Source organism: Erythranthe guttata, chromosome 13, assembly GCF_056151865.1.
Source record: "Erythranthe guttata isolate IM_541 chromosome 13, IM_541, whole genome shotgun sequence".
NCBI classification, from domain to species: Eukaryota; Viridiplantae; Streptophyta; class Magnoliopsida; order Lamiales; family Phrymaceae; genus Erythranthe; species Erythranthe guttata.
In genome coordinates, this window is record NC_142545.1 from 14,831,594 (window position 1) to 15,292,500 (window position 460,907).

The window sequence follows — 460,907 nt, forward strand, 5'->3', positions numbered from 1 at the left end:
ACTGGCAATTTTTTTTAATCAAATCAAATAATGAAAGTTTTGTCTTATGGCACATAATTATAAGTTTTATAGATTAGTTTTGGTAATTAGTAATTATGTATGTACAAACTACAAAGAGTAACGTGTTGGTAATCAATATATATATGTTTTTTCGAAACTGAATCTGTTAAACAAACTTTATAAAAACTCTTTAACAACAAAAACAAATATCAGAAAAAAACACACAGAATTAATGAAGCTAAAAATAACTTTCATGGCAAACAGAAGAAATGGGAAATGAGTAGAGCGAGACACATTGATCACACCGACAATAAAATGGGGCTTATAACTTGATGAATCCCATCGGACCAATAAAACCAACCAAATGCATCCACCGGAGCAATAACCATTGCCTGAACCGTGATACTGAAGCTCTGCTTTTCCCCCGTCGCGCTGAAAAACAGCGTCGCCGGTGAGATTGTCACCGAGAAACCCGGTGGGGTAGCAACCGTCACGGTATACGTGGCGTTCCCCACGCCTACGTTTGTAAGGGTCCTTTGCACCGTGACAACTCCGGTTAGTTTAGTAATCGTAACTGACGGATAGTTGAAATTGCTCGGCGAGGGCAAAATTAGGGGGCAGACGAAAGTCGGATCCAACAAATTGCCGGTGGTGCTGCAGAGGAACAGTAGATAATCTTCGTACGAAGCGTCGTACACTAGCCCTGGATCTGCAGCTTTCGCCGGCTGGATGTGCCCTGCCCCGTATTGCAACGGCGTTGCAAAATTCCCTACTACATCTGTTATCAGTTTCCCCAAATTGTTGTTTGCTGTTGCTGCGAGAAATTAGGGCGTACAGATCTTAGAATTTAATCGCAATTGCAGGCTATATATACCTCAAATTTGTTTCAAAGTAGTTTTAATTTATTATATATATATTATATACCAGTGGTCATGAGAGCAGATCTGATGGCGGCGCTGCTCCAATCGGGATGTACGGCTTTGATAAGCGCCGCCACGCCGGCAACATGTGGGCACGCCATTGATGTACCGGAATCGAGTTGGAACTTAACGACTCGATTATCGGATGGGACGCGGAGAGGAGAAGCAGCTTCGCTCCATGCTGCGAGTATATTCAGTCCTGGTGCTGTAATATCCGGCTTTAAAATATTTGGTTCGATCACGTTGGGGCCTCTTGAAGTGAAAGGTGCCATGAACGGAGTTGGGCTGCTGGTGTTGCCGCCTATCAAAGTGATCGCCGGAGTCAAAGTTGCCGTCGGTGCTAGGTCATTTTGGGTGTACCGGTAAACACTCCATTTTCCATTGGAAAGGATAACTGTCCCCGGTATCAAATAAGGCCTGCCGACGACACCTACCCCGTTATAGCGGTTTCCGAGCACCACCGCTACGCCGCCTGCTCTTTGCACTTCTAATGCTTGCGTAGTGTCCCCACTCCAGCAGAACACCGCCTTTCCTACCGTCAGCGCCGGTGAAAGCGTGCCAGCAAAGCATCGTCTATCAAATTTAAAAAAAAAAAAACATCTAATTAATTTATAATTTTTTTTTTTTTTGCTAAGAATTAAGATGGATCAGAAGAGGTGAGTTCAAACCCAGATGTGTCAGATGTGGTGGTGCCTGGAATTTCTACGTCTGACGCATAAACAAGTGGGTACGTCCCCTTCACGAATGGAGTAACTGATTGTCCCTGTTTGTATGCAACATTTTTTAATCATTTTATTCATCAAATAATGATTTCATTTGTATATAGATATAAATAGACGAACCTCTACCACCATGCCGTTTCCAAGAACAACTGGCGACGAAAAAACCCGATCGATGCTACTCGCTCCAACAGTGATGATCCACGGGGAGATATTCGTGACGGTAAACGGGTCGGGTCCTGAATTGCCAGCGCTGCAAACCACCACAATATTCCTTTTAACTGCATGCAATGCTCCAACAGCAATGCCGGACTCTGCGTAGGGCTTCCCGGTTCTCCCGCCTATGGATACACTGAGGACGTCAACTCGGTCGGTGATTGCGTCCTCGAAGGCCGCCAGCATGTCATCGTCCAGGCACGAGCTCCCTCCTCCCTTCACCGCCGGGATATTCCAGCACACTTTGTACATGGCCAGCCGCACCAGTGGGGCACCTCCGGTCGCGTTGCCTACGCCGAAACCGCCGATGGCCGCGGCTCCCGGAACATTTCGGCCGCCGGCGGTGGACGCTGTGTGGGTCCCGTGGCCGAGGGCATCCCTAGCTGATCGGAAGTTGATTGTCGGATCGAGCGGACCGAAATTGGCCTCGAAACCCTTCAAATAGTAGCGGGCACCTACCAGTTTCCTGTTTATAAATTAATTTATTAATTGGGTGCAAATTTAGACCGAATGGTCTGTTTTAATAGGAAAATCAGATGATTGACACGTGGATAGTTTAAATAAAAATATAATTAGTATTCTAATAATTAAAAAAAAAAAAAGGAAAAAAAGAAAACTCAACATTACCCGTAACCCCTCTGACCTTAATTATAATAGGGTCATTTATTAAAAGTTAAGACATAAAAGTGTCACATGCCAAAACAATAGTAGAATCCGATTTATATTAAATATGGACTCATCAACTCAGAATTTAATCTCTTATTAATTAATTGAGATTAAATTAAAAACGGACGTTCCATTTATCACCAAAAAACGGACTCCAATGACTAAGCGACACGTGTACATATTTAACCATAGCTTTAAATGTTCATTAATTGCAATTTACAATCAATTACAACCTCATAATTGAGAACCGTTTACAAAATCATTTTTCCTCGAGTATTGCTATGCAAATATAATTATTTTATTTTAAAATTAACAATGATAATTATGCTGCTTTAAAAAAAAACCACGATAATTATGCTAAATATAATAATATATAACTTTTTTTCTATTTAACTTTTATTTGTAATTAATCTATAGTAAGTTTACTCTATGTTCATAATTTTTTTAATGTTATATTGTAAATAAAAAAAAACTAAGTGACAAATTTAATGTTCATTTATTTAATTAATTAACTTAAAATGATTTTATCTCAATGAGCAACGATTCAATGAAGCAATTCCCAAGTACCAACCCGGAAGGGTGGCCTAGCGGTTGGAGCAAGAGAGTTTGGGTCAATTGACCCAAGTTCGAATCCCCTTGCCAACGGTCGCTAGGTCGAGCTTGTCACACATGGTTAGCCTAGTGTGGTTTACATCTCTCGTATGGTTTGCAAGCTATTATACGAGAGTGTAGGTTTACCCAGTGCACCTATATGGTTGGCTGCGGGTTCCTGCATTACCAACAAAAAAAAAAAAAAAAAAAAGATTCCCAAATACCAAATGTGCCAATTTCCTAGTCAAGTTTAGGGTTTTTTCTTCTTTTTTTTTTTTCTTTTTTGTTTTCTTTTTTTTAATCACTTAAACGTTTCTTCCCCAGAATTATTATTTCTTTTTTTTTATGTTAACCGAATATTTTTACACTAAATTGATATAGAATATAATTTAATTTACTGCATTTAGTAGAAAATATTCATAAAATGAGCTAGTATATTAAGGATCAGAGAGAAAAAAAAAATGGAATTTGGGTTTATAGTAGGTCCCACAATACACAGTATGATAATTCATATTTTATTAAAATTAATTCCACATGTCACTTAGTCAGTGGCATCCGTTTTTTTCAATTTATCGGGTGATCCGTTCCAAATTTGAACCCTAATTAATTACCAAATGATCAAATTTGAATTGTTTCTTTCTTGTTAAAAAAGAAATAATTAGTACCTATTACAGTGAGAAGAATTAAAATCAACACCAGGCTCGCAAAATCCTTTCCAGGTTGCCGGAATAGGTCCCATCCCCAGATCGTTGAAACTCTCCGACTCCGGCCATATGCCTGATAATGGAAAATTAATCATAATTCATAACTTAATTAGGGAACTGAAATTAAAGAAAAAATATTGAGAAAATGGGATTTAATTAATTTATATAATTAATTACCGCTGTCGAGTACCCCGACAACGACATTTTGGCCATAACCAGCTTGATTCAATAGCTGTTCTCTGCTGTTGGCTCGTGTTACGTCCCAATTAGCTTCGAGTAAGCTAATGAAATCCCACGATCTTGTTGTGTGAAGTCTCGATTCTGTGGGGTCGCTGTGGAAAACCGAGATCACACCATCCATCCCTGCAGTCCAATAATTATTTAAACAAATTTCTAGTTAATCAATACTGTAAATTAAAATAGATTAAATTTGTATAACAAATTATGAATACATCCATATATATATATGCTCATGCATGCACCTGATATTTTATGAGCTTCATCGGGTGTGAGCACGGCAGAGAAACCATTGATGACTTTTTTGTAGCTGTAAACTATGCAGGCTTTGGCCGCCTCTTTCGATCCCTTAACGGAGTGCAAATATGAGTGGTGGGCGTCTTCGATTTCTTGGAATGTTTTGTCTCCGACATGCTCTCCCAGGTACACTATGTACACCTATAATATATATACATATATACATACATATCATATATATACTGACAAAATTATTATATACATATATAAAGTGCAAAATCGAAGACGATCGAGATGTAAAACCTTTCGTAGAGGAACAAATGAGGCTGACGAGACATTGATCTTGAGAAGTAGAGCAAGGCAGAAAACAATGGTTAGTAAGTGAATAATTTTCATTTCTTATTTAATTTAAGATGTTTCTGCTAATTATATTTCATCGTCTCATTGCTCGCAGTTTATATATACGTTTAAGTAGGGAATTAGGAAACGATCTGTCACAAATACGTGCTGTTTGCATCTACTTAATAATGATAGCCTGAGTCGTCTCCGAATATAAAAGCCATGAAGACCATTTCTTCCACAGTAGGGAATATCTTTCAGTACCTTAAACCAAAAATTAATTAAAAAAAAAAAACAAAAAGATGGCAATTTTATTTTATGCAAAGCTTCATACAAACCTTAAAAACTCAAGAAGACTAGAAATAATATTATGGGTCGTTACAAATAAGCTCATTAATGGGTACTTATTCGTAAAGAGATTCAGACAAAAAAATCATTTATCAATAAGTCCACATATGGTCCACATTTTTGTAAAAGACTAAAATAGCCCCTCATACTTTAATATCCTGCAATTTCATCCTTAATTTAATTTAACATCAATTTGATCCCAAATTTCACAAATTATTCAATTTTGACCCAAATTGTTTTTTCAATTTTTTCTTCCGGATTTTTTCGCCGGTTTTCGGCGTTGACTTTTTCGTGTTTCTTTTTTGTAACATTTTTTTTTCCGGTTAAACAACAATATTGCTGTGATTGACAGTAATATTAACTATATTACTTTTAAACACAGTAAAATTAACTAAACTACAGTTTAACACAGTAATATTGCTATATTAACACAACAAAACTCATTATTATCACTAGGCCAAAATGCAAGACTGGCGACGTTTTTTTTCGCGACGGTTATGTTTTCGTCGCACGTTTGCGACGTTTATGTGCTTAAATCGTCGCTATCAAGTTTTAATTTAAAACCCTAGCGACGATTCGGGATAAGCGTCGCTAGCAAGCGACGTAAAGTATACAAACGTCGCCAATACGGAAAAAAAAAATAAAAATATTTTTTGTGGCGACGAAAATAGTTTTTCGTCGCTACTTTACATATTTTGTGATTTTATATTTTAGATGTTGCGACGTAACAGGCGGATTAGTCGCAAATATTATAAAAAAAAAAAAAAATATATACGTTGCGACGTTTGTTCATAAACGTCGCTGGGAGTTGCCATTTATTTGTAATTTATTTATATGTTGCGACGGAAAGGTAAAAACGTCGCAAAAGTTTTAGTAATTTTTTTTTTTTTAGTATCCCGGCGACGATATTAACAAAATCGTCGCACAAAATGTGCTCAATTTTTTTTTTTCGAATTTAGTAGCGACGGATTCTGTAATTCGTCGCTAGTTCTCGGATATAGTAGCGACGAAAATAGGAAACGTCGCAAAGATTGACTTATTACTCAATCAGGCCCTAATTAGATCTATTTCCTCCCGGCCTTCTCTCTCAAACTCTCCCCCTCTCCATCTCCTCCGATCTGCCCTCGCCGTTGCCGTCGCCGACCGCCGCCGTCTGCTGCTGAGCCGTCGCCGACATCCGCCCGCCCGCCGCCGCCGTCTGCTGCTGACCCGTCGCCGACATCCGTTCGCCCGCCGTCATCCAGCCGTTTCCCCCAATTCCTTTGCCGTCGCAGCCGTCTGCCGCCAGCCCTCCGCCGCCAGCCCTCCGCCGTTGCCGACAGCCCTCCGCCGTCCGCCGCCAGCCCTCTGCCGCTACTCCTCCAATTTCAAGGTAATTTTATGTTTTTTTAAATGTTTCTTTGTTTATGTTCAAAATTACTTGGGTGTTCGATTATCGATCTATTTTTAGGTTTTTTGTCGGAATTATGTGTTTGTTTGTTTTATGTTGATTTGATGAGCCTGTGTTGCTCGGATATATTCGGAATTATTGTTGCTCGGAATTATGCGAATTGTTCTTGGATTTATGTTGCTCGGAGTTATGTGTTTGCTCGGAAAAACCGTTGTTCGGAATTATGTTTGTGAGTTTGTTGTGCGTGTGTGTGTTTTGGTGAATGTGTATATATGTTTCTTTCTTCATTTTTGTCTGCTTTGCTACTGTGTCGGTGGAATTTTTTTTTTTTTTTTTTTTTTTTTTTTTTTGAAAAATAACTGAAAATTCTGGAAACATAACAAATCGGAAATGTATGTTTCATTGTGGAAATTTTCGAAAAATAACTGAAAATGTCCGAAAAAATTCCGAAAATGAAGATTTCCGAAAATTTCCGATTTTCCGAAAATTCCGATAACAATTTTCCGAAACACCCAAATCCGATCCGATCCGTCCGATTTCCACTCCTAATTATGACTATAAAATATATAAATAAATAAATAAACCTTTTCGGAAAAATATTGAAAAATTGCTTTAAATTAGGGTAAATTACAATCACATCCTAAGGTAAAGCTAAATTATGAAATTTTGAAAAATTGCTTTTAATAATTGTGATCCTTCCCAATTTCTAGGTAATCTTGTTAATTAAAGCATGCCAAAAGATAGGAGTTGGGTTTTATTAGGTGATCGTCGGTTAGCAGCATATCAAAATGGTTGTGTGGAATTTATGGATTTTGCCTTCGCTAGATGTGACGTTGATAATAAAATAAGATGTCCATGTAGAGACTGTAAGTGTCGTAAATGGGGGGATCGTGAATTCGTTCATAAACATTTACTTTGGAGGGGTTGGGATAAGATGTATGGGCAACGCCGATGGACTCTGCATGGAGAGTCCGAAGAACAATACATTGGCGATGAAATGAACAATACTAATCATACAGAAATACCCGAAGTTGCAATTTCAAATGAATTTGTTGATGTACGTGATAACATGGAAGACTTACTGCATGCGTGTCTTCATCACGATCATCATCACGATCAAGAAGATCTGCACGAAGAACCCAACCCCGAAACTGATGATTTTCGTACCCTCATTGAAGAGTGGTGCATCCCCGTTTATGATGGATGCCGGGTATATACTAAACTTTCTTTTGTCATGGAGTTCTACAAAATTAAGTCTCGTGGCAAGATGAGTGATAATACATTTACTGAAACCCTTCAGTTAATGAGAAAACTTGATTTTTTAAATATACCCGACTCTTTTTATGAAGTTAAGAAGCTCATCGGTAAATTGGGGTGTGGTTACGTCAAGATTGATGCGTGTGAGAATGACTGCATGCTGTTTTGGAAGGATGACTTGAACTTAAATGCATGCAAAGTGTGTAATGCTTCAAGATGGAAGAATCCAGTAGAAAGTTCAAGAGGGTCGTGTCGAAGGATTGTGGAGAGCATTTAAGGTATTTGAAAGTTCAAATTATTTTATTTATTTCAGTTATTATAATTATTTTGTTATCAATTAATTATGAATTTTTTTGTATGCCTTTTAGGTAACGTGGAAACTTCCTGAAAATGAGGCTACGAAGAAATGGTTCAACGAGACGGCCAATTGTCGTTGGAAAGATGCAAAAAATAAAAGATTGAAGGCGGTTTTTGATAAAGCGCCTAACCTTGCAGCTGCTAAGGCAAATCTTCCGGATAGGATTAGCGCTCAAACTTGGGAGAGGCTGTGTGATCAGTTTCATTCTATTTCTACTCCGGGGATGATGGGAAGGTAATATGATTTTAATTTATGATTATATTTTCATATGTTTATATGTATTAATTTGTGCAATATTTTTCACAGTCCAAGTCCACTAAATGCAAGGACTCAAGAAAGAAAGTGTCGACAGACCACCATTGGGGTCGAACAAGTATCAATAGTTGGTCCTATAATCATGTAAGTGGCTTAATCTATAATTTTAATTTATTTAAGTTTATATAAAATACATACTTATTGTATAATCTATTTTTTAGTTTAAAAAGTTTGGCAAAAATCCTACCGTGGTTGACACGTATAAGAAAGCCTACATGGGCATTGATGCGTTGAGGGAAACCGGACCATCTATTAGTGAGGAAGGAGAGACAGAGCCGTATAACGGGACAGCAACTCCTGAACAACTTCTCATTTCGGTAAGTAAAGTGTAATTATATTCTTCAATCGGTAGTATGTTTAGATGTGTGGCTATGGATTTTTTTTTTGAGTAAATATGGTTTTGGTTATGTTTAGATGTGTGGCTATGGATATTCTTTATATGTTTAGATGTGTGGCTATGGATATTTTTTTTTTTTAATATGTCAAGTTGTTGTTGTGTACTGGTAAGGATTTTTTTTGGGTATGCTCGTATTTAGATGTTATGCTGTCGAATTTTTTGCTAAACTTTTGTACATAATCATTTTCAGGCTGATTTGGAGCGAATTTATGACGAGACCATGCGTGATGGAAGTGACGAAAGCACGGCCAACTCGACTGCAATTGAAAAGGTTTTGGGAAAGAGTAAAGGCCTTGGAATTAAAAGTTCAAGCACAAGGATTGGAAAGTCGAGATTTTCTTCGACTCCATCAGACGTGGAGATTCAACTGGAGATTCAAATGAAGGCAATGCAAGAACAAATGCAAATGAAAGACGAACAAGTGAATCGATTGGAACAACAATTGAACGAAAACCGAGAAACAAATAAAGTTAAAGATGAAAAATTTGATCGATTAGAACAGCAATTGCAGGAAACCCGAGCTCTTTTGAACAACTTGCTCGAGCGTTTTAATGGTGGAGTATAAAAACGAGATGAAATTAGTGTGCCTCTTGAACTAATACATTTATGGTTTCAAGTTTTTATGTAATTTTTGAATTGATGTTCGTGTTGTATTTTGATATTTAATTGGTAATCGTGGTTTTTAATATTTTTGAGTAAATATGGTTTTGGTTTTTTTTTTTATTTTTTTTAACAGGGGATTTTATTTGTAATAAAAAATAATTAAAATAAATAAATTAATCAAAAAAAAAAAACGTTTGCGACGAAATATAATTCAGTGTTCGTCGCAAAAAAAAAATAGAACCGGGCGACGAAACAACTATTTCGTCGCCCACAGATTCGGTGAACTTGCGACGAATTAAACAAAATTCGTAGCAAATACATGCGACGATATTAGTTTTCCGTCGCTAACGATAAAAAAATAATTTTTTTCAGAAAATACGGTTTTTGCGACGAATGTGTGGTTTCGTCGCCAAGCTTTGCGTCGTAATTGGATTTTCGTCGCTGACTTTGCGACGGGGCATTACGCGACGAATTTTTAATCATTTGGCGACGAATTTAAATCGTCGCTAAAGACGAAAAAACGTCGCTACGTGACGAATTTCGTCGCGAAATTTCGTCGCCAGTGTTGCATTTTGGCCTAGTGTATTGTGTAATAGAGTAATATTACTATGTTGACCGTTCAACAAATGTAAACATAATAAAAAGACAAAAAAATTAATATTACTGTGAGTGACAGTAATATTAATATAACAATATAGTAATATTACCGCCAACCACAGTAATATTACAATAATAGACAGTAATATTATTACGTTACTCCGTGAATAATTCAAACAAACAAAAAAGTCCAAACAAAATAATAATATTGACAACCTTGACAACAATATTACTATAACAACAGTATCCGTCAACCACAATAATATTATTGTGTTTACAGTAATATTAGAATAATAGATAGTATTATTACGTTTATTCCGTGAATAACTCAAACAAAACAAAAAATTCAAAAAAATAATAATATTGATGTTGTTGACAGTAATATTATTGTGGTTACAGTTATTTTACGGTCAACGACAGTAGTATAATTACGTTGACTTGTCAACAAATCAAACAAAATAAAAAAAAATAACAAAAAATAAAAATAATAATATTACGTTAATTCACTGTCAACAGCAGAACAATTACATAAATGTATTGTCAACGGCAGTACAATTACGTTAATTAACTGTCATTGACAGTATAATTACGTTAATTTACTATCAGTGCCAGCACAATTACGGTATACGTTTAGTGGCAAACGTAAAAAAAAATCAAATAAAAAAAAAACTTAAAAAAACACTAATAAAAGTCAACGTCGGAGACCGTCGGTTAACGCCGGAAACCGGCGAAAAAAATCCGGAAGAAAAGAAAAAAAAAAGTCAACGCCGGAAACCGGCGAAAAAATCCGAAAAAAAAAAAATCGACACCGGAATCCGGTAGCAAAAAAAAAATTTGAAAAAAAAGAGTCAAAAGTAGATTTTTGTGGTCAAAATTGGATTTTTGTGACAAAATTGATTAAATTGGAGTTTCAATTAAGAATTGGGTATAAATAGTTGGGGGTAATATTGACATATACATGAATGTTTCCTTTATTTATAATAAATATTAAACGGATGGGCTTATTGGTGAAAAAGATATAACTTCTAAACCTAAAATAATAAAGATATTTGGTTGAGGACTTATGCACAAAACCCTCATAATATTTTGTTATTAATTCAACTGTTTGCTACCATTTCTTAGTCAGTATTTATATATTAATCATACATTATCATGGTAACCAGTAACCACAACCTGAGTTCATTATTTTATTCCAAATGGTTATTTCCCTGTTGATGATAAATTAAGCACATTCCCAGTTAATCGAGCACATCAATTGTTATTTTATTTTTAATTTTTTTTAGTATTATTTTTATACGACTATTGAATAATAAGAAATAATATCTTATTATTGCATTTTAGTTAAACTATATATTGAGATCAATGTGTACTCGGAGTAATTCTTGATGATGCTGCCAAGATTTTTTGTTTAATATTTGTGGGTCGACCCAGAAAGTTAGTAAAAATATCAAACATCAAATAACGTCTAATTATACAATTATATAGTTAATAATAACTATTTTTTACAACCAAACGATACCTAAGTGATTTAAATATTTGATTGTGTAATCAAGTGACCTTTGGTTCGTAAATTTGGTTATTTGCTTGTTTAATCGTATCTTAAGGATCCATTATAATAATACATAAAAGTAAGCTATATACAATTTGTTATAAAAGCAAGCTATTATCCCAATTTTTTGTTTTATTCCTGTCTTATGTATAATAATACAATATTTTTTTATTAAATCATGTGCAAGCAATAGTATACTTTTATTCCTTAGGATAAATACATAAATTATTTGTACCCGAGATTAGGTGTAATTACAACTAGACCCCATATAGTGTATAAAATTTAAAAAGTATCCCCTTGAGGTTTGATATTAGCTAAAACATACCCATTAACTTTTTTAAATTGCATTTTTATCCTTGAGTAAATAGTGCGTAAATTACACTGTTCTCCTTCCAATTAGGTCTAATTACATATAGATCCCTCGTATTGCGAAAAAATACTACAGAGTACAGCTACATCCCGTAATATTAAAATCTTTTATCTAAAAATTAAATTTAAACTCATCACAGAATAACAATCAAAGGTCCTGATGGCGTAACCCGCAAGGGTGGCCTAGCGGTTGGAGCAAGAGAGCTTGGGTCAATTGACCCAAGTTTGAATCCCCTTGTCAACGGTCGTTAGGTCGAGCTTGTCACACATGGTTAGTCTAGTGTGGTTTACATCTCTCGTATGGCGTCGGAGGTCAGTGTTCTAACGGAGACAAGTAGTTTATTGTTTTATTTCATTCAGAAAACCTTAATTTTATTCTGATTTTTATATTTTTGAAATTCATTTTCTCGTTGTAAATTTATTAATTTTCGAAATATCATTTTATTCTCGTATCGGCTGAGTGCCGTCACGGCGGCGGCGGCGGCGGAGCTGCCTGATGGTGATCCTATCATTAAGTTAGGCGGTGACTGTGAGAGTGGGTTGATTTGGGTGGAAGGTGAAAAAAATAGGGCGATACTGGTTAGGGTTTCAAGGAATTATAAGAATTGCAATTTAGTCCTTCAAATTAGATTTATTTTACAATTAAAATTGAAATATTGATCCTAGTTATTAAAAGGGTATGGATATTGGATACCTTTGATTTCTAAACATAAAAGTATTTGCTGATATTTTTATTTCACAAGCATAATTAGCAAGAATTCAATGAATTCCTGTTCACTTATTATAGCACACACACTGACACACATGACAGGAGGCAAAGCAAAAACAATGGCAGTATTCAAGATTTCCCAGAGGTGATTACACCGTGTTTATTACGACGGGGCTTCTAACAACATGGGTCCCGTCAAACCAAGCATACCAGCCAAATGCATTACCCGGAGCACCAGCCGCAGCCGCAACCGTAACACTGAAGCTCTGTTTCTCCACCGTCGCGCTGAAATGCAAAGTTGACGGTGAGATTGTGAACGTGTAACCCCGTGGAACAGAAGTCGACACCGTGTATGTGGTGTTCCCCACTCCTACGTTCGTAACGGTTCTCTCCACCGTCACTGCTCCGATCAGGTTAGTTATTGCAAGTGACGGGTAGTTGAAATTACTGGCCGAGGGTGGAACTATCGGACAGGTGAAAGTTGGGTCCAAGAAATTGCCAATGCTGCTGCATAGGAAGAGAAGATAGTCGGAGTAAGTAGCGTCGTATACGAGGCCCGGATCGGCAGCTTTCGACGGCTGGATGTGGCCCGACCCGTATTGCAATGGGGTGGCGAAATTCCCGAGTGCGTCTGTTATTAGATTGCCTAAATTGTTGACCGGGCTTGCTGCAAGAATAATTAGCACATGCATGAATTAGTCTTGGAAGAGAATGTAATGAATTTAAGGTGAAATTTAATTAATTTTATACTGGTGGTCATGAGAGCAGATCTGATGGCGGCGCTGCTCCAATCGGGATGTATGGCTTTGATAAGTGCCGCCACGCCTGCAACATGTGGGCAAGCCATCGATGTACCGGAAATAATGTTGAACTTAGCAACTCGATTATCGGATGGGACGCCGAAAGGAGAAGCAACTTCACTCCATGCTGCCAGTATATTAAATCCCGGTGCTGTAATATCCGGCTTTAGAAGATTGGGTTCGATAACATTGGGGCCTCGAGAGGTGAAAGGGGCCATGAATGGAGTTGGGCTGGAGCCGCCTATCAATGTCCTCGCCGGAGTCAAGGTTGCCGTCGGTGTTGCTGTAGATTGGGTGTAATTGAAGATTTTTAAGTTTTGATCGGAAAGAACAACACTTGCCGGAATCACATAAGGCGTTTGGGAGACGCCTACTCCATCATCTGGGTTTCCGAGCACCACGGCTACGCCGCCAGCTCTTTGCACTTCTAATGCTTCGGCGGTGCTCCCTCTCCAGCAGAACACCGCTTTTCCTGCCACCAGCGCTGGCGAAAGTGTCCCAGGGTTGCATAGTCTATGTAATGAAGAAAAAACATCTTTCGTAGTTGATTTTCTATTCGGCGAAAAAGTAATAACCGTCCTGTTTATTTTATTCGATCAATAAAGCTGAGTTCTAACCCGAATGTGAGATTTGTGGTGGTGCCCGGAATTTCTACATCCGCTGCGTAAACAAGTGGGAAAGTTCCCCTCACGAATGGAGTAATCGATTGTCCCTGTTCGTACATGCAAGATTTGGAATCATTGAAACGCCCATGAAAATAGAAATAATGATTTAATTTGCAGTATTATATACTCTAACCTCTGCCACTACACCATTTCCAAGAACGACAGGTGACGAAAAAACCCGATCGATGCTACTCGCTCCAACAGTGATGATCCACGGGGCGATGTTCGTCACGCTAAACGGGCGAGGCCCCGAATTGCCAGCGCTGCAAACCACCACAATATTCCTTTTCACGGCATGCAATGCTCCAATGGCACCCCCGTCGTCAACATAGGACTTACCGGTGGTCGAGCCAATTGAGACACTGATGATGTCAACTCCATCTGCGATTGCATCATCGTAAGCCGCCAGCATGTCATCGTCCAGGCACGTGCCCTCTCCTCCCCGATCCACCGGTTTGTTCCAGCATACTTTGTAAACGGCCAGGCACACCAGTGGCGCCCCTCCGGTGGCGTTCCCTAGGCCGAAGCCGCCGACCGCGGCGGCGTTCGGAACATTCCGGCCGCCCACGGTGGATGCTGTGTGGGTCCCGTGGCCGTTGGAATCCCTTGCTGATGGGAAGTCGATTGTGGGATCTAGCGGACCGAAATTGGCCTCGTAACCCCTCAAATAGTAGCGGGCCCCTACCAGTTTCCTGTCAAATTAATTACGAAAACGAAATTCTTTAAATTCTTTCGTTTTTTCTTGCTGAAATGAAAGAAGTTATTATTATTGTTATGATATGATGATGGATGAGAGTACCTATTGCAATGAGAAGAATCAAAACCAACACCAGGCTGGCAAATTCCATTCCAGGTTGTTGGGATAGGTCCCATTCCCACATCACTGAAACTCTCAGACTCTGGCCATATTCCTATATATTGTTTATGGAAGTTCATTTAAACAGTGACTTGAATTAGAGAAAATTAATTAGTCATAAAATATTGAAAAATGGTTTTAATTTTGATTTAATCACCAGTGTCGAGTACGCCGACAACGACACTCTGGCCGGAACCAGCTTGATTCAACAGTTTTTCTCTGGTGTTAGGTTGTGTGGTATCCCATCTAGCTTCGAGTAAGTTCATGAAATCCCATGATCTTGTCGTGTGCGGCCTCGATTTATTCGGGTCGCTGTGAAACACTGAAATCACACCATCCATCTCTGTCCAACAATTTAATCAAATTTATAATCAATTAATTACATACGTAAAATAATATATTCATGCATGCATGCATAAATATATATTAATTGGTCTATTTAATTAAATATGAAGCCAGTAATCACTTGATATTTTATGAGCTTCATCAGGGGTGAGCAGGGCAGAGAAGCCATTGATGACTTTTTTGTAGCTGTAAACGACGCACGCTTTTGCTTCCTCTCTCGATCCCTTAACTGAGTGCAAATACGAGTGGTGAAGGTCTTCGATTTCTTGGAATGTTTTGTCTCCGACATGCTCTCCCAGGTACACTATGTACACCTATACATATACATATATACATACGTACATATCATATAGTGACAAAATTATTATATACATGTGTAAAGTGCAAAATCGAAGATGAGATGCAAAACCTTTCGTAGAGGATCAAATGAGGCTGATGAGACATTGATCTTGAGAAGTAGAGCAAGGCAGAAAACAATGTTTAGTAAGTGAATTATTTTCATTCTTATTTAATTTAAGATGTTTCTGCTAATTATATTTCATCGGCTAATCGCTTGCAGTTTATATATACGTTGAAGCAGGGAATTAAGAAAGGATCTGTCGTCCTAAACAATGCTTTAATGTTTGCGTGCACTAAACAATGTACGTTAGTTAGTAAGACCAGTTCTTCGACAACGATGAATAATATAATTCAGTTACTTAATTATTACAAATGGCTAATGACTTCTTTTTTAAAACTACCAATCTGACATATGAAGAATTGGCCCAAGCATGTTTGAAGTTTCAACCTTTTATTTATTTTAATTGTTTTTTTTATAATTATCGACACGGTGGTTCGAATCCCGGTTCAAATGACGTCGCACTTTCATCATATGGGATGTATTCGGATTTATGTAACAACGAACAAGGTCAATTTCATGCCAAGCTATGGAAACATCATCATAGCCTAAAATATATACGTCACATTGTATTTTGTCATTCAACTGTTTATTACTAATTCTGTAGTTCATTAATTTATTCCCGAAATAATTTTTCTTTTTCTTTTTCCCACTGAAGATCAAGCATATTCCCCAGTCAATTGAACACTTCAACGACTCTCTCTCTCTCTCTCTCTCTCTCTCTCTCTCTCTCTCTCTCTCTCTCTCTCTCTCTCTCTCTCTCCAATGGAACATGTACGACGGCTACTGATTATTAATATTGTGGAATTTGGGAGATTCATGATGATGACGTCAAATTTTGTTATTAATTTGCTGGTTCAATACATTATTTAATATCCATTATAATAAAAGCAAGGATAAATTTTATTTTTTTAATTTATTACACCAAATTTGACATGTTCATAATTCCTCTTCCCTTTATTTGATAATTTTATATAATCTTAAAATTGGCTCATATTAAATATTATTAAAAAGCCCTTTAATTATATGCTATATATAATTATTATTTTACAGATTTAGAAACTAATATGTAGTATTCCAAAAGTCCATTTACTGGGCCATACATTTAGTTTGATATTGGGCCAGAGATCAGAGCTTTTTGGGCCTTGTTTTTCATTACCCCCTCTCTCTCTCTCTCACACACACACACACACACTGAGAGTGTAAATTTACAGAGGTTTCGCGGGTCAACAGGCTACTTGCGAACTTTTATTTTTCGACCCGATCCCCCTTTCGTTGCCCTAATTCCAACCGTGATATTCTCTCTTACTGATACGAACTATAATTAAAATCAGGCTATATGTGAAGTAATTCCACATTGTGTTGTTCCTTCCAGAAATTCAATGTTTAATCGGTCCTGATGCCGTCGGAGTTCAGTGTTTCCATGGTGACAGTAAGTAGTCTATGTTTTCATTTTATTAAAAAAACCTTAATTTTACTCTGATTATTATTATTAATTTTTTGTAATTTCTCGTTGTATACTTGTTGATGTTCTTAAGATCATTTTATTCTCGTATCGGCTGAATGCCGTCGGGGGGAGGCGGCGGCGGAGACAATGGGTGATTTGGGTGGAGGTGAAAGGTTTCTAAGAAATTATAAAAAGTTGTAGTTTGGTCCTTCAAATTAGAGTTATTTACAGTTAATAGTTAAAATATTGATCAAAGTACATACCTTTGTCTTCTAAACATAAAAGTATGTGCTAATATTTATTTCACTAGGATAATTATAGCACTTAGTTATTTCACAAGTATACAATCAAACTCCTTTTCACTTATGGAAATATACACATGATGCAGGAGGCAAATGAAAAAAAGAAGAGAAAAAAACCCCCTCTCAAATTGACAGCATTCAAGATTTCCCAGAGGTGATTGATTAGAACACGGTGTTTATTACAACGGGGCTTGTTACAACATGAGTCCCGTCAAACCAAACGTACCAACCGAAAGCATTGCCGGAAGCAGTTGCCGCAGCCGCAACCGTAATAGTGAAGCTCTGCTTCTCCCCTGTTGCACTGAAATGCAAAATCGACGGTGAGATTGTGAACGTGTAACCCCGTGGAACAGAAGTCGACACCGTGTATGTGGTGTTCCCCGCTCCTACGTTCGTAACGGTTCTCTCCACCGTCACTGCTCCGATCAGGTTAGTTATTGCAAGTGACGGGTAGTTTAAATTACTGGCCGAGGGTGGAATTATCGGACAGTTGAAAGTTGGGTCCAAGAAATTGCCAGTGCTTCTGCATAGGAAGAGAAGATAATCCGAGTAAGAAGCGTCGTACACGAGGCCTGGATCAGCAGCTTTCGACGGCTGGATGTGGCCCGACCCGTATTGCAATGGGGTGGCAAAATTCCCGAGTGCGTCGGTTATTAGATTGTCCAAATTGTTGATAGGGCTTGCTGCAAGAATAATTAGCACATGCATGAAGTAGTCTTGGAAGAGAATGTAATGAATTTAAGGTGAAATTGTTAATTTAGTTAAATTTATACTGGTGGTCATGAGAGCAGATCTGATGGCGGCGCTGCTCCAATCGGGATGTATGGCTTTGATAAGTGCCGCCACGCCTGCAACATGTGGGCAAGACATTGATGTACCGGAAATAATGTTGTACTTCGCAACTCGATTATCGGATGGGACACCGAAAGGAGAAGCAACTTCACTCCATGCTGCCAGTATATTAAATCCCGGTGCTGTAATATCCGGCTTTAGAAGATTGGGTTCCAAAGCATTGGGGCCTCGGGAGGTGAAAGGGGCCATGAATGGAGTTGGGCTGGAGCCGCCTATCAATGTTCTCGCCGGAGTCAAGGTTGCCGTCGGTGTTGCTGTAGATCGGATGTAGTTGTAAATTTTCAGTTTCTGATCGGAAAGAACAACACTTGCCGGAATCACATAAGGCGTTTGGGAGACGCCTACTCCTTCTTTTGGGTTTCCGAGCACCGCAGCTACGCCGCCAGCTCTTTGCACTTCTAATGCTGAGACAGTGTCCCCTTTCCAGCAGAATACTGCTTTTCCTGCTACCAGAGCCGGCGAAAGTGTCCCAGGAAGGCATAGTCTGTGAAATGAAAAACACATCTCCACTGGTTAATTTTCCATTACTCGAAAAGTAATTACGGTCTATTTTTTTCTTCTTGTTGTTTTTTTTCTCCGATGAAAAGAGATGAGTTCAAACCCAAATGTGTCAGCTGTGGTGGTGCCTGGAATTTCTACATCCGCTGCATAAACAAGCGGGTACGTTCCCTTCACGAATGGAGTAATTGATTGTCCCTGTTTGTATACGCAAGATTTTGAATCATTCAATATTTCTATTCATTAGGGTTAGTTATAAATACATTAGAATCTCGATAATGTAATATTCCGCTAAATTAATAAATTTTTGCTATTCGTAATTATATCAATTTATAGAGGTTTAACCGGACGAACCTCCGCTACCACGCCGTTTCCAAGAAGGACGGGCGACGAAAAAACGCGATCGATGCTACTCGCTCCAACAGTGATGATCCACGGGGCGATGTTCGTCACGGTAAACGGGTCGGGCCCCGAATTGCCGGCGCTGCAAACCACCACAATATCCCTTTTCACTGCATTCAATGCTCCAATGGCAGTGCCGTCTTCGACATAGGGCGTAGGGGTTTCCGAACCAAGGGAGACACTGATGATGTCAACTCCATCAGCGATTGCATCATCGAAAGCCGCTATCACGTCAGCATCAGCGCACGTGTTCCCTCCTCCCAGATCAGCCGGAATATTCCAGCACACTTTGTACATGGCCAGACGCACCAGCGGGGCCCCTCCGGTGGCATTTCCTATGCCGAAGCCGCCAATTGCGGCGGCGTTCGGGACACTCCGGCCGCCGACGGTGGACGACGTGTGGGTCCCGTGGCCGACAGAATCCCTTGCTGATCGGAAGTCGATTGTGGGATCGAGCGGACCGAAATTGGCCTCGTAAGCCCTCAAATAGTAGCGGGCCCCCACCAGTTTCCTGTGTTTAATTAATTAATTACCAAAGGATCTACTTTGAATTCTTTCTTTCTTGGTAAAAAAATGAAATTATTAGTACCTATTACAATGAGAAGAATCAAAACCAACACCGGTCTGGCAAAACCCATTCCAGGTTATTGGAATAGGTCCCATTCCCACATCGTTGAAACTCTCAGACTCCGGCCATACGCCTGAATAATGAATATACGTGGAAGTTTCAGTCAGATGACACAGTATTAATTATTAATTTAATCAGGGACTGATACTAAATAAAATTATTTTTCCATAAAATATTGAATAAATGTGTTTTAAATTTAATATATTTACCGGTGTCGATTACCCCGACAACGACATTCTGGCCGTAGCCAGCTTGAGTCAACAGTTTATCTCTGGTGTTGGGTCGTGTGGGATCCCATTTAGCTTCGAGTAAGTTAATGAAATCCCATGATCTTGTCGTGTGAGGCCTCGTTTTTTTGGGGTCGCTATGAAACACTGAAATGACACCATCCATCTCTGTCCAACAATTTAAGCAAGCAAATCTCTAATCAATTAATTATGTAAAATAATATATTTATGCATGCATGCATAAATATATATTATTTGTTCTATTTAATTATATTTATGAGGCTATCACTTGATATTTTATGAGCTTCATCAGGGGTGAGCAGGGCGGAGAAGCCATTGATGACGTTTTTGTAGCTGTAAACAACGCAGGCTTTGGCTTCCTCTCTCGATCCCTTGACGGAGTGCAAATACGAGTGGTGAGCGTCTTCGATTTCTTGGAATGTTTTGTCTCCAACATGCTCTCCCAGGTAAACTATGTACACCTATATAACACACACACACACACACACACACACACACACACATATTTCGATCGATCATAAATATGGACAAGATCGTACGCGTAAAATTATTGAAGATATCGATGAGATGTAAAACCTTTGGTAGTTCAGATGAGGTTGATGAGACATTAATAATGTTGACAAGTAGAGCTAGTGCGCAAAAAACAACGATTATAAGTAAGTGATTTTTCATTCTCATTAATTAAGCTGTTTCTCTGCTAATTATATTTCATTGGCTCATTGCTCGCAGTTTATATATACATGTACAAGTAGGTAATCAAGAAAGGATCTATCCTAAACAATATAATGCTTAATGTTTGCGTGCACTAAATAATGTACGTTAGTCATTAAGAGTTAATTAAAACCATTTCTTCGTTGACAGGGGGGGGGGGGGGGGGGGGGGGGATAATATAATATAGTAGCTTATTAGAAATGGCTAATGACTTCTATTTTAAAAACTACAAATATGATGTATGGAGGAATTGGCCGAAGGATGTTTGAAGTAAGTACTGTATTGGATAAACTTAGCTCTCGTGCAACTCGTAATCTGTACAAGAGATGTAAACTACACCAAACTAACCATACGTGACACAATAATCTCAACAATACTTCTTGTGGTGTGAACTGAACTAGAATCGAGCATATCAATTGTTCTTCTCTCTCTCTCCCTCTAGTTGATCGAACATGTTGTATGACTATTTAATAATAATAAATAAATAAATAATAGCGTATTTTAAATAACTATTTATCGAAGTCAATGCACTCGTGTTATGGAATTTTTCAAGTAATACTTGATGATGCCCTTGATTGTGAAAGCCGGTGCATTTTCCTTATCCATATGTATATATATTTTTTTTTTCTTATAGCCTTTCGTAGTACCATATTTTGTTCTCTACCCGTTCATCACAATTTTCGTCGAATTACACGCAATTTTAATATTTGATTATGTAGTCGTTGACTATATAGTATGATGCACAATGAAATGATCAAACTGGCCTTTGGTTCATAAATTTTGTTATTTGCTAGTTCAATTAATTATATCAAATTATATAAATATTAGGGTAAATTACAATCACCCCTGATGTATGGTTAATTTACGAAAAAATCCCTCTTGTTTGGATAATTACATCTACTCCTTGAACTATGATTTTTTTCTTACAACTCCACCGTTATGCTGTCAAATTCAACATAATCATCTAGATTTCGTGGAATGTGCTCTAGTTTGTACTCGTTTTGTGTAAAAATACAGTTTTTGATGCACCATAATCTGATATATACAAGTTAAAAAACACATATTATGATCATCTCGTTTCAAAATGTAATGTTTGAATGTGATAAAAATGGTACAAAAGTGATAATATTCCATATAATCTCGAAGATTCCACTAAATCTGAAACCGCAAGGGTGAACGTGTAAAAATATATATAGTTGAGGGGTGATTGTAATTACCCAAACATGAGGGGGTTTTGGGTAATTTGACCATACCTCAGGGGTGGTTGTAATTTACCCTAAATATTATAACAACAGTAATACTAATTAGAAACTAGTTAATCTGCAATTAACATTAATGGGCTTATCCTTTATTGGGCCATTCATTCTTTGATGTTATAGGTTTGTAGAGTTGCCCAAGCCCAAAATCCCACTCAATGCTGAGTAGTAGTTCCCTTCGATATTTGTGTTTCATTTACTCTCTCTCTCTTCTCCTCTCTCTCTCTCACACACACAAACACACAGTCACAGTGTAGAAACGTTCGTCGCATCGGAGGTCAGTGGTTACTACGAAGAAAGCAATAACTAGTGTAATTTACAATGTTGTGATTGCTTCCCCAATTTGCGGCAACTTTTTCTTTTTTCTTCCTTGATGAATCTGGTGCTGAATTTATTCTCTGCTTATAAATTATCAGGTATTTTGCTGAAATGGAGGTGAATTAGAAGAGTTGCACGAGCCTTTTTGAGGTGTGGTAGGTCAAGAGGATAAGTGCTGAGGAAGAAGAAATACCAAATTGAATGGAAATACATCCACTTCATGGGGGCAAAAAGGGTAATTTTGAGACCTTGATTATGAATTCAATATCGCGAAACTACGGTTATGGTGAATACTGAATAGGCTCCAAAATTTTGGTTTTGTTACTGTTTCATCCAATGATCAATTGTTGTATCCAAATTGCATACTCAACATCCCCTTTTCTTTTATTTATTTTTTCTTTTTTATTGTGAGCTAATGTATATAGAGTAAATCTGTTTATCAATACACAGAAAAAAATGATTATGCTACTGAAACAGCGATGGGGCTTCGAACATTGTGGATTCCGTCGAACCATGTATACCATCCAAACACATACTTATCTTTCTCAACGGTGCTTGTCTCTATTTTTACGGTGATGGTGAAACTTCTCTTCTGTCCAGCACGGCTGAAGTATATTATAGGAGGCGATATTTTCACCGAGATTCCAGGTGGAGGTTTTACGCTCACAAAATACACACTCTTGCCTCCGCCCACATTCGTAACTGTTCTCACCGTTGTATATGTGCCGTTGAGTTTCGGTATTGCCAGAGATGGGTAATTGAGATCGCCCATAGATGGTGACTTCTTCGGGCATTTGAATGAAGAATCAAGATTCTTGATTCCGTTGCCGCATAAGAAGAGAAGATAGTCTTTGTAAGAAGCATCGTACACGAGCCCAGGATCCGCTGCTTTCGTGGGCCTGAAATGACCCGACCCGAATTGGAACGGGTCCGCTGGATTGCCGGATGCATCGCTGATAGGATTACCCTCGTTGTTAGTCAGTCCAGCTGCAATTCAAGAAAAACAAACATTTGATTATACGTGATTGATTAAGTCATAATCGAGGGTACATGAAATATATATATGTATGTACCGGAGGTGACAAGAGCAGATCTTATGGCGGCACTGCTCCAAGTGGGGTGTATGGCTTTGATAAGAGCAGATGCACCGCCTATATGTGGGCATGACATTGAAGTTCCCGATAGAATATTATATTTCACGATCCGATTATCTGCTGCCAACTTTGTCGGAGAAGATGCTTCGCTCCATGCTGCTAGTATATTTATTCCAGGGGCTGTGATATCGGGCTGTTGAGCAGAAACGTGTGTAACATATATGTCAAGAAAATGGAGAAACGAAATAAAAGAGTAATCAAATATACCTTTAGAATATCGGGTGAAACAGTGCTGGGGCCTCTGCTGGAGAAAGCAGCCATGAAAGGAGCTGGTTTGGTGTCTAGTACCGTCTTTGCTGGTTCGATATACGCTTTTGGTGCTCGTGTAGAATTGATGTATTTGAGAATTTCGAGAGCGTTTACATGATTGACAGCTGTGGCCGGAAGAAGATGCGCATCTGCTGCTAATTCATCTCCGTTTGCTTCACTGTTTCCTAATATGAAACCGATTCCTCCCGCTCTTTTCACCTCCATGCCTTTACCGACTCGAGTTCCATTCCCTCTCAAACACAACACGATTTTTCCTTTTGCTTTCGATGGTGAAAGCGAACCAGGTAAACATTGTCTGCATATTTCAGAATTATGTAATAATGTCATGATTAATTTACTTCCAAGAATGGGAGATGAAAATGGAGGAAAGAGGAAAGAACCCGGATAAGTTTTTCTGCACGTCAGGGTTGATTACTTGACCCGCGTAGACTAACGGGTACAATCTGTTTTCCAGTTTATATGGAGTTACTGTTTGCCCCTGCAAAACACATTCATTAATTTTTTTTTTTTAATTTTCCTTTTTTAACTAATTGATTATGTAAGTAGTTTAAAACATTTACCGCGAGTTTGATGCCATTCCCGAGCACGACCGGTGCTGAAAATTTCCGGTCGACGCTGCTCGCTCCGACCGTGATAATCCACGGAGCTGGATTGGACAAGGTGGATGGGGTGGGTCCGGCATTTCCGGCGCTGCATGCGACGACGATGTTTTTCTTGACGGCGTGAAGAGAGCCGATTGCGATTCCGTCCTGATTGAACGGCGTGGGGTCTTTTGTTCCGATCGAAATGCTCAGTACATCAACACCGTCGGAAATGGCGTCGTCAATGGCGGCGAGCATGTCCGCCTCGAAGCAGGTGTTGCCGTCTTCTTTGCCGTGGCCCGGTACGGCCCAGCACACTTTGTAGATGGCCAGGCGAGCCAGGGGTGCGCCGCCGGAGGCGGTGCCTGAGGCGAAGCCGCCCAGGGCGGAGACATTGTTGACCCGGCGGCCGGCGGCGGTGGACGATGTGTGGGTCCCGTGTCCGTCTTTGTCGCGAGGTGAGAGAAAATCGAGCGTTCTGTTTAGTGGGCCGTAGTAGGCTTCGTAGCCCTTTATGTAATATCGGGCCCCAATTATTTTCCTGCCAAAAAACGTCACGAGATTCAAATTCAGTTGAAATTTTAATTTGCGGTTGATTTCAGTCTCTATTTTGGATTTTCATCATCTTATTTAGAAAAAAAAAATCAAATGTAAAATTCCTAGTATTTAGAATAATTGACCAATTTTTCTTTTTGAATTTTGACCAACTAGTATTGTTAATTTGTTACTAGGCAGAGGGAGTTGATATATGGATGAAAAGGACGGGCCAATATAATGTTTGGTCAGACAAGTTCACAAGATGGCATTTGGAAAATAGTAAATGACAAAAAATAATAAATAAATTTGTTGTTTGATCGAAATAGACAACATCGGAAATAATCGAAACAGCAAATTAAGCCAACTAAGTGATGCATGTCACGACATGCGATGTAGGACAGTATGCATGGCCAATTGATGCTTCTTTTTTTCTTTTCTTTTCTTTTTTGCTATTTTTTTTTCCCAAAAAATAAATAAATAAAAACATACCTGGAAGTTTATTCCATAAAAAGATAGATAAATAACAACTGTTTCCATGAAATTGCAAGAAAGTAATGGTGATTCAAATAGTTTCGTTAACTGAATTAAGGGTGGATATAAAAATCATATATGTATATATATATAGACTCACTTATTACAATGTGAAGAGTTGAATGCATCACCAGATTGGCAAGTTCCTTTCCATGTTTTCGGTATGGGGCCCACCCCTTCGTCCCCGAAGCTTTTCGACTCCGGCCACACACCTGATCCATCCATCAACAAATCTCAGTCATGCACACACAACACACACACATATATGGTGAAATAATATATATATATATATATATATATATATATATATATATATATATATATATATATATATATATATATATATATATATATATATATATATATATATATATATATATATATATACCATTGTCTAAGATGCCAATAATAACATCTTTGCCATATCTGGATTTGAGCAATAAATCTTCCTTGTTCATTTTTGCTGCCTCATATTGTAAACCAGCAAATTCCCATGATCTTGTTGTGTGCAGTGTGTACTTTCTCGGGTGGCTCCGAAACACCGACACCACTTCCTCCATATCTGTTCAATCCAAATATTCAATTGTCAAACATATGCATACATACACTATATATATCTTTTCACACACACTGACCGTACCGGATAGCTTGGAAGCTTCCGTCGGAGTGAGGAGAGCGGCGAAGCCATTGATGGTGTGCTTGTAACTGTAAACAAGAGAAGATATTGCATCCCTTTCGGTTTCCTTTACGGAGAAGAGATACGAGTGATGGCTTTCTTCGATTTCTTGCAATGTTTTGTCTCCACTGTGTTCTCCAAAGTACACTATATACACCTGTCAACAATATATACATATACATTTTCAGATATGCAGAAAGTTTTATTAAAAAAAAGAAAAAAAAAAGAAAGAAAAGAAGCGAACCTGTTTCTCAGTGCATGAAACCAGAAGAGGAGAAAGAAGAAGAAGCAAAACCAGGGAAATGGATGAATGAAAATTCTCCATCGTTAAAGCTATGGAATATTGAGCTGATACGCTGAATATTTATAGATATATATATGTTAAAGAAGAACCTTTGTTTGAATCTTTTATTTATTTATTTATATTTATTTTGAATGGTGTTCTTTGATTAGTAGATAAGTGAATCCATTTTGACCTAGAAAAAAGTTTAGTTTCACTCAAAGCCCAAAGATTATGTAACTTCCAACAAATGGAATCTTTTATCTTCAGTTACGAAAAAAGTTAAGGAATAAAACAAATATTACGTTTGAAAAGTACTTGACTATAGATATACATATTTTCTCCCTAATGATGTGGTGTTTGTTAGTTGTTACTAGGATATATATATATATATATATATATATATTAACTTATATTATAATTGATGGACTTTCCTCCATTGAATTGCTTTTCAACCCCTTAATTATAGCTTTTTTAAATCTACATAATTAAAAAAAAAAAATCTTCAAAAAAAATCTGCATATTTTTTAAATAAACTATTATTTTCAAGATTCGTTTGATGCTTGTGAAAAAGTTCTGCAAGGAAAAAAAAAAAAAAGGCTATTTGAAGATAAGGATATTCTCATTCCCAAATAAATTTATGAGATACTTCTCAAGTCCTAGGTTATAATACAGATACTCGTGAAAATAAAAAATAAATGTAAATGCAAAAAAATAAAAAATAAAAAAAATTATATATATTGTGAAACTGAAATATTAGTGGTAGTTGGGACAAGTAGTTGAATTAGAGAGAGGTAGGGGTGGCTAATGAAAATGGAGGCCACTCCGACTAAGTATGGTAAGTGACTGAGATTAAATTTAAAAAAATAAATAAATAAAGGACCACCCTTATTTCATATTCTAAAGGCGTGCGCCATTATTCATAAAAAATATCATCTATTATTAATTTCTTTCTTACATTGAAACAATATGTCAACTTTCTTTATCATCTTTTTTTCAAAGTCTGATAAAATCATAGTCATATGTAGTTCCGTAGATTGATAGAAATGATTTTTGTAATTTTTATTACCAAATAATTAGCATGCGTGAATTAAGGGACCATTTGATCACGATGATGACCGTATATATATTTATCAAAACAGTGACCCAAACACGGCTTAAATACCACCATGAAATCCATCCTGCTATGTTTTGATGTTTCTCTTTATGGCCAATAATCACTACTTCAGATACACTGAGTTTACTATAAATATATAAATAAATGTCAAACTCATAATTATAATCGTGGGTGCGACAAAGTCAACGAAAAGTACCGACTTAAGTGGTCGTTCTCGATTCTCCTATTGCCTCTCTCTATCAAAGCTTAGATTGTATCGTCTAACAGTCATAGGATCAGTTCGTCACCTACCGCGTCTCATCTCGACGAGCTCTTGACCCACTTGACTTCCTACAGCCAATGTGGTGAATTTCCGACTCTTGTGGCCCATTTTGCGGGTTGCGACCCTTTGGTCTATATAGGTCTGATAAACTAAAAATACGGGAGTCCGGCCCCGATGCCGAATTCCAATCGCATATGATGTTATAACAATAATTTTTCAGAACATAAAATTATTAACTCACCAACTATCAAAAACCTTAAGCAAAAAACTACTGCATTATTGGAGGTGGTGAGATCATTACCTTGGCCCCTCCCCTGTTTACTTTTTACCTCATAACCAAAATTTAAATAAATAAAAACTAACAAGAAAAATAAAATTAGACAACAATCTCACAGCTGACAATCTGCTAGCTCCTTCAGCAAAGAGACTACTTCAGCCGAAGATCCCAAAAGATACCTCGCATTTGACCGTTTTCTCCCTACAGCACACGAGAAGTAATTCTCACCTTTGAGATCAAGAACCGAAGACCCTTCATGCACAGTCATCTTTTCCCTCATCCTAGACCACCAATTCCCGTTTCCCAAGAAACTATTCGCTCTCTTATCGGGCCCCGGTAAAGGTACAGGTGGCGCTTTGCGGCAGAAAGCCGACATCCCAGGCGAATTCGGAGTAAATCTGTTGAGTGAATTGGCTATTTTACCCCTCGTAGTAGGTGGGGGCCCCACTGGAAGCTCTGGCTCGAAAAATGTATAAATATCTTCATCCTGTTAACATTTTTTTCTCCACTTGTTAAGATACTAAGACATTAAGGGGGAAAAAAACTACTAGAAATGACGAACCTTTGGTAGGAAATGGCCGATACACAAAACGTAGTCGATTGGAGTTTTGACGGCATTGTAATGAACTATTTCCCCTAGAATCCTATCGATTGCAGCACCCTGCAAAAATTTGGTAGTGTTTTTTAAGCAAGGAAAGAATTGCAACAAATATTTTATAGACCATAAGTAAACTCACTTTGGTTACTCCAACTGCTCGAACCTCAACAGATCTCGCTCCTTGAACGACATCTACAGAAGCATTCGAAATCGGGCCTGTCCATAGGTGCTGTAGCAGATCCTTCGACTGAAGCTTCCCAAATTCAACATCTGAGCAAAATATGTAAAGAATAAGATTTAAAACTAAACATAGTATAGTACTTTGTATAATGGATTGGGAAAAAGGAAATTGCAAAAAAAAAATCATAATAATTCACCTGCATACTTATAATTCCATACAAGTGAAGTCTCCCGAAGCTCGAAATGCGAACGTGGGGTCCTCTCAGTGAAGTACTCAAAAACATGCTAAACAAAAAAAATTTAAAAAAAAATTGAAAGTTGCTCTGACTATGATTTTATGAAATAAATTTGATGTTAATATGTCGGGGGTATGTATTGTATTTGTACCTTGACGCTGTCAACCCAGTCCATGTTTAGGTTTTCTGGCATAGTGGTCATCCAATCTCCCGAGGTGAGGCGCAGGAACATACCATGTTCTGCTGCTAACCACAAATTATATTCTCCAAAATTCTGCACAACACATCAGTCAACAAGAAGAGAATGCGCTGATGGGAAAAGTGGATCTTATGTGAAAGCAGGAAACCTCGTCAAGGACATTTCTGTCACTTCCACTAAGAACAATCACTGTGGTCTTTGGGTCATCGCATAGTTTTTTCAAGGGCTCTTTCAAATCCGGATGTAAGTTCAGCTCCATTTCTTTGAACTGATCAATCCTTCTTCCTTGTGTGTCGACAGGTTCTGTTAGTGTTGCGTTAAAACCCTGCAATTAAGTTTCCATTAGTTCATAATGAAAACCAAAAAAGAAATAAAAAAGGGCTTAGTTTCGGAGACGAAGAACATGAATATACCAGAATGAGTAAGCGGTTATTTGAGCACATGTAATGGTCAACGGCCTCTCCTGTAGGAAGTAAAGGTGGAATTTGCCGAGTCCTTAGCTGTGCTTCGACAACTGTATCATTAAGCTCACTGACAGATAAACAGGAAAATGAAAAAAAAAAACTAGGTTCAGAAAAATACTTTAGCTGTGCGAATAATTATAAAAGATTAAAAAGTGATGCAAGATCGATCACCTTACAAAAGTCTCGGCCCATTCTTGGGAAGTGTGAGTAGTAATATGGGTGAAATTATGGCGATGTCGCTTTTCTCTTTCATCGGGTGGCATAGTCAGAGCATAACCAATTGATGCAGCAACTTCTGTAACATTCCAAGGGTTTACTAAGATTGCTCCAGCACCAAGAGACTGTGCAGCCCCAGCAAACTGAAAATATAACATCATAAGATTGATTTCAACTGAAGCATAATTAATCATCTGTTATCCCTAGAATGAATTGAAGTCAAACTACTTGTAAGAGAGCAGATTAAACATTGTTACCTCACTCAGAATGAGGACGCCTTTCTTTACAGCTTGGCAGGCCACAAATTCATAGCTCACAAGATTCATCCCATCTCTTAAAGATGTAACCAAGGCAACATCTAAAAGGAAAAGTTCAACATACAGTATAATGGTGGAAATATTTACAGTGTAACAAGTATAATGAGATAAAAACATGCGATGAAGGTAATATGCACATAAAAGGTTGTAATTTATGCAAATACTTATTTCATTTAAAGTTATGTTCTTGTCCGATTGATCACATGGGTTACTTGCTATACCAAGCAATCAGAGGGGTAAATCAGATCCGAACAGTAAGAAAATGCTTACCAGTGACAGCATATAGTGCACATAATGCGTGGAAATCAAGAGATCTGTCCTGTAATAGAAGAATAAATTGCAGTATAAGCATGGAATCAATTTCTTCAAAAAGAGAAGCAAAATGTACTTCATAATTTGATGATGATTCCTAAGCAACTGTAAGTTTATCAGTTTACTTTTAAGGCACACAATTCTCACCAAATGATGTATCGGAACGGATGTAAGGCTTCCAAATCTTCCATTTATTCTTCCAACAATCTCATGAACTTGAGATGACAGCTTTTGGTCTGCCAGATAAAGAATATTTTATAAGCAATAGAATATCTACATATATTTTTGGACTTTGGAGGGGAAGGAGGATATAAAAAAGGAAACTATGAGATTCTTGAATTCAATCAGATTTAAGCAAGAGGACAAGGTTACATACACTCGGGAACATCTGTCCTTGTTGGTACAGCAATTTGTACTAGCACTACCTTGTCACACCAAATCGGATTTTCTTCAAGGAACTTTTCAAATGCCAAAATCTTTTGGGGTATTCCCTTGATCATGTCAAGACGGTCAACCCCTAGCATTACCTGTTCATATCCAGACAAGCAGGATTAGTCACTAAGAATCTGCGTTGACCAGTAACATACATAGTCCAAAGATCGAACAAAAACATTGAATTTATTTCATTAGATTATTGTACAAGTTCAAAAATGAAATCCCACATAACACACTAAGAATGCCAAATATACATTAGGGACTAAAGTTCCTTTATAAACAATATTTACCTTTCTCCCTGCAAATCTCTCTTCCAATTCTTTGATGTGATCCTTTACTTGTGGCAGCTCAAGAGCTCGAACGAATCGATCAGAATCTATACCAATGGGGAACTGTAATTCAGAAGTACTAATAAAGTTAGTCTTAACACTACCACGAAATGTACAAATGAAATTATGTTTTGGATATGAAGTGTAAGAAACAAAGTTCTGGTATTTCAATATGCCTATACCGCAGCCACACGAGTCAGTTTTCCTTGATCTTCCACACCATCAGGTGTGCCTTCGAGTCCCAGAATACGAGTGCAGGCACTTACGAAATGTCTCGCATAATCATAGGTATGGAATCTAGGAGCAAATATCAGAACAATGTATGTCAGATATTGATCTTTTTTCTTTGTATTTTATAATTCATTAGTCAAAGGACCCACCCAACCAAATCAGCAGCAAGAACAGATCTCAAAAGCTCCGATCTTGACGGCAACGTGCGATGAATTTCAGAGGAGGGGAAAGGTGTGTGGAGAAACCAACCGACTTTCATTTTGCTGTTATGCTCTTTAAGACATTTCGGTAGAAACATCAGATGATAATCATGGCACCAAACAACATCACCCTCCCTGTAATGCTCGTTCACGACATCAGCAAACATCTGGTTTGCTATCTTGTAGGCAGCAAACTGAGACTGAAAGCTTCGCGTGGTGGCAAGGCGGTCTTCTTGTGGAAGCCCAAGATAGTGGAAAAGTGGCCATAATATGTTGTTACAGTAGCCATTGTAGTATTGGTGAACAATCTCTTCATCAAGAAACACAGGGATGCACCTCTGCATTTTGTAGAACAATAAGTTTCAGACATGAGTTAATCCTTCAAATAAATGAACAACACTTCCATATGAAACAAAGTACACAGACCTTTTCAGCTAGAGCTTTGGTTAGTGACCTCTGTCCGACTTCGTCGGGAACATTTACACCAGCCCACCCTATCCACCTAGCTTCAAACTCATTGATACCTGTAAGAGGATATAATTAAATGGATCAAGAATAGACAATCTGTAGAACCAGTAAAGCATAGACAATAAATAGTTCTTACTTCTTACCCAAAAGAGCACTAACTAGGCCTCCTACACTGACATCAAGAGTCCATGAGTCTTCACCTTTCCTAATTGCAGAAACAGGAAGTCGATTCGCCACAACCAGTAACCTCTGTCTTACCGGAGTACTCCCTTCAACAAAATCTTCCTCTTTATATACTCTCTCACCATCAGATAGGTACGGCTCATTTGCGTCCAAATCGCCATTACTGTCTCGTAATTCTTCGTTAAAAGAAGAGAACTTGTTAGACTTTCTTAACTCTCTGTCTCTTAAAAGCCTTTCAAGTCTACTTGTGGGGATAGATGAAGTGAAGTCGGATTTCTTATCCGGCGTGTGAGTGATTAGTAATTCATCCTGCAACAAAATCGGTAACCAATAATTCTCATAATCCCAACACTGAGGTGAGTGAGTATCAAACTATGTGAATCGGATCAATCAATTGTTTCGAACTCAAGAAAAATCACTATATTTACCCAAACACCACAATCGTAACTGTTACTAGACAGTTTTCGTTCTTCAATTCACAAACGAAAACGCGGGCAAATTAAAAACTCTAATTCGACAAATTTCGTAGATTCAAAGGAAAAAAAAATCAGAAAATTCGAGAAGGTACTAAATTGCGGAGAAAAATTAAATCAAGGGTTACGCGGGCTCACCAAATTGTCGTCAGAACTGCTATTCCCCTGAGGCGATTCCATCTTCTCTACTCAGAATCGGCAGGAATTAGAATCGGAATTGGAAACGATGCTCCACATAGAGAAGACAAGTGCGAGTTGGCAAAACTTAAAACTACAGAGGATATTTTTGGAGGATGTGGCCAAATGTAGAGAGAGAAAAAAAAATCTTTAGATTTAATCCGACCATATATAGAGAGAGAAGCACGGGAGTAATGTAGAGAGAGAAAGTGGTTGTTACTTCTGATTACTGGATCTTTGGGATTGTGATGCCACACAGCTTTTTCTCTCTCACTATTCCGCCATGCAGAGATTTCTGCCTCTCTGCCACAGGTGTGTTGTGCGTGCGCGCGCGTCTCGTCTCTCTCGAATTGGAAAAATTATTAAAATAATAATTTGTTGTATTCAATTTAATACTAGTTTCCTTATTTCAATAAGTCTGTTTAGGTAAGGCCAAACACAGCCTTACTCTAACGGCCATAATTTCAAGGGGCCTTAAGATATAGGTCCCTGGTGACAAAACTTATTAGAACTAAATGACAAGTCTAACAAAACATTTGTTTCACATCCTTTATAAATTTTATCCCAAAAATGCCCTCCACACACAAAATATGAAATTTGCATTAAGTAATATTTAAACTGCGTTTATCATTTTTTATTATACATTTAACATTTCATTTTGCATCGAACATTTTTTTTACGTTGAACATATTACTCTTTTTTATTTTATTATTCATTTTTCGTATTTTTTTTCAGTATTTTAGGAATTTATTTTTTCCATTCTTTTCTACGTAATATTAAAAATTATGAATTTAAAAAAAAAAATCGGTCTAAGTTATGTATAGACACCCATAGGAAACTGTAGTAATCCATAGGTCTAAGTTATGTATAGACACCCATAGGAAACTGTAGTAATCCATAGTAACCCGTAGTAATCCATAGACATCTCCGATGTCATATTCTTGAAACCCTAGCATTTCCTTTTAACCCTAGCCGTCACACACCCATAGTAACCCATAGACATCAAATCGAAAAATCTTAGATCCATCCCACCAAACCCTAGATCCACCCACCAAACCCTAGATCCGTGACGCCAAAGACCACCCACCCCCATCCACGCCACTAAGGATACCACCCACCCCACCCACGCCGCCATCACCTTCGCCCAACATCACCGGACCATCAACACCATTCTCGAACTCCGAGCACCGCCGCTGGCCAGCATCACCCTCGAACTTCGAGCGTCGCCGACCACAACGGCTCATCCCATCATCGTCGCTTACTTACCTTGATAACTACCTTTTCCATGTCGCCGCCTCCACCGCCATGGTCGTCGCCATAGCCACCACCTTCTTCAATCACAGAGTGGTGCGAGAGAGAGAACGTGAAATTGAGTGAAAGAGAGCCAGAGAAAACGAGACAAAGAGAGAAGCAGAAGAAGAGAAGAAGAAGAAGAATAGATCTGACGGAGAAACGTAAATAATTAGTTTATAAGATTTAGGGTATAAGGGTAAGATAGGGATTAATTTTTTTATAGGGATGTGAGCCATATATTATCTCAAATTATGGATATAATTAAAAAAATGGATTTAAACTTGTCATTTAGTTCAAATTATGTTTTGTTTGAAGGGCTCATAGCATATTAACCCTAATTTCAATTAGGACCAAATAACGTGATTCTTTTTTTTGCTGGGCTCATTTGATATATTTGATTAATGTTGGGCTTTTATTAAACCCATTAGTTTAAACGGGCCGGCAATTAACGTTTAAATTTGGGCCGACTCTAACGTGAAATACTAGTCGAGAAAACCCTGCCGCCGCCGCCGCAGCTCCGGTAAACCTGATGGCGGCGACGACGAAGAAATCGTTTCTTTTTCTCTCTCTGCTCGTGTTATCTTCTACGCTGACTAATTCCTTCCTCTTATCCAACTACCACACCCTATTTTCCCTCTCCCACTCCCTCACTTCCCGCGTCGCCACACTCCGATCCGCCCGCGGCGATTATGAGGGGGCGGCGAGGGCGAGAGCGTTGGCCCGTAATCTCGAGCGGGGGCTGGGGGTGGGGTTCTACAAGTTCGCTTTGAATGTTGGATGGGATTATGTGAAGAATTACGCGTGGAGAGACACGATGTCGTTTGGAACCCTAGGCGGCCTACTGTCGGATCTGAATGAGTTGTTAGGGTCTTTGAGTGAGTTGAATCGCATCAACTCGGATGCGGAGAGGTTGGCTTGGGTCAGTCGGAATTACAAAAATGCCCTTAGGGTTTCGAAATCCCTCTTCTCTCGATTGCTCAAAGTTTTCCGTCAATCTGTACGTACGAATTTTTTATACGTTTTTCTATTTTGCTATTTATTGCTTGCTTACATTCGGATGAAGAAAACGAAATTTACTTGATTACTTGTTAATTATAAACATTTAGACTAATTTGTCACTGACAAGGAGAAAGAGGGCAAAAATGTTGGTTTTTCAATTTTATTTCTATTGGTGAAAATTTTGTTGTTTATATGGGTAAAAAATATGAACTAATGGTTTTATGTTGGTTCAAATGGGCAGGGGCCACTGCGGGAACTGGTGGAGACGCTGCAGAAAGAAGTTATGGAGGGTGGTTTGCTGAAGGATTGCCTCGAGTTGGGTTCCGATGACCTCAAGGGTTTGCTACAAGTTTTCAAGGACATTGCTCTTCAATATGCCTCCTCAGCTGCTCCCAAGACCGACCTCTGAACGATACATACCTGTTTTTTCGTTCGACGGCATTTATTTATTTATTTACGCTGCATGCGAAAAGTTTAATCTGCTGACTATGGATGTAGCAGTAATGTAATATTATCATATATGGGTGGTTTGGCAGTATTGCTAGGTGATGGACTATTTGACACCAACGTGCTTACAGATAAGCAGCTGTTCATTTCGACTGAACTGCAGTACATTTATCTGAAAGCTTGGAAGAACGTACTGCGTCTGATGTTTTCAGAGGTTGAAGTTCTGAAAAGAATCTGGGATTTTTTTGAAAATGTGGTCTATGTGCAAGGTGTCAACAGTTATTTTCCGAGTTCGGCTGCACTATGGTTCTCATACTGGAAGGCTAGTTCTATTTTGGTGTTGTCAACAATTTTTTAGAGTTGATCCTGTTCTATTTGGGAAGTATGTATTTTTGTTGTACACTGATGCCTATTTGAGAACCGTGATTATTCACGGCTCTGGGCCTAAACTATTCCATAAAGGAAGGGAAGTTCGATTGTAACTTGTTTCTGTTTGTATAAATCTTGTATTTGTTTTCCTTGTGATCTACCGGCTTGTAACTCTTAATGATTTGTCTTAGTAAACAGCCTTTTGGTCATATAATAACATCTGTCATTTGATCTTTTTAGATGTTATCGACGTTTTCTTTCTGTTGAGAATGTAGACTTCTCCGATATTGGTGAATTTGGTTAGCAGACTTAAAGTTCAAACTCCGGGAAAATTAAGAAAGATATTTGCACTCGGCTCCCCTGTGAAATCTCTAATTGGCAAAAAAACCCCTCGGATAAAACAATTAGCAAATACCCCCCTATGAAAGGAAGTCAATGACAATAAGGACCCTACGAGCGAATCGTGGGATACACTCGCGGTTCATGCAGCTGGGCGTGCGTTTTAGGACATTTTAGGACAGGAAAAGACATAAAAACCCTTTGTAAGAGGAAAAAAACTCAGATGGATTTAATTATAAATAATCTAAAGTTATAGGACTAAATTGTAATTATCAAAATTGTCAAAACAAATATAAAGAATACAGGAAAAAAAAAAAAAGAATAAATCGTGTTCTTCCCCAAATAATTGAACCACTCCCCTTCCTCCATCCCCACCCCCCTTCCTCCATGGATTTCAAACTCATCTTCTCCTTCATCAACTCTCTCTGAATCCAGCAACTGCCCTCTCGCAATCTCCACCCGGAAGCCGCGGACGCCTCGGAAACGGCCGAACCAGACTTACAACGAGGCGGCGGCGATTCTCTCCACGGCTGACCCTAAGATTTTCCCAACCAAAGCAAACCCCTGCAAATTCACCAAATCGCATGGCGGTAATGAAAAGAATCCGTTTTTATTCGAGACGTCGGACTTGCTTATGCCGTTTCGGGTTATGGACGACGGTTCGGAGTATTTGCTGCATCCGCCGCCGCCGAAGGGGTTTAATTTGGTGGAGAAGGTGTGCCGGAGTCCTGGGGAGATCAATTCGCAGGGGAATTCTACCTCTGAAATATGGAGATCTTCTCCGACGTTGCCCAGCGACCGCCGCCGCCGCCGCTGCTGCCGCCGCCGTCGCTGCTGCCGCCGCCGCCGCTGCCGCGAGTTCAGATCTTCTCTAAAGTCGTCGCCAATCGAGGTCCGGCGAGCTACACTTCGCCGAATTCTCCTCTCAAACACAGCTGCCGTTGCAGCCGCCGTTGAGCTATGAGCTGAGAAATTGAAATTGAAGTGTGCGTTGTTTTTTTTTTTTTCAATTGGAGAAGAGGGCTAAATTGAAAGTGCTAGGGACTGAATTGAAAATTTTGAAAATTTCATTTGAGTCATAAAATTCTAGAGGTTGGATATATTTATCTGAAGGGCATTTTTGTCATTTCGCGTAAGTCAACGAGTCAGTGCACACAAAGGGGCGGTGGGCTGACTAAAACACAACATAGGGGGTCATATGCTAATTTTTTTTTCCGGGGGGGTTTTTTGCTTCCGAGAAATAACACAGGGGGGTCTATGCAATTAACTCGTGAATTTGGTTAGCAGACTTAAAGTTCAAACTCCGGGAAAATTAAGAAAGATATAGCTTGTTCCTTGTGCACGGAATTTCACTGGTTTTCTGAAGTAATCATATTTGAAGTTAATTAGTGGAAAATCTGATTTGAACTCATTTCAGGTCTGCGTTGGATCCCAGATCTAATGTCGGTGTGGTCCAAACAAAGCTTTGACATTTGGGCTCGAGGGTTCTTTACAATAGAGGCCCTGCATTCTCAGAGATCAAGTGGTGGAAAGGCGAAGTTCATTTTCTCAAGTAGACCCCGTTTCAAGTATGTGCTTACTGCTGTTTTTCCTTCAACTGCCTGATTTAATTGAAACAGCACAACTAAAGCCTAGCTATACTTACATGTGCAATGAATGCTATCTTAGTCAATTTCATTAATTATCTTATCTTTTCTTGATATGCATGTGCCTGTTTTCCGCTTAAACCTTTTAGGCTGGCACCACTTTACAATTTTAATACCCGTAATTAAGAAAAAAACTTCTCTCGTCTTTCCTTTTACATTACCGTTAATTCAGCACCCATGAGTAGTTAATAATAAGAACATATACATTTTCTTCAATCATAATCACAAGATTTTAGACAGGGGGGAGTAGTTTGATTTGTGCATACGTTCGATGCTTGTCGGCAGGCAGCTAGGTGAATTATATGTAGGGAGTAATGTGTCATTTAGCCTCTAGTATGCACTTCACTTCCCAGGACTTGGTCTCAACATTAAATGCACTGGTTTTGCTATCTACCTTGCATTAAATTCCCATGCCATTAACTGTTGCCCAGCTTTTCTCCCTAAGGTCAAAACCTTTTTACCTTCTCTATTTTCAAATATTTGAAATAATTAGTTATTTTTCAGTTGGTTCTATTGACCGTTTTATCGGATAACTGATTGGGTAATTTCTCAGTTTAGACAATGCACTAACAAAGAGCATATTTTCCGACTCTAATTGATATAGTAAACCATTTAAAATTTCGGTTACTGTCTATTTTGACCTTATTTGTAAGAAATGCAACAGGTTTTAACGAGTTTATTGTTGGATTCATGCCCTGGCGCCGACATTAAAAAAGCTCTCGTAAAAACATCAAGAAACTTGTATATCAAGAAACTTTTCTTTTAGTATTTTACTATTTTTCTAGCCCTATTTACTCCCACAAATAAATTGGTTGCAGATCCTCATATCAAACTGCACTAAAATGTATGGTTACAGAAATAGAGAGAAGACCAGGTCACTTATCCGCACTGCCGTTTTCACTGTAGAGAGTAGCGTAAATCACATTATATCCGCGTGAAATCAATGCATTTAACTAATCCAACTCCATACCTGTCCTGAAAATAACTAAAAAGAAAAAATGTCAACTCCAATTTGCAATCTTGTTTGTCTTAAAACTTGCAATGTATATATACCTACACATTGATGCCTTAAATTTCATCACACACCACCTCCATCACTTTACTTCTTTATTTCCTGATCCTACCTTTTGCATTATTCTCTTCACCTTTATATATAATGGGGAGTGGGCTTATAAAGAAATGGATGATTCTGTGCGTGTTTTTATCTGTGGCGGTGAATCTCCGTAACGGTGTTAAAGCTGAGCCTCAAGTTCCGTGTTACTTCATATTTGGTGATTCATTAGTTGACAATGGTAATAACAACAACATTCAGTCATTGGCCAAGGCGAATTACTTGCCGTACGGCACTGATTTCCCTCAAGGCCCTACTGGAAGATTCTCCAACGGTAAAACTACCGTCGATGTAGTCGGTAAGTTCGTATATAGATAAATTTTCATTTATTATTATTATTAGTCCTGTGAAAATTAATATCGATCTAAATATAATAAAATTAATTAATTGACCTTTCCTTTTTTTTTCTTTTTACAGCGGAGCTGCTAGGGTTTGATGATTACATTCCACCGTACGCCACTGCGCGTGGGGAACAAATACTAAGGGGAGTGAATTACGCATCAGCTGCTGCTGGAATTAGACAAGAAACTGGACAGCAACTGGTATTAATTATTACAAGATCTCCCTCATTCCTTAAAAACATCATTAACTAAAACAAGACATGTTTAACCTTTTTTTTTAATTAGGGTGCTCGAATCGATTTTTCGGCGCAAATAAACAACTACAAGAACACAGTTGCACAAGTGGTGGATATACTAGGCGACGAAAACACCGCTGCGGATTACTTGAGCAAGTGCATATATTCAGTTGGAGTTGGTAGTAATGACTATCTTAACAACTACTTCATGCCTAATTACTACTCGACTAGCCGACAGTATACACCCCAACAATACGCAGACGTTCTCATTCGACAATATTCCGAGCAAATACGTGTATAGCTCTACTCATTACAGACTTTTTAAAAATAATTTGAACCCTTTTTGATTATTTTTGTTTGTTGTTTGAATGTATGTAGACTCTGTACAACTATGGAGCTAGGAAGTTTGCTTTAAACGGAATAGGGCAAATCGGGTGCAGCCCGAATGCACTGGCTCAAAATAGCCCCGACGGTGTTACTTGCGTGCAAAGAATCAACGGTGCGAATCAGATATTCAACAGCAGACTCAGATCATTAGTTGATGAGTTCAACAGCAATTCACAGGATGCACAGTTCATCTACCTCAACGCGTACGATGTTTTCCAGGATTTAATCGACAACCCCTCATCTTTCGGTAATTGCTTTTGCAACCCCATACTTTTTTTCACTTTTTAATTTCCGTCCCCTGTTTTTTTTTTCTTCTAATTAATATGTTTTAATTTGTGTGTGTTAATCAGGTTTTAGAGTGTCGAACGCTGGGTGCTGTGGGGTGGGGAGGAACAACGGGCAAATAACATGCCTTCCATTCCAGAATTCATGCCAAAACAGAGATGAATATGTTTTCTGGGATGCGTTTCATCCTACGGAGGCTGCTAATATTATTGTCGGTAGAAGAGCGTACAGTGCTGAGAAGGCATCCGATGCGCATCCCTTTGATATTCGCCGTTTGGCTCAACTCTAGAGAGAGAGAGACACAGAGAACAAGATAAGATGTATGTGGCTTTGTGTACGTACTCAAAGATTACGAGGGACCATTATATCACATGTAGTAATATGAATATCTATAAATTTTGTATTGTTGTGTAATACCTATTTTTTTTCCCTTTTTAAATAACCGTTGAAGTTGTATTTTTGTGTTGTAATTCTTATAATAGTATGGAAAAGTATAATTAATCATGGTGGGTTCCATTTAAGTTGAAGTTTACCTTTAAAATTTTTGGGTTATCTCAAAGTTTATGTACTATTTGGCGTAGTTACTGTAGGCTCAAACTCATATATTGTTGGGTCTCATTAGTCCAAGTTCAGGTTTGTATTACGTATTTTTTCGAGTTTCGGGTTTATATAACTATCGGGGCCCGGCTCAATTACAGGTTCCATTTACTGCATAATAATTCAAAATAAAAGGCAATAAAATGTTGCAGATTTACAATTGAAGGACCATTAGTACTATTGTACCAGAGGCGGACCCTGGTCAAATTAATTGGTAGTACAAACTTGGTCCGCTCCTCATTGTACATTCTTGGCATCTTCTGGAAAAAAAAAAAAAAAATTTCATTCATTTCACAATGCAAATAGTAAATTAATGTATGCCAATATACTGAATACAAATATTTTTTTTCTTCATTAATCCAATAAATTAGGATCAAGATTCATTACAGAACCACTCGATTATGTTTCGTGGAATAGTCTTCGATTGGTTATGTCAAGAAAACAGAGTACGGTGAAAAGACCCATCAACGCCATATTAAATTACAATTGTACACACAATAGACCAGACATTTATATATTATAATTTCTCTCTCTCTCTCTCTCTCTCTCTCTCTCTCTCTCTCTCTCTCTCTCTCTCTCTCTCTCTCTCTCTCTCTCTCTCTGTCTCTCATTACAACCACATAAACAATGAACACTATTTGCACGTGAAAATTTGGCGAAATGCCAAACAGTGCCCCAACCAATTATTGAATATTATATTCATATCTATTTATATGGGCTCTTATTTGCCACATAATTTATTCAATACAACATACACAACAAGATTTCTGCAACTAAAAATGGAGTACTCCAGGCTTAACTTGTGGTACCTTCTGGCATGTGTTGTAATCATATTGCAAAGTCATCATCGTATGGTTGTCGGTGAGCCAAAAGTTCCGTGCTTGTTCATATTTGGCGACTCTTTGGTGGACAACGGCAACAACAATTACCGCGAAACCACCGCTAAAGTCAACTACGAGCCTTACGGCGTTGACTTTCCCGCCGGCCCGACCGGCAGATTCACTAATGGCCGTAATACCATCGATATCATTGGTACGCCGTACGTATATATATATATATATATATATATATACATTAATTCTGTTTTGCTTAATTAATTAATTGATTAAATATAATGGTGTCTATTTTTTATTTTATTTTTGATCAATTAATTTTGCAGCTGAAATGTTGGGCTTTGACGAGTACATTCCACCGTATGCTACCGCCACCAATCAGTATATTCTCGGCGGTGTAAACTATGGCTCCGGCGGTGCTGGGATTCTTTATGAATCTGGACGTCAACTTTACGTACATTACACACAAACAATCTCTCTCTCTCTCTCTCTCTCTCATATATATAAAATTGGGTGAAAAATTTGACAAAAAAAGCACGTGTGCCAACTGTAGCCTCTAATAAACTAATCAGGAGAACACTACTAATAGATATTTGCTATTTATATACACACACATCCACATTGGTAGGTGTAGATCAACATTACTAAATATTGCTACTGAGGACCTAATTTCTTGTGTTTTTGTATATCCTATGTTTAAGGGTGACGTAATCAGTTTCGACGAGCAATTATCGAACCACGAGGCAACGATTTCGCGCATCGCGAAATTGGTGGGCGGGAAAAGCGCAGCGAAAAAACACTTGAAATCGTGTTTGTATTCAGTGGGACTGGGAAATAACGACTACCTCGCAAATTACCTCCCCAAATACTACGCCTCGACCGCAAAACAGACCTCGCAAACCTTCGCCGCACTCCTCATTGCCAAATACACAAAGCAGCTCATAGTAAACATTATCTATCAATATTTAATTTAATTTTAATTTAATTTAATATTTATATATTTATTAAATGTGAAAAGTTGCTATTGCGCTTTATCAGAAACTGTACAAAACCGGAGCGAGAAACGTCGTCGTTTTCGCACCTGGTAAATTAGGGTGCGTCCCCCAGCAGATATCCACCTACGGCAGCTCCGACGGATCCTTCTGCTTCGAAACCAGCAACGAAATTGTCCAGATCTTCGCCGACGGTGTGAAGCTTCTCATCGACAGTCTCAACAAACTTCTCCCCGGCGCTAAATTCATTCACACAGACACCTCCACCGCCACATCGTACGGTACGTACGGCCGGACGGAAAACACACATTTGTGTGTGTTTTTCTCGAAATTGAATGAATTAATCGAACCAAAAAAAAAAAAACAAAAACTGTCAATTAATTGTGGATTTTTTTGCAGGCAACATCACGGTGGCGACGGAGCCGTGTTGCCCGACGTCGACGGATGTGAGCAACAGCGGGCACTGCATACGAGGGAGCGCCGTGTGTAGTAACAGAGACGAGTATTTGTTCTGGGACGCCTTCCATCCAACGGAGGCTGCTAATTTGATCTCCGCCAAAATTGTGTATGATGATATTTATCCCTTGTTTGCTGATCCGATTGCTGTTGCCTGATTGTTTTATCACGAGAAATTAATTGTTTTTAATGACTGAATTAGATGTTAATTATCTGAGCTATCCGGGCCACCGTTTGTAAGCCCATTAATGTTTTAGCCCACTTTTTGTTTTTTTTAATTAATATGTAATGTTGTAGTTCAGGCCTTTCTGCTACTTAATAAAAGCCCATTTAGCTCAATTGCTCCAAAATCGGTAATTTTTTTTTTTTTTTTTTTTTTTTTTATCGGAATCGACTGAATTCGAAATTTTAGTCGCAATTTCCGACCCTTATTTTGCAATGTAAGAAGAATTGGATACAAGATAGTACTATTATAGGGGGTTATGCTAACGCGCACGCCTTTGAAATATGAGATTTTGTGGTCCTTTTTTATCTCATTTACTTACTATACTTGGTAGTGGCCTCCATTTTTAGTTGCCCCTCTTTAATTCAACAACTTGTTTCAACTACCTACGATTTAGGGGTGGTAATTTGGATCCGGTTCCATGGATCTGATTAGATCTGGTCCGGTTTATAAGAATTTAGTTTAGATTAAATTTAGTTGAAATAAACCGGATTGAATTAAGTTGATTTTTTTTTAAAACTGGATCCGTGTGGATCCACTTTAGATCCATTGAAAGTTCAACTAAAAATGAAGTGACTCATATTGAATTCAACCAAAACCAAATTAAATACTAAAATAATTTCTAAAAAAAAAGTCAAATATTATTTTAATTATAAATTTGATAGACCAAACATTTTCACCCCTAATTAGAGAGGGATATATATATATATATATATATATATATATATATATATATATATATATATATATATATATATATATATATATATATATATATATATATATATATAATTGGGCCAATTCAATGGGCCTACAATTCCTTTACCTATTGGGCCACATACCCAATATTGAAGACCACTATCACCGGGGCCCAATCACATTCAAGTAAGGTTTGGGCCCGACAATCTTAACTAAACTATAAATAAAAATTTGAACTCATTCCTTAAGGTACGTCCTATTATCTGAGTAATACTACCCATTGTATTCTCTGGACCATTTATACTATCAGCACGTCTGACTTGAGCGTCGGAGGGGTTTCCGCCGGATCAACCCCCGGCCTAGTTCATGTGTTCTATGATCGCAGGTATCTCAAGGTCATCAAGCTCGTGAGCCAGTGATCCACTCTGCTATTCCAGCTCATCCTATCTCAACTCTCTAAGGAGAGAGAGAGAGAGAGAGAGAGAGAGAGAGAGAGAGAGAGAGAGAGAGATGTGTATATATATATATATATATACATATAGATATATATACACGCACATAATGTGTGTGTGTGCAAAATGTCTTGGATAGTGTGTGAAAAGCGTGGATGTACATGTGAGTGTGTGTGCATGTGTGTGTATAGGAAGAATAGAATAGGAGAAAGAGAGAAACAATAATACGCAATATAATAGAAACCCCCATTATGTTATGGGTTGATTAATGGAATATATATAGAGAAATATTGCAAGGTAATAGAGTTTGACTAGGTAACTAAATCCTAACTAATCTAGGTAACCGAATCATACTAGAATCCTAATATTACAAGAGTTCTATAATATAATATTCTCTAGCACGCCCCCGCAGTCGAAACGTGACGAACGTAAAGACTGGACAATCACTTACTAGCACGCTCCCGCAGTCGGAACGAATAAACTCAAAAAGTGAAGACTTGACAGAAACCGCGAAACACAACGCTAGAGAATTCCTCTGTGAAAGTATCTGCCAAATTGATAAAAACCAAAATAATAATAATAATAATAATAATAATAATAACATGGAGAGAAAATAAATTGTTTTTTTTTTTTTTTTATCGAGATAGAGAGAAGAGATGAGAGAGGGGGGAAGAAGATTGGGTGGTGTTCGCCGGCCATGGAGAAGAGAAGAGGCGGCGGTTAGGTTTTAGACCATGGAGAAGAAAAGAGGAAGAAGAAGAACGGAAAAAATAGAGAAGATACACCACCGAGAGAGGGAGAAAATTCGGTTTGGTGGTCGCCGAAAATATAGAAAAAGAAAGATAGAGAGAAGAGTACCACCACCGGGGATGAAGAAAATTGGTTTAGTGGTCGCCGGCCATGGAGAAGAAGAGAAGCGGCGTCTAGAAGAAGAAGAAGAAGAAGAAGAAGAAAGAGATAGAGAAGATGCACCACCGGGGGAGGGAGAAAATTCAGGTGGTGTTCATAGAAAAAATAGAAAAAGAAAGATATTAGGAGTACCACCACCGGGGGAGGGAGAAAATTTGGTGGTCACCGCCATGAAGAAGAAAGGCGGCTAGGTTAAAAAACCTGGTGCTCTGATACCATATAGGAAGAATAGAATAGGAGAATGAGATAAATAATAATACGTAATATAATAGAAACCCCCATTATGTTATGGGTTGATTAATGGAATATATATAGAGAAATATTGCAAGGTAATAGAGTTTGACTAGGTAACTAAATCCTAACTAATCTAGGTAACCGAATCATACTAGAATCCTAATATTACAAGAGTTCTATAATATAATATTCTCTAACAGTGTGTACAAAAGTGTGTGTGTGTATGTGAGTGTGTGTGTTTGTGTGAAAAAGTGTGTATGCGTATGTGAGTGTGTGTGTGTGTAAAAAAAGTGTGTGCGTGTGTTTAAAATGTGTGTGTGTGAAAAATATGTGAATATTATGTGTAAGTGTGAAAGTTGAGATATTAAACCACATCAATTGATATATTAAACCCAAAAAAGTTGAGATATTCAACTTCATAAGTTGAATTAAAGATGGAATGAATCCATGTGGATCCAATCCGGATCAGTTTAAATTCGATCTATATTAAATCTATTCATATAGGTTGATTTAGAATTCGGTTCCATTTTATCCAATTCCATGAATCCGGATGGGATCCGGTCCAAGTTGCAAAATTGCCGCCCCTACTAAGATTTTAAGTTTTGTTTATGCATTTTATTTTATTTCTTCGTAGCAGAACTAGAGCTGAACTTCTGTCCAGCATGATAATCGCCAAATTTGAAAAACAAAGATTATAGAACTTGTCATTCTAGGTAAATTTGTGCGGCAAATTTGTTTAATATCGCTTTTGATACTAAAAGGGTATTAATGTAACTTCATCTCATATTGGACTAGATTAATGACATTCTATGGCGTCCACTGAAATAATTGTGTCATTGAATAAATCTTTCGGAAATAAAACTACGATCAGAGCAAGAAGGCAAGTTTACGGATTATGAATAAAGAGAATATTTAAACGTGTGATTTAAAATAAAGTGAAAATTTAAACGTGTGATTTATGAATAGGTTAGATTATCTACAAAATATCAATAGATGAATATATTTTGCCATTTTGGCCAATTGGAGTAAATATTACGTAAAATAGAGGGAAATGAACAACCAAGTAATTCCCCAAAGTCAAGAAACGTTAGGCCGTTGTTAAAAAAATTTGCTCACCTATAGTCTAGGCATAAAACGAAACACAAAACAATTGCCTAACAAATTACAAATTAAATAGATTAATATAAAGAATAATTAATAATCTATATGGAAGAAGTTAAGCAATTATATACTCAAAAATAAAATAAAAAAATAAGCAATTATAAGTTTAGTACATACATTTATTTGATGCGTAATAAACATAAATAGAATAAAATAAATACAAAATATAAGTTGTTTTACGTACTATATTCATATTACCTTAACAACGATAACAATATGATCCCTACATAAGCCATATCGTCTTAATACGTGCTTTAAAAACTCGGCTAGTTCAATTAATGTCGAAGTTGTTAATTATAACGCAGATCCAATTCAATTTAATTTTTAAAACTTAGTTATGTCGGAGTAAAACGGAACAAGTTTAATTTTGACGAGTGCAGCGGTTTATTTAATGCTACATTCGATGAAATACACCGAATGATTATTAATCATTGATCTGCAAATAAGCACACGCACACCAATTTATACGTGTATTAATTGGTGGAATGTTATTTAACCACATCAGATGTTAAAAATCATCAATTGTACACAACTTGGTGTAGCATCTCAATATAATCGAGCGTGTGTAGTTGACTTTCTCTATTCGTATAGAAGTTATAACTAACTTTATTGATCAAAAGGTTCTAACTAACTCTGAGTCGTCTCTAATTTTTTAATTGCAAAAGGCAACGTTTAATTTCCATCAATGGCATTAAATAGAGTAAACTGCAAAAACTACCCCTGTGTAATCTTGAAATAGCAAAAACCCCCCTGTGATAAATAAACTAGCAAAAACCTCCCCTGTGAAATTATTTAAATAGCAAAAACCCCCCTATGGAACTATTTGAGGGTTGACTTGATATAAAAAGACACAAATACCCCTGGAGTCTTGCAATTAATAAATTCTTATATTTTATAAATATTTTAATTATTTTATTTAAAAAATAATCAATTTAGTTGTTTACTATTTTTTTTTAATTTCTAAACAAACAAATTAAAAAGAATAAATATACATATAATATGTATATATATAAATACATTTTGAGGGACAATTTTGTCATTTCAAGTCTAAAAAATCAGCTAGGGGGGATTCTGCCTTTGACTAAATTTCACAGGGAGGTTTTTGCTAGTTTATTTATCACAGGGGGGTTTTCGCTATTTCGAGATAACACAGGGGTAGTATTTGCAATTTACTCGCATTAAATAATACTCATAAATTTAAATATAATAAAATTAATTTACTCACAAAAAAAAATAAAAAAAAATCATCATCACATAATTAGAACTAAAATTAAATATTTGCCCCATGCATGAAAAAATAATTCTCTGAATGCCAGCCAGAATTCAAAGTCTGTTAGGATTCCCTCATTATACGTTGTATGAAGAAACAAAAAATAAAGAAAAAAAAGTAAATGGTATGGGATTTAATAAATTGGGGGCGAAAAGTCGTGCTTTTAATTCCTATTAAATTGTAGCTTAATTCATAAATCGCCTATATAAATTCGTTATTCGGCTTCTTCAACTCCTATCACATATACATTTTGTATTCCAAAATTAAAACAAAATAAAAAAATGGCTCCAGCCATTACAAAATGGATACTGGCAGCCATCTTATCTATCCTTGTGATGAAACCCGGGATAATATTAATCCAGGGCCAACAGCAAGTTCCTTGCTTGTTTTTTTTCGGCGATTCGCAGTTCGATAACGGCAATAATAACCGTCTAATCACAACAGCCAAGGTCAATTATCCGCCTTACGGGATCGATTTTCCGGATGGTCCCACCGGAAGATTCACTAATGGGAAAAACATAGCCGATTTTCTCGGTAAGTACAACTTAACGTAGCATAATTTATTTTTATTTTCATTTTTTGAAATTAAGTGAGTATTAATAAAATTAAATGTTTGAATATTAATTAATTTGTGATTGAATGCAGCTCAATTCTTGGGTTTTGCTAATCCAATCCCGCCATTTACAACTGCACGAGGCTCCGACGTTCTCAAAGGGGTAAACTACGCATCGGGTGGAGCAGGAATACTCGACGAGTCCGGGATATTATTGGTGATTAATTGTTTAATTAATAATCGTAATTAAATCTTATAATTATAAATATGACATATATATAACACATGATGATTTTCTATTTTATTTTTTTGCTTGTAGGGTGGTCGTATACCATTGAATCAACAGCTGATAAATCATAAAACAACGATCGGTCGCATTAGGCTTTTGCTCATAAACAATCGAACAATCACAACCGAAAGTTATCTGAACAAGTGCTTATACGTCGTTAATATGGGCAGTAACGATTACCTCAACAACTATTTCCTTCAGCCGATTTCCCCGAGCCGTATTTTATTCACCCCCGACCGGTTCGCGGCAAACTTGATCCAACGACTCACTCAACAACTAAGGGTACATAATTAATTAACATAATCTCTTTCAATATTTTTTTTTATATATAATTATATAATTGGGATATATAAATATATAAACTAGACATTGTACAACTCGGGAGCAAGAAAAGTAGCGGTATTCGGGCTAGGCCTACTAGGTTGTACTCCGCAAGAGCTGTCGATGTTCCCGGCGAACGCATCGGGGTGCGTCGACTTCATAAACGAAGCAGCGCAGCTGTACAATAACAGGCTGAAGCCTGTCATAGACGATTTCAACACGAACTCACCTGGTGCACAGTTTATCTACGTAAACATCACCAGCATTTCATTAGGAGATCCTGCATCCATTGGTACGTACTTACGTAAAATTACATTATATTAATTATTATTTTTCTACTATTATACGATCGAAAAAGTAATTAATTAACATAAATATTGAATTAAATTAATAGGCATAACGGTGGTGAATGCGCCGTGTTGTGTGGTGGAGGCGAGAAGTGGGCAGTGCGTAAGAAACGGAATCACATGCAGTAACAGAAACGAATATGCTTTTTGGGATAACTTTCATCCAACGGAGCTTTTGAATCTTGTTACTGCTTCTAGATCTTTTAACGTGCTTTTGCCTGAGGATGCATACCCGGTCGATATTCAGCGTCTTGTTCGGCAGTAATTTGTATTTTTTGTTTTTAAATATATATATATATATATTTCATATTTTATGCAAATAAAAGTCAAACCTTCCGTGTTAGTTGGTCAATAGGCTGCTGACTTGGAAAGGATCAAGAATTTGTCTGTAGTTGTTGTACCTTGAGGTTCAGGGCAATTAATTAATAAAATTTGTTCCGGTGTGTTATATTTATTACGTTTAATTTGAAATCCCTGATTTATCTCTCACATCTTTTTTTCATTCTCTCTCCACAAATTGGGTAGATAAAATAGACTAGTAATTCATTTGTTGGAGCTAAAAATAATGTGATAAAAACATTTACTTAAGATTAAATTACTGAATTTTAAAAATACATTAATTATTATTTTTATTTAATTTTCACTTAATTTTATGGTCTATGATATCCTTATTTCAATGGAACGATAAATTTCACTAACAAATTTTATTATAATAATGTAATATATTTCTTATCATAATTGTTATTATGGTTTATTAAATTAATTATTTTTTCACCTTTCAAATCATATCTGTACATGGCACATGGCAAAATGCTAGTATATACTAATTAAAATGATTAGTTTGCACCGTGTTAATTAATTAAAATAATAATAATAATAATAATAATAATAATAATAATAATAATAATAATAATAATTAATGAAAACCGCTCTGTAATTAACGAAAACCGTTTGGGCTCTTCCTCCTTTTTCTTTATAATCTCCTCGCATTATCTAACATCCCTCATCGCCGCCATTGCTCCGCCAGTCAAGAAACTTTAACAAATAAAAATAAATCAAAGACGTGTCAATTCAATTCATTCAAAACATCCCCTTCAAAAGCAACTTAAAATCCACTCAAATGTTATTGAAATCCACTATAAACTTATCAAAATTCAATTACCGAAATTCACTACAAAGTTATCAAAGAACGTCATGCAGAAGCAGATAATTATAACTCAATTCGAGCACAAATAAAGAATTAAAATTTCGAAACAATTCCCAGAGGCATTGACCATGTGAGACGCAAATCCACAAATATAATTAATTAATTATAACCACTTTAATTGAAAAGGCATTAGGATTTATAATTTTGTATTGACCCATTTTCCAATTCAGAGAAACAAAAAAAGATAGAATTTTGAAAAATTAATAAATAAATTGATGATCTTACCACCAACGACGATGTCAGTTCATTACTAATGGAGTCTTAATCTCTGTTTCATAATCGTAGAAAATCCTAATTAACGCACGATCTGAAGCATTGGATGAAAGAGGAAGAGCACATCCGTCGCTTTGATTTTTTATCACCACACAGAGATTGCACGGTGCAGAGAGAGGAAGGGGGGGTTGATATGGAGAGTGAAGAGATGGGGCGGCTGCTGCGATCGAGAGTAAAGAGATGGCACGGCGGCGATAGATAGAGAAGAGAGGTTTGGAGAAATTGAACCGTGAGAAGGAATGAACGAGTTGAAATAGATTGGAATTTGGGTGGAGATTATAATTATAAATTAATATTAAATAATATGATTATATCAAATAGGAAGGAATGTATAATAGTGATAATTTATTATTTTTTATTATTTAATGCTGAAATAGATTTATTTTAAAAAGTTATAAAAAAATTGCACCTATTCTAATTAGATTTTTGTAACGTGGGGCTCTTGACAAATAATCCCTAATAGCCCAGATCAATTCATTCAGTCTAATCAAACCAGCTTTTGATCAGATATCAATCAATAACTAAGAATAATTAATATATGTGTATATATATATATAAATACACTGCAAGAACACATTAATTAATTAATTAATTAATTAATACATGCATCAAACAAACACTGATCACTGGGCCGTCACTCTTCTAAGAATGTATCTGAATTAATTTTCTTATTTTTAGAGTCCCATCTTTTTTAAGGTTGATTGTCTCAGTTAATGGTGATGAGTCATCACCATCGCCATCGTTAATATTCGGAGACTCTCTCGTCGACAACGGAAACAACAATGACCGTAATACCCTCGTTAAAGCCAATTATACCCTCCATACGGTATCGATTTTCCCTCCGGCCCAACCGGCCGCTTCACTAATGGTCGAAATGTAGCTGACGTAATAGGTACTACTCCCTCCGTTTCTTTTTTATTTTTATTTTACGAAGAAAATCGCAAAATTATACATTTGCTACTTTTTTTTGTGACACTTAATATGAAATAGAAACGAACAAAGTATTTTTCAATCAATTTATAATTTCTTGAAATAATACTTCCCTTTTTTATTATGTATTTCATTTTATATATATTTGTTTTACTGACAGCTGAGCTTCTTGGTTTCACTGATCACATCCCACCATTTGCAACCGCAAGCGGCGACACCATTCTAAACGGCGTAAACTACGCGTCTGGAGGAGCCGGAGTTCTCAACCAAACCGGAAAGCAATTCGTACGCAATATATATACAGAAAACCCTTTTCTTGCATTTTTTGTTAAAAAGAAAATACCGTAACGTAAATTAGTTGATCTTTGATTTTTGTTTCATCTGATTTATTTCAGGGTTTAAGTATCCATACGTACCATGCTGCGTGGTTTCAAGCGGAGGAATGTGTAATATAATACAAGGACTACTTGTAATAACCGAAGCGATTTCGCATACTTTGATGGATTCCACCCCAACAGATGCTGCTGCAGTGATTGTGGGGCGACGAGCTTTTCGAGCTGAGTCAGCATCCGATGCTTATCCAATCGACGTTCAACAGCTGGCTCACTCACAATAATAATCATTTGCTAGACATAATTCCGATTTGTTCTATATATAGTATCGGTAACCACTAGACGAATTTCTTACAAAAGGGTTCGTTTCACATTATTTAGCAAACGTCATAAGCCACCTAAAACATACGTACGACAACTTTGCACGCAAAAGTCGTCTCGAATACTACATTAATAGATGAAAGCAGACAAAGAATATCAACAAAACCACTCTGTTTTAACATGCATCAAACATATATAGGAGCAAAGACTTATAACTCCCAGAAAGACAACAAACACGATTAATAATTAACGAAGAACGACGATCCGTTACATTCTTCTCTAACCACCAAGCTTCCAGCATTAGTTAGATCAGCTGTTGATATAAGAAAAAATCAAGAAAATCGTTAGACAACTGTTTTCGATTAATAGTACGTAACTATGAGAGTACAAAATTCAAATTCTTACACTAGTTGAAGTGGTGGATGGTCCTGCACAGTGTAATCGTGATCGTTCGATTGCAGACCGTTGATTTGGAGATAGTTTCGAGCATCGAAAGGCTGAGGTTGAACGAGGTTAAAGCTGGAACTTCCAGGCATCAAATTCATGTTCTGCTGATGGGCTCTCTCAGTTTCAGCTATCTACAATTATTTAACAGCAAGTGATCGATCATAGTTTGTTGTTCGTTTAATTTATTTTAGCACATGCGTAATAATTCTTGGACCAAATTAAATAAACGACGTACCTTTGCTCTAAGGTACTGATTGTTGTGATGTAACTCGATCTCCTGCTGTTCAATATCGTTTCACACGAAGAAAGAAACATAATCAGACAGCTGAGAGAATTTTTGGTAACATACATAAGGCCTCGTTTGGTTCCTAAGATAAGATTAGACCTAATCCTTACGGAAACCCCATTGGTTTCTAGCCAATGATTAGAGCTATTTTTTTCCATACAATTGTGGGCTGGCCCGAAAAGTTCATTTGACGAATTAAACATCCAATAAGGTTCAATTATTTAATTAATCACAAGTTATAATATTACCAACCAAACGAGGCCTAAGAATACGAAAATCGAGTGAAACAATAGATCATGACTAATGAGTTCATGAGTAGTACTTACTCTCTTTTGCATGTACTCAATTTCAGCAAATAGCAACTCATTCTGAGTGAGATAAGAATCAAGATTCACGTTAACGTCAGAAATCGGAGGTTAAAATAAATAAATAAATAAATAAATAATATTATATATATATGTGGACCTTCTTGGAGCGGATTCGGCTAATCCCTCGTTCGACCTTGCTCTCGAGATTTTTGAGATCCCTGAGATTCAAACCACCTAAAGACTCACCTAGCATGTTCCTAAGTCAAAATAATAGGGCAAAGTGTCATAATTAACAGATAATTAAATTGCATTTATATATTAACAAAATTCATATGGAATATGATCATAATTAAACTCTTACCTGTTCTGGTTCTGCAAATTATTGATTTGAGCACGCAGTTTCGATGCTTCTTGCTGGTAGAACTGATGAAATACGGTCGAGCAAATGTGACATTAATTGATGAAATCGAATGACAAATAATCGCAAGAATCCGTATTTTAATACTGAAAAAATTAACTCGACATTGGTAGACACAGTTGACATATAAATTAATTAAAAGTATAATAAACATATTAATCATATTAATCAAATGTGTATTGATGTAAATCAAATCAAATCTTATTGAATATATATATATATATATATATATATATATATATATATATATACACAAACCTGAGTGTTAGCTTCAGATATAGAGCCATTGTTTGGGGAATCTGAGGAAGCTTTCTTGTACCTCTCAATGGTTGCTTTCACACTGTACATTAGCATTAATTCAATGTTAATTTTTTTTAATTGAAATAAACAAAATAATTTTAATATTCAAATAAATAAATAAATAAAAACCAGAAATTCAGTAAAATTCACAACACATAACCTCCAAAAAGAATATCTCCAATTTAATTCAGAAATTAAAGAATGAAATTAAGATAAAACCAATGGACAAAAGCCATGGTTGAGTGTTTCTTAAGGTCAGGTTTATTCTGTCAACTCAAAATGTCAATGTGACATGATTTAATTTAGTAAAAAAAAATTAAAAATTAAAAAAATGAAACCCTCACTGTGACAACTTCCCTCAATCCTCAGACTGCTGCTACCTTAATTTCGTCGAGGCACTGATTGGCTGCCCTTGCCAAGCTGGCACTAAAGCCTAGCATATGATTGGCTCATAAATCTAAGAGAGAAAAAAAAACAAGCTTTTGAAACCCCCCTCATTCCACCATGGATAATACCCATTAACCACAATCTTGAACCCTAGATAACTGTGTACAAGATACACTACTAAATAATGAAAAAAAAAAAAAAAATCAAATTGAAGAAATTCTACCATTGGAGGGCAGGTCGAGAAACTCAGTGAGTTTTCATTGGTTCACCACTCGCTCTCACTCCTGCTTCTTTTACTCTTTTAGTTTCAACAGTTTCAGAAACTTTGTGAAAGGCTTAAATTTTAGATGACATAAATTTTTAAATTTTTTTTTTTTTCTCCCCATTTCGGAGAAAAAATTAAGCTGAGTTAAGAAACAATACGGTGGCATCATTCATGACAAATCACTTCCTTTTGTCAGAAGTCAAGAGCAAGAAAATCGTGTATGACGTGACCAAAGATTCTTGCCACTCAGAAAAAAACAATTACTCTATAGCTAATTATTAATAAGAAAACCATGGTTAAATCCGAATAAGATTAATATTACAAACGCAAACACTGTTAGAGAAATACACACACTATACACACAAAAAGGTGTAATCTTTAGTACAAAAAGGTGTAATCTTTAGTGGGTTAGGGGAACTAGATCTGTACATTTAACAGAGACCCATCATTTGAAACTTCATTTATGTATTAGTTAGTTCTATTACTGAAACAATATCAAGAAATCTTATCTTATCAACCCAATCTTTGCCCACTTTGAGGTTAAAGATCGTAACTTTACAGGTGTAAAACCCTAATTAGGGTTACTATTGAGTTGGGATTTGAAAATTTTAATTAATGTTGAGGTTATTACTAGGAGAATTGTAAGAAAACATTTTCTATCGGAAACCCTCGTTTTGTATTTTCAGTTTAGTCAACCCAACAAAGAAGAAAGGAGAAAAGAAAAGGAAAAAAAAAAATCCCTAATGCCAAGACTGATTTGATATTAAGGAAGAGATGAATGTACGGATGAATGGACGAATGTAAACTTGACAGGTATCACTGTGTGTGTGTGTGTGTGTGTGTGTGTGTGTGTGTGTGTGTGTGTGTGTGTGTGTGTGTGTGTGTGTGTGTGTGTGTGTGTGTGTGTGTGTGTGTGTGTGTGTGTGTGTGTGTGTGAGAGAGAGAGAGAGAGAGAGAGAGAGAGAGAGAGAGAGATGAAGAAAGAAAAAAACTTGACAAGAAAATGGAGGAAGATGTGAGGCTGATCTCACTGTTTCTTACATAACTTCCCAAATTTCCAACAACTATTTTGCTGCTACTGTTTTTTAACCTTGCACTAGATCTATATTATAAGATTGTTATAAATAAAAATTAAAAAAGGAAAAAGAAAGAGGCAAAATCTAGCTATGTCAAGAAAAGCTTAAATCTTGACTGTACAAAAACATGAATATGTCCTTGCCTGAAAATCTTCCCCAAAATCCCACAAACACACAATCTTAATAAAACTATTTAGTACCCTTTTTAGATCGACAAATACAAAATCACTACACAACCACCCTTAGTTAGATCCTTCTCTTCTTCTTCTCCAAAACTCATAATAAACCAAGTTTATTTCAGATCCCACAAGAAAGTCTTTTTTTTTTAAATAAACATAAAAATAAAAATCAGCCCTTTATATCTATACACATGATCTACATCATGTGTTGGTTTTCTTGATAAAATTTACTAGATAAAAATTTACCTGTTGTTTGAATACTCGTAGAGGCGGCCTCTGCTAGAGAAGACAATCAAAGCAACCTCAGCATCGCAAAGAACAGATAATTCATAAGCTTTCTTGAGCAGCCCGTTTCGGCGTTTGCAGAAGGTCACCTGCCGATTCGTCGTGTTTTCGATCCGCTTGATCGCAATCTTTCCCCTTCCGTTTTTCCTCTGCGGCGACATCTCTCTCGATTGATCACTTTGGAACTCCATTTTCTTGATTGCCTGTAGTGAATTATTTTGGATGTCAAATGAAGAGCACTAAATTACTTATAGCCAAGAAACAGTTGGAAATAAATATAATGGATATATATATACATATATATATTAATATGTATATATATATATATATATATATATATATATATATATATATATATATATATATATATATATATATGGTTCCACTAACCTTGTATGGTAATTAGGGGGGATTTGAAGCTCAAAGTTGTGCTTTTTCTTTTCTTTTTTTTATTTCTTTCACAAATGTGAAAGGGAGAGAAGGAGGAAGCAGTATGGGAAGTGAACTAGGGGTTGTGTGTATATAAAGTAAAAAAATGACATTTGTTTCATAATACAAAGTTAATGTTGGCTATATATATATATATATATATATATATATATATATATATATATATATATTACTTTATGGCTTTTGTTGTATGTTACATCTCCCGAAAATACGACAACGCACTCTTCTATTCCACCAATTAGGCAACGGAAACCCTTTCGACCGAATGCGTACGCATTAGCTTTTCGTGGTTCGTAGTGAATGAGAACCTACATACAAATCCAATAAATGCAAGAATAACTCACTTTTCAGCCATTCAATTTTTTGGATTAAAAGAACTTTTTTTTTTATTTATTCGTTGTTATTTTTAAATTTCTCGATTAAAAGAAAATTGTAAATCGCCAAAAAATGCAAATCTTTTTTTTTTTTTCATAGGAGAAGTTACTGCTATGCATTGATGGTAGAGCTTTTGTTAGCAACTTATAGTAATTTTGTTTTTCATGCCAGCAAATATATATATATACACACCCACATATGACTTGGTTTAATTTTTTTACCTGTGTTTCTATCATGAGTTGATGTCTTTTCTAATATATATATATATATATATATATATATATATATATATATATATATATATATATATATATATATATATATATATATGAGTGAGTTCTCAGATCAACTGCTCACTTTCCTGTATATAGTTCAATCCTCGTCCAATTAACATGGAACTTGTCTTACTATATTAAACCAATTGTCTTGGGAAAAAAAACTAAGTCTTTCTTCTTTACCCAACAAAGCATTTGCTTAGCATTGCTATGAAAACTCATTGCATGCTACACTACCTAAGTATATGTATATATTGGTGATAGTATAGTATTGTCACATTCTAATGTATATTTTTGTGATATATTTTAATTTTGGTTTTATTTACAAATCGAACCCTTAATTCCAAATGAATTGTAATTTGGAACACAAGCATAGAATTCATGTGGGATGTTTGCTCTCTTGCCTTGTAAGAATTTGTACAAAAATATTTTAGCAGAGCCAAAATTTGAAGTCCGAGGGCTGAGTGCATTAGTGCTATTATTATACACGATTTTTTTATTTTTTATTTTTATATAAAATAATAGAGATTTGAGAAATGTTGGTGGATGATGGCCCCAGGCCCTTTGCTAGCTCAACCATTATTAACGCTAAGATAGTTATTAGTAATATTCATGAAATAATGGAGGTAAATATTAATTATGAACATGATAATGTATATTTAGAAATTAAGATGTTAGCATCCATGTATTTTTCAAACAACTAATTCAGCCCATATCTTGGAGTAGAAAAGTTGCCGATTAAGGTGGATACATCATTTAGAAGAACAAATCAACTGGAGTTTGAAGTTTTCTAATTAAGTGTGTTTTCCACGTGGGTGGCTGGCCCACATTTCTTTATGGTTGTCAATTGTCATTTGTAAATTGTTATTCTTAAATCATATTTATTAGCTTAAACTTTGTTAATTCGCAATTCAATGTTACTATTCAATAAAAAAAATACGCCATCTGCCTCATATTATATGTCTTTTTAAAGAGTTTTTATTGTCCCAAATTATTTGTCATTTTAGATTTTCAATGCATATTATTTTCAATTTTACCCTTTATAACTCCTAATTAGTTAGTTGTAAAACAATTAATGTCAAGAATATATTAGTATTTTCCTATATTTTTTACTATAATCTATACACATTTATTGATTTTCTTAATATACGTGAAACAACCCAAAACGTCATTTAAATTGGAACGGAAGGAGTAGATATATGTTGGAATTTCAAAGAACGAGAAAAATAATAATCCCCAAGCTTAATTCCACTATATATCTCAAAAAAAAAAAAAAAAAAAAACTGAAAATGGTGAAATGTCATTTACACCCTTGTGTTAGGTTTTGGTTAATGCACTTTCTGAAGATATGACAATGCACTTGCCATTGAAGCCACAACAAGAAAATCTTCTTTCTATCTAATGTGAGGACCACAGTGATGGATACTACATCTCTAACACACACACACACACACACACACACACACACACACACACACACATGTGTGTGTGTGTGTGTGTACATCATAAACGCAATGAATGATTGGCTTCTACTTTTACCTTTTTCTTTTGGTGTATCTATCTTATATGTATCAGCTGCCAAGAATGCACATATTTATTAGGGTAAATTACACACACCCCCCTGAGGTAAGCTTAAATAACTGTAAGGTCCCTGTAGTATCGATAATTACACTTAGCCCCCTGAAACGTAGTCAGAAACTCTAATGGGATAATGAATTGGATACGTTATTCCGATAGGGTTCTAACGGACTATTGGTTTCAGAAAGTGGTGGAGACAACAAAGAGCTATGGGTTATTTAAGAAATGTTCGGGAATGTTCGGGGAGCCATGTCACCCCATAGCTCTTTGTTGTCTTCACCACTTTCTGAAACCAATAGTCCGTTAGAACCCTATCGGAATAACGTATCCATTTCATTATCCCATTAGAGTTTCTGACTACGTTTCAGGGGGCTAAGTGTAATTATCGATACCACAGGGACCTTACAGTTATTTAAGCTTACCTCAGGGGTGTGTGTGTAATTTACCCTATTTATTACAAGTCACTTGTAAAAAAAAAAAAGAAAAAAAATTAAAATTGAAGTTAGGTTTAAGATGAGATAATGTATCTCTGTACTCAATAATGAGTTGAAGATGCAAAAAAGAAAACAGGTGTGCTGGCATGGCATGGCATGGCAGAGTAATCCTTTATTAATTTCGATACAAAAAAAAAAAACAAAAAAACAAATATTCTCTCAGACAAGGGGGACCATCATCAATATCAAACCTGATGTATGATATCTATCATCTTTCATGTTCAAGTTGGTATTAGGAACTTAAGTAGTTTAATCCCTGCATAATTATTATTAATTACAATGATTTATAATGTAACCTAGGATTAATGTTTGAGTTGGTATTCAGCTACCTTCTCCCAAGATTTGCAGCTTTTGTCTTCAGTGTCGGTTTTATACAACGCCAGTCGAGATATCTGGAAATTCAAACCGTCGATGCTCTCATCAAGAACGTAAGCTTTGTCTTGAGCTGCTTTCTTCACTTCGTCGGTTAAATCTCCATAGAGTAGGCTCAAATGCGGCATATACGCTGCACAGAATTCGAAGATATCTCAGCACAAGCAAAACAGCAGTGTAACAGAAAATTGCATGAACCATTCTTATTTGTGGGTAAATAATGCAAGGATCGACATTCGGAAGTCGACAGGTAGCTTACGAGTTGAACTCTTGTAACCGAAATGATCCCAGCAATGTGCACCGGCTTCCAAAACCTGTTTTAAAAGAGTTACATAACACCAATGTTTTATTACCAATAGCTATACGTATAGTTCATTACAGTTTACAAGTTCATTAAACCTCATAAGAGAGCATGATAGGGAATCGAGGCTATCTTATCATTCAAGTGATGGCAAACAATTCAACCATTAACATCTCGTAAATTTGCACTTTTTTCCCTCTCCGTGGTACACATTTCTATTTCTTTAATTCTTCGTACATTCTCCTTCAAACGGGAATTACCGGAAGGACTTGCAATCGTTTAACATTGGACGAGTTTTATCTCTCTTTTTTTTTTCCTTACATTTATACAGGTTGTCCTAGCTATTGAATTCGGCAATCAAAAAAAAAAATCATGTCATCAGATATTATAAGTTATACAATATTGATGTTATAGTGTTTCTCAGAAGTCAGAAATCAAAGGTAGATTCATTAGCAGTGCTGTTTACTAATTATATTTCATCAGCAAAAACCTAACTGATCTTCAATTCAATTTTACAATTCACATTCACTTTGATAAATCATATGTTTTCTACAAGATGACCTGTGGAATTTGAGAACAGCAACAAACAGAACAACATACATTCAATTTGAATTTCTATTAATTAAAAAAAAAATTAAAATCGAGGAATTTTCGGTTTCACCTGAGGCGTGGGATGAAGCAGAAGAAGAACGCACTGATAAAAGAAAGTGCCGGTGGCGACTTTCTCCACGTCAGCATTATACGCCTTGAGTCCCTCACACGCGTGGTTGAACTTGTCACGCGCCTCGCTCTCCGTTAGGTTAATAGCCCCGACGACCGTCACGTGCGGCTCGAATTGGGGACCGCCGAACTCCGATCTGAGGCCGTCCATCAACTTCTTCAGCCGCGGCGTCAATTCCTCCGGCGGCAGCGCCCACACCGAATAAACATCTCTCTTGACTTCCCCGGAAGTGATTGTTGCACCGGCGTCCATGGAGAATTCGTATTGTTTCTCAATCAATTTTTCTTTTTCCGTTTTGTTATTATAATAATAATAATAATAATAATTTTGGATCGGGCACGTTGCTGAGAATTGGAACCGTCGGATCATGTTCAAATCAACGTATGTGATTATTAGTAAAGAGATCCAAGAGAATAAGGGATATGCTTTACAGACAGTGCAGTTGACTATCCAAATTTATTTGTACAGTACAGAACAGAACATTAACAAAATAATACAATATAATTACCATGTAATAATACCACAACCAAAGCATTATTCTTCTACCCGCACCCCCCCCCTGATATACAGACTATATATCACTGTATATTGACTGGGCTGCCACGTGTCACACCCTCGATCAGGGAAAGGCTGCTATTTTCTTCATCTCCGTAGCTTCCACATCAACGGCGAAACCCTTCCCACTCTTCTTCCAGTAATCCGCCTGAGGGTTCATCCTCTCCGGCACCGGAATTTCAACCCGGGAACTTTTGATCGCTTCCGTTGACATATTGTATTTGTCATCCCTCTTTTTCACCGTCTCAAGCTTCACAATTCCCAAGCCCTCCGATTGTGGTGACATCATCAGCGCCGGCGGGCCCATCGGAAGCTTATCACCTAATTCATTTAATTTATTTATAAACCCTAAATTTTTACACAACTAAAAGATTTCTTTTTGTTACAGCATGGTTTAATTTATACCTCTGTCGGTCTGCCACGTGCACCAGAACTTGCCGTACGTCTTGGCAAGACTTTCCAGCTCCGGCTTCACCACCATTTCTGGAACCCTAGGATTCACCCAAAGCCCTGATTTTATCTGCGTTGCAAGTAATTTATTACCATTATCGTATGATTGATGTGAGTGATTATATTAATGTATGAAAATTTAATTTCTTCTAGCTTCACCTCATGTGCATGCGAGTGCCATAGCTTCTGTTCATCCTGAGGTAATGTCTCAAAAATCCGATCAGATACGATATACTCAACCCCTGCTCCATTAAAAATATAATTAATGAAAAAAAAAATATAGTGTATAATAAGGCTGAAAAATGAGTAGTATGATTAATCAGGAGGAGGACCGATGAGGCGGCCGGTGGAGTCGTCGGAATCGTAAACGGCGCACTGGAGGAAGTCCTGGTTCAGGCGGGTGACGTAATGGTGGGTTTCGATTTGGCGGGTCATGTCGTGGTTGTAGAGAGCGAAAGTGCATACATGCTGGTTCATCTTCTTGATGGGTTTTAAAGACTGCAGCATCTGTGCCCCTTTGTCGAGCATGTGTTGTTCCATGCTCATCGGCTTTCCAGGCGGGATCTCTTCTCCGCCGTGCGCCGCCGTCTTGCCGTGAGTTGCAGCCATGATTTTAATTTTTGTCTGAATTTTTTTTCTTTGTTGTTGACGAAACGTGGTGCAGAGTTCGGGGGTTACGTTTATGAATAGAGAGATGGGCTGAGTTCGGGTGTTGATGCCACGTAGACATGCAGGGTGTCGACGTGGCTGAGTTTCAATGAGTCTATCGCCACGTGGCGAGATGTGTGATGATTTGTCTATGCATATTTCTGGACACGTATGTGTTAGTGGCAACAAGATTAATTTTTTCTTTTTTTTTTTTGAGTAAGCAACAAGATTAATTTTGAACTCGTCATAATTAATTGATTTTTATAGTTTTTATGGGCCGAGTTCAGAATTCTGAAAAGCCTAAAACTTCTAGAAGGCCCAATCAAAAATTCATATCCACATTCCACAATGCTAATGACAACTATAATAACCCAATTTGGCCATCATTAAATTGTGACCAAATCAATTTCAAAATGATTTATTTGAAGTTAAGAATGGAATTACAACATTTTATGTCAATTTCAAAATATTTATTTTTGTGTTGGAAGTTGGATCATATCATATGTAAAATAGATGTTTTATTGAATTATTATTACAAGGAAAATACATATGTATATTAATCACGAGCCGTTTAATAATCAAAGAAACAAAACACGGATCGATCTGATTAAATAAGTAATTAGGGAAAAGGAGCGGTGGATTTCATTTGGGTTTGTTGGAGGTCAACGGCGAAGCCTTTGCCGGTCAACATCCAATAGTCAGCATAACGAGTCGTTGACTCAGGCACGGCGATATCAATCCTCGTCTTACTCAGTTCATCCGATGATATGTTGTACTTGTCGTCCCTCTTCCGAACAAGCTCCGGCGTCACAGTGCCCATGTTCACTACTTGCGGTGACGTCATCAGTGCCGGTGCACCCAGTGGCAGCCTATCTCCTGCAATAATAATTCAAATATTATGTTCATAATTTAATTGTCCGGTTAAATTGAAGAATCATTTAAATTTATTTATTAATTAATTAATTATAATCACCTCTATCAACTTGCCAAGTGCACCAGAATTTGCCGTACGTTTTAGCCAAGTCTCGGATTTCTGGCTTCTGAATCATCTCCGGAACTCCAGGGTTAACCCACAACCCTGATGTAATCTGCACCATATATTTATAATTAATTACAAAACTGATCCCTAATTAACTGATTAATTACTATTGATATGTAATTAACTAATTAATATAATACAAAAAAATGCACCTCGTAACCGTGAGAATGCCATAGCTTCTGTTCCTCCGGCGGAAGCGTATCAAAAATTCGCTCCGATACTATGTACTCCACGCCTGCATATAGAACCTCGATAAATTAATACCTCACTTAAATAATTGTTTATCTCACTCGATGAAAATGTATTAAATTATTAGTTTAATAATTTAGTAATTCGATAAATTAATAGGATTTTGCTGATCACCACTTTAATTTATAGATGTTTAAGTGTATTAATTTGCAAGTGATGAAAATTAAAGATACACACAATAAAATTAAAAATTATTAATGATTAAAAAAAATAAAAATCAGTGATTAATTAATTAATTCGTGATTTATTATATATATATATATATATATATATATATATATATATATATATATATATATATATATATATATACGGTACCGATGAGGCGGGCGGAGGAATCGTCGGAGTCATAAACGGCGGACTGGAGGAAGTCCTGGTTGAGTCGGGTGACGTAGTGGTGAGTCTCGATCTGGCGAGTCATATCGTGGCTGTAAATGGAGAAGGTGCAAACGTGTTGGCTCATCTTCTTCATCGGTTTAAGTGACTGCATAATTTGTGCCCCCTTGTCCACTATATGCTGCCCTACCGTCATCGCCTTTCCCGGCGGCACCGACCCATCGCCGGCCGGCATTCTCCCCGGAGCTTCGTCGCTTGATGCCATTTCTTTTTTAGTGCTACTAATTCAATTATTTCTCCGAGTTTCAGTTTTCAGATCACCGCTAATACTTTACTCTACTGGAATTAATATAACAGAGCGGTTCTCCGTTATTTGCGGTGGCCTCTTCTGCAGTTTCCACGTGGCCATGATTCATCGCTGACGTGGCTGAACTCGCTTAAAAGTTAATATCACGTGATATAATAATATTAATATTATATATAAATATAAATTTAAGAATATACTATTTAATTTTTTTTTTAAATTATTTTCGAAATTATCACAACTTACATAAAAATTGAAGACAACAATTTAACCAGTACGGTACATCGAGTGAAATACATTAGGTAAGTCTTTACCTTTCATATACACACAAACACACGCACATCCACATTGGTGTGTAGATCAACGGTAAAAAAAAAAAAAAAAAAAAAAAAATCAAACATTAATTCTCCAAATTCTGCAGCTCATGCATTTTACTCTCATCACTCGTACTTTTTTCCTGCCTCTCCTCCCTGTACTTATACCTCGTAGATACAAACAGATAGATACAGAAATTCAACAGACTCAACAAAGAAAGCAGCCAATAGAACAGATTCAAATGGTTCCTATTGAAATTATTCCCGCCAAGCCACCCGCCACTTCTAGTAACATCCTTCGTCGCAGCGTTCACAATCTTCACCAATATCGTGCTGCAGAAGTACCCCAACGACATCGAAGTCCAGAGGAAACAGCTCGACATCGACTTAATATCCTGCGGCACCTGCGAGTAGAAAAACTCCAACAGCCCGACGTACGTGAACATATCCGCTATCCCGAATATGAAGTACTGGAACGACAGCCAGAACACGCTGATCGGGATCGGTGGGTCCCGCAGGGGGACCGCGTCCAGCATGCCGTGGTCCCCGGCGACCCGTTTCCGCTTCACTTCGACCACGGCTGCGACCGCCATTGACAGGGATGAGAGGATCAGCCCGACTCCGATGCGCTGGAGGTGGGTTATGCCCGTTGGTATGCCCGTGAATTTACGGATGAACGGGACTATGATTTGGTCGTATAACGGGATTATGATGATTAGGAACATGATTGGGATTATGGGGAGGGACGCGGGCGGTATTTGGAAATTGTTTGCGATGGTTTTGTCCATTGTGACGCCTTGCTGGACAGAGAATGTTTGGAGCTGAGCTAAGCATAGTGTCATGATTATTGTGCAGCAAAAGATCGGGACCATGTTTAGTAGGATCTTCACGTTTTCGACTTGTGTAACTGTGCACAGTTTCCATTGACTAATTCGCCCCTGCAATTCCGGTGTTTGGAGTATTGCTGCTTTATCCAAGAACCTGTAGTAGTGTAAAAATGGTTGTAGTATATGAAGCTGAAATGTTAACTGTTGTTTTCATTTTACTAAATACCGTTTTTTGACTTCGAACGTGATTTTGACCCTTTTCTAGTCCAATTTTGGCGAAATTCACAACAACGAAACTGTAGTCCTTTGAGTTAGCTTTCTAATCCAACATGAGTCAGCTAGATTAGATGTCGGGTGACAAAGTTATGTATGAATGACAGAATGAGTTACGGATGGCTCAAAATATTAAAATTTTGGGCAATGTTTATTGATTCATGCACTTCTTTCTCTCCGGACATTCAATCTTGGTAATTCAAATTGGATTAGTAAGCTAACTAAAAAAACTACAAATTCCGTGTTTTGAGTTTTGCCAAATTAAGACTCAAAAGTCAAAATCATGTTTGAAGTCGAAACAGTATTCTTAAAACCCGAAACGGAATATCACTTATTGAATGTAATAAGATATTAACCTGAAAATATTAGTGTGGGGTAGAAACTCTGATTGGATAATTGCAGCTTCTTTATCTTTGCTAATCTCGTACAGCTCATTAGTGTCCGCGGGAAGTCGAAGCTTTCGGTTACGAATGGCTACAACGAACACCTGGTTTGTATATATACATATATACAAAGTAAGAAATATGATCTAATTGAGTATTTTTTTTTTAATTATTTATATACGTTTGTTTACCTGTACGATTTCAGTGAGGGCGCTGCTGCCATTAACGACATGTATACGATACTGAGGTAATCCAACGGCGAATACGATTATACCGAACAACATAGCAATAGTGCTGATTGTGAAACCCCAATCCCATCCCTTATGATCTTGTATCCATACAAGAAAGGTCAAACTAATTGCAGCTCCTATGCATAAAGAGAGTAGAAGCCAATTGAAGTAGCTCGATTTTTGTCTAGCCTCCTTCGGGTCATTATCCTCGAACTGGTCTGCACCGTGAGACGGCAGTGCCGCCTTAACCCCGCCAGAGCCCAGCCCCACCAAGTAAAGAGCCACGAATAGAAGTGCAGCGTTTGCTCCACCGACTTTCACGCAGTGGGAAGTCGGATCAAAGATTCTGCAGAGCGGTGGCTTCAGTTTCGGGTAGTGGGCTTGCAGTGCCAGCAGTGCAAGTCCCTACAATAAAGAGGATCAAAGAATCTAATCACTTCATTTCAAGAAACGACACGTCAGCATTATTAATCGATCGTTGTTATGCAAATTAATTACCAAGAACTCGACTGTTGTTGAGAGAAGAACGGCTTTGAATCTGCCAACATAGGTGTCTGCTAAGAAGGCGATTAGGAGTGTGATTATGTAGCTAGTGCCCATGTAGTTCGTCAGCTGATTGGCTGCTTCCGATAAGTCGAAGTGCATCACCCCAACAAAGTAGGTCACGAGATTGACCGCTAGAGCCATTGTTGCCATGCTCTCGAATACAAATGCACCTTCGTGTGTGTACGCACGCAAATTAAACCAAAACCGAGTTAACTAAGAAATTAAGACACTCGACATATAAATTAGAATTTAGGGTTACGTTTTTTTCGTTACCTAAGACGAGTAAAGAAGTGCCGGTTCCTCCATGCTTGTCTTTTCTTGCGGTTTTGCCTTTCCAATCGACCTTCCCTTCGATAAGCTGCGCGGTTTCCTGCGTATATACTAGAATGTCAGAATATGCAATACGGAGAACTAAATGAAGAGTGTCGAAATAGTATACCATTGATAAGTAGCTATTGTTTCAGACAATGGTTGCAGAGAATCGGACGAGTAGTGCGAGTGGCAAAAGCTAGAACTGAAGAAGGTATATATAAAGAGATGGTGATTAGTGATTAGTGATTAGTGATTGTTAGTTAGGTATAAAGAAACAGTAGTGTCTTTTGTTTGAACATCCTTGTACAGCATGTAGGAATTTTGCCGTCTTGGTAAGGAAGATTCCGTTGACATAGTCAAACCTCGAGCTGTGCTCGTATAAGGCAAACACATAAACATCTGGATTTTGATGTTTTTTGGCCTTTTTAAAGCAACCACTTGCTTCACATCGACATCATTACATCAGCATTCATATATATTTATTACAACATCTTTATCAGCTGTGAGAGCTCTGGACAACAGAAAAGCTTCAAGATTTTCATTGTACGATAGAAACCGTTGAGGCACAGGACAAGAAGAAACCTGCACAGAAGAACCTGTCGTAAAACCCGATAATGTAGACTTATTCGTATCGTTGAGTAGTTCAAAAATACCAAATAATTTGAGTCGTTTTTTTCTGGACCCTGTCGATGCATCATTTTTCTTGGACGGTCTTGTTAACGTTTGTCGAACAACTGTGCCTTTAGGACGTTAACTAAATAGACAACTACATTCGGTAACTATTAGATTGTCCGGTTTGAAACTGTCTTCTGAAAAAGACCATGCAATATGATAATAATAGATAAAACGATCAAATTCGACGGAATTTAAGGAACCAAAATCGATAAATGAACCTCTCTTTTTATTACATAGTACTTCAATTAAATGACAAAATATCGAGAAAAAAAACCCAAACGTTATTGAAAAATTATATCAACAAATGTACAGAAAAATCGACTTACAGATTCCGCCAGTGACAAAATGCAGAAATATGGCAAACCTGTGAATGTGAGTTATTACAAGTAAAAGAAAAAAAAAAAAATTCCTACACAAAAATAATTCTCTCAGTAATTCAACAAAGAGTACTTCACACGTAAGACGATTCTTCCTTTATCAACTCCAAGCTTAGCTCCCGTAACCAACCAGTGACCTGGCATATCTTGAGGCCCTTTCGACATTTCCGTCATATCCACTATTTTCGCCAGTTTCTCACTCGAAGAAGAAGAAGACGAACCATCATTTTTTTGTGGAGCAGAAAGATTCGAGGGGCTATGATCCCATACAGACCGCCTTATGGTGCACCCCGGTACTTTCGAGAACAGTAGTTTCAAATGCAATACACTTTTAGCACCAAAATCCCAAACACCCAACTGGGCCCCGGTCACAATGTGAACGCCGGAAAGATCTCCAATGCATGTATCGGTATATTCTATCGGTGCAGTGCTCACATGGGAGAAATTCTTCCACTTAATAGGTTCGAACCATCGGCTGTCCTGTTCTTCGGGACCTTGCCACCTAGGCGCGCCTATAGCCATGTGAGCGTCCCAATGCGGCTGAAGAATCTTGGGAAGAGAAACTAGGTGTTGTAAGTTGATCGACAGACGATTCTGTTTGATGCCTTCTAAGCTTAGTTTGAGTCCCGTCACTGGCTTTCGGCCAACGGTTATCTGAAATAATAATCATTAAATATTGGGAGTTTTTATAAGTGAAAAAAATAATACTATTAATTAAGAGAATAATATGTATACCTGATCTGGGCTTATGTAAAGCTTAGGACCCATTAAACTGAACTGAAGAGACGAACAGACGGGTTCTTTTCTTTGCATGGTGTTGTGCTCTGGAGCCCAAGCTCGGGGAATTTGGAAATCTAGGAAATACTGTAGATCCTCGATCGGTGGCTTGTCTGAACACAAGTGGGAAAGACACGTGATGTAAGATGTAAGAAAACAGAATGAAAAGAATATCATCGAAGATTTAGGACAAACATGTTTTCAGTGCATTATTTTTTTTTTGCCGACTGCATGAAACTAATAATCATTGTGCTTCAACTATGTAAGAGAATCTTGATATCGATCTGGGAGAGTTTTGCAATTTATTTTTCAATTTTCTGGCAAACGAAACAATAGAAAAGGAGAAGTTCTTACACTCCAAGTATAAGTCAATAGCACGAGTCAAGTGTTTAATCCCAGTCACTCCTTCGAGCAAAGAAACAAGGGGCGTAAATGTCATTTCGATCACATCAGGTGCTCCTTCTACAGTCGTCGACCACTTGGCATAGCTTTGTTCAAGGTCGTCTCCCCCTCTCCTTCTGAAAATTACAGTAACATCCTGCAAGCAACCCAACTCCGTTACATGATTTCTTGGATATCTAAAATCTTGTAATAAAAAATAAATCTTTTACGGTACAAACTAACCTTGTCCTTGTATTTTAAGGTGCCAGCACTCGTATTAGCTTTTGAATCCGAGAATCTCTGGTCTCCAATGTCTTTCACGTAGTTCTCGATATCCGACATGGATAAAGGTGATGATTGGTGCTGTCTAATGTAGACTACATCCTTTCCACCAATTGTTGCAGAGGTAACAATATGGGTTCCGTAGTTTTCGATAAAGCTGATATAACCATTCAATTGTATGAAATAATATGCAAGATTAAGAGATGAGGTGAAATAAACTGACTTTCGAATTTAATGATTCACCTTGCTAGAGCTGCAGGATCCCAAGAATACGGAACTGCTCGTTTTATTTCATCGCGCAAAATTAAATTGGATTTAACTAATTTGGCACTAAATAACGGGACAATGTATCCAACCACGGCAAGAGATTTTGTAGCTGCTGCATCGAGTTGCCACGAGCCACTGAAATTGAACATAGCATTAAAGCTTCCGAGTGGTATCTGACCAGGTAAATTTGACTTCTCGTTGAAGTATTTCGCCATCTGTAAATTCAATTACCACAATGCATCATTGACTCTTAAAAAGAAGCCATTGGATTAATAAAAAAAAAATCAACTAAGGCCTTGTTTGGGAATTACGATTAAGTTTGACATACAATATAATCAAACTTTGTCGAATATTTGCATACGAAGAATATTTCGTCTATGATTACACAATCCTAATTTCGCATTTCGGATCTATTAACGTACAGTTCTGATGTACTACATAAGAGAGGAACATCATATTAAATTGACCACTATTTATATATAATATGAAACTAACATATCAAATGAAGCAAAAGACTTAAGTCCCACTACAACAAAATCATGACACAGTTCTAAGTCTCGTATTCATAATCTTATAGCAAATTCCTATAATGGATTTAAGAAAGTCTCCTAGCTAATTCATCAGCATCAAAGAGTACGAAAATCAAGAAAGAAACCCTAATTCAAGGACTTCTAGAAAATCATATCAGTTCATTTAATTGCCATAACCCAGAAAGATACTATATCCAGCCAATAAGATTTTATTACCATAACTACAAGAGAGAGAGAGGGAGAGAGAGAGAGAGAGAGAGAGAGAGAGAGAGAGAGAGAGAGAGAGAGAGAGAGAGAGAGAGAGAAGTCCAGAAAAAGGCTAACCTCGTGGAAGCCCAAAACAGGGGTCTTCTCATCAGAACTGTATTCTTCAGAACATTCGATGTCAACAGAAACATTTGGGATGACATAAGATTCGGAGATTTCAAGGTTTCTGGTTTGGTGTTCATCAATATGAACCAAACGAGAACCGGGTACACCCTTACAGTACAAAAGCCTGATGTCAGAGGTGACGTCAAAGCCACGACCCAGTGCTTGGATTGAGTTGCAGAGAGTGGTGATTAGTGCATTCTCGCTGCCACTATGGTTGTTCGCCATGGAATTGTAATCAAAGATTCAAGAATGGTTCATCGGCCCTGAAAATATGAAATACACTCTGAAAAAAGAATGAATTTTTTTGGGGTTTCTGTTCTTGATTCTTGATTAGTTTCTTGAGAGAGAAGGGGAAGGAAGGAGGGCGGTGTTGGTGGGTCAAAGGTTGGACTTTGGATTTGACAAATAACAATGTTGTTTGTTGGTTGTTTTGTTCAAACTAAAATCAAGTTTGACTGTAAATATGTTGTAATTAATAATACCAAGAAAACGCGTTGTCCTTTTGTTTGGATAATCTTTTATTTGACCAGTCCTTTTCTTCCTTCTCTCCCATGTCCCCCCTACTTTTAATCTTTCAACATTCTTGTGCTAATCACAATTACATTTTTCTCCCCCAAAAAAAAAAGTAAATAACTATAATAAAATTTAGGAGATTTAATACAAGATCAATTTTAGAGAACCCCACATCTTACTAACTAAATAATTAGTTAATTAGCCTCGTCTAATCCCAAGTAATCCAATATAAGCAATCGATAATACGATACGTAAAATTCTTGAAATATTATTCCATGCAGCCGATTGGTCACTAAACATCATCAAATGAGTTTATGACCCGTGTGCTCTAAACATCAATCGATCTAGAGGGAAGTGTCAATTTCCCTCGTCGAAGATGTGGCAACAAGTGTCTGAGTTTCATCTAGATCGGGATACAATTCATCGTACTTTTCTCTAAGTGCTTGAAGCTTCATTTCATTGTCGGAAATGGCTGGATACATATTAAACTCCTGTATACTGATACGACCACGAAGCATGCTAACAACCTCGGACATTGTAGGCCTTAGTGCTGGAGATGGACTTGTGCACAGAAGAGCGATTCTTATCATTTTCTCCGCCTCGTTTCTGTTGAAGTTCGAACCCAGCCTGGGGTCCACTATTTCCATCAAACTCCCTTTCTTCTGAAGAACAAGAGCCTGATAAAAAAATAAAAAAAAATAAAAAAGAACGAAAAATTACGATTTTGAGAATGTGATATACATTTTGGATGTTGATTCTCTAGATTTGTTCTTCTTACCCAGTCAAGAAGACAAACAAAATTCTCACTGGGCCGATATTTCATGATGTTTTTTCCAGCAACGATTTCTAATGCCACGACACCAAAGCTGTACACGTCAGCTTTATACGTCAAGTAACCCCATAGTGCATATTCTGGAGCCATATAACCACTGCGAAATGAAAGAAACAACGACTCTTGAATATCATATATTAACTAAAGTAACAACAACATCACAATAATAATGCGAGAAAGTGAAACTGACATAGTCCCGGCAACTCTAGTGGTAATGTGGGTGTTCTCTTCTTCGTCAAGTTTGGCTAACCCAAAATCGGATATCTTCGGATTAAGATCTTCGTCGAGAAGAATATTATTTGTCTTGATGTCTCTGTGGACGATTTTCAAAGTTGACTCTTCATGCAGAAAGGTCAATCCTTTTGCTATGCCTGTACAAATCTTTTGCCTTGTTGGCCAGTCCATTTCCAGCTGCGATTCCTCTGGTCCTGTACTTGACAACGATATGAAATTTTATATACCGGATAAAAATAATCAGACAACGATAAAATCCAAGTGAGTAACGTTATTTACCGAATAGGGCTCGGGCAAGATTGTTATTCTCCATGTACTCGTAAACGAGCAGTAACTGATTTCCTTCAATACAGCATCCGTACAGTTTGACGAGATTTGGATGATGTAAACCAGAGATCATGCCGATTTCGTTTACAAACTCCCGATTGCCTTGTTTTGATTTGGAAGAAAGCTTCTTCACGGCAATAATTTTACCGTCCAACAATGTGCCCTGCAATTAAGAATAAAGGGTCTCATTGATATTTAAGATCATGCCAAGGCTATAGCCCAAGAGATATCGAAGTTCGTACAGATACATACTTTGTATACAGACCCAAAACCACCTTCCCCAATTTTGTTTGCAGCATCAAAGTTATTTGTGGCAGCTCTGATTTGTCTATAAGTGAAAAACCCGGTTTGCAAATCTAGTCCTCTCAACTCTGCAAAAATGAACTGATTTGAGACGCAAGTTTTACTTTTAATTGAACTCCTAAAAAATCTCCAAGTGTCGTATCTGCATCACCTTGTTCTCTTGAGATCCTGCCTACTATATATCGATACCACCAATAATAACTGATAACTGCAAGAATGAGAAACGAGGCCGACACAGATGCTCCTATTTCGATGGCAGTCTTCTTGTTTCCTTTGCTTGGAGGCTTAAAATCTACATAGAAAAATGAAATGCAAGAATCAGTTCCAAAAGAAAATAAATTTAAAAGATGATAACAGCAATTAATAGACAGTAATACCAGATTCGACAGAAATAGCAGATATTAAAGGGCCATAAGTTCCTCGGACTGGGACAGCTGTTGTCCCCTTTCCAGCATATTGAAAACGTATCTCGAGGGTTTTGTTTATCACAATTGCTTTAAAGTTTTGTACCACAGATTTGTCAACTCCTTTTGCCTCTTGCTCGATATCAAAATCCTTCAGTCTCCGTTCTCCCTGCATGAAACATAGAGTAAAAAAAAAATAATAACAAAAGAATCAACCGAAAAAACTGCACTGAATTTTGTAAGAATACCTGAATATACACATCAAACATCCTTCTTCCAAGACTTTGGAATGACTGATTATTTCTGAAAATTGTCTCCGCAAAGTGAAGTGTCACAGTGTAGTTTCCATTTGCTAAGCAACGGCCGTAATACGTGAGTGATATAGGGGAGAGCCGAGCAGTTGTATACAATTCAGAGTCGTTCATTCTAAGAACAGATACGTTTTTAGCCAGATAGTCATTCATAGTTGTGTTACGGCCCCAAAAGTCCCCTGTACTACTAGTTCCCCAGTTTGTTTTTCCTGGGACAAACTTTTCTGAACCTGCGGATGCTTCATCCGCATCAAATTCTATGTTGCCAATTTTAGTCGCTTTTCCACCGCAATTAATATGAAATGAATAGGAATCTGCCAAAAAAATCAAAATCTGATAAGTGTCATCATATATAACGTTGGATTGATATTCAATTGAGAAACCTATAAACTGATGTCTCACCATCTGAACAAGGCAAGCTCTTCAGGCATTTCCCAAGTTCTCTGCATTAGTTCGTAGAAGAAAAGCAAAAAGAACATGAAAGAATAAATAGATTCACAAAATGAAGCCAGAATGAATATCATCTAAAAGCTACATGACTTGCAGCTTTTAACAACTTACTTGGTTTTTCCCCCATCGTAGCTTCTGAACAAGTTTCTGGATACAAGAAAGGTTTAAAAAAATGAAAATAATAAAAACCAAGATTAGATCACAAATCGTAAAAAAGGCAAGGCGTGCGTAAAAATAAGGCTCACAGAGTTTCCCGACAAGTTGACGGAACAGAGCTCTCACTAAAGTTGTTGTAAGAAAGATCAATTTGGCTGCACACAAGTAAATTCTGTCAGATTCTATCTCCAGCACTAGAAATCAATTGATTAAAATATTTTATATTTTGATTATTTTCAGGAACAATTGAGTTGACATACTGTTTAGTATCTCTGACCTTGATCCAATCTGGAATTGGCCCAGTGAGAACGTTGCCAGACAGATACCTAACCATTGAAACGAAGTCGAACATACTCAAATAACTATGTGTTTAGCAAATTAAGTCAATACCTATGCTAGGTTCTGTAAAATTGAATCGAATATGAAAAGTTAAACAGTTCCTGGAAATCAAGCTAATGGACAAAATAGTTTGTAATTAGTAAATTACATACATGGTCTCCAGTTTTGCCAGACCTTCAAGATTTGGAATCAGGCCTTCCAACTTGTTGAAACTCAGATCCCTGCCAGTAAATAATAGGTTTATTTCATAATCGACTTCGGAACAATGTGAAAAAACAAATAAAATCAATATAGACTAGAACATAAAAGAAAATTAAAGAAAAAAATGAACTGGGATTGAGAGTTACAAAGTCTGCAACTCTGACATATTTGCCAAGTAATCAGGAATTTTCCCCGAGATATTGCAGCTCCTTAACATTCTGCACAACATAATGGCTTTTCAATTAAAATGTTTCAAAAAAATGAAATATCAAACTCCCCAGATGGTTTTGAAAGTAAACTTTTACTCACAACTTCCTCATTCCTTTCATGTTTCTTATCTGTGGAAACGATGAAGCTCCTCCATTCAAGTCACTGATCCTTCTGCAGATATGACATTCACAAATCACAGTAATTCATTATCACTGGCTACTTTTGAGAACGAAAAAATAATAAATTAAAATATAATCCATAGACATGTCAGGGGTAGTGTGGACTGTGGAATGATATATAACTCACACTTCAGTTAAATTCTTCAAGACCGAAATGCTAGAAGGTATTGGCCCTTCAAACCCACTGGCCTGTAACTCTCTGTCAGAAATGCTTATGAATTAGACTGAAAACAAAGAAATTTCGGATAATATGTCTGAATAGAACTTACAACTTTTGGAGGTTTGTCCAACTCTCGAAACTAGGTATTTTCCCAGTGAAGCGGTTGCTGCTAAGCCTACTGCAGTGCTCCCAGAGTATGATTTATCAGTTTAACAGCACAACTAATAGAAAACAATAGCATTTTTTCCTCCTGTCAAAAACAGCACACATATACTTACAGTTCTGTCAGATTCTTGAGATTATTTAGTTCCATAGGCAATTCATCTGTGAGATTATTAGCACTGAGAATGCTGCATTAGCCAAAAAGAAGAAAGCTATTAGGTTACTATGGATGTAAATGAAGACTCAACTTTCAGTAAGTTCATCAAATCAGATAAGTCGTCAAAAAGGTCTAACAGGTTGTTTAAGTTGGTCAGATTCCCTAGCTCAGCTGGAACAGCCCCACTAAAAAAGTTGCTCTCCAGGCTCCTGAAAATTGAGTATTATCAAATTAAATCGAAAGCTCGACATTGTCCTTGTGTGCACTATCATAAAAAGGGGAGGGGGGAGAGATAGAGAGTTTACTTACAGATATACAAGCGTAGTAAAATTCCCCAAGTATTTCGGTATGGGCCCAGATAAGCGGTTTACAATAACAGACCTGCAGAATCTTCCTTTCTTGATAAAACTACAAATTGAAATAGTACAACATTGTCCAAGATTAAGAATCAAGTGAAGCTCACATGTACTCCAGTTTCGTAGATGCCCACTCCCGAGGGATAGTACCATTAAGGTAGTTACGGGTGAGGTCACTGCAACCAATAGACATGACTTCATCAAGAATCGAGAAACGGTTATTATACGTGAACATAGCGTAAAAAATGATAATTTTCATACATTTTCTTAAGGTAAGGTAGCTTTCCCAGGGAACGTGGGAGGACACCTGCTAAATCCTGTCCTTTAAGGAATCTGTTAAGAGAACAGAGGTTTCTCTCTCGGTAAACATTCTCCAAAAAACCATAGATGGAAGCTAGAGAATATCTCATAGAATTTAACGGCCAAAACTGACTACAATTAATGAAGATTTTGATCAGCAAGAAAACTTACATGCTTTCTACATGACATACTTTATCAGGGTATTCACAATTACAAATGACAGAATTGTTGTACCATGGCATGTCTTTCCTAGGTGGAGTCGTCCAGTTTGAGTGGTTAGAACAAGGATTTAGGCTAAAGTCCCAATCCTTTTTGCCCAACTGATCAGCTATTTCACGAAGAGCATTCTCTGCAAGTTTAAACCCATTACCACCACTTAAAGATGAATGGACACATGTTCAACAGAGGCATTGGTCGAAAAGAAGTTAAAATTCAAGCAGAAATAATTAAAGAAAAATATTATCGAGCATTGCAACAACAAACAAGAAAACTAAAGAACCTTACTTTCTTCCTCGGGGAGATAGCCATTCTGTGCTAAAGTAATTTTTGCTTGCAGACAAAGAAATATCGTTAAGGTGTACATGAAAGTGAAAAAGGTTTTGGGGATATTAAGAATTGTCTGCATCTTAATTCTTGATCTTAATACGAAATCTATTAGGCTGACATATTCATGGTGGAATGTATATATACTCAGCATGAGATATTCAGTTAATCCCTTTAGACAGGTAGTGTGACTTTAAAATAAGGTGGGACCTTCAATAATATGGTTATAATTCCAAAATGTTGACATTGATTTTATTATTATATTTTACAAACACCGCTAATTTTGTTTGTTTTCTAAATTTCGGGACTCGGATATTTTCATATATTCATGCAGATTGCAGAAATATTAGTGACCACTGTTAATATTAATAGCCCCATCCCACAGAGTGCAATAAACTTTACCTAGTTACAGATAGAACGAAAAGGACCTGGTGAGAAATTTGGCTAAAAGACAATACCTAAAGAGGTGACCATATCTTAATTGTATCACATGAACTGTTTGCGATTTTAAAGATATAATTCCTTCCAGAGTTGCATAATTTTCCTCCACTATTGCCTATAACTAATTCTACTTTTGAGCTACAATTAAATTATATCACCATCAAAGTATCAAATTAATATATGTAATTAGTGCTTACTATCAGTAGTAGCCTGAAATCAAACTGAATATGCAACGTTGGGCCCTCTCCCAGACTTTTCCATCCAATAACAGTGCCAGAAAGACTTGAGATCAGAACAAAACTGGAAATAAAATAATAAATAAATAATTGAAAAAAAGGAGAAAAAAAAATCATAAATGCGTTCTCAGTAGCTAAATCATCTTATCCCCCACCAGAAGACTTCTCTAACATAGGAAAAATCAATAATCAATATCGAATTCATACCATATAAAACAAGGGAACCCGCGGTATGAGTGGAACTTCCACTTTTTTTGCCGCCGTCGTCTTCGACCTAATTGCAGCATCCCAATTAAATGGATTCAGATTCAAACTCCGATAAGACGCCATTAACGAGTGTGCGAGGATTGCTTAAACTGTAGTGGATCGCTTTGATTTTGTTAATTACACTGATTTTGACGGTGCGATTTGATGCTGGAAACAGGAAACAATCAAAATTAATTTCACCAACTGGGTCGATTTATTACTGCTATACGCAGTAAAAACGCGTTTAAGGCTTAATTAAGGAAATTAATCTTTTTCAAGATACTACTATTTACTGATGGCGGTTTTAATTAGGAAAATTGGTTGTTATACTGATCAAATTTTTAATTTCCATAATCTAAACTTTCCTCTTCCTTTTTAATAAATGTTTAAAGAACAAAAAATTGACCTAATATAATTTCTGATTAAATAATATTACAGTGTTTTTTTTTATAAACAACAACATTAGCCTTACATGTACCAGTAAATGTGAAAGTAATTACAAATTTACAAATATCAATGTAATACATTATCTCTACTAATCTCGTTAAAACCAGACGTGGACGAAGAAAAAGCTGGATCGGTTCGTACGGCGGTCGAATCCTGCGACGGGGTCCACGTGGAGCTCTGTTTTTGCCTATCTTGGTGGAAATCTTTCATAGCTCTAAACCTGACGTCATTAGTGTACGTGCTTCCCTCGGGAATCGAATCTGGTATATCGATTTTCCCTTCGAGCATTTGCACTACCTCAGTCATTGTCGGGCGCACAGACGGTGTCGCGTTCGTGCACAAAACTGCTATCTTCACTACCCTCTCTACTTCCTCTCTCTTCATGCTCGAACCCAACCTCTCGTCGATTAGTTCGTCGATTTTTTTACTTTCTTGCAAGTGATTAGCCTGTCGTATATCATATTGTAACTTCTATTAGTATACACTAAAAATTTAAAATTTAAAAATTAAAATGGTTTTGGTACGGTACCCAATCGAGAAGGCAAACAAAATTACGGCTCGGCATGTAGTTGTTGTTGCTTTTCCCACTGACGATTTCCAAAATCACGACCCCGAAGCTGTAAACGTCTACTTTGTCGGTGAGGTAACCCCATAGAGCATATTCCGGTGCCATATATCCTCTTCATCAATCCACAAGAAAGATTGCGTTATTTTTAGTGACGGGTATTATTATTTAGTACGGCGAAATTGAATTAGAAAGTCGACCAACTTACATTGTGCCAGCAACTTTGGTGCTAATGTGAGTCTTCTCGTCTTCGTTTAGCCTAGCCAATCCGAAATCCGATATTTTAGGGTTGAGATCTTTATCCAGCAACACGTTTGTGGCTTTAATGTCTCGATGGACAATTTTCAGCCTCGATTCCTCGTGTAGAAAAGCTAGCCCTCTTGCGATCCCGATACAAATCTGGAACCTTGTGGGCCAGTCCAGCATCAATTGGCTTTCCTTCGAATCTGTAAGTATTGTCATTCATTGTATTAAGGCACAAATAATATAATGCACCAACAAATATTTTATGGAATTTAAAAAAAAATACCGAATAAAACATGTGCAAGGCTGTTGTTATCCATATATTCGTATACCACGAGCAACTGATCTCCTTCAATGCAGCACCCGTACAGCTTCACGAGATTTGGGTGCTGTAAACAAGAAATCATTCCGATTTCATTCAAGAACTCGCGGTTGCCTTGTCTTGATTTAGACGAGAGCTGCTTTACGGCAATTACAGTACCATCGGGTAGTACACCCTGCATCAGAAAAAGAAAAAAAAAATCACGAGAACGGAATTATAAAAAAAACTTGAGTAATCCTTTTCCGTAATTCGTAAAATCAGCACCTTGAAAACTGGACCGAAACCACCTTCTCCAATCTTGTTTGAAGGATCGAAGTTGTTAGTAGCAGCTCTAATTTGTTTCAGAGTGAAAGCAACCGTTTGGAATTCTAGACCTTCAAATTCTGTCAAAAGAAAGCAGAAAATCGAGCCTTTTTTTTAATTGAATTTTTGCAACTCCATTCACATTTCGGATTGCAGAGAGATATACGAGTATGTACGATTTAGATCTTATCGAACCCATTTTTTCTTTATCAGCAATACCTTTTCCACGTTGTTTTCTGCCTTTTAAGTAACCTTTCCACCAAAGGATGCTTAACATCAAGAAAATAACGCACACCGCCACAACTGGAGCTACGATATAAGCAGTTACATTCTTCTTCTTGCCATCTGAACACACTTTAAAGTCTGCAAGAGAAACGAATAAATAAAATATTTAGTGAAAAATAAAATAAAAAAATAAAAAATGAAGCTTTACGGAAATTAATCTGAAATAGATGAAAGTTCTCACTTGGATTAACTGAAATGGCCGATACGAGAGAACCATAATCTCCTCTGTTAGGAATTCGTGTAGTCCCTTTACCAGCCCAGTAAAAACGGATCTCCAGTGTACTATCTGCCACTGTGGCATTGAAGTATCTAACGACGGGCTTTCGAACTCCACGAGCTTCGTTTTCTATATTGAAATCTTCCCAAACTAATTTCTCCTGATATCAGAAATTACTATCAGAAAAAAGTTTAACACCTTATCTTGGTAATAATTACATCGAGTTCGAAAAAACAACCTGGATGTATATATCAAACATTCGCCTTCCAAGACTGTGATACGTACTGTCGTTTGCGAAGAGTATTTCGGCAAAGTGCAAGCTCACATTGTAACTCCCATTCTCCAAGCAATAATGGAAATACGTAAGTGAAAGAGGGCTGAGGCGGGCCCTACTGTACAAGTCGGGGAGATTCGTTGTCGATGTAGTTACGATAGAGCGTGAGTGTTGGTAAATAGGTTCGTCTATGAAATCACCGGTGCTAACAAATCCCCAGTAGTTATCACTTAGGAATCTTGCGGCATCACCTCCGGTGTCTCCTTCGTAAATAACTCTCCGATTGCTTTCTTTGAGATTCAAATTCTCTCCACCGCAATTTACATGCAACGAACATTTATCTGAAAGCAAAACGTAACATTCTTGATTATAAAATTCCGGGCTCTAAAATTCTGCGCAAAATCATAGAATACTTACACTTCGGGCAGCCTACATCTCTGGTACATGGAAGGATTCGTTGTCTGTTGAATGTTAAGAATACGAGCATTTATCACGACAGATGCGTTCGAGTATATTACTAAAAGCAGAAAGAAAAAAAGTGCTTCTTACAATGTATTCACTGTAGATGAGCCTTTGAACAAGTTTACGTTCCGATTCCTGCACAGGAAAATACAGTATTAACTTATCACCAACATAACAAAAGTTGGAAAGTCAACTGCAATATAATAGGGAAAATTTTAACGGCTTCTCTGACATATTCGGTTGACAAGCAGGTTCGTCAGGGCCTTGCAGAGTAAAATTATTGTACGATAGATCACTGCACAAAATCAGCAAGCTAGTTATTCTCAGGAGATATCTAAGTAATACCGAGTGTCACAAAGTCGGCGTCTTTTCAGAGTCGACGCGATATGATTTGGAAAAAAACCAGTTGCATGATGAAAACGAGAAGCCAATTGAGAAATGTAAATATGAAAAACTTACATGTTGCTTCCATCCTTCATGAGTGCATCAGGTACGTTTCCACTCAGCATGTTTCCAGTCAGAAACCTGTTTATCGGAAATACGACACATCCTATCACATTATTTGCAATTCAATCAAATCCAATCAAGTGAAAAAGAGAAAAAAAAAAAAAAAAAAAAAAAAAAAAAAAAAAAAAAACAAGAAATCGGCACTCACACAAGTTTCAGATTTCTCGCAATGTGATTCGGGATCGTCCCGACTAACTTATTGAAACTGACATCCCTGTCAAATATCATAGAACACAAACGATAGTCAATAAACCGAAACTAATTCAATTATCGAAGAATAAGAACGGTAGTTATAGTTAGGTCACTCACAACATCTGCAGAACCCTAAGCCTCCAAATATACGCCGGGATTTCTCCAGTAATGTTACAGTTTCTCAATATCCTATATCCATGAATGTACAATTCAGTAGCTTTTACGAAACACGAATAAACCAAGAAGCATCGCAATTATACAGTGTTAGTCATCGTACAATGTTGCTAAGCCTGTAGTACTCCTTAGCATCGGAAATTCCTGAGCCGGTCCTTTTAGGTCACTAATTCTCCTGTATACAGAAATTCCATCAGAAGATCGTTTAAAGTTAAAACCAGTGCACATATACCGAAAGAGGGAAACAATACTCACAAGTCTACTAACATATCTAGAAGAGATATGTTTACGGGAATCGGCCCCTTCAGTCCACTTGCAAACATTTCTCTTCATCGAACATTAAGTAAACAAATGTTAGAGCAAGAATTTTATGAGAATATTATATATATAGTACCTCTGCGGTTACAGAAATCTTACAGTTTAGTTAGCTGTTTCCAGTTCTGGATAAAGTCGGGTATTCGTCCACTTAAGTTGTTGTCATTTATCCTACTGTAATGAGAAAAGAAAACGTCGAACATAGCATTACTTTAAGAGGTGAAATTGAAGAAGTCGGTTATAAGTGAGCTTACAAGTCGATTAAGTTTGTCAAATTTGAAAATGATGTCGGCAATTCCCCTGTTAGTTGGTTTGAGGACAAGATCCTGTAATTTAATCAACAGGGTAGCAAATCGAAAATGTGAGTTATGGTTATAACTTATAAGCAGCATATTCATATATTGAAAATTAAAATAAAATCGCTCGTTTAATTAGCAACATGAATATCTTACAGAGTCTTTAAGTTCATCAACTTCCCCATACCAGGAGGAATAGCACCTGAAAATCGGTTCGCCTCGAGATTCCTAATCAAGAAAAATGACAGTTGAACTCATTTCAATAATACATTATGTAAGTAATACAAATCGAGATTAATTAAAGCGACGACGTACAGGTAAGTAAGGCTAGTGATGTTTCCCAATTCCTTCGGTATTTGTCCCGATAAACGGTTTACAAGGACAGATCTGCATACAAACTCTGCCAACATTGTTAATGATCGAAAAAACAAAAGAAAGCATTACAACTTAGCCACACGAGCAATATAAACCATACATGAAATCCAACTGCAACGAAGCCCATTCTCCTGGAATTGTGCCGGTGAGAAGATTGTAAGCAAAATCACTGACAACAAACGAAATATTCATCAAATGTAGCATATGAAAGACGGCATAAATCACTGAATTCTTGGGCTCTTACATATATTCAAGGTAAGGAAGTTTCACGATACCAGGAGGGAGAGTTCCGGGAAGATTATAACCCTTGATCACACTACAATAAGCGGAACATGAAATTAAATCGTTAAAATCCTTGACATTTTTCAATAAGAATAACACGAAAAAATGCTGACTAGATAAAGTTACGTGATTCGGAATTGAAAGTATACATTTTTGTAACATGGCAAACGGTATTGTTGTTATAGTTGCAATTACATTCAACATATCCCTCGGAGCCACTCGGGGGCGTAGGTGAAACACCAACCATATCCAATTCACATAAATCGGCATTGAAACTCCACGATGTCGAACCCATTTCTGAAGCAATTTGTTGGAGAGCAATCACTGTTGACAAAAAAACGAACGAAATCACAAGTCGTTAACCTTCGTATATGATTACGACATCAAATACGAAATAAATTCCGTTGAACTAAGCAATATGATGAGTTCCTTGTTAGACTAGTAAACCGAAACAATTTACCCCGTATACAAGCTGAAGCATGTTATATGTAATATATTTACATAATTCTATATAAAATCTGTATACACAAATTAAATGAACTTAGTAACAGTACCCAATTCTTTCTCGATTGAGAGGCCGTAAATTCGATATCTATTAATTTGTCGATTTCTTTCATCACCATGAAAACTAAACAAGACAACTTCAAATATCACTACAAAAACTTTTAATTTCTGTGCCATTGAATCTTTGCTTTCATTAAATTTTGATTCTCGTTTGTTCTTCTTTAGTCATCAGCAGGAAATTAAACAAAGTCATTAATTCAATTCAACCTAGTTTCTGGGCACCAGCCCAAAATGCACAAACTTAAATAAAATAAGAATAAAAAGGGGAAATCAGTTACTATTTACTAACCCTCTTCCTGCGGCACCTGTGATTCCGACAACCTCAAAAACCCGAAACAACAAACGGCAAAAAACCAGTAAACAGCAGTTTCTCTGAGAAGCATCTTCCCCAAACATCAATACTTCAGAATTTTGCTTGCGCAAAGCATGTATTTACAGCGCGATGCTAAAATTAAAGTAAATTATACTTTTTTACATACATTAGCAATTTAGCAGTGTGTTTATTATATATGTGAACTGCTAACTGTGCGCTTATGTATGAAAGAAAAACTGTGCGCTGGTTTGAGTCGGTCCAAAAAAGCAGATTGATAGAGAGAGAGAGAGAGAGTAACAGTAACAACTGAGATAAAACTCCATCCTTAATTTTGTTTGTTTGAATAATAAAGGTGGCTATTATGGGTTATTTTTTCTATATTTGTATTTTACTGTTTTGACCCGATTGAAATCCGGATTAAAATTGTTGGTATAAATAGAAATTGGAATATAATTTTCTTTTGCTTTGTCATGATATTTAATTCAGATTAATTAAATGTAGTTGCATACTTTGATTATTCAACTCTGATAACGAAACGCTGAAATTTATGCTCCAATCACGAAAAGTCGTAGTATCTGACTATCTGGAACTAAATTATTATTTTTTAATTTAAAATATATAATAATATTATTAATGTAATTGTTGGGAAAAAAAAGTGTTTTTTTTTAAACTAAAGTTGAATATCGAACAAGAAGGGTATTAATGTAAAATCGCAAGCCTGTTAACCAACCAAAGCGCTGTCGCCGACTCAATTAATAACCGTCAAAATTTCTACGTAGATGCTGTAGAAGATAATTTAGATAATTGAACTAATAATATTTCATTTTTCATTAGAAAAGCAATCGAAATATTGCTTCACGTGGAAAATGATTATATATCATGCATATTAATTATTTTTATTTTCTTTTTCTTAATGTATTTATATATATATTAATATATAAGTTACACGGAAATAGAAAAACACACATAGAGAGAATAATTAATTGATTAATTAGTTGGAGGAATTATTGTTGCGGGAAGAGGTTTTGAGGAAAGAAGCGGTTTTGGTGATTTCACGGAGCGGTTTATTAGTGAACCGGATAATATTGTAGACCCATGCCCCGGATATTGCCCCGGCAGTTGGGCCCAACAAGTAGATCCATATTCCTTTGTAGTGGGTTGATACTATTGCTGGGCCCAAACTCCTTGCTGGATTCATTGATGCCCCTGATATCGGCCTGCATTCATTCAATACCCAATTTTACTCAATCAAATCCCCCGTTTGATTTTTCAATTACCTTTCCAAGTTTGTCTTAATTAATTGTGGGGTAAATTACAACCCCCTCCTAAAGTAAAGTGTAATTATAAAAAGACCCCTCATATTTATGAAATTAGATCCAACCCCCCGTAGTTTGTCAATCCTTACATACATACCTCTACCAGAGGGTGTTAAATCTACAAATTGAAGGGGTGGATGAAATTATATCAAAATGAAGGGGTTTTTGTAAATAGATCTTAACTAAGGGGCAATTGTAATTTACTCTTAATTGGGAAAATCTTTGATTTCATGCAATACAAAAGAAGATTTACTGAAAACTGATTATAGAGCGGTGGCACTAGGCAGAATGTCCATACTTATACACCAAATTTGAATTTTTTTAAGTGAACTATATGGCAAGTATACCCATCAATCAATCCGTTTCAAAACCAAATATTTGGTTGTCAGCCATCGGGCATCGACCGATCCACAAAAATTGGGTATAGGCAATGGTTTTCAAATTTGAAAAAAAGAGCAAAATTTGTTTGTCAGATGGGTCAGATTTTAGGCCGATAATCGACCGACCTAACTCAGTCACAACCCTACACTGTATGGTTTATAAGCAAATCTCGAACCATGCATGTATTAGACAAGTTAGGCATACCAAATCTTATATCTAGTTTTAATCTATAGCGCCTTAGTTTAATTTCTTTAATTAATTTTATTGCTTGTTTTAAGATTTGATGAAAAAAATTAAATAATGTAACGTACCCGGCAAACATGACATTGAGCAAAACGGTAGCTCCAACGGCCAGACCAGCAAGCTCTCCAATCTGCACCAATCAAAATTCATCTAATTAAATTAAATTAATTAATTACGTCATTTTCATGTTAAATAAGATTATGAAAAATATCATAATCATTAATGACTAATGGTCCCGTTCATTGATTTTATAGCAGTATTTCTAGATACAGTAGGGGAGGGGCCTATTAAGTAGATCTTCCAAACTAACAGCCAAACACTACCTTGTCTAAAAATTAATAATTCATACTATAATAAATAGAAAAAAAAAATTAATTATTATTACGTACAGCTCTGTTGTCCGTGGCAACACCGGAGATGACGAACATGAGGTAGAATGTGATAATAAATTCCACCACCAGCGACTGCACGTCGCTGCCGGTTGGTAGGGTTCCGGCGAAGTGATCGTGGGTCCCACTGAATAGCAACCGTAGGGTTCCGCTTGCTAGGGTTGATCCCACCACTTGCGCCGACACATACGCCGGCACCTAAAAAATAAATATCAAGTATAAATTTAATTTGGAAGAATTTTCCAAGTTCTCGTGTGAAAGTTATTAATTAAGTCAACGGTTGACCGGTCAATTTGCGTTGACTGGTGAAGTGTTACAGAGAGGAGAAAATTTGCACCAGTTTTTTTGTCGGATGATTTATTTGTAATAATGATTGATTAATTAGTGGTACCTGTTTCCATGGGAACCTCTTGCAGGTGGCGAAAGCAATGGTTACGGCGGGGTTGAAGTGGGCGCCGGAGATGTGTCCGACGGAGTAAACCATGACCATGACGGCGAGACCCCAGACAATGGATATTCCGGGGAGGGTCACCACCTTCTCCTTGTCGGAGTTCACCACCACCGACGCACAGCCGGCAAATATCAAGAAGTACGTCCCCAGAGTCTCCGCTATTATCTGCGGCGTTTCATTAATTTATTATTTAAGAGAGAGAGAGAGAGAGAGAGAGAGAGAGAGAGAGAGAGAGAGAGAGAGAGAGAGAGAGAGAGAGAGAGAGAGAGAGAGAGAGAGAGAGAGAGAGAGAGAGAGAGAAATTACCTTTTGAATAAAGGGTACAGTGAGAAAGATACAGGTTGAAGAGTTTTCAGTAGTGTTCTTGGAGTCACGATCATCGTCTTTTATGTTCACCGCCACACCATGGTTACCGTTTGCTCCGCCGCCTGATAATATCTGATCAGCCATTATATATATTTATATTTATTTCTCTTTACACAAATTGAAGTTCCAGAAATTGGGGTTTGCAGAAATATATGGGGGGAGTGAGGAAGATGCAGATCAATTTATGCTTGAGTTTTTCTTTGACTTTTGAAGGGCGTAGATCACTGCATTTGACTATTACCTATTTAGGTTAATTTCTTCATCATTAATTTCTTTTTTTACATTTATCAGTTTATTCGATTTTCAATTTATAATTAATTAATTATTACTCTTTGGATATATCGTTGAAAAGTGTGGCGCCTTTATTTTGATCTCGATGGCATTGATGGCTACCTCAACAACCCCACCGGAAATACAGAAATATTATATATATATATATATATATATATATATATATATATATATATATATATATATATATATACATATATATATATATATATATATATTGGATTTATACCAATTGAATGAAATATTTTATTACGCTTGTTAATAATGGTTTCATAATTCTTAGTATAATCAACTTCCAATTAGGTGGGGATCGACAATGGATATTTGTGAGTAGAGCGGCTTATGTTGTTTGATTATGTGCAAGACAAATATATATTGCCAAAACCAATAAAGAAACACAAATATTAATTAATATGTAATTTCTTGTTCTTGGAATATTCACTTTAATTTGTTATACATATGTTTACGTGGACGTGGTTTATATGTATTATTGCAATTGGCATAAAGCCATAAACTAAGTACAGGGACGATCATGATTATATTATATATAGCTAAGTATATACAACATTATTTTAGTGTATATATTGAAGAAAATATTATTAAATTAGTAGTATTTCTACATAATACAAACAAGAAAATCATGGACAAGAAACAAGCATTCGGTATTGTTTTTTGATTTTTCCTTGTAAATTAAACTAGCACCCATACAATTAGTTCTATGTAGAAAAAAACAAATTTCAAGAATCATGATATTTTGATTGCTAAAACTAAAAACAAATTTCAAGAATCATGATATTTTGATTGCTAAAACTATGCACAAGCCGACAAAACGGAAATTTAGATGCTACACCTGGTTATTTACACCGGTTGGATTTGAACTATGGATTTGATTAAATTATTACACACTAAACCCACATACATATGAATGTGCTTGATTATGTGTAGATCTATGGTTTAAATCGATCCAGTATAAATAACCAGGTTTAGGTTTCCCGAAAAATCAGATTCATGCAATTATTGCAAAACTTACTTATCCATAAATGGACAAATTCCATTTTCCAAGCTGATTAGTTGGTGAACAACTGCTACAAATTTACATAGCTTCAAAACCAAGGAAAACTTGATCTTTTAAAATTGCATGTAACTGTGACTTAGGGACCAATTAAACAAAATTTGGTGGAATACTGTCATATATGTACCCATTAAATTGACATGTTTTATTTATTTTTTTATTATTATTTTTCTTTTTAAATATATGTATTGAAGATATTTTTACATTAATTTAATTATGTAAATTAGATGGGACATAGTTCTCACCTGCATGGGGCATTTGGCAACCAACCTCTTAATTACCCCTCTTGTGCCGATTAGATTCCAGCACCTTATTTTGACTAGGTAAGCATTATCATACGTAATTTCTTATTTTGTTTCTTTAAATTATTAATGATAAAAAAAGAAAATAAAAAAGTCACTTTTGTCTTAAAATTAACAGATTAAACAAATTTTCTAATTAAAGAAACAAGCGGAAAGGGGTGCCAAAATTGAGTAATCTTAACATTTATCTCAGCATAGGAAATTAATGATAATTTAATGACCCATTAATTAATCAGTATTAGCCCCACTCAAACATCTAGAAACTCAAGATTAATTAACAAAGAAATTAAACCACCCCACAATTACTGCACTCATAACCCTATTTTCTTCGCTAGGGCACGCATGCAAGGCAAGGCAAACCAAAATTCAACTCGCATGCAACAATCCACTAATAGTAACTGTAAATTACCACTAATATTCTTGTAATTATCCAACGTTTTCACACGGGTTTCTTGCATATAGTTGATACTTTCTCATGTGAAAGAATTCATATTAAAAGACCAAAACAAAAAAAAAAAGGACTAATAATTACAAGTTGGTTTGGATCCCATGATTCGTGAGTGATTTCAACTGGCCGGCGTTGACCGCCCGTGAGTGAAGTCTTCCTTTTTCTTCCCACTATTATGGGAGAGTTTGTGGGCTTTTGTCTCGTTAATCATCAATTCATCACTAATTATTGAAATTAATTCAACTCGTTCAAACTCACAAGATTTCCATTTTTGCTTCTACGCTGAATGAATGGAAATGGGCTTGGACTTCTATAGGCACAATTCACAAAAGGGAAAATGATTAACAAAGTGAACTGACGATACTATCCCCGCCAAGATCTAGTTTCTTTCTCTCTCTCTCTCTTTTGGAGACCTGTCAAGAAATGTTGGTTGGTTACAAAATGTATTATCGAGTTCGATTTGAGTCCGGCTCGATTAAAGCTCGTTCGAGTATCAAACTAAACTCCAATACAAATTAAAAAACTCATAAAATAAAAACTTCGCCAAATGCCAACATAAAAAAACTCTTTGTTGAAATCCATATATATAAAACCGTAATACCTTAAACTTAAATATAATACAACAAGACATACATCACCAATTACAAGACAGGCTCACAGCTCCTAATTAATTCAATAAAATTAAAATCTATGTTTAGTACAAAATCACCTCGAAAAAAAGATTACAAATTAAAACAAAAAAAAGGGATTTTTTAATCCAATCAGAATTCACAAGTAAAGATCTGGGAGGGCAGTCGGGAAGCTTCCGATTTGGGAAAGCAAATATCGTCTAAAGCGTCGCTCCGGCACCATCGGCACTTCAGATTCTCACCGCATTCGGATCTCGACTCCATTTCTCCGCAGTCGCGTTTCGGGTCGACCCGATTAGCAGCACTCTTTGTTGTCTTGTTACCGGTGCCGGAGGTGGATAATTTTGGGCCGCGGATATGAGTACGAGCAACATCATCGGGAACGACGGCGGCGGCGGCTGATGGGCTACAGACTCGAATTAAAATAGCGATTAGACATAAATAAACCGTTGCGAATTTAATAATTGACATTAATTAATCTGGGTGTAAGAACGGAAAGATCCGATAGATCGGACTTGGGTTTCAGTAAACAAAGAGTGAGGAATTGAGAATAAGAGTGTGAGGGGACTGGGAATTAATTCAGGATATATTTGTTGTAAATAATTTTTCACTTGGGAGTATTTTATAATTTACTCAAAATCAAAGGGTAAAATTGCAAAACTGGAAACAGTTTGTTATTTCCTTATAACCGAAGGGCAAAATAGCAAACAACTTTTCCTCTGAGAACATTTTATAGTTTACTAAAAACCAAAGGGTAAAATTGCAAAAATGGAAACTGTTTGTAATTTACTTAAAACAGAAGGGCAAAACAGTAAATGCATATAAAAACATATTATTGGCCCATGCAGGTATCGAACCTGCGACCTTCGCGTTATTAGCACGACGCTCTAACCAACTGAGCTAATGGGCCTCGATGTTTATATTTTCATACAATGTATATTATTACAGAATCCCATCACGATCAAAGTGGCCTAAATTAATCGGAAACCAGTGTCAACTCCTTCCCCTGTTCTTTTTCCTTTTCTTGTGGCATCAAAATTTTCATTCTTTGCATATTGGTTTAGCAAATCCTTTTCTGGTGAAGCTGCCGTTTTCCACTGATCGGGGTTCAGATGTTAACACGAATTTGCAATCGAAGCCTCTGAAATTCAGGGTTAGCGGTTCCAATTTCTCCGCCGGTTGGTCCTCCTTTTTTATTTTACCTAATGAATTGGTTGATTTAAGCTGTAATCCTTTATGTAGTTATAATTTTCATTTCATCAATTTTATTTTTGGACGCATTTGCAGCTGTTCGACCTAATTTTCCTTTTGTTTCTAAATGTTTGTAAACGGAATAGATTGAATTTTTGCCCAATCGTCTTCCTCTCATCGTTATTCGGTGTTTCAGAAATTTTTTAGACTCCATTATGTTTAATTTACTCATGTTTCTTTATGGAAAAACATGTTATTCATAGATTAAAGACTAAATTCAAACCTTTCAAGAACAAACACTCTTCACCTTGTGTTGTGTTGTGTTGAGCTGTGTCTGATGATGACCTTTTGCTGATGTTAGGGTTCTGGGTTTCCTCCAACAAAGAGAGTGATTCTTGCTAAATAACCCATTGCCGGTTTTACTAGCCAAAACATGGCTTCCCATGGGGCAGAAGACGTTGAATCGTTTAAAGAAGACCATGGGGAGGATATCTCGGGTAGCAAATGCTTTGTCATCCAAGCTGAAGAATCTGTTTCCGACGTTTTATTTCAGAACGAAGAGCAGGAGAATGATGCAATAGCGAGTCCCGTTAGCGAACATTATGAATCGGAAAAGTCTCGTATTGAATTGGCTGAAATTGCAACCGAGGCCCATATGGAGCAGAAAGAATCTACGTGTCAAAATACGGTGGAAACTGAACAACTTGACCCTGAGTCTTCACCTGAGAAAGGAGATAAAATGGTTCGAGAAATACCTAGCACGAAGGAATGGGATCCTCAATTAATTGCGAATACTGACAAAAAGAGCAATGTTCTGGATTCCGAAATGAACAATGTGACTATTTGTGGAGCTTTATCGCCACAAAGTATTGAAGCTGGTAATAATCAGAAGGGGGATTTGAATGTCTCGAATCTCAAAGAAGGGAAGTACTTCTGTTATGATACACCCCTACATGAAGAAACTGGGATTTGGATACCTGTTTCTGTTCCTCCGATGACTGAAAACGAGCATGAAGAATGGACCAGGGGGTTCTGCTCGAATGGTGGATACATTCCAGAAGAAGATATGGGTTGGAATCAATTTATTGGGGAAGATAAAGAATTCACCATGTGGGATGTGGTGGTGGAGATGTTACTTGCAGCACGCGGGAAAGTCAATGCTCTTGCTTCTGGTGATATTGACCAAATTTCGTGGCTGTCGACTCACCTAATCGAGCAAGCGTGGAAGGAAATGTCTCAAACCCTGACAGAGGCTAATTTCAGCAACACCCAAGAAATTCTTGAATCGGAGCCGCCAAAATGGTTGCCAGATAGTTCAGCTTCTTCCTGTATGCTTTGTAGCGTGCGGTTTCACCCGATCATGTGCACGAGGCATCACTGTCGGTTTTGTGGAGGAATCTTTTGTGGCGAGTGTACCAAAGGAAGGAGCTTGTTGCCCGAGAGATTCCGTACCGGGGACCCACAACGTGTTTGTGATGTATGCTTTGTGAGGCTTGAATCTGTGCAGCCGTACTTAATGAATCAAGTTAGCCGTGCTGCTCAGCTTCCGACGCATGATTTGACAGACTTGAGCACTTTAAGATCCTGGGTGAATTTTCCATGGGGACAGACGATGGAGTACGAGATTTACAAGGCTGTTAACACAATCCACGGTTATGCAAAGGTATGAATTCGACCCTTACGTTTATACTTAATGCACTTTCGTTTTGATTCAGTAAGATTCCCTTTTTGAATTGAGTTTCTCAGGTTGGTTCGTTAAGTCCCGAGAAGAGAATTCCTGAAGCCATTTTAAAAGATGCGAAAGGACTTGCAATACTTACGGTTGTGAGAGTTGGAATGATGGTCACGTATAACGTCGGAACTGGACTGGTGGTTGCTCGTCGGGAAGATGGTTCGTGGTCTCCACCCTCTGCCATTTCTTCCTTTGGCGTAGGCTGGGGTGTCCAGGTGCAGTAAATTCGAACTTCCGAGAATTATTTTCTTATACTAATGAAATTGTCGTTTCCTTTAAGTTTTCGATTTCTCGACAAGTTTGGCTTCAATTATTGTCGAAATTGTTGTACAGGCAGGAGGAGAGTTGACTGACTTCATCATCGTATTGCGAACAAACGAAGCAGTGAAAACCTTTTGTAGTGATACGCATTTCTCAATTGGAGCTGGTTTGAGCGCTGCTGTAGGAACCATAGGACGTACCGCAGAAGCTGATATGAGAGCTGGTGCAAGTGGATTTTCTTCCTGTTATACGTATAGCTGCAGTAAAGGTTTTTATCTTCTATCTCGCCTATCTTTGCATATTCTTACAACTTCTCCCTAAGTATATGGATTAATGTTTTATTTTAGATCTTTAAAGATTTATAGTTTTGGCTTAATCGTTGGGTCTCGTAAAATGCAGGTGCATTTATTGGGTGCTCTCTAGAAGGGAGTGTGGTCACCACTCGAGTAAAAGAGAATTCAAGATTTTATGGTACGCAGTCGATAAATGCATCGGATATTCTTATTGGTTCGTTGCCTAGGCCACCTGCTGCAGCCACTCTTTATCGTGCGCTAGGGGACTTGTATCTGCGTCTCGAGAAATAAAAGCGGAATTTGGTGAAAGGTGTTTACTGTTTATATGTGAATTTTAAGTCGGGTGATTGGGAAATTCCCACATCTTTGTGAAGAATCGCTTTGTAAATATTGTCATTGCTGTTAATATCGTAACCACGATTCTTTAGTTGTATATAATCAATTCTTGTACAGCAACTTGTGCCTTGCATTTCCTTCAAACAGTTTCAGTGATTGCTTTATTAAGGAAAAATGGATTTGAATTTTGTCTGAGTGTCAACATGTCTTCGATACTTTCGTTTTATATTTTCATTTTTCGAATTCATAATATGTAATCTAACCTAAAGGGATCGCACTAAAGAATGGTATACATGGAATACAAGGAAAAATATGATTGTAGGATTGGACAGAAGCTAAAACTTTCAATTGACAATCGCGTAAACACCTACGAAACAACATCGTCAGAGATACAGACAAAACTTATGGTCTTTTTACATCCAAATTACATTCTAGTTACAGATGTTATACAACACAAACAGAATTCCGAGCGGGGGGAAAAAAAGAATCAAACGAATTTTCAAGGTAAACTGCGAGAAGAAAAATCTGCTAAAAAAAATGCAGAGCCCAACTAAAATTACCTATTTATACTTCAATCTCTGTTTCTTCGAATGTAAGAAAAGGAAAAAAGAAAAATAAAAAGAAGGAAAATCTGCTCCCTGCTGTGTAATTTCCCTGGTTTAGAAAGGATCTGAAGCAAAATACGTAGTTGAACAAACGTGCAGTAATCAGACAACAGCACCTCGAGGAATATAAGAATATCTTTCACCTTTTTCTTCTACAACCTCTTCACCTGAAATTCTGAATATCAATTAAATTACCCGAGATTCATCCAAAGAAAATAGAACTCGGAAAAAAAATTGATTTTTAATACAGAGATTGTTTTGTAATAATATACCTGGTGTTAGAATTCCCCAGAGTAAGCTCAAGGTCATCAGGAGCACACTCTTCATGTATTCTCTCACCTTCCCATGGTTTCACTAGTCCCATAATATTACTACCGAAAGCAAACTCAGCCGACATTGCATCAGACATCGGAATATCCGCTGTTTGGTCCACCCCAGCTGTAATAGCCGGAGAGCAGGTCCCACTTTGCCCCGGGGTCCACATACGAGACCCCCCATTGGATAACGGTTCTTTAAAACCAAACGGATTAGCCGCCACAAGGCTGAACGTGGGAGAAGAAGCCCCATCTTGTGGAGTTTGTACACCAGAAAGCCACCTGGAATCAGGCGGAGTGTGCTGCATACCTGGACTTTGAGGCATTGAAGATGGTAGAAACGGGTAATGCTGACTGGACCAAATATTATTACCGGCCGTTGGGTCGTCCCAGTTACCGTTCATTCTAGGAGTGCGTGCAGTTGGTGAGCTCAACGGGGGTGTGACAGGAGCACTTATAGAACCTCCAGGAATGTAGAGGTGGTGGGGGAGCTTGGATGAAGATGGCAGAGTGCCGCCAGAGGATAGGTTTTTTAGCCAGGGGATGAGTGAGTTTGGGTCGGCGGTGTTAGTGGCGTTCCCTACGTAATGGGATGAAACGGGGCTTGCGAAAGAAGATGAAGATGGGCTTGGATTGAAAGAGGTACCTGGGCTTGGTTGATATGATGTGCAGGGGCTTACTGCAGATGAGCCCATTATATCCATACGTTCGACAGGCTTGCACCCCTGCAAGAGAAAGAGAGAGAGAAACAAGTTGAGATGAAGCAGAACACCAAGAAGATAAATGCCACGAAAAAAGGTTTTATATATGCAGAGGCACATTGGTTTTTCAGCACGACCAACACTTTGACGTAACTACCACTGATGAGTTAATCCCACTGAATGCTTAAAATCTGAATTAAGTCCTAACTAAATTTGCAGTAATATTTCATTGGTTTATACCACGCCTCGAAAATATGTTCACAATGCGGTCAGACTCATAACTGCACCACTTATGAAAATCCAATGTAACTTCTTTCATGATATGCCATATGCTCAATATCCTCAATAAAATTAACGGCCACAAAACGGGACCAAACTTTTAACAAATTTTCCCCATATTCTGGTGGATGAGATCTAATAGATACAAATTCTGTAAGCTTAATCACGATAATGAACGTGCTCATGTGATTTAAGAGACTGTCATCTGATTGAAGTAATGAAGTTAGGGGTGCATATTCTCTCATAATTCAATTCATTAGTAAGTAATGTGGCTGTCTAAACTGCAATTATTTTTAAGATTTAAAACCAGATCCATCTATTTGTGCTAACTACTAAAAAGATGAATAAAAACCTAAAAAGGGACCAATATATCCTTATATTAATTTGACTGACAAAAGATGAAAAATGGTTAAGAATCTTTTGAGGTACGGTGGATTTAAAAAGTAAATCACATTCTCTTATGATCTATTCTTGTACGCCGTGCAGTAAGGAGCAAAAAGTGAATGCTTCTACCAGCTTTTGGTTTTTTGGTAATATTTATAAGTTCTCTGGACATTTCAGTCCTTAAAAAAAATAATTTATTCCAAAAATACCCTCACATCGCAAATTCTCTCCTCCACATCGGAAACCACCCCTCCCATTCAAAATCCTCCTCCTCCCCTTCGGCTACACAGAAGAAGTGCGCACTTTCTCTTTCTACAACATCCACTTTTCAACTTTTTCTGCATTTTATCAATTCTAAAAAAGCAAAAGTTTTTTTGAAAACACTACTCATACGTAGGTAATCAAACCCCCAAAATTTTTGTACCTACAAAGAAGGCGGCCTCACGTGTTCTGGACAGCAGAGCAATTGACAACTAATCACACAGTAACCTAAATTATCTCCTAAAATATTAATTATTATTATTAAATGCGTATTAATAATTAAGGAGTTAATTTCGGCTACATCACCACTATCATGCGCCGGATGCGTATGGCGTACTCCAGTTCTCGGTTTTCGATACATCGATCCCCTCCCCCCAGAACTGCAGAAGCATCTACAGACATGATCAACGGCGCTAACGTCTACCATACGCATCCGGCGCATCTTAGCAAACAGCTTCAGCCCCAAAATTAAAAAAAAAAAAAAAAAAAAAAAAATACCGATCCTGAAAACATCTAACTAAAGGTTGGATTACCTGAATCGACTGGAATAAGATCTAAACACGCCGGAGCTAAGAATTAACATACGAAGTGCAGAGTACGGATTCGATCTTACCTTCCTGTAAGTGGTGCCGTCCTCCTCGACGATCCAACCAGCTTCGTTGCAGAGAGCTTTCAGGACCTCGTTGTTGTCACAGTGCTTGGGGAGCTTGTAGTTTCCGTACATCCTCAATCCGGAGAAGATCTTCGCGGCGATCGCACGGCGGCGACGCTCCCTCCGCTTGTTGTTCTCTCGCTCCTTCCATGTCGGCAGCCTCGTGCCCGATGTCATCAGCAGTCCAGTCCAGTATTGAAATCGCCTCCTCCTGCGCCAATTCTCAACGAAAGCCAAGGAAAAAGGCTAATCGGCGATCCGACCCGGTCGGAATCGGAACCGGATACAGGGGCCGGGTTTTGTGAGGGGAGTTGATAAACGCGGAGGAGATTTTGGTTATAGTGTGATTAGTGAAGAAAGAGAGAAAGATGAATAAAATTATAAATACGGGGAATGGAATAATTTTGGGACAGGGAGAAGGGGTGAAATAACGAAAATGCCACTGGAGTAATAATTTTGTATATCCTGGAAATGCGGGTCGTGCACGTGTTTAGCTCTTTCGAAGTGGGGACAAGTGTTGGAGATGGAATAGTAGTAGTTGCTAGGAAAGCAGCATTACACATTGGGCATTAGCTTTTTCGTATTATTTAATTTTTTATTATACATATACTATATAGTATATATTTTTTTATATAAAAAAAAATCACTTACGAGAATTTAATTTATATGAGTAAATTTCACTTTCGTAAAAATAATTCCCAAATTATAAATCGCATAATAATAATAATAATAATAATAATAATAATAATAATAATAATAATAATAATAATAATAATAATAATAATAATAATAAATAATAGAAATTTGCATTTTATGGTAAAAATAGCAGACCACGCGGACAAAACAACTGGCTGTGGGGCCACCGTGTCGTTGTCCTATATTCAACTGCTTGCACGTGCGCCGCGGATTAGGACTCTAAAAATACATTAACCCAATTGGATTATCAAACTTGTGTCCAAAGACAGGCTTTAGTGTGGGGCCTGCTTATTTTCCTCACTAATACATGTGGGGTATCTGAATTTTATATATTTAGTGGTTTGATAATTAATAATGTATATATATTTTGTAGTAATAAATGAAATTATATACTCCCTCCGTCTCAATTTAGATGACGTTTTTTGTTGTTTCACACATATTAAGAAAATCAATAAATGTGTATAGATTATAGTAAAAAGCATAGGAAAATACTAATATATCCTTGACATTAATTGTTTTACAACTAACTAATTAGGAGTGATAAAGGGTAAAATTGAAAATAGTGTAATTAATGATGCATTGAAAATCTAAAATGACAAATAATTTGGGACAAAAAAAACTCTCTAAAAAGACATATAATATGGGATAGAGGGAGTATATTATTTGCATGAAATATCTGTTGATGGGAAATGTAGGCTCCGATAAGTAAATAGTAAATGGGCCATGTAAATATAGTGGAGGCCCGCTTTAGCACTTGACAATAAATTGGGATAGATGGGCCACGTGATATAAGATATGCTTGCCATCTACTAGGCATCCATTACACGCTTTTACTGTTTGCTGGAAGCCCAATTATTATCTTCATATATTAAATTGTTTCAACATGGAGAGAAATACTATTAATTATTGTAACGCAAACGGTCTATTAGCTAGCAGACTTGAATCTAACAACTCCAATGGTAGGTATTAAAATGACATATTTAAATTGATGCTTGAAATAATACTTTGGTATTTCGAAAAAACTTATATGCTCCAGCCCGTAGGAATCAAATAAATTATTTTATTTTTCAAAATGTATTAAACATAAATTAATAGATATATTTGATCCCTATTCCATAGGAATATGTTAGAAAATTTATTCTTTCCACGTTGAAATTGCAGTTTGTTGGGATATATTATTTAATTTTTGGTTTAGTTAATATTTAATTATTAATTAATTAGAATAGTATAATTAGATATAGATATTGCCGTGAGTTAGTAGTAGTTAGGAGATTATTAAGTATTTTATTAGTTTAGGTAATTATCTTTTCTAGTTAAATTATGATTCTAGGGTCCTCTTATATTTAAATAGTCGTCTTGTGCTAGGGTTTTATTATATGAAGAGAAAAATATTAAAGAATAGATCTTACGTTTCGTAGGAAATATTTATGATACTCAAGAGATCGCATCACAGTTCCTAATTTCTAGAATATAGGAAAACTACTTCTTTAGTGCTTCCGTTGAATTTTATCCACACACACCAAATGGAATAAGGTTTCAATAAAAACAAAATCAATTTATTGGAATTTGTTTCGTCGAAATTGTTCTAAAAAGTCATTCCCCGTGAGAATAGAATAAATTACTACACGAGAACACAACAACATTTGTTCAACAAGATATCAATTTATTAATCAATCCAAATTACTCCCTCCGTCCCATTTTAAATGACGTTTTGGGTTGTTACAAACATATTAAGAAAATCAATAAATGTGTATAGATTATAGTAAAAAACATGGGAAAATACTAATATATCCTTGACATTAATTATTTTACACTAACAAATCAGGAGTGAGAAAGGGTAAAATTAAAAATAATGCAATTAATGATGCATTGAAAATCTAAAATGACAAATAATTTGGGACAAAAAAACCTCTCTAAAAAGACATATAATATGGGACAGAGGGAGTATTAATCAACCATTGATGGAATGAATGAATCATATGTGGGGGCGAGGAATTTCGCCTTTATTGGTGCAATGAATCATATGTGTTATTAATTTGATGTTTATTTAATTATTCCGATTGAAGTTGAATTTCTCCTAATTTTTTGGTATTAAACCCCTCGTTACAACATTTTCAATGAAACTTTTAGAAGCACTTAATTTAAATAAATACAAAAAATTGAACCGTCGAAAACGAGATTTGACGTCATTTTTCTTTGTAGAATAGAAACTTCAAAAGCGCGTCGAAGATTCCTTTAACACGCTTTCCCCTTCTCCAATCAAACATAAACAATTAATTAAGCATCAAAGCCAAAAATTTCCAAAGCAGCTGACGTCACCATCATAGAAAAAAATCCCCAAAATTCAAATCAAATCCAATTGAAAATCGGACGCATGCAGTGATAAAACAACATTACGTGGACATCCAACGACGTCGTTTGGGGTCGGTCAACGCATCCTTAATTCATTAGATCAAAAGAGGTTTAGTTATAACAACACTCACATAATCAATCACATGTCTTGAATTTGCATCCTGACCCTTCAATTCTCAACAACGTTATATTTCAGCCCTATTTTTGTCAGTGCAGGGTATACTGTAGTAAACCCCGGGGTGACTTCAGTATTTTGTAAAAGTTGAGGGTCGCCATTTTGCAAAGAAAATAAAATTATTTTATGACGGATCTTCTCTCACCATTCCCAAATGTGAAAGCCCTAGAAAACTCCACCTCGATTTCTGAAAATTCATCCTCCCTAATATATAAATAAACCCTAATCCGTACAAACCAACGAAGCTACCGTTGAGCTTCTGAGCATTTTCGCTGCGATCATAATTCTTTGATTCATTCTCTCTCTCAGGTAATTCGTCAAACACATTCATATATATGCAAATCCGTACGCGTTTGAGTCCGTACATAAATTGCATGACGCTTTATTTGGTTGTCTGTCTCGTATTTGTATGCTTTTGCTTGAAGGTTCGTGCTATTTTACTGTTGCAACGACTTTGATGTGTGCGAGTAGTTAAATTTTAATTTTAATTTTTTGGGACTTCTGATTCTAATTTTGATACTCTTGTTCTTTTGATATAAATGCAGGGTATTTGTTGCTCATGCTGAGAGGGTTTGAATTTGTGGGTTTAATCTTATTGGTAAGAGATTGGGTTAAGAAATCAAATTAGCAGTATTTTGAAGCGAAGAAGAAAGATGAGATCTTTATGCTTTCTGGGATTTTAATACAGTGTAGGAACACTGAATTGTTCTATTAAGCATAAAGATATTAATTTGATGCCGTACGGAAGTTCGACGGGAAATCTAGTGGTAGGAGTCGAATAAAAGATTTTGTCGATTTTGTTTTGTCTTCATGTTTGGGGCTGAGGAGAAATTTTAGGGAAATAATATTTGATTTCGAATAAATTTTTATGATGATGGATGAAGCTCAGTGCAGCTCTAACTCGTTGCCTCCTTTTCTCGCCAAGACATATGAGATGGTGGAAGATCCATCCTCCGACAGTGTTGTTTCCTGGAGTTGGAATAATAAAAGTTTCATTGTGTGGAATCCTCCAGAATTTTCAAGGGACCTGCTTCCCAGATTCTTTAAGCACAACAATTTTTCCAGCTTTATTAGGCAGCTCAATACATATGTGAGTAGTTTCTTTCATCTCAATTGCTTGAATAAATTTAGTGAAAGCGTGCTTTTAATAATAGCTTATCTTTGTTTGCTGCCTTTTTTTGCTTATTAGGGTTTCAGAAAAGTTGATCCCGAGCAGTGGGAATTTTCGAATGAGGATTTTGTTCGAGGGCAGCCCCACCTTTTGAAGAATATCCATAGGCGAAAGCCCGTTCACAGTCACTCGGCACCAAATTTGGCCTCGTTGCCTCCTCTTACAGAGATGGAAAGGAAATCATATAAGGAGGATATCGAAAAGCTGAGAAACGATAAAGAATCACTTCATGTGGAACTGCAGAGACACAAAGATGAGCAGCAATGTCTTAAATCGCAAATGAGGATTTTGAGTGAACGTGTGCAAAATGTGGAAAACCGACATTCAAATATGTTATCTTCTTTAGCCCAGACATTACACAAACCGGCTTCTTCGTTGGATCTTATGCCACAAGGGGAAGTTCATGATAGAAAGAGAAGATTTCCTGGAAATAGTTACTTATGCGAGGAAACCAATATGGAAGATAATAATAATAATAATAATAATAATCAGAGGGCTGCTTCTCAAAGATCAACGATTGAAAAGTTAGATGCTAATTCGCTCTTGAATTTCAACAAGGAGTTGTTGGAGCAGTTAGAGTCATCTTTGATGTTCTGGGAGAAAATTGTATTTGATGTTGGTGATGGTTTGGTGCAACGTAATTCATCCTCGGAGTTGGTTGAATCCACGAGCTGTGGGCCCAGTCCCAGCATATCTTACACCCAACTAGATCTTGATGTTGGAATCGACATGAATTCCGAACCTAAAACTGCTTTTGGGCTTGAGTTGCAACCTCGTACTGAAGAACAAGCAGTAGAGGTAGCAACCAATGTGAGAACAGGGGTCAATGACGTGTTTTGGGAGCAATTTCTTACGGAAAATCCTGGCTCGAATGATTCTTCTGAATTTCAGACAGGGCAGGCAGAAACAGAGAGCAAGAAAAATGAAAACAAACCAAGTGATCGTGGTATGTATTGGTGGAATATGAAGAGTGTAAATAACCTTGCAGAACAGTTGGGGCATCTTGCTCCAGCAGAGAGGACTTGATCGATGCTATTAGGTTTTATACTTTTTCCTTATTTAGAACGAATGCACTTTTTGGTGTCTTGTTCGGTTGTAAATTTAGAGATGAGTTGTTTGATGTGGCTCTGTAGATAGATATTTTGTGTATAAACTCCGCCTTCCTTGCACATATTATCATGTTGACGACCGTGAACTTTTCACTTTGTACACGTATTTGTTGTTAAATAGAGGGACGTTTTCCGAAAGTCTTTTTACTTTAATTTCGTGTTTTTTTTTTCTTGGCAAGTACTTATTCCTCAAAACATGCATTTTTACATATGAAAGACGAACTAACGGAAAGAGTCTTGAAAATGCATGTTATAAAAAGCATTATAATTACACGAACATCTTGTTTCCGAGGTTATTTAGGATGTATAGTATTATTTTCGTTAATACCCCTGCTAATCTCAAGCCATACCTGTTGGAATACCTTGATGATGAGGTTGTGGTATACGTCACTATTCAACGTAAGATAACTAACCAAGAGTTCTTCGAGCTCTTCAGGCCGTTGGATTCTTTTCTCGACAATCATCTCAACCATCGATTCTCTGAAGTCCTGTTGTGGGTTAAAAGAACACTTCCTTACAGCACAGCTATCGAAAACGGTCCTACTATCACCACCTTCTTGCTCCTTTGCTTCTCTCTTCTTGAACTTCGTTTTCACTTTCTTCTTCTCTTCCAACACTTTAATTCTGTTTTCCTTTTTTACTGAACAAGCTTTCGCTCTGTTTTGCTCAGTTTTTCTGCTACGAGATCCCCCGTTTTTCTCGATTTTCCCGGCTTCTGTCAGACTATCGTCTCGTCCCTCGAACTGTTTTGTACTTCGTTTGTGATCTTTTCTTGTTTGTGCTTCCATTTCTCTCGAACCGAAGCCCTTAAAACTTGAAATCGGAACTTTGAACTCATAATCAGAATCATACCAAATAGGGTTAGTTCCACTCGCATTGTCGTCTTCTGTTCTCGTCTCTTTACGAAACGAAAGCCTCAAATAAGCATCATCGTCACTGTCGTCATAGAATCTCGCTACTCTCCTACCAGCTTGCGGAAAATCTCGTTTACGTCTCTGTTGTTTCTTTGCTGGCTTAATCTCGGGGCCGACACTTTTTTGCTTCAACTTTGAAAACCAAGAAACTGGAAAAACACGACTGATTATCGGAGTACGAGATGGAGAAGATGATGATTTCTTTCTCCCCGGCTCCATATTTTATTTTTTAACAAGGAATGTGATGAATGGTTGTCTTAATGTTGTGTGATTTTTAAGGTTTTATAGAGGATATATTTAGTAGTAGGATTAGAATTTACCTATTTATTTCAAAAGAAAGGCCCGCCATAGATTTTGTAACCACTTTTTCCAACTTTATTCTATTTAACGCTTTTACTTTTTTTTTTTTTTTTTTTACTTTATTGAGAATTTTATTTGAGGAATTTTCGGATGTTAACGGTAGAGAACATATGAACAAAATCGAAATAACAAATATTTGTATCACAATTAACAAATTATATAAAATATATATAAATTTATTTTGTTAAACTAATTTAAATTTCAACAACATTTACTTTCCCGCCTTTGCTTTAACTACATAAACCAAGTTCACTAGCTCTCCCCTTCTCGAACGTCTCGAAATACTGAAAGATGGTAGTAACAGCATGTAGAATTCCAGTTCCAGAACCAATCGCACCCATTGAATTAGGCAACACAGTCAATGCTCCGATGCACACTCGAGTAACAGTAAATTAATTGTAGATTGAATTCACATTTGAATCCATGGGAATTTATTAGGTGGTATTCATCTCGTAAAATCGTATCAAAATTTTGGTAATAAAGAAACTTTCATATCGAACACTAAACATAAAATTTTATATCGAATTTTTTTGAAGGCAATTATAATTATATTTTTATCTATTGTTTAAATTTATGATATGTAATTAATGAATCATAGTGTTGAATTAACATTATAAAAGTGAAATTCTGGTATTTGATAAATTTCAACTTATGAAAAAATTGGAAATCGATTTCGACCAAATCATATATTTGGTATTAGGTACGTGCCTATACTTTAGTTTCACACGGCTATCGTCAGTTGTACCGAAACGATGAACACACTCAAGATTCGTAAATTAAGTGCATAACGATCAATTTTATGGAACCGAATTAAGAATTTGTAAACCGACAATCTCGTGTGCATATAACGACACATTTACACTTGTTATTTTCTAAAATAACCAAAATTAGGATTTATTCCTTTAAATTAATTTGAGAATAATATTTGATTTTTAAATTAAAAATAATATCACGGAGTAATACGATTTATCAAACTCCAACTTAGGGGTGTAACCGTGTAAATGAGACGAGCCGGCTTGCGAGCTTCCGAAGCTTACTCGAGAAAAGCTCGCACTCGAGCTCGAAAAATCGAGCTCGAGCTCACGAGCCCGAGCTTTTCGACGAATCGAGCTAGAGCTTCATTTCAGTTGTTCAACAGCTCGCGAGCTTTACTTTTTCTCTATATTTTTAATACATATTAATAATATATAATGATGGATATTATTAATAATAAATAAAAAAAGAATAATATTACTTTTTTGATTGAAAAAATAAATTTGATGAATGGATTTTTGGTTGTGCCGAGCTCGAGTTCGGGCTCGTTTCGTATACCTTTTGCCTTATACTTAATGTTTTTCGCTTCAGGTGTAATTGTGAAGAAAAAACTCTGAGTTCCTGTGATAGTTACAATTTATGTGCTTAAACATCAGATCTAAGTAATTTTGGTGTTTAGGTGTGTCGAATTTTAGATTTATGTAAGTCTGGCGTAGCATAAATGTTGATTGCGTAAGTGTGTTAGTGCGTGAGTGCGTGCGTGCGTGTGTGTGCTTACGTGTGTGCATGTGTGCGCGCGTGTAGACACGGCCGGTTCATGCCGGTTCACGGTTCATACCGGTTCACGGTTCATACCGGTTCACGGTTCACTTTTTTCGGAATCGGAACCGGCCTGTAATATGCACGGTTCGGCGGGCCGGGTCGGACCACCGGTTCGGGCCGGTTCCGGGCCTATCCGGGTAGGCCCGGAATATTTGATTTTTTTTTTTTAAAATATTTTATGAATAAGTAAATTATAGGAAAAATTGGGGTGTGAGGATATTTATAGAAAAAAATGGGGGAGGGGGGTAATTAAAAAAAAAAACAGACAACTGCCGGTTCACTGGCCGTTATTTGCTTTTTTTTTGAATTTTTTTGATTTTTTTTTTAAAATCCGGGTGAACCGCCGAGACAGCCCGGCGGTTCACGGTTCACCATTTCATAGAATCGGGCCCATCCCGGGGACGACGGACCGGTTCACAGGTTCCGGGCCGGGTCGTCAACGGGCCGGTTCCGGGCCCAAAATCGGCCCATAGCCGTGTCTACGGGCGTGTGTGTGTACGTAAGCCTAAGCTCTGAATGCGAGGAATTTTTTGAATTAATTATACAGATGTTGAAATATGCAACAATGAGGTCTAAGACTATTGATATTTACTTTATTTGAGGTTTTATTTAATTTTATATGATGCAGGTGTACTTGGTACTCTGCGTGGTCTTTGCAAATGCAGTTTTTGCTTTGTACGCTTTCTACTATCAACAGTACTCTCAGTTAGCTACATAACCATTTACTTGTTATACTATCAATAGTACACTCAGTTAGCTACATAGCCATTTACTTGTTCTTCTTACGGATCGTGTATCTAGTTTATTAATAGATTTTTGGATTTTCATTTAATTTGGTTTTTTCGACGTCTATCTTTAGAACGAGAAGGTTCTCCTCACGTGCATATGCTCGTATGTTGTTCCTTGCATTACTACTTGTTTCAGCAGATAAAGATTTCTTTACCGATCTTTTTCGACATCAATGCACGTATGTTGTTCCTTGCATTACTACTCGTTTCAACAGATAAAGATTTCTTTACCGATTTTTTTCGACTTTTATTGATGTTCGACTTCTATTGATGTGAAGATTGGCATCCTTGCATTACTACTCGTTTCAGCATGGATTCGGGATAAAGATGAAGATTTTTTTACCGATTTTTTTTGACTTTTATTGATGTGAATATTGGCATGTATTCTGATATTTATGTTATGTTGGATACTTGTCCTCTTTTATTATTTTTTAGAATAATATTTGATTTTTAAATTAAGAATAATATCATGATTTTATATTTTCATTTCCAATTAGCTCCTCTTCCCAATTAGCTCCTCTTCGAACTTAAGAAGATTGTATTGCTTGGATGTCTTGGATTTGTTGGATGCTTACAAATGAAGTGCCTACTCCTATTTATACTAGGCCACTTCTTAATGTACTGTAGAGATCTACTTGATCTAAGGGCTAGGAGTTTTTCTGCAAAGTATCTACAATGGAGAGTTCTAGAAAGTTTTCTACAATCCTCTAAGAATCCCCGGGCTAACCCTATTTGGGCTTCTTTAACCTCCCAATCCAACGGAAATTGGCAAAGTATTGGACCGAAATTGGCTACCCGTGACACGACATGGTAGTTCTAGAAAGTTTTCTAGAATCCTCTAAGAATCCCTACTAACTCGAACCTAACTCTATTTGGGCTTCTTTAACCTCTTAATCCAAGAGAAACTGGCAAAGTATTGGACCAAAATTGGCTGCCCGTGACACACATCCTACTTCCAGAGAGGACTCGGTACTCCTCCTAACTATATTTTATTTATTTATTTTTATCATCTTCATATCTTATGGATCAGGGGTTGAGTACATCCTCTCTGATCGAATTTTCGAGACTTTGCCTCCAGATGAGCAGAAGCTATGTGAGGCGAATGGAAACATGGTAAATAATTAATTACAACGAATTAATTCTATAGAACCAAAATAACATTCGAAATCCATGGAAAACTAGGGAATCCACCAGAAAATAGAGAAAACTCTAAAGATTTTATTAAAATTCCTCAAAATAAAGTGATAAGACAACTATTTATACTAATAAAACTGAAAACCCTAATTAAACTAACAAAATACTAAAAATTACGAAAAACGAAAAAAACGAGTTAGATACTGATTCTAGTAGATCTCGTAATTTGTGGAACAACCCGACGAACTTTTAGGAGTCTAAACGACGTTGGATTGCTGAAATTTGACGTGATTCTAGAATATCAAGAAATATTTTTATTAACAAACATATTTCAAAACAACATTCAAACAAAAAGTCACCATATACTTTAATTAATAAAAAAAAAAAAATCATTCGATTTAATTGAGACACCAACTGGGCAAAGTTTGTTAATTGTAACGGAAATATGATGTCAAATATCCTCACAAATTGTCTTCCAAACTCTTGTTTTTGTGAGTGGGATGCCTCAATTGTAGACTCTTATCATTTCCAGTTTGCTTAATTTATATTTCCTATTGATGTAAAAAAAAAAAAAAAAATTATACTTATTACCAATCTGTTTAAAAAATTTACCGATGTGTGGATTCAGAGAGCCGAAAAGCCCATTCAATATGTTAGAAAGGCCCATTAGTGAATAATATTCTGTTTTGATTTAGAGAGCAGAAAAGCCCATTGAGTCGTGGCCGATCAAATGGATATATAATTTACTCTTAATTTATATATTAATGAAAAACAAAAAAGAATATGAGATTCATCTCTCATCTCTATGTACAGCTGTCATATAGAGTTAGAGAGAGAGGAGAGATGGAGGGAAAGAGAGAGAAAGTCGTGCTCACGCAAAAACTAAAATCAATTTGACTATTTGTCCCCCTCTCTCTCTCTCTCTCTCTCTCTCTCTCTAAAAGTTGCCTAGTATTTTTGTTCCCGGGTTTCTACTTCACTTCAATCTTCGAATTGGGGGCACTGGAAATCTTTGACCGGAGAAAAATCTTCGTAGCTTCCCGGCATGGGTTGCGCCGGATCGCGTGATAAAGTCGATGGTATTCATTTTCTTTTTTGCGTTATTGACTCCACTTTGACTCTTATTTCTTCAATTTCAGCTCTCAATTATTGGTGAAGATGTTGTTGTTGGGGGCAAATTCATTTTTTTTCCGATTGAATTGTGGAATATTATTTTGTATCTCTTTTCTCAGAATTAGTTCTATGTATCTGATTATGAGATGACTAGTTTTCTTCTTCTTGTGTGTGTGTTTGTGTGTGTGTGTCAACATTTTAGGTTTGTAGCAATTAGCATTATTACCTTCCGATGAGGGGACTATGTATTTTTTTTTCCTTGCCGTTTCATTTAATTGTATTACTGTGATCGATTACACTCGAGTTCTGTAGATTCGTTTCGAACCGTTTTTCTGTTTTATAATGAGAATGTCTACAGTATGTCTTGACAAAGATCTTAAAAATTCATGAACTGTGGTTGATGTCAATGTTCTCCGTAGAGCTTTGATCCGGTCCTGCAAACACGAATTTTCACGAGATTGTTTATTATTCGGGTTTATACTCGGTTTTCAATTACTGCTATGTCATTTAGAGTTTGGATCTTGGTGATTCTTCCTTCAGTTTGTAGACTCCGAGGAGCTTCATTACGTTGGCCATAAGCTTCTTTCTGGTTTCCATTGGATATTCATCTGTCATAAGTTAGTTTGATGAAGTGTTTAATATAGATTTTCCATACTTTCTGGAGTTTGTAAGGATTCTTATGTGTCAAATTTGATATGCTTGTTGTATTCTGACTGAATGTCCACTTCATAAAAAAAGTTGCCAAAATGAGTGATTAGGCAATGGAGAAAAACGTACACCCAAATGATTATGTTTAATGATTTTTAGGTATCCTTTCATTTATATATATATACATTGTTCTTGTTTTTGTGGGCGTGAAAAAATATTGAGAAGAAAACATTACCATATGCATTTGAATTGCTATCGATTCGCGAAAGTGGCAACTGAAATGCTCATTTACCTAGTGGTTGACATTATGCGTTGATCTGGAATAACAGTAATCGGTGAAGCAATTGCTCTGCACCCGTTAAAACGCTTTCGTTATTAGATATAATTTGAGTTCGGGATTCAACGGATATAGATAGAAAAGAACAAACTGGAGATATTTTCCATTTACCCTTGGTAAAGAAAGTCATGGTAAGATGATATGACATAAGTTTTCACAAACACGGACCTTAGATTTCTTCTTATGCAACTTACGATCGATTAAATTAACCTTTTTTTGCTTGCCTGAATTGTGATAATTGATCCCTAAGTGTTGCATCGCTTTATCTGCCAGAAACTTCGAAGAAGATACAGAAACCTAAGGCATGGAAGCACTCTGAAGCAATAACAAGGGCGCAACTAACACAGATGCGTGAGGAGTTCTGGGACACTGCTCCCCACTATGGTGGTCGGAAAGGTATCTTAACTAAGATACCTTTTTTCAGTGCTGTAATAATGCTACATGTTCTTGAATTGTTCTGCATTAAGCTATATACCGAATCCCCCTTCTAACTTTGGAACACTTAGTTAAATTATGAGTTTAACGATGCCAAACTTATATGATAAGTTTCGTTATTGTCATAAATTGTCTTCATTTTTTCTGATGGATTGACGACCCTATTGGAGCTATGCAGTAAACAAGGCATTCTATGTATCTGTCTAGAAATAGGACGAACATTTGCTATTAATCGACCTTTCACTTTCTTTTGTTGTTTCTGTGTATCCGAAATATCTGTTCTGTTTGTGAAGAAGTTCAAATGAGGTTCGGTTATAGTTTTTTTCTATACGTACAAATTGTATTCATTTCTTTTTAATTTAGGAATAATAATTGTGCTGTTCCGTTTTATTTATTTTTTCATTGTCGTCAGAGATCTGGGATGCTCTCCGAGCTGCAGCAGAGGCTGATTTGACCCTTGCACAAGCAATTGTGGATGGTGCTGGAGTTATCGTTCAAAATCCCGACTTAACAATCTGCTACGACGAGAGAGGTTCGTACTCGAATTTTGCTTCTTCAATAAAATATGTGGTTCCGGTATATCTATCTATATGCTAAATCGAAGACGTGATTTGCAGGTGCCAAGTACGAATTACCCAAGTATGTTTTGAGTGAGCCGATAAATTTGATATAGGCGTGACCGTTGAAACGGGCTGTTATGTATGTGTGTGTGGAGACTGTATATTGTGTAAATTGGTCTCATTGTTGTTTTGTTTCTGAAGCTTTTTCGCATTCAATACTTGATGATCAAACAAAATGAATATGTAGTTCAATATTGCACTTTGGTGGCCTTAAAACGTTGATGTTAAAAACGACGTAGTTTCATCTCTATCTGGTAATTCCAGAAACTATATATTATCAACAACCAATAGTATTTCCGATATGATTATTTTTCTTCGGTATGTAGCATATGGAAAGAACCTACCGAATTAATATTAGTGTTACTAAATTAATAATATTGAAAAAATATTACTTAAAGGAGAAGCATTGAAAGCTGAGTAGGGCCTTGGCCACCGCTGTTTTGGCGGCGTTTGCGGTGGCGCTAAATCAATATCAGAGCTAGCCTGGCTGACAGCTGGATCAAGATCCACGTCGGCGATAGACGCAAAGGATAGCTGTGACGTGGCGGCTAACAAGTTGGGCCAAAAGTCCGTGCACCAGCTGCACCGTTTATATGCAATAATTGGGCACCGTTTTTATTAGGTTTGACTGGAATTCAATTACGTGGCGTGATTTAAACGCTCCGCTTCTTTTTCCCGCCGTGTTGGTTTCTTGACGTCGACGATGGAGGAGAAAAAAAAAAAAATATATATATATATATATATATATATATATATATATTATATAAATAAATTAAAAATAAAAACAATGATGAAGGCCCTAATCTCAAGTGATTCCCACCTCTTCACTCCTCGGTTCATGCCAACTTTTATTGCTCATTTAAGACTCCCTCTTTTCTTTTAGAGAACCCTATGCATCTTAAATTTAAATATATATTTATATATAATATAGTACTCCACTACTGAAATATAGAGTTGGAATATTTTCCTGTAATTATTTAAATATATTGCACGTAGAGTCATAAGTTAGTAGAATTCCTATGCTCAAATTTAGGGCTGGCAATCGGGCCATGTGAGCCGAGCTTGGGTCGGCTCAAGCTCACATACCATCGGGCCTCGTTACTATAGGCTCAAGCTCACATACCATCGGGCCTCATTGTTATAGGCTCAAGCTCGGCTCATGTATTTTTTCGGGTTTCGGGTTTATATCGGGCCCCATTACTATATACTTGTAATGAGTAAAAAAAAAATTATAAAAACACGTAATAAACAAGATTTAGCTTCATTAAAGCCAAAACTTAAATGATATTTGCAAGTTATTGGAAAAACTTAATAACAAGACCAAAAGAAGTAAAAAGATTAGTTACTCTTGTTATTGGAAATATTTTATATTCTCAAATCTCGGTGATAAATTCAACAATTAGATATCGATGTATTTTTTGCATTTGATCCCTATTTTACTTATTGTCACCGCCACCGCTACTACTTAATTCATTTTATTTTACAAAATAAAATAATCTTATATGGTCGCAACTTGTATAATTGTATGTTGTCATAGCATTACAATAATAAATATATTTTATATTTTATTATTAACCTAATCGGTCGGGCCTTATTCGGGTTGAGCCATAGTAGGCTCAAACTCGGCTCATAAATAAGTCGGGTTTAATAAAATGGCTCAAACTCGGCCCGGCTCACCAAAAAGTAGGTTCGGCTCAAATATAATCGGGCCGAGCCATCGGGCTTCGGTTAGGCCCGGCTCAATTGCCGGTCCTACTCAAATTATAGTCAATCAACCAAAGGGGAAAAATGTAAATCTCTATGAGCTAAACTTAAAACGGACAATCGCACAAGGTTAAAAGCTGTCAATGTGTAGCTTTTTCTTTTTCTCTTTAGTCAACGATGGAATTAATTACAATAATCCTTTTTTTCTTCATCACTTTAATTAATTGGGAAAAAGAAATAAAAGTTGGTCAACGCTCATTAAGGAAAGTGCCAAAACTCTATCTCAAAAATTCAAAAGCCCATCAATTTAATTTTCGAAAAAGATGAGGCATTTCTTTTCACCTAATTTATTTAATCCTTAATTAAATAATTAAAAATATATATTTTAATGATAAGTACTCCTTAATTCACAGAATTATCATAGTACAAAATGAATGGACAGAAATATTTTATACCAGTCAAATAGATAATTACCCACGTAACCCCACCCCCCACCACCATTGTCTGTGGGAACGTCACTTTCAAGCAGCCTGCATTTATTTATTTATTTTAGAGAGAGAAAAATTTAATAAATACAGTGTTGAAAATTCAGTAAATCCAATGTTAATCAAGAATTTACCAGATAAAAATCCAATCTTTGCACGCGGATTCATAACCCACAGTATTATTTTTTTCTTTCTAATACCCTTAAAAGGGAAGCAGAGGAACACCAAACGATTCTCGTTACTTTCTGCAAACACAAATAATCGAATTTAAATTATTGAATTTTTATTTTTTTTTCTCATTCGTACATTGATTGATAAGAATTTGTTAATTGTTTCGCTCGTCGTGATTCATGGCATCCGCGGCGATATTCTCCTCGTTGAGGCGGCGGAGATCGCCGTCGCTGGAGGCGTTTGTGGCGCCGGTGGATCTATCATACGCCGCCGTTTTGGAGGCGTCGCGTGCTATTTCCAACGAGCTGGCGTCGTCGTTTTCAGGTACAAATAAAACGGCTCCATTTTTCCAGGGCAAGAACTCCAGATCCTTAATCCGGAAAATCCAGGTTGTTTCTGTGCTCCTGGATGGTTTTCGCGATGTAGGGTTCTCGCAATTTGCCCCCTCTTTGTTCTTGTGCTTGAAGGAGTTGTACCTCCTGCTTTACAGAACGAAAATCCTGATCGACTATATCAAAGGGTCGAGTAAGCTGTGGCTGTTGCTTCAGAGCCAGTCGATTTCAGGCCATTTTCATGACATGAATCAGGAAATCTCCACCCTTTTGGATGTTTTTCCTTTGCTGAATTTGTCCGAAGATGTTAAGGAACAAGTTGAATTGTTGCAGAAACAATCAAGAAATTCGAAATTTTACATTGATGGGAATGAAGATTCACTCAGGTTGAAGCTTTACTGTTTCCTGAATGAATTCGAGAATGGAAGAATCCCGGAAAGGAACGAACTTTACGCGTTTTTTGTGGAGAAGTTGGGGATTTGCAATGTGAAAAGTTGTAGGGTTGAGATTGAGTTCTTGGAGGAGCAGATTGTCAATCACGATGGAGATATCGAGCCTACGGCCTCGGTTCTCAACGGATTTGTGGCTTTGATACGGTACACTAGATTCTTACTGTTCAGCTTTGAGGACGAGGAAGGTGAATTGGGGAAGTGGAAACGGAAGCCGACGAAGAAAGGGCTGATCACTAAGGAGATTGCCGACACGTTTGTTACTATTCCGAAGGATTTCTGTTGTCCGATATCGTTGGATTTGATGCACGACCCGGTAATAATATCCACAGGGCAGACGTACGATCGTACGTCAATCACGAGATGGATGGAGGATGGGCATTCCAATTGCCCGAAGACGGGGCAGATGCTCGTTCATACTAAGCTGGTGCCTAACAGGGCTCTGAGGAATCTGATTCTGCAATGGTGTACGGCTAATTCTATTCCGTACGATCCGCCAGAGAATCCACACCATTCTTCCGAAAGTGCAGTTTCTGCCCTACTGAGCAAGGCCGCAATCGAAGCTACTAAAGCCACATCAGCGCTGCTCGTCGAACAGCTGGCGAACGGAACACCAAGAGCCAAGACTGTGGCTGCACGGGAGATTCGATGGCTTGCGAAATCCGGAAAGCAGAATCGAGCGTGCATAGCCGAAGCTGGAGCAATACCCCTTTTGAAGAATCTACTCTCGTCTCCGCACACCTTTGCGCAGGAGAATTCGGTGACCGCAATGTTAAACTTGTCGATTTACGATAAGAACAAAATCAGAATCATGGACGTGGAAGGGTGTTTGGGCGCGATTGTCGGAGTTTTGAGAAACGGGCACACAACCGAGGGAAAGGAAAACGCCGCGGCGACTTTGTTCAGTCTCTCGGCCGTTCACGACTACAAAAGACGAATAGCCCAAGAAAACGGGGCAATCGAAGCTTTGGCTGCGCTTTTGCGCGAAGGAACCCCCAGAGGGAAAAAAGATGCTGTGACAGCTTTATTCAATCTATCCACCCACGACGAGAATTGTGCAAGAATGATAGATTCGGGGGCTATACAAGCACTAATCGGAGCACTGGGATGTGAAGTGGTTTTCGAAGAAGCAGCGGGTGCATTGGCCTTGATCGCGAGGCAGTCGATAGGAGCTGAGGCGGTGGGGAAAGAGGAAATGGCGGTGGCGGGGTTGACTGAAGTGATGAGATGCGGCACTCCGAGGGCGAAAGAGAATGCAGTCGTGGCTTTGCTGGAATTGTGTCGGAGCGGTGGTGCTGCCGCCACCGAAAAGGTGGTGAAGGCGCCGGCACTGGCCAATCTACTGCATGGTTTGCTGTTCACCGGTACGAAACGAGCTAGGCGAAAAGCGGCATCACTTGCTAGAGTGGTCCAAAGGTGTGAGCATGCTTCCTTCCATTTTGGTGGCTTAGATGTGGGGCCTCGAGATATGAATTTCCCCATTTCAGTGCCTGTATTATAGTTGTCACCTTGTCCTCCATTTTTTTTTATCTTTAATTACTCCCCATTTTTTTAATCTTTGATAGATAGAAAAAAGTTCTATTGGAATATGAATGTAAGGGAAGGAGGGTATAGACGTAATTTATTTGTTCGGACGAAAGGGCTTCGTTCATCCTATTCTGTTTCTGATGTACAGTGGATCTTGGATACAAATTCTTGAATTCTTGAATTTGTTGTCTGGAGATTTTAGTTGAATAAAGATGGAATTTTTCTCACCAGAAGTTCCTCTGCAGTCAGTGGTTTAAGCTTAGAAACTCTACTCTTCTCTCTATCTACATATTAGAAAATTACAGGCTTCACTTCTACAGACATGTTTTAAGATAAATAAGGCAGTAGATAAATATTAGAAAAAAAAAAAAAAAAAAAAGAAACATTGGTATATAAACTAGTAAATAACTGTCAACTAACAGAAAGTGCTGAGTGAAGAAGATGATAGAGTTGAATTTTTAGGTCCACAATTCGAGGAGGCCGTCTTCCTCGACGTTAAGATCGTAGGGCTTCGCAGTCATAACTTCTTTCTGCATTGCAACATCTGATGCCATCATCTCTTCAAGTTCGACAATGGCTTTGGAATGGTGAGGGGCCAAAACCCCCTCTCCGTCTCCCCCTTGTTCGACATTCTCCATCACGTTCTTCCAAAACCCAGAATTTTCCGCATCTTCTTCTGGACTTTTTTCTTTCACCTCCTTTTCTTCGAGCTCCACTGTAAGTCCCGTGCTCGACGAACCATCCAATCGTGCCTTCTCCGAGTCGTTTATGCATTGCATAAACTGCTTCAAAAAGTCGCCAATTTTCCCACCCCCTTCTTCGATATCTTCATCTCTCGTGTTCTTTTCCATATTCGCAAGCTGCTCTTTCATTTTTTCTAGAGTCTCTCCAAGCTTCTGGATTTTAAATTTCACGTCTTTTTGCTCGTTCATCACAGCCTCGAGCTTTGTCTTCATTGCATCATTCGTCAAATTGTCGTCTGCAGTAAAATGGGCCCGTTTTCTCTTGCCCAGTTGAGGTTGCTGGTTCCTTCTTTTGATGTCTTTGAGCAAATGCTTCTTCCCTGCTTGAAACAGCTGATTCTCGTACTCGTATCTCTCCCAACACACCTTCTTGAATCCCTATTAACATTGAACGAAAACAAAAATAAGTTAATGTTCTAATCTACGTATATGATGTATAGAATTTGAAAAAGATTTTCAAAAGATTGACAAACTGACATAGTTGTTGAGCTGATAGATGAAGCTGGACAAATTGTTGGTCCTGAAAAGCCTCGGAAGAAACTCGGACGAAAATTTGTTATGATCCCATATTATGAAAGTGGTGCCAGTCGAATTCCATGATATGATCGAGTTAGTTTGTGGATCATCCACCACTTCGAAGGTCTTCACCAGAAACGGAGGAGGGGGCCTCAACCCCCATTGTTGCCCTGTTTCGCTCACAACTTCGTCTCCACCGACAACTCCTCCCACTCCACCACCGGGGCTTGCGTTTTCGGTTTGAGTGCTTTTCAGCATCTGGGCTGTCTCAAAATCCATTCTTTCTTCTCCCCCAACTTTCTATGTTTCAGTGATAGCGAGTTTTCGGAAGAAACAATCTGCATTTTATAGGTTTTGATGTGTCCCACCTTCGTCGGAATCAGGACCTTTGATTTTTGTACTTTCAAATAAGATCAAAGGTGGAGGGCTAATGCACATTAAACATGTGAGTAGAAGCATAATTCTACTCATTACTTCTTCATTCTCTACATCAATTCTTTACTTAACCATTTCTGGCATGGAATATATTCCACCTGTAAAGCAGGTACTTGCAGATAATGTAAGAAATGAGGATTAATAGCTGATAATCAACTTGAGAATATAAAAATATATAAATTGTAAGACCATCAGACAAATGCTGTTCAGACACTTATCTAGGGAAATTACAAGCATGCTAAGCTAAAGGAGTTAATTACTACAACCTAATACTTAATTAGCTTCAAATATTTAACATAGGCAACAAGTTCCACATCAGTTACAGCACACATTAATTCTAACAAGAACTAATTAAAACAGTTTCATTGGTACAAGAATGTCAAAATCAGTGACAGTCCATTCTGCTACTTGATTTGGATCTTTATAAATCTCAGCCCCCAAATCTATCGATGTCCATTTTCGCCTAGCTGGAGCAGTCCCTGGATCCTGCAAAAACCGACGTAGTTCATTTAACATTATTCACATTTTAATGTACCTTATTCGATTCAAGAACAATTTACCTGCAATGAAATAAATCAAGAAAAGAATATATAATATAACCTGGTAAAAATAAAGGGATTGCGATAACCTCCCAACATCGAGAACCCAAGTCCTGGAATCTCCAATCCAACCTTCTCCTTTCTTGGTTGGATAACCGTAGTCTCCCCAAACAGGGTTCGGCAAAATCTGCAAAATCTCCTGTGGCTGAGGATTACTGTAAGGATCACACATCACATTAGGCTTCTCTGTGTACTCTCCGTTTCCAGGGGCACAGTACAGGTGATAGGCCTCGTACGGAAAACGAGCAGTATCGTTCCTATGAATGCGGGTCCCGTTTGGGAAAGTGTGGTACGGAGGGCACAGTTTGAGGTCATTGGCATTGCACCATGACGGCGTTTCTGGATTCAGTATCATTTCGCTGTAACGTGTTACGTCGGAAGTTACATCGCCGTCACATGATTGACCGTTGTTCTTCCAGCAACTTCCTATGTCCATCAAGTAGAATTGGCTGTTGGGGCCACCGCCCCTGATAACTTTCAGTGTGAATTTCACTTTGAAATCCGGTGATTCTGGTATCTGAATCGAAAATTAAAAAAAGTAAAAAATAAAAATAAGATGGCTTGAAAAGATTTACGAAAAAAATGAATTCTTGATAGAAAAAAATTACTCACAATTTTTAGCATTCCCCTTGTAGGATAGTGGTATCCACCAGAAAAGCCCGTTGTGGCATCCGATCTTAGGTAAAGCATCAGCCATGGATACTTAATTGAGGTCCTTAAAACATGGTGAAAAATCCAACTCCCTTTTCCAAGTTTCTTCTCCCAAGTGACGGAATGGTACGAGATATTATTGCCCCCCATCATTTCATTGCTAAAATCAGCATCCAAATCCCACGAGCCGTAAAATCTTCCCTTGAGCGTATTCCGTTTCCTCCCTTGTAAAGTTGTGTAATTATGATAGATCAATGGCTGGTTCATGCAACCTTTACCGAAACAAGGAAACTGGTCAGGAGGGCCAAACGGGCCTACTTTATGCCCGTTTTTGGGGCATTTAGCGGCATACGTATCCATATTGCCACTCTTGAGCATGATCATCCAGAATTGCCATGGATTCGGTTTATCTTGAACTTGGCATTTACTTCCCAAATAGACTTCTTTTTCTGCTGCATAGAGATCGACATTGTCGAACGCCTCTTGCTTCACTCCCTTAAAAGGTTGCCCCGCCCCAAGCCTGTTTTCCTTTTCTGTAACTCGGTGGACCAACATGTACGGCACTTTATTGCAGAGCGAGCACCGATCTTCTCCTGTAGACCACAAAAACCGATACGAAGAAGCTCAATATATCGACAATACGCAACGATAAAAAAGAAAAAAAATCATTTTCACAGACAATAATGTTTCTTGATCTTAGTTATAATACCTGGCTGAGGAGAAGCTTTATATACATCAAAGCAATCAGCAGCTCTAGGACTCCCCATTTGAGGAGCTTCTTCCCCAACTTCATTGCACTGATTCCAAGATTCTATTGCTAATCTAAGACCATCTCTTCTCATCCCGGAATCGCCTACCGCCGATACGTACTCATTTTTTTCCGAACTAAATGACACTACACTAGACAGAGAAGATACAATCAGAACCACAACAAGTGTAAGAACTACGTAGCTGTCGGAGACGACTTTACTTCGTGCCATCGATAACTCAAGCTGATTTTTGTGACGACAATGCCATAAAACCATGGTGAGAAGTTAGCATAAAGACAAGCGTTCTTGAGGTATCTACATATTCTGCCACCCTAAGAACTATTCAGCTTGGATAACTGAAATAGGTATCCAACTTCTGGTAGTTGGTATTTACAGTTGCCATAATTGGGTTTAGTTGCTAAGTTTGAACAGAAATCGCCCAACTGAATGGATCATTTAATCAAACAGGTGGCGTGCACTATATATGATCCCCATTAATGCAATTTGGACAAGGATTAATGCAATTCTTGATGTCAAAGTAATACTAAAATCATGCCTGAAGCAAAAACCACATATATTCTTTCCTTAGAGATCTCATATTTCAGTTCACCCAAACCACTAAATTTATTGTTATTGTCATTTAAGAGGTTTCCCAAAACCAACTACATTGAGTAGGCCACCTGCTACCTCTGCTTTCAACAAAATTTGTATAGAGAGAGAGAGAGAGAGAGAGAGGAGAGAGAGTAACAACAGTTGCTTTATAAAGCGTGAAGGAAGAGACATCATATTTTGTTTTTTTTAATATTTATGGCTTTTATTAATTAATATAATATATTATTGCTTGCTGAAAAACAATACTGCGAATAATAACAATAAATAAATTGAAAAGAGTTAATAATTTGTATAATACATTATTATTATTTAATGTTTAAAATAAAAAAAGTCAAATTACAAACAAAAATATTCTGCTGTGTCGTGGAGGCTTGACTCGGTTTCGAACTGCCACGTCAGCTCCCCACCATTTCCCATTTCCCAATTTCCATTACTTTAATAAATCCCATGAAACCCCACCCACCTCTCTCTCTCTCTCCTCTCTCTCTCTCACACTTCTTCTGATCTCAAATTTTCAATTTGGAAGTGTCAACTCCAAAACCTCTTCAAACCCTCACCGCATTTACAGAAACAGTCGAAGAAAAACAAAATTAATTATCGAATTATCTTCAGAATTTCGCAACCATGAACATTTTTAGATTTGCCGGTGATATGACGCATTTGATCAGTATTTTAGTCCTTCTCCTTAAAGTGTACGCCACCAAATCGTGCTCAGGTTACGCATTTTCTCCTCAATTTGATTTTCTTATTTCATGACTTATTTTGTTGCATTTAAGCTGCGCTATTTTAGTTTAATTGATCTGAGTGACGCGGAACTTAACTTCTATTGGTTGAAATTTGCTGTTATTTGTTCATGTATACTGTTATCAGAATCTGGAATCGCATAGATTAGGGTTACGTTTTGTTGGCATAACGATGTTTGTATGGGTACTGAATGCACTTTATATTATTGCATTGCGCATATGGTGTATAGCATATTAATTTGCAGCTCCAATTTTTTTTTTTTTGGAAGTGTTCATGGTAATGTAAATTGTTATTAATATTGAAAAACATGGTGGATTGGGAATTTGGGATATGCCTTCCATTTTGCATTGTGTTTCATTTGGACCTTTTATGGAGTTAATTCCTACTTTTCTTGTGGGATTAAAATCCATTGCCTGCTGCTCCTGATTTCATCTTAAATACAGTGCACACGCTTGTAGGTATGTTTACAATGTGGATTTTCATATGTATTTGTGAATATACATATGTCCATCATGTGTATATGCAGATGAGGGCCTGTAAGTTATTTGAGAGGCATGGTCTGCATAAAATGGGAAACCCGGTTTTTTAATATTGTCGTCTCTGGCATATAGCTACTGCTTTTCAAGTTTCTAAAGTAGAATGCAGCCATACGTGTTTCCCGTTACTCTGAAGTATGAACTGTTTTCAAGTATAGTTCTACCAAATGGCCACATGTGACAGTTAGCTAGTTTTCATTAAATTGTTTTTTTTGGGTTCTAATATGCTTCAATGGTAAATGGGTGCTTGAAGAATTCTGATGTATAATATAATAAATGAAACTAACGGCCTTATATTCTGATCAGGGATTTCCTTAAAGACTCAGGAATTGTACGGAATTGTCTTCTTGGCTCGGTACCTTGATTTATTTACCGACTTCATTTCAGTTTATAACACAGTAATGAAACTGGTGTTCATTGGAAGCTCTTTGGCAATCGTATGGTGCATGAGGTTTCACCGAGTGGTGAAGCGATCCTATGACCGTGACGTGGACACATTTAGGCATTATTTTCTTGTTGGAGGTTGTTTTCTCTTGGCACTTTTTGTTCATGAGAAGTTCTCGTTTCGAGAGGTCAGTTTAATCTACATTATGGGCTTCTGTTACATTTATAAGGGAATAAGAGGTGTGGCATGATGCTTACTGTTGGATGTCTGGGAAGCTTATTTTTGTTTACGGAATTGCATATATTTGCTTATTCCATTTCAAAATTTTATCCATCTTTTTACCTTTTTTTTTTAAATGGATAAAATTTTGTTACGGAATTGATACATAACATATACTCGAGGTCTCCATAATTCTTTACGGAGTTGCATAATTCTTTACGTAATTGCATAATTCTTCTGTACCATTTTGCATCTTAACTTTATGGATACTGGTGAACTCGAGTATATGATATATATCGCTTCATTTGACTAAAATATCTTCCAGGTATTTTGGGCATTTTCAATATACTTGGAGGCAGTTGCAATCTTACCACAGTTGATACTATTGCAAAGAAGTGGAAATGTGGACAATCTGACCGGACAATATGTACTATTTCTTGGGTAAGTTGATTTTCCTCTTTATCTGATATTCCGTAGAAAATATATTGCAAAAGAAAATATGATTCTTTATTTGGGCATAAATCAGCATTGCACTGAGTATATTAAATTGTGCTACTTTTTGTATACCTTCATCCATCTCATAGAAAAATTAAAATCTAACCACTTGCAATCTGGATCATCCATCTATTATTTATTTTCTGGAGTTGCTCACACTTCCGTAGTTTCAGTTCCATTTGCAACTTATTTTACCTGTGCGTATTTTTATCCAAGTTGACTATTCTGAAAGATGATATATGTTTAATAATATACCTTTGGAGAGAGTACTTGAAACCTGGATATTGACACAGTTTCACCTGTGAGGTTGCTACATCACTGCACATCTGGTTTAATCAAATTTATGGATATGTGGGAGAGGGCAAATTAACAGGTTCGTTATTTTGAGAAGAGAACTGCAAAAAATCTAAATGAAAACCCGAAAAAATAATATAAAGATTCAGTCTGTCCTGTACCTTCCAACCACATACTTATTGTTGTTATTTGCTCTTAAGTACTTCTAATAACTTTGTTAGTTGTTACTTACTGTACTTACGTCAATGGATCACCAAATGCTTGCATAATAAAGGAAGTGTCAAAACTTTGATGCATATATTATGTAATAAAGCCAATGATTTTTCTCTTCTTGTTTGGATATATGACTTCAAAGGAATATTTGAAGGGCTCGATTACGCATTTGCGGGCCTTTCAAATCTCAAACCTCTCTCATCTGTTGTTCAGCTGGGAATTTAATATTTGAAAGTGAATAGTCTGTCTGTGATCTAAAGTCTATCTAAGACAATAATGTGGAAGTTTCTGTGTGATTAGTCGTAGATAACACATTCAGCCTTTTAACTGACTATGTAAACTGAATTTTTCCATTTTCCGTCATTACCTTGAGAAAAATGCTGTATAAATTATGCATCCCAGAACTCCAAGGCAGTGAAAGTTTATGATGTTATTCGTTTTACAGGGCCTATCGAGGATTCTACATCCTGAATTGGATATACCGATATTTCACCGAGGATCAGTTCAGTCGATGGATTTGTAAGTCATCAAGAAGCTGGTTCAGTCACTCTTTTGTTTGATTTGATGTTTGTTTTGACCATATTTCTTTTCTCCATGCAGCTTGTGTCTCTGGGCTTGTCCAAACAGCTCTTTATGCGGACTTTTTCTACTACTACTTCATTAGGTGACTACCCCTAGCAATCATAAGTCATCAATTTCCGATGTTATCAACTTATGTCCAACATTAACATTCTTGTCTCTTATTACAGCTGGAAAAACAACGCGAAACTGAAGTTGCCAGCCTGAGATAGAACGAGATAGAGTGGTGGATAGATACAGCAGAATCCTCATTTCTCTATTTATGGCCCATCTACATATCCGCAGCACCAAATCGTCGCCTATGAACTGATTAAAGTTTCGTATGAGTGGAATTGACGAGGTAGTCCAATATTTAGGAAAGGGAAATCGATTGTTCCTAGATTTCCACCTGGCTTTTGACATGTCCATATATATATTATACAGTACATGTAAAAGGGCTTAAAAGGAAACTTTAAATTTGCTGGGAGTTTGTAACTAATTCATCATGTAATCTCTTTTCGAGTGTGGGTTTGTGATTACAGGCAAGTGTTTGTCTGTGAACTGTACTTGTCGGCTGTTTGTGCGCATGTTGCTGTGTTTTCCGACTTCCGTAGGTAGTGAAATACGAGATAAAATTGATTGATCATTACTGCTGCTATATGTCAACTATAACAGAACCCATAAATATTTGGAATAAAATAGAACATGCTGAAGACTACATTTGAATTTCGTGATGACTCATATCCTAACTAAACTATTCTCTAAATTCTAAACCCAATTTCAAGCCTATAAAAATTAAAAACCCTCCCTACCCTTTTCTTTTCTTTACCGTTCCAAATTCTAGCATCTTTTTTTTTTTTTTTTAATTATTATTATTATTATTACTACTATTATCGGAGTATTGATTTTGTTTTCTTGAACTAAATTTGTTATTACAATTTTTTCTTTTTTTTTTTTTTGAGCACGCTGATTAAAATTCCAGGCCACGTTAGTGTGCAACTTTTGACGATGGAGACCAGAAATTTTGTCCCTAGCAAAAATTAATTTCATCTGGTATTACATTATTCTATTGTTTTTGTGCAATGCAATTGTTGTTGGTATCTAATCTCTAGTTTAGGAGATTAGATTTGCTCGTGTAATAATATCCCTACTTAATAGGGCTCTTAATTAGTTAAGGTTTCTTAGTTTTGGATCGTCTACTTATTCTAGCTAATTACCTAATTTATAAGATTTGTTATTAACTAAAATTACCTAATCTACTGGATTCTAGCTATTTACCCTAAATTGTCAGATTTCTTGTTATTAACTACATATACAATTAAACAATAAATCCTTCGTTGTTAAACAAAATTGCAGAATCTTGTGAGGAAAAAAAATAATGGGAGGAGGATTTAGAGCACTGCATCTAGTGAAACCGTTCCTTTCTTTCCTGCCGGAAGTTCGAAGCCCCGACAGAAAGATTCCGTTTCGAGAGAAGGTGACGTACACGGTTCTATCTCTTTTCATCTTCTTAGTATGCAGCCAGCTTCCTCTGTATGGCATTCACTCCACCACCGGTTCGGACCCTTTCTATTGGATACGTGCTATCGTTATTTCTAGCCGCGGCTCCGTTATGGAGTTGGGAATCGCGCCGATCGTGACGTCGTCGTTAGTCGTCCAGTTCCTGTCACAGATTGTTCACATCGACAACAATGTTCGTGAGGATCGCGCACTATCGTAAGAATCATAATCATACGTCGTCGTCGTGTTTTACGCTTTCTATTTTTATTTTTATTTTTGTTTTTCAATTTTGTATTTTTTTCGGTTATATAGAATTGGTGCTCAGAAGCTTCTGGCAATCTTGATAGCGATCGGTCAGGCTGTCGGTTACATTCTGTCAGGAATGTACGGAAGTGTAGCTCTACTTGGCGTAGGGAATGCAATTCTCATAATTCTTCAATTATGCTTTGCTGTTATTGTTATCATGTGCTTAGACGAGCTTCTCAATAAGGGTTACGGCCTCGGTTCGGGGATTTCCTTATTCATCGCTACCAATACATGGTAATTCAACATACAAAGACTTAATTTTTTTTCAAGAATCGCAAGTTATTATGGTAAATGTGTATTAACAATAAGCTTCAAAAAAATTTGATTGATTTTGCAGCGAAAGCGTTATCTGGAAAGCGTTCAGCCCGACGACGATCAACACGGGGCGGGGTGCGGAGTTCGAGGGTGCAGTGATCGCCTTGTTCCATTTGCTTATAACAAGAACCGATAAAGTAGCCGCATTCAGAGAGGCGTTCTACCGACAAAATCTTCCGAATGTCAATAGTCTTCTTTCCACCGCACTTGTCGCCCTAATCGTGATTTACGTGCATGGCTTTCGAGTGGCGTTGCCTGTGAGATCCCGAAACGCGCGTGGCCAACAGGGCTCTTACCCGATTAAGCTTTTCTCCAACTCGAATATGGCTATTATTCTTCAGTCTGCACTCGTGACCAATCTCAAAGGCATCTCTCAGTTGTTGTACACGAGATACGGTGGATACTTCTTGGTCAACTTGTTGGGGAAGTGGCAAGAATCTCGATATTCCGGTCAATCGGTTCCTATCGGAGGCCTTGCTTATTATATTACTGCTCCGTCAAGCTTAGCCGAAATGGCGGCAGATCCTTTTCATGCAGTTTTCTATATAGCATTCATGCTTGCTGCATGTGCCATGCTTTCGAATTTCTGGATGGAAGTTTCCGGATCTTCGGCCAAAGATATCGCCAAACAGCTCAAGGCAAGTTCGATTAATTAAACTCCGATTTTTAATTATTATTTTTTTATAATATTGTTATAGGATTAATAATGTGATTATTATTATTGAAATTTTTGCAGGAGCAGCAAATGGTAATGCCGGGGCATAGGGATTCGACTTTGGAGAAGGAATTGAATCGGTATATTCCGACAGCTGCAGCTTTAGGAGGATTGTGCATCGGAGCGTTGACTGTGTTGGCTGATTCAACGGGTGCGATTGGTTCCGGAACCGGAATTCTACTTGCTGTTACTACCATCTATCAGTATTTCGAGACGTTCGAGAAGGAGAAAGCACAGTGAACTTGGTTTATTTGGCTTTTAAATACTTAGGTAATTAGCTTTTTCGAATCGTAGATTTAGATTAGTGAGAGAGAGAGAGAGGGAGAGAGATTGATTATAGTACCGTGGAAGTTTTGTAGTGTTGAAAATTATATTGTGGATTTAAAATCAACTCTTAGCTTCAAAATTTGAATCATAGCATTACTCGGAACGCTATTTTTGTGGATATTGTCTTTGAATTACATGCACAGAAATCGAATCACTTTTTCGAGAAATACGATCTTTACCACCAAACGTGGCCTATTCAAGATTTTGGATTTTTCTCAATTGTAAGGTTCTAAAAATTCCGAAGGTGAAGCATATATATTATATGCTAGAGCAAGTTGAAAGCTTAATTTGAGTGCATACTATTTACACACATAAATACATATCGTAGGTGTGTGTAAACTGCAAACTATGTATGAATTTATACATACACACGTGTTAAGACTTTGGAATTGAATAAAAAATAAAAAAAAATAATAAATAAATAAAAAAGCTAGAGGAAATGGTTGTTATATTTACTATCTAAGATCACTTGCATATTTATTTAATTATTTGCAGAATTGGTGTATATGGAGTTATGGTTGACGTAAAATGGAAATATGTGGAACTGTATTTGAAAATAGTATAGCAGAAGCTGAATTTATAAATTATTATTATGATTGCAAATGCAGGCTTCATTCCCACGTTAAGTATGACCAACAATAATTAATCTTATCGCCTAACTATGTATTTCTAACATGGTAGGCCCAGGCCCAACTATTTCTTTTTTTTTTTTTTTTTTTGACATGCAATTAATTTGTTGATACAATTTAAATTATGTACTAAACAAATATTTATTTAATCAAATTAAAAAAAAAAAGAAAAAAAAAAAGATCCACGACCACCGAGTCTTAATTTATACAAAAGGAAGATGAAATGAAACCATCATATCTATTCATTGGTTAATAGGCCATGCTGCATAATTTCAATTATTGACACACTTTTTTTTTTTTTTCTAAAATAAACAACGGTAGGAAATTCTTGTTGTCTGCTAATGATGTCTAGAGAGAGAAACAATGTACTAATCCTAACTTTTAAGTATGACCCACCAAACAATTGAACAAATCCCAAGTGAACAAACTCCAAAAACAACTTTAGTTGTTTAAATTTTTTATTTTCATACTATATAATATAGCCACCTTGTAATTTATCAAGAAACGTTATACAATTAGATTTTGGATCTTACTTTAATCAGAAAATCTACAGAATTATATATATTGTGGCAAAAACAATTTCGGAATTAGATTCCAAAACAATTTGCTCAACTGAATAATTAATATATACTATATAATTGTGGCAAAAACAATAATATATATGTGCAAAGAAAATGACAAGTTCAATAATGGAAATGGAAACTTTTCCATAAAATCTGACGTTGAATGTTTGTAACTTTCTTCCTGAAAAATAAATATGGACCATTTTACTGACATAAAAGTAAATAAGTAAATAAAAAGAAATATTAATATTGAAAAGTGGGACTACGTGATACATCACTTTCACCAATTGTCTGTTTTTTGTAAATATTATTACATGCATGCACTGTAATATGTTGAATTTTATCTTGTTATTACATGTCACAATATTTATTTAGCTACTTAATTAAAATTTAAAAAAAATATTAATGACAAATCAGGCACAGTTGTTGTTGCCAGATAGTTAAACGCGGATTCCTCAGCTTTGTCGAATTATAAATGGTCCTTCAGAGTTAAGTATGAGAATGATTAATCATTAATTCCTACTTAATTATTCCTAATAAAATAATTACGAGTCTTTCTCCATAATGCTTCGCTTCCATTAATTATATTATTTCTACAACAATACTAATAATGTTTGATTGCACCAACTAAAATTATACAATGGCCCACAAAATTATTACGTCTTCGTTGAAGTTCCCTTATTTTATTTATTTACATAAATAATATACTTCACTAGTTGTGTAATTTAATTTGTCAATAATACCAAATAAAAACGTTCAACATTTAATTGGAAAATAATAATACCCCATAAACAATTACACGTCACTATTATTATTATTATGAGATTATTTTAATTCAACTTGAATCCATCGTTATCAGAACACGATTGCAGAATTTACATTTGCACCCAATTTTGTCAGAACTTTTTACAGCCATAAAATCAAGAACCATGCTTGCACCCTTCCTAAGAATTTTCCCTGAAAATCATTAAAATACACCTGAAATAATGATAATAATAATAATAATAATTATTATTATTATGATAATAATAACAATTATAACAATAATGGTGATAGCAAATATTTAACCATGTAAAATAATCTACAAGACAACATCTCCTTACACCTTAAATGTAATAGATACAAAAATAGCTAAATCTTTAATGCGAATTATAGAATAAATTAATGATTAATTGCTCCCATGCATAGTCAAAACTAGGAATTTATTTTATAATATCAACATCATTATAAATTAAATTTTTGAAATGGAAAAGAAATTAATTCTCCACTAAACAAAAAAATTAAGTCTTCTCCAAAAGTAGTAAGTCAATCCCCAAATAAATAATAATAATTATTTTTCTAATTTCTTAATGATTTTCCCGCCAATATAGAAATTTGCTTTTAACCCCAAAATTCTGTGCCTTAAACCACAGAGTCAAATCAGTGTCTTGTTCCCCTGCCTTTTTTCCTTCTTCTCTTTCATAGTCACAGCCACCATCATCATTTTTTTTTCCTTTTTCTGTGAATCAAAACTTCAGTATTTCAGAAATACATTTCTTCTTTTCTCCGATTCATTAACAAGAAAAAGAAAAAAAAAAAAAAAAAAAACCTCGTACTCTGTAATGGATTCAGCTCGGCCAAACAAAACCAGCAGAATAGCGAAAACGTTTCAGAAAGTTATACACCTCAAATCCGCCACCAGAAGTAACCGCTCAAGAAACCCTGGATTTTGTTTACTGATTCCCCAAGAAAAGCTCAGATGCTGCGAATCTCATCACCAGTTCGACAAGGAAGATGAAGAAGAAACCAGGGAGGAGTTCAAGAACCGCGCTGCAATGGCGGCCTTCGTCGCCAAGCTCTTCGCCACCGTCTCCGCCGTGAAAGCGGCTTACGCCGAGCTCCAGATGGCCCAGTTCCCGTACAGCGACGAGGCCGTGCAGTCGGCGGACCAGTCCGTCGTCGACGAGCTGAAATCGCTCTCCGAGATGAAGTACAGCTTCCTGAAGAAGCAGATCGATTCGTCGCCGCCGCACGTGACGGTGATGCTGGCGGAGATTCGGGAGCAGCAGTCTCTGATGAAGACGTACGAGATCACCATGAAGAAAATGCAGGGCGAGATAGAGAACAAGGAGAACCAAATCTCCTCCCTTCAACAAAAATTGCAGGAGATTGTTCAGTCCAACAAATCCCTGGAGAAGAAGATGAACGCCAGCGGCTCTTTCTCGATTCTCGACAACGTTAAATTCTCCGAAGTGAATCCTAAAGATTTCGTCTTGGTTCTGCACTACTGTCTGAGATCTGTCCGTAATTTTGTAAAGCTGTTGATTCGAGAAATGGAGTCGGCCGATTGGGATATTGAAGCGGCGGCGAATTCTGCATTACAAAACGACGTCGTTTTCGTCAAAAGGGATCATAAAGCTTTCGCCTTTGAATCATTTGTTTGCAGGGAGATCTTTGGTGGGTTCAACGATCCAGGGTTTTCCTTGCAGAGCAAGTCTTCTTTGTCCGGAGAGAATATTCATCAGCGCCGCGTTTTCTTCTTTGAGGAATTCAAGAAATTGAGGTCTGTGGGGGTGGTTCATTTCCTGAAACGGAACCCTAATTCTCTGTTTGGGAATTTTTTGAAATCGAAGTACCTTCAATTGGTGCACCCGAAGATGGAGTTTTCGTTTGCCGGGAATCTGAACCAGAGAAAAATGGTGAATTCCGGCGAGTTCCCGGAGACGGAGTTCTTTAAGTCGTTTGCTGAGATGGGGAGGAGGGTTTGGCTTCTGCACTGTTTGGCGTTTTCGTTTTGTCAGGAAGTCGGCATTTTTCAGGTGGAGCGGGATTCCAAATTCTCCGATGTATATATGGAAAGCGTGACGGATGACGTTTTCGCGGCGGCGGACGGTGGGTTTCGGGTGGCGTTCACGGTGGTGCCGGGGTTTGAAGTCGGTCGGACGGTGGTGCAGAGCCAGGTTTATTTACTTCCAGCGAATTCACCGGCTAGAAATTAGAAATTAGAAGGATCCCTTTTGGGATGAGCTGAAACAGAAGCGGCGCGTGGGGAGGCGCGTGAGATGGGTACCCCACAGAGTATATAACTGTATTATATATATATATGGTGACCTCAAAAGTGATGGGAAACAAAGTTCAAGTCCCAAGTTGAAAGAGCATGAAAGTGGAAAGTGGGCCCCCCACTGAAGTGGATTAATTTGGACAATTTGATTTTGGGCGGTGGACAAAGGCTAATTAAGCAAAAGCTGAGGATGTGGGCCCCATTACTTGTTCGTTTTCTTTAATGTAAACAAAGGATGAGACACAATATAAAGTTGTATCCACTAGTAATTAATAAACTTATGCATGTGATTATTATTTATAATTTATATGTAGATAAACCAAAACCCTTTCATCTTTTTTTTTTTCTCCACATTTTATTATGGAAATTATATTCTTGTTAATTAATTAATTAATTGGGGACTGTTCAATTGAAATTGTAGAGTAATGTACTAACTTAATAATGATGGTTAGTTTGAGAAATTAGCAAGAGGTATTTCAATTATGAATTATTGATTTATTGCTGTGCTGCTTGTAATAAATAAATGGGTAATAAATTTTCAATATTTTGAATTGTGTGGCAAAACAAAATGGGCCATTTTATTTATTAAGGAGGCCCAGTTGTGTAATTGCCTTCAGCAGTAATAATTATTAGGGGCCCGTATGTGTAGAGTCTTTGGAGCGATTGGAAAAGGTGTAATCGAAGACAATTAAACGACGGCGTTTTAATGATGCTGGTTTGGAAGGGAGCGGCGTCGTTTTGCTGAAGTAAGAGATTGGGCTTTGACTTAATTATATGGACTGGCCCAGTTGTTATTTATTTATGCAGGCTTTATTATGTTTTGGACTCGTGCTATTTTCCGTTTATGATTAGTCTGTATATATATATATATATATATATCATATGTACTGTGATTCAAATTAATATTAATTGAGTACAAATAAAATATGTTACGTTGTAAAAAGAACTAGTATATATTCTATATATATATAATTAATTAATTATATATATTAATAATGTTATATACAACCTAGCTAGCGATTGATCGATCTGCAGGGCTTTAGCCTCTCTATAAACTGATAATCATGCAACAAAACAACTCAAAAAATTAATATATTATGATAGCTAGTGGCCGACGCCTGGGCTGGGAACGGAGGTGAGAATCCGGTCAACGGCGGCGAGGTGGCGGCGGGGGGCGGTGAGGTTTTGGTCAATGGTGGTGGTGACGTGGCCTTTCTTGGTGGGAGTTGAAGCAGGAACGTTACCCTTGGGAAGGGCAGTTAGATACAATGATCTGTCAGAAGAAGAAGAAGATGAAAAGCTGCGGGTGTTATGTTGGGCGTTTACCAATAGCTTTCTGCCATGTGTGGAGGAAGACACTAATAAGGTATATAACATAATCATGCTCATCACAAATGCTATACCTTTTAAACCCATTATTTGTATATAGGAACTATGACAACAAAGTTTTTTTAGAGAGAGAAAGAAAGAGGAGAGAGACGGATAATTTTGTGGATTTTTGGTGCGAGAGAAGAAGAGAAGGATCGGAGGTATTAATGGGGAGTGGAGGTTGTATATATATATAGAGAGAGAGAATTTAGTGAAAGATATTGTTAATTAAAGAAAGGTTGTTGGGGAAAAGTCAAATTTGAAGTCCTAATCTACACCTTAAAATTGAACGGACTTTAAAATTACACGTAAAATTTGGTAGATAAATTGGAGCCAAATTATTTGCATGAAATTAAAATCTACTTTTTTTGCGTTGCAAGCAATATCTGTTAATTCACATATATACATATAATATGTTTATTTTAATGGGAAAGATCGAACTGTTGCATAGATTTGATGCACCAAGTATACATGTAGACGTAGTAGAAATATTTAATGTTTTGGCGTGGCAAAGTCAAGACGATGCAAAAATGGTGGCACTAATAAGTAGAAGTGTTATATTGTACGAACGCCACGTGGAGGATAAATTAGGTGCTGTGTAAGATAATTAGAAACTGTGCGATTTTTCTTACTACTTTCGTTGCATGCGCCTTCATAAAGCATTTAACGCAATTATATATATATATTGACTGTTCTTGTCTTGATGATGACGGCGGCGTTTGAATTTCTAATTTTTTATTTTTCTAGTTAATTAATTTATCCAAAATAAACTACACTTTAATTTTGAATCTGTAGGCTTTTAATTTGTTTGCCAATATTTAACGTTATCGATGTTCGCCCCTTGTCTACCAAAACAATAAAATCATGAATAAATTAAAGAGAAAGAGCCCTTCCTTTGTTGCTGGTTGTTAGCACATATACATGTCCAAATGCTGCCGTCACCCTACCCCATTCCCATCTCTTCACCATGCCTAAATAACAAATATAGATCAAATCTTCTTGACAAACAAATACACTAATTAATCAACTCATTTTATATATATATGTACACATATATATATATATATAGGACACACATATATACTAGATGATGGCAAATAATTGATTAATGAAGGGGCCGGGGGGGTATATCATGAGCAGTGTGAAGATAGAGAAAGTGGTCTACTTGTCGGAAAGAAAGAGATCTTAGATCAGATGTGATGTTTAGGGGAATACTGTGTACATACATACAGTTTCTTCATATATATATATATATATATATGCATATGGCCATTGGCCCCCATTCACTTTGTACTCAGATTAGGTGTCTGCTTTCAGACAGTATTTCCTCTCTTTCCTATATATATATTCTATATTGATGGTAACATTTTAACTAAATTATATATAGGATATAATGTGTATGGCGATTTTGCATTCTCGGCTCAATTTTTCAATTAAGCTAGCCTTAAAGATAAAACATTACATGTGCAAACAATATATAAATGGGTTTAATAAAGTTCTATCAACATCTGTGTAGAAATTACTTGATCAAAAGTCAACGTCTTTAAAGAAAAGTTGTAGTATTAATTCCCTTGATTAAAACTCAAAAACAGATGATCAAATATTATTGAGCTTGTCTACTAGTTATTGACTAACCGTGAGTACGTAGTTCAGCAGTTGTATAATTTCGGTTATAAAATTAAAATTGTACTGATCTAGCTGGGAAATCGTAAATATGGAAAGGGTTGTAATTGGTTTTTTTCAAATAAATATATGTATTTTTAAAATTTTTAAAAGTACAAATATATTTTAAAAGCTTTTGTAAGTATAATATATTTTAATTTTTTTTATAATCATTTGTATACATATAAAAATAATTCTAAAAAATACTCGGTTATTCGTCGAAACGGACTTGCGGTTCATTGTAACGGGCCCTAAAAGGCTAAAACTCTTATGTCCTGAACTGTAACATAAACAATTGTAATTAGGCAGGAAATTCGTTAGTATGCAAAATTGTTTAGGCTTGGGCACGTGCCGAAATTCATTAGTTGCAACTTGTAATTAGGCTGGAAAATAGAAAAATATGGAAAGTCGCTCGAGTTGGGCTGAATATTAATAACTGGGCTAAGAGCACGTGCCCAATTATTAACGTCGTCACATAAATCGTTTGGTTTATAAATTGATAGGCAAGAAAGCGTGATTATGACTAGCGACTTTAGTTCAAATTGGAGAAGATGAAGTTGTTGGAACAGAGAGACGATTTCCAAGATTACGGGTTCTTTTTTTCTCTCACTTACAAGCGTGTTCTAGTATGTGGTGTGCATCAACTCCACGGGCTTTCTACTTAAATCAACAACCATGATAATTCATATGCGTACCACTACCAGTGATTGATTAATAATCGGTACAAGGTAATAAAACAATGGAGTGTTGTTTCCTTTCTACTGTACACATTCCTCCTTCTTCATCTCGCTCAAGAACTCTAAACTCTCAGGTATGGCGTAATCTTAATTCTGCCTATTTATGTTTCTTTGGCGTCTGTTAATTAGATTGTTTGGTATCTTGTCTGAATTTTTATTTTCTGATTTAAGGGTTGAGAATCTGATTGTCAATAAAGTTTATGTAGCAGCAAGTCTCCTGTAATTGTGTAGCTTGATTTTATCTCTCTTTCCTAGCATAGTGTATGTATATATATTATTGTTTATATTGTGCACAAATTATGCAATTTTGTAATGTTGAATAAAGGTTGTGCCTTTAGCCTGCAGTTTCATGTGGTGTTTGCAGGGTTTTTCGAATAGATATCAGTTGATGCTGTCTTCTTCCCTTTCAAATCCTTTTCTCCACCACAAATTTAAGCCATTTGGTTACGAGAGAAATTTATCGTACCACAATAGAACCAAACGAGGCTCGATTCGGGCCGAAGCGGAAAAACAAGGTTGGGATGTAGGTAGATTTTTGAAAACATTGTATTTCTTTAACGGGCCTCCGTCTCCTGCTAAGGTTCACCTCCGTTCGATTCTTTCTTGATATTTTTAGGAGCTCAGAGCTATATATGTATATATATACTATATATATATACTTATATGTATGATCTGACAGTTTTTCATTTATATCTGAAGTTGTTTGAATTTCTGATTGAGAAACTATCTGGTACATCACCTAGCGAACCAGTTAAAGCAATGGACAATTCTGGTGTGATACTGGTGGCCGGAGCTACTGGCGGTGTTGGCAGAAGAGTGGTGGATCTCTTACGCAAAAAGGGGCGATCCGTTCGAGTATTGGTACTTATCTTTTTTATATACACAAATTCATTATATTCTGTTTGATGATATATAGATATTCTAAGTAGAGATACATAATCTTGAAACTAATGTCATTCTAGGTCAGAAATGAAGAGAAAGCAAAACGAATGCTTGGTCCAGATGTTGACTTGGTGAGTTCTCTGCTTATATAATTTGACTTTAAAACGGTTTTGGTTCTTACATTTTCCAAGAACCGTACGAGTATGAATTCGGCTAGTTAAAAAATAACCGATTTATGATCTTGAACTTGTCAGATTGTAGGAGATATTACAAAGGCAAGCACATTGTTACCAGAGTATTTTAAAGGAGTAAGAATGGTGATAAATGCTGTTTCGGTAATTGTCGGACCGAAAGAAGGCGATACTCCAGATAGAGCCAAATATAGCCAGGTATTTTTGTAAGGTTATAACCGAATGGGATTAAATGTCGTAATTAGATGATGTTATGCGCTTATAGTAACATAAATAACTTGTTAATGAATCTGTATTCGCTGACTTCTAATCTCCGGCGATTTGTGTTTCCACAGGGAATCAAGTTCTTTGAACCTGAGGTTGGTAATTCATTTCAGAAAAAATAATCTCGATTTTTTTCTATTTTTTTTTTTTACATTAAGAGACTCAAATAACAGTTTTCTACTTTAACCGTTTATTCGGTTTGTGAGAGCAGATTAAAGGTGATTCCCCTGAAATGGTGGAATTCATCGGGATGAAAAATTTGATCAATGCTATTAAGGAAACAGTTGGACTTCGTAGCGGAAAATTGATATTTGGATTTGATGGTAATCTGTCGAATTATGTTTCTAAAAAAAGCTGTCAGATTATGACTATCCTTCTATGTTAGAGTGAAGAAATTATTAATTGGTATTCGAATTTGACGATGAACAAATCTTGTAATGTATTTCGATATTCATTAACAGAGAATATATCCAGAGAGCTTCCTTGGGGTGCGTTGGATGATGTCGTAATGGGAGGAGTGAGTGAAAGTACATTTCTGATAGATTCTAACGGAGGTGAAAACGCTACACCAACAGGAATTTTCAGAGGTCTCTCTCTCTCTCTCTCTCATTAAAAAACTATCTTCAAGCCTTCGAGAGCCAATGCTGACGCAATATTTGTCGTCAAAGGCTCGGGTTTTATATTAATTAATCTAAATTTATTCTCTTCAGGAATTGTTTCCACGACGAACAATGGAGGTTTTACCAGTGTCAGGACAAAGGTAACTAATAATTTCGTGTATAAAAATAATTCAGACGCTGAATCTAAGTCGAATCATTGAAACAGAACCTATGGCTATCGTAACGAAAATTCCAATATTTTCTTGCAGAACTTCTCTATACCCGAAGATCTATCTGCATATGATGGTCTTGAGTTACGTGTTAAAGGCAACGGCCTTCGGTATAAACTTATTATTCGAACTAGTCGAGATTGGGACACAGTTGGATATACAGTAGGCTTCGACACCATCAAGGACCAATGGCAATCGGTTCGTGATTTTATTTATTTTTATTTTTTTATTTCTAGTGAATCAATAAGGATCAATACTAACTTGGTTATCCTAATTTCCAGGTTCGCTTGCCTTTCTCTTCTTTAAGGCCCATATTCCGAGCAAAAACTGTCGTCGATGCACCACCGTTTAACCCCAGCGAAATAATATCATTACAGGCATGATTTTCCGTAAACTTCTCTGTGTAATAAAGTCGTCTTTCTTCTGCAGTATACTTATACAGTATAATATCTACAGCTCATGTTCAGCAAATTCGAGTACGACGGAAAGTTAAACCCAACTTTTCTAGAAGGCCCGTTTCAGCTTCCTATATCAGCCATCCAGGCTTACCTAAAGGAGCCCGTCACTCCCAGGTTCATTTATATTACAACCTTTATTAATATAAATATCTTCAAATTTTAGTTGCTTCGATTTTATTGCTTACTGTTTTAATAAACTTTGTAATTCGTCAGATTTGTACACGTGGGCTCGGCAGGAGTCACTAGACCCGATAGACCAGGGCTCGATTTAAGCAAGCAGCCGCCAGCTGTCAGATTGAACAAGGAATTGGATTTCATTCTCACATACAAGTTGAAGGTTCTTCGTCGTCATTTAATCACTGCAAATACATATGTTTAAACATCCGATTAAATTAAATTAAATTAAATTTGCAGGGGGAAGATTTGATAAGGGAAAGCGGGATTCCGTATACGATTGTTAGGCCATGTGCGTTAACCGAAGAACCTGCTGGAGCAGATCTCATCGTCGAGCAAGGAGACAATATAACAGTATGAACACAAATTGGAAAACGATCGAATTTTTTATTTTTACGGTAAAATTTCGTGCTTGGTCAATATTGGTAATTAATGCAGGGGAAGATATCGAGGGACGAGGTTGCGCGGATGTGTATTGCTGCGCTGGAAAGCCCTTATGCATGTGATAAGACATTTGAGGTTGTTATATGTGGATTTTTCGTTTATTCTTCGATGAAAGCTGAAAATGAAGCTTTTGCACTTGTCTTAGTAAAACGGTTTTTTTTTCTTTTTTTTTTTTAATACAGGTGAAGAGTGTAATTCCGTTCAGCGAACCGTATACGGTAGATCCAGAAAATCCTCCACCGGAGAAAGATTACAATGTTTATTTTCAGACATTGAAGGATGGCATTACAGGGAAAGAAAGCTTAGAACAATCTGCTCCACCAGTTCCTGTTTAAAACCAACCATCATCGGTTAATTATCTCTTGGCAATCGACTTTTTATTGGTTGTCTATATATATGTATAATTGAAAAAAAAAATTAATAGGCCGTTGACTTGGAGTAACCATGTCAACGAAAATATGTTCCTTGTGAGAAACAAGTCCATTTTATTAGTTTGCTATCATATTGTGAATAATTGGGTACGTGTTTCTTAACTCCATGATTATAGTACAATTGTTTTTTTCCATTCTAATTTCCTTTTTTTTTTTGGGAACGAAAATGGAATTTGGTTTTCATTTTAAAAATAGGGTAAATTACGGCCACCCCTTCGAGGTAATATCAAATTATGAAAAATTCTCTTATGTTTGGATAATTATAATCATCCTCTAAACTATGAATTTTCTTACATGTCCACCTGAATAGTGTCAAATTCAACAGAATTTTGTGGATTCTGTAGAATGTTCTCTGGTTTGTAGTCGTTTTGTGCAAAAATATAGTTTGTAATCCACCACAATTTGATATTTACTAGTGAACAACACACTTTATGATCGTTTTGTTTCAAAATGTGAAGGTTGAATGGGGTAAAATGGGTATACACTGGAGAATATTCAACAGAATCTAGAAGATTCCACTAAATTTGACAACGCAAGAGTAGACGTGTAAGTAGATTCATAGTTGATGGAGGTGGTTGTAATTATCAAAACATGAGGGAGGTTTTCGTAATTTGACTTAACCTCAAGGAGGTGAGCGTAATCTACCCTAAAAAATATTGAAATGCTAATTGCAGTGAGACTTTTACTGAAATTGACTTATTTGCAGCGGTGGAGTCTCATTTGTCAATTTTCTAACTTCCAAAAAAATCGAAACTCTCTCAACTAAAAAAAGTTGAAAACTTAGAATCTGAAGGTCATTCGACAAATTCGAAACTGAACAACAACTTCTTCGATGATCGATCCGGATTACTTTTACGAGATAAAAACGAAGAAATAGCAAAAAAGATAATAAATATGATGGTGCAATCGTGTTGTACAACATGGGGAGAGTAAAAAAATTAAGTAACGTGTTGTACAGTACGATTCTTACGAAGAATTTGACGTTGTATATACAAACGAGTACAATAATCTCAACATGTATATGATGTTCGTCAAATAATTTAAAATTTGATATTTAATTTTTAAAAAAAAAAACAAAACAAAAAAACAAAAAAATTGAAGCTCCCGTTATGCAGAGCACTAAAACTTGAAGATCTTCAAATAATCGTGCTCTGCAGAGCGGAAGCTTCAAAAAAATTTGAACTCCCCATTATGTAGATGACGAAACCTCAACAATTTAAAAAGAAAAGGAAAAAAATTGAATTTTCCATTCCCTAGGGCGTGCCCGAGAGAATGGGAAGTTCGAAATATATTTTTTATTCGAAATTTACCTAAATCTAATCCTACACATGCATTTTTGAAATATTTTCCAAAATTCGAATGTCTTGAGAGGATTTGAGAGCAGAAGAGAAAATTTCAACAAAAAAATTAAATGCAAAAGATTCGGTGTATTCAGTAAAAGTCCCGCTGCAAATAGCAACACCAAAAAAATATGTATTCTTTCAAAAGCGGGATCCTGAAGCGCGATTCAACCACACAGCCATAAAAGTGTATTAAAATGGGCCACAGCTGGGCTTAATAAACTTGAAAATTTGTCAACTGGACCTAAACGAATAAAAGGAAGAAGAAGGCCCAGTCGGCAATTTTCTCGTCGGAGTCCACCCAAAACAGCCTGTTTTGACAGCAGTCTTTCAAAAGGAAAGAAAAAAAAAACAAAAACAACTTTTACAGTCACAACAATGGTGAAATAGTGGAGGACAGTCAACATCCCACTTCCAACTGTCAACCCATACCATCTCGATTCCGATCCAATTTCTTGTCGGATTTCCTCTTCCCAAGTCCGATCGGGTCGGGTCGTAGATCAGAGCAAAAATGGCGGGTTACAGAGCGGAAGACGATTACGATTACCTTTTCAAGGTGGTTTTGATCGGCGACTCCGGTGTGGGAAAGTCAAACTTGCTTTCCAGGTTCACCAGGAACGAGTTCAGCCTCGAGACCAAATCAACCATCGGCGTCGAGTTCGCCACCCGGAGCTTGACCGTTGACGGAAAAGTGATCAAGGCTCAGATTTGGGATACTGCCGGCCAGGAGAGGTCACATTTTTCATCACTCTTTTTGATTATTTTTAATTACTGTTTTCCTGCATTGGTAAATTTCTGCTGTTGTGATAGTGAAAGATGGATCTTAGTATTGGTTCTGTTTGGTATGAATTGCTAAACCCTAAACCCGGAATTGCCTGGGCAGTAGATCTGGATCGTATGTGTTGATCGCCTGATTTTGGAGTTAGATTCAAATTGATTGGTAGGTGATCTTGTTATTGAATCAGGAATCAGGAATCAGTATGTAAAGATCTTATAAATTAGTATCTTACAATTGAAATTTCCAATTTTGGTCTTAGTGTTCTTAGAATTTTGACTATTACTGCAAATCTAAGTGGCATTACAATCCTGTGGGCGTTCGTTTATTTTATATGCTAATTTGTTAAGACTGCTCGTTTTGCTGAACTTCAACAGGACAAGTTCTCAGAATGTAAGAGTCGAGTTCTCAGACCCGTAGGCGTTGAGCATTTGTCAAAAAGAATTGCATCATTTACATAATAAACATCTTGTCTCGACATTAAATAGTAGCGTCAAAGTGGATCTTGGATTTTAGGATCTTCGTGTAGTTTCATGTATGGATGTTTGTGACATTTATTATCGAGTTATTGCATTTTGCCAAACCATCATAGATAGATTCGTGAACAGCATCATACGTAGCAGTTTATGGATATGAATGAGTAATGACATGCATATAAAACAATTCAATGGTTGGCTAATTAGATAATCGAGAAGTTGTGAGCGAGGCTGAGTTTAGGTACTCGTTTGGTGTAAGAGCGTAGAGCCTCAAATCACACCCGATAAAATGTACGATTTGCTAAAATCATAGACCAGAGCATTACCCGGGCCTTGAAATCTCATTTTAAATTATTCAAAGCATCCTACAAACATGGTTAGGATCAATAACTCGTGTTATTTGAAATACGTTTATATTTATTATATAGTCATTACGGTTATATTTAAGTCCATTTCACTTCCCTTCCTCCAGATATCGAGCAATCACAAGTGCATACTACCGTGGTGCAGTTGGTGCATTGCTCGTGTACGATGTGACTCGCCACTCCACATTTGAAAGCGTGGAGAGGTGGTTGAGAGAGCTTCGGGACCACACGGACCCCAACATAGTAGTGATGCTAATAGGCAACAAATGCGATCTCCGACATCTGGTGGCTGTCTCGTCCGACGGCGGAGCTTCGTTCGCCGAGAGGGAGTCGCTCTACTTCATGGAAACTTCCGCTCTCGATTCCACCAATGTGGACAGTGCGTTTACGGAGGTTCTTACTCAGATATATCGGATCGTGAGCAAGAAAGCCATTGAGACGGGCGATGATGGCCCCATGCAAAATGTACCCTCATTGGGTGAGAAAATCGATGTTAGTAAAGATGTTTCGGATATCAAGAAAGGTGGTTGCTGCTCCTCATAGATATTAAAAGTTTTCCACTATCTTCATTAACATGTTTTTTTTTACTTTGCATTCGCTTTCGTGTTATCCCGAAGAATCGTCGATTTTCAATTTTTTTTATAATTTTTTTTTGTTTTTTTTTAATTATTCTTTACATTTGGTGGTTATATTGCTTTAATCTGTGCTATTTTGTAGAAGGAATGCCAAATAGACACTATTGTGATTCTAATTTCTCTATATATATTTTTAGGTTCATTTATGAAATATTAGGATGTTTTTTGGGCCGTTCGATCTGTTAATGTGATGGAATTCGTTTTGGACTTTTTGTTTTTTAATTGATTGGCCTTCAATAAATTTAATATTGCATACTAATAAATCATTTAATATTTTCTTAAATGTATTACAATATTTATATTAGTAAGAAAATGGATATAAATTACATTTTACTCTCACCCTTATTTGGCTTCTTGCAATGGATTTTTGGACAATGATTGGAAGATGATCCAGATCTGGTAGGATTACTTTTAATCTTTTATCTTCTCTTGAATTAAAAATTAAATAATATTTTTGTGTGCATAGAATAATTAGTGTGTATCTGCCCAATGCTACAACAGATAAGATAGAGGAGGATTTGGAGTTGTTAATCAATTATCTTAACGCAAATGACGTTATCAAGGAATCGCATCTGACGCAATGACATCATGCACGTGTAACAAGTGGGGTCTACTTTCACACGAAGAAAGGGACTCATTAAAACTTTCTTGCATCAAAAGGCGAAATTCCTGTCCTTCGAGTAACTCGATTTGGGCTAAAGAACCACTCCTCAGTGAAGTTAAAATTCCAATATTGTAACTATCAGCACTCGATTCTAGAACATGCACCAACTTGCCACCCCGTAACCAGTAATAGTATACAGATGTGGGCCATTAGAACTTTCTTAATGACACCGTTAGACTACACTTTTTCTATCATCTCTTGTAAATACAGATTCGACTATGGTGGTGTTTGCAAAAGAATTTCTTTTAGTAACTAGAATTTTATCTCCCTAATTATCTCTTTAATCACATACATTATAATTAGAAATAACTAATAAACAAATTGGACAATTATTATTTAATGATTCAAAGGCCAAATGTGGCTACTCGTTTAAAAAGAATCGCATACCTACTACTTGTACATTTAAAATAATAATCGAATATAAATAGAATGATTCCTTAAAAGTCGATTTTGATATTCTTTAATTATATCATTGACAATATATCTACATATAACATAATTTACATTTTATTTAATTTTTAATTCTTACTTGTTGCAAGTGCTCTCAATTTCAAGCAAGTGAATTATATATATTCCATGAAAAATTAATCATGTTAAGCAACCAACATGCAAGTCATGAATAGTAAACATTAATATATATATTATGTATTATTAAATTTCGAGATTGGATCCAAAGGATATTTCATCACCAAAGAAAGTCAATATTTATTGTTATAAGTATTGACTTTTGAGCATAGTAAGCCAATAAGCTTTCGCCTGTCTCATATCATCAAGTGTTTGGGGAGTTAGTTGTCAAGTTGCAACTTCTTTTTATACAAGTTAATGGGGTTTTGTCTTAAAATTGATTATCTAGCTAATATATATATATATATATATATATATATATATATATATATATATATATATATATATATATATATATATATATATATATATATATATATATATATATATATATATATATATATATATATATATATATATATATATATGAACAAATTAATTGAAATTATATAGTTTAATTTCAATTAAATTATCACGATGTTCTGTAAGGAATAACTTAGTAGTTGGAGTAAGTGAACATGTGTCAACTGATCTAGGTTCGAATTCTCTTGTCAACTGTCGCTAGATGAAACTTGTCATACGTACATGGTTAGCACAATATAGTTTACGTCACTCGTATGGTTTGCAAGCTATTATACGAGAGCGTTAATGTTTTACCCAGTGTACCTATTTCGTTGGCCGTATATTCCTTCACTAAAAAAAAAACAAACTATGATAACATAATATTTTGGGATCAACTTTCATCACAGGTCATGTGTTACTTATTTTAATTTAATTTGTTATCATTAGCTTAAATATTATTAATGTAATTATATGGCTTTTTTTCAGATTAAAAGGAAAAAAGGAAACTTTTGGCATAGCTAGATCTCCTTATTATAAACAATACACAAGAGGCAGATATTTCATACTATATAGTTGTGGAATAAATCACAAGTTAGTATTTTTCCTGAATTAAATAATTAATAGTCAACTCTTGGATAATCAATACGATGGAATATAATCTTTTATAAAAACATATATGTCACCTAACTATTATCAATTGACAAAACTAGTTTCATGGAAATTTACACATGTTAGGGGCTTAGCAGTTTTATTTACTTATTAGTTATTACCAGAATTTTTCATAATCATAATTGTGTACATATATATATATATATATAATTTCTGCTTATTTTCTAAACCAAAATAATTAGACTTTCCGAAGAAAAGAGTGCATTGCATCATTAATTATTTCTGAATAAAATAATGCTGAAATCATAATTAAATGATTATATTTCTGGAATTAATACAATATTGTTAGATGATACATATATATATTGAAAATTATAAGGTAGCAGTTAGAAAACCGACGGACGAATTATAATATAATGGTGCTAATTACAAGAAGATTATGACATTAACCCCCAATCAAAACAATTTTTAATTTATTCCCTAACCACTACACTGATATAACAATTATATTATTTATTTATTTATTTAAAATTACATAAAAATAAAAAAATGTGAAATACCCTTTTTCTTCAAAGTTCAAACACAAAAACTAGGTTAACTGTCGACGTACGATACTCCATAAATCAAAATATAATAGCAGTAATAATCTGTTCATCTCACGCACAAACGGGTCGGGTGGGGCCGGCACATGGGTGTATGTATATATATATAAATCAACTGGTGCTGGCCAAGCTAGGCCGCCGTTGCACCGCCTCTCTCTGGGCCATCCCACGGCGGAACACCGTCGAACACTCCGGCAGCTCGCCGAGATCTGCGAAGAGCGACTCATCCTCCTCCCGCATTGTGAAAATCATTGCCATTTCGTTGTCCATATTAATTCCGTCGTCCTCCGTTAAAATCGGGCTCTCCAGCATGGTGCATGACGTGGACTCGAAATCAGAAAACCATCCAAATTCACCGCCGTTGATTAACAACGGCCCTTCACCGAGATTAGTGAATCTGTAATGATCGGGATTAACCACTACTTGTTCTTGAGAAGATTGATTGTTAATATTGGATAATAGATTCGTGGGCTTCTTCTCTTCCTCCTCCATTTCTTCTTCTTCATCTTCGGATACCGATGAAGTTGTTGTGGCGGCGGCGGCCGCCGCCGCCGCCGCGGTTGTGCGGTGGTGGCTGTTTCTAGATGCCGGCAAAGGGTGGTTGTGTTCACTGTAGTATGTGACCACTAGCATGTTGGAGTCCACCCTACTTCTCTCTAATTGTTTTCTGGCCGGGCATCCTTTTGAGCTACTGCATCTATAATATCCTCTGCAATATATGTATATATATATATTATAAATTAATTAAATATTTATTTTATTTCATTAATTAGGCGTAGCTAGGCGAGAAGATTGAAATTAATTTAATTAATTAATTAATTAACGTACCTGGGGTAGGGGGAACCTTTGATGGGCTTTTGGCCGTATTTTCTCCAGGCCCATGAATCAGACGGCGGAGCGCCGCTCATCTGATCGCCTTTCAGCCGTAATCCTTCTACGTCCTTGATCGCCACCGACACCACTCTCTTCTGCACCGCTCTCCTACTGTATCATCATCGATCAATCACATATTGAGAGAGAGAGAGAGAGAGAGAGAGAGAGAGAGAGAGAGAGAGAGAGAGAATTTGATTACCTTCTCTTGGAAGCGGAAGTAGAGGCGATCTTGGTATCATGAGTGGACACGGCGGAGCGAGGGGAATCGCCTCCGCTGTTTTCCGGCGAAAGCTCGGATTCTTCCAGCTCGGAGACAAATTGGTGGTGGTTGAATCTATTATTATCCATTTACCTAATTGTACACTGATTAAACAACAGTAACGATGATGTCTTCTAGAGAGAGAGAGAGAGGAAGAGAGAGAGAGTAAGGAGAGAGAGAGAGAGAGAGAGGAAGAGAGAGAGAGTAAGGAGAGAGAGAGACGGAGGATTGGGTTTTAATATGAGTCCGAATGCAGACAGATCGGTAATGGTGAAAGTTTATGAAGGACGTGCAAGCAAATGTGGAAATAAATCCAAAGTTGATTAATAATTTAATATTATTAACTATTTTATTACAATGTGAAAGGGACCCCTTAATGTTGGTTTATTGGTTGTCATATTACTCTCTAATTTGTGTCATTAATTAGCGCGTCCCTTCCACTCTCTCTTCACATTTCCCCTAATCCTTACGTGACCATCTCTCCTTAATTAAATTTCATCATATACTATTTCTTAAACAAGGCAAACTTTCTTGATTACTTTTATCCATAACTTTTTATTCTTTTTAACTATGAGTAATTAATATCGTGTTATCTATAACCTTCGCTTTTGGGAACCACGAATCTCTGGGTTTTAAATTGTAATCAATCCACGTAATTTTATTTTTATTTTTACGTATGAATAGTTTTATAATCTCATCACTTGAAAAATCATACGTGTCTATATATTAATTTAGGGGAATGTTATAATTTATAAATTATGTTTTTTTTGTAATAAATTAGCCTATAGCGGATAGCGTATATATTGCGATTTGAACCCACTCGAATTCATGAGTGTTGTAACATACAAAAATGATTTTTTTTTAAATTATCCAAAGCAATTCATTATTAAATAACTTCCTCCGAAAAATGTCAATTGATTAGTTAATTTGTGAATACGGATTAAAATTCTTAACTTCAAATCATTCTACTAAAAAAGAGCCTTAGTGAATATGACAAAAAAAAAATTATATTATATTAGAAAAGAAAAATATATCAACTTGTACGAACGTGTGACAACTTAGCCTATGTTCACTTGGGGGGCGGGGGACCATTTCAATTAATTCATATGATGCAATAATGGAGAAACAGTAATTAATCCATAATTAATTAATTTAAGACAGTGTCTTAATTAATTTCTTAATTGATGAGCTTGAATGGTTCTAATCTTCTTTTGCCGTGTAATTTCATTCAGTTGCTCTCACATCCTATTAAATCAATCCTGTGATCCAATCCTGACCGTCCATCAACGGAAAAGTCAAATTAACTTGCTTTATTTATTTATTTATTATTTATTATTATTAATTACATGATAGGTTTGTGGTTATCTTGTCCGTATTCATGATCACGTCATCAATTATTGTTTAACAAGCATAAGCGTGTTTGGTGCCCTAAATATATCTAGCTTTTAAATTAAAAGTGCTCCTGTTATGTATCAGTTAAACCTTCATAAATTAATACAGTAGAGATTAACGAAATTCTATTAATTTAGCAAATTATTAAATTATCGAGTTACTAATTTAACACGTTCTCATCGATTCAGAGAAACTATTATTTAAGCGAGGTTATTAATTTATCGAGGTTCTACTGTAATTTTTTTGTTTTAATACCTTTTATTATTTCATCAAAAAATAATTCTAACTACATATTTAAAAAATATTTTGATTTGCACAGATAAACTTGAAAATATGCATTGCACCACAATATATATACATACATATACGTGATATGTAATGTAGCAGCACATGGTTGGGTGAGAACTGAGAAGTTAACATTAAATGCATAATCATGGACAATATTCCAGAATCTTTCTTGCGTTAATTAATTAGTATTTAGTATAAATCGCCCTTTAATTAAGTTTAAATCATGCATAATCACTTCCTAGTTAAGGCACTGCTCGATCAGATCGTCAAATCTTACTCCGTTTATTTCACGATATATATATATATATATATATATATATATATATATATATTTCTTATTAATTAATTAATTTATTTATTACGTCACTAACACTCTAGACGAGGTCTGCGTGAGCAGGGATGGATAATGGCATTTATATTAAAAATTAATTTTAATACCGTCTTTTAATATAATGTTAAGCCATTAAGCTTCTGTTTCTCTCTCTCACACAGACACACACTAAATATATTATAGTTTGCGTGAAGTGGTTATAATTAATATATTTTTGTTGATTTTATATACATATATATTATATATGGAGGGATAATGATTTTATATTTACTGGTCAAAAAAGGCATCTTCAATTGGTAGGTTCTTCACGACTAATAATTTATGTGTCTAATTAATTATTCAGATATTTTGTTTTTTCTCATTGAAGAATTAAATTTTCATATAAAACGCCAAACTGTTGATGAATCCAAGAAGTGTGTTCGGAATTTAATGTACTGTAAAAAAAATATAAATGACACTTGAAGAACATGATTAATTGAATGCTTAGGTCAGCCCAAAATTGCTTTTTTTTTTTTTGTTTTGTTTTATATTTATTTAGAGAACACAACAAAAAAATTAAATAAATATTTATACATATATATATTTTTATTTATAATACCATAATTTAAAATTATGGTTATCTAAAATGTTGAAAACTTGGTTTAGTCCATAATCCTTGAATTCTAATAAACCCACTAAGTATGTAAAAGCCATCCGGGCCAACATAATGATCTATTACTTCGGGCCCACATAATGAGCTATTACTTCGGGCTCAATAGAGATCAAAACTTCATAATATATATGGGCTGCCGGCCCATTAGTAGTGATACTTCTTTCTTGGGCAAATTACAGTCACAGCCGGGGTAAAGTCAAATAACGAAAAAATTCATCTTGTTTCGATAATTTCAACCATCCATTTTTGACTATGCATTGTCGTACACGTAACACGTTGACTTTCACGGTGTCAAATTTACCTACTTATAAAGGAGGGGGTTTTTGCAAAACAACACATAAGTGAGGGTGGTGGTTACGTTGTAGTTACTCAAACATGAGAGGTTTTTTCCGCAATTTAACCTTATCTCACGGGTCTGGCCGTAATTTGCCCTTTCTTTTATAATATGGTTGATACACATGAAGGTTAAAATTAGCTTATGTATTATAGACATGATATATATATATCTTTGCTTAGAACTAATTAACTGAAATATAAACAAAAAATAATTAAATAAATGAAAAACATATAATAAGTTGAGAATTAAACATTCTTCTTGATATATCTACTATTTTAAAATAGGCCACTTCCTCGTACTATTCCCACTTCAAAATGAAGGTGACCTAATAATTTATACAAGTAGTACCTTTACTTTATTTCCAGCATATATATAAAAATGAAGGGAAATAAAATAAAATAATCTAGTTTGTTGTATTTAGAAACGTGGAGACGTGGTCTGGGTTCTGATAACGTTGAGAATAGTCTGATTGAGGAATGGTGCATCGATACGATGATGATGATGATGACGAGGTTTGAGAATGGCTTCCATGGCAAACAAGTGATTGCAGGTGAACCTGGCTTCAACTACATCCAGGTTCATTTCTTCAAATGCCTCCATTACTGACGTCATCATTTCTTCCCCTTTCTTGCATGCTATCCTCACCCCTATATACCCCGCCGTCCCGGCAACCTTCTCCACTTTCACTTCCTGTATATTTAATTTCGATATTATTTTTTAATTTAGAGAGAGAGAGAGAGAGAGAGAGAGACAGAGAGAGTAGAGAGAGAGAGAGAGAGAAGTAATATATGTATATATATACATATACATACCTGGATGTGATTAGTTAGGTATTGGTACTCTTTCTTGATTGCTTCAACTTGGAGCTTAAGATTGTAGATGTAGTGGTAAGCATCCATTATTATGGAGCTCTTCTTCACCTATTTAATTAACAAAATTATGCATGGTTAAATATTAAACATGGTATATATATATATATAGAAGAACACATGCAAGAACATATATCAATATTATTAATTACTGATTTGGATTTGGTGAGAGTTCTCAGAATTTGAAGCTTTCTGCGCAATGCCACTCTCCTATGCATTATTTTACATGCCATCTCTCTCTCTCTCTCTCTAGATCTCTCTCTCTCTCTCTCTAGCTTTTAGTGTGTGTGTGTGTGGAATGGTGATGGGTGCGTGGTTTTTATAGAGAATTGAAAAAGGTGGGGGGAATGATGATATTGATCAGTTTGGGGTCACGGAATGTCAAGATATAGATATACATGTATATATATATTTACTGACATTCTTTTGTCTCATTCTCAAATTTAATTATTATGTGTAATAAATATAAAAAGCTCCATCATTATTAGTACAAATAATTTACTCCATATAACGTATGTACGTACATACATATATTATAATAAAAAGTTGCATGCATGCCTGTGATACTGCAGCAGCTGCCTCTAATCAGTATATCTATATGATTGCGATCCATCATTCAGGTTAATTAACCCCAACCAAATATTTAAATAAAAATTAATTAACTAATAATGATAACCAAATGGTTTTAATTTATGAATTTATTTAATGATAAAAGAAAAGTAATCAAATAATAGATATAAATTCAACTAAATAATTAAATTTTAATTATTGATGTACTGTAAAAAAAGAAAAAAAGAAAGAAAAGAAAATCACGGGCGCACCACCTCCAAATAGGCAGTTGGCAGCTGCATCCATATATATGGTGTTGGTATTTCAAAATCTCTTTTGCCAGTCTCTGAATAATCACATGCAACCCTAATTCTGCACCATACCCCCCCGGCCCCTATCTGCTCCCACTCATCAAATTCAAATAGTACGTACACAGTGGCGAATCCAGGAATTTAGCCAAGGGGGTGCGAAAGTTTACGAGGGTTCGGGGGCAGCGCCCCCGATTTTTTTTTAATAATAATACCAGCATAAAATAATATTAATATGTAGGAAAATCGAAATTTTAAGACCAATTGCAATTTTTTGTAGAATTTTGGAAAAATGAGAGAAAATGTTAGAGTATAAATGGATTTGTAGAGAGAAAATGTGAGTAAATTTTGGAAAAATGAGAGAAAATGTTAAGTATAAATGGATTTGTAGAGAGAAAATGTGAGTATAAATGGATTTGTAGAGTTTTGGAAAAGCTATAAAAAATTTGATGATGTTGGGACTCGAACCTATGACATTTCACAAAAGATTAAAGCTACTTACCAGGTGAACTACCAATTACGTTTGTTAAATAATCACATATAATATAATATAACCAGATATATATATAGGGAATATTTTTTTTTTAATTTCAAGGGTGTGCAGCTGCACACCCTAGACATATAGTAGATCCGCCGCTGTACGTACACCATTAATTCATATATATATATATATATATATATATATATATATATATATATATATATATATATATATATATATATATATATATATATATATATATATATATGGGCTCTCTCAGAAAACACCTCACTACTTTTTTTAATGGATGGAGGCCCAAAATATTTTAGTTCATTTGAGAAAAGTCCACACTCATTTTCAGCCATTATGTTTTCCAGCTTTGTCCCCGTCTGTACATCATCACTGGGTCACGCACTCAGCGAATTTTTTTTTTCCGTTTTTTTTTCCCGTCTTTTCTGTATCAGTTTCCTTAATCGACTATGCTTCATAGTCGGTTAAGGAAATTATTTAATTTTCTAATTTTTTTTTGTTTTTTAAAATTCTTTTTATATCAAGTATATTAATCGACTATGATGTGAAGCATAGTCGATTAAGAATCTGCTATTAAAAATAACAAATCACAACTGCGAAAAAAATACAAAATCAACTATATATTACAAAAACAAAACATATACACATATTATAAATGATTTATACAATTGAAAGCAATAAACAAAAAATCCAAAAAAAATAGAAAAATTGGAGTCGATGAACCTTAATCGACTACCAGAGCATAGTCGATTAGCTTAATCGACTATGACATGTACATAGTCGAATAAGGTTTCAGTGTGCGCGAAATTCTCTACACGCGTCTTCATCCGTCCAAACCACAAAAAAACCCTAAATCTGCCTCCCCATCGTCACCACACCGCCGTCACAACACACCATCATCACCTTACTTTGATACTATGATGGTTTTTTTATTACAAATAAATAAATAAAATCACAACTCGCACCACCAACCAAAGCAGAACCACCATCAATCAAAATCTGATTTTGGTGACAAATCGACAATTTATGGCTTTTGTTAAGATCTGCCGACGACGACCTCGACCCCGACTTCGATGGCGACGACGACGGCGACGGAGACGGTACCGACAACAATGGCTTCAACGGAATTAACATCGTTGTTCTGGTTGGTTCTTCATCTTCCGATCAAGAGAGAATAATCCAAAGAATTGAGAGAGAAAAGTATAATATATAGAGAAAAAAAAACAGAGAATAGACGGGAGAAGAAGAGACGGGAGGGAAGAGAAAATAAGATTAAGGTTTGAAAGAGTATAGTAGACAATTAAGGGTAGTTTTGGAATTATGAAAATATCACTTGGGTGGAATATTAGCTAGGGGGTTTTCTCTAATTATTTTTTGGAAGGGGTGTTTTCTTAACTTATTTATATACCTAGATGAGGAGGTTCTTGCTAATTATCCCATGTATATATTACTACAAGAGAAATATTTACTACAAGATATAGCTACTTTCCTTATCAAGAAAATTAATTTTATGACATTTAAATTGTTTAACTTTTTTTTGGTTTGTGTCCCAAAGGCCAAATATATATATATTGAATAATATAATGAATATATAAATATATGTTTAATAATGAATTAATTTAATTTAATTTGGTTGTATTGGAAAAAGGAAACAATTAGAAGATGGGATGACAAGACCACTCACATCATATAATAATATATTGTTTCATCTTTATGGATCATATTCTTACAAATTTAAAGGCATGCCAAATAGCACAAACAGAAACATATTGGAATTTTGTAGCAGTAAACATTACCTCCTAAAATCACTTTGTCTTGTAATAAGCAAATCTTGCTGTTTAGTATATGTGACTGTGAGGTTTTTTTTTATAGAGTACATCACTTTTTGTCTGCTCCTTTTTTTAATATATCAATATAATGTTCCATAGCTCATCTCCCCATCCCTTTCCTTTGTCTCGTCTTCTTGACATCTCTCTCTCTCTCTCTCTCTCTCTCTCTCTCTCTCTCTCTCTCTCTCTCTCTCTCTCTCACACATCATGCATGGGCCCATATTTTCCATGCGTTATACCACTCAATCTATAGATACATATATATGGTGTATGGTTTTGTCTACATATTGATGGGCCTTTTAAACCTTTTGTAATTCGTCTATAGAATCTATAACTAGATATCACATGACCATATATACTAACTTCCCGTCCTGGAAATAAAGCGTTTAATTTGGATGTGAAATTATGGCAGCATGAGAAAATCGCCCGTTGGAGTAAAAATCCCAATTTTTAATAGGCTAAAATTACGAAAATCACCCTCGTGTTTGGGGTAATTACAATCACCTTGCGACTATGAATCTTCTTATACGTCCTCTTTTACAGTGTCAAATTTAGTGGAATCTTTTTGTACGCCCACTTTTACATTGTCAAATTTAGTGGAATATCTCTCAAGTTTGTACTTGTTTTACCTCATTCGAGCTCCACATTTTGAAACAAGATATATGATCATAAAATGTGTCTCTTGATTTGTAAATATCATATTGTGGTCCATTTTTGTACAAAACGAGTACAAACTAGCTATAAAACAGGTCACGGAATCTAGAAAGTTCCGTTAAATTTAACATTATAAGAGTGAACATGTAAAAAGATTTCATAGTTGATTGTGATTGTAATTACCCTAAGATTTTTTTTTTCATAAATTGACTTTACCTCAGGATTCGCCGTAATTTACCGTATTGTAAATAAGAAAATATTGAAATTTTGCACATTATTGATAATCTTATTTTTATATTTTATTCTAAAGCTTCAAACGCCATTAGTTATTCTCAACTCGAGGAGTCAAATCGCATATATTTTCTTCTCTTCTGTCTCAGCTGTCAAAAAATATGGGACCCCTTTCTAGTTTACATAGTTCTTTTGTCTTACGAATCTTGACTATCAATTATATTCATTTTGTAAAAAAAATCGATATCAATTGAGTTTGATTGAATCGGGTTTGGATTATAACCCGCATTTATCTGTGGGCCGGGTGCTAAGAAATAGATTGGCGGGTTAGGCCCATATTTTTCAACCTTAAACCCAAAAGTAACTGGGCTGAAACATAACATCAATGTGTAATCCAATACTATTGTATGTGGCGATGGCGGCCATCTGCGAGGAGAAATACGCATACAGTGCGACGATGAAGGATACGCCGTCTACGAGGTTTCCGAAAACTTTCACTGTAAGTTTTTTTCTGGCTGTAATTACTACACATTCAGCAATTTGAGATCATAGTACGCCGCCTAGGGCGATTTCACGATTGCATGTTGACGCTGTGTTAATTTTTTATTCTGTAGTAGAATGCACGCCATGTGTTTGATGAATGAGCTGTAGAACATTTTTTTCTTTCAAGCTTGACTCGTTTGATAATTCAATTGAATCGAATCGATCTAATTCATATTTTTCAATCCTCAGTTTGGCTTCATTGTTTAAACTTTTACATGTTTGACTGTTTGATTAGCTCCATTTGATTGAAGCTACTCCGCGGGCGCGTGTGTTTTGTATATTGACTGAACCACAGCCAACACTTGATTAATTGAATGAAAAACTGAATACATGTTATAATGCATGTGTCGTAATTTAAAGTCATTGAATTGAATCATAATGCATTTGCCATACATTTTCTACCGTAAAACCATTCGATCCGATTAATAAAAGAAGATTAAAAAGGAGGACTTTTACATAGTGGGATTTAGGAGCATGATTAATGATTAATGGGGAGATGTAGAATGGCAGGGCAATTCTCCTTTGGCAGAACTCGTTACATTTTGAAATGCAACGACATTTTATTCTGCCAGAGGAGAACTACGCTGTTATTCTTCTCCACTTCCTATACTGCTTTGCACCTCGGAGACTTCAGTTTTGACTCTGCCTCTCTCGAGCTTCGATGGTGGAGTTTTATGCTCAACTATTCGCACCCTAAATGGATATTCTCCTGTGAAGTGAATGGTATATGCCGTGGAACAATGCCTCTTAAGCAATTCTTTCACTTTTTCGTGTTGCAGTCATGGTCCCCGTTACCTTAGGTGTGTCCTTTATGTGTCATCAAGATAATGTCTTACTGCTGCGAATATCAAGAATAAAACCAAATTTATAGATGCCATTGTGATTAAAAGCTCGTAATAAGTTACCTACAATGTTGTTATTAAGGTTTTTTTGCATAATAATGTAGATGTCAGGACATTGCTTTTATGCTTTGTCATACGTAGATGTCAGGACATTGCTTTTATGATTTATGTATACAATGCAATATTTATGTCCATAAATTTCATGCATATGCCTAAAATATGTAGTAGCATGCATTAACCTTAATATTGAGGCTTTAAGAGATAGATGAAATGACTTTATCCTTTTCATTTAGACTACAGGAATACTAGGTCAATCCAAAGAAATAACATCATTCGAGTGGAAATGAAACATTCTCTTCCGATTTTCCGTACAAGTGATGTTACATTTTTATAAACTCACATTTATGTACCTCTGATTTAAAGTAGTTTCTTTAGTACGCCATCATGAAAAAATCATCTGAAACCAACCACCTGCTGATGCTCAGTTAGCCATGATATGATTTCTATTGAAACACGACAGATTTAATTTCTAGAGTTAGGACCACAAATCTGGAATTTGGACCACTGTTTTAGGATTAGTCATCTAAAGATAATATAACGCTAATACAAGATTTCCATGCTCCAAGCATGCACATGTTGTGCTAAAAGCCACACATGGATATATCGGTTTATCGTATTGTAACCTGTGTCAAAAGGTTGGGTTGCTTAAACATGCCAAAATTCTGTGATCTGTGTTTCGGATTTTGTCTAAAAAACTTCCTCCAAGATAAGGGAACTAAAAATTATCCTAACTCATATACAGATGCTTTTACTGAGTATGATCCCACTCTTTTACTGAAGCATCTCTTACTAAAATCAACAGCAGCAAGTGAAGAGTTATATTAGAAACTTTTATGAGTTGATGATGTCTGATAAGGTGCAGTTTTTTGTTCTTTTATTGAGCACTGATTTGTTTTAGTTTTCTTTCTTATGCTAAGTAGCGTTTTAATCTTCATCTTCTGAATAACAGATATCAAGCGTTACCGTCAGTGGATCTTATCAACTTCACAAGCCTCTAAACTGTGTAAGTTTTTTATCCTCATTAAACTTGGAGATTTGAAGAAAGTTGATATTCGTCATTTTTAAATAGCTTATTAGTTCCATTTCGAAGTATGAATTCAACATATCCATTTTGTTATCTTTTTAAATTGATAAATCAGAGCAACAATCTGGAGATAGCTTTTGGAACAAAAGTGATCAATTTCTAGTAACCACAAACTACTTAATGAAATATAATCCAATAAAAAAAAACAAATAATAATAATATTTATGAATATTAATATTAATATAATCAGTTTCAGAAAATATGAGCCTATATTAATATAAGACATTTCATCTTGTGTGTGTCTAAGAAATAAGTATATTGAAAGACATTCATGAACTCAATTAAAAAAGCCTCCATCCTTCATCTGGTTATTTATTACATTTGCTCAAAGTTGAACATAAATACTTGAGATTGTAATGTTTATAGATTAAAATATAGCACAGTATGAGAAAAAAGAGAACAAAAAGACGATTAGTTCCTGCAAAACTTGAAATTTATTAGCATTGTGGGATTGAATGGCCAGGGCAATTCTCCTTTGGCAAAGAAATAAGTATGCATTTGCATGTCTTCCCTGCCAAAAGAGAATCACACTGTTATTCCTTTTTCCCACAGAATTAACTTTACTAAGGCTGCATGCATGCTTTTATTATTGGAGTTCATGTCTTTTAACACCAGATACCAGGCTTTTATATAGGAACCGCCTATACAGTTTTCGCACCTTCGTATGGATATTCTGAAGGAAGAAACGGCATATGCTTTGGGACTATTGCTCTACAGTTTTTTTACCCTTTACTTTTCATCGGGGCCATGGTACAAAAGTTCTGACCTTCACTCTCCCATTTTTCGTTCTATGGATATGCTATTTTACTTGCAGAATATGTTAGAATATAATATTGTGCATGTGCTTTGTCATTTCACAAGGAATTTGATCCTTGATTTGCTTTAACATATATATATATATATATATATATATATATATATATACACACACACACACACACGTATATATAAGATTCCCCTTTTATTTATGTTTTTAATAAATACAAGTTAATCATACATCATCTTTTGCATTAGTTGCTCCCACATGAAGAACTTTGTAGTTTTGTCATGATAACATGTTGGTGGTGTGAGACCGAGTTTAAGACTCGATGATTAGGTTTTGAACGTTTATAATTTGATAAATTAAGATTAATCAGGAACTTCGATAAGTTTGTGTCCGCAGTTATTTAGTACAGTAAAGATTAATTCTATATGGTTAGTGGTCTAAGTTGGTACAGCACCACGTATAAAGGACGTGATTAAGAATCAAGAATTACCAAGAAGTACTAAGAATTACGATAGTGACCTCTAAACTTTGATTAGTGATATCACCAGCCTCGAATCAGGATCAGTTCTAGTCTAAAGCTAACAAGTGTTGAGGAATAAATATATAATCCTAGGAAAGATTAGCATGAATGATTGTCTGTTAGTTGTTTCTCGACACCTCACAAGTAAAACATATTCCCTGTAATATTCCACGAAGACATCCAATTTTCACAAAACCATTTCCTAGGGGCACTGTTATCAATGCTACGGCGATAGATTATAAGTTATAACAAAAACAGAAAAATAGAAACATTTTTTTTCGGTTTCCCGTACGAAAGTGAAACAGCTTATTCCTCTGACCGGTGAGTGTAAGAATATGCTTCAAATATCCCTATAGCGTGAATGTAGTATTTTCATACAACTATAAATATATGCATGAACTGAGAAACTATTCATCAACGGACAACATTGAAAAATGTGAAACGTTAGGGATTCATTACCGGGCAATTACTCCGTTGGCAGTAGCTTGGCCAGAAATTGCCAATGGCAATTTAGTAATATTAGCCAGCTCACTGCCAAGGGAGATTTGCCCCGCAATGTACCCATAATATAATCTTTCTTCTTTCGAGCTATAACTTAAAAGAGGTAATAATATTACTGTTATTTTGGCTCCTTGTTATATTCTCTCTTATTGCTGGGGTTAATTTTTATTTAATTTTCACATTATTAAAGGGTAGCTTATTTTCTTTTAAACACGTTTGATTCTATTAACAAAAATAAAAAATAGATGTTATAATATCTTATAGACTATAACTATATGTTAGTAATTACTCAAATTTCATAATGAGAAAATTACTTATAAAAAGCTTAGACATGCATTTGTAATAAAACTGTTATTTGTACAAACCAAACCTTATGTAACAAAGTTAATTGGGTTCTGTAAAAACTTATCTTCGAATTCTACTCGATTGTTTATCAAATCAAGTTCAAACACATTTTTTTTAAAGCTCTATAGAAATTCAATCAAGCTTGTACAAATATATGTTCAATTGGACTCGATTTGTTTACACCCCTGAACACTACAGTCCATCATGTTTGTAAACAAGTGAAACAATAATATAAGATATTAAAGTATATACTAGCATTTTCCCCCCTTTATTAGTGATATCGGTAACAACATCAACATTTATACAAATTTAATCATACAAACTCATTAAAAAAAACTATAAAAACTTAATTGTCATAATATGAAATTGATCATTAGATAAATCAAGCAATTTTTTTTTTTTGGGAAAATAGGAGATAAAATAATAACAATAATAATTAAAAAAATATAGATGTAGTAGATTATGATTGTGCTACTAAAAAAATATACATGTAGTGGATTATGATTGTGTTAGCCGAGATTTGGTGTTAAAGTAATTAGAAAAATAATGGCTGCAAAATAGAAGATAAAAAAAAATATATACATATACATAAATTAATTTATTTTTACAAATATGCCATTAGGGTTTCTTAGATTACCCTAGCGTTTTTTTCTTTTATATATAGATATCTAAATTTCTAAACCTAATGTTGATCACTTAGAGCATCTCCAACAAGATGATGTATATCTATAATTTACATCTTTTACACATTTTAAACCAAAAATCACATCTCCAACAACAAGTGGGAAAAGGCAATTTTTTTTACATTTTAACTTTGCATATCCGAAATTGACAAACCAAAATTACAATTTTACAAATTGTGTAAAAATAAACAATCATAAAAGTCCCATCAGTGCTATTTTTTATATATTAAATACAATAATTATTATGCAGATGGTAATTATTTGCACATATATGTTTCCTTTTATTAATAAAATAAAGAGTGTTTAGTTTTTTTTTAATACATGTATATATAAGATTAAATTATACTTTGCAATATATTTTAATTCCAAAAAGTTTCTGAGTAAAACACTAAAACAAGATATATGTATGTATGTGAAATTAAAATTATAGTTGTTAAAATTAATTCAGAACTAAAATTTTTGTAAAATAATAAAATATGATAATTGTGTAAAATATAAACAATGTTGTTGGAGTGTGTGACGTTAAAAGTGGTGTTTCATAACACTGTTCGTCTCTTAAATTATAGATATAGACAACCGATTTTTAAACAACTGTTGGAGATGGCCTTACAAATCACTAGTGTGAGTACTTTTTTCTTCAACGAGAAGAAAGTATATATTTAATATTTGCACGTGCATGCATGATTTTCTTAATCCCCATTGTTATCGTTATCCTAAACACCACTTTGCCAATTTTCTCGTGCTCGAGTTGCCGCGCATATATTATCCATAATAATATTTACTATTTATTTTAATTTATTTTTCGTTTATTAATTGGTGGCACCAAAATTTGGGATATACCGGAGAAATGAGTGGCATATACGGAGAAAATTCTTGCTCCTATATTTCTTTTTAAACAAAAGAGAAAAATATTTGTGTTGGGTATCTGTTCCACAAAAGAATCCCCTTTTAAAAAAAGAAACTAATCCCATTTTCATTTTTTGCATTATTTTTTCCTTTTTTTTTCAGTGTACGTTATATGTTTCAAAGAAGGGGTAAAAACAAGTTAGCTATTATGAAAATAAAATTTATATATACAGAAAATTATAAATATATATAATATTAATGAGGATCCAGAAATTTATTCTATAGAATGTGCTGTTTTTGCATTTTCATTTAATGTGTTATTATATAGAGTTATCAACTTATGAAAAAAGTGATGGAGGCACAACACAGGCTGTAGATTATATTCGCCTTCTTCGATCTATTGCGACCCTTTAAATATTAAAGGGTCGTATCTCCAAATTCTTCATCATCGAAAAATAAGAAACCGTGTGCATCATTGTCCAATCGTGGACGCATAATTAATATAGGAAATTCCAAACCCTTTTTTTTCTCCTTTTTTATTTTCTTAGAAATATAATTTACAGCATAAAGAATGATTTTTGGAATATACTATTTGTACGAAAAATTTAAGTAATTTCCCAACAGGCTATATATATACATATATTTATTACCTCAATACATAGGGACAAAGCAACGGATGAGAGATATATAATGTGTACATGCATTACTGGGCAATACTCTTCTGGCAGAAGCTATAAAAGAACATCTGCATGCAAGCTAATTAGCAAAATAATTATATTGAATTATTTGCAGCATGCAGAAATACAGAAGCTACTACTGCCAAAGGAGATTTGCCCGGCAATCCATCTATACAAACTAACTGAACTATATGTTCTTGCATACCTCGTCGGCTCCTCCTCGTACATTATAACTACCGATCGTCGGGTAATATAGTTGTTTCATTTTTATTGGAAAATTTCTCCCTAGTTTAATTTGCTGTGCACAGACAGTTTATGTTGATTACGTGTTTCATGTTCTTTTTCTAGAACTGTTATTCAATATTCGGCCGATTTAATTAAGTGCAAGTGGGCGAACAATGGGATTGGGAGACGCATCATTAATCAGAATGAAACTCAAATATTTCTTAGTCTTGTATTGTTTAGGCTAGCCCAATAAAATTGGGGCAAGCTTGTAGTTTTCTGCTACTGATCGGTTTTCTTGTCATGTTTTCTCGTTCAGAATCCACAGGGGGTGGCACCCAACAGCCAAGCACAATCACCGGAACCCTACGTCTGATAATTAGTTTATTGTCAACTCTTCGACCCAAACCTCCAATCTCAATGGTTTGAACTCTCTCGTGTATCCCTCACTCAGTAGTGGATCTCGCTTGCTTACCGAAGAACATAGATCTGAAGAAACTAGTAAGAGATTCAAATGTGTTTGCTCTACCTCTTTGGTTTGCTATATAGATGGGCAAAAAATTGTTTCAAAAGTTGAGAGAAACAGTACAACCATCGTAATAGTCAAACAAGCATGTTGTGGGAAAATGTCAAGATACATTTAGTATTGTGGTACGACCAGAAAAGAAAGAGGGGGATAAAAGATCAAAAAGTAGGATTTAAAAGATGGATGGTGAGGATGGAAGCAAGAAGAATCAATAATCAAGATCAAAGATAAATAAAATTTGGTGTCAATCCATATTATTTTATAAATAATATAATGCAGAAAAATATAAATAAAATTTGGCGTCAATCCATATTATTTTATTGTGTTTATAATTTATTTAGTACTTTTCAGTTAAGATATGATGACAATAACATTGCTGTTGCCACGTGTGAGTGGAACTTGGCCCCATCCGCACGCACCCCCGCAGCCTTCAATTAAAAATATGTTTCTCGGGTGAGGAGGGTCAACGATTTAAGTACGACTTCCAATCTACAACGTTCAAAGATGCGCGTCCAGATGGGTATATTCTCGTGATGAGTCCGTGATTTTACGAAAAAGCCCTTCAAAGAGGTCAAATTAAGAAGATGAAAAACAAGCCAAATATATTTTTTTGGTTAACATATTTTACTCTGCCTTCCCATTACGGAGACTTTGTCTTAATCTTGACTGTAACAACAAATCTAATAACAATTGTTTAATTGTTTATATATCCACTTTACAAAATAAAAAGTTTAAAAATCAATTTTCAGCACACCTTAGAAAAATAATTATCGAAAAATGAATCATAATCTATTCAATATATACTTGATAATCATCTTTTTTTTTTCTTTTAATTTCATTATCGTTTCATCCCACTAGAAGCAAAGAAAGTCTATGAAACAATTAATAATGTAACTCCAATGAAATAGAAATCTCCAAGAAACTTAATAATTATAATAATAATTAAAAAAGACAATTTGGCATGCAGCCTTAGGTCAATAAGTTTTGGTACACTCGTTGTTATAAAAATATTCAAAGAGTAAAAACGTGTGTATACAAAGGGCATTTTCGTCCACGAATTCTTCGGACAAGTGATATATAAACTCTCCATTTGTATTCCTTTTCTCCAGATTGATAAAAAAAAAAACCCTTCTTTCATTACTTTTTCTGTTAAAAATTCAGCCGCCGTTAATGGAAGCGGAAGCTGTTTTAAACCTCTTCGATTCAAACTGGTTCTACCTCGAAATCCTCGAAAAACAACCAAAAACAACATCAAACAATCCTGCAGTAAGCCAAACGATCCAATTAGAAAATCATTCGCCGAAACAAAGCCAAATAACAATCGAAACAAGATCGAAAAGTTTCGACATGGGTACATCTAATTATTATATTCCGACGATCTCTCCAAATTCAGTACTCGACAAACCCCACCACCTCCAAACCATACTCTCGGAGAGAGAATTCTCTCCGGAAATCAAGAAACCGAGTAGAATTTCAAATAGTATTAATAAAAAGAAGAAAAGGCTGAGCAAAAGCTTGTCGGAGCTGGAGTTTGAAGAGGTGAAGGGTTTCATGGATCTAGGGTTTGTTTTCTCCGAGGAAGACAAGCTTGATTCGAGTTTGGCTGACATCATCCCTGGGCTGCACAAATTAGGGCAGAAGAAGAAGATGGATTATAATTTGTCGGATGTTCATCAACAAAATGTTCATGAAGAACATGAAAGAGCAAGGCCTTACTTGTCTGAAGTTTGGGAGAGAGAAAATGAAGAGAGAGAATTATTAATGAAATGGAGAGTTCCTGTAGATATTCATGTGGGTAATGAGATTGACATGAAAGATAGTCTCAAATGGTGGGCTCACTCTGTCATTGCATCTGCTGTTAGATGAATGAATATTATTCATAATTATATTGGATTTTATATATATATTTTTTTTTCTTTTTAGTTCTTAATCTTGTGTTGTGATTTTTTGTAAATAGACTTTGTACATATATATATTTATTTATTTTTGAGAATTTTCTTAGTGTAATCTGTTTTTTATGGTAGCCAAAAAAAGAGGTATATAGCAACCTGATTTTCCTTGTAATTTTTGCAAATTCTAAAATTAATAAATTGAACTGTTGGATTTATCTAGGGGTGTTTATTTGTGTAAACGGTACGGTATTTTTTCTTTATCGAATTAATTCGGTTTTTTCGGCTCTGTACCGGTAAACCGAAAACATATTATCTTATTATAGAAAAGGTAAAAAAATATTTAAACAAATTAATTCATGAATTTTACACTCAAATTTCAATAATCAACCCTATAATAATGGGAAAATTATTAATCTAGAAGTATTTTATTATTTGTTATAACGACCTTATAAGATTTAAAATAAAAGAAATATATATTAAATATTTAAGAATTCGGTACGGTTTGGTTTATCCGATATCAATACCGTATATATACTATAATGTACCAAATATCGGAATTCGAAAGAAAAAAAATCAAATAACAAACTGAATATTTTATACGTTTTCGATCGGTTTATCGACCGAGTCTAACACCGGATTTTCCCAAATTTATTTAAATGAAAATATGGAAGCAACAAAGTTGGGTGGGAATCTTTCTGGATTAGAACACATTTACCGTGTGCTGTATTTAACTTGTTTAGTTAAATAAAATATGACCGTTGGAAATTGGAATATTCGGCCAGCTTTATTTCCAAAGTTAATAGTCCAAGCCCAATTACCATAACGGCCCACTCAAACGCCGCTTTTGATTAGGAAAGTACATATACTAACCACGCTTTTAATATTAAAAAATTGAACAGCGTTTTTTCATCCTGGCCGGAAAGCCTGAATCCTCAAAAGGCGCTGCCGCCATGACGACGGAGCCGAGACGACTGAGAGGGCACAAAGCGGCGGCGACTTGCTGTATCGCTTCTCGCCTCCGTCCAGGTCTCATCGCCACATCCGCGGAGGTATTTCTTCTTTTCACCGCACACTCGATAGAGTTACTTCTACTCTTGAGCATGAATTTGAATAGGAATTTCTAGAGGGGTTTCGAAAATTTTAATAATCCTTTTTTTTTTTTTTAATCGGCTTTCAAATAGCAGTTGATTTTTTGATTTTAATTCACGTGAAATAGGATGGATGCGTTTGCTGGTATGATTTACGGTGCAAAGACGTGTTGTTCAGTATGGATGTAGGGAATGGAAACCCTGTTTCGTCTTTATGTTTTAAGCCAGGTTCGATTTTCCCCTTTCTTCTTCAATGATAGTTTTACTGGTTCGATTTATTGCTCCACGTTAATATTGCATTTTCTATTCGTTCAATTAATGGGGGTAAACTTTATGGATGCTGCAGGAGATGAAGATATCATATATGTATCTGCAGGAAATGAAGTCAAATGCTTTGATTTGCATATGGTATGCCTTGCTTTTATGTTTATTTTATTGTTTTTATTTCGTTCTTTGTTGATGGATTTGAGTTAATGATAATTGTGAACTACTCAGGTCTTCGTATTGACACTTTTTCTTGAAATGTTATGATGATAAATCTCTTTACTGCAAATTATAATTAGAATCATTTTTGTTAGTAACACCGTCATTCATTATGTCAGACAGATTCATGGAAGCAACTACAAAGTTATAGCTACAACAAGGATGAGATAAATCAGGTATGACCGAGGTAGTATATTTACTTTTGACGGTACTATGCTTCGCTATAATATCCAAGCTTTCATTTCTAATTGTGTCTATTTGTGAATCTCTTCTGAACAACACATATAGTATATGGATCTGTTACAAAGATTTCCTGCAACTGCGTGAATCTGAAACATCTTGTACAAGAATAATTTACCAGTAGTTGTCCAAACATCCAAACATAACCAGTGATGTTGTCGATTAAAGAACTTACCAAATGGTGGTGTCTCATTCGCTAGCAAATTTTGAAATTTAAAATCCTTTGAATTTGCTACAAACATTTGTTTTCTATACTCCATTTTCATATGATTTATTCCTGCAGATTGCTTGCCACCCCAAATCCCCTTTTTTAGCTGCTGCAGATGATGCTGGAGATATAAAGGTATACTCATTTGGTAGGATTCGGTTTCTGTTATCAAATTAGTTTTGTTTGATTCAAAGACACATTGCTAACATATTTGGTATAAGAAATTAAGAATAATGCCAGATTAATGACAACGTAAGGCTCAGCAGACACTCTTCTAGCTATCAAAATGAACCCACATATAGAAATCGGGACACGTAGAAATTTGCTCGACCTTTGAACAGAAATATATGTGTCTTATATTTACAGAATCCCGCTTGGTAATATTATAGTAGAGACGATGACTATTGTCTTTTTGTTGCAGATCATTGATGTCCACCAACAATGTCTATACAAAACATTAAGAGCTGGTCACAACAGTGTATCCTTACCTATATCTTGTTGGGGAAGATGTTCTTTATTTGGACCGATTTCCTTTATTTATTTTCCTTTCAAGTGTTGGTTTCCAGTTCTCCTGATCACTTTATGTTCATGCTAGCCCTGTTGACCTTAAAGTTTGCCAAGGTATAATATCCATACAGTTTGATACGTTTTGCATCTTTCATTTGATTCTGATAAAAAAAAATTATTGTGTTGTTATCGTTAACTGTTTCTTTCAGATCTGCAGCAGCGTTCAATTTCTTCCATGGAGATCTTGGGAAGGTACTGTTACACAAGTCTACATTTAGCTGTCTTGTGATTCTACACAATTCTGAGTTTGTTTAGATCATTTGATCAACCTGTATTGATCTCATTTGTGGTTAGAAGAAATCCCAGAGTTTAAGACGATATAATTTTTATCTACTTGAATTGTTAATAAAACATGTGTCGAATGTACTTCAAACTTTGAAAATATATATTCCTATTTTGTTTCTAGGTTTCTCTGTATTATTTGCAGTACCCGTATTTTTTAATAATTTTTTTTTATATCCATGTTGCAGTCATCACAGGAGGTCTCGACTCAAAACTTGTGATGTGGGACTTCTCGAAAGGACGCCCAAAGACGATTATGGACTTTGGTATCACTGCCTTCTATGTCATCTTTATATTCTCTAATTCGACAACAAAATATTATTTTTTCTCTAACATCAATTGTCTATAACTTGTGTAGGCATTGGAGGTGATGCGGGACAGTGCTGTAACCCAGCTTTCGTCCATGCCGTCATAGTTCCCGACCTTGATATTGTCGATAAAGTTGGAAAGATCTGTGTTACAGCTAGGGGTGATGGTGTTATCAATATAATCAACCTCGAACCTGAAATCGCTCCTCTCAAATCCAAAATCTCGACTAAGTACAAAATGGGTTCTAACTCGAAAATACCAAAAAATAATGATTCCCAGAGTGCTGATCAAAATGATGGAAACTTTAAGCTGGACTACACGATGGGTGGACACACTAGTGCAGTATCTTCCGTGTAAGCAATATTAGCGTTTGTTTAAAAAAACAATATGGTTCTTGCACAGAGGAAAATTGTATTAACCATTAATTTTTGTAATACTTTAGGACTTTTTCGATGTTTGGAGAGAAGGGGAAGTTTATCATCTCTGGCGGGAATGATAAATCGGTGAAGGTGTGGGATTGGTTCAAATGTTTCGATGCAGGTAGAGCTACTAGCAACGTTGGTGATCTTCTATGTTCTAACATTAGTCTGAGCAAAAAGGTTAGTAACTAACATTGTCTTTTTTCTTTTTTTCTTTTTAGTATGGCATTGTTGTGATAGGATTCTTGCCTTGTCAGGTGAATTGGCTGTGCACAACTCCATCTGATTCAGAGAACCTAGTTGTCTGCGACACATCCAAAATCGTAAAGGTTTACACTGTTGGATAAGTTATTGGACGGGCAAACACTTCCGAGACTGTAACAGATGAATTCTCAGGAGACTTTTATTAAATCCTATTCCAACTTCTGAATTTTGTACTTAATTGTACTATGAATTCTTTGGTAGACAGTATTATTACAAGTAGTATAGCTATTTTCAGATTCTTGGCTAATTGGTTTCTGAACCCCCCATCCCCCCCAAAAAAAAAAAAAAAAAAAAAGGAAAAGGAAATGTATATTCATTATATGAACTGAAATGCTATTCATAGAACAACTTTTACCGGCTTGCAGTGCGACTTTATTTCATTTGTAACTTTTCTTAAGAAAATTCAAAATTCTCTCAAACCCTATCCAAGGTTCTTCGAGTTCTTGCGGATTAAACGAGCAATTCAACAACGATTAAGGTAAAATTCGAACTCGAAATCATTGACCCAATGTTTCTATAGTAGTATTTTAACAAATTTCGTCGAAAATCTATACGTTTTGAGTATTTTGATTGTGTTCGAAAGTTTTCGGAAATAAACTTTCATTTCGTGTAGAAACGCACGAAATGTAGGGGTTAATTTCGTGAGTTTGTACACGAAATTCACGTATTTGTTAGTTTTTCTTACGTTTCGTGTACAATTACACGAAATGAAAGCTTACATTTCGTGAGATTTCTCACGAAATGTAAGCTTTCATTTCGTGTAATTGTACACGAAACGTAAGTACTTTGTCTGTTTCACTGTCATTTCGTGGACAAACACACGAAACCAGTGCTTGTATTTCGTGTGTTCTTACACGAAATAGAGGCACTAATTTCGTGTGTTTGTCCACGAAATGACAGTGAAACAGCACAGTTCATATTTTTTTTTTTCAAGATTTATTTTATTTATTATTATTATTTAGACTGATGTTAATAGTGTTTTATTTAACAGATGGCAGGCAAAGGGAAATCAAGTGCAATTATGCGAGCAGTTCGTGAAGAGGCTGAACATCAAGAGCGCGAGCGCGAGCGCATGACTATGTCTACACGACGTAGGCGAGAGGCTGAGAGGGCTGGTGCAGCCAGATCATCAGTTCCACATCCCGATGTTGGGTCTTCTCGTGCTATGGAGGAGGAGGAATATGTGGCCCCCGTTCACGAGACTGAGGTTGTAGCTCGTGGAGGTCGTAGAGGTCGTGGAGGCCGAGGACGGGGCCGTGGAGGTCGACCTTATACTCGAGTGAATCCGGATGTGCTAGATGGTCCATTTCCCGGTGGCCCGCGGGATCCGTCTTTGATACCGAGTTTCAAGTCGCACGTAGCGGCATCTATTTGGAGGGGAGAAGTAAGTTAATTACTTGTTTTAATTCTAATATTATAATTTTTGTATCTTCTATAAAATATTTTTATAGTTGATTAATTAATATGTTTTCTAAATAAATGATTGCAGGAACGTCCGGTTGGACGAGTGGAGTCCCGTATCAACTCCCTGAACCAATTCAACTACGAGAAGATAGCAGATGCCCTAGAAGACGTAGATGTATCCGTAGACAAGCATTTTCTGCGGATGACCGGTTTGTATCCCCTAGCCCGATGTTATTTACAGGGCCTAGATATTCCGCTGTTGTTTGCATTCGTGGAGCGGTGGCAGCCGGAGACGAACAGCTTCCATATGCCGTGGGGTGAGATGACTATCACTCTTCACGATGTCCAGATGATTCTAGGTGCCAATGTGGAGGGACGGGTGGTCGCGCCTAGGTACGACGATGCAGCCGAGCGGACAAACTGCGTGTATTTGCTGTCCGAGGCCTTAAACCTCGAGTTTGAGGAGATTGACGAGTCGTGGAAGCATGGGGGCCCCACATGGAGGATGTTACAGGGACAGTTGTTGATGCCCGACACGCCCATGAGACGCCGAGTTCAGATATACCTGGTGTTTCTCCTCGGGTCGATTTTATTCCCCGACAAGACATGTGATCGGGTGAAACCGTGGTATATACACGTGCTCGAGGATTCAGTGCTTGATCAGGTCGGCACGTATTCGTGGGGTTCGGCCTGTTTGGCCAATCTATACAGAGAGTTGGGTATATGCAGCCGAGCACAATCGAGGGGCTTGGCGGGTTGCACCACCCTTCTTCAGGTAAATTTTAATATATTTGGAACTTATTTTGTTCATTTTAATATATTTTAATAAATTTTAATATCTTTAAATAAAATATTTGCAGTGCTGGATATACGAGTATTTCCCGAGATTCCAGCCGCCGGATGAGAGCGAGCGCTACCGCGAGTTTCAGCCTCGATGCAAGAGGTGGAACGCGCCACCAAAAGCGGGCACGCTCGAGCATATTCGAGGTTTACTCGACAATATGACAGCGGATGATGTAAGTCTTTTATATTTATGTATTTATATTTTTTGAAATATGAATTTTTCGATATGAATTTTTTGATTTAAATATGTCTTGTAGTTTGTTTAAATATGAATTTTTTGATTTATGTATTTATATTGTTTTCTGTTTAGGTCGAGTGGCTACCGTATGGTCGGGATATACACGAGAGTATCCCTCGTACGTTGTATCATGGCACGATCCAGTACATGTGGGTCGTAGAGCCGTATATGCCTGATCGTTGCGTCCGACAGTTTGGATGGGTTCAGGATATACCACGCGGCTTGATTCCGTCGATGGAGCCATGTTCACGCGGTCCCAAAGGAGGTACATCGTACAAAGTCAACTACCCATTTCCGGGTGGGATGTGGGACATGGTCCAGGCTCATTCCATTCATGCCCGCGCATACAAGACGGCACGACAACGGGGGGAAGTCGACGAGCACTACATGGAGTGGTACACCGAGCGGACTCATCCGAAGATCAACAACCCCGACGTAGGCCCGGCTCCAGTGCATCGAGAGAATGTGAGGCCACCAGATCAGCCGGCTTATTACCAGGTAGTACGTGCCCTGTACCCGATCACCAGGAGCACTGGACAGGACTGGATGCAGCAGTTTGCCGATCTACGTGCCGATCTTGGAGATATTTTGGAGCCCGCCGCCCGATATCTTGGCATCGACCGTGACAACGACAACGACGACGACGATGACGACGACGATCATGAGGTGCAGCCGCCGAGGAGAGCGAGGCGGTAGTTTATCGGTTACTTTTGCTAGTTATATATTTTTATGAACTATTTAATTTTAAAGTTTATTTTTATTATTATTAGGACTATGCATTTTTATTATTGTTAGGAACTATTTAATTTAATAATTTATTTTTATTTTTAATTAGGAACTAATTGTTTTACTAATTTTTATTTTGTTTATTATTATTACGAACTATTTAATTTACTAGTTTGTTGTTTTGTATTTTAATTCACTAGTTTTATTATTTGAATTTAGAAACTACGTACAACTGAAGCAATTAAAGTACATATTTAAACAACCTTACAAACAATCTTACAAATTTAATACATTCCAAAAACATAGATTAAACATATAAAATGCAAAACACAACGCTACAAATTTAAATATTCCAAAACATAAGTTTGAATGCAAAATTAAAACAAATATAAATTTAAACATAAGTTACCATTACTCAAATACCCGGCAGATGGTTATGATTACCATTACTCACACTCAATCGCCATAATCCATCCTCCGTTGATTTTTTGCCAATTAACCTGAACGGACAAGAACGTTTCTTCAATAGTCCGTGTCGTCCAGATTGATATCTTTCACACGTTAAAACATGATATTTTTCTGATTTACGATGATTAATCAGTCGATGATTATGACTAATTGCTGTGTCTTTTGCCCACATAATTAACGCTTCTCTACTATCACACACAATACCACGTTCAAAGAAGTGACTATGATCGTGAGATTGTTCTCTTAGTTCCTGCATAAATATTTAAAATTAAAAGACAATATTTAAGGGATTTCGTAGATAATCACACGAAATGGAAGCTTGCATTTCGTGTAAACACACACGAAATAATAGCTTCCATTTCGTAGGTGTTACTACGAAATTTAAGCTTCCATTTCGTGTGACTGTATACGAAACACACAACTAACGATTTTAAGACATATTTCGTATAGTATTACACGAAATGAAAGCATATATTTCGTGTGTTATGATACGAAATCTCTAAAAACGTTGGAAACGAACAAAAAACGTGTATTTTCACCTCAAAATCGAAGCCGTTGCCATCCATGTCGATAATACTTGTGCTCTAACTGATATTGGTCGAAAAAATACTAAAATTGATAAATTTTAAGAATAAAAGGTTGAGAGTGTTTGAGAGGATATTTGGATAAGATTTGGAAAAGAAAAAAAAAATGAATTATTTTGCACTGCGAGTGGTAAAAATCGCACTGATAATAGCAAGCCCCTTATATGAATTGGCAATTGGGTTGGAAACTGGGAAGGCATTAATTGGAATATGCACCAGATAACCATTCTTGTCTGAGAAGAGGCTAAAATAGACATTTTGTCAAGAACAAGAATCAAGTGGGTGCTATTCTGGCTTTGTACGGAAAACAGGCCTTTCTTGTAATTTTCTTAAAGTGGGAGGATTGTTTACAATTTTGCCATTTTGGTTGGTACGTGAGATTCAAGCATGGTTGGTTGGGCAAGATGAGCTGTCTGAAGCCTCAACCATAACCTGCCTTGCAATTCCCGCAAAATTTCAAATCTTTCCACCAAGAAAATGACTTTGCTCCCATTTTCTCCTCTCCAACAGCAGCTTTCATCAAACTGGCCATTTTTATATTCTTGAAATTAGTGCAATACTATATTTATATATACAGCAACCGAGCTTGAAATTCGAAAAATAAAACAAAAGTAACGGTGAGAAGTAGAAATGATGGAGTCTGGGGTTCCCGTATGCAACACGTGCGGCGAACAAGTGGGGTTAAATGCCGACGGTCAATTGTTTTTGTCGTGTCGGCATTGTAACCATCCCGTATGCCACCATTGTTTCGACTACGAAATCAAGCAAGGCCGGAGTTCTTGCGTCCACTGTGGCATTCCTTACAGTGATGGTGTGCTCTCTCTCTCTCTCTCTCTCTCTCTCTCTCTCTCTCTCTCTCTCTCTCTCTCTCTCTCTCTCTCTCTCTCTCTCTCTCTCTCTCTCTCTCTCTCTCTCTCTCTCTCTCTCTCTCTCTCTCTCTCTCTCTCTCTCTCTCTCTCTCTCTTCTCTTACGAATCATGTTTTTGCACTGAACATAATTTAATCGGTTCTGTGTTTATGAACAGACGAGGCAGCAGTGGCTGAAGTTGAAGCAGCATCCGGAAATCATATGCCACTGGCTGTATCGAATCTAAATCCTGCTCAGGTATGATTCAGTTAAACGTTTGAAATTGAATTTGTAAATGTGAATTTCGTAGTCACTGATCGACTTCTTCAATGTGACAAAAACAACAATTCTTGCAGGATGCCGGAATTCATGCTAGAAATTTTAGTACTGTTTCCACAGTGGACAGTGGTGAGTAAATAGAATTACGATAAACCCGCGGAAATATATATCTTCTCTACTTAATATTCGCTGATTTTTGGATTATTTTCTTGTATTAAAAGAATACAACGGCGATTCGGGAAATCCGATATGGAAGAACAGGGTGGAAAGTTGGAAAGACAAGAAAAATAAGAAGAAGAAGCCTGCAGCAAAAGATAAAAAAGAAGCAGCGGAAATTCCACCTGAGCAGCAGATGGAGGAAAAATCGCAGTAAGTTCATAAACAAAGATTAACGAATATTAAAGTTCCTAAACGAATATTAACGATACCCGATTAATGCAGATCAGGGGAGGCTGCAAAGCCACTTTCAAGAGTAGTTCCTCTACCAAAATCTCAGCTGGCACCGTACAGAACCGTGATCATTATGCGACTGATTATTCTGATTCTTTTCTTCCATTACCGTGTAACGCACCCCGTCGACAGTGCCTTTGGTCTCTGGCTCACTTCCGTTATTTGTGAGATCTGGTTCGCGTTTTCGTGGGTGCTGGATCAGTTCCCTAAGTGGTCTCCTATAAACAGGGAGACGTACATAGACAGGTTATCTGCCAGGTAAACAAATGCTCTCTCTTTCGCCTTGTACTACTTTTTCTTTTGCCCTTGTCGACTTGTCTGATCTGACGTGGCAGGTACGAACGCGAGGGGGAACCGTCTGAGCTTGCTGCTGTGGATTTTTTCGTCAGTACAGTTGATCCACTGAAAGAGCCTCCTTTGATAACTGCAAATACCGTACTGTCGATCCTGGCGGTGGATTATCCGGTTGATAAAGTGTCTTGTTACGTATCTGATGACGGTGCAGCTATGCTTAGTTTCGAATCTCTCGTCGAAACTGCTGACTTTGCAAGAAAATGGGTTCCTTTCTGTAAGAAATTCTCCATTGAGCCACGCGCGCCTGAGTTTTACTTCTCGCAGAAGATTGATTACTTGAAGGATAAAGTACAGCCTTCTTTTGTCAAGGAACGTAGAGCAATGAAAGTAAGCAATCATATACACGGTAGAAAATATAACGCTGAATTGAAGTATATTAATTAGTATTTCTGTATTTCGATTATAGAGGGACTATGAAGAGTATAAAGTTCGGGTGAATGCTTTGGTAGCAAAGGCCCAGAAAACACCAGACGAAGGCTGGACTATGGAAGACGGAACCCCTTGGCCTGGAAATAATTCACGCGATCATCCTGGCATGATTCAGGTGTTAATCTAGTTGATTTAATAATTCCGGTTCGATTTCTTTTAATTCAATACTATTGACGGACTTTTTTCGGGTTTACTTTTCAGGTGTTTCTAGGCAATACCGGTGCACGCGATATAGAAGGCAACGAGATTCCTAGGCTGGTTTACGTCTCGAGGGAGAAGAGGCCTGGCTATCAACATCATAAGAAGGCTGGCGCCGAAAATGCTCTTGTACGCGTTATTTATTATGTTATATATATATGTCGTAAATATTCCGCTTATCTCTTGTAATAATTATATAACAAGATGTCTGTCTTGCAGGTAAGAGTATCTGCAGTTCTTACGAATGCCCCATTTATACTCAACCTTGATTGTGACCACTACGTGAACAACAGCAAGGCGATTCGCGAGGCAATGTGTTTCCTGATGGATCCTCAAGTGGGGCCCAATGTATGCTACGTGCAGTTCCCTCAGAGGTTTGATGGCATCGATAAGAGCGACCGATATGCCAACCGCAACACAGTTTTCTTCGATGTAAGACTCCTCTCGAGTTTTTTCCTAAAAATCAAAAACTTTAATTTGGGCACACTTAAATTTAGTTTCTTTTTTATGATATCAGGTCAACATGAAAGGCTTGGACGGCATTCAAGGACCCGTTTATGTCGGAACGGGATGCGTTTTTAACAGACAAGCGCTTTACGGCTATGGTCCTTCTTCTATTCCCACTCTACCCAAGACTTCGTCGTCTTGCTCGTGGTGCGGCAGCTGCTGCTGTTGCTGTCGTGGCAAAAAACCCGCAAAGGAGAAAGATCTCTCGGAGCTTTACCGTGATGCAAAAAGGGAAGACCTTAATGCTGCCATTTTTAACCTTCGGGAGATCGACAGTAAGTATTTTTTTTTTTACCATTCAACATAACTTATAGTATCAAAATTTGAAATCTATATATATATGGTAATCTGTGTAGGTTATGATGAGCATGAAAGGTCACTACTCATCTCACAAATGAGCTTCGAGAAAACGTTTGGCTTATCAACCGTCTTTATCGAGTCAACAATGATGGAAAACGGAGGAGTAGCCGAGTCAGCCAATCCATCAACGCTTATCAAAGAAGCAATCCACGTCATCAGCTGCGGGTACGAAGAAAAAACTGCATGGGGCAAAGAGGTCAGAAAAAAGTTATCCATATCTCTTTTCCCTCTTCCAATTTATCTTTTGATTTTTCCTATTGTTTTTAAAACGTGAGATTTTTGTAGATTGGTTGGATATACGGCTCGGTAACAGAGGATATATTAACGGGCTTCAAAATGCACTGCCGTGGATGGAGATCGATCTACTGCATGCCTTTGAGGCCCGCATTTAAAGGATCAGCGCCCATCAACTTGTCCGACAGGCTGCACCAGGTGCTGAGATGGGCTTTGGGTTCGATCGAGATTTTCTTGAGTAGACACTGTCCTCTTTGGTACGGATTTGGTGGCGGTCGACTCAAATGGCTTCAAAGGATGGCTTACATCAACACCATTGTCTACCCTTTCACTTCTCTCCCGTTGATCGCCTATTGCTTGCTCCCTGCTATTTGCCTTCTAACCGGGAAGTTCATCATACCAACGGTAAAATTTCTTTTTATCGAAGTCAAATCTCGAATCTTATTCTTCATTAAAAAGATATATTTTTTTTAATTTTCTTGAATTTTTGTAGCTATCAAACCTTGCGAGCGTTCTGTTCCTCGGGCTCTTCCTCTCGATCATAGCAACGAGCGTGCTCGAGCTGAGGTGGAGCGGTGTGAGCATCGAGGCCATATGGAGAAACGAGCAGTTTTGGGTGATAGGAGGCGTATCCGCGCATCTATTTGCCGTATTCCAAGGCTTCTTGAAAATGCTCGCAGGTGTCGACACCAACTTCACCGTCACTACAAAAGCAGGGGAGGATGCAGATTTCGACGAGCTCTACGTCATAAAATGGACGACCGTTTTGATTCCTCCGACGACTATACTTGTAGTGAACTTGGTTGGAGTTGTTGCCGGTTTTTCGGATGCACTCAACAACGGGTACGAAGCGTGGGGCCCTTTGTTTGGGAAGGTTTTCTTTGCCTTTTGGGTGATTCTGCATTTGTATCCGTTTTTGAAAGGTCTAATGGGGCGGCAAAATCGGACACCTACGATTGTTGTTCTATGGTCTGTGCTATTGGCGTCGGTTTTCTCGCTCGTGTGGGTGAAGATCGATCCTTTCGTCACCAAAAACGATGCTTCCATTGTTGCTCAGAGCTGCATTGCCATTGATTGTTAGATTGATGAAAATCTTACGTTGGGTTTAAAGTGTGCTACAATAATGCATGATTTTTTTTATTTTTTATTTTTACCAATTTTGCCCTTTATTCACATGTTCTGCCTTTGACTTTATTAGTACGAATTTACTGAAAAGTACATCCTCAAGTTTTCTCTAATTTCACTTGGTTCCTTATGTTTCAAAAATTCAATATTTTTAGTCATTTTCGTCAATTTTCCGTTAAAACTTACCAAATCAAACATGTTTTCATCACTACTGCAACTGACGGGACTAACTATAAATTGACGAAAATAACAAAAAATATTAAATTATTGAAACATAAGTGATCCAAATATATTTAGGAATCATTTCAAACTTGAGGGGTAAAAACTGTAAATTTAACTACGAATTTAAATATAAATATAAGGACATAGTACATTACATATGAATTGGGAAGATTAGTTTAGTACATTAAAGTACCCTTGTCCCAAAATTTGTGTGTAGTAACACGCATTTTCAACTTGGATCTTGGAACTTGCTTTTGACCTTTTTGACTCAACAGTCTAGCTGGAAAGTGGAAATTGGATTCTATTTTGTATTCTTTGCTGTATTTGTTTCAATTATTGAATTTGATCCAAATACTATGTTTCATTTATTTAATATTTCTTTTACTACAGTTGCATTATGGTACGTTGTGTAAATATCAGCAAATCCAGGGGTATTAAAATAAGCCACGCCAGCTGGCAACTGTCACTCACTCGCCCTCCCTCATAAATCTTCACAATCTTTACTACTACGGCAACAATGGCACCAAACCTCCTCTTCCTCCTCCACCTCCTCGTCTTCTCCGCCGCCACCACCAATGCCGCCGCCGTCGCCGTCACCATCTCCCCCACCTCATCGCCGCCATCTGCACCCACCCCCTCCTCTTCTCCAATTTCCTCTTCTACCCTCGACCCAAAACAACTGAGAGCACTCCAGTCCCTCAACATACCCACCTCCAAAGACCCCTGCTCCGCCGCCGCCGCATCGCCACCCAAAACCACCTGCGACTCCGCCGCACCATTCCGCCACCTCCTCTCACTCACACTCTCCGACTGCTCAGACGACGTCGCATTATCCCTCACCGCACTCAAATCCCTCTCCACACTCACCTCCCTCACCTTCACCAACTGCCACGTCACCCCAATCCACTTCCCCTCCGAGCTCACCTCGAACCTCCACTCATTCACCTGCATCAACAGCCTCAACAACAAACTCACCGGAGTCTGGCTCAGCCGCCTCCAGAACCTCACCGAGTTAACCGTCTCCCGAGTCAGCATAACCGCCAGCGGCCCTTCAATCATCCTCTCGAACATGAAACTCCTCCGCTCCGTCACTCTCTCCCAAACAAATCTCTCCGGCTACCTCCCCAAGCACACGTGGCACCCGAATCTCACCTCCATCGATTTCTCGGTAAATCACCTCAGAGGAAAAATACCCATTTCCATAACCCGCCTCGACAATCTCGCCCACTTGAATCTCTCCTCAAATTCACTCAACGAAACAATCCCCACCACCATCGGAGACCTGACCTCTCTCCAGAATCTCTCTCTCTCCTCGAACTCCCTGGTGGGCCCCATACCGGAGTCCCTAGCCGCATTGCCGGAGCTAATCCACCTGGATCTGGGTTCGAATCAGCTCAACGGCACGATTCCCAAATTCATCCGGGATATGAAAAATCTAAAATACCTGAATCTTGAAAACAACAATTTTCACGGGATTCTGCCTTTCAATTCGACGTTCATAAAAGGGTTGCACGTGTTCAAGGTGGGCGAAAATTCAAATCTTTGTTACAACCACTCGAGTTTCGGGCCGAAAGTGAAGCTTGGAATTGCTCCCTGTGATAAACATGGGCTGCCGGTGTCGCCGCCGCCGGCGAAGGATACAGATCCCGACGGCTCCGGCGAGGGTTCCGACGACGACGACTATGAGAATGTGCAGGAGAAGAAGCATCACAGCGGGCCGAGTAAGGTTGTTCTTGGCGTTGCGATCGGGCTTTCTTCTGTTGTGTTTATCATTATCTTCTTGGTTCTTTTATCCAAGTGCTGTAGATAATTAAATTTTGAATTGTGAAAAAAAAAATGATTTCTTGGTTTAATTTAATATAATATAATATAATGTAATATTCATGATTCGTAATTTGATATTGGGGTAATGATTCGGTGTGTGTGGTCCATCTGGAGATTTAAATCACAATTCTTTTGCAAGGAACCATCAATTAATGTCTTTATGGTTGGAAAGTTTGGCAGCTACTCTTACTAAATTCCATTAATTATCTTGTTTTCTACATTTTTTTTAATAATTAATTTCTGAAATTATACATAGATTATCATAGGGTTGTTTTGAATTTTCAACCATTTTTAGTAAAATGCATGTGCTATAGTATACGATATTTAGTAAAATGCGTGTGCTATATAGTATACGATTTTTTTGTGATTTTGTTTGATATGTTGAAATACTAGTGAAATAATTTTTGGATTAACTGTTTTTTATGCATAAACATCTTCTATACTATATATTTCAGGCTTAAATAAAAGTATTTTTTGAATATTTCAGCATTTTTTAGCAAAAGACGAGTGCTATTACGAATTTTTTTTATTTTATTATTTTTTTTATTTTTTGCGTGTGTGATTTTATTTGATTGTTCAAAATTAGTGAAACAATTTATATATGAACTATCTCGTCTACTTATGAATAAAAATCTTCTGTAAGTGTTAAAAAAATTAAAAAAATAATTTGAATGTTTTAGCTATTTTTAGCAAAAAAAGAAAAGAAAGAAAGACGTGTGCTATAACAAAATACGATTTTTTTGTGATTTTGTTTTACGATACAAAAAATAGTGAAACAATAATTAGATGAACCATTTCTACTTTTGTAGTCTATTTATGAATTATGAATAACATCTTTTATACTGTAGATTTGAGCATTGAAAATATATTTTGAATATTTCAATGATTTTAATCTAAAATTGTGTGCTATAGTACACAATTTTTTGTGATTTTACTACCGTTCAAAAATAAACGATTTTTTAGAGTAACTATTTATGAGTGGTAAGCAACTCCAATGGTAAAGTATGAAAATCGATCATCAAATATTAATTTGATACTCGTTTTATTATTTTGATACTCATTTACTCCAACCGCAAGCATTAAATGAATCATCTAATTTTAAATATAAGCATAAATATATTTAATATTGACACGTGTCAATTTTTAATTGGTTTGTTGGGTAGTTAATGTTTTGATACCTCTTTTTCTAGGATGCATTTTTGCATTTCGGGAAGTTGAATATCAAAATAACTACCAATTTAATTTCACTATTGGAGATAAAAATTTATGTTTTTGAGCATTAAAATAGAAGTTATTCTATTTAATTCCTACACTGGAGTTGCTCTAAGGTCTAAGATCAAAATTGGAATAACGATTATTTAATACACGTGACCAAACCGTTTCCAAATTCCACCATCTAAATTGGAATAAAGAAACCTAAAAATGGGAGATGGTTCGTGTATGCACGCGCTCCTGAGGAGCGTGATGAAAACGAGTTCTGGAAAGGATAAAATACATACGCACATCACACAGAAAGCAAGCTTCTCATCTGTGTGGTGTGTACGTGGTTTAAGAATTTAGAGAATTGTTTATTCCAGAAAAAATGGGAGGTTCTCTTCTCTATCCGCACTCCCTTCTTCACTTGCCATCTTCTTCTGCTCCGACCCGACCCAACTCCGCCACACCACCATTTTTCTCTTTCAAAGGTATCATCTTTCGCTCTCTCTCTTTCTTGAATTTTCATATCTTCGTTCTGTAATTAAAGAATCTGGGTAGCATATTCTGTTGCCTTATGTATGAATTCATGAAAACCCATCTTTTTTTGGTGAAAATTTTCATTTTTTTATGTATCATGTGCCCTAAATTTGGTGTTCTTTATGCAATTTCATTGGTCTGTTTGTTTTTTATCTTGTTTTAGGGGGCTTAAATACAGCTGTCAATTGCATTGTTATAACAATGAATAGTTTGATCTTGATGCAGCTTGTTCAATTTGGCAGTAATAGCAGATAGGCCTTTCCTCTCAAGCATTAAAGCTGTTGATGGAAACAGAGATTTTTCTAAAGCAGAAGGGCTAGATGGTAATAATCCTCAATCGTCGTCGTCTTTGTCGCCAAACAAACAAGAGATTCTTGCTCTGTTTAAGCGAATACAGTCTTCGATTTCGAAAGGGGAGAATGTAAGTTCCAAGAAGAGGGTTTCAAAGTCTGCTGAAGATAGTAATAAGCCCTCCTCTGCTGAATCGATTTTGGAAGTTCTTCACCAGTCGAGAACACAAGGAAAAGGTTCGTGTGAGTGTGAGCTTTAATGAAGCAAAAGGGATTAGTTTTTGTTGCTAATTGATGACGATTTGGTTATCTTAGGTATTGGTCTGAAGTTGGTTTCTTTGTTTGCTGACAGGGAAAACTGTAGGAAGAAGAGGGGATAAATTTGCGGCTCGGCAAAAGGACTCGTTTAAGAAAGAGGAGATATCGGAACTTCTGTCAAATGTGGGCTTGGAAAAATCGAGGCCTCCATCAAGTTTTACGAAGAGGTCTCCTGTACCAGTTCTATCAGGCTCAATAGACGAAGTTCAGCCCAAAAACGAGACATTGCCAGAAACGCCGTCCGTAATAATCCCTAGTGACGAAATTGAGCTGAAAAATGAAAGATTAGTTACAGCAGAAGTGGACAAAGATGAGGCGCAATCGGAGAAGTTTGAAGACATGAAACTTGCTGAGTTGAAAGAAGTTGCGAAATCGAAAGGGATCAAGGGTTACTCCAAGCTTAAAAAGAGCGAGCTTGTAGAGCTTCTAATCAAGTCCGGTATCGATGTTTCTTCATGAAATTGAAGCGGGATTTTAGATTATTTTGAACTGTCGACGATTCTTGAATTTCCTTTTTTCCGATTCTCATATTCGTTGTCTGATTGTCTGTTTTCGACTTTTTTCAAGAATTAGCTACATCTACTCTTCTCAGCTAGTCTTCCTAGCAAAGTGACATGCTACACTTGCAATTACAGTCTCCAAATCATGATTACAAGTGTTACAGGTGGTAGCATTCGTGTGAATTTGTCTTGATTCTTAATTACATATTGTACTTAATTACTTATCAAACAAGATCGAACTTTCGATCAATTTAATCGGATAAAGAGGAACAATACAATATCCAAACAGCAAAATTATAGATTATATCAGTTCTACCCACAAGTTACAGTCTTTCACCTACAGATTTCCAACACTTAAATAGCCAAGAAAAATTGACGACGTAGAACACCATATACATATATAGCAAAAATACACGCGTACATTAATCAATACATACATAGAAGACAAATGTTGGACGGGAAAGAAAACAATAAGCAAGTGAAAACAAAAGAGGAAGGAATTTGGATGTCGTCGCTCCTTGAGAGCATTTAACTAATTTATACAGGGTAACTAATCATATTCGATACAGAGCCAGGGTTTCTTGTCGGTTAACAAACATATACAAAAAGGGACCTTTTTTCCAATATGCTCTGCTTGGACATGAAAAGGATGATCGAAACATGGGTCTTCTAATAAGGGTACAAAGCAGAGCAGACTGATATTGTTGCCTCAATCTGTACTGGTCAGGCTAAACCTTCAGTTAGGCAGTTGGTGCTTCAGAACCCTTTGTGTTCTTTAGCAACAAACATTTTAAGTCTCGGTACAACAACAGCAGCAGAAAGTACAATTCACGTGGTGCCTTCATACGAGGCAAAGAACTGTAGACCCATTTGTCTCTTCACGTGGTCTGGTATAAGCTTGTTTATGAGATCCGAAGAGGCGCCAGACAGCTAAACCACAAACCACAAATTATAAATAAATAATCAGAGAAACTAAAACTTTCTTGCACGAAAGAAACATTTACTAGACACGTATATTAGTACGGGCCAAATATTTTGTTGAATGAAAAAAAAAAGCAACAAAATGAATGAACCCCAAATGTACGCACCTCCTGCTTGAAGTTAAACAATGGTGGTAGTGGTCGACCATTTGGCAATCGGGCATTAGGTTCACGAAGCTCATCAAAGAAAGGATGAGAACACGCATCAAGCTGCAAAAAGAATTATCCTTGTCAAGAAATAATGAACATCTTAAGTAGACCTACAGGCAGGGTAATTACACATCATACGAAGTCGAGAATCAAACGTTTACTTCAACTACCACCACATATTACAATAGAGAAGAATAAACCAAACTCTGGAGAAGGGAAAAATGGAGAAACTCACTGCAGAGAGACGCAAATTTGGAGAATATTGCAGCAACCTAGAGGCAAGGTCTATTGCTTCTGGAGGCATCAATTTTTGAAAAACCTGAAAGCAAGGCATACGTGATGAGAAAATCAATATTAGAAATACATACCGAAAGGCTGCGACGATTATATCGAGATTCCAGAAAATCATGGTCATTCCACAATTAAATAGTGCAAAGCAACTATAAAATTTGAGCTACAAATTAACAGGATGCTATGATCAGGACACAGTCCACAAGGCACTTTGATCGTATAAGCTTTCCTTTTTCTTGTTATTTTCTGTAAGCTAAAAGTACAAATATTTTTTTCCACTAAGCACGTAACATTATAATAACATGAAGATGCAGTGATGAAAAAAATACTAATTATTGGCAACTAAGAAACGGATCATAATACAACATTCCACCTAGATCATAAGAAACTTCGTAGAAGTGGATATTAGTACCTTGTGCCAAGGGTGTGCCTTTATTTGTGGAAACCTAAAATCAGTATAGTTTGGATTCATACAACGGATTTCCTCCCGTGTTGGAGTACCAAGAACCTGCAAGGAAAAAAAATTAATATTCAAATAAAGGCTATATAGTTTACATCAGTCCGGGAGATAATAAACAAATGATACCTTTATGATTTCCACAAGTTGATCCACAGCATTCTCCCCAGGAAACAATGGCTACGTAATTTGCATATTAAAGTCAGACCGAATACAGTTGAATATAAAAAATACAATACACAAAAAATAGTAGAAGCGAGTACTTAAGTTACGGCAGAAATTATAATGCTAATACTCACTTGGCCCAAAAGAAGCTCAGCAAGGACACAACCTGCTGACCAGATGTCGATTGAAGTAGTGTACTCCGTTGCACCAAAAATGAGTTCAGGAGCCCGATAAAATCGTGAGCAGATGTAAGATATGTTTGCTTCACCTCTCACCTATTTATAATATACATAAAACCGGGTTTTCAGAAAAGGTAACGGAAGAAAAAATAATAACAGACACAAAATGAAGAGGCAGAATAGGCATAAAACATAGAAGAGTGGCACTTACAAGTACTTTTGCACTTCCAAAATCGCATATTTTCACCTGATGAGTTACAGGATCAACCTATACAGAAACGGGTCGAGTCAATAAGAGGACAGCCAATCGTTACCCAATTCATTAATTTAAACGGTCTCCTAAGCATACCAGGACATTTTGAGGCTTCAAGTCTCTATGACACACTCCGGCAACAGAGTGCATGTAAGCCAACCCTCTCAAAATCTGCAATGCAAATATCCTCATTATCATATAGAGAAAAGAAAATTGTACATAAGCGACATTTTACAAAGAAATGCACCACTTACTTGATAGGTATAAAGTTTCACGTAAATGAGTGGCATTCTCTGCTTCATGTTACTGCAATGCTTCAGAACGCGAAACATGGTTTCTGGTACGTACTCCATAACTAAATTAAGAAAAAGTTCATTTTTGCTCGTCGTTGAAAAGAAGCAATGCTTTAGAGAGACAACATTAGGATGATCCATTGTTCGCATTAACTGAAGTTCACGGTTCTTGTATCTCCTGTCTTGCAAAACCTTCTTTATAGCTACAGACTCTCCAGTTTCAATGCATTTTGCCTAAGGTTTGTCACAACACAACAAGAAGAAGAAAAAAAAAAGTTACAAAGGAAAAATGTGACTGTGACCACAAAAATATGAATAGGTGTGGATACTTGAATAAATGTATACCTGAAACACAACTCCAAACGAACCAGTCCCCACAACTCGCTCCGCCATATAACTAACAGTCTGCAAAATATTCAAACAATACAAAAAGTTTTAATAGTACATCTTCCCGTTCTTTCCTTTCGTTGGACACATTACTCGGATCCCAGGACCCATAACTCTTTCTCAGTAATCAAAACAAATATCTAGGTGTGGCCCGCAACAGATAATAATTAGTCATTAATATTAATTAAACAACTGATGGCCAACAATATACACACTAATACGCAGTTACTGGAAGTTAAATGAGTAGAAGCTGCTCAAAGTTTCGGCTAGACATCAAAAAAATGTTCATGATAGCCTGGTATTGATCTATCCAAGCCAAAAGGCAGCAAGCCATATACAAACGAAACCTGTCTAGCACTCATTCAGTTGCATTAAATATTTCCAATAACTAGTTCATTGAGCTCACAACACGCAAAAGATCATGGATATATATAGATATGCTTAGGTTCAAATTACAATCAGTCAATATGAATTCCAAGGAGTAAATAGTTATACCTGCTTAGGTTCTCCATTCTTGCCCCCGATGGTTGTTGAAATTATGTGACCAATCGAAGCACCATTCCCATCCATTATAGGCGCCGCAGACATCTCCTTTATGAAGAAAGATGATAATCATATAAGAAACCATAACCCACCCATATTATAACTCTTAGCAAGTTCAAAGGCATTTAAACAACTAAAAATCACTAATTAGTGAACTGCGACAAGTTACTCTTTAAAATGGTAATGTTAAAATGGAATTAATGCGGATCAAGAATCACAAATTAGTATATTACAAAATTTCTTCGATAAATATCAAAATACAATATACCAACAGACCTATTGACCTGATTACCCATATAGAAAAAAAAAGGGGGAAAAAAAGCAGAACGAAGACGAGATCAGATGACAAGGAACAAGAACTTAACCCTAATCCAAGTCCTCTTTTGCTACCAACACTCGGCAAAACCTTAAGAATCTAACACCCAATTTATAACGGTATTCTCAGTTCTCACAGCTCATCTAAAATTCGGAAGAAAATAGTAAAATTAAAACTGTTCATAAAGGCAAAAAGTTAGATCTGGAATTTTTTGAGGAATAATGGAGGAAAAAAGATTAAACAAAAAAATATTCAATGCACCATATCTTCCAGGAATCTTTCATGAATAAATATGAATCCAATTTTGTAGCAGGGATTTTAGAGAAACAAGCATAGTACCTTATCGTCGGCCATTGTAAGGACACACGGTATACAAATTCCGTTGCGGAATCAAAATTGAAAAGAAAAAAAATACAGCGAAGAAATAAGAAGAAATATTAAGGATTTCCAATTTTGCAATTCGGGTGAACGTTTCTTATGGTTGAGAAAATGTTATTGTCGGCAGGAGAGGAGAGGAGAGAGAGAGAGAGAGAGAGAGAGAAGAGAGAGAAAGGAAGAGGAACAGAGTGTTGGGTTTGCAGGTCCCATCAACCAAACAGCAACCCATGTGATTACAGCTCTTCTTCTTCTCTTCCCCTTTTTCTTCCTTTTTGGAAATAAATTCGATAAATGACCCCCCAAGTTATCACTTATTTACGAAATGTGCCATTGTTGATATCGTGTTTTTTATATCGAAAAGCGTGTTTGTTCGTTTGTTTCAGTTTCAGTTTGCCAGTTTCCTAATCCAAATGGACGTTTATATGGGCTTCTAGAGTCAATGGGCTTTGACTAATTTAGTAAGCAATCTAGGCTTTAGTATTGGATCTAGGGGTGGAAATTGGAATGGAATTTCCGAATTTCGTCAAATCCTATCCGAATTTGGAACCGTATTTTTCATTCCGATTTCTGAAGTTCTGATTTTCGATTCTTCAAAATTTAATTGGAATGGAATTGGACTGGTATATAATTTTTTTGGGAATTGCGAGTTCCGATCCGATTTTAATTCCGAATATTTCTATGATTTTTCGAAATATATAATGTAGTTTTATGATATATTTTGTAATTCCATAATATAACTTATGTTATATTTATATGGATCAAGTAAATTAAAAACATTATAAAAGATTAATTGGTATCAGAAATTGTGTTGTATTTTTCCTTATAAGAAAATATATATTTCAATTTGTTATTCCTACACGTATTTTTACTTGTTGCGTTTTGTCAAATTTTCTTTTGGATTTTTTTGCATTTTCTTGCAAAATTTCAGAAAAGATAGAATTTAAAAAATTCCGAGAAAGCTATTTCCGATCCATTCCGTCTGGCGTCTGATATATTGTTCATAAACAAATTAATAGTACCAAATGTAATGGAATGGCACTTCACTTAAAAATCTATGTTAAAGAAAAAAAAAAAAAAAAAAGTAACATGATCTATAGTTTAGCATGAAGATTATTCCAAGTCTTGAAGCCAATTAGTTTGACTAAAATGAAAGCAAATGATGAGGTTAATGAAATAAGTGGACCTTGTTTACTTATCTTTCTTCTCCTCTATACTCTACACAATTACAAATGCAACCAAGTGTATATATATATATATATATATATATATATATATATATATATATATATATATATATATATATATATATATATATATATATATATATAGTGATTTCCCTATTTTTCCAACAGTACTGAAGATTAATGATGGAGAACACTAACTTGCTTCTTTTCATTACATACTACTACTGTATGCACTTGTTCACATCTTCTCTTCTAGCCTTAAACATCACAATTGATCAATCTGCACTGATGGTTTTCAAATCACAATTCGAACGAAATCCCGGCAATATTGTTCTGTCAACAAACTGGTCTTCCGATACTCGTGTTTGCAGTTGGATTGGAATCACCTGCAGCCCACGTCACCAAAGAGTGTCAGCCATCAACATCTCTAACATGGATCTTTCAGGCAAAATCCCCCCACATCTCGGGAATCTCTCGTTTCTAGTTTCTCTCGACATGTCCGGCAATACCTTCCATGGAAACTTGCCGCATGATTTCGCTAAGCTGAAAAGGCTGAGGTTCATAAGCTTGAGCTCCAACAAATTTGGCGGCGAAATACCGGCATGGTTCGGCGAACTGCGTAGCCTTCAGCGTCTGTTTCTTGATAACTGCAGCTTCGATGGACCGATCCCGCCTTCTCTTTCCAACATGTCGAAGCTGGAGACTCTGAGTTTGACGTACAATTCGATAAATGGGGTGATCCCTTCTGAGATTGGAGGTTTTCGTAGCTTGAAGATTTTGAGTCTCAGAGAAAATCAGCTTTCTGGATCCATGCCAGCTGGCATCTTCAATATATCGACGCTAGAAACAGTCGATCTCACTTCGAACGAGCTCACCGGTAATCTTCCAGCAAATATGTGCAGACATGTGAAGAAACTCAAGTACTTGTCCGTGTATTCGAACAAGTTATACGGACAAATTCCATCGACTATAGACGAGTGCTCACAGCTTCAAACTCTGCTGCTTCAGTTTAACCAATTCACCGGACCTGTACCACAACAGATCGGGAATTTATCGATGCTAGTGAATTTATATCTTGGTGACAATAACTTGAAAGGTACTTAATTAGTTTATTCAATTTCTTTTTTTCTTTCTCCACTGCCTTTTTGAGATATTATATGCAGGGGAAATTCCAGCTGAGATTGGCAAGCTTCGTAATTTGGAGTTCTTGACATTGGACGCAGCAGGCCTCGTAGGGGCAGTATCGTCTTTTGTTTATAACATATCCACACTGCAATGGCTTTATCTTGGACGAAATAACCTAACAGGTAATCTGCCTGTGGAAATATGCTTGCACCTTCCTTCATTACAGGGACTTTATTTCGGAGAAAACCAATTATCCGGAAGAATTCCGCGAGAGTTGGGCAACTGTTCTTCACTGGTTGAATTATACATGGATACAAACATGTTTACAGGTACTCTACATACAGTTAATTCTTATTTACTGCAGACAAAGTACCTTAAAAGATTTCAAAAGCACTTCCATTTTATGCATGGCAGGTGAAATACCTTCAGAAATCGGGAATCTTCCGAATCTGGAGATTTTGGTTCTTGGAACAAATTCCTTAACGGGTCGAATTCCGGGTACCATCTTCAATATCTCGACTTTGAGAACTCTCTCAGTTCGAGAAAATCGCCTCATTGGAAATCTTCCTTCAAACATGGGACGAAGGCTACCTAATCTCGGAGCAATTTTCTTAGGATAGAACAATCTCACTGGTCCAATACCAGATTCCATTTCAAACGCTTCAATGCTCACACGTTTGAGCTTAGTCGCAAACAAGTTAACCGGCCACATTCCGAACTCTCTTGGAGAGTTGACTTTCCTAGACTTTTTACACCTAGGAGAAAACAACCTCACCTCCGAGTCTTTTTCACAGATGAGTTTCATTACATCATTGACTAACTGCAGGCGCCTAAGAGTGATGTGGATTCAGAACAATTCCTTCAGCGGTTACCTACCGGATTTGATCGGTAATCTCTCTTTTACCCTTGAAAGGATCGACACAAGCAACTCTGGTATTAAGGGTAGCATTCCAAGAGATATAGGCAATGTTAGTAGTTTGGCCTTTTTATACATGGATAACAACGAATTGGTGGGGCCCGTTCCAGCCACGATCAAGGGCTTAAAGAACTTACAAGCGTTGAGCCTTATCGGCAACAAATTGAGTGGACCAATCCCAGATGATATATGTCATCTACTCAATTTAGGGGAACTCACATTGAGCAAGAATCGGTTTTACGGTCCAGTGCCGCCATGCTTATCGAATATTACTGCCTTGAAGTACCTTAATCTTGATTCGAACGAGCTGAATTCTAGCATATCTCCAACCATTGGAGGCCTCAAAAATCTGTTGAACTTCAACTTGTTCTCGAATTTCTTAAGTGGCACGATACCCCAAGAAATAGGTAACTTGGAGACAGTAATTTCGATCGACTTATCTTCGAATAAGTTGTCAGGTGGTATTCCTGGCACAATCGTCGGCCTGAATAACTTGATCAATCTATCGTTGGCCCATAATAGATTGGAAGGGTCAATTCCTGATTCGGTCGACAAAATGCTGAGTTTGGAAAGATTCGATCTGTCCCACAACAACCTCACAGGCTTGATCCCAAAATCAATGGTGGTGCTTCAACATCTCGAGTATCTCAATCTTTCGTTTAATAAGCTTACGGGGGAAATTCCCACCGGAGGGCCTTTCGGACATTTCAACTACCAATCCTTTGTTTCCAACGAAGCACTGTGCGGCCCTCCAATGTTCCAGGTGCCACCTTGCAATCATCGTAAATTGAGGCAAAAGATTTTGCTTGTTGTGCTCATACCATTGTCTGTTGCGTCAGCAATTTTCGCGACCGCAGTTTCCGTTTTCATCATTCGACGTCGCAGGCAAAAAAAAAGATCCCGTTCAGACAGAATTATTTCCTACAGTAATGCCAGAGAGGATTCGATACATTGACCTTGAAAGAGCAACCAGTGGCTTCGACGAAGCAAACTTGATAGGCATTGGAAGCTTCGGCTCGGTTTATAAAGGGGTTTTCCCAGATGGGAATTTCATGGCTGTAAAGGTGTTCAATTTACAGATGGACGGAGCTTTCAAGAGCTTCGATACAGAATGCGAATTCTTGCGCAGCCTTTGCCACCATAATCTGACCAAAGTCATTAGCAGCTGCTCCAACCTTGAATTTAGAGCACTTATACTCGAATACATGCCGAACGGTAGCCTGGAGAAGTGGTTGTACTCTGAGAATGAAACGTTGAATCTTCTTCAAAGATTAAATATACTGATAGATGTGGCATCCGCAATAGACTATCTTCACGACGGGTACATAACGCCCGTTGTACACTGCGATCTAAAGCCTAGCAATGTCCTGCTGGACAAGGACATGGTCGCCCACGTAAGTGACTTTGGTATAGCAAAGTTAGTAAATGCAGAGGACTGCGTAGTTCAGACAAGGACTCTAGCCACTTTCGGATACATTGCACCAGGTTACTCTTCATCTCTCTTACATGCATGCATATCTAGTTTGTTCCTATTTTCTTGATTCTTGTAATGATATTTTTTTTTTTTGTAGAGTATGGATCGGAAGGACTGGTTTCGACGAGATGTGATGTTTATAGTTTCGGGATTATGGTGATGGAGACGTTTACGAGAAAAAGGCCCACAGATGATTTGTTCGCAGAAGGTTTGAGCATTAGGGATTGGGTGAGTGAATCGTATACAGATTCGTTGAGTCGTTTGGTGGATGGGGTTCTGCTTAATGATGATGAAAGGCTCGAGAGAAACGTGGCATGTTTGACAGCAGTTATGAAGTTGGCTCTGGATTGCTCCGCTGAGTTGCCCGGAGACAGGACTAATATGAAAGATGCTCTTGCAACTTTGCTGAAAATCAAGAATCGCTTTGCCGCATGACCACCTAAAAAAAAAGACCATATTCAGTATTTGTGGTTAGTGTAAAACAACGTATTATGTTAGATGCTTCAAAATTGGAGTCAAGTCCTGCAAAATAAGGAATGCCGGTAAAAACCTAGGTGGAAGTTGGATATTTTTTTTAAAACTTAGTAAATCAATTGAGTTTGAAAATCGGTGAAAATGACCTACATCGATTACGTTGTTCATAACAGGTTGGATGTTTAAAAGATAGGGTGTTATGAATCCAAGTAGATTCATAATAACAGTAATCCATGTTCAGTTACAAGATTAAAGATAGGAAAAATGAGAAAATTAGGCTAAAAGACGAGCTACTCTAACCTAACTACAAACTAAATTCTGAAATTGCTTGTCTTTCCCGAGCCCCTAATCTGCTATTTATACTGAAATGACCAAGATCGTTCCATTATTATAATGTTGAAATTTAAAATAAATTAATTAATTAATAATCCACTAGCTAGTGTAAATCGCACCCAAATTTATTTAGAAGAAAAGGAAGAGAATAAAATATGTAATTTATACATCATGATAAATGATACACTGTACTCATAGATTAATATTTGTTTGGGTAAATAGCGCTTCAACCCCTTGTGGTTTGGACATTTTGCACATGACCCCCTTATGGTATGAATTTAGGCACATAACCCCTTTGTGGTTTTGACATTTTGTACATGCCCCCCTTATGGTATGCAATTAGGCACATAACCCTCTTGCGGTTTTGAAATTTTGCACATAACCCCTATATGGTATGAAATTAGCACATAACCCCCTTAAATAGAAAACTGAAAAGACTAAATTACCCCTATCAAGTCAAAAAAATTTGTTTTAATTTAAAAATAATTATTCTATAAAATGAAAAGCTGAATGTATTTTTTTGTAAAATGAGAAATATAATATATTATTGTGTTTTTTTCATTTTACAAAATATAATAAAATTCATTTTTTTTAAATGAGAAATATAATAACAAAAAAGTACATTAAGCTTTTCATTTTATAGAATAATTATTTTTAAATTAAAACAATTTTTTTTGACTTGATAGGGGTAATTTAGTCTTTTCAGTTTTCTATTCAAGGGGGTTATGTGCTAGTTTCATGCCATAAGGGGGTTATGTGCAAAATTTCAAAACCACAAGGGGGTTATGTGCCTAATTTCATACCATAAGGGAGTCATGTGCAAAATGTCAAAACCACAAGGGGGTTATGTGCCTAAATTCATACCATAAGGGGGTTATGTGCAAAATGTCCAAACCACAAGGGGGTTAAGTGCTATTTACCCTATTTGTTTTATCAAAAGATGAGGACATTTAATAAATATATATTGCATGGACCAACATTAGACGCATGTTTTCATTTGTAAATTACAAAAATCTCCCGAACTTAGGATAAATTACAAAAAACACTTCACATGTCCACAATTTTCAAAATTCTTATGATTCTTGTTTTCAGCTTATACCGACTCCCTTACGGTGTCGTTTTTCACGGAATATTTTTGATTGGAGGGAACATTAAAAGGTAAAAAATTATCCTCACAAGGGCTTTACACGGAATCTTCATTCTTCTTTAATTATCACAATTTTTTTGTATTACTATTAGCTCCTTGGGGATAATTTTTTTTAAAAAAACTTTAAAGCAGCACAAAGAAATGGCACATCTTTGGGGTAAATTTGGTAATTTGGGGAAATATTTCCTAGAATTAAAAAGATTCCATGAAAAAATCACATTGTAAGGGGACCGGTGTAAGACGAAAACAAACGTCAGGGAAATATTCATAATTACGGATGGGTTGGGATATTTCTCGTAATTTAATCTAAGTTTAGGGGGAGTTTCGTAATTTATCCTTCTCACCAATTGTGCTGGCTGGGACCCGAAACCATCAAAGACAGGGGCCCAACAGTTGGCTAAAAATCCATTACTCCTATCTTTCAAAGTCAACGCTGACTTGAAAACTTGGTGGTGGTTTAATGGCGTAACTACACAACTACTTCTTTCTCTGTACATAACTATGAAGTTCGGTTTATTTTTCCACGCTGAAATTTTTCAGATTTTTCAAGAAATGTCAAGTGTTATGGAAGATGGACATTTCCTTCGTCTTTTTACTGTCTTAATAATTACACTACACTGTCTGTTTATTTCCAGCGCCGCCGTTTCCGGAACCAACATCACCACCGACCAATCAGCGCTTCTCTCCCTGAAATTCCACGTCAGCTCAGACCCAACCGGCGGCCTGAGTAACTGGACCGTTTCGTCTCCCGTCTGCACCTGGGCCGGAATCACCTGCGGCGCGCGCCACCGCAGAGTAACTGCGCTCAACATCTCCAACATGGGCCTCGCCGGAGCCATCCCTCCCGAACTCGGAAACCTCTCCTTCCTCGTATCCATCGACCTGCGAAACAACACCTTCGCCGGAACCCTGCCGGAAGATTTATCCCGCCTGAGAAGATTGAAATTCATCAGACTCAGCTACAACAACTTCTCCGGCGAAGTTCCTCCCTGGTTTGCCCTGCTGCCTCAGCTTCAGCTCTTGTCCTTAAAAAACAACTCTTTCACGAACATGAACTCATTTTTCGATTCGTTCGCAAACGAATCGAAACTCGAAACATTAGACATGTCGTTTAATTCCCTGCAAGGTAGAATCCCTTCATCGATCGCAAACATGTCGAATTTAGAAACTTTAATTCTTTCGAACAACTTATTACGCGGGGTTATACCGCAATCCATCGGCAATCTCCGTAATTTGAATTGGTTGAACATCGAAGGAAACGAGCTCACGGGTTCTATCCCGTCGAGCCTCTTCAATGTCTCGACTCTCGAACTCGTGTCGTTTTCGCGGAATCGCTTATCCGGTTCTCTGCCGGATGATATGTGCATTGGAGTTCCATTTCTACAAGGGGTATATCTGTCTTTTAACAAGATAGGTGGGAATATTCCTTCGAGTATTTCTTCGTGCTCTCAGCTTCAAACGCTGTCGTTGTCGAATAACAAATTTAGTGGAGCTATACCTCGAGAGATTGCGAGCTTGGAGATGCTTCAGATATTATATCTTGGCTTCAATGAGTTGACAGGTAATATATGAATTAATTATCTGTATCTAATTTAACTTCATATACCAATTTAGTATCGAAATTCGACAGGCGAAATTCCATCGGAGATTGGTAAACTACAAAATCTCGGGTTCTTAGCCATGGAAAACAACTTTCTAAGAGGCCCTATACCGTTTGGCATCTTTAATATGTCGTTTCTGCAACGTCTTTCATTAGCGCAAAACGAGCTCGACGGGCCCATAGCAGAAGAAATCGGCAATCTAACCATGCTTACAGAGCTTTATCTTGGCCATAACAATTTCACAGGTGCAATCAAGATTGTAATTTTTTTTTTGTTTTGCACTTAAAGCTTGAGAAATGAATAATTTTATGATTAAGGAGATTAATTTTAATTGTATATTTTGCAGGTGCGATACCGCGCGGGCTCGGTAAACTTGCGTTAGAAATTCTAGACTTGGGAACTAATAGATTAACCGGAAACATACATTCGGATATTTTCAATATCTCAACATTGATATTGATTTCACTTACGTCTAACAGCTTCTCGGGCAAACTTCCAGCAAATGTAGGCGAATTTCTGCCAAATCTCGCGCAGCTTTTTCTCGGCCAGAACAATCTAGAAGGAGTTCTACCGAGCTCCATCGTGAACTCGTCGCAGCTCATGGTTCTAGATCTTTCCGTAAACAACTTCAACGGTCCAATCCCTAATTCCATAGGAAATTTAGAACTCCTACAAGTCTTAAACTTGGAGATGAACAATTTCACGAGTGAATCTGCATCGTCCGATTTGAGCTTCATCGCTTCCTTGACAAATTCCAGGTACCTAACTGAATTAGCAGTCAGTTACAATCCACTAAATGGCGTTCTACCTTCATCCATCGGGAATTTTTCTTCTTCCCTTCAAACTATTTACGCCTCCGATTGCAAAATCAAAGGCGGTATTCCAATCGAAATCGGTAATTTGAGTGGATTAGTGTCGTTGTATTTTTACGGAAACGATTTAACTGGATTTATTCCAACGCCACTCCATGATTTACAGAGCCTCCAAAGGTTATCTCTTGGAAATAATCGGTTAGTTGGATCCATACCGAACGATCTTTGCGCGTTAAACAATTTGGGAGCTTTGTATTTGAACGAAAATCAATTGACCGGTCAAATTCCCGAGTGCTTAGGAAATGTATCCACCCTGAGGAGCATACATCTTTATTCGAATAACTTGAGCTCTGTCGTACCTAATAGCATATGGAATTTGCAAGATCTTTTGGAGCTCGATATTTCCTCGAATTCAATTACGGGTTCTTTATCTCCCCAGATAGGAAATCTAAAGGCGGCAACTTTCATCGATCTGTCGATGAATCGGTTCTCGGACAACATTCCGACCACGTTCGGTGGTTTGCAGAAAGTGACTAATCTTTCTCTTGCATACAATAACTTCCAAGGTCCGATTCCCGATTCCATGGGTACAATGTTGAGTTTGGTTTCGTTGGACCTTTCCCATAATAAGTTGTCGGGAAAAATCCCAAAGTCGTTAGAGTCACTAAAACATCTCGAGCACTTCAATGTTTCTTACAATGAATTATCCGGAGAAATCCCTACAAATGGTCCTTTTAGTAATTTCACAAGCCAATCTTTTTCGTCCAACTCCGCATTATGCGGTCCTTCGAGATTTCAGGTGTCGTCTTGTCGAGAATCGCTGCACGGATCAAAGAAAAACAAAGTGCTCAAAGCTGTATTCATTCCTCTAGGCATTGTTGTACTACTCTTCGTCGTTGCCATAGCCTTTATAATGATTAGATACAGACGAAAAGAGAACCCTCCAGCTGTGCCGGATATATCCACCTCAGCGCAAAGAATTTCTTATTACGACCTTTTACAGGCGACCGATCGATACAGCGAAGAAAATTTACTGGGGAAAGGAAGTGTCGGCTCGGTTTACAAAGGCGTGCTACGAGATGGGACCGTATTAGCTGTGAAGGTGTTCAATATGCAAGCTGAAGGCGCGTTGAAGAATTTCGAAGCTGAATGTGAAGTGCTGAAAAATCTCCGGCATAGAAATCTGACGAGAGTAATCAGTAGCTGCTCGAACGAGGAGTTCAAGGCGATAGTTCTGGAGTACATGCCGAACGGGAGCCTGGAGAAGTGGTTGTATTCGGACAGCTGTTTCTTGGACTTCGTGCAGAGGTTGGATATAATGATTGACGTGGCTTCCGCGTTGGAATATCTTCATTGCGGTTACTCGACACCCGTGATTCACTGCGATTTAAAACCTGGTAATGTACTTCTCGATGAAGATATGGTTGCCCGTGTCAGCGATTTTGGTATGACGAGATTCTTGTCTGACGAAGAGAGTGTTACGCACACTCGAACCCTTGCTACACTTGGCTACATGGCTCCAGGTACGTATATATACTCGAGTTTTCATTCATTTTTTGTTTCTTGAAAAATGTTATTGAATTAGAGTAAAATTTATTACAGAATATGGATTGGAAGGCGTAGTTTCGGCGAGGTGTGATGTGTACAGTTACGGGATTATGGTTTTGGAGACGTTTACGGGGAAACGGCCGAGTGATGAAATGTTTGGCGGAGAAATGAACCTCAAGAAATGGGTTAAAGATTCGCGGCCTAACGGATTTAGAGAGGTTGTTGATGCTAATTTAGTAGGTCCGAACGAAGAGGGTTCCGGTAAGAAATTGTCGTGTTTGTCGCGTGTGTTCGAGTTGGCACTGAGTTGCTTAGCGGATTCTCCGGGGGAGAGGGTGAATGTGAAAGATGTTCTTGCAGAGCTAAAGAAAATCAAACTTCAGTTTTCTGATTCCTGATTTGTGAACTGAACCCCATTGTTTGGGCAAAGAATGGATTTTAGTGTAACGGTATTAACTACCGTTACCTTGAAACGGTGTCGTCGAGATCTCAGAGGCGCAAATCACTTATAGAATTTTGTTTTTAATAATCTGCGTCTTTGGCTTGTTAGGTAGGATTGGCTGCGTCCAATCGTAGAGCGACGCGTGGCACTCATCTTCATATATTTGATGTACATTTGATTGATTTAAATACAAGGTAAATTACAACCGTTCTTGAATTATGGTCAAATTACCAAAACGCCCTCCTATTTTGGTAATGACAATCACCTCTCAACTATGTATTATCTTACGAAAATATCCCTTCAGACGTAAATATAAGGATGTTAAATCGGTTAAAACGAACCGAAATTTCGGTACGCCAACATTTCATACCGTTTACCGAACTGAATATACGATTTGGTTCAGTAAATAACCGAATTATATAAATTTTATGTAAAAATATTTTTAAAAAATGAGATAATTGTAATTACCCAAATAAGAGGGTTTTTTTGTAATTTGGTCATACCTCAGGGGTGGCGGTAGCTTGCCCGAAATACAATTCATCTTTCTCTCTTCTTAACATATAGAAAATCAAGAACTGAGAATCTAGAATGAAAAATATTTGAAATTTTTTAGGGTTTCAATCTTACAATATTTGTAAGAGAGAAAAAAAATATTTACTTTTAAAGGAAAGAGAAGAAATGAAATTAAGAAAGACCAAATTGTTGGTAGTTAAGTCGGTTGAAACAGGGCCCGCGAAAAACATACCACACCTGAGCACTACTGCAACCCCATTTGAATTCTTGAAAAAAAAAAAAAAAAAAAAAACAGTGTTTGGTAGATAGGGTAGAGTTGTTGAAGATGTGATTCATCCCCTATTGTATGTATTAAATAAAAATATATCCCCTATATTTTAAATTTTTCTATCTGAGTTGACTCAGTTTATAATACGTGCATTGCATACACATATATGTTTTTACTTACATGGTGATGCGCACGACTCAACACCCACCACCAACTTTAACTTGACTTGCAATCCATGCCTTCATTCTTTTTCGATGTTTCCTCCTTATCTAATTTTCCCACCAAATTTTTTTCTTATTTTTCTTGTCTGGTACAATATTATCACACAAAAATTTCCGATTCCAATATGCGAATGGTGGAATGACGCAAGTACGATCATAGCGTCTTAATCCGAAGCATCCATTTTTTTTCCGAAGAAATGGGAAAGCAAGATTCTCCAAAAAGCCCTCGCCCTCGTTCTTTAATTCCCGACGAGTCCTCCGGTTTGAATGACTGCCAGCTAAGATGGACGGAGATGCTAAAAAATAGCGATCCTTCTCTCGGTAGAAGGATTTCTCATTGGGAAAAATCTACGTTGGTCGAAAATTTCAAGAATGATAATAGTGTTTTAAAGTACACTTCTTTTAAAGGAGTTTGTTCCGGTAAAAGGCAAATACGGTGGCTTCGTAGGCATACGAGGTCGATTATATTCACTTTTACGTTGATGGGTTTTTTCCTCCTCTTAGATTCGTTGATGTTCTCTCTTTTCGATCCGAAATTTCTCAAGAGTAGCCCACCTCCAATAAACGAACATTCACCAAAGGTACATACAATACAGGCCCCGAACATCGAGCATACGACGAGGAATTAATCGAGCTTAATTTCATCTAGACACTTTGTTTTTCTTTGCTTGTATGTAGGAAAGAAACGCCGGATACGAATATGACCAAGAAAAAAGCCCGGTGATGTATTCTCGATTATTACATATGGCTGCTGTTTCTCTTACGGAGGTCTGATTCAAAAACCCTGCAGAAATACTTACTAGTTACTACTCGTAATGCTTGCATTATAAACCTCGTATAAATATCATAGTTCGATGTATTAATTGTACAGAGAGATGTGGATCGAGAAGAGACGAAATTTTGGAAGGAATCGTATCCTCAGGTAGCTATGTGGAAGCCCTGTGCAGATAAGAAGCTCAAAAGGTACATTTACTAGATTATTTTTCGATATATTAATTATACAGAGAGATGTGGATCGAAACGAGACGAAGTTTTATTTACTACTATTTTGTCTATGATTGGATTTCATGGTAATTTACGAGAAATTTTGGAAACATGTTAAATAACCGTTTATAGTTGTCAGGGCAGGGACAGTGAACAACCGAACCGGTTTTATTTTGGTCAGTGCAAACGGAGGACTAAATCAACAGAGAGTTGCCGTAAGCGAATTCTTTATAACCTCTTTTTTTTTTTTCTTCTTCCTAATTATCGAATTTTTTTTTACGTTTTTTACGCAGGTCTGTAACGCTGTTGCAGTAGCATCTCTACTAAATGCAACATTAGTGATTCCGAGATTTCTCTACAGCAACGTATGGAATGATCCCAGGTGAATCCACGTACCAGCTATTTCACCATTTTTTCGATATAAAAATTGCAGTATTTTTACAAGTGTCTGCGATTGCAGCCAGTTCGACGATATTTATCAAGAAGAGACTTTTACGAACATTTTAAAGGACGATATCGATATTGTTAAGGAGCTGCCTTCGTATCTGAAATCAATTGATCTCAAATCCATTGGGAGTTTAGTAAGTTAGTTGCCTAATTCAACTGTTAACTGCTTTTTCAAGAACCGATGTCTTAACAAATTCGGCTTTTCAGATAACAGATTCAGACCTTGCTAAGGAGGCAACGCCAGACGAATATATAAATAATATACTTCCGATTTTACTGCGTAATAAAATCGTTCATTTTCTCGGATTCGGCAATCGACTTGGCTTCGAACAGTTGCCTTCTCGTCTTCAGGTAAAGAACAACCTCAACTTATTTCTGATGTTTTATTACAAATTTTTTTTTTAACTTTCTTTAGTTTGTTTTTGCAGAAACTTAGATGCAAATGTAACTTCCACGCTCTAAAATTCGCACCAAAAATTCAGAAAACGGGCTCGTTATTAGTGAAGAGGATAAGAAAATACGGGACCGAAAGGAGCATGTTAGAAAATCAGCTTCTCGGAAGCTTCATCTCAAATGTCGTCCCTATTAAGAAAGAAGCAAGCCCTTCAAAATACCTCGCTCTGCATTTACGGTTCGAAGTCGATATGGTGGCTTACTCCATGTGCGATTTCGGAGGTGGTATAAACGAGACTAAACATCTTCAGTCTTACAGAGAAGATCATTTCCCTCTGCTCCTCGAACGCTTGAAAAAAACCGAGTACGACATATCTAAAAACCCTCAAAATTTCAACCGTCTATTTTTTTTTCTTTTTCATGATTTTTATTGTTTTTAACGTTTAGCAGACCAATTCTTCCGGAAGATTTGAGAAAGATGGGGCGATGCCCATTGACACCAGAAGAAGCAGCACTAGTTCTAGCTGGTCTCGGGTTTGACCGTGGGACTTATATATATCTAGCCGGGTCCCACATTTACGGAGGAAAATCAAGAATGCTTCCTCTAAAAAGTCTCTACCCTAACCTAGTAACCAAAGAGGATCTCCTCTCACCGAGCGAACTCGAACCTTTTAATAATTTCACTTCTCAGGTAACTAACTAATTAGCCATTTAACCGTGTCATTTTCAGTTATTTAACTAACAACTAATTACCTGATAATTTTTTTTTACTGATATATATAGCTTGCGGCTTTGGACTTCATTGCATGTGCCGTTTCTGACGTATTTGCAATAACGGATTCCGGGAGCCAGCTGTCGAATCTAGTGTCTGGTTTCCGAACATATTACGGTGAAGGAAATTATCCCACATTGAGGCCTATCAAGAAGAGGCTAGCAGCAATTTTGCAAGAAAACAGCACTATAAAATGGGGTAGTTTTGATAACAGAGTAAAGAAGATGATCGAAGAAGGCCAAAGAGTTCGTACCAGAGAATATGGTAGAAGCATTTATCGACAGCCGAGATGCAAAGAATGCATGTGCAAGCATCACTAATAGTACTTCTTCTTGCATATATTGGAGCCGTATTACTTTTTCGCGCGTGTGTGTGTATATATATAGATATTGTTTTCACTCGATAGATAATATAAATACACGAAACGAAGACAATAATTTTAGTTTTATTGGATTAAACTCGAATAACCCAAATAAAGACGAGTTCAAATAAATGAAAAAATTAATGACAGATGAGACTAATCTGTCACACACTAAAAAACCACCGAGGAGTCGAAAACATGCGGACTCACTCACTCTCACTCTTTAACTCGATAATCGTTTTTCTTCAAGAATGAAGATTGTGTCCGATCATGAAGGAGGGAAGAATCGGTTGAGATTGAACGGAAGAGTGTAGAACTCTTCGTTTCGGCTATCTCCTTTGAATGCTCTGAACTTAGCCCACCAAGGCATTCCTCTATCCACAGCGCTATCCTTGTACTCGAGCGTGTTGTCAAGAAATACGGCTACTAGTAAGCCAACTGTCGGTGAGGACAAGAATATCGTGTTGAGGAAATCGTTGAACTGCAATTACGATTTTTTTTTATTATGTTAAATTAGGAAAATTTAATATTTATTATTATTAATTATGATAGTAAATGAAAAACTCACCCATCCAGCCTTTGTATGAGAAGGTCCGTGAAGAGCAGCGGCGGTATATTCCCTAAAGTACTCGGGAATCGACAAACCGAGGAAGAGGGAGACACCCGTTATGAAGAGGTTTCTCATTGAGTTCATGTTTGTGAATTGTAAGAACGATAATCCCACCGAAGCTGGAAAAAATATTCGTAAATACATATCATGAAACCAATCGTTCAACGAAGAATAGAGATGTACACAAGAAACTGGAGATGGAAATACGTACCGACAAGACCGAACATAACGCAATATACAGCTGCGAATATTGTGAAAGGTATTGATGCAAATAGAGCTCCGAATTTCCCTACACAAATCGAACAAAGTTTTTTTAAAAATCAAATTGATATATTATCTTCTTTTTTTAAAGTTACATAACAGTGTAAGTATTGTTTGCTTACCCAAAATGGAGAAGAATATCATGAAACCAGCTGCAATTTGGATTACACGTCGACTGCCGACTCGCGTGGTTCCAAGAAGACCAATATTTTCCCTGATTCAAATAAAAAAAATTAAACATATATATCATAACAGGCTTGAAGCAATAAAGTCGGCAGAAAACACTTACACTGAAACCGTTGATCCAGTACCGGTACCGAACAGTCCATCCAACAAGATTCCGATTCCCTAATAATAAAATAAATTTGGTTATTCCAATATACATACATACTCCAGAAATTGAAACATAATTCAGAGTCATTTTAAATTTACAAACCTGCCACCCGATTCCACGGCTAAGAACATGGGCAGGAGGTGGTGTGGCGCTCGCTAAACGAGATGCCGCCTTATACGCTCCCGTTGACTGCAATTATAAATACACATTTTATTTTTTTCCTATTACACAAATAAGTAATTTAAATTCAGAAATATTCGAAAATCCAGAATGTTAGTTAGTTATACCTCAATCAAGGAAACTAGTACAGCAGCCATCATTCCAAATGCATGTCCAGCATCGAATGTCGGTGCCCCCCATTGAAGCGGATAAGGAATTTTGATCCTATTCGAGCAAAAATATTTTATTCTCCTTTTAATTTTCCCCATAAAGAAAAAATAAAGAGACGATAGTAATCGATATTCGAATACTAACCACGGAGCAGAAGAAATAAGGTTGGCTTTGTCGGTACGACAGTTCCGCTGAGTCAACTCGGGGTGGTGCTTGTACGCACCGCTAGCGGTGAGGAGGTGCGCGTAAGCCCATATAACGGTGACCGAAATCACAAGAGCAAATCTTTCCAAGACAGGGATTTGCTTTGTTTGGAAGTGCTTCAAATACTGTTTTTTTTTTTTGTAACAAAATCAAAACATCATTACATCACAATTCACTGTTTCATTAAATATCCATTCATTAGTAATAACACCACACACTCACACACCTGGGAGAATGCAACGAATAAGATGAACATCGGAATTCCGATTTCCACGCATCGGCCAACCTGATCATAAATATATATATATTTAGTTGAAGCAAATTATTTGCATAAATAAATTCGAATTTTCGACGAACGTACCACAGGGAAGCCTCTATCGAAGAGACCAAAACCCACTAGAGAAATTACTGGAACCATTCCAAGTGGACTGAAAAACCTGCAGAAAAATGTTTTTTTTTCACCCCAATTAATTTACAGAGATAAAAATTAACAGTAAAAAAAAAAACTAAAAAAATATATATATACCTTGAACATATAGCCCACAGCTGACTGTATCCCAGAATAATCTGCACGCTTGATGCTACTATAAGTGCACCTTGTATTGCTCGCATTGTACTCAGAAATCTCTAAATTTTTTTTGGGGGAAAATAATAATTCGTTAATTGACAAAGCTATCATTTTTAGGGCAAAGTTTGAATTTTTTTTTGATAAATTGGCAGAGTTCGGATTGACTAAGGTAATAAAATTAATATGAAATGGTAATGATTGGATACCTGATGAGGGTCTATGATTCTTTCCAAAGAAGGATCATGAATAATTGAAATTATAGGCACCAAGAAAGCCCATGAACCTCCAATTACAGTAGGCAATCTTGTTCCAAACAACGTTTGCAGCACTGTGTTTATTCCTCCGACAAACAGCAATGTCTGAACTACTCTCACTTTATCATCCTGTTAATTCATTAATTTGAAAAAGAAAAAAAAAACCCAAAAAGTAAAAATTATTACAGAAACACAAACCATAAGAATCTTGAAAAATAAAAAATCAAGAATGACACGCGATTGCTTACGTCACTTCCGCCCATTAGAGGTACAAGAAAGGAAGGAATCATCACCGCAGTACCCAATGCCAGAATATAATGCTGGAATCCAAGTGCTATTGCTTCCCCTGTTTTTTTTTTTTTTTTTTTTAATTACATGCAGAAATCAAAGAAATGAAAGTTGAGTGATTTGTTATTAATTAAAATATTAGGAAAAATGATGAAGAAGAATTAAGTGGTGTAGGGTAGGGTACCCCAAGAAGGATTGGAATCGATGCAATACTCTAATCCTTGAAGCTGGTCCATGGGAGCATGACTTATTTCCTCTGGTTTTACTGCAGCCATTGCTGAAACCTCACTTCTTCTTCTTCTTCTTCTTTCTCACAGCTAAATCGATTAAGTTCAGACTAATAGGGTTTTGAGTTTCTCAACGAGATACAAAGTAGAAACAAAAAGCAAAAGAAGAATTGAATTGAATAGAGAAAAAAGAAAAGTAGAAAAAAGGTGATGGAGAAAGCTGGAGTCAAATGTGATTGGACCAAAACAGTGTGTGTATGTGTGTGTGTGTGTGTATTCAGAGAGATTCAGAGAGAGAGAGAGGGGAGAGAGAAAAAGTGCAGTTTGCTGAAACCCACTCTCGAGCTTTGATTTGCAGAGAGAGGAGGGAGTGAGTTCTTGATTTGCTTTGTTTGCTGTAGCTCGACTTTTGTTATGATGGTGAATGGGGGGGAACGTTGGGTAGTGTGAATTACGAGATTGCCCCTGAAGGAACAGCCAAACGAGATGTTACCGTTGGACCCTGGCTTTCTGCGCTGTACTTTTCTAGCCATATTTAATTCTTTTCTCTGCTTATTGGGTAATTTTTCAGACATGTCTACATTTTGAACTTGCCTGGAAAAGAAAATCGAAGAGGAATCTACATAAATAAAACATTTCCTTCTTTTTTTTTTATTTTATAAGATTTGATATAAATTATAGAATCTCAATTTTTTTTGATGGTTTATTTCAAGTAAAAATTTAAAAAAATATTGAGGCAGAATTAAAATCAAATAAAATAAAAAAAAAAACATTTAATATGCATTCAGAAGTAAAATTTCGTTAAAATTAGGCACATGATAATTATGCCATAATCGAGGTACTGGAATAATTTAATTTAAGTTCAATATTTTGTAAACTTATAGAAATTAGGTTAGGTCTTTAAATTTAGTTTTCTAAAACACCATGCATTTCGAAATCTAAGTTAATTTTTAAATACCTTAAGTTTGATTTTGATCTACCAATACCATATATGAATTAGAATGTTAAATTTTGGTCCCAAGTTTTTATAAGTTGATGGGAGGGCTTTCATGTGACTAATATGTTCATTTTTCATATTTAAAAATATAGAATATACCTTGCCAGTGATAAAAGTTGTAATTATTTATTTATTTTTAAAAAGAATATTTTTAATTGTTTTAATATGGATTGAATTCGAGGATCCGACTCACCACCTACGTGCGTGTGTGCGCGCGTGAGAGAGAGAGAGAGAGCAGAAACAACAAAACCAACGTCTTTCTTTGCAGTACAAAGACCAAAAACTATCTTGATATTCGAGCCCGCAAATGGTCTCTCCTACTCTCTACTGTTAATAATGCTCAAGTTCATGCTTTTTGGCTACAGACCGAAGAAGCGGAATTCATGGCATTTAAACCTCCTACCTGTCCAACTGCTGCCCAACAAACATTCAAATAATCACCACCAACTTTTGATTTAAGTGGTAAAATTAAATTACAATGTCATGATTTTTTTTTTAATTTTTTTTTATAAATACAACGTGACGAAAAATATTGTTCTTAATAAGAGATTTTGGCTCAGTAACACGACATATATAGATTTTTTATACGTTACTTATCGGTACAGTCTATCCACGTATAACATTTTATTTCAAAATAAATCAAGTAAAACTTGATTAATAATAATATGTACAATGAAACTATGCATCATAATCGACTAGGCGATTAAGCTTATAGACCTTAGGAAATGATGAGAGAGTATAATAATACCAATACTTAAAAATCCCGAGTCTTCACTAATGATGAGAAAGAAGGGGACATAATAAATATGTCTTTGCAAAGAAAAATATTATTTGGTAAAGAATAATTGAAGTGAAAATGCACTAAAATTAAAATAATATTGATGGTGTAAATCGAGGTAAAGAATTAGGATAAAGAAAGTAAAGTCATACGTACCTTACTTTTCGTATGAAAAAGACACCACCTTTTATTAGCTGAGAGGCTGGTTAGATATTATGAATGATTTTATCGACTGCATATTAAGAAAATATGACCATAAAACGAAGTATTCGGCCAACTTTAAATTAACGAAGTAGCAAACGCAAATAATTTTAGAGAATAAATACGATTTTAGCTTAGGCATATGAATGGCAGAATATAACCTGAGGCCCCGCAAAAGTTCCTTGCCAACGAGTTCCCTAGTTCTTGTCCTGGATAAGGAAAGTATAAACCGAACATCCTCCATAAAAAAAATATATATCAAGCATTTAACGATTTGGATCAAACACCAGCTTATAATTTAAAGCCTAAAGGACCTCTCATCCATAAATAAATTTTGGAAAAATGTTTCGTTCATGCTTATGTATACAATGCATTTCCTAAACACAGGAAATATTTATCATGCAAAAAGACAAGTCTATGATCTTCTCTCCAACTTCTTATCACTCGATCGCTTATCTTCTGCCTCCTTTCTCCTTTGCTGCCTGTAATGATAATGATTTGACTTCCTTAAATATCCAACAACCGAAGATAACATACATCAATAATACCAGCTTTAGAAGCAGAATAAATTCCTAATGAGAGAAAAAAACTTACGCAAAAGCAGAGTATCCACTACCAGCTTTGGCAGCAGAGACAAGTGCCGCATGAGCACTAAGAGCAGACATATTTTCCTGCCCTCCAGTGGAACTCCTTTGATCAACATCCACCTTAAACAAAAAAACAAAAAAAATTAGACGCACTCATCTCAAACTCGTACTTTTCTTTCCAGAACTGCAAATCATATTAAAGTAAACCAACCTTATCCCACTTTGACTTTTTGTTCTGTCTACCATCCCGAGCTGTGACTTCCGAAGTTGCTGGTGTTACATTTAACAGCCCACCAGAAACAGCAGCCAATCCTAGACAACAAAGAGACACTGGTTCAAGGACGAGAATAAAATTGGCAAATTTTAACCTGACAACAAAACGAGATGCTGATGAGTAGTTATTCAAGTACCTGGAGTTGGCATACTTATTTTTGGTGTAGGAAGAACATTTCCTGGCTGTATTCCTCCAGAAGCAAAATCTAACTTCGGAGTTTTCTTCCTCTCTTGCTCCCTCCTTTCCGTTTCCCGCCTCATGTCAGCTTCTAATTACATAAACGAAAGTTTAAAATTAAAGATTATATGTTTGTCTAAATGAAAATATGCAGCTACTGCATGGGAAAGACAAAAAAAAAAGGGCAGCAATCACAAGAATTTTGATAGATTCAACAACAAAGTAATAGGCCATGGTTCAAATTCACCATTACATAATTCATATGATTTTTTTTTAAACTACGAAAATCCACAACACAATAGGTGGATGGTTGTCTTCTTTCATTAATGGAAAACGGATTCTTTGAGGTGGGTGGAGGGGATGCTATGTCAATGGATCAAAAACTTGTACAACCATTGTCTTTCTTTTTAAATGGACAAAAGAATTCAGCAACTTGTTTTTTTAAGCAAAATAAAGCGCCACAGTTTATACGAGCAAAATAGTACGCTAAGCTATCCGCCCATCACATATACCCATTTATGATCACATTGACTCATAATTCAGCATGATCCCATTGATGCATCTAGCACCCAAATATGTGAAGCAAGACAGAGATGCTCAGATAGTGTTTGCTGTTTGCTAAACTTAATGATTAAGTTTCATATCCAATTTTCTAGAGCTTATAACTCGTTTTCCTAGCAAATGTCTCAGAACGGTTATATCTATTCCATATTTTGACAGAATATTAACTTAACAAAGCATCCCTACATCATATGAAAAGACAACAACATCGTAAAATTTGCAAGTTCATTAACAACGCTAACAGACAAATTAGCCACTCCAACACATTTAAACAAAATCGAAGGGCACTACAAATGGGTCATACCTATTTCATCACAGAAGTCGCTTTTGTCATATCCATGAGGGTCAAAAACATCTTTATGGAAGCAAGATCCTATTTGATCAATATCTTGGTACGTCACGGCATGCAGCAAGAAGTCAGGGTTACGGTATTCCTTCCTATTCCGAACTTCTGCATTGAAGCTTCTTCCAGTGGTCTTCTTCAACGCAAGAAACTTTATAATCTTCTCCTGCAGCAACAAAGCACAACACAAAACGAAATGGATATGAGGGAAAAGCTGAACCATAAAGGTAAGAAAAGAAAAGAGAACTTGTGTGCTTCTTCAACAAATAGATCAAGTTTACGGAGAAAAACGAGTCATATAAATTAACACTTCTTCTTCAGCTGAAACCTAAATATAATAGATTAATAGGGAGTGGGCATTTACTTGCAATTCTTCGGAGCATTTAGCCTTGGGACGTGGGGAAAGAAACTTCTCCAATTGATCAACATCTTTTTGTTCTTCAACAGGAATCATTTCAGCATCTTCAGTCTCTAAAGATTCGGATTCATTTCGTGCGTAATTCATGGCATCTAATTCAGATTGGTCAATTTGCTCCAATGATTGAGGGGGCGTTGCTTGAGTTCTGGGTGTTGGGAACCGCACTATTCCAGGTGAATTATTTTCTCGAAAGTCACCTAGAGCACAGACAATAAGTACAGATACTATAAGTACACCCAACGAACAAAGATGGATTCTATAACATAAACGGTAATATCAATGAACAACTAGAACAACCGACAGCTATAAACCTGTAATCCAATAAAAGTCCGTTTTCGGATTTCAAATATTCAAGATCATCAGAAGTTTTCAAAATTATTAATTCTCTTGCCTCATCCGAACAATTTAATTCACTAGAATCTAATTTCTTAAGAATCATAGCTCCCATTTTCTACTTTACCAGTACTCCAAGAGTTAAATTTTCTCAAACAAATTGTGCTGGGAAATCACATACCTTCACTAGTTCGAAGCAGCTCACCATACATTACTCGACCAGTCGCCGGTATTTCACCATCCTACAATTACCAATGAATAAATCAAAAAAATGTAAACATGTAAAAAGTAGAAAGTAAATCTCATAAGTTTAAGTGTGTCGAAACAACATCACAAACCTCGTGTTCCGGAGATATTGCACCCTCTTCATGCCCATAATCCACAATAGTCAGACGATTCTTCTGAATCTGAACAACATTTGTATCTAAACCAACAGTTTGTTGCAGCTGCTGCTGCTGTTGAGGCGAAAAAAGCGCAAGCTGTGGAGTTGCAGATGCCGAAGAAGTACCATGGTTCAAACTCTTACCCAGACTAGAATCTTGTTCACGAGGATTCTCCACCTCGTCATCGATATCTTCCATTTCATCGTCTTCACCGCCATACATAGATAGCAGCGCTATACCCTCCGACGCTCTCTTCCCCGATGCCATTCCCCCAAACTGACACCCTAATTTAGGGTTTTTTTTCCTGATAATTTTCTTACTGAATCTGAATCGTAAACGCCTTTCTTCGCGTCGAGAGTGTCGATGATTTAGAAACACGATGACAATTTGCAGAGTTTTAGGGCTTCGATTTTGAATCGGGAAACCTCAGGGGTTTTCGTTCGAAATAAAATTTGAAGAACTCCAGCGTTAACCGGAGTACTTAATAACCAAAGTCGCCTTTTATTTTCTTCGTACGAGAAACGCGACTCTGAAAATCGCTATTTTGATTTTTGCGCCATCCCAAATCCAATAAAACGTTTGGGCTCAACGCGCCAGCACAAGCCCAGGTTCAAGGAAGAAGCCCAAATCGGTAATTCCTTCAAATCCATTACTTGACTTAGTTCATGTAATCTTTATTCAAGTCGGCCCACAAAGTTTCTTGGGTCAAAATTAGTCCAAATCAAATCTAAACATAGATTAGTACGAAATTTGTAAAATATTAACTAGAAGTAGAAAAACTATACTTGGCTAGTAAAAAGTAGTGTGCTTGCGCCAACAAAATTGACTATTATCTTATTAACAACCATATATATATATATATATATATATATATATATATATATATATATATATATATATATATATATATATATATATATATATAATGAAAATGACATTTGCTACCCGCAAGTGATGGCCTAGTGGTTGGAGTTTGGAGCAATTGAGTCTGTGTTAATTGACTCAAGTTCATATTCTCTTGCCAATGTGCCAGCCTAACGGTCAATAGGAGGATATCGTTCACATGTAATTAGTCTAATATGATTTACAAGTTTCGTATAATTTGCATCTTATTATATATGAGAGTGTAGCTGGTTTTCTCACTGCACCATGATTGTAGGTTCTTAATTATTTTAAAAAATGGCATTTGGTGGAATCAAACAAGTAAAAGAGCACACATCCCACTTCATGATGAATGGTCCCTTCTCTTCAATGAAAAAAACAAAAAACAAGAATGAAAAATGGCAATATTCTTAAATATTCTTTGTCTACCATAAACTCTTTGCTAAAGATTGTCCTTATGCACTTTAATGCAATGGAATATCGCTTTTATCCACCTTTGGCTTATTACAGCGAATATTATAAAAATCAAAGAGGATTAAAGCTTTATATATATAAATATAAAAAAGAAAGAGAAAATAAATAAAAGAGCAAACAAACAAAGCAAAAGAAATTCATTAAAGACAGAAGAAAAAATCACATGCAAAGACGTAAATGATGGGTTAATAGACAAGTGTTGGATAAGTGGGGAATTCTTTTTTTTCCTTGTCTTATACACACATGACACACCTTTAATAAATTTTGGTAACATTTGAAAAAAGAAAGAAAAGATAAAATTAAAATTAATAACTCCACTAACTATATAAAATTGTGACTCGGATGTATGTCTTTTAACAAACCCAGGACTTGCTGCATTGTGGGCCTCTTCCCCGGCATCTCCGCCGTGCACAAGTACCCAACTCGGAGGCACTCCACCATCTCACTCACCGAGTCGCCGCCGCCGCCGCTACTCAGCCTCGAGTCGAGCGCGTTCTCCGCTTGCCCATCCTTCACCAATCTCCTAGCCCAGTCAACGGTCTCGCTGGAACCGGATTGACCAGTCAGCAACTCCACCAACACGACACCAAAGTTGTACACGTCATCCTCGGTGGACCCACCAACTCGGTCCTCCCGACTCAGCGCGAAATCAGTGACCCGCGGCTCGAAGTCGTCCGCCAATAAGATATTGGACGCCACTAAGTGCCCGTGCACCACAGGCTTCGACCGTGCGTGGTGGAGGTAGGCCATCCCACGCGCCACCCCGACGGCGATGCGGTGGCGCGTGTGCCACTCCATCTTCTCCGGCGAGGCGACGTGGGCCCCGTTGTTTCGGATCTCCCACGTGTCGGTGCTCCAGTCCTCCACGTTCGGCGCCCCCGTCGGGAGTTCATGCAGCCACCGGTGGAGGTCGCCGTTGGCCATAAACTCGTACAAAACCAACTTTTCCTTACCTACACGTAAACAACAGACAATTACAATCAATCAATCAACTGTAATAAATTCCCTCATTTAATTCTGATGTTTCAATTCATTCAATGCAGAGTCCCCGCTTGTCAAAGGTTATTTATTACTCCGTCCCAAAAAATATCTACCAATTATCAATATTTATAATCAGAAATTACTGTCAATTATATTAAAAAAAAAAACCAAGAAATTAATTAATTAATTGCCGTATAAAATAAAACAGGGCCGCATTTTAATTTCTGAAGCATGCATCAAATCACATTTAAAACTTCTACAGACAATACATACGTCAAAAGATTGACTTTTTAATTTCCACGATGACACGAGAATCGACGCATTTTCTTACAGCAGGTTTAAAAATTGAATCTCGCACCTATATATTTATTTATATTTACTACTAGTAATCATATCAACTGTAAAAAGATGTCTGTGTATGTGTATATATGTATTGGCATTTACTCAGAATCCACTTCTCACGTGAATCATCATTAAATATTTGGTAGATCAAGTAATAATAAAAAAACGCGAAATAAGACAGAAGAAAAAAAAAATCTGTGTACGTACCTGCAATACAGTATCCAGAAACAGGCAGCAAATTTGGGTGTTTGAGCCCTGAAAAGTCTTCGAACATGGCCACAGCTTCATCATGGCTCAGCCTCCTCGCATTCTCCAGGACCTTGATCGCCACGTGGATATCTCCAGGCAGCACGGCTCTGTAGAGGGGCCCACACCTCCCCTCCGCTAACAGTGATTCCTTGCCGAAGTGTGACGTGGCGGCTATCAGGTCCTTGAACGTGAAGTTCATCAATGGCTTCTCGAACATCACCACCGGAGCTGAAGTGGGCTCTTTGATGTCGGCCACCCACGACGAACCGGACTCGGTCTCGAACGAAAACGGGCCGGATTTCTCGACCCGGAACGGGATTTGCCCGATTGGCTTCGAGATTGACCATTTGTTCTTTCTCGCCGCTTTTCTCTTCTTACACGTGCAGAATATCAAGACACCGATCATCGCCAGTACTAGAAAAGACGACGCTAAAGATGTGGACAAGATTAGATTTTTTCTGAATTTTGATGATTTGGGTTTGTTTTTCACGATGGGTTTAAGGTTTATTTCCGTGTTTTTTGGCGGCGGTCCGTGGGGTGGAGAAGGACTAGGTGTACGAGGTTTGATGTGTAGGTCAGGTGTGGTGGTTGTGTTGTTCAAATTGATTAAATTTCCGGCATGAATAAACGCAGATTCACCAAATTTTTGAACTTTTTTTGTGTCCAAAAACCCAGAGAAGTTATTGAACGAGATGTTCAAGAACTTGAGATTAACCAACGGTGGGAAATCAGCAGGAAAATTACCAGTGAAATGATTGTTCGAAATATCCAAGTATTTCAAGAATTGAATACCGGAAATCGGCTTTAAATTCCCGGAAACATTGCAGCCGGAAATATCGAGAGATTCAAGACTGTTAGTTAAGTTGGTGAACCAATAGGGAAAGATGGTTTGGAAATCGTTGTGTGAGAGATTAAGATAGTTGAGATTAGGAAAGCTTGAAAAATACGTGAAGTTCTTGAACCTATTATATGAAAGATTGATCTTCCGAACCGGCGACTGCTTCAGCAACAAACCCGGTTTAGGAGGGCCGACGGCGCCGCCGAGCCGGTTCTTGGAGAGGTTGATTTCGGCGAGGCTGGGGAGGAACCATATGAGCGGAGAAACGGGGCCGGTGAGGGAGTTGTTGGAGAGATCTAGTGTACGAAGCTCCGTGATGTTTCTGAGGAATTTCCATGAGATTGTTCCGGTTAGGTTTCTTGATGAGAGGTTTATTACAGAGATTGGTGGGTTTGAACAGTTGTTTGTTGTTAGAGAGTGGTGGTGGTTGTCGGAAAACCAGGAAATGTTGAAACCGGTGACGGAGGCGAATGCTTTTGCTAGAAAAACTCGGTCTGTACTGTTGCATGGTGACGAAGATGAGTCTGCTGCAAAAACCAGTGTGAGGAGAAGCATGAATTTCAAGAGGGTTTTCATGGTGGGATATATGCTTCTTTTTTTTTTCTTCTTCAAAATCTGCTGATATCACTGGTCTTGAATTCTCATGGTGATTTGAGTGAGTGTGTGTGTGTGTGAGAGAGAGAGAGAGAAGAGAGAGAGAAAGGTAGAGAGAGAAAGATATAGGATGGATAGGTATATGTAAGCGCGCTAGTGGCGCACTATGTAAATAAGTTGATGTTCTGCTATTCGTCAACTAATGCATACACATACACTACACGAATTATATTGAGGAAGAAAAACACAACCACTTGAAAAAAATATTATAATATATAAATTTATTATTATGGCTAATGCATGTTATTTTAATTAAAAATTTTGATTTTACGTATGAAGTGAAAATAATTGAATGTTAGAAAGTGGATTTGGACGCTAGCAGGCGACTTACTCCATAAATTGGATCTGGATTTGTTCATCCCATCCTCCATCAAACGTGATTTTCGGCTTAATTCTTCCTTTTTTTTTTTTTTTTTTTTTCGTTTTGAATAAAATATGAAATAGGATTTAGAAAAATAAATTTGGTGGGATGGGTCATACCTTTTTACCTAACCCCCATGCAATCCAACCCCAAAATTCCAAGAAGAATAATTGATCAAGAAACAATCTCTGACCCGTAAATAAGTAGGCCCAATTATGAATCTTTCGTATTTTAATAGTTAATACATAATTCAAAATTTAAAATAATATGGCCCATGGGCTGGAAACACAACTATATTTCTCCATAAAATTAGGGCTTTTAATTCTTAATGGGCCTCTCTTGGACAAACCCAAACCCAAATCCAAATCCAAATCCAAATCCAAATCCGAATCCAAAATTCGGTAGCACGTTTTTTGTTTTGTAAGGTAAAAACGTATAATATTGAATATTCAGCAGCCTATGTACGTAAATGACACTTTCTAAATGATACGACTGCACGTTTACTTGGCAAAAAGCTGCTTTCAAGGCTAATGACGTGTCTATTCATCAGCACCGTCCATTATGACCGTTGACCAACCAGATGATACGTCTCTTTTGTTTTAAATTTTTAAATTTCAAAAAGTACTATTTAATATTTGTTAGTAACACAAAATAAAATCTAGTTAATATTTACAATTATCTCCACCAAATTTCCAGATCTTGACTCCAAATTATATCGGAAATGACATTCGATTATCATGGCTTTGCAATTGATAGGTTAACTATAATTATAAGATGTGTGTATAAGTATTATTGGTGGAGTACTCATAACTTATATTTCACTCCATGTTATATGTTGTGGTTACATCGTTGATTAGTCGGTCAACCCAATAGTGTTGAAGTTCGCCGGTTTCCAAATTCGATAATCTTCAAGTTCAGATGGGATGTGAGGGTCTTTGCCACGTATTCAAAGTGACCGAATGTATGGATTTGTTGGAGATCTTGCAAAACAAACAGAGACACACCAACGTTGAATTCAAATATCAGAAATGATATTTTGCAAATGGTCAAATATCACAAAAAACACACATATCTTCCCAACTAATTCATACCTCGTAGCAGCTTAAATGGGTTATTAATTATCCTAATTAGGCCTTTACTCTTCAATTGGACCTAAAGCCCACTCAACTCAACTATGTAATGTAAGCAACATGCATATGTATTATGTAATGAATACAAAAGTTTTACAATTATTAGAAAAGAATAAAAAATAGGCAAATAAATTAGTTAATACTTAATATCAATCAACCTAAGTACTCCACCTAACAAACCACTCAGATTAATATGAGCCACAAAATACACGTCAGCAAAATGATGATTCATTATGATTTTTTCTCCTTTTGTAGTTTTTTTTTTTTTTGATAGAAAATAAAAAAAACACACCACCTACATATATCCAAAATTTAATCATCCAAAACAATTTTTTTGTAAAAAAAAAAAAAGTCATATTTTAATAAGCAAGATAATAATTGGGTTACTGCTGATATCCACCCGTGGTCGCGTCGCACCCAACCACTTCTACCTTGTGTTACAATCAAAGAAGGCCCGCGTTAATGTTGACCACTCAAACGTCCAGCTGTGCACTCTAAGGCGGCATCAAAACTTAAATTATTTATTTTTTATATTTTATTATTTTTAAATAAAATCAAAATTACGATCCACCGTCAAAACGCCGTTAAATAAATTTCAGACTCTTTTATAGGCCTCCCAATGAATTGCGAATGAAATGAAAGGGCAAAACAACACACACGCGGAAAAACACCGCTCGAACCCGATGGTAGAGCCACCCTTTCCACCGCCGCATCACCACCACCTGTGTTAAGAGGGGATTCATATCGAAATTTCCATACCGGAATACATGGCCGGAGCCACCGGAACCGCCTCTACATCAACCTCTGCATCGCATATTCCGACGCAGAAGGAGATGAAGGGGCTGTTATTAGGGCGATACGAAATTGGGAAGCTCCTAGGGCACGGGACATTCGCCAAGGTTTATCACGCCAGGAACGTGAAAACCGGAGACAGCGTCGCGATTAAGGTAATCGACAAGGAGAAGATCCTGAAGGTGGGGCTAATCGCCCACATCAAGCGCGAGATCTCGATTTTGAGGAGAGTCCGCCACCCCAACATCGTGCAATTGTTCGAGGTTATGGCGACCAAGACTAAAATCTTCTTCGTCATGGAATACGTCAGGGGCGGCGAGCTGTTCAACAAGGTCGCCAAGGGCAGGCTCAAGGAGGAAGTCGCCAGAAAGTATTTCCAGCAGCTGATTTCCGCCGTGTCGTTCTGCCACGCGCGCGGCGTCTACCACCGCGATTTGAAGCCGGAGAACATATTGCTCGACGAGGATGGGAATCTTAAAGTTTCCGATTTCGGCCTCAGTGCTATATCCGAGCAGATTAAGCAAGACGGCCTTTTCCACACCTTTTGCGGTACGCCTGCCTACGTGGCACCGGAGGTGTTGGCTAGGAAGGGATACGATGCGGCTAAGGTCGATATCTGGAGTTGTGGTGTGATACTGTTTGTTTTAATGGCAGGGTACTTGCCGTTTCACGATCAAAATGTCATGGCTATGTATAAGAAGATCTACAAAGGTGAATTCAGGTGCCCGAGGTGGTTTTCGCCTGAATTGAGCCGGTTATTGACGCGTTTGCTCGGCACGAATCCCGAAACGAGGATGACAATTCCGGAAATCATGGATAATAAATGGTTCAAGAAGGGATTCAAGCATGTGAAATTCTACATCGAAGACGACAAACTGTGTAACGTTAACGACGATGTGAATTACGACATCGGTTCTTTATCCGACCAGTCTTTGTCTGAATCCGATTCCGAATTGGAGACGAGAAGGAAGATCACTAGTCTTCCTAGGCCTGCTAGCTTGAACGCGTTCGATATTATCTCGTTTTCACGTGGTTTTGATTTGTCGGGGTTGTTCGAGGAAGGAACAGATGGAGGGGCAAGATTCGTTTCAGGGGAACCAGTGTCGAATATAATTTCGAAGCTGGAAGAAATTGCCAAAGTTGTGAGTTTTACAGTGAGGAAAAAGGATTGCAGAGTGAGTCTTGAGGGCTCGAGAAATGGTGTGAAGGGGCCGTTGACTATTGCAGCTGAGATATTTGAATTGACACCGTCTTTGAGAGTGGTTGAGGTGAAGAAGAAAGGAGGTGATAGAATAGAATACGAGGAATTTCGTGACCGTGAATTGAAGCCTGCAATGCAAAGCCTTATGATGGGAAACGTTGCCGATTCTTCGTATTTGCCTTCGGACACCGAATAAAGAGATGAAAAAAAGGGGAAAAGAGTACGCCCGTAATTTCCTACTTAGTTAACACTCGGTGGTTTCTTGATGATAATCGTTATGTTTTTCTTTTTCGTTTTTTTTTCTCTGTTTTTCTACCTCGTGTTCTGCTAGTTAGATGAATGTTAAATGAAAAATTATTCTTTTTTGTTAAATTACTCTTTGCTTTGAAGTTGATCCTATAAAATCTCGTGTTGCCTCCTTGATGGCCGTTTGCTCCCGAGGGTTTATAACTCGATAAGTTTTACCCTATTCATAATTACTTGGTCCGAGGCTCCATTACCAGACGAGTAATCTGATTTTCGATTTCCTACCCTTTGTTGTCCTTTTATTGCATACTGAATAAGAGCCATTTTTCGTTGTTAATCTATATAATGCCATTAAAGTTCTAGGCGATACGTGGTCCTTTATGCATTTACCTAGTTGTGTCTTAATTAGGACAACAACAAACCTAATATTGGTTATACCAAACTTAAAAGTAAATAGTTCGCTATGAGCTTATTTTAGTCACTAGGAACGAACTTTCGCACTCCTCTTCAAAACCGCCCTTTGTTTTTTATTTATTATAAGGTGGATGAAGTCCTCTTCGATAATCCGGAGTTAGTTTTTGCAGTTGTATTATGTACATGTAGAGTTGGTTTTGCTGCTGCTGTATTATGATCTGATTAAACGACTATTTGGTTATCTTTATTCAATCGAGCGACAGCGAAAGTGCTATTAATAGCCTTAACTAATTGGAAGAGCTTGTTTTTGCATTTATATGTTGGTCCCGTAAGATTTGATGAAGAAAGCGAGTTAACCGGTTCTTAACTGTGCAACCGTTTGGAAATATTTATGCAACTTTTTCGATGTCTATCCTCTTATGGCAAATCCCTTGTTGTGTATTCATGTGCCTTCTTCATCTGGTAATAACATTCTGCATGTTAGTTTCAGTTCCTTGCAATCTTGCTGTCAGATTTTAGTTAGGTTTTAGGTGATTTCTTTTGGATAATGTCATGTTTGTTATAAGATGTGAGATGTCTGTATTTCTTGGGCAATACATTGACAGTTTAACAAGTGGAGGACCACAAGAGAAATATGTACCACTACTTTTAGGATTTGTGACATCTAACTTTTAAGATTTTATTATTTTATTTCAATTCTTGGGCAATAATATTAGTTGGAGAATAACTCAAATTTCAATTTATTAAGAGGTAATGCCAATTAAAAACATGAAAACCAGTACACACATAAAAAAGACTACTCAGAAACATAAATAAAATTACTGATACATATAAGTTGGAACTAGCTAATTTCTCCCATGTTCAGAATCTTTCTTCCTCCCCCACTTCTGCATGCAGAGCTGAAGCTTCTTCCCCGCCGCCAGATAACTCACCGCCTGAGACGGCGTAAGTATCCTTATCACCTCCACCAACGTGTCCATCCTCAACTGATCAGCCGCCTCCAAAGTCGCCGCCATCGCACCGCCGTGCTCCGTCAGCGCCTCCTCCACCGTGCCGCTAGACCCGCAGCTGTCGCCGTCGGATCCCACAGCAATCACCGCCAGCGGATCGTCCAAAACATCCTCCTGCAAGCCGGCCATCCTCGTCGAAATCCGCCTCTCTTCTGCGATCGTCTTTTTCTGCAACTCGTCCACCATTGATATCTGAGCACCTGAGAGCTCCCCCAAATTCACCGTATTTGAGTCGTTGAGAAACTCGGTGAGGTTTGACTCGGTCAGCATTCCACAGAGAGCGTAGATTAGTCGGATATAAGAAGAGGGCCTGCACCCTCCGATCCATAACACTGATCTTTCGAGCGTGGTGCACCATGTGGGCGCCATGTAGGGGGAAACATCCTCCTTGGCCATGACCCTTCGCATACTTACGTAATTCTTGAAATTGGTCAAGATTTGGTCAATCAGTTGGGTGAGTTCGAAATCCGAGGTGGACCCGTTTGCATTGAGAGTGATGGCTCGGTTGAGTTCGGAGAGCTCGTGTTCTTGAAGGGCCATCCACTGCTGGTAGAAACATGTTTCTTTCGCTTCATCACTCGTTGCCATCGTTATATTTTTTTTTGGATAAATATGTGACGAGGGCTTAAATGTGTCAATGGTTATTATCATCTACAAGTATATAAATACGGAGGATGCGTTATTCGACCGACTTCTATCCTCTGCATTCTGTTACTAAGTATTTGTCAGTATCTGAGTAGAAGACAACATCTTCAATCTTCAGCCTTTTTGGTGGAGATAACATCAAATTAGTGTCCTATTTTCGTAATATCGAAAGCTAATAGTATAGTGTGAAACTCTTAGTAAAGATAAATGTTGCAAAGATGAACTTGTTTTTGTATTTGATCCCGTGAGTGGTGACAGAGGGTCCATTTCCCCAGTTCTTCATTTCCCATGGTTTTGTTGACGGTGAAGGCTTTCTGTTCGATGTTGCCCTTTTTTTCGACGAATCAATTAACGAACAAGATAGGAATAGGGGTTTACGTGTACACCGAGTCGAAATCATACTTGTTCAAGTTTGTTTGCATTTATAATCGAGTTTTCAGAGGCCGGCGCTATTCACATTTTTATCGAGTTTTCAAAGTTTGAATAACGTTTTGCTTACATTTTTTTTTTTGCACCATGATCTAGAAATATCACATTAAAGAAAAAAAAATCTCGAGTTCAAGTCCAATAAAAATCAAAACAAAAACGAGCAACGTAAGAGTCAATACGCGCTCAATATTAACGCGTAGAGTTCGTTCTCCTGACTCGAGTAGTATAAGATATATCTGCACAAGCTGGACATTTTCTCGTGCGCTTAAGAACTCGGATTATCTACTGTCAATTGTTGATTACACGAAGCAATTAGACTTTTCAGGAAGTACACCAACAACAAAACAGATGGTCATACATATAGTGGATTTCATATATGTGGTATTTACCTCTACTTAGAGAGAGAGATAGAGAGATTAAGGATTATCAGTTTACATCTGATGCTAAAGAGATTAAAAAATATACTTAATCCTCATTAAAACCGGAGTGCTTGCTAGCACCACGGCCATGCTTCTTCGCCTGTTTCTTATCAACCGCCTTCTTCTCAATCGGTTTTTTCTCCTTGAATTTCCCTTTGCTCCCTCCACCTTTACCACCTTTACTACTTCCTTCTCCTACATCCGCACTCGCTCCTCCCTCTCGTTTGCCACCTGTCTTTTGCCTGTTCTTTCCAGCCACACCCTTCACCTTGTGCTCGTTTTTATGCCTCTCAGTCTTGCTCGTAGTGAAATGGTCGTCGGACGTAGGAGGTGGATCGTATACATCTGGGCTCCACGACACACGGGCTTCCTTAACGGCCCTACCTTCTTTCTCGCGGCTCCCTTTAAAAGCAGAGACAAGATTTAAACTAGCCGTTGGTGTAGTGATTGGTTCGTGTATGACTGGTTCGTTCTTTAGATAGCCCATTTGTGCCAAGAATGATTCTTCCGATAAACCACCTTCCTCCTCCTCGTCTTCTTCTTCTTCTTCCGATGAAATCTGGGGATCCTTTATTACATTTGTTTCTGGTTCTGATTTTCCGTAACCCATTTGAGCCAATAAATCTTCATCTGAGAAATCATCTTCTTCTTCTTCTTCTTCCTCCTCCTCCTCCTCATCTGAGAAATCAACAGAATATTCCGGCACATCATTGATTTTTACCTTACCGGAGAAGCTAGTGCCTAATTTATCTAAAGAATTACTTTTACGTATAGCTTCTGATTTTTTCCCCTTCGAGAGAGAGTTGTCGTCCATTGATTATCAATAGGATGAATAAATCTTCGATCAGCCTACAATAGCATAGAAGCAGAGACAAAATCAATAACAGAGACCTATTACCCATAATCCGAAATTTTCTCGATAATACTGTTACGAACAAACTGGCTGTATTACTTGCAAGAACACCATAAACCCTAGTTAACCATGGCATTGCGAGGAAGAAAGCACATCATGTAAAATTTAAACTAGAATCAAAAAATATTGTTCGAACAATACATTTGCGAATCTAAATCTTGAAACAGAAAAATCAAGGCCATACGAATCTACCGACACAGTCCATTTAAAAAAAAAATGAGGTGATTCTATCCGAAGAACTCAGAACATCTTCATCGTTCAAACAATTCCATGCGAAAATCATGAAAAACGACATTATCAAAACATGCATACTTACAGCCCGAAATTCTACCCAAAAAAAAAAAATGAAATTATCGCAATGTTAGCAGCGTACTTACGTAAATCACCAACTTTGTGAAGCTGAAGTCGTTTGATCGAGAGATTGGATAGCACAAACCCAGATCACAGATTTCAAAAACCCTAGATTACAAACAACATCCCCCAAAATGTACGTAATTTTGACTGGAGTCAAGGGCTGCGTTTCTGTCTTTCTGAATATACAATTGGAGTTGATGGGCCTTTTGGACCAAAATATTTATTTCAGCGGGCTGGGCTGCTTTTCTTTATTTATTTATTTATATATATATATTAGTCCACGTCATTATTGAAGCCCAGCCGAAGCCTATTTCGAGCATTTTGATTAATATTAATAAAATGATTGAGCATTCTGAAATAGGGGTCGAAATTGTCAAATTGGAACTCGTGAACTTCTGAATTCCCCAGATTTTGATCAGAATATTTCTAAATTTGGAATTGGAACATTATCTTTATTTTTTGAATTTCGAGTTCCAATTTTCAAAATTTCCGCTTTTTTTTTTCTTCTTTTTTTTGGAACGTAAGGGAATATATAATAGCTTCCGATTTTCGATTAAATTTTAATTTTCAATATTCCAAAAATTAAACTTCCAATTACTTCCATATTAATATTATGCATTTTATAATATAGACGAGTACAAAATCATTTCAATTTCAAGAATTCCGTTTTTTACGATTTATTTTGGAACATATTGGAATATAAAACACAGTTGTTATGTCAATGACGTTAATTGTTAGTAATAGAGAAATAAGATTTCATAAAAGAAAAATAGAATAGATAGAAAATAATGAATGAGAGTAGAATAATTAATGCAATAGAAAATTGGTGCATATTTCCTATGTAGTTTCACCCGGCCGAGTAATGCTTGAAGGGGCAAGACTAACATAAAAGCAAGTGGATCAAAAGTGACTAGTCCCGATTCAAATGTATCCCAACCGACCATTAATTTATGTTTGTTAGTTAGTTTTTAATTTTTATCAAAGTTTCAGAAACTTTAATGCATATTCAATAAATTAAAATAAATGCGAATTAAGTATTCAGACAGGAGCAAAGAAGTGGTAATATTGTACCTAGTACATGCATGCACCTAGTTAATTAATTAAGGTATATATATGCAGAAACAGGCACCTGAAAGGATGGTGAAGATTGTCCACGTGGGAACCACATTGGCTCTCCTCGTGACACGTCACCACTAACCCACATGTACTAAATAACGCCTCTTCGTCTCCATCAAAGGTACAACGGATCTTAGCGCGCATATTCTATCTCTGTACAACTACCTACAGCGTAACCGCCCTTCATCACGTGAATATTATCAAATAAATTTCCCAGTTTATTTTATTTAATTAGAAAAAAGAAAAAATTGCTACAAGTTTCATTAATAATTCAGATGTATGCATGCATGAACGAAATTCCTTCGTGGAACCGTCCATGCAACGTGGCATTACCCGTAGCCATACACGTGGCAGCTCTCTTCTTCTAACAACACAACCTAATTAAATACATACACTCAACACCTTTACACCCTTCCTCTGCTACACGCAGGGTATACCTTCACTGTATCTGCCTATATATATATATGTACTGTGTGCATATATGTACTCTTAAAAGTGTTCAAGTTATAACTCCATTTCCATTAATATTAATTCTCTCTCTAGCTTTTGAAATATACTTTATTTATTAAAAAAAAAAGAAAAGAAAAAAAGAAAATGAAAAGCCAAATTGAACAAGAGTTCACAGATTTCTACGAGAAATGGGTGGTTCAGCTTGAGGAGCATCTTCGTCTTCTTCTAGTGGTGTCGAAAGAGAAGCCACAAGAAGCTGTGTGCGAGGCGGTGGTTACTAAACTCACCGCCCACCACAAGGAGTACTACACCGTCAAATGGGCTTCCGCCGCCGACGATGTCTTGGCCTTCTTCACCCCTCTTTGGCTCACCGCCCTCGAAAACGCCTATCTTTGGGTCACCGGCTGGAAGCCTTCCATGGCTTTCCGGCTGGTTGAGTCTCTGAAGAAGGCCGACGCCGGACATTCCGCCGGCGTAGGGGCGAGCCTGGCGGGGATGACGGAGGAGCAGGTGAAAAGGATCGAGGGTTTGAGGGTGAGGATGAAGGCGGAGGAGGATAAGGTGGAGAGGGAGATGGAGAGGATGCAGGTGGCGATGGCCGACAGGAAGATGGTGGAGCTGGCGAGGCTGGAGAGGGTGGCGAGGAAGAAGGGGGACGCGGCGGCGGTGGGGCAGGTTGACGAGATGGTGAACGCGGCGGTGAAAGGGTTGCTGTGTGGGCTTGAGAAGGTGATGAAGATGGCGGATTGCGTGAGGCTCAAGACTTTGAAAGGTGTGCTGGATGTGCTGAACCCCATGCAGAGCGTTGATTTCTTGGCTGCTAATACCATGCTGCAAATTCAGATGAAAAAATGGGGAGAAATTAGAGATAAACGCTGTCGTATCGATAATCAGGAAAATTGTCTCCTCATTAGTAATCATTAATAATGACAATTATTTTAATAACTATATTATTATATTAAGATAGGTTTATAGAAAGAAAGAATATACTCCTCTAGTTCCTTTGCTATGTAATATTATTATAGCTCATGCGTGTTTCTCTGCAATTTTAAGCTTTCAATAATACAGTGAATTAATTCCGGTTTTTACTATATTTTTTAAATAGTATATATATTAATTTTTTTGAATTTTTGAATTATTTGTTATTATTTCTAAATTTAGTTTATATGTATGGAAATATCCGTTAATTCGTTGTTTCTTAATTATGCATGCAGGAATACATGTCAGACGTCATTTGGATATAAGCAAATCAATTGATGAGAGAGTGACGTCTTTGTGCTTAAAATAAAACATGAATTGATTTTAAGGGATTTGCCACGTCATCTTTTCACAAAACACCACTCCTCCCAGAATTTTTAATCATTTTTTGTTTTTTTTAACATGGTCGTGAGATGATTGCAAGTTGATAGAGGAGAAGAAGAAGAATGAAGAAGAAGAAATTAAAAGGCTTATAATTTCAAAATAAAATCTAACATCTTATTAAAAAAAGAAAAAAAGAAAAAACAAAACAGTAACTTTTGGACAGGTAATCATCAATTTTCTATAAATAAAAAAAAAAAGGATTTCCTAGTCTGCATTAAGCCATACATTATCTTCCCTGAGGTCGAAGGCACATTGCTACAATTGCGATCATCCCTTCTCTAATCCACTTTGATTTTGATTTTGATTTGATCCCACGCAACAAAAAAATATTTCACATTGTTGTACCTTCATCACTTCGTGCTCTCTAGTATTGTACTTCAACCTTTCAATATTCTTATCATTCAGCTTTTTCACATATATATATAATTCAAAGAATAAAATAATATAGTTACAAATCTTGATTTAGAGAGGTTTGTAATGAATTGAAGGGTGGATATGAACTGACTTACATTGCAATTTGCACGCGCGCTAGAATCAATCAAGCGGCCTCTGCCGATAATATCTCGAGTTCGGCCCACCAAAGTGGAGATAGCCTCGGGGTTGCTGCTTCGGCTGATATATCAATGGCTTGTCTCAATTTCGGAATCACTTCTTTCATCGGAGGTCTTTTCCTCCAATCTTCTTCGATGCAACTCTGTATTACGTCGCACACAGTTTCTAGCTCGTTTTCCTTAAAAGACGCTAAACTTGGATCGATCAAGTTTTTTATGGTCGCCTTATCGTTCAAGTACTGAGCAGCCTGACAATAATTCAATACATTCAACACATTCTGAGTAATAACAGTAAATTAGTAGATAGATTATATTTACCCAATTTACTAGTTTGCCTTGCCCTTCTACGCAAGCGAGTTTTCCGGAAATTATTTCGATCAAAAGGATTCCAAAACTGCGAACATTTGTTTCCAAAGGCACATCAGAATGCTCCGAGTCGGTTTCGGAAGGATTCTTCGATTTGGCTATGAGTTCGGCCCAGAAAGATACATCCGCAATCTGTAAACGATAAAAAATTTCCACTGTTAAACCAATATTTAACAATTAATACTATTGATAAGAATTCATTTAGAGAACTAAAGCTTACTTTAGCAGCATAATCGTCTGTCAAGAATATGTCTTTCGAAGTCAAGTTGACATGCGCGATTGGTGGAGTGAGATCGTGCATGTACTGAAGGCAATAAGCAGTCCCCATGATTATCCTCATCCTTGCGCTCCAGTCAAGGTGTTCGAGTTCTTTAACTGAAATAAACAAACAGAATAAATATTAAATCTTGTTACAATTATAGAAAAAACGAAAATAAATCGCATTATGTATTGAACTTATGTCACCGCCAAAACTTACTGTGCAAATGCTCAAAGAGAGAGCCATTTGGAGCGTACTCAAAAACCATCATTCTAGTGAAAGGTACATCTTCCGAGCAGTAGCCGATAAGATTAACGTAGTTCTTGTGATTCACTCGAGACAAGCTATCAATCTACAGTTGTAGCAAAAGAAAAACGAATGCTTGTAGGATAAGAGTTTTGTAAGTAATAAACCTTGCAATATGGGATACAGAACATCTAACCTTCTTCCTGAATGTTAATTCCGCGCGGTTTGACCATTCATTTAAAAAACCTATAGCAGTTGAAACAACAGCAATCTCTACTCCACTTGATAGAGTTCCCTTGTATAACGTGGCCACACCATCATGGGTATATATAATATTACTGAAATCCTCACATGCAGTTTCTAGCTCACCTCTGTTCAACTTAGGGACACCTACAAATAAACGAAATACATGAACAAACAAAATTTAGAAAGAAAAAAAAAATTCCAACTAAATCGAACTATATTAAATCTGTCACATTTTTGGAAAGCATACCTGTAATAAAAGCTTTCTGCAACTGTCCACTCAATCCAGTCTTCCAAGGACCAATTGTTCTAGCTGCTCTACATCTGAAGATGGCAAATATAGCTGCCAAAACAATGAGCAAGAAAACTGCAGCCGATATTCCAATTATAAGCTTCAGCGAATTCCCAGAATTTCCAGCAGCAGATGACTGATTATCGTTTGATTGACTCCCACGAGGCATATTCTCTTCTCCTGAAGTCGGTGATGGTATAGGCAAAGGAGAAAGTTTCTTCGCATTCGGTATAGCAGGAAATGACCCACTACTTCTGCTTGGAAGAGAAATGAAAGCTCCCGTCGGAGGTGGGACCGGGATGTTGGGAGGAACAGCAACAAGGTTACTACTGGATTGTTCGTCCAGGATGCGGCGTACATTAGTTACGTGCATGTCTACGTTCCGAATCACACCTGCATCGGGTGAATCTAGCAAATGCAAGAGAAAGTCATATATCCATGGCGCATCATCGGATTAAGAAATAAATAATATAGAAAAAAGTGCCCTCGGTCACCTGTTAGATTGCTGCAGTCATTATTACCATGGTTGTGTGACATGTCGCTTGGAAACTTCAACCTTCAACAAAAGGTAAAAATATACGTAGTCACCTGTTAGCATGAAAATGATGAATAGAACAAAGTGATTGAAAAAAATATATAGTATTGCTTACTGTGCCAGCAGTTTAAGGTAATGAATTATGCTCCGTTCTGCTTTCCTCGATTGTCCCTGCCAGAGGCTGCTCAAGGCATGCATTATATATTATTAAAAAAAAACCCGGAAAATAGCAGACAATTGTAAATGAATAGAAAAGAACACGGGCGTTGAAAGCATCAAGAAGAAAGTTTCCAATATATCCATGGAAAAACAATTGAATATTCATAAATGATGAGATTTTAAGCAGTTATCTTACCAGTGGCCAAATTTTCTATTTACACAACCGATTTCAGCAGGAGCAGCACTGGTAGAGATATTATCGAACTGCAAATCAGTTAGCATACAAAGCTTCTCAATCTCCACAGGAATCCTTCCTTCGAATCTATTGCTACGAAGCAATCTAGAAAGGAAGTATATGTATCAGCTGAGATAATAATATTGCATCAAGAAACATGAACATCGGAAATTTATACTTACAATCGTTTTAGGGAATGCAACTCTCCTAATTCTGAAGGAACTGTTCCACTCAAGCTATTATCCCTCACATCCAGCACTTCCAGTGCTCTAAGCTGTCCAAACTGTGGTGGTATTGTGCCGAAAAGGTGGTTTTTGGATAGGTCACTTGTGAGACAATAAGAAAACATCAATCAAGGTTATTCATAAAAACGACATTTACTGAAAGATGGAAACCAATAAATTTAAGACGACGAAGCCATGTGATTTTTAACGTTGAAAAGGAAACAGAAACCATCGAGAGTACTTCATAAATGCCAGATAACTAGTGCACCGAAACAAAGTTGACACTCACAGAAATTTTAAATGGGCAAGGTTTCCAAGCTCTGGTGCTAGTACTCCCTCCAAATAAAGTCCAGTTAGATTTCTGTATAATAAATAGAATTTTACGAATTAGGGAATATACCGATTATCCATCAACGAAAAATCTCATAAATTTGGCGGATAATAATATCCGTGTATAATCGGACTTACAGCATAACCACTTGACCGTCTAGACATTCAACTCCTGACCACATGCAAGGGTCGCAATCATTAGCATTCCAATTTGCTAAAGCTCCTGATGGATCAAATTCCACCTTTGCTCGGAAATGAAGCAATGCCGTTCCTGCATTCCAATTTATACTTTTTTTAATCAAGTCAACTGCATCACACCAGATACTTCAAAACTTTTTTTCTTTTTTTTCGTTTGTCCTTTTTTACCTTCAGAATTGAGCGAAGAGCAACCATGAACTCCCACAACAAGAATCAAAAGCGTGAAACAAGAGGTCCATCTACCCCCCATTGTGTGCAGAACCATTTGTCGAAGAGGAGCAAAGGTTGAACAGTTTCTTCCAACACAGCCAGCAGGAATCTATAAAGAGGCGCCACATAAAAAATATCCAGCTGTATAGTTGCACGATAACCCTCCGAGCAATTTAGAATTACTCGGACGTAACACAACCACGCCAACAATTCCTTCACTTCACCTAATCAATGATAACTGTACATACACCAAATCACTACTAAGCCACTAGGCACAAACTACTTAGCAAGCAAAAGTTAACATATCAGCCCCCTTTAAACTATTAGCAAAATTGGGGTCTCTCATCTTCAACCAGCTTTTAGTTTGGCTATAACACCACGCTTTTCACCAACAACTGCATAACCCGGCTGAATTTATCTATCTCGAGATTTCGATTTTTATCTGAAAATACATGCAAATAAAAAAAAAACATTATAATAACAGAAACCAACATTGGTTATTAAAATCGTAAAAAAAAAAAAAAAAAACATTCTAAAAAAATAACCTTATGAATAAGCTACCAACGAGAAAAGAAAAGGTGCATGGAATGTAAAAAAAAAAAACTCACCGGAGGACAAAAAAAAATTTTGGGGAGGTCAATTTGCAATGCAATGCCCTACAATCTGCGGCGTAATTCCGGGGGTAGAAATAATGTATTTTGCAATCGATCCTTTCTCGAGATCCTGTGTTACGAGAGAAAATGCAGAGGGTGGGGAAAAGGTTGACGATGATGATGGGTGGGAAAATTGTGGTTCGGAAACAGAAAATTGTAGCAGAGAAGAATGTAGATGAATTACGATTGAAGAGACGAAGGAGAAATTGTGCGCGGATTTGCTTGATCGACTTCTTCCCCTTTCAGGATAGGATGATCTCAGAGATGAAAACTCTCCTCGACCATCTCTCTGAAAGAGGGGGAATGGGGGTGGGGGGAAGAAACTCTCTCTCTCTCTCTTCTCTCTCTCTCTCTCCTCTCTCTCTTCTCTCTCTCTTGTTTTTTGTCTCTCTAAAAAAAGAAGTTTGTTCTGTTCCACTCCCACCCCCCCTACTACCCCCCACACCCCCCGACGCCACCCCACAAAATTCTGTTCTTTTTTATTTTATTTTTAGTAATTTTCCCTCGTATTACATCTAATTTTATGTAATTAGAAAGGTAATATTTGCATTTTTTTTTTAAATCGTTCGATTAAGTGGCCGTGGAAGAGCGGTGTAAGCCGGTAAAACGGTTAATCGCCGGCGAAGCTTTCTGAATTGGTGGTGGTGCAGGGCCCGGAGTAATAGTACGTGCTTTTTGCATCCGAGTTTGACTGGGTCCCACTTTTTCTCCTTGTTTCAGATTTCTTGGCCCCACATTAATCATAATTAATTTATCCAAAAATTTCTTAATTTTTTGGTGGATAGAATAAGCGTTCGTGTGGATATAATTTGTATAATTCCGGCCCAATTTACACCAAATGTAGCTAATGGGCCCAATAGTGGGCTTTATAATAGTTCTTGTATGCAAATATATAAAAAACCAGGTAAATATACACTATTTGTACAATAACTTGCAAACCATACGAGAGACGTAAATTATATTAGGCTAATTATGTATGACAAATTCGAACTAACGACCGCTGGCAATTGGATTGGAACATGGGTCAGATTGACAAAATGCTCATTTGATCCAACAATGTATACATAAACATATTGTGTGATTGAAAGTTACTAAGGTGTTTGTCAATAAAATGTTGTTACAAGGTGAAGTTGATTACTATATAATCATTAGGAGTAGATTAATTAGAATAAACCTAAATTGTCATACTAGTGTAGATTATTTAATATTACAATGCACCATTGGCACAATTGGATAAATATAATATTACCCAGGGTAGGGGACCGACGAAGTGGTTTATCTTAGCAATAAACTAAATTAAAGGTGTCCACATCTATAATTAAATGGCCTCCTCGATATTATTGATTAATTAATTAGAGGTAATATACACTAATTAATCTTGACTAGTAAAACAATTATTTTTTTCAAATTGACTCATCGTAGGCAACGTAGTTAGTAATTACGAGTCTAAATTGACATGAGAAGCACAATTATAAGACCGGTAATTACTTTTCTGAAGGGAAAAAAAAGTATATATATATATATATATTAGTACGTATTAGTGCTAGGTTGAATGTCGACATCCATGAAAATTACATGCAATGTAAGAATAAATTCTTTTGAAATGAAAGATTCCGATGATCTAATGTCAACTCTTCATGCAAACGATAAGACAAGAAAACTTACATTTATTTAAGTTTGTAGGGTTTCGAAATCCCATTTCTTTTGTGTTTAATAACTTTTATAGTAAAAGAATAAAATATAATTCATCTATTAAAAAAAATTAAAAAAACAATGATATAATGCTCTCTGCATGTCTGTCTTCGAACATCCAAAATCCATTTAATTTGTATACTAATTTACATGTGTGTGTGTGAGAGAGAGAGAGAGAGAGAGAGAGTAGGCAGATATAAGAATTCAAGCAGACAGTTGTGTTTGTCTCCTAGTGTCACCAGCTTCTTTGAATACTTGGTGCAATTCTTTAAAATTAAATTAAAATTCTAACTAGTCAACATACTGTGAATACAATAATAAACCAATTAAGAATTAATATAATATATATTTAATCGTTGTAATGACGTAGTGATGAGTATGCATGGCCAACAAGGCATATTATCAACTACGTACTGTGTGATTATATTGTAACCAAAATGGTTGCTTGTATTTGTATATATTACGTTTATACAAAAGTCAATATGTATGTGTGTGTACTTAATTAAAAGTCGGTTAAAAATTGTCAGATTTTTACATACATGCAAGAAACGGTCGATTCGATGTTTGCCCAATTATATTGATTATTTTGAACACAAAAATTCCCACCAAAATTGACCAAACTATTTATTACTGTTACATTCTCATCTATATTCCATAGTTACACGCAACAATTTTGAAGTTTCAATTCATTATATATATATATATATATATATATATATATATATATATATATATATATATATAATTAAATAATTAAATAATTATATTAGGACATTAGGATTTGGGACCAGGTACGTACGCTAATCATAAAAGGTTTTGAAATTGAGGAGCAAATTAATTAATTAATTAATTTATAGGTGGATGAACCGTAAATTAAAACATGGAAATCATGTCATATATATATGAATATATGGCAATTGAGAAGCCACGTTTGATGTATATTATCCAAATTAATTAAACCGATAATCACAGTTTTAATGAACAATTAAGTGCTCCTAGCTAGGCTGCCCGATGTTAATTCGGTTATAAGTACTCATTTTCATTAAATATATATATACCAGATTAAAAATTTGGAACTAATTCAGAAAATGATTCGTAATCGAACTAATTAAGCCTGAAACAATCAATCTCGAATTTAGTATCACGCTTTTCAGACTAATCGTTAGTTTGATCTCCAATCTCTTACGAAAATGCTGGTCCACTTGGCAAGAGAAGAGTGGAAGCTGATCAATATAATTACGTGCGAGCTGCAGGTTACTTTGAGTCTGATTTACAAGACTAATTAATCCAAGAATTGTTAAGAGAATATAATCATGCAATTTTAGGACACTAATTAATTAATTAGCTCATCGTTGGTTGATATTCTTTTGTTCTCATGCATTATATTATCGGACTTGAAAAATATAGATCATTTGTTATTAATTAATAGTCGTCAATTAGCCACGTTAAAACAAAAAAAATAATTTATTTAATTATAATATATATATTGTCTCATGTGTATAGAATAATAATGTTGACCCTAGTGTAAAATCGTAAGAAAAAGTAAATATGGGAACAGAGAAAAATAATTGAAGTCATACAAAATTAATATATGGAGAAAGAAAGTCTTTGGTTTAGGTAGGATAATATATATAAGCTGCATGTTGATTGGAATCCTTTTTCAACATATGATTAATTTCTTCCCAATGTATATATAATTATATATACCATTAACATAATCACGAGAGAGAGAGAGAGAGAGAGAGAGAGAGAGAGAGAGAGAGAGTGACAGGTGTCAAAAGGAAAGGATTTTATACAGGAGGAGAAAAAGAGGAGATCGATAACTTTGGGGAAGTCACATGATACTCAACAGCCAATGGGACCACACTCATCTGTATCTATAATTCAAAGAATTATTGCATATTATTATACAAGTGGGATTGCCCATCGTTGAATTTTCTTTTTCTTTATTTTTATTTATTAATATTATTTAAAAATTCCTCATTAAGAAACAACAACCCCCTGCATGAAAGTCTAGGTGAAAAAAAGAAATATGGAGTCCTGACGAATAGTCGCCTTAAAATTAAATTCCATGGTTGAATGAATCGTAAAACCCTCAACATCCCAAAATAAATATATAAAAGAGAACTATTCTTCTTTCTTCTCCGCTTCTCCACCCCCGCCCCCCACCCGGAATATTATCGATCTCTTTCCTGTGATCGATCTTCATGATTCATCGTCTCGTCGATATTTCATCTTGTTAATCTATTAGGAACCTTCATCCTTATAAAATGAACGGTTGATCGACGGAGGAAGCTGAGAAACGTCGATCACCTGGTGCAACTATAATTAGAAGACAGTGCTTTAGGGTTTGCCAATTAATTATCTTAATATATATATATATATAGTTGTACGAAAACTTTCAAGGTACACCACTCTCTCTCTCTCTCTCTCTCTCTCTCTCTCTCTCTCTCTCTCTCTCTCTCTCTCTCTCTCTCTCTCTCTCTCTCTCTCTCTCTCTTAGGGTTTGTATATATATATATATGATGCTGCAGGGCCATGGTGCTCTCTCTGTGGTATATATATATATATAACTTTTATCTTAATATATATGAGAAGCTTTGTCGATAAAATACCAACAGCAATCTTCCATTTTATTTTATTTTTCTTAACAAACCCTAGAGATATGGTGTAATAGAAGTTCTAACTATGATCAACTATCCTAATTTAATTTGGTTGTCATAGTATTAACTAATTAATTACTGATATATGTAATTGGCTAATTAACAATTAAGACACCTTTTAAATACTGAGAATGCACATGCGTCCATCCGTTTCTTTTAATTTTAATTTCTTCTATTATTTGTTTATTTTCTGCAATTTTATATATATATTTTCTGATTTAAAAAATTGAAGTCCCCAAAAAATGAATAAACTCTCTTTCCAATAACGTAATTAGCAAGCTAACCAATCTGGGCTGCATTCCACCAATCACAGTTTTGCAATCATGAAAAAACTTTAATTTAATTAATTAGTAGCAGCATTTAATTCAATCCAGCTAACTCTCTTTCCCAATATAAATAATTGTAATTAAATAATATGCCTTTGTTTCTCATTTGTGTTTTAAATTCTTATCTAATTCCTATTTATTTTGCAGGTTGAGAACATTTAAAACTAATGATCATCATTTTGTACAGCCATATATATGGGTGAAAATATTGATCAAAAGACGATGAATAATATTAGTGGAGGAGAGATAAATATTGATGAAAACATATTATCAGCTAATTCCTCGGGTAGTGGTAATAGTTCTTCGATTGATTTGAACGAAGAAGCTAGCAGCGTTAATTTAACTGTGGGAGATGCCACCATTAATTATATTGATGAACAAAAGAAATTAGACGAGAAATATTCGGCAGATCATTTGAATCTCATGAGAGAAGAAGAGAAGATGGAGATGAAGAAGAAGAAGAGTGCGGTTCGTAATTATGTTCGATCCAAAATGCCGAGGCTTAGGTGGACCCCGGATCTCCATCTCTCGTTTGTTCATGCTATCGAGAGACTCGGTGGTCAAGAAAGTAAGTTTTCATATAAAACTTTATATTAATATATCTCAATATAAATTAATTAATGAAACTAACGAGTATAATTCTTCGTTTATTTGTCGAATTCATGCTCATTATATATATTTAATATTTAATATTTCCCAGGAGCCACTCCAAAAGCAGTGCTTCAATTGATGAATGTGAGAGGACTTGGTATCTCTCATGTCAAAAGTCACCTACAGGTGGTTGCACTATTATTTTCATACATTGTAATTTAATTAGAACTAGTGTTGTATTTAAACATATCTTTGCTGATTAATTATATATATTATATTCTTTATTAATTAATTAACGGTAATTTGATCAGATGTATAGGAGTAAGAAACTCGACGAATCTGGACGAGGTACGATGTTTCTGATAACCTGTTTAATTTTCTCCTTTTAAAATTATGTACCATGCTCATTCAATCAATTGATATATACATATAACTGGAATATATATATATATATATATATATATATATATATATATATATATATATATATATATATATATATATGAATATGTTTCATTAATAATTAATCCATGTGATAACAGTAATAAGGCAAGTGAATAGGCACCATTACATTCAAGGGAGAAACTACCAGCTATCTGCAACTACATTCAACAAATATTGCAGCCCTAATATTCATCAGTTGAAGTTGGAGAATGGCGGCATTGTTTTTGCAAGGAATTCGATTAATACTCAGGCCGATACCAAGAATATTCTTTTTCCCCAAAACCCTAAATCCGATCGTATTTCCTATGAGATCAAACCCCTATCTTCCAGGTTAATTATCACAAGTTTTATCATCACTAAATATATAAAATAATGATCATGATCTAATTATTACTCTCTAATCTTTTTTTTTTTGTTGTTGGTAAATATATAATACATAGATATCAGAATCAGTGGTCTTCATATAATCATCATCGAACGAGCTCTCTCTCACAAAATTTACGACAACAACCACGTTGGAATGTTTCAATTGACAGGGATAATCATCGATATCATCAACAGAACTCTAAGCCGCCATTCGATCTTGATGATCATCCTTTGAGGCTTATTAATCAGGTAATTTACTTCAAGAAATTGATTAGCAGAGATGATTAACGAGTTAATTATTAATGGGGTCGCGTTTAACGAACAGATGAACGACGACGAGGAGAAGAAAACTACTACTAGTAAAGAACGATTTATTTCTGCGGATTTGCAGCTGAGCCTGAGCCTCGGGTTAAGCATTAATAAGAACGATCAAAATGGTTGCAGTTATAATAAAGGCGGGAAGGAGTACTACAAAGATATTAACACAAAGCTTTCTCTTGCTTTAACTACTCCCCATTCATCATCAACTGCAATATGATATATCCATATATATATATATATATATATATATATATATATATATATATATATATATATATATATATATATATATATATATATATATATATATATATATATATATATATATTATAATTTAATTAAGTATATATATATTTTCGGAGAAAAGGCCGAGTACTCGAAATCTGACTGTGTATATATGCTTGATCAGAGCATATATAGGAGTGAGATCTTGCAAGTACTTGATCTTTTAGCAATAGAAAGACACTATTAGAATATGCATGCATGCATGCATGAGCAGTTCTTGTTGTACTATTAATTTATGTATTAATTACTTATGTTGCCAATATTTTTGTATTTCATGGCATAAATAAATAAATATATATATACTCAAAGATTAACAAGAAGCGTGTTTGCATATGTAATCAATAGGGTGCAAGTTGGAACGGAATTTTCAATTTCCGTCAGTTCTGATTCGAAAAGTTCCGATTTTGGAACAACTTTTTTCATTCCGACTATCGAAATTCTGGTTTCCGAATTTTTCCGATTTTTTATTTTTAATTGGAATTGGAATTATATAAAATAAATATGGTATTTCCGATTTCCAATCCGATTTATTTCCGAAATTAATTCCGAAAAATTCCGATTTTTTTCCGAAAAATACACCTATAAGTAATATATATTATATAATAGTTATTTTCCGAAAAATACACATATAAATTTTGTTTTAGAATTTTGACATAATAAATTGTTGTTAGAAGGTTTATTGGATATTATGTTGTGTTTATTTTTATTTTTATTTTTGAACTAAAATTTAGTAGTTATTAGTTTTACTTTTATCGACGTGGATGTTCTTATTTTTGAAAAAATATGAACATTTTTAGAAATTCGGCTAAGTTTTGACATTTTAAAGTTTATGTGATTTCTGATTTTTTCCAAAATTCCGAAATTTCCGGCCTTTTGAAATTGGAATGAATTTTTGGATTTCGAAAATTTTGGAATTGGAATTGATTTTGTACTTCAGAAATTTGTTGGAAATTTTTCGGAAAAACTAATTTCGATCCGATCCATCCAACTTTCACCCTATGTAACGTAACAAAGATACCAAATTGGAATTGAAAATTTAAACAGACGACATAAGAAAATTCAATATCTAAATGTAAAGTATAAATATGTATTTATGCATGTGGTGCAGGATATTAATTAAATTGATTAAATAAGAAGGAAAAAAAAGAAAATTCTGGTATAGTACGTACTAGTGTACTAGTATAATGGTTGGGAATATAATTGGCAATGAATTGGAATCTTTAACAAAGAGTAGTTCGATCTTTACCTGCACACATGCCTAACAAATTAATGCAATCATATATACATATATTTCACGAAACAGAATATTATATGGTGGAGGGTTATTTATAAATGATTATTACCTTCACCCTAATAATAAATAACAATAATAATTGAGGCTTCATTATGATTTGGACTGGACCAATTAAAATAATCACCTAAAATCCAAACGTCGTCGTTACGGTGATTCTTGAATACATCTCTTAAATGTTGACAATTACACCTCATATTCTTCTTTTCCATTATTTAAAATTTTAAACATGATTATACAATGGGATCGGAGTCTAGATTTGTATTTTCATAACAAAATATCTCTATTTAAAAAAAAAAAAAAAATCAGATGGAACATTTAGTTACAAAATTATTGAAAACCGGTATATGCACTTGCATAATCAGAATTTTAAGTTCGAGGTGGTCAAATAAATTAAAAAATATTATAGTAGAGCTGTTGATGCTATTATATGTGAATTTTTTTTTAAATATATTTCTATATAAAATAAAAGGAATTTGAGAGATGTGTAGGAGGCCATGGCCCCCCATATTTTTTACTATAGAGACATTTTTGTAGACTTTTATATTTTAACCCTACATGTTGACTATGGAGCACTGAATAAATGGGACGGCATAGACTAGTGCTCCTTTTCTTTTATTTTTTTTATAATTATATATTGACAAATGTGACCCCAAGTCGGGGCCCTCCATCACCATAACAATTCATCTACCCTAAAAATCTATTTTTTTTTTTTTAAATATTATAAAATTATGCATCATTTTGGTTGTAATTCTCGAAAATGATTTAAAAATATATATATTAAGTCAAATTATAAAAAATAAAAAATAAAAAAAAAAAAAGGGACGGCCCTTTTGATTTCTAAATTGGTTACTTCTAATATTTTATTTGGGCCAAATGTCAAAATCCACACGGGCCGGCCCATATGTCTATTCCAATTTTGAGATTATAAGGATAGCAATTGACCTGACCCGCTCAACCCAGCCCAAAAGAACCATACCCGAATTGGGTCCAACAAACAACAAACTATTGTACAGTCAGCACTCTAAGGTGGTGTTTGTAAAAGCTTTTAAAAATAGATTATGAGTTTTTTTCTGTATATAATTTGTATTTGGATGTTTGCAAAATAAACTTTTATTTTTGCTTCTCTTAAAATAAGCTGCTTTAAGCTATAATTTTAAAAGCACTCATGTACCTGTTTAATCTATTTTAGGTGGTATTTGCAAATGATTATTTAAAAGCAAAAGTAAGTGATTGTGATTTAAGTTAGTTTTAAATGCTTATTTCTAAAAGTTGGGGGTGTTTGTGAAAATTTCGGAAAATGAACTAAAATTAAAAAAGCAGGGTTATGGGTACTTTTAAAAAAATAGCTTAAAACAGATTATTTTAAGAGAAGCAAAAACAAAAATTGATTTTGCAAACACCTAAAAACAGATTATGAGCAAAAAAACCGCATAATCACTTTCAAAAAGCATTTGCAAACCAAATTGCAAACACTCCTAACTTTTAGAAATAATCGCTTAATCCCAACTTAACTCACAATCACTAACTTTTGTTTTTAAATAAGCTTTTGCAAACACCACCTAAGCATCAAGAACGAACAATTCATTCAAGCAACTTCCATTCATATAGCATCTTCTGTAATCATTCATACATATCTTTAAAACTCCAAAAAAATGCCAGAGTTCACTCTAATTACAACACCAAAAACAAAATAAAAACTGTATCTTTGACGTTCAAAATATCATCAATTTGTATCATATTTCCTCCGGAATCGAAAACCAAAAAAACCCCGTAAAATTAGTGAAGCTGTATTTTCTTGCAAAAGAATAGATCATCAGTTATCGTTAACTACGATTTGCTTTGTCGGTGGGTTACGTGCGGTACAAGCTCCTGCCAAATTTTGAATCACAAAACAATAAAGATCAGAACAAAAAATACGAGAAAAATAATTTTAGCAAAGATCAGAAAAAAAAAAAAAAACCGACCTGCGAATAACGAACATGATCGTGCCTTATGTTAGTAGTTTTAACAATCGTCTCCCATTTCGCATCAGCTAATTTCTGGCCCTGCTTCTTCGACTGAAGATGAAAGTTTCTTCTCGAATGAGCAAACGGATTCCCCAACGAAATCGAAGGCAGCGTTCGCCAGAGCCAAGATTCCGAAGGCGATTTCGGTAACGGTGGGGCCAACGGCGAAGATGGCTTCAGAAGAGGATCTAACTCCAATTTCTCCTCTTCTTCTTTTTCAACGCTTCGATTCAACTCGACATTCGGATTTCGTTTCTTCCCTTCGTCCAATGCAGGGGTTTCTTGATCTTTTCTATTTACAGATTCTACGTACACCTTCTTCTCCACTACTTCCCCCGTTTTCTCGCTCGTCTGATTCCTAGACACATCATGCAATGCCTTGAACAATTTACGAGACGAAGCGATTTTATTGGCATTGAAATCCTCCACTCCTTTAGGTACACCGAGAAATCCAACCCCTTCTCTAAACGGAGATTTCGGAGACTCATTTCTGTAAGGAGATATGCTTCTCAATTGAGACGCCCCCGATTTATTATTCAAATCGTTACTCATCTTATTCTCCATTCTCGGCAGATCGCGCGACAACAATCCCGAGTGAAATCTCCTCTGTTGAGGTACATGGCAAGCATTCTACATAGGTTTTCAATACGTCAACAATTAATTAAAAAAAAACGATACATAATTATATATACTAAAAAATCGTACCTTGTCGAGGGGTCCACTATGTGCATTTCTAGTCAATCTTTTGACTTCAAGAGTCTTCGGAGGTGTTGGTGCACGGGATTTCGATTTCATACCCGGGAGTGGATTCAGTAGGCACATAGAATTCTTGACGCAAAAACGGGGGATAATTCCCCAAGCTTTCCCCGTTTTTTTAACGGGAGTATTACTCTTAAAATTCGGAATTTCGTCGTCGCTCTCCACGTAATCTACATACTCGTTGTAATATTGCTTTGGCGAAGGCTTTATTTCACCAGAAACCGCCTTTCTAAACAACGGCTTCTTCGGCTGCTCGACAAGCACTTTCTGCTGCTTCTTCGGTGTCTCCAAAACAGCTGCCTTAGCAGCTGGCAAGAACCTATTCATCATGAAATCCCTCGTATTCGTATCAATGCAGAAGTTTCCGGAAGGTTTCGGCCCGGAAATGCTATTACAGCCGCTGATTCCACTGACGCTGTAATTCCAAGACCAAGATCCCGTCACCGAAAGTGTGTCGAGTGCATCCGAATATGCGGCATCTTCATCTTGTTCCTCTTGGCTCTCGGATTCAGATTCGTCTTTGCATTTCAAACTGTCGTTTAGTTTCTCGATAAGAGTGGCATGATCGGCGAACGAAAACGCTTCCACTTGGGCCCGGTAGATGTTGCCCTGATCGTTGGATCGTTCACCGGAGGCGAACCTGGTGGGGCCCGATAAACGAGGTGGCAGCCTAGGCGTAATGGAAGGTTCTTGCGGAGTTTGCGGTTGGCTTTCGGCTTCGTTTTTGGGTCTGCCCGGGATTTGTTCCCAGTGAAAAGGGACGGCAGCTGGTTTGCAGACATCCTCGTATTCCCAATCGGAAGTTTTCGATGGAAGAGATTGTTGTCTTGCAGGCGGTGGCGGCTTCTCTAGAACCTTCCATTTGACTAGCTCGGCAGAGCACGAGGGCGATGAATATCGTCTTGCCGACAAGAGCGGTGCGTTTAAATCTAGTTGTTGCTGCCTTCTCTCCATTGGACAGTCTGTTACTACATAACCAACAACAACAACAACTTTTAAATAAAAACACACACAAATAAACCTAGGAATTAAGTGCAATAAAAATTCAATTTTTGTTTTTCTGTTAAGGCAATCAAGACTCTTAAAAATTAGTAGATAAAAGCATTTACTTTTCCTACCTGTATTCATCAACCAAGAAAAATCAAGAATGCCTGTTCCCAGATTCAAGAAAATCTATGCAGAAAAGGAAATAAAATCTGCCTTCTTGATTTTCTTGAAAAAACAATTAGGACCAAGAAACACACAGCATTTAGATAATAATTACAGATTCCCAGAAACTAATTAGCAGCAATATTCCCACAATTAATTAGGTAGTAAATTGTAAATTAAACACAAAACAAGATCATAAACAGCTGAAGAAAACACAGAATAAAGAAAATTAATCAGGCATTTGGTTCGTAGGATACCTGAGAAATAAAGAAAGAAAGAGTAATGCAGTGGACTACTGGGATTCGGAGCTCTTCCCGCGAATTGTGGCTAAAGAAGAGGAGAAAAAAAGAGAGAGAAAGAGAAATGTAGAGAGAGAAAGTGATGTGAGAGAGAGGAGTGGGGGTTTGCTTGTGCTTTTTAGGCGATGAGTAATTAGTGTAGGAGTGGCGCTGATTGCTGACTGAATGTATTTGTGTGGATTATCGTAACGTGGTGGGGGCAATTATTCCAAAAAAATTAAAATAAATAATAAAAAGTAAGTGAAGTGAAGGGGGCCGATTCTTGATTTTAATAATTAGGTTTTTTTTTTTAATCTCCGCCCCCCAATTGTTAGGTTTTTTGTTTTGTCGGAAGAAACAAATGTCACGGGACATACCGTTGGATTATAACGACAGTTATAAAAAAAAGGAACCCAACCGACTTTAATTCGCGCCCATTATTTTTGGTTTTCTTATTTAATGGGACCAAACTTGGGCTCACCCACTCCTCCTTTCGGTTTTTTGTCAAATTTTACATGAGTGGATTTCTTTTTTTATTTAATTATTCTTTTTTTTTTTTCCTAAAAGATTTTACTGTGTAAATGCATTAAATTGGCCGCTCTAATATGTGAAATTGGTTAGAAAATAATTGGCTGCTTTTAAGGAAAAATATTTATAGTTATGTGCATTGAATATTAGTGGATGGATTAGAAAAATATATATTTATTTGGTAAATCGACGCACATGTAATGAAAAGTCCAATTTAAAAGACCATTATATTTCAAAATCTTCTAAAAAGGCCCATGAAGAAAGTAAAATACATTGTCCCATATTGATATTATTAAGAATTTCACTTTTAGTTTCACCTATGTAAATTTAATATCGTCGCACATCGGTTAATTGTGAAAATGTATATCTGTCGTTACCCTGATTCTCGTTCGATTAAATTGAATCTCTTTTATTTTTATGACCATTTCAATGAATATTAAATTTTGAACAATTTGTTTGGAAATTAAATTCCCCATACACACATAAAACATATTTTTTGGTCAAAAAATGAAAAAAAGAGGGGGAAAAAAAAAGAAAAAGAAAGGAGAAAGTGTCTTGTTTGTCTTTTTTGTTATCTATTATTATTTTACCTTAATGCCTAAAATAAAGTATGTTCTAATAATCTAAAGAAAGGAGAATAGAGTAATTTTGTACCTTCATGTGAGATTTTGAGTGTCCATGAAACATATAGCCGAAGAAGACTTTTACTTGTCTGCCATTGTTGACTAATGACTATCAATCAAGATAATTAATTTTATTATTCTTTATTTTTAATTTTAATGCTTGCGGAAAAATATTATGATGGGGCCCACACTGACACAGTATTCATGTGTTATTCCACAAGATACTGACAATTATGTCGTATTCAAGATTTCATTAACCCAAAATCTACGGAACATTTGTAGTGTGTTATGATTGCATAATTAAAGTTAATGAAAAACAAACCATAATTTATATTCTCTATTATATATATATTTTTATTAGCAAACAATATACAAAATGCCATTTGATAATAATTAATAATACATATTTTCATTTTCCATACATATCAAATCAAACTTGACTTCGTATATAAAAGAACCCCTTGATTAAAGCTCGTTTTAGTCAACAACTATGACTAAGTCTAACTGCACCACTATTTCACCCCTTCAATTTAATGTTGTAATAAACTCTCGAGAGCTCTGTTTATTTAGGTCTCGTTTCACTGTCAATATAAAATCAGTCAAGAAAAAATTAAGTAATCTAATAAAATTCAATAGTATTATTGGATGTTCGAAGATTCAATGAAAAAATATGTCTTTAAAAACAAGATAATATAATATTTGCAAATTGAACCAACAAGTTATTGGAATACCTAACATCAAACAAAATTCCATTATTTGATTAATCATGCTAATATTACCAACAAATGAGGCCTTATTTTATATATATATATATATATATATATATTATTGTTCTAAAATTTGGATGATAACTGATAAGATCAATTTTGGGCCCTCTTATGGCCCATTTAACGTGATTCATTATCACAGGCTTAACAGCCCAAAATTAAATTAGGGTGAGCAATTAAACAATTCAAGAAATCTGGGCCACGAATACTTCTGTATATATATATTATATAATTTGCACAAAATTAGATAGGAAGAAATTAATAATTCTTTGGATAATAAAAACAAATAAACGTATATCTATGAAAATTATAATTTCCATTACAAGTGAAAAAGTCCTGAAAGAAAAAAACCAACCCACACGCGCGGCGGAAAACAGATAAAATAAAAATAAAATAAAAAATAAAATAAAATAAATGGAAAACCGTCAAAGAAAAGTATTACTTTGTGAAATTAATTATACACAGCACGCCATTTTCTCAGCGATCTTCGCCAGTGATTTAAGATTGCATCCGATTATCATATCAGCAAACAAGCAAGTATCCTCCCTACAGCTGTCCGCCGGAATATCCACCACATAAGATTCCACCACCACCGTCCCCACGCCGCCGTCGTCTTCTTCGTGCAAACTAGTGGTGGACTGGTAATTCACGAGCTTGTGATCGCCGCCGACGATACTGAACACCATGACGTGCAGATCATCGTCGAGCCGGTCAAGCCTCTCGGTGCTGGTCTCGCCCGGCAAGCCGGAGACGACCCTCAGCTCCCTAACGCTGCCGGCGCCGCCGTAGCCGGAGATGAGGTGGCAGCTCCTTATGAACTGTTTGTAGGCTTGTGGGTTGTCGAATTGCCTTACCATGGACCAGATCACAGGGAGCGGCGCGTGTATCATCTGACTCACTTTTGAGCCGCACTGCCCGCCGGTGAGCGCAGGGTTGTGGAGCGGAGTCTCCATTTTCGCCGCCGTCTGGTTTATTTTCTACGAATTACGACATACATGCATCTGATCATATATAAATTTCAATAGGCCCAAGTGGGCTGATAATAAATCTAAAAATGCTATGTTGGAACTTGGAACTAATTATAATTATAATTTGAATTTGAATTTTCAACCACAATAAAATACAGAGAATACGACAAATATTAATTAATCGTGCTTGTTTAAATGACGTGGCGGTGTATATTACCAGTTACTACTTACACGTGGATGCCACGTGTGTCATACTTATTGGAGTAATTACCAGTTGCACTGCTTCGGGATATAGCAGCCGAAGTTATTGACGTTTAAAATAGATTTTGACGACTTTTTATTTTGAGTTAATCACTTCGTAACAAGTGAATCCACTTGATTCCAAACTACGTTTATATGTATACATTTTTTTTCTTTCTAATAAACAAAAAAAAAAAGGAAAAAAAAAAGGACCCTGGAGCAGAAAACGAGTTAATTAAGTCGGCGGCGGCTCGTGAAGGCAGGTTCAAACTCGAATTCGAGCCCAATTATAGTTGTTGGACAGTTCGCGAGCCGACTCACAAGCTTCTTATTTATTTATTAATTATTTTATTAATCTCATGCAATCGAGTTCGAGTTCAAGTCAGAATAAATTTCAACTCGTCAACTCGATCGAGTACAAACAGTACTCGAGCTCGTTCACACCCCTAGTTTAAACTACATTTTGTTTTCCGTATGGAAAAAAAATAAGATAAAGAAGGAAAAAAGAAAAACACTAAAAAGCAATAACATTATACTAATCAAGAACTTAATTAACTAATTAAGTACCCTTGGCAGCATCAGCAGCCAACTTCTCAGTAAGATTAGCTAAAGAGGTGAGATTAAACCCTAAAACAGTATCAACAAAAAGGCGCGTCTCTTCTTCACTATTCCCCTCCGGCACATCCACCACGTACGACTCGATAACCACCGTTCCTCCGCCGCCGCCGCCCATGTGGTCCTCGTGCACGGTGGTTGTGGACTGATAGTTATCCAGCCGCTGGTCCCCTTCAATCATGGTGTAAATGATGACATGCATATCGTCGTCGGACCGGTCCAATCTCTCCCGGCTCAGCCTCCCGGGCAAACCGGAAACGAGTGCCACCTCCCTCACGCTCCCAACGCCGCCGCTGCCCACCAGCATGGTGCAATCCCTGACGAAATACTTGTACGCCTCGGGGTGGTCGAAACGACGCAGTATGGACCAGACTAGAGGGAGCGGTGCGTTGACCGTTTTGACCATGGATGAAGAGCACTGATTCGGTTTGGGATTGTGTGTATGGTGAAGAGATATCATTGTCTCCGTCATCGTAGGGTTGATTCTCTTGTGTTAATTTGCCTTTTTATTTTAATTATCGGATTTAATTTATAAATAGTGATCCATGAAATTTGGATTCTTCTGCAAATTGGCATTAGTTTTTTTTTGGGTCATTTTATTTCATAAATCTAAATCACTGCTCACGAGCTCGATCACAAATATTGGTCCGGCTAAATTACGGCCGACCCCTGAGTTTCGTTTTTGGATAATTATATTACTGTCATTCCTTAATTATGTATTATCTTTTACACGAAAAAACCTCTGTAGAGATAAATTTAGGGATGTTAAATCGGTAAAATCGAACCGAAATTTCGGTATGTTAACATTTCATACCGTTTACCGAACTGAATATTACGAGTTGCTTCGATAAATAACCGAATTACATAAAGTTTATGTAAAATTATTTTAAAAAAAGAGGGTGACTGTAATTACACAAACAAGAGGGTTTTCTTCGTAATTTAACGATACATCAGGGGGCGACCGTAATTTGCCCATATTTGTCCCCTATTTATTTATTTATTCTTTTTCTTTAAATAAAGGAACCGACATATGAAATATATTTGGGAAGATCAAATTACGAAAAAACCTATCTTGTTTGGATAATTACAATCACCCCCTTCAAGTATAAATATTCTTACACATCCATTATTACGGTATTTAGTGAATCTTTTAGATTAATTGTGCGCAATATACTCTAGTTTGTACCAGTTTTATCCCATTTCAGCTCCACATTTTGAAACAAAATGATCATAGATGTGTCTTTTGGCTTGTAATTATCAAATTGTGGTGCATTAGAGACTACATTTTTGCACAAACGAATACAAACTAGAGAATATTATACGAAATCTAGAAGATTTTGTTGAATTTGGACCCATAAGGGTGGACGTGTAAAATGATTAATAGTTGAGGGGATCGTTGTAATTACTTAAAACAGTATGGATTCTGCCCTTATTTACCCTAATCATTTTTTTACGGTAGGTACGGAAAAATATTATTTCGTTTTTCTCTTGTACCATAATCTAATTTTATTGTCCGTAAATATTGCTTTAAGCTATAATTTTAATATTATATATATATATATATATTTTTAGGATGTATATACTAAGCGATAATGAATGTGAAATTTACGATTTGGGCCTTGGTACTTGGTAGTAATGAAGCCCATGGTATTGAAGTGAAACTAAACAGTCCAAAGTGAACCGACTTATAAAAGTGACCCAATTAACATGTATTTTCAGGAATTGCATTCAGGGGCTCGGAATGAGTACCTTATAACTCTCAATTTGGATTTTTCTGCAAATTGTGGAAAATTGGGATAATACTTTGTTTCAAAATTTGGACTATGTGTATTACACATACTTTTTACGTGTAGGGCCACCGAATCACAAATGATACCAAAATCAGAAATCACATATTTATTACTCTTCAAAACTCAATCTTGGAATGTACTAAAATAGGATTATATTATATACTAACTGTGTTTTTTGCTAAGCTTATAAACAGTTAAAAAGTGCTTATAAGATGTTGAACTTATAAGTTCTTTTAGGGTGCTTACAGAATGAGTTTTTGTTTTCTGTTTTTCTTAAAATAAGTTACTTTAAGGTGTAATTTAAAAGCATATGGGAAGGTGCCTTTATTATTTAAGTTGATTTTTCTGTGTAATTTAGTAGTCTTTTATATATATATATATATATATATATATATATATATATATATATATATATATATATATATATATATATATATATATAATTAATGGTGTGAGGCTGTGAGCCATGAGAATGCGAGCCTATGGAGATACGCTTGCCGCCAAGTTATATACTTATTTTAGTTCAAATAATTAAAATGAAAGAAATAAAATATAGTCTGAATTTCGTTTTTTAGCAAAATGAACTGCAAAATCAATATGTTGGGGTGTGAAATTCAGATGTTGTTTATATGATCACGTGAAGATCACGAGGAGTGTCTAACAGCATTGTACCTCTGACCCAACTCGATGTTCCATTGAAGAGACGGATACGATTTTGGTAATAAATTATGATTTTCTTTTTCTATTGAATTTTTTTTCGGGGTTTACTATTCATAGTGCAATTTTTTCCAGTTACAGTGCAAAATAATTCATTTGTCAATAAATCCTTTAACTTTTTTCCAAATTCTCTCAACCTCCGAAATCTTAAACTTTCCAAATCGTCAAAGTTTTCCGATAATATCAATTAGAACACAATAATTATCAATACGAAACAAACCTAATTCGATTTCGAGATAACGAACGTATTTTTTTTTTATCGAATTTTGACATTTTTTATGCATTTCGTGTTGTATTGCACGAAATGCAGTGTTCCATTTTGTGCAATACAACACGAAATGCATAAAAAACACAAAATTGTGGTTTCGTATATCGTAAAAAAATACTATTTCGTGCTTCTTCACACGAAATGCCTTCATCCATTTTGTGTTAGGGAATACGAAATGTTCATGCAAGAAATATAGTTGGAAAAGGGTTTTTGAGAGAATTGCGGTTTTTTTCTTTGAAAATTACAAATAAAATAAAGTCGCACTACAATCTGGTAAAATATGTTCTATGAATAGCATTTCAGTTTTTTTTTGTGCATTGTAAAATAATTATTGATTTCACTTTTATTCAAATAACCTGTTTTCTAACTTTAAGTCGCAATTTTAAGGGCAATCGAGGCAATTTATTAATAAATGCTCAAAATCAAAGTTTATTTGCTTATCAGTTAATTTTATTAAAAATTGATTTTGATTACATAAAATCACTTTAAAAAATAGGAAAATTGTAGTTTTGGTCCTATACGTTGGCTTATTTAGAAATTTAGTCCTCTAACTTGTAATGTTTCTGGCTAACCTACAATAATTTTGCAAATATAGTATTTTTAATCATATTTTGCATGATTTTTAATTTTACGATACGACAAATAAACTTGACGCATTTTACTTTCATGAACGCATCTTGAAAATTGTTAAAGTCGACTTCTAATCTACCATTGGTAGAACTTTAATTATATGAGACGACATCTATAAATTTAAGTGTCAACATAAATAAATTTTTGCGAGTTTGTTGGGTACGAGTGAAATAGGACTAAAAATACTAATTTTGCTAATTATTGCATGTAAAATTGAAATAAGACAATTTATAGGGCTAAAACACCAAAGAGACCAACATATAGGACCAAAAGTACAATTTTCCCTTTTTAAAAAATCAGAGTTTATTTGCTCATCAGTTAATCGAATAAAATAAAAGAAAAGGACTAAAAATGGAAATTAGAAAATATCGGAGTGGGGGTGTGTTCCAAAAGCGTTGACGTTAATATAAATATACAGTGGCTAATGGCTATTATTATGCGATACTTAAAAAAAAAAACTCTTTGTTAATTTTGTACTTTGAATGACAAACGTACAAGTAGAGAGTTAAATGCCACACTCTCAGATTCAGATGTCATCCCTCCAACAACAATTCTAAGATTTCCCACCTCCGATCTTCTGGTAATTCTATTTCGCCCTACTACGCTTCTTCTTCTTTAATTCTTTCAAATTTTGTTTTTAGAATGCCAATGCCTAAATAAATGCTTCACGCTTGATTGTTTTTTTTTTTTTTTTTTGGCTATCGGATTCGTTGAAGAGGTGCTATTTTGACTTTTTATTTCTTCGCATTTCGTGGAATGATGGATAATGAAGTTATCCTTGATTGGGCTGTTGGAATTAAATCGGCGACGATTACAATTTGCAACACTTTAAATTTTAGAACACTTGATTTTTTTTTTTGTTTGCTGATTTATTGAGAAGAATGACGGGATTGCTGCATTCTCTAGCGTTTGTGTTGCATATTTAATTTGATTAATGACTTTGTTGATCGACGATTGGAATTGAATTGCAGTGATAGAGTTTATTGTGGTAACACTACATTATCATGGTGTTAATTGTTTCCTTTTTTGCTGACCTGCTGTGTGTTGTATTTTTTTTGTTAGTTGACTGGTTTCTTATAGCAAAATCAAGGTGGAAGTCTTCTTCATATTGAGTTGAGTTCATGTAAATTTTTGGTTCTTGACTTCTTCTTAAGAATGGGAATTTTTCCCCCTCTTTAGCGACTTTCCTTGTTCTCCACTGGACGTTGTACTTGATCAAGAAATGCAGTAGATTAGACATTTGTTTATTGTTTATTTCATTTCTTTGGTTTTGAGTTTGGAGAGACCGAAGCGTTTATTTGCATTGTTTCTCGAATGATTCCTTCTCTTACAAGGGCCAACCGCAAATCTAAATTTTGAGAGGTGTGCGGAGCATGCTTGATTATCGCAAGGACTTCTTGTTTTAGAAGAATATCTTGTCGTCTTGTGTATCTTCGTCAGTTGAAATTCTGATGAATATTCTTTTAGAAATTACGCTCCCTTTTTTTTCGTCACATTTTCTGCTGATTGTTTCTAACAAGTTTCGCTATTGAATTGCAGATTATGTGCTACATATAGATTGTAGGTAAACCTGTTTATGAACCTTTCTGGGAGCAGAGCTTGCTTTGGCTATGACTCTTATGCATGTTACAAGTTACCGAACATGATACTGCGTTTTGAGTTTGACAAGATATGGAGGAGACAAAGGACGTTAGTAGGCTGGTGGAAGCACCAGATCATAATACCCAATGGTGGCCATCAGGTCTTATCGATAAACTGCGGTCAATTGCTCTCGTATCTTCAGATGAAAGCTCAAGCTCTAAAGGACCAAAAGGTCAACATGAATTTGGGACTAGTCTAGCATTTCAAATTGCGTCACAAACTTTGTGGGACACTGGAAAACTAGCTGAACCAATTCCTGATGGTTTCTATTTTGTCAGCCCAGTAAGTGACATTAAAGCATCATTACTGCTGCCAAATGTATCGTTACTTCTGTATAATGCTTCGTTTTTTGTAGGAAAGAAGATTTAAGGAACTTTTTGATACTATACCCTCTTTAGACGAGCTTCATGCTTTGGATGTGGAGGGGCTCAGGCCCAACGTTATTCTTGTTGATACACGTAAAGATAAGAAGCTTTCCATGTTAAAGCAGCTTACTATCACTTTGGTGAAGGGATTGAATTCTAATCCTGCTGCCATGATCAAGAAGATAGCTGGACTGGTTCGTATATATTCCTATCTCGTTTTTATGTGTGTGCTTGTGTGTACATTTTCCTGAGTTCATCACTAATTGCCACATTTGCTTAGGTCTGTGATTTTTTCAAAAGACCGAAGTTGGAACCTGATCATGTTAAAGGTGCACTTGAAGAAGTCTCTCATGCACTAGATAATCAAGGTATTCATATGCTGGGCCACATAAAACACGGCTCTTGCCATTCGAGAGCTATCTTATTCAAAGTTCTTGCTGATACTGTTGGCCTCGAAAGTATGCTTATGGTGGTAAGGTGCCATTATTATTCAATTTCCACAGAAATGTCACATGTTTTGCCTTTTGCTTTTCTTATTTGCCTTTTCATCCTTCTGTTTTCAGGGGTTACCTAGAGAAGGAGTAATGGAGCGAACGGATACATATAAGCATATATCTGTCATAGTAGTTTTGAACTCTGTAGAACTTTTGGTCGATCTTGCACGTAATCCTGGAAAGTTATTACCATGTTCGGCTAAGGCAGTCTTTCTATGTCATCTCTCTGCCGGTGAAAGTGATTCTGCAGAAAATGACTCGTATGATTCACCCATTGAACCAAACAGTCCTCTATGTGGCCTTTCAGACAGAACAGAAGTCGAAGGGTAATAACCTATTTCCTGGAGCCATATCAGTACGTGTTTTTGAAATGACATTTCATTTATTTCTAACCTTTTCTTCTGGTTAACATTTATTTCTTTTTTGGAAGCCTCTGCTACTAGTATAGTATATTCGTTTTTTTGGCTGGAGTGTTGTGGTTCATTTATTTGCATACACATTTAAAATTTGCAAAAGGAAAAGATGTGTTGTCTATGTAACAGTGTTGTTTTTCCTGCCTTTAAATCCATAAATTTTCGGCAAGGTTACTAAAATACTGTTCATGTTCAGGTTATCTCACAGTGAACCAAATTTGGCAAATTCATTTTGGCGGCGCAGCCGGAAAAAAGTCATTGCTGAACAAAGGACAGCGAGTTCAAGGTTTTTGAAATGTTTTTATTTGTTCTGTTTATACCTCTAGGGTTATTACTATCTCAGTTTTTTTTTCCTTTTTTTAAAATTCTTTCATCTTTTCTCCAGTCCCGAGCATCCTTTTTTTCGTGGACATGGGAGATCTTTGCTTGGAGGTCACAGGCATTCGTTCCGAGAGTACGAAAATGATGTTAACGCATCAAGGTCTTCAACTTCTTATTTTTTCTATCAATTTCCATTGTTTTGAATATGGCTTGGCAATAACATTATTTTGTAATATATATGTTGTAGTTCGAGATCTTTAATCATTAGAACCTTTATCTTTTCCATCAATAAACATCTCAAAATTCATATTTACAGGTCTGCTGGTGCATCTCCTATAGAAGCTCGTAGGAGAAGAAGGCGCTGTATTAGCATGATTCCGGAGATTGGCGATGATACCGTAAGGTGGTTAAAATTTTCTATTTGTTACCTAAACTTCATTCTTCATTTTCATGGTGATTTTCTTTTTTATTTTTATTTTTAAATTTTCACAAGTCTGATAACTTTGAAGCAGCCCATGTGATCTGTTTTCTCTTTGTGAATTCTGGTTGGAGGCCTCTTGGGCTAGAAATGCATCATACTTAAAGTGCCTGAATATCTATATTATATCCTGGAATGCACTGATCGAAAGTTGATGCTTTCAGATTTTCATGCTTTTTAATGACTTCAATTTGCCTTTTTTATGCCAATATATTTCATTTTTGTATCAGAAATCGCATTAGCATTGTTGCAGACATGTCTTGTACCTCCTGGTCTGCTAAACCTGTATTTTATTGCACAAAATAAGTTAACTTGGTTCTGAAATTAAATCTAGGGCCGTTCGAGAATTGAGTGAGACTCTCAAGAGAAATCATTATCAAGAGGAACGAGTAAATTCGACTCTAAGTTGTTCCACAAGTGAAAACAATAACAGTTCAGATCTTCGAGAAAGTGTATGCTCTTCTCTTTGCTTTTTTTTTTCTTTACGGCAATTAATTACAATCAATCCAATTTCTGGTGGACTGGTAACTTAATGCAATTTCTCTGCAAGCTGTAAGTTTTGCTTATATGTTTAGTTACTAAAATTGATCTTCACTTGGAAGATTTTCTTTTATGAACCATTTCCTTTTCCACTAACAATCCCAGTGTTTCAAAATTTTATTTTCACGCTGAAATGTTACAAATATGGTTTTCCAAAATCGCTTCACAACATTAATTGTCATGCTATCAACGTTTTTGCCTTAATAATAGCTCCATTGCTTTTAACAAGCCTGCATTTACTTTTTCTTTTTTTCGATAAAACCGAGAGTCAGTTTTGCCGATAACAGATTTGTTGCTTTTTGCATGAATATACGTGTCTGATACTCTTCCAGAATTTCTCTATCGTTAGGTGGGTTCCTTGTAATTATATACTATTCTTTTCCAGGTGTCAAGATTCAGCCAAGATGGTCATGATGGAATATATGGTCAAAAAGCCTTGACATATAATCATTTTCCTCTGAAACAAATTAATTCTCACAAAGCCATGTCGTTGCCTTCTTCTCCTCAACATTCCGGTAATCAAGCTTCTGTGAGGAGTGATGCAAAGGAGATATTTGTGAGTCCTGATATGATGTCGACATTTAATAAAGTGCTTGAATCATCGAAGATCTTAAACAAGCCTTTGTTACCCTTTCAAGAATGGAACATCGATTTCTCCGAACTAACCATCGGAACTCGTGTAGGAATTGGTATGTTGTTCTTGGGTTGATTGCTGGATTTTATTTTATTTTATTATTTTTTTTGTGGAATTCATTTTGGTTGTCATCGGCGATTCCTATTTAATTAATTTATTAGAAGTGGTTTGAACAGATTTTGGTTTCAAATAGGGAAATTCTGCCAAGTAGGATACTTTTACCAGTATAAACCCATAAAAAAGTAGTACCGATTGTTTTTTCCTTGCCGATTTTGCACTTCTGTATCAACCATAGTACCTCTGTATTTATTAAGTCAATAATCTGTACTTCAATTCACATTCATTTGCTTAGTCATATAATTTTCTAATCACAAAATTTATTTTTGGTATGCAATCTGAAAATAAAGTTTATGCTCTCAAAATGAGAGATGCTATTTACCTCCCATCTTTGTCGAAGACGATCTTTTCTTCTTTCTTGTGCATTAGGATTTTTCGGTGAAGTTTTCCGTGGCTCCTGGAACGGGTTAGAGGTTGCGATCAAAGTTTTTCTAGAACAAGATTTGACTGTTGAGAATATCGAAGATTTTTGCAATGAAATATCTATCTTGAGGTAATATTAGTTGGTTTCTTCGGTGTATTCGTTTCGATTGTGAAGAAAATTCAGCTCAACACTCGTTCTTGGCTAGAGAAAATTGATTAACTAACCATTTATTTTCTCTTCTGCAGCCGCATTCGCCACCCAAATGGTAATCTTTCTATTTTTTTTATTTTTATTTTTATTTTGTTCCAGTTGTCAAATTATATGGTGGTGGCTGAAGCACTAACCGAATATTTCATACAGTTATACTGTTCCTTGGGGCTTGTACAAAGCCTCCTCGGCTCTCCCTAGTTACCGAATACATGGAGATGGGATCACTGTATTACTTAATCCATGCAAGTGGGCTGAAGAAGAAGCTTAGCTGGCAACGGAGACTCAAAATGCTTAGTGACATATGCAGGTGCATTCTAAATTTATAACTTTTGTGACATCAAATTAACGGAAATAAAGAAAAATGGTAGCATGGTTAAATGTTGACCCTTTCTTGGTGCTGAACTATAATATATATATATAGGGGGCTAACGACTATCCATCGCATGAAAATCGTGCACCGTGATCTGAAGAGTGCAAATTGCCTAGTCAACAAGCATTGGACTGTGAAGATATGCGACTTTGGGCTTTCGAGGGTACTCACAACCAGGCCCATCAAAGATTCTTCTTCCGCTGGAACACCTGAATGGATGGCTCCTGAACTTATTCGCAACGAGCCCTTCACGGAAAAATGTGACATTTTTAGCCTTGGGGTTATAATGTGGGAGCTCTGCACACTTAACAGACCATGGGAAGGCATTCCATCTGTACAAGTAAGCCTCAAATCTTGATAATAGAAAAATCCATTAGGCAATAAGATCTCTAAATTCGGTTTTTCTTTTTTTCTTTTTTATTTTATTTTATATAACAGGTGGTTTATGCTGTTGGCAATGATGGGCAGAGGCTAGAAATCCCTGATTGTCCTCTGAGCAAGCTAATAGCAGGTAATATATATATGTATGATTTAAAGAAGATTAAGTTGCTGTTATTATTCCATTTGAGAATGGTCATTGATTTTCGTTCTTTTTGCAAGATTGCTGGAAAGAAGCAGATGAAAGACCCAACTGTCAGGAGGTTCTTTCACGCCTTCAAGAATGCGAGTCCTCTTTGTGCTGATGATGATAATAATGCTTCTTTCTTGTTATCGAAAAAAACTCGTTACATGGTACCCCCTGTGAATCGTAATATTTGACGAATCAAGAATTAGAAAATGTTCGCAGGTTTTTGTGTAGTAATGCAATGAAAAACTCGTTTATCAATGATTCCGAAACGATCACATTTTCTACTTTCCATTGAATACTTTCAAACAATTGAAGATTGAAAAAGAACTTGCTAAAACCACTTATTCCAATGGAATGTAATGAGTGGACTTTTCCCACCAAAAAACTTTATTCGGATTCGAGCTTCTGGGATTGGTGTTGACCGTCATCGTATTTGATCGTACAATGATTAAGATCTCTAATAATAAAAATCCTCTACTCCGTTTTTTATACAAACAAAACCATAACACGAAGAAAAGCTTCGAACTCGTCCGAGTCAACTCGTTGAATCAGACCGCCCTCGGGTCTGTACCGTGTTGCCAGACATAAACGAGTTCATCCCATCCAGTGCTGGCCAAAAGACCTTCAACAAGCACACTCATATCAACGCCGACTGCAAACTCCGTGTGGTGATCGTACCTTGTGATGAGTGCATCTTCCACCATGTAATCCCACAAGCACACTGTCATATCGTACGAGCACGAAGCAATCACACTGCCTCTGTGGGGGGAGAACTTCACCTTCCTCACCGCATAGCCATGCCCGTTCAGCACAGCCACCGGCACTCTGTAATTCCTCACGTCCCATACTTTGATTGATTTATCGACCGATGCGGTGGCGATTATGCAGTCGTCGTATTTGTTCCAGTCGCACGACAGGATTTCGAATTCGTGTGCAGGTAGAATCATTGTAGAACCTGTTGTTTTTTATAAGCCTAATTAAAATTCATCCAACACCAACAGTTCAAAAATTGACCTAATCACAGTCGGTTAGAGTAGCAAACCTGGTTCGCGCACGTCCCAAATGCGGGCGGTGCAGTCGCCGGAAGCGGAGGCGAAGACATCGGCGTGCCTAGGGTTCCAGGCGGCGGAGTACACGCAGTAAGCGTGCTCCTTGAAAGTCCTCACGCTCGCCGGCCGGTCGACGGTCCACAATTTGACCGTGTCGTCCCACGACGCGCTCAGAAACGAGTCCTTTCGGACGGTGTTGAAGTCGACGCCGTGGCACTCGCGCGCGTGCTCGTGGAGCGATCGGATGGGGTTGGCGGCCGGCGGCAAGGACAGGTCGTAGATCTTGAGCGATCCGTCGGCGATTGCTGCGACGATGAGCGAGTCGTGGGATTCCGACCAGCACAGATCGTAGACGCCGTCGGCGGTGTCGAAAGAGGCGCGCTCCGTCACGGTGGGGCCCAGCTGGAGGACGTGGAGGCGGCCGTTGCCGAGTATGCCGAAGTTCTGGGCGGTGGCGACCGCCAGCTGGTTCTCGTAGAACGGGCTGAATTTGACGGAGTAGCCGTTGAAGGGGGTCTTGTAGACTGGCATATCGCGACGGCGGCGGTGGTGGCGGGATTTTTGTGGTGGTGGGGATCGGATTATCTCGGGAGGTGTGAGCGGAGGAGGAGTCTGCAGTCAACTAATCGACACGACGAAAATGATTCTTCTGCGTTTCATTTCTCTCCAGTTTCCTCCAGTTCGAACTGAAAACAATAGTTAAAAAAGTGCAGCATTTTAATTGTTTAAAAGCGTTATTGCGAGAGTCGGGCCGGGCCTTGATCTGCAATTGGGCTTAATATCTGAGTATGAACTTGGGCTAGAGAACTATATTTCATCTTTAATGTAAACTATTATGAATTTGGGCTTCACCTAACGAGGCCCATATTACTAAACAAACATGGACATTCAATCTACACGAAATTGATATTTGAGTTTAGTTTGATAAGCAATTGAATCAAATTTCAATTGACCCGAACACAATTCGAGATCGAACTTCATAAATTATCGAATGAAAATATAAGATTCGAAGTTTTGACGAACTAGATCAAATAAATTGGTTATATTCAATCCTATACTTTGTTTAATTTGGAATTTGAAATTTGGTCGAATATTGTAAAAAGGAAAATGACAAACTACTTAAGGATATTTGGTGTAGCAATTCTGCAATTGGATCACGTGAAAGACTAGTCACACTATATAAATTAGATTGGGCACACTAATTAGGCGTGGTTCATGAGTCATGACAAAGAATTGTGTGGACCAGTCTAATTAATTGCATGTATGTATTGTATGTATCATAGGTTGGGGAGAGACTAATTAGGTAGCAAGGGGGTTAATTTCTCTTGAGGGATCAAACGCAAAACAACAAATTTCTATATAGTTATATAAGTATCATTGCTATATATAATATTGATGTATAATTGGTTCAAATTGAAGGTTTAAGTGATCAAGGAAGTTAGAAGCACGTGGAAGGAAGCTGAGCTGGCAGAAAAGTTGCTACAACAACTATGATCCATTATGCATCTAGAAAACGGTTACTGGAAGTGCTGGTGATTGAGTCGAGCCGAGGAGTACATAAACGCACACGTAGGCATTAGAGAGACACAATTCATCTGAAAACACTTGTAAAAGCAATTGAAAACACTGATCCGAACCACGAATAACGGCGATGGATCGGAGTGTTGTTCATCTTCGTTTTATTTTTCTATGATTGTCGATAAAAAAATGTTATTATATGAGAAAGAAATTATGTTAATTAACCTGGGTACTTACGTACGCAAGATCTCGTTGCTCGATTCTCATTAAACTGCACTGTTTAAACGTGCATACAGGTCATTAATTATCATGAGAAATCACAACGCACCACGTGCAATATTGAGACAAAAATTCATTAATTATCGTGCCAATGCATATATCGATCTGATAGTAAACCTGATTTCAATGTGCTGCTTCCAAATTAAATACCAAAAAAATTGTCTCAAGAAGGTTCCATTCCCGGTGAAATATTATATTTAATCTTCAAGAGGAATACGTTCAAAGTATTATTTGCTCGAAATGCATGCATTTTATTTCTTTTAGGTAATTAGTTTAGTTAATTAATTTCCTTTTCATTTATTATTCGTAGGAACGTCAGATCCAATATATATATATATATATATATATATATATATATATAACCAGACTGAAATTTTGATCAGATAGATTTTTTCTGAAAAGAAAACAAGCTATGACTGAAATAATTTTTCAGAGCTGGAAGATGTGACGAGGAGGAATTATTGTCACTAAAATTAAATCTCTCTCTCTCTCTCTCTCTCTCTCTCTCTCATAATAATTGAAGCTATATATCAGACGACAGCCCATGATCTCTGAAATTGCCTAGTGATCTTATGTAAGTGGATATTAATTAGTGTGGAATAGCTAGCTACGTACACACACATATATATATACTCATAAAATATGTATGTTTTAACTAATTATTAGTAATCAACACATGTAGTTAGTTATTAATTAGGTTTAATGATTTAGGGTTTAGGCAAGATAGCGGCCCTAGATAGCTCTCTCTCTATAGTCTATAATATGCATGCATGGACCCTCTTCACCATATCCTTCACATGTTGCCCACTAATTTATTTAATTAACATATTTTTTTATATCTACACATTCATCTCAACCATTCAATTATATATATTAATATGGGGTCCCCCATATTTTTTTATATAGCCAACCAACACACACACACATATATATATATATATAAATCCACTAATTAATATAATTGATTAAAAGAAGTCTATCATGCCTCACTTTCCAATATTGAAAGCCACAATCCACATGATCTTGCTTGGGGATTTTGAAAGATAAAGATAACCAAATCCTCTCAAAACATCCCCAAATTAAATGAGACTATACTATGTATTAAGAAAATAAATTAGAAGAAAAAACAAGTGTCGTGCCCTAGTTCAGACACGTGTACTCATTGGTAGTACCAATCATGGGTAGACACGTGTCTCCCATAAGCCTCTAATAACCTCTCACAGTCACAGACCCAACCCAAATTATTGAACTGGTATCATAAGTGAAGGGTGAGGAAGGAGATATGGGAATAATGTCATAAATTAATAATATATGGACCCCCTAAAGCCAAATTAAAGTGCAACAACATGAGCTGCAATTATTAAATCATGGCAACTATATATATTATTATTAATTTAATTAATTTCAAGAGACTGATGAACTAAAATAAAATAAATAAATCCCAAAAAGTAAAGGTCGAGGGAAAACTAAAAAATTAAAAACAAAATATAATAAATAATAATAAAATGAGGTGATTGATACCCACTGGCAGTCTCCAAATTAAATAATTCAAAAGAAAAGAGAAATAAACTTTTATTTTTATATTTAATATATATATATATATATATATATATATATATATATATATATATATATATATATATATATATCCTCATTTGACATTTCCTTCAATTTTCACTTTATATATTTCTCTCTCTAGAAAGAAGAAAGAAAAAAAATTATTCCAAGGCATGAAAAACAGTATCAGATGCTGCATTTCTTGCATTCTTCCGTGCGGGTCACTCGACGTGATCCGAATAGTGCATGCCAACGGCCGGGTTGAGGAAATCAGCGGCGCCGTCACCGCAGAACAAATCATGAAACTTCACCCCAGGCACGTTTTGAAGAAGCCATCTTCTCCGGCCGGCGAAGGTATGTGCCCCAAGATCGTCGTCGTTCCTCCGGATGCAGAACTCCAGCGCGGCAAGATCTACTTCCTCATGCCCCTGCCACCGCCGCCGCCGCCGGAGAAAACCCGATCCAGATTGTCAGCCAAGAGGAAAAAGAAGGAAACGGATAGGAACAGTTACAGAAGTACTGCAGCGGCGGCGAAGACCGGCGGAAATGACGACGACTCCGCCGCCGCCGCCGTGACGAACCTCCTCTCCGATCGTTATTTGAGCGAGCTTTTATCGGAGAAGGTTTCGTCGCAGAGGGATCGGCGGCGAGGCCGCGTCGGAGTGTGGAGACCCCACTTAGAGAGCATTTGCGAAACGCCGTCCGAACCGTTAATTCACGGCGAGTAAAATTCGTTTTCTTGATCCTTGGTAATATTATTCACTAGGGTTTTAAAATATTTATTTTTATGTTTTTCCTTAATTCTTCGGCCCTGTTCGTATCCTTTCATTTGTACATAAGCATTTAAGCAAATTAAGAGGGTGGGGAAAAAAGGTAACTAATTTCTTGCATGAAAATTGAATTTTGTCGCTGTTTGCGGAGATTTTGGTATGTTGTAATATTATCATGGGGTTTTTTTGCTAATATTAAATTATAAAGCCCCCACTAGCAATTGTTGCTATAAAATTTTATATTAAATGTGTGAAACTGCACCCCATATTTCATGGTTCATGAAAAAGAAAAAAAGAAAATCTAAAAATATAATCCGTTTCCACGTTTCCTGCGGTCTTAGCTCTTCGGGGTTTGGGTTAGGCTTACGAGATTTTTCACCCGATGAATAATTTTAAACCGTAGATTTATCGGTTGTAGATTTTACAAAATCGGCCTGAACAACAGTCGCAATATTAATGCTGATGCCGCAATTTTACCAACAAAATTAATATTGCAAATAATAAAATTTTCATGTATTTAATATTTATTATATAAATATACTAAGAAGATTAGGAAAGTTAAAAGAGAATTAATTAAGGTGGGCCAATAGAGCGTGGGATGTTTTAAAATTGAGTTTTTATTTCATGTGCGTTAATTGTCATGTCAAGTTTCAACCAACATGCTAGACACTGACGTCCAAGTTTATCCTCTTTCTTTTGATTTTCATAACTAATTATTAAATAAATAATTTAATTAATTAATTAATTGATTTGAAAAGAAAAAGAAAAAAAAAAAAGAGAGTCTTCACGACTTCACCACATCATTATATTCTTTTTAATAGCCCACATTGAATATTGGCCCAATAAGATATGCCGGAGAGCAACGATATATGTTGGGCCCTTTCCTTTAGTGAATAAGACTTGATATCTTTGAATTTTTTATATTTTTTTGATGTGAAAAGTTAATTCTAATTTTGTTACAAAGTTTTTTCTTGAAAAATATAATCATAAATAAAAACCAAGATAGCTAGTTCAAAATCGTAACTTTTCGGATCGAGAAATTCCAAAATATTGTTCTTCTCCATCTATAATATACTAAATACATGAAAAAAATAAAATTAGAAAGAAGTTTTATTTACTATCATATATAATTTCAGTTTAGATGTAAAAAATTCCAACATAAATGAAATTGAAATTTAAAAAATTAGAACAAATTTAAATCTGAAAAATTTAGATCAAACTGGGCACAATCAAAAAGTTCCCTATTTGTCTGAGCGTTGACTTTTTGACTTCTCAACAGTAGTACTATATTGCATAAACCTAACAGTACGATTGGACCACTGACCGTTCTCTTACCAATTAGTAGTACATTGATTTCAGACAAGGGCAAAATCGTCTTTCCAGAAGCACACGGCAATTGCATGACCGGACAAATCCCCCCAAACCCACGCTCCTCATCATCGGCCCATCCGTCTCCCCTTTCACCCACTTTCCGTCAAAGCCCAAAAAACCTTTGCATTATTAGCGACAAAAGAAATTAATTAAAAGAAATTAGAAACAAAAACTCCAAAATTCATCGAACCCCAAAAGCCAGCCAATCAATCACCGCAAACAATCAGTGACCAAACCACAGACGTTACGTTTCGCAGTTACCAATGACAATATGCTGCCGAAATCGCGTGACCGTCGACCCCACGCGCGCCCCCCCGGCGATTATCCTCTCTCTCACCAGTCAGCCCTATCCCCTCCCCCCTTTTTCCCCAATACATACATATCCTTTCACCACGACCACTCCCCCCCACCCCAATCCGCCGCCTCTTTTTTTTCATCGCCGTCTCTTCTCTCTCTCTCTCTTCGCAATACTATTATTTTTTACCGTTCAATTGTTAGGGTTATTGTAGATCTATGGGTGATTTAACGGAATCGTCTACTCCTCAGGCGCCGGCGTCACGGCAGGTTCCATTCCGTGAGGACTGCTGGACGCAGGAGGCCACATCCACGCTCGTTGACGCCTGGGGACGCCGTTACTTGGATCTCAACCGCGGCAATCTCCGTCAGAAGGACTGGCAGGAGGTGGCCGACGTCGTTAACGCGCACCACGGCCACACGAAGAAGACCCGCCGCACCGACGTTCAGTGCAAAAATCGGATCGACACGCTTAAGAAGAAGTACAAGGTCGAGAAGGCGAAGATCACCGATTCCGGCGGAGCAGCGTCGTCGCCGTGGCCTTTCTTCCCTCGTCTGGAGTATCTAATCGGATCTAATCTCAACAAAACTCAGGGTAAAGTGTCGCCATCGCCGTCGCCTATGCCGCTGGCCTCCTACACGCCGCCGTTGTGTCTTCCTGCGCCGCCGCTGGCTGTGCCGCTGCCCTACCGTAACACTCGAACCCCGGCGGTGTTTTCGCCGCCGATTCTGCCGCAGAAGCGCCCGATGCCTTCCCCAGCCGTGGAGGAGTCCTACTTCAGGAAGAATTATTCAGCGATGGCGGCTGCTGCAGCCGCCGCCGCAGCTGAGGATGAAGCGGAGGAAGACGACGGAGAGTTGGATGGGGATGAAGCAGAAGGGAGCGAGGATAGGGCTGCCGACGAGGAAGAGGTTGGGGAAACAGGAATGAGGAGACTAGCTAAAGCTATAGAGTCGTTCGGGGAGATATTCGAGAAAGTGGAAAGTATGAAACAGAGGCAGATGATCGAGCTGGAAAAACAGAGGATGCAGTTTGCTAAAGATTTGGAGGTTCAGAGGATGCAATTGTTTATGGATACTCAGATTCAGCTACAGAAGATCAAGCAGGCTAAACGTTCCGGATCTTCCGATGGTATGCTTCGCTTGCCTATTGATTTTAATTGATGATTTTTCTGTCAATTCTGCCCTTTGGTTTCGTAATTGTTTTTTCCTCGATTTATTATACAGTAAAATGCATAATCTATGTAGTGCTTGTGTATATTTTCCTGATTGATGTACTGGTTTCGGTTAGTCGAGATATATGTTTCCGTAGATTAGGGATTGAGGGAAAACACCATATTGCGAACTCTCATTTGGAGGTTAAACCTTTCAATTTCAATATTATGATTGTGTCTTTAGTCGTTATTTTCAGTTGAATCGACCTAAAATTGCTTGTGGTTGGAGATTTTGATCTTGTGTTCTCTGGGTGGGTTTTAATCGAGTTGCTATAACACGGAATTGGATCCATCTATGTTTTGTTGTTGTGATTGTTATTTTGCTGCGAAAGAATTTGATGAATAACTAAGCAAGAATTGTAGCTAACGATTGATGTCAATGCTTGCAGATATTTATAGCTAACCGTGCGGAAGGGAAGTCGATTGATCCTTCGTATGTAGGAGTTGAGTCACCTGAAGTTTTGGTCATGTTAATATCTGAAGATCATTTTACTTTACAAGAACTACTTGGATGGCTGATATGGTAGCAGAGGGAAGCTTTCATCTATGTGATGCCGAACGCATTCGTTTTTCTGTTGATAAAAACTATGGTTGTGTTTGAATATTGTTTTTCGTATAACATTATTGCACATTTAGCTTAAGACATATTCAGATGCTGTTGGCAATGTGAAGTTCTATATTTATCTTGTCTTGTTGACTAACCTACCGTTGGATGAGAGGAGTCGTTCTAGCTTTATGTTTGGTGTTTGGATGCCTTTTTGGAGGATGTTGTAATCGATCTTTTAGTTATGTGTAATAATCCCCCAGTTGTTTAGTTCTTCTGACTAAATTGTCGCTCGTTTATTCGTACCTACACCCGGTTAAAATTACTTGAACTGAGCTATTCTGGTTTTTATTAGTCTAAATATTTGGTTTCGAGGCATGTAAATGCGCTCGCAACAAAGGAAAGGCCGATACCATCGGACCTGCTCTAAGCACGACCCTTTTCAATTCTCCCGACACTTGGTTTGTTCGACGTGGTATTCGGTGAACTTCATTAATTAAGATCCATCATGTGCAAATATTGACATTACCTATTTTGTATATATCCACACACACACACACACACACACACACATGTACATGTATATATATATTGTCCCGACACCTTTGTGTAACAAAGTATAAGCATGTGAATGGTCAATGGACTTGTGAATCTTGTAAGGTTGTTAGATTTACTTCTTCGACTTGGAGCAACTTATAAGTATTAGAGAGAAGTTAGGTACACAAAAACATGAAATACCATAATACTTATAACTAAAAACTACATCTTTAAGGTACAACGAAGCTCCTCTAGCAGTTTTGCATCAAGCTCAACTAATATGGTATATTGTCTGTTATTCAAAACCTAGTCTTTAATTTGCTACTATAATTATATAGTATATATGTATATATATATATATATATTCCTACACTGAGGGAAAACTCAAGCTCCTGATGATTGAATTTGTGTAGTATTAATCCTTCTTGATCCATCCAGTGCAGCTTGCTGAGTACGCTTAAATCCTGCAGATTTAAAATAAAAATAAAAAATCAAATAAAAGCAAGGAATTGCTTTATGTAATTAATTTCTTGCTGTATATTTTTATACAACTTTCTAGTGTTGTTTTGCGATCTTTAGCGATTATCGAACAAGTAACAACGTAAACCTGTGATTCTTTAGCTTCAGACTAAATTCTACGACAATCCAGTGTTATTTACTAAGCCCCGATTCAGAAACGTGTTGATCGTTCCAGTGAGTTACATGCTACGATGAACTTCACCAAATAATATCCAACCCTAACCGTGCGTGTAAACGTTTTACACATACCACTACCGCATGCTACGGTGAACTTCACCAAGTATTGAACCAAATATCACAAGCATGCATCTAGAATACCTATGTAATACCTTAGCTCTAAAAACTACCTAACCAGCTACCGTAACCACATTAACCCTGAATGTCCGATATATCTTCATCATATATAATCCTCGACCGCTGATGTGTGTTTAGTAAAATCCAATATCGGTACATTCAACACGAATACCTATAGGAAGAATTAAATTTGGTCCGATTTAGTTACTAATTATCGAATTAGATTCTGGACAAATGAAACTATATATTTAGAAAACAAAACATATATAATATAATTAAGAAGTAAACAAATTAATAAAATCATATTTATTGCCAAACTACTGTAGAACCTCGATTAATTAATAAACTCAATTAAATAATAGTTTCTTTCAGACCCGACTCAGTGAAACCGTGTTAAATTATTAACTCGAAAATTTAATAATTCGCTAAGTTAATAGAATTTCCCTTGTCCCGATTGTATTAATTTATAGAGGTTTAACTGTATTTAGAAAACAAAATATAAAATGTGCACGCCAATTATTTCCTATATGTATATATACTAGTAACCGAACCCGTGCGTTGCACGGGGTTATATATTTCAATGAAATAACACAACAACAACACAATTATTAAATCGGAGCAATAAACCACAAATTGTCACAAATATAATATACATTTGCTTCTTTACACTTAAAAATATCCATATAAAAAAATCCATAATCTCAAACACAGCTTCAATGCAAAATAAATAAATATATATATCTTATTTATAAAATATATAGAATCTGGTTCTGATCTTAATTTATATTATGGAAAGTAATAACAAAATAAGCATTACTAATGGATTTGCAACAAAACCAATAATAACAACATGAAATAACATGAAAAAGTTCTTTGATACAACAACCACCTACCAAAATAACGAATAAAAACGAAGAGGAAACAATACTAACTACGTACGAAAGTTTCAAAATTTAAAACAAAAAACAGGAGTTTAAAAACACATCATTATACATAATGAAATTGTAGTGGCTGCACCAATAAAACAATAAAACCATAAAACCATTACTTTGAATCCTTCTCTAGTTTGATTCTCTTGCAATACACAGCAGTAGTTGATGATTGGGTATTTGCATCACCTGAAGAGCTAGAAGTAATAGGTTCATCGACAAATCTTTTATCACATGACTTACTAACTGGAATTGCATCATCGTCAATTGGGTGGAAATCCTACAACGCAAAACATGACTTATAATATATATCACCGAGGGAAAAAAAATAAACAAAAGTTTATATGTATATTTATATAACAAAATTTTAGATAGAGTAATACACTTGAATTTTCATCTTCCTGCTGAATAAAATTTCCAATAACTTGATCATCTTCTTCGTCGAGTGCCAGCAACAAAAATAAATTAATAATATAATTGTAGATTCTAAAAAAATGGGATGTATATTTTTTCTTATCCACCTTCATTTCACTCTTAATTTTTTGTATCTTTTCTTCATCGTTTGTCATCGTCCTAACGGTGTAAAGTGACCAATTCTTCTTCACATTCATTTCACTGATTTGTATTTTAAATAAAAATTCTTTATTACCCAACATCTGAAACTCAACGGGAAGCGTGTTGCTCAGTTGTTCCTACAAAATGATCCAATAATAATTTAATGATCAAAATATAATTTGAAAAAATGATGGTAAATATTTAATGTATGATAGAAAATTATCACCTTTGTCATATCTCCAACTACCTCGCTTGCACTTTTGCCGATAAATTGTTTGACCATTCCATCACATAGCACTAAAGAAGTAGATGATGTGCTGCTATCAACAATGGTAACCTCAATCCTATATCTCAATACAAACACGTAAGATTTTCCTTCAATTTTATTAATATACATGGATTAATAATAAAAAAATAAATTTATAACCAAAATATATTATAATTTACCGAGGTATAGTAGGCACATTCCTATCACACCTCTCACAGAAATATTTGGATTCATTTGGTATGACTTTCTTCATACAATTTTTGCACGAAATATACCACCATTTCTTTTTCAAATCAATTTCGAAGATTGTGGCAGGCAAAACCACGGTACAATCCTAAAATAATAATATAAATTAATTTTGTATCCATATGTTATATGAATCGTTGAACAAATATAATGTTAGCATATATAAAACAACTTACATCCATTGTATCTACCAACTCGGCAATACTCATTTTCTCAAGGGAAAGAAACTCGTTCTTCACGGACACTGAGTGTTCACTTGAAATTTGAGATATTGTTTGAGTGAGAGATTCATCTCCTTGCAAAAGTCTATATGTATCTTGAAAATGAACACAATAATAATTATGATATTAGACGAAATCACATATTAAATATAATTGGTGAAAAAGAAAGGACTAACAGACTACCTTTCCCTATAGTTAAGAGCCTCTTTCAAGTTTGAGTTTATGAGCAGATTTGATCCGTGATAGTGAGAAGAAATATTCTTTTTACCTGTGATTTTATACATTATATATTACATTGACATATTTATTATGAAAATAAGTAAGACGTAAAGACGAAACCTACTTGGACCAAATAACTATATCTACCTTTAAAACTCTTTATTTTGCATAGTTGCAATATAATGATAGCCGGACTTTGTGGGTCGTGATTGACGAAGAAACCATCCAATTTATCAGCATATGAGTTCCACAAAGCACAATTAATTTTGTTCCACTGCCCACGTAAAAACAAAGAAAAATAAAATTCAACATATAATTAAAAGACGAATAATGAAGTTGGTTAGAAAATTTGCTTTTAGATAAAACTGTTGCAATTATAATGAATTATACAATCATTCTTACTCCAAGTCTTCCGTTGATGGCTATCTCCTTTGTGAGATTTGTCTCGACCACATGCCCAATTACATTTAAGAAACAGTACATTAATTGATTTCACTGTAACCGAGTGAAAATAAATAAGAGACTGAAAATTACAATTTTACCTATTAACCAATCATCTTTGTTGTTGTTCTGAATTTGTTTAAACTCCATAAAGTCAAAGCTAACGTTAGGAATTTTTTCTGCACCGAATGATGTGATGGTGGTTGATCCAATGCATGTAATTTTGTACCGATGGCCAGTGATTCGAGCGTTCCCGATGTTTTGACTAACAATGAAGTTACAAAATATGTATGTTTTTCTTCCTTCAGTATAGCTTTGAACTTATTCATATGTTGTTTTTTGATGCTCGCATGTACCTTGCCGCCCTACCATAAGTATATATAATGTATATATAAATTATCAACAATATACAAATATTTTGTAGACGTAATTAAAATAAATAAATTAATTAAAAAAAAAAAAACTTTTTGCATATCACCTTGGAATCCATGAGCAGCATATTAAAACTAACTTACATCTTTGTTGTCATAATGCGGAACAAACCACAACAACATTACTCGTACAATAACTCTCCAAGCCATTGTAGTGGGACTAAGGTCAACAATATTTGTGATATTGGGAGCCATTATAGAAATCCTACAAAAGCTTATGGATATACATATTATAAAGTGAATAAAGGTGTGAATGCAATATGTATGCATATATATAAAAAAACCAATGTTTCGGTTGTTTTACACATGGTAACTATCTAAGTAATGGGAGAGTGGATAGAAAATTTATTCTCTAAAAAACAACCATGTAAATATAATTATCTTAATAAAAAAACCAGCATGTAGTGAAGTAGTGGGGTGCTATGGGGGTTGCATATTCTATAGTGGGTGGTATGGGTAGTTACAATTGGACATAGAATTTAATGTATGTACGAAAACTTACTTTTATCACACTAACTTTTTTTTTAATTATAAACCTATTTAATCTGATTTTTCAAAATTAGATTACCGAAACTTTTTTTTAAGAAATCAAAGCTTATTAAGAATAGCAGTTATCGTCAGAATATAGAAGTTTATTAAAAATGTCACTATTTGATTTCTTAAAAATTAACACCTATTTAATTATAAACACCCGTAATTTTTTTTTTTAATTATAAAGGTTTTTTATTTGATTTTTCAAAATTCATGGAAACTTTGATTTTTTTTTTTTAAATTAAGAGCAACTCCAACCCAAAAATATCAAAATGAATTATCAAATATTTATTTGATATTTTATATTTTAGTTTGATACCTAATTAAATTTATTTGCTCCAACCATTGATATCAAATAGTTGATAATTAAAAATAAAAAATGTGATTATATATTTTAATTAATACATGTCATATTTTAATTGGTTATTTAGGTGGTTAAGTTGTGTAACTTCCAATTGGTATTATTTCTCCCGGATGTATTTTTACATCCCAAAAATTAAAATATTAAAATAGAAACTCATTTGATAATTCCATTGGAGTGAAAAATTTCTAATTTGAATTATCAAAATGGTAGTTAAGGGTTTTGATACCCCATTTAATAACTCCATTGGAGTTGCTCTAAAGTTGTTCATGTTTAGAATGCATTCTTCGGACCACAATAACTCCTATACATTTTATTTATAAAATTCTTAGTGACAATGAAAGATGAATTAGCGGAGTTAATATATTATATTAATGAAATTAAATATATTATATTGATCGAATTATATTATATTATGTAACATCAGAGTTGATTTGCCTATATATTAATATGTATATAATTTTTTTAAGAGAACTCTTCGAATTTTTATCTAATAAGATCTAATTAAAAGGAAAGAGAAAAAAAATAATAAAATTATGTAAATAATAAGTCGCTGGACAATAATAAATGGAGAAAAGAAAACGGATATCTGATGTTTGTTGAGTAAGAAAACATTAAAATTGCATTAATCAAACTATTTACATCGGTGATGAAAATATAACAATAAAAAAACACATTTCATATAAATTAAAAATATAACAATAAGAAAACACACTTCAATTGTATGTTCCAGTAGAAAACAATTGATAAAAAAGAGCAAATCTAACTGCGCAAATTTTACAGACCCATCTCCAACCGGGATTATCAAAATCAAGTGGACCCGCTACCATTGCTTGTACACATTCTCGGTGCATTGCGGTAAGATTGCAATGCGTGCAACGCACCAACTCATACGTTCTGGCACGCTCCAAACAGTGATCAAAATATATGCAGCTTAAAAAGAACTCGTTCGCTGAGATATCCTCACAATATGATCGATTCCGTGAGAAATTTGAATCAGATTCTTCTTTCACAAATACATTAGTTATTTGCTCCAACCATTGATATCAAATAGTTGATAATTAAAAATAAAAAATGTGATTATATATTTTAATTAATACATGTCATATTTTAATTGGTTATTTAGGTGGTTAAGTTGTGTAACTTCCAATTGGTATTATTTCTCCCGGATGTATTTTTACATCCCAAAAATTAAAATATTAAAATAGAAACTCATTTGATAATTCCATTGGAGTGAAAAATTTCTAATTTGAATTATCAAAATGGTAGTTAAGGGTTTTGATACCCCATTTAATAACTCCATTGGAGTTGCTCTAAAGTTGTTCATGTTTAGAATGCATTCTTCGGACCACAATAACTCCTATACATTTTATTTATAAAATTCTTAGTGACAATGAAAGATGAATTAGCGGAGTTAATATATTATATTAATGAAATTAAATATATTATATTGATCGAATTATATTATATTATGTAACATCAGAGTTGATTTGCCTATATATTAATATGTATATAATTTTTTTAAGAGAACTCTTCGAATTTTTATCTAATAAGATCTAATTAAAAGGAAAGAGAAAAAAAATAATAAAATTATGTAAATAATAAGTCGCTGGACAATAATAAATGGAGAAAAGAAAACGGATATCTGATGTTTGTTGAGTAAGAAAACATTAAAATTGCATTAATCAAACTATTTACATCGGTGATGAAAATATAACAATAAAAAAACACATTTCATATAAATTAAAAATATAACAATAAGAAAACACACTTCAATTGTATGTTCCAGTAGAAAACAATTGATAAAAAAGAGCAAATCTAACTGCGCAAATTTTACAGACCCATCTCCAACCGGGATTATCAAAATCAAGTGGACCCGCTACCATTGCTTGTACACATTCTCGGTGCATTGCGGTAAGATTGCAATGCGTGCAACGCACCAACTCATACGTTCTGGCACGCTCCAAACAGTGATCAAAATATATGCAGCTTAAAAAGAACTCGTTCGCTGAGATATCCTCACAATATGATCGATTCCGTGAGAAATTTGAATCAGATTCTTCTTTCACAAATACATTAGTTATTTGCTCCAACCATTGATATCAAATAGTTGATAATTAAAAATAAAAAATGTGATTATATATTTTAATTAATACATGTCATATTTTAATTGGTTATTTAGGTGGTTAAGTTGTGTAACTTCCAATTGGTATTATTTCTCCCGGATGTATTTTTACATCCCAAAAATTAAAATATTAAAATAGAAACTCATTTGATAATTCCATTGGAGTGAAAAATTTCTAATTTGAATTATCAAAATGGTAGTTAAGGGTTTTGATACCCCATTTAATAACTCCATTGGAGTTGCTCTAAAGTTGTTCATGTTTAGAATGCATTCTTCGGACCACAATAACTCCTATACATTTTATTTATAAAATTCTTAGTGACAATGAAAGATGAATTAGCGGAGTTAATATATTATATTAATGAAATTAAATATATTATATTGATCGAATTATATTATATTATGTAACATCAGAGTTGATTTGCCTATATATTAATATGTATATAATTTTTTTAAGAGAACTCTTCGAATTTTTATCTAATAAGATCTAATTAAAAGGAAAGAGAAAAAAAATAATAAAATTATGTAAATAATAAGTCGCTGGACAATAATAAATGGAGAAAAGAAAACGGATATCTGATGTTTGTTGAGTAAGAAAACATTAAAATTGCATTAATCAAACTATTTACATCGGTGATGAAAATATAACAATAAAAAAACACATTTCATATAAATTAAAAATATAACAATAAGAAAACACACTTCAATTGTATGTTCCAGTAGAAAACAATTGATAAAAAAGAGCAAATCTAACTGCGCAAATTTTACAGACCCATCTCCAACCGGGATTATCAAAATCAAGTGGACCCGCTACCATTGCTTGTACACATTCTCGGTGCATTGCGGTAAGATTGCAATGCGTGCAACGCACCAACTCATACGTTCTGGCACGCTCCAAACAGTGATCAAAATATATGCAGCTTAAAAAGAACTCGTTCGCTGAGATATCCTCACAATATGATCGATTCCGTGAGAAATTTGAATCAGATTCTTCTTTCACAAATACATTAGTGGATTGTACTATAGTGAAATCTGTTTCAACGCAAGGTTTCCTGCGAAGACGTTGGAACACCTTGCCAAGCAATGCGACCAATGTTGCAATAATTATTGTGCCTCCAACGATAAAAGATAATGAGTTTATAAAATAAAAAAATAAATAGCACAAATTTAATGAAAACCAAAAATACCATGGTCAACCAAACAATAAAAGAGATGAACATTATGTGAAGGCATATGGATGTCTTACTGGGAGTCATTGTGCACGGAAATTATGCTGAGTTGTACAAAAAAAAAAAAATCAAAATCGTTAGCAACTATTATGTGACGTGAAATTTAAAAATCTGATATAAATAAATCTACATAACAAATATTGCATTGTTCACCTCTAGAAATCAATTGGTTACGTTGAAAATAATTTGTGAGGAAGAAGAACAAAATTTCAAATGAGCAAGAAGAAGAGGCTTGGCAAAAAAAAATTGTGATTTTTTGTGGAGTTTTCGGGAGTTTAAATAGAACAATGAAATTGATAATGGGTTGAGAGTGTGATGATGAGTTAGTGGGTGGTTAAAGAGGAAAAGAAAAAAAAATATAACACGGTGTATTAAAAATATATGGAGAATATTAGAAACATGTGGTCCACAAATATAGAAAATTCATGTATTTAAATATGATATTAAAAAATAATAGAACACCGTGTCTTCAAAATAGAGCAGAAAATTAAAAACATGGCATTCACAAATATAGGGAATTTATGTATTTAAATTTAAATATGATATAAAAAATAAAAAATAAAATACAACACGGTGTAGTGTATTTAAATATAGGACATAAAATTAGAGTTATGGGTCCATAAATATATGGAATTCATGTAATTAAATATGATATTAAAAAAAAGTAAAAAAAAAAAAAAACACCGTGTATTCAAAACGTAGGGGAAGAAAATTAGAAACATGATATTTAAATATGATATTTATTAAATTACAAAATTACACCTAGGTTAGGTTTAGGGTTGTAGTTCAAAATATCTTCCTTTTATATATAAGATTAACATGTTATTATCCTATATATATATATATATATATATATATATATATATATATATATATATATATATATATATATATGCATATGTATTTCACCTGTCAAACTAATTAAACATTAAGGCCTGTATCCTGAGTTGAATTAATATATCTTCAAATGTTGATGCATGATGTTCCGGACAAGGCGAAGAACATGCATGTAAGAGTAAGACGATTGAATATAATTAACATATAATCCACCAAAAAAGTATGAAAATGAATATTTATAGTACACAATGCATTTTTTTTTAATAGATATAGTTTTAGATTCATGTTTATCACCTGAGTTTGCTATAAAACACAGACAATATGTATGGGATCTCATAAGAACCAAGAACTAGCTAGCTAGTAGTTGATTTGGAATTCAAACTAGGGATTAAACTATTTAAATCTGTACAGTATTTTGCATGATTTGAGAGAGAGTGAGAGAAAATACAAAAGATTTTTTTTTTTATTTCTTGTTTTATTTATTTATTAAAAGACTAAAACCTATCCCCAAAAGTAAAGTTCTCTACTCTATGCTCAACACTCAACACTCAACCTGGTTCACCAAAAGTGCCTATATCAAAATTAGGGTTTTCTTGTTTCTGAATCTAGCTAGGGTTTCTTGATATATATATAGATATATATGTATACGTATCCTTGAATATACTATTGTGCTTGTGCTACGTGGTCATGTGGTCCTGTCATAAGATACATGTCAATTAACACTATCTGTTTTTTCTGCAACTTCATTTATTCAGACAAGTTTCATTTCTATAAACGTGCGCAAAAAAACCCTTTCTGCAGTATATATATATATAAGCAAGAAATCATCAGCAAATATAAATAGTTACCATTTATAATTTCCCTTTTTTCTGATCTTCATCTGTAGTCAAACTGCAGGTTGCTTAGAATTATTCTTGATGAGTTCATCTTGTTGATGGGTTTTGATCGGGTGGTTGATTTTCCTCTTCTTCTTCTTCTTGTACGGAATCCCTCTCGCCTTAGCCTGACAGTCCTTCACTTCACGGAGATAAACCCGAATCGACCCGTTTCCGAACGGGTTCGTCTCGGGCGATCCGCCGTGCTCCTCGTACGCGGCCCTGAGCCGCCCGATCAGAGCGTCGAGGCTGCCCCAAGCCTGCCTCAGCGGGCAGGTGCACGGCGCCGGCGGCGCCGGCTGGCCGAAGAACACGCACCCATGCACGTGAACCTTAGTCTTCCCGAACTGGTCTAGGTATCGGAGAAATTCGAGGACGTGGTTGCAGTTGCACTGCGGCAGCGAAACCGGCGGCCTCTGGTTTTTCAGGTACTGCCCGAAAGTGTTCCAGTCCCTTCTCTTCTGCGACTCGTAGCGGCTCAGCGGCGGCGCCGGCGGATGGTTGCTGCCGGAGCCTTGATCGGCCGCGGATTCCTTTGACATCAGGCCGATTGTTGCAGAAGTAGAAGAATTCATGGTTTTTTTTCTAGAGAGAGAAAGTGAGAGAGAGAAAATGTTTGAAAATAAAATTAGAGTGTAATTGAGGGGACATGATATATATGGGGCCTTATGGGAGGTGCTTTTGTTCCTACTTTATTTATTATTTATGTTTTTTTTCACTCTCTCTCTCTCTAAAATCTCTCTCATGCATTAATTTTTTTCAAACGTCTCTTTTTAAATGCACTAAGGGTCCATTTGGATGGAGGGATTTGGGGAGAGATTTGATTTGGGGAATGGATTTGAAATGACTCCAATTTTGGAGTCATTTGAAATCCATCACTATTGCTCAAAAATCAACTAAAAATGAGGGGTGGGGATTTGAAATCCATCTCCAAATCCCTCAATCCAAACAAGTCCGAGGGATTTGTTATTATGGATTTGAAATCCCTCCCCCAAATCCCTCCATCCAAATGCACCCTAACATTACTTTAAATAAAAAAAATTAATCTTGATTATGATCTTAATTATTATCTTATATATAAACATGCATCATCATAGATCATCATCAGTTTAATAATGATGATTTTGATTATAGCATTTATCCATCTACAAATTTATGATTCCCCGTGACTCCAAATATATATAGTCGGTGCAACTTGTGTGTATATATGTATATATGTATGTATATATATATTTTTTTTTTAAATCATGAAATCTGTTTGTGGGAAATTAATTAATCCAGAAGAAGTAATAGTATCTGGGTCAACCTATCAGGTACCATTCTTTCAAACACTATTATTTTACCCTTTAAAATAATATTCAATATAGTACTAATAACTAATTGGATGCATTATTATTATATATATTGAAGCCGCCATCAATATAATTGATGAATCTATTCATTGATATTATATTAATTTAATTACAAATTAATACAACTGCCTGATTCTAATAATTAATTAATAATTAAATTTATTATTATTAATTGACGTCTCAGTTGCAAGAGAAGCTAGAGTGGTGGTACCTCTCAAGCTCAGCTTCTTGTTTTGACAATTCTAAGCTATAAAAAAAAATGTATATATATATATATCATCGCAATCATGACTTGTACACTTGAATTCATGTACATGCATGCATGATCAAACGTACATTCATTATTATAATATTTATTTATATATGTATATATATACTTTCAGAAAAATAATCTAAATTATTTGCATGATTTTTCATATATATTTTGTTAATTAATATTTAGTGTGGGTGAGGTAAATTTGGTCGACAAAACATTAAGGATGAATCAGATTATATTCAAGGCTGAAAAACAAGTGCAGCGAAAAGATGATCAATATAATCAAGAATCAATGACCTTCCAATTGGAGCCAATATTCTCAATATATATATATAGCGTGAATTACAAACACCCCTGATGTATGGTCAAATTACGAAAATTCCCCTTTTGTTTGGGTAATTACAACTACCACCTTAACTATAAATCTTCTTACACGTTCATTGTTGTGGTTTCAAATTTAGTGGAATCTTCGAGATTATATGGAATATTATCACTTTTGTACCCGCTTTATCCAATTCGAACTCCACATTTTGAAGCAAGATGATCATAAGATGTGTTTTTTGACTTGTATATATCAGATTGTGGTGCATCATAAACCGTATTTTTACACAAAATGAGTATAAACTATAACACAGTACATTCCATGAAGTTTAGATGATTATGTTGAATTTGGTACCCTAAGGGTGTAGGTGTAAAGAATTATCATAGTTGAAGGGTAGATATAATTATCCAAACGATATGATTTTTTCGTAAATTGACCACATCTCAGGAGTGATATTGATATGCCTAATTGGGCCAACCCAATGGGCCTACAATTTCTTTACTTACTGGGCTACGAGCCCAATATCGAAGACCAATATCACCGAGGCCCAAACACCTTCAAGTAAGGCTTGGGCCCAACAAAGCAAACTCAACCCAATAAACGACATATAAATAGAGGTTTTACTCATTTTATTAAGGTACGTCCTATTAACCGAGCAATACTACAATACGTATTCTCTGGACTAATTCTATGATCAGCATGTCTGACTTGAGCGTCGGAGGGGTTTCCGCCGGATCAACCCCCGGCGTAGTTCACGTGTGTTCATCTCGCAGGTACCTCAGGATCATCAAGTTGTCAAGCTACTGACCCGCTTTGCTCTCCCAATACATTTTCTACACTACCCCAGGTGATCTACATTTTAGCATCATCATTTTGGCGCCGTCTGTGGGAACGATGCAAACCAGATCACGTAGCCAACAAGATCCTCCTAAGGTGTCTGCTCGGAGAGAAAAGGACATAGCAAACGACCTCCCACCTCGTGGAGGCTCTGGCTTGCCACCTCCTCCACATCCCATGGATCCGCCTCGCGAGGTTCAGGTGATCCCCCTTGGGGACCAACCACTCGCCGATCCACCGCTCCCTGCTCCTCGAATGGTTCAAATAACCGAGGATGCGCTTCAACGCATGATAGCAGAAACTTCAACTCGCGCTGCCATAGAGGCCGTGACCCAATATATCGGCACGATGGGAGCAAATGCTCCCAACGCGATACCAGCACCTGCTCCACATGTGGAGCCACCTATGGCACCACCGCCATCGACTCCATGGGGGCTTACATATGCCCCCAAAATATTTCGTTCGCCAAGGGTTATCGACTCCCTGGGGGTCACATCGCCCCCAAAACATTTCATTCGTCATAGCAGGAGCCAACGCTCCTCCTCGTGAGGCCCCACTGGGTCCTCAACATGATCAATTTCTACTTACTTCTCGAACGGTTCAGATAACCGAAGAAGACCTTCAGCGTATGATCACGGAAGATTCAACTCGTGCTGCCACTGAATCAGTGGCACCATATATCGCCAAGGTGGGGCATCTCACCCCAGTGGTTCGTGATCGCCTCATCCTAAATGGGGGGCTATCCCATCCTAAAGTTGGGCATCACATCTCAAGGGTGGTACATCCACTTACCTTTCAACCCCAAGGGGTTTCACATCCCATCAAGTGTTTCACGTCCCTACTTCAAAAACAGAAAAAATGGTATGACGCGCACGCGCGAACCAATGGCACAACCATGCGCATCCACCTCAGACCATAGGTCTCGAACGCCTCATCCTACAGTGGGCAGTTATCCCCATCCTAAGGTTGGGCATCACCCTTACCTTTCAACCCTAAGTGGGTTCACGTCACATCTCAAGAGACGAGTATAAACTCATTACTCAAAAAATAGAACATCCCCAAGGGGGTGCACATCCGATCTCAAGGAACGAGGATAATCTCCCTACTCAAAAAATAGAACATCCCCAAGGGGGTGCACATCCCATCTCAAGGAACGAGGATAATCTCCCTACTCAAAAAATAGAACATCCCCAAGGGGGCGCACATCCGATCTCAAGGAACGAGGATAATCTCCCTACTCAAAAAATAGAACATCCCCAAGGGGGTGCACATTCCATCTCAAGGAACGAGGGTAATATCCCTATTCAAAAAATAAAACATCCCCAAGGGGGGGAATATCAACCAAATAAAAAAAAATAGAAGAAAAAAGAAGAGAATGAAAAAAGAGAAGAAGAAAGAAGAAGAAAAAAGAAGACGAAGAAAAAAGAAAAGAAAAGAGTAGAAGAAGAAGATGAAAAAAGAGAAGAAGAAAGAAGAAGAAGAAAAAAGAAGATGAAAAAAAATAGAAGAAAAAAGAAGAAGATGAAAAAAGAGAAAAAGAAAGAAGAAGAAAAACCAAAACAATAAAAATAAAAAAAAAAAGAGGCGCGCGTGCAGTGCACGCGCGCGCTGACGCGCGCTGGCGTCACAAAAAAAAAAAAAAAAAAAAAAACAAAAAAAAAAAACAAAAAAAAAAAAAAAAAGCTGGAGGCGCGCGTGCACAGCACGCGCGCGTGGCTAACACGCGCCGGACGCGCGCGTGCACAGCACGCGCGACAACAACAAAAAAAAAAAAAAAAAGGTGGAGGCGCGCGTGCACCGCACGCGCGCGCGCGTCAGCAGGAAGAAAAAAAAAAAAAAAAAAATATACTTGGAGCGCGCGAGCACGTGCGCGCGCTTTCCAAGACACCCTTGGACTGCGCGCTCCCATCAAATCGCGCGCAACTTTGTCTACTCTCTACCAAATTGCGCGTAGATTTTGACTCGCTTCTCCAAATCGCACGAGAATTTCAACGCGCTCCACCACATTCCGCGAGCTCTTTAACGCACCTACCAAATTGCGTTCGCTATCAAATGGAAAATTAAAAAAAAAAATTTATTTCTCCACGCCATGCCAACGATTAACGCAAGACTACAACACCGATCTACTCTCAATACGATCCGGTACCCCTTTCAAGTTGGCTCCCACATCGTCTCGAGAGTGGGGGGCTTGCGAGACAACTTCCAAGAGGAGCCAACTCGCTCAGTACTACCACCCGTTGCGAGATAACTCCCACGAGGAGCCAACTCCCTCGGGTCTACGAAACCATAGCGAGAAAACTCCCACGAGGAGACCATTCGCTCCGTCATATAGCCCGTTGTGGGACAACTCCCACGAGGAGCTAACCCCCTCTAGTCTCAAAACTACAGCGAGACAATTCCCACGAGGAGTCCACTCGCTCAGTACTACAACCGGCAGCAAGACAACTCCCACGAGGAGATAACTTGCTCAGTCATATAACCCGTTGCGAGGCAACTCCCACGAGGAGCCAACTCCCTCGGGTCTCAACGCCATAGCGAGATAACTCCCACGAGGAGCAAACTCGCTCGGCCCTACACACTCGTTGCGAGACAACTCCCACGAGGGGCCAACTCGCTCGGAACTACAACCCGTAGCGAGACAACTCCCACGAGGAGATAACTCGCTCCGTCCTACAACCCGCAGCGAGACAACTCTCACGAGGAGCCAACTCCCTCGGGTCTACGAAACCATAGCGAGATAACTCCCACGAGGAGACCATTCGCTCCGTCCTATAGCCCGTTGTGGGACAACTCCCACGAGGAGCTAACCCCCTATAGTCTCAAAACTACAGCGAGACAACTCCCACGAGGAGACCACTCGATCAATCCTACAGCCCGTTGCGAGGCAACTCCCACGAGGAGCCAACTCGCTCGGCCCTACGAACCCACAGCGAGATAACTTCTACGAGGAGACCACTCGTTCCATCCTACGACCCGCAGCGAGGAAACTCCCACGAGGAGACAACTCGCTCGATCCTACGAACCCACAGCGAGATAACTCCTACGAGGAGACCACTCGCTCCATCCTACGACCCGCAGCGAGGAAACTCCCACGAGGAGCCAACTCGCTCGGTCCTACGAACCCACAGCGAGATAACTCCTACGAGGAGACCACTCGCTCCATCCTACGACCCGCAGCGAGGAAACTCCCACGAGGAGCCAACTCGCTCGGTCCTACGAACCCACAGCGAGATAACTCCTATGAGGAGACCACTCGCTCCATCCTACGACCCGCAGTGAGGAAACTCCCACGAGGAGCCAACTCGCTCGGTCCTATGAACCCACAGCGAGATAACTCCTACGAGGAGACCACTGGCTCCATCCTATGATCCGCAGCGAGATTACTCCCACGAGGAGCCAACTCGCTCGGTACTATAACCTACAGCGAGATAACTCCCACGAGGAGACAACTCGCTCGGTACCCCAACCCGCAGCGGGACAACTCCCACGAGGAGCTAACTCGCTCGATATTACAAATCCGTTGCAAGGCAACTCCCACGTGCAACCACCTCGCTCGATAATAAGACTCGCTGCGAAACAACTCCCACGAGGAGACAACTCGCTCAGAGCAACATCAATCTACACGCGCCTAAATCGCGCATCATCCAATGCTCCTACAACTTCGCTCAAGACAACTCTCTCGAAGAGCCAACTCGCTCGATACTACAACCCGCAGCGAGACAACTCCCACGAGGAGTCAACTCGCTCGACACTACAAATCCGTTGCAAGACAACTCTCACGTGCAACCACCTCGCTCGATAATATTACTCACCGCGAGACAACTCCCATGAGGAGACAACTCGCCCGAAATTCACCATATAATCGCAAGCTCAAGTTAGCACGATTACAACCCTAGAAGCACTTAGAGATATTATGAGAATCTATATAGCCTGGCCAGCTTGATTACTCAAATTTATCTACTTGTTTTCGATGGGTCATTCATTAAAACGTGGCCACGTTCCAAACATACTTAAGACCCACGAGGTCTAACAAGGGGCACGACCCCCATATAAAAAAAAATCTTGAGAGCCTGATCCCCTCCTCAAGTACATCACGCAGAAGGCTATATGTAAACACATACAAGCAACGCGTCAAAACATTGAAAATGTCGAAAAATAACAACTCCCACGAGGAGAATACTAGCTCCGTGCTACTACATTATCGTGAGACAACTTCCACGAAGACGTAACTCGATCAACTCGATTACCCCAGAGACAACTCCCACGAGGAGATTACTTGATCCGTGCTACTACATTATCGCGAGACAACTCCCACGAGGAGATAACTCGATCAACACTATTACCCCGCGACAAGATAGCTCCCACGAGGAGATAAATCGCTACTACATCGTCGCGGGACAAAACCGACGACTCAATTAATTTATATTGCGGCAACTTTGTCGCGCTATGCGCCAACGCGCATTCACACCCCTCCGACACACGCTCCAACGCGTTTTCGCATACCATTAGGCCATACGCCAACGATCGACTTCTACAATTTTTACTCTCGACACGATCTGAGACCCATCACAACATGGCCCCCACATCGACTCGAGAGTGGGGGGCTTAATGATATGCCTAATTGGGCCAACCCAATGGGCCTACAATTTCTTTACTTACTGGGCTACGAGCCCAATATCGAAGACCAATATCACCGAGGCCCAAACACCTTCAAGTAAGGCTTGGGCCCAACAAAGCAAACTCAACCCAATAAACGACATATAAATAGAGGTTTTACTCATTTTATTAAGGTACGTCCTATTAACCGAGCAATACTACAATACGTATTCTCTGGACTAATTCTATGATCAGCATGTCTGACTTGAGCGTCGGAGGGGTTTCCGCCGGATCAACCCCCGGCGTAGTTCACGTGTGTTCATCTCGCAGGTACCTCAGGATCATCAAGTTGTCAAGCTACTGACCCGCTTTGCTCTCCCAATACATTTTCTACACTACCCCAGGTGATCTACATTTTAGCATCATCAGATATATATATATATATATATATATATATATATATATATATATATATATATATGCCTCAGAACATTTGAAACGGTATATATATTTTACACACATCTACATACATATCATCATATATATATATATATTTGTGTGATATTGCATATAAATGAAACGTGAAAAAAACTATCGGCATGTTTCACCAAATATAGTGTCTACAAATTTCTAAATTCGAAAGGAAAGCACTATAAAAACTGATAATGTAGTTCTTTACAGGATCCTCTTTGTCGGAGTATTTCAAATTCTATATATATTTCTCCTCCACTTTTTTTTGTCCTTTGATTTAATTTCTTACCACTTTACCCATGAAAATAATTTATTTATAAGTCCCTATTATTATATATAAATATATAATACATAGTTTAATAAATAAAAATGATTTTCCCTGTTATTCCGAATTTTGAGTTACATTTTATTTATTTATTTTTACCAATGAGGCCATCATGACATTGATGTTTTGGCTTCTTTTAAGAAGAAACACATCAAATAATCGATTGCAATTTTTGTTGATATCTTTGTGGGGCCTACTCCTTCAAACCCTGATTCTGCAACCAATCAGAAAATGTGGTTTGTTTTGGGTCAAACTTTTTTATTTTTTCTTCTTTCTTCTTTTTAACCTATTTCCATTTACCTGTGTAGTAGAACTCATGAATTACTATGTTAAAAATTAATAAAACCTATCAAACGATAATATATTAATATATAAGTATTGATGACATGCACGTGTATATTATCAAAGGGAAAATAAAAATATAAAACACAATTTAACAGATAATTACTAAAATTGAAGAAGCAAATATATAATTGATGACAGCAAAGGTTGTACCAAAATTAGGTTTTAAATGAGGATTTAATTTTGATGAAAGTAGTTGTCCAGTCGCTTTCATTTATTTCAACATTTTTTTCTTCTCATTTCCCTCTTAAAGTTTAGCTCCTATATATATTATTATTGCCATTAATTCTTTTATGTATGGCCAACCAATTTCTTTTGTTTTCTTCTTCTTATTTATTTTTTTTAATTTTGTTTTTACAAAAAGGAATGCCAATGCCGTACGGTTTCTTTTTTTCTCTATGCTTGCATTTATTTATTTTTTATTTTTTCGGAAATGAAGGAATAACGCAGATCATACGAGAGACGTAAACTACACTATGTTAATTATAACCATGTGCATGTGACTAATTTTGGTTATGTAAAACGAACTCTCTTACTCCAACCACCACTAATTCCTTAAGGAACCGTTTCTCTTTTGAATGTATTATTAGTTGGTTTATTCGTCTTCAATAAATCAGACAATTTATAAATGACATCTTAAACAACGCTCTTTTCTAATTCCTTAATGATTTCCGGTGTAGCTTAAGTAATATCGAACGTGAAAATTTATAATATAGCTAGATGAATACGAAAAAATAGATTTTCGATTTTGGAGCAACTTTTGTCACTCGTATTGCTAAAATTCCAAAAAGAAAAAACTGTACGAAATCAAAATTAGTTTTTCACTTCTAAAAATAGAAATAAAATACTATAATTTTTTTTCCCAAAAATAAGTAAATAAATTCGTTATATCCGAATTCCACGTCAGTTCACATATGAATTATAATTCTGATTAAAGTTCAAAGAATTCAAATATAAATTAGAAAAAAAAAAAGTAAAATTCTTTGTTATGATATATCATATCCCAGTCAGTGTAAAGGAGAAAGAATAATTCTAATGCTATAAATGAAAAAGAAAAAAATGCAACTAACGTTGCTAATACAAATACAAATGGAAGAAGACGCACTTTATTACAAATTTTGCTTTAAATATTACATTAAAAGACATGTCATTCCACGTGATTGGCCCTACACGTACGCTATTCTCCATTTCCCCCTTGAGTGCACCACTCTTGCTTAATGTAGGTCCCACTTTATTCATTGTTCTTGCTTTCAATAATTTATATCCCATTTAATTTATTCCATCTCCTCTACTATTATACATTCTTCCCCCCCTCTTTTTTTTTTTAATAATATTTTCAAAATTATATATATATTCTTTATAAAAATATTCATATGTTTGAATATCTAATAATAACATACTAAAAGTCTATAAAAAAAACTTTGGATTAATAGTTTATATGCATACTCACTATGTTCGACGAGTATGATCCTCTGACGAACACGATAAAAGTTTTGCGAACGAATTTGTATTTGTTTAACTTCTGAAGAAAATAAAATCAAGAACGAAAACCCAAAATGGAAAGGGCTTTTGAGTCATTAAACAAAATTAGTACGGACAAGCACAAGCCCAATAGAAGAGGTAAGGGATTTCATTATTAAGTAGCCCAATACCATTGGTTCATGATAGAGATTTATGGTCCATTATAATGCTTGATGGATGATCTATTAACAAGCTTATTTGGCCCGCATGTGATTTCTAAGGCCCGGCCCGAAAACACTAAATAAAGTTTTAATCTTGATTAAGGATGTAACAACATCGATAATAGGTCTACGATTGCCAAGTCTCCTGCTTAACTCCTCAAATTACTTCGATTTTGTTATTTTAGATTTTTTTAAGAAAATTAATATTAAATCATAGAAAATTCGGGGTTATTCCCAAAATTACGAGATTTACTAAAATTCAACTTGTCATTTTTTGTAATTTTTAATATTTTTCTATTTTAATTAGGATGTTCGGTTTTACTAATATATAAATAGCTACATGATGACTTTATTTTCAAAGAATTTTGAATTATAAGTAAAATCTTTCAAGTTTTCTTTATTTTTTAGTAAATTCAATAGTTATTTTATTCTATAGAATTATTTCGTAAAAATTTTTTCACGCTTCCGTTGTATATGTATAATCAATAATTATTTTTTCTATAAATTGTTTTTGAGGCCCTCAAAAGTAAAAGTTTGTGACTTTCCAATCAAAGGGAAAGGGAAAATGGTGGCTTGTGGAAAGTGTAAAAGTAGTGTTTGAAATGTGGCTACTTTTGAATTAATGAAAAATAAAAAGTCCTTTTATCAAAATAATTGCATAATTAAACTCCACTTTTGAATTTAATACTAATTCCAACTGAAAGCAGCCACCTGGAGCCTATATAAAAGGAAAAATATTTTTAGTGGAATAATTAGACTCCAAGGATCTACTTTTTTTTTTTTTTTTTTTTTTTTTGTGATTAAGGATAGGGGTGAAAGTCGGATGGATCGGATCGGAATTAGCCTTTTCGGAAAATTTCCAAAAAATTTCGGAAGTACAAAATCAATTCCAATTCCAATTCCAAAATTTTCGGAATCTAAAAATTCATTCCAATTCCAAAAGGCCCGGAAATTTCGGAATTTCGGAAAAAAATCGGAAATCACATAAGCTTTAAAATTTCAAAACATAGCCGAAATTTTCTAAAATGTTCATAATTTTTCGAAAATAAGAGCATCCACGTCGATAAAAGTAAAACTAATAATTACTAAATTTCAGTTCAAAGAAATAAATAAAAATAAACACAGCATAATATCCAATAAAACTTCAACAACAATTCATTATGTCAAAATCCTAAAACAAAACTTATAGGTGTATTTTTCGAAAAATAAGTATTATATAATATATACTATTTATAGGTGTATTTTTCGGAAAAAAATCGGAATTTTTCGGAATTAATTTCGGAATAAAATCGGATCGGAAATCGGAAATTCCAAATTTATTTTATATAATTCCAATTCCAATCCAAAAAAATCGAAAAATTTCGGAAATCGGAATTTCGGAAGTCGGAATGAAAAAAGTTGTTCCAAAATCGAAACTTTTCGGATCGGAACCGGCGGAAATTGGAAAATCCGTTCCAACTTGCACCCCTAATTAAGGACCAAAAGCTAAAGTTACACGTGAAATTTGGGGAAAGTAGCAAATCAAAAGGTTAGTGATCAATTATCAAAACATCCGATTCCTTAAAGGAGTATTTTGAATTATTTAATATGAATGTTTTTCTTTTTCAAATCTTATATTTTTAATATTGTTGATATATACTACTTATAGTAATTTACATTTGGGTGTATTGTCATTGAACCTTATTTGAAATTAGGAGAATACTCGTAGTGGATTAGTATGTGCCAGTCGATGACTAACTTCAGACTTATTTTTGTAGTCTTCTGCAAAATATGAATTAAATGACGATGAGACAATAATCTTGATTCAACAGTCATAATTTATGTTATTTAAGGTAATTTCTATACTAAACGGGTGGATTTTTGTCCTTGATGTACACATAACAATGTATGTGTATTTTTTTGTAGTGTATTTAACCAGATGTAACATAGTATAAACCGTTAATTTCTCCTCCATGACCAGGAGTGCGTCAACTATATATATATAGTCCTCCTTGATAAAATACCATTTAATTAAATAAATAAAAAAAGCAAGTGGATTTCATGTAAATTAATTACTTAATTAAATAAAAGTAATTAAAACAACTTTTGGTGTTGGAAATCTTTATTAATCTTTATCTTTATGCTCCCACTTTTGTACACTTTGTACTCAATCTACCTGGACTGGGACCCACTTTATAGACTTTCAAACTAAAACAAGTTTATTAATGACGTGGACTATCATTATGATGTGGACAAAAAGTTCAGCATCAACTTTTGGAGGCTCTTTGCTTCTGCCATGGCGGCCTTCATTCATTTAATTTAATCTCAATTCTCTCTCTCTCTCTCTCTCTCTCTCTCTCTCTCTCTCTCTCTCTCTCTCTCTATATATATATATATATAACAACACCCCATAATAGAACATCATTAAACACAAATTCCTGCACAATCCGTCATCCTATTTCTCCGGGATATATATAATTATTAATTAGATAAATATATAGATGGGTGATCAGGTAGAAGAAAGATCATCAGGGATAAAGTTGTTTGGGGCTACAATTTGTGTGAAAGAAATATCATCACCAAACAATGAGAAAGAAGATCGGACGGTGGAGAAGAGGCCGGAAAAGATAATCCCGTGCCCCAGATGCAAGAGCATGGAGACAAAGTTTTGTTATTTCAACAATTACAACGTTAATCAGCCCAGGCACTTCTGCAAGGCCTGCCAGAGGTACTGGACTGCCGGCGGCGCTCTCCGCAACGTTCCCGTCGGAGCTGGTCGCCGCAAAATTAAGCCGCCGTGCCCTGGTGGGCTACTCTCTGATCAGGGCTGCTTCTATGACGCATCCGCCGCCGCCACCGCCCCCGGCGTTCTGCAGCATTTGGATTTTGACAGAGTGCATTTGGAGCGCGGCGGTTTTGGTCATTGTTTTCCGGCGAAGAGGAGGAGATTCGCCGCCGCCGAAAATTAAAGTCGTTAATTCATCTTTCCAGTTTGTCTCCTAGTTCCTAGGTTACGCTTCTTGCTGTACAATGTACATACACCCTGTACCAGTTGATGATTTAGTAATATTTGATCTATTATTTAATTAAAACATAATGTTGGTATTAATAATTAGTATATATAATAGGGTAAATTATAACCACCCCTGAGGTATGGTCAATTTACGAAAAAAACCCCATTATTTGGATAATTACATCTGCTCCTCTCAACTATGATTGTTTCTTACATATTTACCCTTGTGGTGTCAAATTCAACATAATCATCTAGATTTCGTGGAATGTGCTCTAGTTTGTCATTGTTTTGTGTAAAAATACAGTTTTCTGATGCACCACATTCTGATATATACAAGCCAAAAAACACAAATTATGATCATCTTGCTTCAAAATGTGGAGTTCGAACTCCATAAATCGGGTACAAAAGTGATAATATTCCATATAATCTCGAAGATTCCACTAAATTTGAAACCGCAAAGGGGTGGTTGTAATTACCCAAACAAGAGGGGGGTTTTGTAGTTTAACCATACCTTAGGGATGGTTGTAATTTACCCTATATAATATAATTTTTAATTATAAAATGTTCTTATTTGACCCCTCAATAATATTATTTTGTAAAAGCCCATCAACTGAGAAATAGCCCAAATGTTTGGGCCACAAGAATAATTACAAGAATTTCCAGCCCAACAGTAAATTTTAAGTTTCATTAGATCAGCGGCAGAGCACGAGCAGACCACGCGTTTATGGTGCACCGGCGCACCACAGGATTAAAACGAAGCAGGTTTGAATGCTGACGTAGACAGCTGTGGTCAAATAACAATGGACTAACCACCGAACACAGAGTAGAACAGAACGTGCTGCCTTATTTATTACTTTAAATTAGCTATAAATGGCGCATACAAATGGCATCCCCACCTCCTCTATTTTATTCTGGTTCTCAATTTCTCCGTAACCGGAACACGAATTCGAACAATCCGACGTCGTTTTCTTCGAATTCCTGCTCCCATCTCCCTTCCTCTTTCTATTCCAACTCGTCGTGTTATCGCGCAGGGCATAACTGGAATTTCATAGCTTTCTCCGGTAACCAACCACTCGCTCTCGTCCTTTTTTTTTTTTTGGTTTCCTCAACTGTGAATTCCTCAATTCTGTTTTCCGATGCGTATGTTTTGATACTAAATTATTGTATACGGCTGAGATTTTCACCATTCTCAAATCTGTATGAAAGGGGGTTATGGAATTTGTGGGGTTTGGTACTTCGATTATTTGATTCGCCTTTTTGTTTTTATCTAACAATTTGGGGTTTTTTAAATATTGTAGAAACTTGTCGATGAGTTGAATGCCTACTATGAATACAATGTTGTTGAAGATGCACCACAATACTTTAACTCTATGCATTCTGTATAATTAGATAGCTCCGAGTAATGTAGATTGTAGTCACTTTAATACTTGATAGCTCTTTCGAGATTTTTAATCCGAGGGTTTACCGGCACTTTGCAGTCGTAAAGAATATTTGGAAGTGCCAAAGCCTGAAAGCTCAATCAATGAGTATGACTCAAGGAAATGTTGCGTCTCCGACGGTCATGATTAATGTGGACGATAAACCGGACCATCTTGTTGTTCTTGTACATGGCATCATGGGGAGGTATGTTTAATTCTCGATTTCTTGCACATGAAATATCTTTGCCTTATTCATAGATTAGATCATCTGGAGAACCCTTTCATTCAAGGTCATCGATTTTGACCTCATTCAGTGATTTATAAATTATAACTATGAAAAAGAGAAAATTCTTTCAACGATTTAGTTTGATGGAACGAACTTCGTAAATCATACACCAAAGCGTATAACGGATTTTTTGGATGCATGTAGATATTTACTGTGACTAAGAGTAACTGAAGTTTCCAAGTATTGCAGCCCTAGTGACTGGACATACTTTGAAGCAGAGTTGAAGAGGCAACTAGGAAAAAACTTCCTGATATATGGTATTGCTATTTGTGCGAAAATAGTCACTTTTCTGACAAGTTTATTCAATATATTAACTTGCTTATTACGTGCAGCAAGTTCCTGTAATACGTACACAAAGACTTTCACCGGTGTTGATGGTGCTGGTAAACGACTGGCTGATGAAGTGAGTTTTTTTTAAAGGTTCCCGTCTGTGCATGTCTTGTCCTTGTGTTTAAAATTGGTTTTCCTAATAATATTCGGTGAATTTTAAAAAAATTGTTACGTTGGATTTACATAGGTTATGCAGGTTGTGAAAAAGACGGAGAGCTTAAGAAAGATATCCTTCTTAGCTCATTCTCTGGGTGGATTAATAGCAAGATATGCAGTTGCTGTTTTATACTCGCCTAATGTCTTTTCTGATCAACCTGATGATAAAGTTGACTTGGCTTCTACAAGTTCCAAAACGTCCTCGATTGCTGGGCTGGATGCAATTAATTTTATTACCCTAGCAACGCCTCATCTTGGAGTAAGAGGGAATAAGCAGGTATATTTTGCTAATGGCAACATCAACTCGTATTTCATATGTAAATTATTTTTCGGTGATTTTATTAACAAATGACTTATTTTAGCCCCCTTCACGTTTTAATTTTATACGATCCAAAAGGCAACACATGTTGAGGGCACTCTCTGTAAAAGTGGAGATACGACTAAAATGAACTCAAAATATTTTGCTTAAAACAAATAGCTATCATTGGCAGTCATTTGGAATCTGATTTCCGGACGTTTAATTTTGTTTTAATGACTCAGCTTCCATTCCTTATGGGCTTCTCTTTCTTGGAAAAACTTGCTGCACCAATTGCCCCTGTTTTTACGGGTCAAACTGGCAGTCAACTCTTCCTCACAGATGGGAAACCCGAAAAACCTCCTCTATTATTACAGATGACCTCAGATTGCGACGAAGGAAAGTTCATGTGAGTACAGTTGTTAGACTGTTAACATGTTCTTTAATCAACTTTTGGCTGGCCTCGTATTTTAAGCTAACTGTGGTTGTTTACATTGCAGATCTGCGCTTGGCACTTTCAGATGTCGAATTCTTTATGCTAATGTTGCTTATGACCGTATCCTTATGTTCAGTCTCATTAAGTTGGAATTGAAATGTTACTACTGAAATAGTTCTTCTCTGTTGCGTTATAAAGATTCTTAGCATAATCCAGATATGGTCGGTTGGCGCACAGCCTCCATAAGACGCGAAACAGAACTTATGAAGGTAACTACATTTGTTGGATACGGTGAAATAAAATTATTTAAGATGCAATGAATTATAAATTTCTTATTTTTGAGTCTTCACTTATACTTGATTGAAAAAATGCTAATCTAAAGAAAGTGTTTATGGCTTCTTTCACTTTGGAAATGGTTCCATGATCCACTAATCTTCGACGAATTTCAAATCATGGTGGAATTATTATTCTTAAATTTTCTGATATTTGGATATGGCAGCCTCCTAGTCAATCATTGGATGGCTATCAACATGTCGTTAATCTGGAGTACTGCCCGCCAGTTTTATCCGAGAGTTCGGATTTCCATCCAGAGGCAGCCAAAGCAAAGGAGGCAGCTCAAAACGAACCAACTACACAGAACACCGTAGAATATCACGAGATTATGGAAGGTATATTTTCCAATTCCTACAAAACGACAGCTGTCTTATTACAGACCGATTATCTCACGAAACGACAGCTGTCTTATTACAGAGGAAATGATAGATGGTTTACAAAGACTGGGATGGACCAAAGTTGATATCAGCTTCCACTCAGCACTGTGGCCCTTCTTTGCACACAATAATATTAACGTAAGGCTGCAAATTTTCGCATTTATGACCATTGTCCGTTTGTCGTATTGCTCTAATTTGTTATTTCTTATGCCTCCGATAAAACAGGTGAAAAACGAGTGGTTGCATAATGCTGGAGCGGGAGTAGTTGCTCATGTTGCAGATACCATAAAGCAACAAGAGAATCAACAAGACTCTTCACCATATGCTCTCCTCGGAAGTTAATTAAAAATTCAATCTTGGAGCTATTTTATGGACCAAAAACGAGTATTAAACTAAGCAATTTTGTTGTACATTCTCAAAACACGAAAGAGATGGAGATTCGAACTTGTAAATCAAACGCACTGCATCAATTCATACATATATGTAAAGTGAACACACACAAACACACACACAGTGTTTTACTTTCTTTGTTTGATTACATTATAGAGCAGCCAGTGGCATTATCGTCACTAAACATGGTGGAGGCTCGTTCGTTGATGACTGCGGATGAAGGTGGCTGCTGATAGTAGCCATGTTGGTGGCCGTTGTACCCGTGCTTATAATAGTTGTACTTTGAAGATGGCTGAGCCGTGTAATAATTAGGAGTGGCGGTGTAGCCGGAATTAGGGTCTGGGTTGTAGTAACTGTGGTACTCGGGGTTGTACGGAAATGGCCAAAGCTCTGCCGTACGGCCGGTGCTTCTTACTTTTTTGAGGACCTTTTTCTGATCGGTCCGTCCGGTCACCGTTACCTTTTGCATGTTCATGTCTATGTCGACGTTGTCCACTCCTAAATAATTATTTCACAACCAAATAGTTATTAGTTCATTTAATTGAATAATTATTGAAGAAAAAAGGGCAATATTTCAAATTCGTAATACCGTCTAATTTGGAAAGAGCTTTCGTTACTCTGCGCTCACATCCAGGACAGTCCATGTGCACTCTCAACTCCACAATCTGAAACAAATTAAACAAGTTTAATGATGTAATTAAGATTTGAGATTGCGTGCCCACAATTGACAAAATAATCTTCATTATGGACTTTAATTACTTACAGTTCAACATCTTAATTCCTAGCTAGAAAATAAAACTTGTAAGCATAAAAGTAAGTTAGAAGAGAGAATAATAATCAAACAGCACACAAAATTTGAATTCAGAGATCTTGTAATTGTTAGTAGATTTTTATACATGCAGTTTCACTTTGGCCGCCAAAAACTCTTGGTTACAGACAAACCCTTGTATATGCATCTTGATTATACATACAGATCGACCAAAGCATGTACATATATACATACATATAAATACGTACATAAAATACATATATCAACATAAGTGCATGTCTGTTTATCAAATAAAAATATAATGGAAATATATATATACATATATACAAATTCTAGCAAAACTAGGTTGCAGAATCAAGAAAGAAAAGATTACCGTCATGTTTTGAGCAGGAGCTAATAAATATGTGTTTAACTGGAAAATCTGAGATTTATTTGGAATAACTAAAACAATAAGAACGATGACCTAATATATAAAGAGAGGCGCTAGCTTCCCTGTATGTAGGCTGCAGCCTGTATTTAATTTAAGGACAAGTTACATTATATTTTAATTAATTAATAATGCATTAATAATTAAAAAAAGATAGAAACATTAGTCTTAATTAATTAAAATATTATTAATGAAATGGTCTGCGCCCACAAATACTATTTACTCAAAATTTATGCCGCTTCTTTCTTATCACCTTTTTCCTGTGGAGGACCCATCCTCATGAAATTATGCACAACTTTCTTTAATTTCCAGTCTGGATAATCATTCTTTATTTTATTTTTTATTATTTCTATTTTTTTCGTTGGATCATTGTCTTTTGATGAAATATTAATTAGCCAAAGAAAAACTAATTTGAAAAGAGTAATTATTATTATAGTAGGTTATTCAACTAAACCACGTAAGCTGTGGAGCGTCAGCCACTGTTGATATTTGAATTTGTTTGTTTTTTTGGAGGAGCGTGTTGGCTTATGCATGCCCCATCACTTAATTATTAATTATTTGTTTTTAATTTGTTAACAATGATTAATCTAATTCACGAAAAATCTGCAGCTGGAAAGAATATATATACGGTTGGAATAGGTTTTCAGTAGGTATCATACTTTGTCGCCACGGCTAGTTTTTTCATGAATAAGCTGGCATGCAGATCGACCCGACAAAATTCAGCTAAGCTTCAAACTTTGTTCTCATCGTAAAACCAACTTGCGATTAGGCCGATTAGATAATTAATTAAATATATAATTATTTCAAATCGTAATTACCATAACCCCGGAAATTATAAAGAAAGACTTTGACCTGAAAATATATTGTATGATCAAACATCGGTGACGTGTGATACAATTGATATGTATGAATATTAAGTGAAGTTTACATTACACTAAACAAGGAATTAAGCTGCAGATTAAACTATTAAATGGCATTGCCTGGTGTGATGTAATTTACACGAAAATGACCCCTCCGCCAATTCCTTTGCTATCACGTAGCTAGCTAAATACTTGACTTATATTTAATATATATATATATATATATATATATATATATATATATATATATATATATATATATATATATATATATATATATATATATATATATATATACGCACAAAAGAACAAATGAATTTATTTAGAGGAAAGTTGTTGGAAATTTAGGTAAAGATGAAAAGCTCTTTCAGAAAGCAACCTGGAAATATCCCTAACACACGCCTAATTAAATAAAGAACTCCTAATTAATAGCCTTAACCTCAATTCTTTTTTCTTTTTCTTTTTTTTTTTTTTTATTGAGAGAGGAAATAATTTTTTGTTCATAATCAACTTCACAGCCGTTAGAGCAACCTTAATTCACTCCTACGTAAAATTAGTCTTGGTCAACAGACCCAAATTGCCAGCCCAATATTAAATAACTAAACCCATTGTAACCATTGTGGGCCTGTAGGAAAGTCAGTTCAATTGCTACAATTTATGGGCTCAACAAATTTATCTCACCAAAATTTTTATTGAACAAAAAAAAAAAAAAAATTAAAATTAATTAACTAATTATCAATCCATACAGTCATCAAATACATGCAAAGCCATCAATGCATTATAATGCCCATTTTCTATCTCCTCTTCCTTCACATTATGAAGAAGCAGAGTTTCCATTATCAAATCTTCCCAGTCAATATCCAGCTGCACTTTCTTTTCTCTTCTTTCTTGAATTTTCAAGCCCACACAAAGCATTCTCATCACCAGATTCGGCGTTTGTCGGATCCATAATTCTCTATATTTGTAACTTTGCAGATTTTATCTTTTCTCGTCTTTTTTCCGTTAGCTAAGCATCCCTTTTCGAAAGATGGAGGCGTAGCATCCAAACCCAGACCCTTCTCCAGTATTTGCTTCAAAACAAGCTTTTTGCTCAAGTCCGATTTCCCTTTCCACCAATCCGTACATAATTGAATATCGTAATTTTATCCCCTGTACTAATCTCTGCATTGGCCTTGACCAGCAAAATCGGAATAAATTACAGACAAAGATTCGTGAGAAATCTGGAATTTATCCGGATAATCAATGCTCTGATTCGAATAGCTTGTGCTACAATCTTCCTCCCTGGTGAGACTATCGTATCCATCTTTCCTCAAACAGTCTCCGACCAATCGTTCCAAATCGTACAGAAAAAGATCAACGCTCTGAATTTGACTTTTCCCTCTGCTGCATTTCTCCATTGACTTCATCTCCATGTATTGAATGACACTCGGAGCGTTCTTTAAAATATTCTTCACTGTCACGTCTTTTCCCCATGGCAAAACACGAGCGGCTCTCCATAAGCTCCTTATACCTACGCCTACATGTACTAACAGCAACATGCAATTCATTCGCCACATCATCAATCTTCACATGTACTTCATTCAATTCGGCACAAATACCAACACTGCAGCGACCACAGGCATGGGCTGTCTACCTGTGGTCACAAACCACTTGATCAAGCACTGCAACAAAAACACACCTTGATCCAGCATTCTTTTCATCAAATCATCCATTGAAACATTGCCGAAACTCGGGCACCTCTTAATTGCAGATTCGAAAGCATACACTATATCAAACTCGGGCAACTTCAAATCGATAAAATCAACCACCCGACTGATCATTCGACCTAATTCATAAGCATCACAACAAACTGACTCTGCCACTTGGACAATAGGTAAGATCCTCCGATCCCTTCTCATTACAGCATAAGCACAAGCCCCGACAAAAACTGGGAACCATTTCCCTTGGCCATATTCTGCAGCAGTGAGTTTCTCGATCAAAGACTTGACCTCTTTAGATTTAGCAACTGAAAGCCCTATTTGAACACCAAATCCTCAATCACTTTCTCGGCTTCGTAAATCTTATTTTCTTTGTAGGTATTGACAGAGCCAGCGCCGGATTTGCCGATATGAATGTAGGTGCCGGTTTCACCGGTAATGCGGCCAATGTGAGCCTTGAAATTATCAAACTCTTGAACAACACCGCATGATGAACAGGCCATATAGAAATTCACAAACTACAAGGGGGCTGGATGTAATTTCTAAAAAATGGATTTTTTTTGTAATTATACTTTACCTCAGGGACTGAGGTGGTCGTAATTTATCCCGTGTGAAACTTTAATATGTAAGTTAAAACCAAATAAAAGAACATTCGAATTCAAATGGTTTTTGTGGATAGACTTCATGAATATTGAATAATAAATTTGTAAAGATTACGGGAAAATCTAGACTACATTTAACATTTTTCTTTTGAGAAGCATTAAACATCTAAATAAAGCTTGATAAAATGCAGAGAAAGAGTTCCAAAAAAACTTTTATCAGACATCCTCGTTTAACATCTACAAAATTGCCTTAACCTTAACCAGCACATAGTTATGACAGACCTAACTATGTTGCAACACGTAAAATGGCAAAACTGCCGTAAAGAGGAACTTAAACATGGCACTCATCCATACGACTTTTGTGCAGCTGAAAGGCAGGATTGATCCATGCGCCACAATTGCACTGCATGCCTGCCCAATTGAAGGAACCTAATCGAGCTTTACAACCGATGCATTGAAGCTTGTCCTCTATGCAGCCCTCATCCACTGCATACAAACAGCAAGCAAATAAATAACGATTTTGCCGAAAGATTAATACAAAAACGGTGCAGCAAAGGGAATGTAAATATGTGAACCTGCTTGCATCCATTTCATTGGCTCCACGAATATAGAGGAGCATTCAGTTGCCCCCGTATCTTCCGACTTATCATTTCTCTTTTTCCATTTGAAGCATTTTTGTCCTTGTCCACGTTTATGGGGAAGAATAAGCTCCTCTGTTGCAACAATTCTACGGCATTTCTTGCAGCGGTATATGACCGAAGGTTTTGGTTCGGACAATGAATTAGTGTCGTTCAAAGTAGCTTCCATTGCAACTGCCATTTAGAATTTTCCAATCTACAAGAAGATATTAAACAAATAATCACCACACAAAATACGACAAGTAACGAAATGCGATAAATTCTTAATTTCAGATATTATTGAAGAAAAGGTATTTAAGAGGTAACAAAAGATTCAAACTTTCAAGTATAGATTCTTACTCCAAAATATAATTTCTAAAGGGAACTACTTTAATTATAGAGTGCGTTTGGATGGAAGGATTTAGGGAGGGATTTGATTTGGGGAAGGGATTTGAAATGACTTCATTTTTGGAGTCATTTGAAATCCACCTCAATTGCTCAAAACATAACTAAAAAGGAGGGGTGTGGATTTGAAATCCATCCCCAAATCCCTCAATCCAAACAAGTCTAAGGGATTTGTTATTACGGATTTGAAATCCCTTCCCCAAATCCTTCCATCCAAATGCACCCATATATTACGCCTCTAACTATTCAATCTTACAAACAAATCCGATTCATAGCAATCCATCAGCAATTGGACAATGTAATTAACAACAACCAGATTATGTAATTTCATCCAGACGAGAGCAATTAACGAAAAAATTGAAAACAAATTTAGGGCTTTGGGGATTTGTTCGAACAATTAAAAATTTCTATAACCAATTCTAACCAGACGTCATCGTCTACCGTGAGAAGAAAGAAAGGGCTTACCAAGAACAGTTGCAAGGTTTTTCTTTTCAGCAAAACCAAATTAATTTTTCTTTCTTCGAAGTAAAAACCCTCGATTTTCTGGTGGTTGTAATTGGCCGCGTCAGAACAATAAAACAACAATCAAAACGACGTCGTCGTTAATTATCAAGAGAGTTCGGCCCACTTAACTTACTTAATATAGGCCCAAAATCAAGGCAACGGCCACACGGCCCAAATGATTTAAAGAAAAGATTTAGAAGAATCTAATTCAAAAGGGTAAATTATGGTCAACCCCCTAAGTAACGTCAAATTATTAAAAACCCTCTTATATTTGGGTAATTACAATTACTCCCTCAGCTAAAATCTTCTTATACTCCACCCTTAATTCAAATTGTTTTGTATAGGTGTGGAAATTGAAATGGATTTTCAAATTTCAAAAATTCCCTTTTCCGATTTTTCCAAATTTGTTATCGGACTTAAAATATATGACATTTAGTTAATTTTTTAAATATTTTTTGAAAACTACACTTATTATAATAATAATAATAATAATAATAATAATAATAATAATAATAATAATAATAATAATAATAATAATAATAATAATAAGGGTAAATTACAAACACCCCCTGAGGTATGGTCAAATTACAAAAACCTCCCTCTTGTTTGGATAATTACATCTACCCCCCTCAACTATGATTTTTTCTTAGACCTCCACCTTTATGGTGCCAAATTCAACATAGTCATCTAGATTCCGTGAAATGTGCTCTAGTTTGTATGCTTTTTGTGTAAAAAATACAGTTTCCGATGCACCACAAACTGATATATACAAGCTAAAAATCACATATTATGATCATCTTGCTTCATAATGTAGAGTTTGAATGGGATAAAACCGGTACAAAAGTGATAATATTCCATATAATCTCGAAGATTCCACTAAATTTGATTAGTTGAGGGGTGGTTGTAATTATCCAAACAAGAGGGGTGTTTTTGTAATTTGACCATACCTCAGGGGGTGTTTGTAATTTACCCTAATAATAATTCTTTTGGATAGACTCCGAAAATCTTGAATAACAAATCTAACACCGTATGTAAGAAAGGAAGAAGAAAAGAAAAAAAAAAAAAAGAGTAATAAGAAGAAATGTAACCCGTGACAGATTTGAAATTATTGCAACCACCCATTGGCATGATATTAAAATTAGTATTTTTTTTCTAAATAAACCTAATTAAGTAATATCTTTGAGATTAATTTCCATGGAATTTTAGTTCTTTCTCTCATTGTGCAAGGTTACTTGTATGTTTCAACTTCTTCGTTAGGCAACATGGACCACAATCTTACCTCTTAGTTAAATTGGAGATCGTTTTCGTATGAATGAATACACGTTTGATCATTTCTTAATTAAAAATTTCAGCCTAATTTAGTATTTACGGCGATTAATAGATATGAAATATATCACATTTCAAGAAAACAATAATTTAATTAGCACCTACCTATATATGTAATTAATCAATGTGAATGCAATATTCAAGTTTTGGCTAATTAGTGATTAGTTTTTCCAGTATTCAATCGATCTGTAAACGTCGAAATCAGAAGAATTTGCAGGGCAGGTAGATGGAATGTCTTTCTCTAAACGTAACCCTAATGATTGATTCACCGAGCAACGAAGACGAACCCTTTGCCTATATAAACTTCAGAATCAGTATGCATTTTATAATATCTTTGGCAACATTAATACAAACTATGGCGGCTCTCGTAAACTTTTGTGTGACCACCTTTCTTCTTTTCTTCTGCAGAATTTCGATCTCTCGGGCAATGCTGCGGCCACATCAACTTCCCCTCTCCGACGTGCACATGTTAGAAAGACACGAAGCGTGGATGTCTCGGCACGGGCGCGTCTACAAAGACGCCGTAGAGAAAATCAAACGCTTCGAAATATACAAGAACAACGTGCAAAAGATCGAAGCTTTCAACGCGGGTCCCGACCGCGGCTACAAGCTTGGTGTGAATGCGTTTGCAGACATGACTAGTGAAGAGATTCGAGCTTCGTCTACTGGTTATAAAAGGCAGACGGTCAACCCTAAAATGGAATATTCCTCGGAACACAAGCCTTTTAGATACGCCAATGTCACTTCCGTCCCGGCAACTATGGACTGGCGAATAAAAGGCGCAGTTACCCATGTTAAAGATCAAGGCGACCATTGTGGTAAGCAACATTTTTTTTATTTTTTTTAATTAAATAGAAAAAAATCCATCATAACGTAATTTTTGTTTTTCTTTTTCAGGAAGCTGTTGGGCATTTTCTGCAGTGGGAGCCGTTGAGGGGATTAATCAGATAAAAACGGGAAAACTCGTATCGCTTTCAGAGCAAGAGCTAATGGACTGCGACAGAAGAGGCGAAGACCAAGGTTGCAACGGAGGTTTAATGGACAAAGCTTTCGAATTCATCGTGAAGAACAAAGGGCTTAAAAGAGAATCCGAATATCCTTACACGGCCTCGGACAGCACCACTTGCAAAACCAAGAAGGCGACAAAAGGGGCATCGGCGGCCAAGATAAGTGGATACGAAAAGGTTCCGGAGAACAACGAAGAGGCTTTGCTCGTTGCTGTTGCTCAGCAGCCGGTGTCGGTGGCGCTTGATAGTTCGAGTTTTGATTTCATTTTCTACTCGAGTGGGGTTATTAACGGGGGGTGTGGGACCGAACTTGACCATGGTGTGGTGGCGGTCGGGTACGGTAGAACTCGGGATGGGACCAAGTATTGGTTGGTTAAAAACTCGTGGGGGGAGAATTGGGGAGAGAAAGGGTATGTGAGGATTTTAAGGGGTGTTTCGGACAAACGTGGTATGTGTGGTATTGCCATGGATGCTTCTTACCCAACTCTCTAGAGATATATATACATACAATGTAAGTGATCATCTGAAAAATGGGGTACTGTGTAAAATGAATGTTAAATGATAATCTCCATTGAATAAGTGATTATAAGTTGTATTGAAAATTTACTCTTTTCTTTTTTTTTTTCTCCCGGGAGTCGTTGTTGCCGTTATAAATTGTAACGCCGTTAAAATTAAGTATTATCTACGCTAAACGGTGGCGTTTTAATAACAACGTTCGCCAATTTCAACTTACACAGTAGTACCCAGCGGCAATCGCCAATCCCCAATTCCGTGCCCTAATGTTCTTGCTTTTCATGATTTCTTAATTGTTGATAACTTCAGTGAAATCGCGCGTCCTTTTTGTTGAATTTTTTATCTAATCGGCGTCGAGAAGCGGTTGCCTCGAGTTTCAGTGGCAGTTTGTATGACAATTTAACTTGTTCTGGAGAGATTTCAATTTTCAAACCTCTGAAAAAACTTCGATTAACACAATAGCTGCGATCTATCAGCGTAGTAAGTGAAGGAGAAGTAAAACATCTAATATGGCGGATCAAGGTACAGAATCGATTCTTCAATTCGCACCCTTTCAAAGTGCAGTTGACGAGGGGTTTTGGCATAGGTTATCATCGCTGAAGCTTAACAAGCTGGGAATTGATGATTCTCCCATTCCTATCACGGGTATGCTTTCTCTAACACCTGCGTCACTTGCAATTTCGATCATCATAGATTTCATCTACATTCGTTTTAGCTGTTATTATTGTTAGATAGATTAGAATCCAGATTTCTCGAAATCTTCCAACTTCTGTTGCGTCTCTTAATTATGTCTTACGGAATGGTAACGGTGCTTTGGAGGTATTAGCTATTTTCCGTCTTCCCTGAGTTTATCACTGAGCATATTTTATCTGGCGATGACCTAAAGAGTTATCAGGCAGATCGAACTATTTATTTGAGTAAAATTAATGGGCATAAAAGTGCTGGATATGAGGTATTTATAGTAATATTAATCCGATCAATGGTAGTTAATGTTAATGCTAGGTTAGAAGTTATTGTCTCCATAGACTCAGAAACCACTCGAATGTGCGCCTTTTTTTGTCTGTTAACTGGAAAAATGCCGGTTGTACTTTACTTTTGCCCACTAAATCTGAGATTAGAGAAAAGAGAATATTGAAGACACATGGAGAGATATGATTATCCAATGAGGAATTTGATTTTATGTAACTAATATATAGAAACTAGACATTACCCGTTGATGATTCTAACTATGATGTATTTTTTTTGCTTCTGATCTCATGGCAGGTTTTTATGCACCTTGCTCACATCCTCATGTATCGAATCATTTAACTCTTGTTTCTGAGTCTTTACCTTCTGAATCTAGTGAACATTTTAGGCCAGAAATAATTCGTGGGAATAGAAATAGGTGTCCTGTTCCTGGCATTCTTTATAATACGAACACATTGGAGGGATTCCAGTCACTTGACAAACAAAGCTTATTACGGGCCGAAGCAAGAAAGGTAACATTTTACGTTTGTCTCAAATTATTTATTATTGGGGATAAGTTGCAGTTACTTTAGATGACAACTCACCTTGAATATGGATGTATTATCGTATATGTTTTATGAATTTTCAGATCTGGGAGGACATTCGTTCAGGCAAAGTTGATGAGGACAACAGTGTTCTTTTAAGATTTATTGTCATTTCATTTGCGGACCTAAAGAATTGGAGCTTTCATTACTGGTTTGCTTTTCCTGCTTTGATTCTTGACCCTCCAGCAACTTTGGTTGGTCTAAAGCCAGCTGCTCAGTGGTTTAGCGTAGAAGAGGTGCTTCAAATATTAATTAATTAGATAGTACTGTGTTAGCCCTTTGAGATGTTAATTTTTTTTATTTTGGTTCAGGCAGAATCAGTGACTGCTGCTTGCAATGATTGGCGTAACATGTGCTCAACAACAGGTAAATATATCCTGAATTCTGAGACTTCATTTCATTACTTTTGTTGTACCATTCACAGCCTAAAGGATCAAGTTTTTTACAGATGTGCCATTCTTCCTGGTTTCTATTTCATCAAACTCTGCTGCGAGTATTAGGCATCTTGTTGAGTTTGATGCCTGCCGAAAGAATGGTGATAAGGTTTGTCATATATAGTTGACATTTTAACCTCTTCTGGCATTTCACACACAATATTTGCTTACATTACGGTTGATAATAATAGTGCCCTAGTTTACCTAGGTTTAGCCGGTCTAAATAAATTAACGATAAATGAATGACACATATTTCTGTATTTTTCTGCAGGTCCTGTTTGGATTTTATGACCCTTGTCATCTTCCAAATAATCCTGGTTGGCCTCTTCGAAACTACTTATGGTATATTAGCAGAAGATGGAGTCTTGAGAAGGTTCAGTTTTTCTGCTATCGTGAGAGTCGTGGCTTTGCCAATCTAGAGTTATCTTTGGTGGGTGAAGCGTCAATATCAAATTCACAAGGTAGATCTACCCTGAATAAGATAACAGCATATTTCAGATTTTTCTTATCTCGTTTCTGCAGTTGCACTTTTGATGCAATCTTATATAAGTTATTTTGCCTTAGATTCGAGAAACGATCAGAATATGCCAAATGCTGTTGGTTGGGAACAAAATAATAGAGGAAGAAAGGCACCGAGGTGCATCAGCCTTGCCAAGACAATGGACCCCACTAGGTGTGTTTGCATACAATACCTCTCCACAACTCAGAAAAAACATGATTGTATTTTAAATAACTAGTTGTTCCTCGATTACAGGTTAGCCATTTCAGCTGCAGATTTGAACTTAAAGTTAATGAGATGGCGTCAACTGCCTTCATTAGATCTCAATGTCTTGTCATCTACAAGATGTCTTCTTCTAGGAGCAGGTACACTTGGATGCCAGGTTGCTCGAATGCTTATGGTATGATGCACGTGAGAACCCTACGTAAAGTTTAATATTTCGTGTTGAACTTGAATAACTTCTATTTTTTTATTCTTTATTTTCTTTTTTTCAGGCATGGGGTGTGCGAAAGATTACACTTCTCGATAGCGGCAAAGTGGCAATGTCGAACCCACTGAGGCAGTCCTTGTATACCCTGGATGACTGCCTCAATGGTGGTGAATTGAAGGCTGAAGCAGCAGTTAAAAGTCTAAAAAAAATATTCCCAGCAGTGGTGTGTAGTGTGTGTGTGTATATATATAATATATATATATATATACTCTATAATGCAATGTGATTGATGTCTTCAACTAAGCAAATGTCTTAATTTTTTATTTTTTTTCAGGAAGCGGAATCTGTTATAATGGCTATCCCAATGCCGGGGCATCCTGTACCAAGCCAAGAAGAGAATAGTGTGCTCGAAGATTGCAAGCGTTTGCATGAGTTGATTGATTCTCATGATGCAGTTTTTTTGCTAACAGATACACGAGAAAGTAGGTGGCTTCCAAGTCTTCTTTGTGCCAATGCCAATAAGGTTGTAATAATAATAATTCTGCTCACACAATCTTCGTCCCGAAATTAGATATTTCTGCTGATGTGTGAAATTGTTTTGCTTTAATCGCAGGTCACAATTACCGCTGCACTTGGATTCGATAGTTTTCTAGTTATGCGCCATGGAGCTGGTCCACTGAGCTCTTCTCCTGAAATAAAAGCTAAAGCTACGAATGATTTATCTGCTGAAATTGGAGCCCTCTCCCTCAAGGACAACATCAAGGGACAGAGATTGGGGTGTTACTTTTGCAATGATGTTGTTGCTCCAGTTGATGTAAATGATACTAATTTGTGCATCCTTTACAACCTAAGCTCAATTTTTTTTAATTTAATTTAATTTTTATTTTATTTTTGAAGTCAACTGCCAACCGTACATTGGACCAGCAATGCACAGTTACACGTCCAGGGTTAGCTCCGATTGCGTCATCTCTTGCAGTTGAACTTCTTGTGGGCATTCTTCATCATCCTTCTGGGTGAGTCCATTTTTGCAGATCTAATATTTCAATAATGCTGAATTTTGGTGTCATTTTTTTTAATAGTTATTTTCTATGCAACTTTTACAGGATTTTTGCTAAAGCTGAATTTGCAAGCTCAATTGATACTGGAAGTGAGCAACCTCTCGGTATTCTCCCCCATCAAATTCGGGGATCGATATCTCAGTTTTCTCAGATGACCCTCGCCGGTCATGCCTCAGCCAGTTGCACAGCTTGTAGCTCCACTGTAAGATGCCTGCACCGTTTAACGGTGTATAATTTTTCGCCTTTTGAGAATCGAAATTATATTTATTTACTTATTTCAGTGTATTTATCGGAACTTCGTGGTTTTTAGGTGGTTGAAGAATATGAAAAGGGGGGGTTGGATTTTATACTTGAAGCAATTAACCATCCAACTTATCTGGAGGATATAACTGGGCTAACCGAACTGATGAAATCTGCAGCCTCTTTTCAAATCGGCTGGGATGACGAAACTGGCGACGAGGATGACTTTGTTGAAATTTAACATAGTTTATGATTTGGTGTTGCTGTTAAATTGACTTAATTTTTCTATTTCTTTTTTAACCTTGTATAAGAAACAAATAAAAACTAATACAAATCCATGTATTCTTTAACTCGATCGATTTGCCACTTTTATGGTATTGTGTGGCTGCTTCAGTGGTTCATAAAATGTGAAAAGTTGGATTTTGAATATGAAAGATAAACAACGAAAGGTATACAAGCAAGCACCAGTGGTCTAGTGGTAGAATAGTACCCTGCCACGGTACAGACCCGGGTTCGATTCCCGGCTGGTGCAATATATTCTTTTTTGCCTTTATTCACACATCCATTTCTTCATTTTGGTTTTTGCCAGTTGCCACTGTCGCTAGTGGATATATATATATATATATATATATATATATATATATATATATATATATATATATATATATATATATATATATATCAGATGTCAGTTTGCATCTGCTGATTTACTTGGTGGAATCCCCATACCACTAATTCTAAAAGCACCATTTATATTCAGTAGTCACGTGTTTTTGGTGATCTTTTTACTTTTGATCAGGCTGTGACGACTCCACCATGTGTTTTATATATATAGTCCAATAATATATATACAAGATATATATTAATTAATTAGTCGTGCTTCCATACCCCATGCCACCGAGCTTGATAATCAAGGTGGGTGCATGCATTAAAGTTGACTTAATGGTATGACTTATGAGATTTAACATAATAACGAATACACGAGTCACACACTTCAAACTTTTTACAATTCCATGTGTTCAAAATTGGAGGGTGCCATGCCATGCCATACTGCACCATCTATATATATATATATATATATATATATATATATATATATATATATATATATATATATATATATATATATATATATGCCGTTCCTGAGATTTTGGGGGCCCTAGGCGAGATTTGAAGACGAATAAAAAATGGGGCCCCTTCTACAATCTACAATAAAACTTTTTTTTTTATAAAAGGTGATAAACTCTATTTTAACTCGATTTTGTAAGGTACATAGCCAGTGGCAAAGCTAAAAATTTGTGATATAGTAGAGTTAAAGTTTACGGGGGTTCGGGGGCAGCGCCCCAAATTTTTTTAGGAATAATTTGCATGAAATTGCACTAAAACAAGTGAATATATATAAAAGTAAATAACTAATACATTACAAATTTAATAATTAGGGGTCCTCATGATTAGAGAACTTCTAGAAACAAGTAAGAATCGTTGATACATAGCTATTTATGAATTAAAATTCTCAATAATTATAAATATAATATATTTTTTTTCAATAAATGTTCATATATAAAGGGTATAAAAAAATTCGGGGGCCCTAAATTTTTGAAAAAATCCGGGAGCCCTAGGCGACCGCCTACTTCGCCTCCCCTCAGAACCGACCCTGATAATATATATATTGTGCAGATAATTCAATAATGATATTCCACGTCTGCGATAAATCGTTTCCACGACTACGACCCCCCATATTAATTAATTTATTTGGGGTGGTGGAGTTTAATTGCAATTTGAAGTCTCCAACTAGTTGTTTGGCTTGACAATTGACACGATGATTTTTTTTTTTATTTTTTTTTCTCGTTTGGAAAGAAAGAAAATTGATTGTAATTATTATTATTATTATTACTCCCTCTGTCACCCAATAACGGTCTCTTTTTAAAAATATTTTTATTCTATATTATCTGTTACTTTAGATTTTCAATACTGCATTAAATGCATTTTTTCCTGTTTTAACCTTATTAATGAAAATTTAATTATTAATTTTCTATTATAAATCATTAAATAATAAATGTTGTTTTAGTCATTTTTATATGATTTTTCTAAAATCAAGATATATTTATTGAGTTTCTTATTTTTTGTGTAAAGTGAAAATAGACACTTATTTCAAAACGGATGGAGTATTTTTTTTAGTATTCTTATTTACCATATGCTAAAGGCCAGCATCGTGGAATTATTGATCTACCTTAAATATTTGAGACCAGACCACTAATTAGAGCACACGTGTATTGCTGCAACTCTTTACTATGAATTTATGACCCTAATCAATGAGCTTCATATTGTCTTAAATTTTCACTGATTTTAATAGATTACGTACATTGATTCAGGGTGATTAGCTGTAAGTTTTTAAATCCGGGAATCATATCTACATATTTTTATCTCGGAATCCAAACAATCACCAATCAACCCACATGAGACTACATGACTTAAATAATCCTACTACCTTAAACATAGGGCCAGTAATTGATCTGAGCCTAACTGAAGTCCGATATATTTGAGTCGAGACTATTTTTTAGTGAGCCCTGCCGAATGCGAGCCCTATTTAATCACAATTACCCAGATTAATTTGGAACTCTCTAGAGAGTAAAATACTCTTTAATCCAAAATATTATCACTTTTTAGAATTTCTTTTTTATTGCATATATATTATCTATCACTTTAGAATTCAAACGCTTGTATTAATTTTAAATTTTATCCAAATCAATCAGTTAGGTATAAACCGTATATATATAAATATTAGGTATCACAAGCTAATTAAGTCCAAAAAATTAGGTTCCCTCCACTATTTCTTCCCTACTCCTTAGCATTCATTTGACTGTTGACAAAATTACATCAATGATTAGGTCATACCTCATCAAGCCAAAGTAAATTCCCACAAACCACAAGGGCATTACGGTAACTTCACACCTTCACTTGCAATAAAATATATTCATTACAGTTGATGAAAACGTAGCAGATATTTGTATTAAATTGAATTTTCCCATGAAAACAGACAAGATTTCTTAGGCTGCATGTGCAAGAGATCTGCTCCCTTTTGTATTTACCCACAAAGTCTTCTTCCCCCCTTTGTTTGATTCTTGATCAACTTTTTATTCTCTCTCAACCCTAAAAAAGTCAGACTCAGAATTGACTAATCGAAATTAGGCAGCCACAAGATTTTTTTTTTGGTCAAAAAATAAATTCTTGAAATATGTCAGATTCTTCTTCTTCTTCTTCTTTAACTAATAGTAATTGGCTCTTTGCACTAAGGTTCTTTACTCGTATCCGACGGCTCCTCCGCTTACGGCCAGCCGATAAGCAGCTTCAACCGCCGCAGACGGCGGAGCAGAAGCCTGTTGTTGTAGATATGGTGGTTGTGTGTAAAGAAGCTGAGATTGAAGAGAGGAGGGAGGAAATATTGGATGATCATCGTTTGCAGAAGTGTGTGAAGATGCTTCATTTTGGGGGGTGGGATGATAAGGAAGCGGCGGCGAAGGAAATTAAGGAGCTGGCGGAGGAAGGGATGAAGCGCCGGAAAATTACCATGGCGGAGCTGGGCGTTATTCCGCCGCTGGTTGCCATGGTTGGGTCGGAGGTGGCGGCGCGTCAGATGTTGGCTGTTCGGGCTTTGATTGAGCTCGCCAATGGTTCTTTCACGTGAGTTAATTAATTCATTAATTACTTTCTGTTAATTTGAAGACTCCTTAATCAATCATCATTTTTGTGCAATAAAAGATAATTAATTTCGAAATTAATGTTTTTTAATTAGTGGAAAAATGAAAAGTTTGGGAAGGAGAAAACAGGGCAATATGAACTGTTTCATTGAAACTCTTTTTGGTGGGATTTATTTATTTATTATTTATTTATTATTTATTTAAAGAATTAAATGAGATTAAATTTGAGTGATAAGGAAGCCTAACTGGTTGGCTGACTCAACTGCAAAGAAAAGGTACCAAACCATAATGGACACCTAATGGCCATTATTGACTTGTTGGTGGTGGTGGGTGGGGGGCGGCCGCCGCATTTTGCCCCGCCCCTAAATTCGGTTTTCGGTTTATAAGTACTTTTAAATGATGAGTAGTTAGTTTTTGACCCTCATTTTCAAAGGCAGATCTAGTTGGGAGAATCTTGTTGACTTATCTTCATTGCATAATGTCTCTATCATCTGCATTGGATCATATATAATATATTTATGTAATTTTGTTCCTTTTTCTTCAATTAAATAATTAAATATCATTATTTGTGTTGTTCCTTTGTTAGGAACAAGGCTCTAATGGTGGAGGCAGGAATCTTGTCACGAATACCCGATGACATCACGACAGCCCTAGACGAGACAGCTAAGCGAGAATTTGCGCAGCTCCTCTTGTCGATTTCCGCCCTAGCCAACAGCAAATTCTCCCTCACCTCATCAAGAATCATTCCCTTAATAGTCTCCATTCTCGAATCTTGCTCAACTATCGAGACCAAAGATTCTTGCTTGACTGCATTGTACAATCTCTCTTCGGTTCTAGAATATTCCGGAAGCTTGATCGCTAAAGGGGTCGTCGACATTTTAATTAGGCTCTCCACGATAAAAGAAGCTTCCGGAAAGGCCTTAGCAACTCTAGGTAACCTAGTCGTAACCCTAGCAGGCAAGAAAGCACTCGAGCAAAACCCGATGATACCCGAGTGTTTAATCGAGGTTATGACATGGGAAGATAATCCGAAAAGCCAAGAGTTGTCGGCTTATATTTTGATGATTTTAGCTCACCAAAGCTCGTTGCAGAGGCAGAAAATGGCTAAGGCTGGAATTGTGCAGGTGCTTCTAGAAGTGGCACTTTTGGGTAGTCCGCTTGCTCAGAAGAGGGCTTTGAAGATATTGCAGTGGTTTAAAGACGAGAGACGAATGAAAGTGGGCCCACATTCGGGCCCTCAGGTCGGGAGGGTTGTGATTGGTTCGCCGGTGAATCGGAGAGATGTCGATCAAGGGAAGATTTTGATGAAGAAAATCGTGGAGCAGAGTTTGTATAAGAATATGGAGACGATTACTACTCGAGCCAACGGTGATGGCGATTCTTCGAAGCTTAAGGCTTTGGTGATTAGTTCGAGTTCTAAGAGCTTACCTTACTAAGTACATGATGCCTTTCTTTTCGGGCTCTTTTTTTTTTTTTTTTTTTTCTTTCTTTTGAGGTTTAGAATCCTCAACAAAGGGAAAAGGATGAGTTGATCTTCTTACATTGCACTTCTGGTGCAAATGAAAAGAAGTGTTTGTTGATTTTGATTGTAAATTAAAGGGGATTTTTCAGTATTTTACTTTTGCTTTATTAAAATTGTGGAATTATGAATTATGATCATCTATTCATTCATCTGATTAAGCCAAAGGTGACACTTTGAGTTTGATCTGATACATAAATTTTAAAATTATTTCATCCAACTCAAATTTTTATTAGGTAAATTACGGTCATCCTGAGGTAATGTCAAATTAAGAAAATGTAAACATCCTTTTGTTTAAGTAATTACAAGCACCCCTTAACTAAGAATTTTTGTACATGTCCACTCTTATAGTGTTAAATTTAACATAATATTCTAGATTCCATGCAATGTTCTCTATTTTGTACTCGTTTTGTGCAAAAATGCAGTTTCTAATGCACACCCCAATATGATATTTACAAGCCAAGAGACACATCTTATAATCATCTTGTTTCAAAACGTGGAGTTCGAATGGGGGTAAAACGAGTACAAACTGGAAAACATTCCATATAATCTAGAAGATTCCACTAAATTTGACATCGCAATGATGAACGCGTAAGAAAATTCATAATGAGGGGTGATTGTAATTACCCAAACATGATGAGTTTTTTCGTAATTTGATATTAGCTCAGGGGGTTTGCCGTAATTTACCCTTTCTTTATAACAGGCCAACAATCCAGTTCAGACTGGGCTAATGGGCTTATTGAGTTTCTCTTCCCTATTCATGAAAGTCCAGTTCAGATACTAACAAAATAAGACCCAAATAGGCCACAACAATATTACGGAATACGACGTCGTTTGGATGATTCAGAAGTAAGGCGGTCCGAATTAAAAAGCTAACAAAACGCTGCGTTTTGGTAAAAGAACGAACTATAAGTAGAAGAATCCTTCTCCATAGGGTTCCGAACGAAACCCCCATCTTGCGTGATTTATCCCTAACCTCTGTCCTAGGGTTTTCCTGAAGAAAACTTACTTCTCATCAATGGATCTTACTAAGAAACGCAAGGCTGACGAGAACGGCAGAGCGTACCCGTTGGGGACAGACCTCAACAACGCCATGGCCGCCGCGCCACCGCCGCAGATGAGCATCTTATCTCCCGAAGACGCCGAGAAAATCCTCGAGCCATTCACCAAGGAGCAGCTCCTACCTATTCTACGCGCCGCCGTCCTCCGCCACCCCGATGTCTTGGAGGAGGTGCGCGCCGTTGCCGACGCCGATCCCGTCCAGCGCAAGCTCTTCGTCCGTGGCCTCGGCTGGGAAACAACCACCGAGAAACTCCGCCAGGAGTTCTCCGCGTACGGGGAACTCGATGAAGCCAACTCTATCGTAATTACCGATAAGAACACTGGCAAATCCAAGGGTTACGGATTTGTGACGTTTAACCACATCGATGCTGCGATTTTAGCCCTAAAGCAGCCGAATAAGAAGATTGACGGACGTATTACGGTGACTCAGCTTGCCGCCGCAGGCAATTCAGGTAATTCCCACTCTACCGACGTGGCGTTGAGGAAGATTTATGTTGGTAATATTCCGTTTGAGATTTCCTCCGAGAGGCTGTTGGCTCACTTTTCGATGTACGGTGAGATCGAGGAAGGGCCGCTAGGGTTTGACAAGCAGACTGGAAAGGCCAAAGGGTTTGCGTTTTTCGTTTACAAGACAGAAGAGGGGGCAAAGTCTTCACTGGTCGATCCAATGAAAACTGTCGACGGGCATCAGTTGGTTTGTAAGTTGGCTACAGATAACAAGAAGCAGAAGCCAAATTCTGCTGGACCACCAGGTGGTGTAGCTCCGGGAATGTCGAATTCTGGCCACATGGGTATGCCAGCTAGGAATTACGGAATGGGAGGTTATATGGGGTATGGTCAGGGGCCTAATATGCCTCAGCCGCCACAACAGGGTGGTATGATGCATCAGAGTGCAGGCTATAATGCCGGCCATGGCGGACCAGGTGGGCAGGGTTACGGCGGTGGATATGGTGGTGGCGCGTCAATGTATGATGGTGCCGGATCAGGGGAGTATGGCGGAGGTATGGGAAATGCTGGGGGCTACCGGATGCCGCCCAGTAGTATTGGAATGCAGAGCTCAGGCGGTTATCCAGATGGCGGCAACTATGGATATCCACCCCCTCAGAACCACCCAGGGGGGCCGGGGCCCAGGATGCCAGCTTACCAGGGCATGCCACCATATTAAGGTAATTGATGGATGATTGAGTAATCATCACCTATGGTGCTTATGTGACAGTTGCATATGATAGGTGGTTATTGATTCTTTTTCTGATTTATTTAGTGTAACATATATTGGTAGTTTTGTTTCTCATGCTGATAACTGTCTAATACTGACCAAGGATATGCAAATAGTGCTTAATTGCAGGCGAATACGAATCTGAATCTTATTTGTTGAATTGAGTGATATTAGTTGATGCGCATTTTTATATTGACTTCTAAAGTGGTGGTTTAATTGTATAGATAATTAATGCATATATTACTACTAAGTATGCAGTACCACGTGTTGTTTTCGTAGACTGGTTGCCGATTGTGGTTTAATGTGTGTTTACCACTATATGCTGCACCACGTGTATTAAATAAATTTTATGTATCCTCACGATTTCTCTTGTCTTGTTGTACCTTTATTAAGTTCCTTCTTGCTTGCGATGATGTCGATTTCCTTATAATCTTCACTTCCAAATAATTGAAGTGATCTCAATCACTAGTGGTTTCTTCTTTTACATGGTTAAACGAGTTCAGCAATGCCTCATTCTGGATTGTTTCACAATTTTAGCATGTGACTTGTTTCTTGAGTTTTGTGATTTTGAATATTGGATTGAGTTTTGAATGTTTATGTGTTCAGGTATTTTGACAGCTTCTTGGACGCAAATGTTTTAAATGGTTGTGCTGATTATGTGATTGCCGACTATGAAATCTTTGGTTGATAAATGGACTGCTGTAGATCTTTGGCTGCTTCCTTCTTCTGTGTCACCTTTTAAGTTGTGGATTTATGAGCTATATATGTGCTAGAGTGAGCTCAAACTTGTTACTTGAGACATTGGTGTATTACTTGATAAGTGGCCTGAAGTGCTCTAAACTTGATTTTGCTTTTCATATCTTGAATTTCAGTTTGTTTTTGTTTTCCCAGTTTTACTTTATAGTTGTTGTAAATGCTACTTATGTTATTTTACTGTTAGCTTCTTCTTGTTGAGTCTTTACGTTTGTTGTGTAATTGTGTTATCTGCTCTTTGAGAGCCTTTGCCTTTAGTGATGCATTGCTAAATTCATCTATAGTTTAACTATAGTTATTCGTAAGTGATCGTAAAATATCTTGAGTGAATTTCAAATTCTTCTAATCCAATCCCAGTTATCTTACATTTTTTTCTATTTATATAACCCAAGAACCTCCATTCCCCACGTTCTATAAAATGAAATATAACTTCATTTTTTCCCCTCAAATTTCTCACCGCTTTTCCTTGACCTTGTGCCAGATAGAAGAACTAAGAAAACATTTAGCAGTAATAACCATCATGGGCTTTGTAAGGTGTCTTCTGTAAAATAATACTCATACAGCCGGGAAACTCGGCTGGGCCTGCGCTTGAACTCCTTACCCCACTATCAATGAGGCCAAAACCAGCTTCTTATGCAACATTTCAGTTAAGATGTTTTTTCTTTTGATAATGGATTAAGATACTGATGGCAACAAATGTGAATACGCAGCAAAATGGGCATGTGGCGGTTTTTGTGATTGATTTTTTAATTTTATGTCTTTGGGTGAGAAATAAGTACTTGGATATCTGGATGGTTTTCGATAGTTTTAGGAAATTTGTTTATAATATAGCATGTGCATGTTGTATTGTTTTACTTGCAAGTGAAAATAAGTGGAAGTTTGTTCTTATGTGATAAAAGAATATGAATTGCTGTACACTGGTTACTGAGTGACCATGTTATTACAGTGACCATGTTATTACAGCTGAGTTGGATTTGAAATTATTTTGAGTTTCTGTTTAATGCATTAGATCTTCCATTTGCTGTTGAGTTGGAGTTTTGTCGATGATTTGTTTCACTGTTTTCATCTGTTGAAATATTTTGCCGATTTTTTTTTGAGGTGGTGTTGGAATTGATTAATTTGTTGGTTATATGGCACATGTATAGGTCATTGTAATAGTATCAAGAGAATATTTATGCATATTATAGAATCGAACTTTTTGGCTTGTTAGTTCTCAGGGGATAACGTTTATGGCGAGAACCCTATCAAAGGAATGCCAGCTCTGGACATGAATGAAGCCTAGTATGTGTGCATTCATTGTGCTTCAGCTGTTGCTTGCGCTGTTGGTTTATCAGCTTCGAAGCTCCTCCAATGAGAAACGTAGGAACTGAGTTAAAAATGTAACCAAGGTCCATGTGGATTTGGCAGTCGTGTTCCGAAGCAAAGATGTTTTGTGCCTGTCGGGACTGGTTTTGTCTGGCCCTAAACGGTCTGCAGTAATGGGGGACTGATTTTGTCAGACGTACATTTTATCAGGCGTAACTAAAGTTGGAATCTTATTAGAGGAGCGTGGGAAGGGAGGTGTGTTTATCGGTCCTGCGAGTGCAGAGTACAAGGTTCTGTCTATCGGAAGTTATTTTTGGATTTGATTGAGTTGAAGCTATATTTATGTATAATCAATGTACTTCAATATATAATCTAGTTAGATTTGGCAATAGAAATTATATCCTTTTTCAATTCTGGGCATTTTCTTCTTAATATCCTTAATGTATGTGCAGTCGACAACTCGAAGCTCTTTGTTCATCTCGTCAATGAACGGTGGTTATTAATTCACTCCTCGCTTTTTAGAGCATATTGTGCATGCCTCAGCTACATATATTTGGACTTATATTCTAACATAATAAAGCATAAGTATATTAATCCTATTAATCCTATTATAAATATTCTTATCTGAGTTTCGAAAGAAATATCTCCTATGAATTTTGCTCACTCCAAAACTACACTTCTATATTTTTGAAGTAGAAAAACTCAAGCAACCCAAATTATTTTCTAGGGTAAATTACAAGCACACTCTGATGTAGGGTCAATTTATAAAAAAATCTCTCTTGTTTGGATAATTAGTTTATATAAAAATACAGTTTTTGATGCACCACAATCTGAAATATACAAGTCAAAAAACTCATATTATGATCATCTTGCTTCAAAATGTGGGGTTTGAACGAGTACAAAAATGATAATATTCTATATAATCTCGAAGATTCCACTGAATTTCGAAATGCAAGGGTGGGATCTATAAAAAAATTTATAATTAAGAGATGGTTGTAATTACCCAAACAAAAGGGGGTTTTCGTAATTTGACCTTACCTCAGGGGTGGTTGTAATTTAGCCTATTTTCTAATATAATTTATCCTTTACGATTAAAATAACCTTATATTACTAAGAAATCCAGCAGCCACCTTCAACAATTTTTATTATTTACAATATTAATATTCTAATTTTAGGTGAGAGAAAAAACACCTGGCACATATAAATATAATTATTTGATTATTTTATTTAATTAGATGCGAGAAAAGAAGAAACCTAATAAGACCGTGTCTCTGATTCTGTTGTGCTTGTTTATCGAAAAAGTTAATAATAATAATCAGCAATTCATTAAAACCCCTAAACCTGCAACTCCCAAGGGTTTTATTTCCACTTGTCTTGGTTTCTCGAAGCTTCAAACTTGTGAGTCTCAACACATTCATCCATCATCAAATTGCTGCCTGTTATTTTACTATTTGATTCTGTTTTTATGCTTTACCCATTGAATCTTAGTGGCGATGAGTAGTTGTTTTTTAAGTATTTTAGTTTTTTGATCAATTGGGTTTCGGAGCATCGCTTTCTATGTTCAATTCAACTGAATTATATCTTTTGTGCCGTCGTCTGATTAGATTACATACTGCAATTTTCACTTAGTTATTTATGGCTGTAAGTAATCCTGCTATTCCGCTCGTCCATATTGTAGATAAACTTGTTAACTTGTGCGGAATTTTCCTCTTTTCCATTTTTTGTTGTTTTTTTGTTTTTATTTTTTACCTGTTACATTTAGTTTTTGATTCAACCGGGGTATAATCTCTGAACTCTGTGAAATTAAGCTTCATCGATCAATTTTATGTGTTTATTTCGTGTTTGCGATTTTGCTTTTTTTTTTTTTCTTTTTTTTTTTTTTTTTTGTCGATTGAAGTATTACCGTTTAGCACATCTTTTACGAGAGCATCTGTTTCGTTCGTGTTGATTGGCATATATTTGTATTGGGGTTGATCTCTGAATCTTGTGTTTTGCTTCTTTCGATGGTCTCAATGTCTAGCTTTCAATATTGTGAGTATCATGAACTTTATGCATATTACTCGATCAGTAACTTTTGAACTTTCTTAATATAGTTTCGGAAAGTATTCGGCTCATAAGTTGCGGTACTACGTGTGTTCTGTACTTCACCATTTTTTCTTCCACCTCGAGACTAAAAAAACTTATTTGTACATATTGATTTAGGTACCAAACTCTTCAAATAAGACGTGCACGCATCTTCCACAAGTTATATTGAGTCATGAATTCTGAAAACGGAAGTGTAGATTGGGTTGCTAACTTTCGCGACAAGTTTTATACTTTTTGTGCAGAAGCTGACACCATTATACCTCAGGTATCTCCTAATCCCACATTTACTGTGTTTTGGATTGTCACCGTCTTATTTATGAATCCTGCGTGTTATTCGTTTATTAGTAGTGATCGAGAGTCTTTCTCCGATTTGGTCCTTAAGCAACCTAGTTATCCACTGTGTCTGAAGCTATGTCTCACTTTGGACAGGAACCAATTGAATATGTTCGAAATCAGTGTCTTACAGCAGGCGAAAGCATCAAACAGTTCTGTACAGAGCTAGTCGATGATGCCAAGGCGGTTTTATCGGAAGATTTTTGTTTTCTTCCGAAATGTCCTAAGCAGGAAAAGAATGCTGATTCGCCTCCTCGTAATATTTCAAGTATTAATATCGATTGTAACCAGGAAAGCACATCACCCGGAGCTTCTTATTCACCCCCTTTATTATCTACAGAACCCAATTTTTCACACATGGAAAAGGGTAATATTGGTAATTTGGTGGAGTATAAGTTACCATGCGATGAAGTTACTTCTTCATCCAGTACTTGTTCAACAGAAGCAATTCACTCCTTTGATAAAGGTAAAAGGTCCATTACCTTTACCTTTTTTCTTTTTAATTATTCGTTGAACTGTATTTCACCCAAAGTAACTACTGAATCTTGAGGTGACATAATTACTACGTCTTTTTGCTGTATTTTGACAGATTCTGTCCGGTCGGAAAGCGAGTCTCCAAATGAACTCTTAGAAGTTGAACATGTGAGCGTCTCAGTTCGAGGTATCTTGATATTCGTTTTTCTATATACGTTCTGATTTTACGCTAGATTAAACTAAAGCACTTTCCGAAAATCACATTGCTTTCAATGTCAGAAAATATGACCAGTGAAGAGTCTCGAGAGAGTAGTGTTGCTGATGTAAGCAAAGAAACCGCTCAACGAGACCAGAATCTTGATGAAAGCCTCATTGTGGTGGACTCTGGCGAATGTCGTTCAGATTCTGTAATCAAGCCGTACCGCCTTACTTATCAGGTGAAATTTTGTTGGCTCCTTTTTCGAGATGTTTGATCGATTTTATACTCATCAATCATAAGTTTAAATTTAAAATCCGTCTGTTTTGCTCGCAGAAAATGTTAAAGAAATTCTGCAAGAAACGACGTTCACGTAAAAGTGGCCGTCAAGTTATTAGTGCAGAAAACGATGCCGAAGAGTGGGAGAGATTGGATGAAGAAGATATGAATGATTCCGAGTGGGAGATTGTCTGAATGGAAGTAATAATCTTACCAATTTTTGGAGGTGGATCTGATTCTAAATTGTATAGAGAGAGGAAGCATAACCAGCTCTGCTCGAGTTTATTTGCATTTTCGTTTTTCAACTTTTACTAGTACGTCTCGTTAGCAAAATATATTACGCATAATATCTATCAACCATTAAATTACCGTAAGAATTCGAATTAATTGTGCATTACGAAATTTCATTCTTTTTTTTATATCTTTTCTCATCTATTTTGGATTAATTAATTATTTACGCCAATCGGAACTTTCAATCTTACTATTTCGAGTACTTTTCGTACTTTCCGGGTGAAGTACTAGTATTTCTATTGACAAACAACTTGCCATTATCGTGGGCTTTATCTATTTGATATTTAATTGGCCTGGTCCGTAAACCTTAAAACTGGCTTTGATATGGGCTTAAAAGCCCATTGTAATTGTAATATGGGCTTAAAAGACTACTGTAATTATAATATGGGCTTATTATATATAACCGGTGCTTATATGGGCCACAAATTATTGATCCATGTTTCAACAAAAATAGTAACTAACATTGATCTGCCTATATATGAGAAAAAAGATAAACAAAACTGGTTATAGGCTTGCACAATTTTTTATTTTTTTATTTGGAATCCAACTTCCTCAATTCATTAATGGTTTATTTGATGCTACACTCGATAAAATACATCAGGTGATTAGTAATCGTTGATCTGCACACAATCACACACACACTCACACACTAATATGTATGTATGTTTAATATGGAGCAATTTTACCACATCAACGATCATCTCAACGACTCAGTGTATCTCACTGATTGTAGCATCTCAACGATTATCGTTGACCATCACCACATGTTCAGAGTTTTCATCACACACGGCAACTCTCCCACCCAAAGGTTCATACGACAAAATTTTCGTGTCGTTTGTTAAAATTGATTAATAATTATAAAATTTAATTATAATCACATACCAAATATAAAAAAATACAAAATATTTCTTTTCAAAAGGTTGTTATGTTATCACATAATTGAGTATATGTTATGACAGGTAATTCAGTGGTCACCTTTTTCCCACTCCCAAGTTGTTATCTTCAAAACTCAATTTGGGCCCCACCTAGCTCCGGCCCATAGACCACCTAACGTTGACTCCACGAGTCCGCACTATATGCCAATGGAGCCGCCACTACTGTATAACAACTTTTGGATTTATACATTCTTAATTAATTATCATTATAATTAATATCAACATTATTTATTTTAACTTATACTAGTATATAGTTTCCTAGTTTCCATAGAAAGAAACAAATTCTTTTTGACTAAATCCAGGATAATCGGACTCGGATTTGCATAGATACTCCCAATTTCATATTTGGCCCAAAAAACACGTAGGGGATATTTAATTGAGGGCTAATTGTGAATATAATTCATAGGTGAGGGCCAATTTGTGAATAGCTTGTGCAGTAGATATATATATTTTTTATCTTGATAGTCTTGTCAAGATGGACCAAAAGTAATCTGAATAAAATAATAAAAAATGAAACCTACTTTCTATGTTCACTTTCCTCTACCCAAGTTGATAAATTATTATAAGGTTAAATTGCATCAACCTCCCTCATGTAACTGGATAATTACAAAGAACTCCTTTTTTTTTTTTTAGAGAAATTACATTCACTCACCTTATAGTTTTGAAATTTCATGAACGCATTCCTACAAAAGAGTATTAATGTAAGAAATTTAGCTTATGTTTGTTAAGCTTTTCAAATTCTTTCCACACTTTCCCCAAAATGAAAATTATCTTTCTACACTATTTTCAAAAACTTTCCCCAAAACAAATTCAAATATTTCTCTCTCTAACAAACATGATTTGACCGCTACAGTGAAAATTGTCTTCACTAAAATACAAAATCAAATCACTTTATCTTTTAAATTCTTCTTCCAAAATACCTTTTTCCAACACCTTTCAGACATGATTTGACTTGCTACAGTACAAATTGTCTCCTCCCAAAACACAAACAAACTTTATTTAATTTTCAAATTCTTCTCCCAAAACATCTTTCCCCAAAATAAAATGGAAATGGAAGCCCAAAAGCTTACCAAACACAGCCTTAGTAATTTCAGGACATGCATGTAATTATTAGACTTTAAACTTTGGTGCCTTTAGTTTTCCCATTATTATAATGCATGAGTGGTTGACGGCTATGATGAAAAGATGTCATGATGATTAGACTTGTTCATGCACCAATGTACATGTCACATTTTATTTTTATTTTTTCTGAAATTAAATATAAACTGAAAATATCATAACTTTCTTCGTAAGTACTCAATCAGTTTGTTATTATTGATGATGATAGCCTTAATTTAACAGCATATAATTATTATTTTTATATAGAAAATGTTAACATAAACTTGTATGCAAAGGAACAAACTCATTTGATGTTTACAAAAATAAAAACCCCATTTCGTATTTATTTTATCACTATATTATAATTCATTACACTTCGGTGGGATAATTACAGTTTTAGTATCTCTCAGTCATCTGTTTGATCTTCAACAAGTAACAATCAACAATTAAATTAAAGTTGAATTTGAGATTTTTCTTTAAGGAAATTGTTATAAGACCCGCGTATTATTTCAAAACTTTCTAAAAACCCCCTTACTTTATCAATGACCACAAATTTTTCAAAATCGAGGAAATTCTATTCCAGAATTTTGACCCGACCCGAGTGTCAGTCATGAATTCGGTCAATTAGTTCTGTTATCTCAAAGTCAAGCTAGAAAAAAAAAATTAAAAAAAAAATATTAATTAAATAAAAATGGAGAGAATAATAGCAACATCAAGTATGGGGAAGCAATTAATTAAAAAAGAAAATAAAAGAGCTCAACCTCCATGTGACTGATTAAATCATAAACGAAACAAAATCACGGGCAAATGAATATTTCCATGCGTCATGTTTTTTGCCAACAAACAAATAATACAACTGGAAATTTATTATTTTCTTAATCATTTTTATAATTTAATTTGTTCCTTATCTCTAATATTAATGTTAAATGGGAAGAATACAGCTGCTTCAAGAAAAGTGGTCCGAACATTTCTTTTTTAAATAATGTGATTATAATACATAATTTTCAATGAGCAATCATTGTTTCTTTAACTACCGGATATTTAATACCATCATTGCAGCCAACTTGCTTGATTAGTGGGAAATCTTTCCATTTTCTTTTTCTTTTAATGTGAATAAAAAAAAAAAAAAATTAAGGATAATTTACAGTCACCTTTGAGATAAAGTCTAATTACGAAGAAATCTATCATACTTGGGTAATTTCAACCACCCATCAATTATGAATTTTCTTACACCTTCATCCTTATGCTGTCAAATTTGACGGAATTTCCTAAGTTCCGTGTAATGTTCTCTAGTTTGTACTTGTTATGTGCAAATGGCAATTTTGGATACACCACAATTTGTTATTTATAAGTTAAGAGACATATCTTATTGATCATCTTATTTCAAAATGTGGAACTCGAATGCAAACGAGTACAAATTAGAGAATATTCCACTAAATTTACCACCTCGAGGATGAACCTATAAGAAGATTTATAGTTGAATGTATAAGGTGTGTTTTCGCAATTTGACCTTTCTTCAGGAGCAGCAGTAATGTACACATTTTTTATTTGTTTACATCTATATAAAAAAAAAAAAAAAAAAAAAAAAAAAGGAAGAAAAAACATATTTCTCATTCTCCCGGCCGGAAAACCCGTGACATAGCCTCTAATGAAATTTAATAAATAATTTATTTATTTATTTGTAACACATTTAAATGGAAATAATATTATTTTATATGACAATTTGAAATCCAAGTTGCAGCCAAGACAAAGACAGACCCACAACCCACCCTCACATCACACTTTTTACTCAAATACTTCCAACATTTCACAACTCATGTCAGACCCATTAACATTAACTTGTTCTTTTTCCTTTTCCTTAAACCCTCAACAAAATCATATATATACATACATACATATGTGTATGTATATGAACAATTGAGTCAAATGATTTTTGAAGGCTAAAAACTAGCTAGTCTCCATCACTTTGTTTTCACTCTGTACCAAAAACCCATTTTCAAATGGTTTCTTTTTGGTACAGAGGCTTCATTCCTAAAGCTCTGTCAGTGGTGGCGCCACTGCTGCTGCTGCTAGGCTGCGCCGCCGCCTCAGAGGCGGCGGTACCCAATAATTTCAACAGCAGCAACATTATCAGAAGTAGAGATATTATAAGCAGTGGCTGCAATTTGTTTCAAGGAAAATGGGTCGTCGATTCTACCTACCCGTTTTACGAATCATCCACCTGCCCATTTATCGACCCGGAATTCGACTGCATCAAGTTCGGCCGACCCGACAAACAGTACCTCAAGTTTTCTTGGAAACCCGATTCCTGCAACTTGCCCAGGTATTCTCTTACTTCCAAAACACACACACACACACACACACGTGTTTGTCTGTGTTTTTCTTTAATGCCTTTTTTGTTTGTTGGATAGAAAAGTGGGAATAAATAAAGTAATTAAAATATTGTTTTTTTTTTGTTGTTGGATTATATTTGGACAGATTTAATGGGGTGGATTTTCTGAAGAGGTGGAGCGGGAAGAAGATAATGTTTGTGGGTGACTCACTGAGTTTGAATCAGTGGCAATCACTCGCTTGTATGATTCATGCCTCGGTACCCAATTCGAAAACTAGCTACGTCAGACTTGAGTCGCTTTCTTCTGTTACATTCCAGGTTTTTCATTAATTATTATAATTATTATTATTACCCTAATTTTAATTTAATTTAATTTTTATGTCGGCGAATTCATTAAAGAAGTAAAGATTAAGGTTTTTGGTTTGGATACACAGACATGATTAGTAGTTGTCTGTCATTAGAGAAGCTGATTTGATTAGAGAGTAATTGAATTTGAGCAGAGATTATGTTCTACTTTTGGCATAGGATGCTTCTAGCGACGTTTCACAATTAATAGTAAAATTAAATATAGTATTAATATTAATATGCATATTCATCATTAGTTTTTCTAGTGGGGACAAGGGCTGAACTACCCAGACGGCCAGACACATATATAATCATACTCTAATGCTACTCAAACTATTGCCGACAAATTGGTGGGCAGAAGAATGTTTAATTAGCTTAATTAATTCTTCACCCAATTTGGTGTGAAAATTAAGAAAGGGTTATTTTCGTCATCCATCATTCTCATGTGAGATTTCGAAAATATCCCGAGCTTTAATCCTTGAAAATTGAATAATTCAACATGAAAAAAAAAAAAGATGAATTCAAACTAAAGGTATATATTCCAAAAATGTTTCATTATATATACATATAATGATCATTCTTGAATATTCCAAAAATACAGGATTACGGAGTAAGCATACTGCTATACCGATCACCGTATTTAGTGGACATAACCCGAGAGAAAATAGGGAGAGTACTGAAGCTGGACTCGATTCAACAAGGCAATGCATGGAAAGGAATGGACATGCTCATATTCAACACATGGCATTGGTGGACCCACAAAGGAAACGCCCAATCGTATGACCCTAAAAACACTCGTATGTAAAACGTTAATACATTTGCAAACTGTGATTAATCGAAGCCCCCTATTTGTATTTCTTGTTATTGCAGATGGGACTACATACAAGATGGCTCCACTATATCTAAAGACATGAATCGTCTAATGGCATTCTACAAAGGTTTGACCACATGGGCCCGATGGGTTGAGCTTAATATCGACCCAGCCAAAACCAAGGTTTTCTTCCAGGGGATTTCTCCTACTCATTATCAGTAAGAAATCCTACGTACCCTATAATCGAATTTTACAGGCTTACACAAAATCAAGAAAGCTAATAATATATCTTAAAACAGGGGTAGGGATTGGCAGTCAGCATCATCATCAAAGAACTGTAACGGTGAACAACTACCCTTGACAGGATCTACATATCCAGGCGGGGTCCCACCCGAGGTCGAGGTTGTTAGCAGAGTAATAAACAGGATTAAGAAACCTGTTTTTCTGCTGGATATCACGACTCTGTCTCAGTTAAGAAAAGATGCTCATCCGTCTGCTTATAGCGGTGATCACTCGGGGGTGGATTGTAGCCATTGGTGCCTACCTGGATTGCCAGATACATGGAACCAGCTCCTATATGCAGCTCTTGTAATGTGATCTATAGCAAGATTGTATTTCGTCTTTGTTGTCTATAATTCTGTTATTTCGTTTGTAGAGTGGGTTTATTAGATTTGTGGGGATATACTCAGAAACCACGTTTGATATGTTTGAGGTAGCAAAATAAGGGGGGTGACGAATGATGATTCAACTGTAATATAATCACATATTGCATTCGTTTATGGTGTCTAACCATGAAACCGAGTTTCTTTCCTATGACTTGGTAAACAACACAGGTCAACATAGAACTAAATGTGAACCACGACGACATAAATATAATCTAGTTATCTGTCAACATAGATCTATACTGAAATAGATGAGAGCGGCAATTTCTATGAAAAAAGATAAATCATCAATCGTAATATTACACGTAAATTAGAAATGATTCATCTTTGAAGATTTTATTTGAAGGGAGGTGCGTGAGGGAAGAGAAGCGAACCTTATGAGTCTGATTGCCATCGAAGCCTAATAACCAACGTAGACAGCTGCATTTACAATGTAACAGTCATCGTTCTTATCTCCCATTTCTTCAACATGCACGCCACTCGAGCATATCAGCCCACCATCCACGATCTCAACATTCGATATTGTTCCACTAACATAGTATAGATGATTGCAACAAAATGGCAGTTATTCACGGAAACTGGTATCTAAACAAAAAGGCTCAGTATAAGTGATGAAGTGCAGTTACTTACTAAGGGAAAACTGACTTGACCTTCTCAATATCCAACAAATGCTGAACCGGTCGAGGAATTCCCAATTTAATCTGTAGTTTCATCTCACCAAATGAAACACCAGGTATCGACCCTGAAACACACACGAACAAGAAACAGCTAATAGTAACACTAACAAATAAGAAAACGATCCAACATTTCCCAACTGCAGGAAAATGCTTAACACGATGGCATACGGTAGATAATACCGATGCTGCAGATTAACACCTATATATAGGTAAATAAGTATAGCATAGTTATAATCGTGTCTGTAACTCGACTTGTGATTGTGACTAAAGTGCAATACCTCAAAGTAAACCAAGTCGAGAAATACAACTTCAAAAGGCAAATGAAATTTGAGTCGATTTACACATTTTATCTACTTGAGATACTTTTAGGCGTATTGCAGGCATGAGAGTAAAATCATAGGAAGCTTCGCGTAAACAATTTGTAAGCAATTACCAAAATTATTCTGAAAACTGATGAAATATCCAAATTCAGTAACTGGCAAAAAAAAATTAAAAAAAATTAAAATTGACCTCTTCTGAAAGCGGGAATAGAGTTTGAGGAAATGGCATCCCTACAAGCCCGCATTGCTGCAGATGTAATATCCTGCCTGTTTTTTTTTTCAATTTTAAATCAAATGACGTGATGTAAATCATGAGAGAGAAAGCTAGAGAGAGAGAGAGAGAGGAGGAAGAGAAACCCGTGTTGATCGTAGCCGACGCCCATTTCAACAAACAAGAGCTTGATTGAAGAATCGGGCACGGAGTCGGCCACTTTGAGTACTGAACTCTCTTCAGTACTCGCCATTGGAGATGCGGCTACCGCTGTAAATCGGCGTGAAACAATTCCGATTTGATTAATCGAGCGAAGTGGTGAAAATGAGAGATTTCTGAAATCGTACGGCCGGAAATTGGGTGGGGAAGCGAGAATTTGGGGGTTCGTCGCCAAGGCTCCGGAGTTGGAAAGAGCAGTCATTAAGCTCGAATTCTCCGCTTAGATTTTTTACTTGATGACGTCACGATGACTAGATGTTCACGTTTTAAATAATATGCATAGGCTATTTATTCCAAAGGGCCTTATTTTCTTCGTGGACCATTTTTCTTTCTTTTAACATAAACAAAAATTAAAAAAATAATAGTAATAAATAAAATAGTGTTATGAATTCTTAAGTGCGGATGACCACCATTACTACCATCATCAAGCACCATTACTCCCACCACTACTTCCACCATTTACTCACCATTATATGCCCATAACTCTATGTAACTCATGACCTTTCATGGTCTTACTTGTACTATATATAGTGCTCCATTGTATTAAGTTGGACACAACAAGAAGAAGAAAAATACATATTGCATTCTCTCTATATACTCTCTTATGTTCTCTTTGTTATGTTGTCTTCTTCTTCATTTTCTAACACGTTATCAGCACGAATGTTCTATTTTCATTTTCGAGTAAAGATGATCCAAAGAAGATAATTACTTCTCAACCATAGAAGATGAAAAGGGAGTTGTTTTTAAATATTTTATTGTTGTTTTAATTTAATTAAATATTAATCATGTTATTTTTGTTGTAGGTGAATTCTCGTCCAATTCACGAGTCTGTACTTCGATGTCAGTTTTGGACATGATATTGTCTGAATTTCAGAAAATGCAAAATACGAAACTTGTAGCATTTTATGTTGGCTGTTCGGAACAGATTGAATCATCAAAATCGGATCTCGATCAAGAGAGATATGCTTAAAATACTCAGCTCTGCCAGAGCTGTCCCTTGTGCAATTTTTTTTGAGATGAACATAATGTTCTAAAAATAAAATGGACGATTATAGGCCTAGAGCTTAGATTAAATATGAGATTAGAAATCTCCATTGAATATCAGTCTAAATGATAACACTCTTGAGCATTTGAGTTAATGGGTATTCCCCATTTATAGTACGATTCTTTCATGATCAAAGTACTATAACGATTTTTATTATATATTGAGGCTTGAAGCCTAAATCGAGCACGTACAATCAAGTGACTCGAAGATTTGAGTGATATATTATATATTGAGGCTCGATGCCCAAATCGAGCACGTGCAATCATGTGACTCGAAGATTTGAGTGATATATTAAAAAACAAAAAAAAAAAAAAAAAAACCACATGCTCTCTAATTTATGCAAATTGAAAAGCTCCACCAATCGAAAAAGAACTTGAAGTTCATAAATTTTAGGCTTGAAGCATAGTTTAAATAAAGGCTTGAAAGCTTATGTGGAGGCATATCAAATATAAAGGCTTGAGGCATAGATTAAATTTGAAGACTAGAATTCTCAGTTGAAAATATTAGACTCAAGGTCTAAGTGATAATCAACATTGAATATTTGAGTTAATGAGTATTTCTCACTCAAGGTACTATTATTTTATGATTAAGTACCAAGTATAGGGCTTAAGTCCCCAAATCAAGTACATAAATTCAAGGTATAAAACTCAATCCTTGATATTTGAATGGTATATATGTACTCAAAATGAGTATTCATTTGTGATACAATGATATCAAAAATATCATGAAGTTTAAAATTATCTTTGATAGTTCAAGAATGAACATAACTATAAAATTTGGTTCATTGAAGTTAAAGATCCATTGATGTCTCATGATATCACAAAATATTCGTGTTATTGTTATGTGTCTTGAGGACACAAGCCAAATATTTCATAATGAAAATGTGTCTATAAGCACCGAGCAAAATATTATTGTTTCATTTTTCAAGAAACAAGTACTTAATTTGGGGTATGTGTCTTGAACACATAAGTAAAAGTAACATTACATGTAGTTACTTATGAAGAAGAAGAGAGATAGATATTTGATCCTCTCTATAATTTGCTCTCTTTAAATCTTGTCTTGTTTTGAAAATGACAAGTAAAATATTTTATATTGATATATGTGTCTTGAAGATACATATAATGAAGAATTGTAAGAGAAAATATTCTCTAATTTATGGATCTATATTATGATCATGAAGTGACAACATAAAAATTCAAGTTGCACTCGTAATAGCAAAATAAAGATTTTTAATAGCATGTCGTACTATAATACGAGTTGTGAGCTAATACAAAACTCGTTCAATTGTTGTTATTCTTTGAAAGTGAAAACAACAATAGAAAAAAAAATCAAAGAGATATGTTGACATGAAAAGCTATCATGGTGCTCAAAGTTTATTCATTATAAATTTTCTCATCATTACAAGGGGAAGAGAGATGAGAAATATGAAAAATGATTGGACATATATCCATTTCACGATAAAGCATATTGATAAACTTTATGAAGCACCAATACAAAAGGAAAAGAAATTGCGTTGATTTTAGAGTCACGATATTGACCAATTCAATTAAAGATTTTGAATCACAAAAGTTTAGTGATGCAAATTTCACTCCAAATCCATATATATGGAGGTATGTACATAACTTTTTTATTGGTCTAGATGATATGAAATTTCAAACCAAACGAAAAAAAAGAGGATCTGATTTTCTTGTTAAAATTCCAAACCCTCTGCATATTCTGATTTTTCGAAATTTACAATTTACTGCTCAAAATTTTCAAAATTTTCATTTTAGTCCTTCGGATTTGAAAAGTTTACGATTAAGTCCAAAATATTTTTTAGAATATGCAGCTCGTTCCTCTCATCATCTGCAATTATGAATATATTTCAGCATTTTTTTTTCACCGAATTTTTAAATATTGCAGCCTTCTCCATAAAGTTTTCAAAATTTACAGATGGGTCCCTAAAATTTCAAAATTTACAGTTTGGTCCCTGAATTTTCAAATTTTTGAAATTTGATCATGTATGTTAAGAATCTGTTGGATTCTCAAACGAAGTTATGTTCAACCACATAACATGATATCATGTGGTTTGTTTATTATTTATGCTATGCAATATTTTGCACCCCTAATGGGAGATATTTCTATGGCATACATTGTCAATTGCCATTTTATTGGGACAATATTCCCGCCGTTAAGGGGGAGATAAGAAGCCGGTTCTTGTATAACGGCGTGAATTATATGAAATGATCTTTGTCTCATCTAGATTTGTGCATGGAAATATTTAAGCACAAAAGAAAAAAAGAATTCAATTGCAACAATTTTAATGTGTAAAATGCTAGATGCATTTATCAATAAATGGCAACTTGAAAGTATTACATATGTTGCAAATGAGTGCAAAAGAAAATGTCTAAGAATGACACATTGCACATTAAATTTTGCCATGAAAACGAATGTCCTTGAAGGACAAATTTCACATTATGATTGCATCGTGAATCCCTAATTGGGTGAAAAATGATTATGGTACAAAACTAACCAATCTTAATTTATACATATAAGAGGGGGAGATATATATGTTGGTTCGAATGATTAACACCCTTATAAGTGGTGTGAATACCGTTCAATTAAAGTCTACTAGCGCTAGTAGCATCATACTCTCATCCTATTACTTATCTCATTCGATGAAAGGATTCGTCTTAAAGACGATGTTGGGGGACGCCTCAACACCAATATCCATTACTATGATATGACCCAGTTATGGTGGCATAAATGAAATTCATATTTGGATGAGAAAATCATTGATGATTATATGGTAGCTACCGAGATCATTTTAAATCGAACCATTATGTGCCAATAAAGAGTTGATTGGCAAATAAATCATGGTTAGCTTGCTCTCTAAGTGAATAGAGAGGCATTTGAGACTATTAGTTCTCAATTTTGTTGTTGTACCGATATACTATCCTAAAGAATTGAAAATTCTTTTCGAACGAATATTCATGTACCAAATTGAATGTTAATATTGAGTTTGAAAAATAAAGTGGACGAGTAGTCCTCAATACCCCCTCCACATTTTGAAACTCAAAAGCGCGCATTTTGTCCATGTAGGACATTTTTATTGAAATAAATAATGAGCTCAAGCACATAAAGTATTATGAAAACTTTATTGTTGCAATATAAAATCTCTATAAGAGAAAAATACATGGTACATGAAAAGATATGGATCTCTACAAGAGATCATACCCACAAAGGCTACAATCCCCATTTATATGAATATCCGGTACCGAAAAGTGAAATAGTGAGCTATTGATTGATAATAAAGAAATATGGGGAGTACAAAAGACGTTATCGAATAACTACATGTACAATTTTTCATTATGTTAAGAGCTTGAAGCTCGTACATATTAATAGATGTTGACATCTAATTGGTCATTAGTATATGCATTTACAAATGCAATTGACGATGATTATTTGAAATTGGTAAAGAAATGAATTGTACATTGACTTGAAGTCAACACACATAAGTTGTGGAGCCTTTAGTACAAAAGTGGGTAAAATCATTGCGGTAAATTTGAATGCCTTTTGAAAATATATTTTTATGATGCAATCACTTTATGATGGTATTCAAAATTATTTGACATTCACCATATGGATGCAATTACTGCATATTTATATGGATCATAACTTGTTATTTCAAAGAATTGAAAATGCTTGAAGCATATAATAAGAGGTCTCATGAGTTAGACCCTACGAATGATCCATTTACATATTGAAGAATACGGTATTGTCACCTTAGTGAATACCTTGTTTACAAAAGGAATAATCAAATAAATTGATTCCTATTATCATTTAGGGCGAATTAAATCTTGTGGAGACTCATGAAGAGCTTACAAAGATCATCAATTATTTGATGAAAGAATTCGAAATGAAAATATCTTGGGAGGATATATATTTCCTTTGATCTGCAGATCGAGCATTTGTCGAATGAAATATTTATCCATAATTTGTTTATATACATGATAAAGCTCATTCATTGAGTAAATATATGATTGTCCGATCTTTGGACATAAGAAATATATTCCCATCCTTCCTCGAGAAGATAATGAAGATCGTGGTTCTAATATATGACGATAATAATGTCTGATTGCACCAAGGAAATTTCGGCTATATCAAGGGAGGTGGCCGAAGAATTATTGAAGATTTTTAAAATACTCGAGAGTTAAAGAAGAAAGACGACTTGACAGTTATTGATGACAAACAAATAACGAGGTTGCAAATCCATACGTCGGCGATCTTACTCCAATGTCTCATGCTGAAAACAGGGGGAGCGTGATCAACAATTTCGACACTGTACTCTTTTTCCTTCGTCCAAGTTTTTATCCCAATGGGTTTTTCTTGGCAAGGTTTTAACGAGGCAGTGTTACGCTCTCAAGATTTAAATGGATATGTACTCTTTTCTCCTTCGTTTAGGTTTTGTCCCATTGGGTTTTCCTAACAAGGTTTTTAACGAGGCATACTCCATATATGGTGGACATCCAAGGGGGAGTGTTATGAATTCTTAAGTGTGGATGACCACCATTACTACCATCATCAAGCACCATTACTCCCACCACTACTCCCACCATTTACTCACCATTATATGCCCATAACTCTATGTAACTCATGACCTATCATGGTCTTACTTGTACTATATATAGTGCTCCATTGTATTAAGTTGGACACAACAAGAAGAAGAAAAATACATATTGCATTCTCTCTATTTACTCTCTTATGTTCTCTTTGTTATGTTGTCTTCTTCTTCATTTTCTAACAAATAGATATATAAAAATGAAAGATTTCTTGTAGTCTGTAAATTAGTATTTTTCTTATTTATATATATATATATATATGGCTTTCTCGGATCCGGAATCAGTTCAATTGTCGAAAGCATACTACTAGGGACTAAACCGTATATGTAACAGGAGGAGTGGATACATTCCGAATTTCCAATTGATTTCACCCTGCCAAAGAAAATTGCCCAAATAAATACTCAGAGCGTCAAAATTCAAATCACCATTGTTATAATATTCAAGTTCTTTAAACTTGTACAACAAATAAATTAGCACAAAAATCACTATTCACATTTCGTTATCTATTATATTGTTTTCCTTTTCAAACGACGAAAAAAGCTAGTAGCGTTTTCAGAAGGCTGAGATTTGCTGCAGTTTTTAGGTCTTGCAAATAAACCTCTGTTGATTTTGGTTTTGGCATTGCACATTGCACGACCGAGCTTTCTCTCTCAGCTCTTGAAAAGCTCTCATTGTTTCGATATCGAATCCACCCGCAAACTGAAAAACAAATCCAAATCAAAACTCGCGATTAATTTTCAATATAACAAAATTTCTATACATAATTGTTTTTTTTTAAGATGTATTCATTCACCTGATGTACTCGGAAAGCAAACTTGACACCTTGAACTATAAGCTCTTCTTCTTCCGAACCACCACCACCCACCATTTTAAGCTCCGTCAACACTCTCTTCATGTACTTCATCGCCAATTTCACTGAAGCCAATTTAATCTGCACCAAAATGTTTGTGTGGTTCTTTAAGTGTCTAAAAACGAATTTCATCGATTAATTAAGAACAAACGGGGATTAACTCAATTTCCTGAAGTCAAGTTGCGATACCCACTCCCTACAGTTCACAGTTACACTACCTTATTTAATAACTAAAAAGGTTAAAGATTACACAGGTTGAGAATATATCCAGACAAAAGTAAGGAATCTTGTTTACATTAATCTATTCGAATCTAGCAATTAAAGCAGATGCTTAAGCTTCATTAAATAATAATTTTATATCTCAGTGTATAGCAATACCGAAACAGCAAGGAAAGCACAAGTCGACATAGAAATCGAACCTAAAGTCAACCCAGTTACAAATTTAATTCTCACCTTGACTAGCTATATAGCATAAAAAAATAAAATTAAAAAAACGGTGCACCTTAGAAATCGGAGAATTGCACATGTTTGCATGAAGAGTGGTTGGGTATTACAAAATAAGGCAAACCTCACTCTAGCTCTTTTGTCATCTACCAAACTTTAATTTTAATATGGCATGCTTCCCCATAAGATTCCAGTTGTATATATAAATCTTCAGGGACCACAATGCAAAAAATGATATATAAAATTTAATGAATAAATTGTAAGTTTTCCCCTAAAAGAGATTAGTGTACAATTAACTTCCAATATCAGGCTAATTCAAGAAAAATCAGAGAAGATAAAGATCAACAAACGGAAGGTTTAATGTCTATTTATTTTTCAATTAATAGTTGGATTAGATACGACTGATTCTTAAACTTTATGTATTTTATAATATGGGTATGAAATCCCGTGTGAACTGTGGAATTCTTCGATGTAGCACGCCAGATTTTTATATACCGCAAGGCCGCCGCCAATCAAGTCTACTTATATATTCGAATAAATCTATTTGAATCTAACAAAATCCCCATCTTAATATTTTGCTTGCCACTAGACCGTAACTCATAGAATAGATACAAGTATTATGAGTTACGAGGATGAGATTTACCTGACTTGCGTAGCCTGTATCTAACATCCAATTAACTGGAATGCGAAAACCTTTGTATTTCTCTGTAGCTGATTCTTTCATTCTCGACAAATTATAAATACCAGGCTCCAACCTGCGCCAAAAGGGAAGCGTTTTAATTCGAAAAGCGGAATCGGAACATTTCTTCAACAGTTGAATAACGACAATACAGAAAAAACAAATCGTACTTCTCAAACAAGGACTGCATTTTCTTGAGAGCATGACCACAAGGTTGCCTTGGATCATCACGAAACGACGAGACTTCAGTTTCCAGTTTCTTTAGATCACAATACCCAAACGCCGCTTCTCTCAGCGCATCCGCCTTCTTTTCTGGCCAGTTAAAATGCTTCAAAACTGCTCTCTCGTCAACCTTTATAACAATCCACAAAAATACAATAAAATTACGATCTATAAACAATTACATAAGATAAAATAACGATTATCGGGAAGGGAGAAAAAAATAACGATACCAGGTAAGAGAGTTCATCATCGAGCCATTTGACGAATGGCACAACATCCTCGATATCCGTGAATGCAGCTTCCTCAACTTCTCTAATCAAGAATCTAATGAGATCTCCTTGAGTCTCTACATCTGTTTTAATCTGTAATTAGACAATCAAAATCAGATTACAATTAATTTCCTGGAAATCAACAAACATTTTTTCACACGGAGGTGTTCAATGTGTCCTAATCAAACAGCAATTGGGAATAAACTGAAAAAAGGACACGTGGTATCAATCAATTTTATCACTTTTGGCAATACCAATTTTGATTTCAGAATCTAAATCATGTCTTGTCCTGTAAGTAACCTAGCGAAATTCCAGAAAAAAAGCATAATAAAGGACACCGGCGAACGGTCAACGTCAGTGACAGAGAAGCATACAGTTTTAGTGGCAATAGCGGTAAATAACCCCATGGACCATGGGTAAACAGGAAACAGAAAACTTACAGCTAGTAAATGTGCAGACCGGTTCTCGATTTCCCCTATCATATCCTTCGCCGTCGTACCGGTTCCCGGCAGATCGGCGGCACCGCCACCGCCGGAATCCTTCCGGCCATTTGAATCCCTCCGCATTAGAGAGTGGTAGAACTCAACCACCTCCGGGACTCTTGTAACCTTCGCCGACATTGGCTTCAGCCCCTTCAGAGGTGGAGGAGGCGGCGGCGGAGGAGGAGGAGGGGCAGTTGTTTTAGACTTACGCGGAGGAGGCGGAGGAGGAGGAGGAGGGGGAGCAGCGGGTTTAACTCGCGGCGGTGGAGGCGGTGGCGGTGGAGGAATATTGGAAATCTCCGCCAAAGCGCGGTACGCTGAATCGGAAAAGGAGCCGTAAGAAGGGGATGAAACAGAGGATGACAAGTACTTTGAAGATGCCGAAAGCGATGACAGAAGCGACGCCGATGGCCGCGGCGGCGGCTTAGGAACACGCGGCGCACGGGATTTCACACCCATTAAACTATCAGAAGTTTCTGGAATTTCTTCAAAGTTACACCATGAATGCCTAGGCCTTTCGGTGCTCTCGACTACACCAACGAATTCGTCTTTGTTTACACTCATTCCGGTTTCCGTAATACTAAAATTTTGGGTCAGGCATTTTCTCAAACACTTGGCTGCGACACTAGATTTGCAATTATTTGCTGCATCAACGAGTTTGGCAGTCGTGGACGACGAAGACGAAGACGAAGACGCCGCGTCTTCGTGCTCCTGTTCACTCTCTGCAACAGCTCTTTTGATATCGGATAACTCCGCCTGCATGTGTTTGATTTTCTCTTCATACTTGTGGTTCTGTTTCGACAGTTCCATATGCAGATACTCGTTCTCGTTTCTGAGCCTCTCGTTCTCGGTTTCCAAACACTCGATCTTCATTCTGGAGCGTTCAATTTCTGAATCCTTGTTGGAGATCACGTTCTCCAAAATAGGAACAATGGCGACGGACTCCTTGAGCAGTTTCTGCTCCAACAACTCGGTCTTCAGCCGCGACTCGCTATCACGGAGTTCGTCAACAAGGCGGAGGAGCTCGGAGATGTCAGGAGGGCGGGGCTGAACCTGAGCGGAGGAGCGTGGGAAGTAAACGCCGAAGGAGCGTGAGAAGGCGGCGCCGGATCCCTTCTGTGTTTGCTGCTGCTGCTGCTGCTTCGCCGAACTTGGCGTGGTTGACGAAGGGGGTTTTGAGGTGGTGTCAGGCTTTTGTTTAGTGTTGTTGGCTGGTGATTTGTGCTGCAGACCGATTGCTGATTTAACCTTGCCGGCAACCATGGTTGCCCTTTTTGAGTTCTTTCCCCCCCACCCCCACTTGAAATTCAGCCCCTCTTACTACATGGATCACTGTCTCTGTTAACTGTATATAAAGGGGTTTTACTCTCTGAATAAATATACGACTGTAGAAAGTACTGTGTTTTGGCGTTCCAATTCTTTTTTTTAAGGCACTTGAATTGATATGCAAATGAATACTTGCCTTAATCCCACTTTGCACTCTTAAAATATACGATTTTGGCACTGTGCACCCTCAAAAAATAATAATAGCATTTTGTATCCTCAAAATAAAATAAATCATTCATAATACACCCTGAATTGAGTAATAAAGCAATTTCATTTTTTATCGGTGTTTTTTTTTTCGGGCTGCAAAATAAAAAAATAAATTGTTATTTTCTTCAACCTCCAACCTAATTTCGACCGGACAAAGTGCGAAAAAATAAAAATTACACCGGATTATTTACAAAAAACTATAGTTTCTTAAATAAAATAAGTTTTTATCACTAAATTATTCGATTATTGGATCTTTTATTGTGACTAGTAGAAAATATTAGGTAAAAATATTTGGAATATGATTTTCAGATAACTTGATAACAGAATAGCTGAATGATTTTTTTCGTAAAATATTTTATTTTGATAATAAAAATATATATTTTTTAAATATGTTGATGAAATGTTTGCACTTTATAGTTTCGAAATGATTGATGAATAAAAAAAATATTTGAAATTTGGCATTCTAAAAAAATATCACTAACAATATTATATTATATTTTTTAGCCTTAAAAATTCATTTGTGGTGCATTATGCAAGATTTATTGTGTTTTGTGGGTGCAAAGTGCTATTAATTTTTTTTTAGGATGCAAAATGCCAAAATGGTATATTTCAAGGGTGCAAAGTGGGATTAATAAAAGATAAAATTATATTTCAATTTAGTTTTAACAAATTGTTTCAATAAAATTTGATTTATCAAAAACTCATTTGATATTTATTAGTAACATGTGGTGTTTTCTTGCAATTATGAGGGAGTAAAAATAGGTGTTGCAGATGTTGGAGTGACCAGGCCAGGTATATATTATTTTGACCAAGAACATTATTATTATTTATTTTACTATCAATATGTACAAAATATATGGATGACGTCATATTGTCGTCATGTTCGCATGCAATAATAATGACATAAAAATACGAATTGGAAATCATTTCTTCTGTAGTAGATTCACGGGAAATTAGACTATCTTAGACTGAGTATAACTATTTATTTAATTTAGGTAAATTTAATTGCTGATAAATCACTTTCAGAATAAGGGGCCTGAGCAAAATGAATGTGACTATTAACCAACGTTTCTTCCTCCATTTTACACATGTGCCTTTTCATTTGATTAATGTGGTAAAAAAAATTTATAAATATATATATATATATATATATATATATATATATATATATATATATATATATATATATATATGATTTAATCATTAAAATGATTTATGGTGAAGATATTTACTGCAAATATGAAAAGGAAATGAAAAATAGAAGAAAAAAAAAATGAAGACCTAAATTAAGTGGTGAGGTTGATGTTTGAACCCCCTATTTCATTCTCTTGCTGCGATTGCCCTTTTCATAGGACATTCTCTCTTTCTTCTATTATTCATTCAAATGTATTTAATTTCATCTCTACATATATAATTATATGTGTAATAATTACTTTTCTTAAATAATATTAATATTAATAATTTATGTCTAAATCGAAACTATCTACATTTAATGATACATTTACGTGGTAGACTATCAAGATTCCAATGACAAGCCATTAGCCATAGAGCTATTGTAATGACGTGTATCATTTGTAGCAACTAGGAATAATTTTGTATTTCAATAATATTTCGAGCTATTATTTTATTACTCAATATATATAATAAAGAAATAAATTTCTGTTTCATTTAATGGGGATTTTTTAGCTGATGAACTTTACTGAATTTGACAAAAGACTGAAAAAGGTAAATTTGGGTCATACTTCATTTTCTCAAACCAAAATAGTTGCAACAAGATTCATAATTTATCTTATTTTTATTTTATTCTTTTTTAGCAAAGCTTGTTAATTTGTCATTTAAGTTAATCATAAAAAAAAACAGGTTGCTTTGAGAAGCAAAACAAGTACGGGTCTTTTGATGATATCTGCATTGTGAATATAATTTTCATTATTTTATAGTCAATGTAGGTCACTTTTTGGTCACCCCAAAATGTAACATCCTAGGCAACTTTTTGCCTAAATTATTACACTACTATTCACCAACTTAATTCGTGTGTATTAAGCCCATAAAAATATAAATAATCAGGTCCAAGTTGATCCAGGTTAAAAGGGTTAAGCTCATGAACGTACCTGAAAAATTCGAAATTCAGAACTCCGATTTTTCTCTCTAGAATTCTTCTATAATACAGAGCTGACTTGAGCGCCGGAGGATTTTTGCGGGGACCTAAATCCAACTCCCTAACAACTTCTTATGATAGCCTGCGACGAATTAAGAGTGCGATGGAGGAATTGAAAGACGTGACGTGGAATCAAACCATATTCACAAAGATAATGAATTAGTTTGGTGTGTTGAATTGTGAGGTAATTATAAGAAAACTTTGGCAAAACAAAAAGATATTTTTTTGAGAGATGATTAATGGTCTAATTGATGTGAACAAGAGTGGGCCGTGTGTTAGATTTCAAATAACAAATGTTTATGTTTAAAAAACTAGCAAAATCTTTATGATCAGATCCACTTAAATGAGGGTTGGCCCATTATTTATTACATTGGACTGCATTTGCCGTATCAAAAGTACATATGGAGAAATATTCAAAGTCATTTATTAATTGTTAATTCTCTTTTTATAAAATAGTGTATGTGTATCAAACTATTACTAGTTAATTTTTTTTCAGGAAAAAACTATTACTAGTTAAATAGTGTAAATTACAACATCTTCCTAACATAAAGTTTTAAAAAATATATATATATATTTTTTAGCAATTACAACCAGCTCCCTAAAATTTGTAAATTTCTCACATTCATCCCCTAGAGCTACATGCTACAAGGGGTGTCACTATAAGAAATCTACAAATTATAGGGTTTGGATATAATTATAGAAAAATGAGGGTTTTTTTTCTCATAAACAAACCTTACTACGGAGAGCAATTGTAATTTACCATAGATACTAATAACTAGTCCCTTTAAAAAAATTAAAGTCACTTGTCTCCATTTTTGACAAGTTATGTAAAAATGTTTAATTTTTTTATAAGGGTAAATTCCACTTCCCCCTTAAACTTTTGTTCGATATCACTTTACCCCCTTCTACTCTCAATTGCATCGATTTGACCCCCTGTACTTGAAAAATTGTCTCAATATGGCCCTCGCCGTTAGTATTTAGACATTTGTCATTAACACTGTTTGATCTAAATCTGAAAATTACAAAAAAATTATCCCTTCCAGTTTAAATAATTATTAAAAAAATAAAAATAAATTGTGGCTGCCGTCGTGGACTATGATTTATCGTTGTCTTGAATTTTTTATTACTTTTTTTTGTTTTTTATTTATTTTTTGTTTTTTAATAATTATTTAAACTGGGAGAGGTGATGTTTTTGTAATTTCAGAGCTTAGATCAAACGGTGTTAAGGTTAAATGTCTGAAAACTACCAGCGGTGGCCACATTGACACAATTTTTCAAGTACAGAGGTGCAAATCGATACAATTGAGAGTAGAAGGGGGTAAAGTGATATCGAGCCAAAGTACAAGGGGGAAAGTGGAATTTACCCTTTTTATAAATACCATAAGTACAAATAAAAATTAAAAAAGTTATAATATTAATATTTATTGTTGCCACCTTGTAGGAACAATAAATAATGGACGGAAGATGCAAACGAGATAACGTGAGGATGGACGGCAACTGGTAAGTGAAAGGAATGTGACAGAGATTAGGGAAGTTGGGGGGAGTAAATGAAAAGTGGTCCTTTATTTATATAGTTACCCTTAATTTAAGGGATCATTGTGTTATTCAAAAACATTATAGTACTTGTTGTGAATTCTGATGTCAATAAATAAAAATAATAATAAAAATAAATAGAATTATACTAGTATTTGTAAAATTATATATGCTTACAAACAGGTTACTCTTCCAACCTGTCAGAACCAACATTTATTCCTCTGCCACAAAACTATTTTGTCCTAATAATTAAATTGGTTGCATCCTGAAAACTAGTATTTTTGATAAATATTTAAAAATTAAATGAAATTATAAATGATAAAATAACCCATCATTTATAATTAATTCAAACACAATTTAATCCGGTCCATATGAGAATTAGATGAACATTTAAGGTATCCTAGTAATATTTGTTTCCTAAATAAATTCAGAGTTCTTGTGTTCAATTCAACATGTAACAACATCACGTTTTATTATCAAGATAAGATTATACATGCAAATATGTAATTATATTCTAGACGAATTCAAAAATATATGCAAATATAAGTAAACATATGCAAAAATTGTACATGCAGTTTGCACTAATTTCACATTTCATCCATCGCGTTCACAAAAAACACATTTAGTCCTTTATGTTGCAACCATTTAACATTTTTGGTTATTTTCGTGAATTTACCTTTACATCGTCACTGAAGGCAGTAATGAACACATAATTGATGAAAAAGACTAAAACTGTTAATTTTTATTTAAATATGAGGGACCAAATGTGTTTATATGAGAATATAGGGGACCAAATATGGAATTAGTGGAAACTTGAGGGGTAAAAAATATAATTTTCGCTACAGTTTGCATATATAATATATTTATGTTTTAAAAAGCTGGTGAATATTTGGGGCGAATTCGAAATTGCTGTTAGATATGGGGCAAATAGTTGGGTCGCACCTTCAATATTGTTAATGGATCTTGGAATATATATATTACAATGGATCTTTTATATGGGCCGAATTTGAAGGAGGTTATTGGACTATAATTAATTAATTTATGGGAGATAACCATAAAGGTTAATTATTTGATGACAGCTATATTAGAGAAATAATGTGAATTGTAATTATTGGTAAGCATGAAAAACGTCAATTGTAATTATTGATAAGAATGAAAAATGTCAATTGTAATTAGAGCTGACTCTCGAAGCCGCCGGCGCAGCCACCGTGCACCACCTCTACACAACCACCATCGTAGAGGGAAGAACGGAAAGTGAATGTCTACAAAAGTTTTTCTTATATAAAACAAAAAAAGAAATACATAAAGTCAATATATTATTTAATGAAGAAATTAAAAGAAATTGAAATACATAATGTCAATCTTGCACTTGTTTCAGTTTGGCGGTAGCTTACGCCTTTTTTTTTTTTTTTGAAAAATATTGTAATTAATTAAATCATATTATTATAAAATAAATTATATTCAATAGTAAATGGATTTAAATTTTCTAAAAGATACGAAAAGGCGGTATAGACATTTCAGATAATTTTATTATTTTTTGTTTTCCAAATTCGAAATCACAATAATTTGGACACTGGCGTAGGTGTTTAAATAAGTTGAGATGACTAGTGAGTCCAACAACCTAGCTCGAGCTATCTCACGAGAGCGGCTGCGAGTCCACTTATAGTTATTCTTGAGCTTACGAGCCTGCTCGCGACTTTTTTATTTGTTAATTTTTTTTTATGTAAATATATGCATAATTCATAAAAGAAAATATAAAAATAATATTAACTAAATACATACTAAAATTATAAATTATAAACGATTAGTTTTTTAGATATACTTTGCTCCAACATGTAAACAATTTAATCTATTTTAATTGTTTCAACTTTCAACTTTGAACAGGTACTAACATTAAATATTCAAATCAATCCAAAATTAATCAATTCAAAGTTCTTCTAACCGCTTGAGAATGTAGAACTAAATATTCTTAAATTAGCTAATAGCCACGTCAGCCACCTGGGCTCCTGACTGAGTACTGAGTCTACGGTCTACGGACAATTTTTTAATTTTAATTTTATTTTTTTTGCCCTTTTTCTGAGAAGTCCTCTTTCTAATATCTATATAATATATAAAAGTTGAATTGCATGCCTAATTGATTGACATTTGTCAATTTCAAATGATGACATGTCCTTAATTTCATCCCATGTGGCAAATTGATTGGTGAAAATAAATCATCAAAAAACATGTCACCATTTTCCAAAATTAAAAAGATATTTAATTATTTTATTATATATTTATATCATACCATTTATAAAATGCTCTAAATATATCAACTTTATTAGAAATTCTAAATAGTTTTATTTTTTAATTTAATTTTAATAGTAATTAATTTAATTGAAATTTATTTAAATTCAATTTAAAATCTTCACTTATTAAAATTGTATGATTGATGCTGTTACGAAAATTGTGTATTTTAATTCATAAACTTGGATTTATATAAACAAAATATTGCATAATAAATCATTTGATATTATACATTTTACATGAACATGACCAGATAATATGTTTATCTTTTTTACTAATTTAATATCATATTGGTAATTACCAAAATTTCTCTAATGTTTGCTTCCATCTTACATCGACTCCCTTATGGTATGATTTTTCACGGCATTTTTTTTTATTATGTGGAATATTCACCGAAAAATGCAGATTCTACCCTGGACACGACATTTGTTTATGGTACTTTTCAAAGACAAAAATTACCGTGAGGGGGACTTTACACGAAATATTTATTCTTCTTAAATAACATTTTCACAACTTTTTAGTACTACTATTATCTCCCCTAAGGATATTTTTTGTATTTAAAAGGTAAGATAAAAGAAATGTCACGTCTGCAAGGGTAGAATCCACATATTACATGGAATAAAATAGATTCCGTAAAAAATCACACCATAAGGGGGTCGTGTAAGACATAAACAAACATCTGGGGATTTTGGTAATTACCGATAAGTGGGGTGTGTTTTCCGTAATTTAGCCTAAGTTCATGAGGATTTTCGTAATTTATCATATTAACAACAATTATCGTTCTTTTCACGTCTTAACGTTTGCTTATACCCTTATATTATTTTAAATAATTTAAATGTCAGTTTGATAATATAATTAAATATTAATTTCTAATATATTTAATATGTGTTTCTTCATGTATCAGGTACCACATATACGGAATTTGATATAAAAGTTGCGCGATTCAATATAATTGTTTTTGATACAAAATAATAGATAATTGCAACAACATTGATGCAAAATCAGAATTAGGATTGTGATTAGTATTTACATTAGAATAAAAATATAATTAATATTCTTTGAATTAGTATTAGTATTAATACTATGATTAGGATTCGGATTAATATAGTATTATCATTAATATTAGGATTAGGATTATAATTATGATTAAGATTATTATTATAATTATAATTAAGATTATGATTATTGATTAGTACTACAATTAGTGACATGTATTAATATTATAATTATGATTAGCATTAGGATTATGATTATGGTTAGAATTATAATTAGAATTAACATTACCATTAGCAATTGTATTATTAGTAGTAAAATTATTAGGATTATAATTAATGTTAAAAATAGGTTTAGAATTAGAATTATGATTATGATTAGAATCATGATTAGTGTTATATATGAATAGGATTAGGAATAGGATAAGGATTTGGATAATATTAGTATTGCAATCATAATCAACATAAGCATATCCAGATTAACATTAACAATAAAATTATTATTAGCATTAGAATATGTACATTAGCATTAACATTAACAATATTAACATATTAGTATAAGAAATAGTATTAATATTAGTATTAGTATTAGTCTTAATATTAGTATTAGTAATAGTATTAGTTTATTAGTAGTAATATTAGTGTTAATATTAGTTTTAGTATTAGTATTAATATTAGTATTAATATTAATATTAATATTAATATTAGTCTAAATATCAATATCGGTATCAATATCAGTATCGGTATTATTATCGGTATCGACATTAGTATCGGTATTGGTATCGGCATCGGTACCGATATCGGTATCGGTATCGGTATCAATATCAATATAAATATCATATCAGTATCAGTATCAATATCAGTTTCAGTTTTAGTATTTATATCCGTATCAGTATCAGTATTAGTATCAGTATCAACATTTGTATCAATATCAGTTTCAGTATGAGTATCAATATCAGTATCAGTATCAATATCAATATCAGTATCAGTTTCGATATTAGTACCACTATCAATATCAATATTAGTACCAGTATCAATATCAATATTAGTATCAGTATTAGTATGAGTATCAATATGATTGTGAGTATCTGTATGAGTACGAGTATCAATATTAGTATGAGTATCAGTATTGTATGAGTATTAGTATGAGTATCAATATTAGTATTAGTATTACTATGAGTATCACTATGAGTATCGGTATTAATATCAATATCAATATCAGTATTAGTATTAATATTAGTATTAATATTAATATTGCTATGAGTATCAGTATTAGTGTAAATATCAGTATCAGTATCAGTATTAATATTAGTATTAATATAATATTACTATGAGTATCAATATGAGTATAAGTATTAGTATCAGTATCATAATTATTATTGTTATTAGTATCAGTATTAGTATTAGTATTAGTATTAGTATTAGTATTAGTATTACTATTAATATTAATATTAGTATCAATATCACTATTAGCATCACTATAAGTATCAGTATTATTTTTAGTATTAGTATCGGTATTAGTCTTATTCTTAGTATTAATATTAGTATTAATATTGATATCAATATAACTATCATTATCAATGAAAGTATCGGTATTATTATCAGTAATAGTATCAATATTAGTATTATTCTTAGTATTAGTATTAGTATCAATATGAGTATTAGTAGTACGTATTATTATTAGTATTAGTATTAATATTGGTATTAGTATTGATATGAGTACGAGTATGAGTATTAGTATTAGTATTAGTATCAGTATTACTATTAGTATCAGTATTAGTATTAATATTAGTATTAATATCGGTATTAGTATTAATATCTGTATTAGTATTAGTATTAGTATTAACATTAGTATTAGTATTAGTATTAGTATTAGTATTAGTATTAGTATTAGTATTAGTATCAATATCACTATAATTATCAGTGTAAGTATTAATATTATTGTAAGTATTAGTATCAATATTAGATTTATTTTTAGTATTAGTATTAGTATCAATATGAATATTAGTATTAGTATTAGTTTTATTATTAGTATTAGTATTAGTATTGGTACGAGTATGAGTATGAGTATTAGTTTTATTAGTATTAGTATTAGTATTAGTATTAGTATTAGTATTAGTATTAGTATTAGTATTAGTATTAGTATTAGTATTAGTATTAGTATTAGTATTGGTATTAGTATTAGTATTAGTATTAGTATTAGTATTAGTATTAGTATTAGTATTAGCATTAGCATTAGTATTAGTATTAGTATTAGTATTAGTATTAGTATTAGTATTAGTATTAGTATCAGTATCAGTATCAGTTTAAGTATTAATGTTTGTATTAGTATCATTATTAGTATCGGTATTAGTATTAGTATTAGTATTAGTATTAGATTAGTATTAGTATTAGTATTAGTATCAATATTAATTGAATTAATATCACTATTGGTTACAATATTGGTATGAGTATTGGCATCGGTATTGGTATTAACATTGGTATCAGTACTAATAGTGGTGTATACATCATATCTCTTGCTATATATATAAGTTTTATTGTTGTTTGAGTATCGTGCCTCACTAATTGAACGTCATTAGTCATAAACTTGCAGATTATTTGAATATCTATTGTGTTACTTTTCTGCTACCGTGTTTGTTGTTTGTTACCTTAATTATTTTGCAGAAGATTCACATGGTGTAGTAGATTGCAATCCAAGAAATAGAGTGATACCATATGTTTTAAACGATTTCACTGAATCTTGATATCGTCTTTTGCGCGCTTCATGTTTTTTTATTTGTAATATTTAACTTAATTTTATATGTTACAATTCTAAATTAAAAGATAAAGTTTGTTTTTTATTTCGTTCTATTTTGTTTTACTTGAATTGGTATTGTTATAAAGAGATAATCGTTTACATAAGTTTATTTTTCTTATTTTGAAACTGACCTCCGTGCAACGCACGGGTGAAATACTAGTATGAGCTTAAATTCGGAACTTGAAGAATTGTTTGACTTGATCTCTCAATTTGATTTTTTTTAATTGCATTGTTAAATGCCTAAAACCCTAATAATTAGTTAAATCCTCCATATGTCAGAGATATACGAATGACATTTATCTAGATACTGCATTTGGTTATTTACCGGGATGAGTAATAATCGTAAATCTACATAAAATCAACACACGCACACATGTGTATGTATGTTCACTGAATAGTTATTTAACCCCAAATAGTTTAATAATCACATGATGTAAATAATCATGTGTAGCATCTAACTCCCCAGACATCTTTCCATATATCAAATTCAACCATCCATCATAATTTAAATGTTTGTTCTGATTATTTACTATGTTTGAAAAAAGTAATAAAAAAAATATAAAATCATAAATATATGTTTATTATCTCCTTGTTTTTATTTAATTTATCGCTCTATTTATTTTTCTTTCAAATATTTCTTTTTACCTTATTTCTTAATCCTGCCGACTCCAAATTGCATTTCCAGTTTCCTACAATTTTGGTTCGATTTTTTTTTCAAAATTATTCGTGTAATCCGATTTTTAAAATTTCAATTTACGATTTGTATTTATAAAAAAATGGATCAAAATCAAATGTATATACGATAATTATTAATTAAATGCACATTATGATTTTTAAATATTCTATTGTAGCATCTAACTTCCCTCAAATCAAAGGATGTAGAGTGAAAAAGAAATAGAGAGGCTATAAATCCACATGTGAACTATTGGGGTGGAATCCGATTAAAACGGGTCATCCGTTTATAATTTAATCCCATATATATCCATGTTCAAGTTTAACAACCGTGTCATTACGAACTTGATTGACCAAAAATTAACACAATTGTTTAACACTTGTTGTTAATTTAAAAAACAACACTTATAAGTTCTTAATTATAAAATAGCAATAATTAAGTTGGACCTTGGGGCTTATAAATAGATCACTTCCTCCACAACCAAAAACCACACAACAACAAAAGTTCATTCTTTTCTCAATATATTTCACATTGACTAATCTCTTTTCTTCCATTAATTACTCTTCTTAATGCCCCAAAAAAAAAAAAAAAAAAAAAGAAAAAAAAGAAGAAATGGAAAACCATGAAAAGTTAGGTAGGTTTTCGAGTTGCAGAGGTGTGGCTTTCGAAATAAAACCCCATGCAGACTTATTCGCCATTCCTTCTGCACCGATCATTAATAGTAATAGCAGATCAATTAGGTCATCTTGGCTTCCATGGGGAAGCTTCTCTAGGGTTGCTCATGCATCTTCCCAACTATCCCTGCATCGTTCCGTGAGCCAAACCAGCAGCCATTTCTGCGACGTTGATGAAGACGAAGACGATGAAGAAGATGCCGAAACTCTCGCCGACATTGAAGAAGGCCATGAGTTAGCCGATCAAGAGAAAGTGGCGGCGGCGGCGGCGGAGGTTTCTTCTTTGCCGCCGCGGCCACTTCCTCGGAAAGAGCCATCTTCATCGTCGAGACTGTCTGTGATTCTCCTCGACCAGGGGTTGTTCACTGTTTACAAGCGGCTCTTTGTGGTCTGCTTGGTTCTGAATATAACTGGCGTTGTTCTTGCGGCTACTGATCAATTCTCGTACGCTAGAAACCGACCGGCGTTGTTCTCCATCGCCAACATCTTCGCTCTGGTTTTATGCCGGAGCGAGGCGTTTCTGAGGATCGTGTTCTGGGCGGCGGTTAAGGTTCTCGGGAGGTGGTGGGTTCCTCTGCGTGTCAAAACTGCAACGACGTCGTTTCTTCAGTGTCTCGGCGGGGTCCACAGCGGCTGCGGCGTTTCGTCGGTTGCATGGCTGGTTTACGCGTTGGTTCTAACCCTCAAAGACAGGGAGAACACTTCGCCGGAGATCGTCGCCGTCGCTTCCGCAATTCTCGGCCTTCTTGGCTTCTCCTGTCTGGCGGCTTTCCCACTAATCCGCCACCTCCACCACAACGTTTTCGAGCGAACCCACAGATTCGCCGGTTGGACCGCTCTGGCGCTATTATGGGTTTTCGTCACGCTAACTATTTCCTTTGACCCGGTGACGAAATCCTACGTCAGCGACGACTTTTGGTCAAGGCTGACCAAAACTCAGGAATTCTGGTTCACAGTTGGAATCACTGTTCTAATCATTACTCCATGGTTGACCGTGAGAAGGGTCCCTGTACGGATGTCGTCTCCGTCGGGCCACGCCTCCATCATCAAATTCGACGGCGGCGTTAAAGCCGGAATCCTGGGCAGAATCAGCCCGTCCCCGTTTTCCGAGTGGCACGCATTCGGAATCATCTCCGACGATAAGAAAGAACACATGATGCTCGCCGGCGCCGTCGGTGACTTCACAAAATCCCTCGTCGCGAACCCGCCGACCCACCTGTGGGTCCGGCAGGTGCACTTCGCCGGGTTGCCGTATCTAACGAACATGTACGGTAAGGTTCTTTTGGTGGCCACAGGATCTGGGATCTGCGTCTTCCTTTCGTTTCTCCTGCAGCCATGCAAGGCTGACGTGTGCTTGCTCTGGGTGACGAAAGGTGTCGAGCAGAATTTCGGACGGGAGATTAAGGAGTGGATGAGTGGGCACCCGGAGGAGAAGGTTATTGTTCACGACACCGCCGTACTTGGCCGGCCAAATGTGTCGGAGATGACGGTTGAGACGGCCAAGAAATTTGGGGCGGAGGTGGTGATTGTGACGAGTAATCCACAGGGAAGCAAAGACGTGGTCAATGCATGCAAAGCTTCTGGGATTGCTGCTTTTGGCCCTATTTGGGATTCTTGATTTTTTTTTTTTTTTTTACTTGTATGATATACAATTGTAATTTAACTTATTAATAAATAATAATCATGATTATATTTCCTCTTTTACTATATCATGTAATCATAATTATGTACCTTTAATTTGTGTTAATTTCTCATATGATTTTAAAATAAAGATTTTGCTATATATCACTGTATGTCAATGTCTCTGGTATCGTTTGCAAACTATTATACGAGAGTGATGCACTTATATAGTTGGTTGATTCATGGAATTATAAAATAACTTTTTAAGTATGATACAAAATTCATCTTTGTATCCACATCTGTTATTCTTTTAATAAATTAGAGAGAGATAATTATAATTTTTTTTTGTAATGAATGAATCTGCAATCGATTATATGTAACTGATATATTTTATTTAAATATGAAACATATTAGGTTAAATTGGAATTGATAAGAGTACAATTAACATATATAAATAATGTGTCTCAATCAAATTAAATCAAATGAATTAGTTTTAATTATTAAAATATACGGTGGATTTTTGTTTGAATGTAGTTTTGAAATATGTTGGTTGATAAAAACAATTCTGATGATTGAAGAATTCTTTATTTAGAATGACGTGTAAAATAATGTAAAAAATATACAATATGCTATTATAAGAAAATTGAGACTGAAAATGTCAAGGTCAACGCGTATATAAGTAGTAATTATTAAGAGTCATAGTCATATTTTCGTGGTCTATAGACTCTCCTCAAGTCGTTGTCAAAAACAAACAAAGAAAGAAAGACTCTAGAGAAGTCAACCTATTTGCCATTTGTGGCGGTCATATATATATATATTTTATCATAATATCAACGCAAATTAACAAAATTACTAAATATTCCTGTTTTTTGTTTGCCTAAAGTTCCATGATTATGTTGATTTGCTATATGATCTTCTATGTAAAAAAAAAAAAACATAAATTAATCAAACCAATTAGAAATAATTAAATTATAAAAACCCCTTCAAAAGTCCAATTAATTGCTATCACAAGCTAAGCTTCATTCATTTTTAACGCTCCATCTTCCCAATGGCTCAGTTAATTTTCCTATGCTATATGTCACCTCTCGGTTATTTTTCTATACTCTACCCGGTGAAGACTATATCGGGTGATTTTTTACCGTTGATCTACACACACCAATGTGTATGTGTGTGTTTTCCTGTGTATATATATGCATGCATAATAAAAATTTACCTAGTGTATTTCACCTAGTATAACATATATATAGTAGACCATTACCTCCATCTCCCCTCGTTCGATCATACACACAAACACAAGTAATTATATATGACCAAAATCATGCATGTAATTTTTTTTTGTTTTTGTGACAAATATATTAATAAATTATATAGCAGAAGGTGGTAATGAAGGTGTTGACCATGACGAATGAAAAGACAAGGCAAAAGGCAATTGAAGCAGCTTCTGACATTTTAGGTATGCCTTAAAAATTAATTAGGTCCTAAATTTTCGTATGCATTATCAATTATCATAATCCAAAAATTTGAATTAATTTATATTTAAAAAAAAAACAGGTTTGGATTCCATTACTGCAGATTTGAGTGATCAAAAGTTGATAGTGGTGGGAGAAATGGATACGACTGCTCTGATGAAGAACTTGAAAAAGAAAATTGCTGGGAAGATTGAAGCATTGACAATTGGCCCAACATAGGAAGATCAGAAATTATTAATGATTTTAATTTTTAATTCTTATTTACCTAATTTATCTATTATGAGATTTTATCTGATGAATTTTTTTTACTCAATTTATCTCCTCTTCTTTTTAGTTGTTTTCATTTTCTTGAAAGTATACCCTTGAACTGTTGTACATATGCACAAGGGTGAACAAATTAAGTAACATATTAATATAATCTATTAGGTTCCGTTTGGTTGTCAAGATAAACAATGATTAACTAAATAGTTGAACTTAATTTGATATTTCGTATTCTCAACAAATTGCCGGGTCGACCCGCCAAAATTATATAATTACTGCTTATCTTGTCTTCTAATGAGTTTTTTTATTGGACGTTTGTTTCAAGCTTCAATAAAATAATTGAGACTCATTAAATTATTTAATCTTATCTTAACTAATCTTATCTTGCCAACCAAACGGGGCCTTATTATGTATATTTTGTTATCCGATTTGCTTTAACTAACCGTACAAAGCACATCAATTTAGATGAATTTACCACATTTTGGGGGTAAGAAAATTTAACCTAATCAGAGGGGTTTTTTGAGTAATTATGAATAGGTGGAGGCCTTTTTTGTTATTTAGCCTAGTTTAGGGGTTTTCGAATTTACCCTTTAATTTAAGTAAGTATTGTTAGGGGTGGGTTTGGTAGGGCAACCGTACCAAACCCCTCGAATCACTACCAATACCGAAATTTCGGTATTATGAAATCCATTACCATTGCCCTACCAAAAACTTCGGTATACCGATTTCGGTATACCAAAAGTTCGGTACGGTAGGGTATGGTAATGGTAATTACCAATTTATATTATCTATTATTTAAGTCTAAATTGAATATAATTTTTTTCAAAGCAATTCAAGGTATACATGTTTAAAATGTACAAAACTAATTTTTAAAATATAAGTGTGCTAAATATATGTTCTAAATTTACCTAATGTAAAATATTTCTTAAATAAAATTATAACATAAAAACTTTTAACATCAATTATATATAATAAATTGAATTATTAAAATAAAAATTTATTTATTAATAATTTTCGATACGGTAGGGCATTACCATTTTAATAATGTTAAGTGCCGTTGCCCTACCAAAACATTTCGGTAGGGTACGGTAGGGTACGGTAATAATTCGGTAGAGATTTTTCGGTAGAGAATCGGCACGGTACGGTAGGGCATCGGGTTGGTAGGGCAATTTGGTAAAAAAAACCCACCCCTAAGTATTGTTGTGTTGAATGCAATAAATTATATATTTCAGGCCTGTGGAATACAAAAAGGCAGCCCAGCATCCCAGTTGATTTGGGTTGTGGATTGAGTCGAAGCCCAATTTAAATACAATCTCACAAAAAAAACAAAAAAAATCAAAAAAAAAAAAAATGGAAATTAATATTTCAAGCCTAGCACAAAGTTTGTAATTCTCCTGGGTCTAATATATTTTCGAAAAAAATGGACGAACGCCCAAGTCGGGCGCCCGCCGCCTGAACAGACGTCCAAAGTGGGCGTCCGTTCAGGCGACCGGCGCCCGACTTGGGCGTGTAAACAGTTTTTGGACGCCCGGTTTGGGCTTTTCCCGGGCGAACCGGCGCCCGGTCCAGGCGTCGGTTCGGCCGGGAAAAGCCCAAACCGGGCGTTCGATTATTATTATTATTAATTTTTTTTTAAATAAATATATTTTTTTTCTGAATTAAAATAAGTTAATAAATTTAATATAATTTATGTTTACAGGATGTCTAATTGGGCGAAAAAAATCGGACTGGGAAAAGGGAAAGGACCCCTGATTCGTCCTCCTGCAGATCCGTACTTCTACGATAATTTGCCTCCGTCTACTATTCCAGGATATCGGCGTATGCCCGATGACTTCTTCATGATGATCCAGGACATGTGCGCTCATTCGCTGAGTATCTACAGTTGGACCGTGTTGATGCTGACGATCGGGATGCAGGACCCTCTCAGGGGCGACATTCTCACCGCAGGCGTAGGACGAAGGATACTTAGGTGTTCAAGACCTGATTTTCGTTTTTTAGGCAAATTTATGTTTAATAAAATATGTTGTTCAAAACCTTATTATTATTATTATTATTATTATTATTATTATTATTATTATTATTATTATTATTATTATTATTATTATTATTATTATTATTATTATTATTATTATTATTATTATTATTATTATTATTATTATTATTATTATTATTATTATTATTATTATTATTATTATTATTATTATTATTATTATTATTATTATTATTATTATTATTATTATTATTATTATTATTATTATTATTATTATTATTATTATTATTATTATTATTATTATTATTATTATTATTATTATTATTATTATTATTATTATTATTATTATTATTATTATTATTATTATTATTATTATTATTATTATTATTATTATTATTATTATTATTATTATTATTATTATTATTATTATTATTATTATTATTATTATTATTATTATTATTATTATTATTATTATTATTATTATTATTATTATTATTATTATTATTATTATTATTATTATTATTATTATTATTATTATTATTATTATTATTATTATTATTATTATTATTATTATTATTATTATTATTATTATTATTATTATTATTATTATTATTATTATTATTATTATTATTATTATTATTATTATTATTATTATTATTATTATTATTATTATTATTATTATTATTATTATTATTATTATTATTATTATTATTATTATTATTATTATTATTATTATTATTATTATTATTATTATTATTATTAATATTATTATTAATATGTTGTTTAATAAAATAGCTTATTATTATTATTATTATTATTATTATTATTATTATTATTATTATTATTATTATTATTATTATTATTATTATTATTATTATTATTATTATTATTATTATTATTATTATTATTATTATTATTAGAACATAATATAATAATAATAATAATAATAATAATAATAATAATAATAATAATAATAATAATAATAACATACTAACACTCATTATAACATCATAACATAATAATAATAACATACAATGTCAATAGTAATACATTCATTCCAATAAAAAAAAAACTAAATCAAACACTATTTATAATATCCCATGCTTCACGTCGACTCCGCAACGCCTTTGGTAGACTACTCTGACCTCCCATATATTAGAAAATGATTATGCTTCCCGTATACTACTCTGACCTCCCATCTATCGTTCGACCGTAGCTCTCCGACAATTTGAAAACCACAGTTTCTTTTTTTGCTACCGATCCTTCTCGGGCGCGCGTTTGGGTTAGTTGATGGACATTCTCGTTTCTCCCCGTATAGGTCACAAGTCAGAAAAATCTTTTTTTTAGAACAACTTTGTTTTAGCATTTTCACAAAAAAACCTCTTGCAACGAACCTCGCCCAAACCACTACCTCATCCTTCGAGTCAAACAACTGAGTTGTTGTAAAATAATCGGTATGATCAACTTCAATTGTAGACGTATCGTCCTGAAAAAAACGTAAAAAAATTGATAAAAAAAAAAAAAAAAAAAATAAACGTTTCAAAGCCAAAAGCCCAACTCGGGCGCCCAACGGTGCAGTCCACGCCCATGTTGGGCGTGCAGTTGGCCTACAAACGCCCGTAATGGGCGTGCAAGAGCCAACTGCACGCCCAACATGGGCGTGCACTGCACCGTCGGGCGCCCGAGTTGGGCTTTTAAACGTTTAGCCCATTTTTTTCGATCGAAAAGACGGAATTTTTACCTCGTTGTGTCCGCTATCCAGATCTTCATCCGATGAACTCATTTATGTTCGTATATCACACCAATAAGTATGATTTGTGATGAAATCGTCTTGAGAGCGATTTTTTTAGAGAGAGAGAGTCTTTGAAGTTTGAACGGTAAATAGCAATTTTCAAACGGTAAAATGCAAATCCCTTAAATATTTATTATCTATATACAAAGAAATACACATGGCAGCAGAAGATCCACCTAGTGTTTGTGTGTAGGGTCGAAAGAGCCGTACTAATTGTCGGAAACAACATTAGCACCGGTATTTATAGAAGACAACGAATTGCAGGTGCACTTCGCCGGGTTGCCGTATCTAACGAACATGTACGGTAAGGTTCTTTTGGTGGCCACTGGTTCTGGAATCTGCGTCTTCCTTTCGTTTCTCCTGCAGCCATGCAAGGCTGACGTGTGCTTGCTTTGGGTGACAAAGGGGTTGAGCAGAATTTCGGACGAGAGATTAAGGAATGGATGAGTGGGCACCCGGAGGAGAAGGTTATTGTTCACGACACCGCCGTGCTTGGGCGGCCAAATGTGTCGGAGATGACGGTTGAGACGGCGAAGAAATTTGGGGCAGAGGTGGTGATTGTGACAAGTAATCCTCATGGAAGCAAGGACGTGGTCAATGCATGCAAAGCTTCTGGGATCGCTGCTTTTGGCCCTATTTGGGATTCTTGATTTTTCTTTTTTCTTCTTTTCTTTTAATTATGGGGTTTTTGTGCATAACTCCACATCTTTATTATTCTAGGTTTATGGGCTATATCCCTTTCACCAATAAGCCCGTTTCTTTACTATTTATTATAAATAAACGAAAAATTCATGTATATAACAATATTACCCTTAACCCTTTATACTCAATTCTTAATTGTATTGTGTCCAAATAATTGCTTGTACTTTACTGATGAGATCCAAACTCACTAGTGCAACATGGGGTCATGTAGTATTGCATGCATCAACACTGATTAAATTACTTCTCACCGCTTATCATATGCATTCCCCAATGCAATTGGCCTTAGGTTTTGAGCTCGATATTTCGCACCTTCGCATATTTGGTTGCGCTGTGCAACTGCCAATTCCTCCCCAGAGAATGAGTAAAATGGGTCCCCAACACCGACTTGGCATATACGTTGGATTTGATTCACCGTCGATTATTAGGTTCTTGGAACCAATGACGGGTGATTTATTAACCGCTAGATTTGCGGATTGTCATTTTCATGAGACATAATTTATACCGATTGGTAAGGATATTTAGAATATCCGTGATAATGATAAACAAAAACCAATCGAGAATCTTATATGGTGTGAGCAATATTTATCTCATCTAGACCCATGTACCTCTGAATGTGGAAATGAGATCCATAGAACCATTCATTTACAAAATATTGCCAATAGACTTCCTGATGCATTTGATGATGCTAGTAAAGTCACGAAGTCTTATATTCCAGCTGTGAATGTGCCAGTTAGGATCGTTGTTCCTAAAGAACATGCAAAAATGAATGATGATCCGCCACGACAAAAACGGGGTAGACCTATTGGATCAAATGACGTTGTTCCTAGAAAAAGAAAAGGGAAAATCGATGAACCCTCGAACCAAGTGGCTCCTGGTGAGAATGCTCCAGATGAATCTGTTGAGCCTAATATCGAAAAAGCGATATCGAATCCCAGCAATACCGAGAATCCCAGCAACATTATTTGATTGATTTATGCTAGTTAAGGTCCTATAATTATTTTGAATAACCCGATAATTAATTAATGTAATTATTTATATAGTTAGGTCTTATGTTCCTCTTATGACAATATGCGTTTTCATATACCTTTAGAGAACATAGATGTAGGAATCAAATTGACCAATCCAAACCTTCTGTTGAGATAAAACTTTTTCTAAAATTACCTCATTCTGAATCTAATTAAGAATTATTTCAAGCTATAACGAAAAACCAATTTGTTGAATTTTTCTTTCCTTCTGCCAACATTTGAATTATGTGTAGCCCTTTACTATAGTCCAGTAAGCCGTGTTAGCGGGGAGTGCTATGGTAAAGTAAACAGTAATTCAATTGACATAACGATGAAGGTTGCCATAGAAAATGTTATGCTAGATTGACGTGGTCGGCTAGATTAACTAGAGACTGCATTGGTTTGGTATAAGTTCTATGAACATCTTTGATTGGTAGGTTAGACTTGACACACAAAGATTTTGAATTCGTGAGATTAACTAAGGTCATTATCAAGTATGAGGAAAATTACTTTAGGGTCATATAAAGGATATGATTGATTGTGATCTACCTTTGGGCAAATATAATCGGGCTAGATTAACTACGGGTTATATTTGTCTATTAGACCTAAAGCTCATTAAGAAAAATCGGTTTTCTCGTTTGTCTACTAAAGGGAAGTGGAACTCGATAAAATTACTGGGAGAACAATTAAATAACATAAGTCCAAACATTTAATTGTAAAATTCATTTAATACGAATCTCTAATAATACTATTCTCTAAACCTCTCAGATAATCATATCTAAGAATCCCATAAAGTCAATCCTCGACAATAAACTCAATGGCCTCAATTACCTAGATTGGTTGAGTGGTCTTAAACTCTAAACCGTTGAGGGCGTCTATATGTCCTTAATGAGAGACTTCATGCCACTATACCCGACACTGCGACCGATGCTGAAAAGAAAACTTATGAAGCATGGAAGAAAGACGACACTCATGCTAAGTGATATATGATAGCCGCCATGGAGCCCGCGCTCGCGAGGAAATATGAGTCTCACAAACATGCTTTCGATATCAAGGCTCATTTCGATAGCATGTATAGTGAGAATATTACGGCATCGAAGTACGCTGGTACAAAGGAGTTGACCACTGCGAGATTGCGCGGCTTTGGTCCACGAGCACTATCTCAAAATGATCACTCTCCTTGAAAAGCTAGTGAACCTTGATGTCACCCTCCTTGCGGAGCTCGCGTTGGATTTGATCCTATTATCTCTTCATAGTTCCTATGAATCGTTCATAGTGAACTTCAACATGAACCAACTAGATCCTCCATTGGATGAGTTAATGAACATGTTGGTCAGTTTCGAGTCTACCATTACGAAAGAGAAGTCTGTTCACGTTGCTACTACTTCTGGAAAGAAGAGTTCTTCCCAAAAGAAGAGAAATGAAAGAGTTCCCTTCCCAAACAGTAAGTTCGAAGTGGGTGAAGGTAGTGGGGGCCCTAAGGCGAAAGTTAGCAAGCAAGTTGCTGATGCTTGCCATCATTGTGGAAAGAAAAGACATTGACGCCACAACTGCAAGGCTTACCTAAAGCAGAAACGTTCTGAAAAGGGTACGTATTTCATTGACGTAAATTTGTCTGTCAATTCTTCTTCTTGGGTATTAGATACGGGCTGTGGCTCACACTTATGTAATGATTTGAAGCTAATGAAAAGAAGTAGAAAGTTTAGAGCGGGTGAGACCTACCTAAGGATGAGGAATGGAGCAAAAGTGGCACAATTTACTTAAATGTTTTGGATTCTAGTTTTCCTATTGTTTTGAACGATTATTTATTTGTTCCGTCTCTCATTAGAAACCTTATTTCTATTCATGTATTATATTGAAGGTTTTACTTTTGTTTTTGGAAATTCGATTTGCATTATACAAAAAAATAAAAATTTAATTTGCAAGGGACGACTATTAAACAACTTATATGAACTAAATCCAAATGAAATACCAATTAATGTTATATCAGCAAAACGTAAGGAGATAGATCAAAACCCCGCACAACTTTGGCACACTAAATTAGGTCATGTCTCTTTAAGAAGGATGAACGATTTTGTTAGTGAAAAATTGTTCACTTTGGAGGACGTGAAATCACTACAAACATGTGAATCTTGCCTTAAAGGGAAAATGACCAAGTCACCCTACAAAGGAAAAATGGAGCGGGCCGAAGGTCTTTTGGACTTGATCCATACAGAGGTATGTGGTCCACTAAGTGTTAGTGTGAATGATGGATACAACTATTTCGCTACCTTTACCGACGATTACTCTAGGTATGGGTACGTGTACTTAATGAAGTACAGTCTGAAACATTTGAAAAGTTCAAAAATTTTAGACACGAAGTAGAGAAGCAACTCGAACGAAGTATTAAGGAACCTGTACAAATTTGATTATACAATATACTGATATGAAAACCGGCCAGTTAACAAGTTTTACCACTTATCAAGTTAGTATTTTTATTTTTATTTAATTTTTTTCTAATACTTCTTAATATTTATTTGTATTAATAATTATAAGTTAAATTTTATTCTTGAATATTACAGAAACTTATTTGAATACAAAGTTGATCGATGTCTGTCTTTCAACAACAAGTGGATATCAAATCGGAAAAAACACTGTAAGTAACTCAAAATAGTGAACATAATAATTTTTATAAGTGATTTTTCGGTTATTTTTTTATTTTTCTATATTTTTAGATAGGTGATGCACTTCATGAAATAAACGTAAGTGGTCATCGGAGAATTCCTAGTCCGCGGGTTCCCTCCCTGATACTATCACTAGGGACTGGAATTGTCAGCTTGCACGGGGGGAAGGGGGGGGGGGGGGGGGGGGGGGGGGTAGTATTTACCCCGGAAACATTGCGTGATGAAAAAGGATCGGCAAAGATTTTCCGTCACAAAAGATGGCCAACCGCCGAGTACTCGTCAATAGCCTCCAAATACCTTGGATATGCAGTTCAACAATTGTTGGGCCGGAAAGATTTTTACTTGCATGCGAATTCAGGTAATGTGCTCTATTTATTTTCGTATTCATGGCCAGGTGTTTTAATATCGTCTTTGTTAATAGTTGATGCAATATATATATCATTATTTATTTTTTATAGGACTATAAGCCGGATTTGATTAATATGGATGATAATCTCGCATCATTGGACAACTCAACAAGGATGGAATCGTTAGCTGAAGCCGCAGTCCGTTTGTTACAAGAGCGACACATAACAGTCAGGCCGTATGATAAAACCGTCGACGAACAGACAAATGAAACGCTATTGAGGAATTTTGCAAATCTTCTGTCCGAGCAGAAGAAGATCCGTGAAGGCGGAAATTAGTATTTTATTAACTTTACTATTTTTTATATTGCAATAATAACATTCATTGTTTTGTTAACCTCTTTTAATTAAAGAATTTTTTTCATGATATGATTAAAAAAATGTATACATTAACAAAGATTTATTGAAAATGGAGAATTTTAAGTTATATTAGGAAAGATGAGCTGAAATACCAAATCCAAAGACCGGTTTTCACCTGCATCTCCTTGCTAAATAATAAACATGTCATCGTACGTATAAGATAGGATTTCTATCCTGAAATTGAAGCTCCCCGAGCCCAACCCTGATAGCTCGACTCTTACATCATCGACCACGGGCCAACACTACACACTCGAAGCCAAAAAAAAAATTTATATCGGTTTCAATCTTGGAAATTCATTAGATCGAAACAGGAGATGGAAGATGTATTCCTTTTTCATTATTTTTTGCTCAAATATCACTTTTAATGCAGTTTTCTCAGTTAATATCACACTTAAAAAAATTGTAGTCGTTTTGATGAAATTTATTTTCTGGCGTGATTAATAGACTCGGACCGAATGAATCGAATGACTAAAATTGGGGACTCATGCGCGGAAAGAAGATAATATTATATGGTTCAAAATTAATTTAAAAAGAAAATAAAAAATCACAAATCACAAACATATATCCCATCACCAAGCCCCTGAAACCTAAACCAAAGTCGAATTGATAGCCCAAGAAAACAAAGATCAACCCCAATCCACCGAGCCCGACCCTACTTGACCCCAATTGTCCGACTCTTACATCATCGACCACGGGCCCACACAAAGAGCTCATATATCATCAGTTCTCGTGTTGTAGTAAACGCTGTAGAACGCGACACGTGTCCTCTCTCAGCCTTGGCGGTGAAGTTGAGATCTTCCTTCTGAAATGTGGAGTTCGAATTGGGGGTGTAGTGTACGTTTTGTGCCTGATCTCCGGCGGAGGCCATAACTGCCAACGGCTGCTTGCATGCGCCACCTGCATGGCGAGAACGTCAATATGTAGGGCTTGTTTGGCTTTGTTTCCACCATTTGTGAGATTTTGCCTTCTTTCCCGGATAGCAACTCGATGGCCCGCTTGCCACCCGGCCGGGAGTGAGTAGTGGGTCGAATCGATGAAACGAACCGCTCTGTTTGATTCAACTATCCAACCCGGTAGTGATTGTTGGATTTTTGTATTATTAAAAACACATTAATTAATTTAATTTCGTATTTAATTAATTAACAGCGGTTAAGAGAAGTTAAAATAGTCAGTTTTCATTAAAATGTTATTCTTTTATCAAAGGAATGTATTCTTTATCCGAAGGACTCTTCGTGTGAATCTGAAAGGGTGCTTCAACTCTTTAAATATCTCTTTCTTCATTCCAGAGAATATACGTATTCTTTTGCACTCTGCATAATCATATCATAATATTGAGAGAAGAAACATAAAGTTCTGTAGATTCCAAGTATCGGTGCTTGTACTTGGAATATAGATAGTTGAATCCTGGGAGGCAGTCATCTGTAGAACTTCAAGCACGGTGAAGGGGTGAAATTACTCTCTTTAGGGACATTGCAATTCTGCAAGCCTCTATCTCGTTTCTCAAGATAGTTTTTTCGTGTAACCTTTTATTAATAATTTATCGTTGATTATATTTTATTTTGAATTTCTGATTATTGTGTTCTAACAGTGATGACGTATCTTTGTCTAGCCGTTGATCGTCAGAGCAACAGCCATAATTTGACACGGATGGTTGAAGTCCGTCAAGCCGTTGGGACAGTTGCATACTTAGCAAGATCAAGAATGTCAAATAATCTCTGTATTTGTTTGCTTGTGTAAAACCCCCTTGTGTTTTATTTTACTTTGCACGAACTCTCATTTTTCGTTAAAAGTTAACGTCGTTGCCTATAGATGGGGTTTTATGCATCTTTTTTAATAAAATGGGGATTTAGTGCATGGTTTCTACAATACAACGGGGAGTTTATGCAAAAAATAATTTATTTGTTAAATTTCATATTATTTTATGAAATTAAGTTGAACACATTTATTCAGTTACAATATGAAAAATAAAAACTTAATAAGTGTGGTGAATGATCATTTTTTAAATCAATTTTTATATGATATAATTTATTAATCTATGAATTTTAATTTTTTAAATTATATAATTATTTTATTAGAATTGTTATATATTTTTATAATTTATTCTTGATTAATTATATGTTAAAAGAACGTAAATAATTTGAGAGTTCGTTCCAACTTCCGTCTCATTGAGTATTATTTTCTTAGTTTTCTTATTTTAAATTAATAGATATATTCGACTTAGTTTAAGAAAAAAAATTGATTTTAAATGAATAAATTAATTTTGCGTAGATTCCCCTTATGTTGCAAAATCATGCATTAAATCCCCCTTTTTATGGAAAAATTGTATAAAATCCCCTCTATAATTAACGGCGTTAACTTTTAAGTTTTAACGCAAAGGGAATTTCGTGCAAAGTAAAATAAAACATTTTACGCAAGAAAAAAAACACAGGAGAATTTGGCACAGACTTTCCTTAACACAAGGGGATTTTTTGTTGTTTACCCGATTTAAAACTATATATTTTTTTTTAATATGTAAAAAGCATAGTTTTAAAATTAGTTGACATAGTAATTTTTTTTCCTTTATTTAATTTTTAAATTTTTTTTTACGGGGCGGGTTGTCAGAGCTTCTTAGTTGACTTGTACTAGCTCGCTACGATGCCCTACTTTTTTCTTTTAACTTTTTTTTTTTTTTCCGCCAATGGAACGTCGGAGCTCTAATTAGCTGATATCCGACCATTATATTTTCTTTTAACTCTTCTTTCTTTCGTCGTCGTGTATTCAGGGCTCCGGTGAGCTGACACCCAACTATTTTAGTGTTGAAGTCAGCTAATCGTAGCTCCGACAATCCGCCATCGAGGAAAAAAGAAAAGGTCGAATGTTGATTAACGTTGAAGTTAACTAATTTTTAAGTTAACTAATGGTGATTGATGAGTGAGCTAATGAACTGGTGATCCGACAACCCGTCGCCGAAAAAAGAAAAAAAAAAAAAGATGTCAACTAATGTAAAATTAACTAATGTTAAGTCATCTAACTGGAGCTCCAACGATCCAGCACCGGAGAAAAGTTAAAAGAAAAAATGGATTGTTTAAAATTAACTAATACTGAGTCAGCTAACTGGAGCTCCAGCACGACCCGTCGCCGGAAATTTTGTGAATTTTTTTTTTCTGTGGATTTATTTAAAATAAAAGTTAAAAAGTGGGCCTATTTGTAGAGAAACTTAAATTTGTGGGTCTATATCAAATTAGTACTAAAAAGTAGATGTGATTCGTGCGTGTAATGTACCATAAAAAAAAATGTTTCCTCATTATAAATTACAACGGAAAAATTAAGTGGGTTTTCCTTTAAAGTTTAAACTGAGTACAAAGTTGGTAATTGGTATATAAAACAGAAAGTTTCCTTATTATGAATTAACAAAATTTTCATATTTGAAGTAAATTTCCTGTATAAGTAATCCATGCGTTCTATATAATATGGACATAGGTTACATGCAAAAACAAAAAAAACAGAAGTTCTAGTTCATTATGGATCTGCCAATACCAATATACGAAGTTCGAAAGAGATCCCTGCCTCCAAGTTCAGTTTCTTCGTCATTATCATGGAGTACATCTTCACTAATGGCTTTGCGGCCGCAAATATACAGAAGTTCTTGTCTTAATTTCATGGATCTGTCAATACCAATGTTTGAAGTTCCAAAGAGATCCATGACTTTAAGTTCAGTTTCTTTGTCATTATAATGGAGTACATGTTCTTCGCTAATGGTTCGTTCTTCGTTGTGGCAACATTCATCTTTTAGTGACCGACCACTCACACTCCTCTGCATCGACAGGGAGGAGTGAGAGGAGCAATACCGGCAACTTGCATTGTATGCCTCGAGAAGGAGTTACAGGTAAACCCTCTTTTTTTTTCTTTTATAATAATAATAATATTATTTATTATTATTATTATTACTATTACTATTACTATTACTATTACTATTACTATTATTATTACAAATGAGGACCCTACCCCTATTTATACTAGAACACCTCCTTAATGGACGGTGGAGATCTATTTGATCTAACGACTTGGAGTTGTTCACTAGAACACTCCAAGAATTCCTACGAAATATCTACAAGCGAGGGTTCTAGAATATTTTCTAGAATCCTCCAATAATCTCTACATATCTCTATACATTTGGGCCAACTTGGGCCTAACCCTATTTGAGTTAAGTTTTGGGTTTCTTTACCTCCCAACCCAAGGGAAACTGGCAAAGGGTTGGGCCAAAACTGGCGGGCCGTGACATCCTCCCCCGCCTAATCCAACGACGTCCTCGTTGCCTCGAACAAGTGGAGACGATCTTGAAATTGCCACAACTATTCCTTAGTCTCCCACGTTGCCTCGGACTCGCGTAGTCACTTCCATTTAATGAGGTATTGGATACTCGGTGGAACACCCCTACGTCGCTTCAGTTGTCGGCCGAGCACTTCATCGATCTCCTTATCATATGACTTAGTCACGATGGGTGGTGCTCGGTGTGACTCTCCTCGGATTGGGTCTTCATTGTCTTCGTGATAAGGCTTCAACATACTCACATGGAAGACCGGGAGGATTTTCAAAGAACTTGGAAGTTCTAGGCGATACAAAACTTTGCCGACTTTGGTGATCGCCGGGAATGGTCCTTCGTACCTCCGCACAAGTCCCTTGTGCATGCTCCGCAATGCCTTGAACTGTTGGGGCAATAGTTTCACCATCACTTGGGCCCCATCGTTGAATATCAGTGGTCGTCTTTTGTCATCGGTCCATTTCTTCATACGTCGCCTAGCCTTCTCAAGGCACGCCCGGGCTAAGTCGGCTTGTTCCTCCCACGACTTAGCCATCTTCAATGCTCCGGGACTCCTTCCATCGGTTGCCATAGCCAAAGTGTGTGGCGTAAGCGGTTGTTGTCCCGTTGCAAGCTCGAATGGACTCCTCCCCATGGTTTCACTCCGTTGCAAGTTGTAAGAAAATTGAGCCACGTCGAGGAGCTTCGCCCAATTTTTTTGATTGGCTCCCACGAAGTGCCGTAGGTAGCACTCGAGTAGGGCGTTCACCCTCTCCGTTTGCCCGTCGGGGTGGGGGTGAAAACTCGTCGAGAATCAAAGCTCGGACCCCAAAAGCTTGAAAAACTCCGTCCATAATCGCCACGTGAAGCGTGGGTCTCGATCGCTTATAATGCTCCTCGGTTGTCCCCAATACTTGACGACGTTCTTGAAAAAGAACCGGGTGCCTCCTCTGCGGTGCAATCCCTCGGGCAAGCTATGAACGTCCCATATTTTGAAAAACGATCTATCACCACCATGATAGACCCGGACCCCTCGGACATCGGCAAGGCACTTATGAAGTCCATTGAGATTGACTCCCATGGTCGCTCGGGGATTGGGAGTGGCTCAAGTAACCTTGTCGACTGCTTGTTCTCCACCTTGTCTTGTTGGCACACAAGACAAGTTTTCACATATACATCGACACTGTCCCGCATGTGAGGCCAAAAGTAGGCTGTCTCGAGCAACGCCATTGTCCTTTGGCCCGGATGGCCCGCCCACGTGGTGTCGTGGCATACCTTTATAAGGTCCTTCCTCAAGCTCCCCCACTTCGGATTCGGAACGAAGAGTCGCTGTCCCTTCGTGTAGAGTAGGCCGTCCTCTACCCAAAGTTGCCTCGTCTTGCCCTCCTTAACGAGTCGGATTAGCTCCTTGTCCATTGGATCATGGTCGAGCCCTTCTCGAATCATGTCGGCCAAGTTCCCCCTTGTCGAGCTAATAGCTGCGAGTTCGGCCTTTCTACTCAAGGCGTCGGCCACAACGTTTGCCTTGCCCGGTTTGTACTCCAAGACGTAGTCGAACTCTACTAGAAATTCTTGCCACCGTGCTTGCTTTGGCGAGAGTTTCTTCTGCGTTTGGAAGTAGGTTGTGGCAACGTTGTCCGTCTTGACCACGAACGATGCTCCTAATAAGTAGTGTCGCCACACCCTAAGGCAATGGATAATGGCGGTCATCTCCTTCTCTTGGACCGTGTAGCGCCGTTTCGTTTCATTGAACTTTTGGCTCTCAAAGGCGATCGGATGCCCCTCTTGCATCAAGAATCCCTTAATTGCAAAGTCGGAAGCGTCCGTGTGAAGTTCGAACGACTTCCCAAAATCCGGTAAGGCGAGGACGGCTCTTGGCTCACCGCTGCCTTTAAGTCATCAAACGCCCGTTGGCATGAGTCGGACCACTCCCACATCTTGTTCTTCTTGAGCAAGTCGGTTAGTGGTGTCGCTCGTGCCGAGTACCCTTTTATGAACCGCCGGTAGTAATTAATTAGACCAAGGAATGAACGTAGTTCGGTTACCTTTGTTGGTGGTTCCCACTCGGTGATAGCCTTGATCTTCGTTACATCCATTTGGAGTCGCCCGTGTCCGATGATATGCTCCAAGAATTGGACCTTCTCGTGAAAGAGAGTTCGAAGTAGGAGATGAGGTTTACCTGAAGTTACAGTCTTTCCACCAAAACACCGTTGCCTTGCGCCGGAATCTCAAGCTTTCCAATCGCTATTTCGGTCCCTACACAATCACGAAGCGAATTGGTAAAGTTTCATATCGACTTTGCTTGCCACCAGAATAAAAAATACATGACGTTTTCCATGTATCTCTTCTCAAACGTAAACTTAGTCTGAAGCATATACCTAGCCCTCACTTACCTCTCACCGACGCTGATGGGAAGATTGTAACCTTTCCAATTGCTGCTCTAGAATTTGGTAAGCTCACTATTGGAGATGAACCGGCCGCACAATTTCTGGTGCGATTGTCCAATTCGGGAAGAGAAGGTGCTACTTGGGAAAAGATTGATGAATTACGGCGCAAATTTCCTTCTTTTAATCCTTGGGGACAAGGATTTGGTTTGTCGGGGGGTAATGTCACGTTCACGGAGGATCTGAAATGGGGATCTAAGAAATCAAGGAAGAAATCGAGGGTTATGGCGAAATTGGAAGAAATGGGGATTGAAACGAGTGACGTCGTTTCAGGATTAATGGAACCACCGACAACTGATATTGTTGAGCCAGGGAACTCTGTTATTGGACCGGTGATAGTTGGGCCAAGAAGAAATGAAAGAGTGGGCTTGCAAATTGTTGCTGGGCTGGAAAAGGAGGGATCCGAATAACTTAATTGGAGAGACAACACCTGAATCTACTAGTCTAAAATTATTATTATGTTTTGTCATTTTCCTTATTTTATGTTTTTCATTTAATTATTTCAGTACTTTGTTTGTCAGCGATTTGTTATAAGGTGCAGTGAAGGAATGAGAAAGGCATGATCAATTTTCAGAATTTTCTCTCTCTCATATTCTTTTCTCTCTATCATTCTACTTTTCTTACTCCCCAATTCTCATAAACCCTAATAGTGTCCTATCTAAAATACAACAATATATGGGAATTTTACAAGGTCATGAGTTGAATCTATTATGGTGCAAAAACCCGTTGTTTTTTTTTGTCTCAATTTCTTTTGAGGCCTCTCCCATAAACACATTATATTATATCTATATTACTATTTAGTCCACCTAAAATTCAAAATATACAAAAAAAGTCCTAACTTTTTTTTAGCCTCTCTCCTCAGAACAATTATATTATATCTATATTATTATTTAGTCCTCTCAAAATTCAAAATATATATAAAAAAAGTCCTAAATGTTTCTGTTCAATTTTTTTTTCCTTCTCCTAATTTATCCAATTTTTTTTTTTCAGGGGGTGCTGCCCCTGAACCCCCGAAAATGGGGTGCTGCCCCTGAACCCCCGAAAATTTAACCCCACTGTACAGTAAATTCCTGAAATCGCCACAGCCGGCATACCCTGAATTTTCATCCTGGATCCGCCACTGTTCAAAGTATGTGAGCGTGCGCATGCATAAGGGTAAACAAATTAAAGTAACATATTGATATAATCTATTTATTATGTATATTTTGTTGTCCGGTTTGCTTTTACTAATCGTTCAAAGCACATCAATTTAGATGAATTTACCCTATTTTGGAGTAAGAAAATGTAACCTAATCAGAGGGGTTTGTTTGGTAATTATGAATAAGTGGGGTGTTTTTGGTCATATAGTCTAAATTTTAGGGTGTTTATCACCGTGTATATGGGTCGAAAGAGCCGTACTAATTGTCGAAAATAGCATTAGCACCCGTATTTATAGAGGACAACGAATTGCAGACAGATTGAAGTTGAGGAACAGTAAAAGATCCTCGTAGTAAACTGGTGGCTATGGATCTATAAGCTGCCTCCGTCAAATGCACGCCGTCCCAACTCACGTACGAAGAAGGGTCTTTGCACGTGTGGGACCCGCTACACCCACATTGTACCTTCAAATTTACGTTGTACGGCCCTCCCGCTCCGCAACAAGCTCTAAGTGCTCCTTCCGTAAAACCTGCATCAACGTCAATTAAACATTATTATTATTATTATTTCACTAATTAACTGATAATCTAATTTAATTTGATTTAATCATGTATTGTGATTGATTAATTACCGTAATTTTTAGGGGAACGATAAATGAGCATTGCAGCATTGTAATAATCGGCGTAGATTAAATTAACATTTGGATTCTGGTTTCGGATGAGGTCGAGTTCCGATTGAAGCAGATTATTATGGTGCTGGGAAAAATTATTTAGCCAATTAAGACAACCAGTTTCCGGGTCGTAATCTTTTTCGTTGGAACTTTGGAAATATGTAAGATAAGCTGCTGAACATCCGATCGGGAAATTCCCTGCTACCATCAGCGTCACTGCTCCGAGTTTTATCAATTCCTGCATTTCAATTTTTTTTTATTAAAATAAATTTCGAAAATATATTTCAGTGCATGACATTTAACTTACATTAATCGTAAAAATTATTTCTTTGACAACTCGGGGAACGAATAATCGGACGACATCGACGCTTTGTCCTTGGAGGAACGCGTCGTTATAGTCGTTTCCTCCTATCTCTCCCACTAGGACAAGGGAGCTCTCGAGATATTTTTCGCAATCTGAACGTATATCGACAACAATTTATATAATAAACATCAATTATTATGTTTCAATTAATATTATTTAAAGTTGCAAGAGAAAAAAAGATACAAGCTTGCAATGTGGCCTAGTTGCTACGTGGTGACAACTTCCTTTATTATAAAATATTAAGACTAAGATTAATAAAATTCCACAGGACATTATTTTTTTTTTGTTTTTCTGTTGATTAGGTAGCACATTGTTTTCAGTTGAAATTTTGAAATAATATCCAGTTTGAAATAATTAATTTTTCCTTGATCAATATAATCATCTAACAAAATTATAAGCATGATATATATAGATCAAAATTAATTTTGGATCGAATTGATGTGAAAAAATATTATTGTTACCTGCAGGTAATTTGTGGCAAAGTGTGGGCAAAAACACCTCTTTAAACAAATTGAACTGATTGAGCAGAGACACATTTGCCATCGGAATTTGGACCCCACTCTTGGCAAAAAACGGATCCGGCAACGCCGTAGCTCCCCCCACCGCGAAATTCACGCCGCCGCTCACATTCCCCCCGCTGTGAAACGGTGGTGTGAAAGGAAGCGCCAACTCTTCAGCTGCAAATTACCAGAAAATGTTGAAAAATAATAAGAGAAATTAAAGAGGTATTAATAAATAATTGGGGACAACGTATACCGATGAAGTCGATGATGAGGCGGCCGTCGGAGAATCTCCCTGTGGGGAGATGAAAGTATGTCTCACCGTACGGCGGCGAGGCGAAATTGGGCGGCGGATTTGACGGCGGGGAGAGGTGAAGGAGGTTTCCTGTGTCGGCTATTGAATCGCCGAAACTAGTGATGGATTTGAAGCACGCGGAAACCTGTGTGTTTGGTAGTAACAGAATTATCAAAATAGTAATATTTACAGAATAAAGTATACATTTGGATGAAGCAGTAGCAGCTGCAGAAGCCATTGTGTGTGTGTGTGTGTGTGAGAGAGAGAGAGAGAGAGAGAGAGAGAGAGAGAGAGAGAGAGAGATGAAAATGCAAGAGATTTACAGAGGAGGAGAATAAGAAGCAGCAGGGAGGTTCCTCAATGACATGGCAATAGCAAAAGGATATAAATGTAAATTTATTTATTTTATATATTTTTCGGTTTGTGCTGATTTATTTGATTAATTTATGTTTAGTTTACATAAAATGGATATTTGCACGCCTTCATTAACCAATTTATAATATATTATAGATATAATTTATATTAATACACTTGTGCTCTCATTACCCCGCCACCTTTAAAATATGAAAGCAACAAGTAGTGGGCATACCCGCAAGGGTGGCCTAGCGGTTGGAGCAAGAGAGCTTGGGTCAATTGACCCAAGTTCGAATCCCCTTGCCAACGGTCGCTAGGTCGAGCAAGTAGTGGGTGAGTGCCCGAGTGGGGTCCTTTTTTCCCTCTTTTTTACTAAAAGTATATATTTGATTAGAAATATATCTCTGTGATTTTTAACACTTGATTTACACATAATTAATTATTACAATTCCCAAGTAATATATAAACTATTACGTAATTATGCATGTTTGCATCCACATCCAGGGGGAAGCTATTGTAGGGTTAGGGGCCATTTTCTTTTACTAGTACATATGTATATATAATTTATCGGCTTTTATATTGTACTCCTATAAATTTTAACAATCTAGTTTTGTATAAAAAAAATTAAAATTTTAAGTGTTTTAATTGTAAAAAACAAAGAGAAATAATAAATAAAACGAACAATTAGGATAAGGAACAATTTAGTTAATATTCATACATTTGTGCATTAAAACGGTTTGAAAATGCGATGGTTAATCCCGTGATTCAGTACTCAAATTGATAGAATGGGGAGCTACAGTTCTCCGTCGAAGGAAAATGGGCAGAGCCGGATTCGACAGTAAAAGGCAAAATTCTGTTACACGTACGCTCAATGAACGACTAATATGCATTATACGTCTATATCCCCATCATACGTGTATTTCTTACAAAGTTACAACAGTATATAATACAACACATATATAATATGCCTCATGCAGATATATAATACAAACATAAGATGCTTACAGGACAGATATGGAGGGACAAATAGTAGTTTCTACTCGAGGAGTTGTGTAGGGCCCGTTGAACAAGTCTTGAATTATCAATCTATAGGCCGCCTCTGTATAGTGAAGCCCATCCCAGCTAGCAAATGAAGAAGGGTCGTCACAGCATGTCGCTGGAGAAAACCCACATTCTGCCGATGCATTGTAGTTATACGGCCCACCAGCTCCACAACAAGGTTTAAGAATTCCCTTTTCATTAAATCCTGCATCATTGACAATTAATAAATAATTAATTATTTAACAGAGTATTGCTGATCATACAAATAAACCGAACTTAAGTAAAGAAGGTCAATACCAAATTCGTTTGGGGATAGATAAAAACGCATTGCTGCAGCATTGTAGTAATCCGCGTAGATTATGTCGACCTGATCAGGATGAATTAGCTCTTGTATACGTTTCAATTCTTTCTTGAGTAGCTTATTGTGGTACCTAGCAAACTTGTTCAGCCAATTTAAACATCCGGTTTTCGGGTCGTAATCGTTTACGGCACTCGATTTCTTGAATTGTGTTAGGTAAACAGGCAAACAGCCTATTGGTAGATTTCCAGGCACTAATATTGTCTTAACACCAAGCTTAATCAGGTCCTGTTTAATTAGTAACAAAAATTAAAATACCGAGTGCAGGTTTATGCACTAATTAGATGATGTTTTCTTTAAGTACGTACTTGAATTGTCGATCCAATGTATTCGACAACTGCTGGAGCGAATGATTGAATAACATCATAAGTTGCGCCTTGACCGAGTGGATGGTTGTAATCGTTGCCGCCTATCTCTCCCACCACAACCAGAGACCTTTCGAGGTATTTCTTACCATCTGTTATTATTATGTAATAAAACAGAAAAATTAATTCCAACAGACAACTCATGATTAGAAACTACTATTCTGACTAGATATTTTTTCCAGAAATTAAGAATAATAACAATTAATTGATTAAACAAAACATAATTAACCAAAGGATCAGATCAGACTAATAAAATATTTGTGGGCAAATATATATAAAGTTCACCCTTTCTGGATTGTCATTAGATCATCACTAATTATGTTTTAATTTAGTTATCCAATTTTAAATTAGGTTTAACTACAAATTTCATTTTCAGGAATAAAATTGAGTGATCTTACCAGGAATTGTGGATAAGAAACGTTTGAACCAATCCAATTGAGTTCCCAGAGACACATTCGTAACCGGATTATGGAATCCTAATTTCTCGTAAAACTCATAACCAAGCGCCGTCGCTCCAACCACCGCAAAATTCACTCCTTTGCTGAAACCCCCGCCGCGCAATTCCCCATTTTCTCCGCCGATGTACGGCGGCACGAACGGCAGCCCTAATGTCTGAGCTGCAAAATTAGAAACCAACAGTGTGCCAATATATAATCTTCCGTGCATATACAGTTCATAATTCAACTACTGCTTTGTTTTGCAATCGATAAATCGAATCCCGATGCCATCTCCAACACCACCCCCATCGTCTTCCCACTTAATTTCTGAATCCCAGCAAAAACAAACTATTATGGCATTATATATACTTTTCTTTTATTTTTATTTTTATTTTTTTTCCTTATTTGTTTGCGTAGAGTTCCATGATTATGTTGATTTGCTATATCTTCTATGAAAGAAACCCTAAATAAATCAAACCAATTAGAAATAATTTATAAATACCCCTTCAAAAGTCCAACGAGAATCTATCCCTTTCTTTTCTGCCGATATATATATATATATATATATATATATATATATATATATATATATATATATATATATATATATATATATATATATATATATATATATATATTGTGTAGTAAAAGAATTCCAGAAACATAGACATATATCTCATCATGGCGGCTTTTCTTCGGATTGCTCCAATTCCAAACATACCCACAAAGCCTTCTCCCCCCTATTCGATGAATATCCGGTGGTCATCGAATTTTTCCCCGTATTCGTTAATAATCCGGTCATCCAATCGACAGCACAAGACTTGTTCCATATCACGACCTTCTCCCCCTTCATTATTAATCCCGTCATCCAATTGTCCGTTCTCACTCCTCTCCATTGATGGAGGAGGAGTGAGAGGTGCCATACCGGCTACTATTCTTTTAACCCTTGAGAATGAACTACAGGTAAATAAATTTTGTTAATTTTGAAATAAACTAGTTTTTTTTTTTTTTTAATTATGATTATTATTATATTTTGTTATCATGCACCAGAAGCTGGATGGTCCAGATGCACGACTTGCATCTTACTTTGATTGCATCGTCGGGACTAACTCCGGTGGTGTCATCGCATCATTATTGGCATTACCTAATTTAATGGGCAACCCGATGTTTGAGGCCAAAGATTTACAAAATTTCTTCGTGGACTATTCCGAATCTATTTTCAAGCCGAGGTATTTTTTTTTTATTTAAACGCTCAATTGTTATTTTCACTCTTTTAAAACTGAAAATTGTTTATCTTGTTTAGGAACTTACTGATTCAGATAGGAATGAAAGTCAAGAGTTTAATTAGTGGTTCTCCATATAATTCATGGGACCTGGAAAATGTTTTAAGTAAACATATGGGGTCAACCACCCTAGGGGAAGCCTGTACAAATTTGATTATACCATATACTGATATGAAAACCGGCCAGTTAACAAGTTTTACCACTTATCAAGTTAGTATTCTTATTTTTATTTAATTTTTTTCTAATACTTATTAATTTTTATTTGTATTAATTATAAGTTAAATCTTATTCTTGAATATTACAGGAAACTGATTTGAATACAAAGTTGATTGATGTCTGTCTTTCAACAATAAGTGGATATCCAACCGAAAAAAACCCTGTAAGTAACTCGAACTCAAAATAGTGAACATAATAATTTTTATATGTGATTTTTCGGTTATTTTTTATTTTTCTATATTTTTAGTTAGGTGATGCACTTCATGAAATAAACTTTAGTGGTTATCGGAGAATTCCTAGTCCGTGGGTTCCCTCCCTGATACTATCGCTAGGGACTGGAATTGTCAGCTTGCATGGGCGGGGGATATTTACCCCGGAAACATTGCGTGAGGAGAAAGGATTGGCAAAGATTTTCCGTCACAAAAGATGGCCAACCGCGGTGTACTCGTCAATAGCCTCTGAATACTGTGGATATGGAGTTCAACAATTATTGGGCCAGAAAGATTTTTACTTGCGAATTCAGGTAATGTGCTCTATTTATTTTCGTATTCATGGCTAGGTGTTTTAATATTGTATTTGTTGATAGTTGATGCAATATATACCATTATTTATTTATTTATAGGACTATAAGCCGGATTTGATTAATATGGATGATAATCTCGCATCATTGGACAACTCAACAAGGATGGAATCGTTAGTTGAAGCCGCGGTCTCTTTGTTACAAGAGCGACACATAACATTCATGCCGTATGATAATACCGTCGACGAAGAGACAAATGAAACACTATTGAGGAATTTTGCAAATCTTCTGTCCGAGCAGAAGAAGATCCGTGAAGGCGGAAATTAATATTTTATTAACATTACTACTTTTTATATTGCAATAATTACATTCATTTTTTTTTGTTAACCTCTTTTAGTTCAAGAATTTTTTTCATTATATGATTAAAAAAATGTATATATTAACAAAGATCGGGAGATGGGAGATGTATTCGTTTTTCATTATTTTTTGCTCAAATATCACTTTTCTAGTAATATTCATTTTTAGGCTTGTGGCTTTGTAGATTCGTATCCCGTAGGTGGTTGATTCGTGTGTATTCTGTAGACTGTAGTTGTCTTTAAATCTTTCTGCATTTTTATGCTTTGTCTTGTAAATCACTGGGTATTAGAAAAAAATAAGTGAATTGGGTCGACAATATGTATACGATGTCTATCTATATATGTATACGCTTGTGCTTCGAGTTTTTTTTAATCATTGTTTCAGTTAAGCTATATATGTTGTTTACGTGCATACATCAAAAAACGCCATAGATTCTACTTCAAGACATAGCAAATCAGAACCTGTTTAGTCGAGTTAGGTAATCGCGACTGCCTAGTACGAAAATAGTAGAAGATATTTACAGAGGAGGGTATATTTACATAGCAAATTTCAAACCGTAAAAAGCAAGTCCCATTTCTAACTATAATTTTTGACAACTATCAAAATTGAAACTAAATTGTGAAGAATCCCACACTAATGATACTTCTGTAATTATTTATTTTTAATCATTTTTCTCTACTAATTTTCTAACTATAATTAGGGTGAATGGATAAAAAGGTCCATCATATGGGACTTAAATGCATATTGGTCCACAAAAAAAAACACTCTCAAATAAATTCATCCCCATGTTTTTGGTCTAAAATACCCTTCATAATATATTTTTTTTATCAATTTCATCCATTATGCTCTAATTTTCTTAATATTACACATTGACCCCGGATTTAAATTACCTCTTTCCTTTGAAGGCTGGCTGACTCACAAATATACACATTAACCCCCAAAATAATAATTTTTTGAATTTTTTTTTTCGGAATTTTTTTTTCCGGCCAGATTCTGGCCATGACCGCCGGAGACCGCCAGTCTCCGCCGTTGACTTTTTTTTTCCTGATTTTTTTTCCGGTCGGTCAACCACCGTTGACCTTTTTTTTTCCCGGATTTTTGTTTTCTTAGAAAAAAATATTTTAATTAATATTACTGTCTCAGACAGTAATATTACTATTTGCACTGAACTCTTCAGGCCGCAGTGATAAACGTATGGAATTATTCAATTTTCACTTTTAAAAACGATCTGTCACCTCGACCGAAACCGTCACCACGTCCTCTAGAATTGTTCAATCTATTGTTTATCATAATATTGGGTCTATTTCAATTTTGGGTTTACCGTATGAATGATTTGGGTCTCTTTTTTGCAGATTTTTTTTTCTTCTTTTTTTGTATTTATTATAATTTATACATATCAGAAGGATTTTTGAATTGTGTTTTTTTTTTCCTTTATATATAGGAAGTCAAGTGCATTTATTTTGACCAAGAGTTACTTTGTAAATTCATTCATTATCAGTCACAATCAGTCAAACCAAACAAAAATATTAAGTTATCCAATATTAGTAATCCTTCAAACCAAATGAGAATATTCTCTTACTGAATAGTGGTGAACAATACAATATTGCATAATCCTCATTTTTTAATCAATCCCATCATAGCAACCAAAAAGGTCCTTAGTGTACTATATTTTCTTATTATGTATAGAATTTATTATTTTTTTTATTTTTGAAATAATATCTCGTACATCACAGAGAGAAAAAATGCTTGTTAAAATAATAATAATAATAATATTAAAAAAAAATATTATTGCAGGCTCACTTGTGAATGGAGATTTCGAGACTCCACTTTCTGGAGGCTTCTCCTCAGACGCCGGATTTTCCTGCGGCCCCACCGCAATCCCGAGCTGGGAAACCAACGGCACGGTGGAGCTAGTTGAATCCGGGCAGAAATAGGGTGGGATGATCCTCATCGTACTGCAGGGTACACACGCGGCTCGGCTCGGCAACGACGCCGAGATCATCCAGGAAATCAAGGAACGGCGCACTCTACTGACTACTCCATCACCTTCAGCGCTATCCGCACGTGAGCCCAGCTAGAATCACTCAATCCCCCAGCTAGAGTCACTCAACGTCTCCGTCCCCCCGGCCTCGCAGACCATAGATATCCAGACTCTCTACAGCGTTCAGGGCTGGGATTCCTACGCGTGAGGAGGCGCGTGTGGTTTTCAGAAATCCAGGCATGGAGGATGACCCCACCTGTGGGCCCATCATTGACGACGTCGCTATCAAGTCGTCCCGGATATTTAGTGTTGGCCCGTGGTCGATGATGTAAGAGTCGAGCTATCAGGGTCCACCAGGGTTGGGCTCGGGGAGCTTCAATTTCAGGATGCAGGTGAAAACCGGTCTTTGGATTTGGTATTTCAGCTCATCTTTCCTAATATAACTTCAAATTCTCCATTTTCAATAAATCTTTGTTAATGTATACATTTTTTTAATCATATCATGAAAAAAATTCTTTAATTAAAAGAGCTTAACAAAACAATGAATGTTATTATTGCAATATAAAAAATAGTAAAGTTAATAAAATACTAATTTCCGCCTTCACGGATCTTCTTCTGCTCGGACAGAAGGTTTGCAAAATTCCTCAGTAGCGTTTCATTTGTTGTTTCTTCGTCGACGATTTTATTATATGGCAAATATGGAAGGCCCATTTTATTATACGGCAAATATGGAAGGCCGCTTGCGTTTGTCTCTTGTAACAAACGGACCGCGGCTTCAACTAACGATTCCATCCTTGTTGAGTTGTCCAATGATGCAAGATTATCATCCATATTAATCAAATCCGGCCTATAGTCCTATAAAAGAGAAGTAATGGTATATATTGCATCAACTCTATCAACAAATACGATATTAAAACACCTAGCCATGAATACGAAAATAAATAGAGCACATTACCTGAATTCGCAAGTAAAAATCTTTCGGACCCAATGTTTTTTGAACATCATATCCAACGTATTCAGAGACTATTGACGAGTACATAGCGGTTGACCATCTTTTGTGACGGTTAATCTTTGCCCATTTTTTCTCACGCAATGTTTCTGGGGTAAATACCCCGCGCCCATGCAAGCTGACAATTCCAGTCCCTAGTGATAGTATAAGGGAGGGAACCCACGGACTAGGAATTCTCCGATCACCACTTAAGTTTATTTCATGAAGTGCACCACCTAACTAAAAATATAGAAAAATAAAAAATAACCGAAAAATCACATATAAAAATTATTATGTTCACTATTTCGAGTTTGAGTTACTTACAGGGTTTTTTTCGGTTGGATATCCACTTGTTGTTGAAAGACAGACATCGATCAACTTTGTATTCAAATCAGTTTCCTGTAATATTCAAGAATAAGATTTAACTTATAATTAATACAAATAAGAATTAATAAGTATTAGAAAAAAATTAAATAAAAATAAGAATACTAACTTGATAAGTGGTAAAACTTGTTAACTGGCCGCGGGTTTTCATATCAGTATATGGTATAATCAAATTTGTACAGGCTTCCCCTAGGGTGGTGGACCCCATATGTTTACTTAAAACATTTTCCAGGTCCCATGAATTATATGGAGAACCACTAATTAAACTCTTGACTTTCATTCCTATCTGAACCAGTAAGTTCCTAAACAAGATAAACAATTTTTAGTTTTAAAAGAGTTAAAATAACATTTGAGCGTATTAAAAAAAAAAAAAAATTACCTCGGCTTGAAAATAGATTCGGAATAGTCCGCGAAGAAATTTTGTAAATCTTTGGCCTCAAACATCGGGTTGCCCATTAAATTAGGTAATGCCAATAATGATGCGATGACACCACCGGAGTTAGTTCCGGCGATGCAATCAAAGTAAGATGCAAGTCGTGCATCTGGACCATCCAGCTTCTGGTGCATGATAACAAAATATAATAATAATAATAATTCAAAAAAAAAAACAAAAAAACTAGTTTATTTCAAAATTAACAAAATTTATTTACCTGTAGTTCATTCTCAAGGGTTAAAAGAATAGTAGCCGGTATGGCACCTCTCACTCCTCCTCCATCAATGGAGAGGAGTGAGAACGGACGATTGGATGACGGGATTAATAATGAAGGGGGAGAAGGTCGTGATATGGAACAAGTCTTGTGTTGTCGATTGGATGACCGGTTTATTAACGAAGACGGGGAAAAATTCGATGACCACCGGATATTCATCGAATAGGGGGGAGAAGGCTTTGTGGGTATGTTTGGAATTGGAGCAATCCGAAGAAAAGCCGCCATGATGAGATATATGTCTATGTTTCTCGAATTCTTTTACTACACAATATATATATATATATATATATATATATATAGATTCTCGTTGGACTTTTGAAGGGGTATTTATAAATTATTTCTAATTGGTTTGATTTATTTAGGGTTTTCTTTCATAGAATATATAGCAAATCAACATAATCATGGAACTCTACGCAAACAAATAAGGAAAAAAAAAAAAAAAAAAAAAAGTATATATAATGCCATAATAGTTTGTTTTTGCTGGGATTCAGAAATTAAGTGGGAAGACGATGGGGGTGGTGTTGGAGATGGCATCAGGATTCGATTTATCTATTCTTTTTTTTTCTTTTTTTTTTTTTTTTTTTGATTTTTTCTGATTATTAAAAATTTAGTATAAAATTAAATTGAAATATTATTATTAAAAAAAATAATCATTAATAAACATATACATAATATTGTAATTTTTTTTTCTTTTGCATAATTTAGTTTAGGAATAATTTAAAAGTTATAAAGAAATTATACGATAATTTTAAAAATAAAAAACCCCCTTTCCATTTTTTAAATTAAAAATAACAAAAATAAAATTAGTTTTTTTTATCAATAATAAAAAAAAATAGTTAGAATATAGAAAATAATAATTTAAATATATCATGTGTTCTTTTTTGTTTTAATACTATAAAAATAGATATTTGACAGGGGTTTTTGGTCTATTCACACAATGTCAACCATTAAATTGGTAGTGGGTCAAGTGTGCTATTTACTATTTAAAAAAAACATAGGGGGTTTTTGCTAGTTTATTATCACAGGGGTGTTTTTGTTATTTTGGGATTACACAGGGGTATCTTTTGCAGTTTACTCGATACTCTAAACCCGAAAAAATCAAGACCCGTGGTCAATTGCACAAAAATTCGGTTCAACCGTCCAAAATCGTAAAACCGAAAACCGGCTAAAGAACCCGGTTTTTCTCAAAATATCGTATATATGGATGAATATGCTGGTCGGCGGTGAAGGAGCTCGGATTTCGTCGTGGTTGAACGAATCTTGCCGTCAGTAGCAAATGTTTTTTGTTTTTGGTTTTCATGACTTGGTGTAATATTGTCTCAAACTGTGTTTGTTTTCTTTACGTATGAATGAAAATTGAACTATTTCATTTCAGGCATTTACTTTAAGTTGATTTGCATCAGTGCTTCTGATTTAATTAAGTTTCAAAAGCTTATAAGATGAAAAATCAGAAGCACTGATGCATTTTGATTAAGTGCTTCTAATTTGCATCAGTGCTTCTGATTTTTAATTACTGAAAGAGAGAGTAATGACTAATAACTACTGAAACATTAATGAGTAGTAACTACAGAAACAAACATTACTCCGGTCTAGTTCACGAACCAAACGGCTAAAAAATACCACGATTAGTGTCTGAACCACTAGTTTACAGAGGTAATTGTTTGCAGAATCTATTGTCTCCAATAATGCTAGATGATCAAGCTCGAATAAATCCGAACTCGAATCACTCATTCCATCTTCGTCACGAATTTTCCTAAAACAAGGAAAAACCATCGTCATTTTTACTACAATACTTCTTCAAAACATTCTTCGCATCATTATTTGCTATTTTTCTCCATTATAATTTTGCTGAACTTCAACTCCGCCTGATGAATGAATTCGGTAGGCTTTTATACCTATCAAAATCTTCGTCATATTTTTGCCCACGGGGCCTTAAATCCTGACTAACAGTAACACTCACCGGATTAAAACTCACACTTCTTTGATCACCATTCTTTATTTTAGGCTATTGCCATTTGTGAAGAGTGAGTTGATGAAACTTTTGATCACTTTGAGAAATTGGCTGCTTCACTTTCTTCAGATTGGCGTATATTTTCAAAGCCCTGGATTTTGATCACTTGATCATCAAATCATCTCCCACTTTGCTTTTCTGGTGATCCTGGTTATTGTTGTTGCAATCATCGAACAAAAATCGGTTTTCCTTTAAGCTATAAAGAGCTTCCTATTGCGGATTGGGAGGTCGGCTATTAGCAGATGAAACACACGATCCCCACACCAGCAATTCTTTGCTAGTATCATCTTTGTGAACCAGCACTTCGATGAAACACAACGATTCCTTGTACGTGTCTGTCGCAGCTGCTATTGCTTTCACCAATTCATCTTCCGTTTTCACCTGATTTTTCCAGCGACCATGGTGTTATAATTCGATTATCAATAAACTGAGATTAGTTTATAAAAAAATGTCAAATATATGCTAACCTTGGCAGTCCAGCAGTTGCCCTCTCCATTGTGGATGGCGTCGACAAGGCCCGTGCAGTTCCAATTCTTGATCATGTTGTACGGACCATCGTGAATTTCTACCTCAATTGTGTATCCTCCGTTATTGATGAGGAATATAATGCTCTTCTGCCCGCATCTTATCATAGTAGATATATCTTGATCCGTAACCTGTACTTGTGGAAATCAAATTCATTTGTAAAAAAAATGGAAAATACATATTTCAAGCCTAGCACAAAGTTTGTAATTGTCCTGCCGTGTGTAATATTTATATATACAAAAAAGTACACGTGGCAGCAGAAGACCCACCAGGTGTTTATCACCGTGTGTAGGGTCGAAGGAGCCGTACTAATTGTCAGAAATAGCATTAGGACTGGTATTTATAGAAGACAACGAATTGCAGACAGATTGAAGTTGAGGAACAGTAAAAGATCCTCGTAGTAAACTGGTGGCTATGGATCTATAAGCTGCCTCCGTCAAATGCACGCCGTCCCAACTCACGTGCGAAGAAGGGTCTTTGCACGTGTGGGACCCGCTACCCCCACATTGTACCTTCAAATCTACGTTGTACGGCCCTCCGGCTCCGCAACAAGCTCTAAGTGCTCCTTCCGTAAAACCTGCATCAACGTCAATTAAACATTATTATTATTATTATTTCACTAATTAATTTAATTTGAATAAATCATGTATTGTGATTGATTAGTTACCGTAATTTTCAGGGGAACGATAAATGGGCATTGCAGCATTGTAATAATCGGCGTAGATTAAATTAACTTTTGGATTCTGGTTTCGGATGAGGTCGAGTTCCGATTGAAGCAGTTTATTATGGTGCTGAGAAAAATTATTTAGCCAATTAAGACAACCAGTTTCCGGGTCGTAATCTTTTTCGTTGGAACTTTTGAAATATGTAAGATAAGCTGCTGAACATCCGATCGGGAAATTCCCTGCTACCATCAGGGTCACTGCCCCGAGTTTTATCCATTCCTGCATTTCAATTTTTTTTTATTAAAATAAATATAAATCTTCAAAAATATATTTCAGTGCATGACACTTAACTTACATTAATCGTAAAAATTATTTCTTCGACAACTCAAAGAACGAATAATCGGACGTCATTGACGCTTTTTCCTTGGAGAAACGCGTCGTTATAGTCGTTTCCTCCTATCTCTCCCACTAGGACAAGGGAGCTCTCGAGATATTTTTTGCAATCTGAACGTATATCGACAACAATTTATATAATAAACATCAATTATTATGTTTCAATTAATATTATTTAAAGTTGCAAGAGAAAAAAAAAACAAAAAAAAAAAAAAACAAGCTTGCAATGTGGCCTAGTTGCTATCTGGTGGCAACTTCCTTTATTATAAAATATTAAGATTAATATTAATAAAATTCCACAGGACATTATTTTTTGTGTTTTTTCGTTGATTAGGTAGCACATTGTTTTCACTTGACTTTTTGAAATAATATACAGATTGAAATAATTATGTTTTCCTTGATCAATATAATCATCTAACAAAATTATAAGCATGATATATAGATCAAAATTAATTTTGGATTGAATCGATGGGAAAAAATATTATTGTTACCTGCAGGTAATTTGTGGCAAAGTGTGGGCAAGAACATCTCATTAAACAAATTGAACTGATTCAATAGAGATACATTTGCCATGTGGCAAAAAATGGATCCGGCAGCGCCGTAGCTCCCCCCACCGCGAAATTCACGCCGCCGCTTCACATTCCCCCCGCTGTGAAATGGTGGTGTGAAAGGAAGCGCCAATTACCAGAAAATATAATGTTGAAAAATAATAAGAGAAATTAATCGTTAATTAAAGAGGTAATAAATGATTGGGGACAACGTATACCGATGAAGTCGATGATGAGGCGGCCGTCAGAGAATCTCCCTGTGGGGAGATGAAAGTATGTCTCACCGTACGGCGGCGAGGCGAAATTGGGCGGCGGATTTGACGGCGGGGAGAGGTGAAGGAGGTTTCCTGTGTCGGCTATCGAATCGCCGAAACTAATGATGGATTTGAAGCACGCGGAAACCTGTTTGTTTGGTAGTAACAGAATTATCAAAATAGTAATGCCTTTTACAAAATAAAGTTTACCTTTGGAAGAAGCAGTAGCAGCTGCAGAAGCCATGGTGTGCCTGTGTGTGCCTGTGTGTGAAAGATTTTGATGAAAGAAAAAAAAAACAGCAGTAAATGACAAAAATCATGTTCACTGGCTGGTTATTCAGTCCCCAGGCCATTTTTAACACCCTGATCAAGTCCAAGTGACGATGACGTGTCGTCCATCCAACCAATTTATAACATATTATATAATTTATATTAATACTCTTGTGCTCTCATTACCCGGCCACCTTTAAAATATGAAGGCAACAAGTAGTGGGTGAGTGCCCCATTGGGGTTATTCTTTTCCTCTTTTTTACTAAAAATATATATATTAAGTTTGCACTGATTACGATTTTCATTTCAAGTTTCTTCTCTATTTTATGATAGGATCAAAATGTGACCCCTTTATTCGATGCTACATCTGGTGAAGTACACTGAGTGCTTTTTAACCGTTGATTTGCACATAATTATCACAATCACCAAGTATATAGTATTACGTAATTATTTTACATTTGCATCCACATCAATCATCAGCACGCATATTCGTGCAACTGTATACGTACTAGTATGCAGATATAAATATGCAGAGTGTTAATTGAAACAAGAAGAAGAAGAAGAAGAAGAAGAAGAAGAATAAGCTTACAAGCAAAGATTATACTCTCTGTGGACTTGTAATAGCACATGTTAATACTCATAAACATGAGCATGCCGAGATATGGAAGGACAAATAATACTTGTCAGTTGAGGAGTGGTGTAGGTCCCGTCGAACAAGCTTTCGGCTATCAATCTGTAAGCTGCCTCCGTGAAATGAATACCATCCCAACTAGCAAACAACGAAGGATCGTCACAGCATGTCGCTGTAGAAAAACTACATACTGCCGATGCATTGTAATTGTATGGCCCACCAGCTCCACAGCAAGCTCTAAGAATTCCCTTTTTATCAAATCCTGCATCATTAATAAGTTAGAGATAACTAATTATGTATAACTTCGAAATAATTGTGATTATGAAGTACATAAATTAGTTACCAAATTCGTCTGGGGATAGATAAAAACGCATTGCAGCATTGTAATAATCCGCGTAGATTATGTCGACTTGAGGATGAAGCTCTTGTATACGGTTCAATTCTTTCTTGAGTAGCTTATTGTAGTACCTTGCGAATTTGTTCAGCCAATTGAGACATCCGGTTTTCGGGTCGTAATCTTTTACGGTACTTGATTTCTTGAATTGCGTTAGATGAACAGGCAAACAGCCTATTGGTAGATTTCCAGGCACTAACATTGTCGTAACACCAAGCTTAATCAGCTCCTGTTGGTAATAACATATAAGTCAAAATAAATATATGCAAGTCAAAATAAATATATGCAGGTTTCAGTTATGCATGCTAGAGAAAATTCGAACACCATGGTATCTGCCAGTTATAAAAATTCATAGAGCAAGAATTTTACGAATTAAGTAAAATTGATGAATTGGGAGCTCGTTTTTACGTACTTGAATTGTGGATCCAATGTAATCGACAACTGGTGGTACAAACGATTTAACAACTCCGTAGGTCGCCCCTTGCTCAAGTGGATGGTTGTAATCGTTGCCTCCTATTTCTCCCACCACAACCAGAGACCTTTCAAGGTATTTCTTACTACCATCTGTGCTTTTTTATGATGTCACAAAAAAAAAATTACCTTTTAGCAGAAAAATCGTTACAAGTACTTTCTTAACATAAATAAATAAATAAATACAAAAATTCGTTGGCCATTTTTAATAGAGATTTCTTTGTTTCAGCACTGAGGAAGAAAATGGACTAAACATTACCAGGAATTGTGGACAAGAAACGTTTGAACCAATCCAATTGAGTTCCCAAAGACACATTTGTATCCTGATTATGGAACCCTAATTTCTCGTAAAACTCATAATCAAGCGCCGTCGCTCCAGCCACCGCAAAATTCACTCCTTTGCTGAAACCCCCACCGTGCAATTCCCCATTTTCTCCGCCGATGTACGGCGGCACGAACGGCAGCCCAAATCTCTGAGCTGCAAAATTAGAAACCAATACTGTGCGAATATATACATACAATCGTCTGCGGATATATAAAGTTATTTCAACTACTCGCGTATACAATACCGATGAAATCAATGACGAGACGGCCATCGGAGAATCTTCCGGTAGGGCGGTGGAAGAATGTCCGGCCGTAGGGTGGAAGACCGCCGTGGGGCTTCTTGTCGGATGGGCTGAGCAGAAGCACATTGCCGGTGTCTGCGAGCGAATCACCAAAGCTAATAATGGATTCGTAGCATCCAAATTCCGATTCTCTGATCGCCGATGATGATAGTGATTGGGCGAGTAAAACCAACATTATTGCATATGCGACTGCCATTTTTGTGGCAGGAATGGAGCAGCCTCCACTTTCATCAAAATGGCCACAGAAGTCAGAACAAGGGCGAGTGGGGGTACCAACATTTGATATTATATTAAATATTAAATATTAAATGATTATTTGATAATTCAACTTTGAAATTTAGCAGCATAGACTATTTCAACTATATGAAGCTGCAATTTAGCATTGTCTCAAATTTTGGGGGAACAGTGTAAACTGGGAAAATATATCACATAATTTGCATAATCACTAATTTAATTAAAGGAGTTTCAATGATGATATTTTGAATATAGTGTTCAATATATTCATTTTACTTATTTAGACATAACATATCTTTCTTTCGAGACATTTTAGATGGGGAAAAATGAAATAAAGATATCGTTATTCATTGCTGCATTAAAACCGTTTGAAAATGCGATGCTTAAATGGGGAGCTGTTAGTTTCCGGTCGAACCGTCGAAGGAAAATGGGACGCGCAATGAACTAGTACACCAATTGCCAAGTAATGTATATTTCATTATTCATTAATTTTCCCCATCAGCAAGCCTATTTCTTACAAGTTACATCGTATGTGTGTATATATATGCATCATGCAGATATAATACAAACATAAGCTTACAGGAAAGATATGGAAGGACAAATAGTAGTTTTTACTCGAGGAGTAGTGTAGGGCCCGTCGAACAAGCCTTGCGCTATCAATCTATATGCTGCCTCTGTAAAGTGAAGCCCATCCCAGCTAGCAAACGAAGAAGGGTCGTCACAGCATGTAGCCGGAGAAGAACCGCATTCTGCCGATGCATTGTAATTATACGGCCCTCCAGCTCCACAACAAGCTCTAAGAATTCCCTTTTTACTAAATCCTGCTTCATCGTTAATTTAGAAACAATTAATTACCTACCAATGATTTTTGCTGATTTCGGAAAAAAATGGGATCGAAGTAAAGAAAGTCAATACCATATTCATTTGGGGATAGATAGAAACGCATTGCCGCATTGTAATAATCCGCGTAGATTATGTCGATCTGATCAGGATTAATTAGCTCTTGTATACGGTTCAATTCTTTCTTGAGTAGCTTATTGTGGTACCTTGCAAACTCGTTCAGCCAATTAAGACATCCGGTTTTCGGGTCGTAATCTCTTATGGTACTCGATTTCTTGAATTGTGTTAGATAAACGGGCAAACAACCTATCGGTGGAATTGCAGGCACTAACATTGTCTTGACACCAAGCTTAATCAGCTCCTGTTTAATTAGTAACAGAAATTAAAATACCGAATACAGGTTTATGGACTAATCAGATAATGCTTTCTTTAAGTACGTACTTGAATTGTCGATCCAATGTAGTCGACAACAGCTGGAGCGAATGATTGAATAACATCGTAAGTTGCGCCTTGACTGAGTGGATGGTTGTAATCGTTGCCGCCTATCTCTCCCACCACAACCAGAGACCTTTCGAGGTATTTCTTACCATCTGTTATTATTATGTAATAAACAGAAAATTAATTCCAACAGAAAACTCATGATTTAGAAATATTATGACTGGATTCTTTCAACCAAGATGAGAAGTCGCATTTCTGGGTCATGCGACTTTAGTAGGTGGGAAACTACTATTCTCACTAGATATTTTTTCCAGAAATTAAGAATAATAACAATTAATTGATTAAACAAAACATAATTAACCAAAGGATCAGATCAGACTAATAAAATATTTGTGGGCAAATATATATAAAGTTCACCCTTTCTGGATTGTAATTAGATAATCACTAATTATGTTTTAATTTAGTTATCCAATTTAAAATTAGGTTTAACTACAAATTTCATTTTCAGGAATAAAATTGAGTGATCTTACCAGGAATTGTGGATAAGAAACGTTTGAACCAATCCAATTGAGTTCCCAGAGACACATTCGTAACCGGATTATGGAATCCTAATTTCTCGTAAAACTCATAACCAAGCCCCGTCGCTCCAACCACCGCAAAATTCACTCCTTTGCTGAAACCCCCGCCGCGCAATTCCCCATTTTCTCCGCCGATGTACGGCGGCACGAACGGCAGCCCTAATCTCCGAGCTGCAAAATTATAAAGCAACAGTGTGTCAATATATAATCGTCGGCGGATATACAATTCATAATTCAACTACTGCTTTGTTTTATAATCGCAAGTACATCATTAGTTTAGTACCGTACCGATGAAATCGATGACGAGACGGCCATCGGAGAATCTTCCGGTAGGGCGGTGGAAGAAAGTCCGGCCGTAGGGTGGGCGAGCAGCGGCGGGCTTATTGTCGGCTGGGCTGAGCAGAAGCAGATTCCCGGTGTCTGCAAGCGAATCGCCAAAGCTAATAATAGATTCGTAGCAATCAAATTCCGATTTTCCGTTTGCCGCTGCTGCCGATGATGATGGTGCGAGTAAAATCAAAATTATTGCATACGCAACTGCCATTTTTGTGGGAATGATGACAGTGTGAATAAAATCGAGTTTATTGCATATGTAATTTCCATATTTGTGGAAGACGTACTTCGGTAGAAATTCGCAGTGAAGTGGGATTAATATACCGAACGGGTAATTAGCATTTTAATTTTGGCTTTTAAAAATTCAAGAATATTTGCAATAATTAAAAAACTTTTTAACAATTTTGGGGAGCAAAAAGGAAACAGGGAAAATTTATCATAGAATATCTGGGAGCTTGTACAAAATACTAGAAGATAGTTTGTCTCGAAATACAGTGAACTTCCATTGTTACTCTGTCGACAAATTACAGAATAAACTATAAAGAACTTCCTATTGCGGATTCGGAGGTCGGCTATTAGCGGAAGAAACACGCGATCCCCACTCCAGTAATTCTTTGCTAGTATCATCTTTGTGAACCAGCACTTCGATGAAACACAACGATTCCTTGTACGTATCTGTCGCAGCTGCTATTGCTTTCACCAGTTCATCTTCCGTTTTCACCTGGTTTTTCCAGCGACCAATGTGTTATAATTCGATTATCGATAAATCGAAATTAGTTTTATTAAAAAATGTCAAATATATGCTAACCTTGGCAGTCCAGCAGTTGCCCTCTCCATTGTGGATAGCGTCCACAAGGCCCGTGTAGTTCCAATTCTTGATCACGTTGTACGGACCATCGTGAATTTCTACCTCAATTGTGTATCCTCCGTTATTGATGAGGAATATAATGCTCTTCTGCCCGCATCTTATCATAGTAGATATATCTTGAGCTGTAACCTGTACTTGTGGAAATCAAATTCATTTGTTAATGAATTGTGTGATGTTAATTCGAAAGTTGCTCGTTAATGCACACACTCTCACCTGGAAACTTCCATCACCGATGCAGGCAATAACACGTTTATCCTTTGCAGCCTGAGCATAACCAAGAGTGGCTCCGACAGACCACCCGATAGATCCATACTGCATCTGAAATTCATATCTGTATAAACACAAGAATTTTAAAAGTTTTGCTCAGTTGAGAACTTGGAATATAATAGGGTTTCACATAAATGATTCAGATCACTCGGTTTAGTACGCAACGAGATTAAAATACCCGCAATTCTCAGGGAGGCGGAGTTTTTGACAGTTAAACCATGAATCTCCTGTCTCTGCAATTACTGCACTGTCTCCACTAAGCATTTCCTGTAATTCAAGTATATATTGGTTCATATCATATCATTTATCGTACAAATTATTGAAGTAAAAAAAAATCGTAGAAGGTCTTTCTATACCTGTATGTGTTTGAAGAGAATGTTGACCCTGAGAGGCTCGTCCTTGTCGAGCTTCAAAGCAATGCCAGGTGGAACATATATCCGACTGTAATTCTCCATGGCAGTGTTGTTCTTCTTCAGTTTCTTGGCCAAGGCATTCAGAAAATCCGCCATGAAAACCCAACCAATGGAAGGCCCGTTGCCTATGGTCACACGGTTAGGCTCCACAATGACCGATTTCTCCTTCTTGATCAGCAGAGAGTATCCCACCGAGCTGTAGTCATTAAAAATGGGGCCCACAAATACATACGCATCAGCCGATTCCACAATCTCCCCACAGAAGGTGGTACTCACCGCACCCCAATATGTACCGAGGAAGTGCGGGTGCTGCTCAGAGACGAGTCCCTTGGCTGAGGGCATGACTGCTATTGGATAGCCACAAGCGTCGGCCAGGTCGAGAAAAGACTGTTGTGCCCTTGAAACCCTCATCTTTGGACCTGCTATGATGACTGGTTTGACAGCTTTGTTTAGAAACTCGGCTGTTGCTTCGACTGCTGCTTCTAAACCGAGCTGATTGCTTATCCTGCAAGAAATTCGACAAAGAACGAGGAATCAATCATACGTTGGAAAACCAATTCAGAGAGAGAAATGTGGGAGGCTTACTTTGGTGCAAGAAAAAATGGGACAGGTTCTCTTGCAAAAGTTGGGTGGGGAATTGCAGGCAAATTGCAGCTTATGCTTATATACACTGGCTTACTTTCCTTTAAAGCAGTGGAAATTGCTGTATCGATTAATTCATGAGCATCTTCCAAATTGTTAACAACAGCCTGTAATTAATTAACACAGAGTACGAATTTCGTTAGGTGATCTACGATTCACCGTAATTAATTACGATTTAGGGCTAATTCGAATTCGATTTGTATTTTACCTGAGCGCAGGTGACGGTCTGAAAACACCGTAGCTCCTGGGAGAAATCCGGCAGACCGATTGTGTGGTGGAGGATCCGACTCGTACCGTAATCGTTGGAGTTGGGCCCACCGACGATGCAGATGATCGGCAAGTTCTCACTGTAGGCGCCGGCGATGGCGTTGATGACGCTGAGACCGCCGACGGTGAACGTCACCACGCAGGCGCCGACTCCATTGGCACGTGCGTAGCCGTCGGCGGCGTAGCCCGCGTTCAGCTCGTTGCAGCAGCCGATCAAATTCAGCTCCGGCTCGTCTATGAGATGGTCCAGTAAAGTTAGGTTGAAATCGCCGGGAACAGAGAACACGTCACGCACGCCAATCTGAACTAGCCGCCGCGCCAGGTGGCTCCCCATCGTCCCGCTTGATGACATCATCTTATGACTCGCTTCCAAATTTTATTTTTCTTCGAAGAAATTGTGATTTGATTGTAGATATGAAAGGTGGTCGTGGTTTAGTGTGTATTTATAGCTTTCAGCTTCAGTTTTGATGAATACTGATCATACTGAACACTGTGGGCAGTTTCGGGATGAAGAAGATACAATTAAATATCTGATGGTATTTGATTTTGATTTCTGTAGTGGCATTTGTTTTTAGAAAAAGGTTTAATAGTACATTTGTCCTTTAATTAGGGTTTTTTTATTATAAATATCTAAAGTGTCGGAGTTGTGGAATTATTGATTCACTTTTGGGAAGAAGATGGTTTTAGCTTTAGTATATCGAAAAACCAGAGGCGGTTTCTTTGATTTGATTAGTGGTTTGGGATTTAGCATTAGTGGTGTTTTCTCTGCATTCACCAATGGTGACGCACACGCTCACTATTGTCCGAAACACTCTAGCCGACATAGTGTATTTAATACACTTTACACCCCTAAATTATAGTATATATAACATTTACCCCAAAGGTTTCTTTTTTTTTAACACTCGACTTTCAAATATTATCTAATTTGTGGTATAAATTTTCAAAAAACCTTCACACCCTTAGAAATTATAATAGCCATTTTTTGTTTTATAGAACAATTAGAAAAAAGGGATTATTTTGTAGACCCCCTCATTCCCAAATTATATAGAACTAACTACCAAGTGGATTACACTTTAAGGGAAATCCCCCTAATTTCGAAAATATTTTGACATACCCCCCTGGCCCCTCTGAAGTACCTATAATACCCTTTTAAAATCAGTTTTAAACCCTAGACACTCACATTTCGGTCTCTCTTCTTCTCACAGATTCAAATCCCGCCTCCACAAACCTCCCACCGGTGAAATTGCTTCCCGGAGCCATAATTCTCTCCGGTGGTCGGAATTCGATGGTTTAACTACCGTTGGAATCCTCTCGTCGAGCTCTTTCTTTTGGTGGTGATTTCATTCAGTTTGGAGAACAGATCTGTTTCTGCAATTTTTTTTCATTCGACGACGGTGGTCTTGCCGGAGGAGTTCTTTGTGTCCATCAGTCGAAATTCGACAGGCTACCCACCGTTGGATTCCTCTCGTCGAGCTCTATATTTTGATGGTAATTTTGTTTATTTTTTATGTTTACAGATTTATTTCTATAATTTTCTGCATTTGTGGGTGCGCGAAACTGCGGGTGGTTAGTAGCGGCGCCTAGGGTTTTGGTAGGAGGCGAGGGGGGGTGAGGATTCACTGTATGTTTGATATAAAATTTGTAGCATTTCCCAGCAATAACCTCTCTCACTATCTCTCGATCTTTTAGTGTTTGTTGATTTTTGAGTGTTTTGATGTTTCATCAAATTTTGTTGATTTGCAACTAAGTAATTTTTTTTTTGTTTTGATTTTGCAATTGCAGCTTATGAAAGCCATTGATCCTCTCCTTCAAGGTGTCAAAAAATTGGTTGAAGTCACATGTGAAGCAGTATTTGACAAACTGTATACATTACTATACATTACTATAGTAACATGTAGTTACATATGCGTATATTTATGCATTTTCGATTTGTATTTTATTGGTTCTGATGTGATTTATAATAAAAATATTTAAATTTGTAAATTTTTGTTGGGGTTTTATGAATTTATTTTGTATAAGTCAGTATTCGTGTGTGTATACAATTGATCGACTAAAAATATGGGGAAAAAACGAACATAACTATGAATTACTATAGGTACTATAGTTACATGTAGTTATTTTCAGTACTGTAAACATATTGTTTTGAAAATTAAAAATAAATAAAAAATAAATAAAAAAAAGTTAAAAAAATATATATTTTTTAATTTAAAAAAAAATATATATATATATATATATATATATATATATATATATATATATATATATATATATATATATATATATATATATATATATATATATATATATATATATTTAACAAGCAGATTTATAAAAAAAAAAAAAGGAAAATAATAATAAATAAATCAACGAAAATGATAAATGCAGGACCATAAATGCTGAATGCAGTTTGGCCGAAAATTTCACATAAAGGTAGTATAGTACTTTCGTTTCCCCAGGGGGTATGTCAAAGGATGATTTGGGCTTCGGTTTATCCCTAGTTTATTTGGTGGCTAGGGCGTATGTAAAATAACCCCTAGAAAAAAACAAAAAAAATAAAAATAAAATCAGCATAATCTTAAGTTACAAATACAGGAGAGTTCTTGCAAGAGAGAACATAACAAAATCTTTTACCTGACAAATAATACTGCCATTGTTGATAAATATCACAGTGACTGCCCAGCATGAAAAGCTTCTAAACCAGCATTGGTTCCAATCCAAGTGAACCCCGTTCCTTTCGATATTCGTCTCGCTTTCATCAACTCCACTACAACAAAAAGTCCCTATTAGGGCATAGATAAGTGTCCCAATAAGGTACATATTGGGACATTTGTAATTTTCGAGACACTTATTACAAATGTCGCATGTATGTGTGTCGCATAAAGTTCGGGACACTTAAAGTGTCCCAACATAGCTCTATCGGGACACTTAATAGGACAGTTATAAATATCTGGATACAGTTGGAGACAAAATTAAGTGTCCCAAAAATATTGTATTAAGACACATACAAACGTCCTTATATGATTTGGAGACGTATAAAAATGTCCCATATGGAATATATAGGGACATTTAGAAGTAACACAACAGAATTTGACACAAAATTAAGTGTCCTATAAGAGACTTTAAAAGAGTAATATAACCTGTCTAGAGACACTAATGTGTATCACAAATTTTATCAATTAAATGCAGATAATTGTATCCCAAAAACCTGAAAAATAGGACGCTTAAATTGTTCTAAGCTCTTGTAAAAGGATAGTAGTAAGCATTGATCTAATAAAATTCATTAGAATATAACAAAGTACAAAGAACTCTTCAAATAAATCAAGTGAAATCCGTATTTAATTCAACAAACTAAGCCAATATCTGTATTTCCATGCAAATGTAAAAAAACTCATCTAATATCAGTAATATCTGTAAACTCCTACCACAATGTCATTTTCTAACAGTAGGCAGAATGAACCAATATGTACCCAGCTAATCTATAACTTGCTTCATGACTTGGCAGTGTCCTGTAATCAACTGTTTTCACTCCTATAACTTTCAAGGGCATATATCATCCATGTTTATCTTCATATTTGATAAGCAGAGTTGGTCACACCTCTTATTCGTTTTCTTGCTTTCCTGTGTGGAACATAAACATTATTTGAACTGGAAACTTAAATAAATAACGTAAAACAGTATGATAATTTGATTTCAATAGCAAACACTGAACCTGAGCTTTTTAAACACTCTCACCAAGTATTTTTGAGCTTGTAATGCATTTTTCTGTTGCAACAAGATGTATCATGTCAATAGATATTATTTAGAATACAAGGTGTTTTATAACCAAAGGGAAAAATGTTATAATTCCATTCAATGATTGTATAATTATTTTTAACCTCCTAGAACAAGAAATGTACATATACAAGCTTTGCTTCTTCTATTTAGAAAAGTTGTTGATTGCAGCAATAATTTTTCACCGAGTAAACACAACTCAATAAAAATATACTTATTACTAAACTTCCACACAATAGGAAATGTAAAGGAGATAAATTTGCATAAATAGTCTGTTATCATATTACACTTCAAAAAATAAGTTTACCAGAATAAGGTCTTACCGAGAAATTTCTCTTTAAGCAACCAATGGAATCTACGGCATTAACCAGACATTTCCAGGAAACATATGCTCTACACAAGACCTGCATCAAAACCCTTTGTGGATGAGATATACAACATTTGCACCAATGAAAGGTATTCCAGATTGAAACACCACCTAATTGAATACTTGGAAAAGCCCAAAACTTCAAGTTTGGAGCCTGATGAATAACAAAAAATATCCATGTTAAAAAAACAACCAAGAAGCATAGAATTTTTCGTGGCCGAGATCAAATACTATCAATAACTAAAGCTTCACTCGTTATTTTAAAATAGAGTAAATATAGAACTTGTACACATGAAAATGTAACTATCTATAGCAGTTTTAATGTTCCCATTAACTTGAACATTATTGAATATAAGAACTCTTGACTTGAGAAACCTAAGAAGTTCATAAAACGGCAAGTAACAAAGATCATTAAAATGATATAGCAATTAAAACAATCAGGTGTTCTAAAAATTTGCCATCAAAATCAATGCAACAAAAATTCCGAAATAAATTACGAAACATGACTTCAATCCGAAATCATATTCTTCACCATTACAGAGTATCAACAATTATGTTAAGGCAGAACAAAATTAGGGCAGAAAAAACAAAAATTACATACAATAGATTCGTAATGCAACTCCGCGATCGATCGATACGGCGATTAACGAAACCACCACGGTGAGCTCTGTACCTTATTAACGCAACTGCAGGCTCCCTCAATCTCTCAAACTAGACACGACCATGGGCCGGTTTTCGGCCCGGAACCGGTCCGTTGACGAATCGGACCGGGCCGCTGACCGGTGAACCGGTCCCGGAACCGTGAACTGGCCCGTTGACCGGTGAACCGGTCCCGGAACCGTGAACCGGGCCGTGTCCTTCGGGCCGGCACCGGTTCTTGAAATAGGTGAACCGTGAACCCTCGGGCTGCGGTTCACCCAAAATTTAACAAAAAAAAAAAAAAAAAACTAAAAAAGCTTAAAAAACTTGAACCGGCCGTTATTTGGTCTTTTTTGAATCCCCCCACGCCCCCCCCCCCCCCCCCCCCCCCCCCCGCCATTTTTTTCCGATAAATACCCTCAGACCCCATTTTTTCCTATAAAATTAAGTTCAAGTCATTTTACTTATTTTCTTTTGTGTTTTTTCATATTTAAAAGTAATTCTTTTAATTTATTTATTCATCTAGTATTTTCAAATATATATATATATATATATATATATATATATATATATATATATATATATATATATATATATATATTCGGGCCGACCCGGTCCGGCCCGCCGAACTGTGTGTAGTACGGGCCGGTTCCGGTTCCGGAAAAAATGAATCGTGAACCGGAGTGAACCAGTCTGAACCGGCCCATGGTCGTGCTATCTCAAACCCTCTTGCTCTCATTCCTAGCTCTCCCACCGCCGTCATTCTCCCTAGGTATTTTCTCTCTCTCTCTTGACCATGTTTTTGAACACATCTATAAATACATTTGTTCGCCACAGACAATATTCTTCATAATTTTGCTCTTCTGATCTCTTCTTACTTAATTGTTTACTGTGTTTTCAAATATTTTTTTGAGTTATCAGTTCAATAATGGTGGATCGGGGGAAACTCAAAGTGGAACTCATCTGTAATGAGAAATCAAGGAAGTTGGCGTTCAAGAATAGAAAAGATGGTTTAATCAAGAAATTACATGAATTGACCACCCTTTGTAACGTTAGCACATGTATGGTCATCTCTGAAGCAACCACCAATCAAGAACCTGATATTTGGCCTCAAAATTCAGAAGAAGTTCGACGAATCATCGAATCTTACAAGACCAAAAAGAGTCATTCTTCGTGCAAAAAAATGAGGGGCGTCAGTCTGCTAAATTTCTTCCATGACACGGAGAAGAAAATGGAAGAAGAACTCAAGAAACTACGGAGTAGGGCCAAGTTTCCTATTCACCATGAGTTCTTGATTAATTTGACAGAAGCCCAGTTGAGAGAATTAGGGGTTTATTGGAAAACAAGGTTCAGATCTTGAAATCAAGAATCGATTTTTTGACGAATAAACAAGAATTTTCGATGGATTTTGTAGCACCATGACTATTGGGGCGTAATGATCCGTCGCCGTTCTTATAGAAATTTTGGACTAATATACATTTATCTATGGATGTCTGTAATTTAATATTTGTATTAAAATTATAGGTTGAAATTTTTGAATCCTTTTGCCTCCTCATTTGATGTAGAACACACAAGAGAATTTTCAAAAGGGAGAAAAAATGCACGAAGAAATCTACAGCATTATGTTATTTTATTTTTTCCATTTTATGTGATACTTGTGGTCATGGTTGTCAAATCGTAAATCGAATCGAAAATCGTTTTGTCAAATTTGCGAATCGTAAATCGTAACGAATCGTAAATCGTAAGATTTATTAAATTTCATTAAAATATTAATATATTAAATAATGTACACATATTTATGAGACATTGTATAATATTAACAACAATATTTATATATATATATATATATGTATATATATATATATATATATATATATATATATATATATATATATATATATATATATATATATATATATATATATATATATATATATATATTGTTACATAGAAATCTACAATCAAACTACAAGGTTATATGATTAATATGCTAATATTTAAAATTTTATAGTAAATGGACTATACAAAAATTTAACACAATAAAAACAAAAAGTTTAATATCAAAAGAATTTCATTTAATTTGTAGTATTTGTCAATGCATGGCAATTGACGTGTGTCCGAGTAAATCAAATATAACATTGAAAAAAAATAAGAATAAAACTCTCTTGAATATACCTGCTACTTTATAATGTTATTAGAGTTGCAAAGTACAATAAAAATATTATTAATTTAAAAAAAATACAATTGCAGATGAACAATATCAAAAGAAGAAGAAATAGTCATTATAAGATGTAAAGTGTTGGTATTACGAGGAATTATCATATATTATTTTATTTGTACTTAAAATCTAATATTTTAGCACAATTTTTAATTTTATTCTGAAAATATATTTTTTTGCTGAAAATTGTCCAAATCGTAAAAATCGTACAAATCGAATCGTAAATCGTACAAATCGAATGCAAATCGTACGATTTTTTAAGATTTACGATTTATTCAACGATTTGAATCGTGAAGGATTCAAATCGAATCGAATCGTACGATTCAAATCGTAAATCGTACGATTTTGATAACAATGCTTGTGGTTTCTTCATTACATTTTTGCACCCTATTATTTTGGATTGATATGTTTGCCTAAAAGGATTGGTATGACATTATTGCCTCGTTTGTTGTTTCTAATTATTTGCTTTCTTTATCATATGAATTTTTTTTTTTATTTTTTTTTTTTATTTTTTATTTATTTGTGGAATAGTTAACTCTTGTTCAGTTTGATGCAAGTGTTTTTGTTTGTTGTCTTTCTAGATTTAAAATTCGGCTAGAGTCATTTGAGAAACATATATAGATGTTTTGTTTTATAAAATTACTTGGTATATTTATCATATCAAGTTCAATTAAATTTATTTCAGTAAACTTTTGCTAATTTCTTATGTTTATATATATAAAGAAAGACTATAGCCTTTTTAAAATAAATAAATAAAAAGATGGGAACTATGAAAGCTCGAACTCGGATCCTTCACAATTTCAAAATCTGGAAAAAACAGTTGAACTAAAGATATTTATTGCTTTTATGTTCATCATACTAATACTTACATAAATTAGATGGCCCAAAATTATTAATTTTGTCGGAGGCCCAAGGCGGTGGCCTAACCCGAATAGGGCTTGGGCCGGGCCTGCCCACGGCCATTTCCCATTTATCTTCATTTTTTGTTTTCAATTTTATTTTAGTAAAACAATTAAGTATAAGGAGAAACTCCAGAAAAAATAAGACAAGATTTTATTGTAATCAGTAATCACAGCCGAAAGAGAAGAAAAACCAACCATAAATTTTACACGAAAATAAATTTCATATTCATTCGCAACTCCGTGATCGATCGATACGGCAATTAACGAAACCACCGCGGTGAGCTCTCCACCTTATTAACGCAACTGCAGGCTTCCCCAGTCTCTCAAACTAGACACGGCCATGGGCCGGTTTTCGGGCCGGAACCGGCCTGTTGACGAACTGGACCGGCTTGTTAACCGGTGAACCGGTCTCGAAACCGTGAACCGGTCCATGTCCTTCGGGTCGGGCCCGGTTCTTGAAATAGGTGAACCGTGAACCGTCGAGCTGGCCCGGCGGTTCACCCGAAATTAAAGAGAGAAAAAAAAAAAAAAAAAAGCTTAAAAAACTTGAACCAGCCCAGTGAACCGGTCGTTATTTGCTCATTTTCGAATTTCCCACCCCCCCCCCCCCCCTCATTTTTTTCCGATAAATACCCTCACACCCATTTTTTCCTATAAAACTAAGTTCAAGTCATTTTATTTATTTTCTTTTGTCTTTTTCATATTTAAAAGTAATTCTTCTAATTTATTTATCCATCAAACATTTCTAAAGATATATATATATAAATTTTCGGACCGACCCGGATAGGCTAGGAACCGGAGTGAACCTGCATGCCAACCCAACCCGCCGAACTGTGTGTAGTACGAGCAGGTTCCGGTTCAGGGAAAGATTAATCGTGAACCGGAGTGAACCGGCCCGAACCGACCTATGGCCGTGTCTATCTCAAACCCTCTTGCTCTCGTTACTCTCCCACCGCCGTCATTCTCCCGAGGTATTTTCTCTCTCTCTCGACCATGTTTTTTCACACGTACATCTATAATTACATTCGTTCGCCACAGACAATTTTCTTCATAATTATGCTCTCATGTTCTCTTATTCCTTGATTTTTTGTGTGTTTTCAAATAATTTTTTTGAGTTATCAGTTCAATAATGGTGGGTCGGGGGAAACTCAAAGTGGAACTCATCGATAATAAGAAATCAAGGAAGTTTGCGTTCAAGAATAGAAAATGAGTGTTTAATCAAGAAATTACATGAATAGACCACCCTTCGTGACGTTAGCATATGTATAGTCATCTCTTAAGCAACCACCAATCAAGAACATGATATTTGATCTCAAAATCCAGAAGAAGTTCAACAAATCATCGAATCTTACAAGGCCAAAAAGAGTCATTCTTCCTGCAAAAAAACGAGGGGCTTCGGTCTGCCAAATTTCTTCCATGACACGGAGAAGAAAATGGAAGAAGAACTCAAGAAATTGCGGAGAAGGGCCAAGTTTCCTATTCACCATGAGTTCTTGATTAATTTGACAGAAGCCCGGTTGAGAGAATTTAGGGTTTTATTGGAAAATAAGGTTCAGATCTTGAAATCAAGAATCGATTTTTTGACGAATAAACAAGAATTTTCAATGGATTTTGTAGCACCACCACGATTCGGGCTTGATGATTCGTCGGCGTTCTTACAGAAATCAGAGGGCCCAAAATTATTGATTTTGTGGGAGGCCCAAGGCGGTGGTCTTACCCACCTTGGGCTTGGGCCGGGCCTGCCCACGACCATTTCTCATTTATCTTCCTTTTTTGTTTTCAATTTTATTTTAATAAAACAATTAAGTATAAGGAGAAACTCCACTCAAAATAAAACATTTTATTGTAATCAGTAATCAGCCGAAAGAGAAGAAAAACCAACCATAAATTTTACATCGAAACGAATATCATATTCCTTCGCAACTCCGCGATCGATCGATACGGCGATTAATGAAACCACCGCGGTGAGCTCTCCACCTTATTAACGCAACTGCAGGCTCCCCCAATCTCTAAAACCCTCTTGCTTTTGTTCATCTCCCACCGCCGTCATTCTCCCGAGGTATTTTCTCTCTCTCTCGACCATGTTTTTGCTCACATCTATAAATACATTCGTTCGCCACAAACAATTTTCTTCATAATTTTGCTGTCCTGATCTCTTCTTCCTTGGTTTTTACTGTGTTTTGAAATAATTTTTTTGAGTTATCAGTTCAATAATGGTGAGTCGGGGGAAACTCAAAGTGAAACTCACCAGTAATGAGAAATCAAGGAAGTTGACGTTCAAGAATAAAAAAAGAGGGTTTAATCAAGAAATTACATGAATTGACCACCCTCTGTGACGTTAGCGCATGTGTGGTCATCTCTGAAGCAAACCACCAATCAAGAACCTGATATTGGCCTCAAAATCTAGTAGAAGTTCGACGAATCATCGAATCTTACAAGGCCAAAAAGAGCCAATCTTCGTGCAAAAAAATATGGGGCTTCGGTCTGCCAAATTTCTTCCATGACACGGAGAAGAAAATGGAAGAAAAACTCAAGAAACTGCGGAGATGGGTCAAGTTTCCTATTCACCATGAGTTATTGATTAATTTGACAGAAGACCAGTTGAGGAAATTTAGGGTTTTATTGGAAAATAAGGTTCAGATCTTGAAATCAAGAATCGGTTTTTCGACGATTAAACAAGAATTTTCGATGGATTTTGTAGCACCAAGACGATTTGGGCTTGATGATCCACCGCCGCCCCTTGGTTTTGATCAAGATTTTGTTCATTACTCCACGAAGATGATGGATTTTGTTGCACCAAGACGATTGGGGCTTGATGATCTGCCGCCGCCCCTTGGTTTTGATCAAGATTTTGCTCGTTACTCCACGAAGATGATGGATTTTGTTGAACCAAAAATATTGGGGCTTGATCCTCCCAAGATTTTTACGAGCAAGAAACTAATTCTTCATTGGTCGTGAGTTTTGCACTGAAATTTTTTTTTCAAGCTGATTAACTTATACTTCGTCGATGATGGTTTTTTGCACCAGAGGCGGTTTATTTTAAAAAACCCTCACACCCGTAGAAATTATAATAGCCATTTTTTGTTTTATAGAACAATTAAAAAATATATATAAAAAATTCAGCAGATCTTAAGTTATAAATACAGGAGAGTTCTTGCCAGAGAGAATATAACAAAATCTTTTACTGACAAATAATATTGCCATGATAAATCACAGTGACTGCCCAGCATGAAAAGCTTCTAAACCAGAATCGGTTCCAATCCAAGTGAACCCCGTTCCTTTCGATATTCCTCTCGCTTTCATCAACTCCCTCAATTGGCTCACACTATCCCATTTCCCAGCATCAGCTAACGCGTTCGACAAAGCAACATACGCACCAGGCCTACTCTCTCCGCTCACTTTGAAAAGCTCGTTCGCAGCTATTTTCGCGAGCTCCACATCGCCATGGAGTCTGCAAGAACTCGGCAAAGCCGCCCAAACGTCGGAATTAGGCCTTTCGTACATTTGCATCACGAATTGAAGCGCCTGGTTCAAGCTCCCCGCACGCCCTAATAGATCTACCATGCATGCGTAGTGCTCCATTCTTGGCTTCATCGAGTAAACCCTATCCATGCACTCAAATATCTCCCTTCCTTTGGCAACTAATCCTGCATGGGCACATGCAGAGAGTGCACCGAGAAAAGTAACGTAATTTGGTTTAGTGTGACGTTCGCTTATCATTCTATCGAAGAGTTCGATCGATTCGTTTGGACACCCGTTTTTCCCGTATCCATCAATCATTGAAGTCCACGAATAGACGTTCTTTCTCGGCATGGAATCAAATATGGATCTTGCATCATCGGTTCTCCCACATTTGGAGTACATGTCTATCAGAGCACTGCCAATCTTTATGTCTGTGAAAAGCTCGGTTTTCATTAACTGCCCTTGAATCTGCTGGCCAATTTTGAACGCTGACAAAAGAGAACAAGCACCGATAATACTTGCAAAAGTTGATATAGTAGGCCTGAAATCTAGGCTCTGCATATCGATGAATATATGTATCGCCTTCTTAGCCGTCTCCACTGATTTACTGTATCCTTCGATCATGGCATTGTAAACCACCACATCTTTCTCCACAGTCTTGTGAAATACATCTTCGGCATCTTCCAAACGGCCTTGGTTCATGTACCCTGTGATCATCGATGTGGAACAAATCACGTTCTGGTCCAACATTAAATCGAACACTCTTCTTGCATACTCAACCCTCCCACTCTTCACATACGAGTCAACTAACGCGGTGTAAAGCACGTCATCACCTTCAACGTTGGATTTCAATATATGGGCATGAACCTCACGCCCTGTACAACGTAAACGTGACCCTGCATTACCGCTAGTTGAACCCTTCAAAATCATCGAAAATGTGTATCCGTCGGGCTTTTCATTCGAGAGGCACAGTTCTCGAACCAAATCAAAAGATTTCTCGACAAACCCGTGCTTTATATAGCCCGATATCATGTAATTGTAGGCCGATAAAGTTCGGCGAGGCAATTCATCGAACACCTGGCGCGCGTCTGACAAACAGGAGGACTTGACGTACATGATGAGGAGTTTGATGGAGATATTGACATTGGGTTTGATACCAGCTTTGAGTATGAGGGGATGGATCTTTCGGCCGTGTGAGGGATGATCTGAGTTTATGTAATTCTGTAGAGCTGATGCCACAGAAAACTCAGTTACAAAGCTAACCTCTGTAAGCCGAAAATTCGTATTGGGTTGGTCTAGAACTCTGATTTTGCTTAATATTCCATGTCTCATCGTCTTCTTCCCATTTGGTATCAAAGAATCATCGTTTCAACTGTAATTTCAAGAACTCAACGACTGAATGATTTTTTTTTTCTTTTTTTTTTCTTCCTTCTTCTGGCCTCTCGCACATTAATGGGAGAAAGGGCTTATCATGGGCTGCAATGAACCCAATAGCAAAGAACATTGGGCCCCATAAATAAAATTAAAGATATGCATATTGCTCCACACTCCAGGTTAACGATCAAATCGAAATTAGCCTTTTTTTTACAACTTGCAATTATTTTTCGTGAAATGAAAAAAATATATATACTCTTTTGGGGGCGGAAATTGGTACGAAATTTTTTATTTCCGTCGATTTCGATCCGACATTTTTCGATTTTGGAATTATATTTTTCAATTCAAATTCTGAAATCCTGACTTTTCTGAAATTATTTGGATCGAAATTGAAATACATATGAGATTCCGATTTCCGACCCGATTTTCAGTTCCGAAAATAATCCAAAAATGTCAATTTTATCCTGAATATTACACTTAAAAATACCAATATTATTGTGTATTTTATATTTTAGGTGACAAAAAATTAGAAATTTCTCCGATCCGAAATTTTATTGTTTTGGACAGACTCTTTCATTCCAATTTTTGAAATTCCGATTCCGATTTAGTTTTTCACTTCCGAATTTTTTTTCTTTTCGAAATGACTAATTCCGATCCAATCGGTCCGATTTATTATTAAAATTCTGCTCAGTATCTGCATAATAAATATTACCAATTCTTAGATCTGCAATCAGTGTCAGATGCAGCAGCCCAAATTGATTGATAGTTTGATTGGAATGCATTGATTTTAATGTAAAGTTAGTAGTAGTAGTAGGACGCTTCACTTAGGTTGTCAAGAAAAGTCAATAGGAATTATGGGTGAGTTATATCAATGACAAACTATTAAATGACATTAATTATATGTGCAGGTTTTATTTATAAATTATTGTCTCTCTCTCTCCCCAGTCCAATTTTAACAATAACTAATTCACTTTTCTTATGAAAATCAAAATATCAGCCTTTTCTATCAAAATACAGCCTTTTTTTTCTCAATATTTTTGGCATTTACCTAAAATTGAATTCACAGTAAATTCATATTCTCCTGCTGCATCGCGTATTATTTAACGTCGTCAATTACAGATTCGTCGTGGCGTTAAATTATTACCATAATCCAGCTGTCATATAATACGCTGAATCTGTAACAATAATATATATATATATATATATATATATATATATATATATATATATACATATATAGGTTCAGAGTGAAAGCCGGAAAACAGAGTCGGAGAAGTTGCCGGAGAAATGAGACCCAAGATTTATCTATTTGGAGATTCCATCACTGAAGAGTCCTTCAGCGACGGCGGATGGGGTTCTTCTCTCGCCAATCACTTTTCTCGCACTGTAAGATTTGTGTTTGTGTGTGTGTGTGTGTGTGTGTGTGTGTGTGTGTGTGTGTTTTACTGTGTGTAAGTATATATATATATATATATATATAATTTGTGTGTTTGATCGTGGTGTATTAATTAAGGCGGATGTGGTGCTGAGGGGTTACAGTGGATACAACACGAGGTGGGCTCTAAAGGTGAAGGAGAAAGTGTTCCCGCCGCCGCCGCAGAGCGGCGGCGGCGCTCCTCCGGTGGCGGTGACGGTGTTCTTCGGGGCGAACGACGCCTCACTCCCGGACAGGTGCAGCGGGTTTCAACACGTGCCACCTGATGAGTACAAACAGAATCTTCTCTCCATCGTCGCCTTTCTCAAGGTAAATAAAATATTAAAAAAAAAATTAAAAAATTCAAGAACCCCACCGGCCACCGCCCCCGCCGCCGCACACACAATCGACACGCCTGCACATACCACCAGGCCAACACTCACTCACATGCACAGCTGTTTTTTGTCTGCTCTCCCAAAAATTACAACTTTGCCATTGATGACTGTTAGAAAACCAAGGAAAAGGGCAGTAGTTTATGTGTTCTTTTCAATCCACAAGATATTTAAAGATCCCTTTTTTTTTCAATGGGTTCTTTTTAAGTAAAGGTTAGATATATTTTAATGGTAATAATATTATAGTTTTAATTGTAATAATTAGACTTTGTTTAAGAAGACAATTGCTCAACACAATTAACCTAAAAAAAAAGAAAAAAAAGGCAGATGCATCGCTATCATTTGCTTCCCACTTATTGCAAATGCATGAAGTGCCCTGTCATTTTCATTACCCTTCCATTACTGCAGTTGTCTGTATTCAAGAAAAACACACACACACACAAACAAATGTTCTTACACCTTCACACACAGACACTAAAAACAGAGTAGCTTCGGTTGTTGCCCGAATTATGTTTAATCTGTCTTAATTGTATATCATAGTTGTTCCGATATTATTTTGAAATTATACGTCAAAAAAATTCGTGCTGAATAAAAATGATTTGATGAATTCAGAAGCAATGGCCGTCAACTTGCATTATCCTCATCACACCTCCACCGATCGACGAAGCTGCAAGGCTCCTGTAAATCCCTTTTCCGCGCCCGTATTTAATTTATCAAAATCATGTTTTTTGATAATTCGATAATTATTCTAAAATAATATTCGGTAAATAAATTATGCAGGCACCCTTATGTGGACAACCCGTCGGGGCTTCCCGAGAGAACAAACGAGGCTGCTGGTATTTACGCCAAACAATGCCTTGCTGCTGCAGCTGAATGCGGTCTTCCATCTATAAATCTTTGGGAAAAAATGCAGCAATTTCCGGGATGGGAAAAGGCTTATTTGAGGTAAATTAATACAGCTGGGACTAGCAAAATTCTATTAATTTAGCGGAATTTTGAATTATCGAATTAATAATTTAGCACGTTGTCACCGAGTTGGGACTGGGATAAATTATTATTTCAGTTGAGGTTATTAATTTGTCGAGCTTCTACCGTATATTAGTATATCTGAATATTGAGAAAATTATAGTTTTATTATAAGCATTTTTTTTTGACTTGATAATTGACAATGAAAAATGCAGAGACGGATTACATCTGACTTGTAACGGAAATAAGTTTGTGTTTGAGGAAGTGGTTAAGCGGCTCAAGGAAGAAGGGATAAGTCTGGAGAATCTACCGGCGGATCTTCCGCTCATATCGGAGATCGATACCGATAATCCTCTCAAGTCTTTCGATAATTAGTTGTAAGAGGAAGAATATTCTGCTTATGTCCTTAATCCGCCATATTGTTTCATACGAGCTTAGATGCTGAAAAATCATACATTTTTCGTGTATGCTAACGTTGTTGTTTTTTTGACCGACTTTTAATAATCTGCTTTAAGTAGCTACCGAAGAACTTATATTTGTTCGATATTACGTAGAAGTACTTTAGTTTATGTGCATTCCACCCCGTGAATACAAAATTCTTGCTTCGCCATTGCAATTACAAGAAGCAAATAAAAAATGTTTATTTTCAATCGATAAAACTCGGAAAGTTTTGAGAATTACAAGTGTCTAAAATGATGATGTGCATCGGGTCCACCAGGGGTTACTCTCCCAGGCCACTCGTGGTGACTCCGATTCCTCTTCACCGTTACAATTCGAGCCTCCAATTCTCTTCTCGCGATTGTTATCGACTTGACCGAACGAGCCATAGTTTCTGCAGAGCAAAGCAATAATAGCCAAGTAATTATAAGCCACATAATGAACTTCAACATAGCCATTATGAACTCGAATAATTCATCGTCTATTTATATACTCTCTATCGAAGAGTGGTGCCATATTTTATTCAACAGAGTCATTTGCCGTTTGAAAAAAGAACGAAAATAATACTCGTTACACGGTTGTGCGTTTGAGTATGAGGTGGACAACATCACCATGCACTTGAATGACTTTATGTCAGCAATTCACTAATATGTGAGTTAACTAGTATAGAAATTAAGACATCATCGATTTTTTAATAGATGCTGATGCAGAAACGGGTTCTCGTTGGATCGGCATTACCACTTATAGTTGATTAACAGAAACAGAAAACCAAAAATAGATTTCGTCTCGAGATCAACATAACGACTCTGCTTTTACCAAAAGCAAATAAAATAAATAAACAAACAGGTTGCTTTTAACTCATATTAGCATTATCGTATAAAGTTCTTTAGGTAAGAACGAACCCAACTTAAGACTCGTTTATCTTCCTGCGAGTCGATGACTCGTGACCAAACACGCATTATCTCAGTTGACGATTCACAACGAGAAAAAAATGCTGAATTGTTAACTCAATATTTGTATCCCATCTAATCTAATCTAACACCAATTTTGTGCAGCCAAAATCGGGAATTTTAGTTTAACCTATCTAAACTGCTTCCTTAATCTCGCAGATGCAGCGGCAATTGAAGAATCCACCGTCGAATTCGAAGTTTCAGCTCTTTTGAATCGTTTATTCACTTGACAAACCGAACCGGCGAGTAAGAATTGGGGTTCGAACACAGAACGTCTGGTGAGTAAAATTGGGGTTTCTTGTAAAGAAGGAGCACACCCTGGGTACACGAGATTGGTGATATCTTCCAACGGAATCCTTAATTTTCTCTTCTTGTTCGATGAACAAATTGGAGTATTGTTCTCCTTTCCGCCATTGTTGAAGACTGCCATTTTTATGTATCTGTGTGTGTTGTGGTGTATTGTATATGTGTGTGAGAGAGAGAGAGAGAGAGATGGTGGAAAAGGGGAGTGAATGGAAGTATATATGTAGCAGAAAATGGTGAAAATGCTGTTTGCATTTGGATTTTGGAGGGGGTGGGAATTAATTGAATTTGGGGAAAATGAAAACCATTTTTGTTTGGTTGTGGGAGGGAGGGAGGAGAATCTGCAATTTTTTGCAATATAAAAAGCGCGCGCTATTTTTCGTTCACTAAACTTGAGAAACGACGTAGTTTCAATTTTTTGCCTTTTTCTTGAATGAAGTTACTTAAAAACCCTCGAAAGCCTAAAATAATTTGTAAGTACTTGTTTATGGGCTAAATATTTATGGGCTGGCGCGTGATTATCAGTTACTTGTTACAGATTTAGGCCTGGTTCAATTCTCTTATGCACAGAAGGAATTTTGATTATATTTTTTTTTTTTTAAATTCGCATTGTATGGGATTTATTTATAAAATCAAAGTTAAATATGAATTAAAAGACGAAACAATTTTTTTTTTTCTTCTTCAGTTTTCTAGTCGGACATACAATAATAACCACAGTGGAATAGATGCTACTAATTTAATAAAATAGAAGCATTTAATTGAAACTTCATTTTTTTTAAGCGAGTTTATATAATATTGTTAATCGAATACGTTATACTCTTTAGTTAATAAGATTGAATAGCGGTAACCAAATGAGGACTTATACAATAGTTCTTTAGAAATCGGATGTATCAAATCGGAACATTGTAGTTTTTAAAAGTGAATATTAATTCCAATTCATACCCAATGAAAAAACCGGAAATCAAAATTTCGGATTTTGGAATCATGAAACTTGTTACAGAACCTGAATTTTTCGGGTTGGATCCGACGAAATTGAAAATTTAATAAAAACATATATAATAAATTGATTTTATAAATACAATTTCCGGGTTTTATTTATTTATATTTTTATATTTTTTAATGAGTTTAAATGTTTGGTACCAACCCTCATTAGGAGAGTTGGTACCTAGCCTTTACCAATAGGGTAACGGTCTAGGGTTCGAGTCCCCCCTCCCCTACTTTCCCTTGTAATTGACTTGAATTTTCTCAAAAAAAAAAAATGTTTGGTAAAAGGGCTGTGTGATGGGCCATGAAAATCTGATCTTCTTATCCAGACCACAATACAGGGAAACAAAGCAGCAACTAAAACACACACACACACACAACTGTTGAAAAACTCAGAAGCAAAACCCACCCAACGCGCAATCTGCTAAACATGGCGGGGATTGTGGGAGCTTCTTCTACTCTAGCAATATCGGCATCTACAACACGCTTCTCTTCTCTCTCTTCAAAGACGACTTCCTCTCTCTATCTTCACTCCGCTCCCGGTATGCGATTACATGCACAATTCACACCCCCCCTGTTTTATTTTATTTTGCTTGTTGAGAAAACCCTAAGTTTACAATGTTGCAACTTTACTGTTAATTTGTTAGTTGATTTCTCCTCCATAGTCGTCTAATTGAGTTATAATCTTCTAATTTCATGAATTTTGGATTGAATTATTGAGAATTGCAAGTGTGGGCATGTGATTTCTGTGCTTAAAGATGATTTTTTTTTTGGTGGTGGTGCAGGGCTGAGCTCCGGGAGGAAATTCTACGGAGGCATCGGAGTTCCCCTCAAGAAAGGGCGTTCTCAATTCCACCTCTCTATTACCAATGTCGCCACCGACATTAGTCCTACTCAAGAACAGGTACTAATTTTCGTCAATTCTAACCTCGTTTCGATACTCAATTGCATTTAGAACTCACATTTCTTCCACTTGTGCACAATTCTCCTCAAATGCAATTTTAAGCGATTATTTCCCCCCCCCCCCCCCCCCCCCCCCCCCCAATTTTATGTTATCTTTCTCCCTAAATCCTATGTGGCGTACGATTCAGGTCAAAAAGCTTGCGGCTTCCAAGGAGAACCAAAGGCCCGTTTACCCGTTCGCAGCCATAGTAGGGCAAGACGAGATGAAACTGTGCCTCCTCTTAAACGTGATAGACCCCAAGATAGGCGGTGTAATGATAATGGGAGACAGAGGCACCGGAAAATCCACCACCGTCAGATCTCTGACCGATCTCCTCCCCGAAATCCGAGTAGTCTCCGGCGATGCATTCAACTCCGATCCGGAAGATGCAGAAGTGCAAGGACCCGAAGTACGAGACAAGATCATGAGAGGCGAAGAACTCCCCGTAGTTTCAATCAAGATCAACATGGTTGATCTGCCATTAGGCGCCACAGAAGACAGAGTTTGTGGCACAATCGACATCGAAAAAGCCTTAACCGAAGGAGTGAAAGCATTCGAGCCCGGTCTTCTAGCAAAAGCCAATCGAGGGATTCTTTACGTTGACGAAGTCAATCTCTTGGACGACCATTTAGTTGATGTTTTGTTGGATTCGGCTGCTTCGGGTTGGAACACTGTTGAAAGAGAAGGTATCTCGATATCTCACCCAGCCCGTTTTATACTAATCGGGTCGGGTAACCCGGAAGAAGGTGAGCTTCGGCCGCAGCTTCTCGATAGATTCGGAATGCACGCGCAAGTTGGGACAGTGAGAGATGCTGAACTGAGGGTTAAGATTGTTGAGGAGAGGGCTAGGTTCGATAGAAATCCAAAGGAGTTTAGGGTTTCTTACGAGGCGGAGCAAGATAAGCTTCAAGAACAGATTACTGCTGCTAGGAAGTGTTTGTCGAAGGTTACGATTGATCATGAACTTCGGGTTAAGATATCGAGGGTTTGTTCGGAGCTGAATGTTGATGGATTGAGAGGTGATATTGTTTCGAATAGGGCGGCGAAAGCTTTGGCTGCGCTTAGAGGAAGGGATAAAGTGACGGTGGAGGATATTGCTACCGTGATTCCTAATTGCTTGAGACATAGGTTGAGGAAGGATCCGTTGGAGTCGATTGACTCGGGTTTGCTTGTGATTGAGAAGTTTTACGAGGTTTTTGCCTGAGGGAGGTATTTTTTTTTTCTTACAAGTACTTTTTCCCCCTCATTTTATGTTGCAGATGTAATAATAAAGGATGATGATATTGAACTTTTTGGTATTGATTTTTTTCTATATTTATGTTGAAATTTTAAGTTCTTATACTGTAACTAATATGAAGTGTGATATTTATTTAAGTGTATATTAAGATTGAGAAAATATCAAAAAATGCTGCTCTTGAACAAATTAAAGAACTTTTGATGATCATGTACAGATCATATGTCTATCTAAATGCACCATATTTAAATTGTATGTGTTCTACCTTGAGCCGTAGAAGTGAACTGTAATTATGTGTAATTTTCTATGAATATTGAAAAGTAAATATAGTGGTTCAACAAAGATTTGAAATGAATTTTACTTGCTTAATACAAATATTTACACTAGAGTTACTTAACCAAACACAGTCCCGTAGCTCAGTTGGTTAGAGCGTTGGTCTTATGAGCCGAAGGTCGCGGGTTCGAGCCCCGCCGGGACTACCTTTTCTTTCATTTTATTCAACTATTATTTCTTGTTTTGACTGGGCCTTATCACTAATTAAAGTTTTGTTCCTCTACTGGGCCTTATTATTTTAAACTTTTTTTCTCTCTTCTCTTATGGGCCTTATTATTAATTATTTATATTATTAATTAAAGCAACTCGAATGGGTTTATCAAACATGGTATTCAAACCATTAACTACTATTTATACACAAAAAATAGAATTTTTTAACTCCAATAGGTTATCTAATTAGGGTTCTATTTTGATAATTCAACTTGTGGGATGTAAAAATACTTGCTGAAAATTGAGTTATCAAAAGTGTAACTATTTAAACATCCAATCAAAAGTGAACATATTGCAATTACAAAAAAAAAAAAAAAATTGCATTTAGAATAAATCATTTTAGCCAACAAATTGTTTCAAAATGAATTTTGTCTACTAAATCACAACATCAAACAACGACGTTTTGGGTGATAATAAAATATAAAATATAAAATATATCAAACAAACAAACAAACAGATATTCTTTAGGTCTCAAATTTCGTGACTGTTTTCAACTTATGAATATTGGCAAAATATCCAGAAAATGTTATAAATGAGTAAAAATGTCCCTACAAACAGCTCATGAAAATAAATATAAGAATTAAAAGTCAGGGCTCCAGCTGTCACAACACTAGTCGTTGCTAATTAAGACATATAACAATTTGTAATTATGCTTAATTTCAGAACCCCCAATCATTAATTTATAGTAATAAATTTTCGAAGCAGGAAAATAAATAATTAAAATATTATCCACCTTAAGGCCTAAACACGCCAGCATTATTATTTATTACCATATCCATCCACTCTCAATTATATTTCCCCAATTGTTCAAAGAACAAAGTTGAGTTTTTTTTTTTTTTATAAAGAATGTTTTTTTAATTAAATATTTTTTAATTAAAAATGGAGAATCAAGAAAATGATAATTGAAAGGTAGTCACGGTTGGTTATAGTGTCGCTATAAGCAATAATGCTTCCATGGATAAAACTATGACGTTTGATTCGTCGGTTAAGCCCTCTGATTGAGGTGGTAAGAGATTATTTAATTTTTTTAGGGTTCGAACAAAGACAAATTAGACAGGTTCGAATCAATTTGTTCAACTCTTTTTTTTTTAGAGGTCAGCAGCCGCTGGGCCATGGCAGATTTCGATCAATGCAGCTACCCACCTTTTGTTCTTTCCTTACCTTTTTTTTCCCTTCTGCCTCAAGTCTGTACATATATATATATATATATATATATATATATATATATATATATATATATATATATGCATTGGTGTATTTCTTCTCTTTCACTCAAACTCTTCTATCCCACTTCAATTGCCATCACTGCTTTCACTTGTCTTTTGCTTGATTTTTGGAGGGCCTTCTTCTCTCTGGTATGTGTTTGTTTGTTTTCCTTTTATTACAACAAGAATTCTTGAAAGAAATTACAGGGGTTTTTATGTAAATCTTGTGGATGACATTGATTTTGATTTTTGATTAATGTGTATGATTGGAGTTGAGAAGCATTTGGTACTAGATTAAATTGAATCCTGCATCATGCTTTGTAGTTACAGATTGACTTAGGGGGAGTGAGTTATGATCTTTTGTCTTTGTTGATTATGTTTTATCAGAGTCGATAAGGTTTTAATGATTCCGTAAGAATCGAGGGGGGTTGTCTTATCTATATTTTGGGGCTTATCCTGAGACTTGGGTTGATGTTTTTATCAATAAAAATCTCATCTTTCTTATGGATCTACGAAATCCCAGTTTCCTGAAAATTCGAGAAGTTGCCATAGCCTCGTAGTTTGATGAAGTTTTCGAATAGGAAAATGCTCGTTTCTCTGATTTGGTTTTGTGCCTGGATCAGTGAGCCATTGTGTGCTGGTGAATCTATAGGTTTTGTACTGAAGATAAAACAAATTAATTTCGTTTAAATCGTGTTCTTGATTTGTATCGCTAACTGTTTAACCAAATGTCGGAAAAATCGTGTTGAAATCCTCTCTCCGAGGTGAAATTTAACTTTGTTCGTTTATCGAGATTCGTATTTGGAGTTCTGCTGCAAGAAATACTTGCATGTAGAAAAACAATCAGTATCATACAGAACCCAAAGCTGTCAAATTATAAAGAAAATAGAAACGTCGATTCTGGGGATTGTATTTTGTATAGATGACTGATGTACGTGCAAGTTTCGTATTTGATATTTTTATGTGATAGTATACGACTTGTGCAGGGTATTCTAATCACCCGTATTGAGCAATCAGAATGGGGTCAGGAGTTTGGTTTAAGAATATAATCAACAAAAAGAAAGTGAAGGGAGATAGATCACAGAAAGTGAAGGTTTGTAGCTCTGGATGCTCCGCCTTTCGTATCTTCGTTTTTTCGTTTCTTTAATTCTTGTTTTCGTTATTAAGCAGAGATATTCGGCACCTGCAAACATAAACGGCTACAAAGAAGAACTCTGCTCGGAGAACGAGTGTGCTGTACTAAGCAACGGTGCTTCTGCGGTCAGGCGTCGACCCTCTATAGAAGATGCTGCTGCTATTACGATTCAGACTGCGTATCGGGCTTATTCGGTACATAATGTTCCTTGCTATTATTATTATTTATTGCAATATTACATATGGTTGCTCTGTTCTTTCGATCAAAAAAAAAAAAAGTGTAACTAAAATCAAGAATTGACTGTGTAATTTTCCACATCCTGATTTAGGCGAGAGGAATATTCCGTCGAATGAGAGGAACTGTGAGGCTACAGAATCTGGTGCAGTGCGATTCTATCAAGAAACAAGCGTTGACCACACTGAGTCATCTCCACTCGTGGAGCAGAACTCAGTCCCAGATTAGAGAGCGCCGAGTTCATATGGTTACTGAAGGCCGTATTAGGCAGAAGAAACTCGAGAGTCAGTTGAAGCTAGAAGCCAAACTTCATGACCTCGAGGTAATTATTACACTAAATGCCTTTCCATTGTATGGATGGTTTAGTACACGTGTATCTCTTATTATGAAGCTGTCTTAAATTTTATTTAATAATGAAAATTTGCGACAGGTGGAGTGGAGTGGTGGCTCCGAAACATTCGGACAAGCCCTTGCTAAAATACATCAAAGAGAAGAAGCTTCCGTGAGAAGGGAACGAGCTATGGCTTACGCCTTTTCTCATCAGGTTCGTCAACAAAAAAAAAAAAAAATTAATAATTAGTACCGTTTCTTGATTTTACTTAATATTTATGTATATCTGCAGTGGAGGGCAAATTCGAACCCGAGTTTTGGATCGGGAAATCACGAAATTAGTAAAGCGAATTGGGGGTGGAGCTGGATGGACCGTTGGATTGCTGCTAGGCCTTGGGAGAGTCGAATTGCAGCGCAAGAAAGTCCAAAGAAAGCGCAAATCGGTAAGCCGATTAAAAAAATGATTTCGCCAAAATGCAAATCAGCTGCTAAAGTCAAACTAGTCTCTCCTACTGGAAAGATTGCCGTAAAAGGTCGAAAACTATCTTACGAAGGATCTGAGAAAATAGCTGCTCGCAGAGTCAGCCCCAAAGGTGACGCGAAACAACCTAAGAACGAAAAGGAAGTATCTACTTGAGCGATCCGGTTTTCGGAAAAAAGGATGGATTATTGTTTTCAGATTTGTTATGTAATTAAAGCATGTGATTATGTATTTATTGTTTGTGGATATTAAATGTTGGTTTTATTAATTACTTGATATTTGATAGTATATAATAAAGTGTTTCTCTCACTTTTTTTTCTGCTTAATTCATAATAATTTTGCCAACTTATGCTCTTCACATTAGACGTGGTAAACTATGTACCGAATCGAATCGAGACGGAGTTTAACGGGTCGGAAAATCCAGACCCGTAACCCGGTTGGTCGGGTCCAAGTGTGAGTGACAACTCATCAACCTAAAAAGCTATATTTATTATTAACATATATGCTCTCTCTCTCTCTCTCTCTCTCTCTCTCTCTCTCTCTCTATATATATATATATATATATATATATATATATATATATATATATATATATGTTGTTCATCTTCCACCACATGCATGAAAAGCTTTACTTTGAGAGTATGTTGATGATTGAAGAGAGAGAAGATGAAATAAAATAAAATAAATGATTTAAATAGCTACCAAATTAGTTATTAATTAGTGGTAGCACGTGAGATAAGAATTAAAGAATTGAAATGAGAGTAATGTAACATTACTGAAGAAAGACCAGACAGACAGTTTGGATTATGACTGAAACTTATATAGGAAAATCTAATTCTGCTTTTGACTTTCCATTATTGAAAACGACTTCACTTTATTTTGGGAAAAATTGTACCCTTCAACAAAGTAAACTTATTTAATTAATGTATGTATCTCATAAATAACCACCAAATTAATCAAATTATTAATATTGTACTTATTCACGCTCATCTTAATTATTACAAATTACAAACAAAATCAAATAAAATAAAGAAAACCTTAATCCTGGTCACTCGGATTATTATTATTTATTACAAACAAAACGTAGAAATCCAATCAAAACAACACCATGCATCAAAACATAACAGAAAATAATTAAAGAAAATAGTTTGTTCTTAATCTTGAAAATGCAGAAAAGAATTAGTAGGCATATGGAGCAGCTCCTGAATTGAGTTTGAGGAATGATTATTAAAAATACCTGGAAATGGCGGAGAATAAGTAGGAGTAATTATAGGGTAATTATGAATGGACTGAAGGGGTTCCCTTTGAGTACTAAACATCGTCTCTCTGTCTGAAATTTGAGATCTTGAATTATTATGATTCCACGTGTAAAATGCCTGGTGATGATGATATATGTGTTCAAGTACCGAATCTTGTTGTGGAGTTTCATCAACAATGGGGAGAACCTGAAACTCAGAACAACAACAAGAAGAAGAAGACAAAGGCGGAAAGCAATCGAAACTATAAACGGGGTTGTCGTATATATCATGAGGCGGCGGCAGCGGTACTGGCGGAGGAGGAGGAGGAGGGTGAAGCAGCAGTGCATCAATGGCGGATTTAGCCTCATTCATAAGCCAATCAACGGCCTTACTTGGCCTGTCGTAGCCCAGCCTATCCTGCACATCGTAGAACTGTATCGCGGTCTTCGGCGACAGCCTCAACCGCCTGTCCCTCGTCGTCCCACTCGCCGTGCACACTTTGCTGTGCTTGTCTTTTCTGCCTCCGCCGCCGCCGCTGCGGACTTGGATTACGTCGGCGGCGGGTTTTTTTCTCTTCCTGGAAGAGGAAGCTGAAGTGAAACCCACTTGCATAATTCTATCTGGAGTATGTACACCAGCACCACCAGATAGGGAGCTGATGCTAAAATCTTGTTGATGATGAGGAGATTCTTGAAAAGCATTAGTATTGTGTTTATTGCGTGTGGTGGTTTCCATCTTCTTTTCCCTAGATTCCGACTTATAGCTTCTATCTAGCTTATAAGTTATAAATAATTACTTTTGGCATCAAAAACTTTTTTTATTTCGGTACCCCTCACCCTCAATATATTTATATTACAGCTCATAATAACCCATTAATATAATATTATGAGTAATTAATGCCTAAGCAATATTATTTATTAGTACTGTTTTTTTCTGTCTTGATGAAAGAGCAGTTGTTAATCACCTTTAATCTGATCATAACTGCAATGCATGCAGTACTTGTTCGGTAATTATATTCACTGGTTATATATATATATATATATATAATTGACTGTTGACTACTGCATGAGCAGTTAATTAGTAATTACCATAAAAGCACAAGCATGATGATATATACAGGGGTTTTTCAGTAAATATTGTGAAAAGCATATGGTAATTTTATTACTTCATAGGATTATAGTTTTTACCTTAAAGTGTAGTATTGAACCACACACCATCATATGATCAGTTTTAAGAAAAAAGTTGTAATAGTGGGTCCCTTTGTGAGAGAAATGCAAGAGAGAGATCTAGAGAGAGAGAGAGAGTGCATGCGTGCATGTGAATATATATCATTCTCTCAGGGTAATTGGCACTTTGCACCCTTGAATTACATATCATTGGCACTTTGCACCCTTAAATTGAAGAAATGGCAGAATGCACCCTTCAATTGCAATTTATTTGGCACTTTGCACCCTCTTCACCTTTTGGCTACAAAGTTGACCGGTTACCGGTTTGTGGAATATTTGTATTTCTTTTATTTTTTTTTCAGAAATTTAAAAATCTTTCATGATCTGATAACAATGGCTTATCATTTTACTCATATCCACAATTCAATCACCCTTTTTTCATGACAGTAAAATCATTTAAAGAAGAATAAAGTACATTCAACAACCAAATTAAAGAAGCAAGAGGGAAGCTTTGCTATTCATTTTATAGTCTATTTCAAAACATAAAGCAGACACAAATAGAGGAGAAGAGGCTCTGACTGTAACTCTCAATGGCGCCAAAAGTGAAAAACATAATCTCCAAATTGACGAGCAAAACACCATTGTAGAAGGCGCACAGAGATTCAATCAATGAGCAACCAATCTAAACGTAGATCAGTTTAACGGGCCATACACCATGGATTTTCGAAGTTCCGGCTGCGGTCGCACCAGAATAACGCGATTCACTAGGTCCTCTGAAACCTCTCTACTTGCCTCGTTGCCTTCTCTATGGCCGTCGCCACGTCGTTGGATTCAGAAACCGCCTCCGCCTCCTCCGCGGGCACCACAATCTGCTTTTCATCATCGCCACCGCCGCGCCTACCATATCCAACGGCGGAGCTAAACAGGCTCTCTTCGATGAGCCGCCTCACTAAATCTCATGTAATCGCCGCCAACGCCGACGGAGAGGTTGGCGTTGTTTTGGCGGCATAGCACAAACAACAACATGATGATGGAGTTGCCAAACAGAACACAAAGTGGTGGTTGAAGGCATAACGGGAGAACTCAAAATAAAACCCGCCGGAAGGAGGGCCGGGGACCATGAAGTCAGCTCTAACACCACCAAAACTCCGCAAACCCACCACAACTTGGCGACTCCATTTCCACGAAGGCGATTGAACGTGGCCGTAGCCTTCTCCTTCTCAAACGCAACCTCACGTTATTAAACACTCCCACTCAATATTTCAAATTTCAGACTGCTTTCCTCCAACTTGAACAACGAGTTACTTACATAGTTGAAGCAGTTTGGATTTTTCTTTAATTCGGAATAGAGTTTTTGCAAGAGTGGAAACATAGCGCGATTAACAAAATTGCCGGGAGAAAATTAAAGGGTTAAGGAAAGAAAATGGAGAACATGTGTAAAATTATGAATCAAATTATTAGATGATGAACCATTTTTTAATTTCTGAAAAAAAAAAAAAAAAAACCAAATATGCACCTCTTCAAATTCCACAAACAGGTAACCGGTCAGTTTTATAGCTAAAAGGTGAATGAGGGTGCAATGTGCCAAATAAATTGCAATTGGAGGGTGCATTCTGCCATTTTTTCAATTTAAGGGTGCAAAGTGCCAATAACATGTAATTCAAGGGTGCAAAGTGCCAATTACCCCATTCTCTCATGAAAGACTATTCTTAAAAAATTTATATATTTCATCATTATTTAATTAATTTAGATATATTATATAATTATGATGACATGCATTGTAAATAAAATAGGTAAAAGGAATCATATATAGTAATATATAGCAGAAAACAAACATGATAGGTCTATCACAAGTGTGTCTATATGTACATATTATGTATGTCCTGTCAATTATCAATAATGCACATTAATACGTACTAGGGGTATACCAGCCAATTATAGCACTGTTGATCTGTAACCAAGTAACATGATCATACTGATAATTCAAATGTACAATGGTACGCACACTCACTGGTTAAAAAGATTCATTTTAAAAAAATAAAAATAAATAACCGTAACAGGTATTATTGGCCGGGTGGGTGGGGGGTGGTGGAGCCCCACTTAGGTATGATTTTAACTTTGAAATCTCATGCCCTCACTTTTTGTGGTGTTTTTTTTTTATTGGGCCTATCCCCATCACTTTATATCCAACTACAATCAATAATAATCCCAACTACAGGGGAGAGAGAGAGAGAGAGAGAGAGAGAGTTTTCTTGTAAATGTGTGTGTATAAACATTTACTTAACATAACATAATTTAATGATTATAATTACTGATAAGCGGCTCTTTCAATCCTAGACCCGGTGATAAACACTCGGTGGGTCTTCTGCTGCCACGTATCCCTTTTTTTATTTTTCTAAAAGTCCTAAAGGTAAACTCTAGCGGGAAATATATTATAAAATACAAAAAAGAAACACGTGGCAGCAGAAGACCCACCCAGTGTTTATCACCTGGTATAGGGTCGAACAAATCACTGATTAGCAGAGTCTGGCTGCTAGAAAATCTTCCAATTGCATGGGCCGCCAACATATATACATATGATAAATAAAATATTTGAAAGGTGCAATTGTATTTACACACAGGCCCACACTTTTGGGCTTCTACATCGTTGCATGCAGCCCAAACATATATGTTGGTTGAAACTTGAAATGCCTTGTTAATTTACTACTACTAGGGCTCTTTTGGTTTGAAGTATGGGATAGATAATTTTTTTAGGATTATATAATTATACACTGTTCATGATTATATAGTAACTAAAATTTTCGGTTTGGTTTGTAGGAATGACCAGCTAAGAAAATATGTATATGACGTTTGAGTTGCATCATTTAGATAAATAATGTGGGAAATTACAGAATTGTCCTTACCTATGTACTTCCTTCTAATCGATTTCATTTTTCAGAAACTCTTGTCGAAATCAAAAGAGGGTAAACCATATCTCTCAACGGGCGCTGCCACCACCACTGCCACCAAACGCCGAGGACTACTCCACCCCAGCTACCCTAATCCCCTTCCCCCATCGAATTTCTCTTCTACCTACTCAGACGACCAGTTTTCCGATGAGTACATACTCGGATTAAAAGAAACCCACGCGCCTGGACCACCGCGTATGAGAACAGTAAAGTCCAAATCATTTCGCAATGCCAAGCGGGTTGCCGAATTGGGTGCTCCATTTCTGCTTCGAGCAAATGCAACCCCCCATGGTGGAAAATTCTATTCGGTTGGGTTTTGTGAAGTCGACAAATCTTGTGTGTGTGTGTGTGAGTGTATCTGTATAAATTTCTCCATTTCATAACACTTTTTTTTTTTAATAATTAATTTAAGATTTGAGAAGGGGTTGGGTGGAGGAGATGCTTAACTTTTTATTTATAATATCAGCTTTTGAATTTTCTTGGAGATTTAATCAGGTGGAGCTACTATGACAGATCGGAAGCTGATGGTGGTTTTGTTTCCAGGGGTAAATATTAGATATACTCAGCCCTTTTGGTAATTTCATTTTTTCCTTTTGATCTGATTACACAATCACACCTCTTGGGGTGGGACAAATTATCACTCATTTCCATGATTTGGTACCGGGCTTTAATCAGTACCGGGTTTTTATCTTACAGACCAAACGTCTGATTACGAGTGACTGTTTTGTCAATCACCCCTAATCCATCCAACCAAAAAAGCCCCTACTGTATATTAGTGGTGGAAATCGGAACCGGAATTCGATATAAAATTTGGATTTCTAATCCGGTTTTAGTCACGAATGTTTCAGTTGTTTTTCAAAATATATTTAATATAATTTTACGAACATATTTTGTAATTAATACAAATTATGTTCTATTTCATGTCTTCAATTTCATTTTCTTGAATGTTTATTTATTTTTACAATTATATTATTTATTACATAAAATTGAGAAACCAAAGTAACAGGCACAATTACAAACAACCGATTTCAATGGGGAACAGATTAATTGATGTTCGTTAACCAATTTCAAGATTTCAAATCCCCACTCTGAAAAATAATCAAATATATTATGCAGCAGTCTATAAACTACCACACCTCATCATCAGTACACATGCTCCCATTACTCAGACGAACATCATCATCCTTAATTTCATCCCTAATCTCGTCATCATCGCCATCTTCAATCCCCCATTCTCTCTCTAGACTCATCATCATGGAATCTTCCTCGGTCAACGATTTTGGTCTTTCCAGAAAACTCATAACCCTCGCCCAACAACTCCGCCTCTACAAACCCCCGCCGCCATCTAACGACGACGATGAGGAGGAGGGTAAAAGGATCGAGGAGAGTGCGGGGAAAGTTGTTTCGCAAGTGGGCTTCGCCGAATCTGCAACTCCGGTTGCCCATGAACCGGCTGACCGGTTCAAACCCAAAAGAGCTGCGGTTCTCGTCTGCCTTTTCGAAGGGGATGGTGGAGAATTCAGAGTTATTCTCACCAAGAGATCTTCATTTCTCTCTACTCATTCCGGTTTGTTTTTTCCCTAATTGCATTTTCTTAAATTCTAGATTAATTCGGTGTGATCCCCTTTTTTTCGTCTTTACAAATTTGACCTAATTTTTTCTGTAAATGTAGTTTCTTTTTTTATGTGGATTAAATTAGTGGGGTTTTTGTAATGAAGCTGTTTTTTTAAGACAGGTGAAGTTTCATTGCCTGGTGGGAAAGCAGAGGAGACAGATGCAAATGATGCTGAAACAGCAACAAGAGAAGCAAAGGAGGAGATCGGGTTGGATCCTTCACTCGTAAATGTCGTAACTTGCCTCGAACCCTTCTTGTCGAAGGTGCGTATATTTTCGGATATAGCCCGAATTCTTACCTTTGGAAAGACTTATGTACTAAAAATGCTCATTTATGTTATGTGGCGATTTGGGTCGATTGAGTTGTTTTTATCCAAGCAATTCTTGATTTTCGATTAGTGCTTCTGTTATCGTATGCTTCTTGAAAGCTCGATTAATTTCTGGTATTATGTTGTCTATGCTTTTTCGAAATGCTAATTATTAATGATCAATTCTAGTATTTGAGGTATGTAGCAAAATCCCGGATTCAGAAGTTTGGAAAATTAACTGGGAAAATAGTTAATTAAATAAGAGTGGAATTGCGGTTTGCTTATGAAGATAGACGAAGAAGTTTTTTTGTGCTTATTTGCTCTGTTTTCTCTTCCGCATGTAATTTGTTGATTACTCGACTCGACTTTGTCGAGTTAGTTAAGAAGCTAATATATTTGAAAGAATGGTCTAAAATGTATATAAATGCAGCATCTTCTGAGGGTGATTCCTGTTATTGGCATACTTTCGAACAAGAAAGACTTTAAGCCTTGTCCGAATCCCGACGAAGTCGAATCGATATTTGATGCCCCCTTGGAAATGTTTCTCAAGGTAGTTTTGTTTCTCAAGTTTTGATTTCGTTTATTTTTCTCGGTATACTTAAATTGTTTTTATTTTTGAATTTTTGAAGGATGAAAATCGAAGATGGGAAGAGAGAGAGTGGATGGGAGATAAGTATGTGATCCACTTCTTCGACTACGAAATGGAGGACAAAGAATACGTGATCTGGGGTTTAACTGCCGGAATTTTGATCAGAGCAGCTTCAATTGTTTATCAGAAGCCACCTGCTTTTCTTGAGCAAAACCCCAAATTCAAAGTCCCTAGTACTGCTGTCCTCAAAGATAACAATTTCATGCCTTGATTTTATTTTCCATATTATTTAATTTGTCAATATTAACTTTATACAATAATAATAAAAAAAAATTGTCACAACTGTCTAATTTCTTCCATGCTCAATAATTTATATTTATAGGGCTCGTTCGTTTACATATATTGGATTAGATTGGATTACATGAGATTGGATTAACTCCCTACTGACTAATTAATTATTTAGGTAGTAGCATGTACGGTTTCTTAGATTATATTTTCTATTAAATTTGTTATAATTAGTTATTACATATGAATTGTCTATAAAACCACTTAGTTTACAATAATAAAATATAATTTTAAGGATAAAATTGTATTTTTCCTTTTTAGTCAGCCCTATTAAATTAATCTCAGGGGGAGGGGTGCTACTAATTTAATGAAATAGTAGCATTTAATAGTGGCTTTGAATTTAGTAGCGAATTTGAAAATGTGTGAATCTTACCAACCGGACATGCTATTAGCCCCGACTATTTAGTCAGTAGAATCTTATAGCGGTAACCGAACGAGCCCTAAGGAGATCACATGAGTTTTTTAATGGAAATATATCGTTTTTTTTTCATTATCTGTGGGATTAGAAACTAGGGTAAATTACGGCCATCAAATTACAAAAAAAATCTCCACGTTGGATAATTACAATTACTCCCTCAATTATGAATCTTTTTTCATGTTCATTCTTACGGTGTCAAATTTAATGGAATATTCTCCAGTTTGTATCCGTTTTACCCCCATTCGAACTCCACATTTTAAAACAAGATGATTATAAGATGTATCTCTTGACTTGTAAATATCAAATTGTGGTGCATCAAAAACTACATTTTTGTACAAAAACGAGTACAAACTAAAGAATATTCCACAGAATATAGAAGATGCTGTTGAATTTAACACCATAAGAGTGGACGTGTAAAAAGCTTCATAATAAAGAAGGGTGAATGTAATTATCCAAGTTTTTCCTAATTTGACCTTATCTTAGGGGTGCAGTCGTAGTTTACCCTAGAAACTATAAGAAGAAATCGGCCCAATACATAAAACGGGTCAAGTACACAACCAATTAGAATAAATAAATTGAACACTTGCCACAAAATGGGCCAATTTAATCACTGTGAAGGCCCAGCTTGGCAGTAGCAGGAAAAGTGTTACGTGTAAGAATTTTTTTTACCGCCAAGTGAATTGATCTCTATTACATATATATATAAAAAAAGGAAAAAAAAAAGAAAAAGAAAAATTGAATTGATCTCTCTCTCTATACTCTCCTTCTTCCTCTAATCCTCCCCTAAACTGATTTAAGTTTGGCTGAACCCTAATAGCAATTATGTGTCCTAATCGTTCGGAGAGATCAGAAACCCTCGTTGAACTAGCTCAAAGACTCCGGCTTTACAAATCCAATCACACCTCCGATGTTTCCGATAAAGATTCAGACATTCAAAATTCCGGCGGCGGATTATTTCCGCAAGGAGTCGGTTCCGATAGAGCTGCGGTTTTGATCTGCTTGTTTGAAGGCCAAAGCGGCGATCTTCGCGTGATTCTGACCAAAAGATCGTCGACTATGTCCTCTCATTCTGGTAACGTGTTCTACTGCTAAGATTGTTGTCTTAAAACTTTAATTACAGTTATGTAAACAACATTAATGAAGAAAAAAATTGTGTTTTCTTTTTTATTTATTTTTTTATAAAATTTCAGGGGACGTTGCTTTGCCAGGAGGGAAGTGGGAAGAGGGCGATGAAAATGATGCCGACACAGCTTTGAGAGAGGCTAACGAAGAAATTGGATTGGACCCTTCAATTGTGGAGGTTGTAACTATTCTTGAGCCATATTACACTAAGGTAATTGAATTTTTTTCTTTTTTTTGGAATTTTTCTGCTAATTTTTCAGTTTCAATTGATTTTGCAATCTGAGTTCTTGAATTCTCAGTTTCTGTGCAGAGGAATATTACTGTATTTCCAGTTATTGGAATAATTTGGGACATCAGTAACTTTAACCCGGTCGCAAATGCGTCCGAGGTGGAATCGGTGTTTGATGCTCCTTTAGAAATGTTTCTCAAGGTTTGTTGTGTTTTTTTTTTTTCCCTTTCTCTGTTTTTGCAATTTGCACTGCTAAAATTATCGTTTATCGGCATTCTCAGAGTGAAAATCAGAGAGAAGAGAAGAGCGAATGGATGGGTTATAAATATTCGCTTCATTTCTTCGATTACCAATCGGAGAATAAGTCCTATGTTATATGGGCTCTGACTGCTGCAATTTTAATCAACGCCGCTTCAGTTGTTTATCAACGACCCCCTGCTTTTGAAACGCACATGCCTAAATTCTGGGCAAGAAGTCGCCACTGAGTACGGCTATCCTACTGTTTCATTTATCATGTTTATTAGTAACTCTTTTGCTACTCGAATGCATGAAAGCTCAATTTTTGCTATTGTATGTATGGCGATTTGTATTTATGATGTACTAATTAATACTCTCGATTTGGTAAATTTGTGGTATTGATTGGCAGTGTTTCATATTGATTACGACAGAAAGTTTTGTGCTTGTTTACAAGTGTTTGAAAAACGGAAAAAAAGAAAGAAAGAATAAGCCTCGAGTTTCTAGTTCGATGGAAATGGAAGAAACGAAATACAGGGGTTAGTTCCAACTTAAGTAAACCTGAACAAAATAACACAGTCCCATCGAGAAAGGGTATAGAAAGAATGCTACTATCGAAGTCCATAGTGGATAAGTCGGTGACGAGTATGACAGATAGCCGATTATGGCACAGACAACCAAAATCGTGAGTACTTCAGCTGAAAAATCCCATGTCAGGTCTTTTGCGTATACGATTGCCAACAACGTTGTCAATCCCGCTATGTTGTTCATAATGACTCCTCCGTATATCTGCGAACACAAGTGATAACGAGTTAAAACCATCCATTAGGTACAGAGAGATAAATAGATATAGATATGTATATATGTATACCTCTGAGAATGTCAAAGAAGCACTTCTTTCGCTCTTTTGACTGGCGGGCAAGAACGCTGTTAGTGCTGCTCTTGCATTCATGGCTAATGGTACTATTACGAACGAGATGCCGAAAGACGGTAATCCCATGGCGTACGACAGCTGTAGAATGCTACCCATGAGAGGTCCACCTAGGAAGGTCAATATACCAATGCCAAACACGACTTGAAATATAGATACGATAAGAGCCCCGTTGTTGTGCACTGCTTTTTTCCACACGATCTGCGAGTTAAAAACGAGTACAATGATTTGTCATTTGAGAGATTAAAAGTGAGATACAGAATTGTTATTATTACAAGTGGTGCTTAGCTTACCTGGTCGAATTCGTCTATACTTCTTGTCTTGTCTGGTGTATTTGCAACATGAATGGCCTTATTCAGCCATTTCTTAACTCCCTCGACGAATTCTCGTTCGTCGATTGAATTATTATCATCCTTGTCAAAATCGTTGAAAAGCTCCTTTATTATATCCTCACGTTTTGGTTTAAATTCTCCGAATTTGACAGTACTTATGAGCTGCTCCAGTTCGGATGCTGATATTGATTTGTTTCCATCAGTGTCAAACTGCTTGAAAAGACTGCAAGAAGAGAAACACAGAGACTGTCAGGTAAGAAACTAACGAAGCAAACACGCGATTTCTTTTTTATTTTTATTTATTTTTATTTCTTTTTTATTTTAACCTCTGAATACGCTCGATGTCTGGCTTTCCATCAGGCGTGATAAGCGATTCCGATTTCAGTAGTTGGGTTTCGGCATGCTTCAAAATCTTCGACATTATTTTGTCCATCTCGCGGGGATCGTTTTCTTTCTTCTCTTTGAATAGCTGTAAGACCTGACAAAAATGAAAGAAAACCAAGATTTTTTAAGACGGTCTAATTTTCGAGAAACCATGCAGATGTAAGAAGGGGTTCGTCTCAAACCTCATGATAAACGTGTTTTGAAGTTGAATCACTACGACGAGACGACTGGTTAGTTTCATCGATCCATTTCTTGCATCCTTTGATGAATTCTTGCTCACTGATACTCGTGTCATCGTCGAAGTCGAATGTTTTCATTACTTCCGCAACTGCAAATTTGTCGTCAATCTTCACCTGCCCTGTATTAAGGACGTCAACCACCAATTTTTCCATTTCATCCTTGGTAATACACTTGTCTGCATCTTTATCCGTGTCAGCAAATAATCTGCCAAAAATATAGCAAATATATACATGAGCCTTCGTTCATACAATACGGTAGTACATATAAATCTAAGGTTTCTGTAACATTACTTTTCGACGACATTAGTATTGAGTTTCCCATCTTCATTCACAAGTTGTCCCTGTCGTTGCACGTGCTTCAAAAATCCCGTACGCAGCATTTCATACCTCGAGTAGTCTAAACTTCTTTCTTGAATCCAAGGATTCAAAATCTGACGAAGAAAACAAGGTAAATTTAACAGCATTAGTTGGGCGTCAAAATCATGCAATAAAAATGTAGGATTTTTTTTTTGTTCAGTAATTCTCGATATTAATTCAACCTGATAGAGGAAATACGATAACAGAGATAACGTTGAAAAAACGAGCGATATCAAAGTTATGAAATGATTTCCGGACGAAGTTTGGAATATATCAACTATCTGCACGATGACGTAAGGAATCAAAGATAGCAGCACGATCCCAGCTGTTTGACGAGTCTCTGGATCAATTGCAACACCGGTGTCTGCAGTAAAAGGGCAAAAAAAAAAAAAAAATTGTTACCTCGTACGATAATATTTTACATGCAAAACAGGCCATCGTAATTTGTATGCGAAATTCCGAACCTTTCAAGATACTGATTTTTTCTCTTGCAGGCAGACAATTTGTATGAGGGATTTCATCACACTCGTTCGGTTTCTCTTTCAAGTCTCTTCTTCCGACTATTACGCATATACCCCATTGCACCGTAAGACTAAAAACCGTGATTCCCGCGTAAATACCTACTCCAAGTGAGACTTGGTTTTGTGCATTCTCTTTGCTACTGAAAACTCCAGACACTACATTAAGAAACATAAATCTTTGTTAAGGTTAATATTGTCTTTTTTTGTTTTTGTTTTTTAATGATGAGAAAATACGTACCGATCATGAGCATCATGGACGGAAGAGCCATAAGAATACGAAAAATGATGCCACCGAATTTTCCGGCTCCAATAATATGAAACAGAACTTTGCTCCCTTTCCCTATCTGCTTTTCTCCGAATATCAGCAGTCCTTGATACACCATAATCTGGAAAATATAACCGGCTGCATTTTCCGAACATGGAAGAAAACCGTACTGGTGATCGCATGTGCTCGTGGCCGAAAGATCAACGGAGGAGGATGATTGGTTCTCGACCAGACGGTCAACTCCATCTGATATCAAATGATCATCAGACGAATGAAGGGTCAGGATTCGACCGTGAACTACGCTGATAAAAAAGACGAGCAGAACCACGCGAGAAGAAACGGCAACTGCAGCCATTGATGGATGGAGAAACATGAAGCAGAAGAAGCAGGTAATACTTGATTTGGATCCAGATGTATTTAAAAAAAAGAAGGGAATTGGATAAATAATATTGATTAAACAACTTGCTTAATGAATTATATATACTTTATAGGAGTTGTTAATGTTTGAATGATTGAAAATGGAGGCATTGTTTTATTGACTAAATACAGGTTGTGCATAACATGGAATTTGGATTAAAATAATATTTGTTTTATTTCAATCTGTCTCTAAGAACTTTCCGACCTGTATATATAATTTAGCGCCGCCGGTCAACCCGCAGCCGCTTACGTCATGACCTTACATCAATAGTGTTTTGCTCTTGACGATGATTATTTATTGGAGTTAATTAAGAAATTAAGAAGGGTGAATTAGTCTTTTTTGGACATTTTTATATTGTTGGTCATTCTATCATACAAATAGTCAAACCATAGGAGTGCAAGAAACAGTGTTTTATAATCAAAATCCAGGTGGAAGAACTAGAATTTAAAAAAATGTTTATTTAATGTTTTGAGGTTCATGAATTTGATGTCACTTCAGATTTTAATGAACTAAATTTTGTCTGCATATGCAGCAAATAATCACGTGCTGATTTAGTTAATAAAATGAAGTTGACCAAGATTCTATTATTAGGAGAACACAGTTTTCTTGGGATGGTTTTGTTTGTGTTGCTAAGTTTAAACAGATATTTTTCATTATTCATTAAGAAAAATCAAAGACTTAAGACTGAAAAGAAGCATCAATTTCTCGTACACTTGACATAAAATTAGATAGAGTTTAGCGAAAGTAGTTGACGAATTAGTTCATATGTTTTAACTTTCTTACGATTTAATTTAGATCTTTGGTTAAGTGGTTATTAATAATCGAATAGTGGTTGATTATTTATTTTATATCATTAATCCACTAACTCATTATTTTAGTGCTTGGTTGCTCGCTTAATATGTGTAGGTAGTCGACTTAATTGTACGAAAAATCTAGGTAAGATACCTTTCATAATAGAGAATATCGTTAATTCTTTTGCACACAAAAAATATTAAAAGGCTAGCGAAAAGAAATATAATACAAAACAATGTTTAACAAATTTTTCTCCTTGTACTGAATGAAAAATATATCTTTACTTGTGGCCCTTCTTAAGGCAACCCAAGAACAGAAGTAAGCAAATAAACTACCGCCAGAGAAATCGGGTACAACAGAAGCACGACGCAACCCAACCAACGAGGGAATGTCGTCCGTAGACTCGTAAGCAAAGTCATGAATATGCAAATCACCAAAACCACCGCAACTTGTGCAAACACATCTGCTTCCAAATTTCTCGCGAAAACCGGCGCTAAAAACACTATCAGACCGATAATATTGTTCATGTACACCCCACTGTACAGCTGTTCAACAGAAAGAAGAAAAAAAAAATTAAATTTAGCGAAATATTAAATTATTGAATTAATAATTTAGCACGTTGTCAGCGAGTCGGGACTAAGAGCAATGGTTATTTAAGTGAGGTTATTAATTTATCGACGTTCTACTGTATACACACTATGATAGTACTTGTAACAACGAAGAGGGAACATATTTACGTACCGCAGAAAGTGTCAAAGAAATGGATTTTTGTGTCCTTTGTCTGGACGAAGCAATAGAAGCAACCGCAACTCCGTAGTTCATAGCGAAAGGTATGGCCAAATACGAGACGGAGAATGACGACAAATTTGCAGCTTGAGCGAAAGCCACGACACTTTTTATCAAAGGCTCGGCAAGTGCACAAAGCATCACCGTCCCAATCGCCACAAAAAGACCGGCCCTCAAATAATTCAACCAAGAATTAGCAGTCCTTTTGATTACGCTCGGGCTGAATTTATGGCTGTTAGCCAACAATCCCTGCATCGATTCGTTGTCGTTCGGAGAAACGTTGCTACCGGTCAATTTGAGGCGACTTGGAGTTTGATCGGAAAGTCCGGTAACTAATTCTGTCATGCCTCTGATGAATTCGTCCTTTTGGATAAGTCCGTCACCCGATACATCGAAAGATGCCAAGATGTTTTCGACATCTCTGTCAGTGCCTAAATCTTCGTCATCCATTTTTACCCCCAAGAGCAAAACTCTCAGTTCTGCTGGCGATACAGCTGCATTTCCGTTCTTGTCGATTTTACTGAACAGCCTGTAAAATTACGCGAAGAAAGAAAATCCATCAAGAATCACGAGAATATAATTTCGGCTTCTTAAGAAATGATATTATATTTATCGAACTCACCCTTCGATTTTGCTAGTATCGGGCTTGCCGTTTCTGGACAAGAGTCTGAGGAGTTTGTCTTTGGCATATTTATTCATTAAATATTCAAATCTCCGGTTTTGAATCCACGGTCGGAATATCTGTACAACGGTGAACATATAAAACATATTAAAGACTGTAGAAATTTCTTCGTAACACTAATTATTTTTTACGAGAAATGGAGTAAGTAAGTACACTTGTTATTGACCTGATAGGTGATGAAAGCCAAAAGCAAAGAAACGGTGACGATTAAAGCAATTAGAATAACGACTCTTTTCCCCAACGGTGAATTGAAAACTTTCGCGAACAAGAGTATGACAAATGGAATCAATGTTATCAACATTATACGAGCGGTGTAGCTCGTTTCAACATCGGTAACGACTCCATGACCTGCTTAATTAACGAGGGGCGACGAATTTGTTAGATACACATTATTTCATGTGTTACTAAAATAAGATTAATTTTTAATGGAAAAAAATATTGATTAGCATTTAGCAGCACCTTTCGGAGTGTCTTTTTGGTTTCCGGAATCATCGACTGTAATAGCCTCGGAGAGATCGTAACTTCCTAGGATAACTGAAATCCCCCATATTAGCGTCAGAAGCATAACTGTGGTTCCGGCAACTAATCCCATACCGAGCGTGGCTCGTTGTTGAGCAGCTTCGGTTGTTCCCGAAAGTGATGATACTGAATCATTCAAAAGAGTCATAATTGAAGTGAAATGTGAGGATCTTTCTTTAAATAATATGACACCACCGTAAGAGTGAACGTGTAAGAAAATTCATAATTTAGTGATGTAATTGTAAATTTGTATTATTAACATGGATAAACAGGGGAATTTTCCTCCATACGTCATATTCAAGTGGGATATTCTATGATTTAAAAGTTATCAAGTGGTTTTTTTGGAAATTTGTGGTTATGATATCTTATCCTTGTTGACAACTGCCGTTTGTTCTACACCCACCTAAAATCGCGTGGCTACAACTTTTCTCAAAATACTCTTATTTTCTTGACTCTTTTTTTGATTTTTTATTTATTATTTATTTAGCAATGCTAGCTAGTGGAAGACAACCAATAAGGAAGATTGCCAGATTGGGTTTTTCAGACACGTATGTATGTATATATATATGTTCAACACATCTGACACTGATCACTAAAGTAACCCCAGTCGTCTTGACAAGTAATTTTTTTTATTATTTTTTTGGCAAATAATGAACCACAAAATCAGCATGTAAATAATAATTAAAAAAAAACAAGTAGAAAAAAGAAAAACTGAATCAAATATGGAAGGCAAGTGAGAATTAAAAAGTATATATATATATATATATATATATATATATATATATATATATATATATAGTACTGACCAAGAACCAAGACAATCTGTGGGAAAACACCGAGGAGCTGAAACAAGCTGGCTCCGAAAATACCGGGTCCGGTAATCTGGAAGAAAAGGTTCGACCCGATTCCGACAAATTTCCCTCCGGTTGAAAGCAAGATCTCGTACACAACAATCAGAAACAGAAGCCCCCAAACATTGGTCGAGCATGGCAAGAACCCATATATGGGCTCACAAGTCTCCGTCGTAGCAGATAATTTCCATTCAAGAAAAGATGATGCTCCCTTGCTCTTCCAATAATCCACACCCTCAGATTCATCTACCCCGTTATTAATCGAACGGCTGTAAGCTTGATGGCTCACCGTAAGAAGAAGCAGCAGCGAAATCATGCTCAATCTATTCATCATCATCATCTTGTTGCCCGCCCCCATATATGGGTGAATGTAATTTGACAGAAAAGAAAAATGGTGAATTGAACAAAAAAGTTTTATAGAGAGAATAATAAAAAGATTTTAGCTAGTGGGTGTTATATAGGCAATAGGCATTGACTTCAAAATATAACCCGCCATGTTAGACTTTTGAACATGTAACAAAGCTAGTTGGCGGACACTTATATAAATAGTATTATTATTATTATTATATATATTAGCCGCCGCCGGCGCGTGTTTTTTAAACAAAGTCCCAGTTACTCAGGGGCCAAGAACTCTCTCTGTGCGGCTCTGATTTTTTTACGCCTTTTCTTCTTTTTTTTTTAAACAGCATATTAAAATCCCTCTTGTTTGGACAACTATGCATTTTTTATACATCCAATCTTACAGTGTCAAATTTACATACTAATTTTTTTTTTCACAAGACAATTGATAGTTAAGGAAAGTGGTTCTAATTATCGAATGAAGGTGGCCGTGATTTGCCCTTACTTAACTGTTGTCTATTGCCCTTTTTCTCTTTTTCTTTAATCAATTTGAAAATTTTAGTTTTACTCCTTCTCGTAGAATCTACACCTGGTGAAATACACTTTTTATTTATACACTATTGATTACACATAATAACAAACACTTATGTGTATGTATGTTTAATAAATAGTTAATTATACAGATCTACAGTTTAAAATTACATAGTATAAGCCATTTTACTCGACTCGTAAAAGGAAACCACATGCTACAGTGACGGGAGAATATTCAATTGTGAAATCCTTTTTTAGGTGGAGATTCCGAGAGCTACAAGCCTACAACAAACCGGTCAAGAGAGCAATTTTAATTTTTCACCTAACCCCTCTACTAATTAATGCTATCTTGATGATCACCACCACCCCCTGTTAATCTTGAATTGACCAGTCAATGTTTATATTGTTTTCACCCTTAAAGTATAGGGTTGGTAACACTTACACCTTAAAGTTACAGATGTAACATTTACCCCCTCATTAAAGAATTTAATAGTAAAACTACGACTTTGAATGAGGTGAAATTTTTTCTTCCCAAAATATCGTTCTAGCCATTATATAAATAATGAATATGTAATAATAAAAAAATTCGGCAACTTGATTTTATTATTTCAGTATCGTAAATTTAAGAATGAAAAGAATTGAATTTTAGTTTCATTTTTGTTTCACTTTATGTTCATTTGTAGCTAATACAAAGTTAACAATTATTCGAATTTTAATTATATTTTTTTAGTTTATATAGTTATTTTACTGAATATATGACTCTTATATAATCATGCCATTTTTTACTTTGAGAATCATAAAATGTATTCAAAAGTTAATAAAAATCCTAATTAGAACGTCTAAATATTTAAATATTTTTTTATTGAAATTTAAATTTAAGTAACTGAAATAAATTTTCAAATCAATAATTATTATAAAAAAAGTCGGACGTTTAAGTCTTGAAAATATTTTTTTTCTTGCAAATGTTTAACGTATTTTATATATTTTTTAAATAATTGAGATTTTTAATATCAATTAAAATGTGGAGTTAAACATAAATCAAAATAAATTTTTTAATATTTATTATATTTTATAAAATTTAGTTTTATAAATATTATTGAAAATATATTATTATATATGCATCAATATAATAGCTAGAAGGACAATTTGGGAACAAAAATTGCCACATCATTCAAAGTCAAAGTTTTACCATTAAATTCATTAATGAGGAAGGTAAGTGTTACATTTGTAACTTTAAGGAGTAAGTGTTACCAAACCTATACTTTAAGGGTGCAAACTGTATTTAACCCTTTAAATAATTATGACACTTCTTAGTGGCAAACTATTTCTTGATGGATTAACTGATTGTTGTATAACTTCTTCGACTTCTTTGATATAATTTGATAAAGAAGGAGAGTGGACAAAGTCAGTCAAGTAAATACTGTTTTAAGTAAAATAAAAACATAACTAGTTGAGAATTAAATAATCTACATCACCCTGATTTGAAACTCACCGAGTCAAACTCGTGCAATGACTGGCTGCTCCCCAAGAATTCAAGGCTGCACAATTTTTCAATGCGCACATGCATATAATACTACCAACATAAAAAAATTAAGGATGATGGATGCAATGCAGCAGAATAACAGCATGATTAAAATATAGCAATACAACGGCTTCCTCACCACTTTTACGTTATTTTCTCACGCAAAGTCGTGTCCAAAATCCTATGTATCCCTATGGTGTGTGTCGAGTTGATCTCTTTAAAGCACCATATCTGCACACAAAAAAAAATAACCCTTCAGCTTTTATTTCACACACACACACACACACACTGGAATAGATGTATCACATTGACGGCAAACATTACTGGTTCATTACCTCATTTCCCGACACGGCAAAAACCATCTTGCATGGCAAAGTTAGTGACAGAAGAGGGACACATCTGGCATAACAATTTCAAATGAACTCCAAATAGACTCTGCCTCAGTGAGTTGGAATATATATGCAGGTATCAGTTCGAGTCGAATTTGGACATAATAAATTAACTTTAGTATAAGCACTAGGAATCGATCAGTGAGGTCTAGGATTGAAGAGTTGGTTCTGGTAAAAATGTGGGGCCGCCTCTGTTAGCCAAGAGGGATCGATCGATATCACATTTCTCATGTATCGACGATCTGTTGACACAATTGAATGGAAGATTACCCACTTTGGATTAACCCTGCAATAAATTATATACGAGGGCATGTCAACTTATAACCTTTTCTTCAGGGAAAAAAAAAACCGATCAAGTAAAATGTAACATGTTTAATTAATTAGTATTAGCACTAACAAATGATTGAAAAAAGTATGAACTCATACATAGCTGTATTATCCTATTCTTACTCCTATGAATTTAGAATTCAGGATTAGGAAAATCAGATTTCGGACCGAGAAAATCAGCTTATTGAGAGTTCCTTAAAACTTTATTTTAGAAAGTCAATGGTCAGATCCACAAGCAATTGAGGAAGGGCATATTATCCTATTCTTACTCCTGCGAATTTAGATTTAAGGGTTAGGAAAATCAGATTCTGGACCGAGAAAATTAGCTTATTGAGAGTTCCTTAAAACCTTTATTTTAGAAAGTTAATGGTCAGATCCACAAGCAATTGAAGAAGGCCATCATCGCATAAGTTATTGCTCGCCTGTTGTGTTTCAATTTCTTCTTAATTATTATTTTTTTTTGCATTGAATTTCTAGTCAATTATCACATGTTTACGATATCTCAAATTTTGATAATCAATTAAGTTATATAACATCTAACAAAACACGTATTTGCATTAATATATCCTTAAATAATAGTCGAATAACATGAATAATGGAGCATGGTGTCAGAGATATAAACTGACCTGAATAGTACAGAAGAAGGATGAATGTAAACTTCCTGTGAACTTCTTATAGTTTTGTATAGCCCGTTATGACTGAATGCCTTTTAACAAAATAAGCAACATATACTAATCAAATTAAGCTAACAGGCCAATATAATTTTCAACTATACCAAGTTGGTTTTCAACGGTAAGATGTTAAGACATTTGCATTTAGATATAATACTCACTTCTAAACGACAAGCATTAGCAAAAAATCCAGCAGTAACTGCCTTCCTCACTACCTGCAGAATTAAAATAAAACAGAAACACTTTGTTTAGAACCAAACACAAGGTACTGCTTGTTATTTAAAAAAAAACAGGGGGGTGGCGGAGATAAAAGCAAGCAATTCAACGTCCTTATATACTTACCTCCATATCACCTTCGCAAGATTTTAGAGTGATACCTAACCGTTGTGCAACTCTTCTCAGCTGTTGTCGGATTTCATCAACTTTTTTCTGCAGAGAAACCAAAAGAATATCTAAAACGTGCACATTGAAAACGAGACAATTCAATATTGCAGATGAATTAAGACACTCACCATGGCATGGTAATTTATATGGTTCTTGTGACACCAGTTTGAAGATTTACGAGACTCGATAAATCCTCTGTACACGTTTAAGAAGGTAACATGATCACCCTGCAAAAAAAGCAATGATGTTTGTATTATGAGTATATAAATTGCTAGACTATTATTAAGAGCACAGCATGAGATAAAAATTCTACCTTAAATGACCTTTCAAAGGTGTAAAAGAGTGATCTCACATTTATTGAGCACAACCAAAATAATATTATATTAAATGCATATTACGGAGGAATATGGCAGAACAGGGTGGACAGAAACGCACCTCAGCAGCAGCAAATCTCAACTTGGCTTCATCCAACTGCTTTTGCACCCCCCTAGCAGAAAACCAGATAGACTGCATAGTAAACAAGAAAAAGGATGAAACCGATAATTAACAAAATGAACAACTTAAAATGTTTTATTACTACAAATAAAAAAATCCTTAGGCTGTTACTTTATAGATATAAATCAAGAAAATCTAAAAATTGTGAACAGTATCGGGCTGTTACTTCATAAAAACGACAATTAGTGATAAATTACTTTGAAGATGCAGAATAATGTTCAGAAGAAAAGTTGCGAAAAGAGATGATAAACCTGTACTGACAGAACAGCAGCGATAGTGATGACTTCTTCAGAACAACCATAATCATTTGAAGCTAAAATCATTTTGGAAACCATCGGATCCTGCAAGAGTACATTTACTTAGAACTTGAAGTAGAAAACACGTTTTGCATAGCTAGACCGACATCGTTAGCAAACGAACTAACTGAGGCTTAGTTCTTAAAGTGTAGCTTTAACTTCAAATCTACAATGAGCAGCCACAAAAGTGACAGGCACACGACACTATAAGTGAAAATGTTCTATTGATCACCCATTTCAGCGAAGTCTTGGCATAATAAGATAAAACACCACGAGAAGTACTGCAGAATTGTATGACCCTCAATAATTTATCGATCATTGAAAAAAGAGATAAGGAGATTGGATAACAAAGACATACCACCGGAATCTCTGCAACCTGGAATCCAGCAGGAGATGTAAGTTTTGCATCGTCATCAAGAACTCCAAGAGAATACAATACTTCAAGTGCTCTGATGAGTGCTTCAGGGGAGGGTGATGCTGGCCAATCGAACCCCAAAATATTGTCTATCCCCAAGGCTTTTAACTATCAAAAGAGAAATGCAAAACAGTCACCATCAAACACTCCAGATGTAGTTCATAAACTGCAAGTGAGTCAAGCTGGTCAAGTGAGGATCGAGTCAAGTTGAATGTAAGAAAAAAAATAAAGTTATAGCTTATATCAGAAGGCCTATAAAAATTATATTGACAAACAAGGATGATAACTACATCTGGAGAAAATATGAAACTCCATCGCTGATTTTTAACTGCAGCTAACTAAGAACTTAGAGAACTATCCCTCACTAACAAAGATACCGCATGCATCTGTTCTCCATCTTGCCATAGTGTTAAGACCAAGTAAAGGATATTAGGAGGTCAGCCTCAAGAGTGAACTCAATTTTCAGAATTATACAATATACACATACCTGAATTACACAGGAAACTAGATTTGACCTCTGCATCTCCGGAATACCATCAGCAGACATCTCATTTATAAAATATTCTTCTGTGTAGAGCCTGTTTAAGGTGAAGAAAAATAAATAAAATAAATAAATAAAAACAGAAAATTCAAATTATCATTTACGGAATGATGATAAGTATAACTGGTCTGTGATAACGTGAGTTTCTAATTCATCTCAATCCTCTTCCACGGCTGATAAACCACATTAGTAATGCACAGAAAGGGCAGAAAGTTATGCATATCCTTCTACATTCCTTCTTCATATTTAATTTACCCATTTGATTAGTTAATTGGAGGTTATGCAATTACAACTAGACATCATACTAGAGAAAAAAATAACAAAAATCAGAGAATAAACAACCGTTTAGTATTGTAACCGAATAAACATCAGACACGTTTTGATTAGTTCAGTACCTGTAACACTTTCCTGGCCGAACTCTTCCAGCCCTACCAGCTCTTTGCCGCGCAGAAGCCTTAGATATTGGTGCCACGACCAAATTTTCGATATCAGTCATCTGTCGCAAAGTCAACAGGAGTTCATCTTTAACATGAGAATTCATAAGCTTTTATTCAGTTAGCATGTAAAGTTTACAGAAGTCTGTTAATTCGAAAACCGAATGACAGCAATCATAACTAGTCAAGGAAAAGTTCCACAGAAAAAAAAAGGGAGTGAAAGCAAGAAGAGGACAAGAAACAAATACTGGATTGTAGAAGCATTGCTTCGAGAAACCACAATCAACAACGTAGACAACACCCTGAAATGAAAATTGTAAAGAGTAAGAAACAAGGGATCGTATTCATATGCCAATTTAATGATGCACGTGCCTCCTATAAGTAAGTAAGTAACCATTTAAGTGTGAAGCTTTTACCTCCAATGTCAAGGATGTCTCTGCAATATTTGTTGAGAATATCACCTTTCTCTTCCCACGAGGAGTAGGAGAAAACACAAGATCCTACAAATAAATCAGAAAAGGAATGGAACATTGAATTTCACAAATCAAGAATTTATTAGGAGAACAAGGATTTCCAGGGAATAAAAATATCAGTAACCTGATCTGCACGAGGCAGTCCAGAATATAGAGGCAAGACAATCAATTCTGCAAGCGAAAAATAAAATAAAATCAAGTAAAGGCAGAATGAAGAAAATGCAGTAAGAATGTAACAAGTTTCAAATCAAGCTATCTTTAATTAAATTATACTGACTATACATGCATAAATAGGTAATCGAAGTCATAAAATACTAACTGCATATAGACAACTTGTGGACAATGTTAAACCATTTGGGATTTATAACCTACCTTGCTTTCTCTTATGTGAATCTTCTGTAAGCAACTGAATTGCAGCATCAATATCATCTTGGCCAGTAAGAAAAACAAGAACATCTCCCATTCGTTCCTAGAAAGACATAGGAGCAAGATCTTATTCAATTTAATATTTATATTTATTTAACTAAAAATATGTTATTCTGTTATTTACATCCCAAGTCACAACCCCTTTGGGTCCAAACCAAGAAGTAATCTAATGGAGACTGTGAATCACCTCATCGTGAATAGAAATTACAGTTGAAACTGCCGCTCGGATATAATCTGAAACAGGCTCCTCGGAGTAAAACATTTGCACAGTGAATCCCCTACCCTGCATGTTTGAGACACATTTTTCAGATATCCATAATGTATAATAAGATAAGACACACACACACACACGCACGCACGCACACACACACACACACACACACACGCAGATCACCAGTATCACATACTTCGACGGACAGAATGGCAGGCACTTTCCTTGGTCCATGTTCTTCATCTTCTCGTCCATGAAGCCTTCGACTAATTTCACCAAAAACAAGCTCATTCACTAAGTCAATTCGACACGAAACACTGAATGGACAAGTTCTCATAATTAAGAAGTCATAAAATCTTGAAAGCTTTAGTAATGAATCAAAATCTTATCTCAAATCTAATAGGACAAGTTCTATATGATATTATCATGTCGTGACAAACCTGGCACTGAAAAAAGAAGCCATTGATTTTGCCTCAATTGTAGCGGATGAGATTATAAGACGGAGCTCAGGCCGACGCCGCTGAATCTGTTACCAACAATTAGTTCTAGAAAGAGAATATCACATAACAGAGCAATATATTTAGATTGACCACCAAACACAAAAGGTACCTTTTTAAGAAGACCTAACAAAATGTCTGTTGCAAGAGAACGTTCATGAGCTTCATCAACCATGATTACACTGTCAGGCCAAAATCTAGAGGTTCAGTATACTAAAGAAGAAACAGCTGAGATCAGACATGCATGCTTATTGATAATTTAAACTGTAATATAGGGTTAAGAGTCATGTGATTGCTTGTGTTTGCACGTGGCTGCTTTCTTTGGCTCCCACGTACATTGCATATAAACAGGCATTCTTAATTTTCACAAAACGTATGAGTTCATCTTTGAAAAGCATAGAACTACCTGTACTTGCTTAACAAAGGATCATCCATCATTTCTCTTAGCAACACTCCGTCAGTGAGAAATTTTATCCTAGTCAGTTCCTGATTACAGAAGAGGAATTATCATTAGTGCTTATCAATATGCATTATAGCACCAAGTTGCTCTTAAAAAAAATTGACATCCTTGCCAAAACAAAAGAAGAAGAAGATGATGAGAAAAGGCATAACTACTCACAGGATTGGTAATATCTTCAAATCGAATTGTGTAGCCAACTTCTTCCCCTAGTTTGACACCCATCTCTTCAGAAACTCTTGAAGCAACACTCTATTGCAAAATAACTTCAAGGTGAATATTAAGTTACAAGAAAGTAAGAAAAACATAAAATCAGAAAAATACCTATGACAGTGCAATTAGTTAGGCTACATGTCTAATATCATGGTCGATAAGGAGTAACAACCACCAAAACTACAAGTAAAAACATAAGTTTCTTAATCACTGTTGAGTTTAGCCCGAGCAAAATAAAAAGAAGACGCCAATTTTTATTCCATAAGATAATTCAAACATAGAAGTAAAGAAACTAAGAGAGAACAACCCAAAGCAGAGATGAACTTATACGTAGGTTTTGATTTGAAACCTAAAAGCATACCGAGAAACCAAAATTCTTAGCAAACAAAACCCTTGCATGCGAGAAAAAAATGGCATACCCTCCTACACTATAGTAATTTATCCCTTTTATTCCATGTGTGTTGACAAACTTGTAATACACTAAGAAAAAAAAAAGGATCATACCTGCACAGCCAACCGTCTTGGTTGGGTGCATGCTATCATCCGTCCACCCTCCGCCCATCCAGCTTCTTTCAAGTACTGCTCACCAAGTTCCATTAAACAACAACAAAGTTAATTCTCAATTAGAACAGTGATTAATTGCCCAGTAGATGAACAGCTCAAGAATTAGTACCCAATGAGTACTTAAAAGAATTTATATAGAACAAGAAGAAATTCCCACCTACTTATACAGAAGAAAAGGAAAACTTAAAAAGAGACCTGAGGAATCTGAGTAGTTTTCCCACTGCCCGTTTCTCCGACGACGATGGTTGTGGCGTGCGTCTCCACTAAATAAAGAATGTCGGTTCTATACTTGTACGCCGGGAGCCTCTGCCTCAGACTTTCATACCCTTGCCTATTTTCATAAATTCAATAAACCCCGCCGTAATTCAGCAATTCATGAGGGAAAAGGAATAAAAAGAAAAGCAAATAAGAGAAGATTAAACTCACCCAGAAGAAGATGGAGAGGCCGAGTAGAACAGAATGCCTCCTTCTTCATCTTCCACAATGCGAGGCTTCTCTGTTCCGGGTTTCCAAAACCTCGACATCCTTCTTAGTTACCAACTTGTGAAGAAACCCACGCAATAACACACTAAATTATCAGAAAAATATTTTTTTTTTCTGTCGCCGGAATGTGTTTGAGTAAATGCCTCTGAGGAGTGGGCCGTGGGGGTGAACAAATAGTGGAAATTGTTTTCAAAATAATAAGGAAAGTCCAGCTCGGTTGGACCGTTGGACTCAACTCGAATCAAATCGAGCCCCTATAGAATAGATGAACCGCGGGCGCTTACTTTCCTTTTTTGCGAAATATTTAAAGGGTAAATTACACCCACACCCCTGAGGTATGCTTAAATAACTGTAAGGTCCCTGTGGTATCGATAATTACACTTATCCCCCTGAAAGGTAGTTAAAAACTCTAACGGTATAATGCATTGGATACATTATTCCGATAGGGTTCTAATGGACTATTACTTTTAGCTAGTTGTGGAGATAACATAGAGTTATGGGGAGTTATGGGGTGACATGGCTCCCCCTATATTTTTTAAATCACCCATAATTCTTTGTTGTCTTCACCACTTCCTGAAACCAATAGTCCGTTAGAACTCTATCGTAATAACGCATCCAATGCATTATACCATTGGAGTTTATAACTACGTCTCAAGGGGGTGATTGTAATTATCGATACCACAGGGACCTTAAAATTATTTAAGTATACCTCAGGGGTGTGGGTGTAATTTACCCATATTTAAAAGGAAAGTACCGCCCGGTCGGACCGTTGGATCCAACTCGAATTTAATAGATGAATTCAATTCATGGTTTACGTTTTTCTTTCCTTTTTTGCGAATATTATATGTCAAAAATAAATATATAAATAAAATAGAAGAATTAGTTCCCCCTTTTTTGAATCAAATCTCATAGTTATTTAGACTTACTAAGATAAATAAGACATTTCTGTTCAAAATATATATATATATATATATATATATATATATATATATATATATATCTCCCACATTGTCAGATTTCAACTCCAGCAGTGAATTTGTACATGCATGGATGGCATGATTTGTGAACTATCAATATACAATCCACATGGTTTTGTAGATCCTAATAAATAAAATACACCAGGTAATTTTTTACCTTTACACCATAAATCTACACACAATTACGTACACATACATATGAATGTATGTGTACCAAATAGATGGTTATCAACACACATGTATGCTTACTTGTTACCCGATGAATTTGGGTGAGTGTAGTAGCATCAAACAAACTCAATCGGCATAATCTATTCCAAATCTCACCACCGGAAAGCCAAAGAATTTAATTGGAAAAAGATCCGGCGCCAAAATTGCTCAAATGCATTGAACTCGGAACCTCGTAAATTCTGCTCTATATAAAAATAATCATTTTTTTTATAAAGAAAAGCACACTATTGAAAACCCCATCCTCTACCTCTTCCCCTGCCCCTGCCCCTCCCCCTCCCCCTTCCATGTCCACCTCGGCCCCTGCCTCTACCGCCGGAATTTCTCCCTCCGTGTGGATATGGTTGATCTTCAAATGCCCTATTAGGAAGCTGGTGGTGCTGCGTACTGCCACCTCCACGTACCTTTTTCAAAGGGTTGTTACCACCACCACTCTGTGCACCAGGAGGTCGCTTCCCTCTGTATATAAAAATAAGTCGAGATAAAAAAATTAAAAAAAAAACGATGAAAACTTGATCAGAAAGGTTACATCATCCCCTGAAAAGTACGGGATAGGAACATACCCAGTGGCAGTAGTAGTTGATGTTGATGTTGTGGAAGGTTTCACCACTTCTTTCCAAGATAAGTTAATTCTCTTGTCACCAATAAATGAAGGTGTCTTGGAGTGCAGAGGCTGAGTTATGAAAATAAAATAAAATAAAATAAATTGGCAAGGTAATCAGATATAAAAAAAACTTACTTCGTAATAATTATGTTAATTTGACTTTACCTGCGTCATAGCCAAGATGTTATTGCAAGTTCGTAACCCAGAAGTGGTGTTCTGCTTCTGTGTTTTCTGCAAATTGATTAAAAGGAAATATGTAAGTCTATCTGCATAACACACTAAATCATTGGCTTAGTAGAGAATCTGTCAGCTTCAAGTATGAACTCACAATGCTAGCCTTTGCCTCATCAGATACAGCAGCTGGCAGCGTTTTATTATGCTCGGCCATGCCCTGAGTCAACTTTTTTATGGTAACCCGGGCTAGGTCTTCAACACAAGTCAGTCTGTGGCATAACACACTGTAAATTTCAAACTAAACGAAGATGGAGACCACAGTAATGCAAGAGAATTTAAACATAAATAAAGAAACTACATTATGACCGTAAATGTCAATTTATTTCTGATACCCGCAGAAGTTAAAAAAATATTAAAAATAATTGAAGTGATTTTTTTTCCGATTAAACTATTTTATTCAAATAAATTTGAAGGTAAAAGACTTAGTCAAGATATCATATGTGCAAGATAAACTCACCGCTCAGAGAAATCTTTGTACTGGTCTGAGAAGTCTTCCCCAAGCCTATCAGATGGTTGCCCAGTCACGATTTTGTAACCACATAAGCTATTAGTGGCGTTTGGTGTCTGTCAAACAATGGAAGGAGAATCGGTTATGAACATGTAATTTGGCGTAGAAGACATTTGGATTTATATGTATGATAAGGAAACACTTATAACCTTGTGAGCTAAATGATGGAATGAGTATAGCAAGCACTCCACATAAGTGAAGTTCATCTCTTCTGCTTTTCTTCGAGGCATGGTCTTCTGAAACAACAACAGATAAGTTAGTAAGTGATATATATGCACAGCAAATACCACAGTAGGTTATAATACAAAATTTCTTTCGATGTTGGTGGATATTGAAATCAGTCCGTTTTTTAAATCTTAAATGTATATACGAAAGGCACACTAGACACTGCATCGTTCATGCATAAAATATAAGTCCTGAACTTGCCTTTAAGAGCAGAACAACAGCAGGGAGAATTTGTCTCGAGTCTTGTGGGGAGGTGTAAGGCGAACCCTCAGCAAGGTCTTTAAGAAGGTCCACTTTTCGTTCTTCAGGGAGCTGATGAGCGAAGAGCAGTCATATGACTCAAATATCTAAATCAATATAGTACCCATTCACATTTGCTTCTGAGGGTTTAACTGTCCAATAATAAGCAAAGAGCAAAACCCGTACTTCATGATTTCAAATCTAGCTTAAAGACTAGAAAATTGCATCCTGAATTCCATGTCAGTTGGGATGATTGTATTCCAAAGGAACAAAAATGGAAATGCTTTTAACTTTTTTGGTGTATCACGAGAATATCCAGTCGCTAACTAATGAGCAAATTGAGTATATGTACAGATCGGAGAAGTGCAATATATGTACCTCGTCGAAAACTGGAAAAATGTGCTTGTTTAAATAGTTGAAAAACTTGCTATTAGATGCACCCCGCTGCAAGTGATTCAAAAATCAGCTAAACTAACTTAGTTTAGATTGACAATAAAGGAGAAGAAGGAACACGCATGATTTGAACCTCAAAAAATGGAAGTGCCGTAAATAGGCACGAAATCAATCGAGCAATATGATCTCCATCTGTAACCTGCATTTGGATATAAAAATGAGATTTGTAAATCAACCGTCCCAACAAAAGAAAGGAAGAAAAAAAGCAGATCGAAGGTGGGAAAACACACGTCCTTCTCGGTCTAACTGAGTAGCTTAACCCTACCTTTATGTATTAAAATATTTCTAACGAAATCCATGAACAACAATATTAAAACAAAATCAGAACTAATCATGCCAAGAATCGAAGCAGAATAAAAATTGGACAATGCAGTATTAGGGATGTAACTATTTAACAAAGTAAGGAAAGATCATGGTTCCACTTTTCAATTCAAAATTACTTAGATATCCTTCCCCCACGAGAATCTCCCATATACACCAAGAGAAAATGAAACTCACACTAAATTGGGCATCTAGATCAGCTTGGCCTTCAATAATTTCAAGAAGTTCTTGTATCCGCTCTGGAGGAGCTTTCTGGCCAAACATGCTCAAGCTTTTCAAGAAATCCATAAACATCTTAAATTCTGCTCCAGTGACATCTTGTAGGCTCTGCATATTTCATTTCAGATAGTCATGCACTTTATTAATTACCATATCTACTTGAGATTGACATATCGAGCCAGTTTCTTTTCATTTTTTATTTTATTTTGCCTGATGGGAAAATGACCATTTAGAAAGAAAAAAAACAGTATCCCGTGCCACTTCCTGAAAGAAAGGAAAAGAGAAGAAACATAAGCTTACCTTTTTTATCAAATCAGTTATGTGCCTTTCCATTTGCTCCGGGGGCCTTAAGAGCTCAGTTTTAAGTGGAAAAACCTGAAGTAAAGATTAAGGTAAGGACAAACCACGACACAGCCAGGAACTCATTTTCGAAAATGGACAAACGAGGCATGCACTGTAACAATTTCCAAGGAATTCGAATATCAGTCATCCCACCTTGTCTCTAATGAAAAGTAAGGTCCTCTCACGTAGACTTTCATCTGCTATCTGCTCATCTACACTCTCTATATGTTTAAATAGGGCATCCAAAGAATCTGTATAAACAATGCACAAACTATATAGTCTCAACAATAGACGAAAAAAGGAGCAAATTTAAATTTAGAGGTGCGGATCACACCCTCCAGTTACCAAGATATTATATAATTTGATATAGATTCATTTTACTGAATAAAATAAAATGTAATATAAGACTTCACAAAAAACAGAGTTTTTTTTTTCAATAAGAACAGGAGAAAAGAACTATAATCAAAATAAAACTTGTTTTCAATCAAGTCACATAATTATGAGTTTGTTCTCAGAGACAGAAATTGTAACATATCAGCATGCTTCATTATTATGAAATAAAAGTAATAACAAAGAACAAAGTTAAGTACACCTATCCTTGCACTTTTAAAAAATCAGTTTCTAAAAGTCATCAAATTACTTGATATGTGACTTGAACATAGAAAAACCCAAAAACATAGCAAGATGAGAAAATCATAGAATTACTACTGCATATTTCAGCGATCAGTAAACTACCTCGAACATCCTGCCTCAATAAGGACAGAAGTGCTTTATGCACAGCATCACGCTCCACATTTTCCTCTGCAAAGAGAAGAATAAAATCGTAAAGGATAAATCTGTATTAAATAAATGGCTTTACTTTACTAACAATGCAATCATCTCTCGAAATATTCACATTCTTAAGAGACTCAGAACACTTAATACCAGCAGTGAGGAGTTGTGCGAGAATGTCAACAATTTTAGACAGATGCTGTGGTGTATCCTTGCAGAAAAGAGGAAGCCCACGAATCGCTTGCACACGAATCTGAAAATGTGATTAACCGAAGAATTGTATTAACACGTATTATACATTGTATTAATCTTCATTTAGGTATAAGCAAACTTCACACTGATAACTGAACTTGAACCACCAATCTAAAACCTTATTTCATGCCATAAAAAGTTCGAAGTCTGAAGCATCTATCAACAGATAATATGAAACATTGGAAACAAGTAAATGCTGGGGTAAAGAAAAAAAAAAGCCAACCCCTAATTCTTCAGCTTCACACAAATCAAGATGCGCATCGACTGCCTTATCCGAAAGTCCAGGAAAGTACTTGAAGAATCGAGGGATTAGCTGCGCAGCTAATTGCCTTGCTTTCACACTGCTACTCTTTCCCGCCTTAATAATGTTTTCATAATCCTCAGCATGCTGTTCACACCATTGGAAATCACACTAAAATTAACTTCCGAATCACGAAATTTTCCTAAAATTAAAGATCAAACACTGGAACCCTAGAAGCGAAGCGAAGGGGGAAAAAACGAGGAGGAAGGATAGAATTAGGGACCTGGGACTTGTCTTTGACTTCGTTGAGGCGTTCACCATACACGTAGAGCTTCCCGATGTCCTTCGCTTCGTCGGAGACGTCTGCCATTGCTCCCGGTGCGCGCGTGTGGAGAGAAAGTGAAAAGCCCCGCCTATAAATACGAAAATACTTTGGCAGGTGGTGTATGGGTTACGTTATATGTTTAAACTTTAAAGTGATGAGTGAGAGAGTTTAGGAGAGAGAGAGAGAGAGAGAGAGAGAGATAGCTCCGAGTTGACTCGGTCCAGAGTTATTTGCTTTTAGGGATTTGTTGCAGCGAGTCAGTAACCAGTAGATAAAGAACTGAAGACTGGATTACTAACGGGTACGGATCCGAATTACTAATCCATTACCCATGAACTAATCTGCCAAATTAAATTACTGCAAATCTCTTTTATTTTTTCTATTTTTTAAAATAGATTATCTAAATATTTCAGGACATGCATTTTACTAACATTAACCATAAGTAAACAAGTACTGCCGATCTAACCTGTAGAATCAAAAGAATTCGAAGTTTTAGCTGCGTCGAATGGAACATTTAAGAACATATTCATGTTCGTGTACAACCCAAGAGTACTAACCGTTGGTTAGTCGAGTTTCCAACACCTCGAAATAAAATCAATAATAATGTAAAACAAGATTGGAAATAAAGAAAAGGGTTTCTCTTCAGTCTTTTTATTCATCTTCACTTCACCTAGCTCCAAAAAAAAAAAAAAAAAAAAAATCTGTCTTGGATTACAACATGGGCATCTCCAAGGCTTGCAAGACGTCTTTGAACTCAAAGTCACGTGTTTGTTTGTTGAAACGCTCGACTAGCTTATACCTAACATCATTCAGGTAAAAAGATTGTGCAGTTTCTAGAAGCCACTTTGCCTCTGCATCACTCAGCTTGCTAGTGAGCACGATGTCGCCACGAATAAGCACCATATCTTTGCTATCTGCAAATTCTTTGTAGAAAGTAGCAGTCATGTATGGAGAAGCTTGCGTTCCTCTTGCTTTATAATCTTCAAGACCCGTGAAAAGCATGTGCGGCATCTGAACTGTAAGACAAAGATTTTCGTTGAATAAAAAAAAATCAGGATTTCGACATTTTTTCCTCATCCCCATACGATAAAATATATATCATGACTTAACCAACATAAGCATTCTAAGATGGTCATGTTATTTATATAAAGTTTTCTAAGATTTCAATTAGCCATAAGTTCCAGATAGATTCAAATATTAGGCCAAAGTTGGGTACTTCAGCATTCAGCAAATCCTACCATTACATACGTTACGAAAATTGGGGAAAGAAAAAAAAGTTGATGCTCTTAACCTTGCACAAACATTGTCGTGTAACCACTTCCTTTCCACAATGGAATCACAAAATAACGGCTGTAAACAAATAGAAAAAGAATGTCAATTTATTTTTTAGGAAGAACTACAAGAAAAAATCGAAAAATAAGGTAGAGTGCTACCAACCAATCTGCAGTTCTCTGATCCAACAGGTAGTACAATTTGGCTTTCATCGATAGGCCAATATGACCCCTTCCCAAGTGAAACTGAGAAAACAACAATTAAGAACGGCATACTAAAAGCAAACACATGTCCGAAATACAAAAGTAAGATGGATAAATATCTATATGAACTCCACTCTGGTGATATATGACTCAAGACTAAAGCATATATAGAATAGAATAAAATACAAACAGTTAAATTTGGAGACACCTGTCTTCATAACAGAATAAAATGCTTAAGTTGATAATGTTTCAACTAATATTTTCCTAAAGCCCCACCCAATGTTTAGCTTTTAGATTTCCCGACTCGGGATCTGTGAACACATGGAAAGCATAGAGGATCCATTTTTTTTAAATTTAGCAACTAGGGATAATATGCTATCTGAGTACGATTCATGAGCAGAAAACGGTTAAATATTTAAACAAGGCGATTGCTTCCTTAAGTAACACGAAAAATTAGAAGTGGCTAGAGTGATGTGGTCAACATTAACACATGAAATGTAATGTTCAGGCATAAGCAGATTTCTGAGCAACTAATATGCTTTCAGAACGAAGGGTAAATATACAAGTGCGGGGTGAAAATAAAGACACGAGAGAGTGGTGGAATAGAAATCGCAATGCACAATAGTTTAAGGAAAACATACATCATCCCAAATGTCAGCAAGTTCTTCGGGAGACTTGGTCTTAGCCCTGGCAACATCAATAATTGACTCCAAAGGCTTTGGCTGCAAGGGTGTGAACCCTGTTGCAAAACTCATCGTCCTGCACAACCCCAATTTCAAGAAATTGCTCGGAACTGATATCTTATGTGAATTCTCAAACTGTCTTTGCAGAACAGATATGGTGCTAAAACATTGTTTCGTGATCATAGAAGAACATGAAGCATCACGACAGAGATATCCTGCCGAAGAAAAAGCCCTCCTCGTAACTTTGGACACCAAACGATACATAATTTATCTGCAATATACCAGTTAAGAAATAACATCAATCAGAGTGAAAAAAACTGTTGGATTTTGCATTTCCAAGAAAATGCCAAAACAAATACATACATTTACTCCAGCAAAAATCTTAACCTGCAATATGAAAATAATATGTATTCCGAGATGTCACTAAACGAAGTAACTGCGAGCTCGATTGATTCTATTTCAAATTGCACATAATCAATTTGTGTGCATATGGAATAAATTTCAGCGATCGTGGTTTGATGAGCTAATTAGAGTTCACTGAGGACTTTTATCGAACAGTTGGTGAACGGATTTCCAAAAAAGGTTCGCATCTTCTCAGGAATCGATGAACCAAAATTCCAGTTATTCCCAGTAAATTGAACGATTATACATTACACCAAACAAGCAAGATTTTCCGATTCATGATACAGGTGAATCATGTACGCGAAGTAATGAACTTTTGGGTGAAATTGTGCCGTACATTATGTAGTGGAGGATTGAGTTTCACCTGATCTTAGCCGATGAACGAGGATTCTTCGATTGATTCCAAGATTTGATTAGAGTGGCATGAAGATGAAAACCAAGGAAACTCAGCTCCAACTGAATTCGGCCGAGCTTTTGCTCCGCTTAGAAATTCCTCAACTCCAGGATTTCCAAATAAGTTCTATTATTATTATTATTATTATTATTATTATTATTATTATTATTATTATTATTATTAGGGCCAAGTCTAATAATAAGAGTTGACGGGCTTTGACCCGAACATGTTTCCAATAGTCTAAGATCAATAATGGGCCGCTTTCAAATGTTGGGCCCAAATAAAACAAAGAGCCTATAAAGTTATCCCTTAATACTTTTTTGTTACTTATAAAGTGATATATCCATCTAACTTTTAGCTAATAATTGAAGTTATACATATAAAATTGATCACAATATCTTTTTGATAATTATATGAATTAATCGGTGGAGTGCACTACAAATGTTACATTGCAAAACAAAATGTAGAGCACTAGCTTACATTTACAACCCATGCATGACAACAATAAAGTCAAACAATTGTCCCGCAAGGGAGCAAATGCGCCTGTGTCAATTGACTCAAGTTCGAATTTCTCTGTCAACGGCTGAATGACACTTGTCACATATAGTTAGTCTAGAGTAATTTATGCTTCTCGTATGGTTTACTCAGTGCACCCATATGGTTGGCTGTAGGTTCGCTAGGTACCAAAAAAAATGAAATGAAAATCAGCATTTGTTCATAGAAAAATTGTTAGTTCAAAATTAAAAGTATAGAAAGGACTTTGGTCCACAACTTTTATTGTTCTAAAAAGCAAAATCTCCACTCACAAAAAAAAAAAGAAAAAGGAAAATAAATAAGAAGGGGAAATTGAATGAGAAAGATTGCATGGTGAGAGAGAGAGGGAAAGCAACATATGATAATATATGAGATTAAAAGGGGTATGTGCCTTAGTTGAATGTGAGATGGATGGCCCAATTGCACTTGCACATGCTCTGCATTTAAGGAAGGCCCTTACTTTTATCTTATTATTATTATTAATATTATTGCCCCTTCTCCTATTGCGTGACAATATTCATTCTTGCATTCTATAATTTTATTCTTGCATTCGATATGTAGATAATAAAACAAATAAATAAATAAATAAATAAAGCCAGTGTGTTATATATGTGTGAAGTAAATAGAAGGCTTCACGGGAGTTGATTCACTCTATTTAAGACAGGAAAACAAAACCAAGTGGAGGAACAAAGTATTCATTTTTGTTGGCATATTTTTTCCACCTATCAACTGTTAGCTTGCTAACTTGTCCTAAAGCTGTCACCATGTCTTATTTCTCCTCTCCTCCTCCTCCAATTCTCACATTCTTCATCTTTCTTCTCTCACTACTCTCTCTCTCCTTATCCAATCCTGCTCTAACCACCACTCCCAAAGTTAGCGCCAGGTATCAATTATCGGTCGATTACTATGCTAAGAAATGCCCACAGCTTGATCAACTCGTAGCTTCCGTTACTTCACAGCAGTTCCAAGAAGCCCCAATTTCCGGGCCCGCCACTATTCGACTCTTCTTCCACGACTGCTTCGTCGAAGTAAATAAAAATATTTACTTTTTTTTTTTTCTTAATCATCTCTTTTCTCCAAGTTTTTTTTTAAAGTATTGATGTTGTTCTTGTATTTGATTTAAAAAAAAAGGGGTGTGATGCATCGATATTGATTTCGTCGAAACCGGGAAATAAAGAATTAGCTGAAAGAGATGCAGAGGAAAACAAGGATATGGCACCAGATGCTTATGACAGCATAAACAAGGCTAAGTCATTGGTTGAGAGCAAGTGCCCTGGAGTTGTGTCCTGTGCCGACATTCTTGCCATTGCAGCCAGAGATTTTGTCCATTTGGTTACTCTCTCTCTCTCTCTCTCTCTCTCTCTCTCTCTCTCTCTCAAGTGGCTAATTAACAATAAGTTAGTGTCAGGAATCACGAGATTGATTCATAATCATTAGGGATTGTGAATTTGTGATTAATAAGATGAATCCAACAAAAGTCTTTTGTTTTTCTGATTGTCTCTATTTTTCAACTGCAGATAGGGACAGAGAGTGATCATCAACACTTTATTTAATTAAACATGACTTAATTTAATTACTCGTGACAATTTTTTTTTATTTTCTTTTTATTATTTTTTTGTCAAGGCTGGAGGTCCATATTATCAAGTGAAGAAAGGGAGATGGGACGGAAAACTTTCGATGGCGTCTCGAGTTCAATCCAATCTTCCACGATCAAACTCAACCGTCGACGAACTTATCAAGCTCTTCAAGTCGAAAGGGTTAACAATCGAAGACCTAGTTATCCTCTCCGGGGCCCACACCATAGGTTTCGCGCACTGCAAGCACTTTGTGAGCCGGTTATACGACTACAAAGGCACGAAGCAACCCGATCCTTCGGTCGATCCAAGACTGCTCAAGGCACTCAAAATGTCGTGCCCGAACTACGGAGGGAATACGGATATCGTGGCGCCGTTTGATGTGACGACTCCGTTCTCGTTCGACAACGCTTATTACGGGAATTTGGAGGCTAAAATGGGATTGCTTGCTTCTGATCAAGCACTGTTTCTTGATCCTAGGACTAGTGGTTTGGTTCAGACAATGGCTAAGGATAAGCAGAAGTTCTTTCAAGCGTTTGCTTTGGCTATGGAGAAAATGGGATCTATTGGTGTTAAGAGAGGGAGAAGGCATGGGGAGAACAGAAAAGATTGTAGTGTGCATATGGGATGATAATTAATTATTTATTATTAAGTTTATTATTCAATTTTCTTTTAATTAGTTTCCTAGATTCTTTTTTTTTTTTTGTAATTCTGATTAATTTCTAGTCATTTGTTAAAAATAAAAAAATAAAATAAAAACACCGCAATTGATCGACCCGGCCCGGCCCGGCCCATTTACTATGAAAATAAAAGGAGAAAAAAACAGGGGAGTCCAATTAGTAATACGTACCATGTGTTCAATTGATTTTGGGATTATGCAATTCCAGCAGCGGATAACATTTAACCGTGAAACCAAACAGCGCCCACTTTTCCCAGGCCGATCTGCTATTGTACGCCATAAGCGCACCAATCGTGTTAGCTTCGGAAGAAGGAAGCAAACGATCGTAGCAATGAGGGCCGTGGTTCAGCGCGTCGCCTCCGCCAGCGTCGAGGTCTGCGTAACGATGCGTGCAATTGCAAACATTTGCGCTCAAAAGGTCTGTGTATTTTTCTTCGTTTACGATAGCTCACGCGCGTGAGAATGGCGGTGTTGCAGGTGGAAGGCCGTACGGTGTCGGCGATCGGACCGGGTCTGCTTGTCCTCGTCGGCCTTCATGAGACCGATGTTGAATCCGACGCTGAATACATGTATGTATGTATGTATGTATGTATAAATCGAAAAGTTGATTTTATTTTTTAAATTTTTATTTTTATCAGTTGGTGAGTGAATCTTCTGTTGTAACTTTGTTTGGTTGCAGATGTCGCAAAGTGCTGAACATGAGATTGTATCCAAATGATAATACCGGAAAAACCTGGGACCAAAATGTAATTTCTTCATCACCTTTTTTCTCTTCATTTCTGTTATTTGCTGATTTCAGAAAAGAAATATCTGTTCTATTTTCATTGTTTGATTAACCAAAAATGAAATATAACAACACTATGCTATTGCTTAAACGATCAACGTTTGTGGCTTTAATGCTTGTTAACAGGTTATGCAAAGAAATTATGAAGTTCTGTTAGGTAACATCTTCTGTCACATACTTTACCCTTCTTTTCTACCTAAACGGCTAGTTTCGTTAGTTATGGGCTAATGGGATGGTTTTATTTGGTGCAGTGAGTCAGTTCACATTATATGGGGTATTAAAAGGAAACAAACCCGATTTTCACGTGGCGATGCCTCCCGATGCAGCAAAAACATTTTATGCGTCACTGGTCGAAAAATTTCAGAAATCATACAGGATCGATGCAGTAAAAGGTGATTTGCCGTTTTCATCTCTCTCTAAGTGTGAAATTTGCCTGTCTTTGTGGATCGCCTTTACAGAGACAATACTTATATATTCTTCTTTAAAGATTGCGAGCGTAGCTATTGAAGTGAGACTCAGACATGCAGAATTTAGATTACTGTAAATCATAAAAAAAATGTGTTACACTCTCAAAATTTGAAAATATTCATACATGCTAATCATTGATTAATGTATTATTTATGTGCAGATGGTGTGTTTGGAGCAATGATGAAAGTGAGATTTCTCATAACTTCGTATTTTTTGGTTATTTCATGATTTACACTTTACAGTCGGTGAGACTGGAGTTACAACACTCTGAACTTGGGGGGGGTTTAACCCCTTTTTATATTTTTCTCATCTGAAGGTTAACTTGGTCAATGATGGTCCAGTAACAATGCAGCTCGATTCATGCGGGCAATCATCCAAGTGAGTTCATACCCAGCTAGACCCAGTGTTTTTGTGTTCTATGTAATATATTTTACTGCAAAAACATATCTCATATTACTGGAATGTCTATATCTAATGTATTGCTTATGTTGTTTCAGGAATACAAATGGTGTGTAGTAGAAGGATCCTAACTAACTTCATTGGTAACTGGGAGAAACATATCAAAGTTGGAAATCTGCTTGATTTAACGTATACAGCCGAACACGAACTGATTTAAGAAGTCAAACTTATGAAAGGAAAAGGATACGATGAATCTCATTTTCATGTGTTCTATTATGGTAATGTGTTCTCTCGGTCGTTTTCAAATATCAGAGGCGCAAACACAATCAAAATATTAGATTGAATACCACATTACTAAGAACAGATGTTATGAGCAGAATAACTTACGTTGAGTTATCAATGATGATATTTGTTTGGTTTTAGTGACAAAAGAGACAGATACTCACATGTAGATTCTTGAGATATGTTACCTGTACACCATAGAATATCTACACTCAACTACACCAGGTTCGCTTACCATTGTCAGAATTCTAATGGGCAAATCTTAACTACAATTGAAGTCACTACATTTTTGCTGAGAGAATGGCAGCAGCTGTAAACAATGCTTCCTTGCTGCAGCACAACATCTCAGTGTCCCTGCACATCGAATTATCCGTGTTACCAAATAATAGAAAATTGAAGTGAAAATGCACGATCAATGTGTGAAACTTACGGATCTTCTTTTCTGAGAGAGGTAAAAGCAGATACTAAGTTTTTGCAAATTTCATGTAGAGAGTTGCTTTTGACATGTTCAACCGTAACGGAAACTCCTCCAGAGACTTGTTGATAGAACAGCGCCAAATATGCCTAGAAAATAGATTTGATGTCAGAGCTCATTGAAATTTTCTATGTTTCCTTTGAAAGAGAAGCACGGGCTGCAGAAAATCATATCATAACGCATTTTGAACTGAAGGAAAAATGAGTTTTATCTTCAAGAGAGAAGTGTACTCACCTGGAAAGCATAGGCCAAGAGCAATTGAACTACCTCTGAACTAATCTTTTTAATGATACTTTTAGTGATGTTGCTGTTGGACAAGCACTTCAAAACTCCATCAAAATTCTCGGTTTTGACTGCACCACTTGATCTCCTAGTTTGAACAGAATACTGCAGCAGATACCAGAAAGGATTATTGCAGATTATTTCAAGAGGTTACTGGTGGTTGTTAAATACCATAAAACTATTGCGTTGAATTGTGAGGGTGTGATTATTTTAGAGCTGACTTGAACATCTAACATTCTATAAACCTCTGATCAGGATTAACTCCTTTGAGTAACAGAATATGAATGAAAGAAAATTAAAATATAACATAGGTCATGAATTAAACTCGTGCTGCTCATCAGGCACTGATGACGGAATTCTTAGCACTTCTCTAAAGTTAAATTGCTTCGAAGGGATTCCGTCAAATTGGGCCAAAAAAAATAAAAGACGAGTTTTCAATATCAACATATTCCTTAGACTATTAATGATCGGGATGGTCAACACTGAGGTGTGCTAAAAGTTAACAAAAAGTTTCAATTTGGGCTCTGAACTGAAACAAAAGATATAGTTACTCTATGGCAATAGAATGCTCTAACATCAAAACTAAAGAACAAAAAGATGAAATTAGAAGACTGGGGAGAAATGGAGACAGACTGCTTCAAATTGGATCATATTCAAAATGGAGATTACCCAGCGGCCAGCATACCTTAGGAATGTATTTCTGGAAATATTGTACGATAATTTCAAGCTTCCATCTCGGATCAAAGACCTGTGAATATTTGATATTAAAATCTTGATTAAATTTAAAAACTACGATACACTACTATCTCAGTAAACTTTTGTAGTGTCAATCGACTTCTTTTTCTTTAGTTAAAAAGCTTCTTTTTCTTTGTCTGGATGAGAGAGAGAGAGAGAGAGAGAGAGAGAGAGAGAGAGAGAGAGAGAGAGAGAGCACCTGAAGAAAAGAAGGTAGGATATCATTGTTGTACATAAGTTCATCCAAAATGATCTCCATTACTGGGGTCCTGTAGTACAACCAATTGTAAATGCATTCCTTGATACTAAAATATCAGCAAATAAACAACGTCCAAAAGAAACAGAACCAAAAAGTACCTTACACCATCAGCTCTAGTTGTATGACCTTGCTGATCAGCCACTCGCCGTGATGAATCTAGCTCCATGATCTACATAATACACAAAAAAATGGTCAAGAAAAGATAATTTCTAAATATATCATCAGAAATAAATGGCTAGTGAACACACCATTAAGAGAAGTTTTTTCAGGAGATTGCAAGTAGACTTTTTCATTTCAGGTAAAGCTAATGTCGCAACACTAGAAATTCCATGCAGTAACTCCCCTGTAGAATCATCTTCTTCAGAAAATACACTCAATTGAGTCATATCACACATGATTGATAAACAGTCCTTCATTAACCCTTTGTAAATTATTTTTCTTGATCCCTGAAAAAGATTCCTAAAGAAAAATCAAAAGGATATAATAATAACACATATAAAAGAGAGGCGTTAACATGCGTAAATGTAATAGTTGTGATTATTGAAAATGAAAAAAAGGAAAATTTTTGGAAGGCATACCAGAAGCAAGTTTAGCTGTGACTCCCTCAAAATGGTCCAGTTCATAGTTTCTGCAACAACATGAGATTTTGAATAAAGGATTCTTGAAAAACCCGTCAGAAAAGAACAATGCCATTTGTACCTTGATAAGTGCAATTACGAGGCAAAAAATCTCCTTCAAGAACAGTGATGAGATACTGAAGTAGTAACATGTTCTTCAGGAACTGCAATAGGAGCATCTCTTTAGAAATACAGAAGGTTGCTACTTATGAAGATAATCTAATTACCAATGGTGAAGAAGCATCAACAAGTCAACACCAACAACCTTAAAAAATTGTCAGTTAGATTGATAGTATGCAAGTAAAAATCCTAAAAGAAAACTGTTGAAGGGAAGTAATTACGTTTGTCTCTACCGAAGCTTCCACTTCTTCAGACTTCATTTCCTCAGCCATTTTGTCAATATCTTGTATAAGAGCATGGAAACCCTGAAATTGACATTTAAACTTTCAATAGTAGCAGAAACAACGGAACTAAGGTAATATACTACTGTAAGCAAACAACAATGAACTGAATCATCAAAAAATTGCCTAATAACCAACCAATGCATCCACTGAAATACTTGAATGATTTGCAGCTTCCCTCTTCTCATTGTAACCATCCAGCCGGAAATTAAAAGGTATCCAAGCCTAAAATGCAGCAGCACATGTCAAACACAATTCAGATGATAACCTTAATTTCAAACATTTACCACTACAGTAGATAGGAGAAAGCTGAATCACCTCTTCAACAATAATTAATTCGGAGAGAACTTCTGAAGGTAAAGATGAATCTAAACACTCTCCTTTGGATAGATATACTCGAGGAAAGCACTGTAAATCAAATAAAATATTAATCAAATTTTAAAACATATTGGCCCCTAAATCTGGGAACCGAACGTCATGCATATTGCAATTGAAACAATCGAGTACCTTATCCAATTCAATGAGAAGCTGGTAACTTTCGATCATTAAATCAAGCGAATCCACATCCTTTAGAATATGAAATATGGCCTCAAACATTTTTCTGTCCAGCAAATTTGCAAATAAGAGTGTTTACGAGCAAAAATAACAAACCATATAGGCTGATTGAACTCAAAAAAACATGTACAAACAAGTTACACAATACGAATTGATAATAGCGCAATCCGAATACGTACACCGTGGGTGCGCTTCCATTATCTGGAAGAAGAGAAGCGGTTCGAACAGCTTCCAGAAAAGCAAGCCCTAACATACGGAAAACCAATCAATATCAAACGAAAAAAGAAAAAAAAAATACCTCGAAGCGTAAGAGTAAGTAAACCAAGTGAAAACGTATATATACTATACGCACGATCGTCGTTCAGGTGGGGAGAGAATTTCGAATTGTTGAAGCCGGAGGTGTCGAGAATGGCCAACGTGTTCTCTTCCATTCCCCGATTCCTGCCGTCTGCGGCGATTCTCCTTCGCCTCTCCATGTTTCCAATTTTTTTTTCCAACCCTCGCCAATTTGTGATGTTTCTGTTGTCCCCTGATTTAGAACCCTAGTTCTTCACCTCTTACTTTTTCCCGCCAAAAGGAAACCCTCGTTTTTTGTCTGATACTCATACTATTGGTCCGTTAATTGACCCAGTCACCGCTAGCGCATAGGATAAACTCCCAGAAAATAAAAATTAAAAAATAAAAAGAAATTCCGTTGCCGGGACTTGAACCCGGGTCTCTCGGGTGAGAGCCGAGTATCCTGACCAACTAGACTACAACGGATTTGTGACTGTTTACAAAATATGTTATTTTAGAATTTTCAATATTAATCATAATTATATAAGAAAATGAAGTTGCAAACACATGCAATCACTTTGGTGTGTGCAGATGTGTGGCAACAATCTATCCGATATACATATCATCAGGTGTAACATAAATTTAAGCATGAGATCTAATCAAGAAAATATTTGAAAGCATGTGTAAATTGGCTACAATTTCTGTTTAACATATAATAGCATCACAAATTAAAAATGCTTTATATCTCCATGTACTTTAACCTCGCCTTATTAGGAACAACTGACCAACTCTCTGGTGCACGACATGAATGCAATTAATTAACCATGTTTCAACCAAACACTATTGAATAACCTCCTCGGTAGCTCGTTCGACGTACAGGGAAGGGAATTCTGTTATATATTTAGTTTGAATTAAGCAACAAATTCACACATATTAATTATAATCATGTTTCCCATGAAGAAAATGAGTGTTGTAGTCACAACAATTTCCTTACTAATCATCGCTTCGTGTCTGAATAATTATGCACAAGCCACTGACTATATTCATCAGCTAAGGCTTAAGGCAGCTAAGCATAATATGACATGTGTATTAGTGTTTGGCGACTCGAGCGTTGATCCCGGGAATAACAACTATATCTCAACTTCCATCAAGAGCAACTTTTTGCCGTACGGAGAGGATTTCTTTAAAGGCCGTCCTTCCGGAAGATTCTGCAATGGAAGACTCGCCACAGACTTCATTGGTAATTAATTAGTTAAAAACAGTTCTTCGACTAAATTACGTATATACTATCGAAAGTTTTTAATTAACACGGTTTTTTTTCAATTATTACAGCGGGGGCGTTTGGTTACACGAATTTGGTGAGGGCATTTCTTGACCCTGCTATTACCAAGAAAGACTTGCTCCACGGAGTTAGTTTTGCTTCAGCAGATTCCGGTTATGATGAACTCACAGCCAATCTCTCGGTAATTAATTAGTTGTTTTTTTTTCGTAGCTAGATTAATTATGTATATATATGATTTGATTATGAAATGGGACTGAACAATAGATGTTTAACAAACAGAATGTTTTATCGATATCGAAGCAACTGGATTACTTGAGACACTACAAAATCCACCTGAGAAACATTGTTGGATCAACAAAAGAATCTGAAAAGATTGTCAAGAATTCATTATTTATACTTAGTATGGGAACAAATGATTTCCTACAAAATTACTACGTCGAGCCTACTCGTTCGCACCAGTACACCGTGGAACAATACGTGGCCTATCTGATTTCGTGCATGCGAACTGCCATCAAGGTCTATTAATTAATTAATTAATTAATCGATCATATATAAAATAAATTAATTAACTCTTAATTAATATATCCTTTTAAGTAAGAGTTATTGCAGACAATGCATTCTCTAGGCGCGAGGAAACTTGTGGTGGTCGGAGTTCCACCACTAGGGTGTATACCGCTTGTCAGGACGCTACGCGGCGAGACCAAATGCGACACCGACTTAAACAAAGTCGCGTTTTTGTTCAACTCGGAGATAAAAAGGGAACTAAAAACGATGATGGAAGGATCTACTTCGTATTCGCCTAAGAGTACTTTTTTGGATATATACAGCATCATACTAAATGCAATTGAGAAACCACAAAAATACGGTTGGTTAATAATTAATTAATTAATTAGCACATTTTTATTACATTTTTGTAGGCCTTTTTTATTATTATTAATTATATATTGATTAAATGCAGGTTTTACGGAGCCTTTGAAGGGATGCTGTGGGACAGGAACATATGAATATGGGGATACATGCAAGAATTTGAGCACGTGCCATGATCGGACAAAATATATATTCTGGGATGCTGTTCATCCCACTGAGAAAATGTACAAAATTGTTGCTGACGTGGCCGTGGAACTCATCGTGGGTTCCATTTTCTGAGTAGTACAACTGCAATTTCTTATTTATTTATTTATTTATTTATTATTTATTTATCAAAATAAGCAATCTTGAAAATAAGTGGTGGCATATGGATATTGTTTGATTGAATCTGCAGTTATGCAAAGTTTAAGGTTTTATTTCTTTGATGGGGTTGTCTAGGGTCCGAGAGGGTTGTACTTCTCGGACCATAAAAAATTTAATCTGCACCGTTAATATTAATTGATAAATGATTTTGTCCATTGATCTAATGTACATACCATGTACGACCCTAGGGTATCGTAAAAAAATGTACGCACCTAGCAAAAATCATTGTACTCCCATCATACATGGATCGTACTTCAACGAATTTACACTTTTAACCTTAACATTTAATTAGTAAATATTTACTCAATTTTTATAAACAAAATTTGATAGTTTACACTTTACACACCATGAACGAACTGGGTCGTCTTTCCCACACAGACAAAGACGCAATACAAGTATTTTCTTGGTGCCATCTCCGTTGATGGAGAAGTCCGTCAAGATATTCAAGGTTTTAGTTTGTGAACCTATTCGCCGTCTTCTTGAAAAGGTAAACGAGATTGAATATTTCCTCTTTTGTGTTTCTTTGTTGATGTTGTTGTGTAGGAATGAAAATTGATGGTAGTGGGTGGGTTCAACGGCAACTGAGAGAATTTCGAACGGGACCCCGATCTGAGCAATACCCATGGAAGGCGACAATTAGAGGTTAGTTTGGATTTTTTTTTTTTTTTAAATTCGATTAGATTTTTATTTGAACCTTAATTCAAAAAATAAATCCATGAATTAAATAGAATCAAACTGAATAACTTTGACGAACCTAATTAATGTTCGTTCTTTGGTTTCATTGATTAGAATGACGTCTCTAATGGCTGGTATTGTTTCCACATAGACATATATACTAACATGTTGTTGATAAGATTAACCATGAAAGGGATGTCCCATGATATTTCCCACATTCTTTTTATTGAGGCTAAATTCCGATCACATTTGTTTTGTTTTGAATAAACTATGGTTTTATGGTTATTGGTTCGTGCTTTTCTTGCTATATTCGACATGGTCAACTATGAATTATATTGTGTTTTTTCCAACTATGCCCAAGTGCTTCGCATTTTTCTCTGATGTTCTTGTGTAGTATATATATTCTTAAATTTTTATCTAACATATATGTGGCTAAGGCCATTCATGGAGCAACTTTTATTTAGCATACCTCTCCTTTACATTGGATTGAGTTGCCAATAAATTGATATTCTTGCATAATAAAACCACGAAAGAAAAATATTAGTACTTCAAAGTATGATACATGTCAAAATCTGTGTCTTTTAATTGTATTGAAATAAATAATATTGATTGATTTCTAAATGCTCGTGTTTTTTATTGTGTGAGCAAAGACTAGAGAGAACCAAAAATCAGTTGGAGTGAGATAATGACTCAGACCTAGGAGTTAGAAGCAAAATGTTGCAAAGAAACTATTATTTATGGTGCCAGAAGAACTGCAGAAGCGCCGCTTACCCTTCTTCAGCTCCTTCCGATGATGGTAAATACACTTATATATTGAGGTTGTTGTAAAGTATTTTTGCTTTGATAGACTTGTGGATTCTTTTTTAGAAATTATGCTTTTATTGTGCATCGCCCCAATCTTACTGAAGTTATTGAATTTATTATTTGTCTGTGCATATACAGGTGATATAGCCTAAAGAAGATCGATCGCAAGTGCAAGCTGGAGTTTTGATCCGAAACAAGACTAGAGATCCTTCTACTGATTTTAATTTGGGTTTTAATCACTTGTAGTTGTTAGGATTTTACATTAATATGTGAACTAAATTCTATGTGATAGTTTTGTGAAATGATGAGAAATTATTCAATCTGTGATAAATATTTGCAAT

The 460,907-nt window shown here is 36.2% G+C and overlaps 95 protein-coding genes, 4 long non-coding RNA genes, 4 other non-coding genes and 5 pseudogenes across 156 annotated transcripts; 53 read left to right on the forward strand and 55 right to left on the reverse strand.

The window, feature by feature from the left end:
• Positions 1 to 299: 299 nt before the first annotated feature.
• LOC105968406 (subtilisin-like protease SBT5.6) lies at positions 300 to 6,199 on the reverse strand. The gene is made up of 8 exons (XM_088812469.1): positions 6,071 to 6,199; positions 4,299 to 4,491; positions 3,994 to 4,179; positions 3,778 to 3,889; positions 1,763 to 2,321; positions 1,589 to 1,683; positions 925 to 1,493; positions 300 to 814 (listed from the first exon to the last, which is right to left on the reverse strand). Exons 1-8 carry the CDS (start codon positions 6,197 to 6,199, stop codon positions 300 to 302), a joined length of 2,358 nt encoding a protein of 785 aa, XP_088668595.1.
• Positions 6,200 to 8,014: 1,815 nt separating this feature from the next.
• On the forward strand, positions 8,015 to 9,394 carry LOC148765999 (uncharacterized). The gene is made up of 5 exons (XM_088812470.1): positions 8,015 to 8,033; positions 8,120 to 8,216; positions 8,289 to 8,355; positions 8,459 to 8,614; positions 8,885 to 9,394. Exons 1-5 carry the CDS (start codon positions 8,015 to 8,017, stop codon positions 9,257 to 9,259), a joined length of 714 nt encoding a protein of 237 aa, XP_088668596.1. The 3' UTR covers positions 9,260 to 9,394.
• Positions 9,395 to 12,425: 3,031 nt separating this feature from the next.
• LOC105968405 (subtilisin-like protease SBT5.6) lies at positions 12,426 to 15,689 on the reverse strand. Its single transcript, XM_088812471.1, has 8 exons — positions 15,597 to 15,689; positions 15,309 to 15,501; positions 15,000 to 15,185; positions 14,786 to 14,897; positions 14,120 to 14,678; positions 13,939 to 14,033; positions 13,272 to 13,834; positions 12,426 to 13,188 (listed from the first exon to the last, which is right to left on the reverse strand). The coding sequence occupies exons 1-8, from the start codon at positions 15,687 to 15,689 to the stop codon at positions 12,671 to 12,673; spliced, it is 2,319 nt and encodes a 772-aa protein (XP_088668597.1). The 3' UTR covers positions 12,426 to 12,670.
• Positions 15,690 to 16,731: 1,042 nt separating this feature from the next.
• Positions 16,732 to 19,006, forward strand: LOC148766000 (uncharacterized). Its single transcript, XR_016029051.1, has 2 exons — positions 16,732 to 17,016; positions 17,420 to 19,006. It is a non-coding gene; the product is annotated as an uncharacterized LOC148766000 (long non-coding RNA).
• Positions 17,296 to 20,768, reverse strand: LOC105968403 (subtilisin-like protease SBT5.6). The gene is made up of 8 exons (XM_088811725.1): positions 20,538 to 20,768; positions 20,230 to 20,422; positions 19,923 to 20,108; positions 19,675 to 19,786; positions 19,038 to 19,596; positions 18,787 to 18,881; positions 18,107 to 18,669; positions 17,296 to 18,016 (listed from the first exon to the last, which is right to left on the reverse strand). The coding sequence occupies exons 1-8, from the start codon at positions 20,637 to 20,639 to the stop codon at positions 17,496 to 17,498; spliced, it is 2,331 nt and encodes a 776-aa protein (XP_088667851.1). The 5' UTR covers positions 20,640 to 20,768; the 3' UTR covers positions 17,296 to 17,495.
• Positions 20,769 to 22,079: 1,311 nt separating this feature from the next.
• On the forward strand, positions 22,080 to 24,852 carry LOC105968910 (uncharacterized). The gene is made up of 3 exons (XR_016029052.1): positions 22,080 to 22,205; positions 22,345 to 22,481; positions 22,697 to 24,852. It is a non-coding gene; the product is annotated as an uncharacterized LOC105968910 (long non-coding RNA).
• Positions 22,605 to 26,633, reverse strand: LOC105968909 (subtilisin-like protease SBT5.6). The gene is made up of 9 exons (XM_012993607.2): positions 26,240 to 26,633; positions 25,960 to 26,152; positions 25,708 to 25,881; positions 25,420 to 25,531; positions 24,231 to 24,792; positions 24,051 to 24,148; positions 23,608 to 23,965; positions 23,320 to 23,533; positions 22,605 to 23,233 (listed from the first exon to the last, which is right to left on the reverse strand). Exons 1-9 carry the CDS (start codon positions 26,318 to 26,320, stop codon positions 22,707 to 22,709), a joined length of 2,319 nt encoding a protein of 772 aa, XP_012849061.2. The 5' UTR covers positions 26,321 to 26,633; the 3' UTR covers positions 22,605 to 22,706.
• A 1,166-nt stretch (positions 26,634 to 27,799) lies between these two features.
• LOC105968856 (alpha,alpha-trehalose-phosphate synthase [UDP-forming] 1) lies at positions 27,800 to 33,469 on the reverse strand. Of its 2 annotated transcripts, XM_088811726.1 has the most exons (19): positions 33,170 to 33,335; positions 32,911 to 33,043; positions 32,260 to 32,608; positions 32,075 to 32,172; positions 31,598 to 31,986; positions 31,400 to 31,514; positions 31,179 to 31,280; positions 30,830 to 30,980; positions 30,601 to 30,689; positions 30,412 to 30,460; positions 30,082 to 30,182; positions 29,780 to 29,967; positions 29,558 to 29,675; positions 29,293 to 29,469; positions 29,097 to 29,219; positions 28,907 to 28,994; positions 28,669 to 28,799; positions 28,494 to 28,592; positions 27,800 to 28,418 (listed from the first exon to the last, which is right to left on the reverse strand). In XM_088811726.1, the coding sequence occupies exons 2-19, from the start codon at positions 32,950 to 32,952 to the stop codon at positions 28,044 to 28,046; spliced, it is 2,784 nt and encodes a 927-aa protein (XP_088667852.1). In that variant the 5' UTR covers positions 32,953 to 33,043; positions 33,170 to 33,335; the 3' UTR covers positions 27,800 to 28,043. The 2 variants fall into 2 exon arrangements, with proteins under 2 accessions (XP_088667852.1, XP_012848988.1); XM_012993534.2 differs by having other exon boundaries at positions 32,911 to 33,469.
• Positions 33,470 to 34,664: 1,195 nt separating this feature from the next.
• On the forward strand, positions 34,665 to 36,317 carry LOC105969157 (adenine phosphoribosyltransferase). Its single transcript, XM_012993900.2, has 2 exons — positions 34,665 to 35,239; positions 35,483 to 36,317. The coding sequence occupies exons 1-2, from the start codon at positions 34,772 to 34,774 to the stop codon at positions 35,648 to 35,650; spliced, it is 636 nt and encodes a 211-aa protein (XP_012849354.2). The 5' UTR covers positions 34,665 to 34,771; the 3' UTR covers positions 35,651 to 36,317.
• LOC105968402 (GDSL esterase/lipase At5g45670) lies at positions 36,184 to 40,906 on the forward strand. Its single transcript, XM_088811727.1, has 6 exons — positions 36,184 to 36,360; positions 37,681 to 39,451; positions 39,571 to 39,695; positions 39,780 to 40,025; positions 40,109 to 40,364; positions 40,468 to 40,906. The coding sequence occupies exons 2-6, from the start codon at positions 39,199 to 39,201 to the stop codon at positions 40,689 to 40,691; spliced, it is 1,104 nt and encodes a 367-aa protein (XP_088667853.1). The 5' UTR covers positions 36,184 to 36,360; positions 37,681 to 39,198; the 3' UTR covers positions 40,692 to 40,906.
• A 556-nt stretch (positions 40,907 to 41,462) lies between these two features.
• Positions 41,463 to 43,619, forward strand: LOC148766001 (GDSL esterase/lipase At1g29670-like). Its single transcript, XM_088811728.1, has 5 exons — positions 41,463 to 42,031; positions 42,159 to 42,286; positions 42,534 to 42,776; positions 42,871 to 43,105; positions 43,224 to 43,619. The coding sequence occupies exons 1-5, from the start codon at positions 41,713 to 41,715 to the stop codon at positions 43,436 to 43,438; spliced, it is 1,140 nt and encodes a 379-aa protein (XP_088667854.1). The 5' UTR covers positions 41,463 to 41,712; the 3' UTR covers positions 43,439 to 43,619.
• A 4,848-nt stretch (positions 43,620 to 48,467) lies between these two features.
• LOC105968592 (GDSL esterase/lipase At1g29670) lies at positions 48,468 to 50,185 on the forward strand. Its single transcript, XM_012993222.2, has 5 exons — positions 48,468 to 48,762; positions 48,874 to 48,998; positions 49,101 to 49,352; positions 49,437 to 49,683; positions 49,786 to 50,185. The coding sequence occupies exons 1-5, from the start codon at positions 48,510 to 48,512 to the stop codon at positions 50,001 to 50,003; spliced, it is 1,095 nt and encodes a 364-aa protein (XP_012848676.2). The 5' UTR covers positions 48,468 to 48,509; the 3' UTR covers positions 50,004 to 50,185.
• Positions 50,186 to 51,351: 1,166 nt separating this feature from the next.
• Positions 51,352 to 52,764, forward strand: LOC148766002 (GDSL esterase/lipase At1g29660-like; annotated as a pseudogene).
• Positions 52,765 to 52,790: 26 nt separating this feature from the next.
• Positions 52,791 to 57,320, reverse strand: LOC105968593 (floral homeotic protein AGAMOUS). Of its 4 annotated transcripts, none has more exons than XM_012993223.2 (9): positions 57,143 to 57,320; positions 56,714 to 56,955; positions 54,519 to 54,600; positions 54,204 to 54,265; positions 54,000 to 54,099; positions 53,861 to 53,902; positions 53,484 to 53,528; positions 53,207 to 53,379; positions 52,791 to 53,114 (listed from the first exon to the last, which is right to left on the reverse strand). In XM_012993223.2, exons 2-9 carry the CDS (start codon positions 56,941 to 56,943, stop codon positions 53,111 to 53,113), a joined length of 738 nt encoding a protein of 245 aa, XP_012848677.1. In that variant the 5' UTR covers positions 56,944 to 56,955; positions 57,143 to 57,320; the 3' UTR covers positions 52,791 to 53,110. The 4 variants fall into 4 exon arrangements, with proteins under 4 accessions (XP_012848677.1, XP_012848678.1, XP_088683655.1 ...); XM_012993224.2 differs by having other exon boundaries at positions 53,484 to 53,525; positions 57,143 to 57,308; XM_088827529.1 differs by lacking the exon at positions 52,791 to 53,114 and having other exon boundaries at positions 53,203 to 53,379; positions 53,484 to 53,525; positions 57,143 to 57,308.
• A 2,696-nt stretch (positions 57,321 to 60,016) lies between these two features.
• On the reverse strand, positions 60,017 to 61,615 carry LOC105969146 (cyclic phosphodiesterase). The gene is made up of 3 exons (XM_012993889.2): positions 61,259 to 61,615; positions 60,556 to 60,610; positions 60,017 to 60,429 (listed from the first exon to the last, which is right to left on the reverse strand). Exons 1-3 carry the CDS (start codon positions 61,568 to 61,570, stop codon positions 60,227 to 60,229), a joined length of 570 nt encoding a protein of 189 aa, XP_012849343.2. The 5' UTR covers positions 61,571 to 61,615; the 3' UTR covers positions 60,017 to 60,226.
• Positions 61,616 to 61,683: 68 nt separating this feature from the next.
• LOC105968400 (oil body-associated protein 2A) lies at positions 61,684 to 62,990 on the reverse strand. Its single transcript, XM_088811818.1, has 4 exons — positions 62,656 to 62,990; positions 62,483 to 62,565; positions 62,279 to 62,393; positions 61,684 to 62,194 (listed from the first exon to the last, which is right to left on the reverse strand). The coding sequence occupies exons 1-4, from the start codon at positions 62,930 to 62,932 to the stop codon at positions 61,938 to 61,940; spliced, it is 732 nt and encodes a 243-aa protein (XP_088667944.1). The 5' UTR covers positions 62,933 to 62,990; the 3' UTR covers positions 61,684 to 61,937.
• A 482-nt stretch (positions 62,991 to 63,472) lies between these two features.
• On the reverse strand, positions 63,473 to 64,917 carry LOC105968399 (hypothetical protein). Its single transcript, XM_012993026.2, has 4 exons — positions 64,578 to 64,917; positions 64,163 to 64,245; positions 63,945 to 64,059; positions 63,473 to 63,847 (listed from the first exon to the last, which is right to left on the reverse strand). Exons 1-4 carry the CDS (start codon positions 64,858 to 64,860, stop codon positions 63,591 to 63,593), a joined length of 738 nt encoding a protein of 245 aa, XP_012848480.2. The 5' UTR covers positions 64,861 to 64,917; the 3' UTR covers positions 63,473 to 63,590.
• Positions 64,918 to 65,098: 181 nt separating this feature from the next.
• On the reverse strand, positions 65,099 to 68,865 carry LOC105968398 (protein NRT1/ PTR FAMILY 4.5). Its single transcript, XM_088811589.1, has 6 exons — positions 67,912 to 68,865; positions 67,746 to 67,842; positions 67,425 to 67,642; positions 66,888 to 67,331; positions 66,670 to 66,800; positions 65,099 to 66,194 (listed from the first exon to the last, which is right to left on the reverse strand). The coding sequence occupies exons 1-6, from the start codon at positions 67,912 to 67,914 to the stop codon at positions 65,300 to 65,302; spliced, it is 1,788 nt and encodes a 595-aa protein (XP_088667715.1). The 5' UTR covers positions 67,915 to 68,865; the 3' UTR covers positions 65,099 to 65,299.
• On the reverse strand, positions 68,650 to 71,915 carry LOC105968654 (MACPF domain-containing protein CAD1). Its single transcript, XM_012993289.2, has 6 exons — positions 71,398 to 71,915; positions 70,520 to 70,758; positions 70,238 to 70,433; positions 69,968 to 70,151; positions 69,572 to 69,726; positions 68,650 to 69,490 (listed from the first exon to the last, which is right to left on the reverse strand). Exons 1-6 carry the CDS (start codon positions 71,668 to 71,670, stop codon positions 68,888 to 68,890), a joined length of 1,650 nt encoding a protein of 549 aa, XP_012848743.2. The 5' UTR covers positions 71,671 to 71,915; the 3' UTR covers positions 68,650 to 68,887.
• A 199-nt stretch (positions 71,916 to 72,114) lies between these two features.
• On the reverse strand, positions 72,115 to 78,831 carry LOC105968652 (putative LRR receptor-like serine/threonine-protein kinase At1g07650). Of its 10 annotated transcripts, none has more exons than XM_088811579.1 (25): positions 78,467 to 78,831; positions 77,544 to 78,323; positions 77,211 to 77,388; positions 77,001 to 77,072; positions 76,847 to 76,915; positions 76,693 to 76,764; positions 76,521 to 76,592; positions 76,343 to 76,414; positions 76,174 to 76,242; positions 76,032 to 76,103; positions 75,825 to 75,896; positions 75,662 to 75,733; positions 75,467 to 75,535; positions 75,236 to 75,301; positions 75,065 to 75,130; positions 74,931 to 74,966; positions 74,772 to 74,812; positions 74,307 to 74,683; positions 74,032 to 74,227; positions 73,806 to 73,946; positions 73,604 to 73,722; positions 73,304 to 73,514; positions 72,981 to 73,218; positions 72,737 to 72,887; positions 72,115 to 72,635 (listed from the first exon to the last, which is right to left on the reverse strand). In XM_088811579.1, exons 2-25 carry the CDS (start codon positions 77,734 to 77,736, stop codon positions 72,303 to 72,305), a joined length of 3,057 nt encoding a protein of 1,018 aa, XP_088667705.1. In that variant the 5' UTR covers positions 77,737 to 78,323; positions 78,467 to 78,831; the 3' UTR covers positions 72,115 to 72,302. The 10 variants fall into 10 exon arrangements, with proteins under 10 accessions (XP_088667705.1, XP_088667710.1, XP_088667706.1 ...); XM_088811584.1 differs by having other exon boundaries at positions 77,274 to 77,388; positions 78,221 to 78,323; positions 78,467 to 78,793; XM_088811580.1 differs by having other exon boundaries at positions 77,001 to 77,171; positions 77,274 to 77,388; positions 78,221 to 78,323; positions 78,467 to 78,793.
• A 59-nt stretch (positions 78,832 to 78,890) lies between these two features.
• Positions 78,891 to 85,074, reverse strand: LOC105968653 (putative LRR receptor-like serine/threonine-protein kinase RFK1). 2 transcript variants are annotated; one of them, XM_012993284.2, is made up of 24 exons: positions 84,618 to 85,074; positions 83,914 to 84,088; positions 83,727 to 83,798; positions 83,583 to 83,651; positions 83,423 to 83,494; positions 83,264 to 83,335; positions 83,066 to 83,137; positions 82,914 to 82,985; positions 82,752 to 82,823; positions 82,600 to 82,671; positions 82,440 to 82,511; positions 82,279 to 82,344; positions 82,083 to 82,148; positions 81,856 to 81,918; positions 81,711 to 81,758; positions 81,579 to 81,622; positions 81,126 to 81,502; positions 80,852 to 81,047; positions 80,605 to 80,748; positions 80,347 to 80,465; positions 80,047 to 80,257; positions 79,726 to 79,963; positions 79,482 to 79,632; positions 78,891 to 79,399 (listed from the first exon to the last, which is right to left on the reverse strand). In XM_012993284.2, the coding sequence occupies exons 1-24, from the start codon at positions 84,709 to 84,711 to the stop codon at positions 79,019 to 79,021; spliced, it is 3,018 nt and encodes a 1,005-aa protein (XP_012848738.2). In that variant the 5' UTR covers positions 84,712 to 85,074; the 3' UTR covers positions 78,891 to 79,018. The 2 variants fall into 2 exon arrangements, with proteins under 2 accessions (XP_012848738.2, XP_088667714.1); XM_088811588.1 differs by having other exon boundaries at positions 83,914 to 84,173; positions 84,306 to 84,863.
• Positions 85,075 to 85,594: 520 nt separating this feature from the next.
• Positions 85,595 to 88,084, reverse strand: NIP1;2 (NOD26-like intrinsic protein 1;2). Its single transcript, XM_012993911.2, has 5 exons — positions 87,728 to 88,084; positions 87,362 to 87,586; positions 86,971 to 87,168; positions 86,650 to 86,711; positions 85,595 to 85,858 (listed from the first exon to the last, which is right to left on the reverse strand). Exons 1-5 carry the CDS (start codon positions 87,869 to 87,871, stop codon positions 85,633 to 85,635), a joined length of 855 nt encoding a protein of 284 aa, XP_012849365.2. The 5' UTR covers positions 87,872 to 88,084; the 3' UTR covers positions 85,595 to 85,632.
• Positions 88,085 to 91,365: 3,281 nt separating this feature from the next.
• Positions 91,366 to 91,439, reverse strand: TRNAI-AAU (transfer RNA isoleucine (anticodon AAU)). Its single transcript has one exon. It is a non-coding gene; the product is annotated as a tRNA-Ile (tRNA).
• Positions 91,440 to 91,488: 49 nt separating this feature from the next.
• LOC105969043 (uncharacterized) lies at positions 91,489 to 94,530 on the forward strand. Its single transcript, XM_012993766.2, has 5 exons — positions 91,489 to 91,707; positions 92,082 to 93,383; positions 93,467 to 93,667; positions 93,786 to 93,981; positions 94,113 to 94,530. Exons 2-5 carry the CDS (start codon positions 92,154 to 92,156, stop codon positions 94,295 to 94,297), a joined length of 1,812 nt encoding a protein of 603 aa, XP_012849220.2. The 5' UTR covers positions 91,489 to 91,707; positions 92,082 to 92,153; the 3' UTR covers positions 94,298 to 94,530.
• A 136-nt stretch (positions 94,531 to 94,666) lies between these two features.
• On the reverse strand, positions 94,667 to 97,962 carry LOC105969014 (BES1/BZR1 homolog protein 4). 2 transcript variants are annotated; one of them, XM_012993733.2, is made up of 3 exons: positions 97,500 to 97,962; positions 95,220 to 95,986; positions 94,667 to 95,114 (listed from the first exon to the last, which is right to left on the reverse strand). In XM_012993733.2, the coding sequence occupies exons 1-3, from the start codon at positions 97,713 to 97,715 to the stop codon at positions 95,111 to 95,113; spliced, it is 987 nt and encodes a 328-aa protein (XP_012849187.1). In that variant the 5' UTR covers positions 97,716 to 97,962; the 3' UTR covers positions 94,667 to 95,110. The 2 variants fall into 2 exon arrangements, with proteins under 2 accessions (XP_012849187.1, XP_088683662.1); XM_088827536.1 differs by lacking the exon at positions 97,500 to 97,962 and adding an exon at positions 97,193 to 97,376.
• A 2,522-nt stretch (positions 97,963 to 100,484) lies between these two features.
• LOC105969093 (heat shock transcription factor A4A) lies at positions 100,485 to 103,179 on the forward strand. The gene is made up of 3 exons (XM_012993828.2): positions 100,485 to 101,070; positions 101,307 to 101,851; positions 101,951 to 103,179. The coding sequence occupies exons 2-3, from the start codon at positions 101,630 to 101,632 to the stop codon at positions 102,956 to 102,958; spliced, it is 1,230 nt and encodes a 409-aa protein (XP_012849282.2). The 5' UTR covers positions 100,485 to 101,070; positions 101,307 to 101,629; the 3' UTR covers positions 102,959 to 103,179.
• Positions 103,170 to 104,373, reverse strand: LOC105968397 (uncharacterized). The gene has a single exon (XM_012993023.2). The coding sequence runs from the start codon at positions 104,172 to 104,174 to the stop codon at positions 103,335 to 103,337; it is 840 nt and encodes a 279-aa protein (XP_012848477.2). The 5' UTR covers positions 104,175 to 104,373; the 3' UTR covers positions 103,170 to 103,334.
• Positions 104,374 to 108,590: 4,217 nt separating this feature from the next.
• Positions 108,591 to 111,196, forward strand: LOC105969138 (uncharacterized). The gene is made up of 4 exons (XM_012993879.2): positions 108,591 to 108,891; positions 110,184 to 110,306; positions 110,758 to 110,877; positions 110,963 to 111,196. Exons 1-4 carry the CDS (start codon positions 108,858 to 108,860, stop codon positions 111,016 to 111,018), a joined length of 333 nt encoding a protein of 110 aa, XP_012849333.1. The 5' UTR covers positions 108,591 to 108,857; the 3' UTR covers positions 111,019 to 111,196.
• Positions 111,197 to 113,131: 1,935 nt separating this feature from the next.
• Positions 113,132 to 115,863, forward strand: LOC105968767 (U-box domain-containing protein 17). Its single transcript, XM_012993433.2, has one exon. It carries the CDS (start codon positions 113,505 to 113,507, stop codon positions 115,605 to 115,607), a length of 2,103 nt encoding a protein of 700 aa, XP_012848887.2. The 5' UTR covers positions 113,132 to 113,504; the 3' UTR covers positions 115,608 to 115,863.
• Positions 115,864 to 115,958: 95 nt separating this feature from the next.
• LOC105968769 (uncharacterized) lies at positions 115,959 to 117,269 on the reverse strand. The gene is made up of 2 exons (XM_012993435.2): positions 116,854 to 117,269; positions 115,959 to 116,754 (listed from the first exon to the last, which is right to left on the reverse strand). Exons 1-2 carry the CDS (start codon positions 117,169 to 117,171, stop codon positions 116,092 to 116,094), a joined length of 981 nt encoding a protein of 326 aa, XP_012848889.2. The 5' UTR covers positions 117,172 to 117,269; the 3' UTR covers positions 115,959 to 116,091.
• A 218-nt stretch (positions 117,270 to 117,487) lies between these two features.
• Positions 117,488 to 120,197, reverse strand: LOC105968768 (uncharacterized). The gene is made up of 4 exons (XM_012993434.2): positions 119,287 to 120,197; positions 118,539 to 119,170; positions 117,928 to 118,443; positions 117,488 to 117,813 (listed from the first exon to the last, which is right to left on the reverse strand). Exons 1-4 carry the CDS (start codon positions 119,600 to 119,602, stop codon positions 117,679 to 117,681), a joined length of 1,599 nt encoding a protein of 532 aa, XP_012848888.2. The 5' UTR covers positions 119,603 to 120,197; the 3' UTR covers positions 117,488 to 117,678.
• Positions 120,198 to 120,353: 156 nt separating this feature from the next.
• LOC105969131 (ER lumen protein-retaining receptor A) lies at positions 120,354 to 124,109 on the forward strand. The gene is made up of 6 exons (XM_012993871.2): positions 120,354 to 120,653; positions 121,525 to 121,790; positions 122,148 to 122,263; positions 123,270 to 123,343; positions 123,425 to 123,488; positions 123,574 to 124,109. The coding sequence occupies exons 1-6, from the start codon at positions 120,563 to 120,565 to the stop codon at positions 123,608 to 123,610; spliced, it is 648 nt and encodes a 215-aa protein (XP_012849325.1). The 5' UTR covers positions 120,354 to 120,562; the 3' UTR covers positions 123,611 to 124,109.
• A 532-nt stretch (positions 124,110 to 124,641) lies between these two features.
• Positions 124,642 to 126,609, forward strand: LOC105968396 (uncharacterized). Its single transcript, XM_088812094.1, is given in 5 exon segments — positions 124,642 to 125,098; positions 125,195 to 125,422; positions 125,526 to 126,141; positions 126,240 to 126,455; positions 126,457 to 126,609. Coding segments are annotated over 5 exon segments (1,422 nt in total). The 5' UTR covers positions 124,642 to 124,760; the 3' UTR covers positions 126,481 to 126,609.
• A 2,524-nt stretch (positions 126,610 to 129,133) lies between these two features.
• Positions 129,134 to 131,045, forward strand: LOC105969189 (protein GRAVITROPIC IN THE LIGHT 1). The gene has a single exon (XM_012993937.2). The coding sequence runs from the start codon at positions 129,339 to 129,341 to the stop codon at positions 130,713 to 130,715; it is 1,377 nt and encodes a 458-aa protein (XP_012849391.2). The 5' UTR covers positions 129,134 to 129,338; the 3' UTR covers positions 130,716 to 131,045.
• A 3,296-nt stretch (positions 131,046 to 134,341) lies between these two features.
• Positions 134,342 to 138,347, forward strand: LOC105968393 (NAD(P)-binding Rossmann-fold superfamily protein). 9 transcript variants are annotated; one of them, XM_088812498.1, is made up of 16 exons: positions 134,342 to 134,618; positions 134,909 to 135,124; positions 135,288 to 135,405; positions 135,507 to 135,557; positions 135,681 to 135,815; positions 135,953 to 135,976; positions 136,093 to 136,204; positions 136,343 to 136,468; positions 136,592 to 136,641; positions 136,750 to 136,908; positions 136,992 to 137,087; positions 137,167 to 137,282; positions 137,382 to 137,505; positions 137,583 to 137,696; positions 137,781 to 137,861; positions 137,969 to 138,347. In XM_088812498.1, exons 3-16 carry the CDS (start codon positions 135,304 to 135,306, stop codon positions 138,119 to 138,121), a joined length of 1,443 nt encoding a protein of 480 aa, XP_088668624.1. In that variant the 5' UTR covers positions 134,342 to 134,618; positions 134,909 to 135,124; positions 135,288 to 135,303; the 3' UTR covers positions 138,122 to 138,347. The 9 variants fall into 9 exon arrangements, with proteins under 9 accessions (XP_088668624.1, XP_088668620.1, XP_088668622.1 ...); XM_088812494.1 differs by having other exon boundaries at positions 134,357 to 134,618; positions 135,244 to 135,405; XM_088812496.1 differs by having other exon boundaries at positions 134,381 to 134,618; positions 134,909 to 135,059; positions 135,296 to 135,405.
• A 1,457-nt stretch (positions 138,348 to 139,804) lies between these two features.
• RABA1D (RAB GTPase homolog A1D) lies at positions 139,805 to 141,959 on the forward strand. The gene is made up of 2 exons (XM_012993850.2): positions 139,805 to 140,289; positions 141,281 to 141,959. Exons 1-2 carry the CDS (start codon positions 140,069 to 140,071, stop codon positions 141,714 to 141,716), a joined length of 657 nt encoding a protein of 218 aa, XP_012849304.2. The 5' UTR covers positions 139,805 to 140,068; the 3' UTR covers positions 141,717 to 141,959.
• A 2,393-nt stretch (positions 141,960 to 144,352) lies between these two features.
• LOC105968392 (putative WRKY transcription factor 65) lies at positions 144,353 to 145,923 on the reverse strand. Its single transcript, XM_088812016.1, has 3 exons — positions 145,662 to 145,923; positions 145,418 to 145,573; positions 144,353 to 145,298 (listed from the first exon to the last, which is right to left on the reverse strand). Exons 1-3 carry the CDS (start codon positions 145,808 to 145,810, stop codon positions 144,701 to 144,703), a joined length of 903 nt encoding a protein of 300 aa, XP_088668142.1. The 5' UTR covers positions 145,811 to 145,923; the 3' UTR covers positions 144,353 to 144,700.
• A 2,880-nt stretch (positions 145,924 to 148,803) lies between these two features.
• LOC105965775 (uncharacterized) lies at positions 148,804 to 149,907 on the reverse strand. The gene is made up of 3 exons (XM_012990333.2): positions 149,743 to 149,907; positions 149,534 to 149,641; positions 148,804 to 149,411 (listed from the first exon to the last, which is right to left on the reverse strand). Exons 1-3 carry the CDS (start codon positions 149,821 to 149,823, stop codon positions 149,139 to 149,141), a joined length of 462 nt encoding a protein of 153 aa, XP_012845787.2. The 5' UTR covers positions 149,824 to 149,907; the 3' UTR covers positions 148,804 to 149,138.
• A 4,005-nt stretch (positions 149,908 to 153,912) lies between these two features.
• On the forward strand, positions 153,913 to 161,065 carry LOC148766004 (uncharacterized). Of its 8 annotated transcripts, none has more exons than XR_016029215.1 (5): positions 153,913 to 154,171; positions 155,860 to 155,973; positions 156,067 to 156,120; positions 156,851 to 156,951; positions 160,655 to 161,065. XR_016029215.1 is itself a non-coding variant. In XM_088811950.1 (5 exons), the coding sequence occupies exons 1-5, from the start codon at positions 154,058 to 154,060 to the stop codon at positions 160,793 to 160,795; spliced, it is 498 nt and encodes a 165-aa protein (XP_088668076.1). In that variant the 5' UTR covers positions 153,913 to 154,057; the 3' UTR covers positions 160,796 to 161,065. The 8 variants fall into 8 exon arrangements, 3 of the variants coding, with proteins under 3 accessions (XP_088668076.1, XP_088668078.1, XP_088668077.1); XM_088811950.1 differs by having other exon boundaries at positions 155,920 to 155,973; positions 156,817 to 156,951; XM_088811952.1 differs by having other exon boundaries at positions 155,920 to 155,973.
• A 1,569-nt stretch (positions 161,066 to 162,634) lies between these two features.
• LOC105968391 (uncharacterized) lies at positions 162,635 to 163,153 on the forward strand. Its single transcript, XM_012993018.2, has one exon. It carries the CDS (start codon positions 162,635 to 162,637, stop codon positions 163,151 to 163,153), a length of 519 nt encoding a protein of 172 aa, XP_012848472.2.
• A 901-nt stretch (positions 163,154 to 164,054) lies between these two features.
• Positions 164,055 to 167,286, forward strand: LOC148766005 (Transducin/WD40 repeat-like superfamily protein). Its single transcript, XM_088811381.1, has 11 exons — positions 164,055 to 164,228; positions 164,396 to 164,495; positions 164,614 to 164,675; positions 164,870 to 164,926; positions 165,274 to 165,333; positions 165,620 to 165,676; positions 165,915 to 165,957; positions 166,236 to 166,313; positions 166,406 to 166,709; positions 166,799 to 166,955; positions 167,033 to 167,286. Exons 1-11 carry the CDS (start codon positions 164,130 to 164,132, stop codon positions 167,120 to 167,122), a joined length of 1,107 nt encoding a protein of 368 aa, XP_088667507.1. The 5' UTR covers positions 164,055 to 164,129; the 3' UTR covers positions 167,123 to 167,286.
• A 4,464-nt stretch (positions 167,287 to 171,750) lies between these two features.
• IRX1 (cellulose synthase family protein) lies at positions 171,751 to 176,226 on the forward strand. The gene is made up of 13 exons (XM_088811380.1): positions 171,751 to 172,113; positions 172,328 to 172,407; positions 172,506 to 172,557; positions 172,650 to 172,797; positions 172,870 to 173,136; positions 173,214 to 173,559; positions 173,639 to 173,776; positions 173,863 to 173,988; positions 174,079 to 174,291; positions 174,377 to 174,641; positions 174,723 to 174,922; positions 175,012 to 175,365; positions 175,454 to 176,226. Exons 1-13 carry the CDS (start codon positions 171,933 to 171,935, stop codon positions 176,039 to 176,041), a joined length of 2,958 nt encoding a protein of 985 aa, XP_088667506.1. The 5' UTR covers positions 171,751 to 171,932; the 3' UTR covers positions 176,042 to 176,226.
• A 199-nt stretch (positions 176,227 to 176,425) lies between these two features.
• Positions 176,426 to 178,144, forward strand: LOC105968628 (receptor-like protein 51). Its single transcript, XM_012993260.2, has one exon. It carries the CDS (start codon positions 176,825 to 176,827, stop codon positions 178,115 to 178,117), a length of 1,293 nt encoding a protein of 430 aa, XP_012848714.2. The 5' UTR covers positions 176,426 to 176,824; the 3' UTR covers positions 178,118 to 178,144.
• Positions 178,145 to 179,632: 1,488 nt separating this feature from the next.
• On the forward strand, positions 179,633 to 181,062 carry LOC105968631 (Rho termination factor). The gene is made up of 3 exons (XM_012993262.2): positions 179,633 to 179,816; positions 180,108 to 180,392; positions 180,508 to 181,062. Exons 1-3 carry the CDS (start codon positions 179,714 to 179,716, stop codon positions 180,930 to 180,932), a joined length of 813 nt encoding a protein of 270 aa, XP_012848716.2. The 5' UTR covers positions 179,633 to 179,713; the 3' UTR covers positions 180,933 to 181,062.
• A 283-nt stretch (positions 181,063 to 181,345) lies between these two features.
• Positions 181,346 to 185,763, reverse strand: LOC105968630 (shaggy-related protein kinase eta). Its single transcript, XM_012993261.2, has 12 exons — positions 185,327 to 185,763; positions 184,624 to 184,719; positions 184,087 to 184,146; positions 183,703 to 183,975; positions 183,545 to 183,619; positions 183,407 to 183,463; positions 183,151 to 183,291; positions 182,981 to 183,031; positions 182,807 to 182,902; positions 182,339 to 182,422; positions 182,062 to 182,163; positions 181,346 to 181,903 (listed from the first exon to the last, which is right to left on the reverse strand). The coding sequence occupies exons 1-12, from the start codon at positions 185,339 to 185,341 to the stop codon at positions 181,802 to 181,804; spliced, it is 1,152 nt and encodes a 383-aa protein (XP_012848715.1). The 5' UTR covers positions 185,342 to 185,763; the 3' UTR covers positions 181,346 to 181,801.
• Positions 185,764 to 186,575: 812 nt separating this feature from the next.
• LOC105968632 (uncharacterized) lies at positions 186,576 to 190,670 on the forward strand (annotated as a pseudogene). The gene is made up of 5 exons (XR_016028984.1): positions 186,576 to 186,604; positions 186,695 to 187,645; positions 187,713 to 188,003; positions 188,089 to 190,075; positions 190,162 to 190,670. The product of XR_016028984.1 is annotated as an uncharacterized LOC105968632 (transcript).
• Positions 190,671 to 192,472: 1,802 nt separating this feature from the next.
• LOC105969005 (uncharacterized) lies at positions 192,473 to 196,637 on the forward strand. The gene is made up of 4 exons (XM_012993725.2): positions 192,473 to 193,579; positions 193,649 to 193,864; positions 193,966 to 195,954; positions 196,034 to 196,637. Exons 1-4 carry the CDS (start codon positions 192,520 to 192,522, stop codon positions 196,375 to 196,377), a joined length of 3,609 nt encoding a protein of 1,202 aa, XP_012849179.2. The 5' UTR covers positions 192,473 to 192,519; the 3' UTR covers positions 196,378 to 196,637.
• Positions 196,638 to 197,394: 757 nt separating this feature from the next.
• LOC105968932 (O-fucosyltransferase family protein) lies at positions 197,395 to 200,477 on the forward strand. 2 transcript variants are annotated; one of them, XM_012993634.2, is made up of 10 exons: positions 197,395 to 198,004; positions 198,102 to 198,191; positions 198,295 to 198,386; positions 198,547 to 198,622; positions 198,701 to 198,789; positions 198,868 to 198,988; positions 199,062 to 199,205; positions 199,283 to 199,611; positions 199,698 to 199,938; positions 200,031 to 200,477. In XM_012993634.2, exons 1-10 carry the CDS (start codon positions 197,621 to 197,623, stop codon positions 200,337 to 200,339), a joined length of 1,875 nt encoding a protein of 624 aa, XP_012849088.1. In that variant the 5' UTR covers positions 197,395 to 197,620; the 3' UTR covers positions 200,340 to 200,477. The 2 variants fall into 2 exon arrangements, with proteins under 2 accessions (XP_012849088.1, XP_088667509.1); XM_088811383.1 differs by having other exon boundaries at positions 197,456 to 198,004; positions 199,695 to 199,938.
• Positions 200,447 to 205,641, reverse strand: LOC105968933 (nucleobase-ascorbate transporter 2). 2 transcript variants are annotated; one of them, XM_088811385.1, is made up of 17 exons: positions 205,558 to 205,641; positions 205,388 to 205,433; positions 204,647 to 204,864; positions 203,414 to 204,050; positions 203,190 to 203,287; positions 202,894 to 203,070; positions 202,646 to 202,746; positions 202,481 to 202,556; positions 202,346 to 202,405; positions 202,060 to 202,244; positions 201,873 to 201,969; positions 201,688 to 201,774; positions 201,541 to 201,599; positions 201,374 to 201,465; positions 201,202 to 201,279; positions 200,949 to 201,109; positions 200,447 to 200,861 (listed from the first exon to the last, which is right to left on the reverse strand). In XM_088811385.1, exons 4-17 carry the CDS (start codon positions 203,502 to 203,504, stop codon positions 200,649 to 200,651), a joined length of 1,575 nt encoding a protein of 524 aa, XP_088667511.1. In that variant the 5' UTR covers positions 203,505 to 204,050; positions 204,647 to 204,864; positions 205,388 to 205,433; positions 205,558 to 205,641; the 3' UTR covers positions 200,447 to 200,648. The 2 variants fall into 2 exon arrangements, with proteins under 2 accessions (XP_088667511.1, XP_088667510.1); XM_088811384.1 differs by lacking the exons at positions 204,647 to 204,864; positions 205,388 to 205,433; positions 205,558 to 205,641 and having other exon boundaries at positions 201,873 to 202,244; positions 203,414 to 203,841.
• Positions 205,642 to 205,723: 82 nt separating this feature from the next.
• On the reverse strand, positions 205,724 to 208,978 carry LOC105969088 (transcriptional regulator family protein). The gene is made up of 8 exons (XM_012993824.2): positions 208,464 to 208,978; positions 208,307 to 208,367; positions 207,739 to 207,989; positions 207,336 to 207,540; positions 206,430 to 206,561; positions 206,231 to 206,331; positions 206,027 to 206,139; positions 205,724 to 205,914 (listed from the first exon to the last, which is right to left on the reverse strand). The coding sequence occupies exons 1-8, from the start codon at positions 208,773 to 208,775 to the stop codon at positions 205,848 to 205,850; spliced, it is 1,242 nt and encodes a 413-aa protein (XP_012849278.2). The 5' UTR covers positions 208,776 to 208,978; the 3' UTR covers positions 205,724 to 205,847.
• Positions 208,979 to 209,988: 1,010 nt separating this feature from the next.
• On the reverse strand, positions 209,989 to 213,101 carry MEE62 (Leucine-rich repeat protein kinase family protein). Its single transcript, XM_012993640.2, has 2 exons — positions 211,395 to 213,101; positions 209,989 to 210,817 (listed from the first exon to the last, which is right to left on the reverse strand). Exons 1-2 carry the CDS (start codon positions 212,848 to 212,850, stop codon positions 210,186 to 210,188), a joined length of 2,088 nt encoding a protein of 695 aa, XP_012849094.2. The 5' UTR covers positions 212,851 to 213,101; the 3' UTR covers positions 209,989 to 210,185.
• A 2,050-nt stretch (positions 213,102 to 215,151) lies between these two features.
• LOC105968526 (protein DOG1-like 3) lies at positions 215,152 to 218,733 on the reverse strand. The gene has a single exon (XM_088827548.1). The coding sequence runs from the start codon at positions 218,731 to 218,733 to the stop codon at positions 217,918 to 217,920; it is 816 nt and encodes a 271-aa protein (XP_088683674.1). The 3' UTR covers positions 215,152 to 217,917.
• On the forward strand, positions 215,187 to 216,784 carry LOC105968901 (CBL-interacting serine/threonine-protein kinase 12). Its single transcript, XM_012993595.2, has one exon. The coding sequence runs from the start codon at positions 215,187 to 215,189 to the stop codon at positions 216,606 to 216,608; it is 1,422 nt and encodes a 473-aa protein (XP_012849049.2). The 3' UTR covers positions 216,609 to 216,784.
• Positions 218,734 to 219,279: 546 nt separating the features above from the next.
• On the reverse strand, positions 219,280 to 221,019 carry LOC105968467 (uncharacterized). 2 transcript variants are annotated; one of them, XR_016035195.1, is made up of 3 exons: positions 220,866 to 221,019; positions 219,408 to 220,424; positions 219,280 to 219,364 (listed from the first exon to the last, which is right to left on the reverse strand). XR_016035195.1 is itself a non-coding variant. In XM_012993101.2 (2 exons), the coding sequence occupies exon 2, from the start codon at positions 220,387 to 220,389 to the stop codon at positions 219,622 to 219,624; it is 768 nt and encodes a 255-aa protein (XP_012848555.2). In that variant the 5' UTR covers positions 220,390 to 220,424; positions 220,866 to 221,019; the 3' UTR covers positions 219,280 to 219,621. The 2 variants fall into 2 exon arrangements, 1 of the variants encoding a protein (XP_012848555.2); XM_012993101.2 differs by having other exon boundaries at positions 219,280 to 220,424.
• A 1,528-nt stretch (positions 221,020 to 222,547) lies between these two features.
• Positions 222,548 to 223,496, forward strand: LOC105968541 (protein DOG1-like 4). The gene has a single exon (XM_012993172.2). The coding sequence runs from the start codon at positions 222,553 to 222,555 to the stop codon at positions 223,330 to 223,332; it is 780 nt and encodes a 259-aa protein (XP_012848626.2). The 5' UTR covers positions 222,548 to 222,552; the 3' UTR covers positions 223,333 to 223,496.
• Positions 223,497 to 223,833: 337 nt separating this feature from the next.
• Positions 223,834 to 228,914, reverse strand: LOC105968947 (Leucine-rich repeat protein kinase family protein). 4 transcript variants are annotated; one of them, XM_088827500.1, is made up of 16 exons: positions 228,456 to 228,825; positions 228,227 to 228,341; positions 227,577 to 228,060; positions 227,349 to 227,481; positions 227,170 to 227,241; positions 226,839 to 226,982; positions 226,618 to 226,761; positions 226,378 to 226,443; positions 226,222 to 226,283; positions 225,686 to 226,135; positions 225,389 to 225,582; positions 225,166 to 225,298; positions 224,908 to 225,062; positions 224,640 to 224,819; positions 224,280 to 224,569; positions 223,834 to 224,152 (listed from the first exon to the last, which is right to left on the reverse strand). In XM_088827500.1, exons 3-15 carry the CDS (start codon positions 227,671 to 227,673, stop codon positions 224,309 to 224,311), a joined length of 2,091 nt encoding a protein of 696 aa, XP_088683626.1. In that variant the 5' UTR covers positions 227,674 to 228,060; positions 228,227 to 228,341; positions 228,456 to 228,825; the 3' UTR covers positions 223,834 to 224,152; positions 224,280 to 224,308. The 4 variants fall into 4 exon arrangements, with proteins under 4 accessions (XP_088683626.1, XP_088683627.1, XP_012849107.2 ...); XM_088827501.1 differs by having other exon boundaries at positions 223,834 to 224,175; positions 228,456 to 228,766; XM_012993653.2 differs by having other exon boundaries at positions 228,227 to 228,914.
• Positions 228,915 to 232,240: 3,326 nt separating this feature from the next.
• On the forward strand, positions 232,241 to 234,912 carry LOC105968484 (uncharacterized). Of its 2 annotated transcripts, XM_088812079.1 has the most exons (7): positions 232,241 to 232,369; positions 233,100 to 233,520; positions 233,653 to 233,729; positions 233,855 to 233,891; positions 234,086 to 234,317; positions 234,428 to 234,602; positions 234,679 to 234,912. In XM_088812079.1, the coding sequence occupies exons 2-7, from the start codon at positions 233,148 to 233,150 to the stop codon at positions 234,889 to 234,891; spliced, it is 1,107 nt and encodes a 368-aa protein (XP_088668205.1). In that variant the 5' UTR covers positions 232,241 to 232,369; positions 233,100 to 233,147; the 3' UTR covers positions 234,892 to 234,912. The 2 variants fall into 2 exon arrangements, with proteins under 2 accessions (XP_088668205.1, XP_088668206.1); XM_088812080.1 differs by lacking the exon at positions 232,241 to 232,369 and having other exon boundaries at positions 233,013 to 233,520.
• Positions 234,913 to 237,833: 2,921 nt separating this feature from the next.
• LOC105968957 (uncharacterized) lies at positions 237,834 to 240,667 on the reverse strand. Of its 3 annotated transcripts, none has more exons than XM_012993671.2 (4): positions 240,425 to 240,667; positions 238,965 to 239,980; positions 238,218 to 238,889; positions 237,834 to 238,122 (listed from the first exon to the last, which is right to left on the reverse strand). In XM_012993671.2, the coding sequence occupies exons 2-4, from the start codon at positions 239,970 to 239,972 to the stop codon at positions 238,081 to 238,083; spliced, it is 1,722 nt and encodes a 573-aa protein (XP_012849125.1). In that variant the 5' UTR covers positions 239,973 to 239,980; positions 240,425 to 240,667; the 3' UTR covers positions 237,834 to 238,080. The 3 variants fall into 3 exon arrangements, with proteins under 3 accessions (XP_012849125.1, XP_012849124.1, XP_088667791.1); XM_012993670.2 differs by having other exon boundaries at positions 238,965 to 239,986; positions 240,425 to 240,658; XM_088811665.1 differs by having other exon boundaries at positions 240,137 to 240,426.
• Positions 240,668 to 242,660: 1,993 nt separating this feature from the next.
• On the reverse strand, positions 242,661 to 243,432 carry LOC105968574 (abscisic acid receptor PYL12). Its single transcript, XM_012993203.2, has one exon. It carries the CDS (start codon positions 243,314 to 243,316, stop codon positions 242,819 to 242,821), a length of 498 nt encoding a protein of 165 aa, XP_012848657.2. The 5' UTR covers positions 243,317 to 243,432; the 3' UTR covers positions 242,661 to 242,818.
• A 698-nt stretch (positions 243,433 to 244,130) lies between these two features.
• Positions 244,131 to 244,665, reverse strand: LOC105968591 (abscisic acid receptor PYL12). Its single transcript, XM_012993221.2, has one exon. The coding sequence runs from the start codon at positions 244,656 to 244,658 to the stop codon at positions 244,131 to 244,133; it is 528 nt and encodes a 175-aa protein (XP_012848675.2). The 5' UTR covers positions 244,659 to 244,665.
• A 3,259-nt stretch (positions 244,666 to 247,924) lies between these two features.
• On the forward strand, positions 247,925 to 254,364 carry LOC105968749 (putative serine/threonine-protein kinase SIS8). The gene is made up of 16 exons (XM_012993410.2): positions 247,925 to 248,171; positions 249,131 to 249,514; positions 249,588 to 249,791; positions 249,878 to 250,069; positions 250,161 to 250,417; positions 250,701 to 250,790; positions 250,890 to 250,985; positions 251,142 to 251,228; positions 251,638 to 251,755; positions 252,229 to 252,532; positions 252,964 to 253,087; positions 253,204 to 253,223; positions 253,319 to 253,475; positions 253,590 to 253,878; positions 253,977 to 254,049; positions 254,139 to 254,364. Exons 2-16 carry the CDS (start codon positions 249,263 to 249,265, stop codon positions 254,219 to 254,221), a joined length of 2,346 nt encoding a protein of 781 aa, XP_012848864.2. The 5' UTR covers positions 247,925 to 248,171; positions 249,131 to 249,262; the 3' UTR covers positions 254,222 to 254,364.
• Positions 254,365 to 254,447: 83 nt separating this feature from the next.
• On the reverse strand, positions 254,448 to 256,306 carry PEX7 (peroxin 7). The gene is made up of 2 exons (XM_012993411.2): positions 255,149 to 256,306; positions 254,448 to 255,061 (listed from the first exon to the last, which is right to left on the reverse strand). The coding sequence occupies exons 1-2, from the start codon at positions 255,684 to 255,686 to the stop codon at positions 254,655 to 254,657; spliced, it is 945 nt and encodes a 314-aa protein (XP_012848865.1). The 5' UTR covers positions 255,687 to 256,306; the 3' UTR covers positions 254,448 to 254,654.
• Positions 256,307 to 258,603: 2,297 nt separating this feature from the next.
• Positions 258,604 to 259,535, forward strand: LOC105968873 (phosphatidylinositol 4-phosphate 5-kinase MSS4-like protein). Its single transcript, XM_012993559.2, has one exon. It carries the CDS (start codon positions 258,683 to 258,685, stop codon positions 259,235 to 259,237), a length of 555 nt encoding a protein of 184 aa, XP_012849013.2. The 5' UTR covers positions 258,604 to 258,682; the 3' UTR covers positions 259,238 to 259,535.
• A 1,070-nt stretch (positions 259,536 to 260,605) lies between these two features.
• LOC105968871 (trihelix transcription factor ENAP1) lies at positions 260,606 to 262,972 on the forward strand. Its single transcript, XM_012993557.2, has 2 exons — positions 260,606 to 262,076; positions 262,548 to 262,972. The coding sequence occupies exons 1-2, from the start codon at positions 261,164 to 261,166 to the stop codon at positions 262,559 to 262,561; spliced, it is 927 nt and encodes a 308-aa protein (XP_012849011.2). The 5' UTR covers positions 260,606 to 261,163; the 3' UTR covers positions 262,562 to 262,972.
• A 443-nt stretch (positions 262,973 to 263,415) lies between these two features.
• Positions 263,416 to 274,083, reverse strand: LOC105968872 (protein LIGHT-DEPENDENT SHORT HYPOCOTYLS 10). 2 transcript variants are annotated; one of them, XM_012993558.2, is made up of 2 exons: positions 273,294 to 274,083; positions 263,416 to 263,703 (listed from the first exon to the last, which is right to left on the reverse strand). In XM_012993558.2, the coding sequence occupies exon 1, from the start codon at positions 273,893 to 273,895 to the stop codon at positions 273,332 to 273,334; it is 564 nt and encodes a 187-aa protein (XP_012849012.1). In that variant the 5' UTR covers positions 273,896 to 274,083; the 3' UTR covers positions 263,416 to 263,703; positions 273,294 to 273,331. The 2 variants fall into 2 exon arrangements, with proteins under 2 accessions (XP_012849012.1, XP_088668104.1); XM_088811978.1 differs by lacking the exon at positions 263,416 to 263,703 and adding an exon at positions 263,724 to 264,224 and having other exon boundaries at positions 273,294 to 273,957.
• LOC148766006 (uncharacterized) lies at positions 263,624 to 267,557 on the reverse strand. Its single transcript, XM_088812472.1, has 9 exons — positions 267,447 to 267,557; positions 266,638 to 266,764; positions 266,455 to 266,539; positions 266,227 to 266,356; positions 265,984 to 266,138; positions 265,763 to 265,880; positions 265,503 to 265,673; positions 265,171 to 265,261; positions 263,624 to 263,703 (listed from the first exon to the last, which is right to left on the reverse strand). The coding sequence occupies exons 1-9, from the start codon at positions 267,555 to 267,557 to the stop codon at positions 263,624 to 263,626; spliced, it is 1,068 nt and encodes a 355-aa protein (XP_088668598.1).
• Positions 274,084 to 285,983: 11,900 nt separating the features above from the next.
• On the forward strand, positions 285,984 to 286,451 carry LOC105968387 (dof zinc finger protein DOF1.5). The gene has a single exon (XM_012993013.2). The coding sequence runs from the start codon at positions 285,984 to 285,986 to the stop codon at positions 286,449 to 286,451; it is 468 nt and encodes a 155-aa protein (XP_012848467.2).
• Positions 286,452 to 287,273: 822 nt separating this feature from the next.
• Positions 287,274 to 290,627, forward strand: LOC105969004 (uncharacterized). The gene is made up of 11 exons (XM_012993724.2): positions 287,274 to 287,556; positions 287,974 to 288,118; positions 288,389 to 288,456; positions 288,532 to 288,602; positions 288,717 to 288,962; positions 289,226 to 289,389; positions 289,481 to 289,536; positions 289,633 to 289,685; positions 289,916 to 290,084; positions 290,167 to 290,264; positions 290,352 to 290,627. Exons 1-11 carry the CDS (start codon positions 287,379 to 287,381, stop codon positions 290,466 to 290,468), a joined length of 1,365 nt encoding a protein of 454 aa, XP_012849178.2. The 5' UTR covers positions 287,274 to 287,378; the 3' UTR covers positions 290,469 to 290,627.
• On the reverse strand, positions 290,514 to 291,803 carry LOC105968386 (heavy metal-associated isoprenylated plant protein 28). Its single transcript, XM_012993012.2, has 3 exons — positions 291,659 to 291,803; positions 291,106 to 291,181; positions 290,514 to 291,014 (listed from the first exon to the last, which is right to left on the reverse strand). The coding sequence occupies exons 1-3, from the start codon at positions 291,662 to 291,664 to the stop codon at positions 290,662 to 290,664; spliced, it is 435 nt and encodes a 144-aa protein (XP_012848466.2). The 5' UTR covers positions 291,665 to 291,803; the 3' UTR covers positions 290,514 to 290,661.
• Positions 291,804 to 293,237: 1,434 nt separating this feature from the next.
• On the reverse strand, positions 293,238 to 294,859 carry LOC105968385 (plant-specific TFIIB-related protein PTF2 pseudogene; annotated as a pseudogene).
• A 211-nt stretch (positions 294,860 to 295,070) lies between these two features.
• On the reverse strand, positions 295,071 to 296,484 carry LOC105968680 (dual specificity protein phosphatase-like protein). The gene is made up of 3 exons (XM_012993319.2): positions 296,359 to 296,484; positions 295,447 to 295,705; positions 295,071 to 295,357 (listed from the first exon to the last, which is right to left on the reverse strand). The coding sequence occupies exons 2-3, from the start codon at positions 295,688 to 295,690 to the stop codon at positions 295,203 to 295,205; spliced, it is 399 nt and encodes a 132-aa protein (XP_012848773.1). The 5' UTR covers positions 295,691 to 295,705; positions 296,359 to 296,484; the 3' UTR covers positions 295,071 to 295,202.
• A 1,556-nt stretch (positions 296,485 to 298,040) lies between these two features.
• Positions 298,041 to 299,332, forward strand: LOC105968679 (senescence-specific cysteine protease SAG39). The gene is made up of 2 exons (XM_012993318.2): positions 298,041 to 298,541; positions 298,621 to 299,332. The coding sequence occupies exons 1-2, from the start codon at positions 298,079 to 298,081 to the stop codon at positions 299,220 to 299,222; spliced, it is 1,065 nt and encodes a 354-aa protein (XP_012848772.1). The 5' UTR covers positions 298,041 to 298,078; the 3' UTR covers positions 299,223 to 299,332.
• An 88-nt stretch (positions 299,333 to 299,420) lies between these two features.
• APG7 (ThiF family protein) lies at positions 299,421 to 303,804 on the forward strand. Its single transcript, XM_012993317.2, has 14 exons — positions 299,421 to 299,888; positions 300,507 to 300,721; positions 300,838 to 301,029; positions 301,105 to 301,159; positions 301,242 to 301,336; positions 301,499 to 301,688; positions 301,792 to 301,900; positions 301,982 to 302,126; positions 302,221 to 302,379; positions 302,491 to 302,679; positions 302,770 to 302,970; positions 303,054 to 303,169; positions 303,260 to 303,416; positions 303,525 to 303,804. Exons 1-14 carry the CDS (start codon positions 299,753 to 299,755, stop codon positions 303,693 to 303,695), a joined length of 2,130 nt encoding a protein of 709 aa, XP_012848771.1. The 5' UTR covers positions 299,421 to 299,752; the 3' UTR covers positions 303,696 to 303,804.
• A 111-nt stretch (positions 303,805 to 303,915) lies between these two features.
• TRNAG-GCC (transfer RNA glycine (anticodon GCC)) lies at positions 303,916 to 303,986 on the forward strand. Its single transcript has one exon. It is a non-coding gene; the product is annotated as a tRNA-Gly (tRNA).
• A 2,464-nt stretch (positions 303,987 to 306,450) lies between these two features.
• On the forward strand, positions 306,451 to 308,770 carry LOC105969197 (ARM repeat superfamily protein). Its single transcript, XM_012993946.2, has 2 exons — positions 306,451 to 307,135; positions 307,739 to 308,770. Exons 1-2 carry the CDS (start codon positions 306,690 to 306,692, stop codon positions 308,586 to 308,588), a joined length of 1,296 nt encoding a protein of 431 aa, XP_012849400.2. The 5' UTR covers positions 306,451 to 306,689; the 3' UTR covers positions 308,589 to 308,770.
• A 725-nt stretch (positions 308,771 to 309,495) lies between these two features.
• LOC105968859 (UBP1-associated protein 2C) lies at positions 309,496 to 313,418 on the forward strand. 3 transcript variants are annotated; one of them, XM_012993540.2, is made up of 2 exons: positions 309,496 to 310,899; positions 312,913 to 313,418. In XM_012993540.2, the coding sequence occupies exon 1, from the start codon at positions 309,690 to 309,692 to the stop codon at positions 310,896 to 310,898; it is 1,209 nt and encodes a 402-aa protein (XP_012848994.2). In that variant the 5' UTR covers positions 309,496 to 309,689; the 3' UTR covers position 310,899; positions 312,913 to 313,418. The 3 variants fall into 3 exon arrangements, with proteins under 3 accessions (XP_012848994.2, XP_012848992.2, XP_012848993.2); XM_012993538.2 differs by lacking the exon at positions 312,913 to 313,418 and adding an exon at positions 311,556 to 311,903 and having other exon boundaries at positions 309,518 to 310,899; XM_012993539.2 differs by having other exon boundaries at positions 309,562 to 310,899; positions 312,920 to 313,418.
• An 830-nt stretch (positions 313,419 to 314,248) lies between these two features.
• LOC105968527 (uncharacterized) lies at positions 314,249 to 316,853 on the forward strand. 2 transcript variants are annotated; one of them, XM_088827538.1, is made up of 7 exons: positions 314,273 to 314,405; positions 315,210 to 315,357; positions 315,522 to 315,681; positions 315,766 to 315,891; positions 316,015 to 316,086; positions 316,179 to 316,336; positions 316,432 to 316,853. In XM_088827538.1, the coding sequence occupies exons 2-7, from the start codon at positions 315,265 to 315,267 to the stop codon at positions 316,567 to 316,569; spliced, it is 747 nt and encodes a 248-aa protein (XP_088683664.1). In that variant the 5' UTR covers positions 314,273 to 314,405; positions 315,210 to 315,264; the 3' UTR covers positions 316,570 to 316,853. The 2 variants fall into 2 exon arrangements, with proteins under 2 accessions (XP_012848614.1, XP_088683664.1); XM_012993160.2 differs by having other exon boundaries at positions 314,249 to 314,405; positions 315,522 to 315,891.
• A 3,582-nt stretch (positions 316,854 to 320,435) lies between these two features.
• Positions 320,436 to 322,999, forward strand: LOC105968860 (protein trichome birefringence-like 38). Its single transcript, XM_012993541.2, has 5 exons — positions 320,436 to 321,021; positions 321,177 to 321,348; positions 321,977 to 322,152; positions 322,246 to 322,404; positions 322,486 to 322,999. The coding sequence occupies exons 1-5, from the start codon at positions 320,699 to 320,701 to the stop codon at positions 322,781 to 322,783; spliced, it is 1,128 nt and encodes a 375-aa protein (XP_012848995.2). The 5' UTR covers positions 320,436 to 320,698; the 3' UTR covers positions 322,784 to 322,999.
• Positions 323,000 to 323,091: 92 nt separating this feature from the next.
• Positions 323,092 to 324,536, reverse strand: LOC105968861 (50S ribosomal protein L34). Its single transcript, XM_012993542.2, has 4 exons — positions 324,203 to 324,536; positions 324,036 to 324,112; positions 323,479 to 323,590; positions 323,092 to 323,378 (listed from the first exon to the last, which is right to left on the reverse strand). Exons 1-4 carry the CDS (start codon positions 324,475 to 324,477, stop codon positions 323,249 to 323,251), a joined length of 594 nt encoding a protein of 197 aa, XP_012848996.2. The 5' UTR covers positions 324,478 to 324,536; the 3' UTR covers positions 323,092 to 323,248.
• Positions 324,537 to 330,298: 5,762 nt separating this feature from the next.
• LOC105968960 (protein INCREASED PETAL GROWTH ANISOTROPY 1) lies at positions 330,299 to 334,319 on the reverse strand. Its single transcript, XM_012993673.2, has 6 exons — positions 332,826 to 334,319; positions 332,347 to 332,478; positions 332,065 to 332,246; positions 331,859 to 331,970; positions 330,715 to 330,852; positions 330,299 to 330,620 (listed from the first exon to the last, which is right to left on the reverse strand). Exons 1-6 carry the CDS (start codon positions 334,128 to 334,130, stop codon positions 330,501 to 330,503), a joined length of 1,989 nt encoding a protein of 662 aa, XP_012849127.2. The 5' UTR covers positions 334,131 to 334,319; the 3' UTR covers positions 330,299 to 330,500.
• An 11,092-nt stretch (positions 334,320 to 345,411) lies between these two features.
• LOC105968529 (adenylate-forming reductase 03009) lies at positions 345,412 to 347,136 on the forward strand. The gene has a single exon (XM_012993163.2). It carries the CDS (start codon positions 345,449 to 345,451, stop codon positions 347,126 to 347,128), a length of 1,680 nt encoding a protein of 559 aa, XP_012848617.2. The 5' UTR covers positions 345,412 to 345,448; the 3' UTR covers positions 347,129 to 347,136.
• An 18,706-nt stretch (positions 347,137 to 365,842) lies between these two features.
• Positions 365,843 to 367,784, reverse strand: LOC105968383 (GDSL esterase/lipase At1g28570). The gene is made up of 5 exons (XM_088812071.1): positions 367,426 to 367,784; positions 367,131 to 367,346; positions 366,613 to 366,761; positions 366,267 to 366,543; positions 365,843 to 366,164 (listed from the first exon to the last, which is right to left on the reverse strand). Exons 1-5 carry the CDS (start codon positions 367,700 to 367,702, stop codon positions 365,896 to 365,898), a joined length of 1,188 nt encoding a protein of 395 aa, XP_088668197.1. The 5' UTR covers positions 367,703 to 367,784; the 3' UTR covers positions 365,843 to 365,895.
• Positions 367,785 to 368,711: 927 nt separating this feature from the next.
• On the reverse strand, positions 368,712 to 370,325 carry LOC105968382 (GDSL esterase/lipase At1g28580). Its single transcript, XM_088811324.1, has 4 exons — positions 369,981 to 370,325; positions 369,526 to 369,674; positions 369,157 to 369,445; positions 368,712 to 369,064 (listed from the first exon to the last, which is right to left on the reverse strand). The coding sequence occupies exons 1-4, from the start codon at positions 370,246 to 370,248 to the stop codon at positions 368,820 to 368,822; spliced, it is 951 nt and encodes a 316-aa protein (XP_088667450.1). The 5' UTR covers positions 370,249 to 370,325; the 3' UTR covers positions 368,712 to 368,819.
• A 355-nt stretch (positions 370,326 to 370,680) lies between these two features.
• Positions 370,681 to 372,382, forward strand: LOC105968381 (patatin-like protein 3). The gene is made up of 6 exons (XM_012993009.2): positions 370,681 to 370,982; positions 371,070 to 371,248; positions 371,323 to 371,512; positions 371,607 to 371,681; positions 371,766 to 372,041; positions 372,141 to 372,382. The coding sequence occupies exons 1-6, from the start codon at positions 370,701 to 370,703 to the stop codon at positions 372,363 to 372,365; spliced, it is 1,227 nt and encodes a 408-aa protein (XP_012848463.2). The 5' UTR covers positions 370,681 to 370,700; the 3' UTR covers positions 372,366 to 372,382.
• Positions 372,383 to 374,031: 1,649 nt separating this feature from the next.
• LOC148766008 (patatin-like protein 3) lies at positions 374,032 to 376,707 on the reverse strand. Its single transcript, XM_088811913.1, has 6 exons — positions 376,399 to 376,707; positions 376,128 to 376,306; positions 375,858 to 376,050; positions 375,689 to 375,763; positions 375,332 to 375,604; positions 374,032 to 375,231 (listed from the first exon to the last, which is right to left on the reverse strand). The coding sequence occupies exons 1-6, from the start codon at positions 376,678 to 376,680 to the stop codon at positions 374,965 to 374,967; spliced, it is 1,269 nt and encodes a 422-aa protein (XP_088668039.1). The 5' UTR covers positions 376,681 to 376,707; the 3' UTR covers positions 374,032 to 374,964.
• Positions 376,708 to 378,981: 2,274 nt separating this feature from the next.
• On the reverse strand, positions 378,982 to 381,095 carry LOC105968449 (GDSL esterase/lipase At1g28590-like; annotated as a pseudogene). The gene is made up of 6 exons (XR_016029383.1): positions 380,816 to 381,095; positions 380,541 to 380,726; positions 380,012 to 380,160; positions 379,659 to 379,935; positions 379,261 to 379,568; positions 378,982 to 379,122 (listed from the first exon to the last, which is right to left on the reverse strand). The product of XR_016029383.1 is annotated as a GDSL esterase/lipase At1g28590-like (transcript).
• Positions 381,096 to 381,534: 439 nt separating this feature from the next.
• Positions 381,535 to 383,632, reverse strand: LOC105968380 (GDSL esterase/lipase At1g28580). 2 transcript variants are annotated; one of them, XM_088811320.1, is made up of 5 exons: positions 383,187 to 383,507; positions 382,877 to 383,116; positions 382,559 to 382,710; positions 382,096 to 382,375; positions 381,535 to 382,014 (listed from the first exon to the last, which is right to left on the reverse strand). In XM_088811320.1, the coding sequence occupies exons 1-5, from the start codon at positions 383,437 to 383,439 to the stop codon at positions 381,752 to 381,754; spliced, it is 1,188 nt and encodes a 395-aa protein (XP_088667446.1). In that variant the 5' UTR covers positions 383,440 to 383,507; the 3' UTR covers positions 381,535 to 381,751. The 2 variants fall into 2 exon arrangements, with proteins under 2 accessions (XP_088667446.1, XP_088667447.1); XM_088811321.1 differs by having other exon boundaries at positions 381,752 to 382,014; positions 382,877 to 383,095; positions 383,187 to 383,632.
• A 301-nt stretch (positions 383,633 to 383,933) lies between these two features.
• LOC148766009 (GDSL esterase/lipase At1g31550-like) lies at positions 383,934 to 385,977 on the reverse strand. Its single transcript, XM_088811322.1, has 5 exons — positions 385,622 to 385,977; positions 385,286 to 385,504; positions 384,759 to 384,907; positions 384,393 to 384,678; positions 383,934 to 384,298 (listed from the first exon to the last, which is right to left on the reverse strand). The coding sequence occupies exons 1-5, from the start codon at positions 385,875 to 385,877 to the stop codon at positions 384,054 to 384,056; spliced, it is 1,155 nt and encodes a 384-aa protein (XP_088667448.1). The 5' UTR covers positions 385,878 to 385,977; the 3' UTR covers positions 383,934 to 384,053.
• A 91-nt stretch (positions 385,978 to 386,068) lies between these two features.
• LOC105968443 (pyruvate decarboxylase 1) lies at positions 386,069 to 388,857 on the reverse strand. Of its 2 annotated transcripts, XM_012993078.2 has the most exons (7): positions 388,065 to 388,857; positions 387,800 to 387,963; positions 387,158 to 387,719; positions 386,980 to 387,068; positions 386,748 to 386,865; positions 386,475 to 386,663; positions 386,069 to 386,387 (listed from the first exon to the last, which is right to left on the reverse strand). In XM_012993078.2, the coding sequence occupies exons 1-7, from the start codon at positions 388,476 to 388,478 to the stop codon at positions 386,217 to 386,219; spliced, it is 1,707 nt and encodes a 568-aa protein (XP_012848532.2). In that variant the 5' UTR covers positions 388,479 to 388,857; the 3' UTR covers positions 386,069 to 386,216. The 2 variants fall into 2 exon arrangements, with proteins under 2 accessions (XP_012848532.2, XP_088667445.1); XM_088811319.1 differs by lacking the exons at positions 387,800 to 387,963; positions 388,065 to 388,857 and having other exon boundaries at positions 387,158 to 387,733.
• Positions 388,858 to 391,419: 2,562 nt separating this feature from the next.
• Positions 391,420 to 392,779, reverse strand: LOC148766010 (uncharacterized). The gene is made up of 3 exons (XR_016029253.1): positions 392,218 to 392,779; positions 391,833 to 391,885; positions 391,420 to 391,741 (listed from the first exon to the last, which is right to left on the reverse strand). It is a non-coding gene; the product is annotated as an uncharacterized LOC148766010 (long non-coding RNA).
• Positions 392,780 to 399,224: 6,445 nt separating this feature from the next.
• Positions 399,225 to 400,969, reverse strand: LOC105968444 (pentatricopeptide repeat-containing protein At1g28690, mitochondrial pseudogene; annotated as a pseudogene).
• Positions 400,970 to 401,800: 831 nt separating this feature from the next.
• On the forward strand, positions 401,801 to 404,157 carry LOC105968450 (SGNH hydrolase-type esterase superfamily protein). The gene is made up of 5 exons (XM_012993084.2): positions 401,801 to 402,242; positions 402,370 to 402,600; positions 403,275 to 403,342; positions 403,443 to 403,607; positions 403,844 to 404,157. The coding sequence occupies exons 1-5, from the start codon at positions 402,144 to 402,146 to the stop codon at positions 404,001 to 404,003; spliced, it is 723 nt and encodes a 240-aa protein (XP_012848538.2). The 5' UTR covers positions 401,801 to 402,143; the 3' UTR covers positions 404,004 to 404,157.
• A 2,418-nt stretch (positions 404,158 to 406,575) lies between these two features.
• LOC105968445 (magnesium-chelatase subunit ChlI, chloroplastic) lies at positions 406,576 to 408,572 on the forward strand. Its single transcript, XM_012993079.2, has 3 exons — positions 406,576 to 406,845; positions 407,089 to 407,207; positions 407,395 to 408,572. Exons 1-3 carry the CDS (start codon positions 406,734 to 406,736, stop codon positions 408,448 to 408,450), a joined length of 1,287 nt encoding a protein of 428 aa, XP_012848533.2. The 5' UTR covers positions 406,576 to 406,733; the 3' UTR covers positions 408,451 to 408,572.
• Positions 408,573 to 408,885: 313 nt separating this feature from the next.
• TRNAI-UAU (transfer RNA isoleucine (anticodon UAU)) lies at positions 408,886 to 408,959 on the forward strand. The gene has a single exon. It is a non-coding gene; the product is annotated as a tRNA-Ile (tRNA).
• Positions 408,960 to 410,240: 1,281 nt separating this feature from the next.
• LOC105968446 (protein IQ-DOMAIN 9) lies at positions 410,241 to 412,717 on the forward strand. Its single transcript, XM_012993080.2, has 6 exons — positions 410,241 to 410,378; positions 411,215 to 411,321; positions 411,399 to 411,557; positions 411,692 to 411,919; positions 412,028 to 412,141; positions 412,220 to 412,717. Exons 2-6 carry the CDS (start codon positions 411,247 to 411,249, stop codon positions 412,562 to 412,564), a joined length of 921 nt encoding a protein of 306 aa, XP_012848534.1. The 5' UTR covers positions 410,241 to 410,378; positions 411,215 to 411,246; the 3' UTR covers positions 412,565 to 412,717.
• A 5,228-nt stretch (positions 412,718 to 417,945) lies between these two features.
• On the forward strand, positions 417,946 to 418,523 carry LOC148766012 (uncharacterized). The gene is made up of 3 exons (XR_016029140.1): positions 417,946 to 418,051; positions 418,246 to 418,334; positions 418,457 to 418,523. It is a non-coding gene; the product is annotated as an uncharacterized LOC148766012 (long non-coding RNA).
• Positions 418,524 to 418,536: 13 nt separating this feature from the next.
• On the forward strand, positions 418,537 to 420,613 carry LOC105968461 (nudix hydrolase 15, mitochondrial). The gene is made up of 4 exons (XM_012993094.2): positions 418,537 to 419,327; positions 419,496 to 419,638; positions 420,113 to 420,232; positions 420,312 to 420,613. The coding sequence occupies exons 1-4, from the start codon at positions 418,871 to 418,873 to the stop codon at positions 420,540 to 420,542; spliced, it is 951 nt and encodes a 316-aa protein (XP_012848548.2). The 5' UTR covers positions 418,537 to 418,870; the 3' UTR covers positions 420,543 to 420,613.
• Positions 420,614 to 421,752: 1,139 nt separating this feature from the next.
• On the forward strand, positions 421,753 to 426,062 carry LOC105969068 (nudix hydrolase 15, mitochondrial). 4 transcript variants are annotated; one of them, XR_016029022.1, is made up of 7 exons: positions 421,753 to 422,106; positions 422,225 to 422,367; positions 422,467 to 422,586; positions 422,667 to 422,870; positions 424,035 to 424,135; positions 424,243 to 425,267; positions 425,357 to 426,062. XR_016029022.1 is itself a non-coding variant. In XM_012993795.2 (4 exons), the coding sequence occupies exons 1-4, from the start codon at positions 421,857 to 421,859 to the stop codon at positions 422,868 to 422,870; spliced, it is 717 nt and encodes a 238-aa protein (XP_012849249.2). In that variant the 5' UTR covers positions 421,753 to 421,856; the 3' UTR covers positions 422,871 to 423,011. The 4 variants fall into 4 exon arrangements, 1 of the variants encoding a protein (XP_012849249.2); XR_016029023.1 differs by having other exon boundaries at positions 424,035 to 424,129; positions 424,239 to 425,267; XR_016029024.1 differs by having other exon boundaries at positions 424,086 to 424,129; positions 424,239 to 425,267.
• On the reverse strand, positions 423,003 to 426,021 carry LOC105968379 (sodium/calcium exchanger NCL). Its single transcript, XM_088811550.1, has 9 exons — positions 425,622 to 426,021; positions 425,327 to 425,539; positions 425,045 to 425,226; positions 424,797 to 424,936; positions 424,449 to 424,710; positions 424,209 to 424,360; positions 423,844 to 424,105; positions 423,491 to 423,751; positions 423,003 to 423,408 (listed from the first exon to the last, which is right to left on the reverse strand). The coding sequence occupies exons 1-9, from the start codon at positions 426,019 to 426,021 to the stop codon at positions 423,160 to 423,162; spliced, it is 2,121 nt and encodes a 706-aa protein (XP_088667676.1). The 3' UTR covers positions 423,003 to 423,159.
• Positions 426,063 to 427,039: 977 nt separating the features above from the next.
• On the reverse strand, positions 427,040 to 430,260 carry LOC105969080 (sodium/calcium exchanger NCL1). Its single transcript, XM_012993811.2, has 6 exons — positions 429,652 to 430,260; positions 428,786 to 428,971; positions 428,493 to 428,674; positions 428,267 to 428,385; positions 427,600 to 428,173; positions 427,040 to 427,403 (listed from the first exon to the last, which is right to left on the reverse strand). The coding sequence occupies exons 1-6, from the start codon at positions 430,052 to 430,054 to the stop codon at positions 427,155 to 427,157; spliced, it is 1,713 nt and encodes a 570-aa protein (XP_012849265.2). The 5' UTR covers positions 430,055 to 430,260; the 3' UTR covers positions 427,040 to 427,154.
• A 1,650-nt stretch (positions 430,261 to 431,910) lies between these two features.
• On the reverse strand, positions 431,911 to 439,579 carry LOC105968955 (RNA helicase family protein). Of its 3 annotated transcripts, none has more exons than XM_012993667.2 (25): positions 439,308 to 439,579; positions 439,077 to 439,212; positions 438,822 to 438,896; positions 438,267 to 438,356; positions 438,054 to 438,133; positions 437,760 to 437,829; positions 437,591 to 437,676; positions 437,347 to 437,416; positions 437,127 to 437,222; positions 436,886 to 436,982; positions 436,638 to 436,684; positions 436,457 to 436,540; positions 436,289 to 436,342; positions 436,002 to 436,102; positions 435,553 to 435,643; positions 435,009 to 435,173; positions 434,606 to 434,695; positions 434,295 to 434,366; positions 433,988 to 434,086; positions 433,818 to 433,904; positions 433,637 to 433,690; positions 433,431 to 433,510; positions 432,424 to 432,763; positions 432,228 to 432,319; positions 431,911 to 432,104 (listed from the first exon to the last, which is right to left on the reverse strand). In XM_012993667.2, exons 1-23 carry the CDS (start codon positions 439,403 to 439,405, stop codon positions 432,616 to 432,618), a joined length of 2,070 nt encoding a protein of 689 aa, XP_012849121.2. In that variant the 5' UTR covers positions 439,406 to 439,579; the 3' UTR covers positions 431,911 to 432,104; positions 432,228 to 432,319; positions 432,424 to 432,615. The 3 variants fall into 3 exon arrangements, with proteins under 3 accessions (XP_012849121.2, XP_088668053.1, XP_088668054.1); XM_088811927.1 differs by having other exon boundaries at positions 431,911 to 432,319; positions 439,308 to 439,442; positions 439,476 to 439,555; XM_088811928.1 differs by having other exon boundaries at positions 431,911 to 432,319; positions 438,267 to 438,370; positions 439,308 to 439,555.
• A 793-nt stretch (positions 439,580 to 440,372) lies between these two features.
• LOC105968919 (apoptosis inhibitor 5-like protein API5) lies at positions 440,373 to 445,764 on the reverse strand. Its single transcript, XM_012993617.2, has 16 exons — positions 445,260 to 445,764; positions 444,959 to 445,123; positions 444,637 to 444,736; positions 444,448 to 444,513; positions 443,866 to 443,963; positions 443,671 to 443,745; positions 443,329 to 443,478; positions 442,904 to 442,969; positions 442,756 to 442,821; positions 442,339 to 442,449; positions 442,062 to 442,148; positions 441,862 to 441,968; positions 441,499 to 441,613; positions 441,336 to 441,401; positions 441,130 to 441,239; positions 440,373 to 441,025 (listed from the first exon to the last, which is right to left on the reverse strand). Exons 1-16 carry the CDS (start codon positions 445,344 to 445,346, stop codon positions 440,794 to 440,796), a joined length of 1,701 nt encoding a protein of 566 aa, XP_012849071.1. The 5' UTR covers positions 445,347 to 445,764; the 3' UTR covers positions 440,373 to 440,793.
• Positions 445,765 to 445,775: 11 nt separating this feature from the next.
• On the reverse strand, positions 445,776 to 448,403 carry LOC105968920 (ATP synthase F1 complex assembly factor). Its single transcript, XM_012993618.2, has 5 exons — positions 448,226 to 448,403; positions 447,418 to 447,730; positions 446,739 to 446,818; positions 446,593 to 446,651; positions 445,776 to 446,317 (listed from the first exon to the last, which is right to left on the reverse strand). Exons 2-5 carry the CDS (start codon positions 447,721 to 447,723, stop codon positions 446,013 to 446,015), a joined length of 750 nt encoding a protein of 249 aa, XP_012849072.2. The 5' UTR covers positions 447,724 to 447,730; positions 448,226 to 448,403; the 3' UTR covers positions 445,776 to 446,012.
• Positions 448,404 to 449,297: 894 nt separating this feature from the next.
• On the forward strand, positions 449,298 to 451,042 carry LOC105969141 (Peroxidase superfamily protein). The gene is made up of 3 exons (XM_012993883.2): positions 449,298 to 449,817; positions 449,921 to 450,121; positions 450,413 to 451,042. Exons 1-3 carry the CDS (start codon positions 449,554 to 449,556, stop codon positions 450,992 to 450,994), a joined length of 1,047 nt encoding a protein of 348 aa, XP_012849337.2. The 5' UTR covers positions 449,298 to 449,553; the 3' UTR covers positions 450,995 to 451,042.
• Positions 451,043 to 451,186: 144 nt separating this feature from the next.
• LOC105968707 (D-Tyr-tRNA(Tyr) deacylase family protein) lies at positions 451,187 to 453,124 on the forward strand. Of its 2 annotated transcripts, XM_088827466.1 has the most exons (8): positions 451,190 to 451,415; positions 451,520 to 451,611; positions 451,722 to 451,788; positions 451,953 to 451,983; positions 452,078 to 452,218; positions 452,455 to 452,480; positions 452,611 to 452,672; positions 452,792 to 453,124. In XM_088827466.1, exons 1-8 carry the CDS (start codon positions 451,215 to 451,217, stop codon positions 452,808 to 452,810), a joined length of 639 nt encoding a protein of 212 aa, XP_088683592.1. In that variant the 5' UTR covers positions 451,190 to 451,214; the 3' UTR covers positions 452,811 to 453,124. The 2 variants fall into 2 exon arrangements, with proteins under 2 accessions (XP_088683593.1, XP_088683592.1); XM_088827467.1 differs by lacking the exon at positions 452,792 to 453,124 and having other exon boundaries at positions 451,187 to 451,415; positions 452,611 to 452,676.
• SNI1 (negative regulator of systemic acquired resistance (SNI1)) lies at positions 453,061 to 457,254 on the reverse strand. The gene is made up of 15 exons (XM_088827465.1): positions 456,652 to 457,254; positions 456,479 to 456,545; positions 456,252 to 456,345; positions 456,063 to 456,152; positions 455,883 to 455,969; positions 455,685 to 455,768; positions 455,426 to 455,507; positions 455,305 to 455,354; positions 454,975 to 455,172; positions 454,825 to 454,895; positions 454,667 to 454,736; positions 454,418 to 454,480; positions 453,685 to 453,837; positions 453,406 to 453,539; positions 453,061 to 453,329 (listed from the first exon to the last, which is right to left on the reverse strand). The coding sequence occupies exons 1-15, from the start codon at positions 456,773 to 456,775 to the stop codon at positions 453,257 to 453,259; spliced, it is 1,440 nt and encodes a 479-aa protein (XP_088683591.1). The 5' UTR covers positions 456,776 to 457,254; the 3' UTR covers positions 453,061 to 453,256.
• Positions 456,989 to 457,061, reverse strand: TRNAE-CUC (transfer RNA glutamic acid (anticodon CUC)). Its single transcript has one exon. It is a non-coding gene; the product is annotated as a tRNA-Glu (tRNA).
• A 229-nt stretch (positions 457,255 to 457,483) lies between the features above and the next one.
• On the forward strand, positions 457,484 to 459,146 carry LOC105968378 (GDSL esterase/lipase At5g45950). The gene is made up of 5 exons (XM_088811676.1): positions 457,484 to 457,815; positions 457,908 to 458,038; positions 458,137 to 458,373; positions 458,467 to 458,722; positions 458,816 to 459,146. Exons 1-5 carry the CDS (start codon positions 457,521 to 457,523, stop codon positions 459,001 to 459,003), a joined length of 1,107 nt encoding a protein of 368 aa, XP_088667802.1. The 5' UTR covers positions 457,484 to 457,520; the 3' UTR covers positions 459,004 to 459,146.
• Positions 459,147 to 460,907: the final 1,761 nt, after the last annotated feature.

What these genes read in the sequence shown, in the direction of transcription:
- LOC105969138 (XM_012993879.2), top strand. Translation starts at nt 108,858, where the DNA reads ATGGGTTGCGCCGGATCGCGTGATAAAGTCGATG. An exon ending in ATCGCGTGATAAAGTCGATG is followed by an intron (nt 108,892 to 110,183) that starts GTATTCATTTTC and finishes TTTATCTGCCAG; the next exon opens with AAACTTCGAAGAAGATACAG. An exon ending in AATCTGCTACGACGAGAGAG is followed by an intron (nt 110,878 to 110,962) that starts GTTCGTACTCGA and finishes CGTGATTTGCAG; the next exon opens with GTGCCAAGTACGAATTACCC.
- LOC148766005 (XM_088811381.1), top strand. Translation starts at nt 164,130, where the DNA reads ATGACGACGGAGCCGAGACGACTGAGAGGGCACAAAGCGGCGGCGACT. An exon ending in GTCTTTATGTTTTAAGCCAG is followed by an intron (nt 164,496 to 164,613) that starts GTTCGATTTTCC and finishes TGGATGCTGCAG; the next exon opens with GAGATGAAGATATCATATAT. An exon ending in ACAAGGATGAGATAAATCAG is followed by an intron (nt 164,927 to 165,273) that starts GTATGACCGAGG and finishes TTATTCCTGCAG; the next exon opens with ATTGCTTGCCACCCCAAATC.
- LOC105968680 (XM_012993319.2), bottom strand. Translation starts at nt 295,690, where the DNA reads ATGGCAGTTGCAATGGAAGCTACTTTGAACGACACTAATTCATTGTCC. An exon ending in AATGAAATGGATGCAAGCAG is followed by an intron (nt 295,358 to 295,446) that starts GTTCACATATTT and finishes GTTTGTATGCAG; the next exon opens with TGGATGAGGGCTGCATAGAG.
- LOC105968653 (XM_012993284.2), bottom strand. Translation starts at nt 84,711, where the DNA reads ATGCTTCTCAGAGAAACTGCTGTTTACTGGTTTTTTGCCGTTTGTTGT. An exon ending in CCTGCTTGTCAACCGAATAT is followed by an intron (nt 81,759 to 81,855) that starts GTCAGAGAAGCC and finishes TTTCCTGTGCAG; the next exon opens with GAATCGGAACGTAAACTTGT. An exon ending in TGTTTGATATATACATCCAG is followed by an intron (nt 81,048 to 81,125) that starts GTTGTTTTTTCG and finishes TTCTGATATCAG; the next exon opens with GAGAAATTAGTTTGGGAAGA.
- LOC105968769 (XM_012993435.2), bottom strand. Translation starts at nt 117,171, where the DNA reads ATGGATTTTGAGACAGCCCAGATGCTGAAAAGCACTCAAACCGAAAAC. An exon ending in TCTATCAGCTCAACAACTAT is followed by an intron (nt 116,755 to 116,853) that starts GTCAGTTTGTCA and finishes CAATGTTAATAG; the next exon opens with GGATTCAAGAAGGTGTGTTG.
- LOC105968398 (XM_088811589.1), bottom strand. An exon ending in CAACAACAGTCGAGTTCTTG is followed by an intron (nt 67,332 to 67,424) that starts GTAATTAATTTG and finishes TCTTTATTGTAG; the next exon opens with GGACTTGCACTGCTGGCACT. An exon ending in CCCTCACTGAAATCGTACAG is followed by an intron (nt 66,801 to 66,887) that starts GTAAACAAACGT and finishes TATACAAACCAG; the next exon opens with GTGTTCGTTGTAGCCATTCG.
- LOC105968391 (XM_012993018.2), top strand. Translation starts at nt 162,635, where the DNA reads ATGGGTACATCTAATTATTATATTCCGACGATCTCTCCAAATTCAGTA.
- LOC105968872 (XM_012993558.2), bottom strand. Translation starts at nt 273,895, where the DNA reads ATGAATTCTTCTACTTCTGCAACAATCGGCCTGATGTCAAAGGAATCC.
- LOC105968402 (XM_088811727.1), top strand. Translation starts at nt 39,199, where the DNA reads ATGGGGAGTGGGCTTATAAAGAAATGGATGATTCTGTGCGTGTTTTTA. An exon ending in AAGAAACTGGACAGCAACTG is followed by an intron (nt 39,696 to 39,779) that starts GTATTAATTATT and finishes TTTTTTAATTAG; the next exon opens with GGTGCTCGAATCGATTTTTC. An exon ending in AATATTCCGAGCAAATACGT is followed by an intron (nt 40,026 to 40,108) that starts GTATAGCTCTAC and finishes GAATGTATGTAG; the next exon opens with ACTCTGTACAACTATGGAGC.
- LOC105969189 (XM_012993937.2), top strand. Translation starts at nt 129,339, where the DNA reads ATGGATTCAGCTCGGCCAAACAAAACCAGCAGAATAGCGAAAACGTTT.
- LOC105968527 (XM_012993160.2), top strand. Translation starts at nt 315,265, where the DNA reads ATGAATTCTGAAAACGGAAGTGTAGATTGGGTTGCTAACTTTCGCGAC. An exon ending in AATTCACTCCTTTGATAAAG is followed by an intron (nt 315,892 to 316,014) that starts GTAAAAGGTCCA and finishes GTATTTTGACAG; the next exon opens with ATTCTGTCCGGTCGGAAAGC. An exon ending in TGTGAGCGTCTCAGTTCGAG is followed by an intron (nt 316,087 to 316,178) that starts GTATCTTGATAT and finishes TTTCAATGTCAG; the next exon opens with AAAATATGACCAGTGAAGAG.
- LOC105968960 (XM_012993673.2), bottom strand. Translation starts at nt 334,130, where the DNA reads ATGGTTGCCGGCAAGGTTAAATCAGCAATCGGTCTGCAGCACAAATCA. An exon ending in ATGCAGTCCTTGTTTGAGAA is followed by an intron (nt 331,971 to 332,064) that starts GTACGATTTGTT and finishes CTTTTGGCGCAG; the next exon opens with GTTGGAGCCTGGTATTTATA. An exon ending in TTGCTTTCCGAGTACATCAG is followed by an intron (nt 330,621 to 330,714) that starts GTGAATGAATAC and finishes TTTGTTTTTCAG; the next exon opens with TTTGCGGGTGGATTCGATAT.
- LOC105968445 (XM_012993079.2), top strand. Translation starts at nt 406,734, where the DNA reads ATGGCGGGGATTGTGGGAGCTTCTTCTACTCTAGCAATATCGGCATCT. An exon ending in CTATCTTCACTCCGCTCCCG is followed by an intron (nt 406,846 to 407,088) that starts GTATGCGATTAC and finishes GTGGTGGTGCAG; the next exon opens with GGCTGAGCTCCGGGAGGAAA. An exon ending in TTAGTCCTACTCAAGAACAG is followed by an intron (nt 407,208 to 407,394) that starts GTACTAATTTTC and finishes CGTACGATTCAG; the next exon opens with GTCAAAAAGCTTGCGGCTTC.
- MEE62 (XM_012993640.2), bottom strand. Translation starts at nt 212,850, where the DNA reads ATGAAAACCCTCTTGAAATTCATGCTTCTCCTCACACTGGTTTTTGCA. An exon ending in TTCTGGATACTGTATTGCAG is followed by an intron (nt 210,818 to 211,394) that starts GTACGTACACAG and finishes GTTTACGTGTAG; the next exon opens with GTAAGGAAAAGTTGGTTTTG.
- LOC148766004 (XM_088811950.1), top strand. Translation starts at nt 154,058, where the DNA reads ATGTGTAATCCAATACTATTGTATGTGGCGATGGCGGCCATCTGCGAG. An exon ending in GGTTTCCGAAAACTTTCACT is followed by an intron (nt 154,172 to 155,919) that starts GTAAGTTTTTTT and finishes TAAAATCAACAG; the next exon opens with CAGCAAGTGAAGAGTTATAT. An exon ending in AGTTGATGATGTCTGATAAG is followed by an intron (nt 155,974 to 156,066) that starts GTGCAGTTTTTT and finishes TCTGAATAACAG; the next exon opens with ATATCAAGCGTTACCGTCAG.
- LOC105968630 (XM_012993261.2), bottom strand. An exon ending in TGAAACTTTATACCTATCAA is followed by an intron (nt 183,620 to 183,702) that starts GTAAGTGGTGCA and finishes TTTGCATTGCAG; the next exon opens with ATTTTGAGAGGGTTGGCTTA. An exon ending in AACTTGTGGAAATCATAAAG is followed by an intron (nt 182,903 to 182,980) that starts GTATCATTTGTT and finishes TTTTCCTTGCAG; the next exon opens with GTTCTTGGTACTCCAACACG.
- LOC105969080 (XM_012993811.2), bottom strand. Translation starts at nt 430,054, where the DNA reads ATGGGGGCGGGCAACAAGATGATGATGATGAATAGATTGAGCATGATT. An exon ending in ACAGATTGTCTTGGTTCTTG is followed by an intron (nt 428,972 to 429,651) that starts GTCAGTACTATA and finishes TGAATGATTCAG; the next exon opens with TATCATCACTTTCGGGAACA. An exon ending in GATACTAGCAAAATCGAAGG is followed by an intron (nt 428,174 to 428,266) that starts GTGAGTTCGATA and finishes GTAATTTTACAG; the next exon opens with GCTGTTCAGTAAAATCGACA.
- LOC105968378 (XM_088811676.1), top strand. Translation starts at nt 457,521, where the DNA reads ATGTTTCCCATGAAGAAAATGAGTGTTGTAGTCACAACAATTTCCTTA. An exon ending in GCATGCGAACTGCCATCAAG is followed by an intron (nt 458,374 to 458,466) that starts GTCTATTAATTA and finishes GAGTTATTGCAG; the next exon opens with ACAATGCATTCTCTAGGCGC. An exon ending in TGAGAAACCACAAAAATACG is followed by an intron (nt 458,723 to 458,815) that starts GTTGGTTAATAA and finishes GATTAAATGCAG; the next exon opens with GTTTTACGGAGCCTTTGAAG.
- LOC105969088 (XM_012993824.2), bottom strand. Translation starts at nt 208,775, where the DNA reads ATGGCATCGGGGAAGAGAGCGTCGGAGGGTATAGCGCTGCTATCTATG. An exon ending in AAAAGTCAAAGTGGGATAAG is followed by an intron (nt 206,140 to 206,230) that starts GTTGGTTTACTT and finishes TTTTTGTTTAAG; the next exon opens with GTGGATGTTGATCAAAGGAG. An exon ending in AGTGGATACTCTGCTTTTGC is followed by an intron (nt 205,915 to 206,026) that starts GTAAGTTTTTTT and finishes TTATCATTACAG; the next exon opens with GCAGCAAAGGAGAAAGGAGG.
- LOC105969141 (XM_012993883.2), top strand. Translation starts at nt 449,554, where the DNA reads ATGTCTTATTTCTCCTCTCCTCCTCCTCCAATTCTCACATTCTTCATC. An exon ending in TCCACGACTGCTTCGTCGAA is followed by an intron (nt 449,818 to 449,920) that starts GTAAATAAAAAT and finishes TTAAAAAAAAAG; the next exon opens with GGGTGTGATGCATCGATATT. An exon ending in CCAGAGATTTTGTCCATTTG is followed by an intron (nt 450,122 to 450,412) that starts GTTACTCTCTCT and finishes TTTTTTGTCAAG; the next exon opens with GCTGGAGGTCCATATTATCA.
- LOC105968932 (XM_088811383.1), top strand. Translation starts at nt 197,621, where the DNA reads ATGGGAAAGCAAGATTCTCCAAAAAGCCCTCGCCCTCGTTCTTTAATT. An exon ending in CTGCTGTTTCTCTTACGGAG is followed by an intron (nt 198,192 to 198,294) that starts GTCTGATTCAAA and finishes TTAATTGTACAG; the next exon opens with AGAGATGTGGATCGAGAAGA. An exon ending in TCAAATCCATTGGGAGTTTA is followed by an intron (nt 198,989 to 199,061) that starts GTAAGTTAGTTG and finishes TCGGCTTTTCAG; the next exon opens with ATAACAGATTCAGACCTTGC.
- LOC105968957 (XM_088811665.1), bottom strand. An exon ending in ATAGTGGACCCCTCGACAAG is followed by an intron (nt 238,890 to 238,964) that starts GTACGATTTTTT and finishes AAACCTATGTAG; the next exon opens with AATGCTTGCCATGTACCTCA. An exon ending in ATCATGTTCGTTATTCGCAG is followed by an intron (nt 238,123 to 238,217) that starts GTCGGTTTTTTT and finishes AAAATTTGGCAG; the next exon opens with GAGCTTGTACCGCACGTAAC.
- LOC105968679 (XM_012993318.2), top strand. Translation starts at nt 298,079, where the DNA reads ATGGCGGCTCTCGTAAACTTTTGTGTGACCACCTTTCTTCTTTTCTTC. An exon ending in AGATCAAGGCGACCATTGTG is followed by an intron (nt 298,542 to 298,620) that starts GTAAGCAACATT and finishes TTTCTTTTTCAG; the next exon opens with GAAGCTGTTGGGCATTTTCT.
- LOC105968947 (XM_012993653.2), bottom strand. Translation starts at nt 227,673, where the DNA reads ATGGTTCTGCACACAATGGGGGGTAGATGGACCTCTTGTTTCACGCTT. An exon ending in GACGGTCAAGTGGTTATGCT is followed by an intron (nt 227,242 to 227,348) that starts GTAAGTCCGATT and finishes TTTATTATACAG; the next exon opens with AAATCTAACTGGACTTTATT. An exon ending in AATTAACATTCAGGAAGAAG is followed by an intron (nt 225,299 to 225,388) that starts GTTAGATGTTCT and finishes CTACAACTGTAG; the next exon opens with ATTGATAGCTTGTCTCGAGT.
- LOC148766006 (XM_088812472.1), bottom strand. Translation starts at nt 267,557, where the DNA reads ATGGCTCCCAATATCACAAATATTGTTGACCTTAGTCCCACTACAATG. An exon ending in CAAAATAAAGAGTTTTAAAG is followed by an intron (nt 266,540 to 266,637) that starts GTAGATATAGTT and finishes ATAAAATCACAG; the next exon opens with GTAAAAAGAATATTTCTTCT. An exon ending in TATTACTTCTAGCTCTTCAG is followed by an intron (nt 263,704 to 265,170) that starts GTGATGCAAATA and finishes TTAAATCTGCAG; the next exon opens with GATTTAAGCGTACTCAGCAA.
- LOC105968628 (XM_012993260.2), top strand. Translation starts at nt 176,825, where the DNA reads ATGGCACCAAACCTCCTCTTCCTCCTCCACCTCCTCGTCTTCTCCGCC.
- LOC105969146 (XM_012993889.2), bottom strand. Translation starts at nt 61,570, where the DNA reads ATGGACGCCGGTGCAACAATCACTTCCGGGGAAGTCAAGAGAGATGTT. An exon ending in TGCTTCATCCCACGCCTCAG is followed by an intron (nt 60,611 to 61,258) that starts GTGAAACCGAAA and finishes CTTTTAAAACAG; the next exon opens with GTTTTGGAAGCCGGTGCACA. An exon ending in CGGTTACAAGAGTTCAACTC is followed by an intron (nt 60,430 to 60,555) that starts GTAAGCTACCTG and finishes AATTCTGTGCAG; the next exon opens with CGTATATGCCGCATTTGAGC.
- LOC105968652 (XM_088811578.1), bottom strand. Translation starts at nt 77,736, where the DNA reads ATGCTGAGTATATATACATTCCACCATGAATATGTCAGCCTAATAGAT. An exon ending in TGGACAAACCTCCAAAAGTT is followed by an intron (nt 76,104 to 76,173) that starts GTAAGTTCTATT and finishes CATTTCTGACAG; the next exon opens with AGAGTTACAGGCCAGTGGGT. An exon ending in GAGCTTGCCTTGTTCAGATG is followed by an intron (nt 74,684 to 74,771) that starts GTGAGACATCAG and finishes TTTTTTTGGCAG; the next exon opens with ATTCCTATTCATTTCATATT.
- LOC105968860 (XM_012993541.2), top strand. Translation starts at nt 320,699, where the DNA reads ATGGTTTCTTTTTGGTACAGAGGCTTCATTCCTAAAGCTCTGTCAGTG. An exon ending in TTTCTTCTGTTACATTCCAG is followed by an intron (nt 321,349 to 321,976) that starts GTTTTTCATTAA and finishes CCAAAAATACAG; the next exon opens with GATTACGGAGTAAGCATACT. An exon ending in ATTTCTCCTACTCATTATCA is followed by an intron (nt 322,405 to 322,485) that starts GTAAGAAATCCT and finishes ATCTTAAAACAG; the next exon opens with GGGTAGGGATTGGCAGTCAG.
- LOC148766008 (XM_088811913.1), bottom strand. Translation starts at nt 376,680, where the DNA reads ATGGCGGCTTTTCTTCGGATTGCTCCAATTCCAAACATACCCACAAAG. An exon ending in CAAGTTTTACCACTTATCAA is followed by an intron (nt 375,764 to 375,857) that starts GTTAGTATTCTT and finishes TGAATATTACAG; the next exon opens with GAAACTGATTTGAATACAAA. An exon ending in ATTTTTACTTGCGAATTCAG is followed by an intron (nt 375,232 to 375,331) that starts GTAATGTGCTCT and finishes TCTCTTTTATAG; the next exon opens with GACTATAGGCCGGATTTGAT.
- LOC105968593 (XM_012993223.2), bottom strand. Translation starts at nt 56,943, where the DNA reads ATGGAGTTCCAAAGTGATCAATCGAGAGAGATGTCGCCGCAGAGGAAA. An exon ending in GCCGAATCCGCTCCAAGAAG is followed by an intron (nt 53,903 to 53,999) that starts GTCCACATATAT and finishes TATCTCACTCAG; the next exon opens with AATGAGTTGCTATTTGCTGA. An exon ending in ATCAGTACCTTAGAGCAAAG is followed by an intron (nt 53,380 to 53,483) that starts GTACGTCGTTTA and finishes AAATAATTGTAG; the next exon opens with ATAGCTGAAACTGAGAGAGC.
- LOC105969068 (XM_012993795.2), top strand. Translation starts at nt 421,857, where the DNA reads ATGTGTCCTAATCGTTCGGAGAGATCAGAAACCCTCGTTGAACTAGCT. An exon ending in TTGAGCCATATTACACTAAG is followed by an intron (nt 422,368 to 422,466) that starts GTAATTGAATTT and finishes GTTTCTGTGCAG; the next exon opens with AGGAATATTACTGTATTTCC. An exon ending in CTTTAGAAATGTTTCTCAAG is followed by an intron (nt 422,587 to 422,666) that starts GTTTGTTGTGTT and finishes CGGCATTCTCAG; the next exon opens with AGTGAAAATCAGAGAGAAGA.
- LOC105968933 (XM_088811384.1), bottom strand. Translation starts at nt 203,504, where the DNA reads ATGGCTGCAGTAAAACCAGAGGAAATAAGTCATGCTCCCATGGACCAG. An exon ending in TACTAGTTTCCTTGATTGAG is followed by an intron (nt 201,775 to 201,872) that starts GTATAACTAACT and finishes TTATAATTGCAG; the next exon opens with TCAACGGGAGCGTATAAGGC. An exon ending in ACTGGATCAACGGTTTCAGT is followed by an intron (nt 201,466 to 201,540) that starts GTAAGTGTTTTC and finishes TATTTGAATCAG; the next exon opens with GGAAAATATTGGTCTTCTTG.
- LOC105968526 (XM_088827548.1), bottom strand. Translation starts at nt 218,733, where the DNA reads ATGATAATAACCATTGACACATTTAAGCCCTCGTCACATATTTATCCA.
- LOC105968383 (XM_088812071.1), bottom strand. Translation starts at nt 367,702, where the DNA reads ATGGCTTCTGCAGCTGCTACTGCTTCATCCAAATGTATACTTTATTCT. An exon ending in AAATAATTTTTACGATTAAT is followed by an intron (nt 366,544 to 366,612) that starts GTAAGTTAAATG and finishes ATTGAAATGCAG; the next exon opens with GAATTGATAAAACTCGGAGC. An exon ending in TCGTTCCCCTAAAAATTACG is followed by an intron (nt 366,165 to 366,266) that starts GTAATTAATCAA and finishes ACGTTGATGCAG; the next exon opens with GTTTTACGGAAGGAGCACTT.
- LOC105969131 (XM_012993871.2), top strand. Translation starts at nt 120,563, where the DNA reads ATGAACATTTTTAGATTTGCCGGTGATATGACGCATTTGATCAGTATT. An exon ending in AGAAGTTCTCGTTTCGAGAG is followed by an intron (nt 121,791 to 122,147) that starts GTCAGTTTAATC and finishes AATATCTTCCAG; the next exon opens with GTATTTTGGGCATTTTCAAT. An exon ending in TTCTACTACTACTTCATTAG is followed by an intron (nt 123,489 to 123,573) that starts GTGACTACCCCT and finishes CTCTTATTACAG; the next exon opens with CTGGAAAAACAACGCGAAAC.
- LOC105968443 (XM_012993078.2), bottom strand. Translation starts at nt 388,478, where the DNA reads ATGATGTCATCAAGCGGGACGATGGGGAGCCACCTGGCGCGGCGGCTA. An exon ending in CCATTTTTTCTTGCACCAAA is followed by an intron (nt 387,720 to 387,799) that starts GTAAGCCTCCCA and finishes AATTTCTTGCAG; the next exon opens with GATAAGCAATCAGCTCGGTT. An exon ending in TTCTCTTCAAACACATACAG is followed by an intron (nt 387,069 to 387,157) that starts GTATAGAAAGAC and finishes CTTGAATTACAG; the next exon opens with GAAATGCTTAGTGGAGACAG.
- LOC105968393 (XM_088812494.1), top strand. Translation starts at nt 134,547, where the DNA reads ATGGAGTGTTGTTTCCTTTCTACTGTACACATTCCTCCTTCTTCATCT. An exon ending in GGCCTCCGTCTCCTGCTAAG is followed by an intron (nt 135,125 to 135,243) that starts GTTCACCTCCGT and finishes TTATATCTGAAG; the next exon opens with TTGTTTGAATTTCTGATTGA. An exon ending in TTACCAGTGTCAGGACAAAG is followed by an intron (nt 136,642 to 136,749) that starts GTAACTAATAAT and finishes ATTTTCTTGCAG; the next exon opens with AACTTCTCTATACCCGAAGA.
- LOC105968749 (XM_012993410.2), top strand. Translation starts at nt 249,263, where the DNA reads ATGGAGGAGACAAAGGACGTTAGTAGGCTGGTGGAAGCACCAGATCAT. An exon ending in GTTTCTATTTTGTCAGCCCA is followed by an intron (nt 249,515 to 249,587) that starts GTAAGTGACATT and finishes CGTTTTTTGTAG; the next exon opens with GAAAGAAGATTTAAGGAACT. An exon ending in ATTGGCGATGATACCGTAAG is followed by an intron (nt 251,229 to 251,637) that starts GTGGTTAAAATT and finishes AATTAAATCTAG; the next exon opens with GGCCGTTCGAGAATTGAGTG.
- LOC105968405 (XM_088812471.1), bottom strand. Translation starts at nt 15,689, where the DNA reads ATGAAAATAATTCACTTACTAAACATTGTTTTCTGCCTTGCTCTACTT. An exon ending in TGAAGCTCATAAAATATCAA is followed by an intron (nt 15,186 to 15,308) that starts GTGATTACTGGC and finishes ATTGTTGGACAG; the next exon opens with AGATGGATGGTGTGATTTCA. An exon ending in GATTCTTCTCATTGCAATAG is followed by an intron (nt 14,679 to 14,785) that starts GTACTCTCATCC and finishes TTAATTTGACAG; the next exon opens with GAAACTGGTAGGGGCCCGCT.
- LOC105968767 (XM_012993433.2), top strand. Translation starts at nt 113,505, where the DNA reads ATGGCATCCGCGGCGATATTCTCCTCGTTGAGGCGGCGGAGATCGCCG.
- LOC105968871 (XM_012993557.2), top strand. Translation starts at nt 261,164, where the DNA reads ATGGGTGATTTAACGGAATCGTCTACTCCTCAGGCGCCGGCGTCACGG.
- LOC105968592 (XM_012993222.2), top strand. Translation starts at nt 48,510, where the DNA reads ATGGCTCCAGCCATTACAAAATGGATACTGGCAGCCATCTTATCTATC. An exon ending in AAACATAGCCGATTTTCTCG is followed by an intron (nt 48,763 to 48,873) that starts GTAAGTACAACT and finishes GATTGAATGCAG; the next exon opens with CTCAATTCTTGGGTTTTGCT. An exon ending in AGGAGATCCTGCATCCATTG is followed by an intron (nt 49,684 to 49,785) that starts GTACGTACTTAC and finishes TTAAATTAATAG; the next exon opens with GCATAACGGTGGTGAATGCG.
- LOC105968382 (XM_088811324.1), bottom strand. Translation starts at nt 370,248, where the DNA reads ATGCACGGAAGATTATATATTGGCACACTGTTGGTTTCTAATTTTGCA. An exon ending in ACATTGGATCGACAATTCAA is followed by an intron (nt 369,446 to 369,525) that starts GTACGTACTTAA and finishes CTAATTAAACAG; the next exon opens with GACCTGATTAAGCTTGGTGT. An exon ending in TCTATCCCCAAACGAATTTG is followed by an intron (nt 369,065 to 369,156) that starts GTATTGACCTTC and finishes TCAATGATGCAG; the next exon opens with GATTTAATGAAAAGGGAATT.
- LOC105968392 (XM_088812016.1), bottom strand. Translation starts at nt 145,810, where the DNA reads ATGGATAATAATAGATTCAACCACCACCAATTTGTCTCCGAGCTGGAA. An exon ending in ACTTCCGCTTCCAAGAGAAG is followed by an intron (nt 145,574 to 145,661) that starts GTAATCAAATTC and finishes ATGATGATACAG; the next exon opens with TAGGAGAGCGGTGCAGAAGA. An exon ending in AAAGGTTCCCCCTACCCCAG is followed by an intron (nt 145,299 to 145,417) that starts GTACGTTAATTA and finishes CATATATTGCAG; the next exon opens with AGGATATTATAGATGCAGTA.
- LOC105968467 (XM_012993101.2), bottom strand. Translation starts at nt 220,389, where the DNA reads ATGGACGACAACTCTCTCTCGAAGGGGAAAAAATCAGAAGCTATACGT.
- LOC105968461 (XM_012993094.2), top strand. Translation starts at nt 418,871, where the DNA reads ATGCAGCAGTCTATAAACTACCACACCTCATCATCAGTACACATGCTC. An exon ending in TCGAACCCTTCTTGTCGAAG is followed by an intron (nt 419,639 to 420,112) that starts GTGCGTATATTT and finishes ATATAAATGCAG; the next exon opens with CATCTTCTGAGGGTGATTCC. An exon ending in CCTTGGAAATGTTTCTCAAG is followed by an intron (nt 420,233 to 420,311) that starts GTAGTTTTGTTT and finishes GAATTTTTGAAG; the next exon opens with GATGAAAATCGAAGATGGGA.
- LOC105969014 (XM_012993733.2), bottom strand. Translation starts at nt 97,715, where the DNA reads ATGACATCGGGCACGAGGCTGCCGACATGGAAGGAGCGAGAGAACAAC. An exon ending in ACGGCACCACTTACAGGAAG is followed by an intron (nt 95,987 to 97,499) that starts GTAAGATCGAAT and finishes TTTCTCTTGCAG; the next exon opens with GGGTGCAAGCCTGTCGAACG.
- LOC105969004 (XM_012993724.2), top strand. Translation starts at nt 287,379, where the DNA reads ATGGCATCCCCACCTCCTCTATTTTATTCTGGTTCTCAATTTCTCCGT. An exon ending in GAGTAAGAGGGAATAAGCAG is followed by an intron (nt 288,963 to 289,225) that starts GTATATTTTGCT and finishes TTAATGACTCAG; the next exon opens with CTTCCATTCCTTATGGGCTT. An exon ending in TTGCACACAATAATATTAAC is followed by an intron (nt 290,265 to 290,351) that starts GTAAGGCTGCAA and finishes CCGATAAAACAG; the next exon opens with GTGAAAAACGAGTGGTTGCA.
- LOC105968379 (XM_088811550.1), bottom strand. Translation starts at nt 426,021, where the DNA reads ATGTTTCTCCATCCATCAATGGCTGCAGTTGCCGTTTCTTCTCGCGTG. An exon ending in GACATCGAGCGTATTCAGAG is followed by an intron (nt 424,106 to 424,208) that starts GTTAAAATAAAA and finishes CTCTTCTTGCAG; the next exon opens with TCTTTTCAAGCAGTTTGACA. An exon ending in CTTCTTTGACATTCTCAGAG is followed by an intron (nt 423,409 to 423,490) that starts GTATACATATAT and finishes TTGTGTTCGCAG; the next exon opens with ATATACGGAGGAGTCATTAT.
- LOC148766001 (XM_088811728.1), top strand. Translation starts at nt 41,713, where the DNA reads ATGGGCTCTTATTTGCCACATAATTTATTCAATACAACATACACAACA. An exon ending in TAATACCATCGATATCATTG is followed by an intron (nt 42,032 to 42,158) that starts GTACGCCGTACG and finishes TTAATTTTGCAG; the next exon opens with CTGAAATGTTGGGCTTTGAC. An exon ending in AATCTGGACGTCAACTTTAC is followed by an intron (nt 42,287 to 42,533) that starts GTACATTACACA and finishes CCTATGTTTAAG; the next exon opens with GGTGACGTAATCAGTTTCGA.
- LOC105968387 (XM_012993013.2), top strand. Translation starts at nt 285,984, where the DNA reads ATGGGTGATCAGGTAGAAGAAAGATCATCAGGGATAAAGTTGTTTGGG.
- LOC105968574 (XM_012993203.2), bottom strand. Translation starts at nt 243,316, where the DNA reads ATGGAGACTCCGCTCCACAACCCTGCGCTCACCGGCGGGCAGTGCGGC.
- LOC105969005 (XM_012993725.2), top strand. Translation starts at nt 192,520, where the DNA reads ATGAAGTTCGGTTTATTTTTCCACGCTGAAATTTTTCAGATTTTTCAA. An exon ending in TGGCTTCAATGAGTTGACAG is followed by an intron (nt 193,580 to 193,648) that starts GTAATATATGAA and finishes GAAATTCGACAG; the next exon opens with GCGAAATTCCATCGGAGATT. An exon ending in TGGCCATAACAATTTCACAG is followed by an intron (nt 193,865 to 193,965) that starts GTGCAATCAAGA and finishes TATATTTTGCAG; the next exon opens with GTGCGATACCGCGCGGGCTC.
- LOC105968856 (XM_012993534.2), bottom strand. Translation starts at nt 32,952, where the DNA reads ATGGAATCGCCTCAGGGGAATAGCAGTTCTGACGACAATTTG. An exon ending in AGAGATTTGCAGGGAGAAAG is followed by an intron (nt 30,981 to 31,178) that starts GTAAATATTGTT and finishes GGATATGAACAG; the next exon opens with GTAATGCTAGGGGTTGACCG. An exon ending in GAGCAGTTGGAGTAACCAAA is followed by an intron (nt 28,593 to 28,668) that starts GTGAGTTTACTT and finishes AAATTTTTGCAG; the next exon opens with GGTGCTGCAATCGATAGGAT.
- LOC105968873 (XM_012993559.2), top strand. Translation starts at nt 258,683, where the DNA reads ATGAAAAACAGTATCAGATGCTGCATTTCTTGCATTCTTCCGTGCGGG.
- APG7 (XM_012993317.2), top strand. Translation starts at nt 299,753, where the DNA reads ATGGCGGATCAAGGTACAGAATCGATTCTTCAATTCGCACCCTTTCAA. An exon ending in GTCAATATCAAATTCACAAG is followed by an intron (nt 301,689 to 301,791) that starts GTAGATCTACCC and finishes ATTTTGCCTTAG; the next exon opens with ATTCGAGAAACGATCAGAAT. An exon ending in ATGTTGTTGCTCCAGTTGAT is followed by an intron (nt 302,971 to 303,053) that starts GTAAATGATACT and finishes TTATTTTTGAAG; the next exon opens with TCAACTGCCAACCGTACATT.
- LOC105968920 (XM_012993618.2), bottom strand. Translation starts at nt 447,723, where the DNA reads ATGTATCGTTTGGTGTCCAAAGTTACGAGGAGGGCTTTTTCTTCGGCA. An exon ending in TTGCTGACATTTGGGATGAT is followed by an intron (nt 446,819 to 447,417) that starts GTATGTTTTCCT and finishes TTGTTTTCTCAG; the next exon opens with TTTCACTTGGGAAGGGGTCA. An exon ending in CACGACAATGTTTGTGCAAG is followed by an intron (nt 446,318 to 446,592) that starts GTTAAGAGCATC and finishes TTTGTCTTACAG; the next exon opens with TTCAGATGCCGCACATGCTT.
- RABA1D (XM_012993850.2), top strand. Translation starts at nt 140,069, where the DNA reads ATGGCGGGTTACAGAGCGGAAGACGATTACGATTACCTTTTCAAGGTG. An exon ending in GATACTGCCGGCCAGGAGAG is followed by an intron (nt 140,290 to 141,280) that starts GTCACATTTTTC and finishes CCCTTCCTCCAG; the next exon opens with ATATCGAGCAATCACAAGTG.
- PEX7 (XM_012993411.2), bottom strand. Translation starts at nt 255,686, where the DNA reads ATGCCAGTCTACAAGACCCCCTTCAACGGCTACTCCGTCAAATTCAGC. An exon ending in TTGGGACGTGCGCGAACCAG is followed by an intron (nt 255,062 to 255,148) that starts GTTTGCTACTCT and finishes AAAAAACAACAG; the next exon opens with GTTCTACAATGATTCTACCT.
- LOC105969157 (XM_012993900.2), top strand. Translation starts at nt 34,772, where the DNA reads ATGGCGGCGACGACGAAGAAATCGTTTCTTTTTCTCTCTCTGCTCGTG. An exon ending in TCAAAGTTTTCCGTCAATCT is followed by an intron (nt 35,240 to 35,482) that starts GTACGTACGAAT and finishes TCAAATGGGCAG; the next exon opens with GGGCCACTGCGGGAACTGGT.
- LOC105968901 (XM_012993595.2), top strand. Translation starts at nt 215,187, where the DNA reads ATGGCCGGAGCCACCGGAACCGCCTCTACATCAACCTCTGCATCGCAT.
- LOC105968909 (XM_012993607.2), bottom strand. Translation starts at nt 26,320, where the DNA reads ATGGAGAATTTTCATTCATCCATTTCCCTGGTTTTGCTTCTTCTTCTT. An exon ending in TTTCATGCACTGAGAAACAG is followed by an intron (nt 26,153 to 26,239) that starts GTTCGCTTCTTT and finishes TATTGTTGACAG; the next exon opens with GTGTATATAGTGTACTTTGG. An exon ending in GGAATGGCATCAAACTCGCG is followed by an intron (nt 24,149 to 24,230) that starts GTAAATGTTTTA and finishes TGTGTTTTGCAG; the next exon opens with GGGCAAACAGTAACTCCATA.
- LOC105968386 (XM_012993012.2), bottom strand. An exon ending in AGCTCTTTCCAAATTAGACG is followed by an intron (nt 291,015 to 291,105) that starts GTATTACGAATT and finishes ATAATTATTTAG; the next exon opens with GAGTGGACAACGTCGACATA.
- LOC105968631 (XM_012993262.2), top strand. Translation starts at nt 179,714, where the DNA reads ATGGGAGGTTCTCTTCTCTATCCGCACTCCCTTCTTCACTTGCCATCT. An exon ending in ACCATTTTTCTCTTTCAAAG is followed by an intron (nt 179,817 to 180,107) that starts GTATCATCTTTC and finishes TCAATTTGGCAG; the next exon opens with TAATAGCAGATAGGCCTTTC. An exon ending in GTCGAGAACACAAGGAAAAG is followed by an intron (nt 180,393 to 180,507) that starts GTTCGTGTGAGT and finishes GTTTGCTGACAG; the next exon opens with GGAAAACTGTAGGAAGAAGA.
- LOC105968768 (XM_012993434.2), bottom strand. Translation starts at nt 119,602, where the DNA reads ATGGTTTTATGGCATTGTCGTCACAAAAATCAGCTTGAGTTATCGATG. An exon ending in TAAAGCTTCTCCTCAGCCAG is followed by an intron (nt 119,171 to 119,286) that starts GTATTATAACTA and finishes TGTGGTCTACAG; the next exon opens with GAGAAGATCGGTGCTCGCTC. An exon ending in AATCCCTTTATTTTTACCAG is followed by an intron (nt 117,814 to 117,927) that starts GTTATATTATAT and finishes CGGTTTTTGCAG; the next exon opens with GATCCAGGGACTGCTCCAGC.
- LOC105968529 (XM_012993163.2), top strand. Translation starts at nt 345,449, where the DNA reads ATGGAAAACCATGAAAAGTTAGGTAGGTTTTCGAGTTGCAGAGGTGTG.
- LOC105968380 (XM_088811320.1), bottom strand. Translation starts at nt 383,439, where the DNA reads ATGGCAGTCGCATATGCAATAATGTTGGTTTTACTCGCCCAATCACTA. An exon ending in TTTCTTGTCCACAATTCCTG is followed by an intron (nt 382,711 to 382,876) that starts GTAATGTTTAGT and finishes AAAAAAGCACAG; the next exon opens with ATGGTAGTAAGAAATACCTT. An exon ending in ACATTGGATCCACAATTCAA is followed by an intron (nt 382,376 to 382,558) that starts GTACGTAAAAAC and finishes TATTACCAACAG; the next exon opens with GAGCTGATTAAGCTTGGTGT.
- LOC105969197 (XM_012993946.2), top strand. Translation starts at nt 306,690, where the DNA reads ATGTCAGATTCTTCTTCTTCTTCTTCTTTAACTAATAGTAATTGGCTC. An exon ending in CTCGCCAATGGTTCTTTCAC is followed by an intron (nt 307,136 to 307,738) that starts GTGAGTTAATTA and finishes TTCCTTTGTTAG; the next exon opens with GAACAAGGCTCTAATGGTGG.
- LOC105968403 (XM_088811725.1), bottom strand. Translation starts at nt 20,639, where the DNA reads ATGAGAATGAAAAATCACTTACTTATAATCGTTGTTTTTTGCGCACTA. An exon ending in TGTCGGGGTAATCGACACCG is followed by an intron (nt 19,787 to 19,922) that starts GTAAATATATTA and finishes TTCATTATTCAG; the next exon opens with GCGTATGGCCGGAGTCTGAG. An exon ending in GATTCTTCTCATTGTAATAG is followed by an intron (nt 19,597 to 19,674) that starts GTACTAATAATT and finishes AATTAAACACAG; the next exon opens with GAAACTGGTGGGGGCCCGCT.
- LOC105968381 (XM_012993009.2), top strand. Translation starts at nt 370,701, where the DNA reads ATGGCGGCTTTTCTTCGGATTGCTCCAATTCCAAACATACCCACAAAG. An exon ending in CCCTTGAGAATGAACTACAG is followed by an intron (nt 370,983 to 371,069) that starts GTAAATAAATTT and finishes ATCATGCACCAG; the next exon opens with AAGCTGGATGGTCCAGATGC. An exon ending in CAAGTTTTACCACTTATCAA is followed by an intron (nt 371,513 to 371,606) that starts GTTAGTATTCTT and finishes TGAATATTACAG; the next exon opens with GAAACTGATTTGAATACAAA.
- LOC105968397 (XM_012993023.2), bottom strand. Translation starts at nt 104,174, where the DNA reads ATGGAGCCGGGGAGAAAGAAATCATCATCTTCTCCATCTCGTACTCCG.
- LOC105968399 (XM_012993026.2), bottom strand. Translation starts at nt 64,860, where the DNA reads ATGGCATCAAGCGACGAAGCTCCGGGGAGAATGCCGGCCGGCGATGGG. An exon ending in TTCCTCCGCCCGCCTCATCG is followed by an intron (nt 64,246 to 64,577) that starts GTACCGTATATA and finishes TTCTATATGCAG; the next exon opens with GCGTGGAGTACATAGTATCG. An exon ending in CACTTGGCAAGTTGATAGAG is followed by an intron (nt 63,848 to 63,944) that starts GTGATTATAATT and finishes TTATTATTGCAG; the next exon opens with GAGATAGGCTGCCACTGGGT.
- LOC105969043 (XM_012993766.2), top strand. Translation starts at nt 92,154, where the DNA reads ATGGCTTCCCATGGGGCAGAAGACGTTGAATCGTTTAAAGAAGACCAT. An exon ending in CAATCCACGGTTATGCAAAG is followed by an intron (nt 93,384 to 93,466) that starts GTATGAATTCGA and finishes TGAGTTTCTCAG; the next exon opens with GTTGGTTCGTTAAGTCCCGA. An exon ending in TACGTATAGCTGCAGTAAAG is followed by an intron (nt 93,982 to 94,112) that starts GTTTTTATCTTC and finishes CGTAAAATGCAG; the next exon opens with GTGCATTTATTGGGTGCTCT.
- LOC105969093 (XM_012993828.2), top strand. Translation starts at nt 101,630, where the DNA reads ATGATGATGGATGAAGCTCAGTGCAGCTCTAACTCGTTGCCTCCTTTT. An exon ending in TTAGGCAGCTCAATACATAT is followed by an intron (nt 101,852 to 101,950) that starts GTGAGTAGTTTC and finishes TTTGCTTATTAG; the next exon opens with GGTTTCAGAAAAGTTGATCC.
- LOC105968400 (XM_088811818.1), bottom strand. Translation starts at nt 62,932, where the DNA reads ATGGCTGCAACTCACGGCAAGACGGCGGCGCACGGCGGAGAAGAGATC. An exon ending in CTCCACCGGCCGCCTCATCG is followed by an intron (nt 62,566 to 62,655) that starts GTCCTCCTCCTG and finishes TTAATGGAGCAG; the next exon opens with GGGTTGAGTATATCGTATCT. An exon ending in CACGTGGCAGACCGACAGAG is followed by an intron (nt 62,195 to 62,278) that starts GTATAAATTAAA and finishes TAAATGAATTAG; the next exon opens with GTGATAAGCTTCCGATGGGC.
- LOC105968859 (XM_012993540.2), top strand. Translation starts at nt 309,690, where the DNA reads ATGGATCTTACTAAGAAACGCAAGGCTGACGAGAACGGCAGAGCGTAC.
- LOC105968446 (XM_012993080.2), top strand. Translation starts at nt 411,247, where the DNA reads ATGGGGTCAGGAGTTTGGTTTAAGAATATAATCAACAAAAAGAAAGTG. An exon ending in CTGCGTATCGGGCTTATTCG is followed by an intron (nt 411,558 to 411,691) that starts GTACATAATGTT and finishes ATCCTGATTTAG; the next exon opens with GCGAGAGGAATATTCCGTCG. An exon ending in CTTACGCCTTTTCTCATCAG is followed by an intron (nt 412,142 to 412,219) that starts GTTCGTCAACAA and finishes GTATATCTGCAG; the next exon opens with TGGAGGGCAAATTCGAACCC.
- LOC105968450 (XM_012993084.2), top strand. Translation starts at nt 402,144, where the DNA reads ATGAGACCCAAGATTTATCTATTTGGAGATTCCATCACTGAAGAGTCC. An exon ending in CCAATCACTTTTCTCGCACT is followed by an intron (nt 402,243 to 402,369) that starts GTAAGATTTGTG and finishes GTATTAATTAAG; the next exon opens with GCGGATGTGGTGCTGAGGGG. An exon ending in GACGAAGCTGCAAGGCTCCT is followed by an intron (nt 403,343 to 403,442) that starts GTAAATCCCTTT and finishes TAAATTATGCAG; the next exon opens with GCACCCTTATGTGGACAACC.
- IRX1 (XM_088811380.1), top strand. Translation starts at nt 171,933, where the DNA reads ATGATGGAGTCTGGGGTTCCCGTATGCAACACGTGCGGCGAACAAGTG. An exon ending in CGAATCTAAATCCTGCTCAG is followed by an intron (nt 172,408 to 172,505) that starts GTATGATTCAGT and finishes CAATTCTTGCAG; the next exon opens with GATGCCGGAATTCATGCTAG. An exon ending in AAACTGCATGGGGCAAAGAG is followed by an intron (nt 174,923 to 175,011) that starts GTCAGAAAAAAG and finishes AGATTTTTGTAG; the next exon opens with ATTGGTTGGATATACGGCTC.
- LOC105965775 (XM_012990333.2), bottom strand. Translation starts at nt 149,823, where the DNA reads ATGGCATGTAAAATAATGCATAGGAGAGTGGCATTGCGCAGAAAGCTT. An exon ending in CTCTCACCAAATCCAAATCA is followed by an intron (nt 149,642 to 149,742) that starts GTAATTAATAAT and finishes TTAATTAAATAG; the next exon opens with GTGAAGAAGAGCTCCATAAT. An exon ending in ACCTAACTAATCACATCCAG is followed by an intron (nt 149,412 to 149,533) that starts GTATGTATATGT and finishes TTAAATATACAG; the next exon opens with GAAGTGAAAGTGGAGAAGGT.
- LOC148765999 (XM_088812470.1), top strand. An exon ending in CCACCATTGGGGTCGAACAA is followed by an intron (nt 8,356 to 8,458) that starts GTATCAATAGTT and finishes TCTATTTTTTAG; the next exon opens with TTTAAAAAGTTTGGCAAAAA. An exon ending in CTGAACAACTTCTCATTTCG is followed by an intron (nt 8,615 to 8,884) that starts GTAAGTAAAGTG and finishes AATCATTTTCAG; the next exon opens with GCTGATTTGGAGCGAATTTA.
- LOC105968406 (XM_088812469.1), bottom strand. Translation starts at nt 6,199, where the DNA reads ATGTCGGCGACGGGTCAGCAGCAGACGGCGGCGGCGGGCGGGCGGATG. An exon ending in GAAACGGCATGGTGGTAGAG is followed by an intron (nt 1,684 to 1,762) that starts GTTCGTCTATTT and finishes GCATACAAACAG; the next exon opens with GGACAATCAGTTACTCCATT. An exon ending in ATCTGCTCTCATGACCACTG is followed by an intron (nt 815 to 924) that starts GTATATAATATA and finishes AATTTCTCGCAG; the next exon opens with CAACAGCAAACAACAATTTG.
- LOC105968591 (XM_012993221.2), bottom strand. Translation starts at nt 244,658, where the DNA reads ATGACGGAGACAATGATATCTCTTCACCATACACACAATCCCAAACCG.
- LOC105968955 (XM_012993667.2), bottom strand. Translation starts at nt 439,405, where the DNA reads ATGTCGAGGTTTTGGAAACCCGGAACAGAGAAGCCTCGCATTGTGGAA. An exon ending in AAACTACTCAGATTCCTCAG is followed by an intron (nt 438,897 to 439,076) that starts GTCTCTTTTTAA and finishes CTTGGTGAGCAG; the next exon opens with TACTTGAAAGAAGCTGGATG. An exon ending in TAATTTCTATTCACGATGAG is followed by an intron (nt 436,983 to 437,126) that starts GTGATTCACAGT and finishes ATGTCTTTCTAG; the next exon opens with GAACGAATGGGAGATGTTCT.
- LOC148766009 (XM_088811322.1), bottom strand. Translation starts at nt 385,877, where the DNA reads ATGGCAGTTGCGTATGCAATAATTTTGATTTTACTCGCACCATCATCA. An exon ending in TCTCGTCATCGATTTCATCG is followed by an intron (nt 385,505 to 385,621) that starts GTACGGTACTAA and finishes ATAATTTTGCAG; the next exon opens with CTCGGAGATTAGGGCTGCCG. An exon ending in TCTATCCCCAAATGAATATG is followed by an intron (nt 384,299 to 384,392) that starts GTATTGACTTTC and finishes ACGATGAAGCAG; the next exon opens with GATTTAGTAAAAAGGGAATT.
- LOC105968707 (XM_088827466.1), top strand. Translation starts at nt 451,215, where the DNA reads ATGTGTTCAATTGATTTTGGGATTATGCAATTCCAGCAGCGGATAACA. An exon ending in GAAAAACCTGGGACCAAAAT is followed by an intron (nt 451,789 to 451,952) that starts GTAATTTCTTCA and finishes GCTTGTTAACAG; the next exon opens with GTTATGCAAAGAAATTATGA. An exon ending in CAGGATCGATGCAGTAAAAG is followed by an intron (nt 452,219 to 452,454) that starts GTGATTTGCCGT and finishes ATTTATGTGCAG; the next exon opens with ATGGTGTGTTTGGAGCAATG.
- LOC105968654 (XM_012993289.2), bottom strand. Translation starts at nt 71,670, where the DNA reads ATGGCGAACAACCATAGTGGCAGCGAGAATGCACTAATCACCACTCTC. An exon ending in CTGTTTTGGGCTTCCACGAG is followed by an intron (nt 70,759 to 71,397) that starts GTTAGCCTTTTT and finishes TTGAATTTACAG; the next exon opens with ATGGCGAAATACTTCAACGA. An exon ending in CCTTAAAATACAAGGACAAG is followed by an intron (nt 70,152 to 70,237) that starts GTTAGTTTGTAC and finishes GGTTGCTTGCAG; the next exon opens with GATGTTACTGTAATTTTCAG.
- SNI1 (XM_088827465.1), bottom strand. Translation starts at nt 456,775, where the DNA reads ATGGAGAGGCGAAGGAGAATCGCCGCAGACGGCAGGAATCGGGGAATG. An exon ending in GTATTTCAGTGGATGCATTG is followed by an intron (nt 455,769 to 455,882) that starts GTTGGTTATTAG and finishes TGTCAATTTCAG; the next exon opens with GGTTTCCATGCTCTTATACA. An exon ending in TCTTGGCCTATGCTTTCCAG is followed by an intron (nt 453,540 to 453,684) that starts GTGAGTACACTT and finishes TCTATTTTCTAG; the next exon opens with GCATATTTGGCGCTGTTCTA.
- LOC105968919 (XM_012993617.2), bottom strand. Translation starts at nt 445,346, where the DNA reads ATGGCAGACGTCTCCGACGAAGCGAAGGACATCGGGAAGCTCTACGTG. An exon ending in CGCACAACTCCTCACTGCTG is followed by an intron (nt 444,514 to 444,636) that starts GTATTAAGTGTT and finishes TTCTCTTTGCAG; the next exon opens with AGGAAAATGTGGAGCGTGAT. An exon ending in TTTTTCCAGTTTTCGACGAG is followed by an intron (nt 442,450 to 442,755) that starts GTACATATATTG and finishes TTCGCTCATCAG; the next exon opens with CTCCCTGAAGAACGAAAAGT.
- LOC105968541 (XM_012993172.2), top strand. Translation starts at nt 222,553, where the DNA reads ATGAAAAGCCAAATTGAACAAGAGTTCACAGATTTCTACGAGAAATGG.
- LOC105968484 (XM_088812079.1), top strand. Translation starts at nt 233,148, where the DNA reads ATGGGTGAAAATATTGATCAAAAGACGATGAATAATATTAGTGGAGGA. An exon ending in ACTCGACGAATCTGGACGAG is followed by an intron (nt 233,892 to 234,085) that starts GTACGATGTTTC and finishes ATGTGATAACAG; the next exon opens with TAATAAGGCAAGTGAATAGG. An exon ending in ATCAAACCCCTATCTTCCAG is followed by an intron (nt 234,318 to 234,427) that starts GTTAATTATCAC and finishes TATAATACATAG; the next exon opens with ATATCAGAATCAGTGGTCTT.
- LOC105968861 (XM_012993542.2), bottom strand. Translation starts at nt 324,477, where the DNA reads ATGACTGCTCTTTCCAACTCCGGAGCCTTGGCGACGAACCCCCAAATT. An exon ending in GTCGGCTACGATCAACACGG is followed by an intron (nt 324,113 to 324,202) that starts GTTTCTCTTCCT and finishes AAAAAAAAACAG; the next exon opens with GCAGGATATTACATCTGCAG. An exon ending in GTCAAGTCAGTTTTCCCTTA is followed by an intron (nt 323,379 to 323,478) that starts GTAAGTAACTGC and finishes ATACTATGTTAG; the next exon opens with TGGAACAATATCGAATGTTG.